The sequence below is a fragment of the Pseudorca crassidens genome, chromosome 1, assembly GCF_039906515.1.
Source record: "Pseudorca crassidens isolate mPseCra1 chromosome 1, mPseCra1.hap1, whole genome shotgun sequence".
Lineage (NCBI taxonomy): Eukaryota > Metazoa > Chordata > Mammalia > Artiodactyla > Delphinidae > Pseudorca > Pseudorca crassidens.
In genome coordinates, this window is record NC_090296.1 from 76,070,507 (window position 1) to 76,578,365 (window position 507,859).

General features: G+C 41.4%; 14 protein-coding genes, 2 long non-coding RNA genes, 3 other non-coding genes, 2 pseudogenes and 1 gene segment (V, D, J or C); 11 read left to right on the forward strand and 11 right to left on the reverse strand.

The window, feature by feature from the left end:
* Window positions 1-29,122: 29,122 nt before the first annotated feature.
* On the reverse strand, window positions 29,123-33,298 carry LOC137218645 (T cell receptor alpha variable 3-like; annotated as a pseudogene).
* Window positions 33,299-35,513: 2,215 nt separating this feature from the next.
* On the reverse strand, window positions 35,514-36,087 carry LOC137218685 (T cell receptor alpha variable 2-like). The segment is given in 2 exon segments: window positions 35,514-35,809; window positions 36,024-36,087. Coding segments are annotated over 2 exon segments (360 nt in total).
* Window positions 36,088-42,353: 6,266 nt separating this feature from the next.
* Window positions 42,354-110,482, reverse strand: LOC137226346 (uncharacterized). 6 transcript variants are annotated; one of them, XR_010944325.1, is made up of 6 exons: window positions 110,349-110,482; window positions 108,030-108,137; window positions 89,322-89,617; window positions 86,302-87,722; window positions 67,732-67,808; window positions 42,354-43,070 (listed from the first exon to the last, which is right to left on the reverse strand). It is a non-coding gene; the product is annotated as an uncharacterized lncRNA (long non-coding RNA). The 6 variants fall into 6 exon arrangements; XR_010944320.1 differs by having other exon boundaries at window positions 86,302-86,373; window positions 87,291-89,617; XR_010944322.1 differs by adding an exon at window positions 109,504-109,612 and having other exon boundaries at window positions 86,302-89,617.
* On the forward strand, window positions 43,015-103,743 carry SALL2 (spalt like transcription factor 2). Of its 8 annotated transcripts, XM_067740883.1 has the most exons (4): window positions 43,015-43,161; window positions 46,443-46,542; window positions 86,010-86,148; window positions 99,095-102,686. In XM_067740883.1, exon 4 carries the CDS (start codon window positions 99,208-99,210, stop codon window positions 102,034-102,036), a length of 2,829 nt encoding a protein of 942 aa, XP_067596984.1. In that variant the 5' UTR covers window positions 43,015-43,161; window positions 46,443-46,542; window positions 86,010-86,148; window positions 99,095-99,207; the 3' UTR covers window positions 102,037-102,686. The 8 variants fall into 8 exon arrangements, with proteins under 8 accessions (XP_067596984.1, XP_067597004.1, XP_067597015.1 ...); XM_067740903.1 differs by lacking the exons at window positions 43,015-43,161; window positions 46,443-46,542; window positions 86,010-86,148 and adding an exon at window positions 90,309-90,710 and having other exon boundaries at window positions 99,095-101,386; window positions 101,515-101,692; XM_067740914.1 differs by lacking the exons at window positions 43,015-43,161; window positions 46,443-46,542; window positions 86,010-86,148 and adding an exon at window positions 90,323-90,710 and having other exon boundaries at window positions 99,095-101,906; window positions 102,530-103,743.
* LOC137229384 (olfactory receptor 4E2-like) lies at window positions 50,981-53,265 on the reverse strand. Its single transcript, XM_067747245.1, is given in 2 exon segments — window positions 50,981-51,669; window positions 51,671-53,265. Coding segments are annotated over 2 exon segments (927 nt in total). The 5' UTR covers window positions 52,427-53,265; the 3' UTR covers window positions 50,981-51,498.
* Window positions 110,424-120,202, forward strand: METTL3 (methyltransferase 3, N6-adenosine-methyltransferase complex catalytic subunit). Its single transcript, XM_067740954.1, has 11 exons — window positions 110,424-110,660; window positions 115,124-115,341; window positions 115,437-115,841; window positions 116,769-116,944; window positions 117,542-117,758; window positions 117,988-118,175; window positions 118,551-118,589; window positions 118,771-118,879; window positions 119,000-119,065; window positions 119,238-119,350; window positions 119,982-120,202. The coding sequence occupies exons 1-11, from the start codon at window positions 110,561-110,563 to the stop codon at window positions 120,091-120,093; spliced, it is 1,743 nt and encodes a 580-aa protein (XP_067597055.1). The 5' UTR covers window positions 110,424-110,560; the 3' UTR covers window positions 120,094-120,202.
* Window positions 120,203-120,543: 341 nt separating this feature from the next.
* On the reverse strand, window positions 120,544-135,286 carry TOX4 (TOX high mobility group box family member 4). The gene is made up of 9 exons (XM_067740940.1): window positions 135,147-135,286; window positions 134,868-134,936; window positions 127,614-127,856; window positions 126,460-126,720; window positions 125,883-126,113; window positions 124,388-124,468; window positions 123,273-124,016; window positions 122,124-122,287; window positions 120,544-121,471 (listed from the first exon to the last, which is right to left on the reverse strand). Exons 1-9 carry the CDS (start codon window positions 135,150-135,152, stop codon window positions 121,411-121,413), a joined length of 1,860 nt encoding a protein of 619 aa, XP_067597041.1. The 5' UTR covers window positions 135,153-135,286; the 3' UTR covers window positions 120,544-121,410.
* Window positions 135,287-135,353: 67 nt separating this feature from the next.
* RAB2B (RAB2B, member RAS oncogene family) lies at window positions 135,354-152,198 on the forward strand. 4 transcript variants are annotated; one of them, XM_067740997.1, is made up of 9 exons: window positions 135,361-135,602; window positions 135,861-135,932; window positions 138,316-138,383; window positions 145,111-145,193; window positions 145,405-145,497; window positions 149,062-149,173; window positions 149,767-149,835; window positions 149,980-150,066; window positions 150,537-152,198. In XM_067740997.1, exons 1-8 carry the CDS (start codon window positions 135,557-135,559, stop codon window positions 150,037-150,039), a joined length of 603 nt encoding a protein of 200 aa, XP_067597098.1. In that variant the 5' UTR covers window positions 135,361-135,556; the 3' UTR covers window positions 150,040-150,066; window positions 150,537-152,198. The 4 variants fall into 4 exon arrangements, with proteins under 4 accessions (XP_067597104.1, XP_067597098.1, XP_067597082.1 ...); XM_067740981.1 differs by lacking the exon at window positions 149,980-150,066 and having other exon boundaries at window positions 150,507-152,198; XM_067740987.1 differs by lacking the exon at window positions 149,980-150,066.
* A 2,168-nt stretch (window positions 152,199-154,366) lies between these two features.
* Window positions 154,367-210,996, forward strand: CHD8 (chromodomain helicase DNA binding protein 8). Of its 8 annotated transcripts, none has more exons than XM_067741130.1 (39): window positions 154,367-154,512; window positions 172,291-172,338; window positions 172,587-173,348; window positions 174,243-174,614; window positions 175,340-175,725; window positions 176,701-176,815; window positions 182,414-182,596; window positions 182,678-182,746; window positions 183,105-183,160; window positions 183,672-183,789; window positions 187,875-187,958; window positions 190,523-190,660; window positions 191,922-192,043; window positions 192,189-192,432; window positions 193,540-193,716; window positions 194,712-194,855; window positions 195,118-195,373; window positions 195,950-196,160; window positions 196,414-196,609; window positions 197,320-197,487; window positions 197,681-197,860; window positions 198,020-198,130; window positions 198,476-198,672; window positions 198,923-199,122; window positions 199,203-199,383; window positions 199,472-199,561; window positions 200,022-200,125; window positions 201,274-201,403; window positions 202,348-202,423; window positions 202,876-202,930; window positions 203,105-203,312; window positions 203,724-203,932; window positions 204,026-204,745; window positions 204,967-205,118; window positions 205,397-205,699; window positions 206,537-206,650; window positions 206,838-207,017; window positions 207,418-207,534; window positions 210,018-210,996. In XM_067741130.1, the coding sequence occupies exons 2-39, from the start codon at window positions 172,333-172,335 to the stop codon at window positions 210,582-210,584; spliced, it is 7,701 nt and encodes a 2,566-aa protein (XP_067597231.1). In that variant the 5' UTR covers window positions 154,367-154,512; window positions 172,291-172,332; the 3' UTR covers window positions 210,585-210,996. The 8 variants fall into 8 exon arrangements, with proteins under 8 accessions (XP_067597231.1, XP_067597202.1, XP_067597222.1 ...); XM_067741138.1 differs by lacking the exon at window positions 154,367-154,512 and adding an exon at window positions 166,288-166,409; XM_067741101.1 differs by having other exon boundaries at window positions 172,291-173,348.
* Window positions 177,886-177,958, forward strand: TRNAD-GUC (transfer RNA aspartic acid (anticodon GUC)). Its single transcript has one exon. It is a non-coding gene; the product is annotated as a tRNA-Asp (tRNA).
* LOC137207971 (small nucleolar RNA U6-53/MBII-28) lies at window positions 201,862-201,971 on the forward strand. Its single transcript, XR_010935409.1, has one exon. It is a non-coding gene; the product is annotated as a small nucleolar RNA U6-53/MBII-28 (small nucleolar RNA).
* Window positions 206,232-206,341, forward strand: LOC137207972 (small nucleolar RNA U6-53/MBII-28). Its single transcript, XR_010935410.1, has one exon. It is a non-coding gene; the product is annotated as a small nucleolar RNA U6-53/MBII-28 (small nucleolar RNA).
* LOC137226464 (uncharacterized) lies at window positions 206,652-211,903 on the reverse strand. The gene is made up of 3 exons (XR_010944358.1): window positions 211,555-211,903; window positions 211,118-211,251; window positions 206,652-207,070 (listed from the first exon to the last, which is right to left on the reverse strand). It is a non-coding gene; the product is annotated as an uncharacterized lncRNA (long non-coding RNA).
* SUPT16H (SPT16 homolog, facilitates chromatin remodeling subunit) lies at window positions 211,897-244,027 on the forward strand. The gene is made up of 26 exons (XM_067741231.1): window positions 211,897-212,328; window positions 223,246-223,338; window positions 224,370-224,540; window positions 225,190-225,342; window positions 225,902-226,048; window positions 226,453-226,604; window positions 228,085-228,257; window positions 229,630-229,720; window positions 230,526-230,599; window positions 230,737-230,849; window positions 231,965-232,030; window positions 232,146-232,241; window positions 232,320-232,435; window positions 232,523-232,676; window positions 233,185-233,312; window positions 233,848-233,983; window positions 234,090-234,216; window positions 234,481-234,599; window positions 235,093-235,218; window positions 235,542-235,654; window positions 235,946-236,021; window positions 236,430-236,599; window positions 240,743-240,872; window positions 241,494-241,623; window positions 241,758-241,835; window positions 242,705-244,027. The coding sequence occupies exons 1-26, from the start codon at window positions 212,263-212,265 to the stop codon at window positions 242,848-242,850; spliced, it is 3,144 nt and encodes a 1,047-aa protein (XP_067597332.1). The 5' UTR covers window positions 211,897-212,262; the 3' UTR covers window positions 242,851-244,027.
* On the reverse strand, window positions 243,444-328,944 carry RPGRIP1 (RPGR interacting protein 1). The gene is given in 27 exon segments (XM_067741380.1): window positions 243,444-244,419; window positions 245,484-245,614; window positions 248,290-248,374; window positions 250,661-250,853; window positions 269,102-269,199; window positions 283,085-283,223; window positions 283,755-283,955; window positions 284,259-284,443; window positions 285,730-286,072; window positions 286,526-286,677; window positions 286,839-287,291; window positions 289,349-289,466; window positions 289,928-290,071; window positions 290,540-290,700; window positions 292,534-292,676; window positions 294,704-294,777; window positions 295,257-295,403; window positions 296,305-296,328; window positions 299,147-299,252; window positions 299,914-300,045; window positions 300,564-300,663; window positions 301,826-301,844; window positions 301,847-302,029; window positions 302,031-302,100; window positions 304,927-305,059; window positions 311,635-311,756; window positions 328,643-328,944. Coding segments are annotated over 26 exon segments (3,666 nt in total). The 5' UTR covers window positions 311,654-311,756; window positions 328,643-328,944; the 3' UTR covers window positions 243,444-244,306.
* A 382-nt stretch (window positions 328,945-329,326) lies between these two features.
* Window positions 329,327-376,337, forward strand: HNRNPC (heterogeneous nuclear ribonucleoprotein C). Of its 9 annotated transcripts, XM_067741297.1 has the most exons (10): window positions 329,329-329,485; window positions 330,106-330,150; window positions 334,462-334,487; window positions 355,264-355,541; window positions 358,724-358,838; window positions 359,429-359,476; window positions 374,654-374,811; window positions 375,349-375,465; window positions 375,708-375,868; window positions 375,968-376,337. In XM_067741297.1, the coding sequence occupies exons 4-10, from the start codon at window positions 355,301-355,303 to the stop codon at window positions 376,049-376,051; spliced, it is 924 nt and encodes a 307-aa protein (XP_067597398.1). In that variant the 5' UTR covers window positions 329,329-329,485; window positions 330,106-330,150; window positions 334,462-334,487; window positions 355,264-355,300; the 3' UTR covers window positions 376,052-376,337. The 9 variants fall into 9 exon arrangements, with proteins under 9 accessions (XP_067597409.1, XP_067597434.1, XP_067597451.1 ...); XM_067741333.1 differs by lacking the exon at window positions 330,106-330,150 and having other exon boundaries at window positions 329,328-329,485; window positions 375,711-375,868; XM_067741350.1 differs by lacking the exon at window positions 330,106-330,150 and having other exon boundaries at window positions 329,328-329,485; window positions 358,724-358,799; window positions 375,711-375,868.
* A 17,959-nt stretch (window positions 376,338-394,296) lies between these two features.
* TMEM253 (transmembrane protein 253) lies at window positions 394,297-446,274 on the reverse strand. Its single transcript, XM_067741364.1, has 12 exons — window positions 445,731-446,274; window positions 444,036-444,129; window positions 443,755-443,916; window positions 443,313-443,423; window positions 443,164-443,220; window positions 442,616-442,726; window positions 442,354-442,500; window positions 441,229-442,001; window positions 432,393-432,509; window positions 417,351-417,537; window positions 402,685-402,758; window positions 394,297-400,443 (listed from the first exon to the last, which is right to left on the reverse strand). Exons 3-8 carry the CDS (start codon window positions 443,878-443,880, stop codon window positions 441,921-441,923), a joined length of 633 nt encoding a protein of 210 aa, XP_067597465.1. The 5' UTR covers window positions 443,881-443,916; window positions 444,036-444,129; window positions 445,731-446,274; the 3' UTR covers window positions 394,297-400,443; window positions 402,685-402,758; window positions 417,351-417,537; window positions 432,393-432,509; window positions 441,229-441,920.
* Window positions 406,238-407,253, forward strand: OR5AU1 (olfactory receptor family 5 subfamily AU member 1). The gene is given in 3 exon segments (XM_067747374.1): window positions 406,238-406,471; window positions 406,473-407,083; window positions 407,085-407,253. Coding segments are annotated over 3 exon segments (933 nt in total). The 5' UTR covers window positions 406,238-406,318.
* ZNF219 (zinc finger protein 219) lies at window positions 446,079-454,915 on the forward strand. 3 transcript variants are annotated; one of them, XM_067741260.1, is made up of 5 exons: window positions 446,079-446,134; window positions 446,217-446,652; window positions 451,699-453,106; window positions 453,456-453,587; window positions 453,849-454,915. In XM_067741260.1, exons 1-5 carry the CDS (start codon window positions 446,094-446,096, stop codon window positions 454,451-454,453), a joined length of 2,622 nt encoding a protein of 873 aa, XP_067597361.1. In that variant the 5' UTR covers window positions 446,079-446,093; the 3' UTR covers window positions 454,454-454,915. The 3 variants fall into 3 exon arrangements, with proteins under 3 accessions (XP_067597361.1, XP_067597342.1, XP_067597351.1); XM_067741241.1 differs by lacking the exon at window positions 446,079-446,134 and adding an exon at window positions 451,314-451,405 and having other exon boundaries at window positions 446,605-446,652; XM_067741250.1 differs by lacking the exons at window positions 446,079-446,134; window positions 446,217-446,652 and adding an exon at window positions 450,602-451,405.
* A 512-nt stretch (window positions 454,916-455,427) lies between these two features.
* On the reverse strand, window positions 455,428-476,650 carry ARHGEF40 (Rho guanine nucleotide exchange factor 40). Of its 6 annotated transcripts, none has more exons than XM_067741203.1 (24): window positions 476,493-476,650; window positions 473,716-473,913; window positions 471,846-473,094; window positions 471,532-471,648; window positions 471,278-471,398; window positions 470,639-470,735; window positions 470,448-470,528; window positions 470,199-470,315; window positions 465,935-466,030; window positions 465,714-465,829; window positions 465,212-465,338; window positions 463,460-463,582; window positions 463,215-463,358; window positions 462,104-462,714; window positions 461,743-461,977; window positions 461,295-461,381; window positions 460,479-460,694; window positions 459,592-459,762; window positions 458,609-458,786; window positions 457,551-457,655; window positions 457,176-457,319; window positions 456,537-456,679; window positions 456,076-456,120; window positions 455,428-455,955 (listed from the first exon to the last, which is right to left on the reverse strand). In XM_067741203.1, exons 1-23 carry the CDS (start codon window positions 476,493-476,495, stop codon window positions 456,079-456,081), a joined length of 4,521 nt encoding a protein of 1,506 aa, XP_067597304.1. In that variant the 5' UTR covers window positions 476,496-476,650; the 3' UTR covers window positions 455,428-455,955; window positions 456,076-456,078. The 6 variants fall into 6 exon arrangements, with proteins under 6 accessions (XP_067597304.1, XP_067597299.1, XP_067597289.1 ...); XM_067741198.1 differs by having other exon boundaries at window positions 456,537-456,667; window positions 471,532-471,699; XM_067741188.1 differs by having other exon boundaries at window positions 455,428-455,837; window positions 471,532-471,699.
* Window positions 476,651-487,542: 10,892 nt separating this feature from the next.
* Window positions 487,543-489,885, reverse strand: LOC137226432 (uncharacterized; annotated as a pseudogene).
* An 11,652-nt stretch (window positions 489,886-501,537) lies between these two features.
* Window positions 501,538-502,618, reverse strand: LOC137226529 (ribonuclease 7-like). Its single transcript, XM_067741559.1, has 2 exons — window positions 502,570-502,618; window positions 501,538-502,012 (listed from the first exon to the last, which is right to left on the reverse strand). Exon 2 carries the CDS (start codon window positions 502,006-502,008, stop codon window positions 501,538-501,540), a length of 471 nt encoding a protein of 156 aa, XP_067597660.1. The 5' UTR covers window positions 502,009-502,012; window positions 502,570-502,618.
* Window positions 502,619-507,859: the final 5,241 nt, after the last annotated feature.

The window sequence follows — 507,859 nt, forward strand, 5'->3', positions numbered from 1 at the left end:
CCACCAAGCATCACATAAGTACAAATGCGCTTTCTCCACAAACACATTTTCAGTAGCATCAAAAATGTATCAAAAAAACTATTCTTACCAGAAGCAAGAATAAAATGGACGGAAAACTGTTATATATGTGATAATAGAAGTATCCACTTTCAAAACACAATATTTAAGGAGCTGGTAGCCGAGAACATACACCTCTCACTTGTATGAGGAAAGATTATAACTCTCTGATAAATTCCCATCTCTTTAATGGAGAAATTGAAGCTTGGAAATCACACAACTAACAAATGGGAGAATCAGTTTCAGATCTTTGTCTCTACTACTCCAAAGATTCAGATCTTTGTGTCTATAATTATACAACGTTTTCACTCCTCAGCTTTAAAATGAAAAGTTTGGTTGAAAGAGTCCTAAGATCCTTTTTAACTCTAATGTCTGATGAATCTACTGTTAGAATTAGAGAAATGCAAAAATCCTCTCATGCATCTCAAAGCCACCTAAGTCCTGAGGGGGCTGTACATATAACAGATGAGACCTTCTAATACTGACAAGTCCTTCCTCATCCTCCACAAGTGACCTGGTAAAATTAGAGCTTGAAGGGTCTTTAGGCTCATGAGTCCAAATCCTTTGTTTAAAGTGAGGAAACTGAAGGCTGCTACACCGATGGTGTGCTTAAGGACACAGAGCCAGGATGGGCAGAGCTGAAGCTGGTATTTCAGTTTCCCGTTCTAAATCTCATGCCCTTTACCCTAGTCTAACATGCTGCCAAAAACATCAGAAATTTGACAGGCCTCCCTTTCCTGTTGCCAGCTGTTTGTAGACTCTCCTTTGTGGGAAGACATAACCACCAAGTCTACACACTGTTGCGGCTTCTAAGAGGCAGCTCTGGCAGGGTTTGCGTTGGGGCTGCAGTTGCCTGGTGAGCACTGTGTATCCGTAGCACAGAGGTAAGTAGCAGTGTCTGCAGCCTGGGAAGCCGTGATGGACAGGGAACTGCCTTTGATGGAGTTGTCAAGCGTGACTCGCAGTCTTCCACTAAGCTTCTCTCTCTCATTTGAACGTATTAAAATCAGGTGGGCAAAGCCTCTCCTTGAATCCTGTCTGTACCAATGTAAGGTTTCTATAGCAGTTTTATAACTGCAGTTCATGGTGGCATTTTCACCCTCCTGGATGCTCAGGGCCTGAAGATTCTCATCTCCTTGCTGGCTATTCACCCCTAGGCAGAAACACAAGGCCAGAGGCCAGGAGTCAGTCACTGCATTTTCACTCTCTAGTGTTTGCATTTCCTTCCATAATTTGGGGGTACATTTCCCAATTAACAAGAAGATTTTGCCCCTCTGTCTTGTGGGCTCGGAACTTTGGTCACCCTCTTCCCATTGCCAAGAGCCCCAACTCACTGGCCAGTTGAAGCCACAGAATCACCAAAGACACGGTCAGGAGTTTCTCCATTCTTCTTCCTTATTGGGATCACAGGAGACTCAGCTCCGGAGCCTGAAATGAAGCCAGGTTCCTCAGTCTAGTTCTTTTTTCTGGGTATATTTATCTAGTCCCTCTGGATCCCAGAGAGAGACTCAGGCTTCTTACTCAGCCAATCAGAGGAAGCTCAATCCTGTGCTTTCAATACAAACATGTTGATTTCAAACCAAGCAAGTCTGTGGAGAGAGGGTACTCCCATCTTGTGGTGGCAACATCATCCAGCTAATAGAGCCGGCTGTGGAAGGTGAAGTGTTAGAGCTGATACAGAAGAAATTACAAAGCTAGTCTATTCTTTGCCTTTATTACACTCCAGTTCTAGCCTAGAGTAAGAACAGATACAGCTTAATTCATGTAAAAACTCAATTAAGAAAGAATATTGATGCCTGGTATTTACAGAACACCTCTGAGGAGCACTGTTAGGTTTCTTACAATCACTTCTGGTATTTTTTATATAAGCTTCTTTTCTTTTTTTTTTTTTTTTCTTAATTTGCCTAATGCAGGAGTGAGATAGTATGTAAGTCAGGGTTCTTATTGGTGAGTAACAGAAACTGACTCTGGCTGAATTAAGTAAAAAAGGAATAAGTTAATTAATATTGGGTTTGCCTCAGCATCTCCAATAGTGTCAAATAACTGGAGTCAAAAGCTATCGAGGGCTTCCCTGGTGGCGCAGTGGTTGAGAGTCCGCCTGCCGATGCAGGGGACACGGGATTGTGCCCCGGTCCGGGAGGATCCCACATGCTGCGGAGCGGCTAGGCCCGTGAGCCATGGCCGCTGGGCCTGTGCGTCCGGAGCCAGTGCTCCGCAACGGGAGAGGCCACAACAGGGAGAGGCCCTCGTACTGCAAAAAAAAAAAAGCTACTGAGTCAGTCTACCAAACATTTAAGGAAGAGTTAACACTGATCCTTCTTAAACTATTCCAAAACATTGCAGAGGAAGGAACATCTCAGTGCTATCTGCTTCATCACTTTGGTCTTATGATCCAGCAGATCCAAAAATGATGCTTGGAGTTTCCATGGCAAATAGGATGGAGACATGGGAAACACCAACAGGAAAATTGAAGCATAGTCCACTAGTATTGGGGGCTGGGGGGAATATATGCCCTTTTCTTTAAATATTGATTCTCCTTTTAAGAAACAGCTTCTGACTTGCTAATTGACCATGGCAAAGTCTGAATATCTAACTTAGGAAAAAACTAACTTAGTGACCATGCAGCCTGAACTTCCATCATGAACCAAGTGTTGTCCAACCTACATATCTGCACTGTTGATCATGCCCAGCAGTAATCTATCATCAAGTGGAAATGGTATATAAGAGACGGGGCTCAGGCATCCCCAGAAGATCCAGGTAAGCTGAATGAGTAAGCACCTCAGATTCCTTTGACACAAACTCTTCTTGTTTTGTATACTCTCCCTTAACCATGCCTATAACCTTCTGGGGAGTTCCTTGTAATCAGTTAATAAGGAACAAGAAAATCAAGCCTATTTTTCATATGGATTTGCACATTATTTTGGTACCACACAAAACTAGCACTATAGCCCACTGAAGGATGAAGATGAAGGACAATCCCTCCACATCATCAGGTGATACCTTTTGGTTATTCATGTTCTCTACAGTGAGAGATGGCCAGAGGTACTGATCTACAGTGATTCTTGGGCAGTTGCTAATGATTTTTCTGGTAAGAGACTTGGATGGAACAAGATCGGAAGATTAGTGCCAAGGAAATCTAGGAAAGAGGTATCTGGATGGACCTCTCAGAATGGGCACAGACTGTCAAGATAATTATGCACTATGTGGATACTGGCCAAGGGAACTGGAAGCTTTTAATATTGGACAAAACAATGCACTCTATGGATGTGTCAACATCTTTCCCCAGCCACCCCGATGCTTGGTCAGTGATCCCATGAGCAAAGTGGCCTTGCTAGCAGGAATGGAAGATATGCATGAAGTCAAAAACATTGATTTCCCCTTACCAAGCTTGACCTAGCTAATGCTGTTGCTCAGTGACTAATCTGCCAAACTCAGAGACTAATGCTGAGCCTCTGATATGGTGTCATTCCCCAGAGAGACTGCCCAGACACCTGATGACGAGTGGATTGCATTAGACATCTTCCATGATGGAGATGACTGAGATTTGTTCTCGCAGGAGTAGACACAGATACTTGCATATGGATTTGTCTTCCTTGCTCATTGTACTCTGCCAGCATCATCCTTATAAACTCACAGAATGCCTAATTTCATCAAGGGATTGCCCACAGTATTTCTTCTGAGGAAGAAGCTATTCTCACTGCACAAGATTACAGCAGTGGGCACATGCCCATGGGACTATTTATCTTACCTCATACCCCATCACCCAGAAGTGGCTGGCCTGTTGAAACGTAGAATGGCTTATTGATTCCGTTATAGCAGCAGTTGGAAAACAACTCTGTAAAAAGATGGGATTCTGTCTTATATGATGCAATATATGCTTTATAGCAGAGACTATTATATGATGTTTTCTCCCCCATACCCAGAATGCATGAGTCCAGGAATCAAGGAGGTGGCTCTGGGAGTGGACGCTCTCACGATTATTACCAGTAACCTACTAGCAGTATTTTTGCTCCCAATGTTTGTAACTTTGAGCTGTATTGGTTTGGAGGTCTTACTCTCTGAAAGGAGGAAGGCTTTCACCAGGGGACACAGCAATAATTTCACTGAATTGGAAGATAAGACAGCCATGTGGCCAGTTGGGCTACATATGTCTCACAACAATGGTTAGAAAATGAGGTTACTCTACTGACTGGAGTGATTGATACCAATTACCAAGGAGGAATTAGGTAGCTGCTACACAACAGATATAAAGAGGACTATGTCTGGAACCCAGGAGATTTCCTAGGGGAGCCAAGCCTGATACTAAACGTTAATGTTAAATTACAGCAAGCAATAAAAAGACAAGACTTTTGAGTACTCAGACCCTTTGAGAATGAAGATTTGGATCACACCACTAGGGAAGTAACCTAATCCACTGAAGTTATGGCTGAGGGCAGGGAAAATATAAACTGTGTAATAAAAGAAAGAAGCCGTCCATGTCAATTGCAGTATCGTGACCAAATTGGGAATCTAAAAATGTAGTAGTTTTCTGTATTTTCTTTTTGCTCTTTACATGTGTGTTCCTTTGTATACATTGCCATTTTCTTCTTCTTTCTCCTCACCATAATTATTTTATATGCAGATTGTCAGAGATTAACTTTACAATTTAGTCTGTGTATAACAGCATTTTTGGTGAAATTTCCTCTGAATTTTAGAAGTAATTAATACAGCCAGTGATCCGTAGTGACTGCTGGGATTATGGGTCTCCTCATTTGGGGGAAATGATGAGAACGTCTTCACTTGTTCAAAGGACAGCTTTAGCTTGTTAGATAGAAACATAGAGTCATTTCACCGTTGTTTGGAAGTTCAAATGTGTATGGAGGGGTGTGTAGGAAAGATCAGTAACCAGAAAGATGGGGCATGCCACTTGTCAATTTATTGCCTTTCAATTATAAATCCACCCTTCATGGATTCAGAGGGTGACTCTGGACATGGACCTTGTAAACATTTCTCCTTCGCCAGCTGGCATGATGTTAAGCTTTGTCAGTAGAGGGAACGGGAAGGACACTGCAGGAAGAAGCAGCATCTCTTCCAGGTCCTGTCATATTTTCCACACTTCTTTTTTGTTTTTGTTTTTGTTTTTGTTTTTGTTTTGCGGTGAGCGGGCCTCTTACTGCTGTGGCCCCTCCAGCTGCGGAGCACAGGCTCCGGACGCACAGGCCCAGCGGCCATGGCTCACGGGCCCAGCCGCTCCGCGGCATGTGTGATCTTCCCAGACCGGGGCACAAACCCGTGTCCCCTGCATCGGCAGGTGGACTCTCAACCACTGCGCCACCAGGGAAGCCCTTCCACACTTCTTGTTCCTGCAGTGCTTGGCCATCCTGTGGGACACCAGTGATGCTCACCTCCAGCAACGTTTAATGACAGCCCCCCAGGTGGTTTCTTGGCAGGTTTCACAATCACCCAAGCAAATTCACCAGCACTCCCTTGCCAGCTTCCTATAAATTGTGTTGGAACCCTGGGAGGTGTTCTTCTGCCTGTCAACCTTGTTCTCTGGCACCTCAGCAAACTTCCCCATCCAGCAGGCTGCAGCCACGCACTCCCCAATGAAGCCTGAGTCATTGGCTTGGTAGCAGAAGGGGGGGGTACAATTTACAATGTGTTAGTTTCCTCGGAACTCTGGCTTAGTCCTAGAGATAACAGCGTCTCCCTACCTATGCTATTCTTATGTTCTTTAGAGTTCTTTTTACTCATTAGTAAATAACTCCCTGTTATTAGTTAATAATTCTTTATATTAAACTTTCCTTGTTCAAATTGCTGTGATGTTTCTCCTGATTGCACTTGATTTGGGTAGTATGGGTCCATGAAGTGCATGAGAGGAAAGGCATTAGCTGTAGAAAGATCAGCAACCACATGTCGGGAAACAGTATCCTCCTTTTCAGGAACTGTGCTTCAGTACGTGGTGATGAGCACACGTGGGGGTGGATGCTACGGCAGAGGAGATGGAGAGGAGGGACTGCACCACTTAAGCCTGGGGAGCCCCTCTGGGCCAAGAAAAGGATTTTTATGCCATTACATAGTTTTATTTCAAAAGTATTTTTCCAGGTACTAATCTATAGGATAAATACACTTACTATTTTAAAAATTAATTTAGGCATTGTAGGTAATGAGAATTTCCTTGAACAAATTTTTGAGATTAATCTATAGCTAACTGACAACTGATGACAACTGTATCTTGAGAGATAAACTCAATGTCAGTCTCTAGAGAGAGAATGCCCCACTGTGGTCAAATAGGGAACTTAGAAATATTTTCAGTAACTCTTAAGGGGTTTGTGCTCTGCTTCCTTTGTAAAACCAGTTACTGTGTCCCCCAGAGCACAGTAATACACCGCTGAGTCTTCCTCTTGAGCTGATAGTTTTTTCAGATGGAAGGATGCCTCACCCTTGTTGAGGTCAGCCGTGAAACCTCTGATACTCTCTCTTGAGCTGTGTCTCAGGAGTAACTGGAGGTGTTGTTTGGGGTAGTGTACATCCCAGAAGAGCACAGAACTCCCAGAATATGAGTAGTTGCACTTCACCTGCACTGGGGACCCTTCAAAGACGGAGATGTGGTCCTCAGGCTGAGTCACCGTCTGGGCTCTTGTTCCTCCTGTAACACCAATTCTGGATCAGGGATTGTCTTGCAGACAGAGAATAGTTCGTTAAACTGATTCTAAATCAGAAGACCAGAGAAAGATAGAATAAAAAGAGACTTTACTCACTGAGTGTGAATATCATCACAAGCACTGAGATGAGGGTGGGCTTCATGTCTGAGCTGTGAGGAAACAGGAAGCTCCTTTCTGCAGGTTTTTCCTGGAAACAGTTCAGCCACATGGACACCCTGACAGAGCAGTGAGTGAGTTTACACTGGCATGCAAAGTAAAAACTCTTCCTCAAAGGACTGGCTGCTTTCTGGCTTTCTATCGATTTCAAGTTGTGTAGCATCTTCCTCTAGAGGCCCTATCTGATACTGCAGATAATCTCAGGCTTCAGGAGGCCTTCAGTTCTGAAACAGAATGGTGAGGGATTTCCTCCACAGTTAGTAAGACAAAGTGTAATGCTGTACTAAGTGAAGAAGCATGTTACCAGAAAGGTCCAGATAGAGATATTGACGGAACATAATAGAAAGTCCAAACATACAAATTATTTATGGAAATTTAGTTATCAAAAAATAGGGAAAAGATGGTATATTCAGTAAAATATGTCTTCATGAATGGAGAGTCATCTAGAGATCAGCAACTAAATTTGGATGCATACCTTAACATCAGCTATGGAATAAATTCCAAAGAGAGATAATTAATATTTTAAATAAAATAAAAGCATATTTTTATAAATTTAGGATGGTCATGAATTTTCTAAACATGAGAGTCAGAAAGAATAAGGGAAAATATTGATAGATCAGCCTTCACAGAAATTTAAGCTTCTGTACAAGTATGTTAATGAAATGTGTAAACATTACCATATCAAGGTATTTTCCATTCATCATCATTGATTCTGACCTTCCTCACACCAGGAATGGCCCTTTAGAATTTTAGTTCTACAGGTTTTTTTGACCTAAGAATAAGGCAATTCTAGAAAGTTGGTAGATTTAAAATGTCCCTAATCCCCTGTGCTTACCCAAGGAGCTTCTGTGGAAGCCAGCCATGCTGTGCCAACAGAGCTTAAGTGAGGTGTCCCATTGAAGCTCATATAGAAATCTGGGGTCAGTAGCAGGGAACTCCAGGATGAAGAGCAGAAAACAATAGGTTGTAGAGAAAGCTTGGCATGTACAGATCAATGGACATCTAAGAAGGAAACTAGTTGTTTGGGGAAAGCCTTTCCTCTAGTCCCCAAATAGCTGACAAGAAAGTAACAGGTAGGCTGAGTTCCAGCTATCTTTAACGAAGAGAAGTACAAGGAGATTGGAGAGCACAGAGATTTCCTTCTAGTTTTTCAGCAAGGTACTGGCATTGTTGCTGAGACCAGTGCCCTACTGTCTGCTACATTGCTGATCACAGGTATAGAAATACCTAGGCTTTCCACGCTCACAACATTGCCTCCCCTTAAAGTGCCCCAGTAATCAGACATGTCAGGAGGGAGTAAAGAAAGGGAAAGGACACCTCAGAGAAAAATAAGGGCTTCATCTGGGGAAGATATAGTCTGAAAAAATTATCAGAATCAGTGACACAATATCCCTAGCCAAAAATCAGGACACATAGTTTGACAGTGATCAAGAATTCATTTACAAGGAAGCTCTCACAAAGAAAGAATATCTCACTCAATGCATTGTTTTTTATTGAATCTCTTAGAAGAAAACATAGGAAAAAAACTCTTCGACATAAATCACAGCAAGATCTTTAATGACCCACCTCCTAGAGTAATGAAAATAAAAACAAAAATAAACAAATTGGACCTAATTAAACTTAAAAGCTTTTGCACAAAATCTACAGATTCGGTGCCATGCGTATCAAAATTCCAATGACATTTTTTACAATTCTAAAATTCATATGGAATCGCAAAGGACCCCAAATAGCCAAAGTAATCTTGAGCAAGTAGAACAAAGTGGGAGGCATTTCACTTCCTGATTTCAAAATATAATACAGGGCTTCCCTGGTGGCGCGGTGGTTGACAGTCCACCAGCCGATGCAGGGGACACGGGTTTGTGCCCTGGTCCGGGAAGATCCCCCATGCTGCGGAGCGGCTGGGCCCGTGATCCATGGCTGCTGGGCCTGGGTGTCCGGAGCCTGTGCTCCGCAACGGGAGATGCCACAACAGTGAGATCCCCGCATACCGCAAATAAAAAAATAATAATAATAATACAAAGCTTTTGTAATCAAAACAGTATGGTACTGGCATAAAAACAGACTTACAGGCCAATGGAACAGAAGACTCTGAATTATTATTTGTGATTTGATTCATATGATATGCTTAAAAAAACTGCCCTCCAAAATATTGTGAATAGTTTACACACACAGAAGTTAAGCCTCCCTGAATTCAAAATTTCGTAATTTCTAGTGGCAGAAAAATGAGTCATTCAAAATGTTGAGCCTGAATAGCTGCCTCAAAATAAACTAACAAACAAAAATTAAGAAAAATACAAAGGCTTAAACCTCAACCTCTCTACACATACACACACACACACACACACACACACGCAAATTTAAAGATTTAAAGACAAAATTAATCTGAGAAAAACTAAAGAAAATGTGAGAGAAAATTTTATCATTTTAGAGTGCTACAGATTTTTAAGCATGAAATAACTCAGAATCCATAAAAGAAATTTTTCAAAAATTTACTACATACTATTTTTAAAATTCTGCCTGCCAAACAAACAAGACCATAAACAAAGTCAAAAAGGTTAATTAAACTTTTTTAAAAGACACATATATGTGACAGTCTTATGACAAGTTTCTTAACATAGAGAGTGTTCTTTAAAATCTATATTTAAATGACTATAACACAGTAGGAGATGGGAAGGTATATGAATAGACAATTTATAAAAAACATATAAATGACTTTTAAATGAAATGAAGCTCCATCTCATTCATAAATTTTAAATTATTAATTTTTTTTAAAAAAGCCTAACTGATAAGCAACAGTCCAGAACCTTAGTAATACACAAGGTTTGGGGGAAATAGATATTCTGCCTAATCATGACTATTGGTGGTAAAACTTATCTAGAAGAAAATTTAGTTGAATCATATAGACTATGAGTATGCTACTTTCTTGAATAATAATTTTTTCCTTGAAGTGAATAGTTAATTATTACATGTTAAATTTTTAATTATTTTGGCTTACGTACTTATATGTGCTATTGCTCAATTCATCAATGGCTAACTTCCAATTTTCTGCTGGGTTTGGGAAATGATCACTGCTTGTTACACAGGCACTGGTAGAGAACATGGGTAGTCTGCTGCTTATTTATTTTCAGTCTTCCTATTTTCAGCCTTCACTCCCTGAATGCCCTCAAAACACACAAACACACACAGCACCATCCACCCTAATTATTCAAGTGTAATTAATGCTTCAGGTTTCTAAACCCTTCCACAGGGGTACAGCACACATCCAAGTGCTTCTTGTTTCTTCTTACATTGGCCCCAAGTCTCATTATTTATGTGACTTTACCTTGAAATTACTTTGGCCCTGGATGAGGAACTATTGATGTCAGACTCTTTTTTCAAAATCACTAATGAAGAGTTGGGTATGGGGAATATTCACTTCTTGTTCTTATTCTCTAGAAATTTGTATGAGTTTTGTATCAACCAGAGACTGAGGGACAAACCACCATAGACTGTGCCACAGAGTGGATCAAATGGAGAGACGCTCAGCCTCCAGGCCCCTTGTTGCCACTCAAAGAGTTTGCGCTCAGCTGCCCCTGCGGTTCCCATCACTGTGTCACTCAGAGCACAGTAGTACACAGCCGAATCTGAATCTTGGACTGAGGCTTTCTCCAAGTGGAAGGATTTTGATTCTTTGTGGTATGTGGCTTCAAACTCCTTATTGGTTCCCTTCTCATTGTCCTTCATGGCTTTCAGAAGGACCTGTGGACCTTCTCCAGGATATTGAACATACCAGAAAGTAATGGGGTACCCAGTGGCTGAATAAGTGCAATTTATGGTCAAGGCAGCCCCTTCTGGAAGAGTCATTTGGCCATCCATCTGGGTCACTGAGTCTTCACGGGTTTGTCCTGGGGAAAAATAAAAGAGTTCTGTATCATTTTGGGCATAAAGCTCTGGGATAAAATTATGATTAAAGGTTTTGTTGACATAACAGAAGAAAGAATCCAAATTTTTAGAGGCATTTTGCTTACCAAGCACTAAGAGTATCACAGTCACTAAGCCTGGAGAAGAGTTCATCTCTAGAGTGTCTCCTGAATAATGTCCTTGACTCTTCACATGAAGAAATATTGAAGTCACAGTGAAGTGATAAACCTAAGCCTAGTTTCAGACAGGAAATGTGTTTGTGTTAGGAAACTGCACCCCCTGGTGGACAGACACTAAAATGGGATGCACGTTTCCTGGTCTGCTCAAGTCAGAAAAATGTTATCCTTGACTTTATTCATGAGGTACATGCCAGTCTTCAGGTGGTGCTTGGAAATCTGATCAAGAGCTGTCATAACTTCTCAGGTCTGTTTTGCTCTTAGGACCCTGCCTGACATGGAAGTTCTTTAACAGAGCATCCCAGGTATTTCTGCAGCTGAGAAGATAACAGTTTTCTTAAGCACTTTATATAGTACTTTATATTCTCAGGTATCCATGGTGGGCCAGCCTATAATCCACTGAATGTCAGAAAAGAATCTGAGGTTGATTACAGAGGACGTAATAAGAAGCCAAATCAGTACTGAGTGAATCTCTGTGCTTCAGCATTGTACCCCAATTTATAGAGCAACAGTGACTGACATGTGTTACATGCTCACTAAATATTTGTTATACCAAACAAAACTAATGAATCAAGGGTCACTGATTGAGGAATCACTACTACTTGAAATATAATATTTTATCGGTCCCAAAATAATATGTTTTTAATAAAATCTTTTCAGAGGAAAAAGCCACACTATCTTATCAATAGTCAAAGAATCCTGAATTTCAGAATCATTAAAATGTGAAAACAAAAGAAATATCATAATTGAAATGATCAAATCCTTATAGAATGGTCTGAGATCAATGTCTTATTCTCCTACTATTTTCTTGACTCCAAGATAAAAGGGTTGGCCTATGTGAATCAGACAAGTACTAATCTTATACTCTTAGTGAATAACCTCAAGGATGCTTTCTGTTACCATCCATCTGCCATATTTTATTGCCAAACTTTAATCGAATAATTTTCCTCCACTGGGTTAGGAACTCTAAAGATGTGGATTTGTTTCAAAAGCCTCGAGCATGAGTTAGGACTCTCTTTGTTCCCAGCTTTTCAAATTATTAAAGACATAGCTGATATTCATACAACAGCTGATAATAGAATCAATGTGTAAGTGATTTAAAATTACAGATTCTGGGATCCCACACTAACTTCATGAATCATACTTTCCAGGATTGAGACCCACAGCTGTGTATTTTTTTTTTCCCTTGGCCCTGCTGCACAGCTTGTAGGCTCTTAGGTCCCCACCCAGGGATTGAATCCGGGCCCTCAGCAGTGAAAATGCGGAGTCCTAACCACTGGACTGCCAGGGAATTCCCACAAGTGTGTAATTTTTTAAAGCTCCCAGATGGTTTTGTTGCAGCCAGTCTGATGCCAGTTTATAAGATTTCATTTGTGATCAGTGTCCTAGACTGAGATGGTCATCAAAGATCAGGGAGTAGGGCTTCCCTGGTGGCGCAGTGGTTGAGAGTCCGCCTGCCGACGCGGGGGACACGGGTTCGTGCCCCGGTCCGGGAAGATCTCACATGCCGCGGAGCGGCTGGGCCCGTGAGCCATGGCCACTGAGCCTGCGCGTCCGGAGCCTGTGCTCCGCAACGGGAGAGGCCACAACAGTGAGAGGCCCGCGTAACGCAAAAAAAAACAAAAAAAAAGGTAAGATTTTTTGAGTTAAAAATTTTTAAGACTTTTAAAATTGATTTTTATTGGAGTATAGTAGATTTACAATGTTAAGTTCTGCTCTACAGCAGAGTGAATCAGTTATACATGTATATATATCCACTCTTTTTAGATTCTATTCCCATGTAAATCATTACACTCTTTTTTAGATTCTATTCCCATGTAAGTCTATTCCCATGTAAGTATTCAGTAGAGTTCCCTGTGCTATACAGTAGGTTCTTATTAGATATCTATTTTATATATAGTAGTGTTATATGTCAATCCCAACCTCCCAATTTATTCCTCCTCCCCATTTCCCCCTTGGTAACCATAAGTTTGTTTTCTACATCTGTGACTCTACTTCTGTTTTGTAAATAGGTTCATTTGTACCATTTTTTTTAGATTGAACATATAAGCAATATCATATGATATTTCTCTTTCTCTGTCTGACTTACTTCACTCAGTATGACAATCTCTAGGTCCATCCATGTTGCTGCAAATGGCATTATTTCATTCTTTTTTATGGCTGAGTAATGTTCCATTGTATATATGTACCACATCTTCTTTATCTATTCCTCCATTGGTGAACATTTAGGTTGCTTCCATGTCCTGGCTATTGTAAATAGAGCTGCAATGAACACTGGGGTGCATATGTCTTCTTGATTTATGGTTTTCTCTGGATATATGCCCAGAAGTGAGATTGCTGGATCATATGATAGTTTTATTTTTAGTTTTTTAAGGAACCTCCATACTGTTCTCCATAGTAGCTGTATCAATTTACATTCCCACCAGCATTGTAGGAGGGTTCCCTTTTCTCCACACCCTCACCAGCATTTATTGTTTGCAGATTTTTGGATGAAGGCCATTCTGATCAGTGTGAGGTGATACCTCATTGTAGTTTTTGTTTTGTTTTGTTTTGTTTTTTGTGGTGCATGGGCCCCTCACTGTTGTGGCCTCTCCCGTTGTGGACCACAGGCTCCGGACGCACAGGCTCAGCGGCCATGGCTCATGGGCCCAGCCACTCCGTGGCATGTGGGATCTTCCCAGACCGGGGCACGAACCTGTGTCCCCTGCATCGGCAGGCGGACTCTCAACCACTGCCCCACCAGGGAAGCCCCCCTCATTGTAGTTTTGATCTGCATTTCCCTAATAATTAATGATATTGAGCATCTTTTCATGTGCCTCTTGGCCATGTGTATGTCTTCTTTGGAGAAATGTCTATTGAGATCTTCCACCCATTTTTTTGACCGGGTTGTTTGGTTTTTTGACATTGAGCTGCATGAGCTGTTTGTATATATTGGAGAATAAGCCCTTGTTTGTGCATTCATTGGCAAATATTTCTCCCATTCTGTGGCTTGTCTTTTCATTTTGTTTACGGTTTCCTTTGCTGTGCAAAAGCTTTTAAGTTTCATTAGGTCCCACTTGTATATTTTTGGTTTTATTTTCATTACTCTAGGAGGTGGACCAAAAAAGATATTGCTGTGATTTATGTCAGAGGGTGTTCTGCCTATGTTTTCCTCTAAGAGTTTTATATTATTTGGTCTTACATTTAGTCTTTATTTTCATGTATGGTGTTAGAGACTGTTCTAATTTCATCCTTTTACACGTAGCTGTCCAATTTTTCCAGCACCACTTAATGAAGGGACTGTAAGACATTCCTTTTAAGATTTCTACTCTACACAACTGCTTTCGAAATGCAAATATAAGAGGCAGTTACAATACAAGATCACTTAGCAACCACCCATTACCATTCAACTTTTAAGACCCTGAGAAAATGGGATTAGAGGTTGAAGGAGGAAATTTGAGGGAAGGAGTATTTGGGATTGTGTAACACTGATTGAAAAAGAGGGCCTGGAGGTTTCCAAAATGTGCCACATGATGGCAAAAATACTTTTGAAGGACTCGTGCAGTGAAGGGCAAGAGCAGAGAAACAAGATAATTCATAGTCTGCTTCTCACAATGTCCTTTTAAGAGCCACTAATTATTGATCTTTTTGTGGAAAGGACTGATGGGAGGCAGGTAAAGCTTACATTATGGTAATTGAGCTGTTCCATGCTAGAGGTGTTAATAAGACAGAATGAGGATTAGCACAAAGTTTGTGACATATCAGGCACCTTAGAAAGTAAACAAGTGTACCATTAACTCAGCTAACAAAACTAAATTAAATGAATTCATTAAACGGTGTAAAACTGCATAATATTCAAAAAGAGGAAAATCACAAAAAGATTTCACAACCTTCCTTATTCAAAACAATACCTGTAATATAATATATATTCAATTAATATTTAATGAACAAATTGAAAATCCAAAAATTCACGCATATTTTTACTAATTTTTGAATCAGATGTCTCTGAATTTCCTTAGTCAATTCTTCTAGCTCATTCTAATCTCTAAATGGCAAGGATTTTATGTGGCTATTTTTTGTCTTCAATAAAAAATTTGAACCCAAATTTTCAGGGATAAGGTTGTTTTTGATGAATGATAGCTCCAGACCTGGTCTACGAACCCAGAGAAATATGTTCTTAGAAGGAGTGCTTTCCCTCTGACCCTACACCTGTGCTGCCACAGCCCTAACCACTTCCTGTCTGTGAAGACAATTCCCTGCCCTGGTCCCTATAGCAGGCAGATGTATCAAGCAGAGCCCTGGGTTTTGGTATACCTCCCTCCAACACGCCTCTCACTGTGGGCTCACTCAGTGCACAGAAATACACTGCAGAGTCCTCCAGCTGTGAAGCTGAGATGGCAAGTTTGATGGATTTGTTTGCCTTCTGGAAATTCAGTGAGTAGCGACCTTCTGTTGCATTTTGCTGGTTATAAGAGTCCTGACGAATAAGGAGAATCATCGCCCCACTGCTGGGCTGCTTGTACCAGTATAGACTATAACTGAACTCATTTGTGTCATACATGCAATCCAGGGTCACAACCTCCTTCTCCTGCACTAATATTACTGGTTGGTCTTGAGTTACCTTCTGGGCAATACTGGATCCTAAAGAAAAGAAAAGCAGAATCAGAAGTTTAAGAATAAGTACTGTGGAACAAAGAAATTCTATTTTATACTCTACTGCCCCTTCTTCCCAGGGTGCCCATAAACCACCTGTTCCCCCAGTTCTTAGGTCCTAGAGGGGTACAATCCCACTGGGGCCATCCTTACCTAGCCACAATGAAGCCATGACCACCTTCAGAAGGCTGGAGAGAAGCATGTTTGAGGTCTTCCTCTAGATGGAAAGTGTCTTCTTCAATTTCAAGGCTCTGCAGGGTGAGGTGAGCCTGACAGGGTGAGGGAAGAATTGTTGATTTATGTGTTGCTGCTGCCCCGCAACAGGAAACAGGGGTTTCCTGGAGGAGCAAGTTGATGTGGGTCATGTCAGCTTCTCTATGGACTAGGTGAGAGTCTCACTCAACCCAGACTTCCTTTTGCATTAACCAGCTCTTCAACTGATAGCAATTACATCTGAAAATAAACACGAGGTAAATTTGTTATTGAAAGGGAGATTGATGATTCGACCAAATGCTGTGTTTAGTTGTTGCGTCTGTGATGGAACTTATTTTAAAATACTACATATAATGGATTATGGAAACAACCTAAGATGTAATGATCATGTATCCTTATTTACACCTATGTATGCTTTTCTTTCACCTAAGGTAGAAATAAATCACTTTATGATAAGAAGGCAGATCTCTTTAGACTAGTTACTGCAGCTTTTTCAACCTATATATTGATATAGCAATCAATATAATTATTCACCACAACATCTGTCCAGTTACCTATCTTGGGACCTAATAGCAGGAGAAAAGATAATCTCCCTTTGCAGAAGACTAGAATGAAGTTTGCAGACATGGAGTCCTGTCACAGAGGTCCCCTTCTCTTCTCTGTTAGTTTTGACATCCCAGCTCTGTTCAGAAAGGCCAAAATAGATGCCAAAGTTTGGTCATTAGGTTATCAAACCTTTGAATTTATATTTTTCCCATTAACTCAATTGGGACCCTAAAAGAGCCACAAGAAGCCCCTATATTCTGTGCGCCCAGCTCTAAGGGAATATATTGCAGGTGACATACACCTCCATAAGACAGCTTATGGATCATACACCTCCATAAGACAGCTGATCGTAAGTTCACCACTGATTGTAATAAACCTTTCTTTGTGTATGAATGTAAAAGGAAAGCCATGCCTAAGGATATTACTAAACAACATGGCAAACAACAAAGACCCATTGCCTATCATGGCCTACCCCTTAAAGTTCAACAAAGCTTATACTCCTTGTCTCAAAGTAATTACAGCCTTGGCTAAATTGGTTGAAGCATCTTCAGATCTTGCTCCGGAATCTCCATTTAAATCTGATGGTACTACATACAGTACAAATTGTTCTCCAATCTAAACCACTCAAACTTTGTCTACCAGTTAGTTGACTAATCATAAAATATTAATTTCTCCGCATACTATTCAACTTTGTTACACTTCTCAATTAAAGGATCTCATGATTGTACTTCTGTTGTTCAAAATGCCTTCATGTCCAGAACAGATCTTTTGGACACTCTCATACAAAATTCTGAATTGACACGTTTTTAAAATAATCTTACTTTAAATATTGAAAAGAAAAAATACCAAGCTGGTTATGCAGTAGCTACTCTAAACTCCCTTTAAAACCAATCATTAGCAGGAGTAAAATTAACTCAAGTAGCTGAACTTGTGGATCTCTGTTGGATATATTAAATTACAAAAAGTATACATACAGTGTTAGTTATAGATTTTTTTTTTTTTTTTTTTTTTTTTTTTTTTGCTGTACGCGGGCCTCTCACTGTTGTGGCCTCTCCCGTTGCGGGGCACAGGCTCCAGACGCGCAGGCTCAGCGGCCATGGCTCACGGGCCCAGCCGCTCCGCGGCATGTGGGATCTTCCCGGACCGGGGCACGAACCCGTGTCCCCTGCATCGGCAGGCGGACTTCAACCACTGCGCCACCAAGGAAGCCCTAGTTATAGGTTTTTAACACAGTTCACAGCTTCCAAATACTAGGAATACAATGAGGTTTTTTAATCATCTTAACCTTTTCTTAACCTTCTTGTGTATCTCATGTATGCCTATTAAAAATACATGAATTATTTGATGTCTTCCTGTTACTCAAAGAAATTTTTTTCATAAAAACCAACTCTCACAGTGTAAAAGACTCTGTAGAAGCTAGGAAAAAATGCTTGAGCAGATTATTATGCTAAGCATCCCTTTGTGACTTAATCCTTATGCAAGCACCTCTTCTAGAACATAAAGAGAAATCCATGGAGAGGTTCAATAATTCCATCTTAGATGCACAAAATTTGGCCCCAGTTTTGTAAAGAATCATTAGGAATGATTGATTTGTTTGATTCATGAGGACAAGATATATCAAAGCCAGGACAGCTGTCTGGTGGAGCCTAATGATCTCCGATGAACTCTTGCTAAAGTCCTCCAGAGAAAAGACATCACAGTAGGGACGTATTGGCTGCAACATTAAACAAACACTGGTGGGGAAACTTCTAGAATGGCAAAGAATGGGGTCAGTTCATGCCTTTCTTGGAGCAAACAAACTCCCATAAAAATCTGTAAAGGTGGGATATGAACTGGAATACTGTCCCAAGGAAACATTTGGGGTATTTCGAAAAGGAGTTAAACAATTGCTTTTTCCCCATGGGTTATGGGTTATACTAGTAGTAGTATTTTTATTTCTACATGGGTTGAAGCAGTCTTTTGTCAGAGAATCCACAGCACTCACGATAGTTGAAAATCAACTTGATATTGTGTTTACTACCTGTGCCATTTCAATGTATAACTATATAGGGGAGCTATAGAAAGTTTTGGCCCTCACTCAGAAATTTTACTATTCTTATCATCCCTCTATCTTCTGAAGAAGTGGAAAGAACAAATGGAATATTAGAACTGAGATGAATTACTGTATCAGACACCTTTGAACTACTATGGCCTAATGCATTATTAATTAGCCTTGGCCCCCATGGCCCTGCTTTCTTCCCCTGACAAAGTCATATGTTGTCTCACTATGAACTGGTCACTGATAGGCCCAGGTAACTCACAAGGTCCCAAATGACACGTATGCCAATCTTTCACAAACTGAACTAAAATAGATAAACCCAATATAATCAGTCCTTTCATCACAGGCAGAGGTTGATTTTTTAGCCTTTCATTTAATCAGCTGTTACATGACATTAATCTGGGTGACTGGATGCTCTGCAAGATACCTAGAGAAAGACTGCCATTGAGCTTACAGAAATGACCTTATTAGGTACTATTTGTTACCAATTCTGCAGATAAAGTACAAGAAGTACATCCTGTGTTACATGTGCACCAACTAGTATAACATCATGCTTCCTTAACTGACAAGAATTGAAAAGTTACTCACATTAGAGATATTAAACTAAGGTTCTCCAGGGAATGGTCAGAAGTAGACATTCTATAGAAGATGAGGCTGACCCACGATCCTTAAAACAAACATAATTGCCTAAAGTATACATCTCCATCCAAGACCATTAGAAGAGAATTCTCCTAGATGTTTGGAGATTGTCACACTCTCCTTTGCACTCTTTTGTTTTTTCATCTTTTAGAGACATCTTCCCACTTTAATGGTAGAATGTTATATATTTCTGATTTTCCTGACGTTGTCCTCTTACCAATAATATAACTTGCTAAGGTATGGCTTTATTTGAAAAAATACCCATCCTAATGCAAATGTTCAGCCCTACAAAGATATTGCTATTGCAACAAAGTTAAAGAATTATTGGATATTTCATTCAATGCCGTCCAAGAAAAGCCAAATAACAGCTATACCCCAATCCGTACTGCTAGAGTAAATCTTCATCAATAAAATCAGCGTTAAAGTGTGATAAAAATATCTATTGATAAAAATTTAGGATGGAGTTTGTGCAACTAAACTTGTATACAGAACATGACTCAACATGATTATAGGATATGGTCTAACCTTCAGCACTACCTCTCCGTTATCAATTGCCATGGTGTTTTTCAGAGAATTATAAATCAAATATCCACAGGAATTAAGACACCTGAAACGATGAGCTCTTCCCATAAAAACAGAAGTTCAAAACATCAGGGGTAGAAAACACTGAGTGTGTTGGCAGAGATGGAGATCACACCTGTGTCCAGTGGCATGCGCTTCCTCTCCCCGAGATTCAGACATCTCAAAAGGTTGTAGGGCTTCCCTGGTGGCGCAGTGGTTGGGAATCTGCCTGTCAATGCCGGGGACGCGGATTCGAGCCCTAGTCCGGGAGGATCCCACATGCTGCGGAGCAACTGGGCCCGAGCGCCACAGCTACTGAGACTGCGCTCTCGAGCCCACGAGTCACAATTACTGAAGCCCGCAAGCAGCAACGAAGACCCAACACAGCCAAAAATGAATAAATAAATAAATATTTTTTTTAAAAAGGTTATATATTGTATGGTTCTATTCATATGCCATTCTTTTTATTTATTTATTTTTAAGCTGTGTTGGGTCTTCATTGCTGCGCGTGGGCTTTCTCTAGTTGCAGCGCATGGACTTCTCATTGCAATGGGTTCACTTGCTGTGGAGCATGGGCTCTAGGCGCACAGACTTCACTAGTTGCAGCACGCGGTCTCAGTAGTTGTGGCTCGCGGGCTCTAGTGCACAGGCTTAGTAGTTGTGGTGCACGGGCTTAATTGCTCCACAGCATGTGGGATCTTCCCAGACCAGGGCTCGAGCCGTGTCCCCTGCATTGGCAGGCGGATTCTTAACCACTGTGCCACCAGGGAGGCCCCCATATGACATTCTTAATAAGATAAAAATATGAAAGAACAGACCAGTACTTGCAAAGAGTTAGGAATAGGGGAGTTTGTAATTACAACAGGATAGCACAGGGGAGTTTTGGGGAGCAATGAAACTGTTCTGTATAATAATCATGTGATGGCTACATGATCTATACAATGTATTAAAATTCAAATAAACAGAAATGTACACCAAAAATAGTCAACTTTTCTATATAATTACTTAGGAACAAAAATTTAAAACACTAAGTTCAAAATGGCAAAATAGGGCTTTTGTAAGTAACTGAAGACGTTACTGCAAACTTCACCGCCTTCTCTTGATCCTGGGAAGCCAGTCTGGGTGCTGACAGCCTCCCTTTTTCTTCCTTTCCCTATGGCGGTGTTGACTGCTTTCATTTGTCTTGTTTCTCCCGAGCCTGCAGAATGGGGCCGCCTTCTGCACACACTCACTATCTTCGGAGACAGTAAGAAACAAATACACTAACCATAGTGGAGGTTTAAAGCTCGAATGTGTCTGAATCTGAGCTGTGACTGACTCTGCACACTGCATAGAGCTTTTTTTTCCACTTCTGTTGAATAAATTCTCACCTAACTACTGCAAAGCAGGAAAGCCCATAGTAATTGCATCCTCTCTCTCTTCTGACTTGATTTAAGAAGAATAAATCAATAAAATATAAGCCACGCTTCCCATTCACTCCATTATCAGTCTTGGAGGAAATGGACCAACTAAGAGTCACCTTGCTTCTCCTGGACAGGAGCTAGTGATTACAATGAGGGAAATAATCAAAGCTGGTTGAGGTGTTGGGCTGCAATACTAGTCTTTCTTGTTTAGATGTATTAAATCTGATTTAGTATGATGACTTTCCCTATAAGAAAAAAAAGAGTTTGCAATTTACTAACCATAACTCAGACAAGAGGCATCATTCTCACCATACCAGTCATTAATTATATACATCCTTAGGAAGAATATGAGGGATATTGAGAATAGCCTACCCTTGACCAGGTGTTGCAGAACTAGGGAATTAATTATTTATGCAACTTCTTTCATTCCATTGATTTAGGTACAACACTAAGGAAATAACATTTTAAAAGAGAAGGTTATGCTTAGTAATGTTTAATCCAGTCAAAGCATGAAGATGAGGCAGGAGATTTGTAGCAAGCTGTCTCTAGATTAGCCATTAGTCCAAATGCCTTTAGGCAAGCCAGGAATAATAGTAAGGGGCTGATAAATACATATAAAAAATGTCCCATATACCCCAGAAAGAAAGATTTCAATCATAATGGTAACAAAACATTACAAGTCTAGGAATAAATTTAATTATTTTAAGCAGTGCTTTACCGAGAATTAAAGACATTTATAAATAGCAATAAATAGTATGTTCTTAATCAAATTATCAAATATACACATTAAGGAGTTTTGTTCTCCACAAATCAATTTATAATTTAATTCAATTACAAAGTTTAAATCAAAATATGAATAAATAGCAGAATTCACCTTTTCTTATTTCTTTCATAAATATCTACTGATAATCAACTGTGAAAAAGTTTGTGCTAGGTACTACAGATAAAGCAGCAAATAAGACACACAGCTCTGTCTTCTAAATTCTATGCAAGAGTAAATGTAAACAGATACTTACAGAATTTTGTAAAGAATAGATTTTTGAATTTTATATAAAGCTCACATTCTCAAATCACCTCCTATCCTAATTTAACTCAAAGACACACAAAAAAATGCCATCAATGGACACTAAAGGAAGACCTATGTCACATTTTCTCAATAAGAAAGTGGTACATAAAAAGCACATAAAACAGGCTGACAACTTTTACCACAAATTTACAGGAAGAAAATTACTATAAAGCTGTACTTTATTACGATCTCTTGCAGGACAATTAAAAAAGCAGATGTTTGAGGAGAAGACTTGATGAATGAGGAATGCTCAATTCAAGATGTAATGGTAAGTGAAAAAATCATGAGCCTGTTTATAATAAGAATTTATAAAAAAGGGTAAACTGAATATTAGCAATATTATGTGATTACAGAATTGTCAATATCATATTATTGAATATCACACATTTCGTATAACCGGCATGTAAGGTTGTGTAATCAGAAAAATAATAAATGCTGTTTTCAAAACACAGTATTTAAAAATCTATTCCCAATAAGGATTGTGATATTGATACCAGGGAGTAATTTAGAGAAGAAGAGTCTGAATAGCAATGTAACATCAATCTTACAATTTTGAAATAAAATATTACTAACTCCCTTCAAGAATTCAGTAAGCAACAGTTATCCACAAAAATGTATAACACTTTCTGGGTCATCTTGAACCTAATCTTCTTACTCTATGCATTTCATGTCTAATACATTAGTTTCCACTTGCAGACAAACAATATGACAAATGCTATACACGAAAGTCTGTGCCAAAGGAAGGAGGCTGCCCCAGTCGCAGCTCTGAGTACAGGTAGCAGGTGCCTGGGAAGCACTGTGTACTTGCTGCACAGAAGTAGACAGCTGAGTCTCCAGGCTGGGTGTCTGAGATGTGCAGGGAGAGACGTTTGGCCTTGTCATTCAATAAAACACTCCATCTTTGGTGTTCTTTTTTGTTCTTATTGGAACGAATGTCTATAAGGAGCTGGGGACCTTTTCCAGGTTCTTTCTTATACCAAAGGAAGTAGTCTAAAGCAGAGTCTGTATAAGTACAGGTGATAACAGAGCTGTTTCCCTCCTGGACAGTCAGGGTAGAAGGGCTCTGCTCCATCTTCTCTCCAAGACTGACACCTATGCAGAAAGAAGAAGTCAGAGAAAGGAGAAGGGTTGCCAGATTACTAAACTCCAGAATTTACTTTTCCTTCTCTATAATAACTAGAAGAAACCTGAATAAAGCCAGTCTTGGCTTCTAAAGAATATCCACTAATACACTGTTTCCCTTAAACACTCAACTCACAGTCCAGCTGCAGCCACAAGAACATGATTAAAGCCCCAGTGGGGGGCTTCCCTGGTGGCGCAGTGGTTGAGAGTCCGCCTGCTGATGCAGGGGACACGGGTTCATGCCCGGTCCGGGAGGATCCCACACGCCCATGGAGCGGCTGGGCCCGTGAGCCGTGGCCGCTGAGCCTGCATGTCTGGAGCCTGTGCTCCGCAATGGGAGAGCCCACAACAGTGAGAGGCCCGCATACCGCCAAAAAAAAAAAAAAAAAAAGAGCAGTGGTAGCAGGCAAGGTTGCAGATCCCTGTCCAGACCCATATCCCAATTCCTCTTAATCCCAAAATAACTCACCCAAGATCAGGAGCACAGTCACTCTTGTCAAATGCCTCATATTCTAGTGTAAAGCAGGACCCAGGGTCAGGCTCTGTTGCTGAGTCTGAGCCTGGACCAGGGATATGAACCAAGGACGAGGCACAGCAGCACCTGCCAGAGCCCACACTAGCAGCTCTCACCTAGGGCTGTCCCCAGAAGCAAGCCAATAGCAGGGTGACAGCTCCTCAGAATGGGCTTCCCTTCAAGGTTCAACTGAGCACTCAGGAATAATAGAGGGTAAAAACTTCCAGCACAACAGCATAGCAGTCTGCTTTCCTTTTAGATGTTTGCCTAGGTCTAACCCTTTAGAGATTTAGTCTGAATGAAACAAATATATCAGAGGGTAGATTCCACTGGGCTCCTTATTCCCCATCAATTTTCCACAGTCCCAGAAGGTGGTCATCTACTGTAGCCAGTCTCATACTCATGGAGCTCTGAGAATAACCCATCTGACCTAGAAGTTCATGCCCAGAAATCCCCCATTGATTCCTATGTAAGATGAAATGGAATCTTAATCTTATTCCATAAAAGAGCAAATGAGACCATCTGAACTGGACCTTTCATCTCTTGACACCCTGGTGTCCTTTTATAATCACACTAAGTCCACATCTTACATCTGCTACTCAAATCTCACTTAACAGTTTTTAAACAGGGAAGCAGACCCCTCACTAGTCCCTGCTGACCAGCTAGGACAGGACATTTGATGTGGAAGAGAGAAAGTGAGGAGAAGAAGAAAAGGCACAAGTTCAGAGTCAGACAGACCTAAATCCAAATCCCAGCTCTGCCACCTTGCGACCTTGGGCAACTCACTCCTCTGAGCCTCAGTGTCTTCATCTGTAAAATAGGGAGAATAACACCTACTTCAGAGTCAGCCTATGGTATACGGTCAACAGTAAATTGTAATTCCTTCCCATTCTTTTCCTTCTTATCTACATGCGAAGAACTGTGGCCAGTAGAAAGCAGTTGTGTAGGATTATATATTTGATTGTTTAAGTGTACATATAGACCATTCACCCTTCCTTCAAGAAATACCCAATATAAACTCAGTAACAATAACATAAAAAATAAAAACAAAATATCCATTCAGGAAAGGAGCTAAATCCAAAAGATACCATAATGTTAGCTGAATCAGCCAATTGCAAAAATCCAAACATATTAGATACTCACATTAATGTGGAAAAGATAGTGGTGTGTTGAGTTCTTTGCTCATATAATATGGGAAAGGAAAATCACTAGAAAATATTTGGGGAGTGCCTCTTCGAGGTCTAGAATTGCCCAATGTATTCTGAGTGAGCAATTTTTCCATTTTCCCATGGAAGAAGATCGATGAGTGCTAATGACTTCTAGTAACATTTTGATAGAGTGGATACAACAAAGTATGGAATAAATAACCAGCTTACCTTCAGTACTAGGTGGAGGAGAAAGAAGGATATATGAGGGAGCTAAATATGCGAGGACAACTTCTACAGAAATAGAACATAAAAGGGTTACAGTTTAGAATCAGCTCGTTGCAACAGCGACCCCATGTGGTAAATAGACTTGGACAGAAGAAATGTTTCACAGAAGTCAATAGTTCCGTGCAATTTATGGACTATCCATCATATTTTCTTTGTTAAATGCAGTAGCCAGTAGTTTGGCTTGTTCAGGTGGACCATGGGGTCTATTTTAGGCAATGGAAAAAAACCCTGAATGGGGATCTAGACAAACTAGTTGTAAACAATTCTCTGGACTTGATATTTGTGCAATTTTGTACAACTCACTTATCGTCTGACAAGCACAGTTTCTTCATCTCTATAAGAGATATTATGGAGATTAATTAAATGAACATAATAAAGTTCTTTCTAAACTATAGATTTCTATATAAATACCAACTATGTTTAACATAGGAAATATCACAAGACCAAAAAATAATCTTTTCAGGACAACAAATGCAACTTGATGTTTCTGGTTTGCCATCTGTTAACTCACTTAGGAGTTTATTACCGGATATCAAGCAACGAGAGGAGGAAACACTAGAAGCTTTCCTATATTGCAGCCTTTGGAATGAAAGTAATCATTAATGGTTGTGTTGTGTTATGCATTGAATTTTGTCCCACCTCCCCTGCCCCCTCCCAAAAAGAAAAAGATATGTTGGAATCCTAATCCATAGGACCTCAGAATGTGACCTTATTTAAAGATAGGTCTTTACAGAAGTAATCAAGTTAAAATGAGGTTATTTTGGAGGACTCTAATCCAGTATGATTGGTGTCCTTATAAAAAAGGGAAATTTGGACACAGAGACAGAGGCAAATAAAGGGAAAACAATGTGAAGAGGCACAGAGAAAAGATGGTCATCTACAAGCCAAGGAGAGAGTCCTGAAACAGATCATTCCCTCACAGCGCTAGGAAGGAACCAGCCCTGCTGACACCTTGATCTTGGACAAGGTGAGAGACAATAGCCTTTACAACTGTGAGACAATGAATTTGGGGAAGGGGAGAAGATGAAGAGCTAAACCTTGCACCACTTAATTTTAAGCGTTTCTGGATTCTTGCAGAGAACCCAGTGAAACTCATTATACAATCAGAAAAACATCAGAGGAGGGAGGACTGACTGGAGCACAAGGTGGCTCCAAGGAGAGTGGTTCCTCTTGGAGAGAGATGTCCCCCTAGCATCCAGGCAAGGGCAAGTTCTCACATAGCTGCAGCAGGTGACTGTCTACATCTACAGTTCTCAGGAAAACCAGGATAATTTTCTGTCCCCAAAAATGTTTCTCCACCCCTACCTTCTCTAAAATACTTAAAATTATATTTCAGGGACAAAAACTGTGATTCCACAAGTAACAAAAAAAAAAAAATGTCAGGCTTCCCTGGTGGCGCAGTGGTTGAGAGTCCGCCTGCCGATGCAGGGGACACAGGTTCGTGCCCTGGTCCGGGAAGATCCCACATGCCGCGGAGCGGCTGGGCCCGTGAGCCATGGCCGCTGAGCCTGCGCGTCCGGAGCCTGTGCTCCGCAATGGGAGAGGCCACAGCAGTGAGGGGCCCATGTACCAAAAAAAAAAAAAAAATGTTGCTTGAATGAAATTTAACCACAATGTAATTCGATAGGATAATATTAGCTCCTTTCCTAAAAGCAGGTTTCCCGGTATAGAAGATGGTATTAGAATATAGGTCCAAATGATGTGATGAAGGCCAAAGTAAAGTAACTTAAACAACATAGAAGTGTATTTCCTTCTCATGCTACAGCCCAAATATTAGCAGTTCAGGGCAAATATAGGAGTTCCATAGTGTTGGTGATGGTCCTAGTCCATTTGGGCTGTTATAACAAAAATACCATAGACTGGTGGCTTAAACAACAAACATTTACTTCTTAAAATTCTGAGGGTTAGGAAGTCCGAGATCAAGGGGCCAGCAGATTGGGTGTCTGGTGAAGACCCACTTCCTTGTTCATAGACCACCGTCTTCCTGATGCTTTGTCATATAGAGGAAGGGGTGAGGAAGCTCTCTGGGGTCCCTTTTATAACGAAACTAATCCCATTCATAAGACCTTCACTCTCATGACCTAAACATTTCCCATAGGCCCCACCTCCTAATACTATCACCCTGGGGATTAGGTTTCAACATACGGATTCCGGCAAGACACAAGCATTCAGTCTATAGCAGTGACCTAAGTACCATATTGCTATGCCTCCCTCAACACCCACCTTTATTTGGGGTCTAAGACATATTTTTATATGGACAACAATCCTTCCAGTTATCTCAAATTTATGAATTAGGAGACGAGGCATACAGAGTGTAAATGGCTGATCCAATGTCCCATAGTTACTAAGAAGAATCGGAAAATATAATTTATACTTCCTAATTCTCAATTTAGTCCTCTTTCCACAGAGTTCTTAAAGTGAGATAAAAGAGAGGATAAAAAAATGAATATTATGAAGGAAAACTCTATTGAATTTCTAGTTTTGCCTAAAAGTTACCTGACTTTCCTCCTCAAGGTAAAACAGGCCAATTACCAGGACCAAATGACAAAACAGAACTTCTAAGGAAACTTAGTTGCTCCCTCCCAGCCACCTCAAAACATGGGGAAAACATAGACCTGAGCATGCAGTGTCCCTGCCCTGATCTGAATTTTAAAAGGCTCTACCCTGGCTGTCCTCCAGCTGCTCCCATACCACTCCCTATGAGAAGTCCACAGTGCCAAGGAGATACCTCTTCTAGACCATACTCTGGGTACCCAGGATCTCAGGATTCCCCGCACACATGTCCCCAGATCCACTTTTAAGGTCTGCATGTGCTTCCTCCAAGTACCATCTTCCCAGATGCAGGTATTCCACCAGTGTATACACAACCCTAGGCCCAAGGGGTAGTCAAGGAATGGCTGTTTGCAGGGATTGTAGTCATGTGGGCTAAGGTGTCTCTATCAAAAATAGAATTCAAAAATAGATCAGGGTATATATGGGAATTTAGTATACTATAAATGTAGTATTCAAAATCTATGGAGCAAGAGTGAAGTTTTCAATAAGTAGTGGAAAAAATCTCTATCCATTTGGAAAAAATAAACAAATGTAAGTCCCTACATAAAAATTAATTTCTTTTGAGATATATCCTTTGAATCATATGGTTCAAAATGGAGCTGCTAACTTCTTTCAGAATCAGCCCAAGGCACCACTAATTAATTGGTCAAATGTAGAGCAAAGATGGGCGAATCCTAGCAGCCCATACACCCCCACCAAGGGTTGTCCAGGAAAGAGCAACTGACTCGCATTGAATCAATGAGAGCCCTTCCCAGGATTTTCTAAATTGAGAGAAAGAGAGAGAGAGAGGCATCGAGTCCAGTCCCTCTCAAGGATGTACATAAAAGGATGTAGCATAGGAGCTGTAATCAGCCTAGTTGTTTAAACAACATGTTTAAATCCTACCTGATTTGAATTCTCCTCCCATTATGCACTCACTTGCTGTCTCTCTCTCCTTCCTTCACAGCTAATTTATCTCTACTTCCTTATCTCACGTAGCATTTTGTGCAGTTCTCTGTCTTAGCACTTACCAAACTGTTTTGAGTTCCTAGTTTACTGTTCATTCCTACAACCAACTTTTTTTGACAGGGACCATTTTGGGAGTTAGGGCTATACCATCGCTGAAAGCAGTCTCACTCCTTGAGGAGCCTATAGGCTGATGGAGAAGTGGAGTGGTTAGACTACACACCTGAGAGGCAGACTGCCTGGGTTTCAGTTTACTGTTTAATAATTTTGTGGCTTGAGTGAGATACTGAAATTCTCTGAGTCTTAGTTCCTTCATCTGTAAAGTGAAGCTCATGATAAGAGTTGTGAGAATTAAATGGGTTCACAAATGTTTGGGATCCCACCTGACACCTAGAGATCAAGGATAGTTTCTTTCACCTCCTTATCATCAGTGCTTAGCACAGTACCTGGCACACAAGGATTCATTTCAATAAATATTTGTCAAATGAACTAATTCTGTGGCTTTACATTGTAATTAAGTTATAATGAGTGACAAACCCAGGAACCACAACACCCGCTGGTGGAAGGACATTAAGGCTTCAGGAAAATGGTTTTTCTGTGCTCAGGGGTTTGTATTCAGTTTGCCCTGCAGCCCCTTCCACTGTGTCTCTCATAGCACAGAAGTACAAGTCAGTCACTCCCTAGAACAGATGGTTTCTTCAGGTGGGAAGAGGTTTGGCTCTTATTAAATTCAGCCTCGGGCTTCCCTGGTGGCGCAGTACTTGAGAGTCCGCCTGCCGATGCAGGGGACACAGGTTCGTGCCCCAGTCAGGGAAGATCCCACATGCCGCGGAGCGGCTGGGCCCGTGAGCCATGGCCCCTGAGCCTGCGCATCCGGAGCCTGTGCTTCGCAACGGGAGAGGCCACAACAGTGAGAGGCCCACATACCGCAAAAAAAAAAAAAAAAAAATTCAGCCTCAAAACCATAGTTGCCTTTAACAAGCCTGTCCCCTGTGATGTATTTCAGAAGGAACTAGAGACCTTGATTGCGATGTTGGACATACCAAAAAAGATGTGTTCCCTGACACTGAATAGGTGCACTTCACAGTCACCGGATCCCCTGCCGTGACAGTGACCTGATCTTCTGGCTGAGTCATCGACTGAGCTCTCAGTCCACCTATAAATTAATCCATAACACATCAGAGAAACTGCTGAAAAAGAATGTAAGTGGGTAATACAAGTGGAAAATGGGAAGGGAATATCACTCACTGGGTGTAAAGAGAATCGCAAGTGTTGAGATACATGCAGAGGCCACGGCTCAAGCTGGGCTGGATGGGGGCTCCTTTCCAGTCCACATTTGCTGGAGATATGGCCCCACTCCAAAGACTATGTTCTCAAAGAGCACAGCATTTTACAAATGGCCCTGGTGCTTCCTGGCACCTGTACCATCTCTCTGTAGAGCAAGCTCTTGGTCAGGCTCCTCAAAGTTCTATGGAAAGCAAGACTGCTGCACTTCTTACCCCCAGGGCAAACCTCACACTGCAGCACCCCCTAAAGCCCACACAGAACCAGGTGACTTTACTGTAGAGTAGTCAGGGCTTCCAGGTCTTATCACAGGGCCCAGTCCTCTGGATGTCTACATTTTCCATTGGTGCTCAAGGAGAAGAAACAGGTTTGTGAACCAAAGTGGAAAAAAATGCATGCTGGGTGGATCAAGTTTTAAATGATTTATGCTCTCTCAAGATAATATAGAGACAGAAAGAAAGGAAATAGAATATTTTAATAGGATGGGAAAATAAATAGAAAAAAAGAAGGGAAAGCAGAGCATTGGATGAAGAAATAAAGAGAATAATGACAGAAAAGAAAAAGGCAAAATAGCAGAAAAGAGTAAGGCAAGAGAAGACAAATGATAAGAATGAGCTTATTTGTCTCTTCAGAAATAATTTAGAGCTGACTTCTGAATAAACCTCTTTGACCACAAGATAAGTCAGGTTTTTCTCTTGGTTGGGTCTGTTGGGATTCCTCCCCATGATGATATCTAGTTAAATAGTCATACAAAAAGAACTTGAACCTTCTCTTTAAACATTTTTAGAGAGAGAAAAAAAGGGGGAAGTGGTATTATAAACACCTCCTGGTATATTTGCCCTATTAAACAGTATATTTTAAAATAAAAAAAAAATTAAATTTTAAAAACCTCTGTGAAAGTTTGCAAAGATAGAGATTTTCCACATAGAGAGGCTACTTAAAACAGACTTCAGATGAAGTGCACATTGAGTAAAAATTCATGGTTAGGGACTTCCCTGGTGGCACAGTGTTTGAGAGTCCACCTGCCAATGCAGGGGACACAGGTTCGAGCCCTGGTCTGGGAAGATCCCACATGCCACGCAGCAGCTAAGCCCGTGCGCCACAACTCCTGAGCCTGTGCTCTAGAGCCCATGAGCCACAACTACTGAGCCCACGTGCCACAACTACTGAAGCCTGTGCGCCTAGAGCCCATGCTCCGCAACAAGAGAAACCACCGCAATGAGAAGCCCGCGCAACGCAACGAAGAGTGGCCCCCACTCTCCGCAACTAGAGAAAGCCTGCGCGCAGCAACGAAGACCCAACGCAGCCAAAAGTAAATAAATAAATAAATTTATTAAAAGAAAAAATTGATGTTTAACCAAGCTTGAGGTATTATGATGATGGCAATGGGTTCATTTTAAGGGGAAGACAGGCTAAAGTTTTATACTAAAAAATGCCACAACGGCAGCAGACATTATTCAATAGATGTGAATGTAAAGGAAACAGATAAGTATAAATACAAAGAAGTTGTTTCTCTGATTTTCCTTATTTTTCCTTTAAATGTCCAAATAAACCACACATTTTGGAAAGAGGATAGAAAATCTCTTTGCTTTGAGTCAAAAAAAATGTGGAAGGTAGCTATTTCTGAAAGCTTTGCTAAGGTTCTCATGCTAGTTAAAACCTTTACCCTATGATAATGTCTTTCTTTGGCATATGTAAGTTATCTTTAAATACTAATCTTCAAGTCCCAAAGAGACCTGTGATGATTGGGAACATAGAATATATTTCTTCTCTCTCTTCCTAGAGCTTAAGTGTTACCGGCAATCATCTCCAGAGGATGACTGGGAAAAGCTTAATGAAAGGAATATTTTTAAATACATGGGTAGGATTAGGGGAAGCCTACAAGAGAAGGTAAGGCACCCTGAGGCCAGCAACAGTCAGAAGACTTCACCACACCTAGACTTGAAGGGACAGAGGAGGAAGAAATTACCCTAGCCTGGGAGACCTGTAACTGAGGTAGATCAACAGGACCTGTGGATTTCAGCACAAAAAAGAAAAGATCTAAGAATATAAATATGCTGACCACTGTCTCCTGCCAATGCCTCCCACTAGGCCAAACCCAACCAGAAGCACAAAAGACAAGTACATAGAAGTCAGCCTCCTGGGCATAGAGCAGGATGGAGAGTAGACCTGGAGAGGAGGGCAAAGAACATCCAGCCCCCTGACACTGGGGTTTATGGCTGCCCTGTCAATCAGGCAAAATGTGGGCATATCCTAAATGTATGTATGGGCATATCTATACAGAATTTTGATTGATGTAGAAAGACAAAAAAGTCAAATTAAAACAAGAGTCCAATATAGACTTTAGTGCTGTAATTAAATTTTCCTGATAATTGCCCAATCTCTACTACTTCTATCTTCTACAGATGTAGAACACACAACATGCAGAACTATGCTTAGATAGTGCAAGTGACTTAGATTTTGTTTACGTTCAACCATTTAGTAATTAATTCCAAGAGCTACAAATGAATTAAACCTTTAAGAGACCACACACCCAAAGGATTCCTAGGGCATCAGTTGAGCTTTCAGAATTGAACAAAATAGGGCTTCCCTGGTGGCGCAGTGGTTGGGAGTCCGCCTGCCGATGCAGGGGACACGGGTTCGTGCCCCAGTCTGAGAAGATCCCACATGCTGCGGAGCGGCTGGGCCCGTGAGCCATGGCCGCTGGGCCTGCGTGTCCAGAGCCTGTGCTCCGCAGCGGGAGAGACCACAACAGTGAGAGGCCCACGTACAGAAAAAAAAAAAAAAAAAAAGAATTGAACAAAATAGACTCAATAGCTATTCTGCTTATGTGCTTTGATTTATGAGATTAATGAGATGTTATTCATCAAATGCCTACTGTGAGCATAATGTTAAGCCCGTTACATTTCTTGACTTTTTATTTCTCCTAATATTTTAGAGATGAGGACACTGGAGTTCAGGAATATTAGGTAATTTACTCAAGTCACCCCTAAAGAAATAGAACAAGGATTTTAACCCATACTTTTCTGACTTCAGAAGCATTCTTTCCACTAAATCACACTGAGAATTTCAATTTTGATCATTTACTTTTTTTTTTTTGGATCATTTACTTTTTTAAAAAACCTTATAATATTGGAAAGTAATTCCATTATCCTAATAAAATTATACAATCATAGACTTGAATGTGCCAAGTAGAACTTTAGAGGTCATCTTATTAATTGAGTGTATACCAAATGCTGACCTCATTTGTATGTGCCACATAACCAAAGCAGTCCCTAGATAATCGCTTCTAAGAGGTCCTCAGACATTAGAAGAACTGGCTGAGCTACTGACCCCAAGAAAACTTTACCATCAATGCAGATATTACCGGCAGCAGACAGAGCAGACCGATCCAGGGAGACCTTGGACAGCTTCATGCCAGCTGCATTGGACTCTTAAGTAACTCTCCAGCCCTGCTCTCCATGTTTAGTCTCAGGAGTCTTAGAACAGCTTTTTCAACCAGGAATTTTTTATTTTGTTCTGTTTTTAATGGGAAGTAAGCCTCCAAAAGAGAATATGGAAATCTCTATATAGATGCAAACTCCCAGGATTTGGGAATACAGGGAACTTTACTCTCCTGTAAATGTTTCACAAGTCACCATCGGACTGAAAGCTTCATGATGCCTTTAAGAGTGAGCTACCAAAAAAAAAAAAAAAAAAGAGTGAGCTACCACTGAGCTCTCTTCTTTGTAATTCCTCTCTCATCAACTGCATTTTCCCCTTCTTTTATTTCATTCTTCTTCTACTTCCCCTTTGGGTAATAATGTCTTTAGTATTCTACATATGAGCTGGAAAAAATCTGGTAGGAAGACTAGTCATTGACAGTTTAAACAGTAGAATCAAAACATCAATGTAAAAGGTAGGGTTTTCAATACATCACACACACACACACACACACACACACACACACACCCCTCAGTGAACTGAAAAGAACTTCCTCTATGAAGAAAAGGAATTTTCTGTCTCTTTTCTTGCTTGCCAAAACAATGAGGGGGCCACATGCTTATTCACTGTTTATGGAGCAACAACAATACACACGGCACCATGCAGAACTCATGAAGAAAATGCACACATGCTTCGTCTTTTCAAATATTTCATTTGGTTAAAAGGTAAGACTAATACACTGCTAAACAAGCAATAATCCAAAATAGAATATGCCTAAAGAAGTTGTACAAACATATACAATTTATATGTGTATACAGTGGAGACATTTGGATGTTACTAAAAGTAAAGAATAGTGGCTAAAGCCTCAAGATCTGGAGTCCAGACTCTTGGTTTCCCACATCAAATCTGACTGAACAACAGAATCACCAGGGAGACATTTATGGAAAATACAGACTTCAGGACCCCACTCCTGAAAACTCTGATTCAGTTCATGTCGAATGTAGGAAACAATCTATTTTTTTGAACAAAACTCCAGAGACTTAGGATTTTAAAAAGTTTGGGAATCACTAATCTATCCTAGGACCTTGGTTTCTAAAGTGGGAGGGACAGGTCTGGGTAAAAAGACAAAGTAGCAAGGATATGGGAAGAATATATTACAACTTCCAGTTGTATTTTATTTTAGCTTAAAAATTTGGAAGGAGATTGAGTTTTACTAATATTTCATATACCAATTGGCACCGACATCCTCACGGGGCCTATATATTAGATTATGATAAGTAAAATATCCTGAGGGAAGGATTGAGCTTCCAAACTCAGGGCTGTTGGCAGTAGCCACTCACTCATTCATTCACTTTCAGCTTACTATATTATCCAGTGTTAACTAAAGTACCCTTTATAAAGTGGATACACGTCTTGAAAAGATTCCTGCAAAGAGAGTGAAGCTGGCAGATAATATTTAAAATGCAAACACAGAAAGCAAGAAGAAAATGGCAGAGTGGACATGACTCTTCCTCCTATCACAAGTTCATCATCAGCCATTTTATGAGGGAAAGCAAAAATAATTCAATCAGATTTCAAAAGAAATGGATCAAAAGTGTTTCAATTAACAAGAAAACTATTTAAGGGCTTCCCTGGTGGTGCAGTGGTTGAGAATCCGCCTGCCAGTGCAGGGGACACAGGTTCGATCCCTGGTCCGGGAAGATCCCACATGCTGCGGAGCCACTAAGGCCGTGCGCCTCAGCTACTGAGCCTGCGCTCTAGAGCCTGCGAGCCACAACTACTGAAGCCAGTGCGCCTAGAGCCCGTGCTCCACAACAAGGGAAACCACTGCAATGAGAAGCCCGCGAACTGCAATGAAGAGTAGCCCCCGCTCGCCGCAACCAGAGAAAAGCCCACGCACAGCAACGAAGACCCAACGCAGCCAGAAACAATAAATAAAATAAAATAATAAAATAAATTTATTTAAAAACAAGTAAACTATTCAAAACATGGATTTATAGACCATTAATGAAACACTCCTTAAAAACATATTTCTCTATGTACCTTTACTAATATATAGTGTGTCTGGACTCAAATGTTTTTTCTGATAGTGCCAAATGGAAAAGCTTGGAGAACGTTGAATTGGGGGTGGTGGGGTGAACAGTTATTGCTCATCTTTTTTCCACCCGCTGCAAAGGCTGTGATCTCTCCTTGTTTCTGTTCAGCACTTCATGGATTTCCTGCCTCTGTGTCCTCCAGAGCACAGTAGTAAATGGCTGCATCTGCCATCTGCACCTGGAGGATAAGCAGTGATGAAGAGAACCGCTCATATGTCATGTTGTACCGTCCCTGCTGAGAAGGCCTTGAGCCCTTAACAAGGAGTCTTGGTGCACATCCTGGGAAGTGAAGGTACCAGAAGAAGTTGTAAGCATTGGATATAGAGTGATTACAGGAGATTTCTGCCAGAGCACCCTCCGAAGAGACCACAGTGGAAGGCTGAAGTACTCGGTCCTTGCTCTCTGCAACTACAGGAAATAAAAAAAGAACGTTGTGACTTTTACACTGCTATTTGGTTTATTGATTGCCCCTTAGGTACAGTAGGTATTAATGAATTTGGCTGTTTCATTTTTTTAATGAGTCCAAGTTTTTGTTTTTCTTTTTTTTTTTTTTTAATGAGTCCAAGTTTTAAAACAATGGCAAACACTTTTCCAAGACCAGATGATGCAGGAGCCTACTCACCATTCCAGAGAGAGCTGAGGAGGAGCTCCAGCCACAGTGCTTCCAGAACGCTCTGCAAAGCCATGGCCAAAACGCAGCTGGTCTCAGGCCTCAGCCACAAGTGTGATGCTCACCAGGAAGCTGATGTAAGGCTGCCTGTTTTGCATTTTCTTCTGTGTCATGACATCATCAGCCAGAATCTGTGAAATGAAGAAGAGTGACTACAGTCCTGAGGCTACATAATAATGACTTTGTTTTGAGAAGGTAGTCTTAAAAAGGAATGTATCCTTTCAGAGGTCACCACAGCTGTGCATTTAAGAATGAATTAATCATTTAAGAGCTCTCTTCCTTCATTAGTGGTGTCAGAAGGAATATCACAATGGTTGGGAGACTGCTTCATCATTCAAACTAAAGTGATAGATTCACACAAAAGGTATGCTGAACTTATCACATGTGCTATAATGATATAACATGTTAAAAATAATGACCATGAAATCATAGTAATTGTGGTAGATGAGCAATAGGTTTTTTTAAGGCACAAAAATTACGATGTAAATTATGATATTCATCAAAATTTGACTCCTTTCATCCAAGGTGATCTCTGGAATAAGTATAGAAAGAAAATCTCCCTTGTATTTTTCTGTAACCAAAAGAAACTGGGTCAAGGAAGACCCAAAATTGCATTTGGAGATGATCTCTTTTGGATGGTACCTATCCTCATCTTATAGCCTGAGACTGTCCCCTGTGTTATTATTGAGGGCTTCATACTTCTGCCTGAGGCTTTTATACAGATTTTCTTGGGATTTTGTTTGAAAAAGAAGAGTAAACAAGGTTTATGGCAATTCATGGTGTATACAGTAGAGTTTTTATGTGCACCACCACCACCTAGTGGGCAACATGGGAACTGATGGGAAATCATATCCCCAAGCAGCCTCTGAGACAGTCTTCATAGCTTCTCACATCCTGAAGAGAGTTTTTGCCATTTGCTTTTGTTCAAATTCCTCTTCCTTATTCAGTTTCCATAGGGATATGAAGTCTATACAGAGGAAATAACCACCTTCCTGGAAAGCCTTCTGATTAACAAAAGATGTTCCTCATTCAGATGAGTGATTTATTTAAAACACACTTCCATAGAGTGAAATATTTCTTTTCCTCATCCTAAGATGGTTGCTTTATTCATTTCCTTTTCTGTCTTTTTAAAATAGTATCCCAGGTCAGGAGAAATTCGTTTCTTCCCTAATATTTTTTTTCTTTTTTTACTGGGAGATTCCTTAATAATAATAAGATGATCATTAAGGTCCAACAGTGACTTTTTATTTACATATAAATTTTTAAAAGTTTCCCCAGAAAAAGTTTCCCCAGAAAAAAAAGTTTCCAAATAAAATACAAAATTCCAATATGGCTGTAAAATTAGGATGGAGGAATCAAAGACAGTGGACACAGATTCATTTAGTAGAAAAACTAATATGGCTACTGGGATTAATTTGAGCTCTGAAATTTCTGACAATTGAAACACAAAAGGAAACACAAAGGAAATACAATTATACAAGTAAGCTAAGTGTTTAGGCAGCTTCATCCTGAAGCCAAGTGGTCTACAGCTATAGATAATTTAAAACTCTTTTTTGATTACTGGGTATGTACTTCTGGCTCACAGTTTCCAACTACTGCAAAATATTTTACCATGTGCTTCCCCCACATTTACCTATCCAACCCCCTAGTGAGGGACTCATAGGATGCCTCTAACTCCCATCAACACAGCAATAAACATATTTCTATATTTCCACTTATTAACTATGTAAGAACTTTTTTGGGATATGTCCAATTACAGTGTATATACATACTCAATTTCACTAATCACTCAAAGTAGTGATAATCACATACAACTTCTACCAAAAATGCTTGAGCAGTCCAGTCTCTCCAAATCCTCAACAGCATTTGGTGTTATCAAAATTATAAAACTGTCTAAATTTTACCAATATGCTGAGTGTGGAGTCTCATTTTAACTTGTATTACTCGTTTGGTGAAATTGAGCTATTTGTGTTTTCCTTTTCAATATTACCTGTTCAAATGATTTGCGCATTTTAAAATTAGGTCCCCAGTCTTTTTCTCAGTAAATTTCAGGAGTTCCTCATACATTGATTCCTTGAAGTGTTCAACATCACAAATACCTTCTTCTAGTATACCCCTAATGTGTTAACTTTGTCTATGGTGTCCTTTTTGAATGGAAATACTTCATTTTGATGGGGGTCAAAGATATCTTTTTTTTTTTACTTTATGATTTGAGTTTTGGAATTTTGACTTAGAAATCATTCCCTACTCCAAGGCCATAAACATAATTTCCTGCATTGTATTTTGTTATCTTTATAGGTTTTTCTTTTACATGTAGGTTTTAATTCATCTGAAATCTGCATGTATATATGGTGTAAGAGGAAATGCAACTTTATATTTCTCCGTAGAGCAGAACAGTCTTCCCAGCAGTATCTACAAAATAATCCACCTTTCCCCCACCGATCTGTGGTACAGTCTTTATTACATATAATGTTACCTAGGAACTTGGTCTCTTCTTGAGTTTTATATTTTGTTTCATTGATATAGTTGTTTCTGTAACACTACCATACTGTTTTTATCATCTTAGCTTTATAACGCAATATGCTTTATCAAGATCTTCCTTTAATCAGTCATATTTTCAGATGCAATTCAATAAAATCTACTCTGGCTAGTTTAGGCAGAAAAATTAAAAGATATTAAGTAGCTCACAGACTCTCCAGAAGAGGTAGGTAGTGAGGATTCGATGCTATATGTCAGAAAGAATTCTCAAATACACCTCACCACACGGAATGCTCTAATCAAGCAATCAAATGTCATCACCACTCAGACCCAACACCACAAATTCACCCCTCACAGTCCTCACTACACACATTAAAGGATACATCGGCACACCTACTACCGGAGGACTGCAATGAGCAGTAGTAGTTACAGTGACCACCTCTGTCTTTCTTAGACCATAAAGAGAATGCACCTAAAATATTTCCACATAGAGACTTCCTTTAAGCCTAGTACGTGCTCACTTTTTTTTTTTTTTTTTTTTTGCGATATGCGGGCCTCTCACTGTTGTGGCCTCTCCCGTTGCGGAGCACAGGCTCCAGACGCGGTGGCTCAGCGGCCATGGCTCAAGGGCCCAGCCGCTCCGCGGCACGTGGGATCTTCCCGGACCAGGACACGAACCCGTGTCCCCTGCATCGGCAGGCGGACTCTCAACCACTGCGCCACCAGGGAAGCCCCATGACTTATTTATTTTATAGCGGGAAGTTTGTACCTTTTGACCCTTTTCACGCATTTTGCCCACTCCCCACCCCGTCCTTATAGCAACCACCAATCTGTTCTCTGTTTCTTTGAGTTTTTTTTCCTTTGGTTGGTTGGGTTTTTGTTTTTGTTTTTTCAAATTCGACATATAAGTGAACAAGCAACACTTTTTTAAAAATTTGTTTATTTATTTGTTTTTGGCTGCATTGGGTTTTTGTTGCTGCGCGCAGGCTTTCCCTAGTTGCGGTGAGCGGGGGCTACTCTTTGTTGTGGTATGCAGGCTTCTCATTGCGATGGCTTCTCGTTGCGGAGCACGGGCTCTAGGTGCATGGGCTCAGTAGTTGTGGCTCGCAGGCTCTAGAGCGCAGGCTCACTAGTTGTGGTGCACAGGCTTAGTTGCTCCGCGGCATGTGGGATCTACCCCGACCAGGGCTTGAACCTGTGTCCCCTGCATTGGCAGGCAGATTCTTAACCACTGTTCCACCAGGCAAATCCCAAGCAACACTTTTTTTTTTTTTTTTAACATCTTTATTGGGGTATAATTGCTTTACAATGGTGTGTTAGTTTCTGCTTTATAACAAAGTGAATCAGTTATACATATACATATGTTCCCATATCTCTTCCCTCTTGCATCTCCCTCCCTCCCACCCTCCCTATCCCACCCCTCCAGGCTGTCACAAAGCACCGAGCCAATATCCCTGTGCCATGCGGCTCCAAGCAACACTTTTAAGTGTGCATCTTCTATAGGTGGTTAAGATCAAAAGCTATGCTCTTCTATAAATGGCAGCATCCAAGTGAAGTTAAGAAAATAAGTACTGGATCCAGCAGCAGATTACCTGAGTTCAAGCCCTGGTTCAGGTGCTTACCTGACGTGTAAACTCTGTGAAAATCACTTAACACCAAGTTTTCTATAATGCTCCCTACCTCGCAGAGGTATCATAAAGACCGAATAAAACAGTAAGGGTGAAAGAGTTTTTCAAACGCTAAAAGGCTATGCAAGTTTAAACAATTGTTTTCATTTATGCTATGGAGGAAAGAGGAACACACAATTTTGGAGCATCAGGGACTTCCAGGGAGGGAAAGCCTGAGTCACCTGTATGGCATTCTGTGTACAGTCAGAGGAAAGTAGTGGGCCAGGGGAGAGGGTTACAAGAGGAAGGGGGAATGTATAGAAATTGTTCAAAGATTAATTTCTCAACCTTGCATTTTACCAATGCCAGTGGTGATGGTATTTGGCCTATAATCAATTGAACATCATTTTCTATATTGCCCTTGGTGTATTATGCCTGTAATAAAGTATCTCAATTCCAGATGTTCAGAGAATTAGTATGGTCAGCATATCCCGCTTCCTAATGTGTACCCTGATTGCCAGTGTGACAGTACAAGTCCCATGTTAGCCAAGTAGCAATATCTGTAAGTTCTGAAAGACCAGGTTTTCCAATATAGTCAAGTCTGGCCCCTGATCAGTGATAATGAATCCAACAAGAAAACTGGGGAAAAGGAGCGCAAGCCACAAGTCGTTGGGAGTAAGAATTTTTGGTCACTTCTGATACTTTCCCTCTGTTACCATCCTGTCTTTCAGACACTGTTGCATGGAGAGTCAGCTAAAAGCTTACTTCTAGTTCCATACACTTTAGTTTGGATAGCCTAACCATCCCACGAAACTATTCAATCTTGAAAATTAAAGTGTAATAACCTTAATCCCTCTCCTTTGGATTCTTCTTTTACCCATTTAAACTATCAAACTCTATATCTAAGCAGAGAAAGCAAAATGGGAATTAGAGCAAAAGGTTCTGATTTTTCATTGTTATATAAAGTAATGAATACGTGATGGGAAAAAAGTTGACTGGCAATTAGTGGTGGCTTTTGCATTTGTTTCTTTGAATTGCGTATTACATAATTACACTCATGTAGATAACACATTTAGGAAGCTCCACACGCTTTGCAAAGATTTCAAGAGCTCTAAAAAAAGTTACCATTTTTATTCACCTTTAATGGATGAGAAAACTGAGGCCCAGAGGTTAAATAACTTGCCCAAATTTACACACCTAGGACGTTGGAATCTATACTCAAGCAATGTGACTCTAGAGTCCAAACACTTGACCTCGCTGGCAGACAGCAGATTAAATTTTTAACTCCTTTGCCCATCCCTCAGCAATGTGTTTTTATATGGATTAGATAAAAACAGGAAAGCCCCTCACCTAATACTTAGCACATAGTAAGTAATCGCTAAATAGTAGTTCATTTAATCACATATAAACACATCCTAAAGATTTAGATGTTGAAGTACCGCTTTCCCATTAAATGCCCTTAGTGATGATTGCGAAGCCTGTAACTTCGATTCCCAAAGAATTAACTTTTTCTAACTAGGGACTACGGAAAGCTGATGTCATTGCTTTAAAGTTCCCATAAGGCCTATATAAGTCAGGTAGAGCAACACTAACACTGCAGCTGCCCTTCCCAGCTGCTTTCTTTCTCTACAGATTTCCCTTCAGTATTTGAAGGTGGGATAACCCATCTGAAACTGGCAAGACAAAATTTACACCTAGAGAGTGTGCTGCAAAGGAAACAGGATGCTTCAGTTACACTGGTTCTGAATAATTAGGTCAAGTTTTGCGTTAGACGTGTCCTGGTAAACTAGCATGCCTGCAAACGTGATAGGTAGTGGCTTTTAATCCCTTCTAACCATCAGTACAGCCTGACAAAGTGCAAAAAAGATATCATTCCTACACCACATCTTCAGTTTACTGAGAACCAATTCTAGAAAATCTTAGTGCAGAGCTATATGCTCTACATATCGAACAACATGATAATAACATGTACAAAGGTGTGATTTTGCAGAAATGCTGAAGTACCTCTGGTAAAATACCACCAAATATAACTGCTGTGAATTATTACCAAAAACTGTGAATAAGACCCAAGGGAATTTCGAGGGCTCTGAACTTCCTTATGAAAAAATCAAGGTAAATGGGGTTATTTGATTTGTAGAACTTAAAAATAAATTATTTTTTAATGGTAGTTTAATTATTTACTTTCTCTTTTTTTAAATTTATTTATTTATTTATTTTATTTACTTTCTCTTGGTGGTTAAAGCTGGGCAGCAGCTGTTACAAGGTTGCGTTGTAAATCCTTTTCTTTGAAGGGGAGGGAAAACAGCACGCACAAGCCTGTCTGTCTTCAGTCTCTTCTTGTTACTCCCAAACCCTTTAAGGGCTCCTTTTCCTATGGAGTTCATGCAAAAACTAAAGGGAAACGTAAAATCCCTGAAGCCATGTTCTTCCCAATAAGCAAAATAAGACGAGGAAATCACTTCCACTCGATGATACTTTTAAAAGCTACTGTGGATGAAAGCAAAGTTCCAAAGAGGTCCCTGTTTCCAGGTTAGTCAATGTCTCTGACCTTTCTTCTTCCATCTTGGGCTTTCTGGATGCAGAGTTCAAAGGCGTCCCAGGGCCTCACCCCCGACGCGGTTCCAGTTACCGCTGCCGTCGCCACCGCTCCGCAGCGCCGTCCGGCCTCTGAGAGGCAGAGCGCGGCCTCCGCATACTCCAAGCCTGCCCCGCTCCGCGCGCTCCCGCCCGGCGACGCTCGTCTTCGAGCCGGCGCGCGGCCGTCGACCTCAGGGCCGGGTCTCGAGCCCTCCCAGCGTTCTCATTGGCTCCCTGTCCCGGGCGCGCGCGACGCCTCGCGAGGGGCACGTTTCTCTCATTCGTGCGGCTCGCGCCGCGGAGCTCGCCCCTGCCCACTCTCGGTAAATTCTTCTTCCTACCAGAAAATAATACTCATGTTATTGAAACTACCAGACTGATAATTCAGGTCCCTTCGGAGGTGCTGAGAGCGTCAGAAACAACCCAGGGTGAGTTTTATAGACGTTTTAGATTTACTGTTTCTGCTCTTGTTTTCTTCTGTTTTTCTGAAATGTATGCAGTGGACACTAGATTTTTTGATGTGTGAACCATATTTTTGACATAAACTAACACCAGATTTCTACTGCAGTTGAACACATGTCCATTTTTCAGAACATTTTTTCCTAAGGCTCCACAGAAATAGAAAAAAAAAATGTGATGGAAAAAGTTTAGTTAAAAATGTATATCCAGGGGTTCTCTGGTGGTGCAGCGGTTGAGGGTCCGCCTGCCGATGCAGGGACACGGGTTCGTGCCTTGGTTCGGGAAGATCCCACATGCCGCGGAGCGGCTGGGCCCGTGAGCCGTGGCCGCTGAGCCTGCGCGTCCGGAGCCTGAGCTCCGCAACGAGAGAGGCCACAACAGTGAGAGGCCCGCGTACCGCAAAAAAAAAAAATGTATATCCATATCCTCTGATGAGGGAACAGTCTTCGTTTCAGACCTAGTGCACAATCTGCACACGCTTTTCTATCTGTGCAGGTGAAATTTTTCATATTGATTTTAGAATAAACCCTGGCTCCATTTTTGGTTAGTTCTTCAGCTTTCACTTTTGCAATCATCCTTTTAGAGCTTAATAAATTACAAAGATAACAGATGTAAATCATCAAACATTTAAAGTAGTTTTCTGGAGCAAAAACTTTAAGTGAACACCCTAAGAAGAATTTCTAAATAGTAAGATCAATCCATAGCTACATTATGATGTTACTATAAATATTAATCCAAGCACTAGATACCATGAGTTTAACTTAAATGATAACTAAAAGACTTCTCTCCCTCCCAAAATACCTTCTTTGCCATAGATCTGCTTTGCTAGTTCTCTGATTTGACACTGCCATTAGACTTCCTCTGATATAAACAACAAAAAAGCCATTGTCTGCAGAAAAACAGCATAATGAGGCCTAGAAAATTCTTGAGAAAAGTTTTCTCTATCCTTTTTTCATAACCAGTGTGGAGTTGATTCATTTGTCTGGCAGAAAGCCTGATCTTGAAGGACAAAATAAAGAAGCTGTAGTCATCAGTGATGGGAAGAAGGTAACATAGGATGATAGTGCCCAAGAAACCAAGAGGACAGCTTGCTTGGGTGGAAGGCTGTACATCGAGGCAGTGGCACATAAGAGGCAAGCTAGAGAAGAGAGGCTCCCCACAGATGCCCACCCAAGCCAGCCCAGGACACCTAGGAGAGGAAGAGAGAGGTCACTGAGACACATTTTACTTAATACTTCAGTTATGCCAGTCACCCCAAAAATTCAGGTCAGAGGGATGGTAGAGAAAGACTGGACCAAAAGTCAAGAGGCCCAAGCTCTAGACCCAGCTATTACTCCAGTTCTCCAGTTCTCTATGAACTTGAGCCAGTTGCTTTACTTCTCTGTGCCTTGTTTTCTCTATTTATAAAAAAAAAAAAATAGATTAGGTAAACTCCCCTTAAGAGCTAAGATCTTGGGACTCTATATAATATATACGTTTCTTATAAAAATTAGTGATACTTGGGTCAAAGGTAAGCTAATTTTTAAAAAAGCAACTACTTTTGTTTTACTGTGGTCCAGTAAGTCAGACAACAGAATTGGACTTTAGAAAGAACTGAGGATAATCTAGTCAAGACAGTGACGCTGTTAGGTCTGGACCTTGAGCTCCAGTTTAAGAATGAGCAAGTCTGTCCTCAACTCAAAGGTGGAAGAGAAGCAAGTCTCCCTTTACCCGCTACAGATTTTCTAAGTTTTCCTAGGTTTTATCCAGCCTCCTCTGAAGAATTGTTCAAAAAACACTACAGCCGGGCTTCCCTGGTGGCGCAGTGGTTGGGAGTCCGCCTGCCGATGCAGGGGACACGGGTTCATGCCCCAGTCCGGGAGGATCCCACGTACCGCGGAGCGGTTGGACCCGTGAGCCATGGCCGCTGAGCCTGTGCGTCCGGAGCCTGTGCTCCGCAACGGGAGAGGCCACAGCGGTGAGAGGCCCGCATACCGCAAAAAAAAAAAAAAAACAATGAAATGGGGATAACTTATTATCCATTCATTTGACATATATTTACTGAGCACCTATTATGTGCTAAGTACTAGGTTTATAATCATAAATAAAACGTATAATCACTCTTCTATGTTGCTGAGTCTAGTGAGAATAGAAAACAAAAATATAAACAAATTTTAATTACAGATCATGACAAATGCCATGAAAGACGATGCTGTTAGAGAGTTATAGAAGAGACTGTCTTTAGATTGGTTAGACAAGGAGGACCTCTTTGAGGAAATGGCATTTAAGCTAAGATCTGAAAGATGAAAAAGAGCCAACCATGAGAAAAGAGAGGTAATGAACATTCTAGGCAGAGGAAATGACAGGTGTAAAGATCTATGTTCAGAAAGACCTTGACTTGTTCCAAGAAGTAAAAGACCAATGTGGTTACAGCTTTGACTGTGAGGCAGAGAATGGTGATAGATGATATTGGAGAAGTAAAAAGACTACTTTCATGTCCTCTCAAGGAGTTTGGAATATTTTTCAGTGCAGTGGGAAGCCATCAGAATGGTGCAAGCACAGAAAAGACATGATACAATTTGTGTTTTAATGAAATTATTCTAGTTATTATGTAGAGAATTTATTCAACTAAGCATTTATTACTAAACAATATCACACTAATGGCTGGGAGAAAATACCAAGTTGAGCAAAACATGTTCTATAATCCAGCATCTTGAGTCTAGTTATGGTGACACACATTGTTACATTGTGATACATTGTACTCTGAATGGTGTATGCTGAGTGGATTGGATAACGGGATACGAAGAGGGTCTTCCAGGCAACAGTGTCTCACGTAACTGTATACAAAAAGCATGGCATAATGGGACCCAGTAGTTCACTCTCACTCCATCAGTGAGAAGGACATGCTTAAATGCAGTGGGATTTCCCAGGCAATCAGTAAGGGTGTGGTCAATAAACGTGTGGGTCACATGACCCATGTCATATTTTTTTATGGTACTTTTGCCAGGAAATGTGTTGAGAAGGAAATTGAAGCCATATAAGTCATTTCAGTTATACAGAAGTATGGTTATTATGGTATTAAGGTATTCTGTAAGGTTTTCTTGGCAGAACAGTTTAACTTGCAGTAGAAATTCTAATAATAGAGTAGTCTCATTCCCAAAGGTAACTCTCTGCATAGTATAAAACTACATTCATTGGGACTGGTTGGTGGAATAACTAAACTGAATTTGAGAATTATGGAATTTGTATGAAATAAATGCTTTTATTATAGGAAATGGGCAGACAGTCAGGAGATATAGCCCATCAAAGAGCCCAAATGGAACTGCCTTGCGCAGGAATCAGCCACACAAAGGAACACCCGCAATGTGCTAGTAAGTAAGACAACGTTTCATGGCAACAACAATGGAACAATGTCATGTTTGCTTTTTTTTTAATAGTTGCTGCAAAATTTCTAATACTGCTGGTCTTCAATCACATTAATCCTTACAGCTCTTCGGGGAGCTAAAATCATTTATTCTCTACAATGGAATATTACTCAGCCGTAAAAAGAAATGAAATTGAGTTATTTGTAGTGAGGTGGATGGACCTTGAGTCTGTCATACAGAGTGAAGTAAGAAGGAGAAAAACAAATACCATATGCTAACACATATATATGGAATCTTAAAAAAAAACAATAAAAATGGTTCTGAAGAACCTAGGGGCAGGACAGGAATAAAGATGCAGACGTGAGAATGGACTTGAGGACATGGGGAGGGGGAAGGGTAAGCTGGGACGAAGTGAGAGAGTGGCATGGACATATATACACTACCACATGTAAAATAGATAGCTAGTGGGAAGCAGCCGCATAGCACAGGGAGATCAGCTCAGTGCTTTGTGACCACCTAGAGGGGTGGGATAGGGAGGGTGGGAGGGAGGGAGATGCAAGAGGGAAGAGTTATGGGAACATATGTATAAGTATAACTGATTCACTTTGTTATAAAGCAGAAACTAACACACCATTGTAAAGCAATTATACTCCAATAAAGATGTTTAAAAAAAAAAGCATTTATTCTCCAATTCACAGAAATAGCTTTTTAGACTCAGGGATAAGATAAAATGTGTTCATTAAATAAATAGAAGAGTAAAGAGTAAAATGAAGATATCTTGACTCTTGGTTCTGTGGTTGACTTACTTTAAAGAGGAGACAAGGATCATTATTTATCATATAGAAATTTGTTCAGCAACTTTGTAATAGACAGCTGAATTCCTCAGGTTACAATCATCTTCTCTGCAATAGAGTAACTAATATTGCCATAATAGAAATAAACAAATAAGGCCTTAGGAATTTACTTCTGCATAAAAGGTACTAATGAGTATGAAAATCTATACATATAAAAGTCCAGAATGTAGAGGGATAATTAGATCATTTTTCTCAGTTTTTCATATGTGTGTAGTAGTGATATCTGGGCCTAATTTCATCACAAATACATAAACCTTTGATTTTGACTTGGGCTATATATGAAAATTGGAGGGGATTGACAATATGCTACATTTTTTTGTCAATTTGCATGTAATGGTATTTAGATATTTTCATGAGCATCCTGCAGTTTAATAAACTGCTTCTTTTTTTTTACCGGTACGCAGGCCTCTCACTGTTGTGGCCTCTCCTGTTGCGGAGCACAGGCTCCGGATTTAAACTGCTTCTTATTCTTTGTTCTTTTGAGTACTTTCTGTCATTTCAGTCATTTCTTACCTTTTAGCCAGAGTTAGTGAGTCACTCCCTCAGTGTTGTGTATGTGGATGTCCATATTATCTGGAACACAATTCCCTAAAGTACTCATAAGCATTATCTCTACAAGTTAACAGAAGTTGGTAGAATAATAACCCAAAGGCCTCAGTCAATTCCGATTCCTTTCAGATAATCAAAGAAAGATTAGATATATTTTTATTATTAAGCATATTCTATTTCATTCCATTATTTCCATTAAAATTGATATAACTATTTTATATGGCAGCTCTCTGACCATCTATAGGGTCCTCTAATCCTGCTCCCTTTGGTCACAATACATCATCATTCTCTTTACCTAAGGAATTTGACATGGAGTCTTCTTGATTTGGACTTGCCCATTTGACAATAAATTGTTATACTTCTCCCAAAGAGTGATATTAGTTAATTCAGGAAATTAGCACTCTGAAATTATATAAATCCAAGCACCTTCTTAACTATTTTCACCTATTTCTTCATATAAATTTTAGAATATTATTGAAAATTTTACCCAAAAAGTCCTGTGGAATTTTTATGTTGAGTAAATTAAATTTATAAATCAATTTAAGAAGGTCCATTATATTAACAATTTTTTATTCTTTTACAGCGACATGTATACATCTTTATCTCTTCACATTTTCTCAGCAGAGCTTTGTAGTTTTTTTCATAGAGGCACATACGCTTCCTTTATCGGGCAAAAAAATCCCATATAAGCATATCTGTATTGATTTTTTATTGCTGCTATAACAACTTTACCACAAACCTAGAAGCTTAAACCAATATAAATTTATTCTCTTACAGCTCTGTCACATGTTCAACACAAATTTCACTGAACTAAAATCAAGATGTCAATAGGGCTGCATTGCTTTCTCATTCTTCTTCCCAGGTTTATTGAGGACTAATTGACAAAAAATTAATATATTTAAAGTGTACAACATGATATAATAATTTGATATATGTATACATTGTAAAATGATTACCATAATCAAACTAATTAACACATCCAGCAAAAGTGGACCTGTGAAATTGAAACCCACATTGTTTACGGGTCGACTGTATGTAAATTAATTGTATTTCTATACATTACCAATAAATAATTTAAAATTAAATTAACAATAACATCAACAAACATAAAGTACTTGGGGACAAATTTAATTTAATATGTGTGATTACAAATGAAGATGACTAACATTGCTGAGAAAAATTAAAGAAAACCTAAATAAATAAAGGGATATACCATGTTAATGGATTGAAAGGCTGCATATCATTAAGAGGTCTATTCTTTCCCAAACTGATCTATAGATTCAATGCAATCCTAATCTAAGTTCCAGCACTATTCTTTGTAGAACTATACAAGCTTTTTACAAAAATTTACATGGAAATACAAAGAATTTGAAATAGCAAAACAATTTTGAAAAAGAAGAAAGTTTGAGGGCTCACACTACATAACTTCAAGATTTACTATAAAGTAATCAAGACAACGTGCTATTGATTTAAATATAGACATATATGTCAATGGAACAGACTATAGAATCCAAAAATAAATTGACACAAAAGGTCAACTGATGGGCTTCGCTGGTGGCGCAGTGGTTGAGAGTCCGCCTGCCGATGCAGGCGACATGGGTTCGTGCCCCAGTCTGGGAAGATACCACATGCCGTGGAGCGGCTGAGCCTGTGAGCCATGGCCGCTGAGCCTGCGCATCCGGAGCCTGTGCTCCGCAATGGGAGAGGCCACAACAGTGAGAGGCCCGCGTACCGCAAAAAAAAAAAAAAAAAAAGGTCAACTGACTTTCAACAAAGGTGTCAAGGTAACTGAATGGGGAAAAAATAGTCTTTTCAAATGGTGCTGGATCAACTAAATAGATTGAAAAAATGAATCTCAACCTTTATCTTATACCATATAACAAAGTAAACTCAAAATGGATCACAGACCTAAAATTTAAAGCTGAAACTGTAAAATTTCAAAAAAAAAATGGGAAAATCTTCAAGACTTTGGTGTAGGCAAAGATTTCTTAGGACACAAAAAGGATCAACTGTAAAAGTAAAAAATTGAAAAATTGGACTTAAAGTTTAAATTTCTGCTCTTCAAAATATATCATTCAGAAAATAAAGCTGCAAGCCAGAGAGTAATAAAAATATTGGCAAGACATATATCCATCAAAGGTCTTATATCCAGAATATACCAAGAATTCTTACAACATAGTGACAAGAAGACAAAAAATAATGTATGAGCAAAATATTTGAATAGGAACATCACAAAACAAGATATATGAAAGGATAATAAGAAAATGAAAAGATTCTCAACAGTAATCATTAGGGAAATGAAGAATAAAACCACACACACACTCACCAGCATGCTTAAAATTAAAGGTTGACAATTCCCATTGTTGGATGTTAAACTCTTATACTTCTGATGAGAGTATAAAATCATACAATGACTTTGAAAAACTGTCTTATAGTTTCTTACAAGTTAAACATACACTTACCATGTGATCCAATAATTCTACTCCTAGTTACCCAAGAGAAATGAAAATACATATCCAAAATAACCTGTAAATAAATGTTTATAGCTACTTTATTCATAATTATAAAAAAACTAGAAACACCCAAATGTCAATCAATACATGAATGAATAACCAAATTGTAGTATGCCCATACAACAAAATATTACTCAACAATAAGAAGGATTAAAGTACTGATACCCACAAAGACATGGGTTAATCTCAGAAACAGCATGCAGAGCAAAAGAAGTCAGGCATAAAAGAGTACATATTGTATGATTCAATTTATATGAAGCTATAGGAAAGACAAATTTAGTTTACAGCGACAAAAAATCAGAGGCTTGGGTTCTTGGGTGGGGATACAGTGATTTGTGGGAAGGTGCTGAAGAAACTTTTTGGGGTGATGGAAATGTTCTATATCTTGATTAAAGAGGTAGTTAGATGGGTATACCTTTGTCAAATTTTATCAAACTGTACAATAAAATGAGTACATTTTGTGTAATTAATTTCTATATCAATAAAGTTTATTTTAAAATAAGTTCTAATACATCTCCATCTTGATTTTGTCAAGTACTACAAAAAGTACAAAATAGATGTGGAAATAAATGAGAGAATCACTTTCAAAGTGACTAAATTTAATTCAGTATAAATAGGATAAGGCTTAAACACCTTGAAAATATTTATATTTGAAAGCAGGATTAAAACCACTATAATGTATAAAACACAGGTGTGATGTACAGCTTCCCAGAGGCAATAACCTAAAGAACAATACAAATCAAAAAAGTAGGTTCTCTTACAACTTTACCTGTTCCTGAAACTGAGACCATGCCCTGAAGTCTATGTGTTTTTTTACTGGTGTAACTAGAAGTCTTCTTTAAACTTTTCCAGATCCTTTTCCTTTACATATTACAATATGATCTTTTCCTTTATTTAAGTAATAGTTAACAAGTCACTCTCTTTAGTGCAGAAGTCTGCCCTGCTTCATGCCATTTCACCTAATGATTTTGATTTCTTACTTTTACTCTCATTAAAGATACGACCATAATAATATCTATAATTCCAAACCCATAATATACATGATTTCATGAAAAAACTCGTCTCTGTCTGAGATGCTTCATAGCACTTTTTATTTCCTCATTCCTAAAGGTGTCAATGAAGGGATTCAGCAAAGGGGTGACCACTGTGTAGAAGACAGATACCAACTTGTCAGTGGAGAAGCTGGTGTCTGGCTGAGTGCAAATGAAGATAACATGGTCCAAAGAAGAGGGCAACCACCATGAAGTGGGCTAAACAGGTGGACAGAGCTTTCCTGCACCCTTCAGCTGACTGTTTTCTAAGAGAAAACAAGATGATGGTGTAGGAGGCGACCAAAGCCAGGAAACAGGAGAGGGAAATGATTCCTCTATTGGACACAATCAGCATTCCTGTGAGACATGTATCTGTGCAGGCCAGCTTGATGACAGGAGGAACATTACAGAAGTAGCTATCAATACCGTTGGGGCCACAGTAAGGTAGACGAATGGTCAAGAAGGTCTGCACCAGTGAGTGAACAGTACCCGCCAACCAGAGCACAAAGACAAGCTGTACACAGACCCTCATGTTCATTACATTGGGGTAGTGTAATGGAGCACAGATGGCTACGTAACGATCATAGGCCATAATGGTCAGCAGAAGGATCTCAGCACAGGCAAACAGATGTAGGAAGAAGAGCTGTGCAATGCAATTGTCAAAGGAAATGGTCTTTCTGTCAAAAATCAAACCCTCCAGCATCTTGGGCACAGTGACAGATGAGTGGCAGATGTCAATAAAGGACAGATTGCTCAGGAAGAAATACATGGGTGTACTAAGACGTGGAGTAAAGACTATGGTAACCATGATGAGAATGTTCCCCCAAAGGGTTAGCACATACATGGCTGAGAATGCCATGAAAAATAGTCTTTCCAGCACCCAGTTATCAGTGAGTCCCAAGAAGACAAATTGAGTCACTCTTGTTTGGTTTAGAACATCCATCCAATGAGTTTCCAAAGGATCTTGGGGGGGAAAAACATGAATGCTAATTTAGCCTTAATATTATAGGACTGGAACTAATTGAAGTGACTCTGCATTTCTATCTGAGTTGCTTATTTGTTATCAGGGTATATAGAATATAAGATCAATTTAATAACAATTGCTATAATATACACAGTATGTATCAGGAGCCATTTCATGCCTTTTATATACACCATCTTATTTAACAATAACTGCACCATGGCATAAGCATTATTGTTCCTCTCTTGCAGATAAGTGGGCTCTACAAGAATAAATAAGTAGCCCAAACCCTTAGCCACTACGTAGCTGGCTTTTTTCATTTCAGTCTAATCCACAGGTAACACTAAATTAATATTCCAAAATACAACTCCCAGCTAAGATCATTCACTATTTCATTCTTCCTATCAAATTAAAAGTACCTTCAAAGCCTGCAACAATCTGCTGCACATTTATTTTTCCAGTATGGCATCTTCTCTCCAGCCAAGCAAGTTACCATGCTCCAGCCATGCTACCTCCACCAGCTTACATTCCAAAATCTTTGTCTGTATTTATGTTGTTCCCTCTGCTCAGAAAACACACCCTCTAATCAACTGTACTCTCCTCATCACTGACTATTAAAACACTTCATTCTGTAAGACTACCTCAAAGAGCAGTACCTTTAAGAAAACTTAACTGAGGCAATCAAATCCTATCTCTTCCCCTTCATACTTCTTTTTTATAAAAGAAAGTATAAAATAAGATATATGGTTTTGCTCCCCCATTAAATTGAAATTTTCTTGAAAAGCGATAGCCACATATGACTTATCCCTTGCAGCACTTAACGTGACATCTGGCACACAGTAGTTATGCGAAAGATATTTTTATTTGAACTGAACCTACCTTTTTAGGTAACCTGCAAAAGAATCCAATTCTTCTTCACAATGGAGCTAATAACTGACTTTAAAAACCTATTTTTTTACAAAAAAAAAACCTATTTTTTTAATTCTGTAATATGATTTGTCCCCTAGGAGATATTATTGTTTAAACACTAAAGTTATATTACCTGTAATTTTCTATACTGATTGGCTGGCCGAAAACTATAACAGAGTTTAGGAAACATTTACCACAAACCATAAAAAAGATTTATAGGGACTTCCCTGGTGGCGCAGCGGTTAAGAATCCACCTGCCAATGCAGGGGACACAGGTTCGAGCCCTGGTCTGGGAAGATCCCACATGCCGTGGAGCAACTAAGCCCACAAGCCACAACTACTGAGCCCACGTGCCACAACTACTGAAGCCCACGCGCTTAGAGCCCGTGCTCCACAACAAAGACAAGCCACTGCAATGAGAAGCCTGCACACCACAACAAAGACCCAGTGCAGCCAAAAAATAAATAAATAAATTTTAAAATATATATATTTATATCTTGATCTAATTATTTCACTTGTAGGAATTTCCTAAGCATCCAAACTATTGAAAAAGCTAAATGCAAGAAAACATTAATTAGAGCATTATTTAAAATAACAGTCACGGAATATTTTTTTGAAGCTTAAATGAATATAGCAAACCTGATATATAATGATATTTAAATAATATATAACTTGAATATAATGAACTGTATGCAGCCATTAGAAATAGTAATAACAAAGGATTACCAATATGAAAAAATATTGAAATATTACGAAGAATTAAAAATGAGATAAAATTTGTTTATACAGTCTCAAAATTTTTAAATATACATAGTGCCATATAAATTATCAAAATACATATGGTAGACTAGAGAAAATGCTGCAATACATATGATTAAAAAGAGTAATATTCCTAGTGTTCAAAGATCTCTTAAAATTTGACAAGAAAAGACAAATGACAATTAAATATGGCCAAAAAACTATGAATAAGCAAATCACAGAAAAAGAAATGCAAATAACAAGTATGAATAAAAAGATGCTCAACTTCAGTAGTAGGTGAAAAAAAACAAATACCTTTCGTCTCTCTTCAGATTGGCAAAGGTGTAAGGAACTGAGCACTGTATAGACTGCTACTGGAAGTAGGTGTTATTAAGAGCTTTTTGCTAAATAATCAGGCAGTACCTATTAAAAATTTAAATGCCGGGCTTCCCTGGTGGCGCAGTGGTTGAGAGTCCGCCTGCCGATGCAGGGGACACGGGTTCGTGCCCCGGTCTGGGAAGATCCCACATGCCGCGGAGCGGCTGGGGCCGTGAGCCATGGCCGCTGAGCCTGCGCGTCCGGAGCCTGTGCTCCGCAACGGGAGAGGCCACAACAGTGAGAGGCCCGCGTAACGCAAAAAAAAAAAAAAAAAATTTAAATGCCCATACCGGTAACCCAAGAATCCCTCTTCTAGGACTGTAGTTCACAGAAATAAAGCAATCAGGAATTAAGGATATACTGATATGTTTATTGAAAAATGTTAGCAAAACAAGGTACTGGAAATAAACTGAATGTTTATCAAAAGAAAAATAGGTAAATAAATTTTAGTACAGCAACAGTATGGAATATTATATAGCCATTAATAAGAATGAGTTGGATCTATGTATAATGACTTAAACAGTGGTTCTCAATGTGGCTGCACTTCAGAACCACCTGGGGGCGGTTTCTAAATTTTGCTGCTCAGGCCTCACCCCAGAAGATTAATTCAGAATCTCTGGAGGTTGGACCCATCAGTACTTTTAAAGCTCCTTGGTGATTCCAGCATACAGCCAAGATGGCAAACTATTAACTTCAAAAAATGTCAACAATATATTGTTAAGTGAAAAGAGTGTGCTATAAATATATTGTGAACCAGGAGAGAAGGGAAGGAGGAAGGGAGGGAGGAAGGGAGGGAGGAAGGGAGGGAAGAAAGAAAGAAGGAATAAACAAAGGAGCAAAGTAAGGAAGGAATCAAAAGAGATTTTATATATATATATACACACACATATATATGAATATGAACTTATTTACACATATTCAAACATATATATATATTCATGAATTCTGTTTGTATGTATTTATCCCTAAAAAGAAAGATGATATGTGCTAAAGAATACACACATATTTAAACACTAGTTACCTGTGGAGGTATAGAATTGAAAGGAACACTAGTAGCATTTTATTAATTTTTATATTATACTCTGTAATTGTTCAAATTTGTATATAAGCATGGGTTACTTTGTTTAAAAACAAAGTATTAAAAGCATGCATGGGGGGAAAAACAAAGGAAATGAAAATGCTGACTTCATGGGATTATGAGTACATTTTTCCTTCTCCACATCTAAGAGCTTATGATATAGTTTTATTTCTTTTTTTAATTTTTAAAACATATTTATTTATTTTATTATTATTTATTTGTTTGGCCGGGTCTTAATTGTGGCAGGCAGGCTCTTTAGTTGTGGTATGCAGACTCTTACTTGCAGCATGCATGTGGGATCTAGTTCCCTGACCAGGGATCAAACCCAGGCTCCCTGCATTGAGAGTTCGGAGTCTTAACCACTGCACTACCAGGGAAGTCCCTAATATGGTTGTATTTCTTATAAAGCAATATTCTTAAGATGGGGAGGACTTTTCTCATAAACTCCTGGTCAGCAATGCATTAGTAGCAGAGAACCAAGAGCTGTTTTGCTTTCCGCTAAGGAGAGGGTAGAGGCTCTTCATAAGAGCACATAGGGTGGTGATTTCAAATAACTATGACCTTTGGCCGTCAACCTCTAAGCCTCAGTTTTCTGAACTGTAAAATAGGAACTAGAGGCATCTTTTCTATGTGAGTAGTTGTAGCAGATGTCTAGGTCTCCTGTCAAAAAGATCAATAGAGAAACCAGGGAATGGGAAGAATCTCTGGCTTTGAAGAGCATCATTAAAAATTGAAGCTCAGGCCTTAGCAGGACTGGGTGGGGTAACGCCAGCCTTTCCAGGCAGGGTGGGCTGGGAACTACCCTCAGCCTTGGCTCTGAATTAATTCCCCCCACCTAGGCGGTAGCACGGGAACCCTCCACACGGTTCCGGCTTTTCTCAGGAGGCTGTCAGCCCTGCCCACCCACCTCATCTCCTGCACTGTTGGCCGCCCAGCTTCCAGGTGTCTGCTCCTCTGGTGAGATGGGGCCAGTAGACGCTCTCCTCAGCTCCTTGCCTGGGTGGGCAAGTCAGCCTCTAGGGCCGGCAGAAATCCTCATTTGAGGGTCCCACCGAGTTCCCTGGTCAGAGTGCTGCAGCTGAGTAGATAGGCTGCTTGGGAATACTGCTCAGGTGCTGCAGAAAGCCTTCTTGGAATCTGACATGTTATCACTTTGGGACCATTGGCCAGCTGCTCCTGACTTGGCCACTTGAAGGCTCAGACTGTCCCAGTCTCTGAACTGAAGAGAACGAAGACTATTAGCATATCTCTCACCACCATCAATGCAAGGTATTTCAATGAAGAGTATCAGGAGGACAACTACAAATCCCACACTGGCATGTGCAAGTTCTGAGGAATGGTGGAATAACCCAATGTGTCTGGGTGACCTTTGGAGACAGCTGAGATAGAGCTACAACAGGGCAGTAGCGGACACCAAACTCATAGCCCATCTTCCCCAGCCGTGTGGCTGACAGGGTCTTGGTGCTCCAGCCGGCTGTCAGGCCTGAGCCTCCGAGGTAGGAGAGCCGAATTCAGGACACTGGTCCACCAGAGACCTCCTGGCCCCACGTAATATCAGTCGGCAAGAGCTCTCCCAGACATCTCCATCTCAACACTAAGACCCAGCTTCACTCAATGACCAGCAAGCTCCAGTGCTGGACACCCCATGCCAAACAACTAGCAATGCAGGAACACAACCCCACCCATTAGCAGAGAGGCTGCCTAAAATCATAATAAGCTCACAGACACCACAAAACACACAACTGGATGCAGTCCTGTCCACTAGAAAGACAAGATCCAACCTCATCCACCAGAACACAGGCACCAGTCTCCTCTACCAGGAAGCCTACACAACCCACTAAGCCAACCTTACCCACTAGGAGCAGACACCAAAAACAACAGGAACAACGAAACAGCAGCCTGTGAAAAGGAGACCCCAAACACAGTAAGTTAAGGAAAATGAGAAGACAGAGAAATACATAGCAGATGAAGGAGCAAGGTAAAAACCCACCAAACCACACAAATGACGAGGAAGTAGGCAGTCTACCTGAAAAAGAATTCAGAGTAATGATAGTAAAGATGATCCAAAATCTTAGACATAGAATGGAGAAAATACAAGAAATGATTAACAAGGACCTAGAAGAACTAAAGAGCAAACAAACAATGATGAACAACATTGAACAATAAATGAAATTTAAAATTCTCTAGAAGGAATCAATAGCAGAATAACTGATGCAGAAGAATTGATAAGTGACCTGGAAGATAAAATAGTGGAAATAACTCCCGCAGAGCAGAATAAAGAAAAAAGAATGAAAAGAATTGAGAACAGTCTCAGAGACCTCTGGGACAACATTAAACACACCAACATTCGAATTATAGGGGTCCCAGAAGAAGAGAAAAAGAAAGGTTCTGAGAAAATATTTGCAGAGATTATAGTTGAAAACTTCCCTAATATGGGAAAGGAAATAGTCAATCAAGTCAAGGAAGTGCAGAGAGTCCCATACAGGATAAATCCAAGGAGAAACACACCAAGACACATATTAATCAAACTATCAAAAATTAACTACAGAGAAAAATATTAAAAGGAGCAAGGGAAAAACAACAAATAACATACAAGGGAATCCCCATAAGGTTAACAGCTGATCTTTCAGCAGAAACTCTGCAAGCCGAAAGGGTGTGGCAGGACATATTTAAAGTGATGAAAGGTAAAAACCTACAACCAAGATTACTGTATCCAGCAAGGATCTCATTCAGATTCAGCAGAGAAGTTAAAATCTTTACAGACGAGCAAAAGCTAAGAGAATTCAGCACCACTAAAACCAGCTTTACAGCAAATGCTAAAGGAACTTTTCTAGGCAGGAAACACAAAAGAAGGAAAAGACCTACAATAACAAACCCAAAACAATTAAGAAAATGGAAATAGGAACATACATATCAATAACTATCTTAAATGTAAATGGATTAAATACTCCAACCAAAACATAGAATGGCTAAATGGATACAAAAACAAGACCCGTATATATGCTGTCTACAAGAGACCCACTTCAGACCTAGGGACACATACAGACTGAAAGTGAGGGGATGGAAAAAGGTATTCCATGCAAATGGAAATCAAAAGAAAGCTGGAGTAGCAATTCTCATATCAGACAAAATAGACTTTAAAATAAAGACTATAAGGGACAAAGAAGGACACTACATAATGATCAAGGGGTCAAACCAAGAAGAAGAGATAACAATTGTAAATCTTTATGCACCCAGCATAGGAGCACCTCAATACATAAGGCAAATGCTAACAGCCATAGAAGGGGAAATTGACAGTAACACAATCATAGTAGGGGACTTCAACACCCCACTTTCACCAAAGGACAGACTATCCAAAATGAAAACAAATAAGGAAACACAAGCTTTAAATGACACATTAAACAAGATGGACTTAATTGATATTTATAGGACATTCCATCCAAAAACAACAGAATACACTTTCTTCTCAAGTGCTCATGGAACATTCTCCAGGATAGATCATATCTTGGGTCACAAATCAAGCCTTGGTAAATTTAAGAAAATTGAAATCATATCAGGCGTCTTTTCTGAAAACAATGCTATAAGACTAGATATCAATTATAGGAAAAAAAACTGTAAAAAATACAAACTTATGGAGGCTAAACAATACACTACTAAATAACCAAGAGATCACTGAAGAAATCAAAGAGAAAGTCAAAAAATACCTAGAAACAAAGGACAATGAAAACACGACGACCCAAAACCTATGGGATGCAGCAAAAGCAGTTCTAAGAGGGAAGTTTATAGCAATACAAGCCTACCTCAAGAAACAAGAAACATCTCAAATAAACAACCTAACGTTACACCTAAAGCAATTAGAGAAAGAAGAACACAAAAAACCCAAAGTTAGCAGAAGGAAAGAAAGAAAGATCAGATCAGAAATAAATGAAAAAGAAATGAAGGAAACGATAGCAAAGATCAATAAAACTAAAAGCTTGTTCTTTGAAAAGATAAACAAAATTGATAAACCGTTAGACTCATCAAAAAAAAAGGAAGAAGACTCATATCAATAGAATTAGAAATGAAAAGAAGTAACAACTGGCACTGCAGAAATACAAAGGATCATGAGAGATTACTACAGGCAACTATATGCCAATAAAATGGACAACCTGGAAGAAATGGACAAATTCCTAGAAAAGCACAACCTTCCAAGATTGAACCAGGAAGAAATAGAAAATATAAACAGAGCAATCACAAGCACTGAAATTGAAACTGTGATTAAAAGTCTTCCAGCAAACAAAAGCCCAGGACCAGAGGACTTCACAGGCAACTTTTTTCAAACATTTCGAGAAGAGCTAACACCTATCCTTCTCAAACTCTTCCAAAATATAGCAGAGGAAGGAACACTCCCAAACTCATTCTACGAGGCCAACATCACCCTGATACCAAAACCAGACAAAGATGTCACAAAAAAAGAAAACTACAGGCCAACATCACTGATAAACATAGATGCAAAAATCTTCAACAAAATACTAGCAAACAGAATCCAACAGCACGTTAAAAGGATCATACATCATGGTCAAGTGGGGTTTATCCCAGGAATGCAAGGATTCTTCAATATACACAAATCAATCAATGTGGTAAATCATATTAACAAATTGAAGGAGAAAAAAACATATGAACATCTCAATAGATGCAGAAAAAGCTTTCGACAAATCCAACACCATTTTTGATAAAAACCCTCCAGAAAGTAGGTGTAGAGGGAACTTACCTCAACATAATAAAAGCCATATATGACAAACTCACAGCTAACATTGTTCTCAATGGTGAAAAACTAAACCATTTCCACTAGGATCAGGAACAGGACAAGGTTGCCCACTCTCACCACTATTATTCAAATTAGTTTTGGAAGTTTTAGCCACAGAAATCAGAGAAGAAAAAGAAATAAAAGGAATCCAAATTGGAAAAGAAGAAGTAAAACTGTCACTGTTTGCAGATGACATGATACTATACATAGAGAATCCTAAGGATGCTACCAGAAAACTACTAGAGCTAATCAATGAATTTGGTAAAGTAGCAGGATACAAAATTAATGCACAGAAATCTCTTGCATTCCTATACACTAATGATGAAAAATCTGAAAAAGAAATTAAGGAAACACTCCCATTTACCATTGCAATCCCACTACTGGCATATACCCTGAGAAAACCATAATGCAAAAAGAGTCATGTACCACAATGTTCATTGTAGCACTATTTACAATAGCCAGGATGTGGAAGCAACCTAAGTGTCCATCGACAGATGAATGGATAAAGAAGATGTGGCACATATATACAGTGGAATATTACTTAGCCATAAAAAGAAATGAAATTGAGTTATTTATAGTGAGGTGGATGGACCTAGAGTCAGTCATACAGAGTGAAGTAAGTCAGGAGAAAAACAATGGTTCTGAAGAACCTAGAGGCAGGACAGGAATAAAGACACAGACATGGAGAGTGGACTTGAGAACATGGGGAGAGGGAGGGGTGGCCTGGGACAAGGTGAGATAGTGGCATGTACATATATACAAATGTAGAATGGATGGCTCGTGGGAAGCAGCTGCATAGCACAGGGAGATCAGCTCTATGCTTTGTGACCACCTAGAGCGGTGGGATAAGGAGGGGGTGAGAGGGAGACGCAAGAGGGAGGGGATATGGGGCTATGTCTATACGTATGGCTGATTCACTTTGTTATACAGCAGAAGCTAATGCATCATTGTAGAGCGATTACACTACAATAAAGATGTTGAAAAAAAATTGAAGCTCATGCATATTTGACTTAAGAAAAATCTAATGGAAAGCACTGAGTCTTGGGATTGGCTGAAATTCACAAAGCCACAGTAATCCCCTTGATGTCCTTAGGCTCTTCCCAGGGGCAGCAGAAGGTAGTTATTGCATCTTTAGCACCAGAGAAATCTAGACAGTATTAGTAAAAAGTGGTTTTGCTCTGGTTTTAAAAAGAGATGGGCTGAGACTTTGACTCTGAGATTAGGTGACTTTGGAAAAATGACAGCCTCTCTGGGCTTCAGTTGCCTCATGTGTACAAATGGAAATACTAAACCTACCTCATGAACTGTTATAAAAGTGTTTAACGTATTGCCTGGCACTTGTCACACACAGAAAGTCTGTTCTATTTATTATAACTAAGAGCTCTCTGCAAAAAACCATCCCAAAAGACCCCAAGAGAGAAAATGTAGGACATGTTCTAGGCAGCCTAAAACCAGGACGACAAAAAAGCAGATGAAAGAAAGTGAGGAGTCACTAATCAAACAATATTTAGTGAATGCCCCAGCAGGATCTGTGCCCAAGGAACATTCTTCCTGCAGACTTCACAGGACTCCCTCTTTTTCATTTTTAAGGTCTGATCTCAAATATGATCCCTCTCATGGAGTCCCTGCAGACGATTATAACTGAAAGAACACTGCCCACTTACACAATATCCTAGTCCATCTTCTTTGTAGCACTTATAAACACTTGAAATTATCTGAATTATTTGCATCCATGTTTATTGTCTGCCTCTCCAAATATAAAACCTTCGAGGGTAAGAACTAGATCTGCTTTGTTTACAGCTACATCCCCAAAACTTGTGTTCAGCAGCAAATGAGATCCCAACACCCAGGTGGTAATAAGTTCAGCAGTGACTAAGACTTCCATGCTCCAGAACTACAGAAGCCCCTGAAGAAATGCTAGGCAGGGGCTCTGCCCTAACGAATCCATAAAAACAAAAACATATATAATCAAAGCTAACCACAGTGTATACTGCCAGTTGGAAGTAAATTTAACACTCTCCCGGTTTTTTAAGATTTCATTCTTCTGAAAAGACGCATAGCACCTCCTTTAACCTTCCCATTACATCTTTCTCTACTTCTCTTCAGCCTTTCCATTCTTTGCCCACCATCATGCTGATCTGTTTCGTTCTATATTTTTTCTTCTCTCTTTTCTATCTTCTGAAGGTAAGAAAAAAAGTCTGGGGCTTCCCTGGTGGCGCAGTGCTTGAGAGTCCGCCTGCCGATGCAGGGGACGCGGGTTCGTGCCCCGGTTCGGGAAGATCCCACATGCCGCGGAGCGGCTGGGCCTGTGAGCCATGGCCGCTGAGCCTGTGCGTCCGGAGCCTGTGCTCCACAACGGGAGAGGCCACAACAGCGAGAGGCCCGCGTACAGCAAAAAAAAAAAAAAAGTCTGGAGGGCTTAGGAAGCATAATCAAAAATTTGGAGAAGTGAGGCACATTGGAATGGCCAATAAACCTGGAGGGAAGAAATGTACACACAAAGATTGTTATTCTTAGTTATTAGTGACACCTGAGCAGTGCTATCCTGCTGTAAACACATTAAATTTCACTCATTCCTTGAGTCATCCAGTGAATTCACAGATGGACTGATCCATGAATAATTTGGCAGATCGGGGACTTTCAAATGTAGAAATAAAGAATCAGGGCTTACAAACTAAGGATGTTAAAAAGAAAATACTGAATTCAAATCATTGAGGTCAAGTAAAAATTAGTGTTAAAGTGTCTCTTTTATTGACTTAGTAGTAGAGCTTTTTAAAAAAATTCTTTGGAAAAAAATAGCTTCATTTTTAAACTCACAATTGAATGTATCAAAATTTAAGCCTTGAATTAAACTTTTATTTGTACTTGAGAGATTTAATCTTTTAATCTATTAATCTAAAGACTAGTTTCTTTATGATTTTATTTTATATTTTTAATTGAAGTAGAGTTGATTTACCATGTGGCAATCTCTGCTTACAGCAAAGTGACTCAGTTATACACACAGAGACATTCTTTTTTTTAATATTATTTTCCATTATGGTTTATCCCAGGAGCTTAGATATAGTTCCCTGTGCTATACAGTAGGACCTTGTTGTTTATCCATTCTAAATGTAATAGTTTGCATCTACCAACCCCAAACTCCCAGTCAATCCCTCTCCCTCCCCCCCTCCCCCTTGGCAACCACAAGTAAAGAGTAGTTTCTTAATAAATGGAGGGTTGAGAAATTAATCATAGAGATAATATGGGAACAGGATGCCCACATTCTGCTATGAACACTGAAGAAAATTAGAAAAAGAAGAATGCCTATTCTCTCTGATATAATAACAAGTTCTTCTTTTAAAAGTACTTGTAGTTTTTTAGCAAGGAGCTCAATGGTGGAAATAAATTTTTTAAAGCATCCATTCTGCCTAGGCCCTTCATCAAAACTCCCTCACCCCAGGAAGTCATGATGGTTGTACTTCTTTCTTACACCAACAATAATTTGTCATAGAGTCTTTCCTAGAAAAACAAAGGTTTGATGGGATATTAGAAAAAGAAGTTGTTGAAACCCACAAAGAAACCAGCAAGACTTAAGTGTTAAAAAGAACAAGAAAAACTACCAGGTACAGACATGCCTAGCAGATGCTGGCTCACCCTCCTCCCAGCCACCGTCATTACCGCCACTTCACAGAGAGCTTGAGACTTGAAGAACTGAGAACCTCCAAGTACATATACATTAGCAGCACACAAATGCTGACCTTCAAGGCCCCCATGATGCCTTCCTTTCTCTACTCTCCAAGCCTCCATCTCATTCGCTTGCCTCTCTAGGTCTCTAATACCTTCCAACCATAATTCATTGAACCAAAACTTTTGGTCTTTAACTTCTCTTGGTTCACCCTATATCTTTGACATCACACCCATCTTGGTGTCATATATTTACATACATGTTCTCATTAGGAAAGCCACATAGTAGAAAATGGAGTGGGAAAAATACCCATAATCCCACAACTAATTTAATTGCTGTTATCATATTACTGTTGTCTTTAATTTGTTCTAATTGTATTACAAACATGTAATTCAACATTCTGTTTTTCTCTCAGTATTATAAGTATATGGTTGAATGACATTTCATTGCATACATTCCACCTCTGTGGCCATTCAAGATGTTTCTAGTTTCTCACTGTTAAAAATAATAGTACAATTTATTCTCAACGTAACCGTGAGAAATCCTATTAAAATCTAGGTCAGGTCGTGTCATTCCACCAAAGATGTCCAATGGCTCCCCATCTCACATCTTGTAAAAATGAAGTCTTTACAGTATCCTACAAGGCCCTAAATGATACAGCTCTCCATTACGGCTCTAACCTTATCTCCTACCACCCTCCCCTTCATTCACTCAGCTCCAATCATATTGACCTCCTTCCTATTCCTCAGATACTCTAAACACGTTCCCACCTGAAGGCCTTTGCACTGGTTACTTCCTCTGCTTGGAACCTCTTCCCCCAGATCCCATAGTCAATCCCTCACCCCCTTAGTGTATTTGCTCAAATATTACCTTCTCAATGAGGCTTATACTGATGATCTTATAGAAAACTGAAACTCACCCAGAATCCCCAGCACTCCTGATCCCCTTTACCCTGATCTACTTTTTTACTTTTTGAAAGCACTCATCACCTTCTAACATACTATGTATTTTACTTATTTAATTAGTCTATTGTTTATTATTGTCTGTCACCTGCTTCTAGAATATAAACTCCATAAGGGCAAGAACCTTTGTATGTTTTGTTCAATGAAGTATCTAAAATATCTTAAAAAGTACATAGAACAACAATATTAGCTCAACAAATTCTTTTGCATGATTATAACTGCTCCAATATTTAAAAATTGTTTTTTAGAAATTGATTATTAGAAATTAATTTACTAACTCAAAGGTTATGACTCAAAATACAGTGCTGTCAAACTGCTTTCCAAAATGTTGGCAGGGTTGAGTTAATTTACTCGTGGTTACTCAGTTAACTTGGTTGAAATAGGATTTGAATTTTCCAAAGCCTACACTCTCTGTTAAGCCTACACTCTCTGCTTAACAGAGATTGAACCAAAAAACATAAAGTGGCCTTTAAGGAGCAAGAAAGTGCAACTATGCACATCTTGAAGGAAAGGAAATATCTCGTTCATTTTTCTACCCACAGAGTAAAGTATGTGGCACAAAGGAGAAACTCGCCAAATACTCCATGAATTAATTGAAAAACTATCTGTAAAGTAACGCTGCAAGTAAGGAACATGAAAAGTCTCAAAATCTGGGGGGAAGTTGATCTGTGCATTAAAATAATTGCTCAGGGACTTCCCTGGCGGTCCAGTGGTTAAGACTTTGGCTTCCAATACAGGGTGTGCAGATTTGATCCCTGGTCAGGGATCTAAGATTCCACATGCCGTGCGGCCAAAAAACCAAAACATAAAATAGCAGTAATATTGTAACAAATTCAATAAAGACTTTAAAAATGATCTGCATCCAAAAAAGTCTTAGAAAAATAAATTAAATAATTGCTCAGATTTTTAAGGAAAACAGTAAAAATCTTATCTACAAAGGGGCAATTGAACTAAAAGGACCAGAATCCTCACTGGACATCAGTATTGTTATATTGGTGTGTATTGTGTATATTGATATTCTTCATAAAAGGCTAAAAGAAAATGAAAATCTGTCCCTTCCTACCCTTTGCCTGTCCTTCTACCTTTCTCCCAAGAGCTTTGCAATTCCCACACTAGCTCTGCAATATAGACAGTAAGAACTTTCCCATTTTTCAAATCACTCCTCTCAGGTGTATAGTAAATTGTCGGGGATCAGGCATCGTAAGCAGCAAGAATCTCCTTTACCTCCTGAGTCCCCAGTTTCAGCCCAGTTATTTTGCTGTTTGCTCAGAGATACTCCAAACCCTATCTTCCTCTGCCTCTTCTCCGTTTCCTCCTGATCTCTAGTTCAGCACTATAGGCTCGAGTCTTCGCAAAGACACACTTAGAGAAGGCTCCTTTTGCCAAGAGGAACCTAAGTTCCATCCTAGTAGACTATCATCCTTTTAGCTTCAAATGAATTTGTAAAATTCTGAGTTGCCACGATCTTGCTTGGAGAGATCTTGTATGAGAGAACTGCCTGTGTCAGTTGAATGCCAGGGGCTTAAACCCTAAAGAAGAGGCAGGTAGAAGCTCACAGGGACACAATAAACTTTGACAGCTTTACTTCTCTAATAAAATGGAATGCAGCTAAAGTTCAGAGATGTTTTGAGGCTTGCCCTGCTTTTGCATGGCAGATTGGAGCTCTGTCCCAGTTCCCCTGCCCTTAGATTTTTCCACTACTCAGCAGTTGCCTCCAGAGAGCTGAGCTAGATTAACTCCTAAATCTTTTAGTATATTGTACTTAGTTTCTTTTTTAAAGATTTTATTCTTCACAGCATATTGCATTGTTTTTTTTTAAAGATTTGATTCTTCATAGTATATCATGATATGATTTATCTGGTTCTCAATCAAAACAGGAAAAGAAACCTCTGAGAAAGAAGCTGCTCAGAGGTTTTAGAGGTGAGGATTGTTTAAGGGAAGAACCAATGGTGTCCTCCTCTGCATACCAAGGAAGCACTCAACAACACTCCCTCACACATTACAGGGATATGGTCATGGTGAGTTCTGTTCCAGAGGGTGAAACTGTGTAGGGAAGCCCAGGAGAGCAGAACTATCATTCCTCAGCTGTAGTCTTCCTTATCTTCTCCAGAACACCCCACTTCTAACTTGTATTCAGACTTCTGTGCGCTAACTTGTAAGCACACAGAAAGGACAAGATTTCTCTGGTGGTAATAAAGACTCCTTTGCTTAGGCAAACAAGCAAAGACTGAATGACCATCTGCCACTAGAAGAGACTCATTCTTTCTTTGGAAGGTTGTATCATATTCAACTTTCATTCTATAAACTTGTAGTGCCTAGGCAAGGCACTGTGCTAGGGATTCAAATACAAAAAGGCAGAGAGAAATGATTGTCTTGATCCCTCCCCCATCCCCAAATCCATAATCATATGACTTTTTTTGATAACTAGAAAAAAGAAACAGGTACTGTGGCAAACTCTAAAATGTGACAAGTCATAATCCGAGGCATTTTGAAGAATCTTGGAGGGTGTGTGTATTAGGGGGCAACGGGGTGGAGGGGAGTGTAGGTGCCTTAGTAGGAAGCAAGAAACACATTGAAAAAGTATACTGAGTTCTGAGACAGAAGAGAGGTTAAATAATTCTTATAATTTAAAAGGCCTTCTATTAACCTTCTAAACACCACACACTTATGCACCATATCAAACAAGTGATTGAGTCTTGCTCAGTACCATTGTATATGTGCGTACCCAAAAAACATGGCAAGCAATGAAAATAAAGAGGTGGTGAAACTTACCAGTTTTCTCCAACTATGCAAGGGGAGCTTAGCTAATTGTTATAATGTTCTTTCCTTTACTTCTTTCATAGTTTCTTCTGAAATGAAACAGACAGAAAGCAAAATATTAAAAAACACAAAATAAAAAACTTTCTGATTTGGACATTAGTAACTGGTTTTCTATTTAAATCATTTCACCCATTTAATATTGGTCTCTGAATTTGTTAATCTCTTTCCTTCTCTGTAAATTTTGCATTTGTCCTTTTCAATACTTTTGCCTTCTTCTGCCAAGGTAGAACTAAGCCTACTTGCCATTCCATTTTAATCATTAACTACCATGGGCACCATTAGAACTATATTTGAACACATTCCAAAATCTGTTACTCAAAGGCCATTCATTAATTCAACAAACATTTATTATAGAAAGAAAGTATTTATCTTTAGCTAATATAAATTAATTGAATACTTTATGAGATATGACCTGATACTAACTTTAAGCTTAAAATTTTGTGTCAAGAAAATACAAAAGTGTTTTGATTTTGGTAATCATGTCACAATGTATATATGTAGCAAATCATCACATTGTCACCTTAAATATATATAATTTTTGTCTGTCAATTATACTTCAATAAAGCTGGAGAAAAAATATAAAAGTTTTTTAAGGAGTTGTGTCAAATCAAATCCAGTTAGTCTTAGGTTCTGTTATTGTCCTGCTGAATCAAAAACATTATTAAATGAAGACTTATTTTGTGAGTTAATATATCCAAAAATTTGGTTTCTGCTTCTTTTTACTCCTTTAACCAACTCATCTATCATATCTCTGGTACACTTGGGCAAGTCACTTAACTTTAATATTCGTTGTCTGGAAAGTAGGTAATAATTTTACCCCTTTGATCATTTTTTTATTATTATTTATTTATTTGTTTATTTTTGGCTGAGTTGGGTCTTCGTTGCTGTGCGCGAGCTTTCTCTAGTTGCAGAGAGCAGGGGCTACTCTTCGTTGTGGTGGGCGGGCCTCTCATTGCAGTGGCTTCTCCTGTTGCAGAGCACGGGCTCTAGGCACACGGGCTCTAAGCACACAGGCTCAGTAGTTGTGGCACACAGGCTTAGTTGCTCCATGGCATGTGGGATCTTCCTGGACCAGGGCTCGAACCCATGTCCCCTGCATTGGCAGGCGGATTCTTAACCACTGCGTCACCAGGGAAGTCCCTTCCCCTTTAATTATTGTGATGGTTAATTTTTTGTGTCAACTTGGCTAGGACGTAATACCCAGTTGTGCGTTCAAATACAATCTAGCAGTTGCTGTGATGGTGTTTTTAGATGTGATTAACATTTAAATCAGTGGTCTTTGAGTAAAGCAGTTTACCCTTTATAATGTGAGTAGGCCTAATACAATCAGTCAAAGTCTTAAAAGAAAAGATTAAGATCCCCAGAAGAAGGAATTTGGCCTCCAGACTTTCTTTAGACTCAAGACTGAAAGACATAGTCCTGCCAGAATTTCCAGCCTGCCAGACCTGTCCTGCAGACTTCAGATTTGTCAGGCCCCGCAATCTCCTGAGCCAATTCCTTAAAATAAATCAATCTCTCCCTCTTTCTCTCTCTCTCACACACACACACTCTCTCTCTCTTTCTCCATATATAGAGATAGAGATAGATAGATATATAAAATTTATTTCAATCGAAAGATAGATAGATGATAAATAGATATATATATAGAGAGAGATCCTATTGGTTATGTTTCTTTGGAGAATCCTAGCTAATACAATTACCTTCCTTGCAATGGTTTTAGAGGTGAAAATGCGGTTTAGGTTTAGGAAAGTTTAGCTACACAGGAAGACCACTGTTCATTTATCATTCTCAGGAGATAAACTTCTCTTGAAGATCTTATTATCTTCTCTCTCCTTCCCTCAGTATCCACCTTAAATAAGTAACAATAACCATTATCACCTTATAGAGATGAGGCAGAAAGAGGATAGGAAAACTCTGTGTCATTAAATCAAATCAATCAACCCAGGAGCACTATTAAACTCTGACTGTCTTATAAAGGCCAAAGCAATATTCTTCAATGTATAATCAGTAACATTTGTTTATAGACCTATCTTGCTTGTTTAATATAGATTTTCCACTGACGTCAAACACTTACATCTATTCCTGTACCTCCTCTAATGATTCATTTCTCCTCTTATACTCTGTTACAGAAGCCTAGGATGTAAAATCCCAGAGTACAAAATTCTGCACTGTGGATTTCAGTCTTGAAAGCTTTGTGATTTTTATCTATCTGACATAGGATTTTGAAGTGATCATTGCATGACTATAACTGAACTTGCCATCAATGAATACTCAGGGGTATTATTAAAAGTCTTCCATTCCAATGAATTTCCTGTTATTAGTCCCATTCACTTAGCAATTTAATAAGTGGACAATAAAGCCAGGAGACTCCAGATAGGGAAGAGCTCCAAACCTTTGGTAATTTGCAATACACACCAGGGATTCAAAAAGTTCACTGACAGGTGAAAGCTCACCCATGAATACTAAGTAAGTGGTATCAATCCATGGGCTCCCAAAAGACCAATAAGCAGCCTGGAACTTAGTTTCCAGAAATATCTGACTCAACACCTCTTTGTTTTTTCTACTGCTTGAGTAAAAGTTCAGAGCCCAAACAATGTCCAGAGCATTTCACAGATTGCCTACCTCAAGGCAAAGAGTATCAAGATGTTTTGTAACCAGCTAGCTTTTTTTTTTTTTTTTAAAAGAGTTATCTCTTTATTTATTTATTTTTGGCTGTGCTGTGTCTTCGTTACTTCACACGGGCTTTCTCTAGTTATGTTGAGTGTGGGCTACTCTTTGTTGCCATGCACGGGCTTCTCATTGCAGTGGCTTCTCGTGTCTCAGAGCACGGGCTCTAGGCTTACAGGCTCAGTAGTTGTGGTGCGTGGGCTTAGCCACTCCACGGCATGTGGGATCTTCCTGGACCAGGGCTCGAACCCGTGTCCCCTGCACTGGCAGGCGGACTCTTAACCACTGTGCCACCAGGGAAGCCCACCAGCTAGCTTTTAAATCTGCTTAAAAGAATTTTGACTACTCAGAGCAAAAATAATAATGATGCATTGTGGAATTTGTAACATGCAGGAGTAAAATATATGAAAATAATAACAAAAAGGCTGGGAGGAGGAAAAAGTAAGTTTGAAAGATTCTTATATTATGTAGTCAGTGGTATTTTATTTGATGGTATGCTACATTAAAGATGTATATTATAAATGCTAGAGAAACAGCTACAAATAAAGAGGTATAGCTAATTAGGTAATAGTGGAGATGGAATAAAATATTTTTTAAAAACTCAATTAATCCACACGAAAAAAGAAAATAGGAAATAAATAGCAAAATGGTAGATTTCAACCAAACCCCATCAATAATCATATTAAATATAAATAGTATAACTTGTATCCAGAATATATAAAGAACTCTTACAATTCAACAATAAAAAGACAACCCAGCTTAAAAATGGACAAAGGATTTGACTAGACATTTCTCCAGAGAAGATTTACATATGTCCAATAAGCACATGAAAAAAAATTTCAACATAATTAACCTTTCAAGGAAATGAAAATCACAATGAGATACCACTTCACACCCACTAGGATGACTAAAATCAAAAAGACAGACAGTGACAAGTGTCAGAAAGGGTGTGGAGAAACTGGAATTAGAGAAACTTACTTGCAGGAATGTAAAATGGTAAGGTACTTTGCAAAACAATTTAGCAGTTTCTCAAAATGCTGAGCACAGAGCTATCATAACCCAGCAAATCTACTCCTATACCCAAGAAAATTGAAAATGTATATTCACACAAAAAGTTGTATATGAATATTAATTGCAGTGTTATTCATAAAAGCCCCAAAGTGGAAACAACCAAAATGTCTACCAACTGACAAATAGATAAACAAAGTGCAGAATAGCTGTAAAGTTGAATATTATTCAGTAATAAAAAAGAATGAGGTACTAATACATGATACAATATGTATCCAACTTTGCAATGTAGGAGATGGAGACACTGTGGAGTTTGATGTTTTGAGGAGAAAAGGGTATGGAGGTAGCAAATGTTACAGGCCCTACTGGAGTTCCAGTGCAAGCAGTAAATATGCAGCAGACTGTAACCATTATAGATGCTACCCACATGGTAGGGGTTTTCTACCAATTACCAGAATTACCAAAACAGTAAGAATAAGGAAAAGAACGAGGGATGGGAGAGTGGTCCAGAAGGCCAGGTCCAATAGGGCCAGCCCAACCTCAGGCCACAGTTCTCATCCTACTACACACGGAGACCTATGAGCATTGACCACAGTATTCCTCTGGTGCAGGAAAAAGTAGTGGAATGTGCTGATAACCAGGGGATAGGAGATCAAGGTAGACTAGTGTCAAAAAAGAGACATCGGGGCTTCCCTGATGGCGCAGTGGTTGAGAGTCCGCCTGCCGATGCAGGGGACACAGGTTCGTGCCCCGGTCCGGGAAGATCCCACATGCTGCGGAGCGGCTGGGCCCATGAGCCATGGCCGCTGAGCCTGCGCGTCTGGAGCCTGTGCTCCGCAACGGGAGAGGCCACAACAGTGAGAGGCCCGCGTACCGCAAAAAAAAAAAAAAAAAGACAGTGTAGGGGACTGGTTAAGCGCAAATTCTGAGGCCTGACTTCTAGGATTCAAATCCCATTTCTGCCACTACCTGTGTGACCTTAGTCAAGTTACTTAATCAGTCAGTGCCTCAGTTTACTCATCTGAAAAAGGGGTATATACTAGTACCTTCTTGATAAGCATGGCCAGGACCAGGGTGAAGCAAGAGAAGCACCTAGGGTGCAGAGGTGCACTTGTGTGTCTCTGAGTCAGTGTCTCTTAAATTTTGTTTCCCCAGATGCCTCTCTTGCCCCACACCTAGTCCCAGTCCTGCTCATAAGGTTGTTGTAAACATTAAATGAGCAAAAACACTTAGAACAGTGTATGGCATAGAGTAAGAGATATATAAATGTTAGGTAGGCATTAGCTGCTATTATTATTATTGTTGTTGTTGTTGTTGTTATATCCTGGAGAAAGATCCAGAGCGGGATCTTAAAGAATTTGATTAAATTAGACAAACAAACCAAAAACAAACCAATTGTTTTTGGCTCACTTCTCCCCTGGATCACCAGCAGCTCTATTGGAACCACCTTCAAAAATTCAGCTGTGTTTCCCACTTATTCCAAATCGCTCAAACCAGAATGGTCTGATCTGTAAATATGGCCTCAATACATGCAGCCAGTGTTTACAACACTAAAAGAAGGATACAGGACTCATCAAGTTGGACTAAATGATTTTCCTTGAATGGATTATCCAAAACATCTATCTGCGAGAGAAAGACTAGTTCTTTGTGCCTAAAATTTTAAAATAAATAAATTTTTACAACTTCAATTATAAATGTTTAATTATAAATGGAAGAGCTAATTGGTTATAGAAATCTCTTTTTTTTAATTTACCATTATCTTCTCAATGGATCTGTCTTTCAAATATATGAATTGTTTCTCTCAGTTCTATAAAAGTATTTAGGCTCGGGAAAAAAGTTTTTGAGCTTCTTACTATAGCACCCTACTAAATGCTGTGAACAGTGCAGAATGAATACAATATGGTCTCTATGCCTGAGGAACTCCCAGTGCAGCCAAAGAAGCAGGTATGGGCTCCACCTTTGATAAAAGGTAAACTCTGGTAAATGGTATAATCAAGGTTTAAACAATGTGCTGTGCTATTATGGAGAAAGGAAAGGTCACAGGTGACTCACATGCAAGTAGAAAGTTTAATAAGAACCTACAGTATGCTCAGGCTGTGCCCAGAGCTGTGGCGTTATAGAAGGTGCATAAAAGCCCTGACCTCCTCTCTGACATGGATGACTATTTAGTTGGAGTGAGAAAGCTAATACACATTATTAAAAAGCAGCAAACAATGTTCCACGTTAGACTGTGGGCAGAATACTAAAAGTATTGCAGCCTTCCAGCGAAGATGAAGACCCATAGAAGCTGGAGCAGTCAGGGAGGAAAGGAGGGCTCTAGGACATGAGGAAGTACAGTGATGGAAGTGATTATGGGGCCAAGAGGTAGCCTGGCCAAACTGCAGCAGGGGAAAAAAAAAAAAAAAAAGCCTGCGGCAGACGGAGGAAGAGGCGGGGAGAGTAAGTCTATTTGGTAAGGATGAGTCCTCAGGCATTAGGGGAAATATTACTGTATGTACTAGCAATCTGAGAGCCAATGAAAGATTTGGGATAGACGAGGGACCTGATGCAAGTGATATTTAACAACTAGTTTGTAGAATGGAATAGAACATAAAGGTGGTGGTGAAGGGTAGCCTGGAAGTGAGAAAATGGGGGTAGGAGGGTTAGAGGTAATTCTTCAGAGGGAAGTGCTGAAGATCTGGATTAGGAAGTACCTGTGGAAATAGAAGGAGAATATTTCTGCAGTATTTTATGAGACAAGACTATGAGAAGTATTTTTTTAAGTAATTTATACTTTTTTATTTATTTATTTTTTGGCCGCGCCTTGTGGCATGTGGGATCTTAGTTCCCTGACCAGGGATTGAACCCGTGCCCCCTGCCTTGGGAGCACGGAGTCTTAACCACTGGACCGCTGGGGAAGTCCCTCCACAGTATTTTATGAGACAAGGTTATGAGAAGTATTTTAATAAAAGGATCGATCTGTTGTGGTTGTTTAGGTTTTTTTCCAGGTCTCTATTTTTGGTTTTGTTTTTAAGGAAAAAGAAAAATGTAAGTAAAGACCGATTAATTAATAGAACAAAGTGCCTTCTACAGGGAAGGTAAAGCTGCTTTAGGGGACAAGATAATTAGTTGTGGTTTAGGTATGCTGATATAGATGGGAGGGAATAGTGAATCAGTCTCCTCCCCCAATCCCTCACTCCCTCCTATCGGAGAGACTCTGAGGCAAAAGAATTTTGTCGAGGCTGGCATCCATTATGACTGAGAATCAGATGTTAAAAGTGCCAAATAAAAATTCTTGCTTGCCATCCAGCTCTACAAGGATTGAGTCATTAGCCACTGCAGTCCCTGACCTTCAACACAACGCAAAAGGATTTCAGGGTGGAGCTCAGGAATGAGGCAGTCTGTGCTCTGGGAAAACTGGTAGAACACCCTCAGATAATTAGATGTTTTCAGGAGAAAATTTTGTGAACCCATTGCTTGTATCTTCCCATACTTGGAAAAGCACCAAAATCATTAACTGAGATATCTGTGCCTCGTGACTAGCAGCAACCTTCTACCGAGATGTGTGCTTCATTGCACATACCCGCCCCCTTCTCCAAAATCAGACTTACTGACCTCCCCCCCTACCTGTTCAGAGCAGTTCCTCACAGCTACCTGAGAGGCTGTCTCCTGGGCTATAGTCCTTAATAAGTCCCCAAATAAAACTGAAACTCAGGAATTCCCTGGCAGTCTGGTGGTTAGGACTCTGTGCTTCCACTGCAGGGGGCCCAAGTTTGATCCCTGGTCTGGGAACTAAGATCCTGCAAGCCACATGGCACAGCCAAAAAAAAAAAAAGTATGAAGTGTTTCTATCATGTCACCAGGCCCTCCCAGAGGAGTAAGAAAGAATCATATAATCCTCAATGCAAGGTAAGGACCAGAGCTTTGCTAAAAGGGAGGTAGGGTATCTTTAGTATGGATTCAGATTGTGTTGACTTAATTAATTAATAATGATAATAATGAACGACCCTGAGAGATGTGCTCACTTAATAGATCAACCTGTATAGGCATCAGAAAGCCCACAGCTCTCACTGTAGAAAGATTGAATTTAAAGAACTCAGAAGGTTGGACTTAAGGAACTCCAGAAACTGAAGCCTCCACTGGCAGGTCAGGATTGGAGGGAGGACCCATGGGGACACCCCTTCCCGTAAACATCCAAGTCTTGAGCTACCTTCCCTTGTACAGTGAAAGGGAAAATTCAGGCTAGCTAGAACTTCAATTTTTTATCTCTCTTACATTGTAATTCCCCTCTGAAATTGCCCTAACTTTCCAGTTAAGAACATCACAGGTCCTCTGGTGTATTTGTCCTGGGAAATCTGAGGGAATCAAGAAGCAAGAGGAAGGAGTTGGATCTGTCCTTCTCTATTCCCTCCTAGCTCCTGAAGAGAAAGGGAGACAATCTATGTGTGGGTGGGAGGGGGCAGGGGGCACAGAACATCTCTAGTGGCAGCAGAAAGGATCATACCCCTGAAGAAACCAGAGAGGATATGCCAAAGAGACAGTGGAATAAACACCTTCTGGCTTCCCTTTGTAAACTAGCAAAGGCTGCCCTCTAGAAGGGAAAGGAAAGGAAGAGAAGAGCACCATCCAGCTCTGGAATTACACTGAATCTGTGGTGACAAGACATTCAGGTAGGAAGTATCTACTGCAGAGTTGGGAGGTGTGAGACTAGACCTTGTGTACCCATATTTGGATCAGATGCAAAAAAAAACTGAGTCATCAACATAAAGATAATATTTAAATATTTTTAAAATATATGTGAACAATATGAAAGTTCCTTAAAAAACTAAAAATAGAACTACCATACGACCCAGCAATCCCACTACTGGGCATATACCCTGAGAAAACCATAATTCAAAAAGAGTCATGTACCACAATATTCATTGCACCTCTATTTACAAGAGCCAGGACATGGAAGCAACCGAAGTGTCCATCGACAAATGAATGGATAAAGATGTGGCACAGGGCTTCCCTGGTGGCGCAGTGGTTGAGAGTCCGCCTGCCGATGCAGGGGACACGGGTTCGTGCCCCAGTCCGGGAAGATCCCACATGCCACGGAGCGGCTAGGCCCGTGAGCCATGGCCGCTGAGCCTGTGCGTCCGGAGCCTGTGCTCCACAACGGGAGAGGCCACAACAGTGACAGGTCTGCGTACCGCAAAAAAAAAAAAAAAAATGTGGCACATATATGCAATGGAATATTACTCAGCCATAAAAAGAAACAAAATCGAGTTATTTGTAGTGAGGTGGTTGGACCTAGAGTCTGTCATACAGAGTGAAGTAAGTCAGAAAGAGAAAAACAAATACCGTATGCTGACACATATTTGGAATCTAAAAAAAAAAAAAAAGGTTCTGAAGGACCTAAGGACAGGACAGGAATAAAGACACAGACATAGAGAATGGACTTGAGGATATGGGGAGGGGGAAGGGTAAGCTGGGATGAAGTGAGAGAGTGGCATGGACATATATACACTACCACATGTAGATAGCTAGTGGGAAGCAGCCGCATAGCACAGGGAGATCAGCCTGGTGGTTTGTGACCACCTAGAGGGGTGGGATAGGGAGGGTGGGAGGGAGGGAGACGCAAGAGGGAGGAGATATGGGGATATACGTATACGTATAGCTGATTCACTTTGTTATAAAGCAGAAATTAACACACCATTGTAAAGCAATTATACTCCAATAAGGATGTTTGTTTATATATATATATATGTGAGAAGGAGCAGGTACTAAATGCTAAACACTTTCGTAGGCGTTGCTCCTGCATGTTCTGTCTTTGCATCCTCTTCCTTTTGCCGCTAAGTCACTCATAAATCTCGCGTCTTGGAGGTAATTTGGTATTTCTACCACCAGGTGGAGGTGTCCCACTGCTCTTCACTTACTATCAAAGAGATGTTCTTAAGAAATTTTGGGGGTGGGGGCAGGGGTCAGGTTCTTTGGTTCCACTAGTTATACAAATAAGCACTTGCCTTCACGCCCAAGAGCGAAAAGAATTTGAAGAGTGAGCATAAAAGGTCAGGCAGTGGCTGCCTCTTCCTCTCTTTTTGTTTTCTTAGTCCTTTGGTTTCCATGGGGATCTGTGTTTGAGCAGCAACTCTGAATCCATTTACTGCCCCTCAAGGCTTGGGGCTGAGCCCAGAGACTGGCTGTGAAGAACAGCAGGAGCTGGAATGGGTGGAAAGGAGGAGATTTATTTGGTAAATTTGGATAGCAAAAGACGAAGACAGGTATAGAAGGAGTGATGAGGTGAACCTTGGAATGGAGTGCACAGAGGAATGTGAAAGGCAAATAATGTTTTAGTTCAAATAAAATTTGGGGACATTAAAGTCTTTTCCAAAACTCTTCAATTGTCTTCTTACCATAGACCATTTCAGGACACACTCTGGGCCCTTTATAATACCAGGTCCTCTCCTACCCCTATCCAAAAACATCAGTAGACCTGTGTCAGAACCTGCCTGGAGTCCTGATATGTCCTCCTGTTCCAAAAGCACTCTGGAGCAAGAGATGAGAAGTCCAAGGAAAGACCATCCACTGTATTCCCCAGGTATGGTATAGTGCCTGACACATGGTAAACTCTCAGTAAAATATTTGTTGAATGGATGAATAAATAAGAGCAATAAGAATAGGATAGCTTTGGGAATTCCCTGGTGATCCAGTGGTTAGGACTGCGCTCTCACTGCCGAGGTCCTGGGTTTGATCCCTGGTTGGGGAACTAAGGTCCAAGCCGCGTGTCGTGACCAAAAAAAATATATAGAGGAATAATTTTTTTTTAATATGATAGCTTTAGCTTTAACTAATTTTACTTAATTCTAGCGTGAGAAAAGACAAACTAGAGACAAAGAAAAAATGTTGTCTTGTCATCAAAATCATGAGGATGTGAATGTGTTGATTCACAGATCAATTCATTCAAAGATCGATTAGGGGGTTTTGTTGCTTTTCTGCTTAATAAGAGGTTTTTTCATATTTGCATTACTAATAGCCCCTGTTTCTAAGAGTATTTGCATTTCCATCAGTTTGGGCCACTGTTCAGTATCCATTCACAGATAGCAGTTGATCTACATATGAACAGCGCTCTACCTGATGAGAGAATCAAGTTTTCCCCCTTAATCGCTTACTTTCCAACCCCACCTTTCCACCTCACTTTCTCTCCCATTATCCTGTTTAATTACCACTCTCTATAATTATCTAATTTATTTACTTGCATTTTTATTGCTCGTCACCTCCCACAGCTAACAAGCTCCTTGCTGCTTTCCTCACAGAGCCTTCTATTCTAAATTTTAGAGTCTAAATACTCAAGTCTTACCTTTTTTTGAAAACTCCATTTTAAGTGAATTCTTCATGATGCTCCTTTAATCTATTCAACCTCCTGCCCTCCAGTTGGAAGTGACCTTTCCTTCCTCTGAATGAGTACACATTTGATCTGCATTTCTCTGCACACTCACCACTTGGCATAATAATATTGCCATCAAATGTAGTGAGCTTGAAAGACTGGCCAGGCACTGGGCCAGATGCTTTAACTGTTTTGTTAAATCTCCACCACAATCCTATCAAGTAGACACTATTAATCTCATTTTTATTTTATTTTATTTTGGCCGTGCCACATGTCTTGCAGGATCTTAGTTCCCAGACCAGGGATTGAACCCAGGCCCTCGTCAGTGAAAGCACCGAGTCCTAACCACTGGACCCCTAGGGAATTCCTTTAACCTCATTTTTATATGATGAAACCAAGGCTCAGAGAAGTTAAGTAAAATGCCCCCAAATCATGCAGCTGATTGGTGGTAAAGACAATTTAAACCCAGAAAGTCACAGCCAGAATCCATATAGTCTTTGAGCACAGACTTTGTTGTAAGGAAAATGTGTTAGAGCCTCAGCTCCATAATTCACGGCGGCATGACCCTCAGCAATTTACTAACCTCTCTAAACCTCAATTTCCTAGTTGGTAAAATGGGGATAATAATGTCTGCCTCACATAGCCTTGTCAAAAAGAAGTGGCCCGGGCTTCCCTGGTGGCGCAGTGGTTGAGAGTCCATCTGCCGATGCAGGGGACGTGGGTTCGTGCCCCGGTCCAGGAAGATCTCACATGCTGCGGAGCGGCTAGGCCCGTGAGCCATGGCCACTGAGCCTGTGCGTCCGGAGTCTGTGCTCCGCAACGGGAGAGGCCACAACAGCGAGAGGCCTATATAAAAAGAAGTGGCCCATAAAGAGTAGCTATAGCTATTAGCATTACCTGCTTACCTGTTTCACCTCCCATACCTAGTTAACACTCCTTCCAGAAGGATCTGTTTTTATCCTCTTTGCATTTGTGACATCTAGCACAGTGTTTTATATATCGTAACTAAACACCACGGACATATGTTTCATAGAGGGATGGGGGGAGGGAGGGAAGAATGGATGAATTGATTGATAATTTATTGCTGGTGACAGTCAGTCCAAGTCAACTCTCCTTTCTTCTTCCCCTGGAACTTTATGCATACTCTATGAAATTTCTTCACATTGTATTATATATACATATGTGTGTGTGTGTATACTTTTTTTTTTTTTTTTTTTTTGGCTGCGCTGCACGGCTTGCAGGACCAGGGATTGAACCCAGGCCCCGGAAGTCCGGAAGTGAAAGTGTGAAGTCCTAACCACTGGACCAGCAGGGAACTCCCTGTACTGTATTATGTTTTCTTGTTTAACATTTCCCTGCTTGTCAAGGAGAGGCAGGTCCATGTCTCATTTACCTTTGTCACCATAGTATCTCAGTTCTGTTTTTCGTCTCTTAATATGAGCATGCATGCGATTCTATGTTGAGAAGTGCATATTTTTAAAATTCTACTTGCTCCTTAAATGCAGGTCTGGTGAGTGAAATATGAAATGCATTTGATAAATGTTTGTTGAGAGTATAACTAGTTGGAAGGCCTAGCTTGGTCCTTATGTCCCAAAAGAAGGAAAGAATTTCTCTGGCTTGGGCTGGGGTTTAAATCCTGAGGTGATTCTGTCATCTGGAGATACAGAATCATGAACCTGTAAGCTGCTTTGGGTTTTTTTGTTTTTGTTTCCAATTTTACTCCTTTTTTTTTTTTTTTAAATTTATTTTTGGCTGCATTTGGGTCTTCGTTGCTGCACGCAGCCTTTCTCTAGTTGCAGCAACCAGGGGCTACTCTTGGTTGTGGTGTGAGGGTTTCTCATTGCGGTGGCTTCTCTTGCTGCGGAGCATGGGCTGTAGGCACGCAGGCTTCAGTAGTTGTGGCTCGCAGGCTCTAGAGCACAGGCTCAGTAGTTGTGGCGCATGGGCTTAGTTGCTCCGCGGCATGTAGGATCTTCCCGGACTAGGGATCGAACCCGTGTCCCCTACATTGGCATGTGGATTCTTAACCACTGCGCCACCAGGGAAATCCCCTGCTTTGGTTTTTGACTGGACTTAACTTCTAGAGGTCACAAAGATCGGCAGGCCTGAAGATTGTTGGTTAATTTTAATATTTTAACTTAATTTAAAATTTAAATGAAATTTCAATATGCAAATTCAATTATAATCACATTAAGGTCTGTGGAAGAAAGGGAGAAACAACTTAAGGAATGTAGCCGGAATGCAGTTCATCCCACTCTAGCAGTCCATTCAGTGAGCACACAGTGAGTGTCTTGGTTCTCCTGTCCCTCTCTAATATGAGCACAAGTATGATTCTATATTGATACTTTTTATTCTACCTATCCCCTAAATGCAGGCCTTCTACATCCTTTGATACTCAGTCAAAGAAATGATCATCTGTTCCAATACCAGAGCGAAACAGTCTCTGGTGCATTCCTTCCTCAGGGATGTTCAACTTTGCCTCCAGATGATTTTGTCTTAACTAGTGCCTTTAGAAACTGACTCTCATGGATCTATTTTTGCAGGACCCTGTGGAGAAGCTGTTGTAACAGACACACTTTGTTGATTCACGTAGATAGTCACATGTAAAGCACAGAGGTTAAAGCCACGTGTTGTGTTAAAGTCATCTGGTCTAACCTTATCACTACACATGAGGAAACTTAAGTCTGGACAGAGAAAGGTGATTTTCCCAAGTTGATTTGACTGGGAAGTGGCAGAGTCTACTAGAACCCAAATCAATGATTTCCCCACTAAAAATGGAAATACGCGTTATATTTCAATATAAGCTCCTGCGGGGTAGAAAGGACATGAGGTTATATTCACATACCTCATTCCCAGCTAGCATAGAGTGATACCCAATGAATATCAAAGAATGGCCAAACTATGATTTCATATAAATGTGCTTTTTTTTTTTTTTTTTTTCCCCGCCACTTCTGCACAGGAAGCCCTGTAATGTGATTTTATTGTTTATTTTCTAAGGTTACTTTTAGGTATCTTGTGGGGGGAGGGAAATGTTCCTTCTTCCATTTCAAGAAAAAAAGTTAATACTGGGATTTCAAGCTGACTGAATAAAGGACAGCTTAGAAATGGTGTGTAAGGATGGGGAGGTTTGCAGTATAAAGATGGGAGCAGGTGATGGAAAGAATAACTCCCCTTGAATAGCAAGCTTGTTTCTCCAAATTCTCCCTCTGTACCCTCTCTTTTCTTTCAGACTTTCATCCAGTTTTTTTTTGAAACATACATATATCCTGGTGACATTTATCCCTTGACCAAACGATGGGAACAGAAGTCACTGAACCATATAGGACAAGGAAATATCTAAACCTCATAGAGTAGAATTTGTTCATTACGTTTCTCCTCCATCATCGCCAATTTCTGCTCCAAATCCACTGATCCCCTTTCCTCGTCTTTGTATATACATTTTAAAACATATATACCTTGGGCTTCCCTGGTGGCGCAGTGGTTGAGAGTCCGCCTGCCGATGCAGGGGACATGGGTTCATGCCCCGGTCCGGGAAGATCCCACATGCCGCAGAGCGGCTGGGCCTGTGAGCCATGGCCACTGAGCCTGCGCGTCCGGAGCCTGTGCTCCGCAACGGGAGAGGCCACAGCAGTCAGAGGCCCGTGTACCGCAAAAAATAAATAAATAAAACATATATACCTTTATACCTCTCTCTGTATATATGTATATATACAGAGAGAGAACAGAGAGGGAGAGATACAGATAATATATATATATATACACAGATATATAGATATAGATATCTGTATATATTAATCTACAGAGAGGGAGAGAGAGAGAGGAGAGATAGTATTCACAACATGTGTAGTAAATTCCTGAACTTCATATTAGATTCCATGGGATTAAGTGGATCATGGGGTCAAGAAATGTGCAATGCACGTTAAGATGGAGAAAGACTAGAGAATCAAACAGTATATGATTATTAAATAACATAAGTACTATATTGCCATTCAATAAAAATGCTTGATTGCAGGGAGGCACAGAATTCTCCACAATATACACCATGAATCTTTTTATTTTTTTTAACTGAAGTCTCGTTGATTTACAGTGTTGTGTTAGTTTCTGGCATACAGCAAAATGACTGAGACATATATATATGTGTGTGTACATATATATTCTTTTCCATTATGGTTTATGACAGGATATTAATATAGTTCCCTGTGCTGTACAGTAGGACCTAGTTGTTTATCTCTTTTGTATATAGTAGGTTGTATCTGCTAATCCCAGACTCCTAATTTATACCTTCCCCAACCCTCTTCCCCCTTTGGTAACCATAAGTTCGTTTTCCTGTCTGTGAGTCTATTTCTGTTTTGTAAGTTCATTTCCATTGTATTTTAGATTCCACATATAAGCAATATCATATGACATTTGTCTTTCTCTTTCTGACTTACTTCACTTAGTATGATAATCTCTAGGTCCATCCATGTTGCTGCAAATGGCATTATTTCATTCTTTTTTATGGCTGAGTAATATTCCATTGTGTATATATACCACATCTTTATCCATTCATCTGTTGATGGACATTTAGGTTGCTTCCATGTCTTAGCTATTGTAAATAGTGCTGCTATGAACGTGGGGGTGCATGTATCTTTTCGAATTAAGAGTTTTTGTCTTTTCTGGATGTATACCTGGGAGTGGGATTGCTGGATTATATGGTAACCCTATTTTTAGTTTTTGAAGGAACCTCCATACTGTTTTCCATAGTAGCTGCACCAATTTACATTCCCACCAACAGTGTAGGAGCTTTCCCTTTTTATGTTAACTTTTTTTTTTTTTTTTTTTTTTTGTGGTACGCGGGCCTCTCACTGTTGTGGCCTCTCCTGTTGCAGAGCACAGGCTGCGGACACGCAGGCTCAGCAGCCATGGCTCACGGGCCTAGCCGCTCCGCGGCATGTGGGATCTTCCCAGACCGGGGCACGAACCCATGTCCCCTGCATTGGCAGGCGGACTCTCAACCACTGCGCCACCAGGGAAGCCCTATTTGTTAACTTTTTAATGATGGCCATTCTGACCACTGTGAGGTGATATCTCATTGTAGTTTTGACTTGCATTTCTCTAATAATTATTGATGTTGAGCATCTTTTCATGTTCCTGTTGGCCATCTGTATGACTTCTTTGGAGAAATGTCTATTTAGGTCTTCTGCCCACTTTTCAACTGGGTTGTTTGTTTTTTTGGTTATTGAGTTGTATAAGCTGTTTGTATCTTTTGGAAATTAAGCCCTCATCAGTCGTATCATTTGCAAATATTTCCTCCCGTTCCCTAGGCTGTCTTTTCATTTTGCTATGGTTTCCTTTGCTGTGCAAAATCTTGTAAGTTTGATTAGGTCCCATTTGTTTATTTTTTATTTTATTTCTATTGCCTTGGGAGACTGACCTAAGAAAATATTGCTATGATTTATATCAGATAATGTTTTGCCTATGTTCTCTTCTAGGTACACCATTGCATCTTTAACTTCCGTATTTGAGCCAGTGCTATTCACCTCAAACCCACAAAAGTCCAGTAAAGTCAATTATTTACAGCAACTCTTCCAGTTCTTAGCTCTCCTCTCTCTTTTACCTCATTTGCTATCAAGCCCCTTTGGACTAGCAGGTTGCCTTTTGGATTTCAGCTTCTCTTAGTTCTCCTCAAGTATTCTGGCTTTGATTTGCCCCATCAGCTCTTCTTACTTTGGACTATCTTCTACAGTAAGCTCGCTCTGATCAACTCCATGTCTTGGCTCATTTTGAGACCATAAGACAGTGCCAGGGTAAATGAGGAGCCACATCAGAAGTCCCTAAGAATCCTGGGATTACCCCAATTATGGATGATGAATAAAGGAGCAGCATAATTTGGAAATGGAAATAATGTGAAAAACAAACAAAAGGTTGAAGTCCAATTATCACCAAAAGATTGAAGTCCAATTGCAAAATAGCTGCATAATAATAAACTGGACAGTGTTTGTTTTATTTTCTATTGTGTACTAGGTACTTAGCACATAGTAGGTGCTTTAAAAATATTTGTTAAATGAATACACTCTACCAAGGGCAGATTTAAAGGATTTGCACTCAAAATATAATTAGGAATCCATTAGGCATGATCAAAAATTTTCTCAGTACTTAAATTAGTCACTGAATGATCCTGTTCCTGGGCACAGTCTCCAATGTGGGAAATGGATTATTATTTGATTGAAATAGTTTAAGGTACTTAGTTATCAGAATGGAATTGGCTCCTAAAATACAGTGGTCCCCACAAGAAAAAAGAGTTCATAAATTCTAGGGAAGATTGAGAAATTAATTTAAGATCTAGCTGTCAAATTTTTACTTTTGCTTGGATTCCCTCTCATTTTGCCTCTTCCCATTTATTCTCTAGTTCCACGGCCTAGTGCAAAGGGCAATTCCCTGAGATAAGATCTGGTTCTGGAAAAACTTTTGAAAAGTCTTTTAACCTTTCTCGGTCTTAGTTTCTTTATCAGAAAAGTGAGATTTGGACATGATCCCCGTGGCCCCCTTCTAGCTCCAAAGTCCTTGGGAGTCACTTGTTCCTCTTCTTAAAGTTTCCTTCTGAAGGCTCTGACCATGTTTCTATTACAGGTTATCAGTTATTCATATTTTCTGACATACTTCAATCCCTTTGTTCTTATTCCTCCAAAGAGTTGCCTCTGTGACTTACCTCTTTCTTTCCCATGGCTCTGATTTGCTTTTCCTTCTGATGGCTTGGGGTTTAGTTGTTGTTGTTGCTGTTGTTTTGCCTTTGTCATCATGCTCCCTCCCCACCTTGCCCTCACTGCTTGTACCTCATTTGTTGATTTTCTTTCAAATGAACAACCTCAGGCTCCCCAGAACTTTAGCAAATTGTTCCTATAATTTCGTCCTTAAAAACACACACACACACACACACACACACACACACGCACATGCACGCACGCGCGCGCACGCACACACGCGCACGCACGCACGCACACGCACACACGCGCGCACACACTCCCACCCCCACTCTAGGCTTCTCTAACTGCCTGCTAGGCTCCTGGCCCTTCCCCCACAACCTCCCTTTCCTGTTCCACAGCCTTGACCTCTTCACAAACTCTGTTTCCCCTTTATTTAACATCAGTAACATGGAGAAATTAAGAAACACAAAAAGAATAACTTCTGTCCTTTCTCTTATGAGTGTTTAAATTCCTGCCATCTTTTGCAGAATGAACTCTGAAAAGACACACCAGAAAAGCCTCAGTCCGAATGACCTCCTTGATCTTCACTCCCTCCCTCTGCGCCTAAAACACCATGGCAACTGCCACCTGAAAGAGGCCAGGCGGAAATCATCCAATAAAACCAAGGTTTGCTTGCCAGTGCTTTCTTATTTAATAAAGTTCTGCAGAGGGTACTTTTCCCTTACCCTTCATTGCCTTAACTCCCTTAATGCTAGCAAGACAAAGAACATGTGGTAGTACATGTGATTATAAGAACCATAATTTGTTGTAGATATTTACTTGTAAGTCTTCACATTTTCTCTGTAAGTTGAAAGTTTGTCATCCTCCAGGTCTGCACCCAGAAAGTGAGGCCTATCGCAGAGGCAGAAATCAGTGGGATGGCAATAAATGGTCACACTGTGGCGAAAAAAACACAGGCTGTCCAATCAGGCAAATTTGGGCAAATTTCAACCTGCTGTTTATCAGCTGTAAGACCTTGAACAAGAAAGCTACTTTGCGTCTCCATGCCTCAGTTTCTTCATTTGTAAAATGGGGTGTTCTGCTTGTCTAAAATGGGGATTATACAATGTTTACCTTGCAAAGTTATTTTAAGGATTAAATGAGACGGTGCAATTAAAGGGCGTAGTAAGCAGAATGCACCCAAGCTATGATTAGCTATGACTAAGGTTATCAATAGAAAGGTTACATGCTTTCTAGACTCCTAGTTTAGTTCTCGTGCAATTAAAATCAAATTCCTCATGGGATTCTAACTTTCAGGAAGGTAGATGAAATGCTTCCACAGTGCCTGCTCCTCTACAAACTAGAAACAGGGTATTGTCTGGAGAGAAGAGGCCTTCAATGAAATGGCAAAGAATTTCCTGGACTCCCACATGACTGTAGTTGTATTGTTAGAGCAAAAGCCATTATGAGTCTAGAAACACTTTCAGTGACTTAAAAGTGTATTACACTCAACAACATCAACAAACATTTGGGCAACAGTAGTATATACATTTGAGAGGCATGTTATTTATTGGGGCCACAGGCTGGGCTCACTTCATGTGTACATGGATTCTGCTGCAACAACACTGCAGACCCCTAAGAATCTAGAGCTTATGGTTTAGAAAGCAACAGTCAAGCTCAATTGTCTCAAACTGCAAAAGGATCATTTAAGAGCTTATTTTTAAATCGTAGGCTCCCCCCCCACCCACCCCGCCAGAGATTGATTAAGTAGATCAGGGGTAGAGGTTAGGAATGCGAATTCTCCGTAAATTCCCCATGTGGTTGATTACCTTGAGTCCAGAGGAGTTACAGAGCTCTGGGAATTAGCATCCCTGACTGGCCCCTCTTCTTTCTCTTCCAAGGATCTCATTCCAGTCACCTACCTTCTCTTTGTTCTTCACAGTTCTGGGCTTCTTTAACTGGAGTGTTATGCTGATATCACAAAACAACACGTAGGAAAATCTCTGAGAGTCAAACATAATGACTGGCTTTCTTCAAAGAGCAACAACATTCAATTATGCTTCAATTTTTTTAAAAAGCAACATCATATCTTTGCTTTTCAGGGACTTATTTTTTTGATACTAACAGTACCTTAACATCCATTTTAACTAATTCAGAGGCAACCTGTGCTCACAAATGAAGGATACAGAGATTATGCTCAAGTGGTCTGGCTTGAAAATTGGCTCCACAATGTAAACACCCAACAGTACTTTAAGCTATTCCTGAAGAGAGGAAAAATTTTAAGTCAATAGGGAAGCCAAAATAGAAAATGTTGATAAAATTAGAAAATATCATAAGGAGGAACCACAAAACCAGAATAAGAAGCCCATCTTCACCACCAACTCCCCCAACCAGAATATCCTCCCCCACTAGAGCCTCTCAGTCTCCCACACATGAGAAGGAACTGGGGACAGGGTGCCAGGATAAGTCCCTTTTTCCCATCCTTTATTATCGTCAACGCCCTTGAGTGCCTCTTCAGCTTTTTTGGGAACTTAAATGCTTAGTTTACGAGGTCAAATGACTATGGAACATTTTCCAAAAATTAAATCACCAATTAAAGAAAGAACAGTGTTTTAATATTCTCTTCTGCTGTTTCTCTCAATCTCTCTCTCTCTCTCATTTCTCTCTCTCCTTTCATTCTCTTGCTCTTTCTCTCCCTCCCTTCTTTTCTCCCTCTCTCTCCCTCTCTCTCCTTCCCCTCCCCTCTCCACTTCACCACACACAGAAACCCCTTTTCAAAGGGGCTTTTTTCCAACTCAGTGAAGTAAAGTCTTTGCCCCTTTGTGGGGAAGGCTCATTAACATTCCCACAGCAGCATCTCTTCAAGGATTTTACTTTTGTAACTCTGTGGGGAGGTCAAGAGGCCACAGTGGAGAGGTAAAAGGAAAAAATGGTAAATGGGGGAGGGCGGAAGAAAGGAGAGGAGGGGAAAGAGCCCTTCCTTTCACAATAAGGCCAGCAAGAAGGAGGGTGGACCAAAGTAGGAAAAGACCAGACAGACAAGACTCAGTAAAGAGATGAATATTGGGCCCCCAGATCTGCCCTTGGAGATCTCCAGATTCCTGAGAAAAGCAGAAAGCTATGTTCCTTCTCTCATTTCTTTTCCTCAAACAGGAAGTACAGATGGAAACAGTGGAATGAAAGAGTGACAAAACCCAGTCTATTCCACTGAGAAATTAGAAGCTTTCCTGGCCCCAGTGTTCCCATTTCCCCTACAATAGCCTAGTGATAACTGCACCTGTCTACCACAGGGAGGTTAACAGGATGAATGAGACAGTGTCAGCAAGAGTTCCAAGGGTTGACCGTGAGGGAGCCACTCAAGGTCATGACCCCAAAGGACTGGGAAAATAATGGAGATTCAGTGAACTCCAAAGCAAAGATCAGAGTGCTTTCCAAATCTCTTCAGATGGTGGTACCTGCTTCATTTATCACCAGCAACCCTCCTACCATCTGTCTCTCTCTCCCTTTCTTAGTATTGCCAAAATAGCCTGGACTTGCGTAAGGGAAGAAATGACGGAAACTTCAAGTTTGCACCCAACACTGAGTGAGCTTTGCTTTGTTATTCTCTGAAGACACAGCCATCAGAGATTTGCATCACTCAACTCCAAAGGGGAAAATCATTCCCACTTTCCTAACAGATGGTGTTTCAGATGCTCTCTTAGCCAGAAGAGTAAAAGATAAATAAGGTTAAAAGAGAGGACCTAGGCATAAAGCTAGAAGATAGGGCATATCTGGATATTCTATGCCCAGGGGTAACAGCAGTACCTTAAATTCAGGGAGGAACAGCAAGGTCAGAAGTTAAAGAACAATAAACCAATCACCCTTAAGTGTGCAAGCTGAACAGGAGAGATCCAGTTGGTTGGTTGCCAAATGATGTATTCTTAAAGGTCAAACTTCACATCCACAAAGAAATTCTTTCCACAGAATCCTTGACAACTGTTTTCAGCCTCTGTGAGAACATATTACAGAGAGTTCCCACATTTACTGGAGAGTCCATTACACGTTAGAAAGTTCCTTTATATTGAGCTGAAAGTGCCTCCTTGTAGCTTCTACTCCGAAGTACCAGAGAACTCATCTATATCATCTTCTCAAAGGTGGCATCCCTCAACCCTGGGAGCTGGACAGGAGTGGGAGAGACAGAAGAGACACTATTTTAAATGAGATTCCTTAAGATCAATCTTTTTTTTTTTTCACACTAGGAGTCTGGTGGCATATTGTACCTTTAACAAGATAGAGGGGGAAAAATGCTAGACTACTGTCAGATACACCTGGCTTGCAGGCCTGTCTCTGTTGCATCATAGCTGTGCAGTCTTGGATAGGTTACTTAACCTCACTGAGCCTTTCGGTTTATCTATAAAGAGGATCATCTATAAACAGGAGTAGTAAAACCTGCTGTGCTAACCTCAAAGTTGTAATACTCAAAATATGTCCTGTACACGAAAATATCCTATAAATTATAAAGAGATCTACATATATTAAGTTATTATTATAATGACCTTTTTTGCTCAATCTTTTTGTCAGCCTTTCACATCCTCATTTTTGACTGGCAGGTAGCTGACTTCTTGGCCTTATAATCAGGATATACCAGAAAGTTCTCATTTCAGCTTATACCTCAGAAGCAGTCCCATCATCAAACAAGGTGGCATAGAATCATGAAATAACCAAAAAGCACTGTGAAGAGCTTAGAAGAAGAGTTAGAAAAACAACCGAGGGACATTTTCTGAACAGGCACAGGGAAAGGCCGGGAGCCTGGGCAGGGAGGAGAGGGTTAAATCCTTTCCTCTGCAGTACAAAAGAAAAGAGTGTGCGGAAAGATTAGGATTTTTGCTTTTACAATGGGAGCTGCAGAAGCGTAGGGAAGAAGCTGAAGAAAAAAAAGGGGGCGTCTCCCCTTTAAAGACTTGCAGAGATTGAGAGAGAAGAGAGAGAGAGAGTCAGGGACAGAGAATCAGAGCGCGCGCGTCTGTCTGTCTGTCTGTCTGTCCCTTGGAAGGGAGAACATCTCTGCTTCACAGTGGTTGGCACTGGGGGAGAGGCATCAGTTGGCTTCAGACCCAAGGGGGAGACCAGACCAGGTCACCCCGGTTAAGACTAAGTGAGAGTTGCCCCTCCCCGTCCCACCTCTCTCCACCCGGGAATGTCTCGGCGAAAGCAGCGGAAACCCCAACAGTTAATCTCGGACTGCGAAGGTCCCAGCGCGTCTGAGAACGGTGGGTGCCGGGGAGGGGTTGGGGGGGCCTTGAGCCCAAGCCTGTGTGGGTCAGGCCAGGGCAAGGGGAGGGCACCCGGGCCATGGGCAAAACCAGGGGGAGAACTTGGTCGCTGGGGGGTTGAAAGAGTTGAGATGCAGCGTGTAAGGAGATGACCTGTGCTGGGGAGAAGCCCCGCTTGGCTTTTCTCAGGGTTGATTATGTTTGTGTTTTCTGTGTTGTTTTTCTCTGGATGAAATGGAGTTTTCAAACTGGCTCTGTTTCCCCACCCAAGAGTTTTCTCCCCAGGTCCCCCCTTTGCTCACTGGTCTTTGTGCCGTTGCTAAGTAACCTCCTCAGACCTGAAGATCGTCTCTTAGGGGTGGGATTTTCCCCCCTTTTCTTTCTGGAGAGTTGGGTTGCAAGAGAATGAATTGGATAAACGTGAAGGGTCCCCTGAGGGAGAAGAGAAAAAAGTTTCTCATTGTTGGGCTGAGCAGAGAACAGATCAGAGCTCCCAGAGGGAGAGAGCTAATGTCGGTCAGATGCAGCCTGGTTTGGGGTGTGTATCTGTGTCACCTGGAGTAGAGGCTAGAGGAAAGTTCTGGATGAGGGGCTTAGGTTTGTGTTTCAAGGAAAGCCAAGCTAAAAAAAGTGTATGAGTTAACATACTTGTTGATACATGCATATCATTTTATGGGGATATGATCATTTGTTTAAGTAACAGATTTTCTTTATGAGGGGGGGAAATTTCATGTATTCTTATAACATTCCAGTAAGTAAGAGGCAGCCAACAGAGCAACTAAGGTATTGAGAGGTGACATTGCCCCAAGTCTCAGAAACAGAGGTACAGTCAGGTCAGAAACCTAGATTTCATGACATTTAGGGTTAGTGGTGCTCACTCCACCTAAACTAGGGTTTTCCAAGCTTGCTTGCTTGTGGGTAGATCTGGGCTAGAGTCTGGGAATCTGTATCTTTGCAAATGTCCAGGTAATTCTTAGGCTCGAGCAAGTTTGGGACAATCTAGTATGGCTACATATGTTCACACTGTGAAAGTCTGAAAGTCCTGGCTCAGGGATAAACTATTTATTTAGCAAACAGTTGATTCACCCAACAATGCAGTGTAGGATTAAGCACACAAGTGTTCTGAAGGCAGACTTTCAGGATTCAAATCCTGGCTCTACCACTTGGTTAGCTGTGCGACCTTGTTGGTTTACTTTGCCTTTCTATGCCTCAGTTTCCTCATCTGTAAAATAGGGATGAATATACTAGCTACCTCATTAGGTTACTGAGGTAATACATGTTAATACACTTGGAAAAATAACTAGCATAAATAAGTGCTTAATACATGTGGCACAGTCCCTAGCATAAATAAGTACTTAATATGTATTATTTTTTTAAAGACTTTTTTGATGTGGACCATTTTTAAAGTCTTTATTGAATTTGTTACAATACTGCTTCTGTTCTATGTTTTGGTTTTTTGGCCGTGAGGCATGTGGGATCTTAGCTCCCCGACTAGGGATCGAATCTGCGCCCCCTGCATTGGAAGGCAAAGTCTTAACCACTGGACTGCCAGGGAAGTCTATTATTATTATTATTATTATTATTATATGTGAGTACAGTGCACTTCCTGTAAGTGCTGAAATATGACCAAAGCTCGGGAGCCTCTTGGTGAACTTCAGCATTTCTTTATGAGATGTGTGCCATGAAAAGCTCTAGGATAATGTATTTGTAGTAGCTAAAACTAAAACATGGATTAAATTTACCTTTCCACCTGTTGTAAAAAAGGACTTGAGATCAAATCAGTTCACAACATGCTACGGAACAACCTTAACAGACATATTGTTTTGGGTAGAACACATACCCCTCAAGTCAGTGCTTTACTGGGATCCCACTGTGCCAATATTAAGAGGTGGCATGCTGGTGGCATCCTTCCCTCCTGGGACACGTTAGCCCCCCTTAATGCTGCTGCAGGCCGGATGTTTCCTCCTCCTGCTCTACAGGAGACTTCCCCCAGAGCCTCAGAGTTGCCTTACAGTCCTGCTCCCCTGCTGGTTAGATTGTGGAACAATGCTGAATCCCCTCCAACCCAGAGGCATCCTCTCCTCTCCCCCCCATCCTCTCTTCTTCCCACATCCTCAGTTCACCCATTCCCTATACCGCTGCTGAGGAAGAATCTGGGAGGGAGTCACAAGAAATCGTTCACAACTGCCCTAAGGGGATTCTCCAGCCCCTTGAACTATAGCTCCCACTTGTGGCTGTGAACACTTGGGGCCACGGGGATGCTGCTGCAAAACCGTCCCCATAGAAACAGTGCAGGCTTGAACTCACTGGCAGCAACAAATTTCAGTTGAAATTTTGCCTTTGAGCCATAAAAGTTGAAAACATAAATGTTAAGGAGCAAGGAAGCAGTAGTAACCTTAAGAAAGATCTGCCTTCAGAATTCTCCTGAGAGACTGAAAGATCCTTGGGCTACTTGTATGACTTGGCGTGTCACTGGGTCTCATTTGTAAGATGAGGTGGCTAATATGAAAATCTAAATTCCTTCCTGCTTTTATAAGATATATAGATAGGGTTTCTATTCATTTATGTGATCTTCAGGCTCCTGAGTTTTCGTTCCGCCCCAGGGACTGTTTCTTGTTCTGCATGCCCCAAAATTAGGTAGGGAGGGCTCTGGTTCGGGGGCTCTTACACATGTCCTTTTACAGGTATACCTGTGGAACTATGGGCATCATCATGACCATCTGCAGACATTTATTTAGTAAGCTAGGGTGCCACTAAGGTTTTCAAGAGTCTTTGCCTTCTTTTAAGCAATGTTTACCATATGTGACAAGCAAATGCTGAGCCTTTGTTGCACATTTTAAAAGCCTCATCTCTGCAGTGACCTAAGATATCACCAAGGCACAGTCTGAAAAACCTGTTTTCCCACCCTGTTTCTGCTCAGCTTCCCTGACCAGAACACCAAAACCTACCAGAATAGTTATTGCACATAAGTGATGAGAGGGAAATAGTCTATTTGCTTAAAAACTCTGGAGAGAAAAAAAAATTTCTGTCTCCCCTACAGAGTCTAGAAATCTGGATTAGAGAACATAAGCGATGTGAATTGGGAAAATGTAAACTAGTACATCTGGGAAATAAAGGAAACGATCAGAAACCCAGATATTTAGTGAGAAGGAGAAACCAGGACAACAGCCAAACAGACCTAGGGGGAGAAATGGCAGTTGGCAGACAGCAAGAGCAGCAAAAGGGGAAGGAAGGCAAAAATAGAGTTTTGAGGGTTCTGTTCTCTTTAGAACTGGAGGTAGAGAGCATCGCCTCTCAGGGTATTGATCCCTGAGCCTTTCAGCCCTAGGGACTCCTGGGTGAAAAAGAAAACATTTCTGAGTAGATAGAAAGTAACTCAGGGAGGGTGCAACAGAGCACTGGATAAGGAAGCAGAAAACCTGGTTTTCAATCCAGCTTGTACCTTGAAGCTTTGTGACCTTGGGCAGGCCCATTCTTCTGCCAGGGCTTCAGCTTTTAGACTTGAAATAATAATACTCATTGCTACTATTTGCAGAGCATTTACTATTTGTCAGGTACTATGCTAGGCCCTTTATATATTTCCTCTTGTTTATTCCTCCCAACTCTGCTATTATTACCTCCATTAAACTTTTTAAAATTTACGGTAAAATATACATAATAGAATTTATCATTTTTAAGCATACAATTCAGTGGCATTAAGTATATTCACAATGTTGTGCAGCCATCCCCACCATCCATCTCCAGAACTCTTTCATCTTGCAAAACTGAAACTCTATACCCATTAAACAAGAACTCCCCATTCCCTTCACCCAACACTCCCAGCCCCTGGAAATCACCATTCTACTTTCTGTCTCTTTCTGTGAATTTACCAATTCTAGAGACCTCATATAATGGACTGATACAATATTTGTCCTTTTGCGTCTGGCTTATTTCACTTAGCATAATGTTTTCAAGGCTCACCCATGTTGTAGCATGTATAAGAATTTCATTCCTTTTTGTGGCTATACCCCCATTTTTAAAAGAAATGCAAGTCTTAGAGAAATTAAGAAACTTTCCCAAGGTCACAAAGATTAGAAAGTGCTGGGACGTTAACCCAAGTCTGATTCAGAGCTGGCACTCTCAATCACTGTGCTTAATGAGAGGTCATATCTCTAAAGTCCCTTCCAGCTCCAAAATGGTATGAATTCCAAGTGCCATTCATACCAAGTGCCGAGTCCTTTGATATCAGAAAAACGTCCTTAAAAAAAAACCACCCTTTTTTGTGTTTGATCTAAGATATTCCTATTCTGGAAACAAATATATTTTTCTCACTTAGCACCAGATGTATAAATCTTTGTGCCTGTTTGTCCACTGTGTTGCACAGGCCAAGGGTGCATTTACTAGGTGTGGGTAGCAAAGGAGTATGTGTATGTATTTAGGAGAGAGGAGTAAGGAAGAGAAGATGAGACATTCTCCTTCAGAAGTTATCTATGCAGCAGTTACAGAATCAACTCATAATTGTGGACACTACCAATCTGTGTTGGTCCAACATTAAGTTTAGGCAGGGGCTTACATAGCGTGCTTGTTTCTTTAACGGCTGGATGATGCTTGAACTCTGTGTAGAACAAAGCCTTTCATTTTACAATTGGAAGTATGGCTCAAGATGCACATACCCTGGGAAGGGCAATACAGTCACTTAAATTCATAGACAGGTGTATATCATGTCAAATTCTGCTCCTGAAAGCAGGATACAAGAGAGGCAAAGTGTGGCTGTGGTCAGAGTAGAGAGGCAACCCGATGGGAAGATTTTGCATTGAGCAACTCATTTTGCCTACATCCTAATTTTGGCCGAGTTGAGCACAGGTAAGATTTGTGAGGAGCAGGGTGGAAGGTTTGATGGGGAGGACACGCCTCTGATGTGTACTGTGGGTCTCATCCTTGGTTGTACATCAGAATCACTTGCGGAGCTTTACAAACACTGATGCCTAGATCCCACCCTCAGGGAATCTGAATTAATTGGTCTAGGGTACGGCCTGGCCATTGGGATTTTTAAAAGCTCTCGCAGTAATTCTCATGGGCAGCAAAGTTTGAGAACCCGTGTTCAGCTCTACCACCCTGCTACCCACCAATTTTCCTCCGTTCTCCCAGCCATCCTCTCCCGTTTAATGAGTTACCAGGTTTAGAGAGTCACTTAGTTTCCTTTTTCCTTGTCGTTTCAGCTCTTCATAAATTTAAACAAGCATGTCCCTGTCTCAGTCCTATGTCCACCCCAGACTTTACATGTGACCCAGGATAGCTTACCTCACCTTATCTGCTATCTAGGGACACCATTACCAGCTTAGTTTATTCCTGTGTTTATGACTTCATTCGTGTCTGCCTAAGAATCCTGCCCCCCTTTTCAGGATAGGCAGTGAGTGCAAAGTGCTGAGAAATAGAGGCTTCCTCTTACAGGTGGCTGTTGATCCCTCACCTTTCACCAGGGACTGAATTTACCTTAAAGAAGAGCCCAGATCAAATTACGCATCAGAAAGCAAGTTTCATTAAAGAGCAAGAAAGGGGACAGTGTTTCCCAGGAGAAGATGAAAAGAAAAGGATTTCTTTTCTTGTCGGAAGACTTGACAAAACAGCAACTTGATATCAAATGTTCAATGCTAATTAACAAATGCTCAGTAGAAAGCTTCCATCTGATTCCCTCTCTGTTACTGAGGCCAGAGAGCAAATGGCAGGTAGAAGCTACACAGGGCCCTTTCTCTAGCTTAGGGAAGCCACACAATGTTGATGTGCTTGGGAAAGCACTGGACAGGAGTCAAAAGTCTGAATGCTTGCTTCACTGAATTACTGTGTGAACTTGGAAGAGTCACTTAACCTCTCCAAGCTTCCATTTTCTTATCTGTAAAAATAGACAACATTGCATTAACCTGTGACTTGCCATATTGAAATAGAACCCCCTCTCCCTCATTGTCAGGGTCAGGCCTGGAAGCATGTAGCTCATCTGTTTCAGAGCCATTGTCCACAGTGTTAAGGCCCTTGTGATTATCTGAAGTTTCAAAACATAATTCAGTACAATGTTTTCAATGAAAGTGGACGTTACTAATATTACATTGTTTCAGCTCCCCCCAAAAAAGACTTCCTACCCTTGATATATGCCAATTATATCAGCCTCAGAAATTAATAAGATTGCTAATTCCCTGGCGGTCCAGTGGTTAGGACTCCAGGCTTACACTGCTGAGGGCCTGGATTCGGGGAACTAAGGTCCTGTGCAAGCTGTGCGGCTTGGCCATAAATAAATAAATAAATAAGAAATTAATAGGCAACATGAAAACAGATCTAATTTTAATATATATGTATTTTATTTTGATTGTTTTGCCACTGACAATATAAATTCTCTAATTCATAATATTTGGGACTCCTCCCAAAGTTTAAAGTCTCATATATACATGTTGTTATTATTTTATACATATTATTTTATCCCCACAATATTTCTCTGATGAAGATAGCACAGCTACAACATTACCACTTTACAAAAAAGGAAATGGGGGCATAGCATGGTGTGACTGACCACCACGCCTCAATTTATCAGCCAGACAAGATTGGAACTGGGATTAGAACAATGTGGATTTACTGATGCCTTTGGCAAACCACAAAACTAAGGACTTGTGGTCATTTCCTGTAAGTAAGATAAGCTCTTTTAAGGAAGTGGGAAACCCATTAAGACTCATTTCAAGGTAGAAAGGGAATGCAGAGTACCTGGTCCAGGAGGCATCTTATCCCTACTTATCCTCTCCCTGAATAGGAGGCCACCTCTGTGCTGGTGAGCAGGTGTTAAGTCATTCCTAGGCATTCAAGCCAGGTTGGGGCTAAAAGGGGCTTTAGGCACTGAGAGGCTGCTTGGTAACTCCCTCCTACTGCATTTTCCCCATTGTTTCAGGAGAAGCTCCCCTCCCCCCAGGTTAGAGCTAGGTAGGCCTCGGCAGGCTGGCATCTCCCCAAACCCAGCTGTCCTCAGTAGTGGCTGTGTTGGCAGAGAAAGACAACGGAAGAAGAAGGGTAGAGAAGAGGGTACTAAATAGGAGATGGCCCCTTAAATAAGCATGAACTCTCTAAATTAGGTGTGGGCTGGGTGACCTGTGGAGTAACTCGCATTCAGCTATTATTCTGGGGGAGGAGGGGCGGGGAGTAAAGGGGCTTAGTGTTACGCAGAGAGGAGTCCTGAAACGACTTCCTTGGAAATTCTACCTCGGGGCCTCCCACCCTGAGAAACTTCTTTTGTGGATGGGGTGGGGGTAGGGTGGGAATGGAGGTCAGGAAAACAGGACAAAACTTGGGGTATCTTGGGGGCACCAGATTATGTGTGTGTAGGTAAGGGGTAGGTGTGCTGGGATTCCCCCTCCCGCTCTGGCCCTCAGACCACCCTCTCTGGAGCCCACGTTTTCCAGGCTCAGCGGATCCTTTATCCAAAGGAAAATAAGAGAAGCCTGTCGCTTTGCTCTGTTGAGCAAGGCTGTGTTTCCTACTGTGCCCCCTTGAGCTTGCTGGGGGATTGGGGGGGAGAGGGGGCAGGTCTGGGCAAGGACATCCGGAGATGGGGGGAGCTGGCAGAGGGTAAGGAAAGGTGGACCCCCGCCATGCCCCACAGCACCTGTCACTGAGCCTCCGGAAACCCTCCCGGGCTCTGGGCTCTGGGCTCGCTCCCCTCCCTCCCCAGCAGCTCCTCCCCCATCTCCCCTCTCCCAGCTTTCTCGTTCCAGCTCCTCCCCTCCTCCGCGACTCCTCGCTCCCCTCCCCCTCCTCCGCCGCTCCCTGCCCCCGCCGCCGATCTCCATCTCCGCAGTCTGGGCCGCTGGGTGCAGAAGCTGCCGCAGCCCCGGCGGCCAGTGCCGCCTCCCCCAATCCGGATACCCATTGTCTCCCACTCCACCTGGCCCTCCACCTCCCACACAACCATGGCGCACGAAGCCGGGAGGAGCTCTCGTCTCGGGGGGCCCTGCGGGGAGCCGGCGGAGCTTGGAGGTGCGGTAGGGCCCGGCCCGGGCAGGGGTAGGGGTGGAGGGGACGCGGGGGGCGGGGAGAGGACTTTCGGTGGACGAGATAGAAGGCACGATTCTCTCCACAGGACCCGGTACTCACACCCAGTCCTTGCGCCCGCCAGTGGCCCGGGGGGGGGGGTGGTGGAGGGGGGGAGTAGCTTGTGCATGCCCGCTTCCCCTCCCTCCTGGCCCCCAGTGCTGGCGAGTCTCCTGTCCAGGCGGGACAGCACTGAGCTCTAGCCTCCTGCACGGCCAGCCGGATGGTGAGCTCATCTCCCCACCCCCACTAGCGGTTACTGGGCTCGTTGTTAATTACAGCCTCTGCATACCCATCCGAACCGCACCACCCACGCTCTTTCCTTGTCTTCTTCCCAGGTGATGCTAGCGAGGAGGACCACCCCCAAGTCTGTGCCAAGTGCTGCGCACAATTCACTGACCCAGCCGAATTCCTCGCCCACCAGAATGCATGTTCTCCTGACCCCCCTGTAATGGTGATAATTGGGGGCCAGGAGAACCCCAACAACTCTTCGACCTCTTCTGAACCCCGGCCTGAGGGCCACAGCAGTCCCCAGGTCATGGAGGCCGAGCAGAGCAACCCGTCGGATTCCGGGTCCTCTGTACCCACAGATCCCACCTGGGGCCCAGAGCGGAGGGGAGAGGAGTCTTCGGGGCACTTTCTCGTAGCTGCTACAGGTACAGCAGCTGGGGGAGGTGGGGGCCTGATCTTGGCCAGCCCTAAGCTAGGAGCAACTCCATTACCTCCAGAATCCACTCCTGCACCACCACCCCCTCCACCTCCTCCTCCGCCCCCAGGTGTAGGCAGCGGCCACTTGAACATCCCTCTGATCTTGGAAGAGCTCCGGGTACTGCAGCAGCGGCAGATCCATCAGATGCAGATGACTGAGCAAATCTGCCGGCAGGTGCTGCTGCTTGGCTCCTTAGGCCAGACAGTGGGCACCCCTTCCAGCCCCTCCGAGTTACCTGGGACAGCCGCCGTCTCCTCCACCAAGCCTTTGCTCCCCCTCTTCAGCCCCATCAAGCCTGTCCAAACTGGCAAGACACTGGCGCCTTCCTCCACCTCCTCTTCCTCAGGGGCGGAAACACCCAAGCAGGCTTTCTTCCACCTTTATCATCCCCTGGGGTCACAGCACCCTTTTGCTGCCGGAGGGGTCGGGCGAAGCCACAAACCCACCCCTGCCCCCTCCCCGGCCCTGCCAGGCAGCACAGATCAGCTGATTGCCTCGCCTCATCTGGCATTCCCAGGCACCACGGGACTACTGGCAGCACAGTGTCTTGGGGCAGCCCGGGGCCTCGAGGCTACTGCCTCCCCAGGGCTCCTGAAGCCAAAGAATGGAGGTGGTGAGCTGGGCTATGGGGAATTGATGGGTCCCTTGGAGAAGCCTGGTGGACGGCACAAATGCCGCTTCTGTGCCAAAGTATTTGGCAGTGACAGTGCCCTGCAGATCCACCTGCGTTCCCACACAGGTGAGAGGCCCTATAAGTGTAATGTCTGTGGCAACCGCTTTACCACGCGTGGCAACCTCAAAGTGCATTTCCACCGGCATCGGGAGAAGTACCCGCACGTGCAGATGAACCCTCACCCGGTACCAGAGCATCTGGACTACGTCATCACCAGCAGCGGCCTGCCCTATGGTATGTCCGTGCCACCAGAGAAGGCCGAGGAGGAGGCGGCCATGCCAGGTGGTGGTGTGGAACGCAAGCCTCTGGTGGCCTCCACCACGGCACTCAGTGCCACAGAGAGCCTGACGCTGCTCTCCACCGGGGCAGGCACAGCCACGGCTCCTGCGCTCCCTGCTTTCAATAAGTTCGTGCTCATGAAAGCGGTAGAGCCAAAGAGTAAAGCTGATGAAAACACCCCACCCGGGAGCGAGGGCTCAGCCATCGCCGGGGTGGCGGAAAGTGGCACAGCAACCCGCATGCAGCTAAGTAAGCTGGTGACTTCACTACCCAGCTGGGCCCTGCTTACCAACCACTTTAAGTCCACTGGTAGCTTCCCCTTTCCTTATGTGCTAGAGCCCTTGGGGGCTTCACCCTCCGAGACCTCCAAGCTGCAGCAACTGGTAGAGAAGATTGACCGTCAAGGAGCCGTGGCAGTGGCCTCTACTGCTTCGGGAGCCTCCACAACCTCTGCCCCTGCAACTTCATCCTCAGCCTCATCGGGACCTAACCAGTGTGTCATTTGCCTTCGGGTGCTGAGCTGTCCTCGAGCGCTGCGCCTGCATTACGGCCAACATGGAGGTGAGCGGCCCTTTAAATGCAAAGTGTGTGGCAGAGCTTTCTCTACCCGGGGCAACCTGCGTGCACATTTCGTGGGCCACAAGGCTAGTCCAGCTGCCCGGGCCCAGAACTCCTGCCCCATTTGCCAGAAGAAGTTCACCAATGCTGTTACTCTGCAGCAGCATGTTCGGATGCACCTGGGGGGCCAGATCCCCAACGGTGGTACCACGCTCCCTGAAGGTGGGGGAACTGCCCAGGAGAACGGCCCTGAGCAGTCTGCAGTCTCAGGGGCGGGGAGCTTCCCCCAGCAGCCATCCCAGCAGCCATCCCCAGAAGAGGAGTTGTCCGAAGAGGAAGAAGAGGACGAAGAAGAAGAGGAAGACGTGACTGATGAAGATTCCCTGGCAGGGAGAGGCTCCGAGAGTGGAGGTGAGAAGGCGATATCAGTGCGTGGTGATTCAGAAGAGGCCTCCGGGGCAGAGGAGGAAGTGGGAACTGTGGTGGCAGTGGCCACAGCTGGGAAGGAGATGGACAGTAATGAGAAAACGATTCAACAGCCTTCTCTGCCGCCGCCGCCGCCGCCTGACAGCCTGGATCGAACGCAGCCAGTGGAGCAGGGCGGCAGTGATGTTGCAGGAGGCACAGAAGAGGGGGGCAAACCGGAGAGGAGCGCCAGCCCCGTGTCAGCGTTGGCCCTAGAAGGGGAAGGCAGCAGCCCCACCTTGGTGGAGGAGCTGAGCCTGCAGGAAGCGATGAGAAAGGAGCCCGGAGAGAGCAGTAGCAGAAAGGCCTGTGAGGTGTGTGGCCAGACCTTTCCCACCCAGGCAGCTCTGGAGGAGCATCAGAAGACCCACCCCAAGGAGGGGCCGCTCTTCACTTGTGTTTTCTGCAGGCAGGGCTTTCTCGAACGGGCTACCCTCAAGAAGCATATGCTGCTGGCTCACCACCAGGTACAGCCCTTTGCCCCCCACGGCCCTCAGAATATTGCTGCTCTTTCCTTGGTCCCTGGCTGCTCATCCTCCATCACTTCCCCAGGGCTCTCCCCCTTTCCCCGAAAAGATGACCCCACGATCCCATGAGCCTGTTTTTCTGAACCTGCTGCCCCTTGACCCCGGGGGCAGAAACTGAGAGCTCTGTAGAAGGACCTCCAAGATCTGTGAGCCCTTATTTGTCTATTTCTCTGAGTTCTTATATGATGTGTCCCTAGTGGCTTTTCTCTAATCCCTGAGCTTTGAAATCCTTGTGCTTACAGGGGGGTGGCCCCCTGAGAAACTTTTCTTTCCTCTTCATTCATTGTACCTGAGGAAAATAGATTCTCTACAGCTTTCACATTCCCAAGAAGAACCCTCTCCACCCTCCCTGGGAATGACCCTTCTACCCTCTCCTCTCCCTTTCCCTGTGGCAGGTGCATCTGAGCACCCACATTTGGAATTATAGCCCAGCCCGAAGGGGCCAGCAGCTGTCCCTGGAGGGCCTAGGGCCACTCCTCTCTGGTGACCAGGTCAACCTGCAGGACTTCTTGTCCCAGGGCATTCCTGCCCAGCTGGTGAGGGTGGGCTCCCTGTCTTGCTGAAACCAGGACACGGCTTTACTGTCAAGTGACCTGCCCACCAGGCCCCAGATTTCCAGCTCCATCTCCATCTCCATCTCCACTACCCCTTCAGGCCCCACACCACCAGTGCTGTTTGGCCCAGGAACTGTGGCTGAGAAGTTGCCTCCAGCAATGGGATCCAGAGAAGCCAAGGAAAAGAGATTCCCCCCTCCTTTTCTTTTGGCCTCTGGCATCCAAGACAGTGCCTGAGAAAGCCCGTCATAGCAGAGAAGCAGCAAACTGTACATTTCTTCTCCTTCCCCCTGCTCCAGAAGGTGCCGACAATGAAGATGCAACAATGTCAGTATCTGGTGGCTCCGCCCCAGGGTGTAGGGAGAAACGAAGGGCATAGGACACTCTTCCCAGTAGTAAGGCACTAATGTGCCTTCCTCACGTTAAGGCAAAGGTGTTGGCTGGTTAATATGCCAAGATATTTTGAGCTTGTCGTATCTTTCATCCTTGCCTCTGAGTTAGGAAACAAGTGGATTTCTTGCTGAGAGGTCTCCCATGGGATGGATATTTTGGGGAAGGAAAGGTGAAGTTCGTATCTTTAACAAGCATTGTTGATGAGGGTTAGCTGAAGGAATAATGGAGCGTTTAGGAGTGTTGCTAAAGCATAGGGCTTGCTGAGAACCTATGTGATTAAGAAAGGGGTGTGATATAAGGGAGGGGACCTCAAACTCTTAATTGGATGGGTTGATGGGTCTCATGAATGTTCTTTTGAACTAATGGTGACTTTAGTGTGCAGCAATGCACCATGGATCATGGGGGATTTCCTAGCACTAGTGTGCTTCTAGTTTTAGATAACTCCCTCCGCTATTCCCTGGCCCCTTGTATTTTCCTCATCTTCCTCTTTCAAGGTCCACTTCCTTCCCATTTTGCTTGTCCACGGACCGGGGCTTATGTCTTTGCCACTGTCTGGTTCTTAGAGTCCCAGACTTTGGGAGATGAGCCCTACGTGCTGTCCTCCCTGCCTCTCCGTTTTGTAATGAGATGTAGTATTTACTTTTAACATAGGCTCATTTGGAACCGGAGTTCTGAGGAGGAGGGAGTGAGGGTTCTGCTATTGACTGACTTGAGTGATGGCTCCTCCTCCAAAGGTGTAGGCTCCAGTTTCCTAACATAGTAAAATGTGAAGAGCAGACAACGGAGATGTTAGTGTCTTTCCCTTTTCATTAAAGGTGTTTTAACCAAATATTTGTGTGTTTCTCCTTATTTCATTTCAACAGCCAGCTGGGGTGTGATATGAGCATTCCCTAACATTGAGATTCCCTTCCCACCTACGTCTCCTGCCAAAGCTGAACATATGGTGTTGAAATATTTAATTTGCTCAGCCTTGTCCTAAAACAACCTCCAGTGAATGTAATTTCCTTGTAGAAATGGTGTTTGTGTTCTCAGAAGGTAGGGGATTTGCTCACTGTTTATAGCCACTGTCCAGGTTTTCTCTTTGCCTAGAACCTTCTACCACCAGGCTTTTGTATTTTATTTTACTTGTTTTGTTTTGTTTGGAGGTTGAAAGCTGTTTCTTTATCTATCTATCCTGACCTGTAGGCCAGCCTAGCTGACATCAGTTAATCTGCAGAACCAAGATGAATTCATCTTTATGATACTTGAGGTCTGATGTTATAAACAGGAAAAAAAAATTCAACCCTAGTAATTTCTACCAACAAGATAATATAAAGGAGAATTCTTAGCAGAGGAAGTGCATTGGGGGTGGGAGAATGAAATGAAGCATATATATATATATTTTTTGTTTTGTTTTGTCTCTCCACAACATGGTAAGGTTCAGATTTGACTCTTAAGACCTTGCTTTCCTAAAGAGAACATTCTCCGGAATTTTTTTTTTTTTTCGTTTGTAAGATTATATCACTGAAACCACATGCTAAAGGGATGGGACTGGTAAAATGATTTGCCTAAAGACATTCAGCCAATCAGTGGCAGAACTGCATTAAGAACCCAGGTCGGCAGAATCCCAGTCTCAGCGCTAACCACCAGTGGTCAGGAATGGTGCTTGCTTTCTGTTACATACTAAAGACTCCTGAAGTGGTGAGGCTGGCTGGAAGACTGAAGGGAAAGGTGAGTAAACCTACTGGCTCGATTCAAGGTAAAGAACAGAGGTTTGATTCTAGTTGCCTCCTGGAGGCAACTTTAAACCCGTCCTGCTTTAAAGGTACCAGTGAATAGGACATGGCGATCTTGTGAAGTCGGCTGGAGAAGAAACAGCTCCTGTCTCTTTAATTCCTTACCAGAGCTTTATAAATCTGTTTTTCTTTTCAGCCTATGGAAGGAGGTAGGTCACCAATCCTTCTATTCCCTTTACCTCCCCTACCCCCACTGGACATAGATAATGCCATTTAACTAATTAAACTAGACTTGCCCTCTCTTTAGATGCCAGTTCCCATTATGGTAACAGCTGTCAGTGGGGCTTCTGCTAATGGGTGCTTCCTTGGGCAGGTCAGCACTGAGCTGGACTCCCCACCCCACTCCTTCATAGCTCTACTTTATTTTCCCTTCTGTCTCCTTTTCATTCTTCTTTTTCCTCTCCTGCTTTTTATTCTTTCATTGACCTACAACTTTTACTTTTCTCTCTTCACCTTTAGTTTATTTCTCTCTTAGAGCCTTCAGTTTCTTCCTTCTTGCAGTCCCCTCCAATCTCCACCCTCAACCCCACCATTTCTTACTCTCAAGCACTTCTCATTTGATCATCCTTTTGGAAGGTGAATTTAACTCTAACCTGCTGAAATGAATATGTCAAGAAATGCAGCTTGCGAAACGCTTTACCTGAAATATACATAGTGGATTCAGTTCAAACTAGATGGATAAAAAATCACTAGTACAAGAAGCAAGAGACAGCTTCCTCACTCATTCATTCAGTTAATTTTTGAGGATTTATTTTGTTTCAGAGACCAAGTGTTGGGTAGATACAAAGGTAAACAAACTTCTGCCCCTAAGGGGGCTCAGTCAAGGAAGAAGAAAAATGAAAACATATTTTTATATCATGGTAGTAAATACTGTGATAGACACAGTGGCCTGTGGGATTCCAGAAAGGGAAATAACTAACTCATGTTACGAAGAGAGAGAAGGGGGCGGGGACGTACAGTTCTCTTACATTCAGTTTTCCTAATAACCATGCTGAAATATATTAACAATCCATATGACAACCTAAGAACCAATGCAGTTACCATATAAAAACCTACATAAGGTACGTCAAGTCCCCTTTGGCAGATACAGAGGTGTGCTACTTCAGAGATGTCCCTTTAAGAAAGAACTGGCTACCTAGCTGCAAGAAACCTGGTTAGCTGACAGCCTCTAGCTGTCCTACTGTTCTCCAAACCCCTGGTCAAAGGCTAAGCAAGGTGGTGGGTGGTACAGGGCTTAGCCATTCCCAGGGAACATGGGACTAATGAATGATTCTTGCTATGGAACTCTCCAGTGGTCTGGCAGAGGCTGTCATGTCTGCATCACTGACAGCTTTGGACAGCTCTCCCTGCCCAATCCCATTTTCTTCCCTTTTTCTTTTTATAAGTGTTACTTCCCAATAAAACTTTTGGACTCCTGACTCTCTCAGCATCTGCTTCTCCCAGATTTCAACCTGTGTCACCCCAAAAAAAGGTTTCAATTCTATTGGCACATTTTCATCTCTCACAGATTTCTGCTCCTGGGACTCTGGATACCGTCCCTGGAACTTCTCAGTAAATCAAGGAACATCCGTCTCCTGATCCCCAAAACAAACTTAACTCACATGAGCGTTTCTCCATTAGACCCAACTTTGACTTCCCTTTACATTTCCTTGTCTTTTCTAATGTTTAATTTAACAACAGATTTGCTAATCCCATTGGACACTTTGCTTTTGATCATATAATTTAAAAAAATGAGTAAGGACAAAAGTGAAGAAAAAAAAATTTTGACCAAAGAACCAGTTACGAAGTGCAGTATTTGGTCAATACTGTGGATGTTTCAGTAACCCATTGCTGTGTAACAAACCATCCAAAACTTAGTGTCTTAAACAATAATTATGTATTTGCTTGTGAGTCCATGGGTTGTCCCAACAGGCCTCAGCTAGGATGACTTGTCTATGTTCCATGTGGTGAGGGCTGAGCTCACTCAGCAGCTTCAATTCGGGCTGGAGGATCCAAGATGGCCTCACTCACCTCTGGCCCCTCAGTTGAATGGCTGGAATACTGCAGTCTATTTTCTTAGAGTTTTTCATTCTCCAGGAACTCTTTTTGATATCTTTCAATCTCTAGGATTTCTCTCTCTCTCTCTGTCTCTTTCTCACTCCTTTTTTCTCCCTCTCCTTCTCCCTTTCCCTCTCCCTCACTCTCTCTTCAAATGGTCTAGCTATTAGGATAACTGGACTTCCATGAAGGCCTAGGCCTCCAAGACGACAAAAGCAGAAGCTTCAAGGCCTCTTAAGGCCTAGACTCTGAAACTCAAAGAATATCACTTCTGCCACTTTCTCTTGGCCAAAGCTAGTCAGAAAACCAGTTCAGATTCAAGAGGAGGGGAAACAAGCTTTACCTCTTATCGGGAAGAGTGGCAAAGGCACACTGCATAAGGGCATGTGGGATGGGAGCCAATATTGTTGTGGCTAACTCTGGAAAGTCGACCACAGCAGATAGGAGGAAAAGTTCAGAAATGTAGTGCATGCAGCACTCATCTACTCACAACTAGGCTTACACTCTTGACTAGAAGAGGTCTGGGTGAGATTCCTTCCTCCTTCCTGTACTGCTCAGGGTTGTATACAGACTGGCTAAGAGTAGGCACACAAGAAAGCAGTGGCTTTCTTATGAGCTGAAAACTGGTCCTGAGGAGTCTAGAAAAAAATCCCTCTATAAGCAGATCATGCTAAGTGGCCCTCCTGTGCTCCTAAAATTTGCCTAATTTACTACTGTAATAATTTATCCAAAGTGAATATGAAAGCAAAGACTTCTGGGAGCTGGTCTTAACTTGGCTGACTTTAAGGAGTACCTGTACTCCTTCTTTGGCTTCCTCTGTAGGTGAGAGGAGGCAATCCAGGTCTTAGGTACCTCGAATTCTACCAGAGACTGAATCTCTTCCACTAGAAAAATTCTTCCTTTCCTAGACGAAAATGCTTATGAATTTAAGGGTTGACCTGTGGAAATCTGTCTTTAAGATGAATCAACCCCCTTCATCTTCTACAAAGCTATATCCAGTACTGTCTTTCTCTCCCAAGACTATTTAATTTTACTGCTATATAATTTCTATGTATTTCATTTCTATGTGTTAAGGACCTTGAAAGAAATAGTGATCTTACAGCAAGTGAGGGATTCAGATTTGTGAACAGTTAACTCTAACAGTTCTCTAATAGAGCAATAATGGGATTATCTTACTTCAGTAATAATACATGTGTCTAAACATAGGGCCACACAGAATATATCCCAAATGAAAGTGCAAAGCATCCCTTGTCAACTCTCTTCAGGGTAGTTGTTAGACCCAGGTTATTAAAGGAAGCAAAACCTGTTAAGTAGGGTCTTCCTTGGCGGTCTGGTGGTTAAGACTCTGCCTTCCACTGCAAGGAATGTGGGTTCAATCCCTGGTCAGGTAAGTTCCGTGTGCCGCAGGTTGCTGCCAAAAAAAAAAAAAAAAAAACCTTAGGTAGAGCAGGCCCTTGGAAGTAGTCTTTTATGATTTCACATCAGCCAACTTTGCCAAGAGTATTTCAGCTGAGCAAGATGGAATTTTTTCCTTCTAATTAAGTATAATCCTGAGAATTAAATGTCCAGATATGCTCATATGAGCCCATATTCATTTCTGTGTCCTCTATCTCAATGCTCATATATAAAGGTACACATCTCAAAAGACAATGTAGGGCGGCCTCCCTGGTGGCTCAGTGGTTAAGAATCTGCCTGCCAATGCAGAGGACACGGGTTCGAGCCCTGGTCCGGGAAGATCCCACATGCTGCAGAGCAGTTAAGCCTGCGAGCCACAACTACTGAGCCCGTGTGCCACAACTACTGAGCCCGTGTGCCATAACCACTGAAGCCCACGCGCCTGTGCTCTGCAACAAGGTAAGCCACTGCAATAAGAAGCCTGTGCACTGCAACGAAGAGTAGCCCCCGCTCGCCTCAACTAGAGAAAGACTGCGCACAGCAACAAAAGACCCAATGCAGCCAAAAATAAAATTAAAGTAAAATAAATAAATAGAAAAAGACAATGTAAATTATCTACTAGGTAAATTTAAATTCAGAAAATGATATGGAAATGGATATTTTGATCACTACTAAATCTCCACAGTACCTAGCACATAGTAGTCACTCAAATATTTTCTGAATAAATTAATGAAACTGCCACATTCCAAAACACATACATCTTTCTTCTCAGTAGTCTCCCTTCATATTCACCCCTTCCTTTCCATTACTATACATAGATAGCTTCTGACTTAAAGGTCCTATCATCAAACAGTTACAATAGGCTACTGATTATTTTCCCTATCTCTAAACTTTTCTCCCCATCTCAATTCAACCAGAACACCAGATTCCCTAAAATATTCCCTATTCACAAACCTTAAAATGTACCCTGTTGTATGCTGAATAAATTGCAAGCTCGTTACTCAGGTAACATGTACCTTTTGCAATTTAGCCTCAAATATGGAAACAAATATTCTCCCAAATTCCCAAAAATAATTCTCTGTGTTCTAGCAAAATTAATCTGGGTCAGCACGGCACGCATCATGCTTTTCTACATCTAGTCTAGACCTTTGCTTTTATCATGTTCTTAGCCTGGAATTCTTTCCTATAGCTTCACCTACTGAAGTACTAGCTGTCACTCCAAGCCTGAACTTTGATGTCACCTCCTTGCCAAAGGGTCATCTGGGCTTGGAGTCCTCCCTTCTTTGCAATCACGTTTGTTTTTTAAGTCTATGCTCGGTGCTGCCTTAGTCTGTAAAGATGGTTCAATATCAATAAACTGGGTCATAGCTCCTTTACCATACCGGAAGCTCTGAAAGCAGGGGCCGTGCCTTAAGCTGTTCTTTCTGGCAGTGTTTGGCGTTCCGTAGGCTTGATAAATCAGTGGTTCTCAAATGCTTCCATTCAGAGAACCTCATTAAAAAAACGAAATTTTTAAGTTTACTACACAGAGAAGTGCACATACCAAAATGTTTGGCTCAGTTAATTTTCACAAACAACGTATTCATACAACCAGCTCTCAGAATAAGAAACACAGCTCAACCAGAACCTCAGGAGCCCCCTAGTGCCTCCTTCTGAGTATGTATGTACGTATGTATGTATTTATGCATGCATGCATACATTCCGAGCAGCTTGCGATCTGATTTCCCCGACCGCAGATTGAACCGGTTCCGTTGGCAATGAAAGCGCAGAGTCCTAACCACTGGACCACCAAGGAATTCCCTGAGGACTCTATTTTAATGTATTACACATGATACTTGTAGATTTGGTATAAGCAAGAAGAGTGAGAATATGTATTTGTAGACTCATTATAGTATCTCTGCTCCATCAGTTATCCTCCCTCAAATATGCATGCGTAATGGCTATATTTTTGTAAACAAGTGCACGGGAACATGAAGCTACACCTTCAGTGGCAAAGGTATGTTAGTACCAAACTGTCAAAAGAAATTAGTGATCCTTCATTTCCAAAATCTAGACTACATACGCTGCCCCGCGTGCGCTGTCTTAGTACGACTCGAACTCATTTCCTAATATTCAACATGGCCGCATGCGCGGCTATAAGCAACATGGCAGCTCTGCCAGGCACCAACATGGCAACCACAGCCTCACCTCACCCGGAAGCGTGAAAGAATTCCCATAAAAAACATACCCGCCATTCCGCCAACACTTAAGTTGGCTCTCGTTTCAGCTTCAAAGGGAGAGCAAAACCGGAAATGACTTTCCGTCCAGTGCGTCTCCCGGCATCTCTTTCCGGTTAGGCTTCGGGTGTCCGCATGAGAGTTGAATAATTCTTGGAACTAGGGCTGAGAGGTGGAAGGCAGTCGCCCTTGGTTCGGGACGTGTCTGGGCTGCGAGACCGAAATGTCGGACACGTGGAGCTCTATCCAGGCCCACAAAAAGCAGCTGGATTCTCTGCGGGAGAGGCTGCAGCGGAGGCGGAAGCAGGACTCGGGGCACTTGGGTGAGGCGCGGGACTGTTGGGGCCGAGCCTTAGCCGGGGAGGGCTGGAGGGAACCCTGGAGAAAAACACAGCTCCCGAGCCGGTGCCTTTCCCCAAACTGCCGTTTCTTTAAGCCTTCATACATTGGTACTCTTCTCCCCCCACCTCAGCAGCACAGACGCTTCACCCTGCTGCAAGTAGTCGCGGCTCCTTCCCAGCCTGGGCCCTGGTTCCGCCGGTTCCGCTTTCCCTGGCCGGAAGCCTCCGCCTCCCCGCGTCAGGTTGACTCCTCTTGAGTCTGAGAGCGTCTCACTTGCTAGGCCTTTCAGCCCCCGATCCCTCGAAGCAGCAAGTCCCTTTTTTTAGTTACTCCCGTGGCGCTTTGTTCTTTTCTCGGTTATAGCAATTGCTTTTTAGTGGTCATGTCTTTTGAGATTCGGGGCGCTGTGAGAGCAAGTACGGAACCTTTATATCCACAGTGCCCAGCTCAATGGCCCTCGCAGAGTTAGCACTCGGTGTTGCTAAACGAGTAGAGGAACTGGCATTGTCTTAGACGTTTACACACTGAGCAGGAATCTGAAAACATTTGTTTTTAAACTTTTTCTCCCCTCCCGTTTTCTCCTGTGTCACAGTCTTAAAACTTGAAGGAACCTCAAAAGGTTAAGTGCTACTCATACCACATCCCCAGCACAAGCCCTGAATTATCTAAGGCAAATCAAAGATCTACAAGGATAATGAATCCGTACCGCTCTTGTGTGTAGCTTGTTGCACTGTATATCAGTATACTCGAGTCCGTCTGTAAATCTTGTGTTGAAATATATATTAGGTCCATGCACTTGTAGTCTGGCCCTTGGAACTAGAAGATGCTCTGGCAGGACTCTTATACCATAATGAATGAACATCTATCGAGTGTCTACAGCGTACATGAGTCCAGTTAGACAAAAGACAGTGTCCCTGCCCTCAAGGAGTTTAAAATTTAGTTGGGGATAAAGGAAGAGTCAGAAATACAATATGACATATGTAAAATGCCAAATGAATCGATTCCACAATGAGTACAGTGAAGGTAGAAGTAACAAGAGTCGGTTTAGCCAGTGAAGGCATCAGGGAAGAGTTGGCACTTGGAATTTGGTCTCTATGGCTATGTAGGACTTAGACAATTAAAGGGAAGGTAAGAAGGCAGGGTAAGTAGGAGAAGAAGTGCAAGTCATATTATCATGGATTAATTAATAGAAATTCCACTTCACTTCTCCATGGTATTAACCACACTTTGGTATTAACCAAACATTGCGCCATATGCAAAGTTTTTTTTCTTCAGTCAGTTCTTTTCTCACAGAAAATAAAAATTTTCTTACCACATCTAGATTTTTATAGCATTACTGAAATCTGATACTTGTTTACTTCTGAGGTTAATGTTAAAAGACAAGGATATTGAGTAAACTAAAATGTATTTGTGTCATTAATGAATGCAGAATACTATGAACCAAGAATCATTGGGAGACCTTTGTTAGCTGGGCGTTTTTAAAGTACAACTTTTTAAAAAAGTGTGGCAAAATACACATAACATAAAATTTACCATCTTAACCATTTTAAAATGTATAGTTGATAGTGTGATGTATATATATTCACACTATTTTGCAACCAATCTCTAGAAGTTTTTTGTCTTGCAAAACTGAAACTGTACCCATTAAACAATAATTCCCAATTCTCCCCTCCTCCCGGGCCCTGGCAACCACCGTTCTATTTTGTTTCTGTGAGTTTGACTACTCTAGATACCTCATGTAAATGGAATCATAAAGTATTTGTCTTTTTGTGACTGGCTGATTTCCCTTAGCATGTCCTCAAGGTTCCTCCATGTTGTAGCAAGTGTCAGAATTTCCTTCCTTTTTAAAGCTGAATAATATTCCATTGTATGTGTGTACCACATTTTGTTTATCCATTTATCCACTGGTGGATACTTGCTTCCACCTTTTTGGCTATTGTGAATAATGCTGCTGTGAATATGGCTGTGCAGATATCTCTTCAAGATGCTGTTTTCAGCTTTTTTGGATATATAACAGAAGTGGAGTTGCTGGATCATATGGTAATTCTATTTTCAGTTTTCTTAGGAACAACCGTACTGTTTTCCATAGAGTAAAGTACAGATTTTTGAAGTGAGGATTATCCCTTCCAATAAATATTTACTTAATTTTAACTGAAACAAAATAAACTTGGCCAGGCTTAGCACATTAATAAATATGTGAATTGCTCAATGTATTTCATCAATGGGATTGAAGATGTGAATATAGATGTTGACATGTTTTAGGGATCAGCAAGTTAGTAGAGCAGCCATATTTTTATGTCTTCAAGCTAGTATTTTGTTTATCTTCAACGGAGCTCTTAACCAAAGAATGAACTCAAGTATTAAGTATTCCTTTGCTGAGCCCAACACATTAAATTTTTCATTAGATTAGAAGCAGAGTGTCAGCATAGTTACCAGCATAATGGAAGCACTCAGTAAATATACTGAATTAATAACTGAACAAATACTTTCTGAAGGAGTTGGAGCTCAAGGATTCCTAATGATTTTCTGCCAGTGACCCATTTTAAGAATGATAAAACGTTGGAGTCTTTCCCCCAAATTTGTAGTGACTTCATGGAATTCACAGAGTGGCTAAAGCCCATTTATAAATAACAGTTGCATTAATCAGCTGTTAGATTTTTTCCAAAATATTAAACGTGAGCTTCCTCCTCCCAATAACCTGAAAAAGGTATTTTTTTAAAAAGGTATTTTCAGCTTCAGTGTCCTGAATGTCATGAAAAGAATACTCCTAGGAGGTGTTACTAACACAAGGATTCATAACCAGAATCACAGGCTGTTTTTTAAAAGAACTGTATTAAAACAAGTGATCAGTCAGATAACCAAAGAGAAAAAAAATGTCTGTATCCAGTTCCAGGGATTGAAAATGTATGTTTAAAGTGGTTCTTTTCATAGACTTCTTGCTTACTTTAAGAAAAATTACACATGACTCAAAGAACATATAAATTTAGTTACCAGAGAAAGTGAAAACTCTGTAAGAAGAAGAAATGTTTATATTATATTCTTGGTAGTATCAGGTTAATCATAAAAAGTACATTTTCAACTTATTGACATTAACACTGGAGCAAAATCAGTGCTTTTCCTCAGTGAGATGATGTCTGTTAGGGTATTTGTGTGCCACGACGAAGACCCAACGCAGCCAAATAAATAAATAAATAGGATTATGGTTTTTTTTAAAAAAAGTTCTAGTCTGAGATCCAGCAGAACATAAAAGAATCATACATAAGCAAGGTAAAGAAAGTTCTGCAATTATTTAACATTTCTAGCTAGTATGGAATTGTGGAGTCTGTTTTCCATGTAGGGTATAAGTTATTTTCCTAAAATGTAACTGTTCCCCCAAGGTGTTTGGTATACTTCAGCTCCATTTTCCTTAGACTTCTGAGTTAAATTTTACTAAAGTTAGTTCCATTAGAGCGGAAATTTCTAAGTAACCAGAATATCTCTAAATGTAAACTAGTGGCCCACTTATATAGTATTTAACGGAATTCCAATACAGGTTCTGAATGTTTAATATTTCATCTGTATTTTAACTAAATAATCACAGATATTAGGCTCTCCCAAAGGTAATATTTTGTCCCGATTTGAGTTTCTTAACTCTTCTCAAGGTTATGTTGGCTACCCAGCTTGTGAAGTACTAGAGTAAGTGATAAAAATATAGTCAAGAAATATCATTGGTGACCAGGGCTTCAGCAGTTTTATAAAATGTTTGTGTTTCACTTTAAAGGTCGCATCATTCTAACCCCCAACGCTGTCATTTTTTTTTTTTTTTTTTGGCGGTATGCAGGCCTCTCACTGTTGTGGCCTCTCCCGTTGCGGAGCACAGGCTCTGGACGCGCAGGCTCAGCCGCCATGGCTTACGGGCCTAGCCTGGACCGGGGCACGAACCCGTGTCCCCTGCATCGGCAGGTGGACTCTCAACCACTGCACCACCAGGGAATCCCTCCTGTCATTTTTTATACCCTCTGATGTCCAATGGCCTTAATTCATTCATATTCAATTCTTCAAAAAGATTTGATCACAGTGTAGGTTGTTGAAAATATTCCTGGCTTACAGGTTGATTATATCAGCTGTCATTTTAGAGTGACTAAAGGGAGGTGGTATGGACATTTAAATCTACCAAGCTGCTAATTTATTTCTTTGAAGCACAGCAAGGAAAGGAGTTAGGAAAAGACCTCTCACCCAACAGAGAAAAGGTAAGTGGTTCCCAGAAAATCCAGGATTATCTTGGCAAAGCAGTGAATGCTTGAGTGTGATTTAATAAGGGGTATCTAGTGCTAAATCTGGTCAGAGAATTTTCTTCATGAAATGAAAGAACTGTGTGTTGTGAATGCTGGAGAACTTGACTCCTGAGGAATGTATACATTGACAATGGTTGCCCTTTTTCATTTTCATTTCTCTTCACTCCTAGATCTTCGGAATCCAGAGGCAGCACTGTCTCCAACCTTCCGTAGTGACAGCCCAGTGCCTACTGCACCCACTTCTGGTGGCCCTAAGCCCAGCACGGCTTCAGCAGTTCCTGAACTAGCTACAGACCCTGAATTAGAGAAGAAGTTGCTACACCACCTCTCTGATCTGGCGCTAACTTTGCCCACTGATGCTGTGTCCATCCGTCTTGCCATCTCCACGGTAATGACCAGATAAGACAAGGTTGGGAACTACCACTGTTTTTCTTCAGTTCATGGTCAGTGTCTTAATGCTTTCCCCCCATCCTCCTTCCTTAGCCAGATGCCCCTGCCACTCAAGATGGGGTGGAAAGCCTCCTACAGAAGTTTGCAGCTCAGGAGTTGATTGAAGTAAAGCGAGGTCTCCTACAAGATGATGCACATCCCACTCTTGTGACCTACGCTGATCATTCCAAGCTGTCTGCCATGATGGGGGCTGTGGCAGAAAAAAAGGGCTCTGGGGAGGTAGCGGGGACTATCACAGGGCAGAAGCGGCGTGCAGAACAGGACTCGACCACAGTAGCTGCCTTTGCTAGCTCTTTGGCCTCTGGTTTGGCCTCTTCAGCATCAGAAGTAGCCAAGGAGCCAACCAAGAAGTCAAGGAAACATGCTGCCTCAGATGTTGATCTGGAGATAGAGAGCCTTCTTAACCAACAATCTACTAAGGAACAACAGAGCAAGAAGGTAGGGGTAGATGGAAATGCTTTCACACATGTACTTTGAATTTTAGCTTTGGTTGAGAGGAATTTACCCCGAGGGCGAAGAGCAGTTCTTAGAATTCAGGGTTTAGAGCAGTGGTTCTCAACTGAGGATGATTTTACCCCCCTCGCAACCCCCAGAGGACATTTGGCAATGTCTGGAGACATGTTTGGTTTGTCACAGCACGGGAGCACTACAGGCATCTAGTGGGTAGAGGCCAGGGATGCTGCAAAGCATCCTACAGTCTTAGCAGGGCAACCTCCACACGACAAAGAGTTATTTGGCCCAGAATGTAAACAATGCACCAATGTTGGGAAACTCGGATTTAGAGAATCTTTTTCATTGTATCTGTTTGGAAGAATCATCAGATCTTGAGAAGAGGAATCCAAATATAGTAATAGAGGGGACGAATACTGGAAGATAGTCATATGGACCAATAATTATGGAAATTGATTGTACAATGTGGAATGGCATTGTAGTGGTTTCTGAGTCTATTAAATATTGGACCCACAATAGTTATCCATTTCCTACTGCTCCCCCACCCCCTGCTTATAGGATTGTTGCATAGGCTCTGAGCTAAACACTAAAGTGCTTAGCACTGTGCCTTGGTTCAGTACCTAATAAATGTAAGTGGTTTTGGTTGGAAGGAATGCTTTCCTGGGGAGGGGAGTTTAGCTTAATGCTTAGCAGTAGGAACCAGTCTTCTTATATTTTAATTTCATCCCAAATGCACATTTGTGAGAAAGGACTAAACCCATGACACATCTCTTCTCCTAGGGCTCCAATTTTCCCGTATTAACTTAGTCTATTGACCCCTCATAGGACATTGATGTCAAGTAGAATTTGCAGAGGTGGTTTAAGGGCTAATTTTATCTACAGACCCTTTTAAGACCAAGGTTTCTTCTGTCACAGGTTAGTCAGGAGATCCTAGAGCTACTGAATACTACAACAGCCAAGGAACAATCCATAGTTGAAAAGTTTCGCTCACGAGGTCGGGCTCAAGTGCAAGAGTTCTGTGACTATGGAACCAAGGAGGAGTGCATGAAAGCCAGTGATGCTGACCGGCCCTGTCGCAAGCTGCACTTCAGGTCTTTTGGGAGGGAGAGGGTTGGATGGGTCTCCTAGAAGCAGTCATTCTTTTTAAGCACATTTCTTCCGGTTATTGGGTTTCTGTCTTTAATCCTGTTATTAAGTGGTTTTAATATGATTTGTCTAAGACTTCCAGACTCTGAAGGTAAACTTTCAGAAGTAGTGTTCTATGGGAGGGAATACAGGCTGCACTCCCAAAACGATGTGAGATTTAAAGAAAAAAATGCCCCTCTGTTCTTGCAATAGCAAGACATCTCTGTCTCCGAGCCCCAGTGAAAGTTAAAGTTCTCTGGAAGAAGGATGATCTTAGGAGAAACAGGAACCTGGGCTGTTAGGTAGGTGCTTTATTCTGCTCTAACTAGCAAGCCCTTCCTTCCTGTCATAAGGAAGTTAACTCTTTGCTCAGAGAAGAATTAAAACTCTTCTTTAGTGTAAATTACAGATTTTAATGTCACCTGCCTTCCTTATTTGAAAACTTGTGGAGGCAGCTCTAATGATAGTGAAAGACTAGAAATTTTGCAACAATTTGGACCTCGAACTGCGGCATCTAACTGGAACACCATCTTGATTCCAATTCTCCCTTTTTATTTCCCCAGACGGATCATCAATAAACACACTGATGAGTCATTAGGTGACTGCTCTTTCCTTAACACATGTTTCCACATGGATACCTGCAAATATGTTCACTATGAAATTGATGCTTGCATGGATTCTGAAGCTCCTGGAAGCAAAGACCATACACCAAGCCAGGAGCTTGCCCTTACACAGAGCGTTGGAGGTGACTCCAATGCAGATCGACTCTTCCCACCTCAGGTACCTATCTGCTCAGAAAACTTACCTCAACTTAAGGACCTTTATCTTAGTAGGGTAGCCATACATGTAGGAAAGCAGGGCATAAATCACCAATCCGCCCTGCTGATTGGGAATGGAGTGGGATAGATACGCATCTAAGGGAATAGGAAAATCAAATGTAAAAAGAGGGACTGGGGCCATGAATCTAAGAGTAAAGGAAGGGAAGATGACCAAATACCACCTCATGCAGTGGATCTGTTGTGATATCCGCTACCTGGACGTCAGTATCTTGGGCAAGTTTGCAGTTGTGATGGCTGACCCACCCTGGGATATTCACATGGAGCTGCCCTATGGGACCCTGACAGATGATGAGATGCGCAGGCTCAACATACCAGTACTGCAGGATGATGGCTTTCTCTTCCTCTGGGTCACAGGCAGGTAATGCAGTTCAAAGATATGTAGGTATGGGCAGATATAGTATAGAGTGAGTACTGGGTGGGGATAAAATCCTGGGTTTTCCTAGCCCTGCTATTAAATATATAAGTGAGTCAGCCTTTTTTACCTACTGAGATCTAATGCCTGTTTATAACACAAATGACACATGAAGTCTATGAAACTCTACGTTTGTTGCTTGTGAAAGGTAAGGTCATTGAGAATAGATACTAAGTTTTATTTTTTCATTCTTAGATCCATTCTGTTGCCCTAATGGTGTCTCGCATGTTCACTGAATGTCTACTGAAGACAACACATGTATCTTGAAGGGAGAAGAAATATGGGCATGGAAATAGCTGTTTAACCTTTATTTCTTTCTAGGGCCATGGAGTTGGGCAGAGAATGTCTGAACCTCTGGGGGTAAGTAACGATCATTGTGTTGCTTTCTTTTGAGGGAAATAAGTACATAATTACTGTAGTTGATATGTGTTCCTTTCTTTCAGCGTATTCTGTGATTCCTTGCCTCTGTAGAACAGATGGCACCACCCCTAAACTGTGAAAGCCTGATTAAAGCTCCAATTCTTTTTCTTATACCCCACAGTTACGAACGGGTAGATGAAATTATCTGGGTGAAGACAAATCAACTGCAACGCATCATTCGGACAGGCCGCACAGGTCATTGGTTGAACCATGGGAAGGAACACTGCTTGGTGAGCAGCAGTGGGGCCCAATTCAATAGGTGGAGCAAAAAATAGGAATTGTTTGATTGCTTATTGAGAAACAGTTCAAATGCTGGGGTTTCATAAGGTAATCTGTTCTCTGGTGAGCAGGTTGGTGTCAAAGGAAATCCCCAAGGTTTCAACCAGGGTCTGGATTGTGATGTGATCGTAGCTGAGGTATGTACTTTGCCCAGGCATCCAAAGATGCACATTTTAAAACTGCTCTCAGTTATTCTAGTCAGGTATATTCTTATCCCAGGTTTTCTCATTGGGATCATAAACATAAATGGAAAGGGCTAGAATTTCAATCTTGGGTAACTTAAAAGTAGCTAGAGCTTTTATTTCCTAGGTTCGTTCCACTAGTCATAAACCGGATGAAATCTATGGCATGATTGAAAGACTGTCCCCTGGCACTCGCAAGATTGAGTTATTTGGACGACCACACAATGTGCAACCGAACTGGTAAGGTGACCAGAGAACATGCTAGCCCCCAAGGGCAAAACTGTTTATGGTCAAGGACAGAAGTTAGTAGAGCTTCACCTCACATTCCACTAGTCTATAAATGAGCTTCAGAGGATTCTTAAGCAACCAACAACATTCATTGGGAACCCAACAGGTTTTAAGATTTAAACCGCTGCTCTTAAGGTCTCCACTGTTACAACCTAAAGATCTTTGTTATTCTATGGGATGTACTGAATCAGCCCCCTGGTGGTTACTGAGAATCTGTGAAATCTGTCAACAATTTTAATTTTTCATTCTGTTAGTAGAGCTTTAAAAGACGTGCTGCTAGCATTTCACTAATCCAAAGGATACTCACTGGCAGCAGCAACTTTGTGAAGTAGGCCTGGTTAAACATAAGTTATTAACCCTTAATTAGTACAGATCCAGCCTTTTTTAACACCAGAATCTGTGCCCAATTTCTAACCAGCCATACTACCATATACTATACTAATAGTAAGATCTTTTTAAAAGAATTGGCACGAATATTCAATGAGATGATAGGCAGTCTTAATAAAAAGTACGTATCTTTTAACAGTATTAAGCCTTTAAATTCCAGGATTTTTGGTTTGCCCCATCTTTCCCCATGCTTCAGGATCACCCTTGGAAACCAACTGGATGGGATCCACCTACTAGACCCAGATGTGGTTGCCCGGTTCAAGCAAAGGTATCCAGATGGTATCATCTCTAAACCTAAGAATCTATAGAAGTACTTCTAAACCTAAGCATCCGTAGCCATGGCTCTGCAGGCTGCACCTGAAGAGTAATATTTGTACAATAGTTATTTTCCTTATTTAAATAAAACTTTGTATTGTAGTTGGGATTTCGAGGTCAAGTTCTGGCTCTGCCACTTAACAGTGTGTGATCTTGTGTAACTCATCTCTCAGTATGATTACTTATACATAGACTGGGAATATTACCTACCTCATGGGGTTGCTATAAGGGTTCAAACTAAATGAATGCTTGAAAAACATTAAAATATTGATTATACTGTATAGGATCAAAGTGATTAGCAATTAGTGCTAGTAAACATGGTAATCAAGAAGGGGGTTCTCTGGGACAACATTTCTTAAGGTAAGATTTGCGTTTCATTTAAGATTATCATCACTAGGGCTATCATGCTCGAAATGTTGCTTATTCTGTTACAACTATGTGGCTTTGCTAGTCTATTATTCGTTTATTTCCAAGAAAAGTGAAATAAGCACATCTTACATTAAATTTAAATAAGTGCCTAGAGTATGCAGAGAATTAGCCTATATATTATATAAGTGAAAACACCTCTGGCCTATCTTTCAAAAGATACTTCATCAAACACAAGTGAACACAACTTCTTTAAACTTTGGTGAAACCTCTTATATTAAGGATGTAGAGTTCTGCCTTTTGCACTCATAAACTGTGATAACTGAGATAAGAGCGTTGACTACAGAAATATTGCAGAGAAATAAATAAAAGACGCTCCTAGGTGATGTTATTTTCTCTACAGCCCAGTGTGCTTACTATGTTGAAAACCTTTGTTCTCAAAGTAATTAATGTGCAGATGTGATAGTAATAGTTCCCTGTTTAAGAGGTAACCTTTAATGCAGCCTTTTTTTAGCCCCTTTAAAATGGATGCACACAGTGATGTTTTCTCCTAGGCTCAAAGCTGAGTATTATCCTATCATTTTAATAGTATTTTAGGCAAGTCCTATGACAATTATACCAACAAGTTTTCCTCAAACAATTCCCCACCCCTAGCCACCACCCCTATGTTCTGCTTGTTCATATGCCCTTCACCCTTTCCCCTGTTATTATCACTGATATCTCTGCTTGTACGTGAAAGTAAAAAGCAATTCCAGCAAACTCAATGGCCCTGCTCCATAGCCTGGCCCCTGTAGAAGAGAGACAAAAGGGGAGTAACGTGAAGGACATAAAGGACCATCATGGGTTGAGATCAGGCACTACCAGAAGCCCAGCTTGTCTTTTTAAAAACAGGCTCGGTGGACATGTTCCCAGCAGGTAAGTCTTCACTGGCTTGGAGAACAGGACTACTTCACAAACACTACTGTGTTTGAGTTTCTAGAGGCTACCCAGGCCAAGAAGACATCCCTAAGAAAGAAAAAGATACACACAAACTCAGAATTACAGCCTAGATATAGTCTTTTTAAAACTTTGTCTTAAACAAATAGGTTGACATGTATCACCCAATAGGAATATAAAGGCAGTGGGGCTAAGAGTCAGAAGTATAGGCAATCCTAATTTACTTTGGAGGATTTGAGATAGGAAATACCAATGCCTTGTTTCATGGATGTAGGTCAATCTCAGGAAAATTGGGGAAATGGGGAAAATCTTCAGAACTTCTTCCCTTTCCCCCTATACTTAGCACCTTATTGTGCTACTTACCGCCTATCCATTCCTTCTCAAATTCTAATTCCCTAAGAGGTCTGATTTGCACTAAGGAGATAAGCTAAACTAAGATTCAGTCACCACCAGCTTGATGTGTCATATTTTTAAAGAGCACACACAGAGGTAATGTAACTGAAAAGTGTGAACTACTCATTATGTCATCTTTATCTACATGGCAAATGTAAGCTTTTTTTAAGCAGGGGAACTTCTCTAGCAGCTTCTACAATCAGATGTATATAGCAACCTACTCTACCAAAGGTAAGGTGGTACTGATTATATGCTCAGGGTTACTGTGTTTTCCAACACAGTTTATTTAGTCATACTTGAATTATAAGAAGGGGAACTGTAAGCTCACCTGCAGTGCTTCACCACGCACTCATTGCTGCAGTACTCATTGTCCCAGTCCTTACTCACAACGGGAGGGTTCTCACAGCCGGACCTCACACATCGAGGCTGGGGTGAGAGCGTCATAGGAGACCCACTCACCAATTCAACATCCATTTGAGAAGGAGACTCAACCTGTGAGAGGGAGAGAGCACCAAAGATGGATTGGATTGCTACTTACCTAGCTAGCCAGCTAGTCAAATTAACTCTAGGATCCAATGGAGCAACAGATGTTACAGTCCCTCACAGATGGGGGTACACTTCCAAAAGAAGGTGAGTTCTTGGTCTTCTCTATATCCAGCTTTAGAATTTTGCCATGCAGATTGACATGAAGATGCTTCCTATAAGGGGAATGCTGCCATACTGCTAGTGTTTAATCTTAATTTTACCCATCACTGACTTTATTCTACAGTTGAATAATATTCCTCTGAAAATATCAAATCAATAGAATGTGAATAGAGGTTGGGTCACCTCAACTAAGATCAGAGACTAAGAAGATAAAACGTGGTGCCATTAGCAAAAAGGAAAAAAACTTAGAGATTAATAGTTTCCTGGTTTTGAAGGGGTGGGGTGGGTGGTATTTTTCTTTAAAATGACTGCTTCATTCATTGTGGGACTATAGTCACAAACAGACCTATATTTCAAAATGACTACTGGTCAGGTACAAATTAAAACTAGGGTAAATTGGCATCTGTTTGTTTCTGAAAAGACTCAATGATACTAACCAGTTGAATTTTTCTACCTGTATTCCCTACCCATCCCCTTACTTAAAAACATCAAGCCAAGCAGTCAAGGTTTGAGAGAAATGGAAGGATTTATCTCCAAAGCTTTGGATCCTTGGGTAAGACACCTGAAAAATAACTCTATGCTTAGGATATATCTTTAGTTGACTACCGTATTACTTCTGCTTAGTTAAGGAGTAGTCTAGGATAGGAGGCCCTCTTAATGTTTCTCACCAAGAACACTACAGAGTATCTTGCAGGGAACTGACAGGATATTTCATACGCCTAGTTGTGCCAGGCATTAAATGCTAGTAGCAACCCCTGCTTTTATTAGGTCAACCAAAAATGCTTACACATTTTCACTGGTCTAGAGGAAATACTTGAAAACAGAGGCTCACCTCAGGAACTACATCTGTGATCATCTCACAGATTGTCTCAGGAGAGGTTTCCTCCACTGTGTGGGTCTCAGGGCTGCTGTTCACAGGCCGCTCCGGACTCCTTTCTACAGGTGGTGGAACCAAGGTAGTCTGCATTTTTAGAGTGGGTGGAGGCACAAGCTTGACCTGCAGTGGCGGCGGCTGCTGCTGTAGATTGATTCGAAATTTCTGAGGTGGGGGCTGCTGCATGGCCTGCAGCGGGGGAGGCTGCTGCAGAATGGCGACTTGCTGCTGAGCCGGGGGCTGAGGCATTTGCTGCAACGGAGGGGGTTGTAGTCGGGGTGGAGGCAGTTGCATGGAAGCTGCTGCTGCAGCTGCTGCCTGCAGCACTGACCTAGTGACGATCTGGGCTTGCTGACTAGGCTGGATAGTAGCTGTACTGGTTTGGCCTAGTTGGATCCCCCGGGAGGTCACCACTGTGGCTGGGATAACGGTAACCATCCCTCCTTGAGACATAGTAATAGAAGAGGGCAACATCTGTTTGGTAATAATCAACTTGGTAATATTGGGCTGACCCCCAGCCCCAGAAGATGCCTGGTTTGCTACATAGGATGAAAGAGTGGAATTAACAACAATGGAAGGAGACAGGGCAGGGGGCTCTGTTGAGGCTGCTGCTGGAGAGGCTGGCTCAGCAGTAGTCACAGGAGGTGGAGAAGGAGTCTGTGATGGGGGCGCTGGATCCAATTCCACTGTTTCCACAGTAGCCTAAAAGAAGACCAAAAAAAAAAAAATCAGGAGATTTATTCTCTTCCCCAGGACATCCTCACTCTAATCACCTCCCAAGAAAAGGTACATCACAGATTGGGGAGGCGGGGGGTACGAAGAGAAAGAAAGAAAAAAGAGCAGCCATGTGTCTGCCTGGCTAAAGTAAACAATGAAAATAAACTCAGACTGTTTGGCAAGGTTTACGATGGAAACAAATGGGAAACCTGTTGCATATTTTTGAGCTTTTAATAACTATATACTATTAATAGGTTCCACAGGTTTTTGGTGGTATTTACTTCTTATAATTGCTAATATACAGCTTTAAAAATGTTTTTATTGGTTTAAATATCCACCTACCCCAATCTTCTTACCTGACACTCTTGATTGTCTTTATAAGCAGCCAGAGCCTTCAGATACTCTTTCTTGGCAGCTTCAGTTTTCCTCTTATATACCTGCATGAAAGACAGACTGTTTAGAAAGTCCACAAACTCCTAGTAAAGACTGATAATCCTACATCATTCATCAATGAAAGACAATTCATCTCAGTCTAAATATTGACAACTCCTGAAAGCTAGTAATCAAGACAGCCACCATGGCAGACTTTCCAGTGACCATGCATCTGAAAGCCAGCCAATCAACAGTAGGCTTGCAGAATAGCTACACTTCTAAAGCCAACAGCAACCCTTGCTCACACCTGTGTAACCAGAACAAATCCTGACCCCCAATAAGATGAGTAGTCTGCTTAGTCTGGGGTTGTGTCTAACCAGTATACTTTCCCTTAAGGAAATGTGCTAAACTGTTTGCAATGATAGCCACAAGAATTCTTCCTGTGCTGCATACCTAGTCTTCCATCAACAGCTGAAACTTATTTCCCATTCCTTTGAATTTGGGCTAGCTCTGTGAGTTGCTTTAACCATTAGAATGTGGCTGAATTGACAAAAAGAGAACTTGTGGACATCTGTTTTTGTTCTCTTGGAATACTGCTCTAACTCTGCCATAGTGTAAAGAAGCCAGTCTAGCCTATTTGGAGGATGAGAGACCATGTGAAAGAGAACCAAGGCATTTCAGCCAACAGGTAGCACCAACTGCCAGGCACGGGAGCAAGGTCATCTTGATAAGCCATACCAGCTGTTGTTTGGGTACGACTGTAGGAATGAGCCCAGGTAAGAACACCAGGAAAAACACCCAACCAATTTACAGAATCATAAGAAATAATAAATTGGGGACTTCCCTGGTGGTCCAGTGGTTAAGAAATAAGACGACCTGGGGAGTGTAGGGTAATGATAATTATAGCCATCTTCAATTTCAACTGTATCTTATATTCATGTAGTATCACAATTTTCATTTGTTTAATCCAGGTTAAATTTAGGGAGGTTAACTATAGTTCTCAAGTTTATATGAGGCCAATGAAAAAATTCAAACTTTGCTGTGCATTTTAGAGTTAGCTACAGCATGCAGCTCACCAAAGAATAGCCTAATTTTACAGATAGAAAAAAAAGGCATAGAAAGTTAGATTCAGTGTTTTTTATAATAATTTTTTTTAAAATTTGTTTTTATTTATTTTTAAAATATTTAAATATTTATTTGGCTGCACCGGGTCTTAGTTGTGGCATGTGGGATCTAGTTCCCTGACCAAGGATTGAACCCGGGCCCCCGGCATTGGGAGCATGGAGTCTTGGCCACTGGACCACCAGGGAACTCCCTATAGTATTTAGATGGGTATTTGGGATTCAGTGTATGGCTGCAACTTTTAAGATGAAGGATGATCTTGAATGCCATTAACAAAGAGCTGATATGAAATAAGAACACATAAGGAAGTTAAAACTTGAACATTCACTAACCACTAGTTCCTTGTTATTTGCTCACCTGTTTTTGCTCCTCTCCAAGACTGTCCCACATGGAAGCCACAATTTTTGAAACCTCCCCAAAAGTGGCATTGGGATTCTGTCCCTTGATGGCAGCCTGTGTGTCACGAAAGAATAAAGCATATGCTGAAACTGGTTTTTGAGGTTCATTAGGATCCTTCTTTTTTCTCTTCTTTGGGGCCTTCTGCTTTTTCCCTGCTTCCACCACAACTGTCTTCTGGCTGGGAAGTTGCTGTGGGGGGGGAAAGAGAGAGAATTACAAGAAGAAGAGAAGTATCATGTCGGGAGAACTGAAAGAAAAGGACTTTTATATGGGGTAAACTAGTCACATGAATGGAATTCTCAGAAATGCTAAAAGTAGAGGCAATAGGATTAAGACAGTAAAGTACGTGAGGACCAATAAGAATGGAGATTGGAAGGAGCATTATAAACTATAACTAGAGAGGCAGGACCCCATACCCAGAAAAGAGCAGAGGAGACAGCAGGGCAGGAGTAAAGAATACTTAGTAGGAGCTGTAGGTCAAGAGTTTTATCCCAGAATAATATGGCAGATTTGATTTTGGCAGGGAATGCCTCACCCTCCGGAATTCCTCAACACCATCCTCATGAAGTGAACTAGTAGGTGAAGGTGTGGTTGAAAGACGATCCTCAGGTGACTGGGCAGGTGGCAGGATGGTGCCACCCCCTAAGCTCAAACCAAGTTGAGAACTCAGTTCTGACTGATCAATGGTGGTCAACTGGCTATGCCCCATCAAGCCAGATGTCATGTCTGTCATTGGTACATCAATTGTAACAGGTGGATTGGCGCTATACTGAGTTCCTATAGAATGATCCAAGTCCTGAGAGAAGCAGAAGGACTAATTAAACGCTAAATATAAAAAGCACTACCCTTCCCTTCCCCCCACCGGAATTCAGGACAATTTATAAACCCTCTGCTTACCCAGAAAGTATCATCATTTAAACAAAGATCAAATAATTTGTCTACATATAAAACATATTAAGCTTTTTAATAAAGTACAGAAATTACAAATTGAGTACTAAGTCACTTCTTTGTACTCAAAGGCCTATTCCAAAATAACTAAAAATAACCAAAGAAGTCATAATTTTGGACAAGTTAATTTAAAGAGCAAGTAAGTTATTCAGTAATCTAGAGAGAGTGATGACACACAGGGGAATGAAAAACTTTCTCCCTGTACCCTCCTAAATAACGGCTCTTAAAGCTGCAATACACAGGCAAATCAGAGTGCATAAGGGCAATGTTAGAGATGTTTGGCATCAAGTACAGTGGGTGAAGATGTGCTACTAATGAGATGTGCTAGAAGCCCAAATACACTGATTTATAACACATACTAATCCACAATTAATACTTTTGGTTCAGACAGTTTTTTGAATACATCCCTCAGCATGCCAGCAATCACACTCACACTTGAATCCTAGGATATGAAAGCCATAGTAGTAGGGAAAAAACTTTTCTTTCAAAAATCCCAATAAATCATTTTCATTTCAGGGTTAACACTGGACATCTTACAATTTTAAACCAGTTTTCAAGTAAAATTGATTCAGATGATACATCTCACTTATTCAGGGGAAACGAGGTCTTTGTTGGTGAGCCTTTAGCCAAAAGAATGGAAAATAAATACTACCCAAGTGTAGCAGGGAATAGAGTTACTTATGTCTCCCCTAACACCATGCCCATGAGCTTGGGTAAGCCTGATAATGTCTTGCCCCTTACCATGGTCAAGCCCCCACTCAGGAGCCCCCCGCCCTGCTCCATCAAGCCATGGGTCATGCCCACAGGCATGTCCAATGTCTGGACCCCATACTGGGCTGAAAAGCTGCCATCCTGAGAGGAGGAAGGGTCTGCCAGGTCATCAAAGTGGCCAACCACATCTGAGACAGCCAGTGAGGGATCAGAATCCAAGGAGATAGGGGGGATTTCAAATTCTTCATCACCCAGGCTTGGTGTATGGAACGTCTGTAGGGAGGAAAAAAAGGGAAAAAGACTTAGTGGGAAGAGGAGGAACTGCATACTGCTAAGTGAAGAACATGGCTGAGTACTGGAGATTCTCAGTGTACCTCTTTTTGGCCTGGATCCCATTTCTGTTATCAATTTCCTAGGACCTATTTAATTTTACAAATAAATCTTCCTCATATCCTTGGCCATATGTCACATACAAGGCTGCCAACATCAATCACAATTTTCAGTTCTTTTCTCTCTTTTCTACCTTTACCATCTTGGTTGTCCTAAACTATTTTGCCTATTGGTCTAATGAATGATTCTTTCAGCACCATTAGTAGGGACCCAACCTTTATAACCTGTTTAGCTATGATGCTTAAAATCTCTCTATTCTAATAGACAGCAGTTATTTCATACTTACTACACCTGAACTGTTAGACCACAGAAATTCATTGTCAACTAGACAATTATACTTTGACTGTTGTTTTAGGTTCCTTTGAAGCAGATCCTAAAAGGATCATGGGAACTTTATGCCCCTCTAAAATATATGCACTTAAGAGTTTCCTACCACTTCTCCATTTTAGAAATCACGATACTAACAACAAATAAGATTTCCATGTGTACAAGATTTTTGGAAAACCCAACAATGCTAAGATAAGGATAAGAGTGAGGAGAAAAACCTTCATTAAGAGATATAGCCAGAGGGCAAACTGGTTCTCTAACAGTTCCTGAACACATTCCTGTCTTGCTCTGAACAAGACTTTCTGCAAGAAAGGAAGAAAAAAATTATTCCAGGTGAAGACCCAAATCCTTCCTCTGAGTCCAACTACAATAATAATACACTATTTCTATTCTGAATGACGCCACAATTCACGGAGCTACAGACCAATGTCTGACCTAAGATACATTAAATGTTATGGTTCCTTTTGACACTAAAAAACTAAAATGGCAGCATCTGCAGCAACAGAGCCTTAATAATGGCAAGAGACTTTGGTGTCACAGAGATCTGGGTTCAAGTCCCTTCTCTGCCATTTACTATATGACCTTGAATGGATTTTCCTCATCTATAAAATGGGACTTGTAATGGTAATCTCCTTATATGGTTATTATGAGGATTTATGGGATTTAGTATACAAAACTTTATCACATGGCCTGATACATATAACTGCTTAATGATAATATTAATATCCTAATTATTTAACTTAACACCTGCCCCAACCAATTACCACAGATTGCTGGAATTTTAGAAACTTTAAATTCTATCAACCTTGTCACATGGCACAGTAAATACCAACTGATTCAGATCAAATTAAATAGGTACTCACAGTTTCGGGGGTTTTTTCATGATTAAGTAAAGCATTCTTTAGGAATTCCTCAAGACTTTTCCAAACCCAGAAAGGGTCTCACTAATATCAGCATTTTTAAATTTTGCTAGAAAGAATATTTCCAGCTAGTAAAACCAGGGAGAAAGAGCATGCCTGTGAAATGCTTTATTTCTCTGAAATCACATCACACTGAGAGAAGTTTCCTAAACGACAAAAAGATATGTATATAGCTTCATTTCTATATTTTCCTCCTCCAAGAGCCTTACTATTTTACTTAGCATGGTAAAAATTTGTGATATAACATGAGAGGAGCATACATAAAGAGCATGGGAGCAGACAATTCTTTAGGAAAAACTAAAACTCTCCCCAAGAACTGAACTTTTCTCAGTACACAACTCATTTTTGTTATTGTGTGGAAGTTGTTAACTTCAGGTCCATGATTTTTTCCTGAGATTTCAGTTTAAGTTCATGTGCTCATTTTTCAGGAAGAAGAGTACAAAGATTTTTACCAAATTCTCATGCAAACAAACAAAAGTTACAGGGGCAGGAAAAAGGACCTGGGGAAACATTTACTGTACTAGATTTATAGTTGTATAATAGTGGTGTACAATTTTTTAAGAGGATACAGCAAAAGTAAAGCAAAAAATGACTATCCTATTCTGCTTACCACAATAAAAAAGCAACTCTGCCAAGATATGAAAATGATACTATTAATGAGAACTGAAAAAGAATAAAAACTCATATCCAAAACAGGAGACCAGTGTTCTGCAAAGGACCAGCCCTCATAAACTATCTGGAGCGCTCTCATGGAGTACACTAAAAAACCAGACATGTAGAGATTCCGTAGTAACCAATTAACAAGACATTCTTTCTATGTACCACCCCCTGGAATGTGCAAACAGCTTTGTTATTCAGTATCTGTGGCTTTAACGGTGTTTTTTTTGATTTTGTTTTATTTGTTTCTTCCTTTAAAAAAGAAGAGTAAAATAATGGTAATGATCAAGAATACAGAAAGGTAAACCACACACATACTAGAATAGAGATCCACTCTAAATCTTTTACTACCACAAGTTATCTGTAAGATTATAGGTAAATCCAATATCTAAAGTTATTTTATTTTAGTGGATTCACCACATAACTAAATCATACTCTAGATTGTCAAACATAAAATAAAGATAAAACTGTAGCAAATATTAAAGTAAAAATAAATGATTTGGACACAGAAGGTGGAAATAGGAACATGATACCACTACCTTCTCAACTCAGCTTTTGTTTCCTTCTCTGTTAAATTCCTGGGCCTTTATGAGGAAGAAAGCAGTTTGGGAATTACACTTTATAAGCAAGGATGCTTAGCATTGAGAGAACCAAAATATAAAAAAATACCATTTCCCTATCTTTTCACATTCCTCTATATCAAAGCACACAATCCAGTATTTCTTTAAGTACTTTCTTGTGTAGATTATTCATTTTAAGGAAATTTATTTTAATCAAACACCTATTTATTCAACATTACCCCGGTACTACAGATTATTAAAATAGTTTAATTGTTTTTAAAAACTAATACAGTAGTGAAAATTTTAACTATTCAGCCTGAAATCATTAACTGGTTCTAATGATTACTTTTCCTAACTAAGGATAGTTATCTTTATAACTTATTTCCCCAGAGTGCTCAAAGCACAATATCATTATTTAAGTGCCAGCCTAAACAAGAGAAACAGAAAGATTAAACTCCCTTCAGATTATACAGCTTTCCTATCTCAAGCAATGCTGTAATAAATGCTAAGCCTTCCTCTCTGGACATGTACTTTTAAAAAATTATTATTTCTTATTTTACTAAGGCATAACTTATGTAAAGCACATAAATTTTAAGTGTATGGCCCAATGAATTTTTACATACGTAAACACCCAATTAACTACCACCCAGATAAAGATACAGAACATTTCCATCACTCTAAAAGATTTTCTCATGCTCCTTCCTAGTCAATACTCCCTCCCTTCCACAACAGGTAGCAGTATTCTGATCTCCATCAGCATAGTTTAGTGTTGTCTATTCTTGATCTTCATTAAAAAATGAACTCATGGGGACTTCCTTGGCAGTACAGTGGTTAAGAGTCCACGCTTCCACTGCAGGAGGCACAGGTTTGATCCCTGCTCAGGGAACTAAGATCCCGCATGCTGTCAGGTGCACCGTCCGCCACGCCCCGCCAAAAAAAAAAAGAACTATTATAGTGTCTACCCTTTTTTGTCTGGCTTCTTTTACTCAGTAATATATTTTTGAGATCACCCAGGTTGCATTTATTAGTAGTTCATGCTTTTTTATTGCTGTGTTGCATTCCTTTTAACAAATTAGTTTATAGACATCTGGTTTTGTTTCCACTGTTTAGCTATATAAATAAAGTTGCTGTGAACACGTTTCGGTTAGTATATGCAATCATTTCTCTTACGTATATAACAAGGAGTGGAATTACCAGGTTACAGGGTAGGTATATGTTTATCTTTAGTAGATAATGCTAGTTTTCCAAAGAAGTTGAATCAATTTACACTCTCACCAGCAATGATTAAGAGTTATCTATATCCTTGCCAACTCCTGGAATTGTCTTTTAAATTTTCAACATTCTGATGGGTGTGAAATGGTATCTCATTGTGATTTTAATTGGCATTTCCCTAATGAGTGACGATGACAATGACACTTTTTCATACGCCTAATAACAATTTGGATATCCTTTCTTGTGAGGTGCAAGTTTATTTATTTTATTTTTTTAAATTTATTTATTTTTGGCCACGTTGGGTTTTCGTTGCAGTGCGTGGGATTCTCATTGCGGTGGCTTCTCTTGTTGCAGAGCACGGGCACTAGGCGCATGGGCTTCAGTAGTTGTGGCACGTGGGTTTCAATAGTTGTGGCTTGCGTGCTTTAGAGCACAGGCTTGGTAGTTGTGGCACAGGGGCTTAGTTGCTCCATGGCATGTGGGATCTTCCCAGACCAGGGTTCGAACCCGTGTCCCCTGCATTGGCAGGCAGATTCTCAACCACTGCGCCACCAGGGAAGCCCTGAGGTGCGAGTTTAAATATTTTGCCCATTTTAAAATGGGATTCTTTATTTTATTCTGCAGAAGTATTTGAATATATTCTGAATATGAGCCAGATACATGTATTAAAATATCTTCTCCCAGTCTGTGAATTTCGGGAATTCCCTGGTAGTCCAGTGGTTGGCACTCGGTGCTCTCACTGCCAGGGCCAGATTTGATCCCTGGTCAGGGAACTAAGATCCCACAAGCCGCATGGTGCAACAACAACAACAAAAAAGGTTCTTAATTTCAATGAAGTCCAATTTTTCAACTTTTTTATGGTTATTACTTTTGTGGACATTTCTTTTTCTTGCAAGAAAACTCTAAAACTTACTCTTCTAAAAGAAAAAAATTTTTTTAATTACCTTTATCTAGTTCTAAGACATATTTGGGGTGGCTCACAGTAAGACCAGAAAAAACAAAAACCACAAACCAATTGAAATAAAGGAAAAACAAATTAAAAAACTGAAACAACAACAACAAAACCAAACAAACAAGGGGGGAAAGAAAGGTGAAGAAGTTGTAATGACAAGGAGAAATGTTAACACTGACAGGGCTCTAGGCTAAAGGAATCCACTGAAATTTAGTTATGAGCTTCTTGGCAAAATAGTTTTTTAAAACATTTCTTAAAGTCATAAAAGCAAAAACAAAGGATAGACTCAAACCCGGAAAGTTTCTTGATGAGCCCAGTGTGAAATTTACAACACTCTAAATAAAGAAATTTAAGGACTTCCCTGGTGGCACAGTGGTTAAGAATCTGCCTGCCAATGCAGGGGACACGGGTTTGAGCCCTGGTCCGGAAGATCCCACATGCCGCATAGTAACTAAGCCCATGAGCCACAACTACTGAGCCTGTGTTCTAGAGCCTGCACGCCTAGAGCCCGTGCTCCGCAACAAGAGAAGCCCAGCATTGCAACAAAGAGTAGCCCCGGCTCGCTGCAACTAGAGAAAGCTCTCGCGCAGCAATGAAGACACAACGCAGCCATAAATAAATAAATAAATAAAAAGAAATTTAAATGTGGAGACCTGATTCAGAAGAAATTGGCAATGATGCGTTTTCATGTGGATGAGCCCAATGTGAAATTTACAGCACTTCAAACAGTGAAATTAAACCATGGAGATATCACTCAGAAGAAACTAGCAAAGAGACAGCAAAGCATCAAACAGATTTTTGTTTTATATTGTTTCTAAATTTGCTGCTTATCTGATTCACACTTTCCCCGGCTTAGAAGAATAATAATGAATAGTAATCACGATAAAGCAGTTTAAAAAAAGCGAATGCTCCTTGCTAATCTAATTCTCATCCACGAAAACATTAAATTTTGTTATAAGTTCATTCAACAGCAATTGATAATTCTAGATACAAAACACTGATGCAAATGGTTTACACAACGTTTTTAAAAAAACTAAAATCCTCAAAAGATAGTACAAAGTTCAAGACTTCAGTTTCTCAAAGACCGAAAAATTTATTTTTCTGTTCCATCTTACTCTTTTGCCTTGCCTAAGCAAATGATACACTTACGACAATATTTCAACTAAAACTCTTCCACGAATACTAAAGGACCTCACCATGATCGTTACTTCTACTTCACATCATCATAAAAAACTATTATTACAGCCATCTGACAGCTGGGGAAACTTGTGACATACAAGGGTGAAGTAACCTGCCCAAACTCTGAGTCACTGGCAAACAGAAATGCATGGTCTAGGGACTTCCCTGGTGGCGTAGTGGTTGAGAATCTGCCTGCCAATGCAGGGGACACGGGTTCGAGCCCTGGTCCGGGAAGATCCTACATGCCGTGGAGCAACTAAGCCCGTGCACCACAACTACTGAGCCCGTGCGCCACAACTACTGAGCCTGCACTCTAGAGCCCGCGCGCCACAACTACTGAAGCCCGTACACCCTAGAGCCCGTACTCCACAGCAAGAAAGGCCACCGCAATGAGAAGCCCGCGGACCGCAAAGATGAGTAGCCCCGCTCGCCGCAACTAGAGAAAGCCTGTACGCAGGAACGAAGACCCAACGCAGCCAAAAATAAGTAAAATAAATAAATTTATTCAAAAAAAAAGAAATGCATGGTCTACTCAACTCCCTTCATGTTTTCTGGCAACTATTTCCTTTCATCCTGTCACTAGCAAAACAAGCTAACACCATGTAAGTAAACATAACTATTAACTTTTCCAAAAATCACTGGGTAGGAAATTTAAATGAAACAAAGACCCCTTCAACAAAGTATGTTTTAAAAATGAACACATTCCACAGTTAACCTCTGGTAGGTAAATTCCTTCCCTGTCTCAAATTTCTTTGGCTTAAACAATTTCTCCCCGCTGCGATCTCCCAAGATTATTGTAGTTATTTCTCCTCCACGAAAGGAGACAATTCCACTCTGTATTCCAATCCAGATCAGTCTGAAATAGGTTCGGTCTTTTCCAACGTCCTGCTTTTCTGATGACAGCAGCTTCCCGGGCCATCCCCATGGTCCTCATAGCCTGTGGAGGCAGCTGCCACTTTTCTCCAAACATCAATCGCGGACCCCGTTCCCAACACCCGGCCCCTGGCGTCCGCGCTCTCCTCCCCACCACCCGGCCCCGCCGCTGCCTCACGCCCTCCCCCCCGCAGCGTCGGCAGCTCGTGCTCACCTCGGCCCCTGACAGGAAGGGGTGCGAGGGCCCTGTGATCGTCAGGTAATTGTCATTTCCTCCGGGAAACTGGAAACCAAAAGAAAGCCGCGGGGATAAGTTAGGGGAAGCAGGGAGTTGGCTCGGAGCGACAGATTCTGACCCCGACATTATGACATCACTCCCCAAACCCTGCTCTCTCGCCCCTCCCGTCAGCAGCCTCTCCGCCCGGCTTCCCGCCTCTGCTTCAACTCCGTTAGCCAGGCTCTCTCGCCAGCCTTCTAACTCTGAAGAGCCTACCTCCATCTTCACACAACGCCTACCACGGTCTCAGTGCCCTCATCGCTCCCACCGCCCCACTGGACACGGAACTGCCGTCATTTCCGCAACGACGTGCGTCGCTCTCCGCTGATTGGAAGGAGCGCCGTGGGGCTGTTGCGAGTCAGCCCGGGAAGGCCGAGAGCACTGAAAGGCTAGCTATCTCCCCCTGGAGCTTGGTGGGATAATGGCAGGTAGGAGTGTTACAGACGGCCCTGGAGCTGGTATCTGGGTATTACCGTCGCTCCGACCGAAAGGGGATTTCGAGGGAGAGTAATAGAGACGTGATCTGGGCTAGAGGGGCCGGAGGTCGATAGACTGAGTGGCTAGAGAGGCCGGAGGTAAAGGGCTGTAGAAGTCGGGCGGACCCGGAATCCAGAGGAAACGGGACCATGACTTATGCTTATCTCTTCAAGTACATCATCATCGGGGACACAGGTAACCCGGGGCGAGAGCCCTCAAGCTGGGGCGGGGATTCGAAGCACCGAAATCGGGTCTTGGGGGCGGGGCTCATTCAGTGGGCTGGGCGATTAAGTGAAGCGGGGGCGGGGCGGGCGGCCGGGGGCGGGGCTCGGGACTCGGGGCTCGGGGCTCAGGGTTCCGGGCTCTCCGCTCCCCTTCCCGAGTCCCGGACGCCCCGACACTGGACTGTACCCGGGCGGCGTAACTCCTAGAACGCGCGTTCTCTTCTTTCAGGTGTGGGGAAGTCATGTCTCCTCCTGCAGTTTACAGACAAGAGGTTCCAGCCTGTCCACGACCTCACAATAGGTAAATGCATGTACCTGTCCTAGAATAGGTTATGAAATATGGCGAACTAAAGTGGAAAGTTAGCAGCCTTTGGTGTTCGAAGTAAAAAGTTACCTCTCCCTGTTTTTGAACTATTTAAAAGTTATGTTTAGTGAAGTGTGACTAATCAAATGCTGACAAATGGGGAGTAAGTAATTGAAAGGTAACTTTAAATTTAGAGATGAGCGTGAGGTATGGATTAGTTACTGTAGGATTTGTTTTCCCAAATGCAATTTGTATGTCTGTGGAAAATCCCACGGAAACATAACTATTCAAAAACTGGCCTTGCTTTGCGGTAAATTAGTGCGAACCTCACATGTGTTTTTCAAAGTAATCACTACTATATAGATTTTGTGTGTGTGTTGGAAAGGAGGAAGCAAATTGAAGACCCGTCCCAGACTTAGAATTCAAAGGTACGTGGAACTAATAACTTTTGTTTTAAAGAAAAGAGAATGATAGAGTTCAGAGACACACTGGTGATCCTGGGAAGTATGAACATCTTCCACATATTTGTGATAAGGCATGGCCTGCTGGGGCTTTAACGACCCTTTCCCCATAATCTCCATAACTCCAGCCCCCCCAAAAATATATGTGTAAAACTAGTCTTCTTGCCATGCAGATGCAGTTTCAGAATAAAATCCCTAGCTCCTATTCTTACTATATTGCCACTTCCAAGTCACACCTTATGGAAGTCTAAGTTACTACTGATCCCAAAGGACTTATTCAGAAATACCTAATGAGGTTAGAAAAGGATTTAGAGGATAGTATCAACAGGAAAATATTTTTGCAAATGAATATTAAGTGCACAACTACTCTGTGCTAGGTGCTAGTGATACAGTGCTTAACAAGGCAAACACTGTGCCTACATTGAAAGTCCAGTGTAGGAGGTGAGGCTGGGGGCAGATAATGACAAGTAAATTTCAACTGCAAAAGGGGAAAAGAGGTACCACCTCTATCAAGAGAGGCTGAAAATGGAAGAATGAGCAGGAGTTTGCCAGGCAAAGGGGTTGTAGAGATGAGGGAAAAGTGATCAGGGCAAGAAGGAATAAAATGTGCAAAGCCTCAGGAATAACAGAGATCAGGCTACATTTGGAAAACTGAAAGTAATTTAATATGGTTGGAGCATGGAATTTAAAGTGGAGAGTGGGAAGAAATAAGGCTAGAGAATATATTAGGGATGAAATTTTGAAACACCTGAAGGTAATGGGAGTAAGTTTCAAAACAAGTTTCGAAACAGAGGAATGAAGTGATCAAGTTTTTCCCAGAGTCCAGTATAGGCTGTGTTTCTTTCTGAATTCAGTTTTCTGTGCCAAGATAAACAAGGCAATTAGATAGAAAATATGTGCAAAATATGAAGGTTTCTGTGTAATTAGAGGAAGTTGCATAAAAGGGGACAAAAGTGTTATTTTTTAATTCTTCCCCACTGAAATTCCATTCTTCTTGTCCAGAAAGAAAACAAAATTAGTGACTTTTTTTTTTTAGTAACTATCACTATTCTTGATGAAGCAGTCCAGAGTAGTAAGAAGCAATTTCTTAATTTGTCTTATTGACTGCAGAACTTTAGAGTTGAGATTCTGGTCACACTGTGCCTGGGGCCACTGAATAGCAGAAGCTAGATTAGTGCTCTTTCTTACTTGGAAATCAGAAGTCCTGGAGTAAAGTACTGTATAAAAATAGAAAATAGGACAAATTGTTTGACTTATCATCAAGTAATTTTAATGTAAGTAATCTTCAATTTTTAAGTTTTGTCCTGACATAACCTTGAAAGAAGCTGAACGCCAGGTAAACCAAAATCTTTATCAGACTATCTGTTTCCAAACTCCTAGGAGGAAGGCTGTTTTCCAGTGAACTCTGGGAATTACTGGAGACCTGAAATGTTTCATTCTTGAGAACCTACTTCTTAGATAGGTGCTTTTCTAAAACAAAAATTCTAGAATTACAAAAAGAAATATTGTTTCATATAGAGGACTAGAGAGTGACTTTGAGAAAATATTAGGAAATATTTTCAAAATTTTTATAAGTTTTTAAAAAAGTTACAAACTTAAACATTACCTAATAACATTTAAGCATTAAATAATAATGCTAAAATTTTATTCACCTTTTCCTTGATTTATTAATTAGTTTTATCCCCATATCTGCTTTTTGGTTATATTTCCAAGATCATTATCTAGAGTACAGTTTTTAATTCTAGAAGGTAAGTAAAACTTCAAGGAGCACAAAATGAATTGGAGCAAATAGGCAGCTGTAATGTGCTTAGTGGTACTAAGTGCAGACAGAGGATGAGTCTTTAGCACATTGAGGAAAAGCATGAACCTCTCATTCAACATGGCTGTTGTTCATTCTTTCTCGCGGTTTTCACTGACAGGTGTGGAGTTTGGGGCCCGTATGGTCAACATTGATGGAAAACAAATCAAACTGCAAATCTGGGATACGGTGAGAGGAAACAAAAATACTTTAGTCCTGATGCAGGGGCAAAGGGCTATGATGGTGGGGCTAATGGTGGAGATCAGAGTAGTAGAAGAGTGAAATCAAAGAGATAGGGAAGCTTTCACTTCCATCTGTTACAGCTGCAAATTCTGAATGCCATATCTTTTTGTTTTAAATTACCCAAATAATATATGAGTTTGCTCTAGTAAAAATATTGATTACATAATCCCAAGTTGGGGAATTCCCTGGCAGTCCAGTGGTTAGGACTCTGTGCTTTCACTGCAAGGGCCCAGGTTCAATCCCTGGTCAGGGAACTAAGATCCCACAAGCCATGTGGCACGGCCAAAAAAAAAAAAAAAAAATCCCAAATTCATTTGTATTTTACTTTGGAATGCATTTTGATTCTTAGGAAATGAGCCTATCTGACTTTGTAGGAATGGATTATATATCTTGAAACTATATATAATCTGATGTTTCCATTTGGGGGAGATTAGAAAGCTGTTAATTCTCTTTATCTCCATCTTAATTCTTTGCTGCTTCAGATTTTTTTTTTACTGGGGATGGACAAAGATACCTCAGACTGATGCACACCAACCCAGATTGAACTGCTCACTCTTTCTAGCTTATTGGCTCACAAACTTTGGTTCAGGAACTTGGATTGAGATTAAGAAGTAAAGTGATTTGATTTTTTTTAATATCTTCATTGGAGTATAATTGCTTCACAATACTGTGTTAGATTCTATTGTACACCAAAGTGAATCAGCCATATGCATACGCCCTCTTGCATCTCCCTCCCACCCTCACTATCCCACCCCTTTAGGTCTTCACAAAGCACCGAGCTGATTTCCCTGTGCTATGCGGCTGCTTCCCACCAGCTGTTTTACATTTGGTAGTGTATATATGTCAATGCTACTCTCTCACTTCGTCCAAGCTTACCCTTCCCACTCCCTGTGTCCTCAAGCCCATTCTCTATGTCTACATCTTTATTCCTGCCCTGCAACTAGTTTCATCAGTACCACTTTTTTTTTTTTTAGATTCCATATATATGTGTTAGCATTCGGTATTTGTTCTTCTCTTTCTGACTTACTTCACTCTCTAGGTCCATCCACCTCACTACAAATAACTCAATTTCATTTCTTTTTATGGCTGAGTAATATTCCATTGTATACATGTGCCACATCTTCTTTATCCATTCATCTGTTGATGGACATTTAGATTGGTTCCATTTCCTGGCTATTGTAAATAGAGCTGCAATGAACATTGTGGGACATGTCTCTTTTTGAATTATAGTTTTCTCAGGGTATATGCCCAGTAGTGGGATTGCTGGGTCATATGGTAGTTCTATTTTTAGTTTTTTAAGAAACCTTCATACTGTTCTCCATAGTGGTTGTATCAATTCACATTCCCAGCAACAGTGCAGGAGGGTTCCCTTTTCACCACACCCTTTCCAGCATTTATTGTTTCTAGATTTTTTGATGATGGCCATTCTGACTGGTGTGAGGTGATACCTCATTGTAGTGTTGATCTGCATTTCTCTAGTAATTAGTGATGTTGAGCATCTTTTCATGTGCCTCTTGGCCATCTGTATGTCTTCCTTGGTGAAATGTCCATTTAGGTCTTCCACCCGTTTTTTAATTGGATTGTTTGTTTTTTTGATATTGAGCTCCATGAGCTGTTTGTATATTTTGGAGATTAATCCTCTGTCTATTGTTCATTTGCAAACATTTTCTCCCATTCTGAGGGTTGTCTTTTTGTCTTGTTCATGGTTTCCTTTGCTGTGCAAAAGCTTTTGTTTCATTAGGTCCCATTTGTTTATTTTTGTTTTTATTTCCTTTACTCTACGAGGTGAGTCAAAAAGATCTTGCCGTGGTTTATGTCAAAGAGTGTTTTTCCTATGTTTTCCTCTAAGAGTTTCATAGTGTCTGGTCTTACATTTAGGTTTTTAATCCTTTTTTTTTTTTTTTTTTCGGTACGTGGGCCTCTCACTGTTGTGGGATCCTCCCGGACCGGGACACGAACCCATGTCCCCTGCATCGGCAGGCGGACTCTCAACCACTGTGCCACCAGGGAAGCCCTTTAATCCATTTTGAGTTTATTTTTGTGTATGGTGTTAGGTAGTGTTCTAATTTCATTGTTTTACATGTAGTTGTCCAGTTTTCCCAGCACCACTTACTGAAGAGGCTATCTTTTCTCCATTGTATGTTCTTGCCTCCTTTGTAGTAAATTAGGTGACCATATGTGTGTGGGTTTATCTCTGGGCATTCTATCCTGTACCATTGATCTATATTTCTGTTTTTGTGCCAGTACCATACTGTCTTGATTACTGTAGCTTTGTGGTATAGTTTGAAGTCAGGAAGCCAGATTCCTCCAGCTCAATTTTTCTTTCTCAAGATTGCTTTGCCTATTCGAGGTCTTTTGTGTTTCCATACGAATTGTAAAAATTTTTCTTTAATTCCGTGAAGAATGCCACTGGTGGTTTGATAGGGATTGCATTGAATCTGTAGATTGCTTTGGGTAGTATAGGCATTTTCACAATGTTGAATCTTCCAATCCAGAACATGGTATATCTCTCCATCTGTCTATGTCATCTTTGATTTCTTTCATCAGTGTTTTATAGTTTTCTGAGTACAAATCTTTCACCTCCTTAGGCAGTTTATTCCTAGGTATTTTATTCTTTTTATTGCAGTGGTAAATGGGAGTGTTTCCTTAATTTATCTTTCTGATTTTTCATTGTTGGTGTGTAGGAATGCCAGAGATTTCTGTTCATTAATTTTGTATCCTGTAACCTTACCAAATTCATTGATTAGTTCTAGTAGTTTTCTGGTGGCGTCTTTAGGATTTTCTATGTACAGTATCGTGTCATCTGCAAACAGTGTCAGTTTTACTTCTTCTTTTACAATTTGTATTCCTTTTATTTCTTTTTTTTCTCTGATTGCTGTGGCTAGGACTTCCAAAACTATGTTGAATAAGAGTGGCAAGAGTGGGCATCCTTGTCTTATTCCTGATCTTAGTGGAAATGCTTTCAGTTTTTCACCATTGAGTATGATGCTTGCTGTGGGTTTGTCATTTGTGGCCTTTATTATGTTGAGGTAGTTTCCCTCTATGCCCATTTTCTGGAGAGTGTTTATCATAAACAGGTGTTGAATTATGTCGAAAGCTTTTTCTGCATCTATTGAGATGATCAGATGGTTTTTATTCCTTAATTTGTTAATGTGGTGTATCACATTGATTGATTTGCTATATATTGAAGTATCCTTGCATCCCTGGGATAAATCCCACTTGATCATGGTGTATGATCCTTTTAATGTATTGTTGAATCCTGTTTGCTAGTATTTTGTTGAGGATTTTTGCATCTATGTTCATCAGTGATATTGGTCTATAATTTTCTTTTTTTTGTGGTATCTTTTTCTGGTTTTGGTATCAGGGTGATGGTGGCTTCGTAGAATGAATTTGGGAGTGTTTCTCCCTCTGCAATTTTTTGGAAGGGTTTGAGAAGGATGGGTGTTAGCTCTTCTCTCTAAATGTTTGATAGGATTTGCCTGTGAAGCCATCTGGCCCTGGACTTTTGTTTGTTGGAATATTTTTAATTATGGTTTCAATTTTATTACTTGTGGTAGGTCTGTTTATATTTTCTAATTCTTTCTGGTTCAGTCTTGGAAAATTGTACCTTTCCAAGAATTTGTCCATTTCTTTGTGGTTGTCCATTTTATTGGCATATAATTGTTTGTAGTAGTCTCTTATAATCCTTTGTATTTCAGCAGTATCGGTTGTGATTTCTCCTTTTTCATTTCTAATTTTATTGATTTGCATCCTCTCCATTTTTTTCTTTATGAGTGTGGCTAAGGGTTTGTCAATTTTGTTTATCTTCTCAAAAAACCAGCTTTTAGTTTTATTGATCTTTGCTATTGTTTTCTTCATTTCTATTTCATTTATTTCTGCTCTGATTTTTATGATTTCTTTCCTTCTACTGACTTTGGGTTTCTTTGTTCTTCTTTCTCTAGTTGTTTTAAGTGTAGGGTTAGATTGTTTATTTGAGATTTAAAGTGATTTGATTTTAAAAAGCATTTCTGATGGCCCACCGGAAGTATTTTCATCTGCTAAAGTTAAATGCTGCCATATGATTCAACCATAACACAGGCCTCCTTCAGACTTTCCCTTTTAGTTCCTAGAAGGCCACAAGGAAGGAAGCTTTCAACCATAGCAGAAGACGAGAAAAAGTAAGATAAAAGCAAAACAGGGGCTTCCCTGGTGGCGCAGTGGTTGAGAGTCCACCTGCCGATGCAGGGGACACAGGTTCGTGCCCCAGTCCGGGAAGATCCCACATGCCATGGAGCAGCTGGGCCCATGAGCCATGGCCGCTGAGCCTGTGCGTCCGGAGCCTGTGCTCCTCAACGGGAGAGGCCACAGCAGTGAGAGGCCCGTGTACAGCAAAAAAAAAAAAGAAAACAAGCAAAACAGGAATCAAATAATTTAAGACATAAAACCATTAGAGGATAAATAAAATTTAAGTGAACTCTTGGAGGGAAAAAGCATGTTTTAAATCTTAAAGTTTTGTTAATATTACCAACAAACTTCTTTAAAATTATTTTTGGATTTTGTTGTTCTAATAGGTATGCAACTCATTAAAACATTTGTATGATTCCTTTTTTTAAATATATATTTTTATATTTATTTATTATGTATTTTTGGCTGTGTCGGGTCTTAGTTGTGACATGAGGGATCTTCACTGCAGCATGCGGGATCTTTTGTTGTGGCGTGCGGGCTTCTTTCTGGTTGTGGCCTGTGGGTTTTCTCTCTCTAGTTGTGGTGCGTGGGCTCTAGGGTGCGTGGGCTCTGTAGTTTGCGGCACACGGGGTCTCTCATTGAGGTGCATGGGCTTAGTTGCCACACGGCATGTGGGATCTTAGTTCCCCGACCAGGGATCGGACCCATGTCCCCTGCATTGGAAGGCAGATTCCTTACCACTGGACCACCAGGGAGGTCCCATTTGTGTGATTATTATAGTAAGAGATTCTTGTATTGTTGGAAAAGTAACCTTAGAATTAGTGTACTGGAACACTCTTCTCACCTTCAAACCTGGGTTTAGGTTATATGAAATAATGTCTAAGAAAACAAACTTTTGTGCTATGAAGTACTAAGCTCCTAAGTTTATTTATTTATTTTTTAAACATCTTTATTGGAGTATAATTGCTTTACAATGTTGTGTTAGTTTCTGCTTTATAACAAAATGAATCAGTTATACATACATATATTCCTCTTCCCTCTTGCGTCTCCCTCCCTCCCACCCTCCCTATCCCACCCCTCTAGGTGGTCACAAAGCACCCAACTGATCTCCCTGTGCTATGTGGCTTAAGCTCCTAAGTTTAAATTATGGATTCAACATATATAGAGTTTATAACTTTTGGCCCGTTACTGAGCTGTCCTTTGAGCCTAATTTTTCCCATTTGTGATATAATTAGTATCATTACTGTTACTGTTATTATACTATGAAAAAGCTATTTATTTTCCACATCTTAGTTTTCCTATCTTTAAATTATGAACAGTAGTCTTCCTTCCTAAACTGTATGTTGGAATATGAGGATAAAGAATTTCAAGAATGTGAAAACTTTTCCTATAGGATAGATTCAGTGCTCAGGGTATTCATATTTAGATGATTTTGCTTCCTTTAATGAAAACCCAAAAAAAACCCCAAAACTTCTTCCATCAGGAAACCAAAAGTATCCAGTATATGGGGGAATTAATAAATTGCTCAGTTATAAATAAAACCTAATATCTTGGCCCCAGTTGGAAATGAGATTAGAGTATAAACAGTTGGGTTTGTTTTAGGAAAACTCTGTCCTGGGCCCTGGGCTTCTTTCCCTATTTGTTATTCCTGTTTGCCATGACAAGATCCCAGCAAGGGACATCTTGGTAGTCCTGCCTTTATTAGTGGAACACTAAAGGTTAATCAGCATATGCCCAATTTAAGTGTTTTGTATCTAATTTTCTACATTGATCCATCAAAAGGAAACTTCCATTAGACAGGGCATTGGCATTCTAAGATAATTTTCCTTTTTATAGATAAAGGAATAGAAACAGAAAAGAAAAGTTAATGTGATATGTTCAGCATCATATGGGATTGAAAATACTCTGAGTTTCTAGTTCTATTTCCAGTTCTTTCCTAGGGGATATTGGGAAATGTATGGGAATGTCTTTGATTGTCACACTGTGGGGCACTACTAGCATTGCAACGGGGAGCCAGCGATGCTAAACATAAGCAATTTGATGGACAGTCTCATAGGAAGAGTTGACCCACCCAAAATATCCATTGCACTGTCATTGAAAAATATTGATTTCCCACCTGGACTTTTCCCTGGGCAGTCAGGTTTCCTTTTCCCTAATTCTCTTTTCTTCTTTTTTTTCTTTTTTTTTTTGCTGTACGCGGGCCTCTCACTGCTGTGGCCTCTCCCGTTGCGGAGCACAGCCTCCGGACGCGCAGGCTCAGCGGCCATGGCTCACGGGCCCAGCCGCTCCGCGGCATGTGGGATCTTCCCAGACTGGGGCACGAACCCGTGTCCCCTGCATCGGCAGGCGGACTCTCAACCACTGCGCCACAGGGAAGCCCCTCTTTTCTTACTAGAAGTTCTTTTGTAAAATTAAGTCCTTTGTGTTAGAGTGGCATTTGATCAAGTAATTTCTCTGGAAATAACCTGGTTTTGTTGGGATTCTTTTTGTTGTCATGTTGATGGAAAAGGCTGGACAAGAATCCTTCCGTTCTATCACCCGTTCCTACTACAGGGGAGCAGCCGGAGCACTGCTGGTGTACGACATTACAAGGTGAGTAACATCTGGTGGGTGAGAGGCAGATTCTTTCCTCTGTTCTCAATATCTTTTTTATCTACTGAATCTAGTTAGAATGCTAAAGAGGAAAGGCCTCTCTAATATTTTTCTTTACACATATAATGTTCCCCCTTTTCCCATACATTTGGAATTGCTTTGGCGTTTTGAAATAAGCCTTTGACCCACTTTCTAAACTTTTCTGCTGTAGGCGTGAAACCTTCAACCACTTGACCTCATGGTTAGAGGATGCCCGGCAGCACTCTAGCTCCAACATGGTTATCATGCTGATTGGGAATAAGAGGTAAAATTTTATTTGTATAAATAATAAATACCAGGAGTCATCTAGGTACTCTGTGGACATTGGATCATTTGGGCCCTAAACTTTTTTAGTTTAGGTACATTTAGTGTCTCAGTTAAAAAAAAAAAAAATTATTGTGGTTAAAATATACATAACAGGGCTTCCCTGGTGGCGCAGTGGTTGAGAGTCCGCCTGCCAATGCAGGGGACACGGGTTCGTGACCCGGTCTGGGAAGATCCCACATGCCGCGGAGCGGCTGGTCCCGTGAGCCATGGCTGCTGAGCCTGCGCGTCCAGAGCCTGTGCTCCGCAACAGGAGAGGCCACAACAGTGAGAGGCCCGCGTACCGCAAAAAACAAAAACAAAAACAAAAACATATATATATACACATATATACACGTAACATAAAATTTACCATTTTAACCATTTTTAAGTAGATAGTTCTGTGGCATTAAGTATATTTACATTGTTCTGTAACCATCACCACCATTCATCTCCAGAACGTTTTCATCTTCCCCGACTGAGACTCTGTTACCATAAACAGTAACTCCACATTCCGCATCCCACCAGCCCCTAGCAACCACCATTCTACTTCCTGTCTCAATAAAGTTGACTATTCTAGGCACCACATATAAGTGGAATCATACAATAGTTGTCTTCTTATTACTGGCTTATTTCATTTAGCATAACGTCTGCAAAATTTATCCATATTGTAGCATGTGTTAGACTTTCCTTCCCTTTTAAGGGTGGATAGTAGTCCATTGTATGTATTTACCACATTTTGTTTATTCATCCATTGATGTACACTTCAGTTGCTTCTACCTTTTGGCTATTGTGAATAATGCTTCTTGTCAACATGGGTGTACAGATATCTGTTTGGGTCCCTGCTTTCAATTCTTTAGAGTATATACCCAGAAGTGGAATTGCTGGATCTTATGGAAATTCTGTTTGATTTTTTGAGGTACCGCTGTATAGTTTTCCATAGTGGCTACACCATTTAACATTACTACCAACAATGCACAAGGGTTCCAGTTTCTCCACATCCTCACCAACACTTGTTATTCTCAATAAATTTTCTAAGGCACCCATAGGCCAAAAGACATACCTAATAGTTTTGTTATTAAATAAATCTAAACAAGATAACAAGTATTTTTGTCATAACAACTAACTGAAAAATGAAAAACATAAATTAAAAGAAAAATAATTTTCTATTTCATTCTTAAATAACCATGACAGCACAGCTTCTCAAACCTTGGAATCAATATTGGACACTACCACTCTCCGTTCCAAATTGATTTTAGTGCAGGGTTTGCTTTTTGTCACAGCAACTGCCAAAAAGTCAGCTTCGCAAAGATGTGCAAATGTTGAATGGAATCTGTCAGGATCTGATGGTGACATTGCCAGTTATATCAAGCTTATAATTTATTTGGTGTTCTGATGTTGAGTGTTGCTGTGTTTCCCTTGAATATTTAAAGTAACCTGTGGCACCCTTGTGAGTTTGTAGTAGTGCCTAAGGTGCATCGTTTGAGAACTGTGGCCACAGACTAATTGTACTCATTTATTGGTTCAACCAATTTATGGAAAACCTGTTATGTCTTAGACATTGTGCCAGACCCTGAGTGTGCAAGGTGAAAACAAAGCCCTGCCCCCATTCCCATGGAGCTTACCGTCAATGGGGACATAGTTATTGAATATAAAATGATTTGTATCTGATTATAAATTATGATAAATGCAGCGAAGGGGAAGAAAAAGGGCACTATAAAAAAGAGTACCAGGGTACTTATTTTTGATTTAGAGTTGTAATTTAAGCTGGAATCTGAAGGATGTGCAAGAGTTCAGTGGGCAAAGATTTTAAAAAGTATCAAATAGGGGTAAAAAGCTGTGTGAAAGCCTTAAACTGGAAAGAAGCTCGATAAGTTTAAAATGTTGAAAGAACCCTGGTATGGTTGGACTAAATCAGAGGGGAATGGTGCAAGATGAAGTTGGAAAAGAAGGCAGGGGCCAGATCTCATCATGGCACTTACTGATCTGAGAGAGGAGTTTGGATTTTATTCTAAATACAGTAGGAAGCATTTAAGAGTTTTAAGCAGAGAAGTAGCTTGATCAGGTTTTAAAAGATCACCCTGGAGGGGAGCAAGGGTTGACGTGGATCTTAGCAGCAGCAGTCCAAGTGAGAGAGTGGTGGATTAGACTAGGTCGATGACGCAGAGAGAGAAAAGTATGATTTTAAGGTACATTTTGGAGTACCTCGCTTTGGGGTGCATAGGGTATTTGGAGTGAAGGAGGAAAAGGTGTTAATAATGTCTTGGTTTTTGGCTTGTGCCATTTATGGAGATGTGGAAGCTTGGGACAGAATCAGGACATTTCATTTTGATGTACTTCTGAGGTGCCTTTTACACATCAGAGTGGAAATGAAGAACAGACAAATGGACAAACTGATCTGGGGCTTAGAGGTGTGTCTGGGCTAGAGGTACAAATTTTGGACTGTTGCCATTAAGGGTTAGTTCTTCCCTGGTCTTCACAGAGCTGATGAATAATAAATCTACATTTTGTAGGTTTGTTGTTCTCTAATGGACTTACTCCTTGTTTTTTTTTTTTATGGTGAAAAACTGGAATCCTCCCAAATGAAAATTTCCTATTAGAAAAATGAAAATCAGGCAGTTCACCATTGCCTTATTCTGCAGCCTTTTATCTTGTCTTGCATAAAGTCTTTCCATGCCACTTTATTTTTTCTCATTCCTTGGCTCTGTCTTCACATCCTCAGTATCACCTAATTTTTTTTTTTTTTTTTTTTCGATACGCGGGCCTCTCACTGTTGTGGCCTCTCCCGTTGTGGAGCACAGGCTCCGGACGCACAGGCTCAGCGGCCATGGCTTACGGGCTCAGCCGCTCCGCGGCATGTGGGATCTTCCCGGAGCGGGGCACGAACCCGTGTCCCCTGCATCGGCAGGCGGACTCTCAACCACTGCGCCACCAGGGAAGCCCAGTATCACCTAATTTTATCCATATCATTTTCTCTGAATCCCTCATTTCCCTGGTGGCAGGCTGCTACTTATTATACACATTAATAATGAGACTAGTGTGTGTTAAGGCAGCTGTGTTCTCCGTATTCCTGGCTCTCTCTCTTCTTTCTTGTAGATTGATTCTAGTAAAGAGGAAGACACTTATCACTATGGGATTTGACATCTATGACTTTTCTACTTTCCAGTAACTGGAATTTCCCTTTCCTCTTCTTTCCTTTGCTTTAACTGGATCTCATTCAAAAAAGCAGCATAAGGCATAGACCTTGAGTAACTAGGGGGCTTGCCTAACCTCTTATAAACCTTTTTGTCTGTAATAAGAGTAAGGTATTATCCTCAACCATGCAGCAGCTGTCAAGAATCTGATCTGAAGAATATTTTCCAAGAGGCTACAGAAATCAGTAACCCTATACGAGGAACATCATGCAGGATCTACATTCTTTATGGATTAACTGGCAGTTGAAACAGCTATGGGATTCTTTTAGAACAAGAGTTTCTTCTTTCACTTGGATCTTTTTTTAGTTTTCTTCCCAATTAATCTCTTGCAGTGACTTAGAATCCCGTAGGGATGTGAAGAGAGAAGAGGGAGAGGCCTTTGCTCGGGAGCATGGACTTATATTCATGGAAACGTCAGCCAAAACAGCCTGCAATGTTGAAGAGGTACTATTTGGGAAAAAGTAGGGAAAGTTTTCAGAGATTATACCATATCTTTGTCCTTTAATTCAGAATTCTCTTCCCTTATAAGACATGGGTAAGAAAAGGATGTCTTATGGTCATAGTGACCATATGTCTCCCTTTAAGGGAATTTTTCCATTTCTTTTTCCTTGATTCCTAAGGCTTTACTTTTATATTAGGTAGCATTAATTGGTAAGTGTGGATTGACACTACTGTTATTTGTAAATCAGTAGAACTAATGGATTCTACTTTAGTCATTCGTAAGCCTGATACTGACTGTATCTTCAGTAACTAACTGAGAAGAGAGCATGTTTGTTTTATTTGCAGAGGGTACCAGCCTAGGAACCCTAGGTATATCGTGTGTCAGTACCAAAATACCATAGAATCCCCTTTTTCTTTTTGAAACTACTCTCAATGGCTTTTACAGGGCCTTTGGGGGACCATCTGTATTTTTACTCCATTCTCCTAATATTTCCTAATTCACCTTTGAAATCCAAATAGGAATAATATTTATATTCTCTTTTCTTAATCTCTCTACCTAAACTTGAGCCTAATACTATGGTTTATGTTTCCTTTAGGCCTTCATTAACACAGCCAAAGAAATATATAGGAAGATCCAGCAGGGTTTATTTGATGTCCACAATGAGGTGAGATAGGGTGGGGGTCTGACAATGAACTTTGCTTTGTCTTAAACAGGATAGGAAGCTCCCTAGAATGTAAGCACTTCCTATCTAACATGATACTATTTGAAGCTATGCCAATTTATACTTGATTTTTTTTTTTTTATGTAGGTACACAGAAACCTGTCATCCTTTTCGTTTTTTCTCAAGTCTGAGACCCAGAATGCTTAAAGAGATTATTAATTGGTGATCTAAAAGGTTTATACGTTATGGGAGATTTTCTTTTCAACCTCAGTTTTTTACTATTCCAGAGCTTGGGGAAGTGTGATTCTTAATTGCTCAGCGCGGCCATTTCTGTAAAGCAAATTTGGGGTCAAAACAGAAAAAGGGATTATATGCTAATATGCTGCCACTTCTCTTTTACCTCCTCTTACTCTTAACCTAATCACATCCTGATTCTGCACATAGCTTTGAAACTTAAGTATAACAGTCACTTTAAAAATGGGCATGAAAGCCACTTCTGGTCATCGATAATACCAGAGCTGGTCATCTCATCTTCACTGTCACAGATTACTGTTCCACAGCAGTCTGGCTAGAGTGCATGGTTACTTGCCAAGGCCATATCTACTTCTAGAAAACGTGATTAATGATTTCTCCTTTTACCCCTCTCCTTTCTCCCACTTAACTTTCACACTGAGGTGGGAACTACTGCCTCTTTTCTTCTACAGGCAAATGGCATCAAGATTGGCCCCCAGCAGTGTATTTCAACGTCAGTGGGACTCAGTGCCTCCCAGCGGAGCTCTCGTGACATGGGGTCCGACTCTGGCTGCTGCTGAACATCTGGCCTGGACTCTTTTTTCCTTCCTGGAACAGCTTCAGATAAATAGGCTTAAAGAAAGAGGTCTTACTTGCTTTGGCTGAGAAAAGCCTCTTTTCAAGGTGTGATGTTTTGCCTTTCCACTTAAAGACCAGGGGAGAATTTGGGCCCTTATTGACCTGTCCTTCTTCAGGGACGTGAGCATTCCCTATAGATTAGGGCTCTTCTCATCCTTCTATTTTAATTTCTAAAATGTTAGGATCAAAGCTGATTGTCATGGTAGTTCAAAAATAAATTCTTTTATAAGCATATACAATCTACTCCCCACCAAGAATTAGTAACAATGGTCTAGGACCTTCTGCTTGAGCACTTGAGATTACTGGGATCCAGCTGGCCTTTTGACCATAGATCCTCAGTCTTGGGATTTCATTGAATTTTTTCACTTGCCACGTCATAAGATGTGTTGCAGATAGTGGTTCCTTCTACTTGAACTGCTCAAGGATGCTGAATACTTCTCCATCATCCCATTACTAGTTTCTCTGTCTTAGAGTAACTACAAAATTTTGAAAGCAGTGGAGTTGCTCCTGGACCTGTAGCCACTTACTATCATTACCTAGAGAAAACATCTTTCCCTGTTCATTTTGTTTTAGGGACCAGACCTACCATTAGTAAGTCAGTGTCTTTCACCAAATAGACTCCTACTGTTTCATCACACACACTTCTTAAGAAGACCTATTTAGACTTTCTATTGTAGTCAAGCTAATCTGCTTACTGGACATGACATATTTGCTTCCACTCCTATGCCTTTGCACATGCCCTACTCTCCACTAACATTATACTCAAAGTCCACATTTTTTTCCTTCAGAACGCCTTCTTTGACTGACCTAGGGACTTCTGAACAATTATTGACATAGTACCTTTTAGCTTTCATATATTGTTTATTCATATGTATATTTATTTGTATTTATGTTGCTTTGTAAATATGTTTTATAGTAGCTTTGTGTGTGGAACCTGTCTCCCCATGTAGGTTGTAAGCTCCTTGAGAGTAGTAACCGTGTTATCCTTTTAGTTTTGTAAACCGCTTCCTCCACCATTCCTTCGGTGCCTAGTGCTATTCCTGTGATCACTGAATTTGACTGACATACTTAAAGACCTGGAACAGGTTTATCTTAGGCTGCAGAGGAAACAAAAGGCCTTAGCGTCATCTCTTTGTAATTCTATCTCAATCTCTTCCACCTGCTTACCCTGGATTCTATATTGCTCTTCTCCCTCTCCTCTCTCTCCCTTCCCTGGCCCTTCACCTCCATTCCATGCAGCGTACACTAAGGCTGCCTGCTTCCAAGCAGTCAAATGAGTGGATACTTCTCCAGCCATTCTCCTTTTCAAGAGCATATAATTCTATCCTAGTCAGCTTTGCCTTAGCTTCACTAATCATGCAGCCTTCTGGGCCAGTTGCTATGTCATTTTGACTTGATGTCCCATTCTCTTCCACAGCACTGAGGTCTCGTGAATTTTCCTCATTGTTTTTGTTGTTGATGAATTGTTTCATAATTAAATATATGCATGTATCCAAGCTGCTGACATTTCGTGTGTCATTTCTGATTGTATCCCAAACATAAGTAGATACTCTCTCCTTCTAGGGAATTGTATCAAAGGTATTGGCAGAAGCCTCCTTAAGATACATTCATTTTATACAGGATTCTGCCCCCAGTAGTAGTGGTATTCTTTAATAGTGCACCACAGGAAGTTGGAAGGCATTTGGAGTATTGCTTTGATTATCGTTTGGTTTGGTTTTTGAAAAATCCTACCTCATTCTAAAAGGGATTGAGGCTGTTGAATTTGGCTTGCCCCCTCACAACAGGGACAGAACTAAAGTAAATATAACTTAATAGTTTCTGTACAGGAGTTTTCCTTTACCAACCAAAAAAACCTTTAGTGATTGGGATGAATCAGAGCACTGATCAGAGATAGCATTCTGCCTAGAGCTGCTGCTTTCAGAGTCATTAAAGGATACCATTTTGATATTTTAGAGTGTATCTTTTTGATCTGAATCCCACATCCAGTTATTTTATCCAAACCACTGATAACCTTCTATACTCAGGTATTTCACCAATTTTAGGGAAGCATGAGAAACAGAAATACCTGGGCAAATTCATGACCTGTATTGATCATTGCTGATGTTCTGAATGAAATGGTCATGAAGAATTATAGAAAGTGGATCTCCCACTCCCATGTGAAGAATCGTAGTTATAAGATAATATGGGTGTTGGTTGGTTTTTGAAGGCCAGGACTATTGGAAGTCATATTTATAGCAGTCTAAATCATTACTATTTATAGATCATTGAGGATAGCAGGCACACCCATTCCCCTTTCTGTAATGCTTATTAACTGGTTCTTTAGGTAGTAGGTTTATTTTGTATCAAATAAGCAGAAGGATAATAGGTTCTCATTCTAGAAACTTAGTAATTAAGATCATATCTGTCTACGCATTTACAGACAGATATATTGTTCTGGTAAGTCCTAATACTAACATCAAGTTTAATTTGGCCAACAGATTTTGTTCAATATACAGAGAAATGTATTTGGCCAAGTTTAATCACTTCTGCGATAAAATACTGATTCGTGTGACTCCTTAAGGTCTCTGAGCTCCCATGTATGACCATGCAAATGTTACTCCTTGAGAAATTCCTTTAATGATACGGAAAGATTCCCTTCACTCAATAATTCAAAAAAATAAAAACTTCTTGTAGCAAGTTGTAATAGCAGTAGAGATTTAAACTAAAAAAACACGGGAAAAATCTCATTGAGGGCAAGAGAATTTCACCTACACTAAAATTATTAACAATTTAAACGCAGTTATTAGAACATTACTCTGCAGCCAATGTTTCTAAGGCAGTCTCTTAATGCCCCTCCTCCTTGCATATAATTTCACCTTTAAGACTTCTGCTCTCTATCTGTAGTCACAGGTAGTTTGGGTCTATTGATGAACTTAGGCCTTTAAAAAAAAAAAAAAAGTTGAAATTCTTCCCTGAATCCTGTTCATTTCCAACTGACTAGCAGTACTCTGTACCGTCAAAGAATACTGGAAACCTTGCACGTGAAGCATAAGGATTAGAAGCATCTAGAATAGATGCATAACCTATGTTGATCTTATGCTGATATCCTGAGGAGTGAGGTGTCTCCAGAGGATTATCCCAGGAACTCGGAAAATCCACTCATTCCGAGAATGCATTTTTGCTTCTTTGATTTGGTCAAGATCGCTTCCCTCGTATGAGAGAGAGGGTGGGGGCTGCCTCCAAGCGCATTCAGCACTATTCCAGATTTTCTCCCCATCGTGACTGAGGGATACTCTGATCATCTAAAGGACAGTACATGGGGGCTGCACCTAAGTAGTCCGACAGAACGCCGAAAGGGACTTCAAATTCCTTAAGCACTCCTTCCTCCTCCCCGCCCTAAGGCACCAGCCCGATCCAAGATGGCTTCCCAGAAACAGGTAACTAAACGTTGTTTTCGTTTAGAGCGCCCCCAACGGCGGGGATCAAGAAAAGATGCCGAGAGATCTGAAAGTCCGTGAACTGAGAGCCGTCAGAGCCGACCTACCGCCAAATTTTATTTTCAATCAGGCATATTTGTGGTTGCCTCAGCCTTTTAGGCCCTCCCACCCTCAAGAGACTTCCTGGATAGTACTCACACTACCCTGCTGGAAGAGGCGGGGCGTAGGCCCTGCCATTGGTGGGTGGGAGCGTAGTTGGGCGGAGCGAGGGAGAATGGACTACTAGCAAGCTAGATTGAGCCGAGGGCTGGCCATGCTCCGCCGGAAGGCGCCTTGTTCTCCGAAAGGGTGAATTGAAACGCTGGCTGGAAAGGAAGCATCAGGAGTTGTTCAGGTAGGCTTTCCGCTCACGCCCGCCGCTCAGTGCTGGTCCAAGAGTCTTTGCAAAAGCTGAGGCTCTTAGAATTGGCTTCCATAACTCATTCTCCTCCTCGCGCCCCCGCCCTCTGCCCGTCCCCCAGTTGTAAGGGATCAGGTGCTGGGTGATGCTCTGGACTGAACCATTCTCCTTTGTGAGAGGCCGGGGGAGAGGGCGGCTGCCGGGCCGAGGGGCCCGAGTCGGGCCGAGCCGTGAACGGGGCTGCGCCGGCGCCTGTGAAGTTTTTAGGGCTTGTCATTGCATTGCTGGGTATCGTGTAGATTTGAGGCAGCTCCTTGTTCTCTTTTCCCCTTCAGAGGAGGGAAAACTCCCCGGCTCCGTTTGGTTACTCCATACTTTGGACTCAGAAGTGGGAGGTTAGGGATTTTTTTCTTCCTCTTTTTTTTTTTTTTTTTTTGCATTTTAGCAATAAAGGTGGGTAAGAGAGCATGGGGTGAGCCTGTGCAGATTGTTTTACATTCTTAGGTGTAATTTCTGTGGATCTTTGGGAGAGCAGAGCAGGCTTTTGGACGTGTTCAGAGATGTGGGAAGAGAGAAGCTCAAGCCTTGCATTTCCATTGACAAGTCTGCAGAGCTCACTGGTTTTCTGTTGCATTATGTAAACTCTTCAGTGCCAGAAGACCCCTCCCCCTACCTCGGAGCGAATGCAATTTCTTTATTTACCTGGCTCTAGTGTCGCAGGAAATTTCCCTGCCATTGCAGCAGCTGTGCAAATACAGCAGCTCCTACCTTTTAAGGGTCAGTCCTAAATGATTAAGGTCTTCAAGGAAGAGGTGAATAGTGGTGTATAGATGTTTAGTGAGCCAATCTCTTTTCAATGAGCACAGGGAACCAGAAGTCGAAGACTTAGAACTTGATGTCTTTTTCTTTTAAAGAATAGACATAGTGGAGCGCCCCAAACACCAGAGGAGCTGCGTTATCTGTCTACTACACCCTACCATCACATTAGCATCCACAGATTGTTTACTCTTCATGTTGTTCTGAACCTGTCAGTTCAGTCGGGGATTCTCTAACTGGTTATCCTTAGAATCATGTGAGGTCCTATCTGGTGTGGGGCACTTTAGGTGCTAGAAGGTGAGTTTGTGATTTGAATAACGTTCTCTCTTAGTTCATTAGATAACGTCTTCTGCTTAGGAATTTCTTTTCTATTAATCAACAAATAGTTGTCAGAACAAACTATGGTCAGCCTCTTAGGGCCAGAACAAGGGAAGCTTCTCATTCCAAGTATTTTGGATTATCCCACCCCTTAAAAGAAAAGAAAAATTATGACAAGGAAAACAACATTTTTTATTTGAGAAGTCAGGTCGCAAGAGCGGTATGCCAGTGGGTCTGCAAGGCAAGATGAAGGACATTGGCCAAAGAGAGGGTAGCTGTGTGTGTAAAGACAGGCTTGGGGGAAGGTTTAAAACTGCAGTAGTGGGCTTCCCTGGTGGCGCAGTGGTTTAGAGTCCGCCTGCAGATGCAGCGGACACGGGTTCGTGGCCCTGTCCGGGAAAATCCCACATGCCACGGAGCAGCTAGGCCCGTGAGGCATGGCAGCTGAGCCTGCGCATCCGGAACCTGTGCTCCGCAACGGGAGAGGCCACAACAGTGAGAGGCCCGCTTACCTCAAAACAACAACAACAAACAAACAAACAAAAAAAACTGCAGTAGTAAAAGAGTAGTGGATTGGGATAAGGGATTTGATGGAGCGGTGCATGGGTACTGGCACGGTTGTCACCTTCCCCATGTGTGATCTATATTGTGCATGTGGCCTTTTTTTTTTTTTTTGCGGTGCGCGGGCCTCTCACTGTTGTGGCCTCTCCCATTGGTATTGTGGTAACGACCACTTCAGAGTTTTGCTTGTAACAAGAAAAATTTGCCATTTTATGTGAAGAGTTGAGTTTTTGAAGGTAAGGTAGGATGACGATGGGGCTTAGTCTTTAAAAGAAACCATTTTACACATCTCCTTTGGAAAGGGTGCAGTATTTCTGGGCAAAACTACTTCTTAAGATTAATTTGTGGGTGTCAAGCACTGTGCTTGCTTACTGAAAGAATGAGATTTGCTATTCTCATCTGTGGAAGGACTGTAACATCTTCACAATGTTCAGATGAATACTAAATGCTTTGAAGATATTGTTTGTCCACAGTCCTGCAAGCGTTAAGCTATCTTCTGAGCTTAGGTTTAGCCTAATACCTGAAGGATAAACAGAAGACAAATATTTTTCTGGACCCTCTACCTTCACCCCTAGAAGTCACTCCACTTCTGGAGTTGCATTCGAGCCAGCCCCTGATCTGTAGGTCTTTGCTCGACCTACCCTTGCACTACTGTAACCAACTTAGTATTTACTATTTTACTTTTAGCATTCAGTCCATTGATAGACTATCATTTCATATCTTACTCAGTTTAACTTTTTGTATCTGCTCTTTAATTAATTATTTATTCTCTTTCTCACAGAGTTGGTGCTCTTCCTTTCATCCTTCTGTTACAATTTTGTTCACTTTGCCTTTTGTTTTAATTCACTTACATTGTCCCTTTTTGCATCTGTCTTGAGGCCGTTTAAGAATGCAGAGATCCTAATTTTCAAGGTATACTTCCTTTGGTGCCTAATACCCGAGTAACAGTTGTATTTCTGTTTTTTGTTTTTTGGGTTTTTTTTGGACCGCACAGAGCGGCATGTGAGATCTTAGTTCCCCGACCAGGGATTGAACCCGCGTCCCCTGCAGTAGAAGCGTGGAGTCTTAACCACTGGACTGCCAGGGAGGTCCCAACAGTTGTATTTCTATATAACAAAGCCGTTGTATGAACCATTTACTGTTGCCTAAAGGTTTATTTAACCATTTATTACATTTTGAATTTTATCCTGGATAACCTTCCCCCAGCATTAACCTCTGTTTTGTGTTGTGTGTACACGTGTATGAAGTTGTAATTTGGCTCTGTTTTTTGCCTAAAAAACTAATTCATATTGTCTTGAAGATTTTCATTGTCTCTGTATTGCAAAATAAGTCCACCTCTTTGTAGTCTCTGAGATTTCTCATTAAGCTCTTCAATAGGTAACATTTCTTTTGCCCTTTTGTCACCGGTCACTTTCTATCCTTCACTAGACCCTTGGTTGTTGAATGACGCATGAAGCAAAATGCTCAACTTTAAAATGTGTTCATTCTTGCTTTCGGATCGCAGCAGGAGACTTTTAAAAATAAAGCACTTAATTTCTACCCACAAATGTACATTACATGATCATCAAAAGCCTAGCGTAAACAGAAAGACTGGCATAGATAATTTCTTTGCATTCACCTTCAGCAGGGATGAATCCAGGAATGTATTCCAAGCAGTAGAGCAGTGTAGGAAGCCTAGACAATGTTCTAGCCTCTTCCTATTCAGACTTTCCAAGTATATTCTCACTAGTTTGTTTGAAAAGAGTTCCCAGAACATGTTCAAATAAAAGTACAAAAATATTTCAATATCAAAGCAAGGATTTTAAACATTACTTACTCTTATGTGTAATTTTTAAGAAAAGATTGGCTTCGTAACTGAAAGAATGAACCATTCCTGATTTTATTCCTTCAGTACATTTCCAGAGAAATTTATTGTGTATGGCTTCTTTTTATTTGGTATTTTCAGACTTTATTTCATTTTAAAAAAGTAATTAAATGACATACTACTGAAATTACTAGATAATAAGAGAACTGTGCTTGTTTCCTCCACTGTATGTCAGCACCCTAAATCTGATAGTTCTAATCCTTTAGGCAATGTCCCAATATTCCAGTAATTAGTAACTCTGTAATAACAACACCTTTTTGTTTTGTTTTGTAGTTCTCCTAAAACTATATCAGTAACTCTCTGAGAAAGAATATGTATTAACTGAATTCTTAATTTCACCTGAGAGGAAGGATATTCAAGACCTGTAACGTCTTTGGGGTTTCTTAAATTGTCTCTCATGGTCATTAGAGAAACCTTTGGAATATCCTGCCTCCCTTTTTTCCTCTACTGCATACTTTGGGGATACATTATATCTTTAGGGATTATTCCTTTGGGACATGGGTATTCTGAAGTACCCAGTCCCATTAGTAATATGGGAATTTCTCTTTGGTTCTAGAAGAAACCAGTGATTTCAGTAGTTTGGCTGCCTACTTAGAACCAAATCATAATACAGTTTTGTAATAGAACATGAAAGTCATACTTCACATATTCTATGATTTTCATGTTTTATTACAGATATCAGATGTATATCAGGGATACATCCATCTAAATAAACTGAATGACTGGGAAGATTTTTCAGGATTTTTGAATAGGAGCTACCAAGTTGCATGAACACTGAACTTTAAGTGTTTTATTCTTTTTTTTAAAAAAAAAAATTTATTTGTTTATTTTTGGCTGCGTTGGGTCTTCGTTGCTGCGTGTGGGCTTTCTCTGGTTGCACTGAGCGGGGGCTACTCTTCGCTGCGGGCTACTCTTCGCTGCGGTGCGCGGGCTTCTCACTGCGGTGGCTTCTCTTGTTGCGGAGCACGGGCTCTAGGCATGCGGGCTTCAGTAGTTGTGGCGCACGGACTTAGTTGCTCCGCGGCATGTGGGATGTTCCCGGACCAGGGCTTGAACCCGTGTTCCCTGCATTAGCAGGCGGATTCTTTTTTTTTTTTTGCGGTACTCGGGCCTCTCTCTGCTGTGGCCTCTCCCGTTGCGGAGCACAGGCTCTGGACGCACAGGCTCAGTGGCCATGGCTCACGGGCCCAGCCGCTCTGCGGCATGTGGGATCTTCCCGGAGCGGGGCACGAACCCGCGTCCCCTGCATCGGCAGGCGGACTCTCAACCACTGCGCCACCAGGGAAGCCCGGCAGGTGGATTCTTAACCACTGTGCCACCAGGGAAGTCCCCAGTGTTTTATTCTTCATTGCTTCCACTCAGTACCCAGTCATTCTTTGTTTATTTACACATTAGTTCTTCTATAAAGTGTAGTGCTTCTGCCTGTTTTTCAGGTATGCCTCCTGTTGGGGGGACATTTTCCTTGAAGAATTAAATATATATGGGTAGTGGTCACTTCCATTCACTGCTTTCCTGAAAGTCATGGGAGTCAAAAGTTGAGGTACCTGGGTCTGGGCATGTGAGCTACCAAGGGACAGCCTAGTCATTTGGAGAACTGTAAGTTCCCACAGGCAGGCATTGTGAAGTAAATGGAGTATTCAGACACTGGCATCGTTCATACAAACACAAAAAATGATTAATAGAATTACCTGCCTGTTGGCCTAGCCACCGTGCTGGTTGAAGTCTGTTCCGTGGTTTTGAGGTTAAAGGGTTATACTGCTTTCTCAGCACAGTAGTACTAGTCCTTTGATCCTGCCCAGCAGTCCTGCTATTCTAATTATGAAACTTTTGCATCTATTTTAGTGTCCCACCATTCTGCTTAGCAGATCAGCTCAGCCAAACCTCTAAGGAGTAATTTTGCTTTGAGGGAGACCTTTAGTTTTTAAATTATTGGACAGGGAATAATAAACTTTTTATTTGCCTACTGTGTGCCAAACATTGTACATTATCTTTTAATCTTCACAATAACTCTGGAAATGTATGTGATGTTACTTTCATTTTACAGAAGAGAAAAAATAAGACAGTGAGGTTAGATCATTTAACCAGGAGTAGGACTCTGATCTGTCAGACTTCAAAGCCTCATTCATTATCGTCTCGCTACATTTAGAAATTCAGTGCTGACCCCTGGAGGAGAACTGTCTTTGACCACAGCATTAGGCGAGTAGACATTCCATAGCCTGTTAAAGCTGTGTCTTTAGCAGTTGTAGAACCTTGAGAATGTAAAATTTCTTTTTGTCTTTGTATTTCTGTCTGTTAAAAGGAAAAAAAAAAAAGGAATAGTTTCTTTTATTTAACTTAGTTATTTTGAAGATAAGATTATGTGAAATATTTCAAGCTCTACAGAGGAAAATCACTTGGTCAGTCTTGCAAATAACTCAATTTTTTAGCCAATGCAAGTCAAACTAGCCAACTGAATTTTCATCAGTCCCATGTCGCTGGGTCACATTTTGTGCCTAGAGGCACAAGTGTGATAATAACAGTGTTTCTCCCCCCAGCCACACATACATTTTTTAGCATAAACGTTGCAGTGAAAACAATCCCTCATAAATAATTAAGAGTTCCCTAGTGGCCTAGTGGTTAGGATTCCCGGTTTTCACTGCTGCGGCCCAGGTTCAATCCCTGGTCGGGGAACATTGTGCAAGCCATGCAGTGTGGCCCCCCCCCCAAAAAAAAAGTAAGTAAATATTTATATTTTTCTGTTAGGCTGAAAAAATATATGTATACTTGGCCCAATAAAGTAGGGCATGCGAGGGTGGTGTGGGAGAGCATAAAGAGGAACAGGACTCTTACCTAAAATATATATATTATGGCGGGAGGGCAAAATGGGCAAAGGGGATCAACTGTATGGCAATGGATGGAAAGTAACTTTGTGGTGGTGAGCACGCTGTAGTGTATACAGAAGTAGAAAAATAATGTTGTACACATGAAATTTATGTAACATTATAAACCAGTATTACCTCAGTAAAAAAAAATTATGTATATCGTTATTTACGCTGGATGTCCAAAAGTGGTGTCACACAAGGTAGATATATTAATCCAGTTAGATATTCCTCATCTAGAACCTAGACTATTATTTTCACCTTGGTGAACATGTGCCAGTGAAGAGGAACTTCTCCAGATCCAGTCTAACTTGACCCCAGTGATCGTTAAAAATTAGGTTCTTACATTCTGTCTTCAGACTTAGACCAAAACTCCAGAGTTTTACTGGAAAAAAATCTACAATGAGGCTGACTTAAGAATGAATCCATGCCCTATTTTTGAGTCATATGGGTATGGTTTCATCCATTCACTTCTTGCCATAGTTTCAAATTGGTCACCACTGAGGCTTTATGGTCCCAAGCCTAAAGGGGATAACTGAAATTTCATTGCTTTCAATAGTAATTACCACACTATAGAAAATAGTCTTTTATGTGTATTGGATGCAGCTTCTTTTACTATACCTGAAAGCTGTGTCTGCTACAGGTCCTAAAAAGTGAAGATGCTTAAGATGTTGTGATGCCTCTTCTGAATGTTTCTGGTAGGAAATGTGCCACTGCCTGTTTACTATCTCAGCAGTCTGGAGAAGCCCTTGGTTTTGGTCAGATAGTTCCGCATTACCCCTCCACAGCCCCACTACCACACACCTTTGGCTGGAAGTTGAAAATGCATTCCTTCACAGAAGTACACTGAGTGCCTTTTACCACCTGATAAGCCAAGGAAATATTGTAATAAGTCATACACAGGCCTTGCCCTTGTGCAACTTGCATTCTAATATGGGGGTGGGGGAGGATGGATATCAAACAATGAATTATATAATGTTATTCAGGCTACTACAAAAGAGAAATTATGGATGTTACAAGAGAATTTGTAATAGGGGCATGTAGTCTACACCATAGTATAGTTGGGTGGTTAAGAGTGTGACTTCAGGGCTTCCCTGGTGGCGCAGTGGTTGAGAGTCCGCCTGCCGATGCAGGGGATACGGGTTCGTGCCCCGGTCTGGGAAGATCCCACATGCTGCGGAGCGGCTGGGCCCCGTGAGCCATGGCTGCTGAGCCTGTGCGTCCAGAGCCTGTGCTCCACAACGGGAGAGGCCACAACAGTGAGAGGCCCGCGTACCGCAAAAAAAAAAAAAAAAGAATGTGACTTCAGAAGCCACATTGCCTAAATTTGAATCTGGCACCACTTTTCATTAGCCGTGGAATGTTGGGCAAATTGCTTATCTTTCTGTGCCTCAGTTTCCTCATCTGTAAAATATAGTTATTTCAAGTTTAAGAAAATTGAAACTGCTGATGCATTTTCATTGTTTAGAAGAGGGCCAGGTACGTAATGTACATTCAACAAGTTTGGCTGTTTTTTGTCTGGGAGCTCAGGGAAAGCTTTTCTTTGAAATGACGATGTTGAAATAGGCTTTGAAGGATAAGTAAGAATTAAATAGGCAAAATCGATGGGGAACCAGTTAGAAGGCGATTGCAATAGTCCAGGGAAGTGATGATGGTAAATTGATCCAGAATGGTAGTAGGGGCAGAAGTGGATGGATTTGAGGGATGTTTAGGAGGTAAAGGTAGGATTTTAAAATATTGGATAGGGGTGGTAAGGAAGAGAGTTTCTGGTCTCTACAGTCATGACTGAATAGGAGATGCTGGAGGATGATTATCCTCTGTGTGTGTGCGCGCGTGGTGGTGTGGATGGAGGAGACTACCAAGGAATCAGTCTCCTTGAGGTAATAAGCCTCTTACGGGGAGAGTTGGACGAGTGGGTCAGCCAGGGAGACTGGAGAGACTACCAGGAAGAGCTATTGGGTAAGCAAGTGAATAAACAGGCCTGGAGTTCAGACGTCTTGCCCAGAGATATAAATGAGAGACGTAAGTGTATAGATAGTTTGTTGAAGAAAATAATGAGTTGAGACCTTGTACGTGAATTACACATTCTTGAAAAGAAAGTATAGAATGAAAAAAAAAGAAGGCCTAGGACCAAAGCTTGGTGAACTTCAACAATTAAAGGCTGGTAGAGGAGAAGAATAGCAAAGGAGAATTGGCCAGAGAGGTAGAATGAAAATCAGAAAAGTGTGGTGTCCTGGAAGCCGTTCGAAAAAAGTGTTTGGGCGGCAGGGGTGTTTCTGAAATCTTTATGACCCTTCCTTGGCGCCCTGAGAGTTTTAATTTAGGTCTCTCACGACTCAAAGTTGGATGCTAGTGACTTAGAACATCTATAGCAGGTTAGGCTGACTGAAGCCGGTTAGTTGAACATGATCTTTAGACGCTAGAATCTAAAGTATAGTTATTCTTGGGGCTTCCCTGGTGGCGCAGTGGTTGAGAGTCCGCCTGCCGATGCAGGGGACGCGGGTTCGTGCCCCGGTCCGGGAAAATCCCACATGCCGCGGAGTGGCTGGGCCCGTGAGCCATGGCCGCTGAGCCTGCGTGTCCAGAGCCTGTGCTCCGCAACGGGAGAGGCTGCAACAGTGACAGGCCCGCGTACTGCAAAAAAAATAAAAATAAATATAGTTATTCCTGTTTGCTGTAAATTAGATTTAATGTAGAGGAAGCAAGGGCTACAGTGCATATTCAAACTCAATAGATATTAGCCTGCTGAAATTAATGAATTATTTTGAAGGCCATTCATGTGGGTGGTGATTCCCTCTAAGGCTGCCTAGCATCTCCAAGGTAGGTAGAGACACTGGGAAAAAGTTTTTTCTAAATAGTCTATCCAGCAACATTCGTTGAGTACCTCCTAGAAATAGTGGTTACATACCAAGAAGTGTGCGAGATGTTTCATTAATCCTCACTAATGGCCCTGTAATTTGAGCCCCCTATGTACAGAGGAATGAACTAGACTCAGAAAGGTTTATTTACTTAGTGGGACAGAAATTTGAACCCAGATCCCTCTGACTTTAAGCTCATCATACCTCCACATACAAATAAAACTAAAATACCACGTAGAAGATAATTATCCCCAAAGAGTACTTAACAAAAGTACTATGAAAGCTCATATGGGACTGGTTACTCTTAGCTTGACAGTGAAAAGTAGAGATGCATTAAATCCAATGGACATTTTAAAGTTCTTATATTATTGGACATTTTTGCTTTGTTCAATGCAATTGATTGCTCTTTCCCTCAGCAATACTCTACTGTCTTTGCTTCGGTGATATTGCAATCTCTGCTTCTCTAGCTTTGCCTTCTCTACCTGCTTAGTAGGTGTGGCTTATTCTGATTCTTAAATCCTGATGTTCTCTTGGGTTCCTCTTTAGCTTTTTTCACCCTACACCGAAAATCTCAAATTTGGGGGTTTCCAGCTAAGTGTTTTTTCTAACGCATAGTGTTTAAAACATTAAAAAAAATTAGTTGTCTGCATTTAAAACCCAGAAGATTTACGTAAAACTCTGTATTTCTGGCTTTTGAAAAACCTGAAGTTCTCTTTCAATCTTGGATGTGTGTTTCCATATGGCAACACTTAACTAGAGCTGAATAGCAGCTGCTCTCTTTGGAATGGACATCCAGTTCTTCACAGACCCCTCACATTCTCTGTTGTCTCCCCAACAGTATTGGTGCAGTGTTTCATATACTAGCTCTGATTACCCAGAGTAATTACCTGGGTAATCTCCACTCTTAAAACTACTATTTTGATACTGATAACTCTGTCACCAAGGCAACTTTTATATTTATAATCCAACCTTTTATTGAATATCACTACTTAACATGCTATAGGTAACTCAGACTAAACATGGCTGAACTCATCTTTCCCTGTAAACTCTAGGTTTTACCAATTTTTATCCCCTAAGTATTATTCCGCTCTGGCCTTGCCTTCCTATCATTACCTTTTGAACCACATTGCTATGATTCAGGCTCTAATCATCTTGTTGGTTGCAAACAACAGAAATCATCTTTTGGCTAACTTAAGCAGAAGGGGAACATATTCGAAGGATATTGTGTAGCTCACAAAATCAGTGGGAATGCTAGAGAATCTGATTTAGAAAATGATCTGAAACCAAGGGAAGTTGGAAACATGGAGAACGTGGCCAGGATCATAGCACTGAACAGTCTATGATGCTGCAGAATTCCAGTGTCTGACATTGCTGAGTATTGTCTTACTGGTTGGTTCTGGATCTTTGTATTACCACTGAAAAGTCAAGGTTTTCCACAGCAGTGTCCACTTAGACTAGGCTAGGTCATGTGCGTACTTCTTCTCCGACAGGAAGAGGAGATGGGATTCTGCCCCTCATTTCAGTACCCCCACCCACCCATCCCAGCTCTATAGTGGGGATTAAGATCCACTCTTCCATTGAAGACTTTTAACCTTGTGCTATTCTCCCAATATAGGAAGGGGGAAGCAGGAAAAAAAATCAGCAAGCATCCACAATACAACTCTTTTCTGGACTACCACAGCAGCCCCCTGACTACTTCTGTGTCCTCTGTTACATCAGCCCCCAAATCTATTCTCTATCAAACAGCCAGAGTTAGCCAACTAAAATGCATTTCTGATTATGTCGTTCCATGTTTCAGTGGCTCCTCATCCACTAGAAGAAAATGCTTTAACATGGCGTTCAAGGCTCTTTCCTTGAAGGGTCTGGCCCTTACCTATACCTTCAATCTTATCTCCCTCTGATTTCTTCTTTGTGATTTACACTTTAGCAAGACTGAACTTCAGAGCTACTTAAGAGTTTCCTCTATACGTCTCATGGCTGTTTTTCATTGCTATCAAGAATGCAGTTTGGCTTGTGGCAGAGAGAGCGCTTTATCTTTTAAGAGTAAAAGGCCCCATGTTCCAGCAATTGGGCTGACTCACTCCCATGATGGACGGAAGATTTGGCCCCTTTTAATGGGTCGTGGGAGAAGGTGCAGTCACTACAGCAGAGGAGTTGACAGTGCTGCTAGAAGGCAGGGGATTCAGAGGGAGGCGGAGTTGGCCTAGTGTGGAACCCTCCCTCCCGAGTTTACGCTCTTTGGTGTGCAGAAAACAGTGTAGGTGGTGGGGGAATTTAATCGCCAGGACTAGTTTCCCGCAGCTTGAGACGGTTCTGCTGGCCAGGCTCCTTTTTTTTTTTCAAGCAAGCTGCAGGCTTCGCTTCGGCCCTGGAAACCGGATAGGCCTCTCCGTGCGCTCTCAACCTAACCCCGCGGTGGCGGGGGAGGGGGAAGCTCTGCCTAGTCCCGCCCACTGCGCTGTTTTGCGTGTTTGCCCCTGTGGTGAGTGGCAGTGAAGTTTAGCCAATGAAGACGCGGGGCGGGCAGGAGCATGAAGTTAGGCTGCGCTGGAGGAGGGGGAACTGGTGCTGGAGAGACAGCAAGAGGGGCGAACCGGCCCCCCACGGCCGCTGCAGGTAAAGGCACCTCTCTTACCTTGCTGGGGTGAGGCACAGCTCTTTTTCTACTTAAGGGCTAGTCGGGCCTTCCCGCCTGTAGCTTCCACCCTCACATTGCTCCCACCCGGGCATCCACACCCCCCCACCCCGCATCTTCCCGTCTTGGCCATCCCCACCCTGGAGGGCACCCCGCTAGCTCACTCCCTCAAGAGCATGTACCTCACCTCCATTTTGGGGGCTCCAGTTGCCCGACATCGCCCTCCTCTGCTGTGTGGGCCTTACTGGCACCAGCCCTGGCAGTATGAGCAGGTACTGTACCCGGGTCCCCACCACCCCCGCCCCCAGTCGCGTCTCCCTCTCCGTCAACCCCGCACTTCCTTACCTTGCCCCTTCCCTTCCACATGAGTACATATAATTTCTGTAGTTTCTCCTTTACCCCTTGAACATACGAACATGCTTTTAACATTCATAGTTGCCTATTTTGCTTTCCCTGTTTATTCAGAAGGACTCACTTTACCAGCCATGTTTGCCCCAAATGTCCATACTCCTGACTGAGGTTTGAGTGCTTTTTTCTGTAATTGGGAAAACAAAAACAGAGTAGCCACACATTTGGAATTGAGAATGGTGAAGGTAGAGAAAATGGCCTAGGATCTCGACCTTCGTGAGGAGAATCTCCTGAGTGGCTCCAAGTTAATAGCTCTATTTCTTATGGTCTGTGTCCCTCCATCCTGATCCTTTGCTGACCCTAAATTGTGATTCTGTTCACCTTGGATGTTTATTTCCCATTTCTTTATAAGATTTGAGACCCTTTGGGTTTCACAAATGTCTCCATGATACAGTTTTTAAATCCTCCTCTTTTAAAATTATGTTGGTGATTTTAATTTTAAGCCTTCTGATTTATTTTATTTTCAAGGGGTTTCTTCAGACTGCTTCTACCCATCTTGTTTCCATATCGTGTTTATGTCTGCCTGCCTGCCTATGCTGATCCTCTTGAAAGGATACAGTTTCCAATAACAAGATTAATACTTTGAAGTAAAATAGTTTGTTCTTTGAGCAGTTAAAGGTTAAGTGGGCATGGCTGCTACTTTCTAAAAGTGCATATTAACCCCCCAGAAAAGATCAGTTTTTGTCAATATGGCATTCATCTGTTATCTTCTAAGAGGATGGATAGTACAGAGAAATCTGTAAAGGGAGAATGGATGTCTGTAGTTCAGTTTATATAATTTTATGTCTTAGACAGCTGGACTAATTTCTGTTGCAGTGTTTCTCATCCGTCATAAAGAATATGATAAACTCCCTTTTGAGAGACCATAAGAAATCTTACCCCATCACAGAGATGTCGATAATCCTTCCAAACCAGGCATACTTCTTTTTCTGCCCCCCACCCCTACCCATGTTGTCCAGTTTTATTGAATATAAATAACCTAAACAATGAGATGTTTTCCTTTTCCATTTGACAAATATAAAATTATAACACCGAATGCACATTTTCAAACTTTGCATACCTTCCATCTCCCAGTTGAGAATCACTGCTTTGTTGAAAGGTATGGGGAGATTGAGATGGAAAAATATAGAGTAGAATTAAAACTAAGTCTTTTATGATTGGACCCACAAGTTGTTATTGAAATGGGCAAGGGTAGGGAGACACGTTAAAATAAGAACAGGAGAGTTGGGACTCTAGGTTTCTAAGAAAACCCAGAAGAACTACATTAAAGATGATAAAGCTGCAAAAAAACATCAGTTTATATTTATTTCAAGGGAAGGGAGTAGTTTCTCCTTAAAGAAGACGATGAGATGAAGGGCTTTATATAAAGAATTCCTCTGGCTTGTTATTTGGAAGTTTTAGATGGGTGGCCTTGGATTTTAACCTTAACTTACTAGTTAGTTCTACTTCTCCCCCTCTCCCTCCCTCCCCCCCAAGATTTTCTGTCGTTAGTCTACTCATTAGTTTGGAATTATGGAAAGTGATTAAGTGCAACCATCAAGCTCTCTGTCTTTCCTTTTGAGCATATACATATGTTCCTCTTTGGGGCAGTGGTAGGTGAAGACTGGCCTTTCATTCTCAATATGATTAAAGTTTGCTATGACTTCTTTATCTAGGCAGTTGCTTTACTTAGGGATATATTAAGGGTTTTGTATATTTGAGTGCTTAACATCTATTTATTTAATAAATTTATTTATTTATTTATATTTGGCTGCATTGGGTCTTCGTTGCTGCACACAGGCTTTCTCTAGTTGCAGTGAGCAGGGACTACTTCACGTTGAGGTGGCTTCTCTTGTCCCGGAGCACAAGCTTTAGGCACACGGGCTTCAGTAGTTGTGGCTCACGGTCTCTAGAGTGCAGACTCAGTAGTTGTGGCGCACCGGCTCAGTTGTTCCGTGGCATGTGGTATCTTCCCGGACCAGGGCTCGAACCCGTGTCCCCTACATTGGCAGGGGGATTCTTAACCGTTGTGCCACCAGGGAAGTCCAACATCTGTTTATTTTTATTACCAGGGTTTGAACCATGGAAAGAGAATTCTACCAAGCTCATCTACCATGGGGTAGATGAACTTGGTAGAGTAGGCCAGACGTGGGTATAGCCAGAATAACCCATAAGTAGGAACAGAAGGAGGGGTGAAGAAAGTTGGAGATATGTTTGGAGAAGGTTTATTCTTTTGAGAGTCAAGGACAACTTAAAGATATGAGTTAAAAAAGAAGCTGGAGACTAGGATTAAAAAAATTGTACAAGATGAGTTAGGTCAGTAGAGGTGAGTTGATGGGATGGGACTGAGAAGTAGTGTGACTTGATGCTGTGGTTTTTAAATTATTGGGCCCCGACTGACCCAGGAGAAGCAGAAATTTGGTCCAAAAATTGGGAAGGGAGATAAATGATAAGTGCATTGACCTTTAAAAACTTATACTTGAGTCATATGGAAGTAAGGAAATATTTCAGAAGCTATTAGCCTCGTTTCTCCCATTAAAAAATGAGATCTCTCTCTCTCTCTGACGTTGGGCTGTTGTGGAGGGAGGGAAGGAAGAGCATTTGGGTGAATAAATAGCAAGGAGTCCTGGAAAGGACAAAATACCCCATGGAAGAAAAGGCAGGTTATAAACTATTATCAGCATAAACTTTTAGTTAGTGCAAACTTTCACTGTAGTTTTTATATTTTTAGTTTTTATTTTTTTGCGGTACGCAGGCTTCTCACTGTTGTGGCCTCTCCCGTTGCGGAGCACAGGCTCCGGATGCGCAGGCTCAGCGGCCATGGCTCACGGACCCAGCCGCTCCGCGGCATGTAGGATCCTCCCGGACCGGGGCACGAACCCGTGTCCCCTGCATCGGCAGGTGGACTCTCAACCACTGCGCCACCAGGGAAGCCCTCACTGTAGTTTTTTTGTGACATTTAACTGTTAGCTATTTAGTGTAACTTCTCTGACAGTGAATAGGAGGTGAAAGATAATAGGTGGCAAAGTAGGGCATAACTAGAAAACAGCTGATGGTAGTGTTGAGAAAATCGATAAAATTATTGAGTAGATTTTCATTAAATTAAGAAATACCCATAACTTTAAAAAATTATTTATTTATGGCTGCATTGGGTCTTCGTTGCTGCATGCAGGCTCTTCTCTAGTTGTGGCGAGCGGGGGCTACTCTTCATTGCGGTGGCTTCTCTTGTTGCGGAGCACGGGCTCTAGGTGTGTGGGCTTCAATAGTTGTGGCACACGGGCTCAGTGGTTGTGGCTCACGGGCTCTAGAGCACAGGCTCAGTAATTGTGGCACATGGGCTTAGTTGCTCCGCAGCATGTGGAATCTTCCCGGACCAGGGCTCGCACCCGTGTCTCCTGCATTGGCAGGCGGATTCTTAACCACTGTGCCACCAGGGAAGTCCTATCCATAACTCTTCAGATCACCATTTTGAGTTACTTTGGGGCAGGTGTTAGATAGGAGAGGCTGGAATGAGCTAGTGGAATAGTTTAACCAGGAGTGGGAAGTGATACGGACCCTGGTTGAGATGTGAAGGGTATACAATTACTGAAGCTAGGAAGATCTTGTTTAACATTGGTGGAGATGCCATGTATGCTTTGTAATTTTGACTGATGTGCCAACTACTGATGAGTCTCTTATCTATGTCTGATTTTCTGGGCTACTTACCCACATTATATTGTTTTACAAGGATAACTGGAATGGGTTAAGGAAAGGGGAAAAAAAGTTTGGGGGTTGTGTGGAAGAGCCTTCTTCAGTCAAGTCTGTACTGTGTCACTGACAAATTTCTCCTCTGATATCTTCTAAAAGTTAGGAGAAATGGTGTTATCAAGCAAGGCTTTTCTGGATTGACAAATATTGATATCATATACAAAGAACAGATACTACACTTTCATATAGTTTAGTTAGGTGGTGATGTACTTATAATTCCTTGTCTTAGTTTTTCCTTTTCCCAGCATTTTATGAACTTAAAGCCCCAGATGTGGATTTAGTAAACATAATTTCAGTTATTTCTAGGACAGTTTTTCAAGATAGGAAGTATTCTGCTGTCTCATCTTGGAATCAGGGAATAACAGTTAGTTTCTCTAAGGACTGAATGGTTCATTCCAGACAATGCAAGCAAATACTTTAATTCATTAAATTTTTTTTGAGTAGCTATTGTGTATGTGATATTCTTCTGGTTCTTTAGGGATCCACAGATGAATAAGACGTGGTCCCCACCATTCAGAAACTCTTCTTTCTCGGGGAAAGAGGAGCTGGGCCACCATGCAGGGTTGTGCAAGGTGTGCATTGCAGGTGTTCACTATCATCATAGATAATATGTTTAGTATGACAGTTTTCCAGCAGATGGCAAACAAGTATCTTGAGTAGGCAGCTTTTTATAATTTGCACAAAAGAACCTTTTGGGCCTTCAGAGGAAATGGACAAGAAACTTACCATTTTAATAAAATGTTAAATATAAGTGCTTTAAATAAGGTGCAGACAACACTGTGGATATTTAAAGAAGGTGAACGGACCAAGTCATCAAAAATTGCTCACCTTATGGAGGTTCAGGGCTCACCTTGTGGAGTAGAAGACCTTTGAGGGTGTCAGAAATTTTAGCTGGAAGAGAAGTTTGGGAGGAGCGTGGTGGGGATGTTCCAGGAAGAAACTACAGCATAATAGGCAAAGTCATGCAGATAGGAATGTCATTAAGGGAACTGTATTTTCTAGTTGGACTGGAATGTAGGGTATATATGGGAAGTGATGAGAGCATAGGAAGTGATGAGACTGAAAGTTGGGAATGTAAACTAGAATGAAATTGTAGAATTCTTTGAATCTCTTGCAAAGGAAGTTTTTGATCTTAAATATGAGAAAGGGGGAGGGGACGTCATAACAGAAACACTACGTATCGATTCATTGATAGGTTAGGTAGAATGAAGTTTGTGAAACTTCCTGGGTAAGATTATACTATAAGCTTGGTTAAAGGTGGTTATTTTTGCCAGTAGTAAGTAAAAGTATCTAAAATACAAGGGAAACTTACAAAATACAGTATATCCAGAAGGCTTTAGCTATATTCACTGAAGTATTGCTGGTATATTGTTAAGTTCTGTCAACTTACGAACCTGAAATAGAAGGTGAATGAATGTTAAATTTCCTGATCTCTACCTAAGAATGATAATTATTAAAAGAAATGGACAGAGATAGCTGAATGATCTTGACAGACAGAAGCTTCAAAGTGTGTAAGAGCCCCAAAAGGGCGTTGGATTGTTTCTTTTTTTCTTTTTTAGTTTTAGTTTTAAAGCAGAAATGTGGATGTTCTTTCCGCTGTGTCTCTGTCCTCAGATTACCTCACATTTCCCTCTTCTCTTATTATTTTGATGCTATTTGATATTAAGGCTAGAAATTTTCCCTGAGGTCACCTACTTTGCTTATTTGTCATTTGTCTTCCTACAACAGGAGTTCCACCATCTTCCTCTGAAGACCTAGCCATCTTGCTCCATGAAGGTCAGGACAATCTGACATGCACTTGTTTCTTGCCTCTTTACCTGAAGAGTAGTCCTCTTCCATTGTGTACATTTTTTTCTTAATAGGGGAGGGGAGGGGAGAGCCATTACCCCCCCTCCCCTTCCCTCCTTAAACCTTGGGGAAGTAACCCCCATTGCTTTCCCAAGATGGCAGACCCCATCATGGATCTGTTTGATGACCCAAATTTATTTGGCCTGGACTCTCTTACTGATGACAGCTTCAATCAGGTTACACAAGACCCTATTGAGGAAGCCCTTGGACTGCCAAGCTCTCTGGACTCCTTGGATCAGATGAACCAGGATGGTGGAGGTGGTGATGTGGGGAATTCATCAGCAAGTGACTTGGTCCCCCCACCAGAGGAAACAGCCCCCACAGAACTTCCCAAAGAATCGACAGCTCCAGCTCCAGAATCTTTAACCTTGCATGATTATACCACTCAGCCCGTCAGCCAAGAGCAGCCAGCCCCACCTGTCTTACAGACACCGACGCCAACGTCAGGACTTTTGCAGGTCTCCAAGAGCCAGGAGATCCTGAGCCAAGGGAATCCTTTCATGGGTGTCTCTGCCACAGCTGTTCCCTCCAGTAGTGCTGGAGGGCAGCCACCTCAGTCAGCCCCTAAGATTGTTATCCTTAAGGCCCCACCCAGCTCCTCAGTCACTGGTGCCCATGTGGCACAAATTCAGGCCCAAGGTATCACCAGCACAGCTCAGCCCCTCGTGGCTGGCACAGCCAATGGTGGAAAAGTCACTTTTACCAAAGTGCTAACCGGCACTCCCCTTCGACCTGGTGTTTCCATTGTCTCTGGTAATACAGTGTTGGCCGCCAAGGTCCCTGGGAACCAGGCTACTGTTCAGCGCATTGTCCAGCCCAGCCGACCAGTAAAGCAGCTGGTCCTACAGCCAGTTAAGGGTTCAGCTCCTGCTGGAAACCCTGGGGCCACAGGGCCCCCACTGAAGCCTGCAGTTACACTGACCTCTACACCTACCCAGGTGACTTGAGTGAAAGGGGGAGGTGAATTTTGGTTTAGTAGAGGGCCCAGCAACTGTGTGAGAGCAAGCACAGGAGAGCTGTCTCTAGGAAATCCTGTTTAAATTCCATCTTTACTTTTTATCAGTTAGTATTGACAGCATTGTATTTATCACTTACTAGGTGGAAGCAGTTAGTGTTAATGTATTTTTTTGAGCTCTTACTACATATTCACACTGTGCCTAGCTGGTGCTGAACAAGATAGACACAGTCCCTGTCCTTACAGAGCTCACAGTCTGCCAGGAAAAACAGACCTTAAACAAGAACTCATAATAATGTATGATATAAAGTTATATGAGTAATATAGGATGCAATGGGAACAAGAATCATTTTTGGAAAACTACATTTATTTTTTGCAAGACTTACGGAAGCTATGTGTATCTCTCCCCTGTTCTTATTACTAAGATTGTCCTCCTCTGACTTTGCCCAGTGAAAAGGCTAGTTTCTAGTATAAGGAAATAGAGGCTCTAGTCTCTGAATCAAGGGCCAGAAGAGTTTGGGGGGAGGGGAAGACAGTATTAAGATAAGTAGCATTGGTGGAGAGAAGCTATAAGGAGGTGGATTTCAGTTCAGTATAGACTTTTGTTCTAATAGATTTCCAGAAAATGGAATGACTGCCATAGAAATAGAGCGAGCCTCCCAACAGTTTTTCAAGAACAGGCTTGATACCCGCTGGGCAGAGGTTATATAGAAAAGATCTTATCAGGAAAGACAGGAGGATGAACAGAAGGAATTATACTGTGCTTTCTGACCCTCAGCTGTTGTAACTCTAGGATGAGGAAAACTGGTGTAAACGTTAAGGGGTCTGCCATTCTTTAATGTTCTACCTCTCTTGCAATTTCCTTTCTTCACTCTAGGGTGAATCGAAACGCATCACGCTGGTCCTCCAGCAGCCACAGTCTGGAGGTCCCCAAGGACACCGGCACGTCGTGCTGGGGAGTCTGCCAGGCAAGATAGTGTTACAGGGCAACCAGCTGGCAGCCCTGACGCAAGCCAAGAATGCCCAGGGGCAGCCGGCCAAAGTAGTGACTATCCAGCTGCAGGTGCAGCCGCCACAGCAGAAGATCCAGATTGTACCGCAGCCTCCGTCGTCGCAGCCACAGCCCCAGCAGCCATCCTCAGCCCAGCCAGTGGCTCTTTCCTCTGTGCAGCAGGCTCAGATAATGGGACCAGGGCAGGGCCCGGGACAGAGACTTTCAGTACCGCTCAAGGTGGTGCTGCAGCCCCAGGTGAGACTTCCATAGTGAAGAAGGGAAGCACATCCCTTAGTCCCTGGCTGTTCCCCTCGGCAGTCACTCACTGTTGAACGTGGGGCCAGTCTAGGTTCATACCTCTGAAGTGACATGCAGACTTTTAGTTCCTTCACCCGTGGAAACCTTGTTGTAATTACATCATGAAAAGATTTGAGGGTTATTATTCGGTTTGGGATCAGAGATGATTGTCTGGTATTTGTCTTTGAACCGTTTCATTTACAATCTTTTCTTAATGTTCTTGTGAAATGAAAATGACTGGAAATATCCTCTCATTTGAAACATAAAGAAATAGCCTTAAAGAGGCCAAGTGATTGTCCTTCCTCTCACCCCCAGGGAGATGAAGGTAGGCCAAGAGTAGAATTTGAATTTTTTTACCTTTAGCCTAGAGACCAGTGTTGGTTGTATTGTTTGAAAATTTTCTGGAATTATGGAGATGAGTATTGACATTAGGAGCATGGCTTAAGTATATTGAAGGTTAATTTGGCACAGTTCTTGCCTTTTCTCATCTGCATCCCACCAAAAAACACTTTTTTGGGGGGGGGGGCGGGGGGAATGTGTCTCTAGGTTCAGTAAGACTTGGTCTGAGTCAAGTTCTTGAGGAATTAGAGAACTGACATTTCTAGCCTACCTGCTTCAGAGTTGTTTTATTCAGGTTTTTCAGCTACAAGCATGTTGAAATTTTAGTGTCTTTATTTCTGTAGGCCGGCTCTTCCCAAGGGGCCTCTTCTGGGCTCTCCGTAGTTAAAGTTCTAAGTGCCAGTGAAGTGGCAGCTCTGTCCTCACCAGCAAGCTCTGCTCCTCATACGGGGGGCAAGACGGGAATCGAGGAAAACCGTAGGCTGGAGCACCAGAAGAAGCAAGAGAAGGCAAATCGGATTGTAGCGGAGGCCATTGCTAGGGCCCGTGCCCGGGGCGAACAGAACATACCTCGAGTCCTGAATGAGGATGAGTTGCCTAGCGTTCGGCCTGAGGAGGAGGGTGAAAAGAAACGCAGGAAGAAGAGCAGTGGGGAGAGGCTCAAGGAAGAAAAGCCAAAGAAGAGCAAAACATCTGGTACCTCCAAAACCAAGGGCAAGAGTAAGCTAAAGTAAGTACCACCCTTTGCTCTTTTGACGGAACATTTGAGGATAGTGCATACATCTTAAAATTCGTGTTGTATTCAGCAGCTACAAAGCTCAAGGTGGTCTCTCTATCATTAGAAGATAATAAGGCCTTTCTTTTCTCTGTCCCAAGTGAACACCAAGGCACGGGAAAGATAGCCAGTCTTGTGTTAGGGGTTACATTTAAAAGCTGTGCCTGTGTTTTTCTATATTCTTCCCGATTTTGTATCACCATTGTGTGGAAGACTTCTCACTAGCCTCCTACCACCCACACCAGTAAAAGAGAGCTGCTGTAGACATAGCTGCCCTGTTCTTACATTTCCTCTGTGAACTGGGGAAGATTTCAGCAGCCACTGTCAGCCTTAAGCAGTCTTGACAGAACCATGGCTTGCCACATAATTCTTGTCACAATTGGCAAGAATTCCTTCCGTGTCTTGTAGCTTCACTCCTTTCTCTCTAGCTTCCACTCCCTGAGATTCTTCAGGCTTTGTGGTGTAATTATAATAATGCTTCATATCTGTACAGGATTTTTCAGCTTTAAAAAGCAAGTTTCATATCTGGTATCTTACTTGATCCTCAACAGCTGTCAGGCCAGATGTTATCATCAGTGTTTGCTACTTACGAAACTAATGCCCAGCTAGTGACAGAACTGGAACTAAAACAAGGCCTTGTAATTCTTAGTCAAGAATTCATTCTGCTGTGTTATTCTACCTTTCTTCAGGTATTTGTGAATACAGTGGTAACAGATATGTCAGATCTGGTGTAAAGGTCAGCTGGTATTTTAGAAACCCTAATGTCTTCTTTTTTCAAACACGCTGCTCAATAGCTGTGTGTCCCACAGACTGAAGATCTAGACACTTATGCCTGGAGACTTTGTACGTGATGGTTTAGATTAATTATATTTTCTTATTCCTAAATTTTCCTTGCCTTCACTGTAACTGAATTTGGTTTTTCCTTTTTAGCACCATCACTCCTGTGGTGGGTAAGAAGAGAAAGCGTAATACCTCATCTGATAATTCAGATGTGGAAGTCATGCCTGCACAATCACCCCGGGAAGATGAAGAAAGCAGCATTCAGGTAAAAGGAGCCCTGAAGAACTTACTGAGAAAAATCATGTTTTACTTCTGACAGACAGACCAAGAATAGATATGGAGAGACGATAAGCCTATGCACATTTCACCAGTTTTTCTAAACCAGAGGTAGTCCTAAAAAGTAGAAGAGGCAAGATCTGGTCATGGTCATGTCTTTTAAATTTGAATTTTTTTAGGCAAAAAGCATATTACTATAAAAAAGCAATATTCATTTTCTCAAATTCCAGTGTTTCAAAGACTAAGCAAATATGAAATTATGCTGCAAGATTGTTGTTTTGGGTATGGCAATACTTTGGTTTCTCTTAGAACTGTCCAGCTATCCCCCTTTTGCCTTACTTCTTTCAAAACTTCAGGGTTTTCAATTCTTGCCAAAACTTCAGAGTTTTGGTGCTGAGAAACTGGGGTGTTTAAGGTACAATGTTTTTGCTACCTTTTGAAGATGAGAAACATTGGGAAGAGAATAAAAGAAGCTGGACCAGAAGAACTTTAGTCCTCTATCTCTGTTGCCTTATGGTACCATCTTTGGCTCTAGTTTCCAACCATGGAAAGAATGTGTTGTTAATGATTCAGGAGACCCGTGGTACTTCTAAGTAGCTCTAATGGGCCTGGCCAGGTTACTTAGCTATGTGTAAATTCTTTATTTGAAAAATGGAGGTTTGGACTAAACAAACCTCAGGTGCCTCACTAGCTATCAGTACTTTATAAATGTCTCCTCTCTTCCTTTTTTTCTTTTGATTTGAATTTTATTTTATTTATTTATTTTTTTATATCCTCTCTTCCTTAATATACATTCAATACCTTGATAAACTGAGACTTTGGTTCTTCTGGGGTATGTTTACATGTGAGAATAGCCAAGACATTTTTGAAAAGGAGAATGAGGCAAAAGCTAGATTTAACAGACATTAGAGTACATTATGAAATAATAATTACTAAGAGTTTAAAATTAGAGAAGAAATAAGAGATTAGTAAAAGATAATAGAGTCTAGAAGAGGATTCAAATAGTTGTTATGAGAAGTTAGTATATGAGTTAAAAGGCCATTTATCAGTGGAGGGAATTCCCTGGTGGTCCAGTGGTTAGGACTCTGCACTGTCACTTCCGAGGGCCCAGGTTCAATCCCTGGTCTGGGAACTAAGCTCTGCAAGCCGTGTGGTGCAGCCAAAAAAAATAAAAAAATAAAATCAATGGAAAGAAAGATTATTTAATAAATTAAGTTAGGACAACTGGCTACACATTTAGGAAGAAATAAATAAAATTGGATTTCTTGCATTACTCTTTAACAAAAACAATTTCTAGTTTAATCAAGGGTCTAAATGCAAAAATTGAAATCATGAACCTTTATAAAACATGGATAAGTTTTTTTTAAAATAATTGTAAAATCAGGTAGATCTTTCTAAGGAGAGTATTAAAATTCAGAAGTCATAAAGGGAAAGATCGATACATTTAACTGTATAAAAATTATGCATGGGACTTCCCTGGTGGTGCAGTGGTTGAGAATCCGCCTGCCAATGCAAGGGACATGGGTTCGATCCTTGGTCTGGGAAGATCCCACATGCGGTGGAGCATCTAAGCCTGTGTGCCACAACTGCTGAGCTTGCGCTCTAGAGCCCGCGAGCCACAACTACTGAGCCCGAGTGCCACAACTACTGAAGCCCGCGTGCCTAGAGCCTGTGCTCTGCAACAAGAGAAGCCACCACAATGAGAAGCCCAAAGAGTAGTCCCTACTCGCCGCAACTAGAGAAAGCCCGTGCGCAGCAACGAAGACCCAATGCAGCCAAAAATTAATAAATATATTTTTTAAAAAAATTACGCATGTGCAACAACAACAAAATTCTCTAAACAGCATAGTGGTTAAGACCACAGACTGGAGCAAGATTTCTTGGGTTCTCATCTTAACGCTACTGTTCACTAACATTGTCACTTTAGGCAAGTTTACTTAACCTCTTGGTGTCTCAATTTCCTCATCTCTAAAATGCAGATAGTAATATCTACCAAGTAGGGTTGTTAGGAGGCTTAAATGTAAATGTTTATAAAGCACATAGAACAGTGTTTAGGTAAGAGAGCTTAGTAAGAGTTATATATGTGTTTGTTAAATAAACAAAGCACAAACTGAAGGCAAATCTTTGTGATATAAGAAATACAAAGATTAAAAAAAATTCAAAAGTGGTGTATTAATATGCTAGGGTTGCCAATACAAAATACCACAAATTGGGTAGCTTAAACAACAGAAATTTATTTTCTCACAGTTCTAAAGGCTAGAAGTCCAAGATCAAGAGGTCAGCAGGTCTGGTTACCTCTGAGACCTCTCTCCTTGGCTTGCAGAGGGCTACCTTCTCACTGTGTCCGCACATGGTCTTTCCTCAGTGCGTATATCCCTGGTGTCTTTGCGTGTGTCCAAATTCCCTCCTCTTTTAAGGACACAAATCCAGTTGAATCAGTGCTCACCCTAACTTAATCACCTCTTTAAAGGCCCTGTCTTCAAATACAGTCACACTCTGAGGTATCAGGGGTTAGGATTTCAACATAAGAATTTGAGGGGATACAATTAAGGCCACAACATTGGTAATACCAGTGTTGGCAATGGAGACCTCACAGTCCCCCAGGTCTTTTCTCCAGAGGTAACCTCTGTTACTATTTTTGTGTATCTTTCCAGAAATATTCTTTACTTTCATGAGCACTCTAATTCCACTACCACTTACTGTTTGTATTCCATACCTACTCTTCTGTACTGTTGCTTTTTTTCTCCAACAATATATCTTGAAGGTAGTTCTTTATCAAAAAGATAGATCTAGCCATTCTTCCTCACACTCTGTTTTCTGTTATGAAAAATTTGAAATATACACCAAAGTAGAGAGATTATTTTTTTATTTTTTGCGGTACACGGGCCCCTCACTGTTGTGGCCTCTCCCGTTGCGGAGCACAGGCTCCGGACGCGCAGGCCCAGTGGCCATGGCTCACGGGCCCAGCCGCTCCGCGGCATGTGGGATCCTCCCAGACCGGGGCACGAACCCGCGTCCCCTGCATCGGCAGGCGGACTCTCAACCACTGCACCACCAGGGAAGCCCCGAGAGATTATTTAATGACATCCCGTGTTCCATCATCCCAGAAAGTTCCCTTGTACCCTCTTTTCAGTCAGTTCACCATCCTCTCCCCCACACCTCCACATAGGCAACCATTGTGCCCCTTTTTATTACCATAGATTAAACTTAGCCTGTTCTTGAACTTCATGTAAATGGAATCACGTAGTATGTACTCTTGGGTCTCACTTTTTTCAGCATAATGTTGTTCAGATTTATTCATGTTGTTGATGTATCTGAAGTTCATTCATTTTTTTTTCTTGAGAAACATTTTTATTTATGAATATAGCACAGTGTTTATTCATTCTATTAGACATTTGGTTTGTTCCCAATTTGGAGCTGTTATGAGTAAGCCTGCAATGAACAGTCTCAGTACACATACTTTGTGGACATAGGTTTTCACTTCTCATAGCTAAATTCCCAGGAGTTGATAGACTGTGGGGTAGTTAAACATTTAACCATTTAACTTTATAAGAATCTGCCAGCTTCCGAAGTGATTGTGTCATTTTACACTTCCACCAGCAGTGAGAGTTCCACTGTCACTTCATATATTTTGACTATAGCGTAATTTGTTTAACCAATCCCCTGTTGATAGGCATTTAGGTTTTCTCTGGTCTTCTACTACCACAAGTAATGCTACAGAGATTTGTATATATGTGCAAATTTATCTGTAGGATAATATCTTTGAAGTGGAATTGTTGGATCAAAGGGTATTGTCAAATTTTCTTCTATAGAAATTTTTTTCATGCCAGTGTGTACTCTCACCAACAATGTGTGCGTTCCTGTTTCAAATATTTGATCCAACTTTCTGATTTTTGCCGCTCGGTTAGGTGCAAGAGAAAAAAAAAGGGGGATCTCAGTTTAGTTTTCAGTTGTAACAATTTTATTCTGAGTGTGAGCATCATTTTACACTAAAAGCCATTCTGGTTTTTTCTATGAACTATTTATGTTATTTGCCCATATTTCTATTGTGTTGATCTTTTTCTTAGTGATTCAAAAGACCTCTTTATGCTTGGGAAATGTATCATATGGCATTTTTTCTCTAGTTTATTATTTCTCTCAACTTCGTTTATGATGGATTATATTGATATTACTCAGATATCTTAAACTTTTTACAAGGTCAAATTGATCAATTTATTAGAAACACCTTCTCTACTCCAGGATTATAAAAAAAAATTCTTCCACATCTTCTTTTAGAAATTTTATGTTTTTTTTTTAACTTTTAAATCTTGCAGTCTTTTTGTAGATTTGTTTCTTACATCCACTAGATGGCTAGTCATCTGTTTTCAATCCCATTTTATAGAATAATCCACTTTTTCCTCACTGATTAGAAGTTCTGTTTTTATCATGTTCTAAATCCACATAAGTATTTTAGTCTATATCTGAACATTATTTCCTTGACTTGTTTATCTCTTCTTGGAGAGGTACCAAGTTGTGTTAATTAGTATAGCTTTATATTGTCCTTAATATCTGGTAAGGCCAAGTATACTTTTTCATATTTTTCCTGGTTATTCTTAGATGTTTAGTTCTCCATTTGAATTTTAGAATCAGCTTATCTAATTTAAAAATTCTGTTAATTTTGTTTTTCAAATTTATGTGATTAGGGAGGGTATATATACTTCACTATTTATTCAACTCTCTTTTAATGTCCTATAGCGCTTTAAAGTTTTCTTCACATAGATTTTATATATTTCTTACTAAATTTAATGCTTAAGATAATATTTTCTTAGAAAAAGAATATTTTCTTTTATTGTATTTTCTGCCTTAGTCTCTATAAGAATGCTATTGATTTTTAAAAATTAATTTTATGCCAAGCAAGTTTACTCATTTTCAGTAGTTCTGCTTCTAATGACTCATTTGATTTTGGGTTTTCCAGGGGTTATAATCATGATTGAAAAATAATAATTTTGTCTCTCCATCCTTCCTAATTTTTTTATCATGAGCTGCAAGTATTACTTAGATTATTTAATTAAAAAATCTTTTACTCAACCATTTGAAAGAATAAGGCAGATTTGAAATGTATTGATATGGAAAACATCTCCAAGAAAAATGCTAACAGAAAACTAAGCAGCAAAACAATACATACAGTATGATCCTATTTATTAAAACAAACAAAAAAACTTTAGAACTAAAACAAAGGAACAATTAGAAACAAAATGTTCTTGCACCTTTGCACTCCAGGGTTGCTCCTCCTGTGAAGTTCATTGCACTCTGCAGGTTGAGAGTCCTGTTTCAGTTTTTTAAGAGCCCCTTGCCAATAGGTTACTTTCAGGTGGAATCTGATACTTTGATAAAACAATTCAGCAAGTTAATATATATTCAGTACATAGAATAAGTTACATGATTTGACATCACATAATTTGATAAATAAGCTATTTATCATCTTTTGGTTTAATTTTTCATAGGGATTTTGGAGTCAAATCTAAGTATATGACTATAGGCGAATAGTTTTAAAGGTTTTCTCCTTGAGAGACCCAAGCAGTTATTTTAACCATTTTTGCCTCTATAGAAGAGACGCTCAAACCGCCAAGTTAAACGGAAAAAATATACAGAGGATCTGGATATAAAGATCACAGATGATGAAGAAGAAGAAGAAGTAGATGTAACTGGTCCAATCAAAACTGAGCCTATCCTGCCTGAGCCAGTGCAGGAACCAGATGGCGAGACTTTGCCTTCCATGCAGTTCTTTGTGGTAAGCTGAGAACTTAAGCAATTTGAGACCTTTGTCTCCCTGCTCACAATCTCTGTTGACTGACTGCATCTTTTGCTACAGGAGAATCCCAGTGAAGAAGATGCAGCCATTGTAGACAAAGTGCTTTCTATGCGTATTGTGAAGAAGGAGGTGAGGCCTCTATTTTTAATGTCAGCCCATAATGCTGCAGTTACAGGCTGTATGTAATGAGCACCTTTGGATGTCAGGCTATATTGCTACAGTGTAGTTACAAGAGATGGTGGAGAAAAGTTAGGTGGAAAGTAGGAACTGTCTTATTGCCACTTCTTTCGCTTATTTGTTTAAACTGGAAAAGGGCTTATTTTCTCCAGCTGTCAAGCCTCCAGCATTGAAATACCAGATTAAGTTCTTTAATCCCTTAGTCAGTAATATATTCTGGGAGCATTGGTATGAAGCTCTACCATGTGTGTTAAAATGAAAAGTTCTCTTTGACAAATAAGTTTAGTAACTGTAATTTCTTTCTTCTCAGCTTCCTTCTGGACAATATACTGAAGCAGAAGAATTCTTTGTCAAGTACAAGAACTAGTATGTGATCTGTACAAAAAAGCTTTTCACCCCAAATTCCTCAGGGTTCTAAAAAGTTCTCCTGTATAGTCTATCCTGGGTGGGAATGTGTCCCTTTTTTTATAGTCTCCTCGCCTGTTTTTGGTGAGGAAAATGTCTATTCAGAGAGAAGCTCAGGAATTGACTCTATATTTACCTGCAGAAAGGTGGGGTGAGGATGGTTCCTGATAAAATCCCTTGTAAAATCCTCTTTACGTTAGTCTAAGATTAAGACCTTGCTACTCAGAGTGTGATCCGTGGACCAGCAGAGTTAGCATCAGTTGGGTGCCTGTTAGAAATGTGAACTTTCAAGCCTACCCTAGACCAGGTGGTTTGTGTGCAAAATCAAGTTTAAGAAGCACTGACCTAAGAGACTGTCTCCCCATTGAAGCACATAGTCTTATGTCTGCTTCTGGCTAATCCCCACATCTCAGACACTAGCTGACCAATTCCCCTTTCTCACACTGTGACTGGCTATTTCCATCCCCTTTAGCTCCTATCTACATTGTGAGTGGGCTACCATCTCCCAACTAGAGAAGGATAAGAGGATCCATCAAAAACTAAAGCGCTTCAAAACCAAAATGGCTCAGATGAGACACTTCTTCCATGAGGTAATTAGGAATAGGTATTGCCTATCATTTATTTCATAGAAGCATAAATTACTGGGGTTATCAACCTTGACTGATTCTTCAAAAGACTCATAGTTGCTTTGTATATATGGGTATAAAGTGTTCATTTTGATCGTTGGACTTTTCTTACTTAATTGCCCCAGGCTTTGTTTTACCAGGTCTAAATATGGTATTTTTATAAGTTATAGGGTACTTGGAAATTGAGTTTTTTGATATTCATGAAGTACTTTCAGAACAGATGGTAAACTGACCTCTGGTCCACTTGCGGCATTCTTCTCCCTCTAATGTCAGTCTTCAGCAGTTGATGGTATCTGTGGACAGAAGCAACCATATCATTAACAGAGAACATTTATTTTCTCAAACTTCTAATCCAGTATAACTAGAAATAGTGATAAAGGAGCTTTAATACACCATACCCAGTGTTACTACTAGTTAAGTACTGGAACATCTGTAAGGGTCTCTTGAGCTGTATTTTAACTCTCGATTTTGCTTTGAAAGCTTTGTATACATACACCTTTCCCAAAATGGGATTTTTCATTACTGAGTGCCTTGAGAAGAATTCTTTCTCAGAGCTTCTTAAGACCTAAAGAGGAGGACTTCCCTGGTGGCACAGTGGTTAAGAATCCACCTGCCAGTGCAGGGGACACGGGTTTGAACCCTGGTCCGGGAAGATCCCACCTGCTGTGGAGCGACTAAGCCCGTGCACCACAACTACTGAGCTTGCACTCTAGAGCCCATGTGCCACAACTGCTGAGCCTGCGTGCCACAACTACTGAGCCCACACACCACAACTACTGAAGCCCACACGCCTAGAGCCTGTGCTCTGCAACAAGAGAAGCCACTGCAGTGAGAAGCCCGCGCACCGCAACGAAGAGTAGCCTCCGCTGGCCACAACTAGAGAAAGCCCACGTGCAGCAACAAAGACCCAATGCAGCCAAAAAATAAATAAATTTATTTAAAAAAAAAACCTAAAGAGGAGCTAGTAAGAAAGAGTGAAAGAAGGAATAATGTATAGCTTCAGCAAAAAAACCCAGCTGTGGCCAAATACATCTGAAAAAACTATATCACCAGGTTTGCCAATAAATGAGTTATTTTCCACATCACTTGGAGAGGGCAAGTCGGGCCATGTAGGTTTTATAATATCTTTTTATATGAAAATAATGATAATTGTGTCGTGGGGGTTTCTTTGTTTTTTGGTCTATGTTCTTTTAAAGCCTAATTTGAGAAATGTATGATGAAACTAATCCCATTCCAGTTGGTATTAGATATATAATTTGTGACCCTTGAGCCAAGCTCTGCTAACTGGCTTGTATGCCTGTTTTGTCTTTATAGGTAGGCCATTTAACCAAATCAATTATTCATTTATTCATTGTTTATTATGTGCTAGTCACTATGGTAAGCAAATCACACATGGTCTGTGTTCTCATGTAGCTCACTGTCTAATGGGGAGAGAGAGATTTAAAAATAATTCAAATTGTGGTAAGTGCCAGGAAAGAAAGAGCACAGGAAGACCTAATAAAAAAATGCCTACTTTGGATAATCAGTGAAGACTTCACTGAGAATTGAATTATGAATGAGTTAGCAAGACCATGAACACATGTAAATAGTATCCCTGGCATGGGAAATAGCAATATATGAAAGCCCTGAGACAGGATGAGGAACTGAAAGGACAGTGGGATTGATGTACGATAGACAGTGAGTGGCCCGAAATGAGATCAGAAATTTAGGCAAGCAGGTGCTTATAGACCTTTTAGTTTTGTTTTTATTCTAAGTGCAAAGAGGGAAACCACTGGACTATTTAAAACAGGTGAAAGCACATCCAATTTCCTTTTTTTTTTGCGGTACGCGGGCCTCTCACTGTTGTGGCCTCTCCCATTGCAGAGCACAGGCTCCGGACGCGCAGGCTCAGCGGCCATGGCTCACGGGCCTAGCCGCCCCGCGGCATGTGGGATCTTCCCAGACTGGGGCACGAACCCGTGTCCCCTGCATCGGCAGGCAGACTCTCAACCACTGCACCACCAGGGAAGCCCCAATTTTCATTTTTAAAAGATCATCTAGGGTTTCCCTGGTGGCGCAGTGGTTAAGAATCTCCCCGCCAACACAGGGGACACAGGTTCGAGCCCTGGTCCGGGAAGATCCCACATGCTGCAGAGCAACAGAGCCCGTGCACCACAACTACTGAGCCGGCGCTCTAGAGCCTGCGCTCTGCAACAAGGGAAGCCACCGCAATGAGAAGCCCGCGCACCACAACGAAGAGTAGCCCCCGCTTGCCACAACTAGAGAAAGACTGTGCACAGCAACGAAGACCCAACACAGCCATAAATAAATAAATAAATAAATAAATAAATAAATAAAATTTATTAAAAAAGATCATCTAGACTTTGGATTGGAGAAGAGTAAGCGTGAAAGTAGGATGAGCAGTAAGGAGGCTGTTGAAGTTTTCTAGATGAGAAATTAAGGCTTATATCAGAGTGCTTTCAGTGGTTAGAGAGAATGGATAGATTTGAGTTTACTTTAAAGTAGAATTGACAGGTTTTGGTGCGACGGCTTATATAGATAGGTTTCTGGTCTGAGCAAATGGCTTGAGGTAGAGTCATTTATTAAAGAATGGAAGATTTTAGAAGCAACTGATTTGGGGAAAATCAAGATTTTAGTTTAGACCATGTTAAGCTTAAAATTCTGTAACACATTTCTATCAAGGAGGTAGATATACAAATCTAGGTTTTTTAGGCTGCAGTTTAACTTTGGAATGTATCAGCATATACATAATTATTAAAGCCTTAATAATGAATAGAGTCACCCTGGGGAAAGTTCTATACTTTCTAATAGTTCTGTACTTTTAAAAATTTCTTTCTATAAGGCAATGGATGTAAGCCCAGGGCCAATCCTTAAGCAATTCTCACAAATTTAGAGGACCAGGTGAAGAAGGGACTGTTGGCCAGAGTGGTAGGAGAAAGATTAGGAAAAAGATATGTCACAAAAATCAGGGGGAAAGTGTCTTAAGAAAGAAAGAGTTTTTTCCTTAAGGTTTCTTGGAGATCTTTCTTTGAAGCCTTGGGTTATTTATCTTGGGATACCACCCAAAGTTGGATACCAGTGACTTAGGAAAAAAAGAGCCAGTGAAGGTGACTGAGAATTGGCCAAAACAAAAAGTGAAACCAAAATAAAGGCTACCGAAGAGAATATGGTGTCTCAGAAAAGCCTAGGGAAGAGAGTGCTTTGGGGAGAGAATAATGAATTGTTTAATACTTTGTATAGGTAAATTAAGGTGAGTACAGAAACGTTTCCATTATGTTTGGCAATTTGGAGATCATTAATAACCTCGACAAGAGTAGTTTCATTGTGTGATGGAAGTAGAAAGAAGAGTGGAATGGGTGGACAAATAAGTGAAGGAGGTGATGAAATGGAGGTACTGTGTGTTTAAAACTCGGAAAAGTTTGTGTATGAAGCAGAACAAAAGAATAGTTGGAGGGGGATGTAGAGTCAGGGAGGTCTTTTTAAGACGTGAAGTTGCCTGGTTGGAGAACTAAGATCCCACATACCGCAACTAAGCCCATGCTCTCTAGAGCCCACGCACCGCAACTAGAGAGACTGCATGCCGCAACTAGAGAGCCCACATGCCGCGACTAGAGAGCCTGTGTGCCGCAACTAGAGAAGACTGTGTGCCACAATGAAGAGCCCACGCACTGCAATGAAGACCCAGCTCAGCCAAAATAAATAAATTAATTAATTAAAGAAAAGATGAGAAATAGTCAAGCATGGTTGTATGTTATGGGCATGCTCCAGTAGAGAGAGATTCCTAAGAAGGCAAGAAGGAATGGAATCCAAAGCATATATGGAGAGAATGGCCTCTGTTAGGGAGCAGTGACACTTTATCTGGTAACAGGCAAGAGGATAGATGCAAATACAGGTAAGTGTGTAGGATGTGGTATTATGAAAATGGGGAACTCCCTTCTTTTCTCTTAATAAATTTTGAAGTAGGGTTATCAGCTAAAGGTTGCATGGAGGAGTGTGTTTCCTGGACAGTGATCTTTTGGTCTTATTGTTTGATTTCATAATTTCTCTAGGATGAAGAGCCCTTCAACCCAGACTATGTAGAGGTGGATAGGATATTGGATGAGTCTCACAGCATTGACAAGGACAATGGGGAGGTGAGTTGGGGCGTGGAGGAACATGAAAGGCCTCTTAAAGATTTCTGCCTGTCTGCTTGCCCATCCTTTATTTTTCAGATATGGCTGAAAAATTTCTTGGACTGAAAAGGTACTTTTGAATTTTTCTGAGAGATACTTAGAATGATACTGGGAAGGTAAAGGAGAACAGAGAGAGGCTAAAACGAAAGATTCTCAAATATCTGGGAGCTGTTTTACAAAGACTCATTAACCTTGGCCTCATTTTCTCACAGATTTTATATGGGAGACCCTTGACCTTCAGTTGGGGGTGAGAGGTGGGGATGGAGAAAGGGATACTTTACGAATCTCCAAATTTGTGAATATAAAAATACTTGCATAGACTCATAGCTTTCTTCATGTTGTTGAGAATTATTTCCTGTACTTAGCATCAGTTAAATGCATTTTCATTTGTCACTAAAACAGATACACTGCATTTGTGTCAGTACCTTTAAACAAATGTGAGGTCCTATTCCCACAGGTTCAGATTCAGTACATCTAGGGTGGGATCCAGAGATCTGTATTTTTAAGTTGGTTCTCCAAGGGCTTCTCATGCATAGTTTGATTTGGGAACCACAGCACTAAAGCTTTCTTAGATTGGGTAGCTGATTTTAGATATGTTAAAACACTAGGTGATATGTTTTCATTAATCACTTGTTTTCATTTTCCAAATAAGAGTTGTATAGATCTAAGCCACCAGTGAATTCAGCATTGCTCTCATTTAAATTTACTTAGGCCATGACCCGGCTTTTTGTTAGAACTCTTCTCACTTCAAGTCATAGTTGTTGGTTTAACTTTGCAGGGCCACATTTCATCCAGTTGTCCTCACTTCAGTCACTGCTTACAGAGTGGGTAGCAGAGCCTTGTTAAGACATCAGTGCTGGATGGTGGGCTGGGCTCACTCACAAGCTAAATGACTTGCTCCCATATATCATCTGTACAGGGCCTAAGAGGCAAAGTCTTCCCTCTGTAAAATTCCCAGTTTATTTTACAAGCCTTCAGCGTTTCTCAGATAGAACCTTAGATATCCAAGGCCCGTTACAATTGAGTGTCTTTAAATCCTAAGAAGAATGCCTCAGAAAACATATCTTCTGCTTTTGGGGTTAGGGGTGGGAATTACTGCTTATTGTTCATTTGTGGGAGGTGAGAGTGGAATGGACCAGTTATTAGTCAGGACAGGTTAGCTACTGTTAAATTATTCTCATCGCTTTCAGGATCTCAGCCTTCCCAGCCTTGAAAATCTTATGCTCTCTATCACTATACTTACACCTTCATCTTCCAAAAGTAATTGGACTTTGATTAGGCTCCTCTGGAATGTATTGGGACCAGTATGACAGATAAAAGTGTTTTAGTACCCTGGTACTGTAATTTATGTTCCCAGTATTGGATAAAAACGTTATGTTTGCCCATTTCCCCCTCCTCTCCAAAATGAGTTTGTCATCCTTATTACGTTACCCAATAGTGGAAATAAATATTATAATAAATATTAAAGTCCTTGGAAGAGTAAGGGTGCCGGAAATATGTGACGTGGACAAATGTCTTTATGTAGAAAGTGACCTGAGTCACTACAGTAAAGAAAAAGGTCAAAGAGAAATTACATTAATTCTAGGTATTCCTTGATCTATATCTCTATTGAGACACATATCTTCATACTTCTTGCTGGCTGTTTTAAGGGGTATTCTATGAGTTGATAATTAGAGATTTCCTGGTGATTACACTAGGCCCAGTCTAATTCTTCTCGATTCATATAAACCAAATATGGGAATGCAGTCCGGTCCGTGATCAGTCATCTTGAGTAGTGAGAATAGGAGCCATATTACCACTGGTCACTGCCCCGTCCCGTGCACTAGAATGCCTACATAGAGCATAGCACCATAGTTGGAGCTTCAGCATTTCCCCTTCCTCTTCACTCTTAGCCCTCTTCGGGGATACCTCTTGCAGTTATCTCCTAGCTTCCTGGGGCTCGCAAGAAAATCTCTTTACCGCCATATGGCTGCTCTTTGAAATAGCATCTGCGCTGAGAGCTCCAGGAGCTCAGAAGCCCAGTGATTTCAGTCCTGCTCTGCTCCTATGGATTTAACCTGTTCTTTGCTTCTACAGTAGCCTGGCTTCTACTGTATCAAATTTGGTGCCAGGAGGATAGTATGAAACAGGGCTACCATATCTTTTAATTCAATAATTAACAATAATTAATTCAGTTCAACAATTCAGTTTCAATCTAATTGAACACAATAAAGGATTTTTTTTGTTTGTATAATCTGCTTGGTTGATGAGCCTAATGTTTCAGTGCTTAGTGTTCTAGATAGTGCTGGGTAGAAATTTCACTTTCAGATTCTGATAAATTGTCTGGAAACAGGATCAGAGCCATAAATAGTACAGTGCATCAGCAGGTGAGCCTCTGTCTGGTGTTTTCAGCCTGACTTTTTTGGCACCTTTTTAGATATTGACACTTTGTGATCTGATTCTTTAGTCAAATTCTTATCTTTTAATCACGGCAGAGAACACAGAATCGTTCGTTTCATTAAGGCTTTGGCTTTTTTCTCTCTTAGCCTGTAATTTACTACTTGGTAAAATGGTGCTCTCTGCCCTATGAGGATAGTACATGGGAGCTAAAAGAGGATGTTGATGAGGGCAAGATTCGAGAATTTAAACGGATCCAGTCAAGGCACCCAGAACTCAAAAGGGTGGTAAGTATATCTGCATTTAGATTGTAAAGTCCATATAGGCAATGATTTAATTTTCTTTGTTTTAGCTTTTTATTATGGAAATTTTCAAACATATATAAAAGTTGAAGAAGTAGTATAATGTACCCGTCACCCAACTTTAACAATGAACACATAGCCAATCTTGTTTCACATATTTCTCTACCTACTCATTTCCCCATTTCGCAGATTATTTTAAAATAAATCTCAGATTCCTTCATTTTATGTGTAACATTTCAGTGTTTATGTCTAAAAGATAAATAGTACCATTGTTACACTTGAAAAAATTTAACCATCCCTAAATATCATCAAGTAAGCAATCACTGTATTTCCCTGATTATCTTCTGACTTTTGTTAAATTGTTTGAATTAAATTCTAAGTAAGGTCTATATATTGCTATTAGTTAATATATATCTCATATATATCTTTCTTAATTATAGTTTCCCCTTGATCTCCTCTCCCTCCTTTGCAATTTTCTCTTGAAGAAACCAGGTGATTGTTCTCTGGGGTTTTCCATAGTCAGTTTGCCAGTTACATTCCCCTTGGTACCTTTTCTGTCCCTTATATTTCACATAAATAGTTAGATGTAGAGCAGTAATGTCTGTTAGAACTTTTTATAGCCGTTCTGTCCAATACAGTAGCCACCAGCCACATTTCAAATGCTTAGTAGTCACATGTGGCTAAAGGCAGATATAAAACATTTTCTATCATTGTAGACAGTTCCATTAGATAACACTGTTCTAGAGGCTGCATCAGGTTGGGGAGGGAGACCACTAAATCCACTTTATAGATGGTTCTGATAGGTTGTCTTTTGTGATATCAGCCATTTTTGTTCATTGTTGAGATCCATTCTTTCAAGAGTTTTAAATGGTGATTCTGTCATTTCTTCATTTATTAGACAGAATCTTCTGTAAAAAGAAATACGTTTCACCTACTGTTTGGTTACCCTAAGGTACAGATGGTATAGGAATGGAGGATAAATGCTTTATTTATTTACCTTATCCTTTATTTCCCAGTTTCAAAATAATGAAGTACTTCCTTAGCACCCTCCAAAAGTGATCAGTGGGCTTTTTCTCTTTCCTTCTTCCTCTTTTTTTTTTAAAAGTGTCATTATGGACTCATGAGTTTGAATATATTTAACATGGTAATGTTTTTGAATTGACTTCAACTATTAGAACTACCTAGTAAGTTTACCTAATTTCGTTAGTGTCTCCATGCCATTTATTCAAATTTTCTATTTTTTTAGAATCGTCCACAAGCAAGTGCCTGGAAGAAGTTGGAGTTGTCACATGAGTATAAAAACAGAAACCAATTAAGGGAATATCAGTTGGAAGGGGTCAATTGGCTGCTCTTTAATTGGTATAACAGGTAAAGAAAAGAGTAGGACCATAACATATAGGATTAGTCTGAGATTATTTTTATTTATTTTCTGTTGAAACAGTTTCTTTTTAAGTACTTTTTAAAAAGATGGTCTCTTTTGACTTGCTTTTCTTTTTCTGTGATGAATCTGCAGGCAGAACTGCATCCTGGCTGATGAGATGGGATTGGGCAAAACCATTCAGTCCATTGCCTTCTTACAGGAGGTATATAATGTGGGCATCCATGGCCCCTTCCTGGTCATTGCCCCACTGTCCACAATTACTAACTGGGAGAGAGAATTCAACACGTGGACAGAGATGAACACTATTGTGTACCATGGCAGTCTGGCCAGCCGGCAGATGATTCAGCAGTATGAAATGTACTGCAAAGATTCACGGGTGAGTTGTATGTAATACAAATATTATGGTTTAGAGAGTAGGCCAAGGTACCTGGTATTTTAGAGGCTTTTATATGAATCAAAGACTTTTATTGAGACTCTCTGTGATTTAAGGCAAAATTTTTGTTTAGGTTGTGCAGGGCATTTTTTTTTACTTCGCTCTTTTTATCCAATGGACATTTTAATCCAGTGGAAATTCTGACTTTATTTATGAATACATATATTTAAAATAGAGTTTTATCAGCATTGATGTTTTCATCAAGAAAGAATTTTCCAGAATGAAATTCATTTAGCTACTTTATTAATTCCTTGATCCATATGGTGGTGAACGTAAGCCATGTCCTTTCTTTTTTTTTTTTTTTTTTTTTTTTTTTTTTGCAGTACGCAGGCCTCTGCTGCTGCTGCGGAGCACAGGCTCCGGACGTGCAGGCTCAGCGGCCATGGCTCACGGGCCCAGCCGTTCCGCGGCATGTGGGATCTTCCCGGACCGGGGCACGAACCCGTGTCCCCTGCATCGGCAGGCGGACTCTCAACCACTGTGCCACCAGGGAAGCCCCATCTTTTCTTAACATTGAATTTTATGAGACTTTTTTTCCTACCATTAGTTTCCTGTGGTTTTTATTTCTACCAAACCAAATTTATTCAAGTCGTATTTTGTTGCTCTTAATTTTGCTAAGATAATTGGATTCTTCTGTCCACTTTTTAGATAGTAACCAATATTATCACATACTACATTAGCTATTTCACTTTTAGTTTTATCTTGTATGTTTCAGCAGCACTCAACATTTGTGGATTTTAGTGTTTACCAACAGAAGGTGTAGGGCTGAAATACATGAGGTAGGCATGCAGCAGAGTCAAAAATGTCCAGCTTCATTCAGTGAAGTCTCATTTTCCCAAGAAGCTGAGTGTGCTGAGGAAGCAGCATATCTTAGATTCAGTGATTTGGCACTGTTTATCAGGAAGATGAACAGTGGCAGAGGTGGGTGGTGGTGCAGTTGGTATTTCCTATTAAGCCTGCCTGAATATGAAAAACGGATGTGTGATTCAGAAGAGCATCTCCTTTAGGTACATTTTAGGCCTTTTCTGACTTTATTGCCTTCATGCTTAGGGGCGCCTCATCCCGGGTGCATACAAGTTTGATGCCCTGATCACCACTTTTGAGATGATTTTGTCAGACTGTCCCGAGCTTCGTGAGATTGAATGGCGTTGTGTCATCATTGATGAAGCCCATCGACTAAAGAACCGTAATTGCAAGCTGCTTGATAGTCTCAAGCACATGGACCTGGTGAGTTCCTCTCACTGACTTGTGGGCAGAAACACCTGGAATTAAAGAAATCCTAATTCCCTGTGGAATTAATATAACCTTAATTTAGCAGAGAAGAAAAGAATCAGAGTCTTGGTATTGGGTGGTGGGTATGGCCTGTGGGAATGGTAACCTGAAAGTCATAAAATTCATATAAATTTTAGAGTTGGTAGTTGATTGTAGGTTAACGGTTCTCAACTGGGTGGAGAGGTTGCGTATTACATTAGTTACCTATTGCTGCATAACAAAATATCCAAAAACTTAGTGGCTTAAAACAACTATGTTTTTCATGATTCTCTAGCTCAGCAACTTAGTCTGGGCTTGGTGAGCCCATTCTTTTGGTGGTCTTGCCTGGAGTCAGTAATGCAGCTGTAGCTGACAATTGGTGCTGGTTGTTGCCTGGGTCATCTTCCACATGGCCCGTCACCCGCTGTGGGCCAGACTTTGCTTCTGTACATGATAGAGTCAGGGCAGTGTTCCAAGAGGGTAAAGGTGGAAGCTGCAAGGCCTTTGAGGCATAGGCTCTGAAACTCACATGATATCACTTCTGCTACATTCTCTTTGTCAGAGCAAGTTACAAGGCAAGCCCATGTTCAAGGGGTGAACCTTGATAGGAGGAACTACCGAAAATTATTGGCCATATTTAATCCAGCACAGGTACATTCTTCAGAGGGGGCCATGTTAGGATGCCTGTGGGGAGTTGAGTGCGGAGAGGCATATTTAATTGGAAAAAACGTATTCTGAATATTTCTTTATTGGCTTATATATTTAAGATAAATTAATATGTTAAATAATATCAAGGGTTTTCTTGAATATTTTATCGAAAGAGGGAGCAAGTAAAAGAAAAGTTAAGAGAGTAGTCTGGTCCATTCCCATAATTTTACAGTTAAAGAAATGAAAGCTAAAGTTATATACTTGATAGAAAACCCTAGAAGTCCTTCTGAGTTTTATCATTCTTCTGTGTTCTCCATTTCTAGGAGCACAAAGTGCTACTCACAGGAACACCATTGCAAAATACTGTGGAGGAGCTGTTTAGCCTGCTTCATTTCTTGGAACCTTCGCAGTTTCCGTCAGAATCAGAGTTCCTCAAGGACTTTGGGGATCTCAAGACAGAGGAACAGGTAGGAAGTTTGTCTAATGCGGTACTAACCCAGGACAAAAAAAGGTGAAGTTTGTACTAGGCAGATATCTACCGTCTTAGATATCACGGGCTGTTCTGAACTCCATGTATGTAACCTTGTGCCTACATCGTTTGTGGCATTGTCCAAAATCTACTTTTCTCAGATACTGGAAAACTCTCATTGTATTTCTCCATGTTTCCACCTAATGTGAGAATGTTTGTCCTCATGTTAGTGATTTCTTTTTTCTCTGTATTGGGCACAGGTTCAAAAGCTACAGGCCATTCTCAAGCCAATGATGCTGAGAAGACTCAAAGAGGATGTTGAAAAGAACCTGGCACCTAAGCAGGAAACCATTATTGAAGTAGAGCTGACCAACATTCAGAAGAAATACTATCGGGCTATTTTGGAGAAGAATTTCTCCTTTCTTTCCAAAGGGGCAGGCCATACTAACATGCCTAATCTACTCAATACAATGATGGAGTTGCGCAAATGCTGCAACCACCCATATCTCATCAATGGTGAGGGAATTCCTGGAAAACACCTACATTTCTGTGTTACCTTGTTTACTTTCTAAGTGATATTCCTCAGGAACAATGTATGCATTGACTGATCCATCCTAATTTGGGAATAGAGGAGATTTCTCCTTTTAAAACAATTCTCATTTGGAAGTCTTCCTGTAGTTCTTTCTACCCCTTTGATCCTGCATAATCTCCAAAGTTAAAAAGGATTTGCTGTTTAGAATTTCATGAATAAGAACTCAAGTCATGCTGTTCTGTCTTCAGTGGTACTCCATTTTGCTGTTTGTGTTTTGGATGCCAGCAGGGTGGTAATAGTGGTTTGCATATACTATTCTGGTCCTTGTCCACATACTTACATATATTTTACCCAGTTCTTAAGCCTGACTTACAAGGAATATTTTGTATGAATAAAATTGAGGATGACTTAGGATTTTGGGGGTGCTGAAATTCTGTGTGTAACATTGATATCAAGTCAGATTACCTTTTTTTCTTTGCTTCCTTGTCTCAGTTAAATAAACTGCAGCCTTAGTATGTTTCTCTGGATCTCACCATCAGGTTTGATTTTTCTTTTGGCAGGTGCAGAAGAAAAAATCCTAACAGAATTTCGAGAAGCTTGCCATATCATACCTCATGACTTCCACTTGCAGGCAATGGTTCGTTCAGCTGGCAAATTGGTTCTTATTGACAAGTTACTTCCGAAACTTAAAGCTGGTGGCCATAAGGTTCTGATCTTCTCCCAGATGGTACGCTGCCTAGATATCCTAGAGGATTATCTAATCCAGAGGAGGTAAGAAAAGAGTCATTCTTCACCTTGTGTTTACTATATACTCATAAGACTGCAAAGAGTAGGAGGGCCTGGGTTTAATTAAAGTCGACCAGGACTGGGATAAGAGAAGTGTTTAAGACTCTCACTCTCCACTTTCTGATAAAGTTTTTGGCGAACTAGAGATATAGAGGTACTGATATTAATCCCAGTCTGCTTTTTTGTTCTCTTTTTCTGCTTAGCTGATTAAACTTTCTTTTCTGTGATTCCCATACAGGTACTTGTATGAGCGTATCGATGGGCGAGTTAGAGGCAACCTTCGGCAGGCTGCTATTGACCGCTTCAGCAAGCCTGACTCAGACCGATTTGTCTTTTTGCTATGCACCCGGGCTGGTGGACTTGGAATTAATCTCACAGCTGCTGATACTTGTATCATCTTTGATTCAGATTGGAATCCGCAAAATGACCTGCAGGTAAAGGAAATCATTGTCTTAGGGACTAACACATAACCTGGGAGGTTTTGCAACAGGATCAGGATCTTAGAAAGTCTTGTCTTTTAGAGAGTATAGAATTGTTAGTTAGGTTACCAAACTTGTTCTGTAAAGGGCCAGATAGTAAATATTTTAGGCTTTGTAAATCAGACAGCCTCTGTTGTAACTACTCACCTCTGCTCTTGTACCACAAAAGCAGCTATAGACAATATGTAAATAAATGGGTAGAGCTGTGTTTCAGCAAAAACTTTATTCACAGAAACAGGTGACTAGGATTTGCTGACCCCTGGTCTAGATGATGGGGCAATAATTTCATCTTGTAGTTGACTTTTGATTTTGAGTTGATTTCATGGCTGCTTTATAGACGGAAATCGGTATTTTGAATCCTTCTCCCCCCACCCCCTCTAATGTTATGTTTTTTGTTTTTTTTAATTAATTCATTTTATTTATTTGTCTGCATCAGGTCTTAGTTGCAGCACGCGGGATCTTTGTAGAGGCGTGTGGGCTTCTCTCTAGTTGTGGCACACGGGCTCCAGAGCGCAAGGGCTTAGTTGCCCTGTGGCACGTGGGATCTTAGTTCCCCAACCAGGGATCGGACCCGCGTCCCCTGCATTGGAAGGGGGATTCTTAACCACTGGACCACCAGGGAAGTCCCTCTAATGTTATGTTATCTTTGCCCTTCCTTCCACCAGGCCCAAGCACGGTGTCATCGAATTGGGCAGAGTAAAGCTGTGAAGGTGTACCGTCTCATCACTCGTAATTCTTATGAGAGAGAGATGTTTGATAAGGCTAGCCTCAAGTTGGGATTGGATAAAGCTGTGCTTCAGTCCATGAGTGGTCGGGATGGCAACATTACTGGAGTGAGTCTTCTTAATCTCTAGCTATACTTGTAACAGGTCATAGTGATGGAGGGAGACAAAACCTATTTTTGCATAGGATCCTGACCTCTCATTTGGGTTCTCAATTATTGTTTCTTAAAATATAATAAAATGTCATGATATGGTTAGATAATATTCTCTTGTAGTTTTTTCACCTTTCTATTGGATTTTGTAGATCCAGCAGTTCTCCAAGAAGGAAATTGAAGATCTCTTACGGAAAGGAGCATATGCAGCCATAATGGAGGAAGACGATGAGGGCTCCAAGTTTTGCGAAGAGGACATTGACCAGATCTTGTTAAGACGAACCACTACCATCACCATTGAATCTGAAGGAAAGGGTTCTACGTTTGCCAAGGTATGTTCTGTCGGTGCCAGTGGCTGAAGAAGCAGAGAGAGAGAGACAGGGCTCTCTAGAATTGAATGTATTTTTTCAATGTAGTTTTTAAATATACTGGTTTCCCATTGTTCAAAAAAGTGGTATAGTCAACTTTACTGTTTCTTTGTTCCTCACTAGGCAAGCTTTGTGGCTTCTGAAAATAGGACTGATATTTCTCTGGATGACCCCAACTTTTGGCAGAAGTGGGCCAAAAAGGCTGACCTGGACATGGATCTACTCAATAGCAAGGTGAGCTTCCTTCTCCTTTAGGGAGGAAGTATTGCAGAAAACACATTACTTTCTGGAGTCTTTATAGCTGCTCTGATTCTTCAGTGCTGACCTTGGCTTATAATGGTATATACAAGGGCCATGATAAAAACTTTCTACACGGGAGGCCCCAGAAAACTACTTAGATAACTACCACTTAATTTCGCTTCCTGAGTACCCGTAGATTATTTTGCATGTCCAAAAAAGAATCTCTCTTTGAGTATCTACAAATGTTACATCCAAGGCTATTTCAATCTGATTGTCTTTAATTCCTTTCCCATGATCATATCGTGAAGAGAGTTACTTCTCCTTTTGTTCTCTGCATAGAATAACTTGGTGATTGACACACCTAGAGTACGAAAACAGACCCGCCACTTCAGCACTCTGAAAGATGATGACCTAGTTGAATTCTCTGATTTGGAAAGTGAAGATGATGAGCGGCCACGCTCTCGCCGACATGACCGTCATCATACCTATGGGCGCACTGACTGCTTTCGGGTGGAAAAGCACCTCCTGGTATATGGGTAAGAACCCACCTTGCCATCAGAGGTAGTTCATCTCCATCCTGATAGACACCTAGTTTGCTTTTCAAATTGGAAGCTATGGTCAAAGAGGGGATAATGGGAAAAACTTTATTCTGTTACCATGTTTTTCCAAGATCTTTTTGTCTCCCACCTTTTGGGAAACGCGATTCTGAGGGACTGGGGAATATCACTGAATTAGAGTCCCCAGGAAAATATCAGTATAATTTCTTTTTTTGGCTTTTTTTTTAAGTTGGGGACGGTGGCGAGATATTCTGTCTCATGGACGCTTCAAGCGACGGATGACTGAAAGAGATGTGGAAACGATTTGCCGGGCCATCCTTGTGTACTGTCTTTTACACTATCGTGGGGATGAAAATATCAAAGGCTTCATCTGGGACTTGATTAGCCCTGCTGAAAATGGCAAGACAAAAGAATTGCAGAATCATTCAGGTGATTATCAAGTCTTTGCTTTTCATCTTTTTATAGGTTACCTAATCCTCTTCAGGTCCAAGGGTTTTTCTCAATCCAAGTCTTCGATGTATCCCCTTTCCCAGGTCTGTCTATCCCTGTGCCCCGTGGACGCAAGGGGAAAAAAGTAAAGTCACAAAGCACTTTTGATATCCATAAGGCAGATTGGATCCGGAAATATAACCCTGATACTCTGTTCCAAGATGAGAGTTATAAGAAGCACTTGAAACATCAGTGTAACAAGTAAGGATGGAATTTAACATACTAAAGCATTTTCCACCTCAAGCTTTCTACACTATTATTGAGCCAGTTCTTTCTCTATCCCTTCTAGGGTCCTGTTGCGGGTACGAATGCTATACTATCTGAGACAGGAGGTTATTGGAGACCAGGCAGAGAAGGTGTTAGGGGGTGCTATTGCCAGGTAAAGTTATGCTGTATTTTTCTTTATGCCATGGCTTATTCCAGAAAAGATTGGTGTACTTATTTCATTCTAAACTATTTTGGGGATACCTGATAATTAAGATCTGTATATCAGGTCTTCAGTCCTGTACAGTCGGCCTTTTGTATCCATGGGTTTTGCATCCTTTTGATCCATGGTTAGTTGGATCCATGGATATGAAGGGCCAACTGTATTCATTGTATGACACCATTTTATATAAGGGGCTTGAACATCCATGGATTTTGGTATCTGGGGGGACTCCTGGAACCAATCCCCTGTGGATGCTGAGGGACAGCTGTTCTTGATACCAGTGGAAGGAAATAGGCAGATGTATGACCATTTAAATTAATAGATAAAAGAAGATCCCTGTAATAATCTTCCCAAGGATTGTCTACTTTAATTTCCTGCATTGCTATGCTGACTCTGCCTCTTATACCTTTAGTGAGATTGACATATGGTTCCCAGTAGTGGATCAGCTGGAGGTTCCAACAACATGGTGGGACAGTGAGGCTGATAAGTCCCTGCTCATTGGAGTCTTTAAGCATGGTAGGTATCTGCTCTTAGTCTGTTCTTTTCCCATTGTAGATTTATGTCCACAGATGGGATATTTAGCAAAATGCTCATGACCAGTAATTATGTTTGAATGGGAAACTAGTCCTTAAATATCCAGAGCCATTAGTTCCTATGAATAAATGTTTAAGAAAGACCAGATGGATAGTTAAATCCCAAGGTAGGGAGTCTCCCATTTGTTCTCTAATCACTGTTACCAATCTGTTTGTAGTGGTATCTAAGTTAAGCTTCCACAATCTGGGGAAATAATGCATGTCCACTCTTGTTGATAATAACCATGTTTAATTTGTATCACTTTCCTGTGGCTTGCTGAAAGTGTTCTTCTTGTATAACATCTTATTTGTCTAAGTATTCAGCGGTTACTCTCACATAGTTGTGAACAACCATGCTTGAGTAAAACAAAAATAGAGTATAAAAAGGGAGAAAACTCCCTTTTCAGTCTTGCCTAATAACAAATTCCAGGCATTAAAAGCAGTAAGTGCTAACTTCCAGCCTAGTGACTTAGTGAATTGGAATATCATTTCTTTTTTAATATACTTTCACGTTTACTTCTATAAAATAAAAGTAGTGGCACTTAATTCATGTTTTTGACATGTTTAATTGGATAGGAAAAACTGTGAGCATTTGTAGTCTTAGATTTACTTGTAAGACACAGAGGCTTTAGAAGAGTCCAAACATCCTGAAGTGTGTTCATCATTCATCAAACATTCAGAGTGCCTGTTTGTTTGCAGGTGCAGATCTCTTATCCTTTATTTGAAAACGTGTGACCTAGTTCTAAATCATTTAAACTTTTAAAATTTCCTCACTTATGTATTGATAGTAAGAATGATGATAAAATATTACCCGTTAAATGGCTAAGTTAATCTATTACCATTCTCTATAAACACCGATTAAATTCCTGTTTTCAGTAACTAGTGATAAAACTCCTTGTGACTCTAAATTGCTGTAGAAATGTTAAATATCGTACTATAACCCAACAGCTATCCACGTTAAAATTTTCACTATATTTTGCATTATGATACCAAAGTAGCCCACATTGTTATTGCAGCAGCATACGAAGCTTACTTACATAAAGGCAAAATGAATCTCTGATTTTCTTCAAATTATGGCTCTTTTTCTTCTAGGCTATGAAAAATATAATACTATGAGGGCAGACCCAGCCTTGTGCTTCCTGGAAAAGGCTGGCCGACCAGATGACAAAGCCATTGCAGCAGAACATCGAGTGTTGGATAATTTTTCTGACATAGTGGAAGGGTAAGCATTAGTGTTTAGTTCTCTTAAAGCTCTGTGTCCACCCTATGAAGGGTATTTGTTGCTTGTACTAAGAGATGACATAACTCTAGCCTTGACTGAACCCATTCGGATTCTTAATGGTGGTTATACTCATGAATGATAAACTCTTAACAAATAGTGAGACCAGCAGAAAGGTCTCCATAAACTGGCCTAAAACCATACATTGCAGTCTGATGCAACTAAGGGTGAAAATTAATGTTGTTCCCAAATGGCTTATTTGACGTTCTATTCAGTTTTCTTTGCAATGCTTTTCTGTACAGCCGTAGTAGCTGAGAGGATAACTGGTTCTCTTGAAAGGTAGTAGTCATGCAGCAATCCCATGCCACTTATATGATAGAGCCTCAGGAAATTTTAGCCCTGGTTTATCTCCCAGTGGCGGCTGACACATAAAGGTGTTAGTTACTCTGCCTGGATACATGCCTCGATGATGAGTTGCCATGCTAATACTGAGCCACCAGGTAGGGCATTGTTGCCCTAGTTTGGGTGCCAATGAGTTTAACAAAACTTCTCACGTGGAGACCTGAGGGGCATGTGAAATAGTTGGCTTCGCTCATGAATACCCTCCTAGTCCTTTGTGATTGAGAGATTTCTCTTTGATGATCACAACCTCAGTTTGCCTAGTATAGGACCCTCAAAGGAAATTGGATTGTTTATTTATTGCAAATCATTTATTATATCATCCTTCTACTCAATAGAGCAAAGTATCAATAGTAAAAATAAGCAAGCATAGACCATTCAAATGAAGTAATAAAAGTAAATACTAGTTGGGAAGGAGGGGGAAAATGGGTTAAACAATAAAAAGAGCTAGTAAGAGAAAGGAAATGTGCTGGTCAAAGTGTTTCTTTTAAAGTCAAACAATTTAGAACTGAACTTTGTCGTTTTCTCACGCCTCTGGATGATTTTAGGGTTGACTTTGATAAAGATTGTGAAGATCCTGAATATAAACCACTCCAGGGTCCCCCAAAGGATCAAGATGATGAGGTGAGGAATTCTCATTTGAGTCCAGCTTTTCTCTATTACTAAATAGTATTCTCCTATTCCCTGAATCATGAAGTACATTGATTAATTTATAATACAAAATGGAAAGACCATTTGAGACTATATTAATGGAAAGGATTTTAACACCAGCTGGGGGAGATCAGGTATGGCTTTGTGGAGGAGGTGGGACCCAAGCTGGACAATGAAGTATATTATTTGACTACTTAATTCCTGAGTCCGCCTGTCTTCAAGCCTCTGATAAGGACTGACTTTTCAGGTTTTATTTTCATATTCTTTTACTTCGTTGCTTCCAATTTTCTGTGAGAGTTCCTTTCATGAGAAAATTTTCTGGATCCCACGGTGCCATAGAAAGACACACCGAGAAAGTGATTTCAGAGTGCCAATTTTACCCCCTTTTCCTCCCCTCTCCATCCTGTGGGGTGGATCTTCTCTAGGGTGATCCCTTGATGATGATGGATGAGGAGATCTCAGTTATAGATGGAGATGAAGGTAAACTTCTAAGTCAACTAGTATAATTTTGTGTGGGGTGGTGGGGTTGGGGGACTGACTGAATTCTGTCCTTTCCTGGGATACCAGAGAGCTTTGCCTTTGGGTGGGTTGAAATACCAGTTATCTCTACTACCTTTCCTGTACTTCCTGTTTATTCTACTTTGCTGCCCACAGCCCAGGTGACCCAACAGCCAGGCCATCTATTCTGGCCTCCAGGCTCTGCTTTGACAGCTAGGCTTCGGCGCCTAGTAACAGCCTATCAGCGCAGCTACAAGAGAGAACAGATGAAGATAGAGGCTGCAGAACGTGGGGATCGGAGAAGGCGGCGCTGTGAGGCAGCCTTCAAGCTAAAAGAAATTGCACGGCGGGAGAAACAGCAACGGTAAAATATGGCTGGGAATTTGAACTGAGCTGTAAGCTTGTCTTCAGCTATGGGCCCTATATTGAAAAGCATCTTAGGAAGGATTATTTGGAATTCCCTAAGAGGGACCATCTTTTTTGTCTTTGTTACACCTCTACGACATAAAACCACACTTAATCATAACTCCCAGGAAGATCTCATATGTAGGCATCCTCATTGAGTTGTTTTCATCATTTTCCCCCTTAGCTTGCTAATTCTTAAATTCTTACATGTTACAGAGTACCTCTTCCTACCTCTTCTGCTGTCTTCGGGGGCTTTTTTTTTTTCCCCCCAACTTTCATTTTTTGTGCATTCAGATATTCTAAGCCATACTAAGAAGTAACCATTCCCTGTGTTCTGATCACTGTTGCCTGATTCCTCTTCCCTTTGTAGATGGACAAGGCGTGAACAAACTGATTTCTATCGAGTAGTTTCTACCTTTGGTGTGGAGTATGACCCCGATACCATGCAGTTCCATTGGGATCGATTCCGCACTTTTGCCCGACTGGACAAAAAAACAGATGAAAGCCTTACCAAGTATTTCCATGGTTTTGTGGCCATGTGCCGCCAAGTGTGCCGCCTTCCCCCAGCAGCTGGAGATGGTAAGCAAGACTGAAGCGTCTTGGGTGAGTGGGGATGGACTGTGACAGAACCAACTCTTGGTTCATTTCTTCTTCCACCCTTATCTCTTGCAGAACCCCCAGACCCTAATCTGTTCATTGAGCCCATCACTGAGGAAAGGGCCTCACGGACTCTCTACCGTATTGAATTGCTTCGGCGCTTACGGGAACAAGTTTTATGCCACCCTCTTTTGGAAGATCGGTTGGCATTATGTCAGCCTCCAGGTCCTGAATTGCCTAAATGGTGGGAGCCCGTTCGGCATGATGGGGAGCTTCTACGAGGGGCAGCCCGCCATGGGGTGAGCCAAACAGACTGCAACATCATGCAGGACCCAGACTTCTCTTTTCTGGCTGCCCGTATGAATTATATGCAGAACCATCAGGCAGGAGCACCAGCTCCATCCCTATCACGCTGCTCTACTCCACTGCTACACCAGCAGTATACCTCGCGCACTGCCTCACCACTGCCCCTGCGCCCAGATGCTCCTGTTGAAAAGCCACCTGAGGAGACAGCTGCCCAGGTGCCCAGTCTGGAGAGTCTGACTTTAAAGCTAGAGCATGAGGTGGTGGCCAGGAGCCGACCAACCCCACAAGACTATGAGATGCGAGTAGCCCCCTCTGATACTACCCCTCTGGTTTCCCGGAGTGTTCCACCAGTCAAACTGGAGGATGAGGATGATTCAGACTCTGAGCTGGACTTGAGCAAGCTGTCACCATCATCCTCTTCTTCCTCATCCTCATCCAGCTCCAGCTCCAGCACTGATGAGAGTGAGGACGAGAAGGAAGAGAAGCTAAGTGAGTGCATGTGACAGGCTGTTGGCCCTCTTCCCCATTCCCCCCCCCCCCCCGCTCTTTCCCTTCTTTTCTAAATGCATCCTCTGAGATTCAGATTTTGATTTGATAGAATATTGAAGGAGATATGTTATTCTTAGGGCCTTTATTTAAAGCCCATGTAATACCATTCCTGTATAACTTTATTCTTCTACCTTTGCTCACACATTCTGTATGCTCTCTAGCTGCTGACCGGTCCCGCTCAAAGCTCTATGATGAAGAAAGTCTCCTGTCCCTCCCTATGTCCCAAGATGGATTCGCAAATGAAGATGGAGAACAAATGACCCCTGAGCTGCTGCTGCTACAAGAAAGACAAAGAGCTTCTGAGTGGCCCAAGGTAACAGCCTCATTCCTGGACATGTCGAGTCTAAAAATACAGTGTGACATATACAGAGAACAAGGAATAATAGATGGTTCTGGGTTTCTTTGATTGTGTTTAGTGCTACATGTCTTTTTCGTGAAACTCTTCCCAGTTGACTTTGGGATCTGATACTCCTACCTCCCTCCTGTCTGACTTATGATTTTTAATTAACCTGATAATGATGGAACTATTTTTTGTCACAGGATCGCATAGCTAGTACTCAGGCCCTAACTGATTTCTTTTTCCCCACTCAGGATCGTGTCCTGATAAACCGTATTGACCTCGTCTGCCAGGCCGTACTCTCAGGGAAGTGGCCTTCTAGCCGCCGGAGCCAAGAAATGGTAACAGGAGGAATTTTGGGGTCAGGCAACCACTTGCTAGACAGTCCCTCATTGACTCCAGGAGAATATGGTGACTCTCCGGTCCCCACACCACGAAGTAGCAGTGCAGCTTCCATGGCAGAGGAGGAAGTGTCCGCCGTCACCACAGCGGCAGCTCAGTTCACCAAACTTCGCCGAGGCATGGATGAGAAGGAGTTTACAGTTCAGATCAAAGATGTAAGCTGAGCATCTAGGCACTGGGAAGTGAGGAAGGAGTCTGTAATTCTTGCTGACTAGCTGTCCGAACATAATACTAAGCTCGTTTGGTCCACTGACTTTAAAAATGAGAGGAGAAGAAAAAAGCGCTCACAAAGATCCATTTAGGAAAAGTCACTGCACTAAAGGAAGGGATCTTATCTTGACTTGTATCTCCTGAGGACTAGATTAAAAGAAACCATATCTTTAAAAGAAATTTAATTGACACAAGGGTTCTTTTGAGTGGCTCATTTCTGGAGCCTAGAAACCTAGTTTTTAAAAATTGAAATCAAACTGTGGAAAAGCTATTAAAGTGATGCCCAAGTATTATGGGCCTTATTAAGTTAAAAATAAAAAGCAATCATTCCTACTGAAATTAAATCAGTATTGTTTTATGGATGGAAAATTTTATTTTTCCTGATGCTCTTCCCTAATGAACCCTAGCAGCTGGTCATTAAGTACTCAATAAGAAAATTTTTTGAAATTAGTATGTGACAGGAATATCAGGATTTTGCCCCTGTGATGAGTTGCCATGCTAATACTGAGACACCAGGTAGGGGATCTTTTCCCTGCATTGGGTGTTGTTGAGATAAATTCTACTTCTCTTAAATCTACCTGAGGGGCACTAGGTCAAGAAATGAAATCTAAGGAAAAAATTATGTGTCGTCTTGTATTTCTAATTTCTACCCATTAGTCAATGGCCTTTCTTCTCACCATCATTGAACCAGAGGATGACCCTTACCCTAAGTCCCCCTAAACTTGATTTTTATTTTAAAAACATGCCATATGATGTCTTGGGTGGGTGGGTTGTCTTTCAAGGAAGAAGGATTGAAGTTAACATTCCAGAAGCACAAGTTGATGGCTAATGGAGTAATGGGAGATGGACATCCTCTTTTTCATAAGAAGAAAGCGAACAGAAAGAAGCTAGTTGAGGTAAGTGGTAGAGAAAGTCTTTAATATGATGATTAGATAAAATATTTTTGTTCCCAGTAATTGATGAAGGCAGTTGGGATTGAGGGAGTAGAAGATACTATTTTATGGCTACCATTGGCTCTGCTCCCCCTCCCTCCCTACCCAAAAGAAGAGTATGTGCTCATGGGGGTGGATTCTGGGTTTGCAGCTGGAGGTGGAGTGCATGGAAGAGCCTAATCACCTTGATGTGGACCTGGAGACCCGGATCCCTGTCATCAATAAGGTGGATGGGACTTTGCTGGTGGGTGAGGATGCCCCTCGCCGGGCTGAACTGGAGATGTGGTTACAGGGTCATCCAGAGTTCGCTGTCGATCCCCGATTTCTAGCGGTGAGTGGCAGTTCCATGCAGCAAGATTTAAAGTCATTCCCTTGGTATTTAAGCTGTGTGAGAGGGAGGAAGCATGCCATATATTATGTCATTGTTTCTCCATCGGCAAAATAAGAGTAATTATACTTAGTCTTCCTACTTTACAGAGTTGTTGTGAGGATCCAAATAATGTTACAGTACTTGTTAAACTAAATGCTAGGCAAATATTTACCATTGAACTATTACATAATGACCTAATTTTTTTGGAGAAGTCTGTTTCATGGCAGTTTTCCAGTAGGACTAATCTTTAATTTATCCACACAATAAGCATTTATGGTCAAAGTAGACACTAGTACCTTAATGATTACTCCAGAGAAGATTTTTTTATTCCTTTAGGATAACTGCAGCTTTTCTATTGCAGTATATGGAGGATCGCAGAAAACAGAAGTGGCAGAGATGTAAAAAAAATAATAAGGCAGAATTGAACTGTTTGGGAATGGAACCAGTACAGACAGCTAACTCTAGGAATGGAAAAAGGGTGAGTGAGACTTGAGGTATTACCACTCTGTTCCCACACTAGATACGACTAGAGAAATTATTTAATGTTATTTATCTTTCTTCCAGCGTATGTTTGAGAAAATTTGTCTTCAGTTCACAAAGAAAGAAACCATAGTATTTTTACTGGTATTTTTACAGTCCTGTGGCATAGTCATCTCTAGAACAGCATAAAATTCTAAAAGCTAACTTTAGCACTTTAGGCATGTTAAAATGTAAGAATTAGTGGGCTTCCCTGGTGGCGCAGTGGTTGAGAGTCCACCTGCCGATGCAGGGGACACGAGTTTGTGCCCCGGTCCGGGAAGATCCCACATGCCGCAGAGCGGCTGGGCCTGTGAGCCATGGCCGCTGAGCCTGCGCGTCCAGAGCCTGTGCTCCACAACGGGAGAAGCCACAACAGTGAGAGGCCCGCGTACCGCAAAAAAAAAAAAGAATTATTAACGTGTTAGAAAATTCAAGGCCTTATCCTGCTGTTTTACTGACGAGGGGATTTTAGACAGATCCTTTAACTTTTTCAATTTGCATACCCTGAAAAGTTGAGGGTTTTGAAGCAGATAATCTCTTAAAAGTTTTATGATTCTATATATTTTAGAAGTGATTTGGGGAATTCCCTGGAGGTCCAGCGGTTAGGACTCTGCGCTTTCACTGCTGAGGGCCCGGGTTCAGTCCCTGGTTGGGGAACCTGCAAGCCATGCAATGCAGCCAGAAAAAAAAAGCAGTGATTTGGGACCTACTAAAGAAAACAGTCATGGGGTTTCCCAACATAGAAGAGGCTGAGAACCACTAATAATATGCCAGTAATGGAAAAAGACAGGAAATCATGTTTTATAGTTTATAATAACAATTTTGGTCATGAGTTAATTCCATTATTTTCAGATGTACTTATACTTTTATCATGGTTATAGATTTGGTGGATTAAGAACCCATAATCCTTTCCATCAAAATATAACTGCAAAAGTTTCTCTTGGCTCTGTTTGCCTTACTTTGGACAATAATCGTATTGTTTAAATATAAACATATATAAATCATGGTTTGGTTTGGTAAGCATTTAAAATGGATTAGCACTTTGTCTACTCACTTTATCTAATCATTCCCATTTGATCTTTTATATATATCTTTATATGTATGTGATATATACATAAAACCACATGGTTTATCTTTTAACAAAATTCATTTCCAAATGAAAAATATGTCTTTTGCATTCAACAAATTCTGAGAACATTATTTTGCACATAATATATATTTATTTGTGAGGTGAATTTATAAGGCTTATTTATTATTTTTATATTGGTGAAAGTGGTTTCATATAAATATCGTTACCATGGAAGAGTGTTTTAATTTACCCTCTTAGCCTCCATGGAACCAAGGGTGTAATACACAGAATGGCTGATATGGGAGGCTGATGGCGAGGATACCTTCTCTGTCTTGAATTTAACATTATAGAGCAGCCTGTAAGGAAGGCTTTTCCTCCAGGATTACCTATTTTTACCTCAAGTACTTTTGCACTTCTTTACAGTCAGTTGATAACTCTAAGAAAAAAGATCATAGGAAATCACAGAAAATTATAATGTGATTAGTACAGAATTCTTACTGCAGAATTGATGGCGTATCTAGCACTATATCATTACCGGACCCTACAGTGATTTGGTGCTGTTATAGTGACATTTTAAAGCCTAAACAAATAGAGTTTTGAGATGTTTGTTTTCTCCAGGTCAGAAAGGTCAGGCTTAGATTGGGCAAGTCCAGAGACACAGGTACTAATTGTCTGAGTTTGTTGCCAGTTTACCCAGTACTGTACTTAGGTCTAGCAAAGTAATAAGTTCCAGCTTCAGAGAACTTAAAATTTATAGTGAGACCATCTAGATGAAGCAATTTAAAATTCAGCAGATATGTAAGTTTTTGTATCAATGTGGAAAAAAACGTATTTTAGTAAATTTGGTAAGGAGCTACCCCATAATCTTTTTGGTGTTCCAGACATCCAGAATCGTAATCTGGTCTATCTTGAGTTTACCCCACTCTGACGCAATAATGAAGGATAGTATTGTAAATGTCAATACTGTCATGCTGTACTTCACATGGTAAGATCATGTGAACAGCCTGCCATCAGTAAAGCATACTGTGCAAGTACTGATTCATTCACTGTCGTACTCAGGCCGCTCATTTACAAAGGTGAATAATTTTGAAACGGTTGGCCCGAGTAAAGGTACAGTGTAGTCATGGAAAAAAATCAAAGCTCTGGTTCACATGAGTGTCAGTGTCAAATCCTTGCTCTTGGCTTCAGCATTATATTGCTTCAACCAGCTACATCCTGCTTTTCCTCTTCCCCATTACCATCAAGCCTCATCTGACTAGTTTTGCCCCTGCTAAAGATAGAGTCAGTGAAAAAGCATTTGTATGCTAGGACTCTGTTGACTTTTGGTTTTTTTCCTTCCTTTCTTTTTACTATCTTCTGTTGCTTCCTCCCAGGGTCATCATGCTGAAACAGTGTTCAACCGGGTTTTGCCAGGGCCTATTGCACCGGACAGCAGCAAGAAGCGGGCCCGTAGGATGCGACCAGACCTTTCTAAGATGATGGCCCTGATGCAGGGTGGAGGCACTGGGTCCCTGTCTCTGCATAATACCTTCCAACACAGCAGTAGTGGCCTGCAGTCTGTGTCATCTCTGGGTCACAGCAGTGCCACTTCTGCGTCTTTGCCTTTTATGCCGTTTGTGATGGGTGGTGCAGCATCATCCCCTCATGTAGACTCCAGCACCATGCTTCATCACCACCACCACCACCCCCACCCCCACCATCACCACCATCACCATCCAGGCCTGAGAGCCACTGGCTACCCTTCTTCACCAGCCACTACCACCTCTGGTACTGCCTTGAGGTTGCCACCACTGCAACCTGAGGAGGATGAGGACGATGAGGATGAAGATGATGATGATGATTTATCTCAGGGCTATGATAGCTCAGAAAGGGACTTCTCACTCATTGATGATCCTATGATGCCAGCCAACTCAGACTCCAGCGAAGATGGTGATGACTGAAGCCCCATCATGGTCCCCATCGCTTGGGTGGCTGCTGTATTTTCATTTACTCTGGCCCTTGGACTGTGGAAAAGTGGGAGGGGCAGGGGAGATGTGGGGAAACCCAGGACTCCAGGAGGTGAAAAGGAAAAAGAAAACTTGTACCTGATTGCTTCCAAATTTGAGAGGATTGGCTGGGCAGGGGAACTCCTAAAACAATACATGACTACTTCCTCGTTTCTGGGGAAGGAAAGGAGACTAGAGCAGCTGATGTGCTCACCCCTCCCTAGACACCTCCATTAACCACAGACTATGTAGCGCTGGCACTAGGCTCCGGCAGAGCCTGTTCCTGACCGAACTGTGGATACAGCTGGAGGGTCAGGAACTGTTACCTTCCTTCCCCTTGGCATTAATAAATTTAAGTTAATCCTTTCCCACTCTTCCCTTGTTCTATATTTGCTCAAACCCAATATATTAATTTTAAGAGTTGATGTTCACGATGGGTAATTTCAACATCATTTTCCTAAAGTTCATTACTGTTCATGCCGAGTTACCTTGGATAGGGCAGACAAGTCATCCGTACTCCATTAAAGGGTTTATATAAGCTTAGGCTCTCCACCTTACCAAAGGCAAGGAAACGATCTAAGCTAAATGGCAGGCAAAATGTTCCAGATTCAAACTCCAAGTTCTTAGAAGAGATGAAAAGGAAGAATTTCGTCAAGACCCACGTACATTTTGTCTCAAATTAAATAACGGTGCTTTGGGGAAGCCTAAGAATGGTGTCACTTCATGAACTGCGGCAAGGGGACTGGCTAACTGGAAGGACGCGGTCACGACTTGGCGGGTGGTGCATTCTATAAATTCCCTCAAGCCATTTGTTTCCTTTGACCCTTCCCCTATCACCCTAGCGCTCAAATGAAGCCTGGGCATTTAATTTCCCTTTCTATGGCGAAGCCCTTCCCCCGTATCGCCGGCCCTAGTTTAGTCTTACGGGCAGGGTGGGCTCGTCTCCCAGGTTTGAGCTCTCTGTCCGCCCGGAGCCCCCGACCCAGCGTCCTGGCACGGAGGATCCTTCCAGCCCTGAAGCAGCAGAGGCTTTTACTTCCGCACCTTTTCTAGGACAGGAACGGACCGAGTTACGCTGCAGTCTTCCCACTCCTACCCCACGCCAGACCCTGCTCTTTCCGCTTCCCCTTCCTTTGGGTGGGGCCACTGCACCCGCGCGCGGTAGCTTGTGTGGGGCGGGGCCGGCACGTCAGGACTCCCGCCTACTTCTCAGTGCCCAGCGGCGGTCGCCGCTGCCGCCGCCGCCTCGGCAAGGAGTCCGAGCGCCTGGAAACCGCGGCCTGGCAGAGAGTAAGGGCGGGTGCAGGGGGTCACGTGATGACGTCGACTCTCGTGCGGCTGTTGCTAAATTGACAAAACCCCGCGAAAATCTGAACTCTTTTTGCGTTACATATTTTGTTGCTTTCCAGACTCTTTTCCATCCTCTCCTCCCCCTAACCTCCGTAGGAAGGATTTAAGAAAAAAAAAATAAAAGAATCCCAAGCGCTGCTGGGACCCGGAAGCGGAAAGGGCATCTTTGAGGTCGATACTTCCGGGTCACTGGGAGAGTGCGGGATTCCAGGGCCGAGAGAGGGTGGCTGAGCCGGGACCTCGCGTGATTCTCGGAACCCGAGGAGGAGCGGCGTCTGTGGCTATGGCTGTAACTCTGGACAAAGACGCTTATTACCGGCGAGTGAAGAGACTGTACAGCAATTGGAGGGTGAGATAGATCCCGTAATTTTCCCTAGGGAGCCCCCTTTGCCATCCCATAATAATCCCGTTTCTCGGCGCCTTTTTTCCCCTTTCCGTCGGGAATTCCCGGGTTCAGTGTCGCGCCGCTTTAGTTGCTCCAGGATCATTCACCGCAGGAGGCTCTGAGCGCCGCCCAGTAACAGGGAATCCCCCCGGCAATCACCCTGCCCTGCGGCCACCACCATCTTCCCTGCGTGCCAGCCCCCGTCATGCATAACAACCACCTCTCGTAGTTTCTTCCCGCCCTAGGAGAGGCATCATCATCCTTCCCTCCCACTCCGTGATCAAGTCTTGCTGCCCCCTCCTGCAGTGTTCGCACACACCCACGCACTCGCTCTGTCCTCCCAGAACCACAGTGTTGCGCCCTAGGTCCCGCCAGAATTACAACCATTTCGTCAAGGATGGATGGAGGGTCCAAGAGAATGTGAACCGGGCTCTTGGCGTTTATCGTTTGCGGGGCTGTTGCTGGAGTTAAAAAAAGAAATACTGCTCACGCGCAACCGCCTCATGTTCTAGGCCCTGCTGCGGGCAACACAGAAACCTAACGCTGAAAACCTGCAGGCTTTAGTTAATGCAAAAAACGATGTGTTGCCTAAAACCTCATTAGTTTTCATCCTTGGTTGAGTATCCGGGGCACGTGTTCAGAAAAAGAGCTGTTGCAGTACCCAGTCTTTTAGGGATTGGGCATTTTTGCTGCTTGAAAAAGTCCCCAGTTAACGATTTTATTTTTATGCTGGTAAGTTATCAATTCAAACATTTGATTGCATCCTGTGGTGCATTCTGAGCTAACTAGGTTAAGGCTGGCTTCTGAACTCTGTCATTCAGGGAAGATAAAACTAATGAAGACTTTCAAATCTCAAAAGCGTCCTGACAAAAATGATCAGTTCTGATTTCAGCATTGTAAATTGCCTTTCAAACTGATCTTCTAAAAACTAAGCTATTAAAATTGGTCATTTCCCTACCATTCATATTAAAGGTACCCGTGCATGTTTCATCTTTTGAGCATAAATGCATTAGATAATTGAAAATAAAATGGGTTCTTTGCATTTTATGAGAAGCAAAAATAAGGACTCTATGCTAGGCTAAAGCCAAACATAAATTTTATTTTAAAATTTTTTATTGGTTAATTTCTACCAGATGTTTTTACAGTTTCTCTCACTGTCACATTTTAAAGTTTGAATGTGATCCGTATTAGAAAAACTCTTTCTAAATGCCCAGATATTTCCTAAAGTACTATTGTACAAGTAATAATCAAAAGCCCTCTCTTCCACCCATAGACCCCAAAATTACACACCTTTGCTGTGGTGGTTGCTTCTAGTCCCAGTGATTCAGAGTTTATCAAATTATCCTCTCTAGACCATGTATGGAAGCTAAGATTAATTTAGAGCTCAAAGCTCCTCTACATGATAAGTGAATGCAAAGCGTGAAACTAGGAAAAGCTTGAGGCCTGGAGACAGATTGGCAAACTTAATGTCAAATGACAGTTTTTAAATCCATGAAAGTTATTGGCCCCCATTTTTTTGTTTGCTTCTCAAAAATCATTAAAATTTATCTTGGCCCTCCTGTCATTTGAAAGGAGCATGTTAGACTTTAATAAGATCTTGGTGTTACAAAGTTACAAGCCAAATCAATACAAAAATGTACTCATTAGCAAAATTTGTGGTGTATCATTATGAAAAATCTTATTTAAAAAGACTTTCTGCTTTTTTATAACTAAATTTTAACAACTATGCCTAGAACCCACCTGTAGAATTTCTTTATGCATTGTCGTTCCAGGTTGCAGTACTTTGATTCTGATCTGCTTAACCAAAGATCATAGTTTTCTGGGATAAGTTCTGGTTGCTTATCCTCTTAGCTGCAGCAGGAAAATAGTGAAATGTACAGGTGCAAGCTATGTTTGTTTTTCTACACTATTTTTTTTTTTGAATAAGAAAACTGGCATTGAAATGAGAATAACTAGAAGTTAACTATATGAATTCCAAGCCTTGTGTTGTCAGCTCCCATCTGCAAAGAAATCTGTTACGACAAAAATTAACTAAAAGATTAGTTTGGGCTCCACACCCACTTTTAATTATTATTTATTTATTTGACTGCTTTGGGTTTTTGTTGCTGCGTGCAGGCGTTCTCTAGTTGCGGGAAGGGGGGGCTACTCTTGGTTGCGGTGCAAGGGCTTCTCATTGCAGTGGCTTCTCTTGTTGCAGAGCGCAGGCTCTAGGCGTGCAGGCTTCAGTAGTTGTGGCGCACAGGCTTAGTTGCTCCGCGGCTTGTGGGATCTTCCCGGATCAGGGCTCGAACCCGTGTCCCCTGCATTGGCAGGCGGGTTGTTAACCACTGCACCACCAGCAGAGTCCCCACACCCACTTTTAAGTTTTAGATACCCTTAAGCATTAATCTCTCAGAACTGTGTGGATGCTTGTGGTAGCTCCAACGCTCTTCAACTACCTAGAGTTATAGAGCACCAAAAGGCTACCAATCTTTTTTTTTTCTTTTTCTTTTTTTAAAAGAGTAGGAGCTAATGTGTTTCCTAATCTCATCTATGCAAGTTGAGTTTGGCTAAGGTACATTTTGTGAGGCTATTGTAACTAAGAGGTATCTCTTAATCACAATTTTCATGACTTACATCCCCCAGACAGTTGCAGTATCACACATTTCTGTTTGAGTAGAAATTTCTAAAGTATTAAATGTTATACCTGAGTAAATAGTGTCATTTTAAGGATAAGAAAATGGGCTCAGCCAGAAATGAAACAGGAGACCTCCGTAGTGACTAAAACTTATTATTTGTGACTCTTTCTGGATGTTTGAGTCTAGTCTAGTCCTGCCTCTCATTTTTTTAAAATTAATTAATTAATTTAATTTATTTTTGGCTGCGATGGGTCTTCCTTGCTGCCTGCGTGCTTTCCCTAGTTGCGGCGAGCGGGGGCTACTCTTCGTTGTGGTGCGCGGGCTTCTCATCGCACTGGCTTCTCTTGTTGCGGAGCATGGGCTTTAGGCGTGCAGGCTTCAGTAGTTGTGGCTCGGGCTCTAGAGCGCAGGCTCAGTAGTTGGGGCGCACGGGCTTAGTTGCTCCGCGGCATGTGGGATCTGCCCGGACCAGGGCTTGAACCCTTGTCCACTGCATTGGCAGGAGGATTCTTAACCACTGCGCCACCAGGGAAGCCCGCCTGTCATTTTTTTAAATGAGAACTGCTCCGAGCGGAAAGGGTTTGCAGCACCTGTCTGTTCTGCTTTAGAGAACCCCAGGTGATGGTGTTGGATCATGAGCATCAGCTGGGGGCTTCTCCTCTGTCTTCTTATTCAGGGCTTCCCAGCCTTTTCATGATTGTGATTGTTTTTAACCAAGTGATAGAATTACTACTGCATTGGGTACAAGGGGGGTAGGTTACCCACCATCCTGGGGTCCCAGCTGCTTTGAGAGCTGAGGGAATACTGTATCCATGCACACCTATAACTCATTTGAGACCTACCTATTAGGACATCCTGCTGTGTGTGTGAACCTTGACTTCAGTCATCTGCCTTTTAACCCAAAAGAGTTCCTAAAAAATCAGAATAGCAGCTGTTTTCAAAAGGAATGCTGATCCATTGCATTCATTCATATGGTGCTGCACTACTGGTCAGGACTGAGGAGTGAGTGGCTCCGGCCTCAAAAAGGAAGTTTGTGCCTGTGGAGAAAACTAATAACCTATAGTGTCAGTGTTTCTCTTGAGTGGCAATTTCTGGCTCTTTGCTGATTTTTGTTGTGGACAAGTTTCTTGTTCTGGATTGCTCTCTAAGACTAGGCAGTAATCTTTTGTGGCTTAGGAAGGTTCTTTAAAATATGGGCAATTTCCATACTACTTTCAACAGGTAACGGTTTGCTTCTACCCATCTCAGTTCATTATGGCTCATTTATCTCTGGCGTGAGCTAGAGAAAGGTTTCTTGAGTGAAGTTTCTTGGTTTCTTGAGTGAAGAGGAAGGCTAGATGGAAGTAAATGCCTGGGCAGGTTAAGATTCATTTATTCTTGCTTACTCAAATTTTTATTTATTTTTTATCACTGTTACCAAGTGCAGTGCCTGGCGTGTAGTAGGCATTCAGTGAATGATGGTAACTTGATTTCTGAACTCTCATGCATTCCTTTCTTGGTTTGAAGAGATTTTTTTAGAGACTGTACTCAGGGTGATCATAAGTCCTGCCTTTCCTGAAACTGTTCACCTGTTGTACATATGTAATTAATGGCATACTTTTTTATTCTCAAAATTGTCTCAGTTTGGGTGATGAATTAGATCGGTGTCTTAGCTATAACTAGAGACTTCAAAAATGTTTCGTGTTTTAACACAGTACCCCTTTGGTTCAAAGGAAGATAGTTGTTCCTCTGCTGCAGTATTTCCCCAACTTTTTATCATTCCAATACCACCTTCACAATTTTTGCCGATTCCTTAGCACTTACATTATTTACCTTGCACTTTAAAAAATCAGTTTTAATCAAGTAATACATACATAGGTTTTCTTTTTTTGGGGGGTGGGTGGGGGGCGGGTACACGGGCCTCTCACTGCTGTGGCCTCTCCCATTGCAGAGCACAGGCTCCGGACGCACAGGCCCAGCGGCCATGGCTTACGGGCCCAGCCGCTCCACGGCATGTGGGATTTTTCCGGACCGGGGCACGAACCCGTGTCCCCTGCATCGGCAGGTGGACTCTCAACCACTGCGCCACCAGGGAAGCCCCATACATAGGTTTTAAAAAACCAAATAGTTCTAACGGCCTTAACAAAAAACAGTCACCTGCCCCAGAAGCACCCACTTTCCAGTTCTTCACTTTCTTTCATATTTTGAAGTAATATCTATATACTGCTATTTCTTGATTTATCAGTTGTAGATATTAACTTTTGTTTTGATAGATTAGGATTGAAATTTAACTGTCTTATACCATCATATTCATTCCAGCTTCCCTGCCTCCTGACACTTCCTGTAAATTTTCTTCTTGACACAGTTATGAAAAATTTCAACATACAGAAAGATAAAAGAAATTTCCAGTAAGAACCCATGTACCCCCACCTAGTTTACACAATTAATATTTTATCATACTTGCTTTATCACATATCCATCCCTCTTGATAAGTTTTTTTCCCCAAAAAGTTTTAGTAAACTCAGTCAGTTTACATTGTTATGCTCATGCAACTATTTTCACTGCTGGGCGAAGCAGTAGAATACAATTAATTACTTTTCCTTTTCTCTGCAGTTTTTCATTTTTCATGGCATTAATGATTACTTCAATTTCTCTCCTCTTTTAAATGTCTCTAGCCCTAATTTTTTTCCTGCAGATCTGTCATAATCTCATCAATTTTTTATTCTAAAATTTCCACACTCATCAGATATTTTGTTAATTCTGTGTTTGTTTTTTAAATACCGCCAACACCCACCCACCCACCCACTCAGCCTTACATTATTCTGCTCTATCTGTACGGGTTGCTCTCTAGGCCTGTTGAAACTTGGAACTTTCCAGTGTCCCCTGTATCCTACAGTCCATGTCTTGATTTTTTTTCCTTTGTTTTGTTAGAGCATTTCTCTAAGAACTTCTTAGGAAAGAATACAGAGAATAGATGTTTCTTGAGCCCTTATGTGTCTTAAAAAGTTTTATTCTGTCTCCACTTTTGGTTAATAATATAGTTCAGTGGGTATAAAATTCAAGATTGAAAATCTCTGAGAGTTCTGCCCAGAATTTTGAAGCTATTTGTCAGCCTTCAAGCTTTCAGTCTTACATTTGAGAAGAAGGCTGATGTGATTCTATTTCCTGTTCCAATATATGTGGCCTATTGTTCTCTGTAAAACATCTCTTTATTCCTTGTGTTTTGAAATTTCACTGCCCTGGTATGAGTCTTCCCCCCCCACCCTCTTTGCATTGAGTTGGGAAGTGGGGGGCCATTTTAGTCTCAAGACTCACATCCGTCAGTGCTGGAATTTTGCATTCATTGATCATTTTCTCCCCGTTTCCTCAGTGATCTGGTTTATTTTCCCCCTGAAATTCCGATTTGGTAAGGTTTAGACCTTTTGGCTTAAATTTATTATCTTTCCATTTCATTTCCTGTCTCTTTATCTTCTACTTGCAGATACTGTTTCTTAACTTTATTTTACCACTTTTTATTGAATTTTTTTTTCTAAGTTCTTTTTTGTCCCCTATTCTTTTCTCGTTTCATGGATGTACTATATTTATTTCTCTTATAGGGGATGTTTTATTTGATTTTTATTTTCTGTCCTCGGCCATGCCTGTTTCCTCTGGATTTCTTTGCTTTCCCTCTTACTTGAAGGACACTTCACAAAAATCAAAATGAGGCTTGGCTACCCATTTGTATTAAGAATAAGGTAATAAGAAACTGGTGGGAAGCTCTGCTTGAATAGGGTCTCTCAACTAGTAGAGAGGGGTTACGATAGAGTGAATAGGTTAGCTTGTTCCATGGAGAACCCCCAGATACTGACAGTATCTGAAGTATTTTCTCTGAATTCAGTGATGCTCAAAGAAAAGTCCTCTGATTCTTGTCTTTGGGGCAGTTGTTGTCATTCAGAAAACAGATTTTCATTTAGTTTCTCAGCATTTAGTACTTGCCTTCTGCTGGGCCTAGTATCTAGAGCCTTTTTGAGCTCCTTTCTCCAGAGAATAAATTAAGTCTCTTTGAGGAAGGATTAGGAGTTGTCTCAGGGCTTCCGAGAACTGGGGACTTAAGCTTGCTGACCAGACCTTCTGTTCTTAGCTCTGAACTTATCCGTGTTCAATATGTCCCTTTCCCCTTCTCTAATACTTGGTGCCTCCCGAGCCCTGAGCCCATTAGGGCTCTATGAGATACGCACACTTAACATCAATATCTTCCGGCTGAGAATGCTTGTCAGGCACTTAGTCATTTGCCACTCTCTGTCGTCTTTTCATCTTCCAAAAAATTCTTTAATCTTAATACATCCAGAGAACATACTTTATATCACTGTAAGTGGACAATTGTGTCACTTACCAAAAAATAAAAAATTGCTGTTAAAAAATAAAGATAATGTAAGCACAATTGATATTATTAAATTGTAGTTTTTTTTAGGTTATATTTTTAAAGGTTATATTATTCCATTTATAGTTATAAAAGATCGGCTGTATTCCCTGTGCTATACAATATGTCCTTATAGCTTGTTTATTTTATACATAGTAGTTTGCACGTCTTAACCGCTTACCCCTATTTTGTCCCTCCCCACTGGTAACCACTAGTTTGTTTTCAATATCTGTGAGTCTGTTTCGTTATAGTCACTAGTTTATTTTTTAGCTTTCGCATATGTTGTATCATACAGTATTTTTATTTCTCTGAATTTTTCCCCTAAGCATAATACCTTCTAAGTCCATCCATGTTGTTGGAGATGGAAAAATTTCATTCTTTTTTATGGCTGAGTGAAATATTCGTGTGTGTGTGTGTGTTTGTGTGTTTGTGTACACGTACGCCCCACATCTTTATCCATTCATCTGTTGATGGACACTTAGGTTGCTTCCATATCATGGCTATTGTAAATAATGCTGCAATGGACATTGGGGTGCATATATCTTTTTTTCTTTTCGGCTGCGTTGGGTCTTTGTTGCTGCGCGCGGGCTTTCTCTAGTTGAGGCGAGCGGGGGCTACTCTTTATTTCGGTGCCTGGGCTTCTCATTGCGGTGGCTTCTCTCGTTGCAGAGCACGGACTCTAGGTGCATGGGCTTCAGTAGTTGTAGTGCACGGGCTTAGTTGCTCCGCGGCATGTGGGATCTTCTCAGACCGGGAATTGAACCTGTGTCCCCTGCACTGGCAGGAGGATTCTTAACCACTGTGCCACCAGGGAAGTCCCTCTTCATATACTTCTAAAAAATTTATTACTGTGTATTTTGAATTTTCGTACGTGTTTTTTTTGCTAAAAAATTTTGACTCAACCAAGATTTCAAGTATCAAAAAATACTAAAAGGGACTTTTTGGTTAGTTTCAGTGGTGTTTTTTGTAGACAGATGTTTAGGAAATATATGTCAGTAGCCAGAACACGTAAGCATTAAATATAAGGGAATACCTGTTGCTAATTTTGGGAGGTTATCAAGGTACTAGTAATTCTAGTGCCACAAAATCCCATAGTTGGAATGCATGTAGCAAAATTTGAGGGAGGAGAGAATATTTGATGCCAGAGTTAGTGTTAATATATGTTGTAGGAATCATAACACAGTGGTTCTCAAACTCTTTGATATCAGGACCCCTTTACATTCTTAAATTATTCAGGTCCCCACAAAGCATTTCTTTGTATGGGTTGTATCAAGTACCTAAAGAAATTTAGCTTCGAACATACATGAAGCTGGAAAAGGGAGAAATTTTAATAACCTTTTCAGATAATTATGGATATTCTTTGTTATTACACTAAAAGTCTGGAAGTGGTAATCTCTTGAAAGTTAGTTGTAATGTGGAATCTAAAACCACAGCAGTGAACTTTTCATACTCAAGTTATGGGTCTGTCTTGCACCTTTGATCCTTTACCCATGGATGATTTTGTAACAAGCGTTGCTTATTTGGAAAATATTGGTTCCCTCAGTTGTACAGATCTGGTAAATGTACACATTTCATTTTATGATATTGGAGAATCGTGTATGTTAATATCACCACCGATATCAGAAAAGTCTTGAGTAAGTAGAGAAGCTGTCAAGTTCACAATGGTGGGTACAAGTTTGTCAAAATTTTGATTTTTGCTTGAAAACTCGAATTTCATCATTGACAACATGTTTGTCATTTGTTTTCCTTGAAGTTATAGGCTCACTTAATTCATTTTCAAGAAAATGTATGCCAGATGCCCAACTCTGTTTAAATGGCTAGTTCAGTTTGTTACTCAAGTAATTATACAAGTGCTTTTCCTTGAGACAACCATCATACTTCAGTTTGCACACAGAAATGCTTTGTGTGTACTTCCCATTTGTTTACACAGAATATTAAAAAGACATATACTCAAGGGTTAGGATTTCATAATACTAATCATTTTTACTGTGTCAAGGACATTTTTTAGTGAAACTGGATTTGTTTCCTATGAGTGTGTGATAGTGAAGAACATAGTTTGGTGCCACTGCCTTGGTGCTGGAACAAATGGTTATCTGCATGCGAAATAATGAAGTTAGGCCCCTTCCTCACACCATACACAAAAATTTACTCAAAAATGAGTCATAGATCTAATATAAGAGCTAAAAGTATAAAACTGTTGTCGAAGAAAGCATAGGTAAATCTTCATGTCCTTGCGTTAGGCAAAGCCACCTTAGATATGACATCAAAAGCACAAGAAAAGAATTTGGACTTCTTTAAAATTAAAATCTTTTGTGCTTCAAAGGACAACATCATTACGAAAGTGAAAGAAAACCCACTGAATGGGAGAAAATAATGCAGATCATATCTGGTAAGAGACTTATATCTAGAACATAAAAATAACTCTTAAAGCTTAGTAATAAAGCAGTAACCCAGTTACAGAATGGGCGAAGGATCTGAATACACACTTCTCCAGAAAGGGTATACAGCTCATCAGGAATCATGTGAATGGGGACTCAGTCAACATAATTAGCCATTAGGCAAATGCAAATCAAAACTACAGTGAGATACTGCTTCATACCCATTGGGTGGCTATATAAATAATAAAATAATAAAAAAGATAACAAGTGTTGGTCAGCATGTGGAGAAAGTGGAACCCTCATACGTTACTATTGGGAATGTAAAATAGTGCAGGCACTTTAGAAGACAGTCTGGTGTTTCCTCAAAAAGTTAAACTTAGGGCTTCCCTGGTGGCGCAGTGGTTGAGAGTCCGCCTGCCGATGCAGGGGACATGGGTTCATGCCCCGGTCCGGGAGGATCCCACATGCCGCGCGGTGGCTGGGCCCGTGAGCCATGGCCGCTGAGCCTGCGCGTCCGGAGCCTGTGCTCCGCAACAGGAGAGGCCACAACAGTGAGAGGCCTGCATACCGCAAAAAAAAAAAAAAAAGAAAAAAAAAGTTAAACATAGAGTTACCATATAACGAGCAATCCCTCACCTAGCTATATACTCAAGAGAAATACGTGCACACAGAAACTTCCGTGAATGTTTATAGCAGCATTATTCATAGTAGCCAAAAGATGGAAACAACCCATATATCAAACAATTGATGAATGGATATAATGTGGTATATCCACATAATGGAATGTTACTCAGCAATAAAAAGGGATGTGGTATGATACATACTACAACATAGATGAACCTTGAAAGCATGTTAAGTGAAAGAAGCCAGACACAAACGCCACATATTATGATTCCATTTATATGAAATGCCCAGAATAGACAAACCCTTAGGGACAAATGAGATTAGTGGTTGCCTAGGGCTGGGGGGAGATGGATAATTATTGCTAATGGGTTTTTTGGGGGAGGATGAAAATGTTCTAAAATTTGTGATAGCTGCATAACTAAATACACAGAAAACCACTGAACAGTACACTTAAAGTGGGTGAATTGTATGTGAATTCTGTCTCAGAAAGCTGTTTTAAAAATAGAGTAGGGTTTCCCTGGTGGCGCAGTGGTTGAGAGTCCGCCTGCCAATGCAGGGGACACGGGTTCGTGCCCCGGTCCGGGAAGATCCCACATGCCGCGGAGCGGCTAGGCCCGTGAGCCATGGCCGCTGAGCCTGTGCGTCCGAAGCCTGTGCTCCGCAACGGGAGAGGCCACAACAGTGAGAGGCCCGCGTACCGCAAAAAAACAAACAAACAAATAAAAATAGAGTAAGTGATGGCTGTGAGGTTGCCAGGCAAACATGTACCTTAAACTTAGAATTTCTGTTAGGAAAAAATTACACATATCTTGGGTAAATACTGAAGTTTGTATTCCTATTTTGCTAGTGTGAGAGAAAATGAACAAATTACTCTACTTTTCAGAAAGGAGAAGATGAGTATGCCAATGTTGATGCCATTGTTGTATCAGTGGGTGTTGATGAAGAAATCGTTTATGCCAAATCAACTGCGTTACAGGTGAGAAATTTACAGCTGTGTTTAGCCCTGAGAGTCATTGAATTAGCTACTAGACTGTTCAATATTGTAGCCACTAGCCACATTAAAGTTTTAACTTCTCAGTCCTAAGTCTCAAGTACTCAGTAGTGGCTATCATGTTAGACAGAGGACATACAGAATATTTCTGTCACAAAAAGTTCAGTGAACAGCACTGATTTAGAACATAAGGAAAAAGGAAGAGAAGTGTATAAATTAGGATGGATTTAACTTTAAATAACAGAAAAATCTAAATAACAGTGGGTTAAAAAGAATATTTCTTTTTCTCTTAGATAGTCTTCAGGGACCCAGGTTTTTTCCCGGTCTCTACTCTGCCATCCATAGAGTATAGCCCTTGTGCTCATTTTGCAAAATTTGCTGCAGCTTCACCCTTATATCTGCATTCTGAGCAAAAAGAATGGAGAGAGGGAATAAAATGGGAGACCCTCCCTCCTTTTTTAAAGAGACTTTCTTGAAGTCCCACAGAATACTTCTACTTATAACTTAATGGCCCAAATTTAATCTAATGGTCATGCTTAGCTGCAAGAAAGGTTGGGAAATAGGGTCTTTGTGCTGAGCATTTTGCCCAGCTAAAGGTCATGAGTCTCTTTGAGAGAGAAGATATGAGTAATTGGTAGGCAACTAACAATCTTTGGGGAGCTAGAATGCACAGTTCCCTGAGGTGCTTCTCTGTGTCTTGTTTTATGCATTTCTGTCCTACTAAACAGTAATATACTTCCTATAAAACACAAATTATCCAAACGATTTGATGGTCTTTATTATGGAATGTTTCAAACAAATAAAAGTAGATAAAAGAATACATTGAACTCCTCCTGTGTACCCATTATCCAATAAATTGTCAACTCCTGACCAATCTCATTTCATTTGAATCTACATCCAGGTTCCCCATTCCACGATTATTTGGAAGTTAATTACAGATACCTTAATTTATAAATATTTCTGTGTAAGTACATTAATTTTTTTGTATCTGTACACACCGTTGTCTTTTCCCATAGACATGGCTCTTTGGTTATGAACTAACTGATACTATCATGGTCTTCTGTGATGACAAAATCATCTTTATGGCCAGCAAGAAAAAAGTGGAGTTCTTGAAACAGATTGCTAACACTAAGGGCAATGAGAATGCTAATGGAGCCCCTGCCATCACACTGCTCATACGAGAAAAGGTCAGAACTAATAAAGAAGGTGTCATAAATGTGAAAGAATGTTTAAAAGTGATAAACAGAAAAGCCTTCTAGGAATTTAAAAAATACAGGGGAAGATTTAGCTGACTGTCATTTGTTAGTCAGGAAGAAAAGAGTTCAGTAGTCCTGTCAGTTCTGCAGTAAGACAAATGGGTTATGAAATTCTGGTGAACACTAACTTTATCCATTCTTGACACTGTCAACTTGTTTGTTTTAATCTGAGTGCCTTAATTAGAACAAATAGCTTTTAAATATCCTTAAGGAAAATGAGGCATACCTCATTTCCAGTTTTTATCAAATGTACTCTTTTTTGTTATACTGCCCACTTCTCTTCTGAGAAGATTTCTTCTCAAAATGTTGTTCACCTTTGTATTTGAGTTTCTTAGCTGTTCCTGAAGAAAAAGAATAGCCTTCTCCGCTTATATGGTACTTCACTTAAGCATATAAAGATATTGAAAGAAATTTTGCGTTACCTTTTGGTGTGTTATAGTCTGCCCTAAAGAAGTAGGTAGTAGAAGGGGAAATAGAATTTATTCTTTCTGTAGTTTAGAATATTCTCTGCCTAGTACTAGTAGAACATAGATGTCTAATTCTGAAATTGAACCCCTTTTCTTCCCTGTGGCACTGATAGAATGAAAGTAATAAGAGCAGCTTTGATAAAATGATTGAAGCCATTAAAGAAAGCAAGAATGGCAAGAAGATTGGCGTGTTCAGCAAAGACAAATTCCCAGGAGAGTTCATGAAGAGCTGGAATGACTGCCTCAACAAAGAGGGCTTTGACAAAGTAAGAATACTCTTGGAAATAGGCACATTGAGAGTTGAGAAGAAAAAATTGTGAGGAGCTTCCATAACAGATAATGCAGAGAATTTGTTTTGGGAAAGCTATATATTCATTCACATTTCCATTTTTCATTCCCTTCGGCTGAGCAGTAAGGCAGTTTTCTTTCCAGTTAGGAATGAGGCATTCAGGAGAGAGTTCAGGTACTTCAGAGGGAAACTGAGGAAAATCTCTTGTCCAAAAAAAATTTTGTTTTTTTCTTTTCTTTCCTGTCTGCCTTCCTTCAGCCTTTATGGAAACCTCAAGAGAGAGGCATTTATATTTACATTTTAAATGATACATTAGTTTAATGCCTCTTAGAATACACCAGTGACCTGGTAAAGAGCTCTTTCAGATGTTTATTCAATCCAAGAAGAGGAGATTTAGATATTCTGCAGACTGCTGATGAGTAGTTTGCTGTTAAATAACCAGATATCATCACTGATAATATTTGACTTGGGGGAGAGATATTTCTTTAGCAATTCCGTATCTGCATGTTAGAAACTGTTTATCGCTTTGATTGCAGATAGACATCAGTGCAGTTGTGGCCTATACCATTGCTGTAAAGGAGGATGGAGAGCTCAATCTAATGAAGAAAGCAGCCAGCATCACCTCTGAGGTCTTCAACAAATTCTTCAAGGAAAGAGTCATGGAAATAGTCGATGCAGATGAGGTGAAAAGAGAGGGGGGCGTCTTTTTACTGTTTTAATGAAGCAGAAGTAAGTCTCTCCCATGCGGCGTTTTTTGGTGTGTGTTCGCCTTCCTTTGATACATAAGTTGGTGTGTAATTGTGCCAGCTCTCTTTCAAAATAACTATAAACCTGCACTGTAGTTTCTGGAGGTTACCCAGTATTTCACTTGAGAATTCCTTGAATAGCTGTGAATTCCACATATTCTCTAAATTTGCTTTACATGTACACCAGTATGTTAAGTGGTGCATAAACCACTTCGTAAGACTTCTATAGCATCCTATATGATATCAGGATATATGTTATCTTCAAATGGTGATATCCAAAAACCCAACACCCCTCTGCCACTCTCTAGTAAGTATTGTTTTATTTCTGGATATACTTACAGAAAGTTCGACACAGCAAACTGGCTGAGTCTGTGGAAAAGGCCATAGAAGAGAAAAAATACCTAGCCGGGGCAGACCCTTCTACTGTGGAAATGTGTTACCCTCCTATCATTCAGAGTGGTGGCAACTATAACCTCAAGTTCAGTGTGGTGAGGTAAGTAGGAGAATTTCAAAATATAACAACAACCAGAGCACTTCAGCCTTTGGCCTGTTTTTTTTCTTGGACTCATTCTGGAATTCAAAAAAGTAGGAGGAGGGGCTTCCCTGGTGGCACAGTGGTTGAGAATCTGCCTGCCAATGCAGGGGACACGGGTTCAAGCCCTGGTCTGGGAAGATCCCACATGCCGCGGAGCAACTGGGCCCATGAGCCACAGCTACTGAGCCTGTGCATCTGGAGCCTGTGCTCTGCAACAGGAGAGGCCGCGACAGTGAGAGGCCCGCGCACCGCGATGAAGAGTGGCCCCTGCTCGCTGCAACCAGAGAAAGCCCTCACACAGAAACGAAGACCCAACGCAGCCAAATAAATAAATAAAATGAATTTATTAAAAAAAAAAAAAGTAGGAGGAGAAAGAATAATCATTAGCCTGCTTTTTACATTATCTTCTTGTCTTATTCTATGCATATTTTTATTTTATTTCACAGTTACTCATTTCTTACTTGAGTATTTGATTGTAAGCATTTTCCAGATGATTTAAAATGCCGAGAAAAATGCAAAATGTTGAAAAAAAATCTTATTAGATATATCGTAATGTAATTCCCCTTCTGATTTTTAAAAAATACTGTAAAGAGGGGACTTCTCTGGTGGTCCAGTGGTAAAGAATCTGCCTTCCAATGCAGGTGATGTGGGTTCAATCCCTGGTTGGGGAACTAAGATCCCACAAGCCGCGGGGCAACTAAGCCCACGCACTACAGCTACTGAGCTCGCGCGCCTCAATGAAAGAGCTGGAGTGCTGCAACTACAGAGCCCAGTGCTCTGGACTCCGTGCGCCACAGCTACAGAGCCCACACACCCTGGATGGAGCCCATGCGCCCCAACTAGAGAGAGAAAAACCCGCACACCACAACTAGAGAGAAGCTCATGCGCCACAGCAAAGAGCCTGTGCCACAACAAAAGATCCCGCATGCCTCAACAAAGATCCAGCATGCCGCAACTAAGACACAATGCAACCAATAAATAAATAAATCCATCCATCCATACATACATGCAATGATGTTATAACCATAGGTTTTAAAATAAATAAGTAAATAAAATAAAAATTAAAATACTGTAAAGAATGCTGTGTGTCCTGGTTGGTTGGAAAGGATTAATTCATGGTGAATTCATAGTGGACTGGTGGAAAGGTGATGCCTTACCATCATGCTGTTAGGTTATAATGAATAAAATTCAGTATATGTTTTACATACTTAGGATACAACAACTTTTTACTGAATTTTTATCCTAAAAGCTATGGCCATTAAAGTTACTCCAGAGCATTTATAAACTGATTTGTTCTTTTAAAAAAAAGTTTAGGTCATTTTTCCGCTTCATCTTTGGGATATAGCAGGGAAAGGTAGTGATTACAGATGTGTGTGTTAGTGATACTAAGGACTTCACTAGTTTGTGTAATGAAATGCTTTCTTCCTTTGGTCTCTAGTGACAAGAATCACATGCATTTTGGGGCCATTACCTGTGCCATGGGTATTCGCTTCAAATCTTACTGCTCCAACCTTGTTCGCACTTTGATGGTTGATCCTTCTCAGGAGGTTCAAGAAAATTACAACTTTTTGCTTCAGCTTCAAGAGGAGCTGCTAAAGGAACTAAGACATGGTAAGGTGCCTTAGATAAGGTTTAAAAATCATGTAACAAAAATGTAGCATTTATGGGCGTGTTTATCCCTGAGGCTCTTGTACTGTAAATAGAATTAGATTTTACTAACCTCCAGTCATCCTAGCATTTAGTTCCTCAGTGTACTTTTATGCATGGGTGGTTATTGTGGTTTTATACTGTTGTTTAAAAAAACCTCTGACTGGTTAGGCCTCTGTGTCCAGATCTTCATAAAATACTCTGGCCTTATTACTTTTCTTGAGAAACTTCTGAGAAGTAGTATCTCTCCCAGCAGGCTGTGTAATATTAATCCTATATTGAATGGATACCCGGAATCTTAGTTTGAGAGATCTAATAGCAGCCCTGCTAAGCAAGCAGCTGCCTACCTCAAGAGCAAAGCACTTGACACTCTTTTGCCTTGAGACTTTTCACTCTCCGATGGCTAAATGGGCCTTCATGTTTACCACCTTCAAACTACTTCGTAAGCCCGCTCATGTTTTGCAGAGCTTCCAGGCACCATTCCCCCATGATACCTCAAGTCGATCTTGAGAAATCCAATTAGAGATCATAGTCCTAGGTAGTTTAATAATAAAAACCCCTCTGAGGCTACCATATCTGGCTTGAAATATGTATTCATATCCTAGACCCTGAAAAATTAAGTCCAGAGTTCTTCCAGCAGTAATTCACCCATTTAGTAGTCGTGTTTTTCAAAATGTATAATAAGTTTAATGTGATACCTTTTATCAACTCTTGAATTATTTCAATGAAACCAACTGGGGTTCCACAGTCCCACTGGAGTGATTCTAAAAAACAGTGTAATTAAAGAATGACCAGGCAGATTGTTTTTTAAAATGCACATTTCTAAGTCCTACCACTCCTGCAACTGTATTCCTTATTTTATGCTTTGAGAAACCCTGCTTTATGAAATATTTATTTATTTATTTATCTCTCTATCTATCTATTTGTTTATTTATGGCTGCATTGGGTCTTTGTTGCTGCACGCAGGCTTCCTCTAATTGCAGCAAGTGGGGGCTACTCTTCGTTGCAGTGTGGGGGCTTCTCACTGCAGTGGTTTCTCTTGTTGCAGAGCATGGGCTCTAGGCGCGTGGGCTTCAGTAGTTGTGGCTTACGGGCTCTAGAGTGCAGATTCAGTAGTTGTGGCGCATGGGCTTAGTTGCTCCGTGGCATGTGGGATCTTCCCAGACCAGGGCTGGAACCCGTGTCCCCTGGATTGACAGGCGGATTCTTAACCACTGCGCCACCAGGGAAGTCCCTAGTGGACTTAATAGGTGAAAAAAATGTTGATTAAAAAAATGTGATTTGGGGCTTTTTTTTTTCTGAAAGATGCTTTAATGTCCCCTGTCTGTCTCATTAGGTGTGAAGATATGTGATGTATATAATGCTGTCATGGATGTGGTTAAAAAGCAGAAGCCAGAGCTGCTGAACAGAATTACCAAAAACCTTGGGTAAGATGCTATGATATACACTGTCACTCTGAGTCAATTTTCGTGACTGGCAGTCAGGCAGAATATTCTTAGATGATTCAACCAATATTTATGGACTATTAAACTTAACTGTGTGCCAGACACATTGTGTTATCAGAGAATGTGAGAAATGCTTGAGTTCTACTCCCAGGGATAGGGTGGAGATTTTTCCAGACCAATGTAGTAGATGCCAGTAGTGTTCCAGCCTTAAATTACAAATGTGAGGAGACATTACATACTATATTTCCTTTCTTAGAACACCTCAGCTCATATTTGCAAATTAAGTACTCTGAGATATCCTACTATTTAAATTCTTTTTTCAGTTTTTATTTTATCCAGTGTTTCTCAAATGTATTTGACCACTGAACACCTAGAAATACCTAATAACATCTTACAGAACCAAAGACATTTGAGAAACAAAAGCTCTAGGCAGTCTCCTTAGATGGAAGTTAGTTGGGGTATATAGTTTATTTCTGTCCTTCTCTGATGGACAAGAGGAAATATATTGACCTATACCAAGTCTTGGCCTAGGTGACTTAATGAAGCCAGTTATCACATTCTACTAAATATAATAAGTGTTATATGCAGTACTTAATTAGAAAGTCATTTTCAACATATTAACCCAAAGACTGTCCTCAGATCTTCTTTAACTGACTGATCATCAGGGGCAAATCACTCAGCATGTTTGCTTGCCTTATCTTGAAAATTGAAATAGGATATATTGTACTTGACTCAGGTTAGAGATCTTTTAGCCTATTGCTAAAGTTTCTCTTCATTCCTTTTTTAGGTTTGGAATGGGCATTGAATTCCGTGAAGGCTCTTTAGTAATTAATAGTAAAAATCAGTACAAACTGAAGAAAGGTGAGTTTTACATGCATGCAATAGAAAAATAACTTTTTTGAAACTTTTCTTTTTGCTTTGTCTCCCTCTATTCTGTATAAAATCACACTTCTCCATCCTTTCACAGTCATTGACTCATTCCTGTTTTGCTCTTTTAGGAATGGTTTTCAGCATCAATTTGGGATTCTCAGACCTGACTAACAAGGAAGGGAAGAAACCAGAAGAGAAAACCTATGCCCTATTCATTGGTGACACAGTGCTTGTGGATGAGGTATGTATTGCTTCTTCCACTTTGAGTGGTCATGAACTGACTTTGGAAGCGCATTTTTACCCTATGGTTCCCCCCTCCTTTTTTTTAATTGAAGTATAGTTGATTTATAATATTATGTTAGTATCAGATGTACAGCAAAGTATTCAGTTATATATTTTTTTCAGATTATTTTCCATTACAAATTATTATAAGATACTGCATATAGTTCCCTGTGCTACATAGTAAATCCTTATTTACTCTTGTTTATTGCTTGTCTATTTTATGTGGGTTTTTTGTTTTTATATTTGTTAAATGCTAGCTAAGGGGAAGGAGAGATCCCTATGATAGCCTAATACAGCTAGGGATAGAGATTGTTTAAGCCAAACCCTTTATTACATTGTGGCTTGAACTTCGATTATGATAATGTCAGGAACTGATTCTGATAATGGAACTGATTTTTTTTTAGTAATGGCTTTATTGAGCTACAGTTTACATACTATACAATTAAAGTGTACAATTTAGTGATTTTTAGTATATTCACAGTTATGCAACTATCACCACAGTCTAACTTTAGAACATTTTCATCACCTCAGAAACCCTGTGTGCATTAGCAGTCACTCCCCACTTCCCCCTCAGGCCTAGGCACTGACTTTCTATCTCTAAGGATTTGCCTTTTCTGGATATTTGGGGTCTTTTTGTGACCGGTTTCTTTCACTTAGCAGGAACTGATTCTTAATAATAGCAAATATTTAAGTGCTCTTATTATAAGCTAAGCATGTTTATGCATTAATTCATTGAATCCTTATAATAACCCTGTGAAGTAAATATTCTTATCCAAGTATGCAGATAAAGAAACTGAGGCACAGAAGTATAAGTAACTTGTCTGATGTCACAGAGCTGGAAAGTGCTTGAGCCAGGTTTCAAATCAAGCCTGTATTCTTAATCATGATCCCAGCGTTGCCTCCCAAATTGTAGTTCCTGATGTGTGTTTCAGAAGATAACTGGTTTTATTTGTTGTCAAAGATTTTTTAGTACCAGAAGGTTCAAAGCATGGCCCAGCTATTTACTGGGTTTGAAAGTGAAAGTGTTTCACTTAAATGCTCTTACAGATGTCTAACTTCCTACTTGTATTCCAGGATGGCCCGGCTACCATTCTCACTTCTGTGAAGAAGAAAGTGAAGAACGTGGGGATTTTTCTAAAGGTAGGAAGAAGATAAATGAGTGGTATAGGAAGTTTGATACAGTGAAGAAGATAAACAATATTGGCTAAAATAATTAAGACCTGAATTTCTGATTATGATTTTTTTTCCCCCATAGAATGAGGATGAGGAAGAAGAGGAAGAGGAGAAAGATGAGGCTGAGGACCTGTTGGGAAGAGGTTCCCGAGCAGCGTTACTTACAGAAAGAACACGAGTAAGTTTACTGTATTAAGTTTACTGTATTACTTTGATGGTTCACAGGTTTTGATAACTTGGGTTTTCCCTTCTCCAGAATGAGATGACTGCAGAAGAAAAGCGAAGAGCACATCAAAAAGAACTGGCAGCTCAACTCAATGAGGAAGCAAAGAGGCGATTGACTGAACAGAAAGGGGAACAGCAGATTCAGAAGTAAGAGTTTGCATGCAGTAGTAAGATTGTTTTAGGGTTATATGTGTTGTGCAGAAATTTCTCAAAAACATCTTATTCCCACTCCAGAGCTCGTAAATCTAATGTGTCCTATAAAAACCCGTCTTTGATGCCTAAGGAACCACATATTCGGGAAATGAAGATCTACATTGATAAGAAATATGAGACTGTAATAATGCCTGTGTTTGGCATTGCGACGCCTTTTCACATTGCCACAATAAAGGTACTAACTTTGAATCAAGCTCCATCCAAACAGTGTCTTAAAATAGATGACTCTCCTGCTTATCATAGATGACTGTCTTTTCTGCATTGTCTCTCACATTCTGCTCCTTCTGACGCTACCTTTCTCGCATTACTGACTTTCCCCCATCCCTAATCTCCTGCTGTCATTTTTCTTCCTTTCCAGTTTGCACTTTGGAGAAAGTTAAATGATCTAGTCTAGAAACATAATTTGCCTGTTTCTCTTTGAACTTTGAGAATTTTTTAACCTTTTTTCATAAATGTGGCACAGAGAAAGAACTTTGAGAACTCAGTGATTCTTCTGGAAACACACATTTGGTCATATAAAAAAATAGGCTAAATATGTAGTTTATTAGTTTTAGATTAAGGATTACAAGCTAGGTTTAGCAGCTTGTAACTACTAACTTAATTTTAGCATCTCTATAGCTACTGATCTTTATCTAGGAAAGAAATCTGTTTATTTTGCTAATGCTTTTCCTTTCTTTGAACAGAATATAAGTATGTCTGTGGAAGGAGATTATACTTACTTGCGAATCAACTTCTATTGCCCAGGCAGTGCTCTGGGCAGGAATGAAGGCAACATCTTTCCTAACCCAGAAGCCACTTTTGTCAAGGAAATGTGAGTTCCCAGGAAAACAACCATCCCCAAATGCCTGTTGGCAGAAGTGCTACCCTCGGAAACATTTCGTTCTCTGTGCTGTGTTCTCCCCCATTCTAGTGAATGGCAGCACCTTCCTCAGTGGCACTTGATTAGGTTCACCTTGCTAACTTTGTACTGTTTTGAGGATGGAACCTAATTTAAATCCTTGTGAAGATATTTTATCCTCACTATATACATATTTGGTGATAAAATCTCAAATGTGTGCCACATTGGAGTCTATTCATTCTTGAGGTGGAATAGGATAATTTGGGGAAGTTTATGCTGGATTTGAAATATATGTGTGTTTCCCCCACCCAATGGATTAGTCATTTATAATATTCTCTGTTTAAGAGAGAAGAAAGGGAGGTTTTTTCAGTTTTCCAGACATTGTTTCACCAGTCAGTAGTACCTTTTTCTCCTAAAAGATAATTAAACCAGTTATAAAACGTAATAATGGGTTCAGGTTACCTGGCGTAATAAAGAAACTCACATAAGTGCTTCCCCTTTTCTGCAGTACATACCGAGCTTCAAATATGAAGGCACCTGGAGAACAGACAGTACCAGCCTTGAACCTTCAGAATGCTTTCCGAATTATAAAAGAAGTGCAGAAGCGTTACAAGACTCGGGAAGCAGAAGAAAAAGAGAAAGAGGTGAACCTGAACACCAACAAAGCACCTTCGTGCAAAAGGACACATGTGGGTTTTGGGGACATGGAAAGATAACGTGAAAATTCACATTGATTTTCATTCTGTTTAGGGCATCGTGAAACAAGACTCACTGGTGATCAATCTAAACCGGAGTAATCCCAAACTGAAAGATCTGTACATTCGCCCGAATATTGCCCAAAAGAGGATGCAAGGCTCACTGGAGGCCCATGTCAATGGTATGGATGATGTCTCATGTGCCTGGGCTTTGTCTTCAGGGGCACATTTGTAGGAATGACAGATCAGATAATATAGTAGGACAAGGAAGTGCTTGGAGGAATCTACTTTGACATCGCTGTGTGGCCAGAAGGAAAGGAAAGCTCTGTACCTTATTGGCATTTCCTCTGACCCTGTTCAAATCAGCCAGAAAAGATTCAGTACCTTCTGGCCTAACCTGATGATGTTCCTTGATACTTAGCTGCTTCCTTTCTTCCCCCCCGCAGGTTTTCGCTTCACGTCTGTCCGAGGAGACAAAGTGGATATTCTATACAATAACATCAAGCATGCTTTGTTCCAGCCGTGTGATGGGGAAATGATTATTGTCTTGCACTTTCACCTCAAGGTATATCTTTTTATCAGCTAGCTGTGAGCTCTTGGGCAAGATCTTTCTATCTCCCTCTTTCCCTTGAAATAGTGATGAAAAATATCACCTATTGCATAAGATCATCAGGAGGATTGAATCAAATAATGCTTATAAAGTCCACAGTGCCTGACATCTAGAAGGTGCTAAGCGTGTTTGTTCCTTTGGTGTGATATATAATGACCTCCAAAACGTATAAGGTCTTCTCCAAATTCCTGTTTCTGAAAATTTTTCTTTAGACAATTTATTACCAACATAATCTTTTAAAAATTTATACTCTTTCATATTCCCAGATGTCATTATTGATGATGACACCAGGGATGGTTTAACTGTTTTTACATAAATGCTGTGGTTTCCAGTGTAGATGTTTTAATACTTTCATGTTTTGTTGTTATCTTGCTTGTCTGTTGTGTAGACTTCTTTGTGGAAGAAGTCTTCTGACTTCTTTCTTGTTCTTTCTGCTTTGTGCCCTCAGAATGCCATCATGTTTGGGAAGAAGCGGCACACAGATGTGCAGTTCTACACAGAAGTGGGGGAGATCACCACAGACTTGGGGAAACATCAGCATATGCATGACCGAGATGACCTCTATGCTGAGCAGGTGAAATTTGGTTTTGCAGGGGAGTGAGGTAGGATGCAGTCCAGATCTGAGTTCAGTAATTGTTATATTTTATAAACAACACCTGAAACTATCTGCAGAACTTTCTCAAGTATCTGCTGGCATGGTGTAGTGCTATGGCTTATGGATTAGACTTAAGTTGCAGGCTCAGCTCTACAGTTAATGTTATGGTGACCTGTAATAAAGTATCTGTGCTAGTATCATAGTTACCAGAATTAAGGACTACAAAAGCACTTCATGCGTTTTGAAGGGATTACTATTAACAAGTGATAACTGTAGTTAATTCGTAATTTTTTCTTCTGCAGATGGAACGAGAAATGAGGCACAAACTGAAAACAGCCTTTAAAAATTTCATTGAGAAAGTAGAGGCTCTAACTAAGGAGGAACTGGAATTTGAAGTGCCTTTTAGGGACTTGGGGTAATGTATCTCCTCCTCTTTTCGGCCTTTAGAAAAATTAGTTATTCTTCCTTTAATAATAATTTAACATGACATATCATGTCCTTTTTCCTATGGACATCCATTCCTTCTTGGAAATGTTTAAGGGCTGGGGTGAATGGCTTAAGACTGAGAGGCTCCCTCTGGAAATGAGTTTCCAGCAAGCATGCTGGAGTTGTGTTTGGAATGGGAAAAGGAAAGAAGCCTGTTGTGGCAGCAGCAGTTTCTCTTGCAATGAGCCCCATCTTAGGTGAGTTTCTTGCTGTCTTTCAGATTCAATGGCGCTCCCTATAGGAGTACCTGCCTCCTCCAGCCCACTAGTAGTGCGCTGGTAAATGCTACAGAGTGGGTGAGTATTTCTGACCTCTTTTTAGGAAAACAAGTGTTAGAGAAAAGAAAGCAAGAGGGTAGACATTTTGAAAACTAGGTCCTTATTGCTTTGGATTTTCATTTTTGATACTTATCTTAGGTATAAAACTTACTGAACAAATGATTCTTTAAAAGTCTCTTTAGTTTTTAAAGATAGTTTCTTTACATAATTTCCTTAAATGTATTCTCCTTGAGGAAAGATTTTGATCTTGCAGATCCTTTCACTGGGGCTTCTTGGTATCTCGTATTTAGTCTTTGCCCCCAAAAACAAACAAAAAACAGTTTAGTTATCCTTTGTGTAGTGATTTTTAGATCCTGAAAGTGTTTGAAAATGCTAGTGCTTTGTGGGAAGTATTTTTATGAAAATAATCCTGTTCTTTCCTGACAGCCACCTTTTGTGGTGACGTTGGATGAAGTGGAGCTGATTCACTTTGAGCGAGTCCAGTTTCACCTGAAGAACTTTGACATGGTAATCGTCTACAAGGACTACAGCAAGAAAGTGACAATGATCAATGCCATTCCTGTTGCCTCTCTTGACCCCATCAAGGAATGGTTGAAGTAAGTAGACCTGCCAGCAATCTCCCACTTAGCCCATGAACATTGTACCATAGAATATGAGTGTGGTATGTCATACATAAAATCTGCTGGTGTACTTAGTGAAACTGCCTTTGGGTTGTTATCAACCAGGACTCGAAAATTTGGGATCTGTTAGACAGAGCCACTTTTTCCTGAATACCCAACAGTAGTTTATGGATGTAGGAAAATCAAAATCTAAGATCTTTTTTGATTCTACTTGATGGGTATATAAAAAGATCCATACACGTGTGTAATAATTTATTTACAAAAAGTGGGGGATATTTCTTTCTAGTTCTCTATTTTTACGAAAAGATGAGAGAATATATTTTTTTTTTAGCCTTTGACATTCATATACTGACACTTCAGCTAAAAGAATTCCTCATAGAAGTACCGGAACCCCGATAAAAAGGGAGACATCACTACATAGGTAAAGGGTGAGGCATGTGTAGCCATGAGTGTAGATTGCTCTGCCCTCCTTCCCCCTCCACTTACCTGTGAAGGGGAGGCACTATAAATATAAATCTCCTCTTAAGAAATGGGTTGAGAGAGCTTAGAAATAGACTGTGAGAAAGATACAAGTTTATAGTTAATATGAGGATTTTCCTAAGAAACATATGCAGGTAAGTGATATGGTATCACAAATACTTATTAAGTTTGTATGACTTTTTAAAATCAGCTTTATTGAGGTACAATTTACATGTAATAAAATTCTTCAATTTAAGTATATGATTTGATGTGTTTCAACAAACGTGTACAGTCTTGTATCTACCATCATAATCAGGATATAGAATATTTCCTTTGCTCACAGAAGTTCCTCATACCCCTTTATAATAGTCATTCCCCTCCCTTCAGCCGTCACTGGTTTCTGCCACTATGTATTTTGCTTCATCTAGAATTTCACATAAATGGAATTGTACAAGTATGTAATCTTTTGTATCTTTCATCCTTCACTTGGCATAATGCTCTTGAAATTGATTCAAGTTGTTCTACACATCATTACTATATTCCTTTTTATTACTGAATAGTATTCCACTCTATGGAGAGTCCATACTTTATTTACCCATCTACCAGTTAATAGATGTTTGGGTTGTTTCCCGTTGGGGGTCTTATGAATAGCTGCTGTAAGTGTTATGTACAGGTCTTTGTATAGACATATGTTTTCATTTCTCTTGGATAAATGACCTAAGAGTGGGATTGCTGTGTCATATGTTTTATGGTTAAGTGTATGTTTAACTTGATGAGAAGCTGCCAAATCCTTTGCCAGAGTGGCTGGAAAACCTACAGCATGTGAGAGTTATAGTCGCTCCACATCCTCACCAATACCTGGTGTTGTCAGTCTTTTCCGTATTAGCCATTGTGGTGGGTGGCTGTCTCATTGTGGTTTCAGCTTGCATTTCCAAGATTACTGATGATTTTTAGCATTTTATGCTTATGTGTCATTCTGTACTTTTAATAAAGTATATTCATGTTTTTTGCCCATGTTAAAAATCACATTGCTTATTACTGAGTTTTAAGAATTTTTTAGGCTGGATATAAGTCCCTCATCGAATAGAGGGTTTGCATATATTTTCTTCCAGTAGTTTCTATGCCTTCTCATTTTCTTAAGATGTCTTTTAAAGACCAAAAGTGTAAATTTTTCATGAAATATGTTTGATCAACCTTTTTCTCTTATAATTTCTGCTCTTTATGTTTTATCTAATAAATTTTGCCTAACCCAAAGTCATAAAAATTTTCTATTCTCTTCTAGAGTTCCATAGATTTAGGTCTTATATTTAGGTCTGTGATCCATTTTGAGTTATTTTTTTTTTTTTTACTGTGGTGTAAGAATCAAGATTCATACTTTGCATATATGTAGCCAGTTATTCTAGTTCTCATTTGTTGGAAAGGTTATCCCTTACCCATTGATTTACCTTGGCATCTTTGTTTGAAAAAAAAAAAAGAATATGTAGGAGAGGGTCTAATTCTGTATTGTATTCTGTTCCATTGGTTTATGTGTCCTTACACTGATACTGTACTGTCGTGAATATTGTAGCTTTATAGTAAATCCTGAAATCAGGTAGTGTAAGTCTTCCCACCTAGCTCCTTTTCAAAGTTGGCTATTATTATTTTGGCTCTTCTACGTAAATTCTAGAATCAACTTGTATCTTTCAACCAACTGGTTTATTTTGTCTAAGTTTATCAATTCTAGTATTTGTGCAATCATATATCCCCTTTCATTCCTAATATTGATAATTTCCTCTTTTTGTTAGTCTGGTTAGAGGTTTATCAATTTTTTTTTTTTGATTTTTTTTTTTTTCCCCATCATTATGAAGTGTCTTTTCTTATTTCTGGTAACATTCCTTGTTTTGAAATCTACGCAGTGTGATATTACTATAGACTTCTAGCTTTATTTTGGTTAGAGTTTGTATGGTGTGTCTTTTTTTTGTCCCTATACTTTTAACTTACATTACTTTATACTTAAAGTGATTTACTTGGAGACACCATATATTTGGGTCTTACTTTTTTTAATCCATTCTGAGAATGTCTACCTTTTAACGGATTGCTAAAAACAGGCCATTTACACTTAATTATTAGCATGGCTGGGTTTAAATCTGCCATCTTTTTTTTTTTCTTTTTTTTCTTTTTTTTTTTTTAAAGAAGGTCAATTTATCTACCTACCTACCTACCTGCTTTGGGTCTTAGTTGCTGCACTCCGGATCTTCGTTGCAGCATCTTCGTTGCGGCATGCGGGACTTTTGTTGCAGCACGTGGGCTTCTCTTTAGTTGTGGTGCATGGGCTCAGTAGTTGTGGCATGCAGCCTCAGTAGTTGCAGTGCACTGGCTTAGTTGCTCCACAGCATGTGGGATCTTAGTTCCCTGACCAGGGATCGAACCTGCATCCCCTGCATTGGAAGGTGGATTCTTAACCACTGGACCACCAGTAAATGTACCATCTTGCTATTTGTTTTCCCATCTGTTCTTGTTGCTTTTCTTCTCTTTTTATGCCTTCTTTTAGATTAATTTTATGATTTTTTTTTAAAGATTTTTTTGATGTGGACCAATTTTAAAGTCTTTATTGAACTTGTTACAGTATTGCTTCTGTTTTATGTTTTGGTTTTTTGGCTGCACGGCATGTGGGGTCTTAGCTCCCTGACCAGGGATGGAACCCGTACCTCCTGCATTGGAAGGTGAAGTCTTAACCACTGGATCGCCAGGAGTTGTCCCTAGATTAATTTTATGATTCTTTATGATTATCTTCCTAGTTCGCTGATTAGCTCTACAAATCTTTGTTTTACTTTTATAATGATTACTGTAAGGTTTACATATACATCTTTAGCTTATCACAGTCTGCATTCAGATAATATACCATGTCTGTTAGAAGGTTGTTATGCTTCCATTTCTCTACTTCTATCCTTTCTGCTATTATTAATCATCCATTTTACTTCTAATATACTGTGAATTCCACAATTTATTGTTATTATTTTAGCTTCTAAACAGCTATCCTTTAATTTACAAAATGAGTAGGGGAAAGTCTTTTATATTTACTCACATATTTACCATTCCTGATGCTGTTCATTCCATTGTGTAGTTCCACAGGGATTTTTTAGTCCTGTGCTGCTTTTTATGCAGTGTTTGAAAAGTGTTGTTCCATATTTTGTTTGGTTTTCTGGTTGTTTAAGGTGCAAACGTAAATCTAGTCCTTGGCACTCCCATCATGGCTAGAAGCAGAAGTTTCAGTGTTTATGATTGTGCCCATAATGGCTTGATGCTAGTCTTTCAGACAGGTTTTATGCTGAAGGTTTCTTGTTGTGGTCCTTACTATTATTGTTTTTTGGTTTTCTTTTCTCTTCTTTCCCACCCACTTTGATTCTGTGCTCCTCAGTAGACGTGAATAAATGTCATTAGAGCATTTCTTAACACAAGGCACTTTAAATACTAAAAAAAGGTGCTCTCGTGAGGGCTAGTGCTCTGGGAGACCAAACATCAGATGTTTGGGTACGTTGTGGTGGCACAGCGCAAAGAATACCTGCTCCCAAGTATGCAAAGGGTATCTGCTCTTTAGAGATGTTAATGACCAAGATGACACGGGATGTTCTCACAAAGTATAGAGGATTGATTTTGACTTTATAATGTTATTTTTCCCAGTTCTTGTGACCTAAAGTACACAGAAGGAGTACAGTCCCTCAACTGGACTAAAATTATGAAGACCATTGTTGATGACCCTGAGGGCTTCTTTGAACAAGGTGGCTGGTCTTTTCTGGAACCTGAGGGTGAGGTGCGTGAGTGTGGGGTTTCTTTTCTGGTACATAGTGTTGCCCATTATCATTTGGGCGGTTAGGAGAATGCCATATAAGTAGTACGTAGGGGACCAGATCAAACGGGAGAAGCTCTGAATACAACTTGGTATTGTTGTTTCTCCAAGTTAGTTTTACAGGTAAATGATAAATTAATTGGGCATCGGTAGCCACTGACAAGATTTGAGATTACAAAAACTGTTCCTTCAAAGAATTTCTTAGTATTGGGAGAAAATTCTTCAGGTAATCTTGCAAAAATTGTTTTCTAAAAAATTGCCCTCCTACCTCTGTTTAGTGCATTATTACCAACAGTATGTCTGTGGTTAATTTTCCTGGGTAAAGAAGGATGAAGTGACTCTAAGAAATAAGAATGAGATATTTAGGGTATCTAGTGATTGTACCTTATATTAATTTTAATTAAGTCTTTGTATCTCTTGGTCACTCAGGGGTTTGGGTGTTTTTGTTTCATTTTTTCATGTAAGATAGAAATAATGCTGGTGTGCTAAGTGGGTTGAATTAATTCATTAAGTTAATAAAGTAAGTGTTTAAAAAAAAAAGGAAAACACCCAGTGTACAGTATTATGCTCTCTCTAATTCACCAGGGGAGTGATGCTGAGGAAGGGGATTCTGAGTCTGAAATCGAAGATGAGACTTTTAATCCTTCAGAGGATGACTATGAAGAAGAGGAGGAGGACAGTGATGAAGATTATTCATCAGAAGCTGAAGAATCAGGTTAGTCTTCGTAGGAAAAAGTGTTCATGACTTCTTAACCTAATGTCATTTCTGGAGGCTTTAGAAGGGAAGAATTTTATCATTCCATTTTCCATTCCTGTCTAATAAATAATGCTTAATCAATGTTATTGCAGATTATTCCAAGGAATCATTGGGCAGTGAAGAAGAGAGTGGAAAGGATTGGGATGAACTGGAGGAAGAAGCCCGAAAAGGTAGATTTGTTGTTGTTGTTTTATTTTTTTGAGGCACAGGTTTCAATATTTTTTGCCGAATAAGAGTAACATAAGAACAATATAAAACTGACGTGGAGCCACAGCTACAACTTCATTGACCAGAGAAGAAAATGAGGTCTGGAGTGTGTCCGTGCTCTCCAGGTGGCACAACTCTGCCGACTTGGATGCTTTTTTCATCTGCTCAACCCCCCCGGTGGGCCCTTAGCCATGATAGTCTTGTAAGGCTCCAAAATTAGGCTGTTTGGTCTCCAAATCTAAGTCCTATAATAGTCTAGCTTTCTGGGCCTCTTCCAGGTTAGGAATGTTTTTGTAGTACTGGTTTTAATTACTCTGAAACCAAATGCCAAATGTAAATGAAAGTTGAAAAGGAAAGTACTGTACTGTATCCCAAGCATTGTGATAAGTCCTTTGCATAGATTACCTTTAATCCTAAAACAGTTTTCCATTTTATAAACAAACCAAGGCTCAGAAAGGTTAAGTACTTGCCCAAGATTACACAACTAGTAAGCAGCTGAGTAAAGATTAAAACTGACTCCAGGGCTTCCCTGGTGGCGCAGTGGTTGAGAGTCCGCCTGCCGATGCAGGGGACACGGGTTCGTGCCCTGGACCGGGAAGATCCCACATGCCGCGGAGCGGCTGGGCCCGTGAGCCATGGCCGCTGAGCCTGCGCATCCGGAGCCTGTGCTCCGCAACGGGAGAGACCACAACAGTGAGAGGCCCACGTACCACAAAAAAAAAAAAAAAACGGACTCCAAAGTACCTTCTCTGTATTATTTCATGCTGTGTCCAACAGTGTTAGATACCTAAAGCTAACGTCTAGCTAACTAGTGCCACGTTCTTCTGTTTAGCCGACCGTGAAAGTCGCTATGAGGAGGAAGAGGAACAGAGTCGCAGTATGAGCCGGAAGAGGAAGGCATCTGTGCACAGTTCAGGCCGAGGCTCTAACCGAGGTTCCAGACACAGCTCTGCGCCTCCCAAGAAAAAGAGGAAGTAACTTCGGAACTTTGGCCCTCAGCTCCATTCTTCCTTCAGCCAATCCCTGAAAATTTTACATGACATAGAAACTGTATTTTTCCTTTTTTTCTTTTGAAGTTTTGCCATTTGTGTTTATGGGTTTAGGGGGCCATTTGTGCGGACCAATCTACTTGGGGAATTCCAGGCCCACCAGGACACGTGCCAATGGCCCCATCCAGATGGCAAGGGAGGAGGTGTTCTTGAAGAAGGGCAGAGGCTTCCGCTGTTAATAAATACCGTTTCGTTCCTCTCTCTTCCTGTCACCTTCTGCCAGGACATCGTTGGCTTCTGACATCTTATTCTTTGATGTCTCAAAGCCGTATTTCCAAGACATTGGTACAAGGTGCCCCTTAACTACCTGTACCATGGTTCTTGACCAGCAGATTCAATCCTCCATCCTACCCTACTGCCATGATCTTCCTCACATCTCTTTAAGTTCCATCTTTGCAGTACTCAAGAAAAGGTTCTTGGAATTTGCTAATGGTGTAAACCATACAACTTGAGCTAGTGAGTCTGATCAGGCTGGTACCTCCATCTGAGTTCTCCTGCTTTCTTGCCTCATGCAGATTCTGAGGTATTTCTGCTGCCTTGGAAGACATAAGAAGCAGTGATACTCCCTGGCTTGGTTTCATCTTCTTTACAAATTCACACATGGTACAATGGTAGAAGCAGAATTACCACTGTTTTTTTTTTTTCTGATATATGAGGAAAAATGGCTGTGTCTCATGTACTGCTTCTAGTGAAAATCTAGAAGGAGGCTCGAAGGAGTCAACATTTAGATCTGGAAGGGGTAAGTCGTGCCTTGGGCCTAGAATACCCTGACGAGAAAAGAGAAGAGGAAGAGAGGCCACATCTACAACACAGCCTCTCGTCACTGCTGCTCCTTGTTTTTACTTGTCTCGCATTGTCCTGTATTTATCACAATTTCTGTTGAACAGCTTTTTAAGTATTTGGGGAGTTTATCTTGCCATCCTCTCCCTCCTGGTTCTCTCTGCACCCACCTGTCCCACTGCAGTTCCTTCTGTGTTCTGTGACTTTAAGAGAAGGGGGGGGAGGGGTCTCGGATTTTGTTTGTTTGTTATTTTCTCCTTAGCAGTAGGACTTGATATTTTCAATTTTGGAAGAACTAAGAGATAATAAACTGTGGTTTTTTTTTTGTTGTTGTTTGTTGTTTTGTTTTTGTAAATTCACCTTCTGTGACAGTTCTTTTGCAGTTCCTGAAAGCAAGCCTGCTTCTCGCCTGGAAAAGTACCAAGCCATTAGAGAATAATTCCCTTAATCCAGCTAATATCTCAGAAAGAAACTTTCATCATTCTAAGCTTTCATCATTAGCTTGAGACATCATAGTAAACCAAATTCATGGTAGAACAAGTTGCTTTATAAGAGACTTTTTACTATGGTTCCCTCAGGGTTTAGAATGGAATAGCACTTGCCCATCACAGAACCAAATCTTCAGTCATCTCCTTGTAAATAGCATGGAGGGCGGCAGCAGCTTGAAGGGACACCTTCAGCCTTCCTATGGGGGTAGCCTGATCTTCAGGGCTAACAACTGTTGGAAAAGGAAAAAGAAACATGTCAGACAGCAGTGTCATTCATTGAAAAACAAACACTTAAATACCTGGTATTTTCCACATTAAGTGCTGGGGATACTAAATAAAGTTATACCTCATATTTTAGTGGGACTCAATCTGGTGGAAGACGATGGAAAACACACAGTCATCACAGTATAGTATGGTAGGTGCTGTGATGAAAACTCTAGGTGCTTTGGGAACACATAGAAGTGGCACCAATCCAGAATGCAGAATCGGAAAAGGCTTTCTGGAGACAATCCATTAGTCTTCAAAAAGTAAAAGATATTCTAAGCACATACAGCACGTGCCAAGATAGGAGGACAAGTTTGGAAAACTGTAAGAAATGGCAGAAATGAAGCTGTACTGATAAGCAGGAGCCAGAGCACAACAAGCCATTTGTCTTGTAAGGAATGTGGTTTTAACTGAAGGGGTTAGAAATTACAGTTTTTTAATTGGGTTCTAGAAAAGTGGGTCCATTCTTTGGGGAATATATTCCAAGGGGGCACAAGTAGATCAGGGAAGGTAGTCATGAGGCTGTTGAGTGAGTAATTCAGGAGAGAAAAAAAGGGTTCTGAAGTTTAACGGAGGTGGGGACAGATTCAGAACACTTCAGAGGTAAAATTAATAGGATTTTATGATTGAAATGTTGGGAGTGAAGAGATTAGAATCAAGCATGACCATTCTGGGTGGGTAAGAGGAAACAAGGTACACAGTTTTCAGAACACAGTAAGGGCGGCGAGAAAGTCTGATGTTTAAATTTGAATGAAATCAAAACAATGTGTCTTTTCAAAATTTCCATGTCTCAAACACTGGAGATTCATAATAGATTCTAGTTGTCAGGAGGTATGTGGGCTAAGGTACACAACTGATTACATTCATACTTGATCTAGAAATAAATATAGCTGTAGGGATTTCAATCCAGATTGTCTCATCAACTTTGTAGTGGTAATTATGTATTAAAGGTAAAACAAAATGTATTCACTATTAGGATGATTTCCTTAGACATAAGTGGAACTGAGGAGCACAGAAACATATCACTCACTGTCTAGCTCTTGCTCTTGGATGTCTCTTCCCGATTCCAGGATCTGCCACAGTTCCAGATATGCGTAGCCTACTTCTTGACATTCTTTCTTTTCCTCATCCATAGGGTCACTTACCACTGTAAACTTTAAACTAAAGGGGGAAAAAAATCCATTTAACTCAGTACTGCTGATACCCTTAGGCTTAAAAAAATAATAATTAAAAAAAAAGATAAAAGTAACCATAAATTATACATTGTATTCCCTGAATCCCTTTCCTCCATTTTACAAGACTACAACAGCAAAAGACTGAGAAATCGTTTTAATTTAAAGTAACAGGTCTGGAAGGAACTAAGACTTGAGGTAAAGTAGTTGATCAAGTTGTCTCAACTGTTGAGATATAATTCCTTTTAAGATGGTTTACAGTTTTGCTGAAAGATTTGAAATGGGCAGTGGAGGTGTTGAACAAAAACCAAGATTATGGAAGTTAGAAGAGGTTTACTTCTAAATAAAAGTGTTATGCCAAGCCTGAGCAGAGTAAAGGAAACAGAAGGAATACAGAATTGCAAAATGAATATAAAAGGTGTATTCCTTAGAGTTGTAAGTCTTGGAAGATGATACTGTAAAGAACACAGCACAGTTCCTCCTAAGCAGTGAGCAGTTAACAGCAATTACAGGACCCACCTCATACCAAAATCCACTGATGCTCAAGTCCCTTATATAAAATGGTGTAGGATTTGCATATAGAATATACTTTAAATCACCTCTAGATTACTTATAATACCTAATACAGTGTAAATGCTATGTAAATAGTTGTAAATACAATGTAAATGTTACATAAATAGTTGCCGGTACATGGCAAAGTTAAATTTTGCTTTTTGGAACTTTCTAGGATTGTTTTTTCAAATATTTTTCATCCACCATCAGTTGAATCCACGGATGCGGGGGGAACCTGCAGATAACAGAAGGCTGACTATTATTACCTTGACTTAGTCTAGCAAAGAATGATATTGAATTCCAGAAACTGATACCTATTAAATTTTTTGAGGTAAAGTTTACATAACATAAACTTACTATTTTAACCATTGTAAGGTGTACAATTCAGTGTTTCTTAGTATAATCACAATGTTGTGCTACCATCACCACTATCTAATTTCAGATCACGTTCATCACCACAAAAAGAAATCTATACCCATTAAGCAGTCACTCCCCACTCTTCTCTCCCTCAGTCCTGGTGACCACTAATCTACTTTCTGTCTCTCTGGATTTGCCTATTCTGGACATTTCATATTCCTATTAATTTTTTAAAAGCTAACATTGGTGGCTAATAGAAAGTGCTAAGGGAGCAAGAATAGCACCAAAAATTCAAGCGTTTTAAGTCACAGCTAAACGCGATTAAGCTGAAAAGAAGAAATCCTGAAAGTGATGCATTCACAGTCATTAAGCAATATTCGTTTGTGATTATGTTTCTGTATCCGTAGTGAGAACTTCAACAAAGCAAAGGGATAATACTGACTCCTCCACCCATTTTCCCAGGAAATATACGGTAACTCACATCACCGCATCACGTGCACAATAGCAAGTGCTTTAGGTAAACTATGTTATTTCAGTATCATCCTCACCGGAGCCTTCAAATTAAATAATACGTCAAACATCACAGAGCTAGTAAGTGGAAGAGTCAGGATTCAGAACCAAGTCTGTGTGATTACAAAGGCAATGTTCTATCTGCTATATCATACAGGCAAAAAGAAAATCAAAGGTAAAATCAATTGAAATCAAATTGAGCAGAAGATCACAAAAAGAAAAGAAAAAGATTACCACTGTAAAGGAATAAAGGAAGAGAGAGTTGTAGGAATGCTGAGAGGAGAAAAAAAGCTAAATTTAACATTAACGCAAAAGAGAAACGACCAAATCTCTTTCCATTTCCAAAAGTTACCAGTAAGCTTATATCTGTTTAAGTCCACCGTGATACTGAAGTCAAATTCACGGTTTATTTCAACTGGCTCCTTTTTCAGTCCTTCTTAGGACTAACTGGAGACAAAGTAAATGCAAATTAAATAAATTTATTGGGCTGTTAGAAAAGTAATAGATTAGAACACCAGTCCCATACTACTTCTTACCCACACACACGAAAAGGAGGTAGGGTTGCCAGATTTTGCCAAAAACAAAAGAAAACCCAGATGTCCACTTAAATTTGATTTTCAAAATTCAGCTAAATGAGAAATTTTTTAGTCTATATATATATATATATATATATATATATATATATATATATATATATCCCATGCATTTCATCTGGAACCTCTAAAAGGAGGGCTTCTCAGATTATATGAATAATGACAATTGGCTTTCCTAAAACTTAGGGCAGACCCAGAATTTACTTCAAAGTATTTCTGTAGAGAAATCATTTTTAAGTCAAAAATAAAATTGCTATTATAAAGGCATAATATTCGGTAAGCTAGCAATGGTATGGTACTATGTTTGAGAGAAATGAATCAAATTATCCTAGAGTGTCAAGGCGTTTTGTCCTTTCCGTAGGGGGCACTAAGTATTCAAGTAAATTGCTGCCTCAAAAAAAAAAAAAAAAAAGTGCTTATCAGGGGCTGGCATGGGTGAGAAATGAACTAATCCTGTGAGATGATATAATTTACCAGGTAGTTAGTCACAAACATAAATTAGACTCAAGTAGATGGGAAATTCATTAGGAGTATATTAATATGAAAGAAGTTATTAAAATATTCTATATCACCACAAAGCCAAACTCAAACTCCTAAATTCCTGTGTGACGTCTCCGTCTCCTGTCTTTCAAAGTGGGAAGCAGATGCTTACTGTCCTCGCTCAGGATCTTGTCCAGTCAGCATGGCGAACAGAAACTGCCTTCGGTCTTTTTGCTCCACTGGGTCCAGGTCTATCACTGTATTAAGGGTTAAGTGGGGAAAAAAGCAAAGAATCATATACTGTTGCTATTTGGGCACTAAAACTTTCATAAATGGTATGTGTAAAACATTGATATAAAGCAGACATTGGCAAAATTGGGCCCATGAGCCAGCTACCTGTTTTCATAAAGTTTTGTTGAACACAGCCATCTGTTTACATACTATCTGTGGTGGCTTTCCAACTACAATGATAGAGTTGAAGAGTCGTGACAGAGACTGGCCCACAAAGCCTAAAATGTTTACTATGTGGCCCTTTAAGAAAATGCTTCAACCACTGATATAAAGGAAGCCTTACACTCTGTGTTGGAAGCTGTCCTGCCAAATGCCAGGATAAACATGCTCCCACCACTGCCCAACTGGAAGAATTCTAGGAGACTGATTTTTTTTTTTTTTTAAGGCCGCCTAGAGATTTGGATTTTGAAGTAGGTTCAACTCAAGGTCTCAACATCCATTCCCCTCTTCCTCTTCATTTCTACATGGGACTGTTGCAGACAAATAAATTAGCCTATGTTTTCCAGCCTCTATTTTAGCTAGGTTTGGCCACATGATTGAGTTCTGCCCACCGTGGTGTGTGAAACTGGGAGGTAGCCTTCCTTTCTGCAGCTGCTATTAAGGACCGTGAGGCATCTGAAAGGATGGAAGACAGGCACGAGGGGGACAGGAAGGCAAGATGGGAGTTTGGATCCCTGATCCTGATCACGTGGCCTCAACCCTGGACTGCCCACCCTTGAGCTCACTTTACACAAGTGAGGGAAAAACTTCTATCTCCTATGATGTAAAGAAAGAATATACTTTTTTAAAGGGTTGGGGGGGGTGAGTTGGGGGTGGGGAATAGAGAACAAGAAACAGCTTTTAGAAATTTAAAATAAATACCTAGTCAATGACTGGAAGATAAAATTAAGGAAATCACCCCCTCCAAAAAAAAAAAAAAAGGAAGAAAAAAACAGAGGTAGAATTATAGGAGGAAAGTGATAAAATTAGAGGATCAGTTTGGAAGATCCAAAATTCTACTAAGAAAATGAGAAAATGTAGGGGGAAAAAGTTATCAAAGAAATGCAATAAAATTTCCCAGAACTAAAAGCCATGAGCTTCCAGATTTAAAGAGCCCACTGAATGGCCAGAACAATTAAAGAAAATATATGCACATTATTCTGAAATTTAAGAACACTAAAAATGAAGAAAAAATGTTAAAGTCCTCTGAGGTAGAGGGTAGTCTTCATACAAGCGTTAGACTCCAGGCCTGGACCCAAAGACCATGGACCAACTGCTTTGACATTCTGAATGAAAAATGTTTTCAACATACATTTTTATACTTGGTCTAATTATCAATCAAATATATGGGCAGAATTTTCATGCATGACTATCTCAAAATATTTACTTCCAGTGTATTCTTTCTTTAAAAGCTACTAGAAAATATGATCCATTAAAATATAATAAATCAGAGGGTGACACATGACCCAGGAGATAAAACATCCAGTATAAAATAGAATTAAATTAAACTCTACAAATGGCAGCAGTGGGATAATAGCTGAACAGTGTGCTAAAGAGGAACAAGAAGATAAAGAGAGATCTTCAGGAAAAAAAAAAAAAAAGATAAATTATTTGATAGGTTTGATTATTTGAAAATTTAAAAGGCTTCTGGAGGATGTAGAAAGAATCCCAACAGGTATAATGAAAATAAAGCAAATGAAAAATTGAGACAAACAAAATATAAACAAGAAAGAGACTATAATCATGGTGTAAAACTTGGCCCTGCAAGACTGTTTACACATCCATAATAATAGAAACAATTACGATTAATTAAAAATTAAGTTTAAATTATGATCCAACTATATGGGAGCACGGGTGTGATACAAGAGAGATGTTTTATTTGCCAAGATAGGAAGTCAACAGATAATGTCTGAATCAGGAAATGAATTAGTGAATCAGGAAATTGCAATAGAATCATTTCTCAGAAACATGGGGTTAAATAACAGAAGAAATAGCAGAAAAAGTGAAAAGTGGTGTGGTGGACTGAGGGGGGTGGTCAGGGAGGGGTGAGAGGGAGTGATCTGCAGAGAAAGAGTGGAGCAAAGGACTATATTTTAATCAAAAATCTTTTTAAGCCTATTTGATATTTTAAAACCATATGCATATATTACTTTGATAAATAAAAGAAAATAAAACAGTAGGGTCCACTCCAACAGAAGTCCAGAGTAGTTTGGACCCCTCAGACTAAATGACTGTCAGCCTCCTCTCCTGGCTGTTCACCAGGGATGCCTCACCCTTGCTAAAGTGGAAGTGGATCTCTTCTCCTGCTCTTGGTTTCCTCAGGGACACTGGAGTCTCCGTCTCCGACAAGGGTAGATCGTAGAACTTGTATTCCACGTACACCTGTTTTACATTCTCATCACACATCACTTCAGCCTCTGGGTGGAATGCCAGGGAGATGATTTCAATGCACATCTTCTCTGAACCCTGACAAGGAAAATATTCATTTCCTATAGGTTAGAGATGCCATCTAATTAACATATTACTCTCTAGGGATCAATCACAGGCATATTCCACCTAACATATTACTCCTTGAGAATCAATTTATAGGTACCTTAAACTGGCACCAAGAGACCACCTGACTGAACTGCCACCACTAACCATGGGTAATCTGTAAAGAGAATCCAGTTCCTCTATCTCCCAGTCCAGTGAATCAATTCTCCAGATCAGCCTTTCTCAGCCATTGCCACATACAGAAAGAATCAAGAAACTTTCTGAACAGATCGTTTTCTTAAACTTTCTCCATGAAAACCAATCCATCTTTTTCCCGCAGTTAGGTCCTAAGAGACCTGTCAACTGAGCAGTTGTTTTAGCCACTAAAGCAAAGAGCTGCCCAGTGCTCCCTGTATCCCAACCAACCCCCCGCCAAGTACATGACACGGAGCAGGCCATTAGACCACCCTGCCCTCTCACGGCAACTCCAGTTCTTTGAGCTCTGCTTCAGAGTTGCTGCTACAGCCGCCATCCCCTCCTTTGACATCCCTGTGTCCACTTTCACATTAGGGATACCAGGAGGAGGGCTGACATCATGATAGTTTCAAGAAATAAACTGAGGTCAACATTAAGTCCCCCACCTTGTACAGTGTAGCAGCAAGTCAGTGTCGTGACACTAGCAAGGAGTCAGTCCAGGGTGGCCCTATAGCCACAGTTCTCCCTTTCATCTGTGAGTGCCCTCAGGGCTGCTTCTCTCCTCCAGGTCGCCAGGCCAATGTCCTCACTTCTCCAAATCTGCCCCCCACCACCCATCTTTTCTTCCCTTAGGAAGCAAGCAGAGCTCCTGTGCCTTCTCCTAGGAAGTTCAGTGGGCAATATTTCTCAACAAATCTGCATCAAAATAATCTGGGTGCTTCCTAAAAATAAAGACACTTGGGCTTCCCTGGTGGTGCAGTGGTTGAGAGTCCGCCTGCCGATGCAGGAGACACGGGTTCGTGCCCCGGTCCGGGAAGATCCCACATGCCGTGGAGCAGCTGGGCCCATGAGCCATGGCCGCTGAGCCTGCGCGTCCAGAGCCTGTGCTCCGCAACGGGAGAGGCCACAACAGTGAGAGGCCCGTGTACCGCGAAAAAGAAAAACAAACAAACAAAAAACCGTAAAAAAAAAGAGTGGCAGGTTGGATCAAAAACAAAACAAAAAACCAAGAACCTACAATATGCTGCTTAGAAGAAATGCACATCAGGATGAAAGACACACACAGACTGAAAGTGAGAGGATGGAAAAAAGATTGCATGCAAACGGAAACAAGACAGTGGGGGTAGTGATACTCATATCACACAAAACAAACTTTAAAACAAAGTCCAGGACTTCCCTTGTGGCTCAGTGGTTAAGAATCTGCCTGCCAATGCAGGGGACACAGGTTCAAGTCCTGGTCCAGGAAGATCCCATGTGCTACGGAGCAGTTAAGCCTGTGCACCACAACTACTGAGCCTACTCTCTACACCCCGCAAGCCACAACTACCGAGTTCGTGTGCTGCAACTACTGAAGCCCGTGCACCTAGAGCCCATGCTCCGCAACAAGAGAAGCCACCGCAATGAGAAGCCCATGCACTGCAACGAAGAGGAGCCCCCGCTTGCTGCAACTAGAGAAAGCCTGTGTGCACAGCAGCAAAGACCCAATGCAGCCATAAATTAATTAATTAATTAATTTAAAAAACAAAGTCCATAAAGAAAGACATAGAAGGACATTATATAATAATAAAGGTATCAATACAAGAAGAGGATATGACACTTATTAACATTTATGTGCCCAATATAAGGGCACCTAAATATATAAAACAAATACTAACAGACATAAAGGGAGACACGGACAGGAATACAATAATAGTAGGAGACTTTAACACCCCACTGGTATCAAGAGACAGATCATCCTGACAGAAAATCAATAAGGCAACAGAGGTCCTAAGTGACACAATAGACCAGTTGGACTTAATTGATAATGTACAGGACACTACAGCCAAAAAAGTTAGAATACACATTCTTTTCAAGCATGCACGGAACATTTTCTAGGATAGACCACATATTAGGTCACAAAACAAGCCTCAACAAATTTAAGAGGATAAAAATTATTTCAAGCATATTTTCTGACCAAAAGGGTATGAAACTAGAAATCAACCACAGAATGAAAAACGGGAAAAGAATGAACACAAGGAGACTAAACAACATGCTACTAAAAATCCAATGGGTCAAAAATGAAATCAAAGAAGAAATCAGAAAATACCTCAAGACAAACAACAACCTTACACAAGCACAACCTTACAAAAATCTATGGGATGAAGCAAGAGCGGTTCTAAGAGGAAAGTTCATAGTAATACAGGCCTTCCACAGTAAACAAGAAAAATCTCAAATAAACAACCTAATGTACCACCTAAATGAATGAGAAAAAGAAGAAGAAACACAACCTAAAGTCAGCAAAAGGAAGGAAATAATAAAGATCAGAGAGGAAATAAAATACAGATAAAAAATAAAATAAAAAAACCCAGAGCTGGTTTCTTGAAAAGATAATCAAAACTGACAAACCTATGGCCAGGCTCACCAAGAAGAAAGGAACCAAATAAACAGAATAAGAAATGAGAGTGGAGACATAACAACTAATAGCACAGAAATACAAAATATTCTAAGAGACTACTATAAACAGTTGTATGCCAACATATTGGGCAACCTAGAAGAAATGGACAAGTTTCTAGAAACATACAGCCTGATAATATATGTATACATACAGCTGATTCATTTTGTTGTACAGCAGAAACTAAAACAACATTATAAAGCAATTATACTCCAATAAAGATATAAAAATAAATAAATAAATAAAAAATAAGAACAAAAAAACACATAAAAATCAAAACTTTTATTTCATGCTGGAGTCATCAATGAAGCAAACATAGGGGCACAGTAAAGATCCTGGTCATAGCAACCTACTGGTTTGTGGTAGTCACCTCTAAGATGGTCCCCAATGATCCTCACCTCCTACATACCCTCCTACGTTGAGTAAGACTGACCTTGCTACAAACAGGATACTGTGGAAAGGAAGGAGTGTGACTGCTAAAGCTGGGTTGGCAAAGACGTTGTGACTTCTGCCTTGCTTGCTCTTGGAGCCTTCACTCTGACTGAAGCCAGCTGCTGTGTCCTGAGGACACTCAAGTAGCCCATGGAGAGGGAGGCTCAAAAGGTGATGAACTGAGGCCTCCTACCAACAACTAGCACCATGTGAGGGCACCATCTTGGAAGTAGATCCTCCAGCCCCTGTCAAGCCTCTAGATGACTGCAGCTCCAACTGACAGCTTGACTGCAACCTCCCAGGACACCCTGAGCCAGAACCACACAGCAAAGCCACTCCCAGTTTCCCGACATTAAGAAACTGTGTGAAAATAAATGTTTGCTGTTGTTGTAAAAAGAGAACAAGGGCTTCCCTCGTGGCGCAGTGGTTGAGAGTCCGCCTGCCGATGCAGGGGACACGGGTTCGTGCCCCAGTCCAGGAAGATCCCACATGCCACGGAGCGGCTGGGCCCGTGGGCCATGGCCACTGAGCCTGCGCCTCCGGAGCCTGTGCTCCGCAACGGGAGAGGCCACAGCAGTGAAAGGCCCGCGTACTGCAAAAAAAAAAAAAAAGAGAGAACAAAAACAAACAAAAAAACTGAGTCAAGAACAAACAGATGATTTGAACAGACCAATCACTACAGTGAAATAGAATCTGTAATTAAAAAAAAAAAACTCCCTGCAAACAGAAGTCCAGGACTGGATGGCTTCCCTGCAGAATTCTACCAAACATAAAAAGCAGAACTTACACCTATCCTTCTCAAACTATTCTAAATAATTGAAGAGGAGGGAACACCCCCAAATTCATTCTATGAAGCCACCATCACCCTGATACCCAAACCAGACAAAGACACTACAAAAAAGAAAATCACAGGCTAATATCTTTGATGAATATAGATGCAAAAATCATCAACAAAATATTAGCAAACCAAATCCAACAATACATATAAAGGATCACACACCATGATTAAGTTGGATTCATTCCAGGGTAGCAAGGATGGTTCAACATACTCAAATCAGTCAATGTGATACACTACATTAACCAAAAAAAAAAAGACAAAAATACATGATTATCGCAACAGATGCAGAGAAAGCATTTGATAAAATTCAATATTCGTTCATGATAAAAACTATCACTAAAGTGGGTATAGGGGGAGCATATCTTAGCATGATAAAGCCAGTTATGACAAACGCACAGCCAACATACTATTCAATGGTGAAAAGCTGAAAGCCTTCCTGCTAAATTCAGGAACAAGACAAGGATGTCTACTCTCCCCACTTCTATTCAACAAAGTATTAGAAGTCCTAGCCACAGCAATCAGGCAAGAAAAAGAGATAAAAAGTATCCAAATTAGAAGGGAAGAGGTAAAACTCTCACTATTTGCAGATGACATAATACTCTATATAGAGAATCCTAAAGTCTCCACCTAAAAACTTTAGAAGTAATAAATGAATTCAGTAGGGTAGCAGGATACAAGATTAATATACAGAAATCTGTAGCATTTCTTTACACTAACAATGAGATATCAGAAAGAGAAAGTAAAAAAAAAAACCCATTTAAGATAGTGTCAAAAAATAAAATATCTAGGAATAAACTTAGCCACTGTGGAAAACAGTATGGAGGTTCCTCAAAAAACTAAAAATAGAACTACCATATGACCCAGGAATTTCACTCCTGGGTATATATCTGAAAAAACCAAAAGCTTTAATTTGAAAAGATATATGCACCCCAATGTTCATCATAGCAGCATTATTTACAGTTGCCAAGATATGGAAGCAATGTAAGTGCTGATCAACAGATGAATGGATAAAAAAGATGTGGTGTATACACACACACACACACACACACACACACACACACACACACACATAATGGAATACTACTCAGCCATAAAAAAGAAAAATTTTCATCTGCAACAACATGGATGGAATTGGAGAGTATTATGCTTAGTGAAATAAGTCAAAGACAAATATTGTATGATAGCACTTATAAGTTAAATATTAAAAAAAAGTGGGGCAGCAATCAAGATGGTGGAGTAGTAGGATGTGAAGCTCACCACCTCCCACAAATATATTAAAAATACATCTACATGTATTAATAATTCTCACAATATGTCTACTGATTGCTGGCAGAAGACCTCAGACTTTTGAAAGGGCAAGAAAATCTCCATGTAACCAGGTAGGACAAAAGAAAAAAGAAAAAAAGGAAGTGAGAAAGGAATCGGGATGGAACCTCCCTCCTAGGAGGGAGCTGTGAAAAAGGAAAGGTTCCCGCACCCTGGGAAATCCCCTCACCAGCGGGGAGATCAGCTGGGACAGAGCTTCAGAGCCTCAGAGGAGAATGCAGCAACCAGTTTTCAGCAGCCAGAATGGAGAGAGACCTGCACAGTCAGTGCCACCGCCCTGCACTCCCCAGCCTGAGATGTGCATCTGCTGGTGCGGATTGGGGCTGGGTGCTGAAGCTCAGGCTTCGGATATCAGACTCAGAGAGAGGACTGGGGTTGGCTGTGTGAAAACAGCCTGAAGGGGCTGGAGTCTGGTGTGACTGCAACTGAGGGTGTTCGTGGAGCAAGCCCAGGCCACCTTAGAGGACAGGTGCCATTGTTTGGGGGGTGCACGAGGGGAGGGGTGGGACCCACCATTGCAGGTTTTTTCCCTGCATGTGCTCTCAGGCGGTAGGACACCACCTACACGAGCTCCAGGAGTGGTCACGAGCAGCTCCTGCACCCATCACATGCTCCGGGGATGCACATAAGCCACCACGGCCACCAAGAATCCTAGGACTGAGCACTGCCACATCTGCACACCCCCTATCAAGGGGATAATGGCCTGCACATGCTGAGGGAAGAGGCAACAGATATCCATATTGAAACAGCCCTTGCACCAAAAATATTAAATCCACACAGCTACACAGGGATGCTTCCACATAAGAATAGCCCTCCAAGACCACAGTAGATAATTGTTTCTCCTAAACTCACAGAGCAAGAGAAATATAAGTAAAATGAAGAAGCAGAGGAACCACCTCCAGTTTAAAGACCAAGAAAATTCCCCTGAAAGAACAAACAATGAAACAGACCTCTTTGATCTAATAGACACTGGTTTCAAAAAGGGGTACTGAAGGAATTAAGAAAGGCTACTGACAGAAATGCAGAGTACTATAAGAAGGAACTAGAAACTATAAAGAGGAACCAAGAAAAATCAGAAAACTCATTGACTGAGATGTAAGCTGAGTTAAAGGCAATAAATAGCAGAATGGATAATGCAGAAGAACGAATAAGTGACTTGGAAGATAGAATAATGGAAATCACTCAATCAGGACAGCAGACAGAAAGCCAAATGAAAAAAATGAAAGCAATATAAAAGACCTATGGGATAATATAAAGCATGCCAACCTACGCATGATAGGAATTCCAGAAGGGGAAGAAAGAGAAAAGCGGATCGAAAATGTATTTGAAGAAATTACGGCTGAAAACTTCCCAAACCTAAACAAGGAAACAGATATCCAGGTACAGGAAGCATGGAGGGTCCCAAACAAGATAAACCTAAACAGACCTACACCAAGACTTTTGTTTTTCCTGCGTTGGGTCTTCGTTGCTGTGCACGGGCCTTTTCTAGCTGCAGTGAGTGGGGGCTACTCTTTGTTGCTGTGCAGAGGCTTCTCATTGTGGTGGCTTCCCTTGTTGCAGAGCACGGGCTCTAGGCACGTGGGCTTCAGTAGTTGCGGCAGGCTTCAGTAGTTGTGGTGTGCAGGCTCAGTAGTTGTGGCTCACAGGCTTAGTTGTTCTGTGGCATGTGGGATCTTCCCAGACCAGGGACCGAATCCATGTCCCCTGCATTGGCAGGCAGATTCTTAACCACTGCACCACCAGGGAAGTCCCATGACATATTATAATAAAAATGGCAAAAGATAAAGAGGATTCTAAAGGCAGCAAGAGAAAAACAAACAGTTAATTACAAGAGAACCCCCATAAGACTATCAGTTGATTTCTCTATAGAATGCTGCAGGCCAGAAGGGAGGGGCAAGATACATTCAAAGTTCTGAAGGGGAAAAATCTGTAACCTAGGATACTCTATCCAGCAAGATTATCATTCAGAATAGGAGAGATAAAGAATTTCTCAGACAAACAGAAACTAAAAGAATACAGCAATACTAAATCTATTCTAAAGGAAATATTGAAAGGTCTTCCCTAAATAGAAAAGAAGAATCTAAAGGAAAGAGAAAATAACAATTGGAAAGTAAATCACTTAAATAAGCCAGTACACAGATATTAAAAAAATGAAAAAATTTCTGTGAAAGTGATGATAACCACAGTGAACAGCAAAAGTATGAACATGAAAATGTAAAAGAGGACATGAAAATCATAAAATATGGAGAGTAAAATGAGAAAATGTAGATTTTTTTTTTTTCAGTTCCTAGAATGTGTTTGAGCCTATATGACTACTAGTCTAAGGCAAGTAGAAATAGGATGGGGTTAACGTACCTGAAAAACAGGGTAACCACAGATCAAAAACATACAATAGATCCACAAAAACCAAAAAGAAGAGAACATAAGTATAATAGAAAAGAAAACCATCAAACCACAAAAGGAAAAACAAAAACAAAGGTACAAAGAAGAAGTATAAAATCAACAGGAAAATAAGGTTTAAATGGCAATAAATACATATCTATCAATAGTTACCTTAGGGACTTCCCTGGTGGCACAGTGGTTAAGAATCTGCCTGCCAATGCAGGGAACATGGGTTTGAGCCCTGGTCCAGGAAGATCCCACATGCTGCAGAGCAACTAAGCCTGTGCGCCACAACTACTGAGCCTACGCTCTAGAGCCTGCAAGCCACTACTGAAGCCTGCATGCCTAGAGCCCATGCTCCACAAGAAGAGAAGTCACCGCAATGAGAAGCCTATGCACCGCAACGAAGAGTAGCCCCACTCACTGCAACTAGAGAAACCCCGCATGCAGCAATGAAGACCCAACGCAGCCAAAAATAAATGAAAATAAATAAATAAATTTATTTTAAAAAATTACCTTAAATGTCAATGGATTAAAAGCTTCAATCAAAAGACACAGTGGCACACTGGATAAAAGAAAACAAGAGCCTACAATATGCTGCCTACAAGATACCCATTTTAGGGCAAAGGACACACATAGATTGAAAGTAAAGGGATGGAAAAAGATGTCTCATACAAATGGAAATAAAAATAAAGTGGGGTCGCAATACTCAGACAAAATAGACTTCAAAACAAAGGCCATAAAGAAAGATAAAGGACACTGTATAATGATAAAAGGATCAATACAAAAAGAGGACTTTACACTCATCAATATATATGCACATAATATAAGAGAAACCAAATACATAAAACAAATACTAAGAGACATGAAGGGAGAAATTGACAGGAATACAATAATAGTAGGAGACTTTAACACCCCACTCACATCAATGGACAGATCTTCTAGACAGAAAATCAATAAGGCACAGAAATTCTAAATAATACAATAGAATAAACTTAATTGATATTTTCAGGACATTACATACAAAAAACCCCAGAATATATTCTTTTTTTCTTTTTTAAATTATTTATTTTATTTATTTTGGGCTGTGTTGCTGCACGGAGGCTTTCTCCAGTTGCGGCAAGCGGGGGCTACTCTTCTCTATGGTGCCTGGGCTTCTCATTGCAGTGGCCTCTCTTCTTGTGGAGCACGGGCTCTAGGTGCATGGACTTCAGTAGTTGTGGCTCGCAGGCTCCAGAGCACAAGCTCAGTAGCTGTGGCACACAGGCTCAGTTGCTCCGTGGCATGTGGGATCTTCCCAGGCCAGGGCTCGAACCCGTGTCCCCTGCATTGGCAGGGAGATTCCTAACCACTGTGCCACCAGGGAAGCCCCAGAATACTCATTCCTTTCAAGTACACATGGAACATGCCCTAGGTTTGACCACATACTAGGGTACAAAAAAAGCCTCAATAAATCTGAGAGTTTAGAAATTATCTCAAGCATCTCTTCAGACCACGATGGCGTGAAACTAGAAATCAACCACAGAAAAAGAAATGAGAAAAAAATGATCACAGGGAGATTAAGCAACATAATACTAAAATAACCAATGGGTCAATGATGAAACCAAAGAGGAAATTAAAAAATACCTTGAGACAAATGACAATGAAAACACAACCATACAAAATTTATGGGATACAGCAAAAGCAGTTCTTAGAGGGAAGTTCATAGTGATACAGGCCTTCCTCAAAAAATAAGAAAAATCTCAAATAACCAACCTAACCTACCAGCTAAAAGAATTAGAAAAAAGAAGAACAAATAAAACCTAAAGTCAGCAGAAGAATGGAAGTAATAAAGATTGGAGAGGAAATAAATAAAACAGAGATTAAAAAACAGAAAAAAATCAATAAAACCAAGAGGTGGTTCTTTGAAAGGGTAAACAAGATTGACAAACCTCTGGCCAGGCTCATCAAGAAGAAAAGAGAGAGAACCCAAATAAACAAAATAAGAAATAAAAAAGGAGACGTAACAACTGATACTGCAGAAATACAAAAAATCATAAGGGAATACTATGAACAATTATATGCCAACAAATTTAACAACCTAGAAGAAATGGATAAGTTTTTAGAAATATACAGCCCACCAAAACTGAATCAAGAAGAAACAGATAATTTGAACAGACTGATCATTAGAAGTGAAATAGATTCTGTAATTTAAAAACTCCCTGCAAACAAAAGTCTAGGACCAGATGGGTTCACAGGCGAATTCTACCAAACATGCAAAGAAGAATTTATACTGATCCTTCTCAAACTCTTCCAAAAAATTGAAGAGGAGGGAAAGAATCCCAAAGACATTCTATGAAGCCACCATCACCCTGATACCAAAACTAGACAAAGACACTATCAAAAAAGAAAATAACAGGCCAACATCTTTGATAAATATAGATGCAAAAATTCTCAACAAAATATTAGCAAACCAAATCCAATAACTCATAAAAGATCATACACCATGACCAAGTGGGATTCATCCCAAGTTCACAAGGATGGTTCAACATACGCAAATCAATCAGTTTGACATACTACATTAAAAGAAGAAAAGAAAAAAACCAAATGATCAATAGATACAGAACAAGCATTTGACAAAATTCAACATTCATTCATGATAAAAACTCTTACCAAAGTGGGTATACAGGGAACATATCTCAACGTAATAAAAGCTATTTATGACAAACACACAGCCAATATAATACTCAATGGTGAAAAGCTGAAAGCCTTTCTACTAAAATATGGAAAAAGACAAGGATACCCACTCTCACCTCTTATATTCACCATAGTATTGGATGTCCTAGCTACAGCAATCAGACAAGAAAAAGAAATAAAACTTATCCAAATTGGAAGGAAAGAGGTAAAATTGTCATTATATGCAGATGACATAATACTATATATAGAAAACCCTAAACACTCCACACAAAAACTACTAGAACTGAAAAACAAATTCAGCAGGATAGCACGATACAAGATTAACATTTGGAAACCAGTTGCATTTCCTTACACTAACAATGAAATATCAGAAAGAGAATGTAAAAAAGCAATACCTTTTAAAATAGCACCTGCAAAAATAAAATACTTAGGAATAAACCTTACTGAGGAGGTGAAAGACTTATACACTGAGAACTATAAAACATTAATAAAGGAAATTGAAGATGATTCAAAGAAATGGAAAGATATCACATGCTTTTGGATTAAAATAATTAATATTGTTAAAATAGCCATACTATCCAAAGCAATCTACAGATTTAATGCATTCCCTATCAAATTACCCATGACATTTTTCACAGAGCTAGAATTATCCTAAAATTTATATGGAAACATAAAAGACTCAGGTTTGCCAAAGCAATCCTGAAGAAAAAGAACAAAGCAGAAGGCATAAACCTCCCAGACTTCAGACAATACTACAAAGCTACAGTAATCAAAACAGCATGGTACTGGCACAAAAACAGGCATATGGATCAGTGGAACAGAATAGAGAGCCCAGAAATAAACTCACACACCTACAGTCAATTAATCTTCAACAAAGGCAGCAAGAATATACAACAGGAAAAAGTCTCTTCAGCAAGTGGTGTTGGGAAAGTTGGATAGCTGCATGTAAATCAATGAAGTTAGAACACACCCTCTCGCCATGCACAAAAATAAACTCAAAATGGCTGAAAGAGTTAAAATAATACATGACATCATAAAACTCCTAGAAGAGATCATGGGCAAAACATTTCTGACATAAATCGTACCAATGTTTTCTTAGGTCAGTCTCCCAAGGCAATAGAAATAAAAACAAAAATAAACAAATGGGGCCTAATCAAACTTACAAGCCTGTGCCCAGCAAAAGAAACCATAAACAAAGCAAAAACACAATCTACAGAATGGGAGAAAATATCTGCAAACAATATGACCAACAAGGGCTTAATTTCCAAAATATACAAACAGCTCATACAACTCAACAACAACAACAACAAAAACAACCCAATCGAAAAATGGGCAGAAGACCTAAATAGACATTTCTCCAAAGAAGAAATACAAATGGCCAATAGGCACCTGAAAAGATGGTCAACACCTCTAATTATTAGAGAAATGCAAATCAAAATTACAATGAGATACTACCTCACACGGGTCAGAATGGTCATCATTAAAAAGTCTAAAAATAACAAATGCTGGAGAGGATGTGGAGAAAAGGGAACCCTTCTACACTGTTGGTGGGAATGTAAGTTCGAACAGCCACTATGGAAAACAGTATGGAGGTTCCTCAGAAAACTAAAAATAGAATTACCATATGATCCAACAGTCCTATTCCTGGGCATATATCCAGACAAAACTCTAATTCAAAAATATACATGCACCCTTATGTTCATAGCAGCACTATTCACAATAGCCAAGACATGGAAGCAACCTAAACGTCCATCAACAGATGAATGGATAAAGAAGATGTGGTACATATATACAATGGAATACTACTCAGTCATTAAAAAGAATGAAATAATGCCATTTGCAGCAACATAGATGCAGCTAGAGATTATCATACTAAGTGAAGTAAGTCAGAAAGAGAAAGACAAATACCATATGATATCATTTATATGTAGAATCTAAAATATGCCACAAATGAACCTATCTATGAAACAGAAACAGATTCACAGATATAGAGAACAGACTTGTGGTTGCCAAGGGGGAGAGGGTTGTGGGAGGCCTGGAGTGGGAGGTTGGGGTTAGCAGATGTAAGCTATTATATATAGAATGGATAAACAACAAAGTCCTACTGTATAGCACAGAGAACTATCTTCAGTATCCTATGATAAACCACAATGGAAAAGAATATAAAAAAAGAATGTATATATATGTATGTATAACTGAGTCACTGTGCTGTACAGCAGAAATTAACACAACACTGTAAATCAACTATACTTCAAGTAAAGAAAAAATTTTTTAAAGTTAAACTAGTGAATATACGAAAAAGGAAGAGACCCACAGACATAGAGAACAAACTAGTGGTTACCAGTGCAGAGAGGGAAGCAGGGAGGGGCAAGATAGGGGTAGGGGATAAAGAGGTGCAAACTACTACTAAAATAAATAAGCTACAAGGATATATTGTACAATCCAGGGAATACAGCTAATATTTTATAATAGCTATAAATGGAGTATACCTTTTAAAAATTGTGAATCGCTGCTGTACACCCGAAACTTACATAATATTGCACAACTATACCTCAATTTTTTAAAAAAGAAAAACTTTTTTCAAAAAGAAAAATGAATGTTTCAGAAGAATACAGACCAAAAATGTTTTGAAAAATGGGGGAAACTGGGTGAAGAGTATATGGTACCTCTCCGTACATTTTTTGCAACTGTTTACAAATCTGTAATTATTTCAAAATAAAAAGCTTTTTAAAAGAATAATATGTACAGTTCATATACAGTTTAATGTCATTTATTTAAAGCAAAAAAGACTAATACAGAACAATATGAATGTTAAAGTTTTTTTTATGATCTGAAAAGATGTACCTCAAAATTCAAAACAATGGTTTTTTTGGGGTGGTGGGGTGGGAGAGAGGCAGCAGGGATTATAGGTAATGGTCAATAGAGATTTAGCTCTATCTGTAATATTCTAGTTTGTAAAAGAAAAATGTATTCTTACCTTACTTGCAACTAATCCTGGGACAAATGATCAGAAATCCATATCAGGTTTACTCTGATAACAAAGGTGAATTAGGAGGATGAATAAAATTAAAATTTGAGCAAGGTACACATGGAGGCTTTATTCATTCCTATTAGATTGAACTATATGAAATTGAAAATAGTCCATCATTTTTCATCTATAAAAGTGATAATTTCATATGGCTTGTTATGGACTGAATATTTGTGTACCCCTCAAATTTTGTATGTTGAAACCCTAATCCCAATGTGATGGTATTTGGAGGTGGGGCCTTTGGGAGGTAATCAGGTCAGGAGGGTGGAGCCCTTGTGAATGGGATTAGTGCCCTTATAAGAGGCCAGAGAGCTGGCTTGCTCTCTTTCTGGCACATGAGGACACAATGAGAAATTGGCAGTCTGCAACCTAGAAGGAGGCCCTCACCAGAATCGGACCAAAAGAAGTAAATTTCTGTTGTTTATAAGCCACCCAGTCTGTGGTACTTCATTATAGAAGCCTGAATTGACTAAGATATGGTTCAATCTAATATTTTTCTTTGCTCCAGAATCCTTTACACGAGCTGGTTCCATTATATAATCTTATTGGGACTGAACAGCAAATATATATATATATATACACACACACACACACATTTATTTATTTATTTATTTATTTATTCATTTATATTTATATATACACACATATATATAATTAGTAATATTAACCATACTAACAACTGAAATATATATTAACTCACTGCTAGCAGAGCCCCTAACAGCAGTTAGTTACGCAGCATTAGTGCCAGACAGACAGCTCCCTTTGGCTTATTCAGGTGTGCTAGATAATTTGGGGGTGGGGGGAGGGCAGATTTCCTAAAACTAATTAGCATACATAAGGGGTCAAGACATTTTCAACCCCTGAAATTAAGAGTATAAGAAAAAAGAATAAACTTTGAGGTCCTTGATATACACTACGGCTAAAAGACAGTAACCTGAGGCCACAGAGCAATGGAAATGATTGCTCCCTTCTCATTAGGAGCTGTTAAGAGGGGGGAGGGAAAAGTTATATGGTCCACTCAGAGTGGGAGATTGATTCCTGAGACCAGGAATGGAACTTCATCTGGAGGAAACCATATGGTTTGGGTTAAGATCATTTTCTGGGGATTCTTAGAAGATAAGTACACAAGGCCTTTAGGAACCTTGTGCTAATTAACAGAGCCTCCTGCGGAACAGTTCTATACATATCCCATCATACAGGAACTGTTCTAATTCTGGACTAAAAGACAGGGAGTTAAAGACCCAAATGTACTATGATTGTTTTGCTCTTTTAGCAGTACAAGAGAAAGACATTTCGTAAAGGTCTTCCTTAAGTCATACTGTTCAACCTATTCAATTGACCTGGCAGGTAGAAGGGAAATGACACCCCTCTGCCTCAATCCTCTCCCCTTAGGGCCTAGTCCTTCCTTGTAGGGGCCACTACCAGATCATAGAAGCTTGCATTTAAGAACTAGCGTATTTCATGGGCTTCCCTGGTGGCACAGTGGTTAAGAATCCATCTGCCAATGCAGGAGACAGGGGTTCAAGCCCTGGTCGGGAAGATCCCACATGCCGCGGAGCAACTAAGCCCGTGCTCCACAACTACTGAGCCTGTGCTCTAGAGCCCGCGAGCCACAACTACTGAGTCTGTGTGCCGCAACTACTGAAGCCCGAGCGCCCTGGAGCCCATGCTCCGCAACAAGAGAAGCCACCGCAATGAGAAGCCCGCGCACCACAACGAAGGGTAGCCCCCACTCGCCACTAGAGAAAGCCTGTGCACAGCAACGAAGACCCAACGCAGCCAAAAATAAATTAAAAAAAAAAAAAGAACTAGCGTATTTCAGAGAAGACAGACTGCTGCCACCATCAACATCATCATCACTATAATCTGGTGCTTAATTTGTCTCAAGTCCTGTATTAAACCTTTATCACACATTACCTTATTTAAATCTTGCCACATGGCTATAAGGTGGGCATACTTAATATTACCACTTTACAACCCCATTGTTCACAGCACCACTATTTACAATAGCCAAGACATGGAAGCGACCTAAATGTCCATCGACAGATGAATAGATAAAGATGTGGTATATATGCACAATGGAGTATTAGCCATAAAAAGAATGAAATAATGCCATTTGCAGCAATATGGATGAATCTAGAGATTATCATACTAAGTGAGATCAGACAGACATACAAATATCATATGGTATCACATATATGGAATCTAAAATATGATACAAATGAGCTTATTTACAAAACAGAAATAGACTCACAGACATAGAAAACAAACCTAGGGTTACCAAAGGGGAAAGGGGGGGAGGGATAAATTAAGGAGTATGGGATTAGCAGATACAAACTACTATATATAAAATAGATAAACAATAAGGACCTACTGCATAGCACAGGGAACGATATTCAATACCTTGTAATAACCTCTAATAGAAAAGAACCTGAAAAAAGAATATATATAACTGAATCACTTTGCTGTACACCTGAAGCACTGTAAATAAACTATACTTCAAGAAAAAAAAATATCACCACTTTACAGATGAGGAAACAGAGTCTAATAGAGGTTCAATAACTTCCCCAAAGCGGCATAGATATTAATAGCAGAGACTGGATCTAAACCACTTCCGTCTAAAACACATTTCCATGCTCCTAAACACTACACTCTCTTGCCTCCTCCTTTACCCTGGCTGACTCCAGGCACAAAAGGGACAGAGCTCACGTACTGCCTCTGGACCTTCAACTCCTTCCATCTTTCGTGCCCAGCTATTTTTTTTTTTTTTTTTTTTTTTTGTGGTATGTGGGCCTCTCACTGTTGTGGCCTCTCCCGTTGCGGAGCGCAGGCTCCGGACACGCAGGCTCTGCGGCCATGGCTCACGGGCCCAGCCGCTCCGCGGCATGTGGGATCTTCCCAGACCGGGGCACGAACCCGTGTCCCCTCCATCGGCAGGCGGACTCTCAACCACTGCGCCACCAGGGAAGCCCGTGCCCAGCTATTTTGAAATACAAAAAGGATTGAGTATGAGGCAGAAAAGACAGGGCTGGGCCCAAGGACAGCCTATACACCTCCTTGTTTTGCACTTAATGAGACCATGACACATGGAGAAATGGCATCTAAAACAGAAACTTTGTAGCATCTGAACAAGAAACACTGACCATGAAAACCATGGCGCATGCCCAATAAAAATGCAGATTGCCAATGACCCTGTATGACCTTCCCGTGTGGTTGACTAGTAAGGGAAAATTTAAGGGAAAACAGTTCTTAGAGCACATGTACAGTGGCTCCAGGAGACAAAGGCGTAAGACTGGGAGCTGATGCAACCTGGTGCAATCTAGGCCACACCTCAACCGTCCTCTCAATGAATATTCCACCCCTAATCAAAAAGACCCCGCCCATTCAAAGGGCTAAGAAAATAAGATAAAAAGGGGATCAAAAAACCTTGTGGTATGCTCCGCACTTGTGAGGATGCCTGCACTCTTCTTTGAGTGTGTAACGTTCACTTCAGCCTCAATAAACTGCTTTTTTTTTAAAAAAAAAAATTTTATTTATTTATTTTGGCCGTGGCACACAGCTTGCGCCATCTTAGTTCCCTGACCAGAGATTGAATCCGGCCACGGCAGTGAAAGCGCCAAGTCCTACCACCGGACTGCCAGGAAATTCCCCTGCTTCTTTGTTCTCTTTGCTCCTCAGCCTGCGTGTTTTTTTCTCCTTTGTATTCTGTGTTCCTTGCCCAAATTCTTTTGGACAAGTTGAACAAGAGTCTGGACTTTTGATAAAGCTTTTCTGCTATCAAGTATATGTGTGTCTGTGTTGTAAGTTTAATTTGATAACACTAATTTTTACTAAGTGGGATCAGTTTTCATATTTAGTTTATCCAGCAACATTTTTAGGTACACAAAAGTTTTCTAACAGAAGATCTTATTTAAGAGCCTTTAATTTAGGGTAATATTTTTAACGTCATCTGTCTGACTTGTAGTTCCAAAATTTGCTGACCAGCTGACTGCTTTTTGGGTTGATCTGAGATGTGCACGGTTTAGAAACCTTAACTCAAGTTCCAGTTCTTTCAGTAACTACTGCTACAATGCTGGACATATCACTTGGTTTTCTTCACCTTTATGATCTCTAAGGTGTTACTGTCTAGTTCTAATTCTATGGCTCTGATCTGTCTTACAAACATTTCTCAAGATATTAATTACAAAATGTCTAAAAAAGATATAACAGATAAAAGTTCAGAAAATAAACCCTATGCTTTTCTTTACTGTTTCTAATTAAGCTCATAATCCTCAGTTAGATTTTAATCTTTCATTCAGCCACTCATTCAACAAATATTTATTGAGTGCCTACAAATGTACCAGGGAGCATTCTAGCAGCTTGAAAGTGATCGTTTTCTACCTCATTTAAAACCCCACAGTATTCCAATACAATGACTGTGAATATATCTGTGGATATTTATTCATAGATTTGTGTGTGTGTGTGTATCCTCATTTAGTTCCAAAACAGATCTGAGGTCGAAATGTTTAATAAATAATTGTAATTAAAGGTTGAGTAAAAACCTTCAGAAACTGAATGATCTCTTTGAGCCCTCCCACAGAATCCTTCCAGCCTCCACCTCCCAAAGTAAACCTGCTCTCTTTAGGTAGATTTAAAGAAAGGGGCATCACTTAGGCTGGGGTGAATCACCATATACAATGAAGGAGGCAGGCAAGGGATCCAAATGGGAGAGAGAAGAGTTGAAGTCAGTCCTTATTTATACCAAATCAAGAAAATGATCCTTTCATCTGCCTGTAGTGACTTCCATTCACTTGCAACACAAATCTAAATAACTTGAATTTCCTATCTGGTTCATTAAATAAAACTGGATTTGAACGTCACACACATGGCCATTAAGCACACTGTCATTACTTACAATTTTGGCTGACGCACAATGATTACCCCAGTATACTTACTGCCTTAGGACATTTCTGAGATACAGGTGTTACTATCTCATCACTATCTGTAGTTTGTGCTTCACTGACTTCAGAAGCTTGTTCACAGGATTCTTTATCTGCCAGAGAAGAGACTAGAGTTACAGAACTGTTTTGGAGTACCCTGTCTAGCCCAGAAAAGACCCAGTACCTACATCTTCAATCTTCTGTTTAGTTACTAGTTCTGAGTACCTAGATTTTGGCTGTAATCACTAGAAACAAACCTTCTTTTTTAAAGTTTCACTTATTCAGAAGCTTGCCAAACACACAGGGTTCACTTCTGAAAAAAGAAAGGGAAGGAAAGAAGGTAGGGAGGTAGAAAGAAAGTTTTGTCCTTTTAGGGGATGGAGAAAATTACCAAGCCAAGGAAAAACAGTGCAATCAGGGTGTAGCAAACTGTATTTTACAAAGACAGCGTCAAACAATATCTCTCATCCCACATGCTCTCTTTTGTACAATGTGATCTTGATACTCCTAATACTTTTTTTTTTTTTTTTGCAGTACGCAGGCCTCTCACTGTTGTGGCCTCTCCCGTTGCGGAGCACAGGCTCCGGACGCGCAGGCCCAGCGGCCATGGCCCACGGGCCCAGCCGCTCCGAGGCATGTAGGATCCTCCCGGACCAGGGCATGAACCCGTGTCCCCTACATCGGCAGGCGGACTCTCAACCACTGCACCACCAGTGCAGTGGTTGAGATAGGTATTTTTTATGTTTATATATATATTTATTTTTAGATTTTTATTTTATATTATAGTTGATTTACAATGTTGTGTTAGTTTCAGGTGCACAGCAAAGTGATTTATGTATACATATACATAAAAAGGATCTTTTTCAGATCCTTTTCCCATATAGGTTATTATAGAGTATTGAGTAGAGTTCCCTGTGCTCTACAGTAGGTCTTTATTGATTACCTATTTTATATGTAGTAGTGTGTATATGTTAATCCCAAACTCCTAATTTATCCACCCTGCACCTTTCCCCTTTGGTAACCATAAATTTGTTTTCTAAGTCTGTGAGTTTGTTTCTGTTTTGTAAGTTCATTTGTATACTTTTTTAGTATATCGCTTATATAAGAGATATAATATGATATTTGTCTTTGTCTGCCTTACTTCACTTAGTATGATAATCTCTAGGTCCACCCATGTTGTTGCAAATGGCATTATTTCATCCTTTTTTATGGCTGAGTGATATTCCATTGTATACATATACCACTACTGAGCCCGTGTGCCACAACTCCTGAAGCCTGCGTGCCTAGAGCCTGTGCTCCACAGCAAGAGAAGCCACCACAATAAGAAGCCCACGCACTGCAACAAAGAGTAGCCCCCGCTTACCACAACTAGAGAAAGCCCGTGTGCAGCAATGAAGACTCAACACAGCCAAAAATAAATAAATTAATTTTTTAAAAAAGAAAGAAAATACATCTAAATATGAAACAATTTTCACAGAAAACCAACAGGAAACTGCCAGAAGATCTCTTATACAACTAAAGCTTCAAGAAAGATCTCCATGTAACCAGGTAGGATAGGGGGGAAAAAAAAAGAAAGGCGTCAGGATGGGACTGGTGCCCCTGGGAGTGATCTGTGTTGGAGGGAATGTCCACACGGGCTGGCCCTGGCCCTGGGGAGGCTTCTTGCCTGCTGAGAGGTCTACTGGGACAGACAGAGGGCTGGAGGGGCTTAGACTCTGTTTGCAAGGACTGTGCTTATGCTGGCTTGCTAGCAATCAGGGTGGAGAAAGACCAGGGCTGATGGCTGCTGCCTTGTCACACTTCCCTGACCAAATCGTGTGCTGGGAGGGCTGCTAGTACATGCAGCAGCTGGGTGCTGAATCTCAGATGGATGGACCCTGGGAGAGGACTTGGTCTAGCTGTGCGGAGACAGCCCAGAGGGCCTTGGGTGTGGTCCAGGCAGAACCTTGGAGGTGATTATCAGCACACTGATGGGGGGGGGGTCTGGCCATAGTGGACTTTGTTGGCATGCACACTGGGTGGTGCCACAGAAACGAATGTCTCAGGTGGAGAGCCCCTGGGGAGGAGTAGGCAGCAGTTGTTTCTTGGCAGTAGTGCTCCAGCTTCATTCACCCCACACAGAAGCTTAGAGCCGGCTCTGGGGCAGATAGGCCCTGGGAGAGGCCTGCTACAGAGGCAGCCCAGGTTGCAGGTGGCAGCACAACCACCTTGATTCCTGCAGCCACAGTGCCTTGGCCCCCAGCACCAGCCCACTCCACACCATAGCCTAGCACTAAGTCTGGTACAAATGCAACAGAGAAAGGGTTGTGACCTTGGGTTGATTCTGGTCAGAATCATGGATGCCTGCACCAGTGGGACATAGGTTTGCTGTGACCGCATGGGCTTTACATGCTTCGGTGGTCACCTCCTTTGGGGCAGGGCACACACTCAAGGGCAACGGACCTTATCGAATACGACCCTCAAGGCTTCTACTCCAACAACTGAGGAGTGGACCCTACCCCTGACAGGGCTGTTACAGCCATAGAAAAAAGAGGATGCCCCACCCCAAATCCAGGGGAGGCTCTGGACACCACAACACAAATCCCACCCCCTATTAAAAGGATAACGGCCAACACACTCTGAGGAAAGGTGTGGCTAGCATCCATGCAAAAACCAGTCCTCACAACAAAAATACTGGACTCACACAGTCTACACACAGATGCTCCCACATAAAAGTACCCCTTCAAGACCACAGTAGATAACTATTTCTCCTAAATTCATAGAAACAGAGAAAGTTAGGTAAAATGAAAAAGAAGAGGAACTACTCCCAATTAAAAGAACAAGAAAAATCCCATGAAAGAACAAATAATGAAACAGACCTCACCAGTCTACTAGACCCTGAGTTCAAAAAGGAGGTAATAATCATGCTAAAGGAATTAGGAAAGATTATTAATAGAAATGCAGATCACTGTAACAAGGAACTAGAAACTATAAAGAGGAACCAATCAAAATAAGACAACTCAATTGCCAACATAAAAAACAATATAAAAGCAATGAATAGCAGACTAAATAATGCAGAAGAAGGAATAAGTGATCTAGAAGATAGAATAATGGGAATCATCCAATCAGAACAGCAGATAGAAAGACAAATAAAAACCAAATGAAAGCAACATATGAGATATATGGGATTATTCAAAGCATACCAAACTACACATAATAGGGGTTCCAGAGGAGAAGAGAGAGAGAAGGGGATCAAAAATGTATTTGAAGAAATTCTGGCTGAAAACTTCCCAAACCTAAAGAAGGAAACAGATATCCAGGTACGGGAAGCACAGAGGTTCCCAAACAAGATGAACCCAAACAGATCCAGACCAAGACATACTATAATTAAAATGGCAAAAATTAAAAATAAAGAGAGGATTCTAAAGCCAGCAAGAGAAAAACAAAGAGTCAGTTACAAGGGAACCCCCATTAAGGATATCAGCTGATTTCTCTGCAGAAACTGTGGGCCAGAAGGAAGTGGTATGATATATTCATAATTCTGAAAGGCAAAAACTTGCAACTTAGATACTCTACCCTGCAAGATTATCATTTAGAACAGAAGGAGGAAGAAAGAATTTCTCAGACAAGAAAAAACTAACGAATACAGCAATACTAGACCTACCCTAAAGAAATATTTAAGGGTCTTCTCTAAATAGAAAAGAAGAAAGAATCTATAGGAAAGGGAAAATCACAATAGAAAAGGCAAATATATAAAAGGATTGAAGATCACTTAAATAAGCCAGTACATAGACTAAAAACAATCAAAAAATTTTTGTAAAAGTGATTGTAACTCTAAATAACAGCAAAAGGATAAACATGAAGATGTAAAATAGGGCATCAGAATCACAAAATGTGGGAGAGGGGAGTATAAAAATGTAGATCTTTCAGAATGTATTTGGACTTCTTTGACTATCAGTTTAAAACAAATAGATGTAGTTATGGGTCAACATACTAGAAAACCAGGGTGACCACAAACCTAAAACATACAATAGATTCACACAAAAATAAAAAGAAAAGAACTCAAGCATAATACAAAAGAAAACCATCAAACTACAAAATAAAAAACAAAAATAAGAAAAAATAAATAAAGAACTGCAAAATCCACTGGAAAGCAAGGTTTTAAATAGCAATAAATACATATCTATCAGTAATTACTATAAATATCAATGGACTACATGCTCCAATCAAAAGACATACAGTGGCAGACTGGATAAGAAAAACAAGAACCTACAATATGCTGTCTACAAGAGATTTACTTCAGGGTGAAACACACATAGGCTGAAATTGAGCAGATGATAAAAGGTATTTCATGCAAATAAAAATAACAAGACAGGGGTTAGCAATACTTACTTCAGACAAGAGACTTTGAAACAAGGTCCATAAAGAAAAACATAGAGGGACATTATAATAATAATAAAGGGATAAATACAAGAAGAGGATATGACACTCATTATCATATATGCACCCGATATAGGAACATCTAAATATATAAAACAGATACTAACAGAGATAAATGAAGAAATGAGTACAATAATAGTAGGAAAGTTAACACCTCACTGACATCAACGGACAGACCATCCAGACAGAAAATCAAGAAAGCAACAGAAGTTCTACACGACACAACAGACCAATTGATTTAACTGATATCTACAGGACACTACATCTAAAAGAAAAAAACCCAGAATACATATTCTATTCAAGTGTGCATTAAACATTCTCTAGGATAGACCACATACTAGGTCACAAAACAAGCCTCAACAAATTTAAGAAGGTAGAAATTATTTCAAGCATCTTTTCTGACCACAAGGGTATGAAACTAGAAATCAACCACAGAAAGAAAAACAGGAAAAGAGTAAATACATGGAGACTAAACAACATGCTACTAAAAAACCAGTGGGTCAACAATGAAATCAAAGAGGAAAACAGAAAACATCAAGACTATGAAAACACAACCTTACAAAATCTACAGGAGGCAGTAAAAACAGTTCTAAGAGGGAAGTTTATAGTGATACAGACCTTCCTCAAGGACAAGAAACATTTCAAATAAACAACCTAACCTACCACCTAAAAGAATTAGAATAAAAAGAAAAAACAAAAGCCAAAGTCAGTAGAGGGAAGGAAATAATAAAGATCAGAGAGAAAACAAGTAAAATAGAAATTTAAAAACCAATAGAAAAACATCAGTAAAACCAAGAACTGTTTTTTTTAAAGATAGATAAAATCAAGAAACCTCTAGCCAGCCTCACCAAGAAGAAAAAGGAGAGGACCCAAATAAACAAAATGAGAAATGAATAAGGAGAAATAACAACTGATACTGCAGAAATACAAAAAATCATAAGGGACGACTATGAACAGTTATATGCCAACAAACTGGACACCTAGAAGAAAAGGACAAGTTTCTAGAAACATACAGCCTGACAAAACTGAGTCAAGAACAAACAGATAACTTGAACAGACTGAACAGTAGAAGTGAAATAGAATCTGTAATAATAATTTTTAAAACTCCCTGCAAACGAAAGTCCAGGACTGGATGGCGTCACTGGGGAATTCTACCAAACATAAAAAGAACTTACACCTATCCTTCTCAAACTATCCAAATAATTGAAGAGGAGGGAACACTCCCAACTTCTTTCTAAGAAGTCACCATCATCCTGATGCCAAAACCAGACAAAGATGCTACAAAAAAGGAAAATTACAGGCCAATATCTTTGATGAATATAGATGCAAAAATCAACAAAATACTAGCAAACAGAATCCAACAACACATTAAAAGGATCATAAACAAACCCAAAACAATTAAGAAAATGGGAATGGGAACACACATATCGATAATTACCTTAAATGTAAATGGACTAAATGCTCCCACCAAAAGACACAGATTGGCTGAATGGATACAAAATTTACAAGCAGCTCATGCAGTTCAATGTCAGAAAAACAAACGACCCAATCCAATAAATAGACCTAAATAGACCTAAATAGACATTTCTCCAAAGAAGATATACAGATTGCCAACAAATATATGAAAGAATCTGCAACATCATTAATCATTAGAGAAATGCAAATCACCACTACAATTAGATATCATCTCACACTGGTCAGAATGGGCATCATCAAAATATCTAGAAACAAAAAATGCTGGAGAGGGTGTGGAGAAAAGGGAACCCTCTTGCACTGTTGGTGGGAATGTAAATTGATACAGCCACTATGGAGAACAGTATGGAGGTTTCTTAAAAAACTAAATATAGAACTACCATAGGACCCAACAATCCCACTACTGGGCATATACCCTAAGAAAACCATAATTCAGAAAGAGTCATGTACCAAAATGTTCATTGCAGCTCTATTTACAATAGGCCGGAGATGGAAAAAACCTAAGTGTCCATCATCAGATGAATGGGTAAAGAAGATGTGGCACATATATACAATGGAATATTACTCAGCCATAAAAGAAACAAAATTGAGTTATTTGTAGTGAGGTCGATGGACCTAGAGTGTGTCATACAGAGTGAAGTAAATCAGAAAGAGAAAAAGAAATACTGTATGCTAACACATATATGTGGACTCTAAGGGGGAAAAAAAAAAAAAAAAGGTCATGAAGAACCTAGGAGCAAGACAGTAATAAAGACACAGACCTACTAAAGAATGGACTTGAGGATATGGGGAGGGGGAAGGGTAAGCTGGGACGAAATGAGGGAGTGGCATGGACATATATACACTACCAAACGTAAAATAGATAGCTAGTGGGAAGCAGCCGCATAGCACAGGGAGATCAGCTCGTTGGTTTGACTAACTAGAGGGGTGGGATAGGGAGGGTTGGAGGGAGGGAGACGCAAGAGGGAAGAGATATGGGAACATATGTATATGTATAACTGATTCACTTTGTTATAAAGCAGAAACTAACACACCATTGTAAAGCAATTATACTCCAATAAAGATGTTAAAAAATTAAAAAAAAAAAAAAAAAAAAAAAGGATCATACATCATGATCAAGTTGGATTCATCCTAGGGCCACAAGGACGGGTCAAAATACACAAATCAACCAATGTGATACACCACATTAACAAAAATAAAGACAAAAACCACATGATTATCTCGATAGGTGAAGAAAAAGCATTTGATAAAATTCAATATTCATTCATGGTAAAAACTCTCATCAAAGTGGATATGGAGGGACCATATCTCAACATAATAAAAGCCATTTATGACAAACCCATAGCCAACATAATATTCAACAGTGAAAAGCTGAAAGCCTTCCTGCTAAGTTCAGGAACAAGACAGGGATGCCCACTCTCACCACTTCTATTCAACATAGTAATAGAAGTCCTAGCCACAGCAATTAGACAAGAAAAAGAAATAAAAGGTATCCAATTTAGAAGGGACGAGTTAAAACTGTCACTATTTGCAGATGACATAATACTCTATACAGAGAACCCTAAGGTCTCCACACAAAAACTATTAGAGCTAATAAATGAATTCAGCAAGGTAGCAGGATATAAGATTAATATACAGAAATCTGTAGCATTTCTTTACACTAACAATGAGATATCAGACAGAGAAAGTAAAAAAAAAAAAATCCTGTTTAAAATCATGTTAAAAAAATAAAATACCTAGGAATAAACTTAACCAAGGAGGTTAAATATCTATATGCTGAAAACTATAAAACACTAGTAAAGGATACTGAAGATGATTCAAGAAATGGAAAGATATTCCACGATCTTGGATTGGAAGAATTAATATTGTTGAAATGGCCATACTACCCAAAGCAATCTACAGATTTAATGTAATCCTTACCAATATACCCATGACATTTTTGACAGAACTAGAACAAATAATCCTAAAATTTATATAAAACCTCAAAATACTGAGAATTGCCAAAGCAATCCTCTGGAAAAAGAACAAAGCTGGAGGCAGAACCCTTCCACACTTCAGACAATACTACAAAACTACAGTAATCAAAACAGTGTGGTACTGGCACAGAAACAGACATATAGACCAATGGAACATAATAGAGAGCTCAAAAATAAACCCACACAACTACAGTCAATTAATCTATGACAAAGGAGGCAAGAATATACAATGGAGAAAAGACAGTCTCTTCAACAAGTGGTGTTGGGAAAGCTGGACAGCTACACATATATCAATGAAATTAGAACACTCCCTCATATCATACACAAAAATAAACTCAAAATGGTTTAAAGACCTACATTTAAGACATGACACTATAAAACTCCTAGAAGAGAACTTAGGTAAAACATCCTCTGACATAAATCAAAGCAATACTTTTTTTAGATCAGTCTCCCAAGGCAAAAGAAATATAAGCAAAAAGATACAAATGAGATCTAATCAAACTTAAAAGATTTTGCATAGCAAAGGAAACAATCAGCAAAATGAAAAGACAACCTACTGAATGGGAGAAAATATTTACAAAATGATGTGATGGATAAGGAATTAATATCCAAAATACAGAAACAGCTCATAGAATTCAATATCAAAAAACCAAACAACACAATCAAAAAATGGGCAGAAGGGACTTCCCTGGTGGTCCAGTGGGTGAGACTCTGTGCTCCCAATGCAAGCGGAACCCAGTCAATCCCTGGTTCCCCGACCAGGGTTAGACCGGGTTTGATCCCTGGTCAGTGAACTAGATCCCGCATGTATGCCTCAACTAAGAGTCTGCATGCCACACTAAGAAGTCCGCATGCCACAACTAGAGATCCTGCGTGCCGCAACTAAGACCCAGCGCAGCCAAAATAAATAAATAAACTTTTTTTTTTAATGGGCAAAAGACCTAAGTAGACATTTCTCCAAAGAAGACATACAGATGGCCAACAGGCACATGAAAAGATGCTCAACATCACTAATTATTAGAGAAATGCAAATCAAAACCACACTGAGGTATCACCTCACAGTGGTCAGAATGGCTATCATTAAAAATTCTACTAATAATAAATGCTGGAGAGGGTGTGGTGAAAGTGGAACCCTCCTACACTATTAGTGGGAATGTAAATTGGTAAAACCACTGTGGAGAACAGTATGAAGTTCCTTAAGAAACTAAAAATAGAGCTACTATATGATGCAGCAATCTCACTCCTGGGCATATATCCTGAAAAGATGTAAACTCTAATTTTAAAAGACATGCACCCCAATGTTCATAGCAGCACTATTTCCAATAGCCAAGACATGGAAACAACCCAAGTACCCGTCAACTGATGAATGGATAAAGAAAATGTGTCATTTATACACACACACAATGGAATATTGCTCAGCCACAGAAAGAAATGAAATATTGCCATTTGCAGCAACATGGATGGACCTAGAGAATATCATATTAAGTGAAATAAGTCTGACAGAGAAAGACAAATAATATATGATATCACTTATATGTGGAATCTAAAAAATAATACAAGTGAATCTATATACAAAAGAGAAACAACTCACAGACATAGAAAACAAAGTTAAGTTTACCAAAGATAAAAGGCAATAGGGGAGGGAAATTAGGAGTATGGGATTAACAGATACAAACTGTATACTATACATCAAATAGATAAGCAACAAGGATTTACTATATAGCACAGGGAACTATATACAATATCTTGTAATAACCTGTAACAGAAAATAATCTGAAAAAGTATATATGTAAGTGACTCACTTTGCTATACACCTGAAACTAACACAGTATTGTAAACCAACTATACTTCAATTTTAAAAAACATGAGATATCACCTCACGCCTGTCAGAAGGGTTATCATCAAAAAGAACACAAATCATAAATGTTGGCGAGGATGTGGAGAAATGGGAACCCTCGCACATTGTCAGTGGGAATGTAAACTGGTGCAGCCAATGTGGAAAACAGTATGGAGGTTTCTTAAAAGACTAAAAATAGGACTACCATATGACTCAACTATTCCACTCCTGCATATATATCCAAAAAAAAACCACCATAAAACACTAATTCTAAAGATACACGCACCCCAATATTCATAGCAGCATTATTTACAACTGCCAAGATATGGAAGAAAGTGTCCATCAACAGATGAATGGATAAAGAAGATATATATACAATGGAATATGACTCAGCCATAAAAAAGAATGAAATTTTGCCATTTGTAACAACATGGGTGGACTTGCAGGGTATTATGCTAAGTTAAATAAGTTAGAAAAAGACATACTATATGATATCACATATGTGGAATCTAAAAAATAAAACAAACTAGTGAATATAACAGAAAAGAAACAGACTTGCAGATATATAGAACAAGCTAGTGGTTACCAGTTGGGAGTGGAAAGTGGGGAGGGGCAAGGTAGAGGTAGAGGATTCAGAGGTACCAACTACTATGTATAAAATAAATAAGCTACAAGAATATATTTTACATCACAGGGAACACAGTCATATTTTATAATAACTAAATTGAGTATAACCTTTTACTATTGTGAGTCACTATGTTGTAAACCTATAAAAATTGCCCCGATCTGGACACTCAAATTAAAGATAGATGGATCTGATGTTCAAATCCAGAATCTGCCGAAACAAAACGAAGAAAGCAACCCACAACTGACTATTGAGAGTGACAGTTGAGGTCCCAGAAAAAACAGACCTCTTTTTCATGACTTCATTTTTTGAATGAAGATATGAATTATATATATATCACTTTAAATATTGCCTCTGTCCCCTTTTTTGTCTTCTCCTACATTTTATTGAATATAGGACCACCTCATTTTATCCTTTATATCTCTTTTCTCTTTTCTGTAGGGTCATTCATTCTACAAAAAAGTAATAGGTCTTCAAGGTTTTGGTGAACTTCATATGAGCTCTCTCAGTGATGTTAGTTACTGGGTCAGATGTTAGCCTTGGTTGTGCTTCTGTCTTACATAAAACATGTACATGTACAAGTCACTTAACCTTGTTATGGATGGAATGTCTGTATCTTAAGTATTTGAAAAGAATTAAAGGTAAAAGCTTTCATTAAAAAAAGAAAAAAACAACCAGAAATTCATTCTCTCACAGGTCTGGAAGCTAGGCATCCACAATCAAATCCGTGCTCACTCCAAAGGCTCCAGAAGACAATCTGTCTTTTTTCTTTTTCCTTGTCTTTTCCAGCTTCTGGGAGCTTCAGGCATTCCTCGGCTTGTGGCCACATCACTCCAATCTCTGACTATATGGTCATGTTGCTTCCTCCTCATCTGCCTGTGTCTCTAATAAGAACACTTTCATTGGATTTAGAGTCTACTCAGATAATCCAAGATAATCGCATCTCAAGATCTTTAATTACACCTGCAAAGGCTTTTTTCAAATAAGTAACATTTACAGGTTCTTAGGTTTAGGATATGAACATATCTTTTTGGAGGTCACCAATGAAACCATTAGATTATTTATTTAAATTATGAATATATTTTAAACCCACAAGCTAATATTTTTGCTTTACACAGTCATTTAAAATTAACCTATATTCTTTGCTTTTCATTCCTAGTTGCATCTTTGTCTTTCCTTCTGGGATAATTTTCCTTCAGCCTAAAGAAAAAACTGTAAGTTTTCTTTAAAATGTACCTTTGGAGCAAACTCTCCATTTTGATTTGTCTTTAAATGTCTATTGTGTTTTAATTCTGAAGGATCTTTTTGTTGTGTAGAGAATTCTTGATTGGTACTTAGTTATTTTCTTTTAGCACACTGAAATTATCTTGCCACTGGTTTCTGACTACCGTTGTCACTCTTGGTATGTCATTGTCCATCTTACTGATGCACCCATGACTGTCTTTCTTTTAAATGGATACTTTGGGTATTTTCACTTTGATTTTATTTTCTGCAATTTTACTCTGATATATCTAGATTTTGATTCATTTTTACTTATCTTGCTTGAGTTTCATTTCATTGAATATTAATACCTTTTATTTAGTTCTGGAAAACTCTAAGTCATTATCACTTTCAATATTGCCTGAGTCCCCCTTCTTTATCTTCTACTAGATTTAATTAAGTGTAGCTTAGACCGCCTCATTTGCTCTCTTTTCTCCTCTTTAGCATTTTCCATCTTGCCATCTCTCTGTGCTTTATTCTGGATATTTTCCATTTTTCTCATTTTAGTTGTGTCTAATCTGCTTTTAACCCATCTATTTCCCTCATAAATTTCTGTATTTAGCAGTTCTATCATTTCTATTGATTCATTTTCAAGTTTGCAATGTATTTTGCAAACATTTTGTAATTGATTCAGGCAAAAAAAATCCACACATAAACATAAATGGATGCCAAAATTATTAGGTGAAATCTGAGGAAGAATAAGATATTTATATGGACTCAAAATATTTTCTCATAGATTACTTAACAACTACAAAGGGAAAAATGATAACTTTTTGATAGAAAATGTGGCAGATGCTTTCTTAGCCAAGTGATCAAAGTTAACATCACCAATAATGGCACAAACTGACATCACGTACCTCCTAATGTGAAAAAGGATACAGTATCACTTCTGTGGTATTCCTGTAAAAAATTCATAACCTGAATCTAACAACAAACAAACATCAAACAAATCCAAACTGAGGCACTCTCTACAGAACAGCTCATCTATACTCTTCAAAAATGTCAATATCATGAAAAACAAAGAAAAGATAAGGGACTGTTCCAGATTAAAGGAAACTAAGGGGACATGACTGAATGCAATGTATGATCCCAGATTAGATAAAGGGGGTGAGGCAAGCCTGCTATAATGAACATTACTGAGACAATTGACAAAATCTGAAAAATGGACTGGACATTGGGTAATAACCTATCCATGTTACGTTTGCAAACTTGATAGTTGTACTGTCGTTATATAATATCGTTTTCCTAACTGAAATATACAGCTGTAAGGGGGAATGATATTTGCAAATTATTCTCAACTGCTTCAGGAAAAAAATGATAAATCAAAACGTGGAAAAATATTAAAAGTTGATGAATTTGAATGAAGGTTTTATGTGAAATTTTTTGTCTTATTCGTGTAGCTCTTATATAATTTTGAAATTATTTTAAAACAAAATGTTTTTAAAAACGTATAGTATCAATTTTCAAAGCCCCAGTTCCTTGCTAAAATTTTAAAGTTCAGCTTTCATCTTCATGAAGGTAGTAAACACAGTTGTTAATGCAGGTTGTGGCTGATAACTCCAATGTCTGGAGTCCTAGTGGGCTTCAGGTCAGTTCTTGTCTCTCTAACCTGAAAGTGCTCAAAGCACAGTTCTGCCTCTCAGAGGATAAGAGGCTCAGAACAGTGCTGCCATCAGGGTGCCAGACCAGAGAGGGAAATTCTGCTCTGGGCAGACACCTGCCTATGCTGGGCAGAAACGAGATTCAGACTGTATTCCCATTTCTCCACCCCAAAAGACCACCGAAAGCATGGTTCTGTCTCTCCACTGCTTCCTCCAGACCAGCAATGTCCCCAGGCTGAAGTAATTCCAGCTGACCTCTCTGAGCTCCAATCATCTCTCCGATCTCGGCTAGGTGATTCCTCCCTCCCTAATTATTGGCACTTTAACGCTTTTAAGAAATATATTAACTTTAGCTTTTCAGTTGTTATCAATGGGAAAGTTGCTCTGAATTACCTAGTTTGCCATTATTATAACCTGAAATCATAACCTTCTTTTCATTGTAACCCAAAAGCTTTGCCTTATTTTAAAAGAAATTTGGATTCAAATCACAAATGAGCCAATCACCCTCTTCCCCTTATTTCTTTGTAACCGTAAGTCACGAGACCCTGAAGTGAATTAACATTTTATGCTTGCTAGCTAAAGTGGCTAGCTAGCTAGCTTTAAATACATAGACAGCTACTTTCTTTCAGAATTACAGCTTGGTTGGCCTAACCAGCACACTTGTAACATCAAACCGAGCCTAGGATCTCCAGTACTAATTTTTCATGAAAAGTTTAGCAATGAAAGATGAAAGAAGAAAGTAAATAACCAGCTTGATAAAATAATCCAGTGATTACATAGGAAAATCAGGTTTTAAAAAGACAATACCATTCACAGGATGTAGGGCTTCCTTTAGTATCCGTGCTGAATGGGATGATGTCATTTCCTCTTCCTTTTGCTGATTTTTTAAACCATCATCTGTGGAGATCTTAAGCCCTGAGAATTTCCATTCAGTGTAGTTCACCTGCTTCAGATTCAAATAACTATATATAAGTATATTGTGTAATTATAATAATTTAATATAATTAATATTGCATAATATATAATTGATGTAATTGATACAATATAAATAATAATGAATTATAATTATAGTCATATAATATATATTTATAATCTCATATATATGTGTGTATATGTATTTTAGGCTACATAGTAACTTTAATCCAGTTTCCTATGAAGAAAAGGCAGTATCAAGTACATAGTATGTGTTCAATAAATACCTGTTCTTTATTTTGATTACAGTTGAAGTAGCCTGGTTAGGACTGTTGTCCTAAAGTTCTAAGCATAAATTATAGAGTCCACAGTCTGTTGAATTAAATTACATTGAAATGAACAGTCCAGAGGTTTATTAACCTATTTACGTTTGTGGAAACACATGCTCGCCACAAAAAGCCATGAATATTGCTTGCGTGCCTACTTCTGCTTCTACCTCTGAGAATAATATATTTTGGGACACTACAACCCATATTTTAGTTCTTCAGGGTTTCTAAGGCCTTACCTGTAGTGTATTTCCACTTAAGATGTTAGGACTAAGATACTCCATTCTGTTCTTTCCTTGAATGCCTGTTCTTTTGCCTTGTTTTCTTGAGTAACCTGGAACCTGGTGTTCCCCTTCCTTTCTTTCTCCCACCTGAGGAGGTTTTTGCTTAGCTTGATACTGGCCAGCTTCAATGGGAATCTCAATAGATACCATCTGGTCCTAAAGAGAAGGATCAGAGCCTTACAAGGTGATAGTTTAACAGCCTTGATACTCAAGAAAGGGATTTATGAGCTAGCATCAGACTTCATTTCTCTCCTGCCGTAAAGCTGAGAGATGCCGTCTCTTCCCTCCCCACAATAAAACCAAGGATTTTGCTCCATCCATAGCCTCATGGCATTATGAATGATGCAGATTAAATTTGCAGAACACATGACATTCACAGAAGGAATTTCTTTTACCCCAATTTTAATACTGTCTTCCTCAAATCAAATTTGCTCCACAAGATTGGTGGAGATCTGCTACCTGGGGAGGAAAGGAAGCTTCTTCCTCTTCAATTGAGGTATTTAAACTGTCCTTGGTGTCCTTCTCCTCACTCGGAGCTTCTGGTTTCGGGAAACTCTCCGGGGGTAGATAGCAAGACTTCCAATCCAGCTGCACCTGAACAAATCCATTGGGTTTCCCCCCAGGGTCCGTGAGGTTAAAATCACCTGAGAGACACACAGACATCAGTAAGATCCAATCACATGAAATAGGCAAGTGAGCGTTTAATAGCACCTTATCTATTACCTCCCCAGTTTGAATTTCACCATATTTTGTTTGTAATTAATTCACATCCACCAAGTAATCATGATGACAATACATTCAGGAGTAACATAAAATATCAGTGAATATTTATATTCACTCACAATATTTACTTCCAATATTCACTTAGAATATTTATAGGGGAAAATGGGCATCTCCAGGTTCAGGAAGGGATAGTCAAAAGATATACAGAGAGGTATAGCTTGCTTGTCGTCAGTCACCCAGCCAATAAACAAGAGCACATTCTTATTACTATTACCAAATGGTGGCTATGCCTTAGGCATACTAAGAAAACCATTATCTACACCCAAGTGGTCCGTATTTTTAAAATAACAAAAGCAAAGAAAACTTAAGCAAAATGGCTTTTTCCAAATGCCAGACTTCTGATTTGTAACACTGATTAATTTAACAGATGGCTCACATTGCCTCTCTTTGGCAAAGGACGAGTTGTGAGCAGAAGTGTCAGCCTTTTTCTTTTTCTTTCTTTCTTTTTTTTTTTTTAGCACTTGTGGTATTGGGAGGAGGGAGGCCTCACACACTTCCTGGAACATCCAAAAGCTTGTTAAACATGGTTGATACTGGCTACACCCATTCACACTTCCTAATGAGAGCACGGACATTGCTGCCTCACCCTCCCAGGACTGCAACCAGAGAGATGACCCTGCTTTGGTGTACCTTACAACTCTGGCTATGAACATATGATAAGGTAGTATGGAGTTCAGCTCCATATGGGGGGAAAAAAATCCAAGAAATTTGTCATATGTGGCATGGAAGACTAATTTGGGTCTAATGTTTAAAAGGAGCAAGAGAATTACGGGGGAATGTTAAGGACATAGCTTATAATCTGGTATCTAGTCATGTGCTAGGAAATAATAGGCCTTAAGTAAAGACAAATACTGGGAAGCACTATAGAGATGGAAAATGTTGGTTCAGACACAGAGGTATGGGCTTCAGATGGGTGGGTCTACCTCCTTGGGAATCTTGCTTCTGTTGCTGAAAAGAAGCCAATGTTTCTATATGATTAGTGAGGCTTATAAGTCTTCTACTCTCTCACTCTTGACAATATTCTCAAATCCTTTCAGCAGGTTTTAAGAGAAACTGTTCCAAGCAAGTAATAAAAGAAAAGTTGAATTAGGACAGGGAGACAACACTGGGCAGAGAGCATAAAGAGGTAATAACCTTGAACTCCTACCTTTAATGGATTTGTTTTGTGCAAGAGGAAGCAAGGGCACTTGGACGCGGCCAAGGTACGAGCCAGGCTCTGAGTCTTCATCATCAAAAACGTACACAGACAGGGCCTCCTGCCTCAGATACTGATCCAGGTCAGAAGTCACAAGCACTGGGAATCGAGCCTCGTCTCTGAAGTAGGGATTGTTACTGGCTGGAATGATGGCGGTGTCGTGGTCAGAAAAGGTAAAGAAGCGATACATGGCGTATGGACTGGGTTGGGCTCCCAGCCATCGACTCTGGAGGCCGCAGCATCGGATGACTTCCACCCGCAGCTCATTCTGATGCTTCCTGGTCTCCGATCTGGGCTGAAAAGATGTTGGTCTTGGACTGAGGAAAAGGGCAGGCTGAGAGAGTCGTGCAGGTGAAGCCCAGCACCCTTAATGAGGAAGAGCTATGACCTAAAGAACTGCTGAATCCTGACTGGGTCACAGAGAAGCCTAATCAATGACTTTCACCTGCCTGCAAATTGACTCTGGCAGATAATTATCTGAGGGAGATGCTGGCACTCAGGCCTCATCTTAGAGATTGGAACAGAGAAGCCATCTTGCTCACAGCAGGGAGAGGTAGCTAGCTCCAAGGGCATGATTTCATTTCAAACTCAAGCTTGACCAAGGGAAGTATCTGGACTAGTTGTGGTGTGACAGTTTTTCTCTTTCATTCACATTCAACAAGTACTTATTGAGGGCAATACTAAGCTGTTCTCATGAGCTGCTTGGCTGAGTCTCCTTTGAGATGCATGGGCACATCCTTTTTCTCACCTCATCCTCCTGGGCCTCCCAGGCTCCAAGCACATTGGCTGACAGGTATGCCTGGGCTTTCTTTCGCTTATTGTATGCTTGTAGGCTGGATCTTATGGGGAAGTGCAGCCTCATCCAGTACTCTAGCACCCCAAAGACTTCTCCACCAGCTCCTGGGTAGCAGAAAGTATGAAAGGCATGGAGGATACAGATGGTGTGGCGAGGATCAAGAATAAAGGCAGAGGAATAAAATGGGAAACCACCAGAAGACAACTATACACTTTGGGAAATTCCACATTAGTCCCAGGAAATGTGGGAGGCTGACAGCACTTACCAGTAAGTGTGGCAGAGCCATGGACTCTCTCCACGGTTTCTAGAACCCTGTCAAAGCAAATCCAGCCAGCTGCAAGGGTGCGGTGCTCACTGGCTATAGCCTGGTGTAGATGAAGCTGGGCTGACGTCCCTTGAAGGTAGTTCAAGAAGAGGGAATCTGTCTCCACCACATACTGAGAAGTGAAGTCATAGAGGGGCTCCAGCCCCACAGCTAGTGGGGTGCAGTGGGTTTCAAAGTCATAGAAAGAATAGGTGCAGAAAGTGGTAGGTTGAGTGTCTCCAGCCTGAGCCAGGGCAGCAGGTGTCAGGAAGGCCTGGTGGATGTGCAGTTCGAAAAGATTCTCACTCTGATGCTGTGGAGAAATGTCCACTTTATCCTCATCTCCATGGTCTGGCAGTGGTTTCAGACATAATGACAACTGTCGGGTGCCATAAGCCACATCTTTGAGTTGTTCTAGAGGGGAAAGAAAACTGCCTATCCATTAAAGGGTAGGGAATTCTTCCTTAGGGTAAAGGAAGGTGGACAGAAAGAGAATAAAAACCATGGTGAAGTCCAAGTTGTGACTATTTCAAGAAACGATGTGATTCAAAAAGAAAAGCAATAGAATGACAATCAGGTGCTTTGAATTCTGATGGCCAAATAATCCAATGCCTACTTTAGAGATGAGGCACAACATGAGTGATTGGAAAGTAAATGCTAAGCTCAGGAAAACACTGGAGGCACAGTTTCATCTAGAGATGACATCGTTTTGGATTACAGCAGGATCTTGTGAATTAATTGTTAATTCCATTACAGAAACACTAGAAACACAAAATGCAAGTATTTCCAAAAGTTTGGGATATTGGCCTTGGAGAAAATAGCAAGTTACAGTCATGGTGTCTATGACATTACACTGGGCCCCATTAAGATGATTCCTCTTTTCCAGTCAGATCAATCACAAGGATCTTCATTCTGTTAAGAATTTGGTTTCATTGTAAGAAGGCAAAAAAAAAAAAAAATCCACTTTAAGTCAAAGAGTAATGGAGTAAAAGTGGGGGAGGGCACTTACTGAAAAGAGGTTGAAAATATTGGCGATGAGATACAAAATAAAGATATGTAAGACAGTCCACCAAATCTGTGCATTACCTCCCATGTCCAACCAACCAGAAACTTTGATATATAGTCTGCTTCAAATCGGGGAGTATTTGAGTTGTCACAGTGTGTTGATGGTGAAGGTCCTATTCTAAGAGTTAAAGTAGTAGAAGAAAATACTTTGGGTACATCAGAATGTCTTCCTGCCCAAAATAAGTGGAATACAGAGACTGGTGAACAGTTTCTTAATTGATAAGATTAACATAAATAAAACATATTCAAAATTTTGCATTACGTGTCACAAGGTTAATAATCTTAGCATATAAAGAACTTCTACAAATTAACAATATACTATTAAGAAATAGTAAAGGGCAGGAACAGGCAAGTCTCAAAAGAAATAATTTAAATAACTGGTAAACATATGAAAAACTCTTCAGCCTTACCAGTAATGAAAGAACTACAAGTTAAAGCAAATAAATCTTCAGAGGTAGGTAATTGTATTTATCCTGCACTGTCCTGGGAGAAACACCCTGAATCTGAAAGACATGAGAATTTCAATCCAAAGGATTTCCTTTGTTATATTGCAGGGACCTTTTAACTGACGCACCCTGGCATGCATAAATCACGCTTCTGAATGACCCACCTCCCTTTACTCTAGTTCCAGGCTCACTAAGTATCCTTCTTATTGATTCTGCTTCCCCAAGAACGAGCTGCCATGAGCATATTCTCAAGGCAGCAATGAAAGAGCCCCTATCATAAAATAACAAATGAACATTCGGGTGTAAATATCAGTCTTTGGTGAATGTGGTTAGTACGGGTCAGGTCTCTCACCACTGGGTATAATAACAAAGCCAATTTTCTCAATATGTAAGGCTGAGACCAGATCCTGGTCGACAGTGACTGAATTAAGTACAGGAAGTATCACATTATAAAATTTGCATAAGTGTCCAGCCACCTGCCCTGTTATGTAGACATCCTCAGACTGCAACAAAGAATTCAGAGACTTTTAGAGAGAAATCACAGAAAAGGATGACAAGAGATGAGTGATGTAGCTCTATTATCTCCCAAAAACTGAAATATAGGCCTGGCTTGAGGAAACAATCTTGAGAGAGGGAGCGTGTTACCCACCCTGAGGGCCAACAGTGATACACTCTTATTTTCAAAATAGATTCAGCAATTGCTGGGCCCTGTTGAAACTCTCCAGAGAAAAGACACTGACATGATGCAGGAGAAGAAACTGCTAACCATGTATTAAAACAACAAAGATGATAGGATAATCAAGAATGGGAGGGATAAGTCCTATACCGAGACATAGAGGGCGCCCTCTTGACAGGTGCAGAGGGGAGCACGGGCATTTAGCTCTGTGACAGATCCTAAGAGGAAGTGAACAAAGTACTAAGACTTGCCGGATACTGGAAGGCCATGGCTTCTTAAAATACCTTCCAGCTGATTGATACGCTTGTTCTTGAGGTCTAGGAGTTGATTCAACCTCTCCAGTTTTTCTTTGTGAACTTTATTTTCATTATCGGCTTTTGTCATCATTGCCTCCAGTTCCTCCTGAAACGAAATAATGTCTGAACTTTTCTATCTCAGTGGCCCAGAACCAAAGAGCCCAGATAAAAAGGTGGTACTTGCTGGGTAAAAGAGACTCCACTATCTCCTTGGCAGGGCAGATTCATCCACTAGAAAAAGGCTTAGGTTTCTCACAGACCCCTCCAGGACCAGTTGTGCTGTTAGTGCCATAGGGTAGTATTTTTCCTGGAACTGGCAAAATTTGAACCCAGAAGCTTCCCACTTGCCATTTTCATTAGCTGGCCCCTTCTGGCTTTTATTGCCAAGGTGCCATGGGCATGTGTGAGTCCTCGTTTTTCAAAGGACAGCACATCCTGTGTTTGCATACGTCAGCATATCACCTTGCATCAGCCCTGGAAACTCGGGTCTTGCTTCATTCCCCGTCTTGTAAGTAGTTCCCATGTGCCCATTTATTTATCCCCTTCCTGTACCATCTTTTCCTGCACCTGATAACACATGTTGATCTTGCGCTGCAGAATAAGCATGTCTCTGGTCTTTTCTAGTTCCAATATGGTTTCTGCATGCAATACTTGCAACTCACTTAACATCTGGGACAGTTTCTTTTCTTCTTGGTTTTTTGGTTCACAGGGCTACAGAGGAAAAAGCATTGGTAAAAGGGAGTATAAATATGATAGGTATAGTAATAACTATTCTCTACAGCAGCCGTTGATAATAGTAAAATACCAGCAGCAGAATCTACTCCAATATGTAGAAGAGGACCTGTGTTACTTTACAAGTGCTCTCTTCCCTAGTTCCTCATGTTCAACAGCAGCAGTGAGTAAGTTATACAATCTCCCATGGCTGTTTGCTCTTCAGCAGATCATTGCAAGTCCTCATCTGAAAAAAATTCTAAATTTTATGAGCTGTACAGTGTGGAAAAAGTCTGTGGAGCTCATGAAGCTATCTCTACTCTCAGCCTTCTCATATACTTCCAAATATTGTCCTCAATCAGGACAAAATATTATTCAGTTAGTTTTCTAGTCCCTTCATCTTTTCAAGGGATATTTGTCAGCAATCCCTCTTGTAGAGGGGACCTGTTTGATTAAAGATGCTCTTACCTCTATCTGAGTGGTCTCTTGGAATAGAGCTGGGTAAGTGGCTGGTTCAGATTGCCAGTCAGGAGATTGGGAAATTGTGTCTTTATTTCGGAGGTCCTCCACTTCCTGTTTATGCTTCTGAAGCAGGTTGGTGACTTCAAGCTTCAGATCCTTGTTTTGAGCTGGGGAAAAAATAATACAGAAAGCTGAAACTCTGTAGCTACCAACAACCATATTAAAGTTGGCCCAAGTGTGAATTAAATTTTCCCACTAATGTTTAATTCATTTTATACACTTGCCCTTAGAGAAGCAATTCTCTCTTATTTCTACAAAGGGGTTCTAGCTTATTGACCCTGAGTTGACATTTGGACTCCAAAAACAAACCAAAAAAACACCTGCAGAACTGTAGTATGGAAGGGAGAACTACCACCACCACAACAAAATCAGAGCCACTTGACCAACTGGGATAGTCCAAACTTTTTGACAGCACCATTTAATTCAGTATCTCCCCAACCATTCCCCAACTCCATCTGACTTCTATGCTGTTGGCTTTCTGTGACACCCACCTTGACTCTGACCCTGAGTTGGAGGAAGGGAGGTTGGGCATTTGGACATTTCCATGTGTGTTTCGGGGAAGGAAGGTGATCAGCATTTAGTGTGATCATTTCAGTATCATGCATTACAGAGGAGGTTAGATTAGATTACCCACAAGACTTCACTTGTACTTCATACATACTACAAGATCCTTAGCATGTGCTCCTAAGCTTTATCCTTTTATGGTTCCTGACTCTATTTTTCTTGATGTCATATTTCTTTTCCTCCACTTTTTTTATGTGAACATACTAGAATATGATGAAATGTAAGTTTGATAAGACTAAATATCAAGGTCCAGCCTAGCAAAAAGAAGGGAGACAAAGGTCTCTTTGACAGTATTTAAAAATCTTCAGAATAACTACTGTGATCCAAGAATTAAGACAGGGGGAAAGGGCTTCCCTGGTGGCGCAGTGGTTAAGAATCCACCTTCCGGGCTTCCCTGGTGGCGCAGTGGTTGAGAGTCCACCTGCTGATGCAGGGAACACGGGTTCGTGCCCCGGTCCGGGAAGATCCCACATGCCGCGGAGCGGCTAGGCCCGTGAGCCATGGCCGCTGAGCTTGCGCATCCGGAGCCTGTGCTCCGCGGCGGGAGAGGCCACAACAGTGAGAGGCCCGCGTACCGCAAAAAAAAAAAAAAAAAAAAAGAATCCACCTTCCAATGCAGGGGACATGGGTTTGAGCCCTGGTCCAGGAAGATCCCACATGCCCTGGAGCAACTAAGCCCATGAGCCACAGCTACTGAGCCTGCGCTCTAGAGCCTGCCAGCCACAACTACTGAAGCCCGAGCACCCAGAGCCGGTGCTCCACAATAAGAGAAGCCACTGCAATGAGAAGCCTGTGCACCGCAACCAAGAGTAGCTCCCACTCGCCACAACTAGCGAAAGCCTGTGTGCATCAACGAAGACCCAATGCAGCCAAAAATAAATAAATAAAATAAATAAATTTTTAAAAAAGATGGGGAAATAGTAGTGGTAACCAAGAGCAATAATTTGCTTCTCAATTTCAGGCATCAGATGCTAAAACAAAACAATTCCCAACCACCCTAAAATGACTGATGAGAATAAAAGGCAGAAAAATTCATTTTCAATAAATTGACTTTAAGTCAAATAAATTTTAAGTAAAATTTAAGTAAAATAAATTTACTTTCAATAAATTGACTGTTTAAAAACATTATAACTTAAGAATTGGCATTCTCTCACATGGAAAGTCAATATGTAGGGATAAGTATGTGTGAGGTAGGTGTCATGCTTTCTTGATTGTGAATCTGACCTGACTGCCAGTGTTCTTATTCTAGTTATCCAGGACCCACACAAAAACAGGATCAAGTGATGGGACTGGAAAAATGCTGGCCCAAGTTCCCTTCTCCCAAACCAGATGTAGAGGATGCCTCATCTGAGAGAACTCTTCAGGGCTTGACCTACCTTTCTCTCTTGACAGCTGAAGTAAGACTTTTCTCTTCTCCTCCACCTCAGCATCCAGGTGATCCTGCAGCTGAGAGACTTTCTGCTGTAGCTGTTCTCCTTGCTCATTGCTCCAGTGAGGCTGATTACTGCTATCCAGCATGCTGAAAATGGGAAGCAAGTAAGGAGGGAGGGGAGAGTTGTCAGATGGACACTCAAAGGTGGGTGATATGACGTCTTTATTACACAGTTTCAGCATCTCCTGGGCCTAGTTCATCATTCATTTCCCTACATGTTTTTTCTGCCCCTGCTTTCTCTGTAACTGTCATTTACCAACTGCCTTGGAACTTTTGGGTCCTATTGAGGAGTTGCTTAGTATCACTTCGGTTTAAGTCTCAAATAACCCCCTGGGCAAACAACGCAAGTCATATCTATTTCCCAAGGAATGTCTCCAGCATGATGGTTTTCTTTAGTTAGGGAATTGTGTACCAAGACATTCTCAGGCCTGCTAGATTAGAAATAAGTAACAGAATATTCTTCTTTTCCTTACTCCGTTCCTCTGTCTACTTTCACCAGTGGCTAGTTTAGAGAATACTTGCCTTTGAACTAGATTGTAAATTATTATACTGAAGGGCAGGAACTAAACTTTTCAATAACTGCAGCCTGCACACCACTATATCTAGCTGTCAGGGCAGACCCATCTTGAGTGTAAAAGACACATGGCCAGTTCTTGATTATTTACCCAAGTGAAGTGACATTGATAAGCAATTATTTCTGCTTATGTCTTTTTCCTAGTTATCACTTTAATAAATGTGGTCTAAAAACAACTTGTTAAGCTAGTACTAAGATTTCTTGGCACTTTCTGCCCATACATTACATGATGATCCAAGAAGATAATGTTATGAATAATGAAGGGAAGAGGCCAATAGTAATGTCTACCACAGGGAGTCTTCAAAGTGGGTAATCCCCACACTACCTTATTTCACTTTGTTGAAGAGCATCAGTTGTTCCCAGGATGCTCCCATGCAACCTCCCCAATCTACCCCCTGCTGCCTTTAACTTATAAGAAGGCACATTTAATTTTTTTAAACTTACAGGTATTTTTAATTTCAAAACCACTACGTAAATATATGCTTGTGAAAAATTAATATGATATAGAAGTATATAGAATAAAAGTGCCTCTTTGCCCTATTTCAGTCCTTTCATCTCATTAAAAGTTTGTGGATGCACACACACATGACATAAATTAGGTCACAATGAACACATTCTTTGGCAATTTGATTTTTCTTTTAATAGTGTATCTTAGGCATATAGATCTATCTCATTTTTTACAGCTTTATACCGTTTCAAGGTGGCGGTGCAACACGATTTATTTAGTCGATCCCTATCATAAGAAATCTGGATGGTTTCCTTTTTTTTTTTTACTATTAAATTAACAATGTATTAATTAACATTCTTACTACAGAGATCTCTTTGCACATACACAAGAGGATTTCTTTAGTTTTGATTCCAAAAAATGGGTTATCGGGGGCTTCCCTTGTGGCGCTGTGGTTGAGAGTCCGCCTGCCAATGCAGGGGACACGGATTCGTGCCCCGGTCCGGGAAGATCCCACGTGCCGCGGAGCGGCTGGGCCCGTGAGCCATGGCTGCTGAGCCTGCGCGTCCAGAGCCTGTGCTCCGCGGCGGGAGAGGCCACGGCAGTGGGAGGCCCGCGTACCGCAAAAAAAAAAAAAAAAAAAAAAAGGGTTATCTGGCATAAAAGATATGCACGTTTAACATTTTTTTGATAGTGTCAAATTCCGTTCCAAAAATAGTCTGCCAATTTATATTCTCACTAACAGTACTGAGTACCAGTTTCCCGGTATCCTTATCGAGACTAGGTATTATTTTTATTTTTAAAATTCGGAAGGCACTTTTCAGTAATTGTCTTTTTTTTTTTTTTTTGCGGTACGCGGGCCTCTCACTGTTGTGGCCTCTCCCATTGTGGGGCACAGGCTCCGGACGCGCAGGCTCAGCTGCCACGGCTCACGGGCCCAGCCGCTCCGCGGCATGTGGGATCTTCCCAGACCGGGGCACGAACCCGCGTCCCCTGCATCGGCAGGCGGACTCTCAACCACTGCGCCACCACGGAAGCCCCAGTAATTGTCTTTTATAACAAAAAAATGTTCTGGGATCCAAACTTGGTACTCACTTTTCTAAGAGTTTGTCATAATTGTCATTCAGCAATTTTCGTTCTTTTTCCAAATCTTCAACTCTCTCCTGAAACTAAGAATGATAGTAGAGTGCGTGAGATAAGATTTTAAAATCTATTACCTTGCACAGGGTCTCCCTTTTCTGTTGCAGGGTGGGACTTGGGTGGGAGATTTTCTATGTTCATCTCCTATGTCTATGAGGATCCATTCAACTATAAAGACTTGAACCAATTGAAGGTGTGATAGAAATTTTAATTGGAATTAATGAGGATTCTCTGAATTAAATTTTCATGGTGTCTGGGTTTCTACTGTTAGGGAAACAGCAGAACATTATAATAGAGAAAAGACTTTGGAGAACAGACATAAATATAAATCCCAGTTTTTCCCCTAATGGTATAATCTTGAGCAAGTTATTTAACCACTTGGAATCTCATTTTTCTTATTTGAAAAAATAAAATACCCATATTTTTGCTAAGATACACTTTTTAACATCTCTGAAATTGGAATGTCACATACAACTGATGGTATCTTTCAATTATTATTGTTATTTACCTCTTTCAGTGTTATCTGCAGGATGGACACATCTTCCAGTTGGCTCTTCAAGCTCACAGCCTTCTTGCTCTCCTCCTTCAGCTCTGCCCTGAGCTCATTCACTTGGCTGAGGAGGGCATCATGGGCTGTACCCAGGATTCCCTGATTCTGGGGCAAAAGGAAAGTTGCTCTGCGAATGTTCATATCACTCAGCAGGAGGTGTCTCAAGATACAAACAACTGGAGCATTCCCTAGTGGAAATCTCAAAGAAGGGCTTTGATTTATAGTATGTTGCCTTTGCACTGTAAATTGACCTTGTTTTCCACCCTAGCATTTCTCAGGAAGTACCGTTTCCCTGTGAGTGAGGATTTTCCACTCTGGGAAACTGTAATTTGTCACTGGAGCCTTAATTTTCCCAAGGTTCAAATTCAACCCTGATTCTAAATTAAGTGCCACCTTTCTCAGCTGCCTTTACCTTCTAAGCTATGTGAATGCTTTTTATGATGAAATATTTCTCCTTTTGCCCCTAGCAAAGTGATGTGTTAACTCTAGAAGTTAAGTGCATTTTTCTGGCAGAGTTCCCAGCATGACCATGTTCCTTCTGGTGAGGAGCAGTTGTGGCTGGTCATGTTGGGAACTCTGCCTTAGTGACTCTTAATCACGGACACTTACCTAGCTTCACCTGTACCCCACTCACAGAGGTGCAAATATTTAGTAACACTAGAGAAGGTTTGCAACAACTTTGCTATATCTCACCACCTCACACATGCTAGAGGACTACTCTTAGGAATTTTTGAACAAATGCTATAATTCTCTGTAGCAATAGGCTGAAAAATACTATTCCAAATATTTCTCAACTCAGATCTCATATTTCAATTTTTGTGAAAACAATGCAGTATCTTCTGATAATAGTGATAGTACCATTTGTCTCAATAAAAATTATATAACATAATAACTTTGATATAGTTAGCTAAATTCTGGTGTTATGTTACTTGAAGATGAAGATTCATTTGGGTTTCATTCCTCTGATTACTAAGAAACAGAGAGTTAAGGAATCTTTATTAAGTACCTTCTGGAGCAGAGTTTCATATGCCTGAAAGAAAGAAAAAAGTATTATTCTATTGATATATCAACTTGATGTTTATAATACAAATGTTTAAATATTTATTTTAAAAGATGTTATAAAAAATTCCCATAAATCAAGTCAATTTGTGTGCCTGTTTACTAATTGCTGCTCCTTTTCCCCTGCCCTAGCTTGCCAGGCAGTCTGTGAATGTAATAGATGACACCATTTCTTTAAAAAGGATGAAGGGTCATTTATTCACATTTGCATTGCACTTGGTGGATTTTCTAAGAAGTATTTTTATTTTCAAACTAGGTGCCATCTCTTACTCATCATGCTTCAGAAAGGTCTCTTTCCAGTTTTAGAAATAGAAAAAACAACAATAGCCAAACTCACAACAACAGCTACTATTATTGGTTGAGTAATTACTATGTTATATGTTACTGTGTGTTTCATTATCTCTTACATTATGATCATCATAATTGTTTCACATATATTATCTCATTTAATCCTTACAGCAAATCCGAGAGGTATTGTTATCTAAACTTTAAAAATAAGAAACCCAAAGCTCATAGAGCTAACTTGCCCAGAATCGCACAGCTTTCAAGGGGCTGAGGCAGAACTTTACCTCAGCCTGTGTGACTCCAGAGTCTGCACTACTGACCACATTTTACTGCTAAGGGATTAAGAGGATGCAAACTTATCTTAGTATATGTGTAAGTAAGCATGACTAGAAAGATAAATTGCTTAAAAAAACCAAATTGTAAAACCTACATTTTAGAAAATTATTCACCATTTTAGGTCATCTTTGCCACTACCACTAATATGGGCAAAGACATTCAATTTAGAATGGCTTTCTCCCTTTCTTCCTTTAATGCAATGGAAGAATACATGGATTTTTAAAAAAATCTAATTCCACAAATATAGCTATTTACCCATACAACTTTAAAATAACTTCCTTTCCAGATTTCCCATCCTTTCAGTGCTACCAAAATTAACCGAATCAAAAGAATACGAGCATATGCACAGTTCTCTACAAAACATAGGTTTGGAGTTTGGCCTTGTACAGATGCCCTTAGTCCCAATCAAAACAGACATACCAAGGGCAGCACCAGCTGTAGCTAATCTCAATGAATGGCACCATCATTTAATCACCCAAGCTAGAGACCCAGAAGTCATCTCTCATTTCTGCTTTTCCCTCACCCACTCTACTTTGGTGATGAAGTCCGTTCTTCCACTTCCTGGACCTCTCCCAACACAGTCCTTTCTCTGTGAGCCTCTCTCACTGCCTTGGTTGGGACCCTCATCCTGCCTCCCTTGGATCACTCATCTGTTAAGTAACATCTGTTACTCATCTGTTACCTCCAGTCTTGTACCAGCCAACCTATCATTCACTCTGCTGCCAGATGATCTTTCCTGGTAGTTTTGTCATTTTTGAGAAGTTGAAAATTTCAGAAAAGTATAAGTACTATAATAGCAGTCATCTATAATTCTACTACTACCCAGAATTAATCATTATTAGTGCTCTATAATAGCTTCTTGAAAGTATTATTCTTTTTATTAACATGTATTTCAAAATATTTTGGACATTAAAAAAAGGCAAAGTGATCTCTTTGGGGAAAAAAAAATTGATCATGTTACCAACTTGCTTAAAACCTTTCTGCAGCTCTCACTATCTGTAGGATAAAGTCTAAATCCCTGATAAGACCTCCATGACCTGATCCCTGATGTTTCTCAACTCTGTGCCGTGGCCTACACCACTCTTCCCCAGAAAGCCCTTCCCTCTCTTGCACGCTCATTAACCCCTGCCAAACTGTCAGTATTTGGCTCACGAATAGAATCTCTTATGGATCCTTTACAGATCCTGCGCCCCATCCTCTGGTGGATCTATTCTCTCTTTTGTGTCGCACCCATACCCTGTTTGTGGATAGTTGTACTTGTTTACGTCTTGTCCTCTCACTCTTGTAAGTTCCTTGAAGGCAGGAGCTGTCTTAATTATCTTTTTAATCTTTGTATCCAAGTGCTTTGCACACTTCTTGGTAGTCAATAAATGTTTATTCAATAAAAGAATGGTGCCAATCTATTATTTAGAACCTCTATGCCCTATTTCTACCGTTCAGATATGAGTTTCCATCGTGTGGTAGTGAGAAGAGTGTGAGCCTTGATGCCAGATAAAACTGGACTCAAATCCTGCTCTGCCTCTTGCTATTTTTATAACTTGAGCAAGTTACTTAACTTCTTTGAGGCTCAGTTCCCTCATCCGTTAAACGTACTTACCTTTATGGCTGTTGTCAGGCTTAAATGAGATCATGATTCTAAGTATCTAGGACAGAGTCCGTCACATAGAAAGTGCTCAGTAATCTGGTTTCCTTCCCCTCCCCTGTGACTGCTCTTGGCTCCCCAAGTTTAATTAAACTCTGGTTGTGGTTTTTGGCTTGGAACTTAACCTGACACAAGGTAACCTCACTTAATTCCACCTTAGCAGGCAGAGCTTGAGCCTTCTTCCCAGCAGAGGGATAATGGCAAGTACTGGAAAAAGAATGGATTCTGAGTCGTAAGGCCTGGATTTGAACATCACCTACCTATTTTGTGACTTTCTTTTTTTTTTTTAATTTAATTTTATTTATTTTTTTATACAGCAGGTTCTTATTAGTCATCCATTTTATACACATCAGTGTATACATGTCAATCCCAATCTCCCAATTCATCACAATTGTGTGACTTTCGACAAGCAACTTAGTTTCTCTCCATTGTGGTCTCCCATGTGTAAAGTGGAGAAAATAATACAAATTTCTTAACTAACTGATTTTCTTCCCCCAAAAAGGCACAGCTGATGATGGCAACTCACAGCTTGGACTTCTGTTAATTGTGCTTTTGTCACTGCCAAAGAAGTATTCCTTTCATGTAAGAGCTTCTTAAGTCGAATCAGTTGTATATTCTCCTTAATGGAAGCTCTGGAGAAAGAAGACAGTGTTAAAATATCCTCTGTGAATGGACAGAGTTAAGTATTTTTCCCCCTGTGGATATGGACAGGGACACAAAGGAAGATCGTTATTTCTGAACCTAAGAGATCATGTTTTCTTTATCATTTCAAAGGTATTGGGGGAGGATTTGGGTTCGCTAGACTCTGTCTCAGAGATTCCCAATTCTAGCTGCTGTGGGATGTTGACAGTGAAGGAGGCAGTGTGGGGAGAAGTGGCAGGGAGGTATACAAGAAATCTCTGTACTTTATGCTCAATTTTGTTGTGAACCTAAAACTGCTCTAAAAAATAAAGTCTATTTTTAAAAAAGTTTTCCAGGGACTAAAACAGACCAGCCACGTAAAAAAAAAAAAAAAAGTTTTCCAGGGACTGATGCACAGTGGGGGCTGAGAGCCCCCATCTGGTGATGAGGATGAAATAGTTTTCCTTCTGTGAAGTGAAGCAGCAGACTTTTATTATATATAAGCATCCCTTTTATGTTAATCCATTACTTAACCACTTGGGCCTCCAGGTCTACTTCTCAGATTGAATTAATCCCAAGCATTCTCTTTTCCTCGGAGATGGAAGAAAGGTACAAACAAGAACCTCTTTTTCAGTTCATTATGGCTTGAGGCATGGAATGCCACACCCTTACCGAAGCTCTGTGGCCTTCTGAGCGCACTCCAAAGAGCTTCTCTGTGCAAAATTCTCATCTTTGGACCACATTTTCTCAGAAGACTTGGGTGGTTCTTCCACTTGCATAGTATCGCTGGTCATAATGTGGGCACTGTTAGGCATGCATAGGCCAGTGAGTTTAATCATAATTATGACTTTGTTAAAAGAGATTATACTGTTAGAATTAGGAATATTAAACACGAAAAGAAGAATTAGAAACTGCTGTTATAGGGGTTTAGAACTGGGCTCTCACATATATAAAAAGAACTTAGAGGAGTTAGTAATCTTGGCATATGTGGAGGATAAACTTACCAAATATAGCTTTCCAGTGTCAAACAGAAATATAAGTGAATTACGACCTAAGGGGGAAAATATAAAGGGAAAGAGAGGGAATACCTTCAATTAAGGAAAGAGTCTTTATTTTCCTTTCCTTGGAAGACAAAGAGATGCTTATTTTCCATTTTTAAGCAATGAAGTTGGAATTTGACAGCTTCCAAATTGGGCTGACTTTCATCTTCTCTGATTATGCTGGAATGACTCAAAAATGGCAACATTCACTTGTTCCCTAAATGAGGTTTTTCCAATTACAGTTGAAAGAGTAACAGCACAGGATAAAGTAAAAGAACTCACTGTTCGCTGGGTTCACTGGATACTTCACCTCTGGCTTTTTCATTTGTCACATGTTCCTTGAATGTGGGAGGAGCTGTGTAGCTCAGCCTGTCCCTTGACTCTGAAAGTTTAGACAGAAGATGCAGACTCTGGCAACAGATTTTTCCAGAACCCCAACTGCTAGAAATGGAACACCAAGTGCTGGAAGTAGGGAGCCTTGAGATCTGGAGGAAATCCTTATATGACCAATGATCTCAGAGGGGAGCTTCTCAGTTTTTACTCTTGCAAAAATATGCAACTACTGATTTAATAAGTCAGCAGGACTACAGACTCTCAAGTAGGTCAGTATAAAGGGGAAGAAGAGCAGGGACTGTGTATCTAACTCTAATGCATCATTGTCCCTAGTGCCTAGTATATAACTGGTATTCAATAATGCTGAAGTTAAACTGAATTGAAATTTAGACTTATTTAGTTTTTCTACTTTTAGCTGTTTTCACAAAGATTTTGTTGGCTCAAGGAGGGAGCTTGAAAATATAGGGCTGTGCTGAACAAAACCTAACATTGAGTCCCCAGGGTTAAGACACCCCATTCCCATGGACCTAAAACAGGGATGAGTAGGCCAGGTGAAGGAAATTTACACACAGCACTATATTTAATTCAGTGTTGGGTTTCACAGCAGCCAGAGACGCTTAGCCACTTGGGATACAGGAAGATGAAAATCTGCAGCTCCTCACTTAACAGCCTGATTTCCAAGGCCTGGACTTCAGGAATAGGCTTTGACAATCTCTGAACCCATGGAATTGTATGCAAAGTTTTGTCTATGTGTATGTGCATTTTTCTTGGGAGAACACCTAGCTTTTGATCATGGTTGCAAAGGAGTCCATTTCCCCCAAAAGGTGAAGAACCCCAGTTTTAGAGGCACAGGCCACTTAGCCCAGAGTCCCAGAGTCCTAGCAGAGGGACCTGTCTTAAGATCACTGCTGCTCACACCTAAGCATGTCATCAAAGTTATCTCTGTTTTCTAGAGCCCTGCAAAACTTGACCAGCAAAGTTCCCATTTCCATTGTCTGATTCTCCTCTCAACAGTACTGCATGGTGAACTGAGAACTTTGAACTGGACATCCTACTCAGGAAAAAAAGATTTTAGGGAGGTAGAAAGGAACGAGAACAAAAGAACAAAATGGGCGTGGTGGGCGGAATAAAGCAGTGGGACGAAAATGTGGCTGGCAAATCAATCCTTCCCAGTGTTTTGGCCCTGTCGGGGACTTGGCCCTGAGCCTCACCCCTCTTGGGTTTCTCGGCCCCCGCCGCCCCGGCGGTGTGGAGCTGTCTGTGTCCCGCGTGGACGCGAGGCTGGGTGCAACGGGGAGCAGGGGGGCCGACGCGCTGGAACTGCAGTTGCAGCCCGTGCAGCTGGGGGCGCAGGTGCTTGGGGGGCCGCTGCCGCCACCCCGCGTTCCGCCGCCGCCTCGTAGGCTCCGAGAGCTGCTCCGCCGCTGTCACCTCGGCCCTCCGGTCCCGGCCTGCTGCGGCTGACCGGAGCAAGGCTGTCCTCATCCTGTGGGCAAAAAGAGAGCTGGTGGCTCATGCCCTCTCCTTCTATGACAGTTACCATCTCTACAGTTTATCTGGTGGTTAATAATCTGAATTGATCTCTGATATAAACTTATGTGCTGTAGTCCACTATTTACACTTAAAAATTAATTTTCTGCCCCCAATACACTGTAACTCTTTCAGAGCAGGGACATCTTGGTGTCTGTCTTTGTTCATTCTGTTGCAGTGCTCACACACTCTCTTAGTAAAAAATGAGGCAGTCTTCAGTATATTCGTGTGTATATTTATTTTTAAATTATATAGTTTCTTTTGTACTAATAAATTATGGTCATTATAAAACAGAAACAAAAAATACTAATTTTTAACAGGGAGATAATTAAATATATGTAGAAATTTTAATATTTACTTCTCCAGTCCCAACTGTCCACACATTCCTGTATATGTGCCCACTCTAAGGATTATTCCTCTATACCCACCCTGCTTACACCGAGCCTTACCTACAATGGATAGTCAATTACTATTTATTATCTTGACCTAAAATCATACTTTTAACCATTACCATCAGATCCTGTGTTCTCACTGCCTGCCAGTTCTGACATTTACTATGTGGCCTGGGGCATGTCATTACCCTTTTGTGCTCAGTTTCCTCATCTATAAATAAAGATAAAAATAGTACCTGCTCATTGGATTGTTATGAGGATAAAATAAGTTAATATATATAAAGGGCTTTGAACAGTGTGGTGCGTTGTAAGCACTGTAGGAGTTAGCTATTATTATTACATATCATTATATCCAGATAAAGAGATCAAGGCATTAAACAGCTAGGTAACTTGCCCCAAGTCTGAGGGGCTAGAATCCAATTTAGCCACTTACTATCTATAACCTCAAGTACTTTTTGGTTACTGACCAACAGACAAAGTTTTTTGGCCCACGCAACCATCTGACTTCACTGGATTCTCGAGTTCTCCACAATATAAAATAATCTCCAATTCAGGGCTTCCCTGGTGGCGCAGTGGTTGAGAGTCCGCCTGCCGATGCAGGGGACACGGGTTTGTGCCCCGGTCCGGGAAGATCCCACATGCCGCGGAGCGGCTAGGCCCGTGAGCCATGGCCGCTGGGCCTGCGCGTCCGGAGCCTGTGCTCCGCAACGGGAGAGGCCACAACAGTGAGAGGCCCGCGTACCGCAAAAAACAAACAAACAAACAAAGAAAAGAATCTCCAATTCTGAAGAGTGTTGGCATACAGTGGAAGCCTGCAATACTGTAGATTCTAAATGAAGTTCTGAACCACTCCTGGGGATTACCAATGAGAAAGCAAAGCAATGCTCCATCGGGGAATTGGTCTGACATAGCTAGTCCTCAGTGTTGTTTGGTGGCCTGGCGTTCACAACTAGGCCATGTTACTGTGCTGTTGGACATAATCTCACAGATCAACAACATCACAGAAGGCCACTCTGAGACCATGACAGAGTGATACCAAACAAGGCCGCTGCATACTTTTGTCTCAGCCCAGACAAAAACAAGTACACTCTGCCACCTGCAGAATACCAAACGTGCTCCTCTCCTGGCTAATATGAGTGACTGCTGCTTCTTTCCCGATTACAGCTTTAGCCTCACTCTAGTCTAACCTCCCTGTAGATAAGACATTGAGATATCCAAACATAGAACTGCCCCTGCTTTCTGACAGTATCCAATCTAGAGCAAACTTCTGTTACCTTGGACCCTCCCCCAAATCACCCAACTGAAGCCAAAATCCTGTAATAGGCTCTTTCTAACAGTCTTACTGAGATGCCCATGTTGTGCACTTTTTCAAGCTACAGCAGTAATTAACCCAACTTGCCCAGCTATAGGTGTGTTCCTGGTGGTCTTTGGCTGGGAGGCATTGACACAAATATCTTCAAAATGTGTTCTAGATATTAACCCCAGACTTTTGGAACTCTCATTCTGCCCATCTATTTATCTACCCACACCCCATCTCAGATTCTTTTCCAGGTCTGCACCCAAAAGGTACACTTTTGAAAGCCAATACCCTAAAGTCACTGTGTATGGTATATTTTGGAGTTAAGAGCTTTCAGCTCTGCCACCCACTGGCTATGACCTTGGGCAAGTTACTTAACCTCTTTGCACTCCCTTTCATTCTTTTTTTTTTTTTTTTTTTTTTTGCGGTACGCAGGCCTCTCACTGTTGTGGCCTTTCCTGTTGCGGAGCGCAGGCTCTGGATGCGCAGACTCAGCGGCCATGGCTTACGGGCCCAGCCGCTCCGCGGCATGTGGGATCTTCCCGGACCAGGGCACGAACCCGTGTCCCCTGCATTGGCAGGCGGACTCTCAACCACTGCGCCACCAGGGAAGCCCTCCCTTTCATTCTTAATGATGATTCTTTCATAGTATTAAATAGTATTAAATGAGTTAACACATATAAAGCACATATAACATGCCTGCATACAGTAAATGATCAATATGATTTTTGGTAAATAAAAACCCCTTCCCTTACTTGCCCCTGTAGCCTTTGGTCCCCTGAGATTTTGGCCATTCCCCCATCCCCGTTCTCTCTTTTGTGACCAGGGCAGAAGCCTGCGCAGTCTCTTGCTCTTTAGGTTGGAATAACTCTGATGATGCTTTATGAACTATGGCCACAGTCTATTGATGTGTTTGGCAAGAAAACAGAATAAAGCAATATTGCTTCAAAAATTATTTTTGGAGTTAACCATCCTTGACATTTGAATTGTTTTCTGGTGTAGACATCTCAGGAAAATGTATTCTTTTTGGTTTATTGTGGTGTAGGCCTGGTGTAGATACAGCTTCTAAATACTTAAGGAGAACTCTGGGTACCTTTTGATCTCATCCTGTTGCTTCCAAAAAAGCTCCTTCACCAACATGTGTTCTTCACGAAGACGAAACAAACTGTCCTCCAATTCTTCCCGGGTCATCCTGTTCAAGGGTAGTTGAGTCTTTACATTCTTACCTAAAGTCCCAGGAGAGGGTAAATGGAGATTATTTTTACGTGTAATTTTTTAACCCATCATATCTCTCACCACATCTTGCCCAGAGGGCTTGAATCTTTTTTTTTTTTTTTTTTTTTGCAGTACGCGGGCTTCTCACTGTTGTGGCCTCTCCTGTTGGGGAGCACAGGCTCTGGACGCGCAGGCTCAGCAGCCATGGCTCACGGGCCCAGCTGCTCCGCGGCACGTGGGACCTTCCCGGACCGGGGCACGAACCCGTGTCCCCTGCATCAGCAGGCGGACTCTCAACCACTGTGCCACCAGGGAAGCCCTTGAATCTATTTTGAGTCATGTGTTTAAGAGGAAATTCAGGAAGTATAAGAAGTGTGTACCAATGGACCTCTTTATCATTCCATGTCACTCCTGGATGTGGAAAATCATTCCAGCATATGACTCAACCTCCTGTCTGGAAAGTATATTCTCTTTCTAAAAGTATCAAATAGGGCTTTTAGTCTACTTAATTTTTATTTTTAATCCACTCTTTTATTTTTCCTCCTCATTAGATAATTTGGACCTAAATAAGGATTGTGCCCACAACTGTCTTCGAATCCCCAGTAAGGAAAAGGATAGAAACCTTTCTTGAGTACCAAGAGTCATCACCTTTGTTTCCGTGGTGTGGAGAAATTGTCCCCAAAGCTGCCTCCTTGGAATACAGCCTCTGCTTTATCTAAGCAGAGGAAACTACAGTACACCTTTGAGTGTGTGAGTGTTCACTAGTCTAGAGTCAGCTCTGATCTTGTAGCAGCCATTCTAAAACCCAGAGCTCAAAATACAGCTCCTTCACTGGAAGAAAGAGAGCTCAGAACCTTAGTCTCAGAACTACCTAAGGTACCACTACCACCTCTCCAATCTATCCTTTGGAAATGATGAAATGTAAGTTTTAAAAAAATAACTTTATTGAAGTATAATTGACATGTATTACCCTGAACATACTTAAAGTGTAAAATCTGATTAATTTTGACATAGGTATGTATCTGTGAAACCATCACCACAATTAAGATAATGAACATATAAAAGAAGAAAAAAGAAGAAAAAAAAGATAATGAACATATCCATCACTGCCAAGTTTCCTTGTGCCCCTTAGCAATTCACTCCTCTCCACCCCATCCTAGCCCCAACCCGCACCTTTGTTCCCAGGCAACCACTGATACATATGTTTTATGTCACTTCAAATTAGTTTCCATTTTCTAGAATTTTATATAGTTCGAGTCATCCATTATATACCCAGTGGGTTTTTTTTCTTTTGGAGCAGGGGATGCCCCCAACCAGGGATTGAACCCGCGTCCCCTGCATTGGAAGTGTGGGGTCTTAACTGCTGGACCTCCAGGAGAGTCCCTTTTTTTTTTTTTTTTTTGTCTGATTTCTTTCACTCAGGAGTATTATTTTGAGATTCATACGTGGTGTTTCATTTATCAATAGTTCCTTTTGATTGCTGGTAGTATTCTGGATAAACCATAATTTATTTATCCATTTACTGTTGATGGACATTTGGATTATTTCCAGTTTTTGGTTATTACAAACAGAGCTACTATAAATATCTGTGTATAAATCTTTGTGTAACATATGTTTTCATTTCTCTGGGTATATACACAGGAGTGAAATAGTTGGGTCATAAGGTAGGTACATGTTTAACTTTTTAAAAAAATTGCCAAACTGTTTTCCAAAGGGATTATACCATATTATATTCCCACCAGCAGGGTATAAGAGTTCTAGTTCCTCTACATCCCATCAACACTTGGTCTTTTTAATTTTAGCCATCCTAGTGGGTATATAGGGGTTTTAAGTGTATTAATTTGCATTATTAATTTACATTTCCTTAATGACAAATGATGTTGAACATTTCTTGTGTGCTATATGCTATCTGCATTTCTTCTTAAATAAAGTGTGTTCAAATCTTTTGCTCATTTTTTGTTGGATTTTTAAAAATATTTTTATTTTTGAGTTGTAAGAGTTCTTTGTAAATTCTGAATATAAGTTCTTTGTTATATATATGTTTTGCAGACTTTTTTTCTCTCAGTCTGTGTCTTGAGTTGGTCTCTCTAGGCAAGAAGGCACCCTTCTGCCTAATTTTGAAGGACCTCTTTATGTTAGGATAGGAATGAGAGAAGATGAAAACAGAGTGGGTAATAGCATGTGTAATCATTGCAGATGAAAATTATGCATATGAAGGAGAAATCTTGAGGTGAGATGAATTCATGGAAGTCAGGGATCTGGCTAGTCTCTGATTCTATTCCTTCCTCCAGCGAATCGTTAACCCTCCTGACCCAGATTAAGTCAGCTGTGTTTCAGATATCTTCCTATGAGGTTAAGACTTCCCACACAATGACTTTCTATGAATAGTCTTGTCTGATTAAATGATACTGAAAGACTGTTTGTTCAGTTAATGACAGTCTTCCCAAGTAGAGAATATTATCTAAAGGAGTTTGGATCTCTATCTATGCAATCTATTTGGTCTCAAGAAGACCAGCAGGACCCCAGCAATTCCTGATTCAGGTAAGTCATCCCCCTCCTCCTTTTTCCCAGTAACCAATCTCTCCCCTGCCGCAATACAATCCCTGTATACGAATGATTTAACCTTTTGGAAACCAAGTAAAACTCCCAGGCCTTGGGCCAGGCGCTTGGTTTCCCTTCTGGAGACTTCTTTTCCCCATCTATCTCACATGAATCAACTAGCTTTGGCTCAGCTAGACAGGTTAGCCATAATTGCCACTAGGGTTTATTCATCCTCATATGTTATAACATCTTCTAATTATTTTGTTCCTAAAAGAAAAGCAATAAATAATGTCTCTTTCCTTTCTTTTTTTTAACTTGAAATATAGTTGATATACAATATTATATAAGTTATAGGTGTACAATATATAGTGATTCACAATTTTTTTCACAATTTTTAAAGTCTTTCTTCATTTTTTCTTACAATTCTTTTAATAAGTTTTTATTTTGAAATAATTTCAAAATTACAGAAAATTTGCAAGAATAATACACAGAACTCCTATATCCCCTTCACTTAGATTCCACAATTGTTACCTTTTACGTCATTTGCCTTATCCTATTCTTTCTCTCTCTTTCTACATATATTTGTTACATAATATATAATATGACATATATTTTCTACATATTACTTTTTGGGACCACTTAAAAGGAAATTATAGACACGATGTCCCATTACTTCTAAAGAATTCACTGTATATTTCCTAAAAAGAAGAACATATGTACATAGGCACAGTATATCCATCAAAATCAGGAAATTAACATTAATATCATTTTACCATCTAACCCATAGACCATTCAAATTTCAACAATTCAGGACCATGTGACATTTGATTGCCATGTCTCTTTAGTCTGCTTCACTCTAGAATAATTTTTTTAGTTTCTCCTTGTCTTTCATGACTTTGACATTTTAAGAGCACAGAGTAAAGGCCAATTCCTTTGTAGAATGCCCCTCAGTTAGGGTTTGTCTGATGTTTCTTCATAATGGGTTCAGGTTATGCATTTGGGGCAGGAATCCCACAGAACTGAAGCTATACTCTTCTCAGTGCATTATATCAGGAGGCACATAATGTTGGTATCTCCACCAGTCTCATTACCATTAATGTTAACTTCAGTTATTGGTTAAGAGGGTGTCTGATAGTTTTGTCTACCATAAAGTTAATTGACAAGTCTTTTTAAAACCTATTAACTAATAATTATTTTGTGAGGAAATAATTTTACATTGTATATTATGACAACGTTGTATGACATTAAACTTTTAAATTATGACATTATAAAATTTCTACCTATTAGCTTTAGCATTATTTAAAGTTCAGATAGAAATACAAGGGATCCAGAATAGCTAAAATAATCTTGAAAAATAACAAAGTTATTTTTCACATCCTGATTTCAACTTACTACAAAGCTATAATAATCCATGGTATTGGCATAGGATAGGCATGTAGATCAGTGGAATATAATTGAGAGTCCAGAAATAAACCCATACATGTATGGTTAATTGATTTTTGACAAGTGTGCCAAGAAAATTCAGTAGGGAAAGGATAACTTCTTCAACAAATGGTGCTGGGACAACTGGATAGACACATGCAAAAGAATGAAGTTGGATCCTTACCTCAAACCATAGTAAAAATAAACTTAAAATGGATCACAGACCTAAATGTAAGAGCTAGAAGTATAAAATTCTTAGAAGAAAATATGGGAATAAACCTTTGTGACCTTGGGCCATGAAGTATTAGACATGACACTATGAAGTTAGACATGGAACCAAAAGCACAAGTATCAAAAAATAAATTAATTAATTAAAAACTTTTGTGCTTCAAAGGCCACTATCAGGAAAGTGAAAAGACAACCAACAGAATGGCGAAAATATTTGCAAATCATATATCTGTTAAGAGACGTGTATCCAAAATTCATAAAGAACTCTTAACAACCAACAATATAAAGGCAAATAACCCAATTAAAAAATAGGCAAGGGATCTGAGGAGACATTTTTCCAAAGAAGATATACAAATGGCTGATAAACACACGAAAGATGTTCAACGTGATTACTCATTAGGGAAGTGCAAATCAAAACCACAAAAAGAAAGAATAAATTAAAAAACAACACGAGATACCACCTCAATAACAATAACAACTATTGGTAAGGATATGAGGAAATCAGAACTTTCATGAATTGTTAGTAGGGATGTAAAAATGTGCAACTGCTTTCAAAAATAGTTTGGCAGTTCCCCGAACTAACATAGAGTTACCATATGACCCAGCAATTCCACTTCTAGGTATATACCTAAGAGAAATGAAAGAAAACTTGTACACAAATGTTCATACCAGCATTACTTACAATAGCCAAAAAGTGAAAATAACTCAAATGTCCATCAACTGATGAGTGTATAAACAAAATGTGGTATTATTATTCAGCAATAAAAAGGACTGGAGTATTGATAAATGTTACAACTTGGATGGACTTTGAAAATATTATGCTAAGTGAAAGAAGCCAGACACAAAAAATCATATATTATATGATTCCATTTATATAAAATGTCCAGAATAGACAAATCCAGAGACTTAAAGCAGATTAGTGATTACCAGGGGCAGGGAGTGGGGACATGGGGAATGTCTTCTATAAGGTTTTTTGGGGGAGGTAATGATATGTTCTAAAATTCGGTACTGGGGATGAATGCACAACTCTGTGAATAAAAATTAAGAAACTGTACACTTTTTTATAAAAGAGTGAATTTTATGTTATGTAATTTATATCCCAATAAAACTATTATGTATAATATATATGTATTATATACAACATACATTATACATGTATTATTATATAAATATTACTACATATGTTATTTTTTTCTATCTCACACATATAAATGAGGAAATAAAACATATACGGACAGTTTAAAGAATAATAATAAAGCGTACACATACATACATACCAGCTTATGAAACAGGAGGTTACTAATACCCTCTGTAAGTTCCTCACCCATACTATTCCCTTCTTCTCCCAGAGGGACCACTATCTTGAATATTGTATTAATAACTGCCTTGTATTTCTTTATAATTTTATAAAGAAAATTAAATTATTTATTATAAAGAAAAAAATTTATTTCAGTGTATAATTATACGTCAGTGTGTATTCATTTTCTGATCAATGGACATTTATGTTGTTTCCATTTTTTATTCTTATGAACAACGCTACTATGAACATTCTGATAAATGTCTCTTGGTACATATATGCAAAAATCCCTGAAAATTTTATATCTAGAAAAAAAGCTGCATGTTCAATTTTACTAGATAATGCCAAGATTTTTTCCAAAGCGATGGTACCATTTATACACCCATGGGCAGTGCATAAAGTGCCCTATCTTTGAAATAAAACTTACAGAAGTGAAATGAAGTGAAAGTAGAATTAATAGTAGCTATGAATAGGACTGAGGGGTGGGAGAGTACGAACAAAGTTACAAAAGCATCTTAAGGTGAGTGGGGAAGAAGCGCTAGTGGGGCCATGCCCTTTCCTTTTATTTTTTTTAATTAAAAAATATATATTTATTTATTTGGTTGTGTCAGGTCTTAGTTGCAGCAGGCAGGCTCCTTAGTTGCAGCTCATGGGCTCCTTAGTTGTGGCATGCAAACTCTTAGTTGCAACACGCATGTGGGATCTAGTTCCCAGACCAGGGATCAAACCTGGGCCCCCTGCATTGGGAGCATGGAGCCTTAACCACTGTGCCACCGGGGAAGTCCTTGCCCTTTCCTTTTAAATTGCCTACCTCTGTTTAGTGAGAGTGAAGGGCTGATCACACGGATAGAAGAATGAGACCCACTCATTTGCTCTTGGTTTTTGTTGTGGTATTTGTGGTGGTGGTATTTATCTTTACCTCCTAAACCCACACAGTAAAAATTTTATTATAAGAATATATGAATAAAACGTTGAGAAGATTGAAGAAAAGACCTGAGAGCAAAGCAGTCACTGTGAAGGCTAGCAAGACGCCCGACAATAACAGACTGAGGGTTGTTTTCATTCTAAAAGACATCCATCCTCAGGCACCGAATTTACCTTTTGACGCTGGTACCATCACAGGTATCGGGTCTATGTCTCTAACAGGGCCTTGGCTGTATTGTCCACCAGAAGATGAGATGTCGTATCATCTCCCAAGCTGTGAGAGATACCACAGGACACTAAAATAAAGGAAAAGTTCAGCCAATTACATGCAACTTTGGGATGCCTTCTGCAGGCTATACTTAAGTTGTAGCAGGAATTCCTCAACACTTTCAGGATGGTATATAACATGACATAGTCTTTTTTGTAGTGATGTGGATCACTCTACACTGAAGGGTAAGACCAAGCATTCAGTAATAATGACATTATTTCTTCAAAATGAAATCAATTTTTCTGATTATAGAATTGATGCATACCATTTTGAATCATTTTTAAAGTGTCTGCTCAGCCTGGAAGCCAATGACCATATCCTTTCTCCAGGAAATGAGCCTCTGAACCCCTCTCCACTCCATTCATACGGACTGAGTCACCAGTAACCAGTTTATAGTCTATGATCCAGTTTCCACAGTCATTGTTCATTAGACCAGGGGTAGACAACTGACCTAAGCTGGGCCAATCAGATTCTTTTCCCCAGGCATTTGGAAATGGGACTAAGAGAGTTAAATTAGCCTCTGTGAATGGCTAGGACTATTACATAAACTTGGGAGTTCTGGGATGGCCATATTCTGCTTTGTAGCCTAAATAACTCTGGAAATCCTACCTGCAGAGTCACTTCAAACCTTGGTCAACACTCTTTTTCTGAATTATAATATCCAATCTCCTGGCTTTAAATACCGTGTGTGTGTGTGTGTGTGTGTGTGTGTGTGTGTGTGTGTGTGTATACATGCTGTTGTTTCCAAAATTTTTGTCTCCAGCCCTGACCTTCAGATTTGTACATCTTCCTGAATTTTAATCATTTCCACTTGCATGACTGCTAGGTATCTCAAATTCACCTGTCTCACACAAGAATTCTAATTTCTCTCTCAAACCTGATCTCCCAGGCTTTCTCTATCTCCATAAATGGAATTACCATCCCACCATTTCCTAAAGCCTCAATTTCTCCCTTTCTGTCATCCACTAGCAAATCCTCCAGGTACCACCTAAAAATATATATCACCCTGTCTCCACAGCTACTACTCTAATTCTTGTCACCAGTGTCCCCTACCTCAACTACCATAATGTTCTCCTAATGCTCTACCCATTTTCCTCTCTCCATCCCCCTCCCACCAATTCTCCCTGAAACATCCAGAGTGCTCTTTAAAAAACAACCCAGGTCATCGCATTTCCTGCTTAAAATTGTCCAGTGGTTTTCCTTTACATTTAAAATAAAATCTAAACTCCTTACTGTAGTCAGCATGGCCTCTATGATCTGACCTTCTTCCTATTTCTCAGATCATGCTTTGTATTTCTCCTCCTCTAGCAAATAACATTCCTTGCCACTGGCCTCCTCTCTGCTCCTGGAACCAGCAAGCTCCCTCTTGCCTCAGGACTTTTGTACTTGGCTGGAATGTTCTTTCCCTTGCTCTTCACATGGCTAGTTCCTTCTTATCCTTCAGTCTCTCAGGATCTTTTCATCTGCCAAGAGGACTTTCTCCGACTTCATAACTAAAGTGAGGACTTCTTCAGTTATACTCTGTCATGTCGCCCTGTTTATTTCACTGGTAACACTTACCATATCCAGAAACTACCTTCATTTATTTACACTTATTTATTACCTCCTCTCACTAAAATATAAGGACTTTGAAAGCGGACAATTGGTTTATCTTATTTACGTTTATTTCCCAGCACTTGAACAACTCCTAGAATGTAGTAGGCACCTAATAAATATATATTGAATAAGTGAATAGGTGAATGAATAACAAGTCAAGAGAGAGAATGACACTGAGTGGCTGAGTTAAAAGGTCCTAAAAGCTTCCTATCCTTGATTTTAGTCTTTTCCAAGGCCTGTCTCTGTTCCTGCCCTTAGGTTCTGTAGGAGAGTATTATGTCCTTACAACAAATTCCCCTTTTTGCTGAAGCTAGCTTGACTTGTCAACTTACAAAGTTTGCTCACAAGCTTATTTTGAACAAGCAGAGAAATACAAAGAAGGTAAAAAAGCATGATGGAGAAATTCTATTACTGGGAGAAAACATTAACATTTTGTTGATCTATTTTCCAGACAATTTAACTTGAATTGAGTCATTCATACTCTGTTCTGTGATGTTTCACTTTTTTAAACCACAATAAGTGGAGAATATCTTTCAAATGACATAATTTTAAAGGAATCTTTACAGATTTCTATATTAAGGAAGCTGACTATCACCCAAAAGTTGATACGCTTTCATATGTTAGACAATAGTCCCAGGATAAGAACAGAACGGAAGCAACCAAGGAAACCATTTTGTTTTAACGTCAATCCTCACACTGAAAGTAGCTTTCGTAGGTCTGCTATATTACCCCACTTTCTCAGCCTCCTATCGTAGAGAAGTAAGATGAAGGGAAAGGAGGGGTGACTGCATCACAGACCTCGTCGTCTGGACCTGAAGCCATTTGCAAAAATGAAGCTGTAGTGGAGGAAGGGATGCTGTGGTTCTTTAATACCTGGACCCAGAAAAGATTGTTCTGGTTTATGACCCTTCCAAAATACACCACCAAAGCTGTATAGCACTATGGAGCCACTGGAAAGCACCACTAAAAATGGTCAGAGAAGCTCTAAGAATGAAATGGAGCCTATCAGAATGCCAGAAAAGAAAACTCAGGGGAGAATGTCAGTGAAGGTGTGATGAAGGGACATCCAAATCCAATGAATTGACCAGATTTAATCTCTCAGGAAAAAAGGAGTGGAGAGTAGATGTAAGGAAGAAGAATTTATCACTTGTTTTGCACCCAATGAAATAAAAGACAAAAAGAAATCCGTCGCAGTGGTATTGAGTTGCAGTGCACTGGGGCAATGGTAGGTGAGTGAGGGCAAAGAATTAGTCTTTAGTAGTGATTGCTGAATAAAGCCAGTATGATGACATCAAAAATTAAAATCATACAGCCAACTCCCCTTACTCTGATTTTATACTCACCTCTGATTAAAGTTGGAGAGAATGAACTGTAAATAGTGACTGTGGTCAAGAGCCTAGGAATAAGAAAGACAAGGATCCACATCTTTTGCTGTGTGACCATGGACAAGTTACTTAACCACTCTGCTTATTTTCCTTACCTATAAAATAGGGATGAAATACTCATCTCATATGGTTATGATGAGGGTGAATTGAGATAATGCCTATAAAAAATTTGCATAATGCTTGGCACTTAGTACAGGCTCCATATTAGCTAAATGCTAGCTGTTTTTTGTTGTTTTCACTGAACTAGTCTCTGGCCAATTGATAATTCTATTGCATTTATCAGTATAAGTTAATGATTTATATTATATATGTAATTATCTTGTATGTTGGTTAGTATAAGTCAGTTCTCTATAGTGTTTATATATCATGTGTCTCTTCACTAGTCTATCAGCTTTTTTTTTTTTTTTTTTTTTTTTTGCGGTACATGGGCCTCTCACTGTTGTGGCCTCTCCCGTTGCAGAGCACAGGCTCCAGACGCGCAGGCTCAGTGGCCATGGCTCACGGGCCCAGCCGCTCCGTGGCATGTGGGATCTTCCCGGACCGGGGCACGAACCCGGTCGGCAGGCGGACTCTCAACCACTGTGCCACCAGGGAAGACCCTCTATCAGCTCTTTTGAGGATATCTTTGTACCTAACAGAGTGCCTGGTATCTGCAGATACATAATAATTTTTCAACTGATGTATTATTATGATATTGGATTGTGGCAGAAATTGTTTTCCTTTTTAGAGTTGCTTTTAATAATTTTACAAAGTTTTGCATTAATTCTCCCTCACGTCCAAGAACACAGTGAAGTGAGAGCCATAATGGTGTCACTGATTTGAGGAGGAGAGAGAAAAAAGAAGAAAAATGTAAAAATCAGGTGAAAAAATCTGCTCAAAGGAATGTCAGTAGCATTTCAGTGGAGCATAGGAAATGCTGCAAAAATACTCCCATCCTCTAAAAATTCATGGATTAAGTGGGCCTATGAGTCAAAATATAGAAGTAGGGTTTTAGCTATTTTAAATTTAATATAGATTGGGAATTCAGGTCTTCCCATTACTAACTTTAACAGGCCAAACAGTCAAGTCCCTGAAAGGGGCGCTGAAATTGGGCTCCTTCAAATCTGGCGGAAGGAAGGGACAATTTGTGAATAGACTCTTAAAGAAAATAGTTTTAAAATGAGTGAGGGAACTCAGGAGGAGCCGATCTTATGTAAGAGGATAGAAGCAAAGCAGATGTAAGCATTGAGGAAAAAACTTGGAACAGAGATAAAGAGAAGCTATGGAGAAAAGTGTAGTCTCTGTAATTTTAGTGTCGGTTGTATGAATGATCAGAAAAGATGACAGGAACTCCTGGAATTTGGACTGAACTTAATTTGACAAATATTACTGAGTACCCATTTTGTGCAGCTGCTACAAGGAGAAGAAAAATAAAGCCCTCAGATTTGTGGTTACCAGAGTTGGGGGTAGGGGGGAATGGGAATTGGATGAAGACAGTCAAAAGGTACAAACTTCCAGTTATAATTTTCAGGGTTGTAATATACTATGTGAGAAATATAATTAACACTGCTGTATGTTAGATATGAAAGTTGCTAAGAGAGTAAATTTTAAGAGTTCTCATCACAAGGAAAAATGTATTTATATTTCTTTAATTCTGTATCTATATGAGATGATGGATGTTTACTAAATGTATTGTGGTCATCATTTCACAATATATGTAAGTCAAATCATTAGGCTGTACACTTTAAACTTATACACTGCTGTATGTCAATCATAACAATAAAAAACATAGTTTCCCACAAAAACAGAAAGAAAAATAAGTGAACAATTAATGAGGAGAGGAGAAATGAGAAAAGCACATACTTAACTGTAAGGTAAAATATAAAAAGTCAATCTGAGGGCTTCCCTGGTGGCGCAGTGGTTGAGAGTCCGCCTGCCGATGCAGGGGACACGGGTTTCTGCCCCGGTCCAGAAAGATCCCACATGCCGTGGAGTGGCTAGGCCGGTGAGCCATGGCCACTGAGCCTGTGCGTCTGGAGCCCGTGCTCCGCAACGGGAGAGGCCACAACAGTGAGAGGCCCGTGTACCGCAAAAAAAAAAAAAAAAAAAAAAGTCAATCTGAGAAGAACAAAGCAAAATGAAAGTGTAAAGGAAGATTGAAATTCACATTTACTTGAAGGATCAGATAAAGCTTTACGGAGGGAGGGTTGTTGGAGTCTGGGAGGGATTTTGGCAGGTGGAGATACAGAGTGTTCTATACAGACAGAGGAGAGTTTCAATAGAATCAGGGATGGGCAAAGAGCAGGGTGGTCTTCGACAGTAGCAGGTAGGCATGACAACTTTGAGAAAGAAGAGTTGTGGGAATTTAAGTGAAAGGAAGCATATTTTGGAAGATCTTGCATATAAATTAGAGGCATTGTATTCATTCTGCCAATGGGTGAGAATTACACATTTTGAGCACAAGAGCAATAGAGTTAGAGCTGTGGAAGGGCTTTAGGAAGATTCATCTGGCATAAGTGAGTTAGAGAGACTGGCAGAGAAGAACATTAGGATATTGCTGTGGTTCAGGCAAGTGGCCTTGAATTAAGAAGGATGGTGGCAGGGGGATGGAAGAGTGGGATAGATCACGAAGACACTGAGGAAGGAGAATCAAAATACTTGCCAACTAGTTGGACGTGGTATGAAGTTAAGAAGGTGACAGGATTAAACATGACCTAGTGATACTGTGTCTGGATGCCTGGGAGACAGGCACAATACAAAATGAATAAACATTTCACTCTTTTCAAAAACACCCTAAGGAAAGAAATGAAAGACTATAAATATGTATTAGATATAAACTTACAGTTCTTGCTTCCTCCAGAGAGCTCTCTCTAATTCTTTTCTCTGTTTTGATGTCCTTCAGTCCTATAGAATCCTCTTGTCCTCCTGGCTTGTTAAGAGAGGAGTTAATACAGTTCTGTTTAGCTCTTAAGATGTTAACTCTTTGCACATCAGAGCTTGAAGGCTGTGCTTTTTCCTCTATGTGTGTTGCGGTTGGAGCTAAAACATTCTTTAACATACCAACTTCTCAACTAAAACTAAAGCTGAAAACGTATTTATTTGATTTGAGATTAACAGAAATTTACTGGTGTTGGAGAATGATCTTTAAATCTCTTCCTGAAGGGCAACAACAGTGGGAGATTTTCTGGAGCCCTGAGGATCTCTTTGAAGGGAAAAAACTCTGCTCCATTGGTGGGATCAGTGTGCCTGCTCAATCCATGTGTGCCAGGACCCTCTCAAGTAAAAGAATGTATATAATCTATTTCACTGTGACCATAGTTTCCAAACCAAATATTGGGATGTAATTATGCAACAACAGAACTTGACATTTGAAAATTAGATGTTCTTAAAAATTCTGCATGCTGGTCACTGCATTCATACTATATATTGAGTGAAATATAGTCTAAATCAGTACATGAAATTCTCTTTGTTATGCACACTCAGTGTATACATTGAAAAGGAATTTCCAGGAGGGTGAGCACATGTTTAATGGGCCCTGTGTGACTTCCCTATGTCGTATAAATAAAATGAAATAAAATGAGAGAGACAATTAGGATGTATACAAATTATCCAGAACACATAAATCTCCCAGCGAAAACAGGAAAATCCAACAAAATATTTTCCCAGGTCTAAATGACAGAATTATAAAAACTGGCCTTTTCTGCACCCAAGATTGCTTCTTGCCCAAGCAATTTCTCAAGGATCTTGGGTCTTCTCTACTTTTTCGTATGATCTAACCAGAATTAGTGCTGGACAAAATTTTGAAGTAGGCCAAGTTTGTGTTGGTAATTTTGCTGTCTTTTTTCTGAATCTCTAATTTTTTAAACATTTCCTCCTACCCCTTTCAGGCAACCAGTTACCTCCTGTTTTTTCCCCTGACAGCCTCATTACACTTTAGAGTGAATTTATACCATTTGATATTTTTTCACTAGGCTTAATGTACTTCTAAATGTAGACTATAGGCTTTGTTCCATGTGGAAGGAATTTCAGTCATCAAGGAGTTGGAGGACTTCCCTGGTGGCACAGTGGTTAAGAATCCGCCTGCCAATGCAGGGGACATGGGTTGGATCCCTGGTCTGGGAAGATCACACATGCCGTGGAGCAACTAAGCCCGTGTGCCACAACTACTGAGCCTGCGCTCTAGAGCCTGCGAGCCTCAACTACTGAGCCCGAGTGCCACAACTACTGAAGCCCGCATGCCTAGAGCTCATGCTCCACAACAAGAGAAGCCACCGCAATGAGAAGCCTGCACACCACAACGAAGGGTAGCCCCCCACTCGCTGCAACTAGAGAAAGCCCGCGTGCAGCAACGAAGACTCAATGCAGCCAAAAATAAATAAATAACTTGAAAAAAAAGGAGTCGGAGATATAATAACATTCTTTTGATTACAAAAGTAACACACATTCATGGTAGACATGAACAGAAAAATAAAAAGAAAATCAAATGTATTAGTAATCCTAACACCCAGAGATAACTACGATTATCATTTTGATTTACGTATGCATAAAGGCATACATAATACTTAAAATAAAAAATAGAATCATTTATTTTCTTTTTTAAGTTTATTTTTAAAAATTTAGTAAAATACTCATAAAATTTACTATCTTAACCATTTTTAAGTGTATTTTCAATAGTGTTAAGTATTGTTAAAAAACAAAATTCAGGGCTTCCCTGGTGGCGCAGTGGTTGAGAGTCCGCCTGCCAATGCAGGGGACACGGGTTCGTGCCCCGGTCTGGGAAGATTCCACATGCCGCAGAGTGGCTAGGCCCGTGAGCCATGGCCGCTGAGCCTGTGCTCCGCAACGGGAGAGGCCACAACAGTGAGAGGCCTGTGCACCGCAAAAAAAAAAAAAAAAAAAATTCAACTTGAGTAAATTTTATACATCTTATTGGTTTTAATTCAACAATTCATGAATCAGGCAGAATTCTATCTAGCTGACAGAAAGGAGCTCTGAGGAGCTGTACAAAAAGAAAGACTTTTATAGGCAGAAGGGAGTGGGAGCAAGGGAGTTGTACTGGACAAAAGAGTGGTTGGTTATTGCATCCTTTAGGGGACGGCAGGGGTCTATCAGGTAGATTACCTAACGAGTGTGGATTAGGCAATTCTGACTGGCTGGTTTAAGATTCCATTTTGGGGACAGCTGAAACTGTAATTAAGTCAAGTCTTGGTTTGGTAACATGGGGCTTAGGATAAACAACTCCATTGTGGGCCTGTTGTCTTATTTTTAACAGTATATTCACATTGTTGTACAATCAATCTCCAGAACCTTTTTGTTTTACAAAACTGAAACTCTATGCCCATTAAACAACTCCCCATTTCCCCCTCCCCCCAGCCCTTGGCAACCACCATTCTACTTTGCTGTTTCTATGGCTTTGAGTACTCTAGGTCATTTAGTTTTAAAAAGTTTTTATTTTTCATTAACCAATATATAATTCACAATGAACATTTTAAAATATTATTAAATATTCTATTATATAATTTTAAATGGCTGCTTAATAGTCTATTCTATAAATGTATCATCAATTTAATCAATGCCCTATTGATGGGCATTTAGACGGTTTTTTATTTTTTGCCATTCTAACCATATCGCATTAAAAACCCTCATAGATAAATCCTTGCTTCCATCCACATTTATTTTTCTAAGATGAATTACTAAAAGTAGAATTGCTGAGTCAAAGAGAATGCCTACTTTTAAGGTCTTTGATACTTATTTCCAAACTGTCCAACCAACTTTCAGAAAAGTTGTACTAGTTTACACTTTTGTCAGCAGTATCCATTTCTTCTCATCTTAACATTAGGAGCATCTTTTTTTTTTTTAATACCTATTTCATAGACAAAAATACTAATTCACTGTCCTTTTAATATGCGTTTCTTTGCTTGCTAGCTGCCTTGAACTTTTAAAATATTTATTATCATTGTATATTTCTTTTAAGAGTCACTGATGTGTTAAGGATACTCGATTTTTTCATGTTTTCTATTTTGGTTATATGTCTGTTGTAAGTGTAAGTATTTTACACTCACACTTAAGAAATCTTAAAACAGATTTAAGAAAGTATTTTTTAACACCATGGAAAAGTTTTATATACTAGACCTATGCTGTCCAAAATGGTAGCCACTAGCCACATGCGGTTATTAGGTATTTGAAATGTAGTTAGTGTGACTAAGGGATTGAGTTTTTAGTGTTATTTCATTTTTTTTCCTTGTAGCTTTAAAAAAACAACTTTATTGAGGTATATTTTACACATGCCCATTTCAGGTGTAAAACACCATGAATTTTTAGAGTAACTTCACTGACTAATGCAACCATCACCATAAATCACTTTTAGTACATTTTCATTCCCCAATTTTATTTACTTTAAATTTAAAATTGAAAAAGGATACTTGATTTAGTTACTAGAAACCATACTCACACAAGCTTAATAAGGCTTTTGTTTACTTTTCAGGACTCAGATAAAAGGGAAGGGACTTTAATGATCTCTTCTCCATTGCTCAAATCTGCCATTTCAAATGCATGCCACCTTTCTTTGTGATAAATTATCCCTAATTCAGCATTTCTTCACATTCCCCAAATTTACCATTTTTTGACTCCTACTATTCTGTTTTTACCACTCCCCAGAAGGGAATGGTAGTCAGGGTTCTTTGAACAATGAGAAAGTGAGCAAGGGAGTATGTTCTAGGTTTTAGGTATCTGAATATAAATTGAGATGACAAAAAGGCAGTATTCTGAGGGTGGAGTTGTGGCATAGGTAGTAATAAAAGATAAGAATCATTCTGTTGTAAGAGTTGCCATATGATCCAGCAATCCCACTCCTGGGCATATATATGGACAAAACTATAATTCAAAAAGAAACATGCACCCCTATGTTCATAGCAGCACTATTTACAATAGTCAAGATATGGAAGCAACCTAAATGTCCACCAAAGAAGATGTGGTACATATATACAATGGAATACTACTCAGCCATAAAAAAGAATGCAATAACGCCATCTGCCGCAACATTGATGGACCTAGAGATTATCATACAAAGTGAAGTAAGTCAGAAAGAGAAACACAAATACCATATGTTATCACTTACATGTGGAATCTACAATATGACACAAATGAACTTACCTACAAAACAGAAACAGACTCACGGACGTAGAGACCAGACTTGTGGTTGCCAAGGGGGAGGGGGTGAGGGAGGGATGGACTAGGAGTTTGGGATTAGCAGATGCAAACTATTATATATAAAATGTATAAACAATAAGGTCCTAGTGCACAGCACAGGGAGCTATATTCAATATCCTGTCATAAACCATAATGGAAAAGAATATGAAAAAGAATATATATGTATGTATAACTGAATCACTTTGCTGTACAGCAGAAATTAACACATTATAAATCAACTATACTTCAATAAAATAAAGTACAGAAAAAAAAAGAATCACTCTATTGTAATGTTCCTCAGACATTAAGAAAGTTCTCCAAAATTATGTTTAAAAGCTCCCTGAGTAAATTTTATAATGGTCAGTCATATGAAAGATAATTACTATGTGAAATAAAATTTCATATTTGAAAGGATTTGGGCCAGTTCACATAGTATTTTTATAACATTTAGATGTTTGCTCAAAAGGTCAATTTCTACCATCATAGTATAATAAAATAAGCACTGATTATGAAATGTAAGACTTGTCAGCTGAAAAGCACTTTGTAAGCTGTACAAAGATTAGCTTAATGAAAAATTACCAGAGGGTAAAATCTTGTGCTTCAGAGCCAGAAGGAGAACAGATGGCAAGAGTGTTAAAGAAGGCTTAACCTGCAAGAAACCAGATTTAGGTCATTGCTGGGATGAAAATTAGAAGAGACGCAAAGAAGACAAAGGAAAAAAAAATGGAGAAAAACGTTTAGTAGGAAGGAGAAAAAAGAAACTGAGGAAATAACAAAGAAATAGAAAGTCTTCTTCAGTCATTTATTTTCACAACATTTCCTTGAAGGGGCTGGGGCCTATATTATATAGATTCCATAGTACCCTGTACTTATATTTAGTAGCACTTGATACAATTTATTATAAGCAATTGACTAATTATTCATTTAATACTTGACTCTGTTCTGAAGATCAGGGACAATCTCTATTTTGTTTACTTCTATGTTCTTGTGACCTGGCATAGTACTTGACACAATGCTTATTAAAGAGCATGTACTTTATAAATATTTGTTCTATAAATGAGTAAAATTTTTTCACCTTGGCAAATCTTACATTATTAATAACTATGTAATGGTTATATGCACACATTCTAGAATCAGACTTCCTAGAGTCAGAATCTTAGCTCCATCAAAAACTAGCTGTGCCAAAGACCTAAACGTAAGGCCAGACACTATCAAACTCTTAGAGGAAAACATAAGCAGAACACTCTATGACATAAATCACAGCAAGATCCTTTTTGACCCATCTCCTAGAGAAATGGAAATAAAAACAAAAATAAACAAATGGGACCTAATGAAGCCTAAAAGCTTTTGCACAGCAAAGGAAACCATAAACAAGACCAAAAGACAACCCTCAGAATGGGAGAAAATATTTGCAAATGAAGCAACTGACAAATGATTAATCTCCAAAATTTACAAGCAGCTCATGCCGCTCAGTAACAAAAAAAAACCCGGGCTTCCCTGGTGGCGCAGTGGTTGAGAGTCCGCCTGCCAATGCAGGGGACACGGGTTCGTGCCCCAGTCCGGGAAGATCCCACATACCGCGGAGCGGCTAGGCCTGTAAGCCATGGCCGCTGAGCCTGCACGTCCGCAGCCTGTGCTCCGCAACGGGAGAGGCCACAGCAGTGAGAGGCCCGCGTACTGCAAAACAAAACAAAACCAACAACCCAATCCAAAAATGCGCAGAAGGCCTAAATAGACATTTCTCCAAAGAAGATATACAGATTGCCAACAGACACATGAAAGAATGCTCAACATCGTTAATCATTAGAGAAATGCAAATCAAAACTACGATGAGATCTCATCTCACACTGGTCAGAATGGCCATCATCAAAAAATCTAGAAACAAGAAATGCTGGAGAGGGTGTGGAGAACAGGGAACACTCTTGCACTGTTGGTGGGAATGTAAATTGATACAGCCACTATGGAGAACAGTATGGAGGTTCCTTAAAAAACTAAAAATAGAATTACCATATGACCCAGCAATCCCACTACTGGGCATATACCCTGAGAAAACCATAATTCAAAAAGAGTCATGTACCAAAATGTGCATTGCAGCTCTATTTACAATAGCCAGGACATGGAAGCAACCTAAGTGTCCATCAACAGATGAATGGATAAAGAAGATGTGGCACATATATACAGTGGAATATCACTAAGCAATAAAAAGAAACAAAATTGAGTTATTTGTAGTGAGGTGGATGGACCTATAGTCTGTCATACAGAGTGAAGTAAGTCAGAAAGAGAAAAACAAATACCGTATGCTAACACAAATGGAATCTAAGAAAAAAAAAAAAAGGTCATGAAGAACCTAGGGGTAAGACGGGAATAAAGACACAGACCTACTAGAGAATGGACTTGAAGATATGGGGAGGGGGAAGGGTAAGCTGGGACAAAGTGAGAGAGTGGCATGGACATATATACACTACCAAACGTAAAATAGATAGCAGTGGGAAGCAGCCTCATAGCACAGGGAGATCAGCTCGGTGCTTTGTGACCACCTAGAGGGGTGGGATAGGGAGGGTGGGAGGGAGGGAGACGCAAGAGGGAAGAGATATGGGAACATATGTATATGTATAGCTGATTCACTTTGTTATAAAGCAGAAACTAACACACCATTGTAAAGCAATTATACTCCAATAAAGATGTTAAAAAACAAAAGGCAAAAAAACCCCCAAAACTAGCTGTGCCACCTTAGGCAAATGACTTAACTTCTCTGTGACTTAGTTTCCTCATCTTTAAAATGGGGATAATAAAATGCCAGATGAAAAGTGCTTCACACAGTTATATAAAAGTTATCTATTATTATTATTAACATAATGATGGCCAATAATACTTAAAACCAAATACTACCCAACCTCAAAACCACTAGATGTCATGATTCTGAATTGCTTTAATCTTTCTAATTTTTCCAAACTTTGTAGATAAAGATTTTTTGCTTACTTATTTTTTAAGCTCAGGGTTTTGGTTATTAAGAAAAAGAGATGAAAGAAGTCCCTGATTACAGATTAATGATGATAATATTCCGGTAAAAATAAGTCCATGTATACATTTTTTAAAAATCTGTAAAAATCTACACCAAATAGTTAAGAATGCATATTTTTGGAGGACAGATCACATAGAAGTTTTCACTCTTTCTGTATTTCAGTTTTTTACAATAACCACAAATTATCAGAAAAAAGCAAATGCGGGACTTCCCTGGTGGTCCAGTGGGTAAGACTCCAGGCTCCCAATGCAGGGAGCCCGGGGTTTGATCCCTGGTTGGGGAACTAGATCCCACATGTGTGCTGCAACTAAGGAAGTCCACATTCTGCAACTAAGGGGTCCGCATGCTGCAACTAAAAGATCCCGCACGCTGCAATGAAGATCCCACGTGCCACAACTAAGACCCAGTGCAGCCAAAATAAATAAATAAATATTTTTTAAAAAAGAAAGAAAAATAAGTACATAGGATATTTCCATTTGGAAAGCTTTAAAATAAAAAGAGAAAAAAACAAAACACTAGAAGCCTTGAGAAGGTGTATATCCAAAGTGACTGATAATTTTATTATCAGTGTTTAAAACCTTTTTTGCAGAATCTATGCCTGTTGGAGGACAGCAGGGGCTGCCTAGGCATAGGGTCTTGTGGAAGGGATAACACTGATAGGTAATGAGGGGCCAGTCAGGGAAGAGCTGTGAATGAAACAGTGAAAATGGAGGACTGGAATAGAGTGCTATTATAGGATTTTAGTGTGGGAGTCACACAATAAAACTGAACGCTTTCAAATGATTACCATGACAGCAGTTTGCAGGATCAGCTTGGGGGAGAGACTCAATGTGGGAGAAACAGGATGCAGTCAAAGAGTAAGGCTCTTGAAAGTGGTGTGTAATATATTTATCATGTCATTTTTCAGGTAGAATATGGTTGCCTATAGCAGATAGGTTGCCAACAGTCAGAAAGGTCTCCAAATTAGTGTAAAGAAGGATGAAGTAGCGTTGGGTATTAGAAAGCTCTGTGAAGTTTTAATCAAGTGCTTTGTCTGGATCCATCAGAGACCACCCCTCACTCTCCAGTGAAGTTGCTTATGATATCCTTGGACGATAAAGGATGTAGAGGAAGAGAAGCAATGATGATTGTACTAGTAAAGACCATTTGACTTGTTGAATGGAATAGGTAGATAATTAGGTATGCTGAGGGTGTGTAGGATGATAAATATTGAGGAAAATATTCAGCTAATAAGTTAGGTAAAAAGCAAATTAGGCATTTCATAGCTGTTGCTGCTTTTCCTTTTGTCTCCTTCCTCTTGACAGGTGGCTTAGAACTTTGAGGAGGGAAAGTTGCAGGGGATACACTATTCTGGCAATACCTCTAAGCTACATAAAGCCTTGTTCAAAGAGAATTACTTCTTGAATTAAAGACAAAAGTACAGTTTTGTTTTTTCTCTTTAGCCCAAGGTAAGGAGTTACTGTTTCTGTTTCCTTATCTCTTCCCCTACTTCCCCTCCATTACTGGAGTCTGGCTCATGGCTTTCTTTCTACATACACAGCCACCTAATAAAAGCATTCAGTTTTAGAAGTTTAAGGGTGTTTAGAGTAAGCAGAAGAGATAAAGGGACCTTCCTCCACTCCATTTCACCCACCTAAGTTTACAGAGCCTTAAAACCAGAAAGTCCTGAATGTTTATCGTCAACATGGTGCTTTGCATTCTGCCTTGTATTATGCTATTTTTGCACTTGTTTTCTCATCCTTAGTAAATTCAAGCTACCTGATGGAGGGACTGGATGTTAATTCTTCTTGTATCCTCCACTTCCACCCCATCTAGCATAGGGGTGAACTCCCTGAAAACATAAATGCTGTCTCTGAAGTACTTCCCTTGCACCAAATACAGTGTTGGTTAATAAGTAGGTCATGATAAAGATCATGCAGTAAAACTGATTTCTGGTAAAATGAATTTAAGTACTTTTCATTAACATTTTATAGACATTTTTACTCTATGAGAACAGTGAGTAATAAAACATGCTAGTGTTTATTTTTGTTTACTTAAGTCAGGAATTACATGAATTACATGTCAATCAAGCCTCACAGCATCTGGGTCCCTCTGAATAAGTGCTATATAAAATATTTAATAAAGAAAGGATAGTCTAACTGTCCTGGGAAAAGAACAATTTCCCCTGATAAATAAAAGCTAATGATTAATTACTTTAACATGAATTTCAGACACTCTGTTTAAGGTCCTAGGACATGTAATAGGAGAGAAAATAAGAATGTACATGTACAGAGAGAAATAAGAATTAAACTCTGCAATCGAAAGACATACTGGGACTTCCCTGTTGGTCCAGCGGTTAAGAATCCGCCTTTCAATGCAGGGGACGTGGGTTCGATCCCTGGTCAGGGAACTAAGATCCCACATGTCGCGGGGCAACTAAGCCCATGTGCCACAGCTACTGAGCCCGTGTGCCACAACTAGAGAGCTCGCACGGCACAATGAAGAGCCCTCATGCCACAAGGAAGGCCTGATGAAGCCAAATAAATAAATAACTTAAAAATAAAATAAAAAAAGACGTACTATCTAGAAGGGGAGAAGAGACGAGTGTAAAATTAACCACAGTGCTATGAGGTTGTTTTAAATAAACTGCAATGTGGCAATTGAGCTGAGGCTTTAAGTACTTGGAGATGTTTTCCCTCTGATTACCTGTTCTAAGTTGACAATTTGGAAAATATAGAAAAGCACAAGGAAGTGAAAAAAAAAAAGCACACGTAGTTCTCCCACCAAGAGAGAACCACTATTAACATTTTAGTATATTTTTTCTTACATGCTTTTTGGTTTTGCTTTTTAAATCTGCTTAAAGCAATATATGCATATGGCAAATAAAACAGTACAGAAAGGCATACCAACGAAAAAGGCAAAAGGTTCGCTCTCCAAATGTATGTCAAAATAAATTTCTAGGCCCAAGATGGAGTCGCTCCTGCTGGGGGCGTCACATCAGCAAACCGAAACTTCATGTTCCTGTAAAGGCTCAGTTTGACCAGAAACGCAGTACATCCAGTCAGCCAATCCTCAAACGCCATATTTCTGGGCTCTATACTTATTTCCTTGTTCCTTAATCTTTCTAAATAAGGTCATATTCCTAACCCCAGCCAATCCCGCCCTGATTGCCTTGCAGCTTCTAATGCTGCATAAAACTCTCTCTTGCTCAAACTCTCTGGGGGAGTGCTCCATGGCTTGTGAGTCACTGTACTCTTCCAACCATGGATTGTTTTCCTTTGAGTAAAGGACATTAAACTCGTTACTAAATTGTCTTAATTTTCTCCTTTGACAGGTAAGTTTCCTCGTGAACCTCTATGAAATTCAGAATTAATTCAAAACTAATGCATACAACTGTATTCACATATGCATATATTCCTTAAAATGTATACAGATGGCATCACATTCTCTAGATAGTGTTCTGCATCTTGCGTTCCCTAACTACACAAAGAAATATCTTTCATTCCTAGCACAGCTGGTCCTATTCCATTGCGTGCATGGCTGCTATAATACAACCAGAGGGACTGCAGTGCAGACGATGCCAGTAGGTGGGGGACGGGCCATTTCAGGGTGAGGGGAATTAAGGGACCAGATTTCGGGGACGGGCAGGGGAGAGCTAGCCGGATAAGCCAATTTGGTTGACATGTAGGGTATTAGTGAGATGATTTGGGGCCAGAGGATGGGTGCTGTAGTATATTCCAGGCCAGCATTTTGGACTTTCTTTACCTTTTGTGGTGGAGAGGTAAGGAAGTCAGTTGTTTTGACCGAGATATGGGTTGTCTGAAGAAGGGCTTGACAGGCTGAGAAGTGTCCAGGAAGGAGCTCTAGGGTTGGAAAAACTGCAGGGCTGGTTAGTTTTCTGGTCTTTAGTGCCCCCTCCCCACTCTAAGAAAAGTGTTTTCTTTATCCACACCGCAGGACAGAGAACTAACTCAGAGAGCTTCTCCTTTTACCTATGCCCAGGGCAAGGGCGGATCCTTCCAACCGCTAGCAAACAAAACCCAGCAAACCTTCCCCGCCCTTCCCCCCATCCGCCGCGGGAATTCCGAGATGTGGGCGGGCCTTCTACTAGGCGCTCTGAGGAGCGCAGATAGGATCCCGCGGCCGCCAATCAGACCTTCCGGATACCCGGATGTGAAGCGGTGCGCGGTACAAAGGCAAGTTTCCACCCAGCTCTCCGTCAGGTACAGTGGCCAATAAGCATTTCTCAGGCGACAAATGACAGGAAAAATGACCAGTTACAAACTAGTTTCTGTCACGCATGTGGAAATTCGCTAGGTTAGTCTAACCCACTCCTAATTATGATTGGATAGAATTGTGAGGAGCTGTAAAACTGTCTAATTAGAAGCGGGAGCTAGAAAAGTCGCAGCCAATAGGAGGATTCCCAGGAGTGGGGCGGGGGTTAGGCCTTCGCCTCGGCGGCAGAGGAGACGCGGGGGCCATTTTGTGAAGAGGCGAAGGCTGAGCTGTTGCGGCAGCGTTGCGGACCTCGAGCAGCAGTTGGCTTCTCGGCGTAGAACTCGGGAGTGGGAGATTCAGAATCGAATCTCTTCTCCCTTCCCCCTCCTGGTGAGTGGAGGGGGCGGAAGCTGGGGAGGCGCTGGGTTTCTCGGGGAACGCGAGGGGGTGTGGGAGAGAAGACGAGGGAACCCTTCCCTCGGTAGAGTACGTAGGCCCCCGTTTATTTTATTTGCTTTGGGGGATTAGGTCTTACGCGCGCGAGAGTTTTTTAGGCCTCAGCCCTTGCGTAGATTTTTAACCTAGTGTCCTCTAGGCCACAATCGGCAGGAAAAATGTCCGTTTTCTTTTTCGGTCTCCTGCGTTAACGGATGCTGTCCTTTCATTTTCTATGAGAGGACGAAAGGGACGATCGAGATGCTCATTAATGTAGTTCAAGTTAATGTAGTGTCGATGCCTCCTGTTAAATTTAAATATTGAGCGGGGGGTGGGGAAGCGTTATCAAGCAGATATTTATTGTACCGCAAGCTTCTAAATTCTGGAGGACACCTCACGGTTTAAGAATAGTAAATATTATAACAATAGATTTAATATTTTACTGATTTATTTTATTTTACTCCTTTCTGAAGAAATGATGGACCTCGAAATAGTTATTTTCAATTTTATTTTTTTAAATTGTAATCTCATTTACGTATTAACATTAATAATTAAAGGTGGCTTTTTATCTGCAGGTTACAAATCACTTGAAATATATAAGTTAGTGGAACTTGCTTGAGGTGGGTATTACTATCTTTCTCAGACAGGAACCGAGGCGTGAGTGTTGATTGCCAGGGTCATATTAAATCAGTAGCAGAACTAGTAAGGAATTTGGCCACCAGCTTAAGTCAAGTGGCTTTACCTATTGGAATAGTAGGTATTAAAATTACTATATTTGAATCTTTGCAAGAACCTAATTACAACAACACTAGCGGTAACTGGAAATTCCTAAATTATCTTGGGAAAATGTTAAATTACGAGAATTGCGTTTATTATTAATGTAACGTCCTAAGATGATAAAGTTTGACTTTCAGGATATTTTGGCATTAATTTTCCAGACCATCCCAACTTAGGCAAAAATGCATAACTATATGCTTTTTTTAAGCAAGTATTAACAGTGCTTACTACTTACTAGGTCCTGAAACTTTACCAAAGTTTTTTGCCAAGTTTGTAGAAATTACGTAGGTTTATAGTGGTATCACAATCACTTCTCCAAGAAATGGCTTTTTTTAATCCTTGTCTAAGATTTAGTTGGTTTTATTTTTCATAATATGTTACTGTCACAAAAAGTAATATTATTAAGTACAGTTTAAACCAATACTGTGGGGTAAATTCACGCCGTAGGGAACGTTTTTGATAGAAACTAAAAGTACTCTTATTCTACATAGCTATGCATTTGTTGACCCCTCACCATGTAGATATTGTAATAGGGATCAAAAGCATTGTCTTTAAAAAAAAAAAAAAAGCCTAAGTATATTATTACATGGACTTAAAACTAAAGTTAAGTGCAGAACTGTTAGAAGTGAGATAAGGGCAGTGACTGGTTAATTTAGGAAACCATACACCTAATAGATATATTGTTGGCAAATAACGAGAAATGTAAGAAATTAGTATTTAAGAACAACTATTGATGGGAATTGAAATTAACTGAAGGGCACTTCTCTTGCCTTGAGATGTTAGAAATATGGATTCCTTAGGATCAGCATGTACCAAGGTAACACTTCCTTTGATTTAATATTCCTCTGGAATGATTTGGCCGCAAAATTAATACCTGAAACAATTCTAGATTTGATTTCAAATAGATAGGCATTAGTAACATTTACATGTTCGTTGGAGAGAGGAAGGATTTAAGAAGGTTGAGTAAGTTACAGATCTTCTGACCTTTTTGTGTTTCCCATGCTTATGCCTCGGGAGTGCCTGGTGGTGGTTTGCTGTTCCTTTGTAAACACACCGTATTATTTGTGATTAGGTCTCTAGAGTGTTTCACATAGCGTTGGACCTTGTTTTGGATGGAATTGCTGTTAGAAACAAGCAAGGAATAAACTCCAAAACAGCTAGTAATTCTAATCTTAAAGATTGATTATATTAACTGGTGGATGTGTGAGATTTAAGTGGTGAATGTGACGGTTGAAAGAACCTTGGCCTAGGAGTTAAGAGAACTGGATTTTTCCCACCCTGTTCATTATTACCTGACAGGCAAATCAGTTAAACTTTCTGGAATGCAGTTTTATACTTATAAGGGGGCTTATGCATCTTACCTGTTCTAATTTCTGCTTTCTGTAACTCAAGTCATTTGTTGCCAGAAGGCTAAAAAGTGTACAGAAACAGTTTTATTATTGACAGTAGTTTTTGTATATTAGTTATTACTGGTAACTGCCTTAACAGTATCTGTCTTCAAGTAATTTTATTAGTTGTTATCTTTGAGGAGCATTATGTGGTCATACTTAATATGTACTGATTCGTTCTCATTGGGATTAGGGAAGTTTAAGGTTTTGTACATAATAGATTTACTAGAGAACTGACTGGTGTGACAACTGCATGTGTTCTCTTAGATATTGGAAATCTGGGGTTTATAAAGGGGAAAAGGATTACTATAGGGTTTTATAGTATAATATAGCATTTACTATGATATGTTATAATGTTCTCGTATTTATTTTATATCGATCTTAACTAGAGGATAGAGATTCCTTATTAAACTCTACACAGTAGTTCTTAAACATGAGCAGACATTAGAATCAACCAGGGGGCTGGTTAAAACAGATTGCTGGGCTCTCCACCACCACTTTCTAATTAAGTAAGCCTGGGGTAGGCCCTGCTAATTTGCATTTCTAATAAGTGCCACGTGATGCTGGTTGGCAGCCCTTACTTTGAGAATACCCCTTTAGAAGAAGGATCCAAATCTCCCAGGGATTTGACAAAGTATAAACTAGGTATACTGCTAATTGCAAAGATTACAGTTAGGTGCTAAAGTTAGTTGGTCATTTTTATGAGTGGTAGCTCATCAACTTAACATCTTGGGAGGCAGCTTCTTGATTTTGAAAGATGTAAATGTTTTCACATTAGCTGCTGCTTTTTTTTTTTTTTTTTTTCTTTCTTTCTTTTGCGGTACGCGGGCCTCTCACTGTTGTGGCCTCTCCCGTTGCGGAGCGCAGGCTCAGCGGCCATGGCTCACGGGCCCAGCCGCTCCGTGTCATGTGGGATCCTCCCGGACCGGGGCTCAAACCCGTGTCCCCTGCATTGGCAGGCGGACTCTCAACCACTGCGCCACCAGGGAAGCCCAGTTGCTGCTTTTTAAGCTTATGTCTTGTAACACTGTTGCAAAGGATTTGTTTGTAGATGAGCCACGGTTACATAACATATCTTGAAATTTTTGAGTACCAGGTTCAGGCTGTGACTCCAAAGACGAAAATTGAATGTTTCACTATAACTGAACATCCCTAACAGTTACTCAGAGGAGGTAACATTCAAATAGTGTACGTTTTCTATGTACATTTAGTTTAACATTTTGTACAATTTAACACATCAGTCTAAGCATAAAAGTAACTTACATGTCGTACCTAAACTGGTCTGCTACTACTTAAAAATTTACAGTTATAATTTTAGAGTTACAGTACCTGTTGCTGTCATCATTCATACGTAATTGACTCAAGCAACACTTTCTAAAAGCGCAGCTTAAAATTTTTTAGTTTACTGACATTTGAAAAGGAGAATAAAATCTCATGATTGGATATTGAAACGCAAGTATGATCATTCTTACCTGCTCAAAGACCTGCAATCTAATTGCAAATCTTGTAGCTGATGAAACACCCAGTCTGTCGTGGTATTATGTATCAGATTCGTAGAATTCCTATCTTGGAATTAGCTGTATGTTCTAGTTTATAAACAGTGGGACCACAGAAATAAATTCTTTAAGGACCATGATTTACTTTTCATCTGTTTTATGACATTAAATATTCAGTAGCCATAATAATCTTCTTTCCTTCATTTGATTTTTTTTTCATTCTGTTATTGAGAGTGTTAATGTGCTCCTTATTTAAATCATCTTTCCCCCTGATAGGTTCTGTCAGGTCTTTTGGTTTGACCACTCACTGGTTCTGAAACTAGATGTCATTTCTAGTATGTATCTTCAGGGTAGACCATTCCCCTTCAATTTGTATCATAGTAAAAGCTACATGGACTTAAAACCCACTAATCTGCTTCATAATCTTGATGTTTGACATTTGCTCACTTCTTCATCTCTGCTGACATGGTTTTTCTATATTTTCTTTGCCCAAACTGCTGATTATCAAATTGAATGTTGGAATGTGGACCTTTTTTTGAGACCCTTAAGGGAATACAGGTGCATATTTAGTCAACTTTAGGCACCTGCTGACATTGAAGAATTGTGAGGACAGTCACTGGTAGAGGCGATGATTCTATAGAAGCTGTCCCCATCCCAGTGGGATGTACGCTTTACCAAAATGTGTTAGATGCAATGGACAGATGTTTCTGTCTTGGGGGTTTAGGGCACAACATTTCTGAGGAACTCTGACTCAATCTGTCCCTTCTCCTTTCACAGGGCAGCAAGGCGAACCCCATCCCTACTCACTGGAGCTCAGCTTTGATTTTTAACCTCCCTTCCCCACCCTTCCAGAACACACACATTCCCATTCCAAAACTGATTTTATAAAGACATTTTAAACATAATGATGCAACTTGGTGTGCACTACAGCAGATTTACAGGTGTTTTTTTTTTAATTGTTTCCAAAAACGGGACTTGGATTTAAGATGTAATTTTTAAATTTCTATTTCTATTTTTTCTGCAGCAGTTGGGTAGGAGGAGGAGGAGCCTTTTAGCCTCTCATACACTGACCTCTCAACTTCCTCGTGTATTTTTAAGTTTGTTTGATGATGTGGAAAGGGCTTTGCTTGTCTGCTACTGAGAACTTTACCCTTGCGGTTTTTGTGGAAACTGCTTTTGGAAAGAGAAAAGAAATGAACTTTATTGACTTGACATTTTTGCACCTCCCGTTTTTCTAATCTGGGCTATTTTTATTTTTGTTTTTTTACAGTGAGATTTTTTTGATCTTCAGCTACAGTAAGTTATTCCATTTTTGTTTTTACATTTTTCCTGACTTTCCGCTGATTTCCTTTTTATTGTTGTTACTAGTTACTATTATTATTTATTATTATACTTAATGATGGTGATGATGATGATGATAATGACACTGATGATTTTTAACCGGATTAAAATCGAGTTTTTCTGAATGTTCATAAGAATTTCTCCGGCCTCCTGATTGACTTTGGAGTTTTGCATCTTGGGAGAGAAAGTGAAGGCATTAGCATTTTTAAGTGGATTGATCACATAAACCTTTTCTCTCCCAACCCCCCCCTCCCCCCCTCCCCACCCTCATCCCCTTCCCCACGCTCGAAAGAATTTTACTGGCTGTTAAGTCTGTGACCTTATTTTTCCTGATCTTTAACTTAACTGTTTTAGAGCATCTCTGGACGTCGTCTGTATTTTTAATTTTTTTATTTTTGTTTTTTTTATTTTTAATCTTTCATTTGTTAAATTTTTAAACTGTGCTGCAATAAAATGTGTGTGGTACTACTTAACACCTAAGTTGGTGATGGCATTTTCCCAGAAAGCCATCTCCCTCCTGTTTCCCTTGAAATCCCATCCTGCTTTTCCTGTACACTACCCCTCACAAACCACAAGCTGCAGCAACATGGATGCCCAGCCTGGAGCAGCAGCAGCCAGGATGACCTGGAGCCAGGGGGGCCTTCGGAACAGATGCACACCCTTCCTGGGTGATGGTAAGAGGTGTGAGGTCCACTTGGTTTCCTTGGAAAGACTAGGAAATACACTGGTTTAAGTTTAGTTGATGTGGTGTAGGTGATAACTTCTACCTGGAAATGTTTGGGTTAAGGCTTTTGTGCGTATCTCAAGAGATGTTCCTAAGGGAGACCACTTCAGGGTTTTGTAAACTAATGGAATTATGAGCGTCAAACTGGGGCTTGCTGAGAGTATTTCATATATGGAAAGAGCAGCTGAAGTTCGCATATACTTTAGAATGAAGACGACTTGTTTTAATGATTAGCAACAAGACAGACATATTAGGTGGTACCTTTTCTTAGATAATTGCAAATCAGAAAAATTTTCTGTCATTTAGAGTAATCTTCCTTGGGTCTGTGACAACAATTTTGGATTGTATTCTGTTTAGACTGTTTTTTATCATTAAAAGTTAACATGAATCAGACCACAAGAAGCATGCTGTGATACTGAAATGCTATCTCACTTGGAAGGTTTTTTTAAAAATAAAAAGATAAATAGACTTTTTAACCTCAGAAAGCAGGAAAATCTGTATAATCTCTGTGTCCAAATCTGGAAAGATCTGGGAGTGACCTCTTTTTCAGTGATGACTTGTGGCCCAGCTAGGTATTGGGGAATCCACTGTGTTCCCAAGGGTAATAAGAAAGAATGAATCTGGTCTATTCACAAGAAAAATGCAGAGATTAATAAGGATGTGGATAGCCAAGGAGTTGAGAATATTAGCAACCTGTAGTATTTTACTGACAACAGTGGAGTATTTTGATAACTCACTTTAGAGTTGCTTTAATAGATTTTGAGCTGGGATGGGGCAGGGAGGAAAAGTAGAGTGATTTTTAAAGGTATATTTAGTTCTGTGGGTACTAGGGTAAATCACATTCTTGACTCCTTCCCTTGCTCATTCTGAGAGAGTAAAATCTAAAGTGAACACTGAAGGCAACCTCAAAGAAAAACAATGGGAAAAAGTTAAGTAAAACGTCCTGAGGTTATCTGGAAGAGGAATGGAAAATTTTCTTTTATAGGTCCAAGCTTTACTGATACCCTCTTTGGTATGAAAGCTGTTTCTACCTCTGTGTTTCTGTTACTGTCATTGTGTGGCTGTTGTTCACTATAGGTTCAGCTTAATTTATTTCTTAATTTTACAAATCCATTATTTTATGGGTCATGTTCTTCTGGTTTTGGGGATGCAAAAAGGTATAATAGTTCTTCAGGGACTCATAGCCTTGTGAGGGAGACAGATGGATGAGATAATGTCACCATGTGATAGAGGTGGGCACAGGCTAGAGCCATGCAAAGGTGGGTACCTAATTGACTTTTTTAAGAGGTCAGGAAATGCTTTTAAGAGAAAGGGAGCTGAACTGAATCTTAGAGAGGTAAGGCCAGATTATAAAAGTTTTAATACCATGCTAAGAAGTTTGTATTTTATCCAGAAACCAGTGGTGAACTATTGAAAGATTCTAAACTGGGGAGTGACATCAGATTTTCATTTTTAGAAATGTCATCTGATAGCAGTGTGGAAATGGCATAGAGGAGAATAAGATTGGAGTAGGTGATAAATAAGGAAGATACTAAAATAGGAAGAATAATGACCTGGCCTGGCCAAAAGCAATGGTATTGGGATTAGAAGGGGGTAAATTTAGGAGGATTTGGTGGTGGCTGTGATAGGAAGAGTGAGGGATTTGGCATGACTCCCAGGTTTCAAGTTAGAGATGTTTGTTCATTAAACATTTGAGTACTTATTCTGAAAATCACCATTAGACTTGGGCACATACAGATGAGCAAAACATACTGTCTCCTGCCCTCTTGAATATTATTATAGACCATTGAGGGAAGAAATAAAGTGAATAGCACTTTCACAGTTTAGATCCTTGAAGGAAAAGAACAGAGTGAGATGATATTTAAGGGAACCAAATTTAGAATATGGAGGTGGGAGGGTGCTGCTAGCGAAGAGACCTTAAAGGAACTGATGTTGAAATTGAGGTCTGGAAGTAGATTATCTTACCTGAAAGCACAGGTATTGGGGGGGAAGTCTTGGCCTCAGAGCAAGAAATACTACTGGAGAATAGTCACCAAGAATGCATAGAGTAGCAGATGAAGTTGGAAAAGTAGGCAAGTATCAAGCATAATGTACAGGTCCTTAAAAGGTCCATGTTTAAGATCTAGATTGTCTTGGGCACAACAGGAATCTGTTGAAGGACTTTGGAGAGATCTGATTACTTTCTTGGAATTTCCTTCAGGCTGTTGTGTGGGGAATGTTAGTAATGAGGACTAAGTGCTAATAGGACTAAATAGGTTAGAAGACCTGTTATAGTAGGCCACTATCTGTTCACCTCTTGAAGAAAGTAGTAATCGCAGGCCTGAGGGCACTTGCCCTGGTTTTTCCCAGATGCGTGTATTAATGAGCAAATGTAATGAGTTTGAAGAGGATAGAGTTAGGCTTTAGGAAGTTACTAGTTATTTCTGCAACACCCCTGTTGGGTCAGACTTGACATAATAGCTTTCCTGTTTGAAAGGAAAAATGAAGTAGAAAAACTTGAATTTCTTCCTTTTGGAAGTAATAATCTGGACACTTTACCATGTGTCCACCACTGTAAAAGTTCTTGTGTTAACTTAATCATCATTGTAACCTTATGTAAATATTATTGTCTTTCACGTTTTGGAGATGAGACTGTTGAAGCACAGAATTTAAATAATTTGCCCAAAGTTAGACACACTTAATAGATGGTGAGGCTTGGATTCAACCCAGGCAGTTAAGCCTGCAGATTTCAACTCTTAGTCATACTAGATGGACTGTGCTTTACTTGACATGTGAAGTATTCTAGGAAAACAAATCTTTAATTTGGTTAAAGTGCCAAAAAAGAAAAAATAAACTGCTCTGGATTTCTATTTTTGGCAAGTTTTAAGCTAAATGTCATTGTTAAATATTTTGTTGTTCAATTCACAACAGTTTAAATAGCATGAAATATCCAAGGTAATTGTTTAGGTAGATATAGCTTTGTAGTATAATTTTATGGACTCTTTGGATGTGACAGCATTCTTTAGGGAAGTAAACATGTTTAAAAGTGAGTTTCAGTTGGGAGAAAAAATAAATAATTGTATTATTTATGGTTTTAAAAAATATGTAACCCAGAGGGATGTTACTAAATCCAGTGGTTCTTTTTCAGTCCTTAATCAATTACATTTGACCTGTTGGTGTGATTTAACCAGTCGAGCCACTTTCTTCCTTAAAACATTTTTTAACTTAACTTCCAGGTTTTTATTTTCTTTCTGGCTATTCCTTCTCCCACTCAGCTGGAGTGCTCTGTGGTTCAGCTCTTCCACTTTTCTATTCACACTTCCTGGGTCATTTAATCAGTTCCATGATTTTATATACTATCTGTAAACTGATGATTCCCATGCATATATCACCATCCCGGACTTCTCTTTTGAATGACATACTGTCATCTGTCCAGTTACCTACCTGACAACTCCCTTGAATGTTAAGTATATCAATTTAAAAGTATGAAACTGGGCTCCTGCTGTTCTTCCCTCAAACCAGTTTCTTCTGCAGTGTTGCCCATTTCAGTTAATGAAACTCCAGTTTTCATGTCAGTTAGGATGGTTAGCCATCCTTGACTTTTTTTCCTCTCATACCTCACCTTTGGCATTGTAGAAAATGCTGTCATCTCTGCCTTTAAAATATAACAGGAATTCTCCACCCATTCTGCTATGGCCTGATCCAATTTCAAGCCATCATTTGTCTTGCGCATTATTGCAATAGGTTTATGTTTCTTTTGCCCCTCTACACCAATGTGTAACTAGATTGATCCCATTGAAATGTAATGCTTGAAAAATGTATTGCTTGAGTAGTTTCCTTCTTGAAATTCACTTAATAGCTGGCTATTTCAGTGTTGAAGTCAAAATTTCACTGTGATTTACAAGGTGCCCTACCTGATCTGTTGTGCCCCTCCTCCCTTGTTAATGGTATACTACTCTGCTGCAGCCACACTGGCCTCCTTACTGAGACTTGAACATAATAGATGTTCCCACCTCAAAGCCTTTCCTTGGAATTTTCTTCCCCTAGACATTGAGACGGTTGGGTTCCTCAGTTCGTTTAGGTTCTTACTCAAAAGCCACTGCCTCAGTGCTGTTTTCTCTCACTTAGCCTTCTAAATACTCTTTAGCTCTTTTCATCAACTCTCATGTTATAGAAGTTTATTTTCTACTACGTAAAGATACAGAGAAATATTTGGAAAGTTAGACGCGAAACAACATTGATTGATTACTTCTGGACAAGGGCGAGGGATTTAGGAGGGTTAGAAAACTTTTGCTTTGTGTGCTCAAGGGCTTAATGAGCAACACAGCATTATTTTGCTTCTAATTAAACTTAAAACTCCTTGTTGTAGGGATACATCAACTCTTCGGATTTTGTGTCTGGGTATAAATAGCATAACTATGGCCTGTGTAGTAGTTTAGTAAGCAGTTTTTATAGTTAAGTTGTAAAAACGGCCTTAAAATAGGTTTGGCTGTGATGGAATGAATGAGTCATGTTAGCATTTGAGGGCATAGGCTGCTGTGTTGTCTGTGATGGAGCTGTAATCAAAATTTGGAAGAACTTTATCACTTTTTAAAAATTTATTCTCCAGTGGGAATGCCTCGCTATCTTTAAGAGGTAGCCATAGCAGATTAAAGGACATCTGAGTTTTTCTTCCTACCTAATCTGATTCCAATTTCACCAGTCTGAAATATTCTTCCTGCTTCTTATTTAGATTAACCTACAGCTTTTGAGTTGATTTCAGAACTAATATAACTCCCTGAAGTTCACTGAACCAGTCTTAGGCTTTTCTAACTAGTCTGGAATGACATTTAGGAATAGTTTAGTAGAATACATGTTAAATGAATATCTTCCCTTAGCCTTCTAATTAAAATTCTGTATTCTGAAAATGATGTAACCATTCATAGTGTGCTATAATTCCTTATATTAATCCTTTATATAGTCATCTTCACCTAAGTGGTTTTGTGATAACTTTAAAAAACTTTATGGCTAAAATTGAGGTAGCGAAGTGCTTTCTAAAGAAAAATTTTCCCTTGTCCTTGAAATTTTGTTGGCTTCTTATGTTGGAATTACAGTTATTTGTGCTGTTTAAGATATAGTTTTACTGAAATTAAAGAGGAAGACTAATCAAATGACTTAAGATTGATGTGGATTTTTAAGAGAAGATACCCCCATCTTTATTTTAGGTTTAATCCGAATTAAGCAGTACATGCTCACATAACCTTTAGAAAATGTAATGCAGACCCCTCAAAAAAGACATACTTAACCATCCAAAATAAAAGGTTTTGATGTCTCCTTTTAGACTTTTTTTGCATATGTAGGCGTTTGAAAAGTAATGTCCTACATATGGCACGTACATTTAAGTAATAATTTTTTTCTTCAACACAAACATAACATAAAATGTTATTAGATAACAGCTCTCCTAAAAATTTTCATGACTACGTAGTATTACATTGCATACTTGTACAATATTTTACTTAACCAGTACTCTATTGTTGGGCCCTTAGGTTTTCCCCCAATTTTCCCTTTTACAAACAGTTTTTATAAACAGTTGAACAGTCTTACAACTAAGATTTTGTTAATACCCTTAGTTATTTTCTTAGAATTATGCCCCAGAAGTACAATTATTCAAGAGCATGAATGTTTTAAAAACTTTCAATCTAGGTTGCTCTCCAGGAAGGTGAAAACAGTTTATCTACTTATTGGCAATGTAAGTGACCACTAATAATTAACTTCTAGTTTTGTGAATTACTTGAATCTTTTGCTTGTGTTTCAGGGTTTGACCCTGAAATTTAAGTGTTCTTGGTGTTTGATAAGTATAAATTGAAGAGTAAGAATATTTATCGAGGTGCTACCAGGTTGATTATATTTCTGTGTATACTTTGAGATTCACGTGTAATTCTTTTTCTCAGATATGTATATATGTGTATATATGCATATATTCAGTGCTATCTTAATTTTATTGTGAAAAAAATTCAAACATGCAAAAAAGAATAGTATAATCAGTCTCCATGAACTTGTCCAGCTTTAGCAATTCTTGGGTGATGTTGTTTCATCTATACCTGCATCCAGTCCCTTCCCCTCCTGTGGTTTTGAAGTAAATAAATATTTGATATATTTCATCTTAGCTATTTCAGTGTCTCTTTAAAGATAAGGGCTTTAAAAATAACCAGTCATTATCACACAAAAACATGTAATAGATATTTTAAGAAGGCATTCTCCAGTTGTGTTTTATTTCTGTGGGAATGGTAATGTGGATGATTGTTTTTTGCTTACATGTTATGTTTTGCTTAGTTCTTCCTAGAATTTGGGAAGTTCTGTTTATTAGAGATAAGTGTAAAAAAATTTTTTGAATGAGAATCTTGGTATGATTATCCTCGTGTGATAAAATTGAGTTTTCAGGATAGCAAAAGATGGGATTCCACTATATTTCATATACATTTTACTATTAAATTCTGAAACTAGGAATAATTCTAAATTTTAGCTGCTTGGATCTGAGTGATGGAGAATGATATAGTAACTTTAAGTCGGGTTTCCTTATTAAAATTTATTTTCTTATAAAAAATTATTTTGCTGTACTCGTGAAGTCTTTTGTTTGCAGTTCAGAAATCTATGACAACAAAGATTTTTCATCAGTTTGACAGACTCATTTGATGACAAAACCTGACTTCAATTGACATGAGATTATAATCTGTTACATTGAGTGACTATGCATATGTATTAATGCAGAAATATTAATGTATTTTATTTGATAGCTGAATGCTTGCCCAGATCCCACTGGGTGTTACATAGCAAAACCACGGTATTATCTTTGTAAAACCTGAAAAATCTTGATTTTTTTCCGAACGTGTTTCCTGGGGAGACTTTTAAAAGTGTATTTGTTATAACTCAATGCTCAGTTTGAGTTTACTGATAAAACTGAAGCTTTCTACAAGATAATAAAGAAATGAAGTCTTATGAATAAATATTGTTGACCCTTGCTATTCAGAATATGGTCTGTGCTACAGCAACAGCATATCATCATCATCATCATCATCATCATCATCGTCTGGAAGCTTCTTAGAAATACAGAATTTCATGCCCTATCCTTTCACTCCTTTTTATTGCTTGCTTGGGAGTTGGAAATTTCGGTAAAGTTTCTGGCAAGAGTGTTTATGATGTTTGGGGAGCAGAGTTGAGGGTCATAGAGTAGCCATGTTTTACATAAATTTGAAATAATGCAGTATTTAAAATGACCATTATATATACAAAATTTGAATAATGACTCTTCCTAAATTACAAATAGAATCAAAAATCAAGTAATTTCCAACAGGCAGGCTGGATAAATGGTAATGCCACTTAAGCAAGTAAAACAGAATAATGAATTTCTATTTTTCACTTAGATTGCCATGTTTGCTTTTTCTTTCAGTGTTTTTTACTGAAAACAGTCAAGATTTATTGACCTTATTGAAGTAATTTTGAAATGTTAATCTTAATTCTTTTCCTATGAAAAGCATTCTCTTACATATTCCTAATGCTTGTTTGATACTCGTAGATTCAGGAAATTCTTTTTCAAATGGCTTAAAATGTTCCCAGAGTGAATAGATGTTTGTTGATGGGGAGTTTTACTGTATAGAAGCTGCCCTAGTTAAGAGTATGTTGGGTTCTAAAATGCTGTCTTCCCCCCCCCCACCTCTTAAGTGTGATGTAACACTCAGAATAGAGGTGACTTAACATTTAATGATGGGGAAGGGGTTAAGTTAGGAGTATGAGATTAACAGATAGAAACTACTATACATAAAATAAAACAAGGATTTACTGTATAGCACAGGGAATTATACCCAGTATCTATGTCTGTTAGGACTGCCAATGAATGAGAGACCCCAAATTATGGAATGCAATATCCAGTGAAAGTTTTGTTGTCCTAGAGATGCCCATTTCCTTGATTTTATATAGTTCTGAATTGCTCTTGAGGAAGGGAAGCACACAACTTTCTAACTTCTGTTACGGGGTTTATAGAAAAGCTTTGCTGACTTTCGGCCAAGCCATATATTGTAGTCATTAAATTCCAGGGTGGATGAAGCTGTCTTTACAGAATGAAAGAATTATGAAACTAATACGGTATTAAAGACTGAAAAAAAGAGTATTTTAAAACCTCACAATCTTGCCACATCCTGAGATGTCTAACACTTCAGTGTATAATCTTCTAGATAACTTGTATATTGTGTATGCTCCTTAACATCTTAAACATCTCTTGGTGTCAATAAGTTATTTTCAAATGTTGCTGCTTGTATCCAGTTAGACTGATGTACTGAAGTTCATTTAGTCAGTTTCTTAGTATTATGAACCTGTTTTCTCATTTTTCACTGTTAACATGTCCACATCCTTGATTCCTTCAGATGAGTTCTCAGAGTGAGATTACTGAGTCAAAAGAACGTGCACAGGTTTTGTTTTGGGGGTATTTTGTTTTGTTTTTAAAGAACATGCACAATTTTAAGGTTTTTGATAAAATAGTCCATTTGTTTTCTGAAAATATGGTTACCAGTTCATACTGTCAGAAATAATGTATGGAAGTGATCATTTCAATTTAAAATGTTTTTACTTGTTTGATAGGTAGAATGTTTGGTTTAATTTTTGTCTCCTTTATGGTGATACTGATTTTTTTTGCTAATCTCCATAGACCTTTAGAATTATTTGTTAATCATCTTTTGTGTCCTTCTGTCATTGTCCCATTTTTTGTTGGTATGTACCAATAATAGTAAATGATGTGGTAGTAGGAGCAGCTGCTGCAGCTATGCTTGCTGTGTGCCAGGCACTATGTTCATTGTTTTCTATACCTTACTTCACTTACACCTCATTCATACCTATCCTGTGAGACAGGTACTATCAACAGTACTCATTTTATGATAGAAGAATCTGGTGTTTGAAGGGGTTGGCTTTCCAGAGGGAAATGCACACCAGAAGTGGTTGAGTTTGAAATTGAAACAGGTCTGACTCCAAAGCCTCTGAGCTATTAACCATTAGGATGTGTTTATTTTTATATTTTTATATTCAGTATTAAGAACTTGAATTGTGGACAAATATGTATTGCATACATTTCATCAGTTTTTTGCTTTTTATTTATGGTATATTTTAGTACGGGGATTTTTTTGTATTATGTTATTTAGGAAGTTCTCATCTCAAGGTTAGTCATTACTTTAAACATAGTTTGGTCACGGTGGGTGTGGCATGACTGTGGGAACAGGTATCTTTGTATCTACCTTTTCAGTTAAAAAATTTTTTTTAAAAAATAGGTGTATCTAAACATTTACAATTTAAGTTATTAACTTGGGTCCTGTTCAGCAGTAAACCAGGGTGGAGCTTTTCAGTGTACAGACATATGCAGAAGGATTTCTCAGTTGAGATTGATCTTACTAATTATCACTGTTTCAAAACTAATATATAGCATGAAGAAAAATTTTCACTGTTGAAGGAAAATTGTGTTGCCCTTACTGAACTTTCTAAAAGGATGGGTGAGGCTGCTTACAGTATGTTGAACAAATCAGTGAAGGGTATATAATTGGGAGAGATTGTTAGTATTTTACACAACAAAATCAAAATTTGAAATTTTCTTCAGGCTGGAACCCCAGGGATTGTGAACTAGATACAAGAGGATTAAATAGTATCTGAAATGCAAAGCCGTGCACTTAACAGTGAATTCTGCATGTGTTGACAATGCCAAAGTTAGCAGACGTGGTAGCATCTGCATCTGTGTTCCACTCTTGCAAGAGCAACCAAACTTGGACTGCTGTGTTCAGAGGGACATTGACAGGTTAAGTTGTATTGGTTATAATGCACCATTTATTTTTATGGAAGATAGGATAGGGAACAGTTTGCATGCAAAGATGTTTTCAGTCAAATAAAAAATAATTCGAGGGGACTTCCCTGGTGGCACAGTGGTTAGGAATCTGCCTGCCAATGCATGGGACATGGGTTCGAGCCCTGGTCTGGGAACATCCCACATGCCGCGGAGCAACTAAGCCCGTGAGCCATAACTACCGAGCCTGCGCTCTAGAGCCCACGAGCCACAACTACTGAGCCCGTGTGCCACAACTACTGAAGCCCCCATGCCTTGAAGCCCACGTGCCTAGAGCCCGTGCTCTGCAACAAGAGAAGCCACAGCAGTGAGAAGCCCGCGCACCACAATGAAGAGTAGCCCCTGCTCACAGCAACTAGAGAAAGCCCGCGCGCAGCACGCAGCCAAAAAAAAAAAAAAAAATTATTCGATTGCTAATGAATGGGCGTTAAAGAGAAGAGCTAAGGGAGGAAATTAGTTAAGAGCCAATTAAATTTTAGAATTGAGTGTCTTCAGGTTGTGAATTCGGTGACTTTAGTGGCAGTTCATGAAGTTTGGTAATTGGTGAGTAAGGAGGTTGCAAGGGAATTTTAACATCCTCTGAAGAATTTGGTGGCATTGAACTACATGATTTAGTTTTTTCATCATTGAGGTTCTGGGAATATTTTCTTAAAGACTTCATTTTTAAAATTTTCTGTTGCATTACTTATACTTTGATAGGAACAATCCTTTTTTATTATAAAATGCTTATTAAAGAAAACTTGGAAACATGGAGAGAAGGAAAATATTTACTTACAGCAGTAGTGCTCAAAGATAACCACTTTCAGTATTTTGATGTTTTGATCCTTTCTCATATCTCATTAGCTACAGATGTACCTGTACCCCTGTATATGTGGTTTTTTCTTTAAGACTTATTTTTTTTTAAAGTGTGGACCATTTTTAAAGTCTTTATTGAATTTGTTACAACATTGCTTCTGTTTTATGTTTTGGTTTTTTGGCCACGAGGCACGTGGGATCTAGCTCCCTGACCTGGGATTGAACCTGCACCCTCTTAACCACTGGGACCGCCAGGGAAGTCCCTCCCTATATATGTTTTATATTTTTATAATATATTTTTACCAACATGGAATCATTATATCGTTTCAGAACCTTTATATTGTAAACATTTTCCACTTAGTTTTCTCCAATTTTTTTGTTAAGTGGCTGGGGGTTTTTTGTTTGTTTTTTTTGTTTTTTGTCACAAGGATTTACAAAACTTAAAGATGGTCAAAGTTTCTTTTTCAGTTCCAGAATAGGATAACCTGAAATTTATTTAACATTGTCAGTTGCTTAATACAAATTTGTTGACCTACCCATTGCTTGGCACTTAGGTTTAATTAAGAATTTTCAAATGAACTTACAGAAACGTGTACTGGTTTTACTTAGTTATAGCAGTGGAAGTGCCAGTTTCTTCCTCCACTCCACCGGATGATCATCCTTATATTAGCAAATCTGACAGAAAAAATATTTTCTGGGAACTTGCTCAAGAGTGTGTGACATGGTATATATCATTTTAACATTTGCTATAATAGGGTCTTTTTAAAAAACTTGAACAGGTAATATGTACTTTTGTAAAATACACCGTCCTTGTGTTTCAGCCCTCCTGTTCTTGTTTCTGGTAGCAACTGTCTAAATTACCATGTTTGCTCTCTGTATGTTTTTTTCCCTCCTGAATGATATTAAAGTTACAAGCGTGATACTTCACATGGGAACTTCAATTTCATGGCTGTATCGCCTAAGAATAAAGATCTATACTATCAAAGCAATGAAAATAAACATTAGTTCAATATTATCTCGTATACAGTCCACATTAAAATTCTCGTTTTTACAAAAAAAGTCTTTTCCCCACAACATTGCTTTCTTAATCTAGAAATGGCCTCCTGCTCTTTTTTTGGAGGAGTCCCAACCAGGTGTGTTGTATAGTGTCCACAATCTTGAAATTGCCTGATTGTTTCCCTGTTGTATAGGTTCAAGTCAAATATTTTACCAAGAATATTGCATAGGGGAATGTATGTTTCTTATTTTGTGGAATCAGGAAGCATATGATGTCAGATTACTTGGTTTAAGTGGTGACCCATGTTTCTATAGTAAAGGTACGTTTATTTCCTCTTTTAATCAGTGAGTAGTCTGTTGGATAGTACTTTGAAACCGTGTAAACCCTGTTTCCCTCCCACCAAGCTTTCGCCCAGTGCTTTGGCATACATTGACTGTTGTCTGAATCAATTCTTATCTTGATATAATCTACACCAATCTAACAGTTTAAGTGGTCTAAGTCTTTTTCAGTATGCTTTTCTTAAAACAGTTTTTCATGTTTATGGTTTATTATTTTATTCCTGCCCTTATTTTTTTCGGTTACTCATACTTTTTTGGGGACTGTTGAGTTTTTTGTCTTATATAGGTTTTGACAGTTGCATATGTAATTTTTACATTTAGATCTTGATCTGTTAATGTTTTTGTGTATAGAATGAGATTGGTCCCCAATTTTTGTTTTTAGATGGCTGTGAGGCACCATTTATTAATTTATTTATTTTTCACTTATATTTATAATGTTTTTTTAAATTTATTTTTTTATTGAAGTATAGTTGATTTAGTGTTATATTAGTTTCAGGTATACAGTTAAGTGATTTAGTTATACATATACGTGTGTGTGTGTGTATATACACACACACACACTCAGGTACCATTTATTGAATTCTGCATTTCCCCCTAATTTTTATCTTGAATATTCTTAGTTTCAATTCTTAGACCATAGCATTTAGCATAGTTTATCTAAAATGGCCAACTTTGGTGTTCTTGTGGCCTGAAAATACCACCATGTACTGTTTTTAGTAGCCTCTGTGTGATAGTCTTTACCTTGAGATCATGTCTATGTTTTGATGAATAATTATAGCTTTGGGGGTGGAGCAAATTATAGTCCCTTGGTATCTGAGGGGGATTGGTTCTAGGACCCTGACAGATACCAAAATCTGGGGATGCTCAAGTCCCTTATATAAAATGGTGTAATGTTGCATATAACCTATACACAATCTCATATACTTTAAATCATTTCTAGATTACTTACAATACTAAATATAATACTATAATTACCTATAATACCATGATGTAATGTAAATAGTTAGAAATACAATGTAAATGATGTGCAGCAAATTCAAGTTTTGCGTTTTGGAACTTTCTAGAATTTTTTTCCCCTAAATATTTTTGATCCATGATTGGTTGGGATCTACAGATGCAGAATCTGCCGATACAGAGGGCCCACTGTACACTGGCCAACTTTTTTTTGTTGTTGTTGTTGGTACGCGGGCCTCTCACCGCTGCGGCCTCTCCCATTGCGGGGCACAGGCTCCGGACGCGCAGGCTCAGCGGCCATGGCTCACGGGCCCAGCCGCTCCGTGGCACGTGGGATCCTCCCGGACCGGGGCACGAACCCCCGTCCCCTGCAGCGGCAGGCGGACTCTCAACCACTGCGCCACCAGGGAAGCCCCTGAACTGGCCAACTTTTTGCAGACATATGGGCAGTTTATTGTTGCGCTCTGAAGAGGCCAGAGGGAAATAGTTGATGAATGCAGTAAAGACACATAGGAAGCAGAGAACAGGGTTGGAGTGGGGAAGGGAGTAACAGGAAAGTAGTGTGGAACAGGGACAAGGGTCCTTAAGGGGTAAAATAGGAGCTTAAGAGTGTTAAAGGAAAATAATTTAGACCAGGAGATGCTGCTCTAAGTAGGCAGAGATATTTATTTATAGTATCCAAAAGGTACTGAGAAATGCTTGATAAGAAATTGTGGAAAACTGTGAGATAGGAAGTCTTTGGACTTGATTGCCATCATCTTAAAAATTTGCCAACTCATTGCTGCCATCTGGTGACACTTTCTCTTTAAAAGGTTTCAAAGAAAGATGGGAAATAGCGTATTAGGCATATGGCAGTTGCATCTAATTTAAATTGAATGTAGAGGCTATTTTAGGTTTTAAGGGATAGTGATAAAATTCTAAGGTGGGGTTTTGAATTTCCTAGTCCGAGGTAAGTTATTTCCCTTGTTTTCTAGTTAGTATATCTGACATTTGATAAGCTGTATTGATGCCATCTTTAAATTTCTTTTTTTCTGGTCCAGCGGATAATGTGATATGAGTAAGTATAATGTGAGTAGCCTGTTGAATAGGGCAAATTGGTAGAGGACTGACTGAAAAACTCAGTAGAAATATCTTGTGGCTGATTTACTTTCTGTTGTGTGTTTCCCCCCGCCTCCATCCTCCCTGGAAATATGCCTACATATGATACTGAACACAGTCTGAATGAGTGGCACTGCTTTGTCAAGTATTTATCGTCCATCCCCTTTCCACTAAAGTTGGAGTTCCAGTGCCCAGTACATAAAGACAAGGGAGTTGAAAGCTTGATTCCAATTATGAATTGATTCTTGCCCAGCTCCCAGCAAATTCCAGGACCTTCATAACCTACATTTCCGGACCATTTGAAACTTAACGTCTCATGATAGTCAGCACAATCTGCCTTTCCCACCTTGTCATATTTCTTCCCAGCAGAATTTACTTGCTCTTTAATGTGAACTTAAGAGAAATGGAGTAATTGTTATAAACATTTCCCAGATTTTAAACTGGATTGACAATCCAAGCTAGGTTTGCCTCTTAAGAGGGCAGAGAGCACAGTAGCTCAGGTTCAGAATGAACAGTTGGAAATAGAATTGACAGGTTTGCTTGCATTCCAATTAGATGTAAGATTTTGTGTTTTCTGTTTTAGGATATGACTGGGATGGTAGAAGTGGGAATAGAAATACATTTCTATAATTCTTGTCCTTCACACTGCCACTAAAATCTCTTGTTGCTTTTATTGCTTCAACATGAAACATGGTTAAATGGACACACAGATCCTTTGGTGTAATAAAGCAATAAAAGTAACTCAGCATTCCTGGTTTTGACTTTTACTCACCAGTCTTAGTGATCCTTTGATGATAAAAATTGTGGAAGTAAGAACCTGGGATGACAACAAAAATATTATGCAAACACACATGTGCATGCATCCATGAGCTGGAGGTTTGAGTACTGCCACCCAATAGCCTCTAGGAAAATACTCAGTCTTTTTCTGTTGTCTGTGCTATGGTGGAATTCTGCTTTTCTGGTAACCAGATCCACTTGATCTCTGCTACTGAATTAAACAGGACGCAGAGTATCCAGGGGACCATAATCATTTCAAAAATCTTTCCCCCTTTGGTTTTACTCTTTGAAACCAATTTTAGGAAAGAAACTGATTCTGTATATTTTTTATTCTATGTACTTTTATTTACTTAACTCTTCTGTAGTATTCAGTATTGAGTTTTTAAAAGAATGAATTTATCTTAATGATTTTGCTGAGAAAACTTTTGCAGGGTGTGACCAGAATACTCAGAAATTGCTGAGTGTTTATGATGTGCCAGAAACATCTGATTTTCAAAAAGTGGAAGAAGTTGTGATTTATAAACTCTGGATCCGTGAACTAGACATTCTTCACGGAGACAGTAGAATAGGTTGTTAAAGTTAAAACTAATTCATGTGAATTAACGTTACTTCATTATGTAACAGTGTTAAGACTGTTAGTGTACATTAGTACGTGGATGTTCTCAAAACATTTGAAAGTTTTTAAAAAATAAATGTTTAAAGAACCTGAATTGTTGTTACTAATGTGACGGGCCCTTTTTTATTTCTCTCAAATGCATTTCCTGATTAGGAGTTAGGTGCTTGACTTTTAAAATGTTTTCCTAATTTCCTGATTAGGAGTTAGGTGCTTGACTTTTTTAAAATGTTTTTTGTTTTGTTTAAAAACAAAACAAAAAACTTACATGTTCATTGTAGAAAATTTGGGTAATATAAAAAACTATGCAGGTGGTAACAGTTGATTAACCACAAGAGTACCCATGGAACAATATTTTTAAATACTTCTGCCCTGTGTTTCCTAAGCACACAATTATTATGTGGGTAGGTATATATGCCTCCTGTTAAGTATTGTACAATTATATATACTGCTTTCTAACGTAAACATTTTATCGTAATTTTTCGTGTCATTTAAAGTAATCTGTGAATTTTCTAAAGACTGCAATTGCTGGTAATTAGAATACTGAGTTTAAAATCTTTTAGAAAAATGCATGTAGAATGTTGGCTTGGCCAAAAAGTTCATTCAGGTTTTTCCATACCATCGTATGAAAAAACGGAATGAACTTTTTGGCCAACCCAGTGCAAGCTAATGCTACAGCTCTGTATAAAGTAAAAAGCAAAAACTGACCCCTTTCTCTGCAACTTGCTTTTACACTTAAAATCTGATATAGTTCTTTAAGACTATATACCCTCTGGGTCTGAGTTTTAACCCAGTCAGAACAGTTTCTCCCATTTCTTCCTTCACTGATACTATCTAGGAGGAATTGACCTGTCTTATGAGGGTGACTCCAAAGTGTAAACTTCTGTGACCCATGAGGCAGCTTCAGATACACTATTCCATTTCTGTTAAGTCTTTAAAAAGAAAAAGAAAAAAGCTTAATGAGTTACATAAAGCAAAAACCCTGCAGTTTCTACTTAAGTTGAGAAAAATTGCCAGCAAGGTTTACACTTTAGAATGATTCTGTGACAGTCCAGAAGTAAATGGAATAAAATATTTAAGGAAATAAAATGTTATTCAGTGATTTTTATACCCAGTGAAACTGACAAATATAAAGGACACAGGCAAACTGTTACTAAGATGCAAGAACTGATAAACTATTTTCCAAGTTCTTTCTAAGTAATATATTAGAATCTTGAGGGACCGTAATGCCTAGAGAGATCTGGTAGAATTTTAGCATTACTAACCACAAAAAGATAATGCCACCTATATATAATCTTACAGAAGTGTTACACATGAGTCTGATCAATCAAGCCTTTGGTCCCAGCCTCCAATTTCTGATAATACAAAGGACAGAAGTATATGTGGAATTATACTGAGGGTATGAAATTCTGGAAAAAACTGCAGGACAAATGCCCGGGATTCTTCAACAGATAAATTTTAAGTTAAAGGGGGACTTATAAATAAGAGCCTTAAAAGACACATCACGGCTTCCCTGGTGGTGGCGCAGTGGTTGAGAGTCCGCCTGCCGATGCAGGGGACACGGGTTCGTGCCCTGGTCCGGGAAGATCCCACATGCTGCGGAGTGGCTAGGCCCGTGAGCCATGGCGGCTGAGCTTGCGCGTCTGGAGCCTGTGCTCTGCAACAGGAGAGGCCACAACAGTGAGAGAGAGGCCCGTGTACCACACACACACAAAAAAAACACGCCAAACTTGTTTTAATGGGTAAGACTATACTATGCAGGGATATACATTTAGGTAATAGAACTATTTTAAAAGGAGGAAAGTGATTTTACTGTAAAGTTAGGAGTTTTAGGGAGACGAAAGGGATTGAGAAAGGAATGGTGCATATGGGGTTTCTGAGTTGGTATTGAGATTTTATAGAGACTTCAGCTGCTCTAGCACCTTCAGACCGTTAAGCTGCAGTACCGTGTACTCACCCACTATTGGAGCAGGCAAAATTCTCCCTGTTGGAACTGCTTTTCCTGACATTGATTCCCTTTTCCTTTCCAATAAATACTACCTGGGTGTTTTGGTATTCTTCAATTTCTGGGTCTTTTAGGCTCGCCGTTGCTTCTCTTTGCTTCTCCCACAGTGATAGATACCATGTGTGTGTTAGCTGTTGGCTTGCCCTCAGCAGCGTGCATTTTGGAGTTTTGGTTGGGATGGATGCTTTGACACAAAGTTCTGTTGTAAATGCTGTCCATGCTTTACCCATGGTTGTTACTCTCTTTAAAACCCAGGGAGGGGGCTTCCCTGGTGGCGCAGTGGTTAAGAATCCGCCTGCCAATGCAGGGGACACAGGTTCAAGCCCTGGTCTGGGAAGATCCCACGTGCTGCGGAGCAGCGAAGCCCATGCGCCACAACTACTGAGGCTGCGCTCTAGAGCCCACGTGCCGTAACTCCTGAAGCCCGTGTGCCTAGAGCCCGTGCTCCGCAACAAGAGAAGCCACTGCAGTGAGAAGCCCACACACCACAACGAAGAGTAGCCCCTGCTCGCCGCAGCTAGAGGAAGCCGCGCGCAGCAGTGAAGACCCAACGGAGCGAAGTATAAATAAAATTTTTTTTAAAAAGGGAGATTTTACGTGTAATTGCTATTGGTATATTTATTGTTTGTGAAAAACATTTGCTGAAAACTGGCTTAAGTCCCCACTTAGTAGCAAACCTTAAGAGCCAAGCAGAAGTATTTGAAACCAGTTAGGCCTTTTAGTAGGTTTCTGTTTTGAGTCCTCTTGGTGTTCTAAGACTTTCTGGTGCTCCCACTTAAGTTGAAAGGCTGTTGGTGATTCTCACTAGCCACTGTGAGGTAAATTTTTACTGCTTAGTCAAAAAATTAACTTTATAAAGGTGTAATTTAGAAGGCAAAGTAAAGACAGGCTGTTTCTTGAATTTCAGAAAGAATAGGCGCTTTACAGCTTTAAAATCAGTATGCTTATGAAATGACTAGGTATTTTAAGGGTCAGAATGGTGGTGGTCATGTATAAATATTATACTGTATTTTTTTTACATGTATGTATATATAAAACATTTTTACATAATCCACGAAAACTAGTTTGTTACGATTATCTTGAGGATTGGAAAGTTAAGAGATACTAGACACTGGTATCTTTTGTTTAATATGTTGTCGGAACCTTTCAAAGGGATGAATGGGAAATAATCTTAAGAATGTTACACTAAATCTAAGGCGGATCCATCTTAAACTCTTTAACTTTGGTGTGGGAAGGAGCAGTAGACTGATACAAAAGCTAAAGAATGTCAAAACATCTGCACTTTAAAATGATATCATGAGTCTCCATGTAATTACAGGATTGTGCCTCTACAACATACATAAAGATCATTTTTGTTTTGAAACGGTCTGAGGAAAGTTGTATCCTCTTCCTTGGTTCTCCTGGTTCTTTTTTTTTTTTTAATTTATTTAATTTATTTAATTTTGGCTGCGTTGGGTCTTTGTTGCTGCGCGTGGGCTTTCCCTAGTTGCGGCGAGCGGGGGGCTACTCTTCGTTGTGGTGCGTGGGCTTCTCATTGCAGTGGTTTCTCTTGCTGTGGAGCATGGACTCTAGGCGCACGGGCTTCAGTAGTCGCAACACGCAGGCTCAGTAGTTGTGGCTCACGGGCTCTAGAGTGCAGGCTCAGTAGTTGTGGCACATGGGCTTAGTTGCTCCATGGCATGTGGGATCTTCCCAGACCAGGGATCCAACCCATGTCCGCTGCATTGGTAGGCGGATTCTCAACCACTGCGCTACCAGGGAAGCCCGTCTCCTGGGTTCTTTTTTGATTCACACAGTGTTCTACCTGGTAGTTTTATCATCATCACCATCCAGCATTATTAAATGTCCCAGCTATATTTTGTATTATATTTTCACATAAAAACTAAAGAATCATTACATTTTGTAAAAAAGATGGTATTGATAATCTATGGCATACTATAAATCAGTTGAAGTACCTGGAAATAGATTATTTCCAGAGTGAATCAATTGGTTCCATTTATTGGTTTTGTATAATAAAGTGAATTACACTTGAAGGGTAGTGTGTTAGGTCCACATTCATCTAGCTGAAGAAGGGTTTGCGGGCAGAATTTGGAGTTCTGTGTATCCGCGGGAATGAGTGAGACTCATTTTAGTAAAAACAGTGTGCAAGAAGGTGGAGTTATTGATGATAGATGGCAAGAAATAGTTAGGTTAGCATGACTGGGAAGGTGAAAAACAAGAAGTCAGTGGTAGAGAGCTTAGGGGGTTCTAATTTCCTTGAGGACTTTAAAACAGGGAGGTCACTTGGAATTAATAATGCCCAAGAAGATTGTGTTGCCAATAATCTGTGAAGAGGACTCCCCCCCCGCCACAAGGGATAATCTAGCAGGAATATACTACAGAAGAGGAGATTGAATTTCTATAAGGATTTATTCAGGGGGCTCTAGTCTCTGAATAGTAATATACTTGCTGCTATGAGATCCTTTTCAGTTGACTGAAAGTGGTTCAAAATAAGGTAGTAGGTAGTCACAGTGGTTCAAAATAAGAGTAGAACAGGTTTTTATCAAGGATTGTTTTGTTTTTAACATCTTTTCACCTGAATGCCGTTTTTTCTCTCAGTTTTTCAGCTTTGTGAAGCACCTTACCATCAAAGACAATGGCCAGCAATGTTACCAACAAGACGGATCCTCGCTCCATGAACTCCCGTGTATTCATTGGGAATCTCAATACTCTTGTGGTCAAGAAATCTGATGTGGAGGCAATCTTCTCGAAATATGGCAAAATCGTGGGTTGCTCTGTTCATAAGGGTTTTGCCTTCGTTCAGTATGTTAATGAGAGAAATGCCCGGGCTGCTGTGGCAGGAGAAGATGGCAGAATGATTGCTGGCCAGGTTTTAGGTAAGGTCTGGGTTGAATTAATTTTTCATTGATTATATTGATTATATCATTGATTATATAATTCAGATCTGAGAGTTTTTCTGTTCATGTCTTCTCTTTGTCTCCCTCTTCATAAACTTAACAGTCTGAGGTGTTCTGGATGTTATGACTGACATTAGCCTAATAAAAATGTTGGGTTTATAGGTTTCATAGGCTAAAGAGGATTATACTTATTAGGCCGTTTTGTGATAGTAGAGACTGGATAACTCTTAGTTGGCAGTCTTGAGTAAGGTAGGGGAGATAGGAGTGATATTTCATAAGGTACTATTGCTGCTTTAAATGGCTGTGTCTTACTGCACAGTCGACTGGGTGAAGACAGTATAGCTTAGTCATGTATTCTAGAGTTAGATTGCTGGGCTGTATGTTGGGGCCTCACAACTATGTGTTGGGCAGTCTGTCTAGTTTGGCTGAGCCTTTAATATTCTCATTTGTTAAAATGAAGGTAATAGGACCTCAGTTTATTATCTGTTCTTACCTGAGTAATAATACTTCGGGGTTGTCAAGAGAAATTAGATAAATTGAGAGGATTAATTGAGATGTTTCACGAGAAGCTTCTAGTTCAGTATGTTACACTCAATAAAAGGTTGTTTTAGATATTGGTTTCTCCCAGTAGGGTTCTCTGTGATCTAGCATGTTCAGATTTTGAGAAATGAGATCTGATCTCTGTTGATAAACAGTTTATATTCTAAACTTTAGATCGTATTACATATGTTCAGTTCATTGCAAATCATTCTTTAGAGCTCAGGATATTTCGTCTTTGGCCAGTGGATCGATAACCTTCAAGTTGGTTCCTGTGTCCTTGAGACCTTACTCTTCTAATATTGCATTGCTTCCTTGCTTTCTGGTACTACAGGATACTCCATGTCATCTGTGTATTTCTTGATCTATCCTGGAGTTTGTCCCTTTTTCATAAGACTGTTGGCTCCTTTTAATGGGAGTTATTTAGAAACCTGTTATACCAGGAGTGTTTATCGTTACTGAATTTCAGTTGGATCTTGGGCAGAATAGGGGACACATTACTTTTTTTTTTTTTTTTTTCTTTGCGGTACGCGGGCCTCTCACTGTTGTGGCCTCTCCCGTTGCGGAGCACAGGCTCCGGACGCGCAGGCTCAGCGGCCATGGCTCACGGGCCCAGCCACTCTGCGGCATGTGGGATCTTCCCGGACTGGGGCACGAACCCGTGTCCCCTGCATCGGCAGGCGGACTCTCAACCACTGCGCCACCAGGGAAGCCCCACATTACTTTTTTAAGAAACAAAACGTATGCTTTTACGTGCGCTTTGTACCGCAGTTTCAAACAATCATAGGTGTTTTTACCAAAGGTAAGATTACTAAATGTTATTTTAGATTTGAGGTTCATTTTATTACTGTATATTCTATTTTGGATATTGACTTAGTACAGTTTTCCTTTGATTGAACAACATGTGTTTGCACTGCGCAGATCCACTTATACGTGGAATTTTTTTTTTTAATAAATATGTATTACAGTATTACAGGAATGTTGGTTGAATCCCCCAGTGCGGAACCATGGATAAGGAGGGCCAACTGTTAAGTTATATGCAGATTTTCAACTGTGCAGAGGGTCAGCGCCCCAACCCCTATGTTGTTCAAGAGTCAACTATACTATAGTTTAGAATCACATGAAATAATTATTCTATAAGGTTGTATAATCAACTGATATATAATTTAGTTCTGTTTCATTTTATTACATTTTTAAATTGATTTAAAATTCTATATTTAGTTTTGTAAAATCTTAAGATTCCAAAGTCAAAACTGTAAAAAGCAAGGTTGTTAATAAACATTACATATTAAAAATTAGAAATGTTTAGTGAGCCAAGAACTCTGAAGATTATTCATAAATGTAATGGTGTTTAGCAAATAGACAGTGTACTTAAACGTCTGTTTTTCAATTAGTCATTTAAACTGAGTTTTGGAGAGCTGGCTAGCTTTTGGCTAATTGTTTTTTGACAAATGGTCTCCTGTTAAAATAGGAGGGAGAACATGAACTCTTTCATAGGTAGTGGGTGGCATGGCAAGCAGCTGGGTACTCTGGCATAGGTATTTTAAAAATTATGCTGTATATGGAAACTACGATTTTTTTTTTTTGCGTGTTTCCCTTTTCTTGGACTGTGTGTATGCATGCATGTAAAGGTTGTTTACTTAAGCATCTCGCTGTTTGCACGGTATTTCTCTATTTTTTTTAGTAGTTTCTCCAAATAGAGTTTCGTTTGTTTTTTCTTTATAAATTTATTTATTTATTTATAGTTTTGGCTGCATTGGGTCTTTGTGGCTGTGCACGGGCTTTTCTCTAGTTGCGGCAAGCAGGGGCTACTCCTCATCGTGGAGCGTGGGCTTCTCATTGTGTGGCTTCTCTTGTTGCAGAGCACGGGCTCTAGGCGCGCAGGCTTCAGTAGTTGTGGCGTGCGGGCTTTAGAGCACAGGCTCAGTAGTTGTGGCGCACGGGCTTAGTTGCTCCGTGGCATGTAGGATCTTCCCGGACCAGGGCTTCAACCCGTCCGTGTCGCCTGCATTGGCAGGCGGATTCTTAACCACTGCTCTACCAGGGCAGCCTTGCACAGTATTTCTTAAGTATTTTATATGCAACTTTTCAGGTTATCCTGTTTGTAAGGAGAATTAAAAATTCCTCTTTGGGGATAATTTTGAGGGTGCCGTACTTCAACCATATTAATTCATGAATTGCTATATATTTATATCTCTGAGGTCATTCCTAATATTTGTGCTTATTTTAAATACACAGAATCATTTCTGGAAAGGCAACTGTTGGTCACTGATACTTTTCTTCTTTGATAGTAACTGAGTGAGCACTCTCTGAATGGTGAGAGTTTCTCATTGAAGTGTGCGAGCTGAGGGTAGAAGGTACCAGAGACAAACTTAATGTGTTTTGCATAATGAATGCTTTGTTGGTACAGAACAGAGGACAAAGAAATGGAAGATTAAGTCCAAACCTTGTAAAAAATTCTTGAGCCTATTTTATATGACAAGGAATGGTGAGGTATATCTTTTGACCTTTGTTGATATGTATGGCCATGTACACTTTAAAAAGCTGCAGTTTGAGGACCACCCCACCCCACCCTACCCCCTCAACGGAGGTGTCATTAAAGCTTTTGTTTTTGTTTTTTTCAGATATTAATCTGGCTGCAGAGCCAAAAGTGAACCGAGGAAAAGCAGGTGTGAAACGATCTGCAGCGGAGATGTACGGGTCAGTACCAGAACACCCTTCTCCGTCCCCTCTACTCAGGTCCGGAACTTTATTATTTATAACTGCATTGTGTCCATCAGTGGGCATCTTCTCTATCTGTTTTCTGGATGTGGGGAGGGTTAACTGTAGTATGTTTTATATGTGCGAAAGTAATGCTTTATTAATTTTGTGTTAATATACCTCCTTTTACCCCATTTCCCAGAGAATTATTAGAATTCCCTGAGGTTTTTACTATTAAAGAGTAGTTTGGTATTTAAAGCATAAATTACAGTCCTTCAGGAGGAGTTATTTAGCTTCTAAGAAGCTGGGGAGGGAGAGAGGGAAGGAGGATGACATAAAAATGTTTAATTTACTATTGTATTTTTCCATGTTCTTATTTTAGCTGTTAATGTTGTGTGTTGACATTTTAGCAATCTTACACCTAAATTTGCAGTTTGGCCACTGAATGGCCAGTGACCTAAGGTGATTGGAATTTAGAGATCTGTTGTGTTATGATTGGATGTTAGTTCATGCTAATCTATTGATCTATTTGTTGGGTTGGTTTAGCGTGGGTTTTTTTTTTTCCCATCGGCTGTTGTGAATTTACATCAACAGTTCCAAATTAATCCTCTTTGGTATTTATTTTTCAGCTCCTCTTTTGACTTGGACTATGACTTTCAACGGGATTATTATGACAGGTATGTTTAAAATGTTTTGTCTATTCCAGAAAGAAGCTGTCTAGTGAGAACCATTTTATTTTTCTATTGCGTAGTAATGTTCCATTTTGTAGTAATGAATAACAGACATGTTTTCAAATAAAACCCCCTCTTTCTGCCAGAACATAATGAAAAAATACCTTCCCCAGAATTGTCAGAGGTAGACTAGCTAAGGTGACGTTTCTGTTGATTTCAAAGAATCAGTTTATATATATTGTCAGAGAAAATGTTTTAATTTGTTTGCCACATAAAAGTAAGGACTGACTTGCCTAATGATGAAATGGGACTAAATTAGCAGTATCATGTTCTCTTCATTATTTCCCTATTGCATACTGGCCCCTTGGTTTTGCATTGTAAGGGATTGCAGCAAAACTGTAAAAAATGATTCCTAACCTTAAAAATCCAAGTCTCCTTTGAGCAAACCAACCAATATGAAATAGGATGCAATAAGCATATATAATGAATTAACAATACAGATTGCTTTAGAAGTTAATGTTGAAGTGTTTGTATTGTAGATTGGGGGTGATGATACAGTTCTAAAAGGCAGGGAGGTTGGAACAATGATTATGATTTCTTGTGCCTACAGAATAGCATTCGTATTTGAAAAAGTCATAAGAAAATTGGTAGATGTGTGGATAGGGATAAGTTATGTATGACTTTGAGTGTATAGAAAATTTTAACAGTGTACACTTCTACCTTCATGAGAATTGTCCTCTAAAGTTTTACTTTTAGTTGTCTTGGTGAGGCAGTGAAACTTTGACCATCCCTTTATCATCCTACTCTAAATAAGTTTGGGAAAAGCTCTTTTAAGTGAGGAATTTCAAAATTGAGTAAAAGAGTTAGAGACAGCAGAGAAGAGTGAAATCATTTAGATGTTTGCAGAAATATCTTCAAATTTCTTACCACTGCTATTTGGTCTTAAAAATTGGTGACATGGGGGCTTTCCTGGTGGCACAGTGGTTGAGAGTCCGCCTGCCGATGCAGGGGACACGGGTTCGTGCCCCGGTCCGGGAAGATCCCACATGCTGCGGAGCGGCTGGGCCTGTGAGCCATGGCCGCTGAGCCTGCGCGTCCGGAGCCTGTGCTCTGCAACGGGAGAGGCCACAGCAGTGAGAGGCCCGCGTACCGCAGCAAAAAAAAAAAAAAAAAAAAAAAGTGACACTACCACTGTTGGCCTCACTTTTTAGTTTTTCAAGAGGCAAGAGAGAAATTTAGTTATTCTCTGTATTGCTTGATATTATGGAGTGTCAGTGAAAAGGAATGTCTTTGATCTTCCATTCTAATCTCAGTAGAAAAAGAATTCTGATGAGTGATGGAGTAACCAAATAGTACCTGGAAAAGAGCTCATTTAAATATATACTGAGGTCTGTTGGGGAAACGAACATTTTAAGAATGGAAAAACTTCTCAGGAAAATGGTATAGTTTTCTCTCAGAAGTCATCCTGAAGATACTTTATTCACAAGATTAAGACATCCTGAATCAGCTGTTAGATTCTTAAGAAGATAGGAAATTGGCTGTGAGATGTGCTGAAAGCTCTGCTTCCTGTTATGTAAATGGAGGTTAAATCTGTCTACTTAGTCACTTTAGTCCTTAGTCATACCCTGAAGAACATGAAATTCACATGAATATTTCAAGATATAAATTTGACATTTCTACTACCTATTGTTATGTTAGGGAGGCAGCTGATACAGAGCAGAGAAAATAATTGAGGAATCCAAAGACTTAATCACTTAGTGGAAAAGGTTATGACCAGAGTCATATATGTCATCTCAGTTTTCTTATCCCTAAAATGGAGATAATAATGCCTACTAATAGAGTTGTTATGAAGACTAAAGGCAACGTGGAAGACAGATTGCATTATAAAATAACCCTCAAATATTATCATGCTTTTAATCAGTCAAGAATTCCCAGTCTTTTTAGAGCATGAATATTCCTGTAGTATCAAAATGAAGGGAATCATGGACACCCCACCATTCCTCTCCACAAAAACTAACATCTCTAGCATAATTAGAGTTCTTTATGTGACAGAAGTCTTCATAGTGAAATGAAGACTGATTGGTGTTTGTTTTCTAGACATGCTGTTTAGTAGTTACTTCAACTTTTTTGTTTACTCTGTGTTATGGAACTTTTTAATTCAAATATACATATATAAGAAAGTAGTATATCAGTAAAATATAAAGACTGCTTTTATAAATATAATGACAATACCATTTATAATTAAAATAGTTAAAATAATCTCATCAGTGTTCCACAGACTGGAAATTTTTTTAGACCACAGATTTTGCAGGTTGTATTTTGTGTTGTTTAGCATGTTCCTCTGCCACCTGTATTCCCTGTGAACTAGTGGGGTAGATTTGGAGGCTAGTTGAGATTCAAGTACTATTTTCTTCTTTTCTTTTCTCTTTTTTGACATGGGAGAGGTGGGAGAGGAGACCAGAATATTTCATGAAGGTATTACGCACTTTAATCATCATTAGCCTGACTTTTGTTAGAAACTTTAAGAATGAAGGCATTGGGTGTTTCTTAAGGAGATATATATATTTTAGATATCAGGAAGTAAGTGATAAATGATGTTTTGTTAGGAGAATTAGAGTGATTTGTATTTTTGCTTGGGTATTTGTGGGTATTGGTGATCAAATCCCAAAGATTATAAATACTCTATCTTTAAAACTGGAGGATAGGGCTTCCCTGGTGGCGCAGTGGTTGAGAGTCCGCCTGCCGATGCAGGGGACACGGGTTCGTGCCCCTGTCTGGGAAGATCCCACATGCCGCGGAGCGGCTGGGCCCGTGAGCCATGGCCACTGAGCCTGCGCATCCGGAGCCTGTGCACTGCAACGGGAGGGGCCACGGCAGTGAGAGGCTTACGTACCGCAAAAAAAACTGGAGGATAATCAAATATTAAAATTTAACTGAGTCGCTTATATTTTAGTATGCTGTCTTCTGAGGAGACAGCAGATTGGATTCTGTAGTCTTAACGCAAATTATCTTTTTCATAAATTATGTAAATTAGGCCTGTCTTTTTATTTGTTCTTAAGGCCATTCCTGATGTAATAGATGTTGGAAGTTCTTAAATGAGTTTAACATAAATTGTGCCAACATACGTAAAACTACCATTTTAGATAGAGTTGTTAATGTCACTCAGATACATTGTCAGCTCTTTCAAATATGCTATAAACTGTCATGCATAGTTTATAATTACTCAGAGATCTGTTAACATTTTTTTTCTGGTAGGAGTACAAGGCTCAAAGTTGGGTGAATATTCATGGGGGTCTGTGTATAAAACTAGGAGAGTTGCATCAGTTACCCTTGATTACAAAACATATTGTTCATTGATGTTGAAAGTCTGATAAGTCCTGTAAGCTGACAAAGATCCAGTTCGAGTTGTGTCCTGTTGAATCTTGTTGTTGCTTCTAGGGAAATTGTTGCTGGAATAGTTCCTGTCAGAGGACTTCTTGTGTGAAGCAGTTCCTTTGAGTGTTTTTTCTTTCAAATGCTTAAATTAATTTCTCTTTATTTAAATTCTCTTTCCACATTGATATTTAGTCATTTATTTTTGAAATTACTGATCATTAGAAGGCACATTGTGCTGTTGTACCGAAAGTGTTGTAATAAAAATAATTGGCACATTGTTGGAGATATCTAACAGGCATTAAAGCTGTAGTTTTTGGTATAGCACAGGGAACTCTACTTGATACGCTGTAATGACCTATATGGGAAAAGAGTCTAAAAAAGAATGGAGATATATATATGTATAACTGATACACTTTGCTGTACAGCAGAAAGTAACACAACATTGTAAATCAACTCTTTTCCAATAAAAAAAATTTTTTAAAGCTATAGTTTTTGAGGAATCTTATCTTTCACGCAAGAGGATTGGAATATACTAAAAGTAGACCTGAAAGTTCTTCAGTAGGCTAACATGTATGAAATTGTTTGTCACAGCTAACCTGGCAATATTCTTATCAAGCTTGATTTATAAGTGTTTCTGATTTCTGCCACAAATATTTACATGTTTTCTTGAGTGTAAAAACATATCCATTTTTAGGAAAAGCTTTCAGGTGTACTTTCTGTAATCAGTTGTAGTCCCGCTTTTCTTTCCCTTATAAGATCACCCAGGGAAAATGTTTTGGAATTAGAGTGGTGATGATAGCAGAAATTTGTGAGAATACTAACAGTCACTGAGTTGTACATATTCAAAGGGTTTATTTTGTGGTTTGGTATGCGAACTGTGTCTCAATTTGAATAAAAGAAATATCAGTTATGGACAGTGGAGTAATTCTTTCTCAGTCATTCTTCTATAAAGAACTTGGGAGCACTTAGTCAGATTTGATAATAGGCTATAGTATGATAGCTGAGACATGTTAAACACCTGGTAAGCAAAAGATCTGGTTCAAAAGGACCATGGTTTTAGTTCAGTGGTCTTTGAGGACTTTATAATACATAACTTATCATAAGTTGCATATGGATAATAATGTCAACAATGTATAAGTGACTGAACTGTGAAGTTGTTCCACTATTTTTCAGAGTGCTGCTATTACTCTACATACAAATATATTAAGTAAATATTGCTAGTACACCATGAATAGAGGAATGAAGTAAATCTACAAGCAGATCAAATGTGGTACATGTATGATATGTACTATATTATACAGTGAAGAAAGTGCTATGAAATTAATAGGGGCTGCTGTGTGTCCTGCTTTGTACAGGATTGTCTCATAGAAAGATGAATTGTGTTGCCCTTTGGGGAGCTATAAGCTCCCCTGTTAAATTTTAAAGAGCTCCAGGTAGTTTCACAAAGGGCAGTATTTGAACCTGCCTTTGGTATTAAGCAGGAGGTTTTTTAGGCGGGTAGGGTGAGGGTACATCTCTAATAAAGATACACAGTTATGAATATCCTTAGCATATTTGGTGAAGCAGCCAGCTGTGATTGGAAAGAATGTTGGTTGTCAAGGGCAGTTGTATGGCATATTTAGTTGTGTCATATTAGCAGTGATGTCTTATAAACAACTCCATGACTAGAAAAGAGAAACTGGAGGGGAAAAGATGTGTAGTTACCATTGTAAACGTTGGAATGGGGAGAAATTTCTGAGGTAGACTGCTCTTGGCATGATTTATTGGGTCAAAGTTATGAGAGCAGGTGCTTTGTAGGGAGAAAATAGTCAAGTAAAGCTGAGATTTTTATCTTTTATGACTAGAATTATGCCATCAAAGGCATAACCTTTTTGCTAAGTGACAAGTGTTTGGAAGCTTTGAGTTAGTTGTTAGAATTTTGGGAAATAAGCAATTTTGTTGATACTTACCCTACAGATCTTTTCCACTAAGGTATGCTGGTGATAGAGAGTGGAGAAAGGAAGTTGAGGTGGGGGAATCTCCACTGAAATGCAAGACAGGTAAAAGAGGCTGACCATCATATTCCTTAAACTAATATTTGAGCCCTTATTTTGTTCTAGGCATAGTGTTTTAGATTTTGAATTAAGTCAAAAAATACAGTACATGGATTGGAGGCACCACCACCCATCTTATTGGTGTTAGAGGAGCTGTCTTCTTGGCTCCCTCCTTTTCTTCCAATTCTCTGATATTCCTGAGCAACACTGGACCCAAGAGATGGGCTTTGTATGTGTGTATGAAGGAAGAGTACATGAAATATTTAGGTTTTGGAGAACTGAGTGCGACCATCTGCTTGGAAAGAGCATGTGATTCAGAGAGCAAGAGGGTTCTTGGCTACTTGGAAAAGCTAAGAGATGCCTCTTTAGGTGACAGTTTAGATGTCATTTTAGGCATAGGGTAAAATTTTTCATTTGCTTAGAGCCCTTTTGTTGGTTCTTTCTTACGGGAACCTGATCATGTTGTAGTTGGCAGAAAGATTTTAGATGCGTGCATATATTAGTATGACTATACTTTGAACATAAATATGATATTATTGGATTTAAATTTGTGTCCTGGACTCTTGTTGAGTAAGTGGGAGATACTTATTTGAAGGGGAAGCATTTGAGTCTAGATCAAAGAATCTGCTTTGGCTCTTAATTAAGTGGTGTTTTGGGTACATTATTACCTAATGGAAAGGTAACCTGCTGTTTTAGGAATCTATTTCAGGACATTCTCCATCCGGGTATACTTTGTCAAGCTCCTTGATGTTAATTTTTTTTTTTTTTAAAACTAGCTTTGTTGAGATGTAATTCATTTTACAGTATACAGTTCAATTTATATATTCAGAGTTGTGCAGTCATGATCATTATCTAATATTAGAACATTTTATCACCGCAAAAATAAACAACTTACTAGCAGTTGTTCCCTATTCTTCCTCTATCCCGAGGCCTAGCATCCGCTTTCTATCTATAAATTTGCCTATTGCGGACATTTCATGTCAGTGGAATCATATGAGATGTCTTTTGTGACCAGTTTCTTCCGTGAATTTTTCACAGTTCATCCATGTTACACCCTGTATTAGTACTTCATTCCTTCTTATTGTTGAATTATATTCCATTGCTTGGATAATACCACATTCTGTTTATCCCTTCATCAGTTGGTAGACTTTTGAGATGTTTCCACATTTTGAATAATGCTGCTCTGAACATTGGTATACACATTTTTGCATGGGCATATGTTTTCATTTCTCTTGGGTGTGTACCTAGAATTGCTGGGTCTTAATGATAATTCTGTTTAACTTTTGGGGGGACTGCCATACTGTCTTCCAAAGCATCTGTGCCATTTTACCTTCCTATCAGCCACGTTATGAGGGTTTTAATTTCTCCACATCCTTGCCAACATTTGTTTTATTATGTATCTTTGTTGTTTATTCTAGTGTGAGGATTATCCTATTGTGATTTTGATTTGTATTTTCTTAAAAGCTGATGTTGGGTTTTCATGTGCTAATTGCCTGTTTGTTCATCTTTGGAGAAATGTGTTCAGATCCTTTGCCCAGTTTTATATTGGGTAAAGCTTTTTCATATATTCTGGATATAAGTCTCTGGATACAGTATCTAATATCATTTTTGAAGTTTATTATTAATCTTTTTAGCTTTTTTTAATAGTTTCACCATTTTGTTTTGTGGTCATAGGAGATGTGTAACTATCAATTTATACTAAGGACATTTAGCTAGTTTGTTATGTTTTTGTTATAGACTTAAAGTTATAGAATTCTAGGCTCTCTTTGGAAATTATATATAGGTATAGGTAGATGTCTGGAAGGAACAAACCAGAACAGCGCTGTCCAATAGAACTTTGTGTGATGATTCTATATGTGCACTATTGTTGTAGACAGCCACATATGGGAAATGTGGCTAACATGACTGCAGAACTGAATTTTAAATTTGTTTTAAATTAGCCACACATGGCCAGTCACTACTCAGCTGGACAGTACACGTCTGGAGTGCTACAAAGTTAGTCCTGACTAGGTATAACAAATTTTGAGTAGTGTTTGATATGAGAAATATAATGAGTGAAGACTGCTCTTACGGAAGTTAGAGAACCCAGGCTGTAGTTTTGGAACAAAGCTGTTGGGAATAGTGAAAGAATATCCAGGAAACCAGTGTTATTTTTCAAGGAAAGAAAGAGGACATATCCTTTTGATAAACAGGATAAGATTTTACTTTGATACCCTCTTAAACTGTAATCCAAGGAATAAGAAACAGAGTCTACCAAATAGAATTTGACTTGTTTAGGTGGATAAACTTTTTTTCCAAGACCTTTATTACTTTACAGTGATAAGTGTGCTATTACTGTGAGATTAGTGGAGTTTAGCAAGGGGAACAGATTCATAAGGTACAAAAAGTATAATATAACAGCAGGAGAAACGCATCTATGGAAAATTGTCTTTGTGATTTCCTTACAGGAGGCATGGCATAATAGGCTCAAATTACATACATTATAGGCACAAGATCTGATTTTTATTTTGTAATAAATAGCTTGAAAAAGGATTCGGTTTTGTGGTAGATTATTATTCAAGTTTTGTCTGATTTTCTTAGGGAAAAACTCTCCCAGTAGTCTTCAAAGCTAGAAAAAAGGCAGGCTAATCCTACTGGCTTTCCTTAAATGGGTAGGTTTGGTTTGTTATCTGTTGTTGATGAATTTTGATAAATACTTTCCTAGAGGCCAGTTTAGGAAAGTCACTTATTTTCTCAACAACTATTTGTTAAGATCTTATTATGAGGCATTGTTGTGTGCACCAGGGGTACTAGTGGAAAATAGATGGTCTCAGAGATGATGAATGGGTTGAACACATATACAGCACTGTTAAGATGTTGTGTATCTTATTTTTTACTCTGAATGAGGGAAAGGCCATTGGAGAGTTGTGAGCAGAAAGGATCTTTTTTTTTTTTTTTTTTTGCAGTACACGGGCCTCTCACTGTGTGGCCTCTCCCGTTGGCGGAGCACAGGCTCCAGACGCACAGGCTCAGTGGCCATGGCTTACGGGCCCAGCCGCTCCACGGCATGTGGGATCTTCCCGGACCGGGGCACGAACCCGTGTCCCCTGCATTGGCAGGCGGACTCTCAACCACTGCGCCACCAGGGAAGCCCAGAAAGGATCTTAATTGTAATGTCTTAACAAGATTATTCTGAAAATAGATAACAAGTGGATGATGGAATTATCTATACAGTCATTTGGGGAAGGATCAGGGAGGTGATGGTGGGAATGGTGAGAAGTAGTTGAATTTTTTGAAGTTAATGCAGACAGATTTGCTTCTAGATCTATGTGAGGGCTAAGAGAGGAATCAAAGATGTCACCAAAGTTTTGGCTTGGAATTTATAGAAACAGTGGATAGGGAGAGAACATAGAAGGAACCAGGGTGAGGGGTGAATATAACAGATGAGTTGTGGACATGTTAACTTAACCTCCTTATTAGATATCCACTTTGAGAGATGTAAAGTAGGCAGTAGCATGTGTGGAAATCATTAGTGATAAGGGTAGGTTTTGATAATGGTGGGGGCACAAAACTTTACAAGGAGATTCAAGAGAGAATGGAAAGACAGATTGTGGAGACAACTTAGAAAACTTTTAAAATATATATATATATACGGTAAAATTTACTCTTTCGGTGTACAGTTTTTACATGCGTACCCATGTATCTACCAGTACAGTCAAAATATAGGTAGTTTTATACCTCCAAAAATTCGCCATGAAGCTCCTTTGTAGTCAGCTCTTCCCTCCACCCTATCCCCTGCCAACCACAAATCTGTTTTCTCAGACAACTCCTTAAAAGAAATTTTATTGTAAGTGAAAAGAGAGAATTGTACTCTGACCTGGCTTGATAATATGAGAATATAGGAATGAATGAGCTTATATGTTCTTAACTTACTGTTTATAAACAGTATTTTTCATAAATACTGTTTTTAATTTCAGCTTTTAAAAAAGTAAAAATTGGACCACACTGAGTTTAAGACATTATCTTTTGGATATGTTGAGGACATCATGACAAATGAGTAATAGTATAATTTTTTGGAAATTAAGGAGTCTTGAAAAGATTATCACCTGGATGGAAAGTTTGATAAACAGAAGCAAAGCCAGGGATTAAAAAGGTTCTTTTCCTTAATATTTTTTTGGATCCAGTCCTGTTTCTAAAAAGATTGATTTAGGATTCAAAGCAATCTGCATTTTATCACCCAGATTATTTTTTTTCAAGTGAATTTTCAAATTGCCTTCCTATGAAACATATAGTTTTATGTTAACATAGCTTTCCTATGAATCCATCAAGAAAGTTCAATATAGTTGCTTAATTTTAAGAAGCAACTTCTCATATTTTAAAAGTTGTGAGATTGGATGCATCTTAAAATGAGTATGTACATTCGGTATTTTTTCCCTCTCTTGCAAAACTGTTTGTAAAAATCAGTGGGACAGGGCTTCCCTGGTGGCGCAGTGGTTGAGAGTCTGCCTGCCGATGCAGGGGACACGAGTTCGTGCCCCGGTCCGGGAAGATCCCACATGCCGTGGAGCGGCTGGGCCCGTGAGCCATGGCCGCTGAGCCTGCACGTCCGGAGCCTGTGCTCTGCAATGGGAGAGGCCTGCGTACCGCCAAAAAAAAAAAAAAAAAAAATCAGTGGGACAATTTTTAATCAAATGTATCTTTGAATTTGCAAAAATATCTCTAAATACTAATATCAACAGTTCTTTTCAAAAGAAGGTTGCAGAACCAATTATTGATTGCTACCATTGGTTCTACATATATAGAGGCTGTTGATTCCTGCTCTTTGTAAGCAGCAGTGCATGTGGTGTTCCCCAAACTTTGGGCAAGCTTCTTAAACCTTACAGAGGTACTAATAACCTCTTTATGTGTTTTTTTTCCCTTTAGTTAAAGAATTGTTATTTAGTTAAATTTTGATAGTTTGGGTGACCCTATATATTGAATGAATCCTGTACAGCAGACTGGTTTATCATTTAGTCCCTTTATCATTTAGATCAGAAGTACTTGCTGTTACTAATTTTAACTGTCATACAGATAATCTGTATCCTTAAATGGACCATAAAGGGCAATTTGAAGAAAGTTAAGGACCATAAAGTGCAACTATGCAAATTTACCTTGGTATTTGGAACTCTATCTACAAATTGTATTAGCAAAACAAGTGTTAACCCTTGTATCTAGTTTGGCTTCTCCCAGACTCCTCAAGGCAACGTTTGGGGAGGGGTGCCTACAAATAACAATTTTCGAAATTGTATCTTAGAAATAAAACACAAATTCTAAGAATTTCGCTAGTTTATTTTAAAGCTCAACAGGATGAATTCCAACTACATCATGAAAATGGGTTTTGAGGGTCAGTATTTGACATAACACAGTTTTATATTTTCATTTTAATATAAACCTGAATTAAACATGTCACATTGTCATTTTTTGCACTTTTCCCTTATGTAGTTAAAGTCAGTAGTCTACTCATTTGTAAAATAAAGCTTTGACATTTAAAGAAATATATACTATTAAAATTAGATTAGGGTGAACTTATAAAATTAGTTTTTAATAAGTATTTATATGTTAGAATTGTATACCATAGTCTTCAATAATAAACAAGATAATTTCATTGTGTTAATTACTAAAAAAAGAATGGTAAGATATAAAGTCTACTTGATGGGATTGTACTGTCAATATAATCTGGTGGAAGTTTTGGTAGTTTTAAAAAAGGTTGCAAAATAGTTACCGAAATCATTCAAATATGGTTTCTCAGAAGGTTTTATAAAGAGTGAGGAAGAAATATCCAGGAATACATTTATAATGTTCAAAGATGCCAGTTATTGAAGGCCTTGATTCTTGGAACAGTTTTTTAAATTCTGGTATTCATGGGTATCGGTAGTTGATATTCTCATGCAGTATAATGCTTCAGTCCACACAAGGCCAAAGATAAATAAATTTTGTAAAGTCCTTTTCTACAAAACTGTACAGCATAATGTTACATAAGGGGTGTGTTCTGAAGGTTTACTCTGGATGATATACTGGGAAACTTACAATTGAAATTGTAGAAGTTGTAGATTGTTCTAAGTCAGAGCATTCACAGAATTTTAGCAGACAATTTCAGGGAGTCTCAGACATTGTAAAGCCCCAAAACATAGTACCCTATAAAATCAATCCCTTTTCTAGGAAAATCAAAGGTAATGAGGAAGAAACTTCTCTTGAAATTTTTCTGTTGTAGATGAAAAATAATGAAGTGGAAGAAAAAATATCTCCTAACCCTTGAATGAAATTATAATGAGATTGCATGTTTAAAGTGAATTTGATAAATCAGTATTGTCAGTGGGGGGGTGATCTTACTAGATTGCTGTCACCTATAAATTATTTCACATTATGGCTTTTTTTTTTTTTTTTTTTTTTGCTGTACGCGGGCCTCTCACTGTTGTGGCCTCTCCCGTTGCGGAGCACAGGCTCTGGACGCGCAGGCTCAGCGGCCATGGCTCACGTGCCTAGCCGCTCCGCAGCATATGGGATCTTCCCAGACCGGGGCACGAACCGTGTCCCCTACATCGGCAGGCGGACTCTCAACCACTGTGCCACCAGGGAAGCCCAATGGCATTTATTTTTTATTTAAATTTTTTTGTGGGCAACGATACCTGAAAATTAGTTGGTTTTCAGAATTTGATAATGAATATGCCTAAAATTATTTTTTATCCAATTTTTAAGAGTGGAAACAGTTACAGTACATTAAATAAACATTCAGGAGAATGTAGGTTTTTACTAATACCTTTTTTTTTTTTTGCTGCATTGGTTCTTTGTTGCTGTGTGCAGGCTTTCTCTAGTTGCAGCGAGCGGGGGCTACTCTTCGTTGTGGCTTCTTATTGCGGTGGCTTCTCTTGTTGCAGAGCACGGGCTCTAGGCTCGTGGGCTTCAGTAGTTGTGGCACTCGGGCTCAGTAGTTGCGGCACACAGGCTCTAGAGCGCACGCTCAGTAGTTGTGGCACACGGGCTTAGTTGGTCCGTGGCATGTGGGATCTTCGCGGACCAGGGCTTGAACCTGTGTCCCCTGCATTGGCAGGTGGATTCTTAACCACTGCACCACCAGGGAAGCCCACTAATACTTTATTCTAGTTGTTTCTATCAATACTTTCATAGTGGTTGAAATGTATTATTATTAATCAGGGTTTTTGAGGCCGAAGATCACTATGTGTTACATCTAGTCATTTAAGAAGCTTGCCTTTGAAAACGTGTACATTTAATAAATGCCTTGTAATGCTTATGTTTTAGCCTGGAGATTAGGATAGAGGGTTTTTTTGGTCTCATCTGTTTATGTTATTAGCTAATGTGTGTCCAGAAATGTTTTAATTTCTTTAAAATGGTATTTTAATTGCCTTTTATTTCTGACTAGTTTTTATACCAACACTTAGTGTCCAGATTTCTGATTCAAGGTGCAGCCATAATTCTCTTAGTGTTGAGTGCTTGTTCCTCTGGTAATAGTGAAACTTTCATGAAGATTGGGCTTTATCATTAGAGGATCAGCAGCTGTTTTGATGCCTCCTGTGATTTATTTGTATAGCTTTCCTGTGGGGAAAATGGTTACTTAATTTGTAGCTGGTTCTTGAAGCTTTTATACTGAGCTTCCGCTTATCTATTCCTTTGACTTTAAGGGTTATCACAGTAGGTATGGTTTTTCTCTTTGTGTTTTTGCCTCATGTTTTCACATTGATGCACTTTGGCATTTTATAAGGCAAAGTCTACTTAAACTTCCTTAGAGGAATCTTTGTGAGTTTTTTGAGAGCCCATTTTTGCTTAACCAGCAGTTAAGTTCTGTGGCACTAAAAAGCATCACTAGTTGATCTTTTAAAATACATTTTTCTTTAGAGAACTAGAGCGTTCGACTTCCATTTGTGTTCAGGAGGCCATTACATAGATTGAAAGTAGACTGCATTTCTTCATTTTTGCTATGGCGATTTACCCCGGTTAGATGAACTAGTATGGTTCAAAAGGAAATTCCAATGGAGTGTAGGGAATGTGGAATGGCTAGCTCATTGGTTTGGAGACTGATGCCAGTGAGAGTGAGTAGATTGGAAGGTAGGTTAGATCTCTGAATTCAACAGGGCTGAGGCATGAGATGTTTCATACCTAAAGATGTGGATAACTCACTTTTTTACCCCCAGAAATTGTACAAAGTAGCATCACCTTACACAAAGGAAAGTAGTTTCTGAACACTGATATTTTATAGTTTCTGGATCATTATACTTTGGAAAATTTTGGGCCAGAAGATGAAAAGCTATACATAAAAATGGAAGGAGGTAGTGATAATAAAAAGTTACTGTTGGGGACTTGCCTCGCAGCCAAAAAACCAAAACATAAAACAGAAGCAATATTGTAACAAATTCAATAAAGACTTTAAAAGTTGTCCACATCAAAAAAATCCTGGGCTTCCCTGGTGGCGCAGTGGTTGAGAATCTGCCTGCCAATGCAGGGGACACGGGTTCGAGCCCTGGTCTGGGAAGATCCCACATGCCGCGGAGCAACTAGGCCCGTGTGCCACACTACTGAGCCTGCGCATCTGGAGCTTGTGCTCCGCAACAAGAGACCGCGACAGTGAGAGGCCCGTGCGCCGCGATGAAGAGTGGCCCCCGCTCGCCGCAACTAGAGAAAGCCCACTCACAGAAACGAAGACCCAACACAGCCATAAATAATAAATAAATAAATAAATAATCCTTAAAAAAAAGTTAACTGATGCATTATAAAATTTCAAAGCTTTGCGGTTAGGCAGAGCAACAGTTGGTGGGTTGTTAAGTTAATAGCCAAAAAGGTTCAGAACTAGAATTACAAGTTTTTTTCCTACAGGTATGTCTTAGCTTCATATGCTGCCACAGGCTTTTGTAAAAGTAACAGCATGGGATAAAGAGACTGTCTAGATCTGATGTCCATGTGGGAAGTTTTTTTGTTGTATTTTGATTTTTCTCTTTACAAATGGAAGCATCAATACCAGGCCATCACTTCGGTATATCTTTAGCAATCACTGGGATACTTATCCAGTGGAAGCAGCAATTGAACAATCAGTGATTTTTGAAAGCTAAATGTGTGCTAGGCAGTGGATTTAGGCAGTAGTGAATAGTGAACAACATAGTATTCTCTGTCCTGTTGGAGATTTGAGTGGAGAGTGCTAAATGTTGTTAGAATTGATAATGCTATGTACACCCAGTTAACAACACATGAAATACCGGTTTCTATAGGCCAAAAATGGTTAATATTGGCAATTTTATATGGTTTAATGTAATACTACAAACTAGTGATAATTACTTGTATGCTTCTGTGGGTGAAAAGATCAGGGATTTAGCGACCAATAGCTCTGTTTGCAGACTTGGTTAATTGCAGTCTTTTGTAAGTACTTTATTTGGCTTATATGGATTGCTTATTGTAGTGTATATGTGAAAAGAATAAGATCAAGGTAAAGGCCATTCATTGTAAAAAGTACAAAGTAGAAATACTGTAAAAAGTATTCTGTTAATACTGCCATTGTACACAGAAACCTTTTATGTCCAGTGCTTAAGGCAACCAACCATTGGATATGTGTCTATATATGTAGTATTTTCTTGAAGAAAAGTAGCTGCAGTATTAAATATATCAAAGAGTAAACTGGCCTTTTGAAAGAAATTAGCTTAGCAAAAAAATAATTGCAGAACAATGGACAATGATTTATCATTTTACAAGGACACCATTGTTGGAATCTTCCTGACTTGTTGTGAAGGAATTCTGTTCTCCTTTTATCCAATAGGATGTACAGTTACCCAGCACGTGTTCCTCCTCCTCCTCCTATTGCTCGGGCTGTAGTGCCCTCAAAACGCCAGCGTGTATCAGGAAACACCTCACGAAGGGGCAAAAGTGGCTTCAATTCTAAGAGTGGACAGCGGGGATCTTCTAAGTCTGGAAAGTGTATGTATTATTATTGCAGCTTTGTGATTCTGATATTTCTTGTATGTTGAAATACGGAAATTAGTGCAGTTAATGTTCAGGTTTTGTACAAATAACTTTGCATAATCAAAATAATAGAAGATGAGAAAATAGTGATTAAGGGGCCAACTCTAGGAAGCCTTCTATCCTTAAGACCTTGGTAATTTGAGAAAAGTCATTAGATTTTAGGGAGTTGAGGGGCGCCCATTCATTGTGTAAAATATGTTGGTAAAGTGCTTTTAAAATAGAATTGAGGTCTTTAGCAGACCTACAAAAGAATGCTGTTGCTAAGGAACTAGGCACATTAGATTCAGTTTTCAGCTACCAACTAAAAGATCGGTGGACCCCATAACTAGGACAGTCTGGTACAGGCTCCATTTCTCTCCAAGGATCTCATGTTGACTATTGTATAGTCTAGTGGGGGAATGTGTTGTATAGTCTAGTGGGGGAGTGTGTGTATAGCTAACTGGTAGCTTCTGGTACATTTGATTCTAATCTAGGGTTTTGTTTGTATTAAAGTGAAAGGAGATGACCTTCAGGCCATTAAGAAGGAGTTGACTCAGATAAAACAAAAAGTGGATTCTCTACTGGAAAACCTGGAAAAAATCGAAAAGGAACAGAGCAGCAAACAAGGAGGTAAATGGTCCTTTTGCTTGTTGGGTGTAAAGTAGAGGTAGCTATCTAAGATAGTTGAAAGTGTATGTTGGAATAGTGGGATAGAAAGCAGTTTAATTGGAAACTTGTGGAATTTGAATTGGGAAGGACATTTGTGTGGGAGGATATAGACTTGTGCTGCAGTTCTATGATCATCAGTGGGGATTGTCTACATCCTGTGGACATTACTTGCCCCTAGACAGACTTGTCCTTCTCATCCGCAGTAGAGATGAAGAATGATAAGTCAGAAGAGGAGCAGAGCAGCAGCTCCCTGAAGAAAGATGAGACTAATGTGAAGATGGAGTCTGAGGGGGTGGCAGATGACTCTGCTGAGGAGGGGGACCTACTGGATGATGATGATAATGAAGATCGGGGGGATGACCAGGTGAAAACCACGGGAAAGGAAAGAAAGAGGTGGTGGAGGGGGGATCAGGGACACATGGAGTGCCTCTAACTCCATCCTATTTGTGTCTGTTTCTCACAGCTGGAGTTGATCAAGGATGATGAAAAAGAGGCTGAGGAAGGAGAGGATGACAGAGACAGCGCCAATGGCGAGGATGACTCTTAAGCACATAGTGGGGTTTAGAAATCTTGTCCCATTATTTCTTTACCTAGGCGCTTGTCTAAGATCAAAATTTTCACCAGATCCTCTCCCCTAGTATCTTCAGCACACGCTCACTGTTGTCCCCATCCTTGTCCTTCCCATGTTCATTAATTCACATTGCCCTGCGCCTAGTCCCGTTTTCACTTCCTTTGATGCTCCTAGTAGTTATGTTAAGTCTTACCCTGTAATTTTTGCTTTTAATTTTGATACCTCTTTATGACTTAACAATAAAAAGTATGTATGATTTTTATCAACTGTCTCCAAAATAATCTCTTGTTATGCAGGGAGTACAGTTCTTTCCATTCATACATAAGTTCAGTAGTTGCTTCCCTAACTACAAAGGCAGTCTCATTAGTTGAGTAGCACCTGAGAACAGCTTTGAATTAGAGGTGTGCGTGTTATACCCCACGTAAGAGTGCTGTGTGGGGCTGTTCAACACAAATGTAACAATGTATTTTTGTGAATGAGAGTTGGCATGTGAAATGGATCCTCTAGAAAAATAATTAGTGTAATAGTCTTAAGATTTGTTTTCTAAAGTTGATACTGTGGGTTATTTTTGTGAATAGCCTGATGTTTGGGACCTTTTTTTCTCAAAATAAACAAGTCCTTATTAAACCAGGAATTTGGAGAAAAAATAAACACCCTGGTTTTTTATTTTTGTATTTTATAATTGTTTACTTCAAATTCTTTGTTTCACAGCGGCCTCCACAAAACCCCTAGAATATACTAGATATATTTTTCTTTGAGTCATAATTATTATGCATACCAACATACACTACTCAAATTGTGTTTCATTGGGGTGGGTGTTGAATTAAGGAGACAAGTAACTTTGATGTAAAGTGGAGATTCTTTTGCAAAAATGGCTTTTAGATCCTAATGAAAAAGTTCGGGAACTGCATTAAGCCTTTTCTTCAATGTTTTGTGGTCCAGTTGGCACCTTTTTTAGAGTTTTTTTTTGTCGTGTGCTTAACTGTTTCAACCTTAAATAGAAAGAGGCTCAAACATGTCAAGATTTTAGGAAAAGTGAAACAACTGAAGAATAAAACCTGTATTTTCTTCCATTTTGTTGTTTTAATTGCTGTTTATAGCCCCAGTTACCAAATGGATTCTGAGTCTGTGCCTCAGTGTTACTGAAAATAGGAGAGCTTTTTATTTCCTGGTTTTTTGTAGCCTGTGCCTTCCTAGGTAACTGAGGACACAGAGTTACACATTTATTTCACTTTCAATTAATTCAATCCATATAAACTAATTTTAGGCATGGTACTAGTTAGCACCCAAACTTCTAAGGCTGGATTTATTAAACAGCTTTGTTTTGTGATGCTTGCCTTGTCCTGAAAGGTCCAGTTTATTTGTTTTATACTTCAGTTTTTCCTGCAGAGCAGGACAAAAACAGTTAGTTTTGGGCTGTTACCGCTCACACAAACCTTGGGTTCCCCAGAAAGTTGCTGCTGTTTCAAAGGTGTTTATATACAACCTAGTAATGGGCAGAAGTCATATCCTATTTATAAAGGTTTCATAAATCATTTTATATAATAGATGACAAAGTAGAATAGAAGGGAAAGGCTGATCTGTGGACTGCCCTTGGATCTCAAATTCACAGTATATACGTAGCTTTTGTGTGATGATTTGGTCAAAAATACTTTTAACCACCTTGTTTTCTAATCTTATATGTTCTCATGTTATACAAACTCACTTTTAGCACGTAACTTATGACAAGAAAATAAACTAGATGCTTAGAAGAAGAGTCAAAGTTCTAAGACTAAGATGCTAATAAAACCTGTTTGAGATTATGTTAGCCATCAGTATTTAGAAGTACTGGACCAATTACCCCAAGCGTGCAATTGTCTATTTTTAATTGCATATGAAACCAGGTATTGAAAAAATTGTGGAAAGCTCAAAACAAAGTAAAATACAGTGATGCGTTTGTTTGGATATAAAATTTAGAATAATGGGTTTTCTCAGTATGCCATGAAATCTAAGAAAATAGCCTGGAAGATTTTAAGAGTGCAGTTTCCAACAAAGGTTGGAATGCAAGAGAGGAGGTTGGATGATTGAAAAGAAATCCCTTTGAAACATTTCTAATGGTATGTAATTTTTAATTGGTAAACTGTTCTTTGGAGCTCACTGGCTTAGGGTGCTTTGTAATTTGCCGTTATCTAACCAGTGAAAGGAGCAAACTTGATGTCCAGTTGGGGTGGATGACAAATTTGGAATGCTTGGAAGGGGGTTCCCATTAGATTTCACTTCAGATGTTACTCCAGCATCTGAAACCTGCAAGGATTATAAATAGACTAGTACCAGTCAATGTATGTTTTAAAGCCCCTGTTTTATAGAGGGAACTGGATGTGAAAGAAAAGGGAAATAATGCAAACAGGAACAACAAGATTATGGTAAATTGGAAGGGAATAAACTGAAGTCAGATGAGGATTGAGAATGTAATGGAAAGAGTAGAAGAAAAATAACCATCATTTGAGTCATACAGTAAACATAAAATATCCATAAAGGAATCTTCTGGACACCTTAGCAGTATGTTCAAAAGAATAAGGGATAGCAAAGACCCAGGGGTATGATACAGAAAGTAAAGAAACAGGACACAATCTATACTTCACAAGTACTAGTATTTTTTAGTTAACCCAGATGAAATGATGGGATGTGTTTTGGAAATAGTTGGGGAATAGGAAATAGCTGTATATTTAAAGAGAACAGTTTAAAAATGTACTTTGTTCTGAGAACACATGGCTGGCCTGTGACCGCATTGACTGACCATTTATGGGCTAATTTTACTTTCAGGAGAGAACCAGGAAGCATCATTATTGACTGTGGTGGCCTGGGAGAATGAAGGACTTAGCCAGATAAAATTCAGTGACAATTGACCTTTTTATTTAATATGAGGAGAATGCAGCTGCACCAATGTCAAGTGGGGTTTGAATTTTGGGACCCCAGTTCAGATCAGCTTGACCAAGAAAATGCATTTCAGTTGAATTTAGAGGGATCAAAGAAAAAGTAGCAGTACCCTGATTACTTGCAGAAACCACTTAACAATAGTAAACAGATGTGACATAGAAATTAGTGATGAGTAAATGTTATATATAATATGTGGAGTAGGGCTACTAAGTAACTTAAAGTACCTCACTTGCTTTATCAATGCTCTACCTCACAGAGAACAGGTATTTATACCATGGTGTTTATTTGACTAATAAGGGACGCTATGTTGGAGAACTTTCTGTGTTTAGAAAGACCTTAGGAATAAAGTAAAAACTTGGCAGTTAAGCTGTGTAGAGAAAAGGCTGGGTATATATATATTCTGGGATGACAATTCCAAATGTTCAGAGAAGAGACTAAATTAGGGGTTTTGGAAGTTCCAAGTTAGTCTGATTTTTCTAATCAAATTAATCATTAGAATTAAAGTAAATCAAGGAGAAAGCCTCAAAAGAGTAGGTGGGGGCTTCCCTGGTGGCGCAGTGGTTGAGAGTCCGCCTGCCGATGCAGGGGACACAGGTTCGTGCCCCGGTCCGGGAGGATCCCACATGCCGCGGAGCGGCTGGGCTCGTGAGCCATGGCCGCTGAGCCTGCACGTCCGGAGACTGTGCTCCGCAACGGGAGAGGCCACAACAGTGAGAGGCCCGCGTACCGAAAAAAAAACAAAAAACAAAAAACAGTAGGTGGTTTCATTAGTAACTTTCAAGTTTATCAAAAAAATTTTAGAACCCCAGTTAGAAAAGCGGGACCTGTTTAGACAGTGTTGAAGAATTAAAGCCCTGTTGTGAGCTACATTGGGACTCTGCCCCCACCTCTTAAATTAGAACTATAAAACACAGTAGGAAGAGAGAAGGGATAATGTAATGCCAAATAAGACAGAGCGGTTAATAGGAAGGAGTTGTAGCCCAAGGTGTGTGGGGAATAAGAAACTGCAGCATGATCCACTAGAACTTTATGTGATGATGGAAATGTTTCATCATGCATTGACCAGTATGATAGCCCAGTGGCTGAGGCCTTGAAATGTGGTTAGTGTGGGGAATTCCCTGGCGATCCAGTGATTAGGATTCCAGGCTTTCACTGCTGGGGGCCCGGGTTCGACACCTGGTGAGGGAACTAAGATCCCGCAAGCCAAACAGTCAAAAAAAAAAAAAAAAAATGAGGAATTGGATTTTAATTTTCTTTACTTTTAAATAGTCACATATAGTATGTGGCTACCTTCTTGGGTAGTGTAGTATCAGAATACTGAGCAGTTTCTAAACAAGTACAGATACAGATTACTAACAAACTTATGTGAACAAATGTGACTGTTTCCAAGATGTTTCATATCCTGAGTTCATTATTTCCAGGCCCTAGGCACTAGCATTGAAGACTTCCCTAGAACATTGAACATTGCCTGGAACATCCCTAGACCCTAAATTGAAGATTTCCCTAGCATGAGAACATCTACAACTGCAGGCCTAATCCATGTTGCTCACGCCTTGATTTAGCGAGGCCTCTTGTAGAATAAAATATATTTTTAAGTGGTAAACTGACTTGGCTGGGTGGCCCAAGGCTCAGGCAGATATTACCATTTATAGAGGGTTTTAAATGCATCCAGCGTGTTGCTAGGCAAGCCTTTAACATATACAATCTTACTTCATTCTCACACAATTCTATTACATATGTATGGAAGTGGTAATTGCTGTTCCAAAGGGTTTCAGAGAGATTAAATATCTTTAAAGCCCCATAGTTATTAAATGATGCCAACATTTCAATCTGTGATCTGACTTAACATCCATGGATTTCGGACCTTAGGAAAGGGAATGGTGTATTTGAACCCACATCCCAAATCCTAGAAAATGACAAAAACTATTTCCAAATTACAGTAACCTACTGTCAGCACCTACTCTCTTAACAAAAGAGGAAAAAAATCTTCATTTTTTCTTTCCTTTCTGTCCACTGAGTACTAGAGTGGTTCATAGACCTAATCATTGGAAAAGCACATTGTTGAAAAATGCCTGGCTAAGAGCTGAAATGCTGCTGTTTTATGCTACATGGTTGGGCTTTAGAAATGTAGGAAGAATACAGAAAATACATTCTCTCTCACCCATTTTCTTTTGCTGTTCCTGGGGCACCCAGAACCCCTATTTTAGACCATTTCTTCCACTTCGGACAATATAAACTTTCCAAATACCTTGTAAAATTTATTCTTTGTCAGGATAGTACAACGACTACACATCCCTTGAGGCTGCATGACTCATAAGCACCTGGCAGCGCCATTGCAAGATGAGTCCCTCCCAAAAGGACTTCTTCATCTGGAAGGGGTTCAATGACACAGATTGACTCACCTTTGCAGACCCACACAAGCCACAATAATGAGTTGCTGGCGTGGCTATGAGACACATTGGGGGTGGGAGGAAGGTGAGCCTGCTGATTTCCAGCTTGGTCCTTGGTTAACAGCTTTACTAGTTCCCATCCAAACTTAGAAGTGGACCTTGACGTCTGATGGTTTTTTTGTTTTTTTGCCTGTTTTGTCTCTGCCTTCAAGGATACTTGCTCCAGAGTTATGAATATAATACTTCAAACACTGTCTTGGTCTTGCTGGGAGAAATTACGCTAACCAGAGAGCTTGTAGTGGACCAGGTGGTCTGCTAAATAGCTGTCTAGAGCTAGCTTCCAGCCCAACCTCACCCACAAAATTCCTCTCCCTGCTTGGAACCTGCGTGTGATGACTTTTTGTTAGTTTCCTCATCCAGCCAAATTTGTTCTTTCCCCAGAATTTTATATGCACTCTTCACAAAAGCTGTTGGGTAGCAGCAGCTAGGTCATTCCCAGGTCGCAGAAGTTGCTGGCGTTTAATTGCCAGGAGGTTGTCTGCATAACTGCTGGAAATGCTGTGATGGTCTGCACTGTCCTTTCCAGGTCCCCCATCTTGGACTGACCCGCAGTGTTTTTCCAGCTAGAGGTATTCCAACTCTCTCTGCTTTGGGCAGAGGAACAGCCTTTGGCAGCATCTACTCCCCCAGGGGAAGTCTAGCAGCATCCTCACTTTGTTTTCTCATGACACTTTTGGAGACAGCCTCAGTGTTTGCTGTGTTTTCATTCCCTCTTAACTGGGCATACAATCCTGATCCATTCTGGTGGGGCCCTGCTGTCTCCCCCTCAGCCTGGGATCAGGCACGTGACAGGCACTTGTCTGAAGTACAGTCTTGTCCTCCTAAGCATCCACCTGAGTGTAAGTATATACATCTTTCCTTCAAAATATTAACACCCTCAGCAGAGTCCCTCACTTTCTCAAGGATTCTGCATTCTTCCTGCAAATGACTCAAAGGTTCGTTTTCCCAAAACCTCTACAGACCTTGAGAAGTTTTGTCTTAGCTTTGGTGTATCTGGAGTCCTGTTTCAACATTTTTCCACCAAGATGGCAGCCTCCTGCCTGCCCTTTGTACACTTGTTTTTCATTTTGCCTCCCTTGCATTGTGCCCTTTGGGTGTTTTTTTCTTCATTGGTGGTTCCCTAGCCATGTTCTCCCCCTGCTCCCTTTTTTGGCAACTTTATGGCAATCTTCAATTCTTTTCCTTAAGCAATATTGGTACTTAGCAGCTTCAGAATATCCCAGGCACAATTCAGTTGCAACATGGCCACACACCTTTTTCCTAAGAAATGTGCTAGTGAAACAATAACAACCGAAGTTAACAATATGTATGCTTTTGCATCTAGCTATGTAAGCACATAATTATATTTGTTCAGAAATAAAGATGACACACCACATTTTAATAGCTACTTTTAAAGCTCATGTGCCTCCTAAATATCTGTTCAACTGTTTTATTTCTCTCCATCTTGACTGCCACCATCCCAGTCCATGCTACCATCACCTTTCTCCTGGCTTAGTACCATCCTGTATACCCACATCCACTGTGATCCTTTTCCCGTCACTTCACACACCAGCCATAGTAATCTTTTCAAAACACACATGTAATGATGGCACGTCTCAGCTTAAAACCCCCCTGGCTTTACTTGTCCTTAGGATAATGATAAAACTTCTTAACACAGTGTACATGGACAAAAATGGTCTTCCCCTGCCGATCTGTCCAGCCTCTCTACCATTTGCTCCTGCACTTTGCCTTTTGCAACCATATGGGACTTTTCTTTGTCCCTCTTATTCCCCATGCTCTCCCCCTCCACCTTTGCCCATTTGTCCCTAGCTAACTTCTATTCATCCTTAGAGTTTAGCTCAAGTGTCACTCCCTACCTTTCCTAAGTAGACCAATAGGCTCTCAAAAACCAGGAATCTCTTCTTTGTAGCACTGATTACAGTCACACTCATCAATTTGTATTGATTATTTGATTAAAAGTTTTTCTTTTAGAATGGAACTCGGTGAGAGCAGGAACCACATCCATTACTGTTCAGCAGTATATCCTAAGTGCTTAACATAGTATCTGAAACACAAATATATGTTGGATGAATGAATGAATGAAGAAGGGAAAGGAAGAAGGTGGGGAGGGTTAGCCCTGAGTGAGGCAGTCTTGGAAACAGGCAGCAGGAATGCCAAGCAAGGCTGAAGAACTGACTTCACTGCACACCTGGAAGAATGTTGTAATGCCTGTGCCTGTCTCAAGGAGGTGCTTTCCTAACAGGTGAATTTCGGTGCCTTTGCTTCCACTGTAATGTTTCACAATCCTCTCCCAGTGTCAGCCTGCAACAAATCCCTCAGTAATCTGTGTCTGATGCCAAGGATGAGAGAGAAAGGGCATTATCCAGAAAGATGGATGTACCTATTGCAATTAACCTTTCAATACCTTTACGTCTGATTTCCCTTACATAGCCCACTCTCCCATTAGTAAGCATCTCTTCTACTCCTCAACACCTGCATTCTTTAATTTTTAAAATTATACATATATACTATAAAATGCATACATTTTAAGCATACAGTTTGGTGAAGAAAAGTGAACATGCCTGTTTAAGCACCACCCTGATCAGGATATGGAACATTACCAGTACCCCAGAAACCTCCTTCATGCCCTCTCCAATCATTACAGCACTAGGTAACCACTATTCTGACTTCTGTCACCATAGATAGATTTTGTCTGTCTTTGAACTATGTGTAGATGTAATAGTATTGTATCGTGGAAGTTTGGGCTCCCCCGAGGAAACACTTGGATGCAGTAGTTTATTGGGGGGGATGATCCCAGGAGACAGGAGTGATGAAGTGGGGAGAGTGAGACAGTTAAGAAGGAAACGCCAATATATTGAGATTGGACACATAATGCTTCCCAGAATTATCTGAAGGTTGGGAGAATGGGAGGCTGGAATACTTATCCATGGGCTCCTCTTCCCCATTCACTGAGAGATGCCACAGGAAGGTTAACTTCTATACAATTCTGGGCTGTAATTGATCTTAGGCTCCAGCAGTAATGAAGGACATTTGGATTATTTTCAGTTTGGGATAATGTCTTTAGAGAACACATATGTACACATTTGTACACATTTCTGTTGGGTATATAATTGGGTGGAATTGTTGGATCATATGCTATGTGTATATTTAGCTTTAACAGATATTGCAAAACACTTTTCCAAAGTGATTGTACTAATATATATTCTTACTAGCTGTAAACAAAATTTTCAGTTGCTCCACATCCTTGCCAGCACTTGATATTGTTAGTCCTTTTAATTTTAGGTTTTCTTGATGAGTATGTAGTGGTATCTCACTTTGTGTTTGTTTGCTTTTTGGTAAACTTTTTATTGAAGTGTAATTTACATATAGAAAAGTGCACAAATCATGTGTATAGCTGTTACTTTTCACACACTGAACACACACACAATAGGTAGAAATCAAGAATTGGAAAATCAGCACTAGAGCCCCATACATGCATGCCCTCTTCCCATCACTATACCACCATCCCAGGAACATGTTATCCTGACACCATAGATTATTTTTGCCTGATTTTGAACTGCAAATAAATGGTGTAATATATAATATTATGTAGTTTTTTGTGTCTGGCTTTTTGATCCAACATTATGTTTGTGCAATTCATCTATATTTTTGCATGTTGTAGTTCATACCGTTGTATAGTATTATGTTGTAAAAATATATTGCAATTTATTCGTTCTGTGAATAGGTATTTGGACTGTTTTTGATTTTAGCTGTTATGAATAAAGTTGCTACGAACATTCTAGACCATGTCTTTTTGAACATATGTATCTATTCTGGTTATGAAACTAAGAATGAAATCACTGGGATAAAGAGTATTCCCCACACCCTTGCCTACCTAGATTCTCTCTAATTTTAAAGGTGCCTAGTGGAATCGCATTAAATTTTTTTTCTTTTTTTTTTTTTTTTGCGGTATGCGGGCCTCTCACTGTTGTGGCCTCTCCCGTTGCGGAGCACAGCCTCCAGATGCACAGGCTCAGCGGCCATGGCTCACGGGCCCAGCCGCTCCGCGGCCTGTGGAATCTTCCCGGACCAGGGCACGAACCCGTGTCCCCTGCATCAGCAGGCGGACTCTCAACCACTGCGCCACCAGGGAAGCCCTATTTTTTTTTTTTTAAAAAAAAAAGCTTTTAATGTTGAAATCATGTTAGATTTACAGAAGAGGTGCAAAGACAGTACAGAGAACTCCTTGTATATCCCTCATCCAGTTTCCCTTAATATTAACATCTTAACACTACCATGGCACATTTATCAAAACTCAGAAACCAACACTGGTACAATACTATTAAACTCCAGACCTTATTCAGACTTTACCAGTTTTTACATGCACGTGTGTGTGTGTGTTTCTGCACAATTTTATCATATGTATAAATTCATGTAACCACCACCACAATCAATATAAAGAAGTGTCCCATCACCACAAAGGACCGCTCATACTATTTATTGTCTCATCACACACACACACCCCATCCTCCCACTACCATCCCTAACCGCTGGAAACCACTAATCTGTTCCTGGTCACTATAATTATGCCATTTCAAGAAGTTATATAAATGGCATTGTACAGTGTGTAACTTTTTGAGAATGGCTCCTCCTTACCCCACAGCACAATGCCCTTGAATTCCATCCAAGTTGTTAACGTGTATCAATAATTTGTTCCTTTTTATTGCTGTGGATGTACCAGTTTGTTTAACTATTCATCTGTCGAAGGACATTTGGGATGTTTCCAGTTTGGAGCTATTACAAACAAGGCTGCTATGAATATTCATGTATCAGTTTTTGTGAACATTTGGTGGTGATTGGTGAGTAGTATGGTAAGTATGTATATGTTTATTTTTATTAAAAAGTGCCAAACTATTTCCCAGAGATGCTATATTACTTTACATTCCCATCGACAGTGTATAAGACATCCAGTTTCTCCGCATTCTTGCCAGGATTTGGGATTATCACTAGATTTTATTTTCACTTTTCTAATAGGTATGTAGTGGTTTTCTGTTTCTGTTTGGTTGTTTGTATTTCCCTAATGGCAAATGCTGTTGACCATCTTTTCATGTGCTTATCTGCTATCCATACATCCCTCTTTGGTGAAATGTCTGTTCATGTTTTTATCCATTTTATAATTGGATTCTTTTTAAACTGCTGAGGTTTGAGAGTTCTTTATATATTCTAGATACATGTCCTTTTGATGGTTTGCAAATATTTTCCCCCAGTCTGTAGCTTGTCTTTTCAACTTCTTAATAGAGCCTTTTGTAGAACAAAGGTTTTAAATTTTGGTGAAGTCCAGTAATCAATTTTTTTCTTTTATTGTCATGCTTTTAGTGTCATTTCTTTTCTTTTCTTTTTTTAATATTTATTTATTTGGCTGCGCCAGGTCTGAGTTGCGGCATATGAACTCTTAGTTGCAGCATGTGAGATCTAATTCCGTGACCAGGGATGGAACCTTGGCCTCCTGTATTGGGAGCACGGAATCTTAGCCACGGGACCACCAGGGAAGTCCCTTAGTGTCATTTCTAAGAATTCTTCACCAAGACCTAGGTCCTGACAATTTTCTCCTATGTTTTTCTCTTAAAAGTTTTATAGTTTTACCTTTTAAGTTTAAATCTATGATCCATTTAAAATTTTTTGTATTGGTATAAGATGTGAGGTTTAGATTGAAGGATGTTATTGTTTGTTTGTTTGTTTGTTTTTAACCTATGTCTATTCAATTATTCCAGCACCATTTGTTGAAAAGACTATCCTTCCTCCACTGAAATGCTTCTGCACCTTTGTCAAAAATCAGTTGAGCATACTTGTGTGAGTCTGTTTCTGGGTTCTCTCTTTTGTTCCATTGTTCAGTGTATTTATCCATTTGTCCATATCATACTTTTGTTAACTGTAGCTGTATAGAAAGTCTTAAAATTGGGTAGAATGTTTCCTTCCACTTATTCTTTTATTTTTTTCAAACTTGTTTTAGTTATTTCCTTTGCATTTCCATATACATTTTAGAATATGCTTGTCTGTATGTTAAAAATCTTACTTGGCTTATGATAGGAAATGTGTTAAATCTGTAGATCAGTTTAGGAAAATTGACACCTTTACCACGTTGAGTCCTCCAATCCATGAACATGGCATGACTTTCCATTTGTTTAGATCTTTTATTTCTTTCATCAATGTTTTGTAGTTTTAAGCATATAGCAAAGCAGATTCTGTACAGGTTTTGCTAAATTTACATCTAAGTATTTTGGAGCAATTGCAAATGGTATTTTATTTTAATTTCAGTTTCTACATGTTCATTGCTAGTATGTAAAATATAGTTACTTTTTATATCTTGATCTTGCATCTTGCAACCTTACTGAACTCTCTTATTCTAGGAGTTTTGTGTGTTTTTTTGTAGCTTCATTGAAAAATGAATTTTCTCAATGCATTGAGAATTTTGTAGATTTATCTGCCTAGACAGTCATGTCATCAGCAAATAGGGATTTTCTTCCTTTCCAATATGTATGCCTTTAGTTTCCTTTTCTTGCATTCTTGCACTGGCTATGATTTCTAGTACTATGATGCATAAGGGTGGTAAGAGCAGACATCCTTGCTTTGTTCCCAATTTTAGGGGGGAAAATACTCAGTCGTAGTTATGATATTAGCTGTAGGATTTTCACAGATGCTGTTTATCAGGTTGAGATAATTTCCCTCTATTCCTAACTTGCTGAGAGTGTTTCTTCATGAATGAGTGTTGAATTTTGTCAAGTGCTTTTTGTGCACTAATTGATATTATTGTGTGACTTTCTTCCTTAGCCTATTAATATGGTAGATTCCAACAACTGTGTTCCAAATAGTGAACCAATCTTGCATTCCCAGAATCAACACCACTTAGTCATAGTGCATAATTCTCTTTATATATGGTTAGATTCTGTTTGCTAATATTTTGCTGAAGAGTTTTGTGTCTATATCCTTGACAGGTTTTTTTTAAGTATGGTCTTTTTCTTTTTTTTTCCATTTTTTTGTTGTTTTGTTTGTTTTGGTTTTGGTATTATGGTAATACTGGTCTCATAAAATGAGTTGGAAAGGGTTTCTTGTATTTTCTTGAAGAGATTATGTAGAATAGATGTGAATTCTTATTTAAATATTTGGTAGAATTGTCCACTGAAACAATCTAGACCTAGAGATTTACTTTTAAGGATTATTTTAAACTAGGAACTCAGTTACCTATTTTGTTTTGGGTGATTTTAATAGTTTGGTTTTTTTTTAAAGAATTAATCCGTTTTTTTTAAAAGAATTAATCCATTTTATTTAAGTTGTTGAATTTATGTGTGTAGAGTTGTTTGACCTGTTCTCTTACTATCCTTTTGAAGTCTGTGGGCTCTGTAGTGGCCACTGTTTCATCCTTGATGTTGGTAATTTGTGTCTTCTCTCTTTTTTTTTCCCTTGTCAGTCTTGCTAGAGGTTTATCAAGATTGTTGATCTATTCAAAGAGGCACTTTTTTGTTCAATTTTCTCTTATTGTATTTTCAATTTCATTGATTTCTGCTCTTATCTTTATTATTCGCCTTCTTCTGCTTGCTTTGATTTTGTTTTGCTCTTTCTCTAGTTTCTTGAGATATAAGTATTTACTGCTGTAAATTTCCCTTTCTCTCTGCTTTAACTATGTCCCACAAATTGTGGTATGTTGTATTTTCATTTTTATTCAGTTTAATGAATTTTAATTCCTCTTAAGACTTCTTTTTTCATCCATGGATTATTTAGATTTGTGTTGCTTAATGTCCAAGTGTTTGTATGTCTTCCTATTATCATTCTGCTATTGATTTCTAGTTTGTTGCCATCACGATCAGGGTGCCTATTCTGTATTATTTCAATTCTTTTAAAGTTGCTGAGGTTTGTTTTATGATCCAGAAAATGGTCCATCTTGGTAGGTGTTCCATTGATGCTTAAAAAGAATGTGTATTCTACTCCATTGTTTGGTGGAGTGTTGTATAAATTTCAGTTAGATCCTTTTGGTTAATGGTGTTATCCAGATATTCCATATCTTTGTTTTTAATCTAATAGTTATGTACATTGTTTAGAGAGGGATATTGAAGTTTCTAACTATAGTTATGCTTTTACCTATTTCTCATTTCGGTCCATCAGTTTTTTGTTTATTTAATAAATTTATTTATTTTGTTTATTTTTGGCTGCATTGGGTCTTCATTGCTGCATGCGGGCTTTCTCTAGTTGCAGCAAGCGGGGGCTACTCTTCGTTGCCGTGCATGGGCTTCTCATTGCAGTGGCTTCTCTTGTTGCGGAGCATGGGCTCTAGGCACGTGGACTCAGTAGTTGTGGTGCGTGGGCTTAGTTGCTCCTCGGCACGTGGGATCTTCCTGGACCAGGGCTCGAACCCATCTCCCCTGCATTGGCAGGTGGATTCTTAACCACTGTGCCACCAGGGAATCCCGGTCCATCAGTTATTGCTTCATGCATTTGAACCTCTATTATTTGGACCATACATGTTTAGGATTGCTATGTCTTCTTGATGGATTAGACCATTTACACTTAATGTTATTATTGGTAGGTTAGGGCTTTAATCTGCTTTTTTTTTTTTTTTCTGTTTGTTTCCTCTCTATTTTGTTCTCCCCACCTCCCCATTTTCCTGACGTCTTATGGGTTACTTGAACACTTTTTAGAATTTCATCTTGATTTAGCTCTGGTAGTTTTTGTGGATAATTTGGTTAACTTAAAATGTTTTTAGAAATAGTCTTTTTTTTAAAATTGTGGCAAAATATACATAAGATAAAATTTATCATTTTAACCATTTTAAAGCATATAGTTCTGTGGCATTAAGTACATACATTCACACTGTTGTGCAACCATCACCATCATCCATCCCCAGATCTTTTTCATCTTCCCCAGCTGAAACTCTACTCATTTAAGTACTAACTCCCCTTGTCTCCCTCCTCCCAGCCCCTTTCTGTCTCTATGAATTTGACTACTTTAGGTACCTCATATAAGTAGAATCATACCATATTTGTTCTGTCATGACTGGCTTATTAGCATAATGTCTTCAAGTTTCATCTATGTTGCAGCATGTGTCAGAATTTCTTTCATTTTTAAGGCTGAATAATATTCCATTGTATGGTGTAAAGTGTTTCTGACACTAAATATATGTGTCTTTTTCTAGCACCAACCAGTTCATTCTGGTTCTCCAACACTGACTGGATGTCCAATAATTCAATTCTGACGGTAACTCCTGGAGTTAGTGCAGACCCCACAGGTTAAGTACTTAATTCCAGAAGACTGCCCCAACTTCAGACCCCAGCTGAAAATGCAGTGCCCAAATTAGCCACTCTCTGCCTGGCCTATTGAAAATTTTGGGGTTCCAACAACCCTCACCTCCTGCCTCAGGTTCAATAATTCACTAGAACAACTCACAGAATTCAGGAAAGTGCTGTGCTTACTTTTACTGATTTACTATAAAGGATACAACTCAGGCACAGCCAAATGAAAGAGATGTATTGGAAAGACGTGGGGGTGGGGTGATGCAGAGCTTCCCTGCCTTTACCAGGTATGCTACCCTCCCAGCACATTGATGTGTTCACTGATCTGAAAGCTCACTGAACCTTGTTGTTTAGAGATATTTATGAAGGTTTCATTACATAGGCATGATTGGTTAAATTGTTGGCCACTGATGCTTGAATTTAATCTCCAGCCCCTCCCCGCTCCCCAAGGTTTGGGAATGAGGCTGAAAGTTTTAGCCTTCTAATCAGTTGTTAGTTTTTTTGACGACCAGTCCCCATCCTGAAGATATCTAGGTGCAACCCCCCACCCCATGAGTAATCTCACTTGCATACAAGAGACACTCTTTTCACGTAGGAGATTCCAAGAGTTTTAGGAAATCTGTGCCAGAAACTAGGAACAAAGTACAAATATTTATTTTTTATTATATCACATATATATCTATACATACATTGCTTTAAAAATTTTTATTGACGTATAGTTAATATACAATGTTGTGTTAGTTTCACGTGTACAGCAAAGTGATTCAGTTATTCATATATATTCTTTTTCAGACTCTTTTCCATTATAGGTTATTATAAGATATTGAGTATAGATCCCTGTGCTATACAGTATGTCCTTGTTGTTTACCTATTTTATATATAGTAGTGTGTGTATGTTAATCCCAAACTCCTAATTTATCTCCCACCCCACCCCACCCCTCCATTCCATAAGTTTGTTTTCTGTCTGCCAGTCTATTTCTGTTTTGTAAATAAGCTCCTTTGTATTATTTTTTTTAGATTCCACATATAAGTGATATCATATATTTGTCTTTCTCTGTCTCACTTACTTCACTTACTATGATAATCTCTAGGTCCATCCATGTTGCTGCAAATGGCATTATTTCATTCTTTTTTAATGGTTGAGTAATATTCCATTGTATATATATGCCACATCTTCTTCATCCATTTATCTGTCAGTGGACATTTAGGTTGCTTCCATGTCTTGGCTATTGTACATAGTGCTGCTATGAACATTGGGGTGCATGTGTCTTTTCGAATTAGAGTTTTCTCCAGATATGTGCGCAGGGGTGGGATTGCTGGATCATATGGCAACTCTACTTTTAGTTTATTAAGGAACCTCCATACTGTTTTCCATAGTGGCTGCACCAACTTACATTCCCATCAGATGTGTAGGAAAGTTCCCTTTTCTCCACACCCTCTCCAGCATTTATTATTTGTAGACTTTTTTAAAATATAAATTTATTTATTTATTTATTTATTTTTGGCTGTGGTGGGTCTTCGTTGCTGCACGTGGGCTTTCTCTAGTTGTAGCGAGCAGGGGCTACTCTTCATTATGGTGCGCAGGCTTCTATTTTTGCAGAGCACGGGCTCTAGGCACGTGGGCTTCAGTAGTTGTGGCTCGCGGGCTCCAGAGCACAGGCTCAGTAGTTGTGGCACATGGGCTTAGTTGCTCCATGGCATGTGGGATCTTCCTGGAGCAGGGCTCGAACCCATTTCCCCTTCATTGGCAGGCTGATTCTTAACCACTGTGCCAACAGGGAAGCCCTGTGGACTTTTTAATGATGGCCATTCTGACCGGTGTGAGGTGATACCTCATTGTAGTTTTGATTTGCATTTCTCTAATAAATAGCAATGTCAAGCATATTTTCATGTGCCTGTTGGTCATCTATATGTCTTCTTTGGAGAAATGTCTATTTAGGTCTGTCCATTTTTTGATTAGGTTGTGTTTTTTTTTATATTAAGCTATATGACCTCTCTGTATATTTTGGAAATCAATCTGTTGTTGGTAGCATCATTTGAAAATACTTTCTCCCAGTGTAACACAAGGTCTTTTCATTTTGTTTATGGTTTCCTTTGCTGTGCAAAAGCTTTTAAGTTTAATTAGGTCCCATTTGTTTATTTTTGTTTTTATTTTCATTACTCTAGGAGATGGATCCAAAAAAATATTGCTGCAATTTATGTCAAAGAGTGTTCTGCCTAGGTTTTCCTCTAGGAATTTTATAGTATCCAGTCTTACATTTAGGTCTTTAATCCATTTTGAGTTTATGTTTGTTTATGGTGTTAGAGAATGTTCTAATTTCATTCTTTTACACATAGCTGTCCAGTTTTCCCAGCGCCACTTATTGAAGACACTGTCTCTTCTCTGCTGTATATTTTTGCTTCCTTTGTCATAGATTAATTGACCATAAGTGCATGGGTTTACTTCTTGGCTTTCTATCCTGTTCCATTGCTCTTTATGTCTATTTTTGTGCCAGTACCATACTGTTCTGATTACTGTAGCTTTGTAGTAAGTCTGAAGTCAGGGAGCATGATTCCTCCAGCTCTGTTCTTCTTTCTCAAGATTGTTTTGGCTATCCAGGGTCTTTTGTGTTTCCATACAAATTAAAAAATTTTTGTTCTACTTCTGTGAAAAATGCCATTGGTAATTTGATAGGGATTTAATTGGATCTGTAGATTGCCTTGGGTTTTTTTTTGGCTGTGCTGCATGGCTTGTGGGATCTTAGTTCCTGACCAGGGATCAAACCCATGCCCCCCTGCAGTGGAGGCGCGGAGTCCTAACCACTGCACCTCCAGGGAATTCCTGGTAGTATGGTCATTTTAACACTATTGATTCTTCCAATCCAAGAACACAGTATACGTAATTCAAAAAGAGTCATGTACCACAATGTTCATTGCAGCTCTATTTACAATAGCCAGGACATGGAAGCGACCTAAGTGTCCATTGACATATGAATGGATAAAGAAGATGTGGCACATATATACAATGGAATATTACTCAGCCATAAAAAGAAACGAAATTGAGTTATTTGTAGTGAGGTGGATGGACCTAGAGTCTGTCATACAGAGTGAAGTAAATCAGGAAGAGAAAAACAAATACTGCATGCTAACACATATATATGGAATCTAAAACAAAAAAATGGTTATGAAGAACCTAGGGGCAGGACAGGAATAAAGACGCAGATGTAGAGAATGGACTTGAGGACATGGAGGGAGGAAGGGTAAGCTGGGATAAAGTGAGAGAGTGGCATGGACTTATATATAACCAAATGTAAAGTAGGTAGTGGGAAGCAGCCACATAGCACAGGGAGATCAGCTCGGTGCTTTGTGACCACCTAGAGAGGTAGGATAGGGACGGTGGCAGGGAGACGCAAGAGGGAGGAGGTATGGTGATATATGTAAATGTATAGCTCATTCACTATGTTATAAAGCAGAAACTAACACACCATTGTAAAGCAATTGTACTCCAATAACGATGTTAAATATATATATATATATATATATATATATAGGGGGAAAAAGGTCAATTCTAAAATAAAGTTCTTGAAAAGGTGAAAAAAAAAACAAGAACATGGTATATCTTTCCATCTGTTTGTGTCATCTTTAATTTCTTTCATCAGCATCTTACAGTTTTCAGAGTACAGGTCTTTTGCCTCCTTAGGTAGGTTTATTCCTAGGTATATATACCACTTTTTTTTTTTCATATACCACTTTTGTTTATCCATCTGCTTAATGGACACTGGTTTGCTTCTACCTGTTGACTATTGTGAATAATGCTGCTATGAACATGGATGTACAAATATCTATTCAAGTTTCTGCTATCACTTTTTTGGGCTATATACTTTGAAGTAGAATTGCTGGATCATATGGGAATTCTGTTTAATTTTTTGAGGTGTTGTCACACCATTTTCTACAGTGGCTGCACCATTTTTTGGCTGTACCATGCGACTTGTGGGATCTTAGTTCCCCAACCAGGGATCAAACCCGGACCCCTGGCAGTGAGAGCACCGAGTCCTAACCCCTGGACCACCAGGGAATTCCCTTGGCTGCACCATTTTAAATTCCCACCAGCAATGCACAAAGGTTCAGATTTCTCCACATCTTCACTAACACTTGTTATTTTTTTTCTTTCTTTCTTTTTTTGATAATAGCCATCCTAAAAGATGTGAAGTGGTATCTCAATGTGTGTTTTTTTTATAAAGTCTCTTTTTTTTAATGTTTTTTATTTTTATTTATTTATTGCCACACCACAGCATGTGGGATCTTAATTCCCTGACAAGGGATCAAACCTGTGCCCCCTGCAGTGGAAGTGCAGAGTCCTAACCCCTGGACTACCAGGGAATTCTGTGGTTTTGATTTGCATTTCGCTAATGATTAATGATGTTGAGCATTTTTGCTGTGCTTATTGGTCATTTTTATATGTTCTTTGGATTAAGTCTATTCAATTCCTTTGCCCATTTTTTAATTGACTTGTTTGTTTCATTTTTGTTGGGTTATAGAAGTCCTTTATGAGTTCTGGATATCAGTTCCTTATGAGCTATATTCAAATATTTTCTTTCATTTTGTGGATTGTGTTTTCACTCTGTTGATAGATTTCTGTAGTGATTTTTAGAGATTGCTTAGATATTACATTATACATACAAAACTGATCACAATCTACTGCATTTTAAAAAAATTTTATTTATTTTATTTATTTATCTTTGGCTGTGTTGGGTCTTTGTTGCAGTGTGCAGGCCTTCTCTAGTTGCGGTGAGCAGGGGCTACTCTTTGTTGCAGTGTGTGGGCTTCTCATTGTGGTGGCTTCTCTTGTTGTGGAGCACGGGCTCTAGGCATGTGGGCTTTAGTAATTGCGGCATGTGGGCTCAGTAGTTGTGGTTCGTGGGCTCTAGAGCACAGGCTCAGTAGTTGTGGTGCATGGGCTTAGTTGCTCCATGGCATGTGGGATCATCCCAGACCAGGGCTCCCGTGTCCCCTGCATTGGCAGGCAGATTCTAAACCACTGCACCACCAGGGAAGCCCACAGTCTACTGCTTTTATTTTACCATTTTGAGCAAAATTTTGAAACCTTATTTAGATCCCTTTACCCTGTTCCTTCATCATAAAATTGTCTTAAATATTTCCTTTACCTGCACAGAGAACCACATCAGACAATTTTATTTTTGCTTCAACCATCAAACAGAATTTTTTTTTAATTCAAGAGGAGGATAGTGTATTACCTTTAGTCATATTTTTACCCTTTTCATTTTCCTATTTTTCATTACTAATATTCCAAAGTTTCTTTTTCAAGATCCTTTCTTTTTCAAGAACTTGCTTTATTCTTTAGAATAGGTTGGTTGACAAAAATTCTTAGTTTTACCTCAGTTGAAAATATCTTTATTTAACTTTCCTTCCTGAGGGATATTTTCCCTGGATAAAGATTCATGGCTGACCATTCTTCCAGCACTTGAAGTGTGCCACTCCTTTCTGGCTTCCATGATTTCTCATGAGAAGTCTAATATTTGAATTCTTATTCCCCCATAGGTAATGTATATTTTCTTTCTAGGTGCTTTCAAGATGTTTTCTTCATTCTTAGTTTACAAAAGTTTTGATTATGATGTTCTCTGTGTGGATTTCTTTGGGTTCATCTTGTTAGGAATTATTTGCTAGGCTTCTTGAATCTGTAGGTTTATGCCTGTCACCTAATTTGGGGGAAATTTAGCTTTTTTTTTTTTAATTTAAAAATTCTCATTCTCTTTCTGTTCTTCTGGGACTCTGATCATACAAATGTTAGATCTTTTGTTATCGTCCCACAGGTACCTGAGGTTTTGGGGATTTTGAGGTTTTTCTTGTTTTCTTTAGCTGTTGTTGTTGGTGTTTTCTTTGTTTGTTTAGTTTGGGGTTTTTTTTTTGTCCCTTTTCTCCCTGTTTGTTGTTTAGATAGGGTAGCTTCTATTGTTCTATCTTCACATTCACATATTCTTTCCTCTGTCATCTGCATTTGTACTATTTTAGCCCATCCAGTTAGTCTTAAATTTCAGTTATTTTTAAGTTCTAAATTGGAAATTTAGATTTCCATGGAAATGGAATTTGGTTCTTATTTATATCTTCTATTTCTTTGCTGAGATTTCCTTTGTTTCACTTGTTTTACGCATGTTTATAATTTCTCATTGAAGTATTTTTATGATGGTTTCTTTAAAATCTTTCTAAGATAATTCCAACAGTGTCATTTTGGTGTTCATTTGGTGTTGCTTCATTGAAGTTGAGGCTTTCCTTGGTTCTTGGTATGACAACTGTTTTTTTTTATTATATCCTGGACATACTGGGTATTATTTTATGATTTTCTGGATCTTATTTAAATCTTGTCTTTTAGCAGGCCTCCAATGACACCTTGCTGGTGGGGTAAGGGAGGACACCTCTTTTTTCCACTGGGTAGGGGTGAAAGTTTATGCTCTCCACTCAGCCTCTGCCTACATGAGGAGAAATGCTTCATTACTGCTGGGTAGGGGTAGAAATTTAGACTTTTGATTCAGCCTCTACTGACATCATGGGTATCCAGAGGGGCGCTTTGTTACTGTCAGGCAGGAATGGAAGTCTAGACCCTCCACTCAGCTTCTGCAGGGAGGGAGAATGGTGCCTCATTACTGCTGGATGGGTTGGAACTCTAGGTTCCTCATTTGGGACTGCTGACTGCAATTTTTGATATGGTGGTTTGTGGTAGTGTGAATATTGTCCAAAGATTTTCTATTCTCCTAGGCCACCCTTTGCCATTCCTTTGGCTAAAGAGAGGATTTGGGGAGGGCCTTTTTAAAAAATCTGTAATAATTTTTTTTTTTTTTTTTTTTTTTTTTTATGGTATGCGGGCCTCTCACTGTTGTGGCCTCTCCTGTTGTGGAGCACAGGCTCTGGACATGCAGGCTCAGTGGCCATGGCTTGCGGGCCCAGCCACTCCGCAGCATGTGGGATCTTCCCAGACCGGGGTACGAACCTGTGTCCCCTGCATCCACAGGCGGACTCTCAACCACTGCCCCACCAGGGAAGCCCCCAAAATATGTAATAATTTTTAAATCAGCTTGCAATTTCCAAAGACAAACTGCTGGGAATTTAAGTGGGACTGAATGTAATCTATAGATCAAAATGGAATGAATTTTTATAATTTTGAATCTTCCAATCTATGAAAATAATATAACTATTTATTTAGTCTTCTTTAGTTGTTTTAGTATTATGTAGTAGCTTTCATATACATCTTTCATTAGAATTCATTAATTTTGGATACCAGTAGAAATGCTATCATTTGATGTTTCATTTTCTAATGATCTTTTCTAATAATTTATTTTTTATGCATTAACTTTGTATTCAGGTCCTTGTAAAATTAACTTATTAATTCTGTAGATTCATTTTGGACTTTCTATGTATTCAATCATGTCTGTGAATAATAAAAGTTTTGTTTCTTCTTTTTCAATACCTCTTATTTCTTCTTCCTGCCTATTACACACTATTGAATACAAATTGTTCAGTTCAATATCAAAACAAAATTGTGATAGAGAACAACCCTGCTTCATTCCTGATCTCAGGGAGAAAACTTTTACCATTTATTGGATTTTAATAAAGCCAATAAATATGATGCTTGCTGTAAAGTTTTTGTATTTATCTTTTGTTAGATTAAGGATATTCTTTTTTATCACTAGTTTGCAAAGGTTTTTAAAAATCATGAGTGGATATGGAATTTTATCAAATGCTTACTCTCCATCAATTGTGACAATTATATATTTTATCCTTTATTTGGAATTAAAAAAAATTTATTGGAGTATAGTTGATTTACAATGTTGTGTTAGTTTCAGATGTACAGCAAAGTGAATCAGTTATATATATATACATATACCCACTCTGTTTTTAGATTCTTTTCCCATATAGGCCCTTACATAGTATTGAGTAGAGTTCCCTGTGCTATACAGTAGGTCCTTATTAGTTATCTGTTTTATATATAGTAGTGTGTATATGTCAGTCCCAACCTCCCCGCCCTTACCCGCAGTAACCGTAAGTTTGTTTTCTACATCTGTGACTCTACTTTTGTTTTGTAAATAAGTTCATTTGTACCCTTTCTTTAGATTCTATCTTGAATGTTAAATCAACTTTGCATTCCTAGAATAAAATCAACTTGATGTAAGATTTACCTTTTTTATATATTGCTGTCTTTGCTTTAGTAATATTTTATTTAGGATTTTTGTATCTATGTTCAGGAGAGAAATTGACCTGTAGGTTCCTTTCTTACAGTGTTTTTCAAGTTTCGTGGTCAAGGTTATGCTGGCCTCTTCCAATGAAGTGAACAGAATTTCATCTTTTTCTATCCCCTGGAATTTTTTGTGTAATATAGATGTTATTTATTCTTTAAATATTTGGGAAATTTTACTGATAAGCCATCTGGGCCTAGACTTTTCTTTGTAGGGAATTTTTAAATTTTTATTTATTTATTTATTTATTTTATTTATTTTTTTTGGCTGCATTCGGTCTTCATTGCTGTGCACAGGCTTTCTCTTGTTGCGGCGAGCGGGGGCTACTCTTCCTTGTGGTGCGCAGGCTTCTCACTGCAGTGGCTTCTCTTTTTGCAGAGCACGGGCTCTAGGGTATGTGGGCTTCAGTAGCTGTGGCATGCAAGCTCAGTAGTTGTGGCTCATGGGCTCTAGAGCGCAGGCTCAGTAGTTGTGGCACACAGGCTTAGTTGTTCCACAGCATGTGGGATCTTCCCGGACCAGGGCTCCAACCCATGTCCCCTGCATTGGCAGGCAGATTCTTAACTACTACGCCACCAGGGAATTCCCGGGAATTTTCAATAATGGATAAAATTTTTATTAGCTTTAGGACTATTCTGATTATCTATTTCCTCTTTGTTTTGGTAAGTTATGTTCTTTAAGAATGTTTTTCGGACTTCCCTGGTGACGCAGTGGTTAAGAATCCACCTGACGGACTTCCCTGGTGGTGAGAGCCAAGGTCTCTCAAATTTCTGACCAGCAGAAATCATGTGAAATACTGTTTATTGTTCTTTTAAGCTGCTAAATTTTAGGACAATTTGTTACACGGCAATAGATAAGTAATACAGACTTTGGTACATGGAATTGAGATGTTGAAAAGTTATAGTGTCTTTGACAGTACGGTGGGAGGAAGCTGAAAGAACTTTGAGGAAAGTATCAGTGAAAGTCTAAAAGGCTTTGAGGAGACTGTTAGGAAAATTCGGATAGCCTTTGAGAAGGCTGCCAATGGGACTTAAATAAACATGAGGATAGTGTTATTGGAAACTGGAGAAAAAAATTCTGTGTTATGCAGTGGCAGAGAGTTTAGCAACTCTGTTGTTACAGTAATGTAGGTGGTAGAAAATGTACCTAATGAAATGGGTGATCTGGGAATTCCCTGGTGGTCCAGTGCTTAGGAGTGCATGCTGTCACTGCCCGAGGGCCCAGGTTCAATCCCTGGTCAGGGAACTAAGATCTCGCAAGCTGCGTGCAGCCAATCAATCAACCGATCAATCAATCAATAAAGATGAAGCTAAGGGTGACAGTAAAATCTTTCATTAAGGCCTTAGGAAGATCCAAGGTGGTGCCTCAGAGAACAGTTCAGACAAATGATAGGACTTCCAGGAAGCTTCAGAGTGTAGGCCCTCAGCTGTCTCAGCAGAGGTTCAAGGTAGAGCGTTTTCTCAGAGATTTGTTAAGTTTTTAAGAATGTCATGGTGCAGAATCACCACCAGCTTGAACTGTAAGACAGTAGAAAATGAAGAGAAGCCTTTCAATCCCCAAACTCCTTCAGACAGGAAGCAAGCTAAGAAAACTACTCAGCTACAAACACAGGCTAGCTTTCATATAAAATGAAGGATAATTTAGTGGGCAGAGCTATAATCTCAGAGTGGAGCCAAGAGCCACAGAGAATTATTCCTAGGATTTGAGTCCTAATCAAGGACTTGCCAACAAGTGTCTTACTGGATTTTAGAATTTTTGTGACTCAGTGACTCTTGGGTGCCCACCTTCCTCTACCCCCCCTTTTTTCTGTAGTGGTTTTCCTATACCTGTCCTGCCATTATGTGTTTTGTGTGTGTAGAAGCCAGATGTAACTTGTGTGTTTAGCTCACCAGTCTTATGATTGAGAGGAACTGTACTCAAGAAACTCTATGTAAGGAACCACATATGATGCACTTCATCCATACCTGTACCTGATTTAGATGATGTGATTGTGGACCTTGAGCTGATACTGTAATGGAACGTGACTTTCGGGATTCTTGGGAGGGGGTGAGTATATTTTGAGTGTATATTCATGTGTAAGTTGGACATGAATCAGTGAGGGCCAGAGGGAGGACTACGATAGCCAGTCTTTGAGACGGCCCCAGTGATTCTCAGCTCCTGGTATTGATGCCCTTGTGTGGTCCACTCCCACAGTGCATGGGGCTGACCTGTGTAACCAGGAGGATACTGCAAAAATTACAGTACTGTGTCACTTCCAAAAGTATAAGAAAATGAATGTTTATTGAGATAATCTGTTGTGTGACAACAGATAACTAATCTAGTGACCAATTAATTTAAATATCATCATGAACTTATGGATTTAAGCATATTTGATAGACTTTGTTAAACTAAATATTATTGTTGGATATTTAAGGATAGCTACTAATAGAAATAGAGGAATCAGTAGAAGGGGAAAAACATACATTACAAAACAAAGAAAACTTAATGCAAAAGGAAACAGGAACAGGATCAGAGGGTGGGGGAGGGAAGCAAATTGGAAAAAGTGTGATAAATGGAAAACTCAAGGTGAGAAATGAAACAAATTCAATATACCTGAAAGCCCCAAAAGTTGAAAAGCAAAAAACCAATACCCCAAAATCTCACCTATATAAAAACAGATACTCTGACTAGTTAAAAGAGAATATTCTAGATATATGCTGTTTACAAAAGCCACACACACCTGAAACTTTGAGTGTTGGTTCCCCAAAGTGATTTTAATGTGAAACAAGCTAACAGACGCAAATAAAGGGCAAAAATTCCTTTACTGTAAGTAAAGGATGTGAGACATCAACTGAATAAAGATACCTGCATGGAGAAGGTACAGCAGCACTCTATCAAAGTGACAATCATCTCTGGCTTTCAGGGCTCCACAAAGGCTGCCTATGATACCATCCCATCCTTTGCAAAGTTGCCTTTCACAGGGTTTGCTTGATTTCTGCCTAGCCCATACCAGCTCTTCTGATAAAGCCCCCAAATATTTCTGAACGCTTGCTGTGTGTCAAGGTACATCTGAAATCAATTTTCCAGGCATATCATCAACCTAGAAGACCAAGATTTCAGGTCTGCCTGGGGAAATTCTGCAAACGTAATGGTGCAGAAAAGTTGGGACTAAAGGGTTAGCAGTAAAGAAATGAAAAAAGATATACCATGCTGAGTAATCAAAGTAAAACTGTAGTGACAGTATTAATTTCAGAAAAGTATGTTTCAGAGCCAAAATATTAGTGGGCATAAAGAAGGTCATTTTATAATGTAAGTGGGGAAATTTATCAAGAGGACATAACAATCTTAAATGTTTATGCACCTTATAACAAAACTTCAAAATACATAAAGCAAAACTGAAAAACAGCAAGGAGAAATCAACAAATTCACAATTACAGTTAGAGATTTCAATATATTCCCCTTTCAACTCTTGATAGAACAAGTAGGCAGAAAATGAGAAAGGATAGAGTAGACTTGAACAACACTATCAAGGAACATGACCTAACTGACAATGATAGACCATTTGACCTAACAACAGCAGAATATAATTCTTTTCAAGTGGTCATGGAACATTCATCAAAATACACCATATTCTGGGTGGGCCATAAACAAATCTCAATAAATTCAAAAGCATTCAAGGCATACAAAGTATGTTCTCTAATCACATGTTATTAAATTAGAAATCAATAACCGAAAGATCTCTAGAAAATCCCCGAGTATTTGTTAAGTAAATCACATACCTCTAATTTTATTATGATCTTGATGGGTATAGAGGTCCTCAGCTGTAATCTAGGTCCCAGTGTACATTGGGTAACTGGAATAAAAGAAAGAAAAACTGTAAAAACTTGGTTTTCCAGTGTAGAAGAAATACAGATAATAATTACACAAGAGTTCAGTTGAGGTAGAGAAGTCCTTTGGGGCTAATGACCAGTGTATTGTCAGGGATCTGGTGTGGAACCATTCCCTTCATTTCCAGTTTCCCAATCACCAGATTCCTCAAGGGTAGAGGAGCTAGTAACTTTGCAAACACGTTAATGGATCTACATGGGGCCAGTTATTCTCACTTCCTCACCTGCCTGCTAAGCCCTCATTAATGAACACATCGTCCTCCCCAGCTGTGACCTGATGGGCCGTCCAGAGGAAAAGGTGGCTCTGGGGTGTCTCTTCCCAGTACAGGATAAGCTATGAGTGCCTCTCAGGGAGGGGGCTGCCTCTCTCCCCTCACCACGTGGGACGTTAATGTCAGTAGCAGGCTCTGATCCCCAGACCTCAGTCTATGGACCGAAAGAGTCTGGCTTTGTCTTTACTGTTTTTCTAATGAAGGCTTGTGTTCTGACCCCAGAGCAATAGCTCTGCCACCAAGTCACATGCTTTGTTGGAATTAAATGGTTTGCTTAAGGACATCTCAAGCAACCTTGAAGGAGGAAATTCGCTGGTGTTTGATTATCACCAGGTAATACTCAGATTTCTGGGAACTGTTAACTACTGACACATATTCTGGAAGGAAGAGAATGTCCAGGACAACCATCCTACCCCACAGGCTGATCTGATTTTCCAGGACATGGAGAATTCTAGCAACTTAGAAAGGATATTTATATGTGGCTCAGGGGAAGTTACCCCATGGTTTAGTGTTTCTTAAAGTATGGTTCAGCAACCACCTGTTTCAGATTCACCAGATTTGGGGGCCTGGCTATAGACTTACTGGCTCACATTTTCTGAGGTTGGGACCTGGAATCTGCACAGAAACAAGCTTCTCCAGTGAACCTTGGGCAGGGCACCTTAATGTTTAAGAACCATTGCTTCGGATCACTGCTGCTCAGAGATACTGGCTGCTCCCTCTGACTGCCGGCTCTCCGTTGTACTCCCACTCTGCTAGCCCAAGGAGGAGGGCAAAGAAGCAGGTAGAAATAAAATCCCTTGCTTACTTCTCCCTCCTCTACAGGCCCCAGGCACCTGCTCTCACTCCTAAACACTCCACTCCACAATCCGTTTCCATATGATAAGACCACTCAAAGTTTCTTCCTCGTTTTCACTCACAGGTACAAACTGCAGCCAACAGAAATAGTGGCTACTCCAGCATCCTTTGAAAGACTGTCAGAGATGTCAATTTCTCCACAATCTCTTGCTTGACTAACTCTCTATATTCTGAATAGTTTTGAATTTAGTGCAGGCTGGAGAAGAGAGATGAGAGAGGAAAGGGGAGAAGAATAGAAAGAGAGAGTAGATTTAAAGCAAGTAATAAATCAGAGGCTCTGATCAGCTACCCCTTGTATTAACCACCACCCTACCCTACCCTATTCCAACCCACCTCCCTGCCTGAGTGTTGGCCACATTCCTTCTCTTCTCTGCTTTTGTCCATTCTTTTAATCAGAGAGGTACTTGCAGACCCATTACCCACACTGAAACAGTCAACTGAGGAAGAAGACGTGAAGCTGCCTCTTAAGAAGTTCTGCTTCACTCTTAGCAACAATTCCTCAACTTCCTTGAAGTTCCTGTAAATAATTCCATCCTGGGATCTTTACAGTCAATTCTTTGAAGTCCTTGTAATTTGCCTTGAAGCTGAGTTGGCTTTTGACACCAATAGGGCCAATGACATTTGCAACCCAAATCTAGGGCTGTCCACATTCCTGCAATAATGGGGTTTATTATAAACTAGAAACTGTTGGGTTAAGAATGGCTGAATATTACATCTCAGTGACCAAATAAATCAGTTATGCTCCACGTGCTCTAAAAGAAGTTACCGAGGCTCCAATTTGGTATTCAAATTTGCCCTCGTATTTTGTGTCTTAACTTCATCAGGGCATGTCACCTCTTCGAGCATTACAATGCTTTCTTCTTGTCACCGTTCACCACTCACAGTGTTCTATCAAGAGCCATAGTGCCTTCATTACCTACTTGACAGGTAAATTTAGTCAGCCCTATGTCCAGAGTCTTCCGCTGCTCTGGCAGTTTGCTGATTCCGGAAAGTCTGTCAGTGGGATAAACTAGAATCTTTTGCCTGTTCATTACAGCTCTTTCCTCTCTGGAATCCTCCCAACATCTTTCACAGCTGTATTATTCATTTACTCTCCTCGAGGCAGAAGGAGGGGGCTCAATTTTGTCCCTTTCTATCCTACTCCAATCACATCTGCTGGTTTCAAAACCTTCACAACTGAAGATCCTCACCAAAGAGCACAGGGTACTTAACTGACTCCAGAGCCCAGAGGTAATTCAGGAACAGAGCAGCCAATGCAGCAGAAGAGAGTGTGGTGCTTAGGTGATGCATCATGGCTTTGTTCATTCTCTGAATAGAAAAGGCATTTTTACAAAGCCCTAGTCCTAGGGAGGGGCTGTTCCTTCCCTGCTGGCCCAACAGCCCTTGAGAACAAGGCGATTCTACTCACTGGAAACGATGGTGACTTCGTGAACGATGGGTGGCATTTTCCCTCTGGCTGATGCTCCCGAGTGCAAGGTCTCAGCCCGCTCTCTACAGCCCTACACCAGCCCCATCTCTCCACATCCCGACCCCCATCACCTTTAGAGCCCATAGCAGTGCCTGGCTTGGGCCAAGTTCTGAGAGGCAATTTTATAGCTGAGCCAATGAACCACCTTCAACTCCTCTAGAACACTCAGGATCCTCTGAAGGCCTGTGTAGTCACTCTTGCTTAGTACATGTGTCTCTGTCTATTTTGTTTGGTGGTAGGTTGCTTGCCAAATCTTGTCATTGTTTCATTTATTCATTTTATTGTTGTTTAGTTTTGTGTTAGATCTATCTCTCCAACAAGAATAATCAAAGCTAACATTCTTTCTCAATGTGCCAGGCTTTGTTCAAGTGCTTTACACGAATTAAGCCATTGAATTTTTACAACAAGCTTTTGAGATTAGTGCTATTATCCTTATTTTACTGAAAACTGAAAATCAGAGAGGTTAAGAAACACTCCCAAGTTTACACAGCTAGTTAGTAGTGAGGTTCCTGCTTGGAACCTTGGCAGTCTGACGCAGAGCCTGCGTGCCTAAACACAAAATATACTGTCTCTAGAATATGAACTTCCTGAGGTCAGACACTCTTGAATTCCTGACTGGAAGGACACGGAGCTAAGCATATGGCAGACGGTCAATAAATACTTGGTAAGTAACTGTTTCATTATTTAGAATTTTTTAAGATCCTTAAGAGAGCAAACTGTGTATATTTCTTTTATATTTTCCGTTGCTGCTCAAGTCATGCTTCCTAACTAACCAACCAGCCAAGTAGTGGAGAACTTCTCTATGACAAAGTTCTATCAACAATCTTCAGAAGGCTGTCCTTAGGGCAGAACTAAACCAGTGAGAGCCCCTAGGTGTTTCACCTCATTTCTGGTGGTCCTCTCTTTCCACGTCGCAGAGCACTGGAGAAATATGGAAAGGGCAAACCTGAGCCGAGGGATTGAGTTTGAGCTCTTGGGCCTCACCAGTGACCCCTGGCTCCAGAGGCTGCTCTTCATGGTGTTCCTGGGCACGTACACTATCACGCTGCTGCGGAATCTGATCGTGTTCATTATGATCCACGTTGAGTGCCACCTTGCACACACCCGTGTACTCCCTTCTGAAGAGCCTCTCCTTCTTGGATTTCTGCTACTCCTCCACAGTTGTCCCCTAGACCCTGGTGAACTTCTTAGCCAAGAGGAAGGTGATCTCTTATCCCGGCTGCATGGCTCAGATGTCTTTCTATGCGGGTTTTGCCACCAGTGAGTGCTATCTCGTTGCCGCCATGGCCTACGACCGCTATGCGGCTATTTGTAACCCCCTGCTCTACTCAATTGCCACGTCTCCTGAGGTCTGTGCCTCTCTGATCGTGGGCTCCTACAGTGCAGGATTCCTCAGTTCTCTAATCCACATGAGCTGTATCTTTAGTCTGAAATTCTGTGGTGCTCACGTGGTCACTCACTTCTTCTGTGATGGACCGCCCATCCTGTCTCCGTCACGTGTGGACACTTCGCTGTGTGAAATCCTGCTCTTCATTTTTGCCGGTTTCAACCTTGTGAGCTGTACCCTCACCCTCTTGGTCTCCTACCTCTTCATTCTCATCACCATCCTGAGAAGGAACTCAGCCCAGGGCAGGTTCAAGGCCGTTTCCACCTGTGCTTCCCACTTCGCTGCTGTGTGCCTCTTCTATGGCACAACACTTCATGTACCTGCGCCCCAGGTCCAGCCACTCCCTGACCCAAGACCGCATGGTTGCTGTGATCTACACAGTGGTGATCCCAATGCTGAACCCCCTTATCTACTCTCTGAGAAACAAGGATGTGAAAGAAGCTTTAAGAAAGGTTTGGGGAAGGAAAATAATGGAATGATCTTCTCAGTTCATCACCATATATCTTTAGAAAACTGAGGGTACTTGATGTGGTGCCAACCTGAGTACAATCCCATGCTCACCCCTATTTATAGGGGCCACTCTCTGGTCTGCAGGTGCTTCTGCATCTACCTGCCACAGAAAGAATTGATGGTGTCATAGAGACTAAAAAGAAGCAAGGAGCGTCAGCTTGTTGCATAATTGGACCCACTGGCAATATTTAGTCATGCCTTTGTTCAGATGCTTCATTCATATTTCCATGTTTGTGAATATTTTAGTTTATTATTACAAACTGACATTTACATTCTTCATAATGAAATTCTTCCCTTGACTAACTTGAAGACCTTCACTTCCTGGGGAAATCCTCCCCATTCTTTACAATCTCTTCTTTGTAAAGGCTGACTCCTTGACTTAAATTTTGTTTGATTGACTAATTATTTGAATGATACTGTAACAACAATTTCAAAAGCTCAGATGACGTTCTATTATCTTTACTGACTTTTTTTCCTGGCCAAATAGCTACTTAGTCACTTCCAAACTGGATAAACTTGAGCAAGTTACTTAGCTTTTCTGAGCCACAGATATCTCATCTTTTAATTGGTGTGAGTTTTAAACTAAGCATTCAATTAGATATTGCAGGTAAATCATTCAGCACAAGATAGGCATTTGTGGACTTCCCTGGTGGTCCAGCAATTAAGACTCTGCACTTCCACTGCAGGGGGAACGGGTTTGGTCCCTGGTCGGGGAACTAAGATCCTGCATGCCACACGCCCCATCTTTTCCTTTCTATCAGCCCCTAAGTTCTCACAAAGTGAGAGAGAGGAGTACAAGTTCTGCCATTCACAAAGGTTTGTTGTCCCTGCTTGGTTCCTGGTAGTTTATAAGTTGTGATTGAATCAAATTAAATCTTTTTAAATAAGAAGAATCACATAGAGGGAGCTCAATCAAACATAACATTCCTGGGCTCTCTGTGCTCATTGACACACTTGAGGAAAATAAATCAGGCACGCTTGGCTAGTCCCCCGACAAGGGGAGACCTGCCTCGGGCCGGTGCTTCCATGACTGGGTCAGCAAGGTCTGCCTAACTCTGGAGTTTAGTTTCCAAAGTCCATTTCCCACAGATGCAATCCATGAACTCTAATCTAGCCTTTAATGGTAATATGATTGATATTTTTCTCCCTGATTACATCTTATGCTTTTTCTACATTGTTCAGAATCACAAGGGAAAGAATGGTGCTATATATATTGACACACCCACACAAAGATCCTGACACTGAACTTGTTTCTGAATTTTAATGGAAATTTCACCTTTTATTGTAGAGTTTACTGTTAGCCTTCAATAATGAATGTTGATCATATTTAAGTATAGTGACTTTTTTTTAGTGCTAATTAGAGATTTTCTTAGTGGCAGTGTAGTCTACCTGATAAGGATGTGGGCTCTACAGAAACACAACCTTTCTTCAAATCCTGGCTCCATCATTTCCTATATGTGGGACATTATTTAACCTCTCTGAGTTCAAGTTTTCTCTTTTGTAAAATAGCAATAATAATGATTGTAGCAATACACTTGTTAGGAAAATTAAGTACATTAATGCAAACAAAGCACTTAGAACCGATGCCTGGCACATAGCAAGCACTTAAACATTAGCTGTTATTATTAGAAACGGCTGCTGACAATGCCTTATATCACTTGATATAATCATGTGATCTTCCTCCTTTATTTTGTTCCCATGGTGAATTGAAGACATAGGTTTTCTAATGTTAAACTATTACTGTTTCCTGGAGTCCTACTTAGTCATGAAATGATTTTCTTTTAATAGACTGTTGGATTTGATTTGCAAAGATTTTATTTAGACTATTTGCATCTGCATTCAAAGATAAAGTTCATCTATTATCTTTTCATATTATCTTTATTATGTTTTAATATTAAGTGTAAGCTAGTCTTATAAAATGTATTTTAAGTTCTTCTTTTCCTATAGTGTGGAATAATTTAAATAAGATAGGAATATCTGTTCTTTAAAAATGATATATGCTCTGCTATAAAACCATCTGAGACTGGTGTGTTTTTAAAAGGTAGATCTTTAATTACTCTTCTAATTTTTTATATGATTATTGGTTTCACTTTAGGTTTTTTCCCTGCTTATTAAGTCAGTTTCATCATTTGTATTTTGCTCAAAAATTGTTTCCTTCTTCTATGTTTTCAAATTTATTGCCATGAGTTGCACGTAACATTCTCTTATAAATTTTGTATTTGTTCTTTAGGTCAGTAACATCTGCACTTACGCTTCTAAGTCTCTCCAGAGAGTTTGTTCCATTTTTTAGGACAATCCAAAAAAAGATCCTCTACCACAAAATAAGAGAAATGGATTAAGTGGTCTGTAAGGATCTTCTGGACTCTAATAGTCTATGAGATAAACATTTGAAGAAAGACAATGTTGAGGAAGGATTAAACACGTATACTGCCTAGATTCCAATCCCAGATCTGTCACTCACTAGCAATGTAAACTTGGGGAATTTCTCTTACCTCTCTCTGCTAAGTTTTTCTCATTTGGGAAATAGAAGTAACAATAAAGGCTATCTCATGTATAAAACTGTTGTGAAAATTAAATGACATAATACTTATACTTGTGGAATTTAAATGATGTAATATCTAAAACATTGTCTGACACATAGTAAACCTTTCCTAAGTCTGTACTAGCTACTTTTATTTCTTTTGTGTGTTTCTATGGTTATATTGCCTTATACATTCTTCATATATTTGTTTGTTTTATTTTCCTTAATAATCCTTAACAGAAGATTTTATCAACCTTTTAAAACATTCTGTTTTCTGGTTTTTCTTCTTATTTCTACAATGTATCAGCTTCCCATTTTATTAATGTCAGGTTTTTCTTTATTAATTCCTTCTTTCTGTTTTATTTTCATTTATTTTGTTTGTTTTTGTCATGTTACCGTTATTAAATACTGAAACTCCACAAAAGAATATTTTAAACATATTCATGTCTATCTACCATACAGTGATTAAAAATAAAATACAGGGCTTCCCTGGTGGCACAGTGGTTGAGAGTCCGCCTGACGATGCAGGGGACGCGGGTTTGTGCCCCGGTCCAGGAAGATCCCACATGCCGCAGAGCGGCTGGGCCCGTGAGCCATGGCCGCTGAGCCTGCGCGTCTGGAGCCTGTGCTCCGCAACGGGAGAGGCCACAACAGTGAGAGGCCCGCGTACCAAAAAAAAATAATAAAATAAAATAAAATAAAATGCAATCACTCACAATCCAGCTAAAGAGACAATATTACTGATTCACTAAGAACTATTCTTGTTTATCTTCTAGTGAAACCACTAGATTTCGGAGGGCTCTGGTCCTTTATGTCTCTGCACAGAAAGAATTCAAAGCAAAGTGATAGATAAGAAGTGATTTATTAGAATAGGACGCTTGTGAAGCTTACAAGCAGACAGGTGAGCATTGCGCTGCCCTGACTACTTAGTGGGTTACATTTTTATAATCAAAGGAAAAGTGGGGAGGGGGAAAATACCACCTTCTTCCTCATTCTTGAGTAGATGTCACACTTCCATCATCATCTCCTCCTCCAGGTTGGGCAGGGGAGATTTCCTGTCCCTACATGGTCAAGCCAAGACTGTCATGGCATTATGGAAAAATTATTTCAGGTCTCAGTACAGTAAGGGTCTTTCACTTTGAAATGTCACCTTTCCGTAAATTATTGTTTTCTATGTGTGCAGAGAGCATGTCCTAGGAGTCATTAACTTACCGAGCTCACTGGGCAGGATGTGGGTCTCATGCCACCATTGTTTTATAATTTGGGGGCATGTCTCATGCTTCTGTTGCATGGATTTGTTGCTAAGCAAGCCTGCTTGATTTTGTGGTTAAGCAAACCTGCTTTCTTGAGTGATCATTAACTTACACGGGAGATCCATACTTTTTCTTTATTTACAATTCCCTAGTGGGATTAACTATTTAATCACCTACTTTGTCCCTTAACTCTGTGCCTATCACTAGGGGGTGCTTATTCATAAGTTACATCTTTTTTTTTTTAGTTTTTTGTATGCTGAAAACTAATCTTTTATTGGTTAAATGTGTGGCAAGTACCTTCACCTAGTTATGTCTTCTAAATATGTTATTTATTTTTACTTTCTTTATGATGTGTTGATTAATAGAAGGTCTTAATTTTAATATGAGCAGATTTAGCAATACTTTCTTTTCTGGTTTGAATTTTTTTAATGTGTATCTTAAGAATCTTTCCCAAATGTAAAATCATAAAGATATTCTCTATGTTTTCTTCTAAATGTTTTTAAAAGTTTTGCCTTCACATTTGTTTTGCTGTTAGGTTGGGATTAAATTTCTTTTTTTTCAAAATCGATACCCAATTGTCCCAGACCATTTCTTGCATAGGCACTCAATACTTCATGGATCTGCAATGCCAGTTCTGTCTAAATCAAATTCCACATATGCATGAGTCCTTTTCTTGGTTCTCTATTCTGTTTTATTGGTCCATTTGTATTTCTCTGCACTGATACCACACTGTCTTAATTACTTTATCTTTACAATAAATCTGTATCTTGTGAGCACATATTCCTCCTCCCCCCATTTTCTATATTTTCTTTTTGTCTTTATCTTTCAACAGGTTTATTATGATGTGTCTGTTTTTGAATCTCTTTGCATTTATCCTAGTTGGAATTCATTAAGTTTCTTGGGTGTGTAGATTAGTATTTTCATCAAATTTGAGAATGTTTAATCCATTATTTCGTTGTATATTTTTTCTTCTCCATTCTCTCACTCCTCTTCTGTTTGTACTCCAAGTGTGCATATGCTGGTGCCCTTAAGTATGCCTCACATTTTCTGAGTCTCTGTTTATTTTTCTTTATTTTTTTTCTCTCTGTTCTTTGGATTACAAAATCTCTATCAATCTGTCTTCAAATCACTGATTCTTCTGCTAATTTAAAGATACCATTGGGCTTCTCTAGTAAATTTTTCAGTTTGGTTATTTTACTTTCAACTTCAGAATTTCCATTTGGTTCTTTTTTGTAATTTCTATCTATTTATATCCTCTACTTGATGAGAAATTGTCATCATATAACCCTTAACTTCTTTAATCATGACTTTCTTTGGTTCTTTGAATATATCTATAATAGCTGCTGCTAAGTCTTTGGTTGTTAAGCCCATTTTCTGGGCCTGCTCATAGGCAGTTTCTGTTGCCTCCCCCTCCCCAATCCCACCCTCGGCCCCCCACGTATGAGTCACAATTTCCTTTTCTTTATATTTCTCATAATTTTGTTGTTGTTGCTGAAAACTGGATGTTTGAGATGATAAAGCAATTCTGGATACTAATGTCATCCTCCCCATCCAAGGCTTGTTGTTGTTTGTTTAGTGACTTGGCTGGATTATTTTGAGGATGTCTATTTCCTCCACAGCATATAGCCTCTGATGTCACACCCTGAAGAGCGCAGGCTTAGGAATACGGATAATCATCTTGGGTGTTTTTAGCAGGGCTCTTTTTGACTGTTTCCCTGATCTCTCTGTTCAGCTGTCTGCCTCTATATCATACCCAGCTCATAGGCTTACACTAATTGGTGGCTGATTGCTTTATTGTTTTTGACAATGCCCTAGGGCATAAATTCTTCCAGTCAATTAAATTCAGGCCTCTTCCTACAGGTGGTTTTGAGGCCAGTCTCTGGGTTTGTTCTGAGGACTCTTTATAGCTGTCTCTTTCCGTGATTCTGGTAAACTAGCTGGCCTACAGTTTACTTTGTTCCTTTCATGGAGCTTCCAGCCACCTCTTAATGGCTTACAATTTAAATCTCCATTGTTTTTGACCCTCAGCCTTGAAATTCCTCACATTATTTTTGATGCTATTGTGAATGGGATCACTTTCTTTTTCACATAATTCATTGTTAGTGTATGGAAATGCTACTTATTTTTGCATGTTAATTTTGCATCCTGGGTTTCCCTGGTGGCGCAGTGGTTAAGAATCCGCCTGTCAATGCAGGGGACACGGGTTGAAGCCCTGGTCTGGGAAGATCCCACATGCTGCAGAGCAACTAAGCCTGTGTGCCACAACTACTGAGCCCGTGTGCCGCAACTACCAAAGCCCGTGTGCCTAGAGCCTGTGCTCCGCAACAAGAGAAGCCACCGCAACGAGAAGCCCACACACCGCAACGAAGAGCAGCCCCGGCTTGCCACAACTAGAGAAAGCCCATGCGCAGCAACAAAGACCCAAAGCAGCCAAAAATAAATAAAAATAAAATAAATTTATAAAAAAAATTTTTTGCATCCTGCACCTTTACTGAATTTATTGATTAGATCTAACAGTTTTGTTTTGTTTTTTTTTTTGGTGGAGTCCTTAGGATTTTCTATATATAAAATCATGTCATCTGCAAATAGGGACAATTTTACTTCTTGCTTTCTAGTTCTGATACTTTTTATTTCTTTCTCTTGCTTGATTGCTCTGGCCAGGACTTCCAGTACTGTGCTGAATAGGAGTGGTAAGAGTGGGCACACCCTTGTCTTGTTCCTGACCTAAGAGGAAAAGTTTTCAACATTTCACCATTGAGTATGATGTTAGCTGTGGACCTGCCATATATTGCCACCATGCTCTTTTTTCAATTAAAGTCAGTTCACTTGGGGAGAGTGCCACAGCCCTTAAGAACCACCCCTGCCACTGAGAAAAATCTCAGCCACTGCTTCAGGACTTGGGTGGAGATAGTTGCCTGCTTTTCTTGGAATGATTCCCCTGCTTTATTAGCAGGCCACAGGGTAGAGCAGTAATCTCTGGTCTTCTTGACTTGCCTCTCTTGCTGTGGAACTCCACCATAACACTACCCTATGAACACACTGGGTGAGGCTAATTGGGGTCCCAGTATTCTCATCCTGCCATGCCTCAGGTAGAGCCTCTGCTCAGTGAGTGGGAACCAGGTGTAAGAAGGGAGACTTTGATATCTTGGCACACTTATCTCAAATTTAACCTCTGCAACATGGAATTTGGAGAGATGAGAAATGCTGGCGGCATGTCCCTCCCAGTGAGATACGATAGCCATTGGCTGGGATCTGGGGGAAGATGGTACCTGTCTTACTGGCCAAACCTGCTTGGAATGGACAAAACCTGCTTGGTGTGGAGAAAAGGGAACCCTCTTGCACTGTTGGTGGGAATGTAAATTGATATAGCCACTGTGGAGAACAGTATGGAGGTTCCTTAAAAACCTAAAAATAGAATAACTATATGACCCAGCAATCCCACTACTGGGCATTTACCCAGAGAAAACTGTAGTTCAAAAAGACACATGCATAACACTGATGAACATAGACACAAAAATCCTCAACAAAATACTAGCAAACAGAATCCAACAGCACATTAAAAGGATCATACACCATGATCAAGTGGGGTTTATCCCAGGAATGCAAGGATTCTTCAATATACACAAATCATTCAATGTGATACACCATATTAACAAATTGAAGGAGAAAAACCATATGATCATCTCAAGAGATGCAGAAAAAGCTTTTGACAAAATTCAACACCTATTTATGATAAAAACCCTCCAGAAAGTAGGCATAGAGGGAACTAACCTCAGCATAATAAAGGCCATATATGACAAACCCACAGCCAACATCGTCCTCAATGGTGAAAAACTGAAACCATTTCCACTAAGATCAGGAACAAGACAAGGTTGCCCACTCCCACTGCTGTTATTCAACATTGTATTGGAAGTTTTAGCCACAGCAGTCAGAGAAGAAAAAGAAATAAAAGAAATCCAAATTGGAAAAGAAGAAGTAAATTTGTCACTGTTTGCAGATGACATGATACTATACATAGAGAATCCTAAAGCCTCTACCAGAAAACTACTAGAGCTAATCAATGAATTTGGTAAAGTAGCAGGTTACAAAATTAATGCACAGAAATCTCTTGCATTCTGATACACTAATGATGAAAAATCTGAAAGAGAAATTATGGAAACACTCCCATTTACCACTGCAACAAAAAGAATAAAATACCTAGGAATAAACCTACCTTAGGAGACAAAAGACCTGTATGCAGAAAACTATAAGACACTGATGAAAAAAATTAAAGATGGTACAAACAGATGGAGAGATATACCATGTTCTTGGATTGGAAGAATCAACATTGTGAAAATGACTCTACTACCTAAAGCAATCTCTACAAATTCAATGCAATCCCTATCAAACTACCACTGGCATTTTTCACAGAACCAGAACAAAAAATTTCACAACTTGTATGGAAACATAAAAGACCCCGAACAGCCAAAGCAATCTTGAGAAAGAAAAATGGAGCTGGAGGAATCAGGCTCCCTGACTTCAGACCATACTACAAAGCTACAGTAATCAAGACAGTCTGGTACTGGCACAAAAACAGAAATATAGATCAATGGTACAGGATAGAATGCCCAGAGATAAACCCACACACATATGGTCACCTAATTTACTACAAAGGAGGCAAGAACATACAATGGAGAAAAGACAGCCTCTTCAGTAAGTGGTGCTGGGAAAACTGGACAGCTACATGTAAAAGAATGAAATTAGAACACTACCTAACACCATACACAAAAATAAACTCAAAATGGATTAAAGACCTAAATGTAAGGCCAGACACTATCAAACTCTTAGAGGAAAACATAGGCAGAACACTCTATGTTCACATAAATCACAGCAAGATCCTTTTTGATCCACCTCCTAGAGAAATGGAAATAAACAAAAAATAAACAAATGGGACCTAATGAAACTTAAAAGCTTTTGCACAGCAAAGGAAACCATAAACAAGACGAAAAGACAACCCTCAGAACAGGAGAAAATATTTGCAAATGAAGCAACTGACAAAGGATTAATCTCCAAAATTTACAAGCAGCTCAATATCAAAAAAACAAACAACCCAATCCAAAAATGGGCAGAAGAGCTAAATAGACATTTTCCCAAAGAAGATATACAGATTATCAACAAACACATGAAAGAATGTTCAACATCATTAATCATTAGAGAAATGCAAATCAAAACTACAATGATGTATCACCTCACACCAGTCAGAATGGCCATCATCAAAAAATCTAGAAACAATAAATGCTGGAGAGGGTGTAGAGAAGAGGGAACCCTCTTGCACTGTTGGTGGGAATGTAAATTGATACAGCCACTATGGAGAACAGTATGGAGGTTCCTTAAAAAACTAAAAATAGAACTACCATATGACCCAGCAATCCCACTACTGGGCATATACCCTGAGAGAACCATAATTCAAAAAGAGACATGTACCACAATGTTCATTGCAACACTATTTACAATCGCCAGGACATGGAAGCAACCTACGTGTCCATCAACAGATGAATGGGTAAAGAAGATGTGGCACATATATACAATGGAATATTATTCAGCCATAAAAAGAAGCGAAATTGAGTTACTTGTAGTGAGGTGGATGGACCTAGAGTCTGTCATACAGAGTGAAGTAAGTCAGAAAGAGAAAAACAAATACCGTATGCTAACACATAAATATGGAATCTAAAAAAAACAGAAGAAATGGTTATGAAGAACCTAGGGTCAGGACGGGAATAAAGACGCAGACCTACTAGAGAACGGACTTGAGGACATGGGGAGGGGGAAGGGTAAGCTGGGACAAAGTGAGAGAGTGGCATGGACCTATATATACTACCAAATGTAAAAGAAATAGCTAGTCGGAAGCAGCTGCATAGCACAGGGAGATCAGCTCGGTGCTTTGTGACAACCTAGAGGGGTGGGATAGGGAGTGTGGGAGGGAGGGAGACACAAGAGGGAAGAGATATGGGGATATATGTATATGTATAGCTGATTCACTTTGTTATAAAGCAGAAACTAACACACCATTGTAAAGCAATTATACTCCAGTAAAGATGTTTAAAAAAATGTATTACAAGAAAAATAAGTCTGTTTAAGTAGGTTTTACAGGCACATGATTAAAAGCATTAAAAATGTATTACAAGAAAAATAAGTCAGGTTCTGTGTTAGTTATCTAACACTGTGTTAATGAATTACCGTGAACTTAGAAGCTTAAAACAACACACATTTATTATATCATTTTCTGTGTGTCAGGAATACGAGCATGGCTCACCTGAGTCCTGGGTGTGGCTCATCTGAGGCTCCTCTGGGAAAGGATACCAAGCTAACGTCACTGTTGCAGGATTCGTTCCTTGTGCTTGTGGGTTACTAGCCAGAGGTATCCTCAGTTCCTTGGCATATGACCTCTCCGAATGGCTGTTTACTTCATAAAATCCAGCAAGTGTGAGGTTCAGTAGAGTCTGCTAGCAAGATGGAAATTACAGTCCTATTTAACATAATCACAGTAGTGACATTCATCGCTTTTGTTGTATTCTATTATCTAGAAACAAGTTGCAGATCCTGTCCACACTCGAAGGGGAACGGATTACACATGGGCATGAATGTTAGGAGGCAGAGATGATTTGGGACCATTTTAGAACCTGTCAGTCACTGCCTCCCATTCCAGATCCCCAGTCCCTATCTTCAGGGGGCAGCTCCTGTTACCTATTCCTTGTGAACTCATCCAGATATTCTATGCACCTGTGTGAAGTCACCCCCGCCCCCTCCAAAAAACAATAAAAAATTATAATGTTGTATTCACAGTGCTCAGCACCCAGATTTTTTCATTTAACAATGTATGTCTTGAAATCTAGTTCATATTAGTACCTACAGATCTGCTTCGTTCTTTTTTATAACTGCATACTCTTCCATTGTTTGGATATCCTATCATTTATTTAACCAATTCCCTCTTTCATGGATATTTAGGTAGTTTCAAATCTTTTGCTATTACAAACAATGCTGCAGGATACAAATTCCTGACCAAATAGTATATGCATTTAATATTTTGAGTTATTGCTAAACGGCCTTCCTGAAGAGTTGAACCAATTTACACACCTATCAGCGATGAATTACAGCACCTATTTTCATTCACAGTTTATGTTCTAGAAATACTGATCTATTTTATATTTTCCCATGCTTTCTCAAGCCTTTTTTCTTTGCCTCACACTGTACTTTTTCTTTGCTTGTAACGTTTTCCTTCTGTTCGCTTTCTTTGAAAACTCCTACACATTCTTCAAGTTCTCTGCTCGCATGTTACCTTTCCATGAAACAGCACTTTGCCAAGGATCCTATATACTTAATGACCTTGTGCATGGCTCTATTAAGGTATGCAATTATCTTTATTTACAATATTATAATTATAATAGATAATTCCTCTCCTCCTCCACTAGAGGTCAGGGACAATTCCTTTTTTTGTTTTTTCCCCTAGTACACAGCACCACACCTAGCTTACAATAACCACCCAAGTATTCGTTGAGTTAATTAAGATGAACGTGAATCCACAATGTATTCCAGATCCTTTCCCAGGGATTATTGCATCGATGACACTAAATCAGCCTCCTTTAAGTTGTACAATTTGGGGGTTAAAAATATCTCTGGGCCAACCCCTCCTTTCAATAACAATGCAATAACCTCCTCCAATAACTACAGGAACTTGTAAAGAACCAGAGAACACCAGCAACTGGCAAATAAGCTCAGGTCACTGGCTTTTTCCTCTAAAATCAACCGTGGAGAAAATGTAAAGTAAGAGGGAAGCATAGAATCCAGGAATGAACCACCATAATCACTACCTCTGTGAGAAACCCTTAGGGAAACTAAAAAGTCTGTCTTGAATTAGAGTGTGTGGGAAGGGGGGGGAAGAAGATGGGTACTGAGGAGAGAAAGAGAGACTGGGGGCTACACTATGGTGGAGGGTAGCAGTGAGAAGGTAGGTGAAGAAAAGCTTCTTAAAGTTCTGCTCTTTCCTTCTGCAGAGTTGCTTTGAGACAGTCACTGCCTGCCCCTTCATGGTAAAACTAGTGGCAGCATCCTAGACCACTGGGGATAGTATCCATGGGGGTTGTTTCCATGCACGGCATGTCATGATTTTATCTGCTGTGTTCTCTTATCCACCCTACGAATGCTGCACACCAGTTTACCTCCAAATTCCCTGCCCGTATTCCTTCAAATTATTTCTTTTTCTGCTTAAATCAGTGGTTAGTTTCTGTTTCTTGTAACTATTAATCCTGACCATCAGTGGAAACAAGCCTGGAGGAAGGGAAAGGGTTAGAGGTTATTATAATAAACCAGATGAAAAATAAATAAATAAATAAACCAGATGAGAGGCAATGATGGTGTGGGCAAGAATGTTGGCGGTATAAGAGGTTATTGGATTGGAGATATATTTTGGACATTAAGTAGACCAGACTTTCTAAAGGATTGGATGAGGAAGGGGAGGAAAATAAAGTAATCAGGGATGACTCTGAGGTTTTTGTCCAGCGGAACTGTGTGAATGGTAGTGCCATTAATTGAAATGGGAAAGATTGAGGGAGAAGAGAAGATTTTTTTTTAAGGTAGGAATTAGAAGTCCTGTTCTGGTCATGTTATACTTGAGATCCCTATTAGGCATCCAAATGGAGATAATATATGAGTCTAGGATTCAGGACAGAGTCATGTCTGGAGATAATAAACTGATGGGATCAGCAGCATATAGAGAGTATTTAAAGTCATGGGACTGAATGAGATCATTAGGGAAACAGAGTAGATAAAGAAGAGGACCAAGAAATGAAGCCTGAGGCAACTGATCTTTAGAGATTGGGAAGAGAAGGAGGATCCAGTAAAGGAAATTAAGAAGCAGCCAATGAAGTACAAAGAAACTAGGAGAATGTGGAGTCTCTGATGTCAGATGAAAGCATTGTTTCAAAACTAAGGAGGGGTTAGTGTGTCCCATGTTGCTGAGAGTTCAATAAGATGAGAACAGAAAATTTAATATGAAATTTGAAAATATGGAAGTAACTGGTGAACTTGGCAAAAGCATTTTCAGTACAGTCGTGCAGAGGAAAGCCTAGGATTTACTTCTTTTTTCCCTCCTCCAATTTTCTACTTCTATTTGCCTGGAACATAGATAAAATGTCTGGAGTAGAGTAGCCATATTGGGTCATGAGGTAATATTGAGGCTGGAAGTTTTACGCTAAGGATGGCAGAGCAGGAAGACAGAGGAGCTTGGGTCCCTAGGGACAATAAGAACCCATAATATCTACCTCTGAGCTTCCTTTATATAAAAGAAAACAAACCGTGCCTTATATATACTACTCTATTCTGGATTTTGTGTTATATGTGACTAAACGTAATTCACACTGACATTGACATAGGAGAGCAGAGAAAATAGGCAGTGTCATGGTAGAAACAAATTTTTTTTTTCTCCAAAGATGGGAGATACTGTAACCTATCTGTAGGCTATAGAGGAAGAAATTGATGGCGCAGGAGAGAGGGTATAACTAGAAGAGCAGAGCCCATGAGTAAGGAAAAGGGATTGGAGTCTTGTACACAAATGAGGGGATTGGCCTTAGATGGTAGTGAGAATAGTTCATCCATTGTAACAGGAAAGAAGGCAGACAGGTATAGGCCCAGGTAGTTCGGTAGCTTGGTGAAGAAGACGAAGTAGTTTTTAGTTAGATTTTCCTATTTTCTCAGTAAAATATGAAATGAGTCATAAACTTAATTCTAGTTCATCTCTAAAATGTGGATAATTAGGTGCAAGAACTCTAGAGCAGGGACTCCTGGATGTGAACTTAATTTTCCTGTGCTTTATTTTCCTTAACTGTAAAACAAGGATAATAATGCCTGCTTTTTAGGGATGTTGTGAGGATTAAGTGAGTTAAAACACTAGAAGTGCTTAAGACAGGGTCAAGCATAGAGTAAGCGTGACAAAGGCACATGTAAATATTATCATTAGAAATAAAGGTATTGGGGGCTTCCCTGGTGGTGCAGTGGTTAAGAATCCATCTGCCAATGCAGGGGACATGGGTCTGATCCCTGGTCAGGGAAGATCCCACATGCCACGGAGCAACTAAGCCCGTGCACCACAACTACTGAGCCTGTGCTCTAGAGCCCATGAGCCACAACTACTGAGCCTACGTGCCACAACTACTGAAGCCCGCGTGCCTAGAGCCCATGCTCCACAAGAGAAGCCACCACAATGAGAAGCACGTGCACCACAATGAAAAGTAGCCCCCGCTCTCCGCAACTAGAGAAAGCCTGTGCACAGCAACAAAGACCCAACGCAGCCAAAAATAAATAAATTTAAAAAAGAAAGAAAATAATAATTATTATTATTATAAATGCTACATGACTGCTCATAACTGCTATTTTCTCAGGCCCCTTCTGAAGGCTTTTTCATGAACACAAACCACACTTGCAACCCATATGTCTTGCAACCCAGTTGGTAGCTGTAGTCAGAGATCACAGATTTGGTCAATAGTTTTCTAATTCCTTCCTGAGTTCTTTTTTAATTCCCTGGCACTGTTTGTTACAATCTATTGCAAAAGGAACTTCTAGTCTGTACCTCTTAATATGATTCTGTTGCATCTTTATTCTCTTTTCTTTGCTTGCCTTTCTCTTTTTGAAAGGTATTTCTCCCCTGCAATAACAACATCTTTGACTCAGCTGTAAAAGAGATTTTTTTCCTTTCTAAGCAAATGCTTACTTGTCTCTCTGAATGTTCTCTTCCACCATAATTTTAGTGGTTTCCAGATTCTTTGGTGTTATTTACCTTTAAAACTCTATCAGTTTTTCCCCAACTAAAGGTTTCATTTAACAAGTAAAATGAGTTTTGGTCTCAATATAAGGAAAACTTTTTTTTCCGCTTCAAGTTGATGTAACTTTCATTTTTCAGTTTGATTGGGAAATGGCATATTTATTTTATTTTATTTTTTTAATTGAGGTAAGTTTCATATGTACAACATTATAATTCTATTTCTGAATACACAACAGTGTGCCTTCCACCAAAAGTCTAGTTTCTATCCATCACCATACAGTTGACCCCATTTACTTATTTCACCCTCCCTCTCAACCCCCTTCCCAACTAGTAACCACCAATCCGTTCTCTGTGTCTATGTGGGGTTTTTTGAGGTTTTTGGTTGGTTTGTTTGTTTGTTTGGGTTTGTTTGGCCATGCCATGTGGCATGTGGGATCTTAGTTCCTGGACCAGGGATTGAACCCTCACCACTTACAGTGGAAGGGTGGAGTCTTAACCACTAGACTGCCAGGGAAGTCCCCTTGTTTTGTTTTGTTTGTTCACTTATTTATTTTTTATGTTCCACATGAGTGAAATCATACAATAGTTGTCTTTCTCCATCTGACTTATTTCACTTTGCATAATACCCTCAAGGTCCATCCATGTTGTCGCAGATGGCAAGATACCATCTTTATGGCTGAATGGTATATATATACCACATCTTTATCCATTCATCTTTTGATAAGAACATAGGTTGTTTCCATATCTTGGCTACTGTAAATATGCTGCAATCAACATAGAGGTACGTATATCTTTTCAAATTAGTGTTTTTGTTTTCTTTGAATACCCAGAAGTGGAACACCTGAATCGTATAGCAGATCTATTCTTAATTTTTTGAGGAATCTCTATACTATTTTCCACAGTGGCTGCACCAATTTACATTCCCACCAACAGTGTATGGGGTTCCCTTTGCTCCACATCCTCTCCAACACTTGTTATTGCTTGTCTTTTTGATAATAGCCATTCTGACAGGTGTGAGGTGATATCTCATTGTGGTTTTGATTTGTATTTCCCTAATAATCAGTGATGTTGAACTTATTTTCATTTGCCTGTTGGCCATCTGTATGTCTTCTTTGGAAAATGTCTATTCATAGCCTCTGCCCATTTCTCAATCAGGTTTTTTTGTTTTTGTTGAGTTGCATGTGTTCTTTATATACTTTGAGTATTAACCCATTATCAGATGTATGATTTGCAAAAGTCTTCTCCCATTCAGTAGGCTGTCTTTGTTTTGTTGATGATATCCTTTGCTAGGCAGATGTTTTTAGTTTGATGTTGTCCCATTTGTTTATTCTATTATTATTAGTTTTTGGCCGCGCCACGCTGCTTGTGGGATCTTAGTTCCCTGACGAGGGATCGAACCTGGGTCCTTGGCAGTGAAAGCATGGAGTGCTAACCACTGGACCACCAGGGAATTCCTACCCATTTGTTTATTTTTGACTTTGTTCCCCTTGCCTAAGAAAACATATCCAAAAAGATTACTAAGACCAATGTTAAAGAGCATATTGCCTATGTTTTCTTCCAGGAGTTTTATGATTTCAGGTCTTACATTCAAGTTGTTAATCCATTTTGAGTTAATTTTTGTGTATGGTGTAAGATGGTGGTCCAGTTTCATTCTTTTTCATGTGACTGTGCAGTTTTCCCAACACCTTATTGAAGATACTTTCTGTTCCCCCATTGTATGTTCTTGACTCCTTTGTCATAAATTAGTTGTTCATATATGTTTGGGTTTTTGTCTGGGCTCCCAGTTCTGTTCCATTGATCTGTATGTCTGATTTTCTGCCAATACCATGCTGGGTTTTTTTGTTGTTTTTTTTTTTAATTAATTAATTAATTAATTAATTTTTTGTTGCATTGGGTCTTCATTGCTCTGCATGGACTTTCTCTAGTTGTGGCCAGCAGCAGCTGCTCTTTGTTGCAGTGTGCAGGCTTCTCATTGCAGTGGCTTCTCTTGTTGCAGAGCACAGGCTCTAGGCACACGGGCTTCAGTAATTGTGGCATGCGGGCTCAGTAGTTGTGGCGCACGGGCTTAGTTGCTCTGTGGCACGTGGGATCTTCCCGGACCAGGGCTCAAACCTGTGTCCCCTGCATTGGCAGGCAGATTCTTAACCACTGTGCCACCATGGAGGTCCCTACCATGCTGTTTTGATTACTCTAGCTTTGTAGTATAATTTGAAATCAGGGAGTGTGATACCTCAGCTTTGTTCTTTTTTCTCAGGATTGCCTTTGCTGTTTGAGGGTTTTTTTTTTTGGTGGTTCCATATAAATTTTAGAATTTTTTGTTCTATTTCTGTGAAAAAAGTCATTGGGATTTTGAAAGGGATTGCATTGAATCTGTAGATTGCTTTAGGTAATATGAACATTTAAAAATTGTTCTTCAATTCATAAGCACAAAATATGGTTCCATTTCTTTGTGTCTTTTTTTTTTTTTTTTTTTTTTTTGCGGTACGTGGGCCTCTCACTGCCGTGGCCTCTCCTGTTGCGGAGCACAGGCTCTGGACGCGCAGGCTCAGCAGCCATGGCTCACGGGCCCAGCCGGTCCGCGGCATGTGGGATTTTCCCAGATCGGGACACGAACCTGTGTCCCCTGCATCGGCAGGCGGACTCTCAAACACTACGCCACCAGGGAAGCCCTCTTTGTGTCTTTTTCAATTTCTTTCAACAATGTCATAGTTTTCAGTGTACAGGGTTTTCACCTCCTTGGTTAAATTTATTCCTATGAATATGGATAACCAACAAGGACCTACTGTATAGCAAATAAAATAAAATTAAAATTAAAAAAAATATTCCTATGTATATCATTCTTTTTTTTTATTATTATCATTCTTTTTGTTGCAATTGTAAATGTGATTGTTTTCTTAATTTCTCTTTCTGATAGTTCATTGTTAGCACATAGAAATGGAACTGATTTTTGTATACTGATTTTGTACCATGCAACTTTAGTGTATTCGTTTATTATCTCTAATAATTTTTTAGTGGAATCTTTAGGGTTTTCTATATATAAAATCATGTCATCTGCAAATAGTGACAGTTTTATTTCTTCCTTTCCAATTTGGATGCTTTTTATTTCTCTCTCTTGTATAAGTGCTCTGGCTAGGACTCCCAATGCTATGTTGCATAAAAATAATGAGAGTGGGGACTTCCCCGGTGGCTCAGTGGTTGGGAGTCTGCCTGCCAATGCAGGGGACACAGGTTCGAGCCCTGGTCTGGGAAGATCCCACATGCCGTGAAGCAACTAAGCCTGTGCACAACTACTGAGCCCGCATTCTACAGCCCGTGAGCCACAACTACTGAGCCCGCGTGTGCCACAATTACTGAAGCTTACGCGCTTAGAGCCCGTGCTCCGCAACAAGAGAAGCCACCACAATGAGAAGCCCGCGCACTGCAATGAAGAGTAGCCCCCGCTCGCCACAACTGGAGAAAGCCTGGGCACAGCAACAAAGACCCAAAGCAGCCAAAAATAAATAAATAAATTTATTTTTTTAAAAAATGATGAGAGTGGGTATCCTTGTCTTGTTCCTGATCTTAGAGAGAGAGTTTGTTCCTGATCTTAGAGAGTTTTTCACCATTGAGTATGGTATTAGCTGTGGGCTTGTCATAAGTGGCCTTTATTTTGTTGAGGTATGTTCCCTCTGTACCCAATTTGTTGAGGGTTTTTATCGTAAGTGGACGTTGAATCTTGTCAAATGCTTTTTCTACATCTACTGAGATGATCATATGATTTTCATCCTTCATTTTATTAATGTGGTGTATCACGTTGATTGACTTGCAAATGTTGAACCATCCTTGCATAACTGGAATATATCTCACTTGATCATGGTGCATGGTCATTTAAATGTATTATTGTATTTAGTTTGCTAATATTTTGTTGAGAATGTTTGCATCTATATTCATCAGTGATATTGGCCTGCAATTTTCTTTTTTGTGTTGCCCTTGTCTGGTTTTGGTATCAGCATAATGGCCTTGTAAAATGAGTTAGGAAGCATTGCCTCCTCTTCGATTTTTTGGAATAGTTTGGGGATTGGTATTAAATCTCCTTTGAATGTTTGGTAGAATTCACCAGAGAAGCCACCCTGTCCTAGACTTTTGTTTTTTGGGAGGTTTTTTATTACTGTTTCAATCTCCTTGCTAGAGATCAGTCTATTCAGATTTTCTATTTCTTCATGATTCAGTCTTTGTTGTATGATTCAAAGGATTTATTTTTTGGGTTGTCTAATTTGTTGTTGTATAGCTATTCATAGTATTCTCTTATAATCTTTTGTATTTCTGTGGTTTCTGTTGTAATTTCTCTTTCATTTCTGATTTTGTCTGAGCCTTCTCTATTTTTTATCTTTTCAAAGAGCAAGCTCTTACTTTCATTGACCTTTTCTGACATCTTTTTAGTCTTTATTTCATTTAATTGCGTTCTGATTTTTATTATTTCCTTCTTTGGCCTTCATTTGTTCTTTTCTAGCTCCTTTAGGTGTAAGGTTAGATTGTTTGAGATTTTTCATGTTTCTTGAGGTAGGCTTGTACTGCCACACACTTTTCTTTTAGTACTGCTTTTGCTGCATCCCATAGATTTTGGTATGTCATATTTTAATTTGTCTTCATATATTTTTAAAATTTCTCCTTTGATTTCTTCATTGACCCAATAGTTTTTCAGTAGCATGTTGTTCAGTCTCCAAATATTTGTGATTTTTCCAGATTTCTTCTTGTAACTGATTTCTAGTTTCATACTGTTGTGTAGGGAAAAGACGTTTGATGTGATTTCAGTCTTCTTAAATTTACTAAGAGTTGTTCTGTATCCCAACATCTAGTCTATCCTTGAGAATGTTCTATGTGCACTTGAGAAGAATGTGTATTCTACTGCTTTTGAATGGGGTCTTCTGTGTAAATCTATTAAGTCCATATGATTTCAGATTGATATTTTCTTGTTGAATTTCTGTCTGGATAATCTATCCATTGATGTAGTGGGATGTTAAAGTCCCCAACTATTATTGTGCTACTGTCAATTTCTCCTTATAGGTCTATTAATAATTGCTTCATATATTTTGATGCTTCTATGTTAGGTTCATATATATTAATAAATGTTATATCTTCTTGATGGATTGTCCCCCTTGTCATTATATAATGTCCATCTTTATCTCTTGTTACCTTTTTTCCTTGAAGTCTATTTTGCCTGATATGAGTATTAATTATATCCACTTTCTTTTGGCTGCCATTTGCTTGGAGTATCATCTTCCATCCCTTCACTTTGAGCCTGTTTGTCTTTAGAGCTGAGCTGAGTCTCCTGGAGGCAGCATAGAGTTGGGTCTTGATTTTTAATCCATCCAGCCACTCTTTGTCCTTTAATTAGTGAATTCAATCCATTTGCATTTAAGGTGAGTATTGACAGATGAGGACTTAGTCCTGCCATTTTATCTTTTGTTTTCTGGTTCCTCTTTATCTCCATTGTTTCTTTTTCCTTACGTTTCTGTCTGTCATTTTGGTTTGGTAGTTTTCCATGATGTTTTTCTGTTTCCTCTTTTTCATGTTTCATGTCTCTGTTCCAGATTTTTTTTGTGGTTACCATGAGATTTGTATAAAACATTTCATAGATAAAATAGTCCTTTTTAGGACTATAGTTTCTTTTTCTGCTGATAGCATCTTGTCTTCATTTGCCTATACAGATTTTGTCCTATTCCTCTTCCTTTTCATGTTTTTATTGTCACAAATTGTCCTTTTTTACGTTGTGAGTTCATTACCAAATTGAAGTAGCTATAGTTACTTTTAATACTTTTTCCGCTTTAACCTTTATGCTATAATTGTTTAACAATCTATAATCTATTCAGATACAGAGTTCTAATTTTCTTATACTATTTGTCACCTTACTCGAAGTTTTGCATACTTTTGCCTTCTTGTTTCAGGTATAAGAGCTCCTTTCAACATTTCTTGTAAATAGGTTTAGTGGTAATGAAATCCCTCAACTTTTGTTTTGTTTGTCTGGGAAAGACTTCATTTCTCCTTCATATCTGAACGATAACTTTTCTGGTTAGCGTATTTTTGGCTGACAGTTTTTAATCTTTCTGTATCTTGAGTATGTCATTTTGCTCTCTTCTGGCCTGTAGAGTTTTTGTTGAGAAATATGCTGATAGCCTATTGGTTACTGTCTTTTTTCCCCTCAATGACTTTAAAATTCTTTCTTTGTCACTGACTTTTGACAGTTTTAATATAATGTGTTTTGGAAAAGGTCTTTTTCATTGATATAATTAGGTGTAGTATTAGCTTCATGAACGTATATATCCAGTTCCTTCCCCAGATTTGGAAAATTCTCAGCTATTATTTCTTTAAATAAGTTTTTTGCTCCCTTCTTCCCCCCTTCTCCTTCTGGGGTACCCATTATCCTTATGTTGCTTTTCCTAAGGTAGTTAGATAGTTCTCATAGAATTTCTTCATTAAAAAACAAAAGAAAACACAAAACTTAGTTCTATCTCCTCTTCTACATGAATCATTTCTAGATTTCTGTCTTTGAGCTTGTGAATTTTCTCTTCCATATGGTCTTCTCTATTTCCAGTGCTTTCTAATGCATTCTTCATCTCATTTATTGAGTTCTTCAGCTCCAGATTTCCTACTTAGTTCTTTTTTAGAGTTTCAATCTCTTTGCTAAAATATTCCTTCTGTTCATTGATTATATTTTATTTTATTTGTTTTTTTGGCCACACCACCTGGCATGTGGGATCTTAGTTCTGTGACCAGGGATTGAACCCATGTCCCCTGCATTGGAAGGTGGAGTCTTAACCACTGGACCACCAGGGAAGCCCCTGTTCATTGATTTTATTCCTGAGCTCATTGAGCTGCCTTTTTGTGTTTTCTTGCTGAATTTCTTCATGACAGCTATTTTTGAATTCTCTAATAGATTAAAATCTTCTGTGACTTTAAGTTTGATTTGTCATTTTCTTTTTTTTTCTTTTTTCTTTTTTTGATACTGTGTTAGCATGTTTTCTTTTATGGTGCTTGATGAATTGGTCCTCTGCCAGCGTATCTGAAGTAGCGAAAACCTTTCTTCTTTAGGTAGTTTTGTTTACTTTGATTTTAACAATTTAACAGATTGGTCACTAGAAGGCCTTTCTTTTGTTTTTCAGTAGGTGGCGCTATAGCACAAGGTTCTGGTTTCTCTTACCTGAGTTGTTCTATATTTGAGAATCGGCACTTTCCATCTTCCACTGCCTCTGCCAGAGGTGTCACTGGTGCCCTTGTCATAGCTGCTTGTGCCTCTGGTGTTGCTGGCGTCGCCACCAGGGGCACTGGGATGGCGGGTACCTTTGCCTTGTCCAGGGTTGACTGGGTTGCAGGCATTGCCACCACAGTGAGGGGAGAGGATTGGTGGGGGATCCAGGGTCATGGGCACCTCCGCCATGTCTGGGGTTGTTTGGTTTGCAGGCGCCGCTGCCGTGGGCGAGGGTGGGGGAGGGGGGGAGAGTTGTGGGCGTCACCACGGTTGGAAGGACTGAGTCTTGGCCTCACCAGTGCTGCTGCCCAGTTTCCTGCACCCATAGGCACTGGTGCAGCCAGGAGGCTGAAGCTGTGTCTGCTGCCCCTCCTCCTGCCACAGGGTTCTCTGGGGCTCCGGGTTCAGCTGCTGTGGCCGGGGAGCTGGGATCATGGGCACTGCCTCCGCTGTTCCCCCCACTTCTGCCTCCTCTATGTGTTCCAGTACACCCACCTTCACATGCAGATGTGTGGATCTCTCTAGCATTCTGCTATGTTGGGTAGGGAAATTTTCTTGAGTTAGGGATGTTTTACTAGTTGTAAATTGAAGCGGTGAGACAAAGGGAGCTTCTCACACTACCACGATGCTCATGTATCCTCCAGGAAAACTTTAAAATAATATTTAAAACCCAGATTGTGGAGGTAATATATATATATATACATATTCACTGGAAGAATTTTGAAAATGTATTTTTTAAAAGTAAATAAAATTCACCTATAATCACCCCCTGAAATATAACCATTAATATGTTGGCATATATACTTCCAGTAGGTTTTTGTTCTATGCAATATGTGTTTTTACAATAAAATTGGTTTTGTTCAAATATACTGGTTTGGATGCACCCCAATGCAGCATTATTCACAGTTGCCAAGAGGTGGAAGCAACCTAAGTGTCTATCAACAGATGAACAAATAAGAAGAAATGGTATAAATGTTCAGTGGAATACTACTCAGCCTTAAAAAAAGAATGAAATTTTGCATTTGCAGCAACATGAATGGACTTGGAGGGCATTACATGATGAACGCTCCTCTCTTTCATTAAATATTATTCTATAGCATGTTTTAAAAAGGAGTCAAGTAATTGAGGATTATTGTAGAAAAGTTAGAACATTAGTCCTAAATGACAACCATGGATGACCAGAGTAGTTTGATATTTACCCTTCTACACTTTTTTTCCTATGCATATACTTCTAGAAAAACAAAACCAACTATACCTACTGTTTTGTAATGCACTTCTTGTATTGTGGTAAAATTCACATAATATAAATTTCACCATTTTAACTATTTTAAAATATACAATTTGGTGGCATTTAGTACATTTACAGTGCTGTGCAATCATTACCAATATCTAGTTCCAGAACACTTTTAGCATCACAAAAGGAAACCTCATAGCCATTAAGTAGTCATGCCCCTGGCAACCACTAAAATGCTTTTTGTTTCTATGGATTTGCCTATTCTGGATATTTCAGATAAATGGAATCACACAATATGTGACCTTTTGTGTCTGGCTTCTTTCACTTAGCATAGTTGCTAGGTTCATTCATGTTGTACACAGTGGAATAAGAAGTGTTTCATTATATGGATATATACCACATTTTGTTTATCCATTTATCAGGTGATGGACGTTTGAGTTGTTTCCATCTTTTTGCTATGAACATTTATGTGTAACGTTTTGTTTGAACACCTATTTAGTATATACCTAGGAGAGGAATTGCTGGCTCATATGACGAGTCTATGTTTCACCTATTGAGGAATTGCCAAGCTATTTTCCACAGCAGCATTTACGCTCCTACCAGCAATACATGAGAGTTCCATTTCTCCACATCCTTGCCAACACTTGTCATTTTCCATTTGTTGCTGTTGTTTTTATAGCTCTCCTAGTAGCTGTGAAGTGGTAAAGTAGTATCTTGTTGTGGTTTTGAATTGTATTTCCCTAATGACTAATGATGTGCCACATCATTTTCATGTGTTTTTTGGTCATTTGCAAATTTTTTGGAGAAATGTCTATTCAAGACTTTTGCCATTTTTTAACTGGATGCAATGATGCAATGTGCTTTTTTTTTTTTTTTCCACTTAGGAATATACCATGGACATCTTTTAGTCTTTTTATGCCAGTATAGTATAGTATAATATTTCAATCTCTACATTTATTATACTTTAAAGATCAACTACCTTATTGTTAGACATTTAGAACTGCTTGTACTTGAAAAATTAATGCTGTACTGAACATTTCAATAGGTAACTCCTTATACATGTCCAAAAGTATTCCTGCAGAAAATTCCTAGATGCAGAATTGCTGGGCCAAGGGTAGATAATTTTTAACCTGTATATACAAGATGTTAAATTGCTTTCCATTACAGTTGTACCAATTTACCGTCCTATCAGAGGTATAAGAAAGTGCCTATTTCCTTGCACACTCACCAGTGATGGGTTTTATGCATTTAAAAATAACAATGTGATTGGCACAAAATGGCATCTTACTGTTTTAAATTGCATTTATTTAGGTACTTCTCTGGTGGCCCAGTAGTTAAGTTTTCATGCTTCCACTGCAGGGGGCACAGGTTCAATCTCTGGTTGGGGAACTAAGATCCCTCATGCTGCAAGGTGCAGCCAAAAATATAAATAAATTGTATTTATTTAACTACTATTAATATATATCATCTTTCATAGATTTATTGGCCATTTAAATTTCTTTATTTGGTAAACTGGCTGTTTTGTCTTTATCAGTTTTTCTATAAGAAAAGATTCAATATTAATACTAACAATCTTTTAGCTATATGTTACTCTCAGTCATCCTTTCTTAAATTTACATTTGAACTTTATCTTTATTGTAATTTTTTTTATAGAAAGCCTAAAAATTTTAATGTAAAATCAATCTTTTTCTTTTTAGTTTCTGCTATTAGTGTTATATCTAAAAGTTCTCATCTGCCCCAGGTTATATAATTACCTATATTTCTTCTCATATTTTTATGGTTTTGATTTTTTCCATTTAAGTCTAGAATTTATTTTGGTGCATGGAGTATGATAGAAGTGTAACTTAGTGCAAATAGTTATGCAGTTATTCCAACATCACTTATTGAAAAAAATTAGTTTATGATTAACTGACAGATAAGAAATAGTGCTACTAAAATATATTAAATCTTTGTATATACTTGAGCTCTTTTTTTGACTCTATTCTATTCCATTCATCTATCTGTCTATTCTGATGTCAATACCATAATGTTTTAATTTTTCATCTTTATAATACACATTAATAACTGATAGACCAAGTCTCACCTTATTACTCTTCTTGTTAGAAGCCCGTTCTTCCTTCTTTCTCCATTCCTTCCTTCCTTCCTTCCTTTTCTTTCATTATCATTTGTTTATTCTTCCAGATGCACTTTAGAATAACTACTGAAAACAAAACAATACAAAAAACTTGAAGTAGAAGCTGTGGAAATTTAGAACTGCCAATAGTAGTATTATGGGGTTGCCTTTAGGATCTAGTTGCAGTTTGAGATCATGAATTTTTTGTGGCACCAGCTGCCATGTTTGAGTAATTTTCTCTAGTAGCACCATTACTGTTAATGTTTTAGCAGAGACTGAATGACTATCAGAATGTTGCACAGGAGTTTCTGTGTTGAGTAGAATGCCTTCTAAGACTCCTTCTGATTTAATTTATTCATTCATTCAGTAAACATGTATTGAATGTCTCCTTATGCCATTCACTTAGCTAGGTTCTGGGGTTATAAAGATGAATAAAACACGGTTCTCTCTTCAAAGGTGGGCACATAAATGATAATTTCAATTGTAGGGGAAGGAAAAACTTTTCTCTACCCTCTTTGGTTTAGTAGCTGGTGCTTGCAAATTAAATTGACAAAAGGCAAATTAACAGGAGAAAAGGCATACACATTTCACTTGATGTTAATATTTCAATTTTTATGTATACAGAGGATCTTCACAGAAAAGAAATGAAGGCTCGGGGGTGATTAGACACAGGGTATTATATAACTTTTTTTTTTTTTGCATTGGGTCTTCATTGCTGCACAGGGGCTACTCTTCATTGCAGTGTGCGGGCTTCTCATTGCAGTGGCTTCTCTTGTTGAAGAGCATGGGCTCTAGGTGCTCAAGCTGCAGTACTTGTGGCACGCAGGCTCAGTAGTTGTGGCTCACGGGCTTAGTTGCTCTGCAGCATGCGGTATCTTCCAGGACCAGGGCTCAAACCCGTGTCCCCTGCATTGGCAGGCGGAGTGTTAACCACTGTGCTACCAGCAAAGTCCTATATACCATTTTAACAAAGGGTGAGAAACTGTGGAGAAGTGACAAGACAAAGGAAAAGCATTTTGGGCTCCTAGGGGTCGTAGATTGCAGGAAAGTAAGTATATAGGGGAAAGTGATGGAAGGTAAGTGTGATTTTAGTCAGGTTTGTTTGTATAGACCCATTCATGGTGCTGACTCTCTGTCTGCAGTTTAATGGTTGTTTTTCTTCCTCCTGCCATGAGAGAGGGCGGGGAAGACCTTCACAAAGGGAAATTTACATCCCATTTTTACTCAGATAGGGGGAAGGCAGAGAGCAATTTCTGAGTTTGCTGCTTCTTATTTGTCTCCCAATAAAAACAATCCCCATGCCAATGTGGCACATTTTGGGGTGGTGCATTCTGATCCTCTTCACAATACGTATAGAACTGTGTGTAGAGCACTGTAAGAGTACAGTGTTGGTGGTGATGGGAGAGGTCAGGGAAGCTTCCCAAAGTAGGTGAAGACTAAGCTGAGTCTTAAAGAAACAGTACCAGTTAGCAATATGGGGTTAGGACTAGTTACAACAGCTTGAATAAGGCATAGAAGTAAGAAACATATGTGCCATTGACCCAAGAATTCTACTTCTAGGAATTGAACCTGCTGATAATACTATGAATGTATGAAAAGATGCATGTATAGGAATGTTCAATGCAGCATTATTTGTAATTGCAATAATAAATATTACTAAAGGTCAAAAAAAAAAAAAAAAGAAACATATGTGCCAAAGTGAGATGCTTTTTTTTTTTTTTTGGCGGTACGCAGGCCTCTCACTACTGTGGCCTCTCCCGTTGCGGAGCACAGGCTCCGGACGCGCAGGCCCAGCGGCCATGGCTCACGGGCCCAGCCGCTCCGCGGCACGTGGGACCTTCCCGGACCGGGGCACAAACCCGCGCCCCCTGCATCAGCAGGCGGACTCTCAACCACTGCACCACCAGGGAAGCCCGACTTAGCTATTTTGACATGACATGGCTTTGACTTATCACTGGTATTTTAATTGTTCTGACTTCTTATTAATGTGAGCAACAAACAGCCCTGACCCCCACCCCGCCCATCACTGAGTCATTGCTGTCATCATCATCATCCTTGGGCTAATCAAAAAGAAAAAAAAAGAGGGAGAGGGTAAAGCTCAAAGATGGGGTGGAAGTGTTTCTCATACATATTAATTAATAATTAAAACAAAATTTTGAGGCTGCACACCAATGCCACCTTCCTCAGATTGCTGTCACTGAAGAGTATAGTGCAAGGGAGGGCATGTGGAGATGACACTGCAAAGGCGGGGGCCAGATCACAGGGATCATTGCACCATTTAAAAAAGCTTGGAGCTGATCTTATAGGACGGAGATGACTGAAGAGCTTTTAAGCAGGGAAGCTATGTGGTCATGTTTATGTGGCTATGTGTAAGATCCTCCAGGAGGATGATCCTGGAAGCACAGAAACTATTTAGGAAGCTTTTTCTGTAGTAGGTGACAAGTGGTGGGGGCCTGAACTAGGGCAAGGATGGTGGTGATGAGGAGAAGACTGATTCAAGAGCAGGAAGAAAATCTATAGAGTGTGGTGAGCATTTGGCTACAGGAAATGAGGAAGAGTTTAGCATTCAGCTTATGTGACCACGTGATAACACCAGTTAAGATGGAAAATTCAGGGGCTTCCCTGGTAGTGCAGCAGTTAAGCATCCGCCTGCCAGTGCAGGGGACACGGGTTCGATCCCTGGCCTGGGAAGATCCCACATGCCGCGGGGCAACTAAGCCCGTGCGCCACAACTACCGAGCCCGCGTGCCTAGAGTCCGTGCTCTGCAACAAGAGAAGCCACCACGATGAGGAGCCTGCACACCACAACGAAGAGTAGCCCCCGCTCGCCGCAACTAGAGAAAGCCTGTGTGCAGCAATGTAGACCCAATGCAGCCAAAAGTAAATAAACAAAAAATAAATAAATTTATTTAAAAAAAAAATGACGGAAAATCCAGAAGGGAGAATGGGGGCACAAAGAGAATATTTAAGGTTTTGAGTGTGCAATATGGTTCTTGCAGGTCTTTGTAGGTTCCTTTTAAATATAAGAATCTTGGAGAAGTTAAACACTAAGTTCTTGAAATCTTTCTGATCATATCTCTCTAGGACATTGGTTTTCATGCCCTATGGGGGGGCAATTTTGCTCCCCAAGGGATATTTGGCAATGTCTGGAGAGATTTTTAGTTGTCACATTTAAGGGGAGGAGTGCTACTGGTATTTATTTAGTGGTTAGAAGCCAGGGATGCTGCTAAACATCCTACAATGCAAGGGACAGCCTTCCACAACAAAGAATTATCTGACCCAAATGTCAGTAGTGCCACAGTTGATAAACTCTGTTCTAGGGACTAGAGGAATACTTTACACTTTCGCCCAGCACCGGTCATTCAGATTAGAGAGTATGGATGGGTCTACTAAAAAAACACCACCACTGCTGAGAAACCAAATCTTAGTGTTGGAGGAGAAATTAAAGGTTATCTATTCCAACCATTCAGGTGATATTTGAAAACTTGCTTCAACAACCTATCTGTGCAGAAGCGCACTGCACAAAACACCTCAAACAGACCCAGAGGTTGACAGCCTAACTTCAAAGCAGCTCATCTTTTGAAAGGTGTTCAGTTTCTCTTTTTTGGTCTAAAACTGGCCTCTCTATAATACATAACCATTGGATCCAGCTTCACTTCTTAGGTTCACAAAGAACAGCTTCTCTTCCTCATAATTATTTTTGAGATTTACAAAGACATCAATCCTGTTTCTCTTATGCCATGACTTTGAGTCCTCTCACTTTACCTAAAGCATAAGAGTGGGTGCAAAGCATTTTCCTTATAAAGCAAGCATCTTCCTTAAAAAGTGAGCACATAATTATTAAGAAGCAAAACAAATTAAATCATATCTGGGGAGCCTGGACTTGTGGAAAAATATTATAAACAAGAAAACTTTATAAAGGCAAGGAAAAACAAACAAGAATCAACAAAGACGACTCATTCCCTCTGGACAGAACACAGGAAAAGTTTCTGATAAGAAAAATAAACCAAAGATTCAGATGATAAGTAGAATCAAGAATAACATGCAACACAAAATATAAATATGGCTGAAAAAATGTATGCAAAGAAGGAAAAACAAGAGAAACAGAAGACAACTCTCATTAAGTAAGCGGCATCTGAATTTTAAAGAGCGGCTATGCACACCAGTTTTAGTAGCCTAAGAAATGGCGGAGGCCATACAAGGAGGCCCTTACCTGTGAATTTTTTTTTTTTTTTTTTTTGCGGTACACGGGCCTCTTACTGTTGTGGCCTCTCCCGTTGTGGAGCACAGGCTCAGCGGCCATGGCTCACGGGCCCAGCCGCTCTGCGGCATGTGGGATCTTCCCGGACCGGGGCACGAACCCGTGTCCCCTGCATCGGCAGGCGTACTCTCAACTGCTGCGCCACCAGGGAAGCCCCGCCGCCCCCCCGAATTTTTATACAGGGAAAAGCAGATTAAAACAAACACTAAAGGCAGCGGTTTCTCCTCCCCCTCCTCCTCCTCTCTTCCTTCCTCTTCCTCTTCCCCTTCCTCCTCCAATTCTGGGGTTAGGGATAAGGGGGGCCTGGTAGAGTCAGGGCTCTCCAGAAGAAGCCAAACATGTGTAAAGCATACAGGTGGGGTTAACAACTAAGGGACAGTTCTACACGTTTACTTTAACAATTGGAAGGTTTTAAACACATTATTATAATGAAAAAAAATTAGCACCAAATAAAATTTTCCTGCCTTTCCTCCTGCATGAGTCACTCACTGCTCAGTCACCAGTAACCCAGCTATTAGGGCAGTCTCCTAGATTCCCTGTGCCCTGGAGATGGACCTCTGATCACTACAGTGCTCAGATCCTGTCATATTTATAGGAGACACTGCCTAACAGTGACACACTGCCACCGTCCTGCTCAATCCAGCAATCAAACATCGAAATTGAGGCAGCACCGCTGGGCAAGTCAAGAATGAAGCGCATGTACACAAAGCAACCCAAAATGGGCCTAGACAAGAAAACGAAATCCAGAAACCTGACGGGGTAATCATCTCTTTTCACTAAGATAAAGAATATCCCAGCCCCGGATGGCGAGTGGCAAGAGGCTGCGGGGCATTCATCAGGCCAAGCAGGCGAGGTCAGCTCCGATTACTCCTGGATAGTTGAGTGTACTGATTTCGTGGCTGGAGTCCAGGATTGCATAACACATAGAGGCCCAAGGGGCTGAGAATGACCCGGAAGGGCCCTGCGCCTCCAGCCTACTCGAGACGCACCAAGCGGCATGTGTGGCCGCCCAGGTGGATTCACAGCAGGGGAGGGATTTGGGAGCACGCCCCGCAATGCGCAGAAACTCCTTCTCCAACTAAACCGATGACACACGCCATTACCTTGCGGGAAGGCCCTTTGTGAGACCTCGACCGGGGCAGCAAAGAGGCCACGAGATGGCAGCAGAGGACACAGCCCAGGACGCAAAACCTGAACCATCTGCAAAAGCAGATATTTCATTGGGGAAAGGTCACTTGTCTATAATCATGTATTCGAGGCCAGAATACATTACTGAATTTCAAAGAAATGAGGGTAAAATTCATCAACATGGAGAATTTCCCAACCACCACGGAATTCAGCTGCATATGAAGCCACATATTTCTCCAATGCTTAAAGCACGGATAGGGGTCAAGGCCTTTAAAAACTGACGTCAGCAGGAACCTTGTCACAGTCACTTCTTTTTGTGAAGTTCCAATGGGCAGCAATTCAAGTAAAATACCAGTGACTTTCACAGAGGCTGCCAAACTGATGAAGGGGCAGATACAGAGGTTGCTGGGCAGCATTGCAGCAAAGCAGAATGCTCTCATGGAGCAGCTAGGGACTCTGGCAATAGGCAGTGTTGGGTGGGATGGGGGGTGGGCATAATGAGGCCCACAGGCCAAGTCTCACACAGTCTTCACTTGCAGTTGGCAGAGGATAACGCACAGGAAAGGGGGATCAGTAGTACTGGGGCTAAATCTCTGATCTTCCAACTTATCACCTAATGCTCCTTTGGTTATATATTCCTCCTCCCCCCAAAGCTGTCACTACCAAAAACTACCAAATAACCCCTGGGGGCAAAATGCCCCCTCCCTGAGAACCAATATGAGAGGGATATGATAAAAAAAGGTTTTAAGAACCTAATGTTAAGCCTCTCCAAGACTCTTGAATTTCAGAACAGGTCTCAAGGGCTACAAGAACCATATTGCATATCTAAAACCTGAATTTCTACCGTATGTTTGTATAATGGAGAGACAATAACTGAAGGACTATAGGCCAAATCTGGTCCTCAATTTTTAAAAAATCAGTTATCAACATTTTAAAATCAGAAGATTTCACATTTAAAAAGTCAGAGTTTCTGACTTTTATAGGAAAATTGGAACAATGGCAATACCAAGCCCACAGTCCCACATGGCAATAGGGTAGAGATGAGTGCAGTTAGTCTTTAAACAGAATGTGGGCTCTCTAGTTTGCCACAGTTCCCACCACTCATTAACTCATACCTAATCTGCTTCACTCATTTACACCACTTCTCGTCCCTATAGGCAATTTACTTTCAACCTCTGAAGTGCTTTATAGTTTTAAAGTATTTTTTCATGTGTGATTTTATTTGAGCCTTGGTACTCCAGTAAGATAGAGAGGGTAAATATTATAATCTCCATTTAAGCAAAATGTAGTTCAGAGAGGTCTGACTTGCCCAAATTTACACATCAAAACCAGAGTCTAGATTTCCTGACTCCCATTATTATTCTGGGAGGAAAATTTCTATTAAGAACTTCATTTTAGGGGCTTCCCTGGTGGCGCAGTGGTTAAGAATCCGCCTGCCAATGCAGGGGAAACGGGTTCGAGCCCTGGTCCGGGAAGATCCCACATGCTGCGGAGCAACTAAGCCCGTGTGCCACAACTACTGAGCCTGCGCTCTAGAGCCCGCGTGCCACAACTACTGAAGCCCATGTGCCTAGAGCCCGTGCTCTGCAACAAGAGAAGCCACTGCAATGAGAAGCCCGTGCACCACAACAAAGAGTAGCCCTTGCTCACCCCAGCTAGAAAAAGCCCCCCACGTAGCAACAAAGACCCAACACAAACAAAAATAAATAAATAAATAAAAAAGAACTTCATTTTAGTGGTTCATGGAACAAAACCAAAGAAGTAGATATGGGCATAACTGCTGGAATGGATGAATTCCAACTGCTAAGCTGTTCAAGAATCATTGCAAATTACTACCTCCCCTTCTTTTAATGAAGTATTTCTACTCCCCTTCCAGGCATATGAAGAGATCGCCCTTCTAACCATCCTGAAATTGCGTGCGACTGTATGACTTGCTTTGGCCCATGAAGTGTGTGTGGAAGTGATATGTATCCCTTTGAGGCAGAAGCATTTAAGAGCCCATGAACAATTCTTCATGCTTACTTCACAACTGGGGAAGGGGGTGGGGATAGGGGGTATTGGTCTCATGGTTACACGATAGGATCTCAAAATGGTGGCACTCCATGGGCTTGGTTACCTGAATCACCTACAAGGAGCAGAGCAGCCTGCCAGACTACCCTAGACATGTAGTGTGAGAGTTACCTTTGCAGTTTTAGGCCACTGAGATTTTGGCATTGTTACCACAGCATAACCTAGCCTAACCTGATACAAGGTTCATCTGCGTGGTGACTGAACTTCTCCAAGAACTAAAATGCAATTTCTAGACATCTGATCATATCACTAAAAGCTGTTGCTCCTAAGTGGAAGACAGTGAGAATGAATTGATTTTTACCCCCAGCTTCCTCAGCTACCACCACCTTCTGATTTTGAAGAAAGCATTCTGAGTCCTTCACAGATGAGCTCTCCATTATTCTGGCATTTAGACTGGGAGGAGGAGAAGGGGGAGGCCCAGATCTTGTTTTCACCATTCCAGAGCCTAATCCCAGAACTGTCCCCACCCACTAATAGTCACACAATCTTGTCATAGGGCGACTATTACCCAAGGTGTCGCAAACAGAAAGGAGCTGCCGCTGGCGCCACTGCAATGTCAGGGCAACGCAGCCAGGCTGCGCTCTTTCCTCACTGGTACCTGGGCTTGGCTAAGCCCGGAGAAGCAGCATTCTCTAGGGAAAGAAGCCTTCTCAAGTGGGAACAAAAATGAGTGTGAGGCGCACACCCATCCTGGGCACTATGTGAATTTGGGGTGAGTTCTCTTAGTACTGCAGCTCTGGTCAACTTCTAGTTTTTCTAGCCGCTAGTAAGCTGTCGGGCTGGTGCTACAGGGTGCCCCCGTTTTCCTGGGCTTTTCTCAAGCCCACCTGAGCCTGCCATCCTTGCACACTTGCAAAGATCATAAACGGTGGGGTTTGAGCAAAACCAGAACTTCAGCAACCGCCCCGCAGCTGGGATCAAAGGTCGGCTGGTCTGCCGAGAGGCTGAGCCTGCGCAGTCCCGCTCCCACCTTGGAGAGAAAGGGTGGCGGCAACGCGGGCTCCTTACACCGGCGTGCTCGCAAGAGGCGGGAAACCTTAGGTCGGGTCGCCGTGTCCCTCCCTCTTCCTGCCCAGTCCACCCGTCTGCCCAGCCAGTCCGTCCTCCTCAGGCGCGTAGGCCCTGGGGGAGGGGGATGAGAAGTGCTCTGGGCTTCTGACTCATCATCTCCAACCCGTTTCTCGCGCGCGCTCCAAGTCTCAGGACTTTGCACCTGGGCACTGTGGGAGGGGGCACGGCGACAGCATCTGGGAAACCCTAGCTCTGCCGACGGCCAGCCCTCAGCCCCTGCCCGTCTCCGAAGCTGCCGGATGTAGGAATGTAGACCCACAATCAGCTCTCCGTTACCGAGGTTGGGGTGGTGGCGCCCCCGCGCAGCATAGCCCGTCCGGCTCCTCCCTGCACGCTGGGCCAGTGGTCGCGTCCGAAGAAACTCTCAGCTAAGCCCCGACTTCCAGGGTTTCGCGTCACTTAGCCGATGCACAGCGCCCCTACCGCGGAGGGAAGGTTCTTTATTTCCCAGCGGGCCACAGGGTAGCTGGGCATCCTGGGATTTGTAGTCTCCGCTAGAGTAGAAAGGAACCGGATCGAAGCGAGAGAACGAAAGCACCCGTTGTGAATTGATTTCAGAGAGTGGGCGTGTACGGGTTTTTAGTGGATGGGATTGTGAAAGGTGGAAATCTTGGAAACAGTGAAATGAGGCATATGTGAAGCAGGATGGGGAGGCAGTGGGGAAGGAGGGTGAGGATAGAAGGGAGAAAATGGGTCTAGCTGAAAGTTGGTTTAAGGATATCCTGCAGGCGGGCAGATTTTCAGGGCGGTGAGGTGGTTTAAAACTCGGTCTAGGTATTGCTTTCCGCAGCAGGGGAGGAAAAAGAAAGGGGCCTAGTGTGAATGAAGATTGAAGGCACTCCACCAGACTTCAAGTAGGTCTCAGGGGACTCCATCTAGTTTGAGTTCGGTGGAATGGGGTGCAGGAGGGTCTGGAGAATGCTCCCGCCGGGTAGGAAAGCAACACCTGTCTGCTTCCTCTTGCCAGCTCACTCATTTGTTCTGTTTGCTCTGCTAGCCACCGTGGGACCAGTCTCCAAATCAGGAACTTCCTCTAATTCTGAGAGACCCTGAAAACAAGACAGGTGTGAAGCAAGCAAACTATAAGGGTGAGAAATGAGGAATCCCAGACAGATGCAGCTTCCTCCTCTCGCATTTTTTTTTTTTCTCGTGTTCCCATAGCCCTTCCAATATTTACGCAGATTTCTAATGCTCTCCCACATTTTTAGCCCCATTTAGATACCCGATTCACTCTTACCCACCACTAGGGGAGAAATGTCCAAAGCCAGAAAACCAACCAGTTTCAGTTTAGGACCCCTTCCTTTCCGGGCTGCCCCATTGTTTTCCCTTAAGTACCATCGACCAGGATAGCCAGTGAAAAAATGAACTGCTAGCTAGCTGCTTCCTCCCTGCCCTCAGTACCTCCTGCAGCTCCTGGTAGTGCAGATTCTGGCTCCAGCAGCATCCTGGCTTCCTCTGGCTCAGCAGGAACAGGGAGTATGCTGAGACCAGCACTCCGCCTAGGGTGAAGGCCTCAGCACTGAGCTCCAGCACCAGCAAACCGGCTAGCTGTAGGTAGATAGGGCTGAGGGTGTGCTGCAGGGGACCCTGCACCTATTTGCCCCTGCCCTTTCCCCTCCTCTGGCCTCCTCATCCCCCCACATTCTCCTTTATTCACTTGTACCTGGGAGGGGACAGTTGGGGCAGACATCAAGGCTGTCTTCGCCACTTCGACCACCAACGCGATGAAGCCCAAGATCAGATTGAAGGTGTTGAACAGCATCATGGCGTGCACCTGCCAGTGAGTTAATTCAGCCCTGCCCAGCCTAGGGGACTCACTGCAACCCCAAGCCCCACCTGTAGCCTAGCTGAAAACAAAACTCAGCTCCTGGGCTTCCCTGGTGGCGCAGTGGTCGAGAGTCCGCCTGCCGATGCAGGGAACACGGGTTTGTGCCCCGGTCCTGCACGTCCGGAGCCTGTGCTCCGCAACGGGAGAGGCCACAACAGTGAGAGGCCCGCGTAACCCAAAAAAAAAAAAAAAACAGCTCCTATTCTTCCACCTCCAAACGGGACCATCAGCCCTCTAACTTTCTTGTTTCCCTCCTCAGTCTTTTAGACCAGTCACGGGCAGATAACTAACACAGTTAACAGTTAGAAATCCACTTCCTGGGCTGAGGTGTGTGTGTGTTTTAGGGGGTGGGAGAATAGTACTGCATTCTCTTCCCCTCTCACCTTCCAGAGACGGGGTGCTCTGCGCAGCTCAAGGGTTACAATCCCAGTGAGGAGACCCTGAATGATGAGAAAGGCAAGTGGTGAGCTCTGGCCCATTAGGGAGGGGCCCCCAGGACCTTCTTTCCACCCTCCCGTATGGTAGTTCTTACCATTACGCCAGGCCCAAGTGGCAGTGCTGTGGCCATGTGACAAGCAGAGTTCAGGCAGGCAACTGAGATAGCAAAGGGCACCACAGCCACTGCCAGCCATAGCTGGCTCACCTGGAGGCCGGGTGCAGGGTAGTTGGAGGAGAACTGTTAGGGATTCCCTTCCTTCCTCCCAAGTGGTGGAGAGTAGTCAACCAAGAGCCATAAAAGAAGGGGATATCATTTAATTTTTTCTGCCTCATGTCATAGTTCAGTTACTCAACTATGTGTTTTCCCCACATGATGGAAGCTACTTGGAGATTAAGGGTCTTGCATTGTTTATTCTGTTTCCTCCACCCGCCTCCCACTCAGAGCCTAGCACAATTTCAGACAGATGATAGGTGCTCACTAAACATGGGTGGAATTGAACTGGGGTACAAGTTGGGGTGGGGCAGCCTGGCCTCACCGCCAGCACCAAGAGGTGCCCACTCTGCCTGTGCCTGGCCCAGTGCTGTAGCTTTTCCAGACGAAGGCTGGGTCTGTCTTGAAGGCTGGGTCTGTCTTGCTCTCGCTGACCAGCTCTCTCCTCCATGGCTCCCTTGACCACTAGAGCTCAGTGCTTCCTAGCCTGGGAAAAATTCATTATGGCACCTATCAGGAGACAGGACATACAGCAACATCTCTTTCAGCTGCCCCTCTGCCTGCTTCCAATATCCAGGGAGTTGAGGCTCAGGGCCTCACACTTACCTAGTCTGAAGCAGCTGCTCCAAAGGGATGGGTCCCAGCTGGCCCTGGAGCTCCTGGTAGGGCCTGGTAGCTCAGAGCAGAAGACAAAGTTGTCCTGGCAGAGACAGGCTATCAGGGCTGGGGTGTGGTGGGGCAAAGGTCCCTATGAGGGCCTCAGGATCCAGGGAGTGGTGCTGGGTAGATACCAGCCTCAGTTCACGCCACAAGACACCCAGCCCTAACTCATTCTGTTCCTGTTTCCTACTGACCCCATCTCTGCCCATCCTGGGTTCCTCTTCTGATCACTCACCTCATCCACTCACCTTATACATGGACACTACCACCCTGGGCCCCAATTTCTCCCCCATTTCCATCTAATCTTTCTCCTTTTTTTAGGGGGCTTTCTCCTCAAATTACTTGCTGTTCCCTAGGGAAATCCCACATTACCCTCTGAATTAGTCCCATCATTACTGCTTGAAGATTTGTCCCAAGACCAGCCAAGACCTGGCTTCCTGTCTCTCACTTTCTGGACAGTTTCTCCTCTCTCATTCCTTTCTTGAAGGATTTACTCTGGATCGGACACTGACTAAGTGGATGGAGAGCTCTATTTATAGTAGGGATTGCTTTTGACTCAGTGATAACCTGCAGCTAGACATGTATAGAAGATGGTCCTTAAATGGTCAGTTTTGGGAAGGACACTATTGCAACAATTAATATTTTTGAGGGACAGAAGTTGCCTTGCAGTCAGGCAAGTTCTGCCACTTTCCGACCTGTGTGGCCTTGGATACATTATTCTACCAATTTGAACCTCAGTTTGTTGAAACTGAGTGATTAAAAGGGGGATAATAATATGACTGTGAAGGGTTGTTGACTCAGGGTAGGTGCATAATAACCATTAATGGTGCTGATGGGGTCATACTGATGTACCTCATATACTACAGGGCTTATTCAGAAGCTAAGCTGGGGTCATTTATTCATACAATAAGCAGAATCACATGAGCCCAAATATATATTCTGTACATCAAAAATAGGAAAAGTCCATCTTGGTGCAGAGCCTGAGGTCTGGGGGCAATGAGACCTATGTTCAAAGCCCAGATCTACCTGGGTGACCTTGGGCAAGGTACTTAATCTCGCTGTTTCCTTATCAATAAAGGGAATACCAATCTCAAGAGATTGCCTTAAGTATTAAAAGAGAAAATGCATATGAACCAACTCAGTCCAGCACCTGGCACATACATGCTCAATAAATGTTAGTGGCTATTATTATTATTATTGATGACAGAAGACGACTGAGCCAGAAGACCCCCAGGAGTTAGTACCAGGAGGCAGGGTCCTGGGAGGCAAGTGGCCTTTGTAAGCCACTTCTGCCCTGCTCAGTGCTGGGCCAACACTCACTGGAACACTGTGCCCACTCTTCTTTCCTGGGGAGTGGAAATCACATTTAAAGGGACCCTGAGAGCTGTTGTGTGTCTACCCCCTCCTCGATCCTTATGTACATTAATTTTATTTTGTGGCAATGGCCTGATAGAATGTGAGATGTTGGGCTGAGTATCCCTGAGCTGGTAGGCCAGTGGAAAGCGACTCTTTTAGCCTCATTTCCCTTACCTGTAAATGCAGACCAATTATATTTCACAGTGTTATTAGAAAGATTATATACTATTAAATATGTGGACAGGCATTCGGTAAATATTGATTAAATCTAAGTATCCTACTTACAAATTTGTAGTCCCTGTCTGGATTACAATCTCCTCCAGAGAGGGTACGACATTCCCCTCATGTGTTCATCCCCCACGGCGCTGAGCATTGGTGCCTGGTACTTAGTAAACACTCAGTAAATATTTGTTGTATTGAAGAGCCATTAAAGTGACTTAAGGAATGGAAAAATAGAATTCGAGAGGAAGGAGCAGGAATTGTTTATCAAGAAGAGAAAGGACCGGAGAGTAATTTTAATAATGTTTCTTATACGGCAGACATTAACTATCTCTATAATCGCCCCTCCTCCTCCCCCAAAAGAGAGACAGAAATTGTAAGGGAGAGGCTTTGAGATAAAACCCCAGGAAGAACTTCCCGAGTCTGTGCATGTTGGGGCAGAAAGAGCGGCAGAGCCAGCTCCTTCCCTGGTATGTCCGGGTTTAGGGTGGGAGGGGCAGTCCGCTTGGAGGCTGGGGGAAGGACGAGATGACCTTTCAAAATCTCTTCCAGTCTCCTGTTGGAATCATCCGTGCGCCCCACCCCCGCTCCCTCCCTCCTTCCCTCCGACAGCGCCCCCAGTCTCCAAACGGCCCGCACCCCGCCCCTGGCGGCCGCCTCTCGCGGCTCCCGGGGTCCCCAGCTCCCTGTCCCCGGAGCCAGAGCCCCGCTCCCGCTCTCGCTCCCGCGCGGCTCGCAGCCCCGCCGCGCCGCCCCCCGCATGCTAATGGCCGGGCCGCCTCCCGCCGCACACAATGCGGGCCAGGGCCGGGGGCGGGGGACCGGGGAGGGGGCGGGGGCCGGGCCGGGGGCGGGGGGGCCGGGGCCCGGCGCATCTCCCCCGGCCCCACGTAACGCTGACGCCCGCGCCGCCGGCCCGCCGCCCGCCGCCGCCGCCGCCGCCGCCGCCGCCGCCGCCGCCCGCTCCGCAGCCGCCCGCCCGGGGCTCGTGAGTAGCCGCTCCCCCCACTCCCGGCCCCCCCTCCGCCACCCGGCCCCCGCCCCCGGCCCCCGCCCCCCCCTCCCGGAGGGGGGGGCCGTTACGCGCTCCCGGCTCGGAGCAGGTGCAGGGGGCGGGGGCGGGGGAGGGGCGCCGGCTCGGCCCCAAGCAAACTTCGCCCAGAGCTCCTGGGGGGGCGGGGTGGGGGCGGCGGCCACGGAAGCCTGGAGAGCTAGGGGGGCCTCGAGGGAGGGGGGGCAGGTGGGGGAGCCGGGAAAGCGGACACCAAAGGGGAAAGGCCAGCGGGGGCGGGGGGGCGGGCGTCTTTGTAGGGGCCCGAAGGCAGGGCGCGAGGGGCCTGGGGGTGCGGGGCGGCAGAGCTGGGAGCCAGAGTGGATGAGTGCCCCCCGGCCCAGGTAGGGCTGATGGAGGAGGGGGAAGGGACCCAAACTCTCCGGGAGCGGGGGGTGGGGGAGGGGAGAGGATGGGGGGTGCTTCCCTCTCTGCGTCCCAAACAAAGTGTCACAAAGAGCTCGGCCGGCGGCAGCGGCGGAGGCGGCTGCAACTCAGCTTTTGTTCTCCCGGCCCGGGTAGCTGAGCCCTGGCCTCCCAGTCTCCCGACCCTGTCCCCCATCATCCTTCTGGTTTATCTTCCCCGGGAGGGGTCTGGGGTGCTGCTGGAAGAACCTCTTGCACAGGATGAAAGGTCTTGCCCTACTTGCCAATCTACTTCTGGGAGGGAGATTTTCCCAGAGGCTCTCCTACCCACTCCCCACCCCCTAATCTGAGAACTGAGGTTCATATGGGTGCCAAGACTCTGACCTTTCTAGGGTCAGCTCCAGCTAAAGGGGCTTAGGGCTGGCTACATGCCCCCTCCCCCAAATCCAGGTGTTCCAGAACTTTCAGAAGAGGGGTCAAGTTGGGACATGCCCCTGGGATAAGATTCTCCATGGTGGGGTGGCTGTAGGTGAGCAGGTGTACCTTCCTCTCACCTCATGCTGTACATTTGAAACCCATGACTGAGGTCTGTAACCCCAACTCAGGGCAGTGAGGATGGAGGGAAGGAGTCTTTCCCAAGAACTCAATCTAAAAGGTGGGCAAGCTATGCTGTGGGGTCAGTTTGGGGGAGCCACCTGAGCAGTGAGGTTCAGAGGGCCATGGAGAGGAGACCATAAAAGTGAACTACTGGCATGTCTGTGTGATAAAGGTGGTCTTGACTCTAGACCACCTAAGGAGTTCCCTTTCCTTTTAACTCCATCTAGTGCAGCGTTAATCGATTGTTAGGGGACTTGGAAGGTATAAGGATTCTCAGAGGGAAAAACATCAAGTACAATATTAGAAATGACCAGAGGTGGAGACCTAGTCACAAATATACTTCAAGTCCTGAACACTTGCCCCTTACACTTTGACCCTAAAAACTTTTGAACCACAAAGCTTGAGGGACCATCTTCATGGTCCTCCAGTCAGCAGATGCTTCTATGTACTTGTCCCAGTTGTTTCTAAGAGTATTCTCACCAACCCTTCCATCCTTCCCTACTCAGTAAGGTTTGATGGTCCACACCAGCTCTCCTAGCACATAAAAGGAAATGGCCTGTTGCTTTCGAAAGATTTTGGATCCCTATCCCTGGCCCTGTATCCCTATAGAACCCAAATAAGGGTAAGATAACCCTTGATTCCCTGTGGGGGTGGAAAGTAGGTCAGTGCTACTGTCTGGCTAAGTGTCATGGATGGTGTTTAGGCCTGACTATAGAAATTGGCATGACTATAGAAAACTCTGACTATTGCCCACAGGCAATACATGCATAATCTAGGTCCCAAGTCAGTTCATAAAATCTGGGGCTCTGTCAGTGCTTTCTCCTATTGAGAAAAACTCATGGGATCAGGTTCTTGGGACCCCATTTGGTGAGGAGATGATTCAGGAGATCTTGACTGGGCCTAGGAGGGTCTCAGTGGTTTTGTTGATTTGAGGCCACCCTCTGGGGAAACTTTCCCTTCTTGGGAATTCAGCTTCAATTTGGGCCTTCTTGTATATCACTGGATTTCCATCTTGGAAACTGCTATGTGCAAAGCAGGTTTTTTGTTTTTGTTTTGGGGGAGGAAGCTTTTGCCCAATTCCTACTCTACTTGCCTTGGGTATGAGGTCAGCCTCCCGTGAGGTATTTTGTTTACTATCCTATAGGCAGTTTTAGGGGCCCTAGAATCTTCTCAGAATCAGAGTATGTGCCCATAGGTTAGTCAGCTATGACCATGCAGTATTCCCAGCCTCCCCCCTCCTCCCCCACCATCTGCTTCCTCTGAATATACCAGATTGGCTGTACACCAGGATGTTCCGGGAATCCCCAGGAGAGCAACAGAATGTGATGGACCCAAATACGATGCCTCAGTAACTCATTCCAGGATGTACAAACTGTAACTGTCAGAACACTCCTTATAGCTAATTAAAATTCTTCTAGTTACATCTATTTTCTATTATATCTGTCTATTTTCAGTGACATCCAAAAGGCCAAAATAATCCCTCTGGTACCACTATTTTTTTTCCCCCTCTATGGTTTCCAGATAGGAATTTTTACAAATCCTCTGGCTTTTCTCAGTGCCTTATCTGTGGTGCTAAAATGGCAAATGTGGCCCCTCTAGTACTTCATTGCTCTATGGTACGGAGGTGGCCAAAGTGGCTCCTCTGGTAGCCCACTGCACTCTCCATGGTACTGAAGGAATGACCATTTGTTTCAGCATCTCTCTGGGGTCCAGAAGAGTCCTGTGACTCAGAACCACAAAACTTTTGAACTGGAAGGGACCATCAGTATAAATTAGTGCAACCCTCTTATTTTACAGATGAGTAAACCAGGAGGTTAAGTGATTTACTGAGGATTGCAGGGGCTATTAATGGTCTGACTGGGCCCACAGTAGTCTTGCACCCCTCAGTCGTACTCTAATTCACCTTTCATTATACTACTCAGCGAACTTGGCTAGGCTCTTGGTCTCAGTAAAGGGGCTTATTTGGAGGATCCAGAAAGTGAGGGTGGATGCCTTAATTTGGAGCTACAGAAATACAGATATTAAAAGTGGTGCTGGAGGTTGTTTACTGATCCTTGGACAAAGACATTTTGTTAATTAATCTCTTAATAAAATTCCCATAATGCAGATTCCAAATGTAACAGGTACCTGCCCCTTCATAGAGTCTTATCCTATCTACTAAATGTCAAAAATTAAAGAAGCCTTGGATCTCCAGAGCCTTTTCTCGTTGCAGGGCTGACTCCTGGCTCAGTTCTCTTCTATTAAAGATCCTTAAGCAAAGTAATGCTGAGTCCTTTTCTTTCTCAGTAACTGATTTCAGTTTCACAATGCCTATTGTAAGGAAGTTCTTTATATCTCAAATATTCTTTGTCTCAGGCAATAAAAAAAAAAAAAAAAAAAGGTTAGGCCCACATTTGTCTAGCCTTGACCAGATACAATTCTGTATGTAAGTAAGAAAGGTAGACTGGATGATTTCTGGTCCATTCTCCTAGACCTATTTCCATGAATCTTAATTCTGGGGTTGCTTCTAAGTCTTAATGCTAACCTCCTCTGCAGCTTAGAATCAGGAGATTCCGCCCCCCCCCCCCCCACTGGCCACCAAGTCCTCTTCCTCTCACTGCTCTTCATCCTCAGAACTGGAGCTCTGTACATCCCAGGCCCAGAGAATTTTAGCCTGGAGAACTTTAACCCTTTCCAGCTCAGAGTATGTGCTGAGCCCCTATCTGTGCAGATGGCCCAGCCCCACCCCCCGTCCCTCACTCCAGCCTCTTGAGCTCAGAGCCTGTGTAATCCTCCTCTTGTGTGAGGGAGCCTCTCCCCTGCAGAGAGGAGGAAAGCCTGCTTTGGAACAGCCCTGGACAAAGGGGCTGAGATGCCCCATCAAACTGCAGGCTCCAAGGTTTGAAACAAGGGGATGAATCCTATCCGGTATTTGCAGTTTTTAACCCCTTCCCAAAGCCAGCAGCGCCCCTTAACTTCCACTCCTCCCCCAACTCTCTTCATTCCCTCTCCCTCTGGCTCTCTCCCCCTTCATGCCCCTCCCCCTCTGTCTGTCTCCAGACTCTCTGCTGCTGGGAGGTGTTTCTCTCCCATGCATGAATGAGTCTCTGTAATGAATGGAAATGAATGGATCAGGAATCCAGGCGGAGGGAGGAAGAAAGAGGGGGAAAGACAGAAAGACAGGGTAAAGGCAGAAGGAAGAACTATGGAGCCTGGAAGAATGTTTGGCTGGCTGGTCAGTTAGCGGTCTGAGAGTAACTGGTCCCACTTGGATAACTGGGGAGCATGGCAAGCCCACCCCATTTGCTCTTCAAGCTGCACAGCCCAACCTAAATGAGAGAAGGGTATACTGTGATGGTCTTCTCCACCACGAGGGTGGAGAGGAAGTTGGGGGGGCGACTTGGTGGTGGTAGTGGTTGTTCTGGACAAGGCATTTAATATGAATAATTTGGGGGAAGAAATCTGGGTTATCAGGGAGACTTGTGGGCAAATAAAGAAGTACAAGTTTTGAGACAGCAGCCCCCTCCTGTCTCAGGATGGAAGGAAGGAGAAGGGATAGGTTTCAGAGTGCTAAGAGTCTGGGGTTCGGGGTGACTCTTCCCACTGCTGAAAATCAGGGCTCACCTCTTCCTCCAAATCTGTCTCTCTTGCTTTAGCTCTTCAGCACCTGTTGCCTTCACTAGCAGCTTTTCCTCCTCCTCTTCCCTGCACTCCTCAGAACCAAAGAATGTGAAGGGGGTCCATGGAGGTGAGTGAAGCTCTGGCCTGAACCTATGAGTACCTGCAACTATACTTCCTCCCCTCCCTACCTCTCTTTCTCTCTCTGTCTGGCCTCCCATTATCAGAAGTTGTGTTCGTGGCCCTGACAGCTCAATTCCCATTTATCCCCCAGCCTCCCCAAGGTGAGTGGGAGGGGCACCCGGTGTTCGTGGTTCAGGCCCTGACCCACCCTCCCTCGGGTTCCTCTGGCTCTCCATGCCCTTGCTTTCCCCACAGCTCTCCCTTCTCCACCTTTTGCTCTACTCACATCTTTCTCCACAGGGCTCACGTCCCCGCGCCCCGGGCGGCCACCTAGCGCCGTCGCCACCGGCCTTCGACGGCGAACTGGATCTGCAGCGCTACTCCAACGGGCCAGGCGTAAGCGCCGGGTCTCCGGGGATGGGAGCAGTGGGCTGGTCTGAGAGTCGCACAGGCGAACGGCGCTTCCCCTGCCCTGTATGCGGGAAGCGCTTCCGCTTCAACTCTATCCTGGCTTTGCACCTACGGGCGCACCCAGGCGCCCAGGCCTTCCAGTGCCCGCACTGCGGCCACCGTGCTGCGCAGCGGGCCCTGCTGCGCTCGCACCTGCGCACGCACCAGCCTGAGCGCCCGCGAAGCCCCGCCGCGCGCCTGTTGCTGGAGTTGGAGGAGCGCGCGCTACTGCGGGAAGCGCGGCTGGGGAGACCCCGGAGCTCAGGGGGCCTGCAGGCCACCCCTGCCACTGAGGGCCTGGCGCGGTCCCAGGCTCCTTCATCGTCCGCCTTCCGTTGCCCCTTCTGCAAAGGCAAGTTTCGCACCGCGGCAGAGCGCGAACGCCACCTGCACATTCTGCACAGGCCCTGGAAGTGCGGCCTGTGCAGTTTCGGCTCCAGCCAGGAGGAGGAGCTGCTGCACCACAGCCTGACGGCCCACGGAGCTCCTGAGCGCCCCCTGGCGGCAACCTCGGCTGCACCCCAGCCTCAGCCTCCACCCCAGCCTGAACCCAGATCCGTCCCTGAGCCCGAGCCGGAGCCTGAACGTGAGGCAACCCCCGTCTCCGCGCCTGCTGCTCCCGAGGAGCCCCCCGCGCCTCCGGAGTTCCGCTGTCAAGTGTGTGGCCAGAGCTTTACGCAGTCCTGGTTTCTCAAGGGCCACATGCGCAAGCATAAGGCCTCCTTCGATCATGCATGTCCTGTTTGTGGCCGCTGCTTCAAGGAGCCCTGGTTCCTTAAGAACCACATGAAGGTGCACGCCAGCAAGCTGGGCCCACTGCGTGCCCCGGGGCCTGGTTCTGGGCCTGCCCGGGCCCCCCAGCCTCCTGATCTGGGCCTGCTGGCCTATGAGCCTCTGGGCCCCGCGCTCCTCTTGGCCCCGGCGCCCACCCCGGCTGAGCGCCGTGAGCCTCCGAGCCTCCTGGGATACCTGAGTCTGCGAGCCGGCGAGGCCCGGCCCAATGGTGAGGGCGCTGAGCCTGGGGCTGGCCGCAGCTTTGGAGGCTTCCGCCCACTGCCCTCTGCTCTCCCAGGCCGGTCTCGCCGGCACCGCGCGGAGGAGCCAGACGAGGAAGAGGAGGTGGTGGAGGCAGAGGAAGAGACCTGGGTCCGGAGCAGGGCAGTGGGCCCTCTGGCTTCACTGCCCCCACGCCCAGGCGAGGGCCCAGGGAACTCTGCGACTGCTGCGGGGGCCCCGGCGAGGTCCAGCGCCACGCAGGGTACGTAAGGGTCTCCTTTCTCTGAGGATTTCGGCATCCTGGGTGCACTCTGACGCCACCACTGCCCTCCTGTCCCCTCCTTTTTAAAAAGGAGGGGACAGGAGGGCAGTTTCTTATTTCTTATTTTTAAGAATTTTCTTATTTCTCAATTTTCCTCCCCTGGAGGCTTTACAACCTTTGAGGGTACATGTCCACTCACAGCAAATCAGACCTCTCAGGTTCCTGCAAACATTCTGTTTCCTTCCGGGCTGGGAGGGGAAGCAATCCTGTGGGTGGGTATGGGGACACATGGCCCTAATAGGGTTAGGGCAGAGGGTCTCTCTGACTTCTTTTAATGTGTGTATTGCAGAAGAGAATGGGCTCTTAGTTGGAGGGGCCCGGCCTGAAGGGGGCCGGGGGGCCAGCGGCAAGGACTGCCCCTTTTGTGGAAAATCATTCCGCTCAGCGCATCACCTCAAAGTGCACCTGCGAGTGCACACAGGTGAGGGGGGCAGCCTCCGGGGTGGGGAGGGGCATGGAGGGCAGGAAGAGGGGTGAGAGGGCTTGGGAAACGCCGGGAGATGACATTCGGCAGCCTTCAGATTGTCCAGATGAGATCGTTAGGAAACGCCTCTTAATTAAACGAGAGGGGTGGGAGAGGCGCGGTTTTCCTCCTGGCCCGGAGGTCTGTACGCGGAGTGAATTGCGGGTTAGGGCTGGCAGTGATTGTGACTTGGGCCCTATCGCACCCCCCGCCCTCCAGGAGAGCGCCCCTACAAGTGTCCGCACTGCGACTACGCGGGCACCCAGTCCGGGTCGCTCAAGTATCACCTGCAGCGCCACCACCGGGAGCAGAAGAGCGGGGCAGGCCCCGGGCCTCCTCCAGAGCCGCCACCCCCTTCCCAGCGGGGTGCAACCCAGTCGTCGGGAGCCAAACCGGCTGCGCAGCCTTCGACCTGGGTGGAGGGCACAGCGAGCTCCCGGCCTCCCTCGAGCGGCGCCGCGTCGGGGTCCCGTCGGAAGCCCGCCAGCCCCGGGAGGACCCTGCGCAACGGGCGAGGCGGTGAGGCCGAACCCCTCGACCTGTCCCTGCGGGCAGGGCCGGGAGGCGAGGCTGGGCCGGGGGGTGCCCTCCACCGATGCCTCTTCTGTCCCTTCGCCACTGGAGCCCCCGAGCTCATGGCCTTGCACCTGCAAGTGCACCACAGCCGCAGGGCTCGGGGCCGAAGGCCGCCCCAGGCCGATGCATCCCCGCCCTATGCCCGAGGACCGTCCGGAGAGACCCCTCCCAGTCCTCCGCAGGAAGGGGAGGAGGGCCCCGGGCTGTTGCGTTCAGGAGAGCCTGGGCTGGGGGGACAAGAAAGGTAGGGAGCCCTCTTACGGGCTATTAGCTTAGTGAGTTTACCCCGCAGGAGCGGGGCTGCGCTAGAGGTAGTTGGGTAGAGCAGCCAGCAGGGGGCAGCGTGGGACCCATATCCCAGCCCCGGGCGGACCAGAGGTGGAGGGGGCAGAGGGCGTTAGGAGGGTGGGTGGGCGATACCCACCCAGCCCAAGAGAGTCACAGTGCCTTAGAAGTGGCAGGGGTGAGGATCAAAGAACGGGGTCCCAGGGCTGGCAGGAGTGTTCCTGGTGAGGGGCAGCTTTGCCAGTCTTTGCTGGTCCATAGGCGTGAGAGTTTATTTTTGTACAATGGGTGGGGGTGGGGGCACTGTACCCTTCTAGCCCCTCCAGGGGCCCTGTAGACGTTGCTATTTTTGGTACGATTTCTGTCATCCCTGTCGCAGAGTTGTGTCCCCAATAAACAGGTGTCTTGAGGCACAGGGCACTGTGTCTGCCTGCCTATGTCCTGTCCTCCTTGGGCCACTGTGTCCAGAAAATAGTCATCTCTTCAGGCACTTTTTATCACCCAAAGACCTTGGTAAGAAACTTGGGCTTTACCTTCAGGCTTTGGCTTAAGTAGCTCAGGGGTGGGGCCCAGGGACTAGCATTTAACAAGTAGCCTAGGGGATTCTCATGTACTGTGGACCTCTGAGGACCTCATTTTGAGAACTGCTGAATGGTGCTGGACCCCAGCTTGACTGTGACCAGCTCAGCCTCAAGAAGTGGGTACAGCATGAGAGCAGGAACTTCAGAGGGTACATTGAACCTCTGGGGGCCACTCCTCTGGGAGGGTACATATTCACCCAGGCACGGGCCTAGCTTTGGCCCAGTAAGGGGTACAGGGTACCTTGCAGCCTTGGTTTTATTTTCTGTGTTCTAGTTAATGGTTGGGTGAGCGGAAGTGCTCAAGTTAGTGGTATCACCTCAACCCTGAGGTCTGCTCTAGCTCTTCGGAGACAAAGTGTGAGTAAATATATTTAATATAACAATAGTATTAAAATAACAGTTATTACATATATAAAGTTTGCAGTTCCCTAGCCCACCCTTCTATAATGGTTTGCATAGCTCCGTTTCCTATGACACCCCAGAATGGAGTCACCAGGAACTGGCAGAGATGAGTCTTCTCAAGGAGGGTCAGGGGGCAGGACGAAGGGGCGAACACAGGCTGTCGGGGAAGGGCTGACATGGAGCGGTGTCTTGGGAGTATGCAGTGGCCCCGGATGGGGAAGGACTGGATGAGGGATAATTTCCCCACCTCCAGGGTATGAAGGCAAGCAAGTGTGGACACTCTGGTTCCTGCAGGAAGGCACCTGGCTGGGGAGAGCTAGAGACAGCAGTAGCAGGGAAACACACTGGTCCTTTGACCTCGTTTCTGTCCAAGAAGCAGAGGGAAGGAATTCAATGCTCTTCCAGTCCTCCACTATGTCCCCCCAGCATCCCAGCCCAAAGCGTGCTGAGAGGAGGGGCTGTAGCCAAATTCCGGATCTTCTCTAGAAGCCAGGAAGGAAAAGGGAAGATGGGTTGGGAGAGAGAAGAAGCTGACTCCCAAGCCACTGGGGAAGGGAAGAGGGAAGGCTGTAGGATGTGGTAGAAAGCGGGTACCAACTCACCAGTCACAGAGGTGTGGTGGGGTCACTCAGGGCTCGGGCATGACTCTGAGGGAAGAGAAACTGCGGTGAATTTAAAGGATAAGAAACGACCTCTTATATAGAGATGTTATATAACCTTTCTGTCTCTCCCAAGCCTGTCAATTAGTTCACCCCTCTTTCCTCCCCAGCGTTCCTGAATTTTGCTGATTTAATCCAAGTCTAGGCTGTTGGAATTCTCCCCTTTCTATCACTCCTGTCCTCCACTCCTTATTAAAGCTTCACTTCTGACCTTGAGCCCTCTCGGCCAGGCCTGGGGAAGAGGAGAAGGGCAGACTGGACAATACATCCCTCCAACCTGTAGCCTTGCTGGGAGCACAGGCTCACTGGTCCCCCTGCCCCTCATGGGTTGAATGATCAGAAGAGCCCACCCAGAAAGTGTCCGAAGAGACTACCCCATTCTCAGCCCTATTGCAAGGACTTACCTGTCGGGAAAGCCCTAAGATCCCTCCACTGGCCAGGATGGGAGTGCTGCTCCCAGGGTGTGGGCGTTGCAGGCTGGGACTGTTTCTTGGTCCTGGGGACACATCTCCAGAAGAGGCAAATGTTTCTGGGGCTGGAGGGGAAGCTAGGGTGAGAGCAGGGTATAGAACCCCTCTAGATTACCTTACGTAACCAAGCTGCTCCGTCAGGGAAGAAAAAGCTCCAGAGCAACAGGAAGCTGTAAGTCACCATAGCAATCCAGTTGCAAGAGAACCCCCCCTACCAAGAGGCAGGAAACTGTCAGCAGCATCATTAGAGCAACCAGAGAGGAAGCGACAGGAAACTGTAAGGATTGCCGTGGTGAACCAGGAGGGTACAACAGGAAGCTGAAGCAGTTTCCATAGAAACCCAAGGAGGGCTAGAGAGAGAGGGGTACAGAGGAAGTGCTTCTTAGCAACAGGCTGCTGTAAGCATTACCCTAGCAACCAGATGGAAGGCTCTTTTAGCAATGGGGAAGCTGTACATAGTTGTCATGGCAGCTGGGCCCCTTGGCTAGAGAAAGGAATTGCTCAGCAGCAAGCAGCCTGAACATCACCATGATGACCCAGCTGTTGGGAGCCACCCCTTGAGAGGTGCCTCACCCAGGGAAATTTGCTTGACGTCCAGATCCCAGGCCTCCTCCTCGACGCGGGCAGGCAGGGAACAGGCTCCCGGGGAAAGACCGGGAAGGGAGGGGCCGGCATGCTCAAAAGATGACACGGCCACCGAGGCCCGGGTGCGGGCGGCTGCAGAGAGCGGGGGGTGGAGGGGTGGGGTGCTGGTGTGGGAAAGCCCTCCTGGCTCCCTGAAATGACCCTGAGCTCATAGAGGGCCTCCCAGTCACTCCCACAGTTTCTGGGAAGACATATCCACTCATGACCTTTCCTCATTTTCCACCATGCCTCCTCACTGTGCTTTCAATCTCAAGGTCTTGACTGCTGGAGGCCACCCCCCACCCCCAGCACTGTGGCCCTCACCTCTTCCAGTGAGCAGGGCACTCAGCGTCCGCTCCCCAAGGGCTTTGATGTCCAGGAAGGGTTTATTCCCAATTCCCATGGAGACCATCTGCTGCACTCGGAGCTCTAGGGAACAGAGACCCTGTTACCAACCTCTTTGCTCCTTCCCAACTCTCATTCCTCCCTCTCATTCCTCTGGTGTCTCGTTACTCTTCCTGTTGACTGTTATGACATGGATGGTGATCCTGTCCTCGACTTCCCCCTCAGACTTCTGTCTCTTCTCTCCTATATGTTGCATCCTGCCCACGTCATTCCAGCTTCCCAACTTTTCTTTTTTTTTTTTTTTTTTTTTTTTTTTTTGTGGTACGCGGGCCTCTCACTGTTGTGGCCTCTCCCGTTGCGGAGCACAGGCTCTGGACACGCAGGCTCAGTGGCCGTGGCTCACAGGCCCAGCCGCTCCGCGGCATGTGGGATCTTCCCGGACCGGGGCACGAACCCGTGTCCCCTGCATCGGCAGGCGGACTCTCAACCTCTGCGCCACCAGGGAAGCCCCCAACTTCTCTTCTAATACCTTCTTCCCTTTATCTTGGGCATTAAGAGCAAAACTCACGGTTTTACATACCTTTACAGTTTATCAAGTGCTTCCATATATATCACCTTATTTAATCCTTCCTATCATACCAAGATGTAGATGTTACTTTCCATTTTTCAGATTAGTGGAATGAGGTTCAGAGAATTAAAAACAAAAACTAGCAAAAGACCCCCCAAAACAAAATAAACAAACTAGTCCTGGTAACACAGCAATCAAGTTCTGGAAGGCAGGTCCGGTGAGCACCCTCTCACTCTCTTTTGCCCAACCATTTGCGCTTGCCTCCCTGAAATCCGCTAGCTTCCTCTTTCCTTTTAGCGCACCTTAGATTAAGTTCTGTCTCAGCAATCTCTCTCACGTCAGATCTTCAATCTTCTCATACGTCATTCTCCATCCTACACCCTCTTTCCCCTGGGCACTCTCCACACTCTCCAGCTAACCTGCCATAACCTTGATCCCAAGCACACCCTCTCCCAGCTCTGCCTGGTACCCTTGTTGTGGGCCGCCTGTCTCCACAGCAGCTGGGCAATAGAACTCGTCCACTTGAGTTTGATCTCTGGTGAGGCTGCTTGCAGAGTGTACGCCTCTCGTGCACGCCGCCGCCGAAACCACAGCTCAAAGCAGAGCCCGCTGTCCCCGATGTTTTCTGTTAGCCCCATGTCAGCAGTCTGAGAAAAAGCGGAGGAGAGTGGGTGAAGACGGAGTGTATTCTGGCTAGATGGTACCACGTGGAAAAGCACTACACTTAGCCTGGCATCTGGTAGATGCTTAGTAAATGTTTGCTCAACACCTACGGTGCGCCAAGTGCTCTGCATTTAGTCTATAACAAGCACGATTTACAGAAGGGTGGTGCCCAGACACACAAAGCAACTTGTCCAAGGGCTTATCATAGCTTATCGGAGAAAGAATTCAAACTCATGGCTATGTTATTCCAAACTTAGGCTTTTTTCTCTATACTGGACTCTGCTGGAACTAGTGTAGGGGGACAAAGTCAGAAACTCTTAAGAGTCATGCCACAGCGCCTGATCTGGGACTAGGCCGCTATTGATGTTTATCTGGATATCAAGGCTGTTTCCCTAAAGCAAGGCCTCCCTCCTCTTGGGTTCCTCAGTTCCGTTAAGTTAAGCTATATTTATAGTGTCCTTTCTCTTCCTCCCCCAGGGACCATCCCTAACTCAGAAAGCATGTGTGTTCTTAATGGGAAAGGTCCTCCCCGCTTCTGGTTTGGAATGCCTCATGAATCCCCTGCATGAATAAGGAGAACCCCATGGAGGAGACCAATGACAGGAACTTCTGTCACCTCGACACCCTAACCTGATATTTGATTACAGGCCAAAGCCTGTTCTAGATGATATAGATTCTGAACCTGGGTTGGGATTGAATTTCCAGAACACTCTGCGTTCCCAAGAAGAGCATGACTTCCTGTCCCATCCCCATGGTTTCCCAGGCCCACCCCACCTCCAGGCATCGTACCTTAAAGGCCTGCTTATAAACAAAGGTCTCTGACCCCCCCTCAGGGCCCTTGAGCTTGCTGAACAGGAGGAGATGCTCAAAGAGAAAGACGTGGCGAAGGCACTTTTTCCGGCCACAGATGACTGTGAAAGGGTCCCGGTGCAGGAGTTGTCCCTGCTCCTTCAGATCTATCTGGGGAAAGCAAAAGGAAAGGTCATTGGCCCCGGAGCCCTTTGTGTATATTTTACGGGGAGTCAAAATGGGATTTATAGGGCCAGGGGCCGAATGCACTGGTTCTCAGGCAGAGTCAGGAAATCAGGGAAGCCCTTGGCCTAGAATCCATCCACTGGTCACCATGCACAGCACACCTGGCCCAGCAGCACAGCCCTGCCTCTGAAGATAGAAGGTACATCACACAGTAGGGCTTATAGCCTCCAATGGGTAAGCCTTTGCATGTTGGGGACCAAAGCACCATTTTGCCCCAGGAAGAGAATCAAATCAGCAAAGAACTGAAGGGAAAAGAGGTCTATCCTAGAGGAGGTAGGTTTCCAACCTGTTCTGGAACCTCAGGACTGGCAAGAGACTAAGGAGAGGAGAGTAAGGTATATGTTGAATGTTGAGATACAGGATGAAGTGCAGGGTAGATAGAAGAATTAGGAAAGGAGTAGGAAAGCACAGACAGATATAGGGTCACAGGATGTCGGGCAGGACATAGCTTCTTTATTTATAGACGAGGAAATTGAGCCCCAGTGAAGTTCAGTGACTTGACCAAAGCTATCCAGCTGGTTAGAAATTACAGCCTGGAGCCCTCTGACCTTGAGTCTAGTTTTCTGGTCACCAGCCCACACTGCTTCTGAGGCTACGAGGCTAGGCAGCCCGAGCTGGAGTGTCTGGAGCCACGGCCTCACCTCGCAGCCACGCACCGCCTCCACAGCCAGCAGGTCTTTGCCGCGGGTCTCTTGTTCCCGGAGCAGTTGCATGGCAGCCCCAAGGGCCTGGCGCTCAGAACTTGGTTCAGGCCCAGCTTCCCTTAGGAGCTCCTCCAGGAGCCGCCCATACCTGGCCAGCTGCTCCAGGGGCTGCTGCAGGGCCCGGGGCAGATGAGGGCCCCCCTCCATGGTGCCCTAGTTTGGGGTGGAAACAGATAGGAATGAGGGGAGGGGCTGGAGCTGTTCGGGTCTGAGCCCTTCGGGGAAGATGCGTGGTACTCTGCGTTTTTAGGGGTAGGTCAAGCCCAGATACACCGAAGGGTAAGGCGAAAAACCTTCCCCCAGAAAGAAAGGAGGCAGGAGGGCTGCAGGAGATTCAGCTGTCCTCTATATCTTGAGGGAGAGTGGAAGAGGAATACAAGTAATCCCTTATATTCTCTGGCTTTTAACTTTTGAAATCACTTTCACATCTTTTGATGTGAGGCCTTTTGACCCTCAGCGACTCTCTTAGTTAGCTATAGTGAATACTGCCACCATTCACTAGATGAAGAAACAGCGGCCCAGAGGAATCAATACTATTGCCCAAAGTCCTCAGGTGGGTTGGATAAGAACCCGGGTTCACCTGGCTTCCAGTCCAGTGCTTGTCCCACCCTCAGCAATTCTGGGAGATTATTGGTAGGTGACATTCCTGGGTATATCCAGGAAAGCTTTTTTTCCCTGAGAGATTTTGAGGTTGGGTAGATTTTAGGTCTTCCTGGCCCCTCCCCTTCTCATGAGTGTTGGAGAAAAAGTTACCTTGGTTGGGGGGCTGAGGGCAGCCAGACCATTCTCCAGTTTGTGCCGGTGCTTCACATAGTGGGCGTAAAGGCTGAACTGGTCCCCCTGTGCCGGTAGGGAAGCGGTAAGTCATGTCCAGTGAGGCCCTGCAGACAAGCCTCTCCCTTTCCTCCTCCACATCCTGTAGAGCCCGAAGGAGGGACAGGCCACCAGGGAACACTCAGTCTGCTTGGGGAATGACAGGCTCCCGTGGAGAGAGCGAAGGCCAGGCAGCACTGGATGTCAGGGACACATGAGCTGAGTGGATCCAGGAGCCCAGCAAACGGCAGTAGGCGCCGGCGTTTGGGGCCACACGTTCTGGTGGTGGGTGGGGTCGGGGGGCGGATACTGAGAAGGAGGGACAAGCAGATGGGGCTGAGACATGTGAAGGGAGAAGCCCTGGAAGGAGTTTCAGAGGCTGACTCACATGGCGAAGGAAGCAGGCCCCAATGCGCAGGGGGTGGGTGGCGCAGCCCTGAAGCTCCCGCAGAAAGTGTGTCCGGTGGAAACTGCGGAGCCTCTCCCGGGCGCTCAGGGCCGCCGCCCAGGTGCCCCGCAGTTCAGGGGTCAGCTCAGGCCCAGCGGGTGGCACTGGCTCACTCAAGGTGGCCACGTACTCCTGCTCACAGGCAATCAGCTCAGACACCAGACGCTGCTGGGCGCTGCAGGTACAACGAGGAGTGACAGGGGAGGTTGTGGCATGGGAGGAACATGCCAACAGTATCATATTCTTTTCCTGCGGGCCAGCTGGGCCTGCCTCTTGGGCACCAGCTGGGCTGGGCTCTCACCTGATGCTTCGCTTGCGCTCCATCCGGGGGGTGCCTACTCCCCAGGGCCCTTCTGGGCCCCCGGCCCGGCCCAGCAGCACGTGTTCCCGGGGTGAGCACGTCCTGTCTACCACCTCCGTACTGGTGACCTCCAGGCCTCGGATCAGCACGGTCCTCGGCGGTCTGCCCTCTGCTTCCGGAGCCAGCTCGGGGCCCTCGTCTTCATAGTCCTCCCCACAGGGCGCCAGGGAGCAGTGGGACGGGGCTGCCCGCGGCCCGGGACTGCTGGGGAGCAGCAGGGAACGGAGGCTGGGTGAGGGGCTGTGGGAGCCCCGCTGGGCCCCTCCACTGCTGGCACTGTCTGCCCGTCGTCGCCGGTGGCCCCGTGGACTCGCCTCCGCTCCCAGCTGTTGCTGAACCCTCTTCTCCAGCTCTTGGCAGCGGGCCCGGCAGCGGCCCCACTCTCGCAGAGCCGCCGGGCTGCCCAGGTCCAGGGCCAGGGCCCGCATCTCCTGGAAGGTGCCAGCGCTGGGCTCCGGGGTGCGCCGCAGGGCCAGGGCTGCCAGCACTGCTTCCCGCCCCGGCCCAGCTCCTGCTAGCCTCGTGGAACCTTCGTCCACCCATTCATGTGCCTACAAGACCAAAGGGGTGGGGAGTGGCGAGGGGAAGGAGTGAGGTCCTCTGCCACTCCCACACGCTGCCCGATGACAGCTCCTGTCCTCCTTCGCTGATGGCTTTCCAAGGCCCACCACACCTCAGTCCTCTTAGAACACCTCCCCTCACTGTCCCGGCATCACGGCCTAGCGTGTCACTCTGAGCTGGTATGGAGACAGAGGGGCCTAGACGAAAGGACGGCCGATACTTACACAGAATTTACAAGTGGCAGACTCTGTACTAAGTACCTGTTACATACTGCTTACGTAATCCTCACTCAGCCCTGTAAGGTGGGTGCCACGAGGCACACTCAGGTTTAGTATCCTGTCCCAAGTCATGCAGCAAGTAGGCGGCAGAGCCAAGAGTCAAAGCCCAGGAGACGGCCTCCTAAGTCCCTGCTTCTAACAACTACCCGATCAGCTTCTCCAGGCAGAAGAAAGGCAGTGGTGGGCATAGAAGGAAGAGGCTCAGCACATACCTGCTGGAAGAAGCGCTGTAGCCGCAGAGCCCGGTGGAGGCCACTCTCAACCTGCTCCAGGCGCTGTTCAAAGATATCCAGAAGCTTCTGGGAGGCAGGGTCCTCCTCCAGGGCCAGGGCCTCCCTCGCCTGAGCCAGGCGCTCCTGGAGAAGGGAGGCTGCTCTCAGACCTGGCCCTCAGTCCAGTCAGTCTCCCCTTCCCTCCCCGCGTGTTTCCTCTCACCTGCCCCTCTCCCCCTTCTCACCTGAACCTCAGCACTGAAAGCCCGGAATCGTAGCTCTGTCTCCTGCAGGGCAGACAGGGAGTCCCCGGGCACAGCAAAGCTCACCAGCTGCTCCTCCCCCGGGCCCGAGAGCCACTGCAGCACCTGGGGCAGACAGGGTGGGAGAGCGGGGCCATGAGGGAGAAGGGCCCGTGCAGTGGAAAGGAAAGCTGAGATCCAGCTCTGACCCGACCGCCCCACCCTGTTGAACCTTGGGGGAAACCATTTCATCTCAGCTGTAAAGTGGAAATGAGAACAGGGAATGGTGGTAGTTTCCACAAGGGTCGAGTAAAGTGAGTAAGCCATCTTTGTAAAGCACCAGTTGAAGGGGAGGCTGGGCTGGCCGGAAGCACTGAGAGTTGCATGCTAAGGTTCCAGGGCTATGCCTCCAGGTGAAATAGATAAAACGGGGGTGAGCCAGAGGCACGAGGGCCAGGAGAAATTTCACATTCATAGAGCCTAGTGACAGGGGCCAGGCTTGGAGAGACACCCCAGGCGCGCGCGCGCGCGCGCGTGTGTGTGTGTGTGTGCGTGCGTGTGTGCGCCTGCCTATTATGGGGCTCTAGGTACTCTCGTGTTGGTTCTGGGATATCTGACCAAACAGGGATGGTAATTCTTCCCTCTGAAGAAAGCTTGGAATCTGGGGTGAGACAGCCTGAGGACGGGAAGTTTGAGAATGTTCCCAATAACCCGTGCCAACAATAAACACTTCTACAGTCCTTTGCTGAAATCATTTGATCACCCGAACACCCTTGTGAGGTAAGCCTTACTAACACCCCCATTCTGCAGATGAGGACTTGGGAACTCAGAGATGCTTCCAGACTCGTCCAATATCTCACTCCTAGCAGAGAAGAACTCAAGCTGAACACTTTAGACTCCAAATCCTGTGTGCTAATAGTTTTTACACAGTGGGAAAACAGCTAATAAGCAAACAGACAGTAGGAGATACAAACCTTTGGATGCTGGGATGGAGGAAGCTAAATAGGCAGAAATCTCAGGAACAGAGAGCCCTGCCCCCACCCTGCTTTAACACTGACCCTGAGATGACCTTTCCCCTGAGGCCACATGCAGGTCCACGAGGTGTTCACTTACCACACTTAGGAGCTATGGAGGAGCAATCAGATTTCAGTGCCCCTGCTACCCCACAAGGTAGGGTGGAGAGCAAATCCCTATGGAGTTCTTAACCCCAGGAGAAAAGAATCAAGGCTCAGAGAAGCCAGCTTTATTCCTGAATCTTTCCCACAAAGAGGCCTTGGTTTCCAAGGCCTTTAGCAGTTTCCATTGTCCTCTCCTTCCAAGGTGGAGGGAGGTGGGACCTTTCCGTCCTCAGGTTTGGGGATGACATTGCATAAGGGGTGGAGGGAGCTGGTATCGATAGACATTTGTCGCTTTTAAGCTAAGGAGGTAGGAACTCAGAATCAGTCGGCTCTTCCCAGAATCCCCTAGGGCACCTAAGCATCTCTCACAATCTCTAAGGATCCTTGATCAAACATCAGCAGTGGGAGGGGGAGATCTGGCTTCTCTTCTTTGCGGGTGCTGAGATGCTATCTCCCTCTTGCTGAATCTCACACTGACCGTGATCAACTTCCAGGGGAGATGAGGAGAGAGGGAGGGCCGTGCGACCAAGCCAGGTTAGGAGAACACCATCAGCTGTAAGTATCAGTGGGAAAAGGGTGCTGGAGGCCAGGCCCCCAGGTGGAGTTAAGAAGCATGGGGGAGGAGGTCCTGGCTCACCTGCTGGAGTCGGTGCAAGCGTTGCCGCTGCTCCTGCTGTTGCACATGTAGGTTGGAAAGGCGCACGAGCTGGTGAATGGCTTCGTCCACCTCCTGATACAGTGTAGCTGGGCCTGGGCCCTCTAGCCTGGGTAGGGAGTGGGGGCAGAATGAACCGCTGCCTTTGTCAAGCCTGCCCCGCAACCCCATCCCATCCTTGCATCCCAGGTGAGGGGTGGCACGGCATCCTGGGTCACAGTATGGGCCTGGATCTGAATCCTTACTCTTCCATTTACTGACCAACCTTGGCCAAGACATTAAACATTTCTGATCCTCCAAATCCCCACTGATAATCATATCTAGCACCTAGGGATGTTGTGAGAGTTATGAGATAAGTGGAGAAGCATATCTTGTCCAGATACATGCTTAGTAAGAATTATCTGGCAGCTAAGGTGAATTGGCGGCCCTCTGCTGTGTCTCCATCCTCCACGTCCACCTGCACCCACACACCCATCCCTCGTACTTGCTGCTGTGGGTGGACCGCAGCCTCATCAGGATGGCTCCCCCATCCCTCTGCAGCTCCGTCAGCCGGGGATCTGCCAGTACCTTCTGTAGGGGCTCAGGCATTCCTGCCGCCTCCTGGGGGCCAGGGAGAAGTTGACAGTTGGGGTTCCACAAGGAGGTCCTCAGCTCAGCCCAGCCCCATCCCCACCTCATCCCCTTTGGTCCCATCTCATTTCCTACCTCTCCCTCTTGATCTGCTGCTCTCTCTAGCTCCTCAATGGATCGCCGTACAGAGCCCAGCACACCTCGGCACAGGCGGCACAACCTTTCCACTTCCTGAGACAAACACACAGGAATGGAGTCCAGGGACAGAGTTCAGGATAAGGGGCCTAAGCCCTAGGGTGGAGGAGGGGCAACCCCAGAGACTTTTATGGGGGCAGTGCTGGGTTCAGTTCCTGACTTTGTCGCTTACTAATTGTATGACCTTAGGCAGGTCCAGAAACCTTCCTGAACCTCAGTTTCCTCAACTGTAAAGTCATGATAAGACACACTGGATTTAAAGGTTTAAAGAGATGATGGTAGGTAAGCAGCTATCATGGGCCTGGCACATTTTACAGCTTAGTAAACATGAATCTCCTTTCCCTCATCTGCACTGGCTCTTGACCCTATAAAACCCTTTTCTCTGCCTCTTCAGATGCACTTCCCCTTTGATCCACAGCTTAGAGACCATGTTACAGACCCCCTTTAATACTTGGCTCAGATCATGCTCATACCTCTTTTCTTGAATACTCACAGAATTTAGATTCATAGAATCAGAGATTATGTCACAGTTGCTGTACTGTGAGGGCAATGATCTTGAGGCTGGAATGCTGGTGCAGGGAGCAGGTACAGAAAGGCACCATCTCCGGAAGTAAGGTACATTACCTTGCTCAAGGTCACATGGAACCAGAACCAGCCTCTTTGACTCTCAGCTCTTTCTAGAACCCCAGTGATACTATTTTGCACTCTTCTCCAGTTGTTTCTGACTTATCATCCACCAAAAATGATATGCTGTTTAATGTCATATTAAGAATTGCAAAAAGAGAAAATTACAGGCCAATATCACTGATAAACATAGATGCAAAAACACTCAACAAAATACTAGCAAACCAAATCCAACAGTACATTAAAAGAATCATACACCGTGATCAAGTGGAATTTATTCCAGATATGCAAGGATGGTTCAACACCTGCAAACTGATCAACGTGATACACCATGTTAACAAAATGTAGGATAAAAATCACACGATCATCTTGATAGACGTGGAGAACACTTTTCACAATATTCAGCATCCACTTATGATAAAAACTCTCAACAAGGTGGGTAAAGAGGGGACATACCTCAACATAATAAAGGCCACTTGCAACAAACCCACAGCTAACATCATCCTCAATGATGAAAAGCTGAAAGCATTTCCTTTAAGATCAGGAATAAGACAAGGATGCCCACTCTCACCACTTTGATTCAACATAGTTTTGGAAGTCCTAGCCACAGCAATCAGAGAAGAAAAAGAAATAAAAGGCATCCAAATTGAAAAGGAAGAAGTAAAATGGTTACTGTTTGCAGATGAGATGATACTATACATAAAAAATCCTAGAGACACCACCAAAAAATACTAGATCTCACCAATGAATTCAGTAAAGTTGCAGGATACAAAATCTATTTATAGAAATCTGTTGCATTTTTATACACTAATATTTGACTATCAGAAAGAGAAGTTAAGAAAACAATTCCATTTACAATTGCATCAAAAAGAATAAAATACCTAGGAATAAACCTAACTAAGGAGGTAAAAGACCGTACTTGGAAAACTATAACACAGTGATGAAAGAAATTGAAGATGACACAAACAGATGGAGAGATATACCGTGCTCATGGATTGGAAGAATTATTATTGTGAAAATGTCCACACTACCCAAGGCAATTACAGATTCAAGGCAATCCCTATCAAAATATCAATGGCATTTTTCACAGAACTAGAACAAATAGTTCTAAAATTTGTATGGAAATACAAAAGACCCTGAATAGCCAAAACAATCTTGACAAAGAACAAAGTCAAGGGAGGTATCATGCTCCCTGATTTCAAACTATACTACAAAGCTACAGTAATCAAAACAGTATGATACTGGCACAAAAACAGACACATAGATCAGTGGAACAGAATAGGGAACCCAGAAATGAATCCACACACATATGGTCAATTAGTCTATGACAAAGGAGGCAAGAATATACAATGGGAAAAGACCACCTTGGCAATAAATGGTATTGGGAATACTGGACAGCTACATGCAAAAGAATCAAACTGGACTACTTTTTCACACCATGCACAAAGATAAATTCTAAATGGATTAAAGACTTGAATGTAAACCTGAAACCATAAAACTTCTAGAAGAAAACATAGGCAATACACTCTTTGACATCTGTCTTAGTAATTTTTTTTTTTTTTTTTTTTTTTTGCTGTACATGGGCCTCTCACTGTTTTGGCCTCTCCCGTTGCGGAGCACAGGCTCCGGACGCGCAGGCTCAGCAGCCATGGCTCACGGGCCCAGCCGCTCCACGACATGTGGGATCCTCCTGGACCGGGGCACGAACCCGTGTCCCCTGCATCGGCAGGCGGACTCTCAACCACTGCACCACCAGGGAAGCCCAGTAATATTTTTTTTGAGACTTCTCTTTATGCGAGGGAAACAAAAGCAAAAATAAGCAAATGGGACTACATATTATTAAAATGCTTTTGCACAGCGAAGGGACCATCAACAAAATGAAAATACTGCTTACTGAATGGGAGAAGATATTTGCAAATGGTATATCTTATAAGGGGTTAATATCCAAAATATACAAAGAACTCACACAACTCAACATCAAAAAAAACCAAACAACCCAATTAAAAATTGGGCCAAGGATCTGAATAAACCTTTTTCCAAAGAAGACATACAGATGGCCAACAGGCACATGAAAAGATGCTCAGCATTACTAATCATCAGGAAAATGCAAATGAAAACCACAATGAGATATCACCTCACACCTGTCAGAATAACAAGTGTAGGTGAGGATGTGCAGAAAAGGGAACCCTCATGCACTGTTGGTGGGAATGTAAATTGGTGCAGCCACTATGGACAACAGTATGGATATTCCTCAAAAAATTAAAAATAGAACTACCATACGATCCAGCAATTCCACTCCTGGGTATTTATCCCAAGAAAGTGAAAACACTAATTAGAAAAGATATATGCATCTCTGTGTTAACTGCAGCATTATCTACAATAGCCAAGTTACGGAAGCAACTTAAGTTCCCATCAATAGATGAGTGGCTAAAGAATATGTGGTATATACATACAATGGAATATTACTCAGCCATAAAAAAAGAATGAAATCTTGTTATTTGTGACAACATGGATGGACTAGAGGGTATTATGCTAAGTGAAATAAGTCAGACAGAGAAAGACAAATACTGTATAATTTCACTTATATTTGGAATCTTAAAAACAAGTGAACAAACATAACAAAACAGAAGCAGAGTTATAGATACGGAGAACAAACGGATGGTTGCCAGAGGGGAGGGGGGTGAGGAGAGGAGAGAAATAGGTAAGGGAGAGCAAGACATACAAACTTCCAGTTGCAAAATAAATGAGCGACGGGTATAAAATGTACAATGTGGGGAATAGAGTCAATAATTATGTGATATCTTTGTATGGTGACAGATGACAACTAGACATTATGGTGAAATGCATAGAAATATTGAATCACTATGTTGTGTACCAAGAAGTAACATAGTGTTGTAGGTCAATTATACCTCAAAAACAAACAAACAAAACAAACTCATAGAAAAAGAGATCAGATTTGTGGTTACCAGAGGCAGGAGATGAGAGGGAGGGGGAATTGGATGAAGATAGTCAAATTTCCAGTTATAAGACAGGTAAGCACTAGGGATGTGATGTACAACATGATAAATATCAATATAATTAACTCTGCTGTATGTTATATATGAAAGTTGTTAAGAGTAAATCCTAAGAGTTCCCATTACAAGGAAAAAAATTTTTTTCCTGTTTCTTTAATTTTGTATCTATAGGAGATGATGGCTGTTCACTAAACTAGTGGTAACCACTTCATGATTGTATGTAAGTCAAATCATTATGTTATACACCTCAAACTTGTTAAGTGCTTGTTCAATTATATCTCAAAACTAGAAGGAAAAAGAAAGAATTTATTTAACATACTCGTCTCATCTCCCTGGTAGCCCAGGGCACATGCACAGTCTTTTGCTCATAAATACTTGTTGAATTGAATTTGCTCATAAACACTTGTTGAATTGTGAACCATAAATATTTTTTGAACTAAATGGAAGGGAAACCACTTTTTCTCAACCCCTTGGTCATGTCTCAGATCTGTCCTCTCTCTCCTAGAATGTCCTCTGCTGGGTCACTCCTGGCTCCCAGTGTCCTGAGTGGGGGAGGTGAAGCTTACCTTGTGTGTCTCTACCCAGTGGCTGGGAGAGGGGTCCCTGTGACCTCCCAAGTCCCACTGCAGCTCCTCTGGCTTGGCCACTCTTTTCAGATCACTCTCTGACAGCAACTCAGCACCCTGTAGACATGTGAAGGCAGGGGGTTTCTGGCCTGGGCACCTAGGGATTCAGGGACTGGCCTGGGGCTCCAGCCAGCCTCTTCTTCTCTCTCCACTACTTATGGGGACTAGGTGGGAGTGAGGGGCTCAAACCTGAAATCCATGGAGTTCAGTTGGAGGGTCATCATGAGTGAGAAGCAGCAGCCGCTGAATGACAGGAGGGTCTCCTGAGTCCTGAAGGCAGAGAAGAATAACCCTAAATTGTGGGCAACAGGGTGGCCTGGAATGACCACTAGGGAAGAGTCAGGACCCAGAAGAAGTACTTGTCTCAAGAGGTTGCTTACCTGAAGTTGACTCAGGACAGGAATGAGTGCTGGAGGCAGTGCGGGTGCCTTGCGAAGGTCCAGCAGGACGGACAGCCCCAGTACCTGTAGGTCAGGCCTGTGGGGGCAGAGGTTTTGTGTGTATGTGTGCGTGTGCGTGTGTGCGTGTGTGTGTGTTAATGTTACTCATCCTCAGGAGAAGTTAGTTCCTGGCGATGGGCAAAGTGTCAAAGTCTCGGACATGTGTCCAAGAGGTAGTGACCTAGCAATTAGGAGTCTATATTCACATGGCTACTGGGTCATGGGATCAGGGATTAAAAAGTTAGGAATTCTGTGCTCTGGAAGGGTATGAATTCAACGCCAGCACCTAGCATACTGCCTAATAGGTTCTGGTGCTCAAGAAAGAGTTGTTGAATGAGCTAATCCAGGTTCTGATAAACTAGGTTGTGTCTTAGGATACTGAAAGTCAGCAGTGTTGATTTTGAGGATTGATGAAGATATGCTGCAAGTTGCGTTGGTAAGGTCAGAGAGCAATGACTTGAAAATCTGAGGGTTGAAGAAGTAGGTATCCTAGAGGTCAATGTCTTGAGGAGAGGGGAGGGCAGGGTGCTCATGGCCCAGGAGGTTAGTATGCAAGCTGCCAGCCTGGGCCTCAGTTACCTGAGCAGTGAGTGGAGGTAATGAAGAGCAGTGCTCAGCGCGTCTTCGGAGGGTGGAGGCTCCTCAGGAGGGCACGGTGGGGTAATGGTCAGCAGAGCTCGCCCACTCTGATCCACCCCTCCTGAAGATACAAAATGGTCCCGGCTGGGGGCAGGCCTTGGCTACCTCCCATCCACCCTGCCTCCCTCCCCAGCCCGCCCCGGAGGCTTCTCCTTCCTCGACCCCTTTCCCTTCAGCCACTGCTGCCCACTGACCAGTCAGGACGAGACATCCAGACGACATTAAGTCCCAAGCTACACCAGGGTCATCAGAGCTGGAGACTGGAGTGGCCTCTTCCGGGATGCTGTCCCCTTTCACTTCCTGCACAGTCTCTGGGGATGGTGCCAGGGCGTCAGACAGGAGCCCTTCTGGATTGCTGGGCCCTGCAGGCACAGGCAGAGCTATGGGCCTGAAGTGAGGACAGGTCTGGCTACTCTGCTCCCACCCTCACCTCCGCTCTTCCTGCAGCCCCGTTCCCTAGGCCTCACCTACCCTGGCCCTTGCCCCACTGGCCTCGGTGTCATCTCACCTGCCACGCGCACCAGCCTCGGCCCCTCCGGCTCTCTTTCTCTGGCCCTCTCTTCTACAGGCCCACAGGCTTCTGGGGGCCGAGGCTCTCCTTCGTCTGCTGGTTTGAGCTCCTCTCTCAGCTCAGGGTCTGGCTTCCCCGAGCCTTCGTGCTCCTCAACTGGGCCACATCCTGGAAGCTCGTGTTCACTTGGTGGGGGCGGACTGACAAGGGCTTCCTGGTGGCTGGTCTCTTCCTTGTCCCCGGGGCTCAGTGGGGCACTGTCTCCTCCTCGGTTAAGAGCCCCTCTGCCTGCAGCTCGCTTCTTTCTCCTGTTTCCCTTGCCTGCTCTCCGAGGGGTACCGGGTGGCCCTTCAGCCCCCTGGCCTGCTCCTCCTCCGACCTCCCCTGGCCTCAGGGGGCAAAACTCAGAGGCTTCCCCCAGCGCCTCTGCTGGGGGCTCAGACACCTCCAGGGCTGCTGCCTCAGGGAGAGCCTCAGCCTCGGCTCCCGGGGGACACGCAGGGGAGGCTCCAGTGCTGCTCCCCTCACCCGGTGGGCGGGCTCCGTCCTGGTCCCGAGGCCCCAGGCCCTTCTGGTGCATCCACGCCCGGTGTCTCCGATGCCGGCCCTTCCCCCCAGCACCCTTGCGTGTGGGTACCGTCCGGGTCCTGGAGAGGCCCGAGGAGCCGTCAGCGTCCGTGGGGCTCCCCCTCACAGGCAGCGTCACCTCCAGCAGCTCCACGTACTCGCCCTCAGGTCCTTCTGCAGGGGCATTGTGCCCATCCCCGGGACTCCGAGTGCCCAGGGCCTCCTCAGGGAGTGGAGGGCTGGGGAGCCCTGGGGGGCCGGAGGGCACTTCTGGGGGAAGTGTGCTTGGCCGATGTCCAACCATGAGGCCCCCTTTGTGTACAAATCGAGGGCAGATGAGCTCGGCCCAGGGCAGTCGCTGAATCCCAGAGGGTGCAGACAGAAGGCAGGTGCTGAGGCGACCTGTTGGCCTGTCCTTATTGACGCCTTGTAGCCACTCAGGTGTGAACAGGTAAGCACAAGCCTCATTGGGCACAGGCAGTTCCTGCATTCGCCCACCCCCTGGGGCCAGGCACTTGAGTGCCAGGCGGGGCGCTTGGGCTGCTGAGGGCACCACTTGCAGGTAGAAGTCTCCCGGGCGCAGCAGCTGCCAGGGGAGTGCTGCTAGCTGCACCACTACCTGCTCGTGCAGGCAGAGGGGCCAGCCCTCGTGGAAGAAGAGGAAGCCGCTGTACTGGGCCTGGGGAGAGAGGTGGCAGGCTGTGCTCAGGCCTCTGCTGATGAAACCAGCAGGAGGGGGCAGTTAGAATAGGGCTACCCTAGGCAGGAGTGGCCTTATGCCCGGTGGGTTATAACCCCAGGGGAGCGGGAGGAGATATCTTGGGGGTGTGCATGTGACAGAGGAAAGGATTGGGACTGATCAGTTTTCTGGTGGTAGGAAGCTTCTCTAGGAAGCTAGTTCCATGAGTGGGAGAGTAAGAACTGAGTCAGTATAAAGACATGGTCAGCAGATGCCGTTGTCTTGGAGGAGCCGGAGACTCTTGGAAGCTCTTTATATCTGTAGAAGTGACTCTGTTGAGTCATTTCTGGGGGAGTTAGTATCTTGAAAAATTGATATGAGGAGGGAATGTCTGGAACTGGGTCTGGAGGGTCAGGGTCTTTGGGAGCTGATGTTTCTAAGGGGTCAGTATTTAGGGAAGATGAGTGTCTATGTGTTAGCATGCAAATGGCACGTGCCTATGGGGGGACCAGTATCAGGGGAGGCGATGTCTCTGGGTGAGGGGAAATTAGTCAGTCTGACTGGTGTCTCGGGTGAGGCAGTGGCTCTTAGGGGAGATAGAACAGGGATGCATTCACTCACACAGGCTTCCTGCTGGACCTTGGCAAGCAGGTGCTTGGCGGGCACCAGGAAGTCCAGCGTGTACCTCAGCGCATCCTCCCGATAAGTTCTCTCCACCACCTGGAACACTTGGCCCAACAGTGTAGGGGCTGTTGCCTCGAAAGGTGGGTACAGGGCGGCCAAAGTACTCTGCACACAGTCCTCTACTGGCTCAGGCTCCTGGGAGAGACAAGACCAGGCTGCAGATCCCTAGAGATCCCCAGAGCATGGCTCCTTGGAGGCTGGCTGTGTCCCCCAGGGGCCCCATCACGTACAGAATGTGTGCAGAGAGACGACAGGAAATGCTGGCTGAATGAGATGGGAGTGGGGCTGGCCCAGTCGGAGTGCACAGCCCTAGCAGTATACTCTGAGACGCTGGCTTTGGAGATCTGAGGAGACTCTTGTGAAGGACTTTGATTAGGGCTGCGCCTGGTTCTTGTAAATTGCAAGGATTGCATAGGCCCTCCTCAGGAAGAGATGGGCCCCTGGGCCATCAGGGAAGTCACTGATGGCTGAGAGCTCTGGAGGGTGGAGCCCTTTTACACAGCCCTCCTGCCAGTCCCTCTTCTCAGGGCCTCCCACAGAGACCCCCGTCTTAAGTAGAGGTACCACCACCCATGAACAATCATATGCTAGAGATGTTCATTGGGTGGGAAGAAGGAGGACTGAAGGGCTATCCGTCTTGAGTCTTTCGAGCACCCCTCATCCTCTCCCAGAGTGGCTCTAAAGCAATCACCCATTCCCGGAGCATGTGGGATTGGGTTACAAAGACTTGGGTGGGGACAGTTGAAAGAGGAAAAAGTCACAAAGGGAACTTGTAGGGAAGGGAGGAGGAGGCCTTGCTGGTATGTATTGGAGCTGAAATATTTTCTGATTCCTGTAGGGCCTCTCCACCAACCTCCACCTGGAGCCACTATCTCAAAAGTCTCAGCCTCGCTTCCTCCACACTTGTGTCCCTAAGTGAATCAGTAGGATATCTTTCTCCATCTCATACCCTAAACAGCCACCCCTCTGGCTCTTCCTCTGCAAACCTATTTGTCTTTCAAGGTGGCTGTGAAATTCCTTTTATCAGATTTCTTTGCTGTGACGGGGCAAGGGGGAAGCTCGCTGAAGTGTTTATCTAGTTCTCTACTCCCCATTGCAACCCGCCCCCACCGCCCGCCTTCGCCCTGAGGACAATACTGCATATTTCACTTTAAGTCCTCTCAGCCTGAGTGTTGCCTGCCTGTCCCGACCGTCTGAGAAGCGAGGCAGCCACTCCGGAGACCGACAGTCAGTGCGTCAGCACAGAGACCCGGCCCCAAGGTGTGTGGGCGAGCAGACAGACCCCCCCAGTGTTCCGGGGACCCGGCCAGCGCCGGGAGCGTGGGTGGGGGGAGGGTGGAGATGGGCGGGGGGGAGGCAGAGTGGGCCGTCCTCTCCGAGGCCTGGAAGGGGGAGCTAGAGTTGGAGCTGCGAGGCAGCTGCAACCCATTAGGGGCGGTGAGCTCATGGCTGAGTGAGAGTCTCAGCCACAGGAAACGGCAGCGGCAGGAGGGGAGGAGGGGTCTGGGGTGGGAGGGGGCGGGCAGGAGCTCAGAGACCGGCCTCCAACCGGCCCGGACCAAAGAGGAGACCAGAGAGACTGAGTCAGCTCTCCCTGGCCCAGTTCCTCTTTCTTCTTGTTCCAGCCTCCCTGCCAGGGGGTGCCCTTCCTTCTGTAGAGGAGCAGCCCCGGTTGTTCTCCTCCCCCTCTCCACCCTGCGGTGAGCGCCCCCTGGCAGGGCCTCTCCCCCTCCTCCGTTCCCTGCGGTGAGCGCCCCGTTGGCCGTGCCCCCCCATCCCTCCCGCAGTGGGCGCTCTCCCTGGCAGTGCCCACACCTGCAATTACTCTTCAGAGAGTACTTTTGGAGCGAGAGTTCACAGGAATAGTGTCCACTCCTGTTGGCATGGACGTCCCTTAACAGCGCCCTCCTGCTTCCTGTGCCCTGAGTTGCTGCTGCCAGGGTCCCCAACCCGCGGCAGGGTGCTCCTGTCGGTGTCCCCTCCCCTCTGCAGCGGGAATGCTCTGGGACAGTGTTTCTGTTCCCTGCAGCGTGAGCTCGGGGGCACTCCTCTCCCCCCGCACCGCATCTCGTGTCGCCTCTGGCAGCGTCACGCCCCCGGGCACTGTGAGCCCCCTCCCCACTCTGTCCACCACTCTGAGGTAGCCTCTCTTTCTCCGCGGGAATTTCCCTTTTTGGCCAGGTCCCTGGCCCCAGCCCAGCCACAGCTGTGGCCGGTCCCCCAGGGCCGGATGGGTGGGCCCGGCTCACGGGGCTGGGGACTGGGATGGAAAATGGTGGTGCCAGGCAGGTCAGTTCTCATGACCCGAGCCCGGGCCCCTGCCAGGGCCGCTGCAGCCCAATCCCGCAGGGGTCTCCCGCGGGTAAGGAGCTGGGACCGGGAGGGGGAGGGAAGATCCTGCAAAGGAAGGCACAGGTCGGGACAGAGGAGGGCGAGGGGAGGTGTGTGGATTAGAGGGAGAGACCTAAGGGAGGTTGGGGGAAGGGGCGGAGAAGAGGAGGAAGAAAGGAGTGAGGGCAGTACCCAGTGGGGACAGAGCCAGACAGTGGGGCAGACAGACAGATCAAAGAAAAGAAGGGGGGATGGGAGGGAGGAGAGTCCCAGGAGCGCTCAAGAGTTCCAAGCAGGAGCGAGAGGCACCCAGCTGGGGGCTGGCGATCCACAGCGGGCTGCGGGAAGGCGGAGGGGACACCGGGTTGCGACGCGGGACTCACCATGGCTCGGCTCGGGGCCGCGTCCGACGCTCGGGCTGGCGGGCGGGGCCGGGCGCGCCACCGCCTCCCTCCCGCCGCTCGCGTCTCGCCGGGTCTGGCTAGGGGACAGCTCCGGCCGCGGTGGCGGCTCGGCCAGCTCGGGCTCCCAGGCCGCGGGGCCCCACCAGGGAGGGTCGAGACGGCCGCCCCTCCCCGCCCCGCCCTTCAGTGCCCGCCTCCGCCTCCGCGTCGGACCCCCAGCCGAGACTCCCTCTCCCGCGCATTGCCTCTGGCCGCTCCCCCTACGCCCCCACCCGATCTGCCCAGCTCTCCCGCAACCCTCTTCTTCCTTCTCCCCGCCCTCCAGCCGGTAGCCCCGACCCTGACCCTCGGAGGCCCGTCCCGCCGAGGACGCCCCTCTTTTCCCGCCACCGCCTAGCTCCCTACGGGATCAGTTTAGTCTCCGCAAGGGACAGTCCAGAGGCTGGGGCGTGCATGAAATCCGTGGGGTTCCCAGCCTAGGACTGGAGTCGTTTGATGGCCGGAAGCCTCCTGACTCCAACTCGCCTGGGAACCTCTTCACCCCTCCATTGCCAGACTTTGGCAGCACCTGGGGCTCAGAAGAGACCTCCCCCCAAAACCCCTGCCCTCTTCCCGTGGAGCCGAGGGCAGGAAAATCGGGGGATTCCTCCCACTCTCCAGGGCCTTGCCCGCCTTCCTCCTTCCCCTCCCATCTCCTCGGGCCTCGAGCCTTCGGGCTCCGACAATGGGCTCCTCTGTGCGGCCTGGGGAGGGCGGAGGCGTGGGGGAATTAGGGAGCGATGAAGGCCTGGGGAGGGGGGGTGGGTGTCGAGGCTGAATGCGCGCAGGGTCCCGGGATCAGGATCCTCCTGCAGGGGCGTGCCCTTCGGCGGACGTTTTCTGAGTTCTTTCCTCACTGCCCCTTACCCTCCGCATCCCCTATATCTCCCTTAGCTAGCGGAGGGAAGGCACCAGACCCCCCGTTCAGCCCCACTATCCGGTACTGGATACCAGACCCTTCCTTCTTATGGGGTGGCGAAAGAGAGTCTCCCAGGGCCGCTAGGGCTCTTGGCGGCGGGGATGGCTGTCTGACGCAGTAGACAAAGGGGGTAGGCTAGTTAAGAAAGTTCTATTCTCACCCATCCTCCACCGCGTCTGGATGGGAAATGAAGCCCTGGCGAGGGTCCCCCAGGAGGGCTGGGGGAGGCTTAGGCATAGCAGGGAGATGCCTTGCCCCTCCTCTGAGCAGGCACCGGGAAGTCCTGCAGGGGTGGGGGGCGTGGGGAGGGGCGCTTCTAAAGGGTGGGCATTATGAGAAGATAGGAAAGCCAAATAGACCCCAGAGACGGACGTGAAGGCAAGTACCACTGCGACTGCAGGACGTTAGAAAACGTCCTGCCGGTGGATGCAGCTCCTACGAAGCCAGGAGGCCGGAGCCTCAGGGAAGTCTTTGGCACAGAGGCGGGCGGGAGGGAAGCGGGGGGGGGGGGGGGGGGGGCACGGCGTCGCCTAGGTGATGGGCTCTTTTCTCACCTCCTCAGAAGGCTAATCTCCGTCCTTTCTCCACTCCTCCGGGACTGGAAAAGAGGAGAGAGAAAATGTTCATCTTTCTTGGAGGCAAGAAGATCCCTCTGCTCCATAGCATCAAAAAACAAAAAAAACAAAACAAAAAAAAAAACCCAAACATAATCTAGGGCATCAAACCTCAGTGACCATCTTCCCAGCACAGTTAGAGGCAGGGAGCTGGAGATCTTTTCCATCAATGGGTTATGGGCCCTCTAGTCATCCAGACTCTCCAGCTTCCTTATAATTAGTGCCGAGAACTGGGAGAGTGAGATTTTGCTACCCCCTGGTGTCCACTCTGTAAATGCTGCCCAGTGGTTGGTTACAGAGACCAGAATTTAGGGAACTTTCTTAGGGGGTGTATTAGGAACCTTATTCACTTGTTTCAAACCCAGCTCGCCCATTCCTAGTGTTGACAGAGTCTGAACTTTCCCTTACCAGGTCTTACATTCTTTTTTTTTTTTTTTTTTTTTTGCGTTACGCGGGCCTCTCCCTGCTGTGGCCTCTCCCGCTGCGGAGCACAGGCTCCGGACGCGCAGGCTCAGCGGCCATGGCTCAAGGGCCCAGCCGCTCCGCGGCATGTGGGTTCTTCCCGGACCGGGGCACGAACCCGTGTCCCCTTCATCTTCCCGGACCGGGGCACGAAGCCGTGTCCCCTTCATCGGCAGGCAGACTCTCAACCACTGCGCCACCAGGGAAGCCCAAGGTCTTACATTCTTTATACTCAAGCAAATTGGGGAACAGTTGGTAGAATCCAAGGTTCCCACAATTAGGAAGTGGCATACAAATTAAACTGGCTCTTGGATTCCGTGGACTCCTGGGGGAAAAATGAGTGGATCATTTTTTTCCCCATGGGAAAAAGGGAGTTATTGAAAGTTTTTGAGCCTATGGGGTGAGGGATTTTGGATGCAGCGTCTGGGATCCAGTTATTCCTTACCAGGAGTTTTAATTTGTGCTAAATTAGAAAGGTTTATTTTATTAAATAAGGTGACAGACATGCTTACAGTGGTTAAATACCACTTTCTCCAAGAATGTAGGCTCTTACCTAATAGTGGGTGTATGTGTGTGCTACCTGTGTGTCTGTGCAATGGAGTGTGTGTTGATGTGTATGTTTTTGGGGAGATGTGAAGTGGAAAGATTAAAATGAAGGAAATAGAGGCTGGGAATAGACCAGATTTAGAAGCTCTCTCCAGTATTCACAAACAATTCTCACTATATTTCTCCAATTTCAGAGCCTTTGGAGCTTATCAAACTCCCATTTTGCAGATGAAATTCTGGCTTATTGAAATTAAAAAACTAGCTGTAAGCTACACAGTAAGTGGAGAAGCCAGGATTTGAACCCCAGCAGTCTGACGCCAGAGGCTTCATTCTCAACCACTAAGTTATAGGGTTTCATGTAAGCTGTCAAGGGTCCATAAAAGAAGCATTTTGAGCACTATATCACCTTTTCCACCACCTAACCGTCATGTTAAAAAGTGTTAACTTTATAGCTGATTCACTTTGTTATAAAGCAGAAACTAACACACCATTGTAAAGCAATTATACTCCAATAAAGATGTTAAAAAAAAGTGTTAATTTTTGTAGTAGCCAGTGCTGAGTTTCTAAAAGTGTTAAATATGTCACTGTGGGTCAGAAATTGAAACCATTTCCCCCCTAGTCTTGTTCTAGAGTAAGTAATAGTTAAAATAATCCCCAAGAAATTTCCAATATGGTTCTTATGGGGAAGTAGTGTTATGCAAACATGAGTGATGGTGAAAGAAACATTTGTGCCTTTAATGTTTATTACCTGGCTTATGTGCACCAAGAGCTGTAATGGCCATTCTACATAGGGTTGGGACTTCAGGCTGCTCACTACTTGTCCACTTGGAGAGTAGCAGTGACTAGGGCTCTGCTTGAGCTGCATGCCTCAAGTTAAGGGGGAATTAATGAAGGACCACAAAGGGGAATTTGGGGGACAGGAAGGGACAGACTTGAGGGAACATGTTCTTGTTACTCATGCCTTCCAAGGAAACTGGGGGCCAAACCTTAGCTACTGCAGGATAAGAAATCTGGGTAGTATACATACGTTGATTCTATTTTTTGTTTAATTTCCCCTTAGTTTTGGTTTTATTTTATTGCTAATATTCCTTTAAACATTTATATTTAACTTGTCTGCTCTGAAGTGGGTGTCGCCAAAGCCCACACCACCACCATCTTGCCTTCACTAGTGCATTAGTTTCCATACTGGTCTACATGCTCCACTCTCCCCACCTGAGAAGGCGTTCCCTGCACCCTCACTAGAGTGATCTTCTGAAAACCTCAATCAGATCACATCAACCCTTTCTAACGGCCTCCCATATGCATCATGACTCCTTTTCTCCTATCTCTCCAGCCTCATCTCTTACCACGACCCTGTTGTGGGAAGCCACTAGTGATCCTCCAGCCGTGGTGGCCTTCCAGTTCTTCACACAGGCCTTGCTTATTCCTAATTTGCAGCCTTCTTACTCTCTTTTCCTTCTGTTTGGAGTCTTCTTTTCACAATTCTAAGGGCTGGCTCTCATCCTTCAGGTCCTAACTGAAGTTTTACATTCTCAAATGTCTTCCCTGACCTAAAGTGGACTAAACTGGTCTCTCACCTGTTGTCCCTCCCCATAACGTATGTTTTTGTTTTGTTTTCCTCACAGCATTTATCTCTATTTGATTATGTATTCATTTCTTTGGATATTTCTTGTCTCTCGTAATAGGCCCACCTCTGCCACCACGTATCATTTGAAAACAAGCTTCGTGAAGTCAAGGACCTTGTCTGTTTTGTCCCTGCTGTATTCTAGATAGTGTCTGACAAGTTTCCAAAAGATGTTACCAATCCAGGTGAAGACTTTAAGAGAAGCAGAAATCCCTATATAATAAGAATTGTGGTGGGAACAGGTGAGAGATAGAAACCAGGAACAAGTGGAGAGGCCAAGGCATGGAGTCTGCTGCATAGCTTTCGTTTCTTCCTGGCCTTAGCTCTCACAAGTTCTTTGTCTGTTGGTTGATATTTGCAAGTGGAAAATGCACAGGACAGAATTAAAAAGAAATGTGGGGTGCAGCCCTTATGGAAAACAGTATGGAGGTTCTTCAAAAAATTCAAACTAGAACTGCCATATGATCTAGCAATTCCACTTTTGGGTATTTGTCCAAAGAAAATGAAAACACTAACTTGAGGAATTCCCTGGCGGTCCAGTTGTTGGGACGTCTTGCTTTCACTGCCAAGGGCCCAGGTTCAATCCCTGGTCAGGGAACTAGGATTCCCACAAGCTGCTCAGTGTGGCCAAAAAAATAAAAAAAAAGAAACGAAAACACTAACTTGAAAAGATATGTGCACCTCCATGTTCATTGCAGCATTATTTATAATAGCCACGATATGGAATCAGCCCAAGTGTCCACTGATAGATGAATGGACAAAGAAAATATGGTATGTATATACAATGGAATATTATTCAACTGTAAAAAAAGAATTAAATCTTGCCGTTTGCAACAGTTTGGATGGACCTGGAGGGCATTATGCTAGGGAAAATAAGTCAGAGAAAGACAAATACTATGTGATCTCACTTACGTGTGAAATTTAAAAAAAAAAGCTCATAGATACAGGGAACAGATTGCTGGTTGCCTTGCCAGAGCCATGGGTGGGGGGGGGGGTGGTGAAATGGGTGAAAGGGATCAAAAGATACAAACTTCCACGTATAAAATAAGTCATGAGATGCAATGTACAGCATGGTGACGATAATTAATAATACCGTACCGCATATTTGAAAGTTGCCAAGAGATTAGATCTTAAAAGTTCTCATCGCAAGAAAAAATGTTTTTGTAACTAGGTATGGTGACGGATGTTAAGCAGACTTATTGCGGTGATCATTTTGCAGTACATACAAATATTGAATCATTATGGTGTATACCTGAAACTGGTATAATGTTATATGTCAATTATACTTTAATTAAAAGAAAAGAAAAGCACACGTGGAATGTCTTCTGGGTCAGATGTAGGTCCACTGGGCTAGATGAGTCTGGAGGAAGCATTGGTTTGGAGATGGAATTCTGGAAAAGTCCAAATTCACTTATGGACTTTATTGGTGTACAAAACCAGGGATTCTTTTACATAGTTGTAATCCATTTGAAAATACGGGGTTTTTTGTTTTGTTTTGTTTGTTTTGTTTTTTTGGCCACGAGCAATGCAGGATCTTAATTCCCTGACCAGGCATTGAACCCGTGCCCCCTGCAGTGGTAGGGCGGAGTCTTAACCACTTAACCATTCTTAACCATTGCCAGGGAAGTCCCCTGGAAATACAGTTTTATGTTCTCTTTTCTTCATGTAGCATTGCCCACACACATTTCCATGCATCAGTGTAGTTTCTGTGTATTTGTCTTCAGTTAAAGTGATGACTTGACACTTCAGTTAAAGCACTGTAAGTAGTTGCCCCATCATTTTTTTAGTCACTCTCAATTTTGGGGAATTTGTATTATTTCTAAGCTTTTTTTTGGTTACAAAAAGAAAAGTATAAACGGGTTGCACAAGTTTACTCCTCCTCACTTTGAGTTAGTTCCATTTAGCCTATTTTACTAGGTAGAATGATTGGATCAAACATTAGAGGCCATTTTATAGCTTGTGCTGTTGTCTGATGAGGCAATTTTGGAGGGCAAGGGGCATGAAACACTCTTGAAAATATTTAAAAAGTTGAGTGTGTTGAGGAATTGGATTTATTCTGAATGGCTTAAAGTGATAGGTCATCAGTGAATTGCTGTAGTGACGGAGATATAGATTAGGTTCTCTATAGGAGAATTTTTAATATTTAGAGCTGCCAGAAAATGGCACAGGCTGTCTCCATAGGTAGTAAATTCCCCCTCTCTGGAAATTTTAAAGCATAATAAGAGAGTTTTAAAATAAATTGTTTTATAAACTTTCCAGAGTTGTGATTTGTATATTTTCCTAGCCCCATTCCTTTGCTCTGAAAACAAATTGTGTTCCATGAACATTTATTAAGATCTAAATGTGCCAGGTATATCCAGTGGCAGCTGAAGCTCTCATTGGCAGACTCCAGCTGAGCCTCCAGGGGCCGGCAACCTGGGAAGTACAAGAGCATGAAGTCATACCTCCATCCCCACTCCCAACCCCCCAGTCTTCAGAACTGCTAAGCAGATGGGTGCAAATTTGTCTCCAGTTCCTTGACATCTCATTTTCTGTGCTCATTTTCTACTTCCACATCTCTGCCCATATTCCACCTATTTTTAAGACATTAGTTACAAAACTTTCAGTACACTATGCAATGCATCGAAATGCTCCCAAGTGCACCAGTACCTAAGTGATTGATTCCAAGTAATTGTTACATCATCTTGTTTTTTATTTCTGCCAAAAGATATTTGTACTTCAAATGAGGAGTTTTGGTCCCCAAAGAATCTGTAATTGGTGGAATATAGCACTCCTAATTCCACTGACATAACTTCTCCCCACCATGAGCACGTGTGTTTACACACACACACACACACACACACACACACACTTCCAGGCAAGCAGCCTGATTTATTGAAGGAACCAGTTGCTTAACAATCTGTTGTTTTTTTGTTTTTGTTTTTTTAAAGCCACCTTACTTGGAAATATGTAGTCTCAAAACTCCAATTTTGGCCAGGGAGGAAAAGTCCCTATTGAGGGTGGAGACTCAATGATATAGTCTCTGAATTTTACTTTTTCTTAGAGTATATTTAGCTGAACTCCTCTGCAACAACCACACCGGCCACAGGGGAGCCCTGCTCCCGTCTCTCAGTTCTTCCACAATGCAGTGGGAGACCCTCTTCAAGTCAGCACAATGATCCACCTGGAGGCGGCACAGTGCAGAGAAAGGGGGGCGCTGGGGAGAGATAGTTCCGGGTTCAGTTCCAGTGCCACCACTGCCAGCTCTGTGCCCGAGCCTGGCTTCAGTTATTGCATCATCAGAGGCCACTCTCTTTTCTGAAGGCTCAGTAAAACCAGCAAACATGGGAACACCAGGAAATACAATCAATGAAACTACTCTGCACTGTGTAGATGAAAACAGTCCAGAAAATGGACTGGTCTTGCAGTGTCAATGCGAATTTTTAAAATGTTCTTTTGTGCCCAGGAAAGAACGTTTAGGGGGCTACTTTGGCTTTTTCAAATGTATGTTCCCTATGTTCAAGATGCAAATCAGAAGCTCAGTTCTTCTTTAAGCTTTTATGTTTAACTTACAAACAAGTATATTTTAATAATCACTTTAAATGGTTGTATTTGATGACTATTTGGTACCATTTATAAATGTAGTTTAAAATACTCCTTTGAACATTTAAAAATATACTTTATAAGTTTAACATATTCCATGTCCTTACAAAGTAATTCAGTTATCTGTGCTAACCAACTACACATTCCTGAATACCTAAAAAAATTCTTAGAAATCTAAAAATTTATGAATATGGTGATTAAATTCCTGTTTTCTTAAATGTTCCAAAACTAATTTTAAAGGAAAATTCTATTTCAAACCACACATCTAAACTAATTAAACGTTTAAAAGTAGAATGGCGGACTTCCCTGGTGGTGCAGTGGTTAAGAATCCATCTGCCAATGCAGGGGACATGGGTTGGAGCCCTGGTCAGGGAAGACTCCACATGCCGCGGAGCAACTAAGCCCGTGAGCCACAACTACTGAGCCTGCGCTCTAGAGCCCGCGAGCCACAACTACTGAGCCCACGTGCTACAACTACTGAAGCCCTTGAGCCTAGAGCCCGTGCTCCGCAACAAGAGAAGCCACCGCAATGAAAAGCCCGCACACCGCAACGAAGAGTAGCCCCCGCTCGCCACAACTAGAGAAAGCGTGTGCACAGCAATGAAGACCCAACACAGCCATAAATAAATAAATGTATTAAAAAAGTTAAAAAAAATTAGAATGGCAAGACTAATTTCTTACTGTAACAGGCTAAATTCTCTTAAACACTGCAAATACCTAAAATACCAAGTATGCACAAAGTCCTTAATACAGACACATTAATGCCATGTATTTGATTCACGTAAATATTTTTATCCTTAATTTAAAAATTTCTGGATATTAAAACAAACTTACCCACTAGGTAATAATTATGTCATCTTAAATATCTGGGAAGTTCCTTCCTGAGTGACTTTTTTGCAAACACATTCTCAGTGGCTCAGAGAGTGTAACCAGCAGAGATTTAGTCCCCAGGCTTTTGGGTAGCTCTTCTCAGGCCCCAACTTCCCCACTGGGCCCTGTTTTATGGGTGCTGTGTCATCAGTCTCTGAATGGGCCAGTTTCATAGTCCATGGCCCCTAGATTCAAGTTACACTCCATCTAATTCTTCAGCCTACACACGGAAGTCGGAAACTCCTACCCAGGCTGCTACACCATTTGTTAGGATATAATTAATCTATTTAAGGATCCATTCTATTCTGGATTCTTTCCACACTCTTGCCAGCTTCTGGAGCCACAACTCTTACAGATATTGAGTGGTTTAATTTCTCCTGGTGTTGCCTGACCCTGGTTACAGACCTAACGTTATGTCAGAGACATGTATCAGGAATATTAACATTTAACAGGGAACAAGGTTAGGATGAATGAAACCCTGGGAGAGGTGGGAGAAAAATGTTACAGAATCCATTTGATTCATTATACTCTTCTGTTATTGTTTGATAGTGTTTTAAAGGTATTATTTTTTCTTGCCTCCTAAGCTAGACAGTAAATCTTTGATTGCAACCACCTAGGTGTCTTTGCTTAGCTTCCATTCACAGCCCCCTCCAAAATCATAACGTGTGTTGGACCCATGTTAGGAACCCAGTGATATATGGAAAAAAGAAAATCCAAGAACTCTTGTGCCCTCCTAAGGTAGTATCTGGGATAGATGGGGAATTACTGGAAAAGTAAGCAAACAAAAAAGAATGAGTAGACACAGATGTCTCTTAGATTAGGATCTTGAATGATTGGCTCTGATGTTTCCCCTAACTGAGAGATGGCAGGAGGAGGGGCAAGACTGAGAGATGGCAAGACTGAGAGATGGCAGGAGGAGGGGCAAGTTTGGCAGCCAGGCAGATTTGAGCCCAGTTCTGAGTGTTTTTGTTAAGACGTCTGCAGGATGCGGAGGCAGCTAATAACAGTAGGGAGATGGATATACGTGCCTGGAACTTGGGAGACTGGCGCTGGGGAGGTGCTTTTGGGAGCAGGTAAGTGGCACTTGAAGCCACGGAACTTTATCAAGTCACTCAAGAGAGTACAGTGTGGGAAGAAAAGAGAGCTAAGAATAGGACCCTGAGAAACACCATCATTTAAGGTGCAGACAGAGAAAGTGGAGCCTGCCCACGACACTGGGGCGAAGCCAGAGGAGTAGAAGAATGTTGTTTTCCTCTCATTTTCTGTACGTCTTCCTTGGTCAGAAGCACAGGGTGGGCGCAATAGTGATAGTGATGGGCAGAGTGTGGTATGGCAGGACCGTCTAGATGCTGTTGGGGAAGCTATATTTGGGATAGGGTAGTGTGGGTGTGGTAGGTAGCAAGGAGCTCTGCCTTAGATCTCTTTCTAGAAAGCAGGGAAGCGGGCTGGGAGTCAGAATTTTTGGATTCTCTGCTTTTCCTGCCATTTCCCGTTTCACCAATCATCTTTTCTTATTCTGAGCCCTAGTCTGTGTAGGAAAATCTCTTTCTAAATATGGGAAGGGAAGTGTATGGGGGAGGCAGAGTCAGAAGAGGGAAGGACAGTGGTTGCCTTATGGTTGAGTGTGTGTACTTGTATACGTGCGTTTGTATTGTGTACACACGTGCACGTATGTGTGTCTTATGTCAGTGTTTAATTTATATGTGTACATGCATATATTTTTCGCTGTGTATCTATCATGATAAGTATAGAAATTGAGAGAAAGCACTGAGAAACTTTTATGCCAATCTGATACGCTGATTTTATGTTAATTGAATCTAATAATAAAAAATTTGGCCTTGTGTTTTCTATATCTGTATGTTCTGTTTCATTTTTCCAGCAATTCATTTTATTGTATTTTATGAAAGTGCTGGTCTATGACAGATTGCATATAAAACTGCTCCTTCACCACAGTTGGTTGGAGAAGCACCAGATCAGGATTTTTAGAAGGTCCTGATTCTGAAATTTCCAAGGGGGGGAAATTCACTTCAGAAGTCTGAGGTTCCTGCTCTGGGTCATACCAATGAGGCATGAGGTCAGGTCTTGAGCGTAAACAAGGGGGTCCAGCCTCAGGTCTGACTGGCATCCCGGGGCTCCGCCTGCCCTTCCTTGCCTTCCTCCCCTTCATATGACATGGGACCACCAGGCAATTTTCAAGGGGGTGGAAGGCAGAGCCCAGGCTGCTCCTCCAAGCCCAAGCCTGCTCAGGGAGCTGCCCTCCCTTCTGCCTGCAGGGCATGTGATACTGAAGCTTCAGAGAGATAAGGGGGGTTTTCCAAACCTCCATACTTTCACTTGGATAGTAATACACATACTCAATCAGGAAAAGCAGGGTCTTTTATTGCAACAAAATCAGGCACATTCCTTTGCCCAGCACAGGGAACCCGGCACAGATTCTCCGGCCCTCCTTCCTTAGGTAATCTCTGCCTCCCCCGATGGGGTTCCCTCTGAACTGTCCAACCACAGCTCTTCTAAGGTCCTGACGGTATTCTTCTTCTTTAAGATGGTCTCCAGGGCTTCCCTGGTGGCGCAGTGGTTGAGAGTCCCCCTGCCGATGCAGGGGACACGGGTTCGTGCCCCGGTCCGGGAAGATCCCACATGCCGCGGAGCGGCTGGGCCCGTGAGCCATGGCCGCTGACAGGCCTGCGCGTCCGGAGCCTGTGCTCCGCAACGGGAGAGGCCACAACAGTGAGAGGCCTGCGTACCACAACAACAACAACAAAAAAAAAGGTGGTCTCCAAAACTGCATATGCTGTAAGTCCCACAAAACCTGGATCCACCTCTGCTAAGAGCCTTAGTGCTTGAAGGGCCGCATGGTATCCACACTCAGAAAGCAATGTAAGCAACAGTGAAGGGCTAAGGAGAATCACCTCTCTTCCCTCACCATTTGGAGCATCCACAAAACCCCGTAAGGAATTAAGAGTATGTGGAGTTGGCTGCGTGGGAGAGAAGTGGTATTTGCAAAAAGGGTAAGGATTAGTGAAGAACTCAAGGGAGGAAATGCAGCTGTAGCATCGGGAGTCTGCAGAGCTTGGGGCAGGGGAACACCTGGCCTTAGACAACATTATCCAAAAGCACAGGACCAGCTGGTACCTTAGGCCATCCTTCTGTTGTGGAGGATCACAGGCCATGATGAAGAATGCATCCAGTTGCTTCTCCTTGTACCTGCAGTCTGAGCACCTCCCTGAGTTGAGCTTATACGTGGCAGGCATACAGGCCTCTGGCTCTGGTGGCAGTTTTTACAGCCGTTCTTGCAGGTTATGACGGGAGTCTCCATGCTGGAGAAGGATTCATGCAGGAAGGTGTTGAGGCCTTTGCAGCTTTTGGAGTACTTGCTGATGTTGCCATCGCAGCATTGCATCCCTGAGGCCTGGGCTGCACGTGCTGAGTTTCAAACCACCGGGCTGAGGTCATGTTTCTGGGCTTGGCACCGACTGGGTCCTTGGCCATCCACAGCCCCAGCAGCAAGAGCATCCGAGGGCAGAATCCTGCTCTGGCTGGTGCCATCTCTCCCAAGGGGCACAGTGGCACAGGAGAAGTGGGAGGTATGTGACTGGGTCACCATGGGTGGTGCCCTGCTAGCCCTTCTAAGAATCTCATACTGTAAGTCAATTATTTCAGGGCTCCTATAGCTTCAGATATTTAAGAACACTACTGGCTGTTTATTGTTCAGTCCCAGCAGATAATGTACATTTTTATGCCCCCAATAAACACTTATACTGTTTTTCCCTCATAAGAGTTTTATGAGGTATGATTTCTTTCTTTCTTTCTTTTCTTTTTCTTTTTTTTTAATATATGAGCAAACTGAGACTCAGAAAAGTTAAGAAAATTGCCCATCATCACACAGTTAGGGAGTGTCAAACACAGGATCTGAATCAATGCTTCTTGGCTTCCAAAACCCCTGTTCTTTCCACACTCCCATGTTTCTTGTTTGAAACTCTGAGAAGTCAGACCACAAAAGGAAACTAATCTTGGAAGAAAAGTAGGCCAAGCGTCCATACCTCACTCTCCCAGGCTAGCTCAGTCATTCCTGAAAGTCAGTATTAAGATTGTGGAGTCAGGCTAATTCCTCTCTGTTCTGTGGTCCAATTTCTCTCTGAAGCTAGAAAAAGTCACTCTCACTTCTCTAGCCAGCAAAGCGGTATGGTGAGTTGGGTTCTTTCTGTGGCTGACATATTGCTCTATTGGAGAAAGTCTTGGAATGATAAAGAATCAGAGCAGAAGAGTTTTTCAAGATCAATCAACTCTATTTTACAGATGAAAGGGCTGGAGGGCCTGAAAGAGCAACTGCCCTTCCGAAGGCCACCAAGTGAGTGGCAGAGCTGGGGCCAGAGCTTCTTGACTTTCAGCCCATCCCTTTGGTCTAGTGCCAGGCTGAAAAGGGAAGGAGGAAGTGTTTCCCGTAGAAACAGAGCGCAGTGAGCGTGTCTGTTTGTGGTTTAAATGAAACATGAACATTGCCTTCGGTAATTCTCTTCTAATCCTTCTGATGACATTTAGAAGAAGGTCTCCTATTAGAGCAAGAAGGTAAGCCTTTGTTTCTCCCCACTTTTCAGTACAGACAACAGACTCCAGGCTGAGTCTTCAGCTGAAAGCAATATCTGGATAGAATTTTTAAAAATTGGATGGCATTCATTATATTTATTTTTACTTCTATTTATTTATTTATTTATTTATTTTTTTTTTTTGCGGTACGCGGGCCTCTCACTGTTGTGGCCTCTCCCGTTGCGGAGCACAGGCTCCGGACGCGCAGGCTCAGTGGCCATGGCTCACGGGCCCAGCCGCTCCGCGGCATGTGGGATCTTCCCGGACTGGGGCACGAACCCGTGTCCCCTGCATCGGCAGGCGGACTCTCAACCACTGCGCCACCAGGGAAGCCCTCCTTCTATTTATTAAGTGACCCTAGTATTCTTTGAAATATGATGTTACACAGTTTCATTTTCAAAGAACTATTTGAACTAAATGCATACATACATATTTAGTAAATTATTATACTGGCAGTATTGCAGCAATTATCAAGGGCGGAAGCAAATGACTCAAGTGAGGGATCTTGCTTTGGCTATAGCCCCTCAGGTTTTTGCTGGTGTGTTGAGCCCTACCCAGCATCTTGACCTCCATGTGACTTCACTGCCTTTGAGATAAAATGCTCTGCAAAGTGACAAAAATCACTTAGGATCCTATGATCTGCATTGCCAGATGGGAAACTTCTGAGATGTTTGCCTTTCTGTCTCCAAGGTGGAGCCAGGTTCATCAACAGAGCTCACCGTTTTCATAGTGGGGAATCCCTTCCTGCACTCCTCCCCACAAAGCTAACAAAACATTGATTTTTCAACCCAGGAGAACATTATCCAGCAAGCAGTTGACTTGGGCCTCAGAGAGCAAATATATATATTTATTTATTCAGGAAGTCATTTCTCTTTTGCAGGCCCTCAGCTGAGTCTTTCCCATTGGAATGGAAGGATTACCATGTGATTATTCATTTACAGTTGCAGACCCAAGCCTCTGGGCTTTTGTGCACGAGGGTAGGGATGGCAGCAGGAACCAAGGGTTGGCACGAACATTTTGTGCCGACCAAGATGACTGACCACAGACTTTGCAAGCTCTGAATCCAGTTAAGTTGCAAACATGCTTTTCCTCAAGTAGGTGCTGACCCTGCAGCTGGCCAGCCCCACTCAGGGAGGCCTGAAGAAGGGGTTCCTTTGATTGTGTATTTGATCCTAGTTATTCATCACATGTCTTCCCAACTGCTACAGTCTCAGGGCTGTTTTATCCATTAAGTACTAGAGGCCCAGTGACTAGGGTCTGGGAGGTTTTCAAAGGCCTACAATATTTGAGACTAGGAAAAAAAAATATTGGCTCCAATATAGGAAAAGTCAACTATAAAATCAAATTTAAAATATTTACTTACGTGCTACCACAGTCACGTGGTGGGAGCAGGTAAGTTGATTTCACTTATTTTGGAATTTGGCACCCATAAGAAGTTTATTACGTTGGAAAACAATCTTAGGTTAGATTTTTTTTCTCCTTTTATGGGAATTCTCAATACCACAATTGCAGAAGGAGCAGTGCCAATCCCAAATTACTTGGAGTCAAACAATTTCAGAAGTAAAACTTTAAAAATCATTTCAGGTACACATCTGCAAGAATGATGTTGAATGAGGAGCATACATTTTATATATTCAATATGGCGTGATAAAATGTTAAAATGCCTAGTGTGGTGTGGGGGTATTAAACATAGCCCTTGACATTCTAGGGCCAGTTGCCTTGAGTGTACCACTTACTGCTCTCCTAAAGTCAGCCAGGAGAATACACGCCACCTTACTTTAGGGTCAGGTCAGCACAGGGCTGTACCACAGCTGCAGGAAGAAAGGAATACTGCTAACCACCATTTAGTGAACATGTAATATGCGCTTGGCACGGTGCTAGGTACTTGGTTACGGATATTAGCTTTCATTTAAAAAGTGCCTTCCGTGTGCCAAGGCCTTGTGTTTTATGTGTAATGCTATATGCAAAACAATATTGTGTGTTCCATGTTATTATCTCCATTTATAGAACAGGAAACTGAAGCTTGGAGAGGCTAAGGTCACAGATGTGTTAAGTGACAGGCCCAGGATTGAAAATGAGGGAGGTCTGCCTCCAAATCTATTGTTCTCTTCCTGCCACACTGCTTCCCTGTTTACTGATAGTTACCTTATGGGCTGACAGTCACTCTGTGACTATTCTAATAGACAGGGCTCCTTTTCGTCTCCTGGACAGGTTTTGCTCTCTTCAACTTTACTTCTGTTTTTCTTTCTCTTCCCTAAGGGCTCTCCCTCAACTATTACCATCCTTCAGATCTCCTCTTGGTCCTATGAGCTTGTGCATCACCACCTGCGTGAACCTTCCTGTACAACTCTACCTCTGGTGAACCCTTCCTGAACGTAACCTCCTTCGGCATTAACTCCTGGTACCACTCATTTGGGTGCTCCATCATGTACTACCTTGTTTTGTTATTTGACTCTTAGGTGTGTATCAGGTCTTCCCAACTAGATGGTAAACTCGTGGGAAAGAAATCAGGCCCTTTCTTGCTTCTGTATTTCCATAGTGTCAGGCATATGGATAGCTCAGAGGGATACTCAGTAACTGTGTGTTGAACTGAATCGCCAATCTGGTCCTCTTAGTTTCCTCATCATTTGTAACCCAAAGAGTTTCAGCTGAATAATTTCTAAAAAGCACCCCCCCCCTCCGCCTGCTTCTAAGATTCTGTGAGACAAGATGAAACATCAAAGTGCTAGTAGCCAGACTAGAATGTGAGGAGAGGCCCTTCAGGAAGACCCCAAAGGTAGCTCAGAAGAGGCGGAGTAGAGAATACGCAATGATCCTGTAGAGACTAGTTTTTTCAGGATAGCCTAGAGGCATATGGGTGAGGGAGCCAGAAAAGTCTGTCTGGGTTGCTGGCCCGAGGTAGTCTTTGAACCCCAAACGCCACCTCCAGTATGGCTGTCAGGCTTCCCCCTGGAGGTGAGAGGTAGCTTCTTCAGGAAGAAGCGGGTTCTGGAAGAGCGGGGCTGGCGTAGGAGGGGCTGGGGCCACTACAAATGACCAGCAGTGGCTAAGGGGAGAACGGGCTGTGCATTTTCTGATCCTCTGCTTGGGTCCTGTGTGAGATTGTCCAGAACTGATTCCTGGCCCCTCAGTAGAGGGCACTGGTGGGATCTTTTCATAGAGGTTGTGTCTGAGGACAGGTTCCACTGTGAGTAACTAGCTGGAAGCTTCGCTGCTCCGCTAGGTTAGTCCTGACAGCCTGTGAGAAGAGCTGTTGCTGACGCCTCTTTCCGCTTTCCGTAGGTGCCAAGGCTGAGACGGGCTGGGGTGCAGATACCCTGAAGTGAAATTCACCGGAGAGACAAGCTGAATGAAGGTGTAACTTTAGGTTCAGGAGGCAGGTGGCTGCTAATAGTCTTCTGTTTCTTTGAGCACAGCACAGAAGATTTTCAGCTAGCTTTCTGCCAAACAGCTCACACATCCATGAGGACCACCTAGGGCTAGGACAGCTGACCGGAAGCAGCACTTACTCCTAATGATGGATGCCCTGCCGCCCTGGCATTTGACTAGCTCTGTTGTGAAACACGGTTGCGATGCTAATTCAGAAAGGAGACTGAGACTGTGAATACTCAGCTCCTCGATTACTCTGTGAGTATGCATAAGGATATCCCCAGGAGAGAGGGAAGAGGGAAAAAAAGAGAAAAATGCAAATAGAACGACAGTCCAGGGAGCTGGGTAGAGGCAAGCTCTGGCTGGAAAAGCCCAGAGGGAAACGAAAAGGACGGGCAGCCTGCAGGGCAGTGTCCTTCTCCGGAGCAGCTCTGGAGGACAGCAGGGCTACCTTGCCCCACTTCTCTGAACATCCTCCTTGCTCTCCTTGCTGAGACCTGTGGTCTTGGCAATGAGTCAACAGCCAGGCCAGAGGAGTTGGGCTGGTCTCAGATTGCCAGAAGCTTTCACGGGGAATCTCTCCAAGGAGTCTCCTCCAAGAGGGGTCCCTGACTCTGAAGCCCCATGGCCATGAGATGTCCTGGATCCTGGTTTCTAAACTCCGAGGCTCAGAGCACTATCACAGGAAATCTGGTTGCTGCACTCCTACTGGGAAGCCTCCTTCCGTACCCAGTGGCTGACCCTCTCTCTTACCAGGTCCATTTTTCTTTACTGTGTAGCTCTTTGGGGCCTGCTCAGGGAGACCGGTGCCACCATGATCTTGCTTCAGTGAGTGGAATGCCTCCCTTAGTTCCTGACTATAGGATCTGTCCTCAAGAAGGAGAGGATGTAGTCTTCAGTCCAGCCAGAGTGGAGGCATGTGGCTCCCCTCACATGTGTCTTGTTGCCTTTGACTTATTTCAAGCCTGTGTTCAGTGTCTGGACCTCCCAGGGACGATGAGGACAATGATAAAAACAGAGCAAACACTTGCTGAGGGGTTTCTAGGTCCCAGTCACTGTTGTAAGTGCTCGATGTCTATTTTCTCATTTTTTAGCATATGAGGAACCTTCCTATTGCCCTGGCTCCATGGCTACCTTATCTTCCTCATTCAGTTCCTAAAGAGAAATACTGATCAGAGGCATAGCCCATAGCGAGCAAGTTAAGGAAAACCTCATTAAGGCCAGTACACTCCTATCCTAGGTTGAACGCAGATACGCACAAAGTATACACGAAGCCACAAGATAAATGTCTTCTATCCCAATTTTACCAAAACTATTTTTGGGGGGAAAGGAAGTAATTTAAAACATTGTTTTTATATAAAATAAGACTTTGATGGAGTATATTGAAAAATTCAAACCAACTACTTTAAAAAATAATTTTAAATGGTTCTGATTTGAAATAATTTCAAATTTATATATGTTTCAGAAATAGTACACAGAGCTCCCCTATCTACTTCACCCAAATTCCCTAATTATTAACATTTCTGAACTATATGAGACTAAGTTACAGACAAAATGCTCCATTACCCCTTTATACAGAAATGAGTATTCCCTAATTACAAGTACTCTTGCCTACATAACTACAGTACAGTCAACAAAACCAGGAGATTAATGTTGATCCATTATTACCACAAATGATGTTTGAAGATAACATATAAAACATCTTTGGGGGAATTCCCTGGTGGTACAGTTGTTAGGACTCGGCACTCTCCCTACCGAGGGCCCGGGTTTGATCCCTGGCTGGGGAACTAAAAATCCCACAAGCCTCGCAGTATGTGGGGGAAAAAAATCTGTGCATTTGGTTATTTTATAAATATTAGTTAAGCAAAAGAAAGAGGCTTCAGAGAAAGCTCATTCCTGCTGGGCATGACTTTAGGTGCTTAATTCCCCTCGGCCATTACTAGCACTTCAGGGAAAAGTCTGAGAAACATTGCTCTGTGGGCTCTAGTTGACCATGAAAACCCAGTCCTGGATGTGCCAACTTTGAGGGTAAAGAATGTTGATCCTACCTAGAAAAATGGTACAGACGAACCGGTTTGCAGGGCAGAAATAGAGACACAGATGTAGAGAACAAACGTATGGACACCAAGCGGGGAAAGTGGCCGGGGGTTGGTGGTGGTGGTGTGATGAATTGGGAGTTTGGGATTGACATATATACACTAACATGTATTAAATGGATAACTAATAAGAACCTGCTGTATAAAAAATTAATAAAATAAAATTCAAAAAATAAAAAAAGAATGATGATACTTACCAAAGATAAAATATTTTGGATGTTTCAGGCCCATCTGGAGGTCCACCAAATGGGATCTCTGCAATGTTTTCACCCTGGCCCCAAATAGCAGATGGGAAGTGAAGACTTTTGTTCTTGCTGCATGCCCTTATTTATGTCTCCAACAGCCAATGGCATCGTCCGGGGACATGCTTGACTAGTTTACCATCAAGTTCTTGGGTGCTACTTTTTTTTCCATCTCACTGATACAATGTGAGCATTCAGGTGAAGGGGATGTGGTCCACAAGTGAGAGGCAGAAATGTAAACACCTCAGGATCATGGGCACTGAACACTCTTTCTTGAATGAACATGCTTTTGTCTCAATCTGGGAACCTGCCCATTTGCTGATTGATTTGCCAGTCCAGGTATAATGAGTTTGACCTTGGAAGATGTCTGAGATCCATTTGGGACCATTAACTAGAATGACACTTTGGGAACATCACTGGACTGGTTCAAGAAACCTGAATTCTCACTTAAACTAATCATGTGATCTTGGGTCCCCTCGGTCTTATTTTTCTCATTTGCAAAATGCGGAGGGGAGGACCAGATGATCTCTGAGGTCACTGGATACAATCTCTTAAGACATGATTTTATGAATATCTACTGAAAGAGCCTAAAGCTATGCAGATGTGAAGTTCTGTCTTGTGCTAAATGCCATGGCCCAAGCAGGAATTTGTATTGATTCTCACTAGGTCAGTTTGTTTGCTTGTTTGTTTGTTTTGTTTGTTTGTTTATAATGGAAATATAGTTGATTTACAATGTTGTGTTGATTTACAATGTTGTGTTGATTTACAATGTTGTGTTAATTTCAGGTGTACAGTTTATGTTTTAAATGTGTAACTTCAACTAAGTTTCTATGTGAAGAAAGTAACAAGTGTGATGTTTTCCCATTGTAACCAATCCATTGGAAAGCAGTGGACCACCGTTGGTGGTAGTCTTGTGTAATGGAAGACAAACTAGGAAATGGAGCTGAATCAGAGGGTGGGAAAAATACAAGTGATCTTCCACAAGGGAGGTGAAGGGACAGTAAGCTTACCTAAGGACTAGTTTAAATGACTCAGGAGGGGAAGTTGGAAATGTCACTAGAGCTTTCTCTCCATCAGCTGCTGTGACAGTTGAACCCTTTGGAGAGGAGCTGGTAAGGAGGACACCCTCAAAAGTTAGTGGCCCTAAATCCTCTGCCTTCTTTCCATATCTCTGGATTCATGGAAGGTAGAGATGAGAAAAACCCCCTTAAGTAGTCTTAATATAAATACTCAGTAGCCTTTGTTTCCCCCTCTAATTGAAAGCATTGCCCCTACCCACCCCACTCCAAATTACCTTACCTAGAGAAATTAATACACATTGTCCTTTTTGTCTGACCTTGAACCCTACCTTATATACTCTTGGCTGGGAAGTTCTTTTTGGCAAGAGGAGGCTGAGGAGGAGTTTGGCCTCCTTTGTTTAGGTCCTTTGTTCTTCTGTCATGGAAGTCAGGCCTGCTCCATCCATCACAGGTTTGGCTTCTCAACGTTTGACATCACAGTAATAAATATAAATGATTACATCTCTCAAACTTTTCCTACACACCAGCCACTGTACTAAGCCCTTTATATATGTTGTCACATTAATCTGCATAATACTCTATGAAGTAGGTGACCTTTGCATAGATGAGGAAATTCCAATCTCTCTAAATCAAGAGGACTTTTCATCATGGTTGTATTTCCATTACGGGTAGACATCTTTCCTTATCTCACCTCTTGTGAACTTCCTACAAGACCTCACTAGCAATGTTTTCTCATGCCCCCATGGCTTCATGGATGCGCCCAAGCTTACTGGCTTTGGAGTCCTGCACAGGAACACATCCTGGTAAGAGCTCTGACTGCTCTTTCTATCTCTCCATGGTAGAATGCGGGGGTGGAGGTGGGCGGGTGGTGTAGGAGGAGGACTTTAAAATGAGGATCTGGAGTCTTCGAAGCCCTTTTGGAGGCCCAGCGGTGCAGGAGCGTAGGAGGAATGTGGTGAAATGGGCCAGGGTTCTCACAGAGAAGTCTCCCTGGACGCTGTTGCTGCGTTGGTCGGTTTTCTGCTACTGTAGTTCTAAGGTCGTCCCCTAGGGCCAGAGACACTATGAAGAGGGCTGTCTGAATCAATGTGAGCAAAAGGGTTCCAGACTCAAGGGCACTTCCTCTTCCTACACGCTGCCCTTGAGATCAGGACCCTTCTCTCTCTGTTGACTCAGCTGGTCCTCTTCATAGTGTCTATGGGTCATTTTCTTCAGAGTCTGGAGACTTTGGGGAACTCGGGTCATGTAGAAAGGTATCCTACCTAGGCTATCTCAGATAGTCTCACTCCTAGAAAGCTAGTTCACACCAGCTCCAGTTCTTGGGTTACTTTCTGTACAGGACTCTGTTTCTGCTCCTTAGATCCAGGTCGAAACAATTCTCTTTAGAGCCATCTACACAAGGCTGGGCAATGCTCCCCTAGACACCCTCCTCCCCCACTCCAAGCTCCCACCCCCAGCAACAGAAATCTCATAACTAATCAGTCTCCTTTTCCCATTTTTCAATCTTTAAGTAGGAATGTATCAAGACGCAGCCTTGGTAACTGGCGCAAACCTGTTACTCGTTTTGAACCTCAGCTTCAGCCTTTGAAAGGCCGAATAGCCAAATGCTTATTTCAACATAATTCCTGGCATCCCTGAACTTGGCTGTGATCAGGATCATGTGAAGGAATGGGTGACTGTCAAATCTAATCTGTTAAAGCATCTGTATGAAAACAAGGCAGGTCATTTGGGTTCATTGTTAATATCTGAATAATAATCTCTTTCAGATATTGGTGAGTACTCTGAATGTGACTGGAAGTGAAATTCTCCTTATGAACTTTAAAAATGTTGAAATCCTATCAGTCAGGGGAAATATAAATGCATATTTATTATTTTAAGAAAAATGTTGTAATAATTAATGGTTGTAAAAGCTTATACTACATATAAATTTTATGAAGAATTTTCACATAGTTAAATAGGAAAATTAGTTGACAGTTATACAACTAATAGAAGAACATGGATTAGCTGGATAACTTTAGGAAAAAAACCTTATATACTTTTTGAACCAAAAATATTTACAACAATTTAATAATTAGCACAACTACTATTTAATTTAACAAATAGTACAAAGCAGAACAATAGAAATTAGATTAGATCATGAGTCCATGATTTCATTCTATTATAATCTTTGTGAATTGATATATTAGCATTTCTCATGTTAAACAAACTAATCCTTAAAAACTGTACTTTTTTAGGAAGATTTTTAAATTGAGGTATAATTTGCTTACAGTAAAGTACACAAATCTTAAGTGTACAGCTCAATGAGTTTTCACAAAGTAAACATATCTAGAGCAAGAATAGAACATCTCCAGCTTACCTCTTACACCTTGCCAGTTAGCACTTCCCAAGGTTACCCCTATTCTGACCGCTATCACCACACCATAGATTGCTTTAGAATTATGTTTAATGTTAAGTTATTTAATACTATTTAGATCATGAGTATTTCAAGAAAAAGCCATATTTGGAAATTCTTCTTATTTCGAGAGGATACATTAAAAGCATAATTTTAGGGCTTCCCTGGTGGCGCAGTGGTTGAGAGTCCGCCTGCCGATGCAGGGGACACGGGTTCGTGCCCCGGTCCGGGAGGATCCCACATGCCGCGGAGCGGCTGGGCCCGTGAACCATGGCCGCTGAGCCTGCGTGTCCAGAGCCTGTGCTCCGCAACGGGAGAGGCCACAACACTGAGAGGCCCGTGTACCGCAAAAAAAAAAAAAAGCATAATTTTAGCCACTTAAAAAGTTTGTGAGGAGGATGTCTCCAAAACCATAACACCCATAAGAAATATCATCAATAAAGAATTAAAAAAAGAGTTGTGAAGAAAGAATAAAGTGAAAAGAAAAATCAGCTACCCCTAAGAGACTTGGTTTTCTATGCACCTCAGTTGAAAATCATGTATTTAGAATGATAAATGCCCAGTACAGTGACCACAGGATATATAGATTTTACATTCAGTCATTTGGCATTTGACTATAAAGTATATTTATTGTCCCTCTACTTTCAAGACTCATCAACGTATTGACCCCTCACTCTGCTTGAATTGAATTGTTCAATGCTCTGCTCCCCTTTCTTTTCATCATCCCTTCCCTACCTTCTCTCCTCACCATCTCAAACCACCCAGCCCACCTAGCAGGACTCTGCCTGCAGACTTATTCTCCAGCCTACTCATAAACATCATTCTAGCAGAAGAAAGACCTCAAGAAGAATTGAATGGGGTATTTGCCAAAGGGGTATCTGCGTGTTTGCCAAAGGTGAATATGACTGGACAGGGCTATTGCTACTGTTACCTACAGCTAGCTATCATTATTGAATGCTTATCAGTGCCTGGGTTTGACTAAGGCCTCATAAATGTCATTTCTAAATCTTCCTGAAATCCTGTTGGGTAGGTAGTATTACTCCCATACATGGAAACATAGTTGCAAAGAGGTGCAGTTTTCTTGAGGTCATGTAGCCACAAAGGACTGAGCCAAGATTTACACCCAATGGTATCTGGCTCCAAAGCTTACTCTGACTCTGGTAAGGCATAAGGGAGCGCTGGAGTGTGGGAGAGGGATAGGTAGAGAGTAGACTCCACAGCTGGGAAGGGAAGGTCTAACAAGGTAGTATTTGGGTGCTCAAGTAGGGTGGGCGTGGGGCGGGCATGGGGCTTAGTGCAGTTTGTCTGAGACTGAGATTAAGGAAGAGAGAAAGGGCTGGAGATGGTCAAGGCTGCAGGCAATGCTGGGTGTGGGCTAGGAGTGGGAAGCTATCAGGACCGAGTCTACATAAAGCCATAGCTTCTCCAGTTCTGCTCACCAGGAAGGGAGAAGTGGTGTCTGCAGCCGGGGTTTGGAGGGGTGGGGGGGAGGACGGGGAGATGGCATTTCCACATCTCAACCCCTCTGGCCTGGGCGGATTGCCAGAGCAGAGAGCCAGGGAAGCACCAAGGCAGGAGAGATCATTTATCGGGAGGAAGGAAGCTCTGGCAGCTCCCACCAGCTTGTTTGTGACAAGCGGGCACTGGGCCACGAAGTCCCTTGAGGTCAAGGGAAATGTGATCCCGGAGCAGGGGGATGAAGTTGGGACACTCCCCTGACACTGTGCCTTCAGGGCTATAGGCAATCAAGCTAGAGCCAGGCCCAGGGCCCCGGAAGAAAGAGCAGTGGACTAGAGAAGGGGGACGGCAGAGAGGTGGGGTGGGGCAGAGAGAGAGAGAGAATTAGGATCCTTGGAGCAGCTCATAAACAGTCCCTTGGCTAGAGCGGTAATGACCTTTACTGCAGCCAACATGGGGCAACTGGCTCTTCAGAGCTCTCGGGACATTGTTTCACGGGGGAGATCTTACCTGGTTCCCCTGTGGTCCCTGCAGAGCACTCTCCTTTTCCACCCAGCGGTAAAGTAGAAAGTGCGCTTTCTACTTTAAAGTCCAGCTGCTGCTACTAACCAAGCTGACAAGCTCTTTAATTAACAACTCTTTCTGCAATCTCAACGTCCTCATCCCTAAAGAAGATGAGTAATCCTAGTCATGTCTATCTCACAAGAGAGTCACGTGGACACACTGTGAAAAGCGTGAAATGCTATGTAAATCTGAAGTGGTGCTGCTTTGTCTTCTTCCCTTCAGGCCACCTCCCTGCCCACAAGCCACGTCACTGCCAATCAGAGCTGGGGAAGAGGCCTAATTTAGAAATAGGAGTGGCTCTCGCCATAAATCCCCTACACTCCTTTTCCATTTCTTTCCTCCTCTCGTCATGCTGCCGTGAGAAGATGGGGTAGGGGAAAGATGTAGGAGGCACAGACCAAGGAACCCACACCCCTAAGCTAATGAAAAAACAGCAATGAAAAGTTGAGAGATCGCCATCTCTTCTGGAGTTTAGCCTACTCATGTATCACCTCAACTCCCCACAGTCCCACCCTCTCAGAGGAGCCTGAGCTAGGAAGGGCCCCAAGAGATGTCAGAAGAGAACCTTCTGGGCTGAGGAGGAGTGGTCCAGAGGCCTGCAGAGGGATTTAAGGAGCGGCCCAAGCACGCGGCTGGCTGGAAATCTAAAGGACATCGTCCAGGTGGACAGGAACCAGCTTGAATTTCCTAGAGTCCCCTTTCTGGGGAGGGTCACAGGCCACGATGTAAGGAGCATTCAGTTGCTTCTCCTTGTACCTGCAGTCTGGGTACCTCCCTGAGGTGAGGTTACACATGGTCAGGGATACAGGCTTCTGGCTCCGGTGGCAGTTTTTACGGCCTCTCTTGCAGGTTATGTTGGGCGTCTGACAAGTGGCGGCCACACCGGAGAAGGATTCATGCACGAAGGTGTTGAGGTCTTTGCAGCGATTGGAGTACTTGTTGATGTTTTGCATCGCCGTGTTGCATCTCTGAGGCCTGGGCTGCACGTGCTGAGTTTCAAACCACCGAGCTGAGGTCATGTTTCCGGGCTTGGCACCGACTGGGTCGTCGGCCATCCACAGGCCCAGCAGCAGGAACAGCAGCAGAGGGCAGAATCCTGCTCTGGCTGGTACCATCTCTCTTAGGGGGAACAGTCAGAAAGGAGGGCTGGGGTCTCTGGGCACAGAGGAGGTGGAAATTAGCCTTGCTAAACCTGCTCCTTCTAGCTAATCACCATCTCCCTCCCCTGCTGTCTCCTTCCTCCCTCACCCTGTGTCTTTCCCCTCCCTTCCCCTCCCTGTGCCCCAAACCACTAAGACCCCACCCCCTAACCCTAGGGCTCCATCCCCCTCACCCTGAATCCCTATCCTCCTTCATTCTGTCCCTCATGCCTCCCACTCCTTGCTCTATCTCCTCTCCCTCAGGTCCATCCCTCTGTGTCCCCATGTCCCTATGTCCTTATTCCTTTCTCTTTGTCTCACGCCCTCCATGACCCCATCCCCATCTCCTCCATAGCCCCATTTTGTGCCTCCAACCCTCAGTATCTCTCTCCTCTCTCCCCTGTGTGTATACTCACCCCCTCCACATTGAGTCCCTCCTTTGTCCACCTTGTCACTCACCTGAGTATACTGTTCTCTGGCCAGAACCCATCCCTTCCCTGTCCTCTCTCCTCACTCACGTCCCACCACAGGCCTTACCTCCTCCCCAAATCCTCGTGTTGTGGCTTCTCCTCACCGGGACTCACCTGCCTTCCGCTGGGCCTCAGATCTCTGAGGGCCTCTTCTCACCACCGAACTCCTTAAGAGCTGGCCTGGCTTGTGGTGCTTCTGTTTGGGGGCAGGCTGGGGAGTAGCCGTGGATCAGGAAATGAATCAGGTTCATGCCTCTTCACTTACGTGTCCCAAGTAAGTGGATATCTGTGGAGCTGGTACATCTGCCTAAACATCTTCAGCAGTGAGGATGCCTGAAGCCTGAATCCTCACACTCAAAGGCTAGACCTGGTCCCTAGCCACATGGTTCTAATGACTAGTAATGCACCTGACTCAGGTGTCAACCCCGAATGAGAGCTGTCATTTATCATCTCCTATATACACCTCTGGTTCTGATTCTGGGAAGAGCCAATCACTGTGGTGGTAAGGATTGCTTTTTCTGATCCGAGATAAAGATGGAATAGCCTAGAAAGTTACTTCCTGTCATCAGGACTTACTGCTGAGCTTTTGGAGGAGATGGAGGAGACAGGGAAGTGGACCAATCACCAGAGTCACAAGGCGCAGCACCATCCCACCTCAGCTATTCTACAATGATTCATCCCTCTGGGTCCCTCCCGTTCCAGGGTCAAGCAAGGTCATCTGGCTTTACCTGGAGATGGCGCCCAACACCTGTCACCCTTCACTCTTTCCCTTACTACTTTATTAAAATTTGCAACGCTTAGTGTCCTAATTTGAAAATGCTATTGGTGGTGGTGTGCTGTACAGCCAGCCTAGACCTTCCTCTACTGTGTATTCCCCATTCCTTGTGGCAGTTACAGTTGTGTGGAGAGCTTGGGTCCGCGCTGCTCCGGCGGCTCCAGTGAGCTTGGCATGGGAGACTCAGAAGAACTGAGACACTGAGGAAGAGAAGCATCACTATCTGTGGATGGGAAGGCCTGGAAAACTGAGATGAACAGTGTTCTTGTTTTCAGGTTTCACCTGTAAGTAGTAGGTGGTCTCAGAATAGTGGTTTCAGGTTCATTCACGTAGTCAATATTTATTGAGCATCTACTATGGGCCAAGGTGCTTGGGATATATCAGTGAATAAAAGATACAAAAATCCCTACCTTTGGAATCCTTACATTTCATTGGAGGAAAGGCAGTAAAAAATACACCATTGCTAAGGAAAAAAGAACAAATGGAGATTGGTAGGCAGTGATTTTTATTTTTATTTATTTTTCATTGGAGTATAGTTGCTTTATGCTATTGTGTTCGTTTCTACTGTACAGCAAAGTGAACCAGCTATACTTATACATATAACCCCCCTTTTTTGGATTTCCTTCCCATTTAGGTCACCACAGAGCAGTGAGTAGAGTTCCCTGTGCTATACAGTCGGTTCTCATTAGTCATCTATGTTATACATAGTAGTGTATATATGTCAATCCCAGTCTCCAATTCATCCCACCCCTCCCTTCCTCCCTTGGTATCCATACATTTGTTCTCTACATCTGTGTCTCTATTTCTGCTTTGCAGATAGGTTCATCTATATCATTTTTCTAGATTCCACATATATGCATTAATATACAATATTTGTTTTTCTCTTTCTGACTTACTTCATTCTGTATGACAGTCTCTAGATCCATCCATGTCTTTGCAAATGGCACAATTTTGTTCCTTTTTATGGCTGGGTAATATTCTATTGTACACGTGTACCACATCATCTTTATCCATTCCTCTGTTGATGGACATTTAGGTTGCTTCCATGTCCTGACTATTGTAAATAGTGCTGCAATGAACATTAGGGTGCATGTATCTTTTTGAATTATGGTTTTCTCCGGGTATATGCCCAGGAGTTGGATTGTTGGATCATACGGTAATTCTATTTTTAGTTTTTTAAGGAACCTCCATACTGTTCTCCATGGTGGCTATATCAATTTACGTTCCCACCAACAGCGTAAGAGGGTTCCCTTTTGTCCACACCTTCTCCAGAATTTACTGTTTGTGATTTTTTGATGATGGCCATTCTGACCAGTGTGAGGTGATACCTCATTGTAGTTTTGATTTGCATCTCTCTAATAATTAGTGATGTTGAGCATCTTTTCATGTGTTTGTTGGCCATCTGTATGTCTTCTTTGGAGAAATGTCTATTTAGGTCTTCCTCCCAGTTTTTGATTGGGTTGTTTGTTATTTTGATATTGAGCTGCATGAGCTGTTTGTATATTTTGGAGATTAGTCCCTTGTCAGTTGCTTCATTTGCAAATATTTTCTCCCATTCTGAGGATTTTTTCGTCTTGTTTATGGTTTCCTTTGCTGTGCAAAAGCTTTTAAGTTTCATTAGGCCCCATTTGTTTATTTTTGTTTTTATTTTCATTACTCTAGGAGGTGGTAAAAAAGATCTTGCTGCGATTTATGTCAAAGAGTGTTCAGGCAGTGATTTTTAAATAGGGTCATTAAAGTAGGTGACTCTGGGACAAAGATTTCAAGGTGAGAGTGAACTTACGCTTGTCTGGGGAAGAATGCTCCAAGCATAGAGGACAGCACTGTAAAGGCCCTAAAGCAGATGGATGCCTGGGGAGTTGGAGGGACAGTAAGGAGTCCAGTGTGGCTGGAGCGGATGAGTGATGGGGTCGGAGAGGGACCAGAGGCCAGATCATGGGAAGCCTCAGAGACCATTAGGAGTTTTGCTGTGCACACAGTGGGGAGCCCTAGGAGGGTTCTAAGCAGAGGAATAAAGGGAGTTCCCTGGTGGTCTAGTGGTTAAGATTCCCGGTTTTCACTGCCATGGCCCAGGTTCAATCCCTGGTTGGGGAACTGGGATCCTGCAAGCCCCACAAGCCATGCGGCATGGCCCCCCCCCCCCAAAAAAAAAGAGGAGGAGTAAAAGCTTTATCTGTTTAAAAATACCCTGGCTGTGGGACTTCCCTGGTGGCGCAGTGGTTGAGAGTCCGCCTGCCAATGCAGGGGACACGAGTTTGAGCCCTGGTCTGGGAAGATCCCACATGCTGCGGAGAAACTAAGCCCGTGAACCACAACTACTGAGTCTGCGCTCTACAGCCCACGAGCCACAACTACTGAGCCCACGTGCCACAACTACTGAAGCCCGCACGCCTAGAGCCCGCTCTCCACAACTAGAGAAAGCCCACGCGCAGCCACGAAGACCCAACGCAGCCAAAAAAAAAAAAAAAAAAAATCTCCTGGCTGTTGCATGGATGTGACTGCAGAGAGGCCCACGCAAACCATATGGGTCATACAGTTTGTGTTCCGGTCCAGAAGTTAGGATTTTGAGTCAGGAAGATGCGTGTTTGTTTTGAGGTCAGGGGACATCATTTTAGCAGATAGAGAGCATAGCTGTGGGTCAGGATGAAGTATCTTTGGAATAAAAAATGGTGTTGGAGGGAGAAGCACCACTAGGTGGCAACAGAGAAGCAGGAGCCAGTGCACACAGGCCTCTTGCTCCTCCGGTTCCCGCTCTGTGAGGCCTTGGCTGGGGAGCGCATTCACTGCTTTGTTCAGGTGCCTGAATCTTTGTAGTTGGAACTTCTGGGTAGAGAATTATGCCTCTGCTGCTGTAGAAATGCAAATGTTTGGAGATAAAATCCATGGTTTAAAGCAGACTGTGGACAGAATGTGGATCAGGCCAGCCCTGGACTGGAGGCTGGGGTGAGAGGAGTGGGTGGGAGGCCAGGACCTCATTTGGATTCCTCGCCTGCCCGGACTCCTCCTCACTTCTCATTATTCTAGGGTGAGATGTTTCCAAACCATGGCTTGAACTGCCCTCTGCTCTTGTATTTTCCTGTCATTATAATTATCCCAGTTTGCCCTTTAACTTCATCATGCGGGGTTCTCCAGAAGCCTTCCTTAGTGCTCTGTGAAAGTCAACACAGCCATGCTGTCCCAGTTCAAAGGGAAGAGGGAGTAAAGGGTTAGGTTTGCGTGTGAAAACTGAAAAGTCGAACCTACTATTTGCACAGTTCAAGCTGAAACCCTTATTTCACCTCCATTATTTGGATAAGGCAGGTGATTTTGTTTATTTTTTCGCTGAAACTATCCAGCTTCCAAGACCCACTTCACTTTGCACTCGGTAGGATAATTTTGCCATGTTTCCTTCGCTACATTCATAGGGCGAGAGGAAAGGATTGGAGGAAGGGGAACAGGGTTAGGGAGAACAAAAGGAGTCAGGCATCAGGCCAAGGACTGGGCAGGGAGTCTGGCAGAAGAGAGAAGAGAAAAATTAAAGAAGGGAGAGCAGAAGACAAAATGGTGGGAGACAGGCTTCCCTGGTGGCGCAGTGGTTGCCAATGCAGGGGACACGGGTTCGTGCCCCGGTCCGGGAAGTTTCCACATGCCGCGGAGTGGCTGGGCCCGTGAGCCATGGCCGCTGGGCCTGTGCGTCCGGAGCCTGTGCTCTGCAACAGGAGAGGCCACAACAGGGAGAGGCCACAACAGTGAGAGGCCCAAGTACCGAAAAAAAAAAAAAAAAAATGGTGGGAGAGAAGATGGGGGAAGAAAGCCCCTCACATGGCAGCCTCTATCCAGGGATGTGAGGTAGCTCCCCAGCCTCCTTCTCCTTCTAGCGGCATAGTCACTGCTCTTGGCCTAACCTCTCCCCAGGCTGCTGCTGCTGCTGCTGCTGCTGCTGCTGCTGCTGTGTGTGTGTGTGTGTGTGTGTTTAAAGTTGTTCGGGTGGGTATTGTGAAAATGCCAATAGTGCCAGGTGGACCTCTGCCTGTCTTCCCCACAGGACCACAGCTGCTACTTCCTCTAGCCTGCATTGGGAGGGGGTGAGGGGGGCTGGAAGAGACGAGGGCCAAGCCTGGATTGGTGCCCACCCTTCAGAGCCCAGCCTCTCTCTCTTCCGGAGTTCCACACAGCCTCTGGATACCGACGGAAAGCCCGTGAGAGTTTCCCTCCAAGCAGGAGCAGATCCAAGTTCTGTTATCCTGATTGTGTTGCTCCCAGGATAAATAAAGGTAGTGGACTCATTTTTGTAGACGGGGAAAGTGAAAAAAACAGCAAGTCGGGGTCAGATGTGGGATTCACTTTGGGTCTTTGAATTCTCATGACCTTTCCTGGAACAGCTGTGGATCTGGAGGAAGCAGCAGGGACAGAAAGCTGGAATCTTTGGCTCCCAGACCAATGCCTTTAGACAAGCCAGGATGTAGCAGTGGGGGACCTGGTCTGGGATTGAGAGGCCTTACCAGGTCACTCTGTCTCATAAGCCATTGCCAGTTCCTCATTTATCTCTAGAATAAAATATAAATTCCTTAGCCTGATATTCAAGGTCTGCCGTAATCTGGCA

What these genes read in the sequence shown, in the direction of transcription:
- SALL2 (XM_067740914.1), top strand. Translation starts at nt 90,638, where the DNA reads ATGTCTCGGCGAAAGCAGCGGAAACCCCAACAGTTAATCTCGGACTGC. An exon ending in TCCCAGCGCGTCTGAGAACG is followed by an intron (nt 90,711 to 99,094) that starts GTGGGTGCCGGG and finishes TCTTCTTCCCAG; the next exon opens with GTGATGCTAGCGAGGAGGAC. An exon ending in ATGCTGCTGGCTCACCACCA is followed by an intron (nt 101,907 to 102,529) that starts GGTACAGCCCTT and finishes CCTGTCTTGCTG; the next exon opens with AAACCAGGACACGGCTTTAC.
- METTL3 (XM_067740954.1), top strand. Translation starts at nt 110,561, where the DNA reads ATGTCGGACACGTGGAGCTCTATCCAGGCCCACAAAAAGCAGCTGGAT. An exon ending in TGTCGCAAGCTGCACTTCAG is followed by an intron (nt 116,945 to 117,541) that starts GTCTTTTGGGAG and finishes TTATTTCCCCAG; the next exon opens with ACGGATCATCAATAAACACA. An exon ending in CACAATGTGCAACCGAACTG is followed by an intron (nt 119,351 to 119,981) that starts GTAAGGTGACCA and finishes CCCATGCTTCAG; the next exon opens with GATCACCCTTGGAAACCAAC.
- TOX4 (XM_067740940.1), bottom strand. An exon ending in TTGGAGAGGAGCAAAAACAG is followed by an intron (nt 124,469 to 125,882) that starts GTGAGCAAATAA and finishes TCTTTCATGCAG; the next exon opens with GTATATAAGAGGAAAACTGA. An exon ending in TCACAGATGTAGTTCCTGAG is followed by an intron (nt 122,288 to 123,272) that starts GTGAGCCTCTGT and finishes TCCCTCTCACAG; the next exon opens with GTTGAGTCTCCTTCTCAAAT.
- RAB2B (XM_067740981.1), top strand. Translation starts at nt 135,557, where the DNA reads ATGACTTATGCTTATCTCTTCAAGTACATCATCATCGGGGACACAG. An exon ending in ATGCTGATTGGGAATAAGAG is followed by an intron (nt 145,498 to 149,061) that starts GTAAAATTTTAT and finishes AATCTCTTGCAG; the next exon opens with TGACTTAGAATCCCGTAGGG. An exon ending in TATTTGATGTCCACAATGAG is followed by an intron (nt 149,836 to 150,506) that starts GTGAGATAGGGT and finishes TTTCACACTGAG; the next exon opens with GTGGGAACTACTGCCTCTTT.
- CHD8 (XM_067741101.1), top strand. Translation starts at nt 172,506, where the DNA reads ATGGCAGACCCCATCATGGATCTGTTTGATGACCCAAATTTATTTGGC. An exon ending in TTGAAACATCAGTGTAACAA is followed by an intron (nt 199,384 to 199,471) that starts GTAAGGATGGAA and finishes TATCCCTTCTAG; the next exon opens with GGTCCTGTTGCGGGTACGAA. An exon ending in TTTTCTGACATAGTGGAAGG is followed by an intron (nt 201,404 to 202,347) that starts GTAAGCATTAGT and finishes GGATGATTTTAG; the next exon opens with GGTTGACTTTGATAAAGATT.
- SUPT16H (XM_067741231.1), top strand. Translation starts at nt 212,263, where the DNA reads ATGGCTGTAACTCTGGACAAAGACGCTTATTACCGGCGAGTGAAGAGA. An exon ending in GCCACTTTTGTCAAGGAAAT is followed by an intron (nt 233,313 to 233,847) that starts GTGAGTTCCCAG and finishes CCTTTTCTGCAG; the next exon opens with TACATACCGAGCTTCAAATA. An exon ending in ACTGGAGGCCCATGTCAATG is followed by an intron (nt 234,217 to 234,480) that starts GTATGGATGATG and finishes TCCCCCCCGCAG; the next exon opens with GTTTTCGCTTCACGTCTGTC.
- HNRNPC (XM_067741308.1), top strand. Translation starts at nt 355,301, where the DNA reads ATGGCCAGCAATGTTACCAACAAGACGGATCCTCGCTCCATGAACTCC. An exon ending in ACAGAGCAGCAAACAAGGAG is followed by an intron (nt 375,466 to 375,707) that starts GTAAATGGTCCT and finishes TCTCATCCGCAG; the next exon opens with TAGAGATGAAGAATGATAAG. An exon ending in AAGATCGGGGGGATGACCAG is followed by an intron (nt 375,869 to 375,967) that starts GTGAAAACCACG and finishes TGTTTCTCACAG; the next exon opens with CTGGAGTTGATCAAGGATGA.
- TMEM253 (XM_067741364.1), bottom strand. Translation starts at nt 443,880, where the DNA reads ATGGAGGAGAGAGCTGGTCAGCGAGAGCAAGACAGACCCAGCCTTCAA. An exon ending in CCCCAACTGTCCCCTCCCAG is followed by an intron (nt 442,501 to 442,615) that starts GTACAAGTGAAT and finishes ATCTACCTACAG; the next exon opens with CTAGCCGGTTTGCTGGTGCT. An exon ending in ACTACCAGGAGCTGCAGGAG is followed by an intron (nt 442,002 to 442,353) that starts GTACTGAGGGCA and finishes TCTTGTTTTCAG; the next exon opens with GGTCTCTCAGAATTAGAGGA.
- ZNF219 (XM_067741260.1), top strand. Translation starts at nt 446,094, where the DNA reads ATGTTGGGGCAGAAAGAGCGGCAGAGCCAGCTCCTTCCCTG. An exon ending in CAGCCGCCCGCCCGGGGCTC is followed by an intron (nt 446,653 to 451,698) that starts GTGAGTAGCCGC and finishes CTTTCTCCACAG; the next exon opens with GGCTCACGTCCCCGCGCCCC. An exon ending in GAGGTCCAGCGCCACGCAGG is followed by an intron (nt 453,107 to 453,455) that starts GTACGTAAGGGT and finishes TGTGTATTGCAG; the next exon opens with AAGAGAATGGGCTCTTAGTT.
- ARHGEF40 (XM_067741188.1), bottom strand. An exon ending in CAGCAGATCAAGAGGGAGAG is followed by an intron (nt 465,830 to 465,934) that starts GTAGGAAATGAG and finishes CCTGGCCCCCAG; the next exon opens with GAGGCGGCAGGAATGCCTGA. An exon ending in TCTTAGGGCTTTCCCGACAG is followed by an intron (nt 456,121 to 456,536) that starts GTAAGTCCTTGC and finishes CTCTTCCCTCAG; the next exon opens with AGTCATGCCCGAGCCCTGAG.
- LOC137226529 (XM_067741559.1), bottom strand. Translation starts at nt 502,008, where the DNA reads ATGGTACCAGCCAGAGCAGGATTCTGCCCTCTGCTGCTGTTCCTGCTG.